This window comes from Rhinoderma darwinii, chromosome 3 (genome assembly GCF_050947455.1).
Source record: "Rhinoderma darwinii isolate aRhiDar2 chromosome 3, aRhiDar2.hap1, whole genome shotgun sequence".
Taxonomy (NCBI): Eukaryota; Metazoa; Chordata; class Amphibia; order Anura; family Rhinodermatidae; genus Rhinoderma; species Rhinoderma darwinii.
In genome coordinates, this window is record NC_134689.1 from 67,755,627 (window position 1) to 68,332,342 (window position 576,716).

Sequence of the window (576,716 nt, forward strand, 5' to 3'; positions counted from 1 at the left end):
TGGCCTCAATTTAAATCCAGGAGTGGAGAAGATAAAGATGTCTATAATTCGAGCTCTTCTGATGTATAAAGACCTTCATATTACTGCTCGCGATTGTATTTATTGTATATTTGTACTATTTTATTTATTGTACTTTTTACTTGATGGGCATTGTAGTGTCGGAGTCTTATATATCTAAATTGTATTATACAATATCATATTTCTATTCTATGTATTTAGCTTCATATACTATCTATCTTTTGCTTCTGTCTGAGGTTTATTAGTTTTCATGAGTATTACTAAATTCGCCGGCCCTGCTTAATTTAAAAACATTTTTTTTTTAGTGTCTCACATTTTTTCTTCTTTTTTGTATAGTTATGTATATATGTACACCTACTTTTTGTGTATACAGTGAAGGAAAAAAGTATTTGAGCCCCTCCTGATTTTGTAAGTTTGCCCACTGTCAAAGACATTAGAGATGAGCGAACCGGGACAACCGAACCCGGTTTCGGTCCGAACATCCGGAAAAGTTCGGTTCGCAGCGAATCCGAACTTCACCGGGTTCGGCCGAACCCGTTTTGACCGAACCCGGTCAAAAATATTATACAAATCGGCAGCCACTTATCTCTATCAATCACTGATAGAGAAAAGAGGCTGCTGATTAAAAATAAAATAAAAAGCATTTCATACGTACCCGGTCATTGTCTTGGTGACGAGTCCCTCTTCTTCCTCCAGTCCGACCTTCTTTTCTGACGCGGCAGCCTGTGATTGGCTGCAGAGGCCTCTGCAGCCTGTGATTGGCTGCAGCGGTCACATGGGCTGTATCGTCATCCAGGAATCTCGGGCCGGATGTCGAGAGGTACGCGTCACCAAGGCAACGGCCAGGAGACCGGACTGGAGAAAGCAGAAAGTTCTCGGTAAGTATGAACGTCTTTTTACAGGTTACTCTATATTGTGATCGGTAGTCACTGTAAAGGGTGCTGAAACAGTTACTGCCGATCAGTTAACTCTTTCAGCACCCCAGACAGTGACTATTTACTGACGTCGCCTAGCAACACTGCCGTAATGACGGGTGCACACATGTAGCCACCCGTCATTACAGGTAATATATTTTATAATGGGAGCACGGCTCGTAAAAACGACCGGCTGCCCGTGGCCGGCCGTGCTCATCTCCTTAAATACTCAGTGCTGCCTTAAACTCTGTGGACAGGTCAGGATCCTGTTTCTTTTAAATGCTGCTGGGGAACCCGCTCGATCCACTATATAAGGCTGCACTACAGTGCAGCATTTAAAAGAAACAGGATCCTGACCTGTCCATAGAGTTTAAGGCAGCACAGAGTATTTCAGGAGATGAGCGTGCAGATTCAGTGCTGCTGTGAACTCTGCTCTTACCATTGCGTAGCTCAGTTGTACCTCTCCTCCACACCTGTCCTCAATAACACCTTCACATGATTGGCAAGTCACCACATAATGGTAAGAGCAGAGTTCACAGCAGCACAGAGTATATCAGGAGATGAGCGTGCGGATCTTGTGCGGGGTGGTGACTTGCCAATCATGTGAAGGTGTTATTGAGAACAGGAGTGGAGGAGAGGTAACAGACTGAGCTACATAATGGTAAGAGCAGAGTTCACAGCAGCACAGAGTATTTCAGGAGATGAGCGTGCGGATCTAGTGCGGGGTGGTGACTTGCCAATCATGTGAAGGTGTTATTGAGGAGAGGAGTGGAGGAGAGGTAACAGACTGAGCTACGTAATGGTAAGAGCAGAGTTCACAGCAGCACAAAATCTGCACGCTCCTCTTCTGAAATACTCTGTGCTGCTGTGAACTCTGCTCTTACCATTATGTAGCTCAGTCTGTTACCTCTCCTCACACTCCTGTCCTCAATAACACCTTCACATGATTGGCAAGTCACCACCCCGCACAAGATCCGCACGCTCATCTCCTGAAAAACTCTGTGCTGCTGTGAACTGTGTGTGTGTAGATGTTTGTGTGTGTGTGTGTTTTTGTATATGTGTGTTTGTGTATATGTGTATATATGGGTGTGTGTTTGTGTGTTTATGTGTGTGGGTTTGTGTATATATGGGTGTGTTTGTGTATATGTGTTTGTGTATATGTTTGTGTGTTTGTGTGTATATGTGTGTGTTTGGGTATATATGGGTCTGTTTGTGTACATATGTTTGTGTATATGTGTGTGTTTGGGTATGTGTGTTTTTGTTTGTATATGTGTTTGTGTATATGTCTTAGTTCGTGTATATGTGTGTGTATATGTGTGTGTGTGTTTGTCTCTTTGTGTGTGTGTGTTTGTGTATAACTGTGTATATGTGTTTGTGTATATGTGTGTGTGTGTGTGTGTGTGTGTGTGTGTGTTTGTGTATATGTGTGTGTTCGTGTATATATGTGTGTTTGGATATGTGTGTTTTTGTTTGTATATGTGTGAGTTCGTGTATATGTGTGTGTGTTTGTCTGTTTATGTGTGTGTGTGTGTGTGTGTGTGTGTGTGTATATCTTGTTGTGTTTGTGTATATATGTGTGTGTGTTTGTGTATGGTTGTTTGTTTGTGTGTGCGTGTATATATGTGTGTAGGTGAGTAGAAGTATTGTTATTGTTCACATTGATAACTGTTTTTTTATGTTGTTGCAGATTTTGATGTACTGATTGGACTACGTCTTCGATTCGTTGGACTACTGCGTAGATCTACGTTTTTTCAAATTTTAATAAAATGGTTAACGAGGGTTTTGTTGGGGATTTCTTATTTCAATAAAAAAGAATTGTCTTTGTGGTTTTTTTTAAACTTTATTAGTGCCTAGATAATGGCAGTTGGCTGATTGACAGCGTCCATTATTAAGGCGGTACTTAGTGTTAGCCGGTGCAGAGGCTAGCACTAACCACCCATTATTACCCCGGTACCCACCACCACCAGGGGTGCCGGGAAGAGCTTGGTACGATCCAGTACCCGACCATCTGTTGTGATGGTCGGGTACTGGGGCGACCGTAGGCTGGTATTATGAGGCTGGGAAGGGCCAAAAACAGTGGACCTTCCCACCCTTGTAATGCTAGGCTGCTGCTGCTGTGTTGTATCGGGCTGGTTATAAAAATGGGGGGACCCCCACGTCGTCTTTTTGTTGTTGAATTTAACAAATTTAACAATAGATGGGTCCCCCACATTTTTAATAACCAGCCATATACAAGGCCGCAGCAGTCTGGCATTACATGGGTGGGAAGTGTGGCTGGTTATGATAAATTGGGTGGAACCCCATGTCTTTTTTTTTAAAAATTACAAATTAATAAATAAATAATTTAAAAAAAATTACGTGGGGTCCCCCCCCACTTTTATAACCAGCCAGATACAACACAGCAGCAGCCTAGCATTACAAGGGTGGGAAGGTCCACTGTTTTTGGCCATTCCCAGCCTCAAAATACCAGCCTGCGGCCGCCCCAGAGCCCGGCCATCACAACAGATAGTCGGGTACTGGATCGTTCCTGGCTCTTCCCGGCACCCCTGGTGGTGGTGGGTACCGGTGTAATAATGGTGGTTAGTGGTTAGTGTTAGCCTCTGCACCGGCTAACACTAAGCCTCGCCTTAGTAATGGATTTTGTCACTCAGACAGCGGCCATTACTAAAGTGGTAGTAATAAAATTTGAAAAGAAAAGACAAAGATATAGATAAAATATTTTATTTAAATAAAGCACCCCCAACACAACCCTCATTAACCATTTTATTGTAGAAAAAAAAACCGTCATCCAAGTAGTCCTCAAAACCGACGTAGGCGGGAAACCATAAAAGGCGGGAAAAGTTTAAACGACTATATTTACTGACAGAGGAGGACTTCAGGAAAGAAGAGAACAGGAATGAACTCTGGACAGCTGCGGCCATTGAGGGGTCAGGTGAGTTTAACAGGTAAGATGTTGATGACAGGATCCCTTTAATGTGTGATACTGACTGTTATACCATGTATAGAAGCCTGCCGCGAAGTTGACTTAGATACAGGACGCCAGCAGACAGTATCATACATGGCCATACAGACATATATACAAACAAACATACATGCAAACATAAATACATACATATATACAAACATACATACATATATACAAGCATAAACATATATACATGCAAATATACATACATGCAAACATACACACATATATACATACAAACTATCATACATACATACATGCATACACACACACATGAAAATATACATACATACAAACAAACATGCAAAGATACAAACATACATATATACAAGCATGCACAAATATACATGCAAACATAAATACATGCAAACATAATTACATACATGCACATATATATAAACATACATGCAAACATAGATGCAAAAATAAAAACATGCAAACATACATACATACATGCACATATATACATACATGCCAACATACATACATGCCAACATACATACATGCCAACATACATACATGCAAACATATATACATGCAAATATGCATACAAACATGCACATGTATACATACATGGCAACATACATGCAAACATACATGCATATATATATATATATATATATATATACACATACATACATGACAACATACATGACAACATACATACATGTCAACATACATACATGCAAACATACATGCACATATACACATACATACATGCCAACATACATACATGCAAACATATATACATGCAAATATACATACAAACATGCACATATATACATACATGCCAACATACATGCAAACATACATGCATATATATATATATATATATATATATATATATATATACATACATACATGACAACATACATACATACATACATACATACATGCCAACATACATACATGCAAACATACACATACATACATGACAACATACATACATGCCAACATACATACATGCAAACATACATACATGCAAACATACATACATACATACATGCAAATATATACATGCAAACATACATACAAACATACACATATATACATACATGCCAACATACATGCAAACATACATGCACATATATACCTACATACATACATGACAACATACATACATACATGCATGACAACATACATACATGCCAACATACATACATGCAAACAGACATACATGCAAACATACATGCACATATACACATACATACATGGCAGCATACATACATGCCAACATACATACATGCAAACATACATGCACATATACACATACATACATACATACATGGCAGCATACATACATGCCAACATACATAGATGCAAACATACATACATAAATAAACTCACCTAAGACGTTCTCATGAAGATTTGAACGGTCCCGTCACTTTTCTTCTTACTGCTCCCATTCACAATAACAGAGCGGTGGGCGCAGATGACGTTATCACGTGTGCCTCATATGATTACGTCATCTGCACCACAACGCATATAATGTAATGTAATGTACTGTAGTGTAGTGTAGTGTAGTGTAGAGTGCGCTGCAGCCTGTGATTGGCTGCAGAGGCGGTCACGTGGAATGAAGCGCCATCCCTGGAGGCCGGCCTTCTGACGTCATCCTGACGTGCGTGACCGCCACTACAGCCTGTGATTGGCTGCAGCGGCGACATCACTGGAGGCCGGACAGGAGGAAAGTAAGTATGAACGTATTATTATTATTTTTTTATTACATTAAAATTGTATTTTCCGCGCGCCGAGCATGTACTGTCAAGGTTGCTGAAAGAGTTCGTGCAGCCCATTAACTCTATCAGCACCCTGGACAGTAGCATGCTCGGCGCACGGAAATTACAGGTTCGGTCCGAACTAGTTCGGTCCGAATCGAACTTTTTCGGGAAATTCGGCGAACTTTTCATAAGTTCGCTCATCTCTAATAGACATGAACAGTCTAGAATTTTTAGGCTAGGTTAATTTTACCAGTGAGAGATAGATTATATAAAAAAAAAAAAAGAAAATCACATTGGCAAAATTATATATATTTATTTGCATTGTGCACAGAGAAATAAGTATTTGATCCCTTTGGCAAGCAAGACTTAATACCTGGTGGCAAAACCCTTGTTGGCAAGCACAGCAGTCAAATGTTTTTTGTAGTTGATGATGAGATTTGCACACATGTTAGATGGAATTTTGGCCCACTCCGCTTTGCAGATCATCTGTAAATCATTAAGATTTCGAGGCTGTCGCTTGGCAACTCGGATCTTCAGCTCCCTCCATAAGTTTTCGATGGGATTAAGGTCTGGAGACTAGCTAGGCCACTCCCTGACCTTAATGTTCTTTTTGAGCCACTCCTTTGTTGCCTTGGCTGTATGTTTCGGGTCATTGTCGTGCTGGAAGACCCAGCCACGAGCCATTTTTAATGTCCTGGTGGAGGGAAGGAGGTTGTCACTCAGGATTTGACGGTACATGGCTCCATCCATTCTCCCATTGATGCGGTGAAGTAGTCCTGTGCCCTTAGCAGAGAAACACCCCCAAAACATAATGTTTCCACCTCCATGCTTGACAGTGGGGACGGTGTTCTTTGGGTCATAGGCAGCATTTCTCTTCCTCCAAACACGGCGAGTTGAGTTAATGCCAAAGAGCTCAATTTTAGTCTCATCTGACCACAGCACCTTCTCCCAATCACTCTCAGAATCATCCAGATGTTCATTTGCAAACTTCAGATGGGCCTGTACATGTGCCTTCTTGAGCAGGGGGACCTTGCGGGCACTGCAGGATTTTAATCCATTACGGCGTAATGTGTTACCAATGGTTTTCTTGGTGACTGTGGTCCCAGCTGCCTTGAGATCATTAACAAGTTCCCCCCGTGTAGTTTTCAGCTGAGCTCTCACCTTCCTCAGGATCAGGGATACCCCACGAGGTGAGATTTTGCATGGAGCCCCAGATCGATGTCGATTGACAGTCATTTTGTATGTCTTCCATTTTCTTACTATTGCACCAACAGTTGTCTCCTTCTCACCCAGCGTCTTACTTATGGTTTTGTAGCCCACTCCAGCCTTGTGCAGGTCTATGATCTTGTCCCTGACATCCTTAGAAAGCTCTTTGGTCTTGCCCATGTTGTAGAGGTTAGAGTCAGACTGATTTATTGAGTCTGTGGACAGGAGTCTTTTATACAGGTGACCATGTAAGACAGCTGTCTTTAATGCAGGCACCAAGTTGATTTGGAGCGTGTAACTGGTCTGGAGGAGGCTGAGCTCTTAATGGTTGGTAGGGGATCAAATACTTATTACTCATGCAAATAAATATATATAATTTTGACAATGTGATTTTCTTTTTTTTTTTTTAATATATAATCTATCTCTCACTGGTAAAATTAACCTAGCCTAAAAATTCTAGACTGTTCATGACTTTGACAGTAGGCAAACTTACAAAATCAGCAAGGGATCAAATACTTATTTCCTTCACTGTATACTAATTGACAAGGGCACCATAGTGCATAGGCGACCCAATCAGAATCACAAGTAAATGTGTGTCTGATATTAAATGTTTTCCCAGTCTGAGGATGTGTAAAAAAGCTACCTCTGCACATATATGTACAGTTAACACAATTGTGACATGGAAAATTACCCACTTTCAGTGGTTTTAATAAAGACTGTGAAACATTTTTACTTTCTTTTACCTTCGTCCTAACCAGTCTATCTCGAAAATTTTGTGTTCGTCTGTATGACATCAATGGTCTATTATTTAGTTCATCAATGTGTTCATAGCTCTCTTTGATAATAGGCCAATGTTTATTCATTATCCTAGATATGTCCCCACTTAATTCGTTGTATGTGGAAATAAATGGGATACGTTTAGGTCTGTGTTGTTTAGAGGTTTTAAAGAGTTTTTCCCTCGGTATGTCCCAGATCTTGTTTCTATGTGTTGATATCAATGATTTAGGATATCCTCTCTCCAAGAAATTGGAAGTCATGATATGCAATGATTTAGTCAGATCATCATGATCATCAGTAATGCGTTTCACCCTAATTATCTGGCTGTAAGGTAATGATCTAATTATATTTTTAGGGTGGCAGCTCTCATATCTCAGTAATGTATTGCGATCAGTGTCTTTCGTGTGTAATTTAGTTTTTAGAATATTATTACTAATCATCACTGTTACATCTAAAAATTGAATGGATTCTGTAGAGTGTACCATGGTAAATTGAATGTGACTATCCAAAGAGGGATTAAAAGGAATACATTTTTATTGATAAATTGTTAAAAATAGCTCTTGAAGCCCACATAAAAATATAACAGGCTCAGACAAGTGGTCAGAAATAGAGATGGTCAATTGCAAGTTCTATTTACAGACCAAGATCTCCCCTTATTGTATACAGCACTGAGGCCACTTGCTGATAAATTAATCCTACGCGTTGCAGTATCACAGGTACACGTGATACATCATCAGGGATTAAGGTTTAAAGTTTAGAGATATTTGTGCCGGTTAGCACAGTTTCTGTGCATATTACATACACCTCCCGGCGCGTGCACGACTCTGATACAATCGCCCTACACGCGCCGGCGAAGCTCCGGTCTTTTGAAGGGCTTCAGCCCTCCTCCTCTGCTGACGTAGCTCCAGCCAGCCACCAATCCGGAGTAGACGCGTCACTCGTGACGTTTCTGGATAGCAGCAAGCCCCCTTCCTGCTAGCCAATTAGAGTAAGCTGGACGACAAAGCGTCCCTGGTAGTCCTGGAGATCCAGAAGCGGATGTTTACACATGTAGGGAAAGGAATACGCTCGGTAAATGCAACCAAAAGAGTTAGTGATCACCGCATTAGATCATTAATACATTTAGAAACTTGAGTTCTGGATAATGTAGGTATGACAGTATGGTTCAATTAGATAAATAATATAACGTACGCCACTCGTTGACACGGATGTACATGCGTGATATCTATGGTATGGTGAAAAGGGCTTCATATATATGCTAGTAAGGCAAGCACAGCTAACGCACCACAAAAAACGCACAGAAACCACACAAGAAACGCAGAAGCATGTGGAGATTTGATAATGGGTGATATGAGAAACGAATATATCATGACTATTAGGTGAAAGATGGACAGAGGAAACAAGCATAGGAGATCTGTTCATTAAGGCCTGACGGACAAATGGTCTGCATACGATGAATCCACTGTGCCTCTTTTTGTAGGATCCTTTTGTCATGGTCACCACCTCTCACTGTCGGTCTTATGTGCTCGACCCCTTGAAATTTCAGGGTCAGGGAATCTCCATGGTGGCATTCCCAGACATGACAAGACACTGGAGTATCCTCTTTTCTCCTTATGTTGCCTATATGGTCACGAATCCTTCTTCTAAATTCCCTCTTGGTTTTGCCAATGTATTGTAGTTGACAACCACAGGTAATCAGATATACAATCCCTTTGGTTTTACAGTTAATGTATGATCTGTTCTCAAAAATCCTCCCAGTCCTCATACTTTTAAAGTTCTTACTGCATAGAATGGATGCACATGCTTTGCATGAGCCACATCTATAGCTTCCCCTCAACCCACTATTTAACCAAGTGTTGGTTTTATTCTGCGCACTCATATGGCTATGCACCAGCCAGTCCTTGACATTTCGCCCTCGTCTATACGTAATAAGAGGAGATTCTCCTACCAAATTCCCTATATCAGGGTCAGCTTTCAGTATTCCCCAATATCTTTGCAGGATTTCTCTGATCTCCATATTAGCAGAGTCAAAAGTGCCTATAACCCTTACAGTTTCTTCGTCTTTTTTCTTTGGTTTAGGATTGAGCAGATCATTCCTATTGCACCCAAGCACATTTTGATACGCTTGTTTAAGAACACATCTTGGATATCCTCTACGTATAAACCTGCCTTCCAACTCCCGTGCCGAGATTTTATAGTCAGATATTGTTGAACAGTTGCGTCGCGCCCTCAGATATTGGCCCTTGGGTATCCCGCATTTGAGATTTGCTGGATGGCAAGTTTCCCATCTAAGGAGACTATTTGTGGCGGTCTTTTTTCGGTACATATTAGTTTGAATCGCTCCCGAAGATGTCTTAGAAATCATCACGTCAAGAAACGTGATCTTGTTCTCATTGATTTCTGAAGTAAAAAATAGACCTAAGTTGTTTACATTAAGAGTCGCCACAAATTCCTCAAATTCTCCCTTCGTTCCTTTCCATAATATCAAGATGTCGTCTATAAATCTAATCCATAATAGAATACATGATGTCCATTGTTCCATTATTTCATTAAAGACAAACTCTTTTTCCCACCAACCCAGGTATAAATTGGCATATGTGGGGGCACATGGGCTCCCTATCGCCACTCCCCTGAGTTGGTGGTAGATCTTCTGATCAAAAAGGAAAAATAAATCTCAGCAACAGAACAACAAACTCGCTGTGAGCCTGATACTGTGTACCTTTCCCCTTAGGAAATATTCAATGGCTAAACAGCCCTGATCATGAGGAATAGAGCTGTATAGGGCCTCAATGTCTAGTGAGGCCAACAAAACATCATGGTCACACCGGATGTCTTCAAGTTTTCTCAAAGCGTCCCTCACATAGGAGGGGAGGGACACTACAAAGGGTCTGAGAATCTGATCAATATATACACTCGCATTCTGAGACAGGCTGTCTATCCCTGATACAATTGGGTGACCTTTCAATGGTGTAGTCCCCTTGTGTATTTTGGGAAGACTATAGAAGGTTGTGACTTGAGGGAAGTCAATCAGCATAAATGTCATCTCCTTTTCGCTAATGAGATTAAGACATTTTGCTGGGCCTAGAATACTTTTTAATTGATTTTTAAAGACTATGGAGGGGTCAGACTCTAATACTCTATAGCACAGGTGGTCACCCAAGTGGGGATGGCAGGATTTCTCACAGGGGATATTAATACGGATAGAATGATTCATGATGCAAAGGAGGTATTTTCGGAGAATGAAATTCTCCTTCCCACTCAGAGTCTTTTGTTAGAAAGTCCCACTTGTCTGTTCCAACCCCCTATTATGTCACATGCTATAGAGACATTTAGAGAATTGGTTCAGAAGGATTTAAAAGCATTGAGAATGAATGAATTTCTCAAACACCCTAACATGACTTCTTCTGAAATTATGGCTCTTGATGAGCTGATCCGTAACCACGATCTTACAATCAAACCCGCGGACAAAGGGGGATGATCGTGGTTATGGATGCAGCCATATATATCAATGAATGTAATAGACAATTACTTGATACCAATGTTTATAGGTTGTTAAAAGGAAATCCTAGACATGATATTGAAAGGAAAATCGGATTATTGATCACCCAAGCAGTAGAAGAGGGTATTATAGATCAACTTTAAGTTTAACTTTGTAGAACAAATTTTAGTAATTGAACATCCAACCACTCCTTGTTTATATCTGTTACCCAAGATACATAAAAATTTGGTAAATTCACCGGGCCGCCCTATAGTGTCTGACAGAGGGTCACTGTTGAATAATATCTCTATTTTCGTTGATAGAGTTCTGAGGGACTTTGCGATCAACACTAAATCTTACGTGAGGAACACCTCAGATTTTTTACAAAAATTAAGGATGGTTACCCTATCGGAAGGATCCATTTTGGTTTCTTTTGATGTAACATCACTCTATACTTCAATTAATCATAACAAAGGGCTGGATGCTGTGAGACGTAAACTATTAGGTTCTGAATATGGCGTCACATCTTGTGAATTTGTTATGTCACTAGTAGAGCTCATTTTGATAATAATTTTTTGTTTAATGACAATTATTACATTCAACTTAAAGGGACGGCCATGGGGACCAATATGGCACCGACCTACGCCAACATTTTTATGGAAATTTCCTGAAGTGGTGGCGTTACATAAATGACATCTTCCTCATCTGAACTGACACAGAATCCTCATTAAAAGAGTTTCATCAATTTCCTAACTCTTTGGATAGTGACATTCAATTTATCAAAAATAGTTTTGCAAATACCCTCTCCTCTTATATTATATGCAGTGAGTATTTGGAACCACAATGGTGTATACCACCAGCATTATGCAAATTTATATTGGAGGAAAAGGTAGAGAGGGACAAGAATTATGGTTCCTTTAGAGGATTGTAAATAGTAAATATAAAAAACTTTATTAAGAGATTGTATTAAAAACTTATATAAATTATCCAATGTAGGTCTAAATAAATTGCAGTGTAGATGACCCTCTGTCATACACCATTGGGGCAGAATTAGCCCTAGAAATTATTAACTATCATTTATTACTGTCATGCACTGACATAATCAGACCAGCCTATTGTTGATTATCTTACTCCATAATGAGCTGTATTGTATGCTCTGATATGAGCTAGGTCTAATATGTCAGAGTCCAGTAAACGTGGGACAGTGGCCCTTATTCCCAGTGTGCTGTGTTTGCATGCACTGAATGTATCAATGCTTACTATGAATTGATAGACACTATGTAAGTGTCTTGACGTCCTCACCGCATAGATGCGAGAGACGACAGGCAGCAGCACGATAAATATCAAGCTGGGAAGATTGAGTTCACCGCTAGTTATACCACCGCTAGTGGTGCCAGTATTATGATCTGGCAGCCCAAACCGAGACGGTATATATCAATGACCACTGCTGCAGTTTGCAGCAGTGATGCAGCAGCCCGTAGTGAGGTGCACTGTGTGAAGTGCACTAATGGTTGGATGCTTGAAATAAATTGGACACCAGGTCAGTGTCATGTGCACCGCTAACCACCGCTTCAGAGACAAACAGTATTGCAACAGCCCATATGAAGTATACTTTGTAAAGTGCCCCGGGTTTCTACGTGCTAGTTTCCAGTTTAAAGACACTGTGTCAGTGTCTTTAACGTTCTCACCGCTGAGACGGGAGAGACGTAGGGCAAGAGTCCAATAAAGTGTTCGGGCTGAGCAATCTCTATGTGCCGCTGCGATGACACAGTGAGCGCTGACAGGGAGTCCACCCGGCAGCGTCCGCCGAGACTACGGGCTGAGCTATCTCTGTATGCCGCTGTGATGACTAAGCAAACGCTGCCAGTGAGTTAACCCGGCAGCGTCCGCCGAGAAACCACCGCAGCTCTCCCAGCTGGGAGCAACAGCTAGGCTCAGAATTGTTTATGGACTACTGGATTGTATTGCAGACAGTGTTTGATAGAGGCTGGACCTATTTCATTTGTATGGCTAGACACCCGATGAGCGTTTCGCCGGCATTCCGGCTTCCTCTTGGGGTGTGACCCGCCGGTTTTGACACCCTTAAATACGGTGAGTGCTGATTGACAGCTAAAAGGGCCAATAGTATTTTTTATATATGTAACAGTGTGTGAATGGCAGGTGGATTGATTCCAATTACCTGTCAGAAAGCTCAATATCATATATTCTCAAAAAGACCAATTAATATAAAAGCTTTTAGTCAATTATGAATGTTATACTAGATTTGTTTATGTTTGTTTTGTTCCATTGTATAAAGTACATGTATAATTGTATATATATTTAGATTATCAATTTCAATTGGTTTGCAAGGAAAACTGTTCATAGACTATCTATGAAAATACAATGAGATATCAAAGGAGGTTCATTAGTAAAAATCTAAGTATTGAAAACCAGGTTGTTAGCAGAAAATTGGTCTAATTCATGGACCAAAATATCTCGAGTTCATAAGGGTACATTAAATTTCTTCCATGATATGAAATATGGAGATATCTACAGAAAACAACCAAAGTTGAAACTCTCATTTAGACCATGTGGATTGACAGAATTCATCTGAAAAATCCACTGACTTTCTCTTTTCAAAACGGCTTCATCCAGATTGCCCCCTCTGATGCCCAATGTGAGTTGACAAATTGCCCAGCCTTTGAGGTTTGTCCAATCCAAATTATGATATTGTTTGTAATGCTTGGCAATTGGGGTCGGGGTAAAAGGTTTGTTCTGTGCCTGACTTTCTTGCTTATTTTTCTCATAATTTAAGATGGAGCCGATATGTTCTCTAATTCTCACTCTCAGTTCCCTTTTCGTTTTGCCCACATATCTGAGACCACAGGGGCACTCCAGGCAATAGATCACACCTACCGATGTACATTTGATGAGTTCCCTGATAGTGTAACTTTTGCCCGAGCCATCCAAAAAAGACTTGGTACATTTTAAAATTCAGCATGCCCTGCATAACTTACATGGATAAAATCCTGGTGTAAGAGTTTTTTGTTGATTGTTTGTGCGGGAGAAATTACTTGAAACAAGCAGATTAGAAATGCTTCTACCCTTACGGTAACCTGAGGGAATTTTGTCTCCTAAAATTTTTCCCAGATCAATGTCTGTTTTTAGAACATGCCAGTGTTTGTTCAAAATATCCAGCATTGTGTTCCAATCCTCATGATAGTCAGTAATGAATCTTGGTTGAAGAGGAAAAACAGTTTATTTTTTCTTTGGAGTTAGGAGATCAATTAGAACTAGACAAAGAGACAAACCCGAACTCGGAAGTCCCTTTTTTACGGGACAGAGGGACATGGGGATTCAGGGGATCCCAGAGAGGGAAAAGAAAAACTCAACACATCACAGGATGTAACTCTAAATAACATAAGTGCACCTTTGGATTCACTAAAGGTTATCAATTTGTCTAAACACTCTCTTACTGGGGTTCAAGCTAAGGTTTTAAAAAGAGGCTTAAACTTCTGTCTGACAACCAGATAGAATACATTTTCTATCATTAAGGATCTGCATCTCTTTGGACGCAAACTCACTTATAAGAAGATCTTTGCTAGAGATGAACACAATATTTCATTAGAAAATCAAACCATGGTCATCCCTACAAGAACAATGTTAGAACAGGAAATGGAGACCATCAAGGATTTGGAGGAATTGCTATCTGAAAACCTCAATCTAGATGTGACTAACAACCCAACTTTTGGAACTAGAAAACATCTCAAACCAATATCCACTGCCATGCCACCAATGGACACCTGTCCAGCAATTAAGTTCTTTTTTGACCTGGTGAGTAGAGACATACTATCACTTCCTGTCCACACAACATGTGACAACATTTCGCCGGAAGAGCAGAGAGCGCTAAGAGAACTCAAACTGTGGGGTGATGTGGTCTACAAGCAGTCTGACAAAGGTGGAAATGTTGTCGTTTGGCCCAAGGACAAATATGTACATGAGGCCAAGCGGCAACTACTTGACAAGGACTGCTATAAATCACTATGGGGTGATCCCACATCACAATTTGTACAAGAGTACAGAAACATGATTGAAGAGGGCCACAGTTTGGGAGCTATATCCCTTAATGAAAATAAAAGATCCCAGGGTAGCCACCCTATATTTACTTCCAAAGATACACAAAGATAGGGACAATCCCCCAGGAAGACCTTTTGTCTCTGGTGTAGGGAATCTAACTGAAAAATGCAGTATTTGGTTGGATAATGAACTCAGAGAAATTGTGTATCAGTTGCCTTCCTACACCAGAGACACCATGCAGGTTTTGAAAGAAATAGAAGGGATAAATTTGAACCCAGATGAGATTCTAGTGACTTGTGGTGTTGAAAGTCTTTACACAAGTATAGACCACTCCAGAGGATGTAGAGCTGTAGAATTTTTCCTTTCAAAAGATACCAATTATAGCCCTGTACGAAAAAATGTTGTCCTTCGTGCCTTGAAATTTATTCTTACACGTAATTATTTTTTGTTTGATGGTCGCTTTTATTTAGAAATATGTGGAACTTCCATGGGAGCAGCAGTTGCTCCAAACTTTGCGAACATCTATTTGGGTTGGTGGGAGGAAATGATTGTTTTTGATGACAGAATGAGTGAATTCACCAATCATGTCAGTTTATGGCGGCGTTTTATAGATGATATTTTGGTAGTTTGGAGTGATACTGCCTCCAACCGTCAAGAATTCATACGCCAACTTAATGATAACAACCTTAATCTTAAACTGACATTAGATTTTATTTATAGCTCAATATCATTCTTGGACATCAAAATATACAAAGATGAAAATGGAGAGCTCAATACGGATCTCTTTAGGAAAGAAACTGCCACCAACAGCCTATTGGATGCTGAGAGTGCACATTCTCACAGTACCATTAGGGGGATTCCCAGAGGGGAATTTCTGCGTTTAAGACACAATTGTTCAACCTTTGGAATCTTCAAACAGAGAACTGCAGAACTAAAATCAAGATTGCAGATGAGAAATTACTCGAATAGAAGTATAAAAGAAGGCTACAACATAGCTTTACGAACGAACAAAATTGATCTCCTAACTCCAAAGAAAAAAGAAACAGTTTTTCCTCTTCAACCAAGATTCATTACTGACTATCATGAGGATTGGAACACAATGCTGGACATTTTGAACAAACACTGGCATGTTGTAAAAACAGACATTGATCTGGGAAAAATTTTAGGAGACAAAATTCCCTCAGGTTACCGTAAGGGTAGAAGCATTTCCAATCTGATTGTTTCAAGTAATTTCTCCCGCACAAACAATCAACAAAAAACTCTTACACCAGGATTTTATCCATGTAAGTTATGCAGGGCATGCAGAATTTTAAAAAGTACCAAGTCTTTTTTGGATGGCTCGGGCAAAAGTTACACTATCAGGGAACACATCAAATGTACATCGGTAGGTGTGATCTATTGCCTGGAGTGCCCCTGTGGTCTCAGATATGTGGGCAAAACTATAAGGGAACTGAGAGTTAGAATTAGAGAACATATCGGCTCCATCTTAAATTATGAGAAACATAAGCAAGAAAGTCAGGCACAGAACAAACCTTTTACCCCGACCCCAATTGCCAAGCATTACAAACAATATCATAATTTGGATTGGACAAACCTCAAAGGCTGGGCAATTTGTCAACTCACATTGGGCATCAAAGGGGGCAATCTGGATGAAACCCTTTTGAAGAGAGAAAGTCAGTGGATTTTTCAGATGAATTCTGTCAATCCACATGGTCTAAATGAGAGTTTCAACTTTGGTTGTTTTCTGTAGATATCTCCATATTTCATATCATTGAAGAAATTTAATGTACCCTTATGAACTCGAGATATTTTGGTCCATGAATTAGACCAATTTTCTGCTAACAACCTGGTTCTCAATACTTAGATTTTTACTAATGAACCTCCTTTGATATCTCATTGTATTTTCATAGATAGTCTATGAACAGTTTTCCTTGCAAACCAATTGAAATTGATAATCTAAATATATATACAATTATACATGTACTTTATACAATGGAACAAAACAAACATAAACAAATCTAGTATAACATTCATCATTGACTAAAAGCTTTTATATTAATTGGTCTTTTTGAGAATATATGATATTTAGCTCTTTGACAGGTAATTGGAATCAATCCACCTGCCATTCACACACTGTTACATATATAAAAAATACTATTGGCCCTTTTAGCTGTCAATCAGCACTCACCGTATTTAAGGGCGTCAAAACCGGTGGGTCACACCCCAAAAGGAAGCCGGAATGCCGGCGAAACGCGCGTCGGGTGTCTAGCCATACCAATGAAATAGGTCCAGCCTCTATCAAACACTGTCTGCAATACAATCCAGTAGTCCATAAACAATTCTGAGCCTAGCTATTGCTCTCAGCTGGGAGAGCGGCGGTAGTTTCTCGGCGGACGCTGCCGGGTTAACTCACTGACAGCGTTTGCTTAGTCATCACAGCGGCATACAGAGATAGCTCAGCCCGTAGTCTCGGCGGACGCTGCCGGGTGGACTCCCTGTCAGCGCTCACTGTGTCATCGCAGCGGCACATAGAGATTGCTCAGCCCGAACACTTTATTGAACTCTTGCCCTACGTCTCTCCCGTCTCAGTGGTGAGAACGTTAAAGACACTGACACAGTGTCTTTAAACTGGAAACTAGCACGTAGAAACCCGGGGCACTTTACAAAGTATACTTCATATGGGCTGTTGCAATACTGTTTGTCTCTGAAGCGGTGGTTAGCGGTGGTTAGCGGTGCACATGACACTGACCTGGTGTCCAATTTATTTCAAGCATCCAACCATTACTGCACTTCACACAGTGCACCTCACTACGGGCTGCTGCATCACTGCTGCAAACTGCAGCGGTGGTTATTGTTATATACCGTCTCAGTTTGGGCTGCCAGATCATAATACTGGCACCACACACTGAGTATAACTAGCGGTGAACTCAATCTTCCCAGCTAGATATTTATCGTGCTGCTGCCTGTCGTCTCTCACATCTATGCGGTGAGGACGTCAAGACACTTACATAGTGTCTATCAATTCATAGTAAGCATTGATACATTCAGTGCATGCAAACACAGCACACTGGGAATAAGGGCCACTGTCCCACGTTTACTGGACTCTGACATATTAGACCTAGCTCATATCAGAGCATACAATACAGCTCATTATGGAGTAAGATACTCAACAATAGGCTGGTCTGATTATGTCAGTGCACAGTAATAAATGATAGTTAATCATATCTAGGGCTAATTCTGCCCCAATGGTGTATGACAGGGGGTCATCTACACTGCAATTTATTTAGACCTACATTGGATAATTTATATAAGTTTTTAATACAATCTCTTAATAAAGTTTTTTATTTTTACTATTTACAATTCTCTAAAGGAACCATGACATTCAATTTACCATGGTACACTCTACAGAATCCATTCAATGTTTAGATGTAACAGTGATGATTAGTAATAATATTCTAAAAACTAAATTACACACGAAAGACACTGATTGCAATACATTACTGAGATATGAGAACTGCCACCCTAAAATTATGATTAGATCATTACCTTACAGCCAGATAATTAGGGTGAAACGGATTACTGATGATCATGATTAGAGATGAGCGAACCGGGACAACCGAACCCGGTTTCGGTCCGAACATCGGGAAAAGTTCGGTTGGCAGCGAATCCGAACTTCACCGGGTTCGGCCGAACCCGCTTTGACCGAACCCGGTCAAAAATATTATACAAATCGGCAGCCACTTGTCTCTATCAATCACTGATAGAGAAAAGAGGCTGCTGATTAAAAATAAAATAAAAAGCATTTCATACGTACCCGGTCGTTGTCTTGGTGACGAGTCTCTCTTCTTCCTCCAGTCCGACCTTCTTTTCTGACGCGGCAGCCTGTGATTGGCTGCAGAGGCCTCTGCAGCCTGTGATTGGCTGCAGAGGCCGCGGCAGCCTGTTATTGGCTGCAGCGGTCACATGGGCTGTATCGTCATCCTGGAATGTCGGGCCGGATGTCGAGAGGGACGCGTCACCAAGGCAACGGCCAGGAGACCGGACTGGAGGAAGCAGAAAGTTCTCGGTAAGTATGAACGTCTTTTTTTTTTACAGGTTACTCTATATTCTTATCGGAATTCACTGTCCAGGGTGCTGAAACAGTTACTGCCGATCAGTTAACTCTTTACGCACCCTGGACAGTGACTATTTACTGACGTCGCCTAGCAACGCTGACGTAATGACGGGTGCACACATGTAGCCATCCGTCATTACGGGGCCTCATGCACACGACCTTAAAAACACCCGTTATTACGGGTCGTAATTACGACCCGAAATAGCGGGCCCATAGACTTCTGTTAGCCACGGGTACCTTAACATTTTCTCACGGGAAGGTGCCCGTGCCGTTAAAAAGATAGAACTTGTTCTATTTTTTTTATTTTACGGGCCGTGCTCCTATACTTTATAATGGGAGCACGGCTCGGAAAAACGACCGGCTGCCCGTGGCCGACCGTGCTCATCTCCTGAAATACTCTGTGCTGCCTAAAACTCTGTGGACAGGTCAGGATCCTGTTTCTTTTAAATGCTGCTAGGGAACCCGCTCGATCGACTATATAAGACTGCGCTACAGTGCAGCATTTAAAAGAAACAGGAACCTGTCCACAGAGTTTAAGGCAGCACAGAGTATTTCAGTGCTCTTACCATTACGTAGTTCTTAGTCTGTTACCTCTCCTCCACTCCTGTCCTCAATAACACCTTCACATGATTGGCAAGTCACCATGTAATGGTAAGAGCAGAGTTCACAGCAGCACAGAGTATTCAGGAGATGAGCGTGCGGATCTTGTGCGGGGTGGTGACTTGACAATCATGTGAAGGTGTTATTGAGGACAGGAGTGGAGGAGAGGTAACAGACTGAGCTACGTAATGGTAAGAGCAGAGTTCACAGCAGCACAGAATCTGCACGCTCCTCTCCTGAAATACTCTGTGCTGCTGTGAACTCTGCTCTTACCATTACATAGCTCTCAGTCTGTTACCTCTCCTCCACTCCTGTCCTCAATAACACCTTCACATGATTGGCAAGTCACCACGTAATGGTAAGAGCAGAGTTCACAGCAGCACAGAGTATTTCAGGAGATGAGCGTGCAGATTCAGTGCTGCTGTAAACTCTGCTCTTACCATTACGTAGCTCTCAGTCTGTTACCTCACCTCCACTCCTGTCCTCGATAACACCTTCACATGATTGGCAAGTCACCACGTAATGGTAAGAGCAGAGTTCACAGCAGCACAGAGTATTTCAGGAGATGAGCGTGCGGATCTTGTGCGGGGTGGTGACTTGCCAATTATGTGAAGGTGTTATTGAGGACAGGAGTGGAGGAGAGGTAACAGACTGAGAGCTATGTAATGGTAAGAGCAGAGTTCACAGCAGCACAGAGTATTTCAGGAGAGGAGCGTGCCGATTCTGTGCTGCTGTAAACTCTGCTCTTACCATTAAGTAGCTCTCAGTCTGTTACCTCTCCTCCACTCCTGTCCTCGATAACACCTTCACATGATTGGCAAGTCACCACGTAATGGTAAGAGCAGAGTTCATAGCAGCACAGAGTATTTCAGGAGAGGAGCGTGCCGATTCTGTGCTGCTGTAAACTCTGCTCTTTCCATTAAGTAGCTCTCAGTCTGTTACCTCTCCTCCACTCCTGTCCTCAATAACACCTTCACATGATTGGCAAGTCACCACCCCGCACAAGATCCGCACGCTCATCTCCTGAAATACTCTGTACTGCTGTGAACTCTGCTCTTACCATTACGTGGTGACTTGCCAATCATGTGAAGGTGTTATTGAGGACAGGAGTGGAGGAGAGGTAATAGACTGAGAGCTACGTAATGGTAAGAGCAGAGTTTACAGCAGCCCTGAATTTGCACGCTCATCTCCTGAAATACTCTGTGCCGCCTTAAACTCTGTGGACAGGTCAGGATCCTGTTTCTTTTAAATGCTGACTTGTAGCGCAGCCTTATATAGTGGATCGAGCGGTTTCCCCAGCAGCATTTAAAAGAAACAGGATCCTGACCTGTCCACAGAGTTTAAGGCAGCACAGAGTATTTCAGGACAGGAGCGTGTGATTGGCTGCAGAGGCCGCTGCAGCCTGTGATTGGCTGCAGAGGCCGCTGCAGCCTGTGATTGGCTGCAGAGGCGGTCACGTGGGATAATGCGTCATCCCTGGAGGCCGGCCTTCTGACGTCATCCTGACGTGCGTGACCGCCACTACAGCCTGTGATTGGCTGCAGCGGCGACATGGATGAAACGTCATCGCTGGAGGCCGGACAGTAGGAATGTAAGTATGAACGTATTTTTAATTTTTTTTTATTACATTAAAATTGTATTTTCCGTGCGCCGAGCATGTACTGTCAAGGTTGCTGAAAGAGTTAGTGCAGCCCATTAACTCTATCAGCACCCTGGACAGTACCATGCTCGGCGCACGGAAATTACAGGTTCGGTCCGAACTAGTTCGGTCCGAATCGAACTTTTTCGTGAAATTCGGCGAACTAGCCGAACCAAACTTTTCATAAGTTCATCTCTAATCATGATGATCTGACTAAATCATTGGATATCATGACTTCCAATTTCTTGGAGAGAGGATATCCTAAATCATTGATATCAACACATAGAAACAAGATCTGTGACATACCGAGGGAAAAACTCTTTAAAACCTCTAAACAAAACAGACCTAAACGTATCCCATTTATTTCCACATACAACGAATTAAGTGAGGACATATCTAGGATAATGAATAAACATTGGCCTATTATCAAAGAGAACTATGAACACATTGATGAACTAAATAATAGACCATTGATGTCATACAGACGAACACAAAATTTTCGAGATAGACTGGTTAGGACAAAGGTAAAAGAAAGTAGAAATGTTTCATAGTATTTATTCAAACCACTGAAAGTGGGTAATTTTCCATGCCACAATTGTGTTAACTGTACATATATATGCAGAGGTAGCTTTTTTTACACATCCTCAGACTGGGAAAACATTTAATATCAGACACACATTTACTTGTGATTCTGATTGGTTCGTCTATGCACTATGGTGCCCTTCTCAATTAGTATATGCATCTGAAACTACCTGTACTTTTAAAACTCGTCTAAACAATCATAGATTTTCAATTAGGAAGAAAAAATTGGATTTGACTGTTGCAAAACACTTTTCTGAGAAAGGACACACTGAGAGGGATCTAAAGTTTATGACCCTCGATCACATCCCACCACTACATAACAGTGGTGATAGACATATGGCATTACATAAGAGGGAACGGAGATGGATATTCTCATTGAATACATTGAGACCTAATGGGCTCAATGTAGAGTTCAATGTAGATAGGATTACTATGTAACGCTTTGTCCCCCTTGTTTTCCCCATGGATTCTCGTGTATAGGTCCTCATTGGTTACTTTTTGGTGACACATGTTTTAATCATATTATTTTTCTTAAATATTCTTTTGATATTAATACATTTATTTTGTATCATTCTAGATCCCAGCAGAACTTCAGGACCATTCTCTCGTCATGTACACCAATAATAACATCACCATCGCTTTAAATGTAATCGTAAATGTTATTGTTTTTGGTTTGTTTAGTTCCAACCCACATAATAAAGGTAATTTTGCTTATATATTGATTATTTCTTGCCTCCATTGGTGATAATCAGTAGGGAGATACTGGCTTTGTTACCCAGGTACACACATTTTACCAATATAAATATCAGTATTTTGAAATTGTTATCACATCGATATACGCAGGTCCGTTACACGTTTGTGATCTTTTGGACTACCTATATACATGAAAATGTAATCGGTTTAATCCTGCAGATCCTGGGAACTGGAACCCTTTGACTACGGAAGTGTGGCCAGGGACCTTGTATACCCGCGTGTGGACCTTTTGGTGCCTTTTACCGGTCAACAAACATGAATCGCTAGACATGCCTATATGTACCATTATATCAACACTAATTATCCCTTTGAGCGTATTTTAGATTATGTTATGATCTTTTTTTTTTCGGTTGGAACTACACATTATACCATCAACAATCGCGTTACAAACCTTACTCCTTTGATGAGATAGTTTTTATTGGTTGATGGTTGCCTGACAATGATGGACGCTCTGCGCGCGATATTTACGGGGCGTAGCATACGTTGTCGTCATTACGTTCCTGGAGCATTCTGTTGCATAGCGACGTCTGACTTCCGGTCTTTTAACTGGATGTCGGCAATACACGTACACATTCACTTACTCTGCATACAACGTGGTGTGGAATGATCACCGGGATACATACAACCTGATGGTGATTTTTCATCAAGAAGGTCCTGAAGCTCTGATTGGTGAGTAGAACTATTATGATTAGTTCTGACACAACTGGTGCATATATGATAATGTCATAATCATGTAATTTTATGTATTTGCTATGTTGTATTGTTATTTATTATAAATGTATATGCACCTGCACTTTATGTATCAATTTTTTTTATTGTATTTGATACCGTATAAACACATGGATATAATGTATTTTTTGCACTATGCACTTTATCTGTATTTTAATGAGATCAATTATGTAAATGATCTCTTGCTCTATATAACCTGTTACCACTTAGTGTGTCACCATGCTTGATAAAGGTCCTATTGTTGGACAGAAACGTTGCTGTTTGTTGGCTGAATAAAACCACTATTTTTTCACATTTGGAGTGCTGCAAGATCTCTACTTTTGTATATTGCTCTGTCCTTGTATCGGGACGACTTGCTTGGCACCTATACGTTTACATCTAGTGAGTGCTGCTTTCTGCTTTTTGTATATATATATATATATATATATATATATATATATATATATATATATATATATATACACTACCGTTCAAAAGTTTAGGGTCACTTAGAAATTTCCTTATTTTTGAAAGAAAAGCACAGTTTTGTTCAATGAAGATAACATTAAATTAATCAGAAATACACTCTATAAATTGTTAATGTGCTAAATGACTATTCTAGCTGCAAACGTCTGGTTTTTAATGCAATATCTACATAGGTGTATAGAGGCGCATTTCCAGCAACCATCACTCCAGTGTTCTAATGGTACATTGTGTTTGCTAACTGTGTTAGAAGGCTAATGGATGATTAGAAAACACTTGAAAACCCTTGTGCAATTATGTTAGCACCGCTGTAAACAGTTTTGCTGTTTAGAGGAGCTATAAAACTGACCTTCCTTTGAGCTAGTTGAGAATCTGGAGCATTACATTTGTGGGTTAGATTAAACTGTCAAAATGGCTAGAAAAATAGAGTTCATGTGAAACTCGACAGTCTATTCTTGTTCTTAGAAATGAACGCTATTTCATGCGAGAAATTGCCAAGAAACTGAAGATTTCCTACAACGGTGTGTACTACTCCCTTCAGAGGACAGCACAAACAGGCTCTAACCAGAGTAGAAAGAGAAGTGGGAGGCCCCGCTGCACAACTGAGCAACAAGACAAGTACATTAGAGTCTCTAGTTTGAGAAATAGATGCCTCACAGGTCCTCAACTAGCAGCTTCATTAAATAGTACACGCAAAACGCCAGTATCAACGTCTACAGTGAAGAGGTGACTCCGGGATGCTGGCCTTTAGGGTAGAGTGGCAAAGAAAAAGCCATATCTGAGGCTGGCTAATAAAAGGAAAAGATTAATATGGGCAAAAGCACACAGACATTGGACAGAGGAAGATTGGAAAAAAGTGTTATGGACAGACGAATCGAAGTTTGAGGTGCTTGGATCACACAGAAGAACATTTGTGAGATGCAGAACAATTGAAAAGATCCTGGAAGAGTGCCTGACGCCATCTGTTAAGCATGGTGGAGGTAATGTGATGGTCTGGGGTTGCTTTGGTGCTGGTAAAGTAGGAGATTTGTACAAGGTAAAAGGGATTTTGAATAAGGAAGGCTATCACTCCATTTTGCAATGCCATGCCATACCCTGTGGACAGCGCTTGATTGGAGCCAATTTCATCCTACAACAGGACAATGACCCAAAGTACACCTCCAAATTATGCAAGAACTATTTAGGGAAGAAGCAGACAGCTGGTATTCTATCTGTAATCGAGTGGCCAGCACAGTCACCAGATCTCAACCACATAGAGCTGTTGTGGGAGCAGCTTGACCGTATGGTATGCAAGAAGTGCCCTTCAAGCCAATCCAACTTGTGGGAGGGACTTCTGGAAGCATGGGGGGACATTTTTCCCGATTACCTCAGCAAATTAACAGCTAGAATGCCAAAGGTCTGCAATGCTGTAATTGCTGCAAATGGAGCATTCTTTGCCGAAAGCAAAGTTTGAAGGAGAAAATTATTATTTCAAATAAAAATCATTATTTCTAACCTTGTCAATGTCTTGACTATATTTTCTAGTCATTTGATAAATATAAGTGTGAGTTTTCATGAAAAACACAAAATTGTCTGGGTGACCCCAAACTTTTGAACGGTAGTGTATGTATATATATATATATATATATATATATATATTTATATAAAAAGGCAGCACCGTTCCTTCTGTGTGGGGTGCAAAAAATTCCCGTTCGAACACTCGACCAGTGTCCCAAATAACCAATGTGCTCCAAAATACGAGACAGCACTCCAGAATTTGTGAAAAAATAGGACCACATTAATGCGACGTTTCAGCCCTACTCCATGGGGCCTTTCTCAAGCAGTACATTTCAGTGAACAGTGCACGTTTAAATACATGGTTTGTCAAGGTACATAATTAAGCAATAAAAAATAAAATAAAACACAGAATTGTACAATTCTCTGGTTCCAGCACAAATTTACAGTAAAATGCTTGTGTCGTCCCAAAAGAGCCATGATAACCACTCATGAATGGGGATTGGAAGCAGGACTAAGTCCCATGTAAGACTCAAACTCTGTGTTCATTTTTAGGTTTTTTTCTCACTTTCAATTATATTTCGAGTGTGTTTTGTAAAGGATAATCATTACGATATTATTTGGAAAAAACAGTAAACTAACAGTCAATTTACGCGATTCTTCAGGCCATATGCATGATATTCTGATGAGGGGATCCGTGCTGGGTGAGTCTTCACAATTGATCTGTAATAGACAGAGAACAAAAATAACTCATTAAATGGAATTGAAAAATGAATATATTCTGTCTAATATATTTCAGCCCAATATAAAGAGTACAGAGCAGGGCAAATAGGCAAGGTACCTCTCATCCTATACCCCTCAATTTAAAATCAGCATTTAATCCGTAAGGACGTACTGTGTTTAACCAATAGATCCACTCTAGCTCACGTTTTTTCAGAAAAGATACTCTATCCCCACCTTGTCTAGGTCTGGGGATATGGTCTATGATTCTGAAACGCAAATCTTTTTCCGTATGATTCGCTTCCACAAAATGTTTGGATACCGGTAAATCCATCCTTTTGTTACGTATAGTAAACCTATGGTTATTTATACGTGTTTTGCAATCCAGGGTGGTCTCTCCTATATACAAAAGGTTGCAAGGACATTGTATCATATAAATAACCCATTCCGATGTGCAGGTAAGAAAGTGTTTAATTCTAAACTCCGTTCTAAAAATGAAAACCAAAAATAATACCTGCGGAAGGATTTATCTCATTAGTGATAGTACAATGTCTAATATCCAGACTATTGAAGGTAATGTATCTATGTAGGTAAATAATACTAATGAAAGACAATCCGTGGTAATGACCAAGTAACCTTGGTGCGTTGATCAAAATATAGGAACACTCGAGAGAAAGGAAATGATCAACTTCAGCACAAAAATAATCGAAATATAAAAATATAAACTTTTACACATTAAACATAACAGAGTAAAAAAGATGAGTCACATTGAAAAAAGGCGTCAGCCATTGCTAGACCATGATTGTTACATTAGTTATCATAAAAATACGTTATATGCAGATGTAGGATTTTATTGATACGTACATACCAGAGAATCTCAGACAGTTACTGCCAAAACAGTCTACAGAGTCTATCACAATAATTGATATAAGTAAATTCAGAAGTGCTAAAGTTATAATAGTTGTTATGTAGTATTTGTATTAAGTGCACTGAAAGAAAGTCAATAATTGCTGTACTTAGAGGCTGGTAAGCGGTAAGGCTGCCAGATGGAATATAGCAGATGCGTATCAAAAAGTAATTACCTACCCAAGGTCATGGTTGCACATAGGAGACGCCCACACCCGAAGCGCGTTTCGGCGAATGCCTTCGTCTGGGGGTGGCTACATCCTGGCGGGACCCCCACATATATACCCTCTCACACATGTGCTGCATATCACAGAAAACACCGGACAGGGCGGAAGGAGGATGGCGGCGTCAGATGGGGGTACAAAGATGGAAGCCGCCCCACTTCCGGTGGCCGCGTCATCAGGGAGGATGTGGGACGGCGATGACTGACAACGCCTCCCACATGCTACCCTGGCATTAGACAGCGGACGGAAGGTGCGTCGACCACTCCCCCCCCCCAATCAGCGCTCCCACCCACCGCAGAGTCCAATGTCCGTAAGTGCAGCACATTGGAGAGGAGGCAAGTGTCTGATATACGACAAATATGGAGAACTGAGCGGACATGTATCAATATTAATGAATGTATATGTGTGGAGCAGTGTGATCAATATGGGAAAGGGTTTTATTGAATAAGGGATGTAAAAACATGTGCAGGAATATATCAATACTGCACTCAAGAAGAATATTAAAAGATTTATTTAAAAAGAACGCAACAAGTGCAATTTAGGAACTGATGTCGAAGTGAATCAATAATAATGAATGTGATAAGGGAACAAATTAAAAAAAGGAAGAAAAAAAGGGAGGAAGACTAGAAAAGCGAGAAAAAATTAATTAATAAATAAATTAGGGGACCGATGTATGTGATGTGACAAGACAACAAAAAAGGAAGTGTGGTCACCTGACCACCAAGGAAGTTTCCAATAGGGAAATGGTGTAAGGCATAAAAAGACATTTTAATGAATAAAATAAAAAGCAATAAATTATGAATATATATGTAAATGTACGTAACTAGACATACATTGATGTTACTAAAGAAATATCAAATATAAGAATTGTTGGTTAGAAACAAATCTATACAAAATATATATCAATCAAGGACATAAATAAAGGTGATAACACAAATGTATAATAAATAACAATAGTAAGCAAAAGAAAAAAAAACCCAAGATCATATAAAAGGATAATAAATAGATATAAATATCAACCCATATATATATATATACACTGAAAAAATTTATAAGAATAATAAATAATAAAGAATAAGAATGAAGCACACATATAAACGGAATGTCCAATTTCTTCTTGTATTCTTTCAATTTAAGTCCGCTCGTTAACTCTTTAATATGTTGCCTATCCTAGATATGAAAAGATAAAAAAGAGGGTAGTCAACCAAATGTAAAATTACCGAATGTGAATCGGTTAAAAAACCAGGACCCACTTGGAGTCAATGGTTATAGAAACGGAGCGAAACTCAAAGATTCATTCAGACCGTATGGGTGCATTGTCCCGAGAGTCCATATCCACCGGGTCTCGCATTGTGCCAATTTTTGTTTCACAGCACCACCCCTCATGCCTGTTATAATATGGTCTATCCCTCTCACCTTCAATTTAGATGAATCGCACTAGTGGTGTAACTTAAAATGACGGGCCACTGGTTTCAAATCGTCCAAATTATCCACTCCTGTCGCTCGCCTGATATCTGCCATATGTTCCCTTACTCGGGTCTTCAGTTCCCTAGAGGTGAGTCCAACGTAAATTTTAGGACAAGGGCATGTCGCATAGTACACCACTGCTTTTGTGGTGCAAGATATTGAGTGAGTGATGTTAAATGTTTTGGTACCTAAAGCGTTTGTGAATGTAGATACCTTCTCTATATTGGGACATGCGACACAGTGTCCACAGGGATTACAACCCCATTTCGGGCCCTTGGTCCCAAAGGGATATTTCGTCCTAATAGGTTCATAATGGCTCCTCACCAAATGATCCCTCAGATTTTTTGATCGTCTAGCCGTAATACTCGGGTGTTTGGTGATAAATCTCTCCAGTGTGGGATCTGTTAATAAAATTGGCCAGTAACGTTTGAATATCTCCCTCATTTGTGCCCACCTTGAATGGTAGCCCGTTATGAACCGTACCTGTGTCTGTGTCTCTATCTTTTTCTTTGGGAAAAGTAGATCGTCTCTAGTGGTATATTTCGCCCTATGGTAGGCCTTTTTAATAGACCTCATGCTGTATCCGCGGTTGAGGAAACGTGTTTTTAAATCCTCTGCCTGTTCCTCGAACAGTTTGTCCGATGAGCAAATTCTCTTAATCCGCAAAAATTGTCCAATAGGGACTGCCTGGATGGTCTGAGGGGGATGAGAGGAAGAAGAATGTAAAAGTGCATTGACTGATGTCTCCTTGCGAAAAACATCGCTTTGAAGAAAGCCATGTGTATCAGTAAAAAGTTTGATGTCGAGAAATTCTATTTGTTTAGAATGATATTTGTAGGTGAATTTCAAATTTAGCGTATTTGCATTGAGGTATGTCATGAACATGTCTAACTCGTCATGTGTACCCTTCCAGATGACCAGGATGTCATCAATGTAACGGGCCCATAAGAGGACCCGGTCCATTGAGTCATCCCGGTCATCCGAGAAGAGGTCCCTCTCCCACAGCCCCAGGAACAGGTTAGCATACGACGGTGCGCAGGCTGCACCCATTGCCGTACCCTGGAGCTGTATGTAGAAGTTACCATTGAAAAGAAAAAAAATTATGTGTTAAAGCATACTTCAACATTTCAATGATAAATGTACATAGGGGTTTGTCTGTATCGGACATCGAAAGAAAATATTCGGCTGCCCTTACCCCATCTGAATGTTATATACTAGTGTACAAGGACTCCACATCAATTGTGATGAGAAGCATGTCCTCCTCAATGCTGACACCGCTAATCTTCTGTAGGAGATCGGCGGTGTCACGAACATACGAAGGTAAATTGACCACCAAACTTTTAAGATGGAAGTCAATGAATCTGCAAATGCCTTCAGTCATACTACCCCTACCTGAGATGATAGGTCTTCCAGGAGGGGTCTTTTCGTTTTTGTGAATTTTTGGGAGCAGATATAGTGTAGGTACAGTTGGCTCATCAACAAAAAGGGCTGTGAATAATTCTTTGGTCACTATGTTTGCCTCCACAGCTTGCGATAGCATAGAATGTAATTCTGATGTGAAAGATGATAAGGGGTTAAAGGTCAGTTTTTTATAGCATTGCCTGTCACGCAACTGCCTGTATGCTTCTGCCTCATACATATGACAGGGCCATACTACTACGTTGCCACCCTTATCCGCGGACTTGAATACGACATCTCCGACAATACTTCTAAGTTCTTGGGTCACTGACTTGACAAATGAATCCACCGCAGGACAGAGACTGAGGGAAGGAAAATTCTTTGATTTGATTCTGACACATGACGGGATTTTACCTGCAACATCGCTCTTATGCTCATCTAAAAGGTCTTCCAGTACTTCCATTGCTTGTTGTTCCTCCCCAGTGGGAAATAAATCGATGTCGATGGGTTTATGGAACCATTTTTTAAAAACTAGTGAGCGACCAAAGATGTGTAGATCTTTTACTGCGGAAAAAATGTCAAAGCAGGCACTTGGTGATAATGTAAAGCCCTTTCTATCAGCTCTAAATCAGTTATTGAAAAATAATGTGTAGATAGATTGATTACCTTTAGCCGATTGCCGTGATCATGCGTGTCGGGTCTCTTTTTGTTTGCTTCCTGCCTGTATGTGAGTTTTCTTTTGGATCGAGTGCTAGTGGTGTAAGTTGGTCTACGTAGGGCATTTTCTGTTTCACTCTGAGAGGAAATTGACGATACGGAAGGTGTCCGACTACGACCACCTGGGGTTGGGTTTCTCCTCCATCTGTATACTCTATTGTGTTGGAAATCTCCAACATCTCTGGAAAAATTTTTAGATTTGATTTCCTGTATATCTTTTTCCCATTCAGAGAATTGGACTTCAAGATTTTGTTTAAATTTGAGCATATTATCAGATGACATGAGTGGGAATAATTGAGCCTGGATATTTTCTATTTCAACATCCATTGAAAGTAATGTTTCCTGATTTAGGCCAATAAGTAGCTCCATAAATTTCTTGGAGCTATAATTGCATACTTCTTCCCATCTGGTGATAAAACTATCATCATTAATGGGAAAGGATGGAAATATCTGAATCCTCAGACCCCTCGGGACAAGGTTACGCTGAATATAATTTTCTAGGAAAGTTTTATTCCACCAGACCTTCATACGGCGGTGAAGTAAATTTTTATATTTGTTTTGAAGTTCGCTAACGTTTCCACACACATTAAAACCAGGCATTGATGACTCATCCTTGAAAACCTGATCCATCAGAGATCGCCAGGCACATTCTTCTGGCAGCCTTACCACTTACCAGCCTCTAAGTACAGCAATTATTGACTTTCTTTCAGTGCACTTAATACAAATACTACATAACAACTATTATAACTTTAGCACTTCTGAATTTACTTATATCAATTATTGTGATAGACTCTGTAGACTGTTTTGGCAGTAACTTTCTGAGATTCTCTGGTATGTACGTATCAATAAAATCCAACATCTGCATATAACGTATTTTTATGATAACTAATGTAACAATCATGGTCTAGCAATGGCTGACGCCTTTTTTCATTGTGACTCATCTTTTTTACTCTGTTATGTTTAATGTGTAATAAAGTTTATATTTTTATATTTTGATTATTGTTGTGCTGAAATTGATAAACTCCGTTCTAGTTATGGGGTGAATGAAAATTTCCCCTTTGACCATATACTTACAATTTACGCAATTGAGGCAGGGAAAGCACCCTAATTTCTGCCTCCCAAAAAACGTCTGCGTTAATTTTTTATTTGTGCCAACATCTCCTTTCACTAATCTATCCTTTAAATTCTTTGATCGCTTAAATGACAAAAGTGGAGGTGCCGAGAATTCCGGGACATATCTTAAATTGGTATTAAGTATCGGCCAATGTCTGTTGATTATTTTTGCTACATCCTTACTTCTTTCATTGTATGTAGATATAAAAGGTATTCTTTTGTTAGTATCCTTTTTGTTTTTTTCTTTAGACCTTTGTATGGAAAGGAGCTCCTCTCTATTAGACTTTGAGACTCTGTCCCTATGTTGTTGCACCAATTTCCTAGGGTAACCCCGTTTGATGAACTTCTCACCCATTTCATCCAGTCTCTTATTGCTTGTCTCTTCTCCATCAACTATTCGTCTCACCCTTAGTAATTGGCTGTAAGGTAATGCTCTTACTAAGCCCCTTGGGTGGCTGCTCTCGTATCTCAAGAGATTATTCCTATCCGTTATTTTTGTATGGATATCTGACGATAATCTCAAATCTGTTTTACTGATTGTGGTATCTAAAAATTGTATTGAAGTGTTGGATTGTACCAAAGTGAATTGTAAATCCTTGTCTATTTTGTTCATGTATTTATGAAACAAGTCCAGTTCCTCAACTGTCCCCAGCCATATGAAGATGTCATCTATGTATCTCCACCACCTCAGAACCTGTCTGAAGTGGTGGGATACATAAACCGACTCTCTCTCCAGAGTTGCCATAAAAATGTTGGCATAGGTTGGTGCCACATTGGCCCCCATTGCCGTACCCCTCAGCTGGACAAAGAATTGATCCTGAAACAAAAAGTAATTGTGTCTCAGAACGATATTCAATAGAGAGAGTAGAAACTCTACGCATGCAGGTGTATGTTCACTGTTTATCAAGGTTTTATGTATCGATGAAATCCCTCATGATCGATCGACGTGTAAAGACTCACTACATCGAACGAACATAGCAGGGCCGTAGCAGGGATATTTATGCATCTTAATTTCAATAGAAAGTCAGAGGTATCACGGATATAGGAGGGGACCTCAATGGCATACTTGCGTAATGCCTTATCCCAAAAAATTTAGATTTTACCCAGGATAGATCCTATGCTAGAAACTATGGGTCTACCTGGGGGTTTCACAAGGGACTTATGTATCTTTGGGAGTTCATATATCATAGGTGTAACTGGATGTAACACAGTCAAAAATAGTTTTAGATCTTTATCAATAATATTGTTTTGTATAGCTTCCTCTAGCGTTCTCTCTATGACTCTTCCTATGATGAACTTGGGATCAGATATCAACTCTCTTTACACCTGTCTATCCTGTAATTGTCTCATAACCTCTTCAATGTATCCCTCGGTATCCATGATCACCACTGCTCCCCCTTTATCTGCTTGTTTAATTGTTATCCTGTTATTTCCCTTTAATTCTTCTAGCGCCTCTATTTCCTCTTTAGTCATGTTGGGGTGTTTAAATCTCTGTGTATTAGATTTTACCTTCAGGCTTTCAATATCTAATTTCACCGCTGTAATAAATGTTTCAATCGCTGGTAAGTTACAAAAAGGCACAAAATCACTTTTTAGTGAAAGATCAAAATCACATAATTTCAATTCCCCCACCCTATCATTATTGCGAGCGTATACTTGCTCTGCAAACCATGCCTTCAATTTGATTGTGCGGTAAAATCTATATAGGTCTAATTCTAGTTCAAACCAATCAGTTTTTGACGTAGGGCAAAATGACAATCCCTTATTGAGTACGGTATATTGTGCTTTAGTTAATGTGACAGAAGAGATATTTACCACTAATGTTTCTGTGGATAGTCCATCTTGCGAAGAGACTGTGTCCGGGTCATCACTGATTTGGGCAACCTGGGTTGTTTGGGGTTTACGCTTTCTGAAGTGCTTCTTCCCCCCCCCCCCGTTGAATTCTCCGTTGGTAACTTTCATCCGTCCTTCGTCCATTGCTCGTCCTAAAAAATCATGTTCATCTTTCTCCAAAGTAGGATTCAGGCCTCGTTTGTCATCATTTCGTATGCGTCTATTTTGTGGATAATCATTCCCAACATAACGATGGGAATTCTTCTGTTCTATTTACCAATTATAGATATTCCCATTAGCATAGTCCTCTATAGCCCTCTGCCACTTCTGTTGTTTTGTTTCTTCTAGACCAGATCGAAACTTCTCTAGATAGATGTTGAGTTTCGTCATATATTCATCATATTCTTGTCGATAGTAAAGACTTCAATGACATATCTGCTGCACTCACTTTTTCCTCAGTGATCAATAGATCTTTCTGTAGATATTCAATATTAAGCAATAATATTTTTTGTTTTTCTAAACAATGAATAATGTATATTTGACTCACAATGTGTTGTTCCGGAATGGGACAAATAAGGTTAATCCACTACAAATGTAATCCGTTAATCTGAGCATGCGCGAGATGCGTTCCATGTACTAGTGCGTGTCATGACTCAGGATGAAATGATAGGAATAGTGATGTGCGAGATATCAGGCTCTGCGCAGGCGCATTTGCTCTCGGAAGTTACCGAGACATCAAAACAACATGGAGGAAGTGAGGGGATCCGCCGGAGGGTGAGGCCAATACTAATGATTAAAACGTTTTTAAATATTTTGTATGTTATGCACCTGCACTTTATGAATTGCCACTTATTCAATTAGATCATACTTAGATCTATTTACACATTATGGGTGATATGCCCTCATAATAACTATTATACACAACGATTGCTAAAATCACATGGAAATGTACTGGAGTTATTTTACTGTAAATTTGTGCTGGAACCAGAGAATTGTACAATACTGTGTTTATTGTATTTTTTATTGCTTAATTATGTACCTTGACAAACCATGTATTTAAACGTGCACTGTTCACTGAAATGTACTGCTTGAGAAAGGCCCCATGGAGTAGGGCTGAAACGTCGCATTAAAGTGATCCTATTTTTTCACAAATTCTGGAGTGCTGTCTCGTATTTTGGAGCACATTATATATATATATATATATATATATATATATATATATGAGGAAGGTCCCAATACAGCAGATGTGTATACATGAGAAGATGTATGTATACATGAAATACTCATGTGTATGAAAAAATCAGAAATATTAATTTATTTATATATCTTAAACAGCTATCAAATGGCATATGTCAGTGTGTAAAAAATATATGACTATGCAATAACAAGATCATAACTTGTATGAGTGCACAAGTGTGTATTGTGTGCATCATACATATATATGTATAAAAAAAGAGAGCTATGGAAAAAAAGAGAGAGAGGGGAATAGTCAAAAGACAGGGAGCAGCAGACACCGATTCATCTCTCCACCATCCTTAAAATGGACGTTCCAACCGACTCCATGGATATGTCAAGCACATCCCTGTAGACTCAAAGGATCATGGAATATTACTCTAAAATAGAAAAATTAAAAATCACAATACAAATGGCCAAAATATAAAAACTTGACACCTTAAAAACACCCAACAAGGGAGACCTGTACACCACTTATAGGAATGCTGTGAAGCCAAAACTCTCATTTAAACCAAATAGTTGGACAGTTTTTAATTTCCATATCCCACGGGCCTCTAATTGTAATAATGTCTTCATAAAGGAGCCACCTCTTAAATCCATTTCCACATGATCGATACCTTTGACGCTCAAAGATTTAGAATCACATCTATGGTGAAGAAAGAAATGGCTTAGTATGGTTTCATGGTGCTCCACCATTCCATGTTCAGTTCCCCTATCTGCCTTAATTCCATTGACATGTTTCCTAAAGCGCGCTTGCGAGGGTGATGTATGTAGGTAAGCATTCACTGCCATCTCCTTTCTATGGATGTCCGTCTGTAGATATCAATCTTTATCTTTTTTAATGAGTACATCCAAGAAGCCATATCTAAGTCAGTGGAATAGTCCTCTTCATTACCGGGTAAAAGACTTACCCAAGGACTGCAGCTGGCTTGACCAGCCTGAATATTGGGTGCCCTCAATAGCGAGCACCGCATCTGAGTGATTTTGGAGAGAGGGAGGGAGCTCCCTCTCTCTCCCACCGACACCCGGCGATACGATCGCCGAGTGTCTGTGTCTCCAATGGCAGTCGGGGGCCTAATAAAGGCCCCCCAGGTCTGCCTGGAGTGAATGCCTGCTAGATCATGCCGCAGGCATGACCTAGCAGATGCCTGTCCGTGTTAAACGGCCAGGCAGTAATACACTGCAATACAAAAGTATTGCAGTGTATTATAAATGTGATCGAAGAATCGCATATTATAGTCCTCTAATGGAACTAGTAAAAAAGTGGAAAAAAAGTTTAATAAAGTTAATTTAAAAAAAAATGTGAAAAAAAATGAAAAACACAGCTTTTCTCCTTACAAAATGCTTTACTGTTAAAAAAACAAAATAAAGTTAAAAAGTTACACATATTTGGTATCGCCGCGTCCGTAACGACCCCGACTATAAATCTATAACTTTATTTAACCCGCACGGTGAACGGCGTAAAAAAAATAATAAAACACTATGGAAAAATTGCTGTTTTCTGTGAATACTGACTTTAAAAAAATGTGATAAAAAGTGATCAAAAAGTCGCATCTACTCCAAAATGGTACCGATAAAAACTACAAGTCGTCCCACAAAAAAAAAGCCCTCATACAACCGCATCGGCGAAAAAATAAAAACGTTACGGCTCTTCGAACAGGGAGACACAAAAACAAATAATTTAGAAAAAAAGCGTTTTTACTGTGTAAAAGTAGTAAAACATACAAAAACTATACAAATTTGGTATCGTTGCAATCGCAACAACCTGCTGAATAAAGTTATTGTGTTATTTATACCACACGGTAAACGGCGTAGATTTAGGACGCAAAAAAGAGTGGCAAAATTTCAGATTTTTTTCTATTCCCCCCCAAAAAAAGTTAATAAAAGTTAATCAATAAATAATATGTACCTAAAAATGGTGCTATTAAAAAGTACAACTTGTCCCGCAAAAAACAAGACCTTATACAGCTATGTCGACGCAAAAATAAAAAGGTTATAGCTCTTGGAATGCGACGATTGAAAAACGTAAAAAATAGCTTGGTCATTAAGGTCCAAAATAGGCTGGTCATTAAGGGGTTAAGTAATCTCTGTGTTTATATGAAGTACCCATATGAGGTGCTTGCAGTCAGTGATCAATAGGTCTCTTGTATGTGTTTGTTCAGTAACATTATTATAAAGCAGTAGTTTTTAAGAGGGCTTTGGCATTTGTAGGCTTAAATATTTTAGTCAATCCAAAACAAGGTCCTACTACATTTTAGCAAGCGTATATAACATTTAATTGTCAAGTGTTTGTTAGGTTAAAATTGGTCACATATAGAGTTTAAGAGGATTGTCCCGCCTGTGTGGTAGGTGTGCCCACTAGGCCGCTCAGCCATAACAGAGTAGCAGCTGGCCAACTACAGCCAATAACAGTCTCTAGGGTATGAGTACCAGGGAGGACGTTCAGGCAGATGCTCGGAGTAGCAGACAGGTGGCACAGGTGATATCTTTGGCGGTCCTGATGATACTAGACGTGGCAGATGATACCAGAAGTGGCAGAGTATACCAGATGTGGCGGATAACACCAGACGTGGCAGATGACACCAGACGTGGCGGATGACATGAACGTGGCAGATGACAAAATGACTCCGAAACCAGATTCAACTCAGGAACAAGCACAGTTACGGGATACAGGTAATAGGATATGGGAACACTGGGAGCAGAATAACAATTAAGGGACCATTTGCAAAACTAACATGGGAATACAACAACAACGCTCAGGCAGGGAGTGGAAAGGCAGAGCCATTCATATAGTTCAGGAAGTAAAGGGATTGGCCCTTTAAGGTCGGGGACGAGCGTGCGCACCTTAGAACCAGGGGGGAGCAGTTGCGAAAGTCAGTGTCTTCAAGGAGGGAGACGCCGACTAGTTCCTAGTGTCCAGCAGTCACGCCTGCCGCAACATTACCCCCCTTACGCTCCCTCTTTTTAGGTCCTGAGCGTAGGAGGAAACTCTTGAGGAGAGTTCGGGCATTGATATTCTGTTCTGGCTCTCAGGACCTTTCCCCAGGACCAAACCGTCTCCAGTCCACCAGATAGAAAGGCTTTCCTCCTACTCTATTGTAGTCCAGGATCTCCTTCACCTCAAAGACATCAGAAGAACCGCTGGCAGCAAATGCAGAACCAGGAGCTTTACTGTAGCGGTTCCTGACCACAGGAGGGAAACATGAAACTAATTAGGGATTTTGAGAGTAGGGGGGCAGTCGAAGTTTATAGGACACTGAGTTGATCTGTTGCAACACCTCGAAGGGACAGAGGAACCTGGCAGTGAACTTGTGGAAAGGGACCTTCAGACGAATGTTCTTAGAGGAAAGCCAGACCTTGACTCCTGGTAGGAACTGAGGAGGAATCCTTCTTTTCTTATCAGAATATGTTTTCATGCGATTTACTACCTGGAGAATTGCGGACTTGGTCTGCTTCCAGATGTGAAGAAACTATCCAAATAAAGCATTGGTTGCAGGCACTTGCGACATAGTTTGTACAGGCAGGGCTGGCGTCAGCACCCTAGTGATTCTAGTATTTAGAAAACGGTGTAACTACCACTGTAGCAGCCATTGTGGCTGCTTCAGGGCCCGTGGCATGAGGGCACGTGCCCCCAGCCGTCAAGAGGCCCCCCCATTACCGGTGACCCCGCTAGCAGCAGCTATGGCTGCTACAGCGGTAGCGACGCCACATTCAATAGTATCTGCGTCCTTAGGACACAGATACTATTTAACTCTATGGCAGAGCAGGGAGGTATCTCCCCGCTCTGCCATTTACGATGCTACAGACTCCCAGGCAGAGTGCTAGTAGCTAATAGCGCTTTGCCTGGACTTCGGCTCTGAGGAAGCCCCAGACATCACTGTCCATATATGGACAGTGATGTCAGGAGGAGAGAAGGAGTCCCAGGCAGAGCGCTAGAAGTGGCTCTGCTGCGGGACTCTGTCTCTGGGGAAGGCCCTGAGACAAAGAAGCTATCTTCCGATTACTGATCTCTCTGCTGTGCGCATGCACCCTCCGAGTAAGTTGATTGGATGCGAGTCTTGTCCTTCTGATTGGGCGGTACTCACGTCCATCGTATCAGATGGATCCGTGTCACCTCCTAGGCATCTCGATTGGCTCTAGTTCGGACCACACCATCATACACGTCCTTTCCGAGGTCTTAAGAGAAGGAAACCTCTTGTACGCTATCATTAGCCCCATTGTACCCCTGAGGACACTACGTATGTAGCGAAACATGTCGGGGGGCTTCAATGCTTTTAATATTTCATTGTTAGGCTAGCAATTGTACTGAAATTGTTCAGTGAACTGTCACTGGCACAGCGTACCACTGCCGCTGTTTGCCATATTAGTGATTAGTTGCACGTATATTTACTGCTAGCCCACATTGGTTACTTTTAAACCTATATGTTGTATGTCCCAACTGAAATCCTTTTAGCTAGACAAATTAAAAGTTATATCTTAGCATATTTTCACGGATTTATTTGATAGCTGGGAAAGCTAGGTGTTTTGTGTGCTGCAGCACATTTGTCCTTTATTGAATGTCTATTGACCGCCAGCTATCAGGGTTATTTCGTACTCCTAGTGTCAATTTGTGCACTCTTTCAAGTCGTTTATGTAAGGCAATCAGATATTGTGTCACTTTATCATAATTACTCTGCAATTGTTGGGGGAAATATAAACCAATCTTTGGAGGACACCCAAAAAGAATCTCAAAAGGGGAGAGTTGATATTTTCCCCTTGGGGTGCTTCTTAGAGAAAACAGTGCCATAGGTAAGCATTTAGTCCATGGCAATGAAGTCTCATCCATGGCTTTCTGAATTTTCAATTGTAATGTTCCATTTAACCTTTCTACCTTGCCGCTGCTCTGCGGTTGGTATGGGGTATGAAATGCTTGCTCTATTCCTAGACTTTTTAAGATCTTCCCCAGTAACTCCTGAGTAAAATGTGTTCCTCTATCGCTTTCTATGGTCTCTGGAACACCATACATGCATTCAATTTCATATAGTAGCTTATTCGCTGTGCTAGCAGCATTTGCTTTTGATACTGAGAAGGCTTCAGGCCATCCTGCAAACAAATCAATACAGACTAGGACATATTTATATGGCCCCACCTGAGGTAGCTGTATGTAGTCCGCCTGCAGTCTCTGAAAGGGATAGTAGGACTTGGGTGTGTGTTTTGCTGGTGTTTTTACTACCTTTCCTGGGTTGAGCTGTGCACAGATCATGCAGCTTTGTACATATTTTGCTGCAGCATGCTTGAATCCCGGGGCGTGCCAGGTCCTAAGTACCAATTGACTCATAGCTCCTTTAGAGCAGTGTGTCAGCCCATGCGCCAGGGCACACATCATGGAAAACAAGCTTTGGGGCAGGCACACATTACCCTTTACACGCCATAGCCGCCTTCGCCTCTAACAGCACCTGCCTCCTGCCACAGTTTATGCTCAGGGTTCGGTGCTTGGGTTTGGAGAACACATAGCAATTCCTCCGTACCAGGGGCCACCTGTTGGACCGTGAGCACGGGGAGGGTAGCAGCGGCAGCTGCTTTCGCTGCTTGGTCGGCCAGTGCATTACTAGCTATTGCCATTTTGGTTGTGCTCATGTACCTGTATTATTGCTAACTTTTTGGGCAGCTGTAAGGACTCTAACAGTGCTTTCACTGCATCTGCATTTTTTTTATAGCTTTACCAGCTGAGGTTAGGAAACCTCTAGTTCTCCATATAGTCCCAAAGTCATAGGCTAGTCCAAAAGCATACATGGAGTCTGTATATATATCTACACACAACTTGTCACGTAGGGTTCGTGGACCCACTGGGCAATACCGCCTTGGTCACAGTCTAACATTCGTATATGGTACCTGTGGAAGCTCGGAAAGTAGGAAGGCAGGCTTGGCTGGGACTAGCAGCAGGTAGACGTCATGCGTGGAGTAGCAGAACAGGCGTAGAATACAGCACAGCATGAAAACAGTACAGCATGGCACTTGACCAGGATAGCACAGTATACAGGATACAGGAACAGGGAACACCGGGAATTGAAAAACACTAGGAGACCATTTTCTTAGACAAACTAGGATACGAAAAACAACGCTCAGGCAACGATCCAAAGGGCAGAGACCTTCCTATAGTCCAGGACACAGTGGACCGGAGCGGAAGTGAGTGCTGGCGTCTCCTAAGAAGGAGATGGGGACCAGCGCTCACAAATCCATGGCTGTGGGCATCGGGAGATAAGTAAACCGGACGGCCCGCAGCCATGGACGCTACAGTATCCCCCCCCTCTAATGCACACTCTTCTTGGGACCAGAGCAAGAGAGGAATTTCTTTTTTTTTTGTTGTTTTTTTTTTTTTGTTTTCAAACTGTTTTTATTGAGAATGTCACAGAATCATGTAATATTACAAATATTATGCATTTCACAATCTCGGTTTTACAATAAAGCATAGAGTACATTCATACAACTGTTTATGTCAATCAGATTTATCCATGAGGAATGTACTATGAAATCAATTTTTTAATACATAAATATAACAAGATAATTTAACCATAACTTTAACCGTTCACGTGGTATGCCATGTAGCCTCTCAAGAATCTTGTGAGACATGTAGCAATCACAATTCACAAACCCTTGGAGTAGTCATTGTCTCGCCTGAAATGACTCTCTTTAATACCTTCTCTAGAAGGATCTGGGTTTTTCCAGATAGGTCATCCATGGTGACCAGATATGTAGAAAGCCCAGCCTCATTTGTCTTTCCCAGTGTAACAGTTCCTCAAACCTACGTATTTCTTGTACCTTCCTAATCCAATCTTCTATAGTGGGTGGCCTGGTGGATTTCCACAGTATCGGAATCAACAACTTAGCAGCAGTAAGTAAGTTAGTCGCCAGATCTTGTTTTTTGGGCGTAAAGGAATCAGACGATAACCATAGAAGTACCACTTGTGGGGATATAGGAATTGTTGTTAAACAAATCGAATTAATTTCAGAGATGACCGCTCTCCAAAATCCCTGTATCAAGGTAGAGTCCCACCATATATGCAGTAAAGAACCCTTATTCAGTGAGCACCTCCAGCATGTCTCTGGTATATCTGGATTAATCATGTGCAACCATACTGGGGTTTTGTACCACCGGGAGATGAATTTGTAAGAGTTTTCTCTAATTCTAATGCACTGCGAAAACCCCTGGGAGCGCTTCAAGATAATTTGTTGTTCCTCTACCGTAAAGGTAGTACGGAGGTCCTGTTCCCACTTAGCGATTAATTCCAGCTTATCTTCTTTTTCTCCCAACAATAGCCTATCATATGATCTAGCTAAAGCACCTTTTTGGGTTGCAGGTTGCTGTAATGCTTTTTCAAGTGGGGACAGATGTAAAGAACTGACAAAACGGGCTTTGTACTTATCACATACTGTCTGAAAATCTTGCCTCTTAATAAAATCAGAAAGGAGTAGACCTGTAAGTCTAAGAAAAAGAGCTGTCCAATCCCGAGACTCCGACTCAAAAAATTGAGATACTGTTATATTATCCATGTGTTTCCAAAATGAACTTACTGGGATTCTCTTCTTATCAATCAGGTAAGGAAGAAGGTCCATAGGCAGTAGCGGAGTGTTTTCCGATAAAAGAGGGTCCCTCCCATTAACTTCCTGCCACACCCTAATAGTACCCTTCACTAGGGTGCTAGAGCAATTAGAGTTCGGTGAGAAGTACCTCAGGCCCCAGAGCGAAAGTCTGTCTGGTAACTCAAGTAATTCTCGCTCTAATTCCACATACAGAGTGGACTGTGTTGTATTCATCAGAGAGTGCCATCTATTTAAATGATTAGCTTTGTAGTAAGTGAATACGTCTGGTACCCCCAAACCCCCAAATCGCGGTTTCTGTATTAGTAACCTATATTTAAGGCGTGGCCGAGCATTATTCCATAGAAAGGAGGAGAACATCTTCCGAACCTTATCAAAAAACTTTCTCGGCAACCATATCGGTAGTGCTTGTATCAAATATAAAAGCTTAGGTACAATATAGGGTTTTAATAGATTCTTGCGTCCCATCCACGACAGAAAAGGGACTTTGAGTTCTTTTAATTGCTTTTGTATAGCCTCGAGCATAGGTATGTAGTTACACTGATATAGTTGTGTTGGGTCTTTCGCAATCTGAATGCCCAGGTATGTCAGAGTGCTGTCAGGCCATTTAAATAGGGAGTTAGTTTTAATTCAAGAGGGAAATGGGTCTATAGCTGCCACAACATGTAGGATCCTTCCCCTCTTTAGGTAGGATTGTGATGTGAGCCTCAAGGGCTTGTTTTGGAAAGTGTTCTCCCCTGAGTAAGGAATTACATAATTTGGTGAAGTGGGGTAATAATGTAGTCTTAAACTTTTTATAGTATCCCACTGTGAACCCGTCTGGACCTGGGCTTTTCCCCGAAGGGATGGACATCAGAATCTTTTCCAATTCCATTTCCGTAAACGGATCTGTCAGAATATCTAGTTCTTCCCCCTCTATTGTGGGAAGGTCAATAGTGTCTAGAAAACTAGTAATCAGGGAAGCCCTGTCAAGGTCTGTTGTTGGTGTCCCAGACATACTCCGTAAATTATATAGATTGTGATAAAAGGCCTGAAAAGCCTCTGCTATTTGAGCAGTGTCTGTAGCCACTCCCCCGTCCCCTGTTTAACCTCTGGTATAAAAGTTCTTGCTTGTTGTTTATGGATTAATGCCGTCATCATCTTGTTCCCCCTGTCCCCATGGGCATACTGCTTATATTTTGATATTTGAAGAAGATGTGCAGATTTAACATTAAGTACATCTTTTACCTTTTTTCTGAGGCTATTTAATTCCTCCAGAGAGGAAATAGCTACTGTTTTCTTGTGAACTCTTTCCAAAAGAGCAATCTGGGAGAAAAGGTCGTTTAATATTGCATTTGTCTTTTTCTTGACATGTGTGCCCAGTGAAATTAATTCCCCTCTCATCACTGACTTGTGAGCTTCCCATATAATTGTATCCGAGACAGAATCTGATGTGTTATGTTGAAAGTATTGAGATAGATGGTTTTCTACTATCTGAGTATTACTCTTATCTGCAATGAGAGTGTCATTTAATTTCCAACACCAATTCCCCTTAGGGATGCCCATCAAACTGAGAGTCACTGAAATTGGCGCATGATCTGATAGTAAAATATGTCCTATGTCCTCCGATCGGACCAATGATGTGTATTTCTGTGGCAGGAAAATATAGTCCAGTCGGTGGTACGTATTGTGGGTAGCTGAAAAATATGAGTAATCCTTATCTAGAGGGTGTAATAATCTCCAGATATCCGTTAAGTGTAGGGAATGCAGAACCTTATTCAGTTGTGCCAGCTTTTTGTATGAGCTGTGTTGTGACCCTGTGGTGTCTAATATCGGGTTGAGCGGTATATTCAAATCACCTCCTACCACCAAAATCCCCTCAGAAAAATCTCTCAGAGCGTTCAAGATACGAATGAGCCAGGAAGACTGTCCAGCGTTGAGGGCATACAAGTTAGCAAAGGTGTATACAGTGTTACCAATTTTCCCTTTTATAAACAAATATCTGCCCTCTAAATCTTCCTTTTTCCTTAGGAATGAAAACGGAATACTATTATGTATAGCTATGCTAACTCCCCGAGCAGCAGACCTATATGGGCAATGGAACCATAAGTTAAAATCTCTTGAGGGAACGTTAGGAATTTTTGACCTTTTGAAGTGCGTCTCCTGTATTAGGACTACCCGTGCCGCCTGTTTTTTCCACATTCCAATAACTTGACTATGCTTCTGTGGGACATTCAGACCCCTCACGTTGTGAGACACAATCTTAATTTCTGCCATATTTGACATGTGACCAATCCCTTCTCTGTGTATACCACATGACATAGCAAAAGGAACAGAAAAATAATATAACATTCTTTAACCATACTCCGTATTGGAGTAAACTTCTAACACGAGGTAAGAGTGAAACACTATCAGCTACAAAAACCTGTAGCTTCACCCTAGTATAAGGAGGGGTCTCCTTATAAGTACAGACTTGGGGGGTCATATTAGAACTAAGGAGATTGACCTCAAGACACCAACCCAAGCCCCACCTAAGCAGCTTTTTAAAACTGACAAGACACTTCAAGTGCTTATTTTAAGGCTTAATATCCATTAAAGTGGGGACCTGTTCACTAGTTGTGATTAGTTGTTAACTGTGCTGAAATGGTGTTGTCACCATTTAAATCTAAAATATATATATCAGGAACCCTTAACATGGAGCCATACATTAGTGCAAAGAATTATGCAAATACATAAACATAATTACATCCCAACAACTTCAGATAGGGTCTCGTCCTTGGGCAGTATGGATATTTTTCTTCCCTGGTGTTGATCGAAATCCAGTTACCCTTGTCCAGGGGTCTGCTTCCGACAGGGACGGTATCTTCGGCGGATATGCCAACGGGAGCCACGAGGGAATATCCATAGGCTGGAATCCAAGCAAGTCCCAGGCCGCATGTAGATCTTCAGGTTTCCGTATCACGATATGCTTATCCTGTTTGTGTATCGCCACTCCAAAAGGGTATAACCAACGAAACGGGATGTTGTTAGATCGTAGCTTATCCAGCAGCGGTTTTAATATGCGGCGTTTAGTGAGTGTTGAGGCAGCCATATCTTGAAAACGAAGAACAGAGTTCCCCTCATAACTGACTCCGTCTGAAGACCTTGCTTGTTTTAATAGTGCAGCGGTGTCCACATAGTTAAGCAGGCCACAGATTACATCTCTAGTGGGATCCTGAGTGCGTGGCTTGGCCCTCAGTGCCCTGTGAATACGCTCAATTTGAATGGGCCCTGTTCTCTCTCCTCCCAAAATGGATGCTAAAATCTCCCGTGCTACTGTAGGAAGCTCCTCATGTGAGATGAATTCTGGGAGGCCACGTATCCTGATATTTTTGCGGCGACTGCGATTCTCCTGGTCTTCCGCATGCAATAAAGCCATATTTATGTGGTCATGCTGGACATATAAAGTCTCCTGTACTGCTGCTCCAAACCGGGCCACCTCCGCTTGTGCGGTTTCTAGCGTGTCCACCCTATCTCCAATATGTCTCAGATCTGCTTTTATTTCAGCCAGGTCTTGTGCTATGTGTCCCAGTGCTTTAAATAGAACCCGCTTTATGAATCCCCTAGACACAGGGACATATGTGGACTCACCCCCAGCCTCCGATTGCTCTCCTGTGCTGCCGACATCAGAGTCTTCTGTTGCATCATGGCTGCATGCTGCATCCGGCGCCATCTTTGATTTTCGCGCCGGAGAGCGCTCCAACGTTTTCTTTAGAAACCTATCCAGGTCTGCTTGGTTTTTCCCCGGTTTTGGGGTGCCTGAGTGTTCCCTGTTCTTATCTTTCCCGGTCCGCACCATTCTGCTGTGTCTTGTCGTGCTATTAGCTCAGGTCAGCCGGGTTGCCGCAGGAGCTCCGTCTCAAGCCACCTTCTCTGCTCGCGGTCAAGCTCCACCCCGAGAGGAATTTCTTCAGAAGGGTAGGAGCATTGAGGTTCTCCTCTGGCTCCCAGGACCTCTCTTCAGGACCAAACCCCCTCCAATTCACCAAATAAAAAGTATTTTCTCTCACTTTCTTGGTGTCCAAGATCTCCTTAGCCTCAAAGGTGTCTGAAGGGCCGCTGGAGGCAACCACAGTGATAGGAGTCTTGGTAAAGCAGTTTAGAACCACCGGTTTCAGGAGAGAGACATGGAAGGAGTTGCGGATCTTGAGGGTAGGAGGCAGCCAAATCTTGTAGGCGACAGGGTTTATCTGCTGCAGGATCTTGAAGGGTCCGAGGAACCTGGGAGCAAATTTGTATGACGGCACCATCAAACGAATATTCTTGAAGGTTAACCAGACCTTCGTGCCAGGAAGAAACTGAGCAGATTCTCTAGTCCTTGTGTCCGCCTTCCGTTTCATGCGGTCGACTGCCAGCAGGATGGAGGATCGATTCTGCTGTCAGATCTGCAGAAAGTCCCTAAAAGCAGTGTCAGTAGCTGGTACCTCGGACGTATCAGACACCAAGAGAGGAATTTGTGGGTGTTGGCCATAAACAATAAAGCAAGGTGTATTCCTTGTGGACTCGCTGGTGTGATTATTGTAGGAGAACTCAGCCCACGGGAGCAACTGCACCCAGTCATCATGCTGCTTGGAGATGAAGTAGCGTTAGTAGTTCTCCAAGATCTGATTGATCCTCTCGACCTGACCATTAGACTGTGGATGGTGGGCCAAGGAAAAGTCCAACTTTACACCTAGGAGTCCACAGAGGGCTCTCCAGAACTTTGAGGTGAACTGAACCCCCCGATCAGACACAATATGCTGCAGCAAGCCGTGCAGGCGGAAGATGTGTTGGATGAAAAGCTTGGCCAGTTGAGGAGCAGAAGGAAGACCGGTCAGAGGAATGAAGTGGGCCATCTTCGAAAAATCGATCCACCACCACCCAGACAGCACTGCGTCCAGCAGAGAGAGGCAGGTCAGTAATAAAGTCCATAGCTATATGCTGCAAGGAAGCATCGGGCACAGGCAATGACTGGAGCAGGCCAGCAGGTCTGGAGTGAGCAACCTTGGAAGATGCACACACTGAGCAGGAAGAGACAAAGTCCATAATGTCCTTGGGCAGTGTGGGCCACCAGAGATGACGGGCAATCAGATCCCGGGTTTTAAGAGCCCCCGCGTGACCTGCCAGTCTAGAGGAGTGTCCCCAGCAGAGGATTCTCCCTCTGTCAGCCAGGCGCACAAATGACCTCCCTAGAGGAATGTCCCCAACTTGCAGGAGATTGACAGAGACAATGCAAGACGGATCAATAATGTTCTGTGGAATCTTCATGGTGTCTTCTGTCTCGAATGACATGGACAAGGCATCGGCTCTCACATTCTTGTCGGCCGGGCGATAATGGAGCTCAAACTGGAACCTGGTAAAGAACAGTGACCACCTGGCCTGACAAGGATTCAGCCATTGGGCCGTCTGAAGATAGGTGAGGTTCTTGTGGTCCGTAAAAATCAGGATGGGATGAGCTGCGCCCTCTAGTAGATGTCTCCACTCTTTCAGGGCCAATTTGATGGCCAGTAACTCCCGATCCCCAATCGAGTAGTTGCGTTCTGCGGAAGAGAAGAGCTTAGAGAAATATCCACATACCATTGACTTGTTCTTGGAACCTCCCTGGATCAGGAATGTACCAGCACCGACAGAGGATGCGTCCACCTCCAACGAGAACTGTAGGGAAACATCTGGATGATGGAGGATAGAGGCTGACGTGAAGGCGCTCTTCAGGCTATTGAATGCAAACTCTGCCTCAGGAGTCCACAACTTGGCGTTCATGCCCTTCTTAGTGAGGTTAGAGATAGGAGATGTCAGTGAGGAGAAGTTTGGAATAAACGGTCTATAAAAATTGGCGAATTACAGAAAGTGCTGTATGACCCTTAAGCCTTGAGGAGGTGGCCATTCCAGAACAGACTTTACCTTTTCAGGATCCATCTTGAGACCTCTATTCAAAACAATGTAGCCCAGGAAGGGTAGAGCATCCTTTTCAAACGCACACTTCTCCAACTTGGCGTACAGACGATTCTCCCTTAAGCGCAGCAAAACTTGACGGACATGTCTCTGATGCATCATAAAATCTGAAGAATAAATCAAGATGTCATCAAGATAGACCACAACACAAACATAGAGGAGGTCACGGAAAATGTCATTAACGAACTCCTGGTAGACCGCGGGAGCATTACACAGGCCGAAGGGCATTACTTAATATTCATAGTGTCCATCACGGGTGTTAAATGCAGTCTTTCATTCGTCACTCCGGTAAATCCGGATTAGGTTGTAAGCCCCAGGCAGGTCTAGTTTGGAAAAAATCTTGGCACCACGTATACGATCAAACAGTTCTGAGATCACTGGCAACGGATACTAATTTTTCACCGTGATCTTCTATATGAAGCCCCTCTCCAAGTTCTCTTTAACATAGGTGGACATGGACAGAGCCTCTGGCAAGGAGAGAGGACATACGCTACCACGGGAAAGGGATGCACCAGGAATCAGCTCGATAGGACAGTCATACACCTGGTGGGGGGCAGCGTCTCCACCTCCCTCTTTCTGAAGACGTCCGAAAATGCAGCATAATGACCAGGCAATCCTGCCAATGACCGAGGCAGAGGAGGCTGAGCCAAACGAATCTGCACCAGGCAACGGCTGTAACACTCGGGGCCCCACTGGAGAACCTGGCAGGCACAGCAGCATGGGGTTAATGGCCTTGGGTAGGACATAGAATGATAGAAGCTCGGAGTGGAGGGCACCTACTTGGAGCCTCAGCGGCTTGGTCACAGTTATAACTGGGTCTGGCAGAGGTAGTCCATTTACCGATGCAACTATCAACGGCCTCTCCAGAGGTGTAGTGGATAATTGAAGAAGGCCCACCAGGTCTCTACACATGAAATTAGCAGCGGATCCAGAGTCCAGATACGCAGAGAACTGATGCGTTTACTCACCGGACACTATGGTCACGGGTATGGACAATTTAGACGGAAGTCCCTTTTTGCCCAAGGTTGTCTCTCCTACCAACCATAGGCTTTGGGGCTTTTGGGGACACAGATGCACAAGATGGCTTTTGAGGCCACAATAAAGACAGACTCCTGAAGTGCATCTGCGTTGTCTCTCATGCGTAGATAGCTTACATTGGTCCTTCCTCACAGACTCTTTAGAAGGATCGGCATCTGAGGACAGCAGGGTTTGCTGCAAGGTAGAGACCGGACTAGGAAGACCTCCCTCCCGACAAACCTCTTGGAGCTGTTCTCGGATCCTTCTATCAATCCGGGCGGCCAGAAGCATGAGGTCATCCAGGGTAGACGGCTGATCTCGAGCGGCAAGTTCGTCCTTAATTTTAGCGGACAGTCCATATCAGAATTTAGCCACCAGGGCCTCAATGTTACATAATAGTTCTCCCGCCAGGGTGTGGAAGTGGATGGCGTACTCACCCACGGAGATGTCTCCTTGGCGTAGGTTCAGCATGGAAGCCGTGGCAGAAGAGACTCGTCCAGGCTCCTCAAACACAGTGCGAAATGTCCGGAGGAAGCCCTGGAAGTCATGGGTCTCTGGTCCTTGTCTCTCCCAGATAGGGTTCGCCAATGCAAGGGCCTTGCCAGTAAGAAGAGAGATGATGAAAGCGACCCTTGCGTCATCTGACAAAAATGCCCTTGAATACAGGCTGAAATGGATCTGGCACTGGTTCCAAAACCCACGACAGATACCTCCCTCATAGTGGTCAGGAAGCGGTAAATAAAAACGAGGATCAACACTGCCAGGAGGTGTAGTCTGAGGATCAGTACTGCCAGGAGGTGTAGTAGGAGGCACAGCAGCTTGTGCCTCTTGCCGACGTGCCAGAATGTTCAAGGCCTGGAGGAGTTGGTCCTGTCGAGACCGGAGGTCAAGCGTATCTGCCCCCATCTCATGTGATGTCGTCATGGTCTTGGATCGAACAGCCGGGTCCATGGCATGAGCGTACTGTCACGTAGGGTACGTTGAACCACTGGGCCGTACCGCCTCGCCGGTATGGCAGCTGGCGAACAAGGCGCAGGTCACAGTCTATAGTTCGTATAGCGTACCTGTGGCAGCTCGGACAGTAGCAAGGCAGGCTCGGCTGGGACTAGGCAGCAGGTAGACGTCACGTGTGGAGAAGCAGAACAGGCGTAGAATACAGCACAGCACGACACCAGTATAGCACGGGATACAGGATGCAGGATACAGGAACAGGGAACACTGGGAACTGGAAAACACTAGGAGACCATTTGCTTAGACAAACTAGGATACGACAAACAACGATCAGGAAAGGATCAGAAGGGCAGGAAATCATGTGAGTTAATGATGCTGATTGTTTTAATGTGCGTGTGCTGGTCCTTTAAGAATGGGCACGAGCGTGCGCGTGCACCCTACGGGACACAGCCGACCTGGAGCGGAACTGAGCGCTGGCGTCCCCAAGGAAGGAGATGGGGAGCAGCGCTCACAGATCCATGGCTGCGGGCATCGGGCGGTAAGTAAACCGGACGGCCCGCGGCCATGCACGCTACACCCCTTACCCAAATTACACTCTTCAGTGAGTGTTCTTAGTTCTGCCTCCTATGCAGAGCTACTAAAGTGTAGGGACTGTTGTGTGACTGGCTTACCGTCGTGGACTACCGCATACCAAGGGAGAAAATGTCCTTTGTCTTCACTCCAGTATCGTGCTCCATCTACAAAATACTCAGCATCAGGGTTAGTGAGTGCAACATCAAATACATTAGACATGCCTTTTGCTTCCATCTCAACTAAACTTTGACAGTCATGTACATGCATATCACTATCCCGCCTTTTGGTCTAAATTCAGCGGAAGTAGGGTAGCTGGATTTAGGACCACACGACGTTTTATGGTAATGTTTGGGGAAAGAAGAGTGAGCTCAATCTTTGTGAGTTGTGCAACAGACAAATGCTTGGTTTTTACAGTTCTCATGAGCTCATGTACGACGTGGGGTACCTGGATGGTCAGGTCGTGCTGGAGGACTATGTCAGAAAATCTGTCAACTAGCACTGCAGCTGCAGAGATTGGCCAGAGGCAAGAGGGAGGAGTACCTTGTGTAATGGGATCAAGGCTAGCGGAGTAATATCCGATGGGTCGCATACGACCACCATGGTCTTGTGTGAGCACACCTGAAGCGTCACCACCTTGTTAGTGACAATGCAGGTGGAAAAGCTTAAGGTAGCTAGGGATGCCCAGAGCTGGGGCTAAGATCAAAAACAGTTTGAGGGTGTAAATGCATCTAGAGTGTCAGGTGAGAGATGTCAGTTTGTAAGCAATCATACAGGGGCTGCATTGATATGGATGTGCAATCATACAGGGGCCACATTGATATGGATGCATTTTTAATCCATGGTCTACAATAACCCACTAATCCCAGAAGAGCTCTGAGAGAGTGATGGTTGTGTGGGACTGGGTGGTCTTGGATAGCAGTAAGCCTGGAGGGAGTGAGAGGCAATGACCAAGAATAAAAACCGAAAAAAAAAAAAACAGTGGGCTTACAGATGCCCCAGAGGAAGCTGGAACGGCGAAGCCCAGGGTCGGGCGAGTTTGTTTGACGTGCTGCTACTGATTTTATTTGAATCACTAATGCTTTTATTCTTCTATTTTCTGTAAGTATGGAATAAATCTTGCGTATTGCAAAAAAAACAGAGGGTGTTGCACTATTTCTCCTTTTCTCTATTGGAGTCATAGGATTTATCCTGCCTGGAGCTTGAACATTGGGATACACTGCAGAGCTCCGTGGCACTGCAAGGACCAGAACAACTGCACACATCTTCTCTGGATTGTAGATTGTTTATTGCTTGTGGACTGAGCAGAAACTTCTGTAAGACTACAGGTTGGACTGTGTTTCTCATGCTGTTTAGCAGAGGAAAAACGTTATATACTTTTGTTTTACTTCAAGGTGTTTGGATTTCACCTGATTTTTCCCTGATCCGGCGTGAAAGATATTCATTGTGGTCATTAGAGCCAGGATTTACCCCTATAGTATAGTGGGCTTACAAAGTTGTCATTTGTTCTTGGATACTTTTCAACCTATATGGGACAGATATAACTATAATGAGACTGTTTCCTGAGCACATATGTCAATAGAGACACAGCACAAAAGCAAATCTTCAACATATTGCAATAGACAAGTGGTGGAGTGTTTGGGGGACCACTTATTGAACAGCTCTTTCATTGTATGGGTGAAAATATCAAGGGAATTTGCTGCACCCTGGGGAAGCACCATCCAGGCACACTGTTTGCCTCTGTGTGTGAAGGCAAAATATTGGTGACAATCTGGAGACAGAGGGAAAGGGAAAAATACATCATTATCAGCTTCCCCTCTAATAAATTAGCAATGTCATTTATGCAGACCGTGCTTGTTGTTATATTTCACTTGAGGGAGAGAGGGAGAGCAGCAATTACTTCCTTCTAACATTCTCTGCCAGCAGCTGCTGCCCCTTCTGCCTTTTACAACTTCCCTTTTCTTGTAGAACTAGAAGCCTCAGCAAGCCAAAATGCTAAAAGGAAACTGCTGTATTTATAACTCTGAAACCTGACTTTACACAGCTAACTTTAATTACTTAAGCCTTATATATAAGTAACTTTAACCCCTTAAGGTCGCAGCCTTGTTTTGGCCTTAAGGCTCAGAGCCCATTTTTGAAATCTGACATATTTCACTTTCTGTGGTAATAACTTCGGAATGATTAAACCTATCCAAGCGATTCTGAGATTGTTTTCTTGTGAGACATTGGGCTTTATGTTAGTGGTAAAATTTGGTCGATATATTTAGTATTTATTAGTGACAAATTGCAAAATTTAGAGAAAATTTAGAAAAAATAGTATTTTTCTGAATTTAAATGCATCTGCTTGTAAAACAGATGTTATACCAACCAAAATAGCTACTAGTTCACATTAACCATATGTCTACTTTAGATTGTTTTTTGAACATTCTTTATTTTTCTTGGACGTTACAAGGCTTAGAACATAAACAGCAATTTCTCATATTTTTAAGAAAATTTCAAAAGCCTTTTTTTTTTAAGGTACCTGTTCAGTTCTTAAGTGGCTTTGAGGGGCCTATGTATTAGAAACCCCCATAAAACACCCCATTTTGAAAACAAGACCCCTCAAAGTATTCAAAACAGCATTTAGAACGTTTATTTAACCCTCAGGCATTTCACAGAAATTAAAGCAAAGTAGAGGTGAAATTTGCAAATTAAATTTATCTTGCTGAATTTCATTTGTATTAAAAAAAATTCTGTAACACTACTAAATATGTATTGTTCAGATTCTGCAGTTTTTAGGAATGTCCCACATGCTTCTCTAGTGCGCTCGTGGACTAAAACACAAGCCCCAGAAGCAAAGAAGCACCTAGAACATTTTGAGGCCTCTTTTTTATTAGAACATATTTTAGGCAGCATGGCAGGTTTGAAGAGGTGTTGAGGTGTCAAAACAGTAGGAATCCCCCAAAAGTGACCCCATTTAGTAAACTACACCCCTCAAGAAATCTATTTATGGTTGTTGTTACCATTTTGACCTCACAGTTTTTACACAGCACGTATTTGAATTGGGCTGTGAAATTAAAAATATTTAATTTTTTCCAATAAGATGTCATTTTTCATCAAAATTTCTTATTTTCACTGGGAACAAAATGCCCCATTTTGTTGCCCAATTTCTCCTGAGTGCAGCAATACCCCATTTGTGATGATAGACTGCTGTTTGGGCCCATGGGCGGCCTCAGAAGGGAAGGAGCGCTGTGTGTTCTTTGTAGTCCAGATTTTGCTGGATTGGTTTTCGGGTGCCATGTCTCATTTGCTGAGCCCCAGAGGTATCAAAGCAATGGAAACCAACCAGAAGTGACCCCATTTTGTAAACTACACCCCTCAAGGCATTCATCTAAAGGTGTAGTGAGTATTTTGACCCACAGGTATTGTCTAAAAGGTAATGCGCAGCAGATGGTGCAGTGTGAGATTTGCAATTTTCTATATATGTATGCCATTTCAGTGTCCAATATATTGTGCCCAGCATGCGCCACCGGAGATATACACCCTATAAATTGTAATGTGGGTTCTCCTGGGTACGGCAATACCCTACATGTGGCTGTTATCAGCTACTTGGGCACACAGCAGGGCTTAAAAGGGAAACATGAGGGGGATAAACTGTGCGGAGTGCATCAGGGTAGAAATCTAAGGGATGTATGATAAATTTTAAAACACTCTTTCATATAGAGCCCTGTTTTTTCGGGACATGTGTCACATTAATATATTGTGTCCTCCCTTATTCCCCCTCTTTGAGCAGACTTTGAACCTCTTTTGACTTTTTCCATTCTTGCCAGTTTCTGGAACTTTTCCTGAAAAGTGTTGCCCTGGTGCGATGCTTCCAGAAGTACTCGGTGGCCCCCTTCTTGGTCCATAAAGATTAGGTTCTTGATAACCACCTCTTGAAATTCCAGGAAAGTTACCATCTTGCCTGCAGATCGACGTAGCATGTACGCATTGTACTGTACAATGCCAGCTCTATAATGTGCACGGCCACGGTACTTCTTATACCACACCGCATGGTGCTGTAGCGCTTCAGGACTTGATCTGACTTGTCCACTCCTCCAATGTACCTATTGTAGTACAGGATGCAGTCTGGTTTGGGGGTCTCTGTACTGGTACCACTGGTACCACGTACAGGTACATGGGTACTGGTGTGGCCATGTATTGTTGCCAATACAAGGACATCTCTCTTGTATGTGACACACAATATGTTGCTGCTAGAATGTGCCCTGCTCTCACCCCTTCTTGTTTGCCCAAGCGGAGTCTTTAGGGAGGCCTCCCAGATTTCTTCTAGCAGTGCCGCATGCCACTGTACTTCTGGAAGCGAGGCACTTGAAGAGTGGGACGCTGGTCTAAAAATTATTCAGGTAGAGGTGGTAATCCTGGTCCAGCAGTGGGTGCACCAAATCCCACACAATTTTTGCATTTCCTCCCAGTAAGGGGAGGCATTATTGGGCTCAATACTGGTGTCCTTCCCTTCATATATCCTAAATTTGTAGGTAAACCCTGATGCACTCTCGCACAGCTTATACCTCTTCACGCCATACCTTGCCCTCTTACTCGGCAGGTACTGGCGGAATTGAAGTCTCCCTTTAAAATGTACCAAGGACTCATCAATAGAAATACATTTCTCGGGGGTGTATGCTTGGGAAAACAGGGCACTGAAATGGTCTAATAGGGGTCTCAGTTTATACAAACGGTCGAAACTGGGGTCATCTCGGGATGGGCACTTCTCATTATCAGTATAATGTAAAAAGTGAAGTATTGCCTATTTTTTTTTTTAGGTTCCAGTTCAGTTCTGAAGTTGCTTTCAGGGGCTTATATATTAGAAACCCCTATAAAACACCCCATTTTAGAAACTAGACCCTAAAAGTATTCACAACAGCATTTAGAAAGTTTATTAACCTTTTAGGTGATTTACAGGAATTTAGAGCAAAATAGAGGTGAAATTTACATATTTCTTTTTTTTTTTTTCCATTTTTTTCTGTAAAACAGAAGGTTTTACCAGAAAAACGCAATCGATACTTATTGCCTAGATTCTGCAGTTCTGAGAAATATCCCACATGTGGCCCTAGTGTGATAATAGACTGAAACACCGGCCTCCGAATCAAAAGACTACCTAGAGGATTATGAGGCCTCCTTTTTATTATGCACCATATCAGGATTGAAGAGGTCTTGTGGTGCCAAAACAGTGGAAACCCCCCAAAAGAGACCCTATTTTGGAAACTAGACACCTTGAAGAATTCATTGCAGTTTTCATGGGGTGCATGCGACTTTTTGATCAGTTTTTATTCTAATTTTTAAGTGGCGTGGTGATTAAATAACAGCAATTCTAATATTGTTTTTAATTCTATTTTTTTTTTACAGCGTTCACCGTGCACTATAAATGACATATTCACTTTATTCTGCTTGGCGATACGATTACGGTGATACCATATGTTTATAGTTTTTTATGTCTTATGGCGTTTGCACAATAAAATATGTTTTGTAAAAAATAATTTTCTTTTTGTGTTGCCTTATTCTAAGAGCCATAACTTTTTTATTTTTCCATCAAGAAAGCCGTTCGAGGAATTGTTTTTTGTGTTACGAACTGTAATTTTTAGGTACATGCGACTTTTTGATCTCTTTTTATTTTTTTGGGAGGTTAAGTGACCAAACAATTGTGATTCTGGTATGGTCAGGCCGTTACGGACACGGCGATACCAATTATGTATAGTTTATTTGTTTATTTATTTTTATTAATAAAAAAGGACTGATAAGGGAAAAAGGGAGATTTTTACTTTTAAAACTTTTATTTTCTTATTTTTACACAACTTTTTTAAACTTTTTTTTTAACTTTATTACTTTGTCCCACTAGGGGACTTGAGGGCAGGAGGCCCTGATTGCAATTCTAATACACTGCACTACATGCGTAGTAAGACCACAGAGAAAAAAGAGCTTGTAGCCAAGAAATTATGTTAAACATAAGAAATTTTTTATTAACATATATATAAATACATTCATAAAATACACAATATATAAAAAAGGACAAGACTCTAGAGAAAGTTTCCAGGGGCACACATCAAAGGTATCAATATGCAAAGATAAGTTTGGCTGTGTTCTCCATTAACTCAAAATTCAGTAACAATCATAGAAAGTTAACTCTTATGGGGCAAATTCACATCAAAAGACGGCCCTATGTCAACAGAGATATAGTACAGAGATCTAGATACCAGATCTTGTATCCAGATCAATTACCTTAACTTAATAGCTAAAAGGTGAGAAGTGTTGGATACAGCTTACCTATATTGAATAGCAGTAGTAGAACAATGTGTGCTCCGGCACAAAAAGCCCCAACGCGCGTTTCGCAGTGATATTGCTTCCTCAGGGGGAGATGTGTGTCACATCTCCCCCTGAGGAAGCAATATCACTGCGAAACGCGCGTTGGGGCTTTTTGTGCCGGAGCACACATTGTTCTACTACTGCTATTCAATATAGGTAAGCTGTATCCAACACTTCTCACCTTTTAGCTATTAAGTTAAGGTAATTGATCTGGATACAAGATCTGGTATCTAGATCTCTGTACTATATCTCTGTTGACATAGGGCCGTCTTTTGATGTGAATTTGCCCCATAAGAGTTAACTTTCTATGATTGTTATTGAATTTTGAGTTAATGGAGAACACAGCCAAACTTATCTTTGCATATTGATACCTTTGATGTGTGCCCCTGGAAACTTTCTCTAGAGTCTTGTCCTTTTTTATATATTGTGTATTTTATGAATGTATTTATATATATGTTAATAAAAAATTTCTTATGTTTAACATAATTTCTTGGCTACAAGCTCTTTTTTCTCTGTGGTCTTAATATTCAAATAAGAGTTGCCTATCTGATTATACGGGAGGTCGGTTTATGACCTTGACCTAGCCCTTAGGACTAATGCGATTTGGAGTATATATATTGATGCGTAGTGCAGTGTATTAGAGCTGTCAGCTACTCACTGACAGCAAGCATAGTGGGTCCTGACTTTGTCAGGACCCACTAGGCTACCGTCTACGGCATAGTCGGACGCCATTATTAGGCGTCCCGTTGCCATAGCAACCATCACTGCCTGCTATCATGTAGCGGGACGTCGATAGTGGTTTAACCCCTAAAAAGCCGCGATCGCTATTGAACGCGGCTTTTAAGGGTTTAATCAGCAGAGACACAGCGATCAGTCCCCGCGATAAGAGCTGCGGCAACTGCTATATGAGACAGCAGCTGTCACAGCTCCTGTCTGTGTCGGGAAGAAGCTTCCTCACATCACGTTTATCTGCCGCCCATAGAATAGTGGGGATGTCTTCCAACCAGTTATGACTGACATGTGTGCAATCTACCTGTTCCCTGGGCATGTGTGCGAGCCTAAGAAGGGTGCAAAGCAACATCTCAGGTATCGGCACTGTGAGAATGGGGATCCCGCTCGAAAAATCCAATGCAGCCCCCAATGCAGTAAGGAAATCTGTTCCCAGCAAGTTGTACAGCGTGGTGTATCTGGGGATTGCATGACTTTTAGTACTGTGGTCATTGGCTTTTCACTGAGGGGGTCTATTACTTCATAATGGATCCCGATGTTGATCTCCAAACTTTTGTGATCCGTATTGCATATTTGTACCTTCTCCCAACATTAATTTTCTTTCAACCATCCTTCACAGTTTGTGATACAGCACTTTCATTCTCTTTCTTCAAGCGTTCCGCACAAACCCACTCCCATCAATTAAACATCCTTTTGCAAGCTTTCAGTGCATTTTTTTTCCTTTTAAACTCTCTACTATATATCAGGCTGATACCCATGATCACCCCCAGAGGGCAGTCTTACTATCTACTGACCCCATTTCCTAGGGATCACAGTTCCTTCCATCAAAAAAACTGATCTTGTGAGGACCTTACTGTCCTTCACGTTCTAGTAGTTTACCGCTTATATATATATATATATATATATATATATATTCCCTTTTATATATATATATATATATATATATATATATATATATATATATATATATATATAGAAAGTGGCATAACTACCGCATTAGCAGCCGTAGCGTATGCTACGGGGCCCGCGGCTTGAGGGGGCCCGTGCCGCCAGCCGACAAGCCCCCCCCCATATGCCCGGTGATTGGCTAGCGGCGCAATGACGTGATCGCACCGCTTCCATGCTTGAAAGGCCCTGATTGACGGGGCAAGTCATTCTGTCCCACCAATCAGCGTCATTGGACGACGCTCGTTCAGCTCCTGCAGACCTGCTCAGAAGAGAGCAGATCTGCATCGCCAGCGAACAGGAACATGTGAGTATGTAAAGTTTTTTTGTTTTTTTTCTCTCATAAAACTGTTAATGGCATTATCTATAGTGGGGGCTCTATCTATAGGGGGGTCGTCTATATGTGGGCCACTATATACAGGAGGGTCTAAATGTGGGGATGTGGGGCACTAGCTACAGGGGTGGTCTGTATGTGGGGATGTGGGGCACAATCCACAGGGGGGTCTATATGTGGGGATGTGGACCACTATATACAGGGTGGTCTATATGTGGGCCACTATCCACAGGGTGGTCTATATGTGGGCACTATCTACAGGGTGGTCTATATGTGGGCACAGGGTGCACGGTGTGTGTGTGTGTGTGTGTGTGTGTGTGTGTGTATGTGTGTGTGTGTGTGTGTGTGTGTGTGAGTGTATGGTACTATTATAATCAGGGACATAGTGTATGGCGCTATTACAGTTAGAGGCGCAAGAGGTGTTGAGAATTTTAACTTTGTTTATAGGAGCAGAAATGTTTTAAAAGTGAGAAGCTGAAGACATCTGAGCGTAAAACTGCAGAAATGGGTCATGGTCGGTAGAAATCCATCATAGATGTCTGGACCGGAGGGAGAAGAAAAGAACTACAATCTGAGACGTCATCGGTGAGTCACTTAATGTAAATGTTTATTCTGCCTCTAATCAGCACTATAGTCACTGTATGATCTGCAGCGAGATGATTATGATATGATTTTTTTTTTGTGAAACAGCATATCCTCACGATTGTTCGGGCCATGCTGGGAGCTGTAGTTTTACGCCGTACAAACCTATACAGCAGGGGTTGCACTAAATTGAGCTGTATTTGTCCTGGTGTTGTATATATGTACTGATCTTGGTTCTCATGCTGTATGTAAGTACTGAGCTTGGTTCTGGTGCTGTATATACGTATGAGATTGGTTTTAGTTCTGTGTATATATGTACTGAGCTTGGTTATGGGGATGTATTTATGTACTCAGGTTGGGTCTGGTGCTGTATTTACGTACTGAGGTTTGTTCTGGTGCTGTATATATGTACTGAGCTTGGCTCTAGTGCTGTATTTATTTACTGAAGTTGGTTTTGGTGCTGTATTTATGTACTGAGGTTGGTTCTGGTGCTGCATATATGTATGGGCTTGGTTCTAGTGCTGTATTCATTGTATGATCTGCAGCGAGATGATTATGATATGATTTTTTTTTGTGAAACAGCATCTCCCAGCATATCCTCACCATTGTTCGGGCCATGCTGGGAGCTGTAGTTTTACGCCGTACAAACCTATACGGCAGGGGTTGCACTAAATTGAGCTGTATTTGTCCTGGTGCTGTATATATGTACTGATCTTGGTTCTGATGCTGTATGTAAGTACTGAGATTTGTTCTGGTGCTGTATATATGTATGAGATTGGTTTTGGTTCTGTGTATATATGTACTGAGCTTGGTTCTGGGGATGTATTTATGTACGGAGGTTGGGTCTGGTGCTGTATTTACGTACTGAGGTTGGTTCTGGTGCTGTATATATGTACTGAGCTTGATTCTAGTGCTGTATTTATGTACTGAGGTTTGTTTTGGTGCTGCATTTATGTACTGAGGTTGGTTCTGGTGCTGTATATATGTATGGGCTTGGTTCTAGTGCTGTATTTATGTACTGAGCTTGGTTCTAGTGCTGTATATATGTACTGAGCTTTGTTCTGGTGCTGTAGATATGTCAGAGCTTGGTACTAGTGCTGTATTTATGTACTGAGCTTGGTTCTGGTGCTGTCTATATGTACTTAGCTCGGTTCTAGTGCTGTATTTATGTACTGATCTTGGTTGTGGTATTGTATTTATGTACTGAGCTTGGTTGTGGTACTGTATATATGTCAGAGCTTGGTTCTAGTGCTGTATACATGTACTGAGCTTTGTTCTGGTGCTGTATATATGTACTGAGCTTGGTACTAGTGCTGTATTTATATACTGAGCTTGGTTCTGGTGCTGTCTATATGTACTTAGCTTGGTTCTATGTATTTATGTACTGATCTTGGTTGTGGTACTGTATATATGTCAGAGCTTGGTTCTGGATCTGTAGTTTATATAGGATATACTTAAAATAAAAAAAATTGCAGAGCAGATGGAATTGTTCTCAACTCATTGTATATTTAATGGGAATCTGTCAGGTAGTTTTAACCCCTTGATCCGCCACCATGCGGTAATAATGTTACTCATTAGAGGGTCATGGGGCAGTGCCGCTATCCTGAAGAGTCACATAGTCCTGCCTCCAAACCCACCTTTCCATGTTTGAGTGACATTTCCCTGGCTGATACAACTTTCTCGGATGCGCCATTGCCTTGTGGCACTATACAAAAGGGGGGCTGTGTGGCACTATACACAAAGGGGTGCTGTGTGGCACTATAAACAAGGGGGTCCTGTGTGGCACTATACACAAGGGGGAGCTGTGTGGCACTATGGCACTATACACAAGGGGGAGCTGTGTGGCACTATACACATGGGGGAACTGTATGGCACTATTTACAAAGCGGAGGGCTGTGGCTTTATCTACAGGGGGCTGTGTGGCACTATATACAGTGGGAGCTGTATAGCGGTATATACAGTGGGGGCTTTATGGCAGTATCTACAGGGGGCTGTATGGCACTATCTACAAGGGGGAGGTAGGGGCACTATCTACAAATGGGGTGTGACATTGTCTATAGGCGGGGCTATATAGCACTGTCTACAGGGGGGCTGTATGGCACATTCTACAGGGGCCACTATTTATAAGGGGGGCTGCTTGTAGCACCCGGGGTGGGGGCTCCGGTCAAGAGTTTGCTATGGGGCCCAGTCTTTCCTAGTTACGCTCATACATATATATATATATATATACACATATATATATATATATGCAATCTCCTACGCTGGGAGATTGTTTCAAGCCCTTTTACTAATGGACTTTATATCAACTGGGCCATAGGGTATCCTTTCTTTTGGTCCCGAGTTGTTTTCCACATCAATATTGCTGTTGCAAGCAGTAAGACTACAAATCCTAGCACCATTCCTTCTGTAGATTCCATTTCAACAAATCTCATACCATTCACACAGGAGTGTGATTCATAGGCATTTGAGTAAGGATGTTTCTGGGACAGTGAGGTAATTATACTATTACGACACCTTTTTACCGGGAGTCTGGAAGTTATACTACTTCAGAACCCTTGGTTCCTAGGTTGTTATTCTACAATGAGGAGAATGATCCCGAACTAGAAGGAATTTTCCAGTATCGGCCGCTATTGATGTAGTGGAGGCAGTGATCAGAGGGAACGTCGGGGAATGCCCCGATGCTATCAGGTCTTACCGTCCACCAGTCCATTCATGGGGCGTCCTCAATTCTGTGTTATTACCATCTTTTTACTATTCATACTTTCTCTAATTTGGGTTTGACACAGTACTTGACTGTAACGTACATTGAGACTATAACAGCTTTTCACAATTATTTCCTCTAACTTCTGTCCCACAGAATCTACCTGAGGGGTAGCGTGCAGATTAATAATGTAGTTCTTTATAAATATAGGTACAACTACCACGGGTTCGGGGGTTTTGGAAGATTTTTACAGTTAAGCCTTCTACTGGCCCTCTTGTAGCCATATGTACGCCTCAAACACACAGACTGCAGGAATTAGGTGTTAAGTGCAGGTCTCTTGTGCGTTTGAGTTGTAGTGCTCGCTGACACTACTGCTGAAGCCGCTTACCAAAACACAACTCTAGAATAGTGTGCTGCCCATCCAAGATGGCCACAGCCGGGTCGTGTAAGGACTATCCCAACCCCACAATTCACAACTGTGCAAATGTTATAAAAGTTTATCAACGCTCATACATTCATACCAGACCATCTCAACAAAGGACCTGATTCTTACTGGGACCTCTGTGCGGGGACACAATTACCCAGAGTCTTAGTGGATACTCTGGCAGAGTATTTGAAACAGGTATTGTAACAAAAAGAGTTAATTACACGCGGTTTTGGTTTCAATGACTCTTCCAGATGTTCTGGACTGGTGGACGCTAGGGAATGTTCCTCCGAGAAATCCCGGGTTTCGGCACCATTTAAACTGTCATGGAAGCGCCCTTCCAGGTAGACACCTTTGTCAGAAGTACCGTGGACTTCCCTTCTTTGTGGAGTGGTCTTCTAATTAGTAGTCAGCTTTGAGAACTATTTGGGCCCTCTTTACATTAAATCAGACACAACAGTCATGAGATCATGCAAGAATATTTTTGTGTATCACTGGCAAGCATAACACATATATAGGACAAAACCACAATTACTCAGCAAGATGTGGTTAAGCCATTTCCTGAAATGTACAGAATAAAAGGCGCGGTCAGCCTGAGATGTTTAACCACATACAAAAATAAGTAAAGGATGTTGCACAAGTCATGTCATGTGAGATAAGAGAAACTGACACGTAGGCATAAAACAAAGGATAATAGAGTACAGAAGAATATGAAAAAAACTGGACAGTGATGTCAGGAGGAGAGAAATAGTCCCAGGCAAAGTGCTAAAAGCGACTCTGCTCCGGGACTCCGTCTCTGGGGAAGCCACTGGCATCACTGTCCATATATGGACAGTGCTGTCAGGAGGAGGGAAGGAGTCCCAGGCAGATCGCTAGAAGTGTCTCTGCTCTGGGACTTTGTCTCTGGGGAAGCCCCTGATATAGCTATCCATAAATGGACAGTGATGTCAGGAGGAGAGAAGGAGTCCCAGGCAGAGTGCTAGAAGCGGCTCTGCTCTGGGACTCCGTCTCTGGGGAAGCCTCTGACATCACTTTCCATATATAGATAGTGATGTCAGGAGGAGGGAAGGAGTCCCAGGCAGAGCGCTAGAAGTGGCTCTGTCTGGGACTTTGTCTCTGGGGAAGCTCCTGATAAAGCTATCCATATATGTACAGTGATGTCAGGAGGAGAGAAGGAGTCACAAGTGGAGAGCTAGGAGCAGCTCTGCTCAGGGACTCAGTTTCTGAGGAAGCCCCTGACAATATATGGACAGTGATGTCAGGAGCAGAGCAGTGTTCCAGGCAGAGTGCTAGTAGCGCTCTGCCCTGGACTTTGGCTCTGGGGTTGCCCCTGACATCACTATCCATGTATGAACAGTGATGTCAAGGGCTTCCCAAGACCTGGAATACTGGGCAGAGCGCTAATAGCACTCTGCCTGGGACACTGCTCTGCTCCTGACATCACTGTCCATATTTACTAGCGCTCTGCCTGGGACTTCAGCTCTGCTCCGGACATCACTATGTATATATGTACAGTGAGGTCAGGAGCCGAGCAGGAGTCCCAGGCAGAGTGCTAGTAGTGCTCTGCCCGCGACTTTGGCTCTGGGCTTGCCCCTGACGACACTGTCCATATATGGACAGTGAGGTCAGGGTCTTCTCCTGAAGCGGAATCCCCAGCCAGTGCGTCGGTAATGCGCTGGCTGGAGATTCCACTAGAGGGAGCCCCAAAGGTGCTACCTACCAGGAGGGGGCTGTGTGGCACTACCAGGGAGGGGGGCTGTGTGGCACTACCAGGAAGTTGGGCTGTGTGGCACTACCTGGGAGGGAGGCTGTGTGGCACAACCTGGGAGGGGTGCAGTGTGGCACTGCTTGGGAGGGGGGTGTGGCAATAACTGCGAAGGTTAGCAATGTGCTGCCAGGGAGCATCAGGTACCGGCAGAGGTTGCAGCAGACCAGCAGGTTTGGAATGAGGGGACTTGTTTTGGGCAAAAATATCACAGGAGGAAACAAAGTCTGAGACATCCCTAGGTAGCGAGGACCACCAATAATGACGAGCAATAAAGTCCTGAGTCTTTCAAGCACCAGAATGCCTGGCCAGTTTGGAATTATGCCGCCCGCGAATAATTATTTTCCTGTTAGCAGGACAGACAAAAATCTTTCCAGGGGGTATGTGCTTGATCTGCAGAGGATTTTAGGCAATAATCCAAGAAGTATCAATAATATGTTGAGGTTTCTCCTCAGAGTCATCAGTATCAAATGATCGGGACAAGGCATCGGCCTTAACCCCTTAAGGACGCAGCCTAGTTTTGGCCTTAAGGCTCAGAGCCCATTTTTCAAATCTGACATATTTCACTTTATGTGGTAATAACGTCGGAATGCTTAAACCTATCCAAGCGATTCTGAGATTGTTTTCTCGTGACACATTGGGCTTCATGTTCGTGGTAAAATTTGGTCGATATATTCAGTGTTTATTGGTGAAAAATTGCAAAATTTAGAGAACATTTTGAAAAAATAGCATTTTTCAGAATTTAAATGCATCTGCTTGTAAAACAGACAATTATACCACCCAAAATAGTTACTAGTTCACACTTCCCATATGTCTACTTTAGATTGGCATCGTTTTTTGAACATTATTTTATTTTTCTTGGACGTTACAAGGCTTAGAACCTAAACAGCAATTTCTCATATTTTTAAGAAAATTTCAAAAGCCTTTTTTTTAAGGTACTTCTTCAGTTCTGAAGAGGCTTTGAGGGGCCTATGTATTAGAAACCCTGATAAAACACCCCATTTTAAAAACTAGACCCCTCAAAGTATTCAAAACAGCATTTAGACAGTTTTTTAACCCTTCAGGCATTTCACAAGAATTAAAGCAAAGTGGAGGTGAAATGTGCAAATTTCATTTTTCTTGCTGAATTTCAAGTTTTTTCATTTTTGTTCTGTAACACCGAAGGTTTTACCAGAGAAACACTACTAAATATGTATTGTCCAGATTCTGCAGTTTTTAGAAATGTCCCACATGTGGCTCTAGTGCGCTCGTGGACTAAAACACAAGCCCTAGAAGCAAAGGAGCACCTAGTGCATTTTGAGTCCTCTTTTTTATTAGAATATATTTTAGGCAGCATGCCAGGTTTGAAGAGGTGTTGAGGTGCCAAAACAGTAGGAATCCCCGAATAGTGACCCCATTTTGGAAACTACACCCTTCAAGGAATTCATTTACGGTTGTTGTTACCATTTTGACCGCACAGTTTTTTCACAGCACCTATTTGAATTGGGCTGTGAAATGAAAAAAAATGAAATTTTTTCCAATAAGATGTCATTTTTTATAAAAATTTCTTATTTTCACAGGGAACAAAATACCCCATTTTGTTGCCAAATTTCTCCTGAGTGCAGCAATACTCCATTTGTGGCGATAAACTGCAGTTTGGGCCCATGGGAGGCCTCAGAAATGAAGTAGCGCTGTGTGTTCATTGAAGTGCAGATATTGCTGGTTTGGTTTTCGGGTGCCATCTCGCATTTGCAGAGCCCCAGAGGTATCAAAGCAATGGAAACCCACCAGAAGTGACCCCATTTTGGAAACTACACCCCTCAAGGAATTCATTTATGGGTGTTGTGACCATTTTGAGCCCATAGTTTTTTCACAGAACTTATTTGAATTGGGCTTGGAATTAAAACAAAATTAATTTTTTCCAATAATATGTAGTTTTGGCTGAAAATGTCTTATTTTCACTAGAAATAAAATACCCCATTCTGTTGCGCAATTTGTCCTGAGTGCAGCAATACCCCATTTGTGGTGATAAACTGCCGTTTGGGCCCATGGGAGGGCTCAGAAGGAAAGGACCACCATTTGGCCTACTGGGGATTTTCTCGTGCGAAGTCATGTATGCAGAAGCCCCTGAGGTACCAGTACAGTTGAAACCCGCAAGAAGTGACCCCGTTTTAAAAACTACACCCTTATGGCATTCATCTAGAGGTGTAGTGAGCATTTTGACCGGAGAGATACACCCCATAAACTGTAATGTGGGTTCTCCCGGGTATGGCAATACCCTCAATGTGGCTGTTATCAGCTGCTTGGGCACACAGCAGGGCTCAGAAGGGAAAGATAAGGGGGGATAAGCTGTGCGGAGTGCATCAGTGTAAGTAGAATTGGGGTAAATTATAAAACAAGGGATGTATGATAAATTTTAAAACACTCTTTCATACAGAGCTCTGGTTTTTCGGGACACGTGTCACATTCATATATTATCTCATCCCTTATCGCCCTCTTATAGCAGACTTTGCACCTCTTTTGACTTTTTCCCTTCTTGCCAGTTTGGGGAACTTCTCCTGGAAAGTGTTGCCCTGGTACGATGCGTGTGGCCTCGCTTCCAGAAGTACTGGGTGCCCCCCGTTCCTGGTCCCTAAAGATTAGGTTCTTGATAATCACCTCTTGAAATTCCAGGAAAGTTTCCCTCTGGCCTGTACATCGACGTAGCACGTACACATTGTACAATGCCATCTGTATGATGTGCCCGGCCAGCTTCTTATACCACACCGCATGGCGCTGTAGGGCTTCAGGACTTGATCTGACAAGTCCACCCCTCCCATGTACCTATTGTAGTCCAGGATGCAGTCTGGTTTGGGGGGTCTCTGTACTGGTACCTCGTGCAGGCACATGGGTACTGGTGTGGCCATGCATCTCTCTTGTCCTTGTACTTGACACACAATATGTTGCTGCTAGAATGTGCCCTGCGCTCACCCCTTCTTGTTTGCCCTGCAGAGTCTTAGGGAGGCCTCTCAGATTTCTTCTAGCAGTGCCGCATGCCACAGGACTGGAAGCGAGGCTGTTGAAGAGTGGGACGCCGGTATAAAAATTATCCAGGTAGAGGTGGTAACCCTGGTACAGCAGTGGGTGCACCAAATCCCACACAATTTTTGCATTAACTCCCAGTAAGGGGAGGGCATTCTGGGGGCTGAGCACTGCTGTCCTTCCATTCATATAAATCTGCAGGTATACCCTGATGCACTCTCACACAGCTCATAGATCTTCACGCCATACCTTGCCTTCTTACCCGGCAGGTACTCGCGGAATTGAACCCTCCCTTTAAAATCCACCAAGGACTCATCAATAGAAATACACTTCTCGGGGGTGTATGCTTGGGAAAACCAGGCACTGAAACGGTCTAATAGGGGTCTCCGTTTATACTAAAGGTGAAAACTGGGGTCATCTCGGGGTGCGCACGTCTCATTATCAGTATAATGTAAGAAGCGAAGTATTTATTTTTTTAGGTTACAGTTCAGTTCTGAAGTTGCTTTGAGGGGCCCATATATTAGAAACCCCTATCAAACACCCCATTTTAGAAACTAGACCCCTCAAAGTATTCACAACAGCATATATAAAGTTTATTAACCCTTTAGGTGTTTCACAGAAATTTAGAGCAAAGTAGAGGTGAAATAAAAAAAAAGTTTTTGTCAGAAAATCCTCTTTATACCATTTTTTTTATAACACAAAAGGTTTTACCAGAGAAACGCAACTTAATACTTATTGCCCAGATTACAGACGGGCAAAAAACACTGACAGGCGGACATTACTACATCCTGCTAAGGCCAGGATGAAGGATAATTATGTGGTCAGGTTCATCTCAACCTTCAACAACCAATGGGAACTGATGCGGTCAATTCATAAGAAACACTGGCCTGTATTGCAGACTGAACAGGCCTTTCTGTCCTCTTTACCAAAAAACCCTCAGATGACGGCAAGGAGGTCCAAGAACCTCAAAGATATTCTTATTAAAAGCCATTATGTGCCCAAACAATTACATCCCTTTTCGACCAGAGGCCCTATTCAGGGGTGTTACCCATGTGGTGACTGTGTGGCCTGTGTGAATGTGGTTCGATCAACCACATTTACATCCACAAGTGGTGAACGTACCTTTAAAATTCTGGAGTACATATCCTGTAACACTAGTCATGTGGTTTATTATGCCACGTGTGGCTGTCCTAAAATCTATGTGGGCCTCACCACTAGACAACTTAAAATCCGAGTTAGAGAACATGTCGGGGACATAGTGGCGGCAAAGGAAATTGAGGACTTAACCACACTTAAAACCATCCCTAAACATTTTAAGCTCTGTCATGGAGGAGACCCCAAAAGTTTTAAGGTTAGGGGGATCGACCGGGTACACTGTGGTGTCAGAGGTGGAGATGAAAAGACCATGTTGGCCCAAAAAGAATGCAGATGGATTGCAGTTCTTGATACCATGACCCCTTTGGGTTTAAATGAAAGTTTGAGTTTTGCAGCCTTTCTGTGATATCTCTACCGGTTTTTACATTTTTTTAAGTTTTAAATTGATAATAAAGTGCTTTTTCGTTGTTTCTTTGATAGTGCTCAGATTCGAACTTCTACTAAAATCTGATATTTCTATCTCTGCCACCGATATGGATTCCAGGATTTGTCGTGGATAGGAAAAAAGAATGCTCGACCAAAACTTTCCCTTTTATTCTTTATTACTGCTTTTATATTTGTATGGGATCCCTTTGTCCTTTTGTGAATATATGTGAATTATTTCTTTTGGTGTATTTTATATATCGGATCATTGTTTTTTTTACTCATTATATTTTTGTATGTGATTTAATATGCACTTTAACACGTGTTTTTTTGTTTTGTGTTTTTTTCTTGCTTACCGCCCTAATCACTTTAGTTTCATTAATTATGTCACGTGACTCCTCAGACTACATTGCTCTGTATATATTATTTAATCTGAGGATTAAAACCTTTTATATTCACTGTTGTATATATATGTAGTGTATATGCATTTTATAACTATTTACAATTACTCATATTTGCACATAATTTATATTATAAATTCAATTCTTTCTGTTCACATTGACACTATGTTCACAACATACAATATACTTATACTTTATTATATTTTTTTAATATAATTGTCTATTTTCAAATATAACCACTAGATGGTGCTAGTACCTAGTGATCCAACTTGCTAGCAACTTTTAACTTTACATAGAGACTGAATGGTTATACCGGGTGAGTGTAGGTTGAGCGCCTTACATAACCAAATTTTGTTAATTGTACTCACATTTCCTGGTTCATTAGATGGGACCTATACGAAATAGGTAGGTAGGGCATGGATTTCGGCTGCCGGTCGTCCTTCATGGCTCTCTGCGCCTGCGCTGTTTCCCTGGTGACGCGTCCCGGGATTCGCGCATGCGCGGTGGGTCACTGACGTCCGGCGGCGATATCCACGTCTGTCATAGTCAGGCGCCGCTCAGATCGGCTCCTGATTGGCATAGGATAGATCAGATGACTACATCGATCTACATTTAAACTGGGCACTAACACAACATCCGCACCCCTTGAGAAAGCCACAGGCGAAACGCGCGTCGGGGCGCTCTTCTATACCGCTGGGTCACATTCAATCTCCCATACATGGGTAAGTGCATATATCGGACCTAAACTTGGCTCTATGCCATTCTTTCAAGGCACCAATTACTTTTCAGTTACTATAGGCCTTTTTGAGTTAGGCACATTGTCCTTCTTTACACAGCTTACATTTTAAAATTACTCCTATTTTGATGCACCCCATGTTGGAGCTACATTGAGTTACAGTAATTGTGCATACCATCAGTGTATTAAAAATATATATATATACTCAATGTATACATCTGTGATCCGTACAAGGATTTATTTTAGATTCTCTGTCTTTGTCATTTAATGTATTTTATGTTATCAATAAAGATGTTTAGTTTTTTCATATGTTGATATGTATGGACTCTTTTTTTCTCTTGTTTATCATATATTGTTAGAGTCCTTATCTCTAATTATTCATATGGGTGGTTGAGTGTTGTCTCCCACCTTTACACGTATTTGTCCTGTGAGACATCCTGTCTAATTAATATTGTTTCTCTGTGTGCTTCCCACAGCAGTTGGCTCCAGGCCCCCTATGGACTTCCGCACGCGAGACCAATCCTGGCTCTCGCAAATTAACGAGGTTTTTAAAGAGAATCCAAATGTGCTTTTAGATACCAACGGTAGAGATATTAGGCAGTGTATCAATAGATTAAAAGAGCTGCTAAAACAAAGAACCAGAATATGGTGGAATAGGGCCTTTTTGGATCAATATTTGACCAAAGGCCTCATACCCAGAGGACTGAGAGTCCAGGTCTTTCCCTCATTCCCTATAGAGGATGAAACCTTCAAAAATAAATGGGAGGAATTGTCCGCTACATGTTCAAAAGGTTATATGGGTCTTCTAGTTCAAGCAAATTCAAAAACTTTAATCGAACTGGAGAATGAGATTGAAGAAATTCAGAATAAAATTAAAAAAGATTTATCTAAATGAGGCACTGGAGAAACTGAATACTGACCTTGACAAAGAATTTAAAAAATGGGAGCAGGAAATTTGCTCCATAAAAACTACTAAATTTCAGAGAGATACTAATGACTTTCAACAAAATAGAGTCTACAAGTGGCGACGACAACGGTCACACTCATTCTCTCGATCAAGGTCAGGTTCGGTTTCTTCCGTAGCCTCTAACGATGAGCTTACAAGGGATAGACGCAGTGGCGACACATCCCAGAACTTTCAAGAAACAACCTTTCCAAGACGAAATAGAGAGAGACAGGCAACAAAACGAAAAACAACATCTGCATTTCAAGGAGAGAAGAAATATAAAAACAGCCTCGAGGTAATCAACCTGTCTTCGCATGTCCTCTCTGACACACAGTATTTTGTTTTGAGCAAGGGATTCACTTTTTCCCCCAGTAACCCCTTTGATTTTTTCACAGCATTAAAAGATCTGCACCTATTTTCCCACAAATTGATTTAAAAAAAATTACACAGCAAGGGTGAAACAAATCTGGGATTGAATAGCAATGTGGAGCGTGAAACATTGTTAGCCCTTGAGGACCTGTTACGGGAACAGACCTTAGACCAAGGTACGTTCCCACGATCAGTACTACCCCGTTCGACGAGGTTTCCCCCTTTGTCTATCTGCCCACAAGTGGAGATTTTTACAAAATTGGTGATAAATGACTTTAAACTCATTTCAACCAACAGACATTACGATAACTTAACAGCCTCCCAACGGACTGCCCTAAGAGAACTACAGTCATACGATGATGTCGTGTACAAGGCAGCTAACAAAGGGGGAAACATTGTAATCTGGCCCGTTACACTATATGAGAAAGAGGTATTCAGGCAGATTAGAGATAAACATACATACTCTAAATTGACGTTTAACCCAGTGGGGTCTTTCTCCTCTGAACTGAAACATATTCTGAGTTTGGCTTTTGAAAAAGGGATAATTTCTAAAAAAATCCTGGAAGGTCTGACCGTGATCTATCCAAAAATCCCGACTTTTTATCTACTGCCCAAGGTTCATAAAAATTTGACAAACCCCCCTGGAAGACCGATTGTGTCGGGAATTGGAGGATTGTGTGAACCCATCTGTAAATTTGTCGACTACTACCTAAAACCCTTGGTTGAATGTCTTCCCTCATATGTGAGGGACACGACAGACGTGCTTACTCATCTGGATGAGATCACTTTAGAACCCGACATGATCTTAGTGACGGCTGACGTTGAATCCCTCTATACCTCCATTAGACACGAGGATGGAATTGAGGCGGTCCGCCTCTTTCTGGGGATGAGCAACTGGGACAGCCAAACGTGTGACCTTATAGTGGAATTATTGGAGTACATCCTGACTCATAATTTATTCGTATTCAAGGATGTATTCTACTTACAGAAACAGGGCACTGCCATGGGGGCGGCGTGCGCGCCGTCATATGCCAACCTGTTTCTCGGGGCTTGGGAGAGGCAGGTTCTGCATGGTGGCGGCGCCCACGCCGTGGACCATGTGCAGTGTTGGCTGCGGTACATTGACGACATATTATTCATTTGGCAAGGGACAGAGATATCACTTCTCCAGTTCATGCAGGAATTGAATGTCAATGACCGCAACATAAAATTGACGTACGTGGCCGATACAAAAAAGGTCAATTTTCTGGACATATCCATCGAGGCAGATACCCAGGGGGTGCTGCGGACGGATGTGTTCAGAAAAGCGACATCTACCAACTCATTACTACATGCTACATCGGCACACATACATTCCACTGTTAAGGCTGTCCCGGTTGGTCAATTCCTCAGGATGAGGCGGATCTGCTCATCAGAGGCCAGTTTTGAAAATCAGGCCAGAGACTTAAAATCACGATTCCAGGAAAGAGGGTACAGTAACAGATGTATTAAAAACGGTTACAGACGGGCAAAAAACACTGACAGGCAGACATTACTACATCCTGCTAAGGCCAGGATGAAGGATAATTATGTGGTCAGGTTCATCTCAACCTTCAACAACCAATGGGAACTGATGCGGTCAATTCTAAAGAAACACTGGCCTGTATTGCAGACTGAACAGGCCTTTCTGTTCTCTTTACTAAAAAACCCTCAGATGACGGCAAGGAGGTCCAAGAACCTCAAAGATATTCTTATTAAAAGCCATTATGTGCCCAAACAATTACATCCCTTTTCGACCAGAGGCCCTATTCAGGGGTGTTACCCATGTGGTGACTGTGTGGCCTGTGTGAATGTGGTTCGATCAACCACATTTACATCCACAAGAAGTGGTGAACGTACCTTTAAAATTCTGGAGTACATATCCTGTAACACTAGTCATGTGGTTTATTATGCCACGTGTGGCTGTCCTAAAATCTATGTGGGCCTCACCACTAGACAACTTAAAATCCGAGTTAGAGAACATGTCAGGGACATAGTGGCGGCAAAGGAAATTGAGGACTTAACCACACTTAAAACCATCCCTAAACATTTTAAGCTCTGTCATGGAGGAGACCCCAAAAGTTTTAAGGTTAGGGGGATCGACCGGGTACACTGTGGTGTCAGAGGTGGAGATGCGAAGACCATGTTGGCCCAAAAAGAATGCAGATGGATTGCAGTTCTTGATACCATGACCCCTTTGGGTTTAAATGAAAGTTTGAGTTTTGCAGCCTTTCTGTGATATCTCTACCGGTTTTTAAATTTTTTTAAGTTTTAAATTGATAATAAAGTGCTTTTTCGTTGTTTCTTTTATAGTGCTCAGATTCGAACTTCTACTAAAATCTGATATTTCTATCTCTGCCACCGATATGGATTCCAGGATTTGTCGTGGATAGGAAAAAAGAATGCTCGACCAAAACTTTCCCTTTTATTCTTTATTACTGCTTTTATATTTGTATGGGATCCCTTTGTCCTTTTGTGAATATATGTGAATTATTTCTTTTGGTGTATTTTATATATCGGATCATTGGTTTTTTTACTCATTATATTTTTGTATGTGATTTAATATGCACTTTAACACGTGTTTTTTTGTTTTGTGTTTTTTTCTTGCTTACCGCCCTAATCACTTTAGTTTCATAAATTATGTCACGTGACTCCTCAGACTACATTGCTCTGTATATATTATTTAATCTGAGGATTAAAACCTTTTATATTCACTGTTGTATATATATGTAGAGTATATGCATTTTATAACTATTTACAATTACTCATATTTGCACATAATTTATATTATATATTCGATTCTTTCTGTGTTCACTATGTTCACAACATACAATATACTTATACTTTATTATATTTTTTTAATATAATTGTCTATTTTCAAATATAACCACTAGATGGTGCTAGTACCTAGTGATCCAACTTGCTAGCAACTTTTAACTTTACATAGAGACTGAATGGTTATACCGGGTGAGTGTAGGTTGAGCGCCTTACATAACCAAATTTTGTTAATTGTACTCACATTTCCTGGTTCATTAGATGGGACCTATAGGAAATAGGTAGGTAGGGCATGGATTTCGGCTGCCGGTCGTCCTTCATGGCTCTCTGCGCCTGCGCTGTTTCCCTGGTGACGCGTCCCGGGATTCGCGCATGCGCGGTGGGTCACTGACGTCCGGCGGCGATATCCACGTCTGTCATAGTCAGGCGCCGCTCAGATCGGCTCCTGATTGGCATAGGATAGATCAGATGACTACATCGATCTACATTTAAACTGGGCACTAACACAACATCCGCACCCCTTGAGAAAGCCACAGGCGAAACGCGCGTCGGGGCGCTCTTCTATACCGCTGGGTCACATTCAATCTCCCATACATGGGTAAGTGCATATATCGGACCTAAACTTGGCTCTATGCCATTCTTTCAAGGCACCAATTACTTTTCAGTTACTATAGGCCTTTTTGAGTTAGGCACATTGTCCTTCTTTACACAGCTTACATTTTAAAATTACTCCTATTTTGATGCACCCCATGTTGGAGCTACATTGAGTTACAGTAATTGTGCATACCATCAGTGTATTAAAAATATATATATATATACTCAATGTATACATCTGTGATCCGTACAAGGATTTATTTTAGATTCTCTGTCTTTGTCATTTAATGTATTTTATGTTATCAATAAAGATGTTTAGTTTTTTCATATGTTGATATGTATGGACTCTTTTTTTCTCTTGTTTATCATCCTTTAATACTTATTGCCCAGATTCTGCAGTTTTGAGAAATATCCCACATGTGGCCCTCGGGCGGTAATGGACTGAAGCACCGGTCTCAGAAGCAAAGGAGCACCTAGCGGATTTTGAGGCCTACTTTTTATTAGGCACCATGTCCGGTTTGAAGAGGTCTTGTGGTGCCAAAACAGTGGAAAACCCCCAAAAGTGACCCCATTTTGAAAACTAGACCCCTTGAGGAATGCATTGTAGTTTTCATGGGGTGCATGCAGCTTTTTGATCAGTTTTTATTCTATTTTTAGGTGGCGTGGTGACTAATAAACAGCAATTCTACTATTGTTTTTTAATCTATTTTTTTTACAGCGTTCACCGTGCGCTATAAATGACATATTCACTTTATTCTGCGTGGCGATACGATTACGGCGATACCAGATGTTTATAGTTTTTTTTTATGTCTTATGGCGTTTGCACAATAAAATACGTTTTGTAAACAATCATTTACTTTTTGTGTTACCTTATTCTAAGAGCCGTAACGGTTTTATTTTTCCATCAATAAAGCCATGCGAGGACTTATTTTTTGCGTAACGAACTGTAGTTTCGATCAGGACCATATTTCGGTACATGCGACTTTTTGATCTCTTTTTATTCAATTTTTTAGGCGGTGAAGTGACCAAACAATTGTGCTTCTGGTACTGTTTATTATTATTTTCTTTTACGGCGTTCACCGCGCGGGATAAATAACGAAATAATTTTGTAGTTCAGGCCGTTACGGACGTGGCGATACCAATTATGTATAGTTTATTTGTTTGTTTATATATTTTTTATTAATAATAAAGGACTGATAAGGGAAAAGGGGGGATTTTTACTTTTAATACTTTTAAAACTTTTATTTTCTTATTTTTACACATCTTTTTTTAACTTTTTTTTAACTTTATTACTTTGTCCCATTAGGGGATGTAAAGGGAAGTGTTTTATATATTTATATCTATATACATGTGAGTGTAGATATATATAGATTTGTCCCTCCAGAAAGGTGTATACCCATTCACCTACTAGATAATGGTATTCCATGAGGCCCAGGCCCCTCCCTTTCACGTGCATGAGCTTGTGAGGTCACACAGGTGTGCACGGGGATGTTTAAAAGGACAAACGTTCCTAAAGCTCACTCTCTTTTGTTCCTGCTACCTGGCTCCACTAAGGGTCTCCTCTACCCTCCTGGCCTGCTCTTGGCTCATGGCTCTTCCTCAGAGACCACATGGACTGCTAAGTATCCACGTGTAGCAGCAGCTACACGTTATGTTCTCCCCCTCCTTACTTTAACCCTTTCCTGAGTTAACCCTTTATCCTCATGCTGTCCCTGGTAACCGTTGCTATTAACCCTTAGAGTATAGGGAAAGTTATATTAGGAGGGAGTGATACAGAAATAGTGAGCGTGTATTGGATTGTAACGTAACTGTATTCATATGTATGTTTAGGTATGCGGATGGAGGCATAACATAGGATACCTTGTTTATACTGTACTACGTATAGTGTGAGTATACTCAGTATATATTAACGTGTTATGTGTATTGGGGTATACTGATACTATACTGTGATCAGTTACTGTGTTCTGTGTTTGGTTTGTGTATTTTAGATATAAGTGTGATTATTGTTAGTAATAAATATTACCCTTTATTTACTATACAATTGTATTTATTGTACGGTCCTATTCCCTTGAGTAGCCGCTAAAGCAATTAGATCGACGTTAGTATAAGGAAAAGGTAGGGGAACTAGGCATAACCCTAGTGACCCTGATTATAAAGGGGGTAGTAATAGTGGGCGACCAAGTAGGTGAAACCCAGCTATTATACCAGCCCTTGTACACACGTGGGTGAGTGTGTAGTAAGTGAGCATATATATATATATATATATATATATATATATATCATTATATTTATATATTATATATAGCCCTTTTACATTTGGCGAGCCAGGTAGGAGGCTACATGTGTATATATATGTATATATATATATATATATATGTAACCCCCTTTACATTTAGCGAGCCAAGGCCCGAACTGTTTTCAATTTATTTCTGTGTTTTGTACAATAAAATTGTGTTATAACGTGAACTAAGATAGGCGGAGAGGTGTGTACTGATAACATACTTACACAGTGAAGTGTTATGTTATGCTGTGCGCCCAGACCTTGAAGTAACACAATTTTATTTAAGGCTTAATACAGGATACAACTGAGAACAGCGAACCTATTGTTTTTTGTTTTGTTTTTCTAAGGTATTAACGTTTTTATTTTGCTTTGCGGTGTGCTGATCTACGGCGACAAATCGTCGGGCGATCGAGCAATACATTAGAGTCTTATGCAGTAACCAAGAGGACTTCTGATAGAGTAAGTATGGATTTCTCCACACTTAAAAAACTTTCTAAACATAGTTCATTCAACCCAGTACCCCCCTCTACATACAAGTCAGCAGGAATGCTGTGGTCCACTCTGCTGGACGAGGCTTATGCGCATGATAAGATGTGCATAAGCAAGAGGAGTGTTTTTAACAAAACCTCCAAAAGGCTCCACATGCTTGCTAAACTGATATGTGTTTATGAAGAGACGTGGAAGCCTGATCACTCAGAAAAGAGTGATTCCCCAAATCTTCACTGCCAGTGTTGTGTCAACAATGTGAAGCAGGTTTCTGCTTTGCAGACACAACTGGCAGAGAATGCTCAATGTAACATTGATAGAGATAAGCAAATTTGCATGCTGGAATCGCAGGTGATAGTTTTGAAAAATCGTGGTGATGATATTGATGCAGAGCTGACTGAGTCTTATGCTGTGATCAATGCGTTTAAGGATAAGGCGGCATATATGGATGCCATCATTGCCAAGTTGAATGATGAGCTTGCTGCTAGGTCACAATTGGTTGCCAGTATGCAAAACATCATAAAAGATTTTTCAAAAATGTTACCGGCCTTGTCTTTTTCAAGGCCTGATTCTGCTGTAAGTTTGCCCTCTACAGGGCAAAAAGGGGGGAGTAGAAAGAGTGATGGATCAGATGTCCCAAATCGTGATCCCATCCAGAAACCTGAAGGTAACATTGTTACAAAAGTGTTAAGCAAATGTAAGTGTACGATAGTCAGAAGTGCGTCCCTAGCCATGCAGAACTTTAAGAGATCATGCACTGGTGACTGCCCTAAGTCCAGCAGAGCATGTACTGTTAAATGTTTTGCATGTACCGGCTCAGGCCATATTGCAAAGTACTGCAAGTCTTTGGGTACTAAGCAATGTGGTCCTGTTAAATGTTTTAAATGTGGTCAGATGGGACATATTGCTAGAAACTGCCATGGTATGAGCAACCATGGAAAGCCTAGTAATGAAACAATAGAAAATGGCCACATTACATCAAATTGTGACTATAGGAAAGGACAAAATGGCTACATGATTATCTCCCCCACACATTTGCTAAACCATGTGTTCAAAGAACTGAATAACGAACCACAACTGGTTTGGAATTCAGCTGTGAATTTTAAGTAGGCCATAATTTACATGTCCATACTTAAGTGTTATCTCTTTGTCTGTAAGGTGTGTTTATGGTCTCCCTTTTCCTGTATGCTCTGTTGTTTGTTCACAGTTCTTTTGTTGTCATTGTGTTTTCTTTTGTGGCTCCTTCACAGATTATATTGTGGTGTATTCCTGGTTATCAGTAGTTATGTACTTATACTATATGGGTGTTGCCTGTATTTATAATGCATAATTAGAAAACCACTCCAGGAATACAACTGAAGAACCAGCCAATGAATAGTGATGTATTTGCTTGTTCTGTGAACTTATATTAGGTATAGAGGTACGGACAGGTAACTTAAGTTCACTTATAGTGTTATGTTATGCTGCGCACCTAGACCTTGAAATTCAAGATGATAATACATTTACATCTATAATTGCAAAATGTTTTAGTTGCTCTCTATTAGGATAACGTTGAAGTTGTTATTATACTGTGAACTCAGGTTGAGCAGTGTGAAGAGATAACATAAATTCACAGTGTAGTGTTTTATGTTATTCTGTGCACCTAGACCTGGGGGGTTCAGACAGGTAACACAACTCCATCTGAGGCCTAATGCGAGTGCCATTAAAAACAGCGAATAACAGTATGGCTGATTCCTTTGTGTTTAACTGGAGTGGTCCTTTAGGAAAGGTTGACAGGGGGAGGTTACCCTGGCATTACACCCATATCTTGATTTTAAGATAATGGGTTTGGTAAGATGGGGATATAGTTCCACAAATATGAGAATTGTGAAGATCCACAAAATGGTACATCATCTACAGCTCCCCTCAGATATCCTAACCTGTAAGGGCAGCCATCCATATCTGTCTGTAGAGATGGATGTTGGAAGGAGGAGGATGCGATCCTCTGCCAAGGTAGTTAGGACCGGGTGCTTAGACACCAGTGTTGAGATACTAAGGGGACCTGTGAGATGAAGATCAACCCAATACCCTCTTCAAGCTTAAGATACATGGGTCAAGGGTATTGGAGTTGGTACCGAGTGCAATATGTTTACCCACCATCTGTGCGACTAATTGCACCGGAAGAGGAATACTCCTCCAAGGAGCATTGTACCTTTTTGATTTATCACAGGTATCGATGTAGCAGAACAGAAGAACTCCAGTCACCCCTGAGTAGAGGCTTGATATCCGCTCAGATGCTCCTATAAGACTCCAGATAATCCTGAGTTCAGTGAGGAAGAGGATATCGTGGAGGAGCTTAAAGAGTATGAGAATTGAGCCTCCATCCCATTCCCTGAAAAGAGACTCAGAGGTGTCCTGATGGGAGAGCCTGTTTGGCTACAACCCCAAAGCAATTTTCTTCTTCAACCCGCTCATCCACCCTGTGATAGTACTGATGGGTGAAAGGACTTGCCGACCAAGTTTAATTAGGTCAGGCGTAAAAGCATGAACTTGGACTAAGGACATAACAGAAATACTGTCCTGCAACCCGTAATCGTGAAGTTTATGTATATATATATTTGTGTAATGTAATATGTATCAATGTGTCGTACAAAAACTTTCAAGGTGTACATATAGACATTCTAGGTGCAGATATGTGTCCGCAACATAGGTATACTCAGTGAGGACGTGCCCATCCCACAGCGAGTGAGTATGTACATGTAGGCGGACATATATTTACAGCCTGTAGTGACCCCATTTACATGTGTACCTTTCACGTGTTTATGGAGGAGTAGTGAGAAATGCTAGTTGAGCATGAATCTCTATATGTACATATACCTATGGTTTAGGGCGGAATATTTTTGTATGTTTGATTATTTTACATTTTGTATGTATGAGTGGGTAGTGTGTAGGAACCCTTAGGGACAGGTAAGGTACACACACACCCTGGTAGGTATTTGTTACCTCAACCTGAGAACTGGTATGGTCAATACGATGATGGATTGAATGTTAGAGGGGAAATGGAAGGCGATGCTCCACCCCACAGTAGATTCCTGGGTACTAAGACATCATCTCCTCCTCGGGGATGTTAACCTGCCATGATAGAGACATGGATATCGGCCAACAAAGATTGTTTCGTCTTCAATCAAGATACTGAAAAGATTTGGAAAGATAACGGACTGCGTACAAAGGTTGTCGGAAGGCGGGCTAAGCCATTCCAAGGCTGACCGTGTGAGGGCACAAGTAGCCTTACACGGGTTGGCATGCTCAAAGGGGATCGGCCGCTAAAAGACCTGCTGACGCCGCTAAAGTGGAAAAGATTTATAAGAAAGATCAAGATCCAAGAAAGAAGAAGATCAAGGATAGAGACTTGGAGTTTCAATCGTTCAACTTCATTCTATGAACTGTGAGGTTTCTTTTATTTTGACACTAGACTTCAGAGTCGGAGGATTGGCGGGAAAGTGTCCTTGAGGAGATAGCTGATGTCACGTATCTAGGTCCAATAGTATACTTCATTCCATCTCCGACCATTACCAGTAACAAGGTTGAGGGGGTAATACAGAACAAACACTTCCACAAATTTCATTGTCGTGTTCCCGACAACAGGGGGATTGTAAAGGGAAGTGTTTTATATATTTATATCTATATACATGTGAGTGTAGATATATATAGATTTGTCCCTCCAGAAAGGTGTATACCCATTCACCTACTAGATAATGGTATTCCATGAGGCCCAGGCCCCTCCCTTTCACGTGCATGAGCTTGTGAGGTCACACAGGTGTGCACGGGGATGTTTAAAAGGACAAACGTTCCTAAAGCTCACTCTCTTTTGTTCCTGCTACCTGGCTCCACTAAGGGTCTCCTCTACCCTCCTGGCCTGCTCTTGGCTCATGGCTCTTCCTCAGAGACCACATGGACTGCTAAGTATCCACGTGTAGCAGCAGCTACACGTTATGTTCTCCCCCTCCTTACTTTAACCCTTTCCTGAGTTAACCCTTTATCCTCATGCTGTCCCTGGTAACCGTTGCTATTAACCCTTAGAGTATAGGGAAAGTTATATTAGGAGGGAGTGATACAGAAATAGTGAGCGTGTATTGGATTGTAACGTAACTGTATTCATATGTATGTTTAGGTATGCGGGTGGAGGCATAACATAGGATACCTTGTTTATACTGTACTACGTATAGTGTGAGTATACTCAGTATATATTAACGTGTTATGTGTATTGGGGTATACTGATACTATACTGTGATCAGTTACTGTGTTCTGTGTTTGGTTTGTGTATTTTAGATATAAGTGTGATTATTGTTAGTAATAAATATTACCCTTTATTTACTATACAATTGTATTTATTGTACGTTCCTATTCCCTTGAGTAGCCGCTAAAGCAATTAGATCGACGTTAGTATAAGGAAAAGGTAGGGGAACTAGGCATAACCCTAGTGACCCTGATTATAAAGGGGGTAGTAATAGTGGGCGACCAAGTAGGTGAAACCCAGCTATTATACCATCCCTTGTACACACGTGGGTGAGTGTGTAGTAAGTGAGCATATATATATATATATATATTTATATTTATATATTATATATGAGCCCTTTTACAGGGGACTTGAGGGCAGGAGGCCCTGATCGCTATTCTAATACACTGCACTACATGTGTAGTGCAGTGTATTAGAACTGTCAGCTACTCACTGACAGCAAGCATAGTGGGTCCTGACTTCGTCAGGACCCACTAGGCTTCCGTCGATGGCAGAGCCGGACGCCATTGTTTGGTGTCCGGTTGCCATAGCCACCATCGCCAGCCGCTATCGCGTAGCAGGCTGGCTATTGTAGCTTAACCCCTAAAAAGCCATGATCACTATTGAACACGGCTTTTAAGGGGTTAATCAGCAGGGACACAGCGATCGGTCCCCGCTGTAGGAGCTGTGACAGCTGCTGTACGAGACAGCAGCTGTCACAGCTCCTGCATGTGTCGGGAGGACGGCCGAAATGGCAGTTATCCCCGCGACGTAATAATCCGTCGCTGAGTGCTAACGATACAGTTAGCGCAACGGATTATTATGTCGCTGAGCGCGAAGGGGTTAATGTTTTTGTCCTGCAGGGCGGAAATGCAGAAGAAAATTAACCTGGCGAAGAACAGCGACCATCTAGCTTGATGGGGATTTAGTCGCTGTGCAGTCTGCAAATATGTAAGGTTTTTATGGTCGGTGTAGATGATGATGGGGTGGGCAGAACCCTCAAGCAGATGTCTCCATTCTTCCAAGGCTAGTTTGACAGCGGGCAACTCTTGATCCCCAATAGAGTAGTTGTGCTCTGCAGGAGAGAAGAGTTTGGATAATCCGCAAGATATTGCCTTACCCATAGAATTCTTTTGAAACAGGAGTGCTCCAGCACCAATGTAAGAGGCATCAACTTCCACGGAGAACTGCTGAGTAACATCAGATAGGTGAAGAACAGAAGCAGATGTTAAGACGTTCTTGAGGTTGGAGAATGCCAACTCCGTCTTAGGGGTCCAGTCCTTAGCGTTCACGCCTTTTCTGGTGAGAGCTGAGATGGGAGCCGTAAGGGACGAGAAGCTTGGAATTAACTGGCGATAGAAATGAACAAATCCCAGAAATCTTTGTATAGCTCGAAGTCCCTGAGGACATGGCCACTCCAAGACGGCCTTCACCTTCTCCGAGTCTATTTGTAGACCACGACCGGAGACAATAATGCCCAGGAATGGCAAGGACCTCTTTTCAAATACACACTTCTCCAGTTTTGCATATAATTTATTCCCCCTTAGCCGCAACAAGACTTGGCATACATGCCTCTGATGCGCAGTCAGATCAGGAGAGTAGATCAAGACGTCATCCAGATATACCAAAACACAGACATAGAGGAGATCACGGAGGATGTCGTTCACAAGCTCCTAGAATGCCGCAGGAGCCATACAAAATCCAAAGGGCATGACAAGATACTGGTAGTGACTGTCCCGGGTGTTAAATGTGGTTTTCCATTCGTCACCCTTGCATATACGAATCAAGTTATAGGCCCCGCATAGACCCAGGTTCGTGAACACCTTAGCTTCATGTATCCTGTTGAAGAGCTCGGAGATAAGTGGCAAGGGGTACTTATTTTTTACCGTGACTTGGTTCAAACCACGGTAGTCGATGCACAGTTGAAGTGGCCCATCTTTTTTCTCCATGAAGAAGAACCCAGCTCCGGCTGGTGAAGTAGACTTTCTGGTGAACCCCATGTCCAGGTTCTCCTTGACATACAGTGACATGGCCTGGGTTTCAGGCAAGGAAAGCGGGTAGACTCATCCACGGGGGAGAGAAACTTCAGGAAGCAACTCTATAGGACAGTCATATGTACGATTAGGAGGAAGGACCTCTGCCTCCTTCTTGCTGAAGACATCCGTGTAGCTGGCATACTGTGGAGGTAATCCAGAGAGTAACTGAGGCAGTGGAGACAGAACAGGATGAATCTGAGGCAGGCAACGGTGCAGACATCGAGTCCCCCACTGGAGAACCTCTCCGGAATTCCAATCAAGAACTGGAGAATGTTGGCGAAGCCATCATAATTCCAATAGGATGGGGCTGATAGCTTTGGACAAGAAGTAAAAAGCAATCTGCTCAGAACGAAGGACTCCTATCTGCAGCTTCAGTGGTTTGGTGACAGACAGAATCGGTACAGGCAGAGTTTGTCCGTCTAGAGAGGCGACTGCCAAAGGGTTTCTCCAGAGGAACTGTGGTCAAATGGAGATGATCAGCTATGTCCTGGTGGATGAAATCTTCAGCCTCTCCGGAATCCAAGTATTTAGGCACACAGTGCAATCCTTCACTGGTGAGAATAGACACGGGAATAGACAATATGGGAGAGAACTTAGTGGTAGAGAGTGATTCACCTAGGTTAGTCTCTCCAATCAAACCGGTGCTGGGGTTTCCCGGCTTTTGAGGGCATTGGCGCAAAAAATTGCCCTTGTGGCCACAGTACAGACACAATCTAGTCAATCGTCTGTGTTGCCGTTTCTGGTCAGACAATCAGAGTCTATCTACCTGCCTAGGCCCCTCCGTAGGTGTAGTAGGGCAGGGTAATAACGGCCTTTAAAATTTTGGTGCCAGTCAACAACCTCTCCTCTCCCGATGGACTTCCAGAGTGTGCTCTTGGATCCGCATATTGATCTGAGTAGCCAGAAGTATTAAGGCATTCAAGGTAACAGGAAGTTCTCGAGCCACCATTTCATCCTTAATACAAGGAGCAAGACCCTGTCAAAAGGTCTCCACCAGGGCCTCATTATTCCAAGCAAGCGCCGCCGCCAGTGTACGGAAGAATATAGCATACTGCCCTACGGTTGACTCCCCCCTGTTAGAGGGTTAGTAGTGGGGCAGCTGCAGAGGATGTTTGACTCGGTTCCTCGAATACTGTATGGACAGTCCTTAGGAACAGGGATAGATTAGAGAATTCCGCGCCCTCACGTTCCAAGATGGGGTTTGCTTATGCCAGGGATTTGCCAGCGAGGAGCGAAATAATAAATGCTACCTTGGCTTAATCTGAGGGGAAGAGATGGGCATGTAATCTAAAGTGGATCGTATATTGATTGATGAAGCCTCTACAGGCTCTAGGGTCCCCATCATAGCTAGGAAGTAGATGCAGCAAAATTGTAGGTCCAGCGCAGGCAGGAGGGGTAACAGGAAGTGGAACAGCAGCAGCATCCAGAGGAGGTGCAGTAGGTTGAACCAATCGGGTGATGATTGAATTTACTGTCTGTAGAAGCTGAACCTGGAGTGCCCACAGATCACACGTGTCTGTTTGCATCACCTGAATCCCCATCTTAGGTTGACCAGCGGGATCCATGGCTTGTGCGTACTGTCACACCTGTGGGGTATATGGACCCACTTGGCCGCTTACAGAGTAGCAGCTGGCCAACTACAGTCAATAACAATCTCTAGGGTATGAATACCTGGGAAGTTGTTCAGGCAGATGCAGGTAATAGGACACGAGAACACTGGGAGCAGGATAACAACTAAGGGACCATTTGCAAGACTAACATGGGAATACAACAACAACGCTCAGGCAGGGAGTCGAAGGGCAGAGCCCTTTATAAAGTCCAGGAAGTAAAGGGATTGGCTAGGGAACATTTTTGTTGGCGCCATAGAGCCAGGAGGAAACAGCCGCGAGAGTCGACATCTTCTAAGAGGGAGACACCAACCAGTTCCTAGTGTTCCGCGGTCGCGGCTACCAGTAAGTATGGCGTGCCGGCGTTCAGCGACTACGTACACAACAAGGATACAGGGGTAGCCAAGTTTGTTTTGACTATGATAAATTGCTACAGGGTGATATCACACAACATAGGTCATTGAAAGAGTCGGAATAAGGATGGCTACATCTGTACATAGGCATTAATGGTACTCACTCCTGTTGATATAGCCAGACTAGTAGCTGCAGTGTTGTACTTACTTGTGGTGTTATTCTATCTGTGTTTTAAATATTGATCCCAGAAAGTTAGAAACCCATCCTTAAAGATAGGTGCAAGTTTCCAGGATAAGGAATATTTTGATTAAAATTTCCAGGATTAGACTTCAATAATTAGGACTCGCCATTGGCGTAGCTATAGGGGTCGCAGTGGTCGCAATTGCGACCGGGCCCCGAAGCCAGGGGGGCCCACAGCCCCCCGCACCACATCAATAAAAAATTACTATAGTAACTCGGGCCGCGGGCCCCTGTTACTATAGTAACAGACTTTACTTACATTCCTGGTTCTGGATCGCAGCAGAGGTCCTGACGTCAGGCGCTGTGCGCAGCGCATGACGTCACAGCACTATGCACCGCGCACAGCATCGAGACGACAGAACTACCGCCGCGGCTGAAGAGGAAGGTAAGTTTAGCCCTGACTGGCGGGGTCCGACTCCCGGGACCCGCCAATCTGCTGTTTTGAAGGGGCCGCAGCACTCGTACGAGAGCTGCTCCCCTTCATTCCGGTCACTTCATTCCGGTCACACTGTGAATCGTGTCGGCGATTCACAGTGTGAGCGAGTAGTGAAATGAAGGGGAAGCAGCTCTCGTACGAGTGCTGCGGCCCCTTCAAAACAGCTGATTTGCGGATCCCGGGAGACACATCAGCTATTGATGGCCTATCCTGAGGATAGGCCATCAATGTTTAGGGACTGCACAACCCCTAAGCCTACGATGTAGCAGATTGTGTGATCCTGTCTGCTGGGCCTTGTATCTAAGCCAATCACATGGTAGGCTTAGATACATGGCCCATGTGTGATCCTGTCTGATGGGCCCTGTATATAAGCCTACCACACTGTAGGTTTAGATACAGGGTCCAGCAGACAGTAATCTTATACTGTATAAGATTACTGTCTGCTGGACCCTGTATCTAAGCCTACCTTGTGGTAGGCTTAGATACGGGTCCCACAGACAGTATCACACATGGGCCCTGTATCTAAGCCTAACATGTGTTACTAATCGTTTTTCTTGTGTGTTTTCCTACAGGTTCGGTCGTTGGACTACAGCGGATTCCAGGACTACTTCGATGATGGCTTTTTTTTTATTATCAATAAAATGGTTAATGAGGGTTGTGTGTTTTTTTTTTATTTCAATAAAATATTTTTTCTATGTCTTTGTTTTTTTTTAAACTATATTACTACCGCCTTAGTAATGGCCGCCGGCTGATTGACAGTATCCATTGCTAAGGCGGGGCTTAGTGTTAGCCGGTGCAGAGGCTAACACTAACCCCCTTTATTACCCCGGTACCCACCGCCACCAGGGGTGCTGGGAAGAGCCAGGTACCATCCAGTACTTGACCATCTGCAGTGATGGTCGGCCACTGGGGTGGCCGCAGGCTGGTATTATCAGGAGGGGAAAGGCCAAAAACAGTGGCCCTTCCCACCCTGGTAATGCTAGGCTGCTGCTTTATTGTATCTGGCTGGTTATGAAAAATGGGGGGGACCCCACGTCATTTAAAAAAATAAATAATAATAATTGGAAAGAAAGATGTCGGGTTCCCCCCAATTTTCATAACCAGCCAGATACAACAGCAGCAGCAGGCCACTTTTGACTGCGGCGCGTAAAAAAAATGACCGTCGGCACAGAACATCGTAAGACCCATTCAAATGAATGGGCAGATGTCTGCCAATGCTTTTGAGCCGCATTTTCGGATGTAATTCAATGCTAAAACGCCCGAATTACGTCCGTAAATAGGGTGTGTGAACCCAGCCTTAGTGAGGCCCCGGCTACTAGTGCTGCATTGTTGGGTCACTTAGGAGACCCAGCGATGCAGCTGAAAGCTGCGGACCGTCGGCCATGAGGAGTTTGCGGGGGGGGGGGCCAATAAGAACCTTTGCATCGGGGCCCATGAGCCTTTAGCTACGCCCCTGGGACTCGCTACCCTATAGGTGGAGGTTGAGAATAAAACGGGCTCACTAAATAGCAAATTAAGTTCTAAGGGACAGGATAAGGCAAGGAGAACTGGGGCTGTGGATATAGTGAGACAACAGATGAGAGGATTGTCAGTAGAAGGCATAAGCGAGGTTTTGAAAAAATGAAAGATGCCAGATACAGGTTGTTTAGATCCTGACAGATGGGTAGAATTTGCTGTAAGTGAGAGGAATTGGATCTATAAAAAGGGATTAGAAGGGAAAGTACAAGCTTGGCTAGAAGTATCAGAGAAAGTGATAAAAAGAAAAAATGTAAGTGCCAACATTTCTAGTAGAACCAGCTATAAACATAAAAGGTCAGGAATCATAAGAAGAACACAATGCAGCTGGAGATATATCTACCACTATGATAGTCAACTCTCCCTGATTAATACCTGAACCTCCACTTCCCACAGGACAGATACAGATTATATCCCCACCTACCCCCATCTCAGGTATGAATATGGAAAAGACTATATAGGGAAGGATCCTGGTTGTATCCAGATCTTAAAACGATTATCTACAGAGCCTGGGAGTGCCCCATAGATGTAATTCAATAAATTCCCTTTTTGTTCTAAATGTAGAAATGCCAAACTACTAAGGGTTAATGAGTGTTGGGGTGCTTGCTCACATGGACCGACAGCTGCTAATCAGCCCACTGCTGTTCCGCATACTCCCTACACTCAATCCCAGAGAAAAACAAGACAAGATACCTGGGTATGTTCTTGCAATGTTTCACACCCACATGTGAATGAAATTTGTGAGAAATGTGGTGAGAGTAAATTTGGAAAACCTCACCACTCCCTTATGAGAGTAGAAACTACCTATCCACCTCCCCCAAGTGTACAGATTAATTGGCCGACCACAACTATATACACTGTTACCTCTAATAATCCATTTTATGTTGATGCCTTCCCATTAATTACCCAGACCACTAGAATTTTGCAACCAGCCGGTGCATATGGTGTGTTTCCAGTAGATAGAGAACAAACTACTACTTGGTATAAGCCATAGACCAACCTGAACATCTGGCAATGATAAGTAAATTGCCAGGTGCTCACAAGAATCCTATAGGTTTCTGTAGACATTTAACCAGAATAAAGCCAACATATAGTGCAATTTCATTGGACATGCCCAGTCTATGTGTAATAGCAGCTGGAACAGTATATCCTAATACTATCACCCAAGTGCTTATGGCCAAGTCCAGATGGCCCCAGTAGGGGACAATGCAAAGTTGGATCCAGAGATGTACCAGGTACACTGACCATTCCTCCCGTGAGGCGGCTAAAGGATTAACAGAGGCCACCTAGAAGCCTGATGAGATGGTAGACAAATACCACAGCAGAAGCACTATTTTGAAAAACCAGGAATTTGACTTGACATTAGCAAAAGACAGAAACATATTCTGAGAACAAGATTGAGAAACAAATTGCAGGCAAGCAAACTGGACTGTATTCTGATACCTTTGGAACAAACAATTTTGGTCCTAAGGAAATAAGAAGAGCAGGAAACAAGACAGAAAGAGAAAAAGGCAAATACATCTCAGCCCATCATGATTAATTTAGTCACAGATACCCAGAGCAATGTCAGGCAACAGGGAAATAGATCTAGGGGAACCCAAGTAAGGAAACCAGATCCTGATGAGGCAAAGAGAAAGGGTCTGTACTTCGATTGTGGACAACAGGGACACATTAAAATAAATTGTCCCAAACAACCTCAGCATTCCCAAACCTAAATTCAGGTAGTAAAACAAGAAGGGTATGATGATTAGGAAAAAGGCAATCCAATGTCCCCCATCCCTATATTGCCCATTAATGTAAAACCCGAACCTGGACCTAATGCCCAACTGGGATTAACAGATCTGTAAGGCAAGGTCCTACGCTGCCTAGTGGACACTGGAGCAGCCAGATCAGTCCTAAAAAGGGCAGAAGTACCCATAGAACTAATAACAGAAAAAACAATATCAGGGACAGGTCTCGAAGGGAAGTCACCCCTCTTAGGAAAATCAAACCCATGATCCATGAAGATTTTTAATATCAGAAAATTGTACAGTCAATTTGCTAGGTCCTGATATTCTCAGCGCAATTAACGCAGTGATACAATAATCAAAACAAGGTGTCAGGGTGAGTGGTCGATTACCAGCAACAATATTAACCACTCTGATAGCAGTTTGTGACCTTTCCGAATATGATGAGGAACAATTAAGCTTGGAAAACACAGGAGTGATCAGAATGGTCCCACCATATCTATGGGCAAAAGGAAAAACAGATATAGGACACATGGAAGTTACCCCATGGATTATCAAAATGAAGACATGGGCTCCAATTGTAAAAATTAGACAGTATCCCCTCAGTAAAGAGCAAACTGCTGCAATAGATCTAAAAATTGAGTAGTAACTAAAGGTGTAATGACGGGGTAGGGAGACAGACAGGTGAGCCCTAATCTACCCGCCACTCAGTCCCTGCCTACTTGCAACGGCCCGTCCTAGGCGACGGCGTACAACTGGGCGACGGTCCCTACGCTCAATAAGTGCACGACAGACAAACAGACAAGGGTACACAGAAGCTAAGGGAAATGGGGCAGTTGCCCACGGCAACACAGTGAGCAACAAGAGTAGTGAACGAGCAGAGTCACACCAGGAGTGCACGAGGTACAAATCGCAGAGCAGGAGCGTAGTCATTAAGCCAGGGTCAAAAATGAAGCAAGGTCAATAATCATAGCAGGAGCAGCAGAGCCAGGAAACAGAAAAGAATCACAGGCAAAGGAGGAGCAGGAAATGCAGGTATAAATAGACAGAGGGCGGGAGCTAGCTCCGTCTGGCCAGGCTGTGATAGGCTCTCCCACTCCTCAGCCTCCCAGCCTGACTGGTAGAAGATCGTGTCACTCTCTCAGACTTAGGAGCAGGTGCAGACTGATTACCCAAGGGCGTCGACACAGAAGCTGTATCTGGCAGATCCTTTACAAAAGGTTGGTTTAATAAGAAAATGTAGGTCCCCACCCAATACTCCCTTGTTCTCTGTGAAGAAAAATTTAGCCCCCGGGCAATCACTGGTATACAGAATGGTCCATGACCTAAGAGTAATAAACAAACACATGGTGATCGGTACACCAGTTGTACCCAACCCACACACCTTACTCAACCAGATTCCAAGGGACAGTGAGTAAAGACTGTGCACAGTTCCCGATTAACGACCTCTACCTCGGGATTGTTGGAACTACCAGGTAAAACGGAGCAGAACCGTGGATTAAACCCAAAATTACAGAAAAAGGGGGAGACACCTGACGAGTTACTGACCCGGTTATTAAGGGAAAATTCGGCGAGGGGAATGAGTGTCACCCAATCATATTGACAGTCAGAGATAAAACACCTTAAATATTGTTCTAGAGACTGATTAGTCCTCTCAGTTTGGACATTAGTTTCAGGATGGAAGGCAGAGGAGAAGGACAGATCAATCTTCAACTTTTTACAGAAGGCTCTCCAAAACAATGAAACAAATTGTAACCCTCTGTCAGAAACAATATTGACAGGGACCCCATGGAGACGCAGGATGTGTTTGACAAACAAGGTAGCTAACGTCTTAGCATTGGGTAGTTTCTTGAGGGGCACAAAGTGGCACATCTTACTGAAGCGGTCTACTACAACCCACACCACTGACTTGACTTGAGATGGAGGCAAATCGGTGATAAAATCCATGGAGATATGGGTCCAAGGTCTCTGGGGAATGGGCAAAGAACGTAGTAAGCCCTCTGGTCGGGACCTGGGAGTCTTGGACCTAGCACAAACTTCACAAGCGGCGACGTAGGCCTTAACGTCTTTAGGCAACCCAGGCCACCAATAGTTTCTGGCAATGAGGTGCTTGGTACCCAGGATGCCTGGATGACCAGATAGTCATGATTTTCCCTAAGTACCCTTAGCCGGAATTGCAGGGGAACAAACAGCTTGTTCTCAGGAAGGTTCCCGGGAGCTGAACCTTGATCAGCCGCAATTTCAGAGACTAAATCAGAATCAATAGAGGAAATGATTATACCTGGAGGCAAAACACAAGTAGGATCTTCCTCCGAAGGAGGGCTGGCCATGAAGTTACGCGACAGTGCATCAGCCTTAATATTTTTAGACCTAGCCCTATAGGTGACCAAAAAGTTGAATCTGGTAAAAAACAACGCCCATCGAGTTTGTCTCGGGTTTAGCCTCCGGGCAGATTCTAGGAAAACCAGATTCTTGTGGTCGGTAAGGACTGTTACCTGGTGCCTAGCCCTCTCCAGGAAGTGGCGCCACTCTTCAAATGCCCATTTAATGGCTAAGAGTTTGCTGTTGCCAATATCATAGTTACTCTCAGTGGGTCAAAACTTCCTGGAGAAGTAGGCACAGGGACGGAGATGGGTGAGGGACCTGGTACCCTGGGACAAGACAGCTCCCACTCCCACCTCGGACGCGTCAACCTCCACGATAAATGGCTCCATTTGGGTGGGCTGAACCAACACCGGGGCCGAGATAAAGCACTTCTTAAGGACCTCAAAAGCCTGGACAGCCTCAGGAGGCCAGTGGAGGAGATCAGCACCTTTGCGAGTGAGATCCGTAAGAGGCTTAGCGATGACCGAGAAGTTAGCAATAAATCTCCTGTAATAATTAGCGAACCCCAGGAAGCACTGTAACGCCTTCAGGGAGGCAGGTTGGACCCATTCCGCCACAGCCTGGACCTTGGCGGGGTCCATGCGGAATTCATGAGGAGTGAGGATTTGACCCAAAAATGGTATCTCCTGCACCCCAAACACACATTTTTCGGTTTTCGCAAACAGTTTGTTTTCCCGAAGGACCTGGAGCACCTTCCTGACATGCTCAATGTGGGGGGACTAGTCCTTGGAAAACACAAGTATGTCATCAAGGTACACTACAAGAAATACCCCCAGGTAGTCTCTTAAAATCTCATTTATGAAATTCTGGAAGACCGCGGGAGCATTACACAACCCAAAGGGCATGACGAGGTATTCAAAATGACCTTCGGGCGTGTTAAACGCGGTCTTCCACTCATCCCCCTCTTTGATGCGGATAAGGTTATCCCCCGTAGATAAAAATTAGAGAACCATTGGGCCCCTGAACCTGATTAAAGAGATCAGGAATCAAAGGAAGGGGATACTGGTTCCTTACAGTGACCTTATTCAAGTTTCGGTAGTCAATGCATGGCCTAAGACCACCATCCTTCTTCCCTACGAAGAAGAAGCCAGCACCTACCGGAGAAGTAGAGGGGCGAATGTAACCCTTGGCCAGGCATTTCTGGATATACTCTCTCATGGCTTCACGTTCGGGACAAGAGAGATTAAATATCCTACCCTTAAGGAGCTTAGCTCCTGGTACCAAATCGATTGCGCAATCGTATTCTCTATGAGGAGGTAACACTTCGGGGGCCTCCTTAGAGAAAACATCAGCGAAGCCCTGAACAAACTCAGGTAGCGTGTTCACCTCCTCAGGGGGAGAAATAGAATTAACAGAGAAACATGACGTCAAGCATTCATTACCCCATTTGGTAAGATTCCCAGTATTCCAGTCAAACGTGGGATTATGCAACTGCAACCAGGGAAGGCCTAAAACCAAATCGGACGATAATCCCTGCATCAACAGTACAGAGCACTGCTCCAAATGCATGGAGCCAACAAGGAGTTCAAAAACAGGGGTATGCTGTGTAAAATAACCATTAGCAAGAGGAGTGGAGTCGATACCCACTACCGGGACAGGTTTAGGCAAATCAATCAAAGGCGTAGCTAGAGACATAGCAAACTCCACAGACATGATATTAGCCGAACACCCTGAATCCACGAAGGCACTGCCGGTAGCAGACCTACCACCAAAAGAGACCTGAAAGGGAAGCAAGATTTTATTGCGTTACATATTTACGGGAAATACCTGTGCGCCCAAGTGACCTCCCCGATGATCACTTAGGCGCGGAAGTTTTCCGGCTGCTTGTTCTTATGCCTAGGACAGTTGTTCACTTGATGCTTGTCATCCCCACAGTAGAAGCAGAGACCATTCTTCCTGCGGAACTCTCTACGTTGTTGGGGGGACACGGAGACCCCGAGTTGCATAGGTACCTCCGAGTCTTCCGTGGAAGAACGAAGCAACGGGACCTCGGGAGGCATCATGGGGGAGTCAGAGGGGAAAACACAAAAACTTTCAAGTCGTCGTTCCCTGAGACGTCGGTCAAGTTGTACCGCTAAAGCCATAACCTGGTCTAGGGAGTCAGAAGAGGGATAGCTAACTAGCAGGTCTTTCAGGGCGTTCAACAGACCCAGCCTAAACTGGCACCTTAAGGCAGGGTCATTCCACCGAGAAGCTACGCACCACTTCCTAAAGTCAGAACAATACTCCTCAACAGTTCTCTTACCCTGACGTAAGGTCACCAGCTGACTCTCGGCAAAGGCAGTCTTGTCAGTCTCGTCATAAATGAGTCCGAGAGCAGAAAAGAAAAGATCAACGGAGGAAAGTTCCGGGGCGTCAGGAGCCAAGGAGAAGGCCCATTCTTGGGGCCCTTCCTGGAGCCGGGATATAATTATACCCACCCGCTGGCTCTCAGAACCTGAGGAGTGGGGCTTTAAGCGAAAATAGAGCCTACAACTCTCCCGAAAGGAGAAAAAAGTCTTCCGGTCCCCTGAGAACCGGTCAGGCAACTTGAGGTGGGGTTCAAGAGGTGAGGTGAGGGGCACTACCATGGTAGCATCAGGCTGGTTGACTCTCTGAGCCAGGACCTGGACCTGTAGGGAGAGGCCCTGCATTTGCGGAGTCAGGGTCTCAAGGGGGTCCATAGTAGTGTCAGGGACCAGGGTAGACTAGGTATATGGGCATGTGATTATGTAATGCTGGGGATAGGGAAACAGACAAGTGAGCCCTAATCTACCTGCCACTCAGTCCCTGCCTACTTGCAACGACCCGCCCTAGGCGACGGGGTACAACTGGGCGACGGACCCTACACTCAATAGGTGCACGACAGACAAACAGACAAGGGTACAAAGAAGCAAGGGAAATGGGAAGTTGCCCACGGAACACCGTGAGCAACAAGCGAGGTGAACGAGCAGAGTCAAACCAGGAGATAAGCGAGGTACAAATACGCAGAGCAGAAGAGTGGTCAGAAAAGCCAAGGTCAATCACAAGCAGAGGATAAGTAGTTTAAGAAGCTGCAGCAGGGCCAGGAAACCAACAGAGAAGAATCACAAGCAAGGAGGAACAGGAAAGGCAGGTATAAATAGACAGAGGGCGGGAGCTAGCTCCGTCTGGCCAGGCTGTGATAGGCTCTCCCACTCCTAAGCCTGCCATCCTGAGTGGTGGAAGATGGAGTCAGTCTCACAGACATAGAAGCAGGTGCAGACTGATTACCTATGGGCGTTGACACAGAAGCTGTGCCTGGCAGATCCTTTACAGGAACAGTCGCCTGAGGTCATAGGTAAATGAAAGGCAGATGAGGCGACAAAGGCAGCTGCACTGATGCCTCTCCCAACAACAATGCTATGTGAATGTGCTGATGCAGGCCAGGTGAGGGGGGTTGACATGACAATGCTCAAATTACTCCAAAAACATGCTACAATGAAGGAAAAATGAAGAAAAAAGGGGTAAAAGAAGACCAAGGGGGTCTCTGGCAGACAGAAGTTAAGCTGTGCCCATCCAGGGTTCTATACCCCATGATGACACATTTGACACCTGCACCAAACATATGCGGCCAAGGAAGCAATGATAAGTTTAGTTTCCAGGTTCTGGGTTGCCCCTGGGTACAACAACACAGCTGCTCGATATGTCTTCTCAGTGTCAGCCATAACACAGTAAAAGTCCCCTGGAAGCATATCCCAAGGTCACAGTACTCGTTCCAGTGACTTCAGATTGATTACATACAGCTACCCAAGGTTGGTCGGTATAAATATGTGCTTGTCTATGTTGATATCTTTTCAGGAAGGCCCAAAGCATGGACCGTGGCAACAGCCAAAACAAAAACCACGGCTAAGAAGCTGCCCAATTAAGTGGTATGTAGGTATGGTGTTCCAGAAACCATAGAAATTGATCGAGGCACAAATTTCACAGAAGAAATACTTAGAGAAGTATTTTTAGCATTAAATATTGAACGGGCGTTCCTCACACCCTATCACCCCCAGATTAGTGGGAGGTAGAAAGAATCAATGGTACACTGAAGTAAAAAATTCAAAAGGTAATGGCTGAGACTGGAAAACGATGGACGGAATGCCTTCTTATATCATTACAATCAGTCAGAATCACTTCAAATAGTATAAAGTATAGTCCACCCAAAACAGGACTATACTTTCCTCAGCAGCTTCAACATTTGCACTCAGATCTTACTAGATATGTAGGAGCATTGAATCAGAATCTAATCTCTTTGCATCATCATGTCTATGGTTTTCTTCCAGATCCAGACTCCCTTGCAGGGTCTCAACTTGAGCTCCCCAACCCCAGGCACTTGCATCTGTTATTATAGAAATTACTGTTTCCCTGAACCACACTACCCCCTTGTTGAGATTGCCCTGGTTTCTCCACCAGTTTTTGGATTCTCGTACCGATGAGGGGAGAGAAAATTTCTTGTCTAGGGAGTACTGTGATCTGTTCCAAACAGCTAGAATATAAGATTGGAGAAACCTTGAGTGAAAATGACTCCATGCTACAGATGGAATGCAGGAGGTCATCATCCCTAGGATGGACATGGCTTCCCTTATTGAACAATAACATTTTCTGTTGAAATTTGCAGACCCCTTGATTGCGAGATTCTTTCCCTGTGGGAGCAATGTGATCTGATTTTAGGAATCTAATTGAACCCCTAGAAAACTCTTTGTTCTGCTTTGAGACAGATCCGGATTCTCTGAGTTCAGAATCCATTGCAGATTTTGTAGAAGGTGGGTAGCTACCTGGAGATGATGCTTCATGTTGTGTCTTGAGGGAGCCGATATTAGAAGGTCGTCTAAGTAAGGAATTATGATAATGTTTTGAGCCCTTAGAAATGCGAATAATTCTACCATAACTTTTGTAAACAGCCTTGGGGCTGACAATATTCCGAATGGTAGTGCATTTTTCTGAATCAATGGAATTGTGGTCTTTATAGTCCCCATTTTGAAACATTTTTTATTTAGATTTTATAAAGCGGTTCAGAGTTTTTAGATTTATGATAGTCCTGTTTGACCTGTTTTACTTACCAACCAAAAATAACCGGAATTAATGGCCTAGACCTACTTCCATAGGAGGCACCAGCACTACTGCTGCTAGCTTAATCAGATTTGGAACTCCTTTCGCCAAATTCTTTGTAAATAGCGGGGAATGAAGATTTGTGAGGAGGAACCTGAGTGGAGGAAGGGAGGTTAATTCTATTTTATATCCTTCTGTCAGGGTTCTCAGAATCCGAGGATTCTGAGTGATGCTTTCCCATTGATGTACAAAATTGGACAACCTTTCTCCTACCCCTCATGGCGTCATTGTTGTTTATTATGTTGGGCTGAGCTAAAGAGAAAATCTCTGCCCTTGCCTTCTTTGGGATAGCTCCATCTACCACTTTTACCTTTGCCTCTATATTTCCCATTAAACGTAAAAGGACGAAAATAATTTTTAGTCTTTATTTGTCTTTCCTCTGGGAAGCTCTTCTTTTTATCAGCCGCTTTTTCCAGGATTTTATCCTAATCCGAGCCAAAGACCAGTTTCCCTTCAAAAGGGATATCACATAACTTAATTTTAGATTTAGTGTCTCCATTAGCCCAATGTCTGAGCGAGCCAAAGAGCTTGTCTGGCCGAGTTGGATAACACTGCCGAGCAAGCCAGACATCTCACCAATTCGGCTGAGGCATCAGCTAGAAAGGCGATAGCGAGCTTTAAATTAGGAATTGATGATCTGATCCCTACGTGTTTCTACCTCAACATGATCTTCCAGATGCTGTAACCAGATATACAATGATTTGGCCACACTACCATCTGCTAAATTTGATTTAAATATGCCGTGGAAGATTCCCAGGCCTTTCTAAGAACCCCATCTATCTTCCTGTGCTTTGGTACTCTTAGCTGTGAAGCATCTTCGAACGGAAGTGCTGTCTTCCTGACCACCTTCGATATTTGGACATCAAGTTTTGAGATTTCATCCCAACTCTCTGTATCCTCAAGATCAAAGGGAAATTTATCCCTAATTTCTTTAGGAATAAACAGTTTCCTATCTGGATTTTTGAAGATAACAATGTATTAAAAAATGAGTCATGCAAAGCATGAATAAAACGTCTGTCAAATGCAGAGACCATATGTAAACAATTAATTTGAGAAGAGGGCATGAACAATGCATTGGTATACACAAGAGTGTAAGACTATCCGAAAATCGGATAGAGAATTAAGTGAAGAAAAGCACCCATAACAGTATATCATAATGTATAAGAATGTAATGCTTGAATAGCAAGGGGATACAATGATACATGAAAGAGGAAGAACATACCCATATTAGCACCTCTGCATAGAGAGAACGTCAGACCAGACGCGCGTTTCGGCAAAATGCCCCCGGACTAAGGTATTTTGATTGGGGACTCCACGCTCTTACATCCAAGATTAGACCATCCTCGTGATATCAGAAGGGATGGACAGTGGAAGCAAGTTTATATTTCCCTCTGCCAACAAAGAAATCAAGATATCCTGTGTACACAAGGCTAGCATAGATTAATTGGGGACAAATGTTGTAATAATACCTCTATTTGTGTACTAGATGGGGAATTAATTACAAAGGATAAGGCACCAGTCTTATACTTAGGACATCAGAGAGTATGTCTCTTTCTCCTGACCACCACTAATGTATGTCTAGCTACAGGACAGTGTTCTATATGCGATTTCTACTGTTGCAAACCCATCCATTAATTTCAAGTATAAATATCCAGTTACTTTGCAAGCATTGAATCTGGGAATGGGAAAAAAAATAGATGATTAGTTGCTCAGATTTAACAAAGACGAGTAATTGCTGAGAAAGATTCAGAAAGAAGGAACAGATGTTACAATTCTCCTACACCATGATTAAAACAAGCCGAAAGAAGTTACTCACCTGCTGAAGAACAATGTCAAGTGTTATTGGTGGGAGATTATGTTTGGACACTTAAGTGCAACCAATGGCATATTGAATTATTTAATTCATCTAACTGTTGTACTGCTCATTGTCGCTGTAGTTCTATCCCTGCTGCATATTTACATTTGCTGTGTGACACAGCATTTGTACAAGAACATCCAATTCCTATCTATGAGAGTTAAAGCACAAACCAGTGTCAAGGTTGCCTCATGTGAGTCAGATGTTAGGGTATGTCAGGATCCAAGGGTATGTGGACCCACTAGGCCGCACGCCGTAGCGGAGTAGCAGCTGGCCAAACAACAGTCCTAGTACAATAGTACCTTTAATAGTCAAGACAGTAATGGAGGCTCGGCACAGATGAACTTGTAGACACCAGACCTGGTGTATATCACCAGGCGTGACCGGTGGCACAACACGACTCCAACAGGTTAAGGCACAGGAACAGATATAGCATGGGATACAGGATAAAGGTAGCAGGGCATGGGAACAGGATAACACTAAGGAACCATTTGCTAAGGCCTCATGCACACTTCCTTCGCAGTTTTTGACGGATCCGTGTGCCCGTTTTGTTGTCCGCGTGGTTTCCGTGTTTCCATTTCCGAGTGCCGAGCATGGTACTGTCCAGGGTGTTGAAAGAGCATGGTTGTTCAGCGCTAGTCACTGTACAGGGTGCTGAAAGAGTTAATGGGCTGCACTGATTGGCGGTAACTCTTTCAGCACCCTGGACAGTGACTAGCGCTGAAGAATGACCATGCTCGGCGCTCGCAAAATGCAATTCTAATTAAATAAAAATAAATAAAAATCAGTTCATACTTACCCAGAACTCCATGCTTTTTCCTCCTGTCCGGCCTCCTGGGATGACGTTTCATCCCATGTCACCGTTGCAGCCAATCACAGGCTGTAGTGGCGGTCACATGGGATAAAAGTTATAACAGAAGGCCGGACTGAATGACGTCAGAAGGCCGACCTCCTGAGATGATGCTTCATCCCATGTGACCGCCTCTGCAGCCAATCACAGACTTCAGCGGCCACATGGACTGCCACGTCATAGAGGAAGGTCGGACTGTAGGAAGAAGAAGGACTCTTCACCAAGACAACGACCGGGGTACGTATGAACTGCTTTTTATTTTATTTTTATCAGCAGCCTCTTCTCTATCAGTGCTGAATAGAGAGAAGTGGCTGCCGATTAGTGTAATATCTCTAATGTACTTCTGCCCGCCCGGCCGTTGCTAGGCAATGGCTCCGTCACACACGGACAGCACATGGATGCCTTCCGTGTGCCTTCAGTTATTTTAAAGGTCCCATTGACTTGCATGGGCATCACGGTCACGGAATCTCGGACCAAAGTAGGACATGCTCTACGTTTGTCGGATCGGAGCAACAGGACCGTCAAAACAACTGAAGTGTGCATGGCCCCATTGAAATTAATGGGTCAGGATGCTAGCTGTCAGAAAAACGGCTAGCACCCTGAAGAAAAAGACTGAAGTGGGCATGAAGCCAAAGACTAACATGGGTAAACACAACAATGCTCAAGCAATGAATGAAAGGGCAGAGACCTTTTTATAGTCCTACGAGAACTAGTGCAGCGATGCGGAAGTGAGTGCCGGCGTCTCTCAGGAGGGAGGTGCCGTCCGGCACTCCATGGTCGCAGCCGTCAAGAAGCATGATGGTCCGCTGCTGTGGATGTTACAGTATCCCCCCAATTATGCCCCCTCTTCTTGGGACCAGAGCGAGAGAGGAACTTCTTAATGAGGGTAGGAGCATTGAGGTTTTCTTCTGGCTCCCAGGACCTCTCCTCTGGACCTAACCCCTTCCAATCCACCAAATAAAAAGTTCTTTTTTGAAGTCCGGGATCTCTTTAACCTCGAACACGTCAGATAAACCACTGGGGGCCACTGCGGGACCACGAGTCAACTATGGTGGTTCAGTACCACATGCTTCAGGAGGGACACATGAAAGGAATTGGGGATTCTGAGGGTAGCAGGCAGCCGAAGCTTATAGGAGACAGGGTTTATTTTTTATAGTATGTCAAAGTGTCTGAGGAACCTGGGAGCAAACTTGTAGGAAGGCACCTTAAGATGAATATTCCTAGAGGACAGCCAGACTTTGGTACCGGGCAGATACTGAGGCGGCTCTCTTCTCCTAGTATCCGCCTTTCGCTTCATGCTATCGACTGCCCGCAGAATAGAGGACCGGGTTTGCTGCCAGACCAGTAAAAAGTCTCCAAATGCAGAGTCAGCTGCGGGTACCTGGGATGTAGCTCGAACAGGAAGAGGGATTCGTGGATGTTGGCCGTACACAATGTGAAATGGTTTAGAAGCAGTGGACTCACTTTTGTGGTTGTTGAATGAGAACTCGGCCCATGGAAAAACTGTAACCAGTCATCATGCCACATGGAGATGAAATGGTGAAGATAATTCTCCATGATTTGGTTAATCCTCTCGACTTGGTCATTGGACTGGGGATGGTAGGCTAAAGAAAAGTCCAACTTCCCATCTAGGAGTTTACAGGGGGCTCTCCAGAACTTTTAGGTGAATTGAACCCCCCGATCAGACACGATATGAAGAGGGAAGACATGCAAGCGAAAGCTGTGTTGGATGAAGAGGTTAGCCAGTCAAGAGGCAAAAAGTAGGCCGGTCAGCGGAACAAAATGAACCATCTTCGAGAACCGGTCCACCACCACCCAGACCGTAATGCATCCTGCAGAGGAAGGAAGGTCTGTGACAAAGTCCATTGCTACATGCTGCCAGGGAGCATTGGGAACAGGCAGAGGCTGGAGCAGACCAGCAGACTTGGAGTGAGCAACTCTCTTGGAAGCACACACTGTGCAGGACGAGACAAAGTCCACAATATCTTTGGGCAGCGTGGGCCACCAGAAATTACGGGCAATCAGATCTCGGGTTTTTACGACCACCGGCGTGCCAAGCCAGTTTGGAGCTATGCCCCCAGCGAAGGATTCTCCTGCTGTCTGCCAACCGCACAAAAGTCCTACCCGGAGGGATGTCTCTTACTTGCAGAGGATTAACAGAAATAACATAGGACGGATCAATGATACTTTGTGGAGACTGCACGGTGTCCTCTGTTTCGATCGACCTGGACAGAGCATCAGCCCTCACATTTTTGTCAGCAGGACGGTAGTGGAGAACAAATTGGAACTGGGTGAAGAACAGCGACCACCTGGCTTGACGGGGATTCAGCTGTTGGGCTGACTGGAGATGGGTAAGGTTCTTGTGGTCGGTATATATCAGGATGGGGTGAGCTGCGCCCTCTAGTAGATGTCTCCATTTTTCCAGAGCAAATTTGATGGCCAGTAACCCCCAATCCCCAATAGAGTAACTGCGCTCTGCGGGAGAAAAAAGTCTAGAATAATAGCTACATACCACTGCCTTCTCTTTGGGACCTCTCTGGAACAGATGTGCACCTGCACCAACAGAGGAGGTGTCCACCTCCAATGAAAATTGTCGAGATACGTCAGGATAATGGAGGGTTGAGGCTGACGTGAAGGAACACTTAAGGGTATTAACCCCTTCCCGCTCCTGGACGCACTATTAGGTCATGGTAACTGTATAGTTCGCGCTCCATGACCTAATAGCCATTTCGGCCGTCTTCCCGACACATACAGGAGCTGTGACATCTGCTGTCTCATACAGCAGTTGCCGCAGCTCCTATAGCGGGGACCGATCACTGTGTCCCCGCTGATTAACCCCTTAAAAGCCGCGTTCAATAGCGATCACAGCTTTTTAGGGGTTAAACCACCATCGACGGCCCGCTACATGACAGCGGGCAGCGATGGTTGCTTAGGCAACCGGACGACTAATAATGGTGTCCAGCTATGCCATCTACGGAAGCCTAGTGGGTGCTGACATGTAGTGCATGTAGTGCAGTGTATTAGAATTGCGATCAAGGCCTCCTGCCCTCAAGTCCCCTAGTGGGACAAAGTAATAAAGTAAAAAAAAAGTAAAAATGAGATGTGTAAAAATAAGAAAATAAAAGTTTTTAAGGTAATAAAAGTAAAAATCCCCCTTTTTCCCTTATCAGTCCTTTATTATTAATAAAAATAGATAAACAAATGAAATATACATAATTGGTATCGCCGCGTCTATAACGGCCTGAACTACAAAATTATTTTGTTATTTATCCCGCGTGGTGAACGCCATAAAAGAAAATAACAATAAACCATACCGGAATCACAATTGTTTAGTCACTTCACCTCCCAAAAAATTGAATAAAAAGAGATCAAAAAGTCTCACGTACCTAAAAATGGTTCTGATCGAAACTACAGTTCGTTACGCAAAAAACAAACCTGCGCACGGCTTTCTTGATGGAAAAATAAAAACGTTCTGGCTCTTAGAATAAGGCAACACAAAAAGAAAATTATTTTTTATAAAAAGTATTTTATTGTGCAAACGTCATAAGACATAAAAAAAAAACTATAAACATATGGTATCGCCGTTATCGTATCGCCCCGCAGAACAAAGTGAATATATCATTTATAGTGCATGGTGAACGCTGTAAAAAAAATAGAATAAATACAATAGTAGAATTGCTGTTTCTTAGTCACCACGCCATTTTAAAATAAAATAAAAACTAATCAAAAAGTCGCATGCACCCCATTAATACTGCAATGAATTCCTCAAGGTGTCTAGTTTCCAAACTTTTGGGGGGTTTCCACTGTTTTGGCACCACAAGACCTCTTCAAACCAGACATGGTGCTTCATAAAAAGGAGGCCTTAAAATCCACTACGTGCTCCTTTGCTTCGGAGGCCGGTGTTTCAGTCCATTATCACACTAGGGCCACATGTGGGATATTTCTCAAAACTGAAGAATCTGGGCAAAAAGCATTGAGTTGCGTTTCTCTGATAAAACCTTCTGTTTTACAGAAAAAAATGGAATAAACAGGATTTTTTGTCAAAAAAAATAAATGTAAATTTCACCTCTACTTTGCTCTAAATTCCTGTGAAACACCTAAAGGGTTAATAAACTTTCTAAATTGTGTTGTGAATACTTTGATGGGTCTAGTTTCTAAAATTGGGAGTTTGATAGGGGTTTCTAGTATATAGGCCGCTCAAAGCAACTTCAGAACTGAACTGGAACCTAAAAAATTGATAAGGAGCAGTGCCCACCCCGAGATGACCCCAGTTTTGACCGTTTGTATAAACTGAGACCCATATTAGACCATTTCAGTGCCCGGTTTTCCCACGCATACACCCCAGAGAAGTGTATTTCTATTGATGAGTCCTTGGTACATTTTAAAGGGAAGCTTCAATTCCGCCAGTACCTGCCGAGTAAGAGGGCAAGGTATGGCGTGAAGATGTATAAGCTGTGCGAGAGTGTATCAGGGTATAACTACAAATTTAGAATATATGAAGGGAGGGACAGCAGTATTCAGCCCCCAGAAGAAGGGAGGGACAGCAGTATTCAGCCCCCAGAATGCCCCCCCCCGTCACTGGGAGTTAATGCAAAAATTGTGTGGGATTTGGTGCACACACTGCTGGACCAGGGTTACCACCTCTACCTGGATAATTTTTATATCAGCGTCCCACTCTTCAAGTGCCTCGCTTCCAGAAGTACTGTGGCATGCGGCACTGCTAGAAGAAATCTGAGCGGCCTCCCTAAGACACTGCTTGGGCAAACACTCAGAAGGGGTGAGAGCAGGGCACATTCTAGCAAAACATATTGTGTGTCAAGTACAAGGATAAAAGAGATGTCCTTGTATTGACAACAAGACATGGTCACACCAGTACCCATGTACCTGTACAAGGTACCAGTACAGAGACCCCCAAACCAGACTGCATCCTGAACTACAATAGGTACATGGGAGGGGTGGACTTGTCATATCAAGTCCTGAAGCCCTAAAGCGCCATGCGGTGTGGTATAAGAAGCTGGCCATGCTCATCCTACAGATGGCAATGCGTACGTGCTACATCGATGTGCAGGCCAGAGGGGAACTTTCCTGGAATTTCAAGAGGTGGTTATCAAGAACCTAATCTTTAGGGATTAAGAAGCGGGGGCACCCAGTACTTCTGGAAGTGAGGCCACACGCATCGTACCAGGGCAACACTTTCCAGAAGAAGTTCCCCAAACTGGCAAGAAGGGAAAAAGACAAAAGAGGTGCAAAGTCTGCTATAAGAGGGGGATAAGGGAGGACACTATATATCAATGTGACACGTGTCCCGAAAAACCAGGGCTCTGTATGAAAGAGTGTTTTAAAATGTATCATACATCCCTTAGATTTTTAATCTACATTGATGCACTCCGCACAGCTAATCCTCCTCATCTTTTCCTTCTGAGCCCTGCTGTGTGCCCAGGCAGCTGATAATTGCCACATGTAGGGTATTGCCGTACCCAGGAGAAACCACATTACGGTTTATGGGGTGTATATCTCCGGTGGCGCATGCTGGGCACAATATATTGGACACTGAAATAGCATAGATAAATAGAAAATTGCAAATCTCACACTGCACCATCTGCTGCGCATTACCTTTCAGACAATACTTGTGGTGTCAAAATGCTCACTACACCTCTAGGTGAATGGCTTAAGGGGTGTAGATTTTAAAATGGGGTCACTTCTTGGGGGTTTCAACTGTAGTGGTACCTCAGGTGCTTCTGCATTCACGATTTAGCACAAGAAAAGCTCCAGTAGGCCAAATCGTGGTCCTTCCCTTCTAAGCCCTGCCGTGTGCCCAGGCAGCAGATAACAGCCATGTAGGGTATTGCTGTTCCCTGGAGAACCCACGTTACAATTTGTAGGGTGTATATCTCCGGTAGCGCATGCTGGGAACAATATATTGGAGATTGAAATGGCATACATATATAGAAAATTGCAAATCTCACACTGCACCATCTGCTGCGCATTACCTTTTAGACAATACCTGAGGGATCAAAATGCTCACTACACCTCTAGATGAATGTCTTAAGGGGTGTAGATTTTAAAATGGGGTTGCATCTTGGGGTTTCCATTGCTTTGATACCTCTGAGGCTCCACAAATGCAACATGTCACCCGAAAACCAATCCAGCAAAATCTAGACTCCAAAGAACACATAGCGCTCCTTTCCTTCTGAGCCCACCCATGGGCCCAAACGGCAGTTTATCATCACAAATGGGGTATTGCCGCACTCAGGATAAATTGGGCAACAAAATGGTGTATTTTATTTCTTGTGAAATTAAGAAATGTTGAGACAAAACTACATATTATTGGAAAAAACGGCAGGGCTTTTTTTTAAATTCACAGCCCAATTCAAATAAGTTCTGTGAAAAATCTGTGGGCTCTAAATGGTTACAACAGCCATAAATGAATTCCTTGAGGGGTGTAGTTTCCAAAATGGGGTCACTTCTGGTGGGTTTCCATTGCTTTGATACCTCTGGGGCTCTGCAAATGCGACATGGCACCCGAAAACCAATCCAGCAAAATCTGGAAAACATAGCGCTCCTTTCCATTTGAGCCCTCCCATGGGCCAAAACGGCAGTTTATCACCACAAATTGTGTATTGCCGCATTCAGGACAAATTGGGCAAAAAAATGGGGTATTTTATTTCTTGTGAAAATAAGAAATTTTGATCAAAATGACATCTTATTGGAAAAAATTAAATTTTTGAAATTTCACAGCCCAATTCAAAAACATGCTGTGAAAAACCTGTGTTGTCAAAATGGTAAGAACAACCATACATGAATTCCTTGAGGGATGTAGTCTCCAAAATGGGGTCACTTTTGGGGGATCCCTACTATTTTGGCACCTCAACACCTCTTCAAACCTGGCATACTGCCTAAAATATATTCTAATAAAAAAAGAGGCTCCAAAATGCACTACGTGCTCCTTTGCTTCTGGGGCTTATGTTTTAGTCCACGAGCACACTAGAGCCACATGTGGGACATTTCTAAAAACTGCAGAATCTGGATAAAACATATTTAGTAGTGTTTCTCTGGTAAAACCTTCTGCGTTACAGAAAGAAAATTGAATAAAATTGAAATTTAGCAGGAAAAATGAAATTTGCAAATTTCACCTCCACTTTGCTTTAATTCCTGTGAAATGCCTAAAGGGTTAAAAAAACTTTCTAAATTCTGTTTTGAATACATTGAAGTGTCTAGTTTTTAAAATGGGGTGTTTTATGGGGGATTCTAATACATAGGCTCCTCAAATCCACTTCAGAACTGAACAGGTACCTTAAAAAAAAGGCTTTTGAAATTTTCTTAAAAATATGAGAAATTGCTGTTTATGTTCTAAGCCTTGTAACGTCGAAGAAAAATAAAAGAATTTTCAAAAAACTATGCCAATCTAAAGTAGACATATGTAAAATGTGAACTAGTAACTATTTTGGGTGGTTTTACAAGCAGATGCATTTAAATTCAGAAAAATAGTATTTTTTCTAAATTTTGCAATTTTTCACAAATAAACACTGAATATATCAAAGTTGTTTTACCACTACCATAAAGCCCAATGTGTCACGAGAAAACTATCTCAGAATAGGTTTAAGCATTCCGAAGTTATTACCACAGAAAGTGAAATATGTCAGATTTCAAAAATGGGCCTTAAAGAGGCTCTGTCACCACATTATAAGTGGCCTATATTGTACATGATGTGATCGGCGCTGTAATATAGATTACAGCAGTGTTTTTTATTTAGAAAAACAATAATTTTTGACGGAGTTATGACCTATATTAGCTTTATGATTAAAAAAAACAGTTCTTCAAGTAATACAAAAAAACGGCTTTTGACATTGACATTTTTTCAAAAGTATTATTAACATCTTTTTATGCCATCTAATCACAAATAATGAAAATCTTAATCTCTATCCCAAAATGTTCCTCTATCAAGGGATAACTTGGTGAAAAGAGGATCACTATGGAAAGAGACACAGATGCACCGCAACTAAACAGCAGGTTGCATACTGCAGATCACTTACAAATAAACAAAATATCTTTATTTGTTAAAATACTTTTTGCTCACATATGTGAATGAATATAAACATCATGATACTATAGCAACACTTTAAAGCATTAAAGTATAACAGCTCAAAAACGGCTTTGAGAAAAAGGTGCATGAGAATCTATGTGAAAAACATGATGTTAGAACAGAATGTACACAATGATGAATAAATGTATAAGAACACGTGAATATGTGTGAATAACATATATTATCTGTATAAACCATGATGTTTTAAACTTTGAAGCCACGAAGGATCTGTTATCCTGTAAAGGCTCTGGATAATTTGCATGTAAATTGAAGTGTTGTGCGCCGGTGTGTTCCCGGTCTTTTTACTGCATATATATGTGCACACTACACGTGCAACTATTGTATACTGACCTGACGAAGGGACCAGTCCGGTCCAGAAAAAATTGTCTTCTCAATAAAAGATCTCCTAGATCCTATGCACTTGACTCCGTTCCTGATCCTCTTCAGCCTGGGGCCATATCCCCGTAATTACACTGCATGTTTTCGCTTCACCGTCTGACTCTCACCTTGTCCCAGGTACTAAGAATTTAGCACCAAGGGACTGCAGTGGGTGGCAGCCGGCGATCTACACTTCACCACCTCATAATAGTGTCGGAGAAGCGCCGCCATCCTCTCACCTTTTTGCTGTACTAACTCATTTAAAAAATGGGGTCACTTGTGGGGGGTTTCCACTGTTTTGTCCCTTCAGGGGCTTTGCAAATGCAACATGGCCTCGGCAAACCATTCCTGCTAAATTTGAGCTCCAAAAGCAAAATGGCGCTCTTTCCCTTCTAAGCTCTGCCGTGTGTCCAAACAGCCATTTCGGACCATATGTGAGGTATTGTTTTACTTGGGAGCAATTGCTTTACAAATGCTGCAGTGCATTTTCTCCTTTAGTCCTTGTGGAAATTAGAAGAAATTAGCTAAACCTACGTTTTCTTTTAAAGAATGTAGATTTAAATTTGTATGGCCTACTTCCAATAAGTTCTGCAATAAACCTGTGGCATTACAATTCTCACTACACCCCTAGATATTTTCCTTGAGGGGTCTAATTTCCAAAATTGGGTCACTTTTGGGGGATTTCCACTGTTTTGGCACCGCAAGAGCCCTTCAAACCTGACATGGTACCTAAAATATTTTCTAATAAAAATGAGGCCCAAAATCCACTAGGTGCTTCTTTGCTTCTGAGGCCTGTGCTTCAGTCCATAAGCACACTAGGACCACATGTGGGATATTTATAAAAAACTGCAGAATCTGGGCAATAAATATTGAGTTGCATTCCTCTGGTAAAACTTTCTGTGTTCAAAACAAATGGATTAAAATGAATTTCTGCAAAAAAAATAAAATTGAAATTTGTAAATTGCTTTAATGCTGTGAAACGGCTAAAGGGTCAAGAAACTTTCTAAACGCTGTTTTGAATACTTTGAGGGGTGACATTTTTATGTTTCAATAATTTTTATTGAAGGTTTTCATGTAAGACAAACTATACATCAAACAGAGCAAATAACAGTCGAGGGCATTTCCCGTAAGTCGAATCATAACAGACAAATATAGTCCAAATATTGGCATATATCGAAAAAGGAAAAAAATAAGAAAGTAGTTAAAGGGAGGGAGGGAAAGAGGGAAAAAAGGGGGGAAAAGACAGAAAAATGAGGGTCAAATGTCTTCTAGGCAAAATTAACCTAAGAGATTGTCCCAAGATATCTGAGCCAAGATGTAGCTATAGCAATTTTGGCTGCTAGGAAAAGCAAGGATACAAATTTTTTCAGAGGCTTTAGACAGTCCAGGGACGGTCTCATTAAGTAATGCCTGTAACGGGGACAATCTCAAGTTAATCTGAGTTATAGAATATAACATATTAAAGATTAGTCGCCAAAACCTGCGTACCTCCGGGCAACCTGACCATATATTCAGAGGGTCTCCCACACATCCACAGTGTCTGAAGCAAGAAGACAAGGTAGAAGGGAACATCTTGGCCAGTTTAGGGGGAACTAAGTACCATCGTAAAAATACTTTACAATTGGCTTAAATCCGCGAAGCATTAATATAAATTTTTGTGGTACGTTTTGCCATATCTTGCCATTCCCTAATAGTAAAGGATGTGTGTACGTGCGTTTCCCACATAGACATATATGTCAGCTTGTCCAACGGAGAAGCCAAAAATTAGTAATTATTAGACAATATATGATGGCCACTAGAATTATTCAAACATAAATTCTCAAATACTGAAGTATTCTGTAGAACCGAATTAGGTTTAAATGAGGACTTAAAATTATGAATCTGGTGAAAACTAAAAATCTCAGAATCTGGCATGTGGTGGATGGACTGGTAAAAATGACAGGGTTTTACGCCTAGTCTATCACAAAATTGTCCAAGTCGATATAGATTTTTATCCAGCCACCATTGCAACGGTTGCATTCCAGCAGTAAAAGAAGGATTAGCAAATAATCTGGCTGCAGGTGTGTGCACAGTACAAAGCCAGAATCTATGACTCACCGTATCCCACAACGCCAAGGAAGAAGAGAAGAGTGGACATAACACAGGTGGTCTATGCTTGGGCTTCAGCCATAACAACTGGTCTACAGGAACATCAGGAGTAGCTGCCTGTTCTATGGAAATCCAACGTGTTTGGGTACTTTTACTGAGACATGATAGAGATTCTGGAGGGATGTAAGGGGGGGGACGCCAAAACCAGTAAGATCTCGTCCGCATAAAGTGCACATTTATGTGTCTGACCCCTAAACCTCAACCACTTTTATATAGTTATTCATCCTCATTAGGTGGGCCAGGTTCTCAATTGCCAAGACAAAAAGAATAGAGGATAGAGGGCACCCCTGTCTCATTCCCCGGCCTATAGTTACACGGTCTAAGAAGTATCCCTTGATCATTACCTGGGCAGATGGAGCCGAATATAGGCACCTCAAAAGGGTAAGAAATATATCTCCAAACCTCCAGCACTTCAGGACAAAAAATAAGTAGTCCCAGGTCAGAGAATCGAAAGCCTGATGCAAGTCCAGTGACAGGTATAGTGCTCCTGTCTTCCATCCCAGTGTAAACGAACAAGGGATATAAGAACAATGATCCTTCTAGTCTGACGAGCCGCTTGTCTGTTTGGAACGAAACCCACCTGATGAGGGTGAATGTAACACCCATGGCCGTAGGCCGTCAGGGTTACTCACCTCCTGACGGCCGCAGCCATGGATCAGTGAGTGCTGGCACTCATCTCCTCAGTAGATGCCAGTGCTCACTTCCGCTTCACTCTGCTGTGTCCAGTGGGGTGCACGCTCATGCCCGGTCTTAAAGGGTCAGCACGCGCACCTGAATTAGTCACCCAAATTAGCCCATGAGCACCCTGGACTATAAGAAGGGCCCTGCTCCTTCCTGCATTGCCTGAGCATTGTTGTCGTTTACCTATGTTCGTTTCTGCAAATGGTCCCCTAAGAGTTTTCCAGTTCCCAGTGTTCCGTTCCTGCTACCTGTATCCTGTATCCTGTGCTATCCTGGTCCAAGTGCCAGTTTGTGTTGGAGTCGTGTTGTGCTGAGTACTACGCCTGCCTTGTTACACCACGCCTGGTGTCTGCCTGCTGCAAAGGTCCCATCAGAACCTATCTTGCTACTGTCTGAAGTTACCACAGGTACACCTATTCGAACTATTGACTTTGACTTGTATCCTGTTGGCCAGCTGCCATACCGTCAAGGCGGTAGGGCCGAGTGGGTCAAAGCACCCTACGTGAATATATTGTTCTAGAAAGGCATTGAGTCTTGTGGCCAAGATTTTAGTGAGGATCCTTATGTCAGCATTAATTAGTGATATCATCCTATAGTTTTGACAAGACAAGGGGTCTTTACCTGGCTTTGGGATCACAGAAATGTATTCCCTGAGAGCTTCAGGTCCAGGAGGCCTACCCTCCCTTAAAGCGTTAAATAGGAGGACCAAGTGAGGGGCCAAAACATCCACAAATTTTTTATAATAAAGATTAGGGAACCCATCTGGTCCTGGGGATGTAGCTGGTTTAAGGGATTTAATCGCAGCCAGAACTTCCTGAGTTGATATAGGGGTCTCCATATGATCTCTGTGGTTGATCTAAGAATGGGGAAAAGGAGATATCCTTAAATAATGTATCAGCTTTCATTTCATCTAGCGGGGGACGGGATTTATACAGGGAGGAATAGAATGAAAAGAACCTATTGAAAAATTCTTTAAGGTGCTGCGTGAGATTATGTTGGAAAAACTGTTCAAGTTCTGTTGTAATTTCTTTGAATGTTTGGGGATTTGTCAGGAGGGATTCATTCAAGTGCCATGAGCTAGACCTAGGCTTAAGCCAGAAGCAATCCAATGTAAGCAACACCAAGACATGATCTGACCCCGCAATGAGATGTATTTTGGCACGAAGTAGACTATTTAAGAGCTGAGATGGAAGGAAGATGGGCTATACATGAATAAGACGAATGGGCATGAGAATAAAAGTTATAATCTCTGGTGGAGAAATTAGCAGATCTCAGGCATCCACAAAATCATTGGAGTGTAAAAGTCTGGCTAATTGCAACCCCTGTTTAGGGGGGGGGCGGCAAAGAGAGGAGGGACCTGTGAGTGTTTTATCAAGGAGGTGATCCAATGCTACGTTAGAATTCCCACCCAAAAACACTTTACCAAGGAGATGAGGAAGTGTCTAAATATGGCATTAAAAAAACATATTTGTCCGTCGTTTGGTGCATAATTAGAGATAAACCTGACCTGAGTGTCCTGTAGTGTACCATTCACAAGCAAATGCCTGCCCTCAAGATCTGCCACCATGGTTTCATGTGCGAAGGGAAGATTTCTTTTGAAAAAGATGCCCACTCCTCTCTTCTTTTCCGCTGCAACCTCTAGGTAATACAAAGGATAATTATGCATAAATTTAGGACATGAGCTAGTGGAGAAATACAATTCTTGTAAAAACACAACATCACAATCCAAGGTTTTTTATGTTTGGAAAGCATTGCGCCATTTAGGTGTGAATTGAGGCCTTGAACATTGTGTGTGACAATGTTAAAGGAGGACGGAGGATCAGCCCTGACCTAAATAATCACAGAAAGCACAATATCGCAGACACTCGACCATCATAAGAAGGGGACAGGAAAGAAGGGAAGAGAAGCAAAAGTTTAAAAAAAAGGACAATAAATAGATGTTATTTTGGTACATATAGCAACGCCCAAACAGGTCCATAAGGGATGTTGTGAGCATCCCACCCCAAGAACAATACAATATCAGTGGGGTCTCTCAAGGAGGGCAGGTGATCACCCAACGGAAGGGCCTGATCTCACTAGCTCAACCCCTATCTATCTGAAAGACAACAGCACAAAAAATACCACAAGAATAAAGGCAAAAGCAATGTGAAAGTGAACGGTAATAGCAAGCATCAGAGGGAAACCGTTTGTGAAGAAAGGTCCAGTCGCAAGATCTTATGAGGAGTGCATCCAGATGACATCAAGGATTGGCAAGCTGAAGCATTAGAAGCTGAGGGTCGGGCCGAAGACCTGGAACTCCAGAGTGGCTGTAGACAGCAGAGGAGGAAGCAGGCGGTGGCGATTTCCTCAGCAGGGGCGTGTCATCTTTCGAAATAAGACCCAAGCGTTCCAAAATGGCCTCTCCTACTCGGAGAGAAGCAAAGCTGTGTGACCCAAGGCCCATCAATAAAGGGAAGGCCCATCGATATCTGATCTCGTGACGAATCAGGACTTGGAGGAGAGGTTTTAAGGCACAACGTCTCTGGATCGTACGAGAAGCCAAATCAGCAAAGATCTGAATGTCGCAGCTATGCAGACGTAAGTGTTCTGAGGACCTGGAAGCTTTCATGAACTTTTCCTTCACAGAATAATGAGGCTTTACCAACACATCTCTGGGCAGACCATCCGTACAGGGAGCAGTAAGTCCCCTCTGTACTCTGTCAATGTACTCCTGCTCTGTGGCTTGAATAGCAAGTGGTTTGTATATTAAGTGGAGTTCCAAAAACCGGATTGATTTACTGTGTTGTGTGTGACAAAGTGGGGGGCCATTGTATGTGATATATGTATTGATTGCTTGCTTGCTACAAAGTTTGCAAAAGTGACATAATTTGTAACCATTTTTCCTTGCAGTTTCCTGAGTAGCTGAGTAAGGGGGAGGGCTTAGCTGCTACCAGGTGGTATAAATCAGGCCTCACTACTCTGTAGAGCCTGCTCTGTGGCTTGAATAACAAGTGGTTTGTATATTAAGTGGAGTTCCAAAAACCGGAGTTCAAAAGAGGAGTTAAAGCCCAAGTAAGTGCTCTTCTACTTCTTTATCTTTTTGATTAACACCTGTTCGCTGTTTTTTTTGTAACTGGGATAATGGACAGCAAGATTGGAGGTTTTCTTCAGTGCACAGTTTGCCATATGTATGCACGACTGGAGCCGGAGTTCCAGGGTGAATATCTCTGTGGCAGATGTGAGCATATTGTTCACCTGGAAGCTCGTATTAGAGATCTGGAGGAGCAGAATGCAACACTGAGGAGGATAGACAATTTTGAACGGAGCTTACTGCTCACAGAGCATGCAGTTAGTGGGTTACAACTGGAGGGTGAAGACATGGGTGAGCAGGATCAGGTAAGTAGCTGGGTTAATGTAGTTAGGGGCAGTAGAAAGGGGTCAAAGACAAGGAAGGCCAATCCGGTTTCTGACATTCCAGGCAAAATTGCCAAGTTGGGTGATGATGCGAGGGTGTCAGTCTCAGAAATGGCAGCCCTAGTGGATACTGATCTCCCTAACAGCCGGGAGAACAGCCCAGCTAGTAGTCGGCGGGATGGTAATGCAGGTAAGCCAAGACAATTGATAGTCGTAGGGGATTCTATAATCAGGAAGACGGATAGAATTATTTGTCGCCAAGACCACCTCAACCGAATGGTTTGCTGTCTCCCTGGTGCCAGGGTTCGGCATGTGGTGGAACGGGTGGACAAATTGCTTAGAGGGGCTGGTGATGATCCAGCTGTCGTGGTCCATGTCGGTACCAACGACAGAATAAATGGTAGGTGGAGGAGCCTTAAGAATAATTTTAAAGAACTAGGCTACAAGCTGAAGGGAAGGACCTCCAAGGTTGTATTCTCAGGAATACTGCCTGTGCCATGCGCATCACAGGAAAGACAGCGGGAACTCAGGGAGTTAAATGCATGGCTTAAGTCTTGGTATAGAGGAGAGGGCTTTGGGTTCCTAGAGTACTGGGCTGACTTTTCATTGGGGTACAAACTGTATTCTGCAAATGATTTGCACCTAAATGGAAGGGGGTCCACTGCGCTGGGGGAGAGAATTCTATCTGGGATGGTGGAGTATTTAAACTAGGGCTGAGGAGGGAGGTCAATGTAGAAAAAAAGGTGTAGTCAGGTTAGAGAGGGGTCAGATTTTATTGGTGGGGGGAGAAACAGAATGTGGGGAGAGGACTAGACAACAAGATAAGGAGATACTTTCGTTACAAAACATCAGTGTAAATAAAAAGGACCGATTAATGTCAAATCACATTTCTGATAATAAAAGTGAAAAACTGACAGGCAAGTTAAAGTGTATGTTCACAAATGCCAGAAGTCTAGCAAGCAAAATGGGGGAGCTGGAGGCCTTGATACTGGAAGAAAATATAGATATAGTTGGTGTTGCTGAAACATGGCTGGACTCTTCACATGACTGGGCTGTAAATCTACAGGGTTTTACACTTTTTCGTAAAGACAGGACAAATAGGAAAGGTGGTGGTGTATGTCTGTATGTGAGAAGTGATATGAAGGCGAGTGTGAAAGAGACAATAGTGGGTGAAGACTGTGAGGAGGTTGAAACCTTGTGGGTGGAACTAGAAAGGGAGGTAAACACTGAAAAAATTACTTTTGGTGTAATCTATAGACCCCCCAATATAACTGAGGAGATGGAAGTTCAGCTATATAAACAGATGGAGCGGGCTGCACAGGCGGGTACTGTAGTGATAATGGGAGATTTTAATTTCCGGGATATTAATTGGTGTCATGGTTCGGCTTCAACTGCAAAGGGGAGACATTTCCTCAACCTGTTGCAGGAAAATTTTATGGGCCAGTTTGTGGAAGACCCGACTAGAGGTGAAGCTCTGTTGGATCTGGTCATTTCTAATAATGCAGATCTTGTTGGGAATGTCAATGTTCGTGAAAACCTCGGTAACAGTGATCACAATATAGTTACATTTTACCTATACTGTAAAAAACAAACGCAGGCTGGGAGGGCAAAAACATTTAATTTTAAGAAAGCCAATTTCCCCAGGATGAGGGCTGCAATTCAGGATATAGACTGGGAAGAACTAATGTCAAATAATGGAACAAATGATAAATGGGAGATTTTCAAATCTACTTTGAGTTATTATAGTGCAAAATTTATTCCTACAGGTAATAAGTATAAACGACTCAAATTAAACCCCACATGGCTTACACCTTCTGTGAAAGGGGCAATACATGACAAAAAAAGGGCATTTAAAAAATACAAATCTGAGGGTACAGCTGTAGCCTTTGTAAAATATAAAGAGCTTAATAAAATCTGTAAAAATTTAATAAAATTAGCAAAAATACAAAATGAAAGCCAGGTGGCCAAGGATAGTAAAACAAATCCTAAAAAATTCTTCAAGCATATAAATGCAAAAAAGCCAAGGTCTGAACATGTAGGACCCCTAGATAATGGTAATGGGGAGTTGATCACAGGGGATCAAGAGAAGGCAGAGTTACTAAATGGGTTCTTTAGCTCTGTATATACAACAGAAGAAAGAGCAGCTGATGTAGCCGCTGCCGGTGCTGTTAATATATCAGTTGATATACTGAATTGGATGAATGTAGAGATGGTCCAAGCTAAATTAAATAAAATAAATGTGCACAAGGCTCCGGGACCAGATGGGTTATACCCTAGAATTCTTAAAGAGCTTAGTTCAGTTATTTCTGTCCCCCTTTTCATAATATTCAGAGAATCTCTAGTGACTGGTATAGTGCCAAGGGACTGGCGCAGGGCAAATGAGGTGCCTATTTTCAAAAAGGGCTCTAGGTCTTCCCCGGGTAATTATAGACCAGTAAGCTTAACATCCATCGTGGGGAAAATGTTTGAGGGGCTATTGAGGGACTATATACAGGATTATGTGACAATAAATAGCATTATAAGTGACAGCCAGCACGGTTTTACTAAGGACAGAAGTTGTCAAACTAACCTAATCTGTTTTTATGAAGAGGTGAGCAGAAGTCTAGACAGAGGGGCCGCTGTGGATTTAGTGTTTTTGGACTTTGCAAAGGCATTTGACACTGTCCCCCATAGACGCCTAATGGGTAAATTAAGGACTATAGGTTTAGAAAATATAGTTTGTAATTGGATTGAGAATTGGCTCAAGGACCGTATCCAGAGAGTTGTGGTCAATGATTCCTTCTCTGAATGGTCACCGGTTATAAGTGGTGTACCCCAGGGTTCAGTGCTGGGACCACTATTATTCAACTTATTTATTAATGATATAGAGGAAGGGATTAATAGCACTATTTCTATTTTTGCAGATGACACCAAGCTATGTAATATAGTTCAGACTATGGAAGATGTTCATGAATTACAGGCAGATTTAAACAAACTAAGTGTTTGGGCGTCCACTTGGCAAATGAAGTTTAATGTAGATAAATGTAAAGTTATGCATCTGGGTACCAACAACCTGCATGCATCATATGTCCTAGGGGGCGCTACACTGGCGGATTCACTTGTTGAGAAGGATCTGGGTGTACTTGTAAATCATAAACTCAATAACAGCATGCAGTGTCAATCAGCTGCTTCAAAGGCCAGCAGGATATTGTCGTGTATTAAAAGAGGCATGGACTCGCGGGACAGGGATGTAATAATGCCACTTTACAAAGCATTAGTGAGGCCTCATCTAGAATATGCAGTTCAGTTCTGGGCTCCAGTTCATAGAAAGGATGCCCTGGAGTTGGAAAAAATACAAAGAAGAGCAACGAAGCTAATAAGGGGCATGGAGAATTTAAGTTATGAGGAAAGATTGAAAGAATTAAACCTATTTAGCCTTGAAAAAAGACGACTAAGGGGGGACATGATTAACTTATATAAATATATTAATGGCACATACAAAAAATATGGTGATATCCTGTTCCTTGTAAAACCCGCTCAAAAAACAAGGGGGCACTCCCTCCGTCTGGAGAAAAAAAGGTTCAAACTGCAGAGGCGACAAGGCTTCTTTACAGTGAGAACTGTGAATCTATGGAATAGCCTACCGCAGGAGCTGGTCACAGCAGGGACAGTAGATGGCTTTAAAAAAGGGTTAGATAATTTCCTAGAACAAAAAAATATTAGCTCCTATGTGTAGAAATTTTTCCTTCCCTTTCCCTTCCATTGGTTGAACTTGATGGACATGTGTCTTTTTTCAGCCGTACTAACTATGTAACTATGTAACTATATAATGTCAAAATATTGTTCAGATAAATCAGGAAGGAGCTGCTTGAAAAGATCATGTACCGCAGTTTCTAAATCCAGAACATTCTCCAACAGTCCTCTTATACGGAAATTTTCCAGCTTGGTTCTATTTTCCATGTCTTCCAACTTAGGGTGGGCTTCTTTGAGCTGTTGGTATATATCATCAATACAATCAGAGTGCTGATTAACAGTCGTCACCATATTATAAATTCTAGCCTCCATTGCATCGATCCTAGAACCCCGAGCTTGAAAATCAGCTTTAAGTTCAGACGTGATCTTTACACGTTTTTTCCAACTCTTGCTGTAAAAGTTGTGAAAAGCATGCAATAAGAACTTTGTGCCCTGAATATGCACCAGTATCAGTGTGAGCTTGTAACTGCATGGAGGATAATGGCAAAGGCCACTCCTGCCCATTCTGACTAATTAAAAAGCCTCGAAACCGGAGGTTCTACGGAGGAAGCATTAGAATCCACATCCCCAAACAGATATGAGGCACGGCTTGGGCTCTGAAAACAAGGGGTATATCCATTCACACTAAGTATTGGGTCCGGTGAGGTTTCTTGCAACTGAGGAGAGTGACGCCGCTTCTGCAGCCATCAATCTGGTCACGATCCCGAACTTTTTATCGTTCCCTTTCGCCATCAAAAGATCTCTGAGATGAAGCAGGAGGGATTCCAGTGGCAGGCAAATGAGGTGAGTAGCTGAAAATAGCTTATAATAGCTGGATACTACCATTGAGGTGCGGAGTTCCCCCCCCAAGCGCATACGCGTCCACCATCAGTCCCACGCGTATGCGCTTGGGGGGGGGGAGTTTTTAAAATGGGGTGACTTATTGGGGGTTTCTAATATATAAGGCCCTAAAAGCCACTTCACAACGGAACAGGCCCCTGTAAAAATAGCCTTTTGAAATTTTCTTGAAAATGTGAGAAATTGCTGCTAAAGTACTAAGCCTTGAAACGTCCTAGAAAAATAAAAGGATGATCAAAAAATGATGCCAATGTAAAGTAGACATATGGGGATGTTAATTAGCAACAATTTTGTGTGGTAAAACTGCCTGTCTTACCAGCAGATACATTTAAATTTAGAAAAATGCACATTTTTTTAATTTTTCGCAAAATGTTTGTGTTTTTCACAATTAAATACTGAATGTATCGAGTACATTTTGCCAGTATCATAAAGTCCAATGTGTCACGAGAAAACACTCTCAGAATCGCTTGAACAGGTAAAAGCATTCCAAAGTTATTACCACATAAATTTAACATGTCAGATTTGAAAAATAAGGCTCTGTCAGATAGGTCAAAAGTGGGCAAAGCGGGAAGGGGTTAAGATCAATTCATGATTATGCAGCAAAAAGATTGTTTTCCACAGGAAGAGTCCAACAGGGAGCAGAATTCGTGAAAACCAGATTCTGATGGAATATGGACGGATAAGAGGGTAAATCGGTAGCAGGGGCAGATCATCATATGGGCGGTTTGGGTGGCCGCCCGGGGCCCAAGGCCGCACATCAATATAAAAAATTAGTATTGCAGCGCGCTACCGCCACTAATTTGGAGGAGGGGGGCAGGGAGAGCAATAGCAGTGGCGGGCTGGGAGGGAATAGAGCCACTGCTGATGGGGAGGGCTGGGCTGCAGTGTCCGGCCTGCTGTCTCTTTGAGGGAGCAGCGGCGCAAATGAAACCAGCCGCCACCCCCTCCTGCACTAATTCTACTTGCGTCTATAGGACGCAGGTACAATTACATACATAAGCGTTGAATGGCCGGGTACGTTCCATGCCCAACCATTCAGGGTGTCACGGTATGTGGGTATGTGGACCGCCGTAGCAGGGAGGCAGCTGGCCAAACAACAGGGAACCCCAGAAATACAAAGTCCCACACAAGGGTACCTGGATAGTCCAGACAGTGGCCGCAGCTCTGGCAAAGATGAGGGTGGGTGCAGCAGGTAACGCCAGACGTGGTGTATGACAGCAGGTGCTGCAGATTGCGCCAGGCGTGGCAAATCTGTCAGGTCGTGGCAGAAGACACGGGAAGTGGCAGAAGACACTGGACGTGGCAGAAGACACTGGACATGGAAAACTACAGCAGGTGCAGTACACACGACTCCAACACTAGTAGGCACAGGAACAAGAACACAGCACGGGATACAGGAACACGTAAAAGGTCACGGGTAACAACTGGAACGGGAAACACTAAGAGACCATTTGCAAGACAGACTAAAGATAACTAACAATGCTCAGGCAAGGATCAGATGGGCTGGTGCCCTCTTATAGTCCAGGAAATCATGTGAGTTGATGATTTCCTACATGTGCGCGCACTGGCCCTTTAAGAGCGGACACGAGCGTATGCGCGCCCCCTACGGGACACAGCGGACCGGAGCTGAAGTGAGCGCTGGCTTCTCCTGGAAAGGCGATGGGGACCAGCACTCACAGATCCATGGCTGCGGGCGTCAGGAGGTGAGTGGACCCTAAAGGCCCGCGGCCATGGACGCTACACAGGGCCTTACAATGACGCTGATTGGCAGGGCAGAATGACTTGTCCCTACAATCAGCGGCTTTCAACAATGCTAGCAGCTTCTGCAGTTGAAAGGCGCTGATTGGCGGGGCAAGTCATTCTGAAACGCTTGCGCCGTTCAGCCCCAGCAGAAGAGAGCAGGCCTGCATTGATACAGGACAGTGTTGGAACAGGATCATTATGAGTATGTAAAGTTGTTTTTTTTACTAAAATGTGTGAGTGGCATTATCTACAGGGAGAACTATATGTGGGCACAATCTACAAGGGAGACTTTATGTGAGACACAATCTACTGGGGGGCTATATGTAGGGCACTATTTACAAAGAGTGCTATATGTAGGGCCCAATATACAGAGGACTCTATATGTAGGGTGCTATCTAAAGGGGGGCTATATGTAGGGGCACTATCTACAGGGCGCTCTATGGGGAGCACTATATACAGGAGCCTCTACAGGGGGCACTATCTACAGGGGCTCTATGGGGGTACTATATACATGGGACTCTATGGGGGCACTATCTACAGGGGGCTCTATGGGGAGCACTGTCTACAGGGTGCTCTATAGGGGGCACAATCTAGAGGGGGCTCCATGGGGGGCACTATCTACAGGGGGCACTATCTACAGGGGGCACTATCTACAGGGGGCACAATCTACAGGGGGCTCTATAGGGGCACAATCTACAGGGGGCTCTATGGGGGCATTATCTACAAGGAGCACTGTGTGTGTGTGGGGGGACGACGACACAGTCTATGGTGCTATTATAATCAGGGACACAATGTATTGTGCTATTATATTTAGGGTACAGTCAGGGTCGTAACTAGGAAAGACAGGGCCCCATAGCAAACTTTTGACTGGGCCCCCCCTCCCCGCAAACAACACCCCCACAACCCCCACCCTCCTGTTAACATTTATCAGTCCTGTGTGCAATGTAAAAATATAGCTAGGCCACCAAGTGTATATATATATATATATATAGGAGACAGCATATCTATAACACTACGACCCTATATCTATGGATAGGATTAGATACAGTGGCTCAGCAGACTTTATCACATATAATAAGATTAGATACAGGGCCCAGCTCGCTGTCATTTCGGCTCCAGCGCAGAACCCAGGAAAGGTAAGTATAAGAATTGCTATGCTTTTTTGTGTGTTACTAATTTTTTTTGTGTGTTTGTGGTTTTTTACAGGCTCGGTTGTTGGACTACTTCAATTTTGAGGACTTCAATGACAGTGTTTTCTTTATTCTCAACAAAATGGTTAATGAGGGTTGTGTGGGGGTTTTTTATTTCAATAAAATATTTTTCCTATGTCCTTGTATTTTTTTTAAAGGTATTACTACCGCCTTAGTAATGGCCGCTAGCAGATTGAAAGCGTCCATTACTAAGGCGGGACTTAATGTTAGCCGGTGAAGAGGCTAACACTAACCCCCATTATTACTCAGATACCCATCGCCACCAGGAGAGTTGGGTGCGATCCAGTACCTGACCATTTGTAGTGATGGCCGTGCACTGTGGCAGCCGCAGGCTGGTATTATTAGGCTGGGAAAGTCCAAAAACCGTGACCCTTGCCACCCTGGTAATGCTAGGCTGCTGCTGCTGTGTTGTATCTAGCTGGTTATGAAATATGGGGGGGACGCCACGTTTTTTTTTTATCCTGTGAATATTTCATAAATGTCAGATAGATGCAGGTCCCACCTCTGGGACCCGCATCTATCTCTAGAACGGGTCCCCCTAAAACCCATTCTACCTCTTTCTGCTTTCGCTGCCTCCATGCCACTTCCTGACTTCATGGTCGGGAGTTCCGAAAACTGCGTAGTTCACTGATTTACGCTCATTCCGCAAGTCCCATAGAACTGAATGGTAGTTACGGAAACTGCGTAGCTCGCATGCTACGCTGCTTCCGTAACTGCCATTCACTACTATGGGAGTTACGGAAACGCGGTTTTCGTAACTCCCGACCATGAAGTCAGGAAGTGGCTGGGAGGCAGCGAGAGCAGAAAGAGGGGGTTTAGCATGCCCTGTTCTAGAAATAGGTGCGGGTCCCAGAGGTTACATAATACATAGTTACTTAGTTACATAGTACGGATGAAAAAAGACACATGTCCATCAAGTTCAACCAAGGGATGGGAAAAGGGAAGGTAAAAATTTAGACACATAGGAGCTAATATTTTTGTATTCTAGGAAATTATCTAAGCCTTTTTTAAAGCCATCTACTGTAGCTACTGTGACCAGCTCCTGTGGTAGACTATTCCATAGATTCACAGTTCTCACAGTAAAGAAGGCTCGTCGCTTCTGCAGATTGAACCTTTTTTTCTCTAGACGGAGGGAGTGCCCCCTTGTTTTTTGAGAGGGTTTTACATGGAACAGGATTTCACCATATTTTTTGTATGTGACATTAATATATTTATATTAGTTAATCATGTCCCCCTTTAGTCATCTTTTTTCAAGGCTAAATAGGTTTAATTATTTTAATCTTTCCTCATAACTTAGATTCTCCATGCCCCTCATTAGCTTTGTTGCTCTACTTTGTATTTTTTCCAACTCCATGGCATCCTTTCTATTAACTGGAGCCCAGAACTGAACTGCATATTCAAGATGAGGCCTCACTAACGCTTTGTAAAGTGCTAATATTCTATCCTTGTCCCGCGAGTCCATGCCTCTTTTAATACACGACAATATCTTGCTGGCCTTTGAAGCAGCTGATTGACATTGCATGCTGTTATTTAGTTTATGATTTACAAGTACACCCAGATCCTTCTCAACAAGTGACTCCCCCAGTGTAGCTCCCCCTAGGACATATGATGCATACAGGTTGTTGGTACCCAGATGCATAACTTTACATTTATCTACATTAAACCTAATTTGCCAAGTGGATGCCCAAACACTTAGTTTGTTTAAATCCGCTTGCAATTCACGAACATCTTCCATAGACTGAACATTACAACATAGCTTGGTGTCATCTGCAAAAATAGAAATAGTGCTATTAATCCCATCCTCTATATCATTAATAAATTAGTTGAATAATAGTGGTCCAAGCACGGAACCCTGGGGTACACCACTTATAACCTGGGACCATTCAGAGTAGGAATCATTGACCACAACTCTCTGGATACGGTCCTTGAGCCAATTCTCAATCCAATTACAAACTGTACTTTCTAAACCTATAGTCCTTAATTTTCCCATTAGACGTCTATGAGGGACAGTGTCAAATGCCTTTGCAAAGTACAAAAACATTATATCCACATCGGCCCCTCTGTCTAGGCTTCTGCTTACCTCTTCATAAAAACAAATCTAAAGTAGACATATGGGGGATGTTAATTAGCAAGAATTTTGTGTATTATAACTGCCTGTCTTACAAGCAGATACATTTAAATTGAGAAAAATGCAAATGTTTGCAATTTTTCACTAAATTTTGGTGTTTTTCACAATTAAGTACTGAACATATTGAGCAAATTTTGCCAGTAACTTAAAGTGCAATGTGTCACGAGAAAACAATCTCAGAATCGCTTGGATAGATGAAAGCATTCCGTAGTTATTACCACATAAAGTGAAACATGTCAGATTTGAAAAATGAGGCTCTGTCAGGAAGGTCAAAAGTGGCCAAAGAGGGAAGGGGTTAATAGAAAAATATAAAACATTACAAAATAAACGGCACTTAAAAAACAAACACAACAAAACAAAACTTATGTACATTTCTGTGCATCACATTCTACCCAGCCTGGCCCTTCTTACATAAATCCCCATGCATACATAACTATAATCCCATACTCATTCATACACACACCTATACCCCCCAACCCCAAGAAAACATAACTATAACATTATATACAACATACTTATTAGAACATACTCTTAAAAACCATGTGCCAACCAATGGCCCCCTACAAAAAAAAACACATATATAAAACAAAATAAATAATAATCACAATAATAGAAACAAATAATAATAATAATAATAATAATAAACTCTAAAAATAAAAGTTACCATCCCATGGTGCACTTACTTCAGTGCACCATGTAAATGAAAAGAAAAGAAAAGAACACAAACATTTTTCTTTTGTTTTTTTTCAAAAAAAAATGCCATTATTTTTTTTTTATTTTTTTTTTCTATATTTTTATTTTTTTATTTTGTATTTTTTTTTTACATTTTATTTAACTTAACCACATTCATACCTAACCTTGTACATACTAACTTATCCATCACCACCCATCACCTCCCCCAACCAGCATCACGCCTCATGTCCTTCCATGTCCGCATAGTTCAGATGCTGGCCCCCACCACCCAACACATCACCCACCCAGCCCGATCCCATGTCTCATGTCCTCCTCACGTCCACGTAGTCCAGAATCAGGCTGGGCACACCCCCAGGCCCCCCACCCCACATATCTACTGCCCATCTTACCTAAACATTCACACAAATCAATGCATACACCTAAACACCATATAATCTTACCGACACATAACTACAACCAAATACCATACTACAGTGAAGGAAATAAGTATTTGATCCCTTGCTGATTTTGTAAGTTTGCCCACTGTCAAAGACATGAACAGTCTAGAATTTTTAGGCTAGGTTAACTTTACCAGTGAGACATAGATTATATTTAAAAAAAAAATAAATCACTGTGGCGAAACCGGGTCAGTGGGGGTCGGTTTACGCCAAGAGAATGTGGGCGATAGATTCAGGCGACACAGATTAACAGGGGACAAGCCACAGTGGCGCGTTTATTAACAGGGACAGACACACAGAGAAACAATGCACCTCTGCTTCTCCCCTCTGGGCTGAATGGGACAGGCTACCTCACTATGGGGTCTCTCCACTGTACCTTTCATCCTTTGGGGTGTCTCCAGATCCTCCATAGTTAGATGGGACTCCAGCACTTGTCCTCTATTACTGTCCCTTCCCACTGTCAGGTACCATCCCTGAGGTAGACAGCCCCTGCCTGCAGCTCACACACCTATCTCATCCTCTCCTGGGCAGCAACTAACTGAGAACTCATCCAGCACCACTATATCCCTCACTCACCCCTCCCTCAGGAAACAGGCCCCCTCCTTTTTCTTATTTACATTAGACACGTTCCCGCTTTCAGCCTGTGACTCATTCTCCTTCAGTATAAGATTAACCCTAGAGGGGGAGGACAGTGAAGCAGCACTAAATACAATACAATACAATACAAATCAACTGGTTATCAAACATAACGTAATGCAGTTTGAGGGGACATATCCACATCTAGCACCAGGCGCCATCTAAGCTATGGCACCCGGATGGCGGGAGCGCGACAGTTTGCGGCAGGCTTAACCTGTATTTGGGTACAATGCCTGTAACCGTCACCCGTTCCGCCACAGACCTCCCCCAGCTTAGATCCAGAATCAGTCCTACTGACCCTCTGTCGGGTCAGTGATGAGATCTGGGCCCGGTGCTGTCAGTCTCCGCCCATCAGTGTCCTGCTGCCGAGAGGGTCCATCAGCATTCCCGTGGTCCCGGCCCTTTTTATGAGAGATGGTAAAGTTATAGGATTGTAAGGCCAGGCTCCACCGTAGTAAACGCCCATTGTCCCCGGCGGTTCGGTTCAACCAACTGAGAGGACTGTGGTCTGTGACTATTGTGAACTCCCTCCCATAAATGTAGGGCTGGAGCTTCTTTAGAGCCCACACGACAGCCAGGCACTCCTTCTCAATGGTTGCGTATGCCCTCTCTCGGTCCAGCAACTTCCGGGAGAGGTACGCGACCGGGTGTTCGTGGCCCGCCTGGTCCACTTGGCTCAGTACCGCTCCCAGCCCGACGTCTGAGGCATCGGTTTGGACTATGAACCGCCGGTGGAAGTCAGGGGCAGCCAGGACAGGGGAGGTGGAGAGGGCAGTCTTAAGGCTCCCGAAGGCCGCCTCACAGTCAGGGGACCAGGGCATCAGTCGACTGAACCTTTTGGACATCAAGTCGGTCAAGGGCTTGGCCAGGGTACTATACTGCGGGATGAATTTTCGGTAGTACCCTGTGACTCCCAGAAAGGCCCTAACCTGCTTCTGGTTGGCCGGCCGGGGCCAATGGAGAATGGCCTCCACCTTGGCCGGCTCGGGGCGTATCTGTCCGCTGCCCACTCGGTGCCCCAAGTAGGCGACTTCTGCCATCCCCATCTGGCACTTGTCGGGGCGGATGGTGAGGCCGGCGTACCGGATGCGCTCCAGGATCTGCGCCACGTGCCCCAAGTGTTCCTCCCAAGTCTCGCTAAAGATAGCGATATCGTCCAGGTAGGCCTGGGCAAACACCTGACACCCCACGAGGATCCGGTCGACCACCCTCTGGAAGGTCGCGGGGGCGTTCTTCATCCCGAACGGCAGGCACGTAAATTCAAACAGGCCGAACGGGGTGATGAACGCCGAGCGCTCTTGGGCTTCCTTGGTCAGAGGAATCTGCCAGTAGCCCTTGCTGAGATCCAGAGTGGACATGAAGCGTGCCTCTCCCAGCCTATCGAGCAGCTCATCAATCCGGGGCATCGGATAGGCATCCGTAACGGTTACCTCGTTCAGCCGCCGGTAGTCTACACAGAACTTCGTGGTTTTGTCCTTCTTGGGGACCAACACAACGCCGGCGGCCCAAGGACTGTGAGATGGTACAATGACCCCCATCTCCAGCATTTCTTCTACTTCTTTTCTCATCGCGGTCAGCACTGAGGGAGCCACTCGGAACGCGGGCTGCCTCAGGGGTCGGGCTCCTCCAGTGTCGACCTCGTGAGCGACTAGGGAGGTACGTCCGGGGGACGCGGTGAACAGGGCCTCCTGGGCTGCTAACACCTCCCCCATCTCCCTACTCTGCAAGCGCGATAGCTGGACTTCAAGCTGCACATCTGCCAGCTCTGTCTGGCGTCGGGCCTCTGCCAGTAGGTCAGGGATGCGGTCCACGTCAGGGTTGCCCATGGGCGGGCAGCATATCGCGACCGCTCCTACCTCCCTTACCACATAGGCCTTGAGCCGGTTTATGTGGTAGTTCCGTACCCGCTTTTCTGCCTTGTCGTGGGCTACTAAGTAGTTCGTCGTCCCCTGTCGCACCACTACAGTGTATGGTCCAGCCCAATTGGCCTGCAACTTGTTGCCTCGTACTGGCGCGAGGACCAGTACCTTCTCCCCCACCCCCAGCTCTCGGGGTCGGGCGCTACGGTTGTACTCGTCCCGTTGACGGCTTCGAGCTACTTCCAATCGCTGATGGGCCAAATCCATCAGCCGTGCTAGGCGCTCCCGCATTTGGCTCACATACTCTACTACCGGGATCTCCGGGCTTGCAAACTTCCCTTCCCAACCTTCCCGGACTAAGTCCAAGGGTCCCCGGACCCGCCTCGCGAACAGCAACTCGAATGGGGAGTGCCCGGTAGACTACTGCGGCACCTCTCGATAGGCAAAGAGAAGCTGCTGCAAGGAGCGGTCCCAGTCTCTCCCCTCCGAGTGGACGTATTGGAGTAGCAACTGCTTGAGGGTACCATTGAACCTTTCACACAGTCCGTTCGTTTGGGGGTGGTAGGCGGTGGTTCTTAGAGAACTCACCCCGTGCCGATTCCAGAAGTCCTGCATGAGTTCTCCCTGGAATTGAGATCCCTGGTCTGTGAGTACCTCACGCGGGAACCCCACCCGGCTGAAGATGTCCATGAGTCCCTGGGCGACGTGCTCGGCATCTATGGAGGACAGAGCCACTGCGTCCGGGTATCTGGTAGCGAAGTCTACCAGGGTTAGGATGTAACGCTTTTTCCCTCGGCTGGGGGGATTAATGGGGCCAACCAGATCTATGGCCACCCGCTGGAAGGGCTCTCGGATGAGGGGCAGCTGCTTGAGCGGCACCTTGCGCGGGGCCCCCGCCACCCGTTGGCAGACAGGGCACGTAGCTCGGTACCGCCGCACGTCCTCAGTCAGCCCTGGCCAAAAGAAAGCCTTCGAGAGCCAGGCCCTGGTGGACCTGGTCCCAGTGTTACATGCCGCGGGTATATCGTGGGCCAGGGCTAACAGTCGTGCACGGTAGGCTTGGGGAACAAGCAGCTGTTTGGAGGCGGTCCAGGGCGACTCGGGCTTGGTCGGGGCTTCGACCCGGTACAACAGCCCGTTGTCCCACTGGAACCCTGCCTGGGCCCCTCCACTGGGTGGTCGATCGGCCAGGCTACGGGCAGAGGACAGGGAAGGATCCGTATGCTGGGCCTCCCTAAAAGCGACCCTATCCACCTCCCCCAGGTCTGTCGGGGGGTTCGTCGGCTCGGTCAGTTGTGAGGCGTCAGGGGCTTGGGTACTTACCACCGGCGGTTCGGGGGGCGGGGCTTCCGGGAGAGGAGCCTCGGTGGTTACACGGGTCGGTGGTGTAGGCCGGTAAAGGTTCTCCCGGGCTTGGCTGCGGGTCACGGCCCCAGCGAACTGACTTGTGAGACCGTTCCCAAGGTCGTTCCCCATTAAGACATCGGCGGGGAGATCCAGCATGAGCCCAACTTCGACCTCCCCTTTTCCGGGGCCCCAGTCCAGGTAGACTCTGGCGCGGGGAATGGACCGCTGCTGTCCGTCCGCCAGAGCAATCCGGGCTAATCGCTGGGGAAGAACCTTAGACTGGGGAACCAGGTCCGCTCTTACCAGGGTGAGGGATGCCCCCGAGTCACGGAGTCCTTGGACGGTGCGGCGTCCCAGCACCACGGGCTGTCGGTGGCCCTGCATGTTGGCAGGGACCTTGTTTGTCACGAGGCTCGCAAGCTCTACGTGGTAGACCACCTCCTCCACCTCTGGTGCATCTAGGAGGTGGTCACACTCATCGGGGTCGCCCGCCTCCGGGCAAAAGACGACCCAGGTTGGGGTTGGTCTGGGAAAGGGAACCCTTGATTGGGCCAGGGGGCAGTTCCGTCGGATGTGCCCCGGCTGGTGGCACCCATAACACTGGCGGGAGTCCGTAGGGCCGCGGACCCTTGGAGGGATCGGGGCGGCCGTAGGCTGCGGCTGGGGTCTCATCGAAGTTGGCCGGGGTGGTTCCGCTATTTTGGTAGGGGCTCGGAGCTCTCGGCGTTGGTCCTGGCGTGGAAGGCTTCTCCACTGGGGTCGGTGGGCCAAGAACTCGTCGGCCAGGGTGGCGGCATCTTCAGGGGTGCTGGGGTGGCGGTCCGCGACCCAGGCACGATCGGGGACCTCCATCCTGGAGAGGAGTTGCTCCAAAATGACGAGGTCCTCCAGGGCCTCCCGACTGAAGGCCTTCTTCCCCTCGGCCCACCTGGAGCAGCTTAAGCGGAGCTGGGCTGCCAGTTCCACATGGGTACACTGGCCGGCGAGCGTCAAATTACGGAACCGCTCTCTGTAAGTCTCTGGGGTGATCGCATACCTCTTCAGCAGGGCGTCCGGAGGCAACCGTAGTCCCGTCCATCCTCTGGACCTAGGCTCCAGTAGACTTCAAGGGCCCTCCCTTGCAGGCTGGGCCCCACGTAGCGAGCCCATTCGGTGGTGGGGATGTCATGCACCTATAGCTGTGTCTCCAGCATGGTTAGGTGCGCATCGATATCCGTGGACGAAGGATCCAACTTGGGGAGGTCAATGTATCGTAGTTGGGGTCTTCGGGGGCCGGCAGGGATTGGGGTTGTTGGTTCTGGGGGTGCCACTGCACGGGCCACGGCCTCAACGATGATCAGGCACTCGGCCTCGGAGCTTCGAGGCCCCAGAGCGGTCAGCAGATCCCCCATCCGCAGGGCCTGGGTGTCCGAGATGGCGCTACGGCCGGTTCCCTGGCGACTGGCTGGTTCTTCGGGGCAGTAGTCAACGTCACCCTCGGCCATCTCTCCCATCTCGGCCGGGTTCGCCAGGTCCCAGGCTTGGAGCTTCTCAATCAGCCGATCCTTGATGTCACGGGACGAGAAGGCAATACGCCGGAACCGGCACAGCTCTTGGAGTGTAATTCGGAGGTAGCTGCCATAGGGGACAGCCTCTGCTCGGCCGGGAGGATCCATAGAGTCAGGCTCCATGACTGGGGATTTAGGTGCCTGTGGTCCCCCTGTACTGCAGCACGTGTGGCAGTCCGCACTTGAAGTCTGGCCGCGAAGCGCCGGATGGTACCAGGGTACCTATCCCCTGCCGCTTCCCCTAGAACGGGCTGAATCTATCCCACCGCTGCCACCAAATGTGGCGAAACCGGGTCAGTGGGGGTCGGTTTACGCCAAGAGAATGTGGGCGATAGATTCAGGCGACACAGATTAACAGGGGACAAGCCACAGCGGCACGTTTATTAACAGGGACAGACACACACAGAAACAATGCACCGCTGCTTCTCCCCTCTGGGCTGCATGGGACAGGCTACCTCACTATGGGGTCTCTCCACTGTACCTTTCATCCTTTGGGGTGTCTCCAGATCCTCCATAGTTAGATGGGACTCCAGCACTTGTCCTCTATTACTGTCCCTAGGTCAGGTACCATCCCTGAGGTAGACAGCCCCTGCCTGCAGCTCACACACCTATCTCATCCTCTCCTGGGCAGCAACTAACTGAGAACTCATCCAGCACCACTATATCCCTCACTCACCCCTCCCTCAGGAAACAGGCCCCCTCCTTTTTCTTATTTACATTAGACACGTTCCCGCTCTCAGCCTGTGACTCATTCTCCTTCAGTATAAGATTAACCCTAGAGGGGGATGACAGTGAAGCAGCACTGAATACAATACAATACAAATCAACTGGTTATCAAACATAACGTAATGCAGTTTGAGGGGACATATCCACGTCTAGCCCGGGCGCCATCTAAGCTATGGCACCCGGATGGCGGGAGCGCGACAGTTTGCGGCAGGCTTAACCTGTATTTGGGTACAATGCCTGTAACCGTCACCCGTTCCGCCACAATCACATTGTCAAAATGATATATATTTATTTGCATTGTGCATAGAGAAATAAGTATTTGATCCCTTTGGCAAACAAGACTTAATAATTGGTGGCAAAACCCTTGTTGGCAAGCACAGCAGTCAGACATTTTTTGTAGTTGATGATGAGGTTTGCACACATGTTAGATGGAATTTTGGCCCACTCCTCTTTGCAGATCATCTGTAAATCTTTAAGATTTCGAGGCTGTCACTTGGCAACTCGGATCTTCAGCTCCCTTCATAAGTTTTCGATGGGATTAAGGTCTGGAGACTGGCTAGGCCACTCCATGAACTTAATGTGCTTCTTTTTGAGCCACTCCTTTGTTGCCTTGGCTGTATGTTTCGGGTCATTGTCGTGCTGGAAGACCCAGCCACGAGCCATTTTTAATGTCCTGGTGGAGGGAAGGAGGTTGTCACTCAGGATTTGACGGTACATGGCTCCATCCATTCTCCCATTGATGCGGTGAAGTAGTCCTGTGCCCTTAGCAGAGAAATATAGATCCTGCTAAATTATGCTAATTTATTCTTAGGGTGATGGGAAGACACTTTAATTTTCAATGATGATCTTTTATTTTTCACCTGTCACATTCTGTTCTGGGGTCGATACATAGATGACATACTGATTTTTTTTTTTTTGATTTTTTTTTTTGGGATGGTGACACTACTCTCTTTTCTGACTTCATGGATATCATTAATAATAAACACATTGGGATGAAATTTACTTACACTATACATACTAAAGAAATCAACTTCTTAGATCTAAAAATCTCCTTGGATCCTGGTGGGGCTGTCCAAACCGATATATATCAAAAAGAAACCGCTACAAACAGTTTCCTGCATTGGAAAAGTTTCCATCCACCGCCCCTTAAAAAAGGCATCCCAATTGGACAATATTTAAGAGCCAAAAGAAACTGCTCTGAATAAATTACTTTCCAATTGGAATGTGATACACTATATAAAAAATTCCTCGCACGTGGATACCCAAAGAAAACTCTACATAGAGCCTATGCTAGAGCCAGGGCAACAACTAGGGACGATCTACTTTATGGCAGAAGGGAGAACGACAAATTCAATCCTAATAACAACAAACAATCTTCCCTCACGAGATGCATAGGGAATTTCGACAATTGCTCTCATCAAATCAAAAAGATTTTACAAAGACATTGGTCTATTTTACAGACAGACCCTGACCTCTGTGACACAATCTCCAATGTCCCCAACATCACATACCGCAGAGGTGAGAACCTCCGCGAATATCTGACACACAGCCACTACTCCAGACCTTCAACTTTACAAAAAAATTGGCTTCCGCCCCCAACACTGGGATCCTTCCCGTGCGGTAGATGCTCCTTCTGTCCATCAATGCCAACAACAAAAACCTTCGTTAACCCAGTTGACGGTAAGATCTTTACCATCAAACAATTTATTAATTGTCAAAGTAGTGGCATTGTCTATGCAGCACAATGCTCCTGCCCAAAATTATATGTGGGAAAGACCATTCAACAACTTCGTAGAAGGATCTCTAAGCATCTAAGCACTATCAACACAAAAGAAGATACACCTCTCTCCAAACACATGAGATTTTACCATCAAGGTGATACTAAAACCCTAAAATTTTGGGGCATTACCAAAGTTAAGTTGGGCCACAGAGCTGGCAATCTAGACAAAAAATTGCTGCAAGAAGAAGCCAAATGGATTCATAGGCTTGGATCTTTAAGCCCTAATTGACTTAACGAAGGCTTTACCTTTGTAGCCTTCCTATAGCCCTTTGCCTAATTTTGACTTTCTCTGTCATACTACTTTTTGACAGTATTGTCATCCTGAAAGTTTTCAACTACAACCCCACCTTTACAATGACATGATATCTTTTTATGTATTTACTTATAATGTACTGTCACTAGATACGTCCATATGGATTTTCTGTCTCCTCCTTTTTCTCCAATAAACCAATATACTACATGAGAAGATATATCTGCTGGCCAACTATTCACCCCTCAAAGCCTGACAGGCTGCCCAGGTGGGACTCCTATGGGTCCATATATTATTCCATATATTATACTATTTTGGAACATCATCTGGTACTGCATTGGAATGTATGTGGAAAGGTCACCACCCTTTATAAACACTATAGCCTTTATCCTTACATCTGTTGGAGACATTTCAGCTCCATTGAGCACTGTCTGCACACACATAGATGGGAATACTTACCCTACTCGTAGTGTAGTCCTTTGCTGCCAAATCTTCAATGTACTGGTACATAGACATCTGCCCTCACAATCCTCGAAATCGGCTAAGTCCAACTATGAATAAGTTACGCTAGAACATCCTATACATCCAGATTGTTGCTACAAAAAACAGACCAAGTCCAGCCGAAACTGTGCTGTTTTTTCAAAGTGCCAAGACATGCGCACTTACTTTCATTAATGTGAAAATCGGCTAAGTATAGCCGTGTTCAAAGTGCGCATGCGCCTCTGATACATGCAGTCTGTCACTGAGAAATCGGCTAAGTATAGCCATCACTCTGGTGCGCGTGCGCGTGCGGTACTCTCTTGTGTTGTGTTTCACGGAGTTTCCAGACATGCGCACTCTCTGCCGGCAATGCCGAAAACGGCTAAGTATAGCACTACATGATGTACGCATGCGCCAGGTATACATCCAGACCACTATTATTAATAAGTCGGCTAAGTTCAGCCGAGACTATAATGCGAATGCGCGCCCGACACATCCTAATTGGCTCCATAATACCCCCTTGCAATTGGCTAATTCACATGTCTGTCATCTAACATATGGGGGTTCGGTCAGCAGATAGACTCCCTATTGGTTGTCACACAGGAGAATCCTGTGTGACACACACCGTAATCAATCTTTAAAAGGACTGACAATTTGTACGCGCGCCTAATAGCCCCGTTCTTGATCCCCTGAGGACGCTGTGTTAACTGCGAAACATGTCGGGGGGCTATATTCATCCTTTTAAGAGCCAGGTTTAATCAGCTTTCAGAGCACGCTTACTATTGTGTTTACATGCGGACTCGGCAGTCTGCAGCTGCGCGTTTGATATACACATTGAAAAATCAATTACCCTATACTCTGTCTAGCAACAGTGCAGACAGAGTCCTAAAGAGCGTGTGCTAAATTAACAGTGGCTACAAATTTTATCTGTTTGTGTTGCATGTACGTGTCCCCTTGGACATCTTTAATATTAAATAATAAAAGTTAAATTTTAACTCTTTCAGTTAGTAGTTGGGAAATTGGTTTTCAATGTGCTTCTGCCACATTGGTTTCTTTCTTAGCAGAGAAACACCCCCAAAACATAATGTTTCCACCTCCATGCTTGACAGTGGGGATGGTGTTCTTTGGGTCATAGGCAGCATTTCTCTTCCTCCAAACACAGCGAGTTGAGTTAATGCCAAAGAGCTCAATTTTAGTCTCATCTGACCACAGCACCTTCTCCCAATCACTCTCAGAATCATCCAGATGTTCATTTGCAAACTTCAGACGGGCCTGTACATGTGCCTTCTTGAGCAGGAGGACCTTGAGGGCACTGCAGGATTTTAATCCATTACTGCGTAATATGTTACCAATGGTTTTCTTGGTGACTGTGGTCCCAGCTGCCTTGAGATCATTAACAAGTTCCCCCCATGTAGTTTTCGGCTGAGCTCTCACCTTCCTCAGGATCAAGGATACCCCACGAGGTGAGATTTTGCATGCAGCCCCAGATCTATATCGATTGACAGTCATTTTGTATGTCTTCCATTTTCTTACTATTGCACCAACAGTTGTCTCCTTCTCACCCAGCGTCTTACTTATGGTTTTGTAGCCCATTCCAGCCTTGTGCAGGTCTATGATCTTGTCCCTGACATCCTTAGAAAGCTCTTTGGTCTTGCCCATGTTGTAGAGGTTAGAGTCAGACTGATTAATTGAGTCTGTGGACAGGAGACTTTTATACAGGTGACCATTTAAGACAGCTGTCTTTAATGCAGGCACCAAGTTGATTTGGAGCGTGTAACTGGTCTGGAGAAGGCTGAACTCTTAATGGTTGGTAGGGGATCAAATACTTATTTCTCTGTGCACAATGCAAATAAATATATATAATTTTGACTATGTGATTTTCTGTTTTTTTTTTTTATATAATCTATCTCTCACTGGTAAAATTAACCTAGCCTAAAAATTCTAGACTGTTCATGACTTTGACAGTGGGCACACTTACAAAATCAGCAAGGGATCAAATACTTATTTCCTCCACTGTATATACATAAACCCGAAAACCTAAGTTTGGCTACTTGTAAGACCTTTTTCCTGCTCCAAAAAGCTCAAAACAAAAACCTACTTGTGCTTACTCAGCTCATCACCAGAGGAGAGAGAGAGGAAAGCCCCCCAAGAGCACCAGCCCAGAGGCCAAAGCCACCCCCAACCACCACCCCGGTCCCTATCGCTAAACCTATCCTGCTTGCCCTATCTCTATCCCTTATTACTTTATAAACTAATCTGTCCCTCCTGCTATCTCTCATTCTGTCCCTATCGCTATTTCCCGGTGTCATGGCCAGGTGTAGACCCCTAACTCCAGTCTAATACCCAGGGTCACCCCCTCCCCTCCAGCTGAAGGTTGGTTCCACCTAGGGCACCCTAAAATTAAAACCCCTCCAAAGTCGAGAGGCCTTGGATGCACCCAGTTTCTCAACCTCCAGAGACCGGACCTTCACCAGTTCTCCCATGATATTCCTACACACCTCGTCCACCAGGAGGATTTTAAACTGAGTCGATACTAAGCACCGTGCGTTCCACGTGAAATACCTGATCACTAAACTAACTAAAAAAGAAGTTTCTGAACTTCAGATTGCCCCTTACATACAGCCTCCTATGGAAGCAGCGCCAAGCCAGATCCCAAAACTTCTGGGGAATCCTCACAGAGTTTAAAAGTTTTAATCCCACCCCGAGGTCGCTACTTGGGCAGTCCCTGAGCGCCAGGGGCTTCTGGAAGCAGGTCAACAAGACCTTTCTGTCAAGAAATTTTCTCGACATGGTCTTGATCTCCCTCGCCTCCAGACCCCAACGACGAACAACCTTCAGAACCGGGGCGGCATAAGCCGGGAGGTGCCCATGGGGTGCACGCAGGTCTTTCGCTTGGCCTCCTGTCTCCCATTCCTGGAAGAAAGGCCAAAACCATCCCCTGCAGGAGGATATCCACAGAGGAGCACTTTCTCTTTCAAAGAGTTTCGCCAAATTAATTTTAATGAAGGTGTTTACTAGAAACACCACTGCGTTAACCATACCTAACCCACCTAATTTCCTTGGTAGGTAAGTAACCTCCCTCTTGATTAGGTTAAGCCTGTTTCCCCATAACAGTTGGAAGAACAGGCTATAAACCCGAGTCCAGAGAGGTTCTGGCAACATGCACACGCTGCCAAGGTAGAGCAACATGGGCATCAGGTAAGCCTTGGCCAGGTGAACCCTTTCCCTAAGGGACAAAGACCATCCCTTCCATTGGCCAACCTTCTGGGCAGCTATTGATAGCCTACCTTCCCAGTTTTTCTTGGGGTAATCACCCAGGCCAAATTCAACGCCTAAGATTTTAGCAGACGCTTTGGGCTCTGGGAGGGTGTCCAGGAGATCAAAACTGCGATCCCCCCCGCCCAGCCAGAGACTTTCACACTTGTCCCGGTTGATCCTGGACCCAGATGCCCGTGAGTAGCGATCAACTTCTGACATCACCCACTCTGCCTCCCCTCTCGAGGAGACAAAGATAGTGACGTCATCCGCGTACACAACCACCCCCTGAGTGGCTTCCGGCCCCTCCAAGTCCATCCCCACCCCCACCAATGGCCCACGATCGAGCCGCCTAAGAAAGGGGTCGATCGCGAAAGCATACAACAAGGGGCTTAAGGGACAACCCTGGCAGACACCAGACCCAACCTCAAAGGGGGTTCCAGTCCAACCGTTCACCAGTGCACAAGACTCAGCCCCAGCGTATAGGGTCTGGAGCCAATTAACGAACTCACCCGGTAGGCCATACCTCAGAAGGACTGACCAAAGGTACTTGTGATTCACCCGGTCAAAAGCTTTGGCCTGATCCAAGGACAGCATGTACCCCTCCCATCGGCCAGAATGTCTCTGCTCCTTTGCCTCTCTGACACTGAGGACAGCACTAAAGGTGCTGCGGCCTGGAACAGAGCAATGCTGGGCCGACGAAAGGAGCCGGGGTGCAAACTTCACCAGCCGATTAAACAGTACTTTTGCGAGAACCTTTCTGTCCGTATTGAGGAGCGCTATGGGACGCCAGTTCTCAATACGGGTCGAATCATTACCCTTTGACAGAATGATCAAGGCCGACTTGCCCATTGACTTTGGCAGAGTGCCCGAGGAGAGGCACTCATTTAAAACCGCAGTCAAGAGGGGAACTAAGGTTCCCTTAAAAGCCTTATAAAACTCAGATGTTAAGCCATCTGGGCCTGGCGACTTTTTGATGGCCAACCCATCAATCGCCAGCATCACTTCCTCTTCCTTGATCGACTCGGTCAAAACACCAAGCGAGGGGTCTGCTCCTGGCTCAGGGATGGTTTCAGCCAGGAAAGCCGACATTTCGTCTCGGTTTAGATCCTGCTCACCCAAAAGCTGCGAATAAAAGGATCTGATGACCTCCAGGATCCCTGATTTGGATCTCATCAGGGAGCCCGTACTATCTACCAGTCCTGTCACCACCTTACGACTCACTGACATCTTGCAGGTCCTGTAAGGGTCGGGCGAGCAGTACCTCCCGAAATCCCGTTCAAGAACCAAAGACATGTGCCTATCATATTGGCATCTTTTGAGCAGAGCTTTCACCCCGGAGATTTCCTCACGGCTACCTCCGGTTGAGACTAGATGTTCGAGTTTCCTCCTCATGTCTTGATACAGGCGATACCTGCTCATGGACCTGAGGCACGAGATCTGGCGGAAAAACTCAGCCACCCATTCTTTGAACACCCCCCACCACTCAGACTTAGTACCACCTAGATCCAATAAAGGTACCTGGCTCTGAAGAAAATCCTCGAAGGCCTGTCTTATCTCTGCTTCTTCCAGGAGAGTAGAATTCAGCCTCCATATACCTCTTCCCATCTGGAGGGACTCTGCAACATTCAAAGAAAACATAATCATACAGTGATCGGAGAACTCCACCTCAACGACGGACACTGCCGAAGAGATGACGTCCTCCTTTAAAAAAAACCTGTCTATTCTGGACCTACGACTACCACTGTGATAGGTGAACCCCGAGTGGCCTGCGGTATACCGAATGTGGATGTCCTCCAGGCGAGCATCACTAGCTATTCTATTCAACTCGACACTATCATAGGCCAGTACCTTTCTGGAACCTCCTCTGTCTTGGGGCCTAACGACAGTGTTAAAGTCCCCTCCAAAAATGACTTGTTGGCCTGTAAAAAGGAAGGGCTTAATCCTCATGAAGAGACTTTTCCGGTCCCACTTTGTCTGGGGACCGTAGATGTTAATGAGTCTTAGTTCTTGTCCCCTCATGAGAACATCTAAGATCAAGCACCGCCCCATTTCTAACTCGATCATCCGCCGGCATGTGACCGGTGCGGTAAAAAGTACCGCCACCCCGCTATATGGCTCAGCCGCAAGAGACCAGTAGGAGGGCCCACATCGCCACTCCCTCCTAGCTTTCACGACCTCTGCCAAAAGTGACAGTCTGGTCTCCTGCAAAAACAAAATGTCAGCTTCAACCCGGCCGAGAAAATCAAAGGCTGCAAATCTAGCCATATTCGACTTAATGCTGGCAACATTAATCGATGCCAGCGTCAACGGAGTGGGTGCCGCCATCATAAATTATAGAGTTAGATGGTTTTCTTCTTCCCACCCCTTGCTTTCTCCTCTGAGGAGGACCCCTCACCCTCTTTACCTCTTTTTTTTGTTGTTGAGGAGTCCATAACCTCCACCACCCCCCTCCCATTCTCATCTCCTGGGTCCGGGCCGACCCCCTCCCCCGGGGACAGTGGCCCCCGCAGAAGAGGAGGCTCAACGACTCCTAGACTCCCTACCGTGCTCTCCCCCCCCGGCCTGGGGGTCTGGAATATCCATGAGAACACGGTATCGGTTGGGGGAGCACACCAGGGGGGTGCAGGTTTTGCCTTCCTTGGCCGGGGCAGGGCCAGATGTTTTTAGCCCTGTTTTGATGTTACCCGGTGTCCCCTGTTTTGTTTTAGGCGGTGACCTCCCTTCCTCTTCCACACTTTCATAGTGGGAGGACTGGGAGTCCTCAGCCCTCTCCTCTCTCTCTATCCTCCTTATCTCCTCGTCCAGTACGGCCCCCCCAAGAGCATCAGTATCCTGGGGTGCATCCAGGTCCGAGCCAGAGGAGTCCCCAGTTTCCTGGGTCCTCCTCAGCTCTCGTTCCCTTCTGCGTTTTTCCGCCCTTCTCTGACGAGAAGGGGGTACCCTCCTGGCGTTCGTCCTTTGCTCTTGGGCTCTATCGTCTCTGTCCACCCCCTCGCCCACGGAGACCTCCCTCCTTACATTCTCCGTAGGGTTGGAACAGACATTGACGACTGAGCGCGGACACCGACTGAAAGGGTGACCTAGGTCACCACACAGGTTACACCTAATCTGCTCACACGATGCGGCCAGATGGCCTACCCCCCCACAATGAGCGCACTTCTGCACAGTGCAGCTTGCGCTCAAGTGTGAGGGGTCGCCACACCGGTGACACAGCTTCGGCTGCCCCTGGTAGAAGACAAGGATTCGATCTCTTCCCAAGAAGGCAGATGATGGTATGTGGGACACCGTCTGCCCCAGACGCTTAAGTTTAACCATAAACGTCCAGGCTCCCGACCAGATGCCAAACTCATCGCACTTCTTCCGTGGCATCTCTGCTACCTCACCGTATCTTCCCAACCAGGTCATGATGTCCACACAGGAAAGCGACTCGTTACGGGTAAGAACGGTCACCTTCCTGAGACCATTCTGGCGAGAGATTGCTTGCGCAGCAAACCCTCGCCAGCCGGGCTCGCTTTTCACCAGCTCATAGTTCCCCCAGAAGACCTCAAATCCCCCTGGCTGAACAAAGCTGATGTCAAACTCAGCCGTACCATGAGGATGTATCAAGGCGTAGATGTCACTCGCCTTGAAGCCCATCTCCAGCAGCAGCTCCACCACCCTCTTACGAGGAGGGCACGCATCATTGCCACGCCACTGGAGACGGACCACATTCCTCCTGGCCCGGTTGTTGGGAGCGACCACTGAACTCCCCGTCTCTCTCGGAAGGCATCCAGACCATACCTATTTATCCAAAAGGATAGGTCCTTCTGCACTCCCCCTACTGTTATTGTCTGCTTCCCCTCCCTTAAGGCTTCTAGGAGGCGCTGTTGCAAACTGCCGTCCCCGGGCCCAGAAGATGAGGATGGGTGGGCCGACGGTCCCCCCACCACAACGCCCGCATACGACCTGCCGGGCGCTCTGGCAGAAGGAGCAACCGGCCCGCCACTGGTTGACACTCCCCCCACAATATTACAACCCACATTAACATCCACAACATTACCACCACCAACAATATTACCAACACTACTAACATTACCATTAATATTTACATTTCCACTTACATTCCTCTCCACAACTTTCATACCGGCCAGGCTGGTTACAGAGTTCTTCCTCTTGTCTATGGGCTTTTTATAAGTTGTTTTTGTCGTTTTTGGGGTCTCCACATCATCAGGTGCCGCTACTTCTGGGGCGCCGCCGGATATCTCAGGCGGCAATCCCTCAGCACCCTCCGCTTCACCGACCTCTATATCTGCTGCGCCACCAATACAATGTTCGGGAGGAGGGGTGCCATCACCCCCCGTGCCCGCTAAACCCCTCCCACCGCCCACATGCAGATGGAGGGGCCGCAGGCAACGCTAGAGCGGCTCCCGGAACCAAACCAACCCCCCCTCCCGTCGGGGGATGGCCAGCAGTGCCGGAGCCTCTCCTACCGCCACCACTCGCTGCCGCAACACTTTCTGGTGCGTCCGCCGGCCGAGTCACATGACCAGCGGACTTCCGGTTTTCCGGCGCCACATCCGGTTTCCGGTTCCCCCCGTCCCCCGGCCTCCGGCTTCTGAGGTTCCCCATCCGCCGGACACGGGGACACGCCCCCTAGCGCCACGTGGCCATCGACACCACCTCCTTTACAGGAGATGGCGTCTGGCACCATCTTGGCCACATTGCTCAAAACCAGCACCATATTTTTCTGCCCACATACCCGCCACGACCCCACTGCAGAGGCCGGAGCTGGGGGATTTGCGGGGTTTGCGTCCCGAACTGAGCTCTCACCCGGTCCGGAACGCAAGGAAGACAGGTAGGAATACTTATAGGTTACTCCACCTGTCTTCGCCTTTGCCTTCTTCCTCATCTTCCATAACTTTTTCTTCCTTTTTTCCTCCTCTGGCGGTAAATCTGCTCCAAAAGAAAAATTCTGCATAGACACTGGGGACTCCTGCTGCCGTATTTGTGTGAGCAACCCCGGGGGGTGCTCACTGTTAGACTCAAAGTTCTCCACAGATCGGTTACAGGAAAGTTCCACATTTGCCTCTCCATTGCTGCTTTCCCAGGGGGCGTCTGAGCCCGCCTCCGGGGCCTCCACACTTTCCTCCATCTCCACGACCTCTCCAGCCTCCACTTCCCTGGCCTCCATTCCTGTGGCCTTTGCTGCGGCCTCCGCTTTCAAATCCTCCACCATCACTGCATTTTTATCAGTCTCTCTATTTTTGTTTTTTCCTTCCCCTTTCCAGGGGGTTTTGTTACCTTGTGTGGGGGACGCCATCAGGGAAAACCTCTCATCATTTTCCAGCTTCTCCCCGAAGGCTCCCCCACCAGCCACGATCTCCGATCGCCTTTCCTCCACCGCCTTGACTTCCTCCAGGATTTCTTTTACCTGGAGACTATACCGGGACCTCTTGGAGCCTGATGTTTTTGCTGCTTGTCCCCTGGCGACCGCCAGATCTTCACGCAGCCGCCGCAGGGACTTACCGAGGTCCCGGTATTCTTCCAGCCGGGCAGCTAGGCGGGAGCTGAACGTCTCCATCGACTCCCCCGACTGCAGTAGCCCCCACTCCTCGACCGTGCTCTGGTCCCTAGGTCGGGCATCTGGCCTTGCTGGGCCTTCTGGTCCTCCACCTGGATGATCCTCCATGTCTCTCCTCCTGGCTCCTTCCAGAGCCCCAGCATCAGGGGGGGCCGCACAGATCTTTCCATGGGATGACCTTCTCACCCCTGATGCTGGCTGCACGTTCCCAGCAGGTTGGGAAGACCCCCTACCCCCCGCCTGCATGCTCCAGGGGGTAGAGGTCTGAGGCTCCATGTATGAATTGAGCCTCCTTCAGGGAAGCTTCCTTAGCCCAGGCAGGTGATAGAAACCTGGGCTGGTGAAAGAAAGGAAACTCCCTGGATTCCGGGTGTGGTCCACTCAGCACAAACACAGCACACACACAGCAGCTCTCTCACACACAACCTCCCTCCTTGCTAGTCACTGCTGGTGTGGCGTTTCTCTGGTAAAACCTTCTGTGTTACAGAAAAAAATTGAATACAATTGAAATTCAGCAAGAAAAATTACATTTGCAAATTTCACCTCTACGTGGCTTTAATTTCTGTGAAATGCCTGAAGGTTTAAATAAACTTTCTAAATGCTGTTTTGAATACTTTGAGGGTTCTTGTTTTCAAAATGGGGTGTTTTATGGGGGTTTCTAATACATAGGCCCCTCAACGCCACTTCAGAAATGAACAGGTACCTTAAAAAAAAGGCTTTTGACATTTTCTTAAAAATATGAGAAATTGCTGTTTATGTTCTAAGCCTTGTAACGTCCCAAAAAAATAAAAGAATGTTCAAAAAACGATTCCAATCTAAAGTAGACATATGGGAAATGTGAACTAGTAACTATTTTGGGTGGTATAATCATCTGTTTTACAAGCAGATGCATTTAAATTAAGAAAAATTAGATTTTTTATAAATTTTGTAATTTTTCACCAAATTTTACTACAACCATGAAGCCCAATGTGTCACGAGAAAACAATCTCAGAATCGCTTGGATAGATTTAAGCATTCCGACGTTATTACCATATAAAGTGAAACATGTCGGATTTGAAAAAGGGGCTCTGAGCCTTAAGGCCAAAATAAGGCTGCGTCCTTAAGGGGTTAATGATCTGTAGATGTTGTGTACTAGTATCCGTTGTTTGTACACGTAATTATGGGGAATGCGCTTGGTGCGTTTGGGTGACCAATCCCGATGCCTCAGACTCCTTTTTTTTACGTTTACCTCGCCTGGACCTCTTTCCTTGTCGCTGGTGTCCCTAGATAAAAAATAACTTGAGGATGCAGTATTCTGTTTAGCTTGGGAATTTGTATATTCTGTTCTCCTGTTGCCCATATGTTTCCTCTTATAGGCTTTCTTTTTTTCAAAATCCATCCTATCTCTATAGAATTTCTGTTTTTTGCCCCAAATAATTTATTTTTCGGATTTTTCTATGATGTCCTTAAGTTTCGTTTGGAACGGTTTAACCGTATTAATTTGGTCAAATCCTATCAGTTTGCTATCCAGGTTTTTAATCTGTTCTTTTGTTTGTCTAACCAATATTTGGTCATGATCAATAAGCATACGAATGAGTATATGTGAACATTGTAACAAGCCCTGCTCCCATATAATTTTAAAGGGTACCTCAACCTCTCATGCGGGAAAAATCTGTGCTCTAAGGCCACGTGGAGAGATACCAAGTTTGAGGTATTCCTTCAAACTTTTAACATTCCACCAAATTCTGGTAAATGACTTATGTAATGTAATAATTTCCTCTAATAAGTTTTTAAATTCAACATTAGATGAAGTGAGTAGGTCAATAATAAATACTGACGAGAATTGGCTGTTCCATAATGCCTCTCTAGCCTCCATATCAAAAGCCTTGTCGTGCGCCACTCAACAACACACAGTTCTGCAATGAAAAAAATATAAACACTGTTAATTACCTGCGTGCCACACGCCAAACAATGCTGGAAGAACCAGCAGAAAAACTCTAGCTAACAAAAATGCACTGGTGGGCACCGCACATATGTTGCCACATACCCTAAAAAACTGAAGTGGATAGGGACAGAGAACACACACACGGGTATGTATATGATATGATAAAACATATAAATGTATTGAAACTAAGTACTCCACAAAGACATGATAAATAATGATGACAAAGGTGAGGACCCATGTAAAAGGAATATTACATCAAACCATATGAATGAACATGTCCTAAAGCGTCCTAAAGTGTCCATAAGGATGAGTGCTAAAAGTATGAAGTGCCCCACACGTATCGCCACAACCTGGCTTCCTCAGGGGTACTGCTATAGTGAGATGCAGAGTGTTATAAAGGGTAGTATTTTAATTTTAATAGTAAAAAGATGTGTGCAAAAAGGCGCACACTAACCTCTTCCTCCTCACCACCATAAATGGCGGACAGATGAATGAATGGGCATCATGTTGTATGACGCGGGAATCCGTGCATGCCCAGTGCAGGACGAGATTGCCCCCCCCCGCCCATGCACAGTGTTCACGCGCCTGGCTGTTACATCGCGGCCCTCCGCTCATGCCCAATGCGACAGCCGGGGGCAGGACCAAACACCACAACACCCGTATCCAGTGCGCATGCACCGGGGCCGACACCAGGAGAAATACGGCGCGGCTTCCCGTGCATGCACAGTAAGACGGGTGCAGGACGATCCAAGTCCAAAGAAGGAAGAATAATACAGCCCCAGGGAAAATGAATGTGTGTGGTGGTGTATGCAATAGCCACCGTATGTACCCCACTAATAGTAAGAAATAATATTGGAGAGTGCATAAAAAATGTGTAATGTAATAAAATATAACAATGTTATTAACCCCTTCCCGCATTTTCACGTACAGTTGCGTGATGGGAGATGGTGTTTTTCCGCAATTCTACGTAACTGTACGTGAAGGAGATGGAGCTGGCTCAGGAGCTGAGCCAGCGACATAACCGCCGGGTGACAGCTGTATGTTACAGCTGGCACCCTAAGGTATTGGCCAGGACTGGAGCTAGCTTCCGATCCTACTGATTAACCCCTCACATGCTGCGTTCAATAGAGATCACAGCATGTGAGGAGTTTATAGACACCGGCACCCCATCAACGTGATCCCTGGGTTGCCGGTGGCTGCAAAGGCGATCGGAGGCCTAACACTTACCTCCCGGTCTGCCAGCAACTAAATCCTCCTATGCCCCATCGTCGGCGGGGCCCAAAAGGCTTTCAGTACCATCGGCAAGATGGCGCCGGCTCGGCTTCCGGCTCAGAAGCTGAGCCGGCATCATCAGCAGTGAGTGTCCACTGTATGTCACAGCGGACATCCCACTGTAAAGGCAGGAACTGGAGCTAGATCCGATTCCTGCCATTAACCCTTTCAATGCAGCGATCCAATGCAATCTGGCGACTGCTACTATGGCAATAGGAGGCCTAACAATGGCTTCCTATCTGCCATTACGGAAGCAGATTAGGCCCCGTCCGGAGGCGGAGCCTGATCGGCTTGCTGTCAGTGAACAACATAGGTAGTGCAATGTATTAGAACATCAAACAGTTGGACCTTTAAGTCCCCTAGTGGGACTAATGAAAAGTGTAAAAAAAAAAGTGTACAAAAAGGAAAAATAAAAGTTGTAAAAAATACAATAAAAGTTTCAATTTTAATTTTCACGGCCTACTTCCAATAATTTCTGCAAAAAACCTGTGGGGTCAAAATTCTCACTATACCCCTAGATACTTTCCTCTAGGAGTATAGTTTTCAAAATGGGGTCAGTTTTGGGGGATTTCCACTGTTTTGGCACTGCAAGAGCCTTTCAAACCTGACATGGTGCCTAAAATATTTTCTAATAAAAAGAAGACCCCAAAATCCTCTAGGTGCTCCTTTGCTTCTGAGGCTTGTGCTTCAGTCAATAAGTGCACTAGGGCCACATGTGGGGTATTTATAAAAACTGCAGAATCTGGGCAATAGATATTGATTTGCATTTCTCTGGTAAAACTTTCTGTGTTACAAAAAAAACAGCTAAAAAATGAATTTCTGCAAAAAAAATAATTTCACATTTAACATCTACTTAGCCTTAATTCCTGCGAAACGTCTAAAGGGTTAAGAAACTTTCTAAATGCTGTTTTGAATACTTTGAGGGGTGAAGTTTTTAAAATGGGGTGAGTTATTGGGGGTTTCTAATATATAAGGCCCTAAAATCTGCTTCACAACTGAACTGGCCCCTGTAAAAATAGCCTTTTGAAATTTTCTTGAAAATGTGAGAAATTGCTGCTAAAGTTCTAAGCCGTGTAACGTCCTAGAAAAATAAAAAGATGTTCAAAAAACAATGCCAATCTAGACATATGGGTGATGTTAATTAGCAACAATTTTGTGTGGTATTACTATCTGTCCTACAAGCAGATACATTTAAATTTAGAAAAATGCTCATTTTTTCGCAAAATGTTGGTGTTTTTCACAATTAAATACTTAATGTATCGAGCAAATTTTGCCAGTAACATAAAGTCCAATATGTCACGTGAAAACAATCTCAGAATCACTTGGATAGGTAAAAGCATTCCGAAGTTATTACCACATAAAGTGAAACATGTCAGGTTTGAAAAAAATTGGCTGTGTCCTGAAGGCCAAAACAGGCTTCGTCCTTAAGGGTTTAAAGAAGATGATGATTGTTATCCATTACCATCAATATTGTGTATAAATGTGGGATATGTGAAAAATCTAAGAAAAAAATTCAATAAAATGGAAATAAATATAGATATACAAATAAAAAGAAATAAGTATAAAAATAAATATAAATAAAAATACATAGAGTGTGAAAAATGAAAAAAGAAATAAAAAAATATATATATATATATATAAAAAAAGATAAAAAAGTATAAAAATAAATATAAATAAATATACATATAAATATAGTTATAGATATAAATATTAAAAAAATAATAAAAACCCTGCAGTTAATAGTGTAAAAAACATTTCGAGATCTTTTGTATCTACTCAATAAAATTAAAGTGAGGACCTTTATGGTAAGAAAATATTTCCTTATCGAATCCCTTCACAGATGACACCCGCATTCAAAAAATGTCCATCGATCCAAATATTGTTTGAATCGGTAGCCAGAGATATCCAAAATATAAAGTTATTCAAATATGAACGGGACAACATGACCAAAATAGAGAGACAGGCTCTCCTTTCCTTGAGCCAAAACGTCACTATCATCATCAAGGAGGCGGATAAAGGAGGTAATATCGTACTATAGGGTGTGGAATAATACATAGCAGAGGAAAAACAACAACTAACTAACTAGAGATGAGCGAACTTATCAAAAGTTCGGTTCGGCTAGTTCGCTGAATTTCACTAAAAAGTTCGGTTCGGACCGAACTAGTTCTGACCGAACCTGTCACTTACGTGCGCCGAGCATGCTACTGTCCAGGGTGCTGATAGAGTTAATGGGCTGCACTAACTCTTTCAGCAACCTTCACAGTACATGCTCGGCGCGCGGAAAATACCATTTAAATGTAATAAAAAAATAAAAATTATACGTTCGTACTTACTTTCCTCCTGTCCGGCCTCCAGCGATGACGTTTCATCCCTTTCGCCGCTGCAGCCAATCACAGGCTGTAGTGGCGGTCACGCACGTCAGGATGACGCTTCATCCCACGTGACCGCCTCTGCAGCCAATCACAGGCTGCAGCGGCGACATGAATGAAACGTCATCGCTGGAGGCCGGACAGGAGGAAAGTAAGTATGAACGTATTATTATTATTTTTTGGCATGTATGTATGTTGGCATGTATGTATGTATGTATGTATGTATGTTGGCATGTATGTATGTTGTCATGTATGTATGTATGTATATCTGTGCATGTATGTTGGCATGTATGTATATATGTGCATGTTTGTATGTATATTTGCATGTATATATTTGCATGTATGTATGTATGTTTGCATGTATGTATTTTTGCATGTATGTTGTCATGTATGTATGTATGTATGTTGTCATGTATGTATATATGTGCATGTGTGTATGTATATTTGTATGTATGTATGTTTGCATGTATGTTTGCATGAATGTATGTTTGCATGTATGTATGCATGTTTGTATGTATATTTGCATGTGTGTATATATATATGTATGTATGTTGTCATGTATGTATGTATGTTGTCATGTATGTATATATGTGCATGTATGTTGGCATGTATGTATATATGTGCATGTGTGTATGTATGTATATTTGCATGTATGTATGTTGTCATGTATGTATGTATATATGTGCATGTATGTTTGTATGTATGTTGGCATGTATGTATACATGTGCATGTTTGTATGTATATTTGCATGTATATATGTTTGCATGTGTGTATGTATGTTTGCATGTATGTATGTTTGCATGTATGTTTGTATGTATGTTGTCATGTATGTATGTATATATGTGCATGTATGTATGTTTGCATGTTTTTATTTTTGCATGTATGTTTGCATGTATGTTTATATATATGTGCATGTATGTAATTATGTTTGCATGTATTTATGTTTGCATGTATATTTTTGCATGCTTGTATATATGTATGTATGTATCTTTGCATGTTTGTTTGTATGTATGTATGTTTTCATGTGTGTGTGTATGCATGTATGTATGATAGTTTGCATGTATATATGTGTGTATGTTTGCATGTATGTATATTTGCATGTATATATGTGCATGCTTGTATATATGTATGTATGTTTGTATATATGTATGTATGTATATTTGTATATATGTATGTATGGCCATGTATGATACTGTCTGCTGGCGCCCTGTATCTAAGTCAACTTCACGGCAGGCTTCTATACATGGTATAACAGTCAGTATCACACATTAAACTGAATCTAAGCCTACGACATGTTTTATTTCATTATTTTATTTTTTTACAGGTTTGGTGTTTGGTTTGGACTACGTCGGTTTCGAGGACTACTTAGATGACGTTTTTTTTTTCTACAATAAAATGGTTAATGAGGGTTGTGTTGGGGGTGCTTTATTTCAATAAAATATTTTATCTATATCTTTGTCTTTTTCTTTTCAAATTTTATTATTACCACTTTAGTAATGGCCGCTGTCTGAGTGACAACATCCATTACTAATGCGAGGCTTAGTGTTAGCCGGTGCAGAGGCTAGCACTAACCACCCATTATTACCCCGGTCCCCAAAACCACCAGGGGTGCCGGGAAGAGCCAGGTACGATCCAGTACCCGACCATCTGTTGTGATGGTCGGGCCCTGGGGCGGCCGCAGGCTGGTATTATGAGGCTGGGAAGGGCCAAAAACAGTGGACCTTCCCACCCTTGTAATGCTAGGCTGCTGCTGCTGTGTTGTATCTGGCTGGTTATAAAAGTGGGGGGGACCCCACGTCATTTTTTTAAATTATTTATTTATTTACATTTTTTTTTTTAAAAAGACATGGGGTTCCACCCAATTTATCATAACCAGCCACATACAACACAGTGTTATTAGCCTGGGAATGGACAAAACCAGTGGCCCTTCCCACCCATGTAATGCCAGACTGCTGCGGCCTTGTATATGGCTGGTTATTAAAAATGTGGGGGACCCGTCTATTGCTAAATTTGTTAAATTCCAAAAAAAAAACGATGTGGGGGTCCCCCCCATTTTTATAACCAGCCCGATACAACACAGCAGCAGCAGCCTAGCATTACAAGGGTGGGAAGGGCCACTGATTTTGGCCCTTCCCAGCCTCATAATACCAGCCTACGGCCGCCCCAGTACCCGACCATCACAACAGATGGTCGGGTACTGGATCGTACCAAGCTCTTCCCGGCACCCCTGGTGGTGGCGGGTACCGGGGTAATAATGGGTGGTTAGTGCTAGCCTCTGCACCGGCTAACACTAAGTACCGCCTTAATAATGGACGCTGTCAATCAGCCAACTGCCATTATCTAGGCACTAATAAAGTTTGAAAAAAAAAACACAAAGACAATTCTTTTTTATTGAAATAAGAAATCCCCAACAAAACCCTCGTTAACCATTTTATTAAAATTTGAAAAAACGCAGATCTACGCAGTAGTCCAACGAATCGAAGATGTAGTCCAATCGGTACATCAAAATCTGCAACAACATAAAAAAACAGTTATCAATGTGAACAATACCAATACTTCTACTCACCTACACACATATATACACGCACACACAAACAAACAACCATACACAGACACACACATATATACACAAACACAACAAGATATACACACACACATAAACAGACAAACACACACATATACACGAACTCACACATATACAAACAAAAACACACATATCCAAACACACACACACACACAGTTATACACACATACACGAACACATATACACAAACACATATACACAAACACACATATACACAAACACATATACACAAACACACCCATATATACACACAAACACACACCCATATACACACATATACACATATACAAAAACACACACAAACATCTACACACAAACATATACACAAATACACCCATATATACACAAACATATACACAAAACACATATACACAAACACACCCATATATACACACACATATAAAAACAAAAACAGACAAAGTCACATACCCAAACACACATATATACACAAACACACACATACACAAACACGGTTTCTTTTAAATGCTGCTGGGGAACCCGCTCGATCCACTATATAAGGCTGCGCTACAGTGCAGCATTTAAAAGAAACAGGATCCTGACCTGTCCATAGAGTTTAAGGCAGCACAGAGTATTTCAGGAGATGAGCGTGCAGATTCAGTGCTGCTGCGAACTCTGCTCTTACCATTACGTAGCTCTCAGTCTGTTACCTCTCCTCCACTCCTGTCCTCCAGAACACCTTCACATGATTGGCAAGTCACCACGTAATGGTAAGAGCAGAGTTCACAGCAGCACAGAGTATTTCAGGAGATGAGCGTGCGGATCTTGTGCGGGGTGGTGACTTGCCAATCATGTGAATGTGTTATTGAGGACAGGAGTGGAGGAGAGGTAACAGACTGAGCTACGTAATGGTAAGAGCAGAGTTCACAGCAGCACTGAATCTGCACGCTCCTCTCCTGAAATACTCTGTGCTGCTGTGAACTCTGTTCTTACCATTACGTAGCTCAGTCTGTTACATCTCCTCCACTCCTGTCCTCAATAACACCTTCACATGATTGGCAAGTCACCACCACGCACAAGATCCGCACGCTCATCTCCTGAAATACTCTGTGCTGCTGTGAACTCTGCTCTTACTATTACGTGGTGACTTGCCAATCATGTGAAGGTGTTCTTGAGGACAGGAGTGGAGGAGAGATAACAGACTGAGAGCTACGTAATGGTAAGAGCAGAGTTCACAACAGCACTGAATCTGCACGCTCATCTCCTGAAATACTCTGTGCTGCCTTAAACTCTGTGGACAGGTCAGGATCCTGTTTCTTTTAAATGCTGCACTGTAGCGTAGCCTTATATAGTGGATCGAGCGGGTTCCCTAGCAGCATTTAAAAGAAACAGGATCCTGACCTGTCCACAGAGTTTAAGGCAGCACAGATTATTTCAGGAGATGAGCACGGGCAGCCGTTCGTTTTTCCGAGCCGTGCTCCCATCATGCACACGACTGTAAAAACACCCGTTATTGCGGGTCGTAATTACGACCCGCAATAACGGGCTCATAGACTTCTGTTACCCACGGGTACCTTTCCGTATTCTCACGGGAAGGTGCCCGTGCCGTTAAAAAAATAGAACATGTTCTATTTTTCTATTTTACGGGCCGTGCTGCTATAATTATAATGACAGCACGTTTCACAAAAGTGGCCGGCTGCCCGTGGCCGGCCGGCCGTGCTCGTAGTTACGAGTCGTAATTACGAGCACGGCCCGTAAAATAAAAAAATAGAACATGTTCTATCTTTTTAACGGCACGGGCACCTTCCCGTGAGAAAACGGGAAGGTACCCGTGGCTAACAGAAGTCTATGGGCCCGCTGTTTCGGGTCGTAATTACGACCCGTGATAACGGGTGTTTTTATGGTCGTGTGCATGAGGCCCCGTAATGACGGGTGGCTACATGTGTGCACCCGTCATTACGGCAGCGTTGCTAGGCGACGTCAGTAAGGGTATGTGCACACACACTAATTACGTCCGTAATTGACGGACGTATTTCGGCCGCAAGTACCGGACCGAACACCCTGCAGGGAGCCGGGCTCCTATCATCATATTTATGTACGATGCTAGGAGTCCCTGCCTCTCCGTGGAACTACTGTCCCGTACTGAAAACATGATTACAGTACGGGACAGTTGTCCTGCAGAGAGGCAGGGACTCCTAGCATCGTACATAACTATGATGCTAGGAGCCCGGCTCCCTGCACTGTGTTCGGTCCGGTACTTGCGGCCGAAATACGTCCGTCATTTACGGACGTAATTAGTGTGTGTGCACATACCCTAAATAGTCACTGTCCAGGGTGTTGAAAGAGTTAACTGATCGGCAGTAACTGTTTCAGTACCCTGGACAGTGACTACCGATCACAGTACCTGTAAAAAAAAAGACGTTCATACTTACCGAGAACTTTCTGCTTCCTCCAGTCCGGTCTCCTGGCCGTTGCCTTGGTGACGCGTCCCTCTCGACATCCGGCCCGACATTCCTTGATGACGATGCAGCCCATGTGAGCGCTGCAGCCAATCACAGGCTGCCGCGGCCTCTGCAGCCAATCACAGGCTGCAGAGGCCTCTGCAGCCAATCACAGGCTGCCGCGTCAGAAAAGGTCGGACTGGAGGAAGAAGAGGGACTCGTCAACAAGACAACGACCGGGTACGTATGAAATGCTTTTTATTTTATTTTTAATCAGCAGCCTCTTTTCTCTATCAGTGATTGATAGAGATAAGTGGCTGCCGATTTGTATAATGTTTTTGACCGGGTTCGGTCAAAACGGGTTCGGCCGAACCCGGTGAAGTTCGGATTCGCTGCGAACCGAACTTTACCGGAAGTTCGGACCGAAACCGGGTTCGGTTGTCCCGGTTCGCTCATCTCTATAACTAACACCTGTTTTTAATAAATACCTATAAATGTACATGTGGACATATCACACATCCAAAAAGGAAGAAAGATAGAACCAAGTACAAATTTGTACCTTGAAATAATCACATAGCTTTATTGAAATACATATAAAAACATATTGGCCGTCAACGTCGGGGCTCATGGTGTGGTGTTCACCCTAGGATTAGTATGACTTATACTGGTTGGTACATTCTGTGGGACCGGGTTTGAACCGCGGTTACTCCCTTGATATATTGTTTACACACATACCAGTGTGTTTTGCATGCTTCCTTCCTTTTATACTCGCTGTTGATTCATTGATTGTGTCATTGTACTGGCATGGCAATCTACATTACATTTGTGGTTTTTGGATTTTTCCATTTATAGCACGCCTTTCTGTACTACCTTTCATACATTGTTTCCTCTGAGTATATTTCATTTTGTCATAGCCTGGTGTTCCCCACATCTTTGCATTTTTAACAGTGTGTCTTATTTTAGGTCTTGACGGCCAATATGTTTTTATATGTATTTCAATAAAGCTATGTGATTATTTCAAGGTACAAATTTGTACTTAGTTCTATCTTTCTTCCTTTGTGGATGTGTGATATGTCCACATGTACATTTATAGGTATTTATTCTATATTTTTCTTGTTATATGTGGACGTTTATTTGAAACGTTATCGTTCGGTCTGTTACTATATAGGTAATCATCATAACACCTGTTTTTATCAGGTGTTACCGTCGGATCCCACAGATACATTCAAGAAAAAATTGGACTTACTCATTGATGCAGTTCATCGATACGCAATTGTAAATACAAACAAAAGTAAGTATCTCAAAACTGCGAATCCTATTAGTCCCACTTTCTATTTAGTGCCCAACGTCCATAAATGTATGGTAAATCCTCCAGGCAGGCCTATTGTGGCTGGGATAGGCAGTGTCTGTGAAAAAGTCTGTATCTACATAGATTTATTTTTGCAACCGTTTGTGATTCAAATAGACTCCTATATAAGAGATTCAATGCATTTGATTGAATAGCTGCAGACCCTGGATTTTCCCGAGGGGACTATACTTTTTTCTCTAGACGTGGAGTCGCTCAATAACAATATCCAACATCAATTGGGGTTGCGAGCAGTGACATATTATCTAAAACAACAACCTGCACCCAATAGACGACATGACTCTTTCCTCTATGACCTCCTAGAATTTGTCCTGGGACACAATTATTTTGTGTTTCATAGGACCTTTTATAGACAAACTTCTGGTACAGCAATGGGTGCATGTTGTGCCCCCTCCTATGCCAATCTTTTTCTGGGTTGGTGGAAGTAGATACAAGTGTACCCTTAAACAAAATATCAACAATATGTGGCTAAATGGTACAGATATAAAGATGATATACTTATTCTTTTGGACAGGTAGTGAAGAGGAATGCAAGCGATACATAGCAGAATTTAACAAAAATCCCTGGAATATACATCTCACTGTAGAAATATCACGAGAAGTGGTTAATATCCTTGATTTAAAATTATGAAGGAGAGAACCAGTGTTAAAACCACTCTTTTTCGGAAGGACACATCAACTAACAGCCTCCTACACTATCAGAGTTTCCATCGCCACATCTAAAGAATGGTATACCAGTGGGACAATTCCTTAGAATTAGAAGAAACTGCAGCAAAGAACAAGATTTTAGGGACCACGAGAAGGACCTAAGAAGTAGATTCAAGGTAAGAGGATATCCTCAAAAGACCACCTCCAAAGCGTACCAGAGAGCCCTCAATAGCAATAGAACTGAGATCCTCAAACCTAAACATCGTATTCAGGACAGTTAGATTCGAGTCACAACCACATTTAATAATCAATGTTGCCCAGATTTCACACAAAAATTGGAACATCCTATTATGTGAACCAATTTTAGTTCCGCATATTGCTGACAGACCCTTTCTTACGGCCAAAAGGGCCCGAAACATTGGAGACAGAATCACAAGGAGTAATTTTTCCAGACCTAAGACGCATTTGGGGAGGGGGTTTAAACTCAAAGGTTCATACGCCTGTGGTGACTGCAACATGTGTCAGATTGTAGACCCCACGGTTGTATTTATAGATCCCATAGACCAACAGAAATACCAAATAAAATCATATATCAATTGCCGGATTAATAATGTTATTTATGCACTTACCTGTTCCTGTCCCAAAGTTTATGTAGGATTAACAAGCCAGGAACTACGCAAAAGTGTGCAGCAACATATGTCAAATATCACCTTGACAGATCGAAATCTTAACCCCTTAAGGACGCAGCCTAGTTTTGGCCTTAAGGCTCAGAGCCCATTTTTCAAATCTGACATATTTCACTTTATGTGGTAATAACGTTGGAATGCTTAAACCTATCCAAGCGATTCTGAGATTGTTTTCTCGTGATACATTGTGCTTCATGTTCGTGGTAAAATTTGGTCTATATATTCAGTCTTTATTGGTGAAAAATTGCAAAATGTAGAGAAAATTTTGAAAAAATAGAATTTTTCAGAATTTAAATGCATCAGCTTGTAAAACAGACGGTTATACCACCCAAAATAGTTACTAGTTCACATTTACCATATGTCTACTTTAGATTGGCATCGTTTTTTGAATATTATTTTAATTTTTTTGGACGTTACAAGGCTTAGAACATAAACAGCAATTTCTCATATTTTTAAGAAAATGTCAAAAGCTTTTTTTTTAAGGTACCTGTTCAGATCTGAAATGGTTTTGAGGGGCCTATGTATTAGAAACCCCCATAAAACACCCCATATTAAAATCTAGACCCCTCAAAGTATTTAAAACAGCATTTAGAAAGTTTTTTAACCCTTCAGGCATTTCACAGGAATTAAAGCAAAGTGGAGGTGAAATTTGCAAATTTCATTTTTCTTGCTGAATTTTAATATTATTCCATTTTTTTCTGTAACACAGAGGGTTTTACCAGAGAAATACAACTAAATATGTATTGTCCAGATTCTGCAGTTTTTAGAAATGTCCCACATGTGGCTCTAGTGCGCTCGTGGACTAAAACACAAGCCCTAGAAGCAAAGAAGCACCTAGTGCATTTTGAGGCCTCTTTTGTATTAGAATATATTTTAGGCAGCATGCCAGGTTTGAAGAGGTGTTGAGGTATCAAAGCAATGGAAACCCACCAGAAGTGACCCCATTTTGGAAACTAGACCCCTCAAGGAATTCATTTATGGTTGTTGTTATCATTTTGACCACACCGTTTTTTCACAGCACCTATTTGAATTGGGCTGTGAAATAAAAAAAATGATATTTTTTCCAATAAGATATAATTTTTGATCAAAATTTCTTATTTTCACAAGGAATAAAACACCCCATTTTGTTGCCCAATTTGTCCTTAGTGCGGCAATACCCCATTTGTGGTGATAAACTGCCGTTTGGGCCCATGGGAGGAGGTAGACAAATAAAATAGTGTATCACCATCCGACGAGTCTGTGTCGGAGGCCAGAAATGCATACGCCTCTTCAGCAGTAAATATCCGTTGGGACATGCTTGTTGTGCTAAGACAAAATTTATATACAGCAAAAAAATAAATCCCTAACTGGGAGCAATAGGATAGCACAACTAGCACAAATGCGTGTTTTGTTTTTAGAGAGCAAGTGGACTTCTCTGACACTAAAGCTAACTAGGGCGAGGGTTCCTAACACTAAAGCTAACTAAATTTTATGTGGACTTCCCTAACGCTAAACCTAACTATGACGACAATTCCCTGACACTAAACCTAACTACGGTGACGGGTCCCTGACGCTAAACCTATCTAGATTATTCCGAGCTTCCCTGACGCTAAACCTAACTACGGTGATGGATCCCTAACGCTAAGCCTATCTACGGTGACCGATTCCTGACGCTAAATTCCCTGACAGTATACCTAACTACGCTTTTTGACGGTTCCCTGACACTAACTAACCCTAATACTAAACTAACCAGTTAAATTGTCAAAATTGGCTAAACTAACTATTTTTTTTTGTTTCTTTTTTTCTTTTTATATATTTTTTTGTTTTATATGTTTTATATAGAAAAAAATGAAAAAAAAATCCCCAGGGACCAAGAAATGTGGTCCTGAAGACTGAAAAGTGGTCAATGATAGGAGATCACTGACCAAAAAACGTGGGTAGAACTCAAAGAGGAAGGGAACAGGAGTGGGTAGTGGATGGGGTGGTGGGAAGCAAAAAAAAACGTTGTTTTGTAAACTTTTTTTAACTTTTTTAACTTCTTTTCTCTTCTGACTCTCTGCTCACAACCGCTCTCAACGCCTCGCTAACTCCAACAGGGCGTTCAGGGCAGTTGCAGCAGGATGTGAGGTGAGAGAGAGGAAGTGAAGAGAATGATCGCTGCTATTGGCTAGTTACTCACTGACTAGCCAATAGCGGCGATCGGCGAGGCGGGACCATAGTAAATGGTCCCGGCCCATTATGCTGTGATAGCCTGCTGTCAGAAACAGCAGCTATCACAGCTCATGAACGCGCAGAGCGCGCGCACCGCTGTGCTCAATGAGACCGATCGCTGATATTGGCTAGTTACTCACTGACTAGCCAACAGCGGCGATCGGCGAGGCGTGACCATAGTAAATGGTCCCGGCACATTATGCTGTGATAGCGTGCTGTCAGAAACAGCAGCTATCACAGCTCAGGAACGCCGGGCTCGAGCACTGCTGTGCTGAATGAGACCGATCACTGCTATTGGCTAGTTACTCACTGACTAGCCAATAGCGGCGATCGGAGAGGCGGGACCATAGTAAATGGTCCCGGCCCATTATGCCTTGATAGCCTGCTGTCAGAAACAGCAGCTATCACAGCGCATGAACGCGTCGAGCGCGCGCACCGCTGTTCTAACTGCAGGACGTACTATTAGGTCATGGAGCACGAAAGATACAGCTGCCATGACCTAATAGTACGTCCAGGAGCGGGAAGGGGTTAAACAGAACAAAATTTTGACCTCAGTCACCTCACACTTTCTACAAAGTCACAAAGGTAAGACCTCTAGTCTAAAAGTTGTTGGTTTGGAACAGATACAGTCAAATATCCGGGGTGGCAATGCTGCTCCGAAACTTTTACAACATGAATCCAGAAGGATTTATAATTTGAAATTCATGACTTCTAGAGGGTTAAATGAAGAATTACTATATACAGGATTATACAAAAAGTGAAATATTATTGCCATCCACTGTTTTCCCTTTTTTTGCGTAATTCACACCCCATATTTACTCTACACTTTACACTAGTATTAGTTTGTTCCCTATCTTTCCTTTTATTACACTCACTTACACTCATTTATTACTTAGTCGTAACATATTCTGTTTCAACACATTTTCATGAATTCACTCAATAAAACAAATATGTCTCTAAAATCCTGTTTTGTATCTCCTTGTATCCTAAATCCAGAGTTTGTACTATCATTCAACTCTATGTAGATGCCCTTTAGCTTAATTAAAAATTCTTTACCCAATTCTAGGTCCTATATATCGACATACACACAAAGAAAACCTTCGGTTTACCTCTAAACTTGCGATACAAGCAATTAGAAGAAGTAATACGACAGCATCCATATGAAAAATAATTTCTTGTCTCTCCCTTATTAGCACATTGTCGGTATGGCAGCTGGATAACAGGTCACAGGTCAATGTCTATAGTTCGTATAGGGTACCTGTGGCAGCTCAGAGAGTAGCAAGGCAGGCTCGGCTGGGACGAGGCAGCAGGTAGATGTCAGGCGTGGTGAAGCAGGTCAGGCGTGGTATACAGCACGGCACAATTTTGCTACGGAATGCAGGATAGTACGGAATGCAGGGAACAGAAACAGGAACAAACTAGGAGACCATTGTATAGACAAACTAGGGAAACAACAACAACGCTCAGGCATCGAAGCAGGGGGCTGGACGCCTCTTATAGTCTAGGGTACTTATGGCCTGATGCTTCATCAAAGTCCGGTGCACGCTCTGCCCCTTTTTAGGGCGGGCACGAGCGTGCACGCTCACCCTACGGGATCTGGCTGAGGTGAGTGAAAGCGAGCGCAAGCGTTTCCTGAGGAGGAGACTGGGGCCAGCGCTCGCCAACTCGTGTGTAATGTCAGGGTAGCGAGACAGACAGGTGAGAGCTAATCTACCCGCCACTCAGTCCCTGCCTACTTGCATGGCCCGTCCTAGGCGACGGCGTACAACTGGGCGAAGGTCCCTATGCTCAATAAGTGCACGAAAGACAAACAGACAAGGGTACACAGAAGCCAAGGGAAATGGGGCAGTTGCCCACGGTAACGCGGCGAGCAACAAGTGTAGTGAACGAGCCGAGTCAAACCAGGAGTGTACAAGGTACCAAACGCAGAGCAGGAGAGTAGTCAGTAAAGCCAGAGTCAATTTGAAGCATAGGTTAATAGTACTAGCAGGAGCAGCAGAGCCAGGAAACCAGACAGAATCACAGGCAAAGGACAAGCAGCAAATGAAGGTATACATAGATCAAGGGCGGGAGCTAGAACCGTCTGGCCAGGCTGTGATAGGTTCTCCCACTCCTGAGCCTACCAGCCTGAGTGGTAGTAGATTGAGTCACTCTAACAGACCTAGGCACAGATGCAGGCTGATTAACCACGGGCATCGACACAGAAGTTGTGTCAGGAAAATCCTTTACAGTACCCCCCCTTTTATGAGTGGCCACTGGACCCTTCCTAGGTGGACCTGGCTTGTTGGGGAACCGAAGATGGAACTTCCTGAGCAATAATCCGGGAGTGAACATCCCGGGCGGGTACCCAAGTCCTCTCCTTAGGCCCGTATCCTCTCCAATGGACAAGGTACTGGAGGGAGTCTTGGACCATCCTGCTGTCCACAATCTTGGTCACCTCGAATTCTACCCCTTCAGGAGTGAGAATAGGGGGCGGAGGTTTCCTCGAGGTAGCCAAGGACGGGGAGCATCTTTTTAGGAGGGAGGCATGAAACACATTGTGTATCTGAAAGGACGGGGGTAACTCCAGCCGGAAGAAGACAGGGTTAAGGACCTCAATGATGTTGTACGGTCCTATATACCGGGGAGCAAATTTTTTTGGACGGGACTTTAAGGCGCACATTATTTGAGGACAGCCACACCAGATCCCTGACCTCAAACAAGGGGTTAGTAGAACGTCTCTCATCTGCCTGAGTCTTTTGGATGCTCTTGGACGCCTCAATGTTCTTCTGAACCTGGGCCCAGACTGCGCACAGTTCCCAAAGAACTACATCTACCTCGGGATTGTTGGAACCACCAGGTGAAACGGAGGAGAACCGTGGATTAAACCCAAAATTACAGAAAAAGGGGGAGACCCCCGACGAGTTACTGACCCGGTTATTAAGGGAAAATTCGGTGAGGGGAATGAAGGAGACCCAATCATCTTGACAGTCAGAGATAAAACACCTTAAATATTGTTCTAGAGACGATTAGTCCTCTCAGTTTGGCCATTAGTTTCAGGATGGAAGGCCGAGGAGAATGACAGATCAATCTCCAACTTCTTACAGAAGGCTCTCCAAAACAATGAAACAAATTGTACCCCTCTGTCAGAAACAATATTGACAGGAACCCTATGGAGACGCAGGATGTGTTTGACAAACAAGGTAGCTAACGTCTTGGCATTGGGTAGTTTCTTGAGGGGTAAAAAGTGGGACATCTTGCTGAAGCGGTCTACTACAACCCACACCACCGACTTGCCTTGAGATGGAAGCAGATCGGTGATAAAATCCATGGAGATATGGGTCCAAGGTCTCTGGGGAATGGGCAAAAACATAGTAAGCCCGCTGGTCGGGACCTGGGAGTCTTGAACCCAGCACAAGTTTCATAATCGGCGACGTAGGCCTTAACGTCTTTAAGCAACCCAGGCAACCAATAGGTTCTAGAAATTAGGTGTTTGGTACCCAGAATGCCTGGATGGCCAGATAGTGCAGAGTCATGATTCTACCTGAGTACACTTAGCCGGAATTGCAGGGGAACAAACAGCTTGTTCTCAGGAAGGTTCTCGGGAGCTGAACCTTGATCAGCTGCAATTTCGGAGGCTAAGTCAGAATCAACAGAGGATATGATTATACCTGTCGGTGAAACACAAACAGGATCCTCCTCAGGAGGAGGGCTGGCCATGAAGCTACGCGACAGTGCATCAGCTTTAATATTTTTAGACCCAGCCCTATAGGTGACAACAAAGTTGAATCTAGTTAAAAACAACGCCCATCGGGGCGGAGCCTGACCGCTGAACGTGATGGCAGCATAAAACAGTGCTCCTCACAAGCCGGCTCAGATCCATAGAAAATAAGAGGCACAATTATACTAAAAATGGTAAATACGGGAAAGGACAAACTCAGGGACACATTGAGCACCCCAGGATCGCAAAAACAGCAGGCTGACCTGGATAAATTCCTGCAGAAACGAGATTCGCAAACGGCGGCTGGAGCTTCCAAGATGGCGCCGTATCCTGCATCTGAAGACTCAGATGCCGACAGCATGTGTGGAGCCGCTGCGGCGATCTCAGACACGGGAGGGATAACTAAATAGTTTCTGAAGGAGATGACGGAATTCAGGTCAGATTTCAAGCGTATGGGGCACAGATTGGAAGTGCTAGAATCGGCAATGTTGGACACAGTTAACCATGCGGACTCGGTGGGGCACAAGCTGCAAGTTCAGGAGTCGCAAATAAACAGGGCACTGACTATGATAGAAGACATGGAGAACAGAAGCCGTAGGAAAAATATTAGGCTGAAAGGCTTGGCTGAATCGTATGCAGCTGAGACATTACCTTCGATTGCGCGGCAAATATTTGCAGCCTTGCTGGGGGAAGAGAGGGTGGAAAAGGTGGTGATAGAACGGATTCATAGGGCCCTTAGACCTAGGCCTAAACCGACAGATACACCATGAGATGTTATCTGTGGTCTTCTAAGTTACGTGGATACGGCAGCCATTTTAACGGCTAACAGAGAGCAGCAAAAGGTGACGTTTGAAGGCTCTACACTACAGTTATATCAAGATATAGCGGTGTCTACACTGGCAAAGAGACGCATCATGAGGCCGTTGCTGGCGAAACTCCGGGAAATTAATTTACCTTACACCTGGCTTTTTCCTTTCGGGCTGGCTATCATCAAGAAGGGGAAGAGGATCCTGATCCATACTCCGAATGACCTGGAAGAAGCATGGGAACGATTGGGTGTCCGCCCGATCCAGATACAGAATTGGTTACCAGCTCAGATAGACATCACGCTACCAGACCTGCCGAAGATGGAACCTTGGTCTGTGTATTCCAAACACAGAACGCCACGTGGAAAGAAGCAAAGGGCAGAAGTAATGGAGGATGAAGTGCCTTGAACTGTCCGGTCTCGTTCGTGAGCTATGTTGTTTTTTCAATTATTAATGTCCTTAACTGCTAATTTTAATTCTACAGTATTATAAGGCATTTATTGTGACTGATAGATAATATGAAAGTTTGATGTTTCTAGTCATGTTGATAGGCGCCTACGTATTTTAAGATACTAGACGATACATATCATAGTTTGATGCGCGAGTAGCGAGGATATGTGGGCCCCCATATATTACGACACGGAGCTACCCAGCATAACATCTTGAAGCGGCTAAGCCATTTGATACCTACGACATGCAATTCCAGCTAGTGGAATATAGAGGAGTGTGTGGTTTAGCACTTATGTTCTGAGGTTATACTACTTGGCCAAAAGTGGCGAGTACGTTAATGGAGTAATTTATCATCTCATAAGTAGCGTGGGTAGTGACCGGCAGTTATTCACATAAGGCAGACATTCTATGTCTAGTGCCTGAACGGGAAGGTTTTCCTTCCACTGTTCTTCTCTTTAGATATTACATTTTTTCTTTCTACTTGATTTCTCTTCACTTGAGAATATACTATGGATCTGGGCCAGGCCTCGGCTCAGGATCTCCCCCCCCCCCCCCCGTATGCAGCGATGCTGCGGTGATAGAAGTAGGTGGGTAGTGGGACCTCTACTACACCTATTGGGTTGTGTTTTGTATACTATGCGGCCAAGTCGGCCATATATGAGAGGCAGTTACATAGTGCTTGAACACTTATTGTTTGTTGGTATGTCTGTTTTGTGGTATGTCCCCCTCCCCCTCTTTCCTCCTGTCCTGCTCCTGCCCTGTCGATTGTTATTATATACCCAAATCTACCCCCAGCAATACCTTAGCAAATTGAACAGCCTAATATATATCTCACAAAAATGGCGACAATAAAGCTAGCGACTTATACTACTAATGGGCTGAACTCGCCCTAGAAACAGAACCAGATAATAACGTTGTTAAAAAAGGAGCAAGTATCTGTAGCTTTCGTACAGGAAACCATTTTAAAGCTGAAAAAATACCTAAATTGCCTACTAACTATTTTTCTTCGTGGTTACATGGTTGCAGTTCGGGCTCCGCAGTACGAGGAGTCTCTATAGCGTTACATAGGGATCTACCGTTTGTACTCTTGGCTAGGCATGATGTGGAGGATGGCAGAGCTTTATTTATCAAAGGTAAATTGGGGGCACTCACATGCACCTTAGCGAATTTGTACGCTCCCAACAAATCTCAGGTCCCATGGTTACTTCACATTTTAGAGGAGTTGAGAGCTTTTGCAGAAGGCCCTATTATTATAGGGGGAGATCTAAATTTAACTTTTAACCCAGAGCTAGACTCTTCAACACAAAAATCAACCATTCCACAGATTGGTAGAAGGAAACTTTTAAACAAGTTCCAAGAACTCAACTTACATGACTCCTGGAGAATACTGCATACTACACAAAAAGATTATACATTTTACTCACACCCTCATCATTCCCATAAGAGACTGGATTACCTGCTTATACATGCACATTTTATGCCATCATTGGAGTCAGCCAGTATTGGACAGATTACGGTCTCAGATCATGCACCAACGTTTATTACGCTGAAAGTTGCAGAGCTATCTCCTAGAGAGTGGACATGGAGGCTAAATGAAACCCTCCTGGATTCACCTGATCTGTCCAAGATATTGACTGAGTCATTGCAGACCTACTTTGAAATCAATGACACTGATGATGTGTCGGGGACTATATTATGGAAAGCGCATAAGACATTCATTAGAGGCATATTAATCTCACTAGGAACAAAAGTAAAGAGAGATAGGGAGAGAGGAATATTAATGATGTTATCGCAAATTGCAGAGACTGAAAAGTTACATAAAACTACCTCAACCAAAAAGTTACAATCTGAATTGCAGATTCTTCGGAATAACTTAAAAGACTCCTTGAACAAAAAGTTGGCAGCTAATATGGTGCACTATCAACAGAAGTTATACGCGCATGGGTATAAGGGGGGAAAGTTAATGACGGCACTGATAAAGAAGAAAAAAGAGAAGGCCTTTATTCATATGATTAAAACATCAGCAGGCAATACATGTACGAACACTGAGGATATTGCAGGAGCTTTTAGTGAATATTACTCGAGTTTATACAATATCCCGGCTCCTTCCCTGACCTCAGATATCTCCAGATCTTCATAGATTGAAGATTTTTTGGGGCCACTAACACTACCTACACTCTCGGACGCGGATGCAGAGGAACTTCTGACGCCGGTGATTCTGGCAGAGGTGTCAAAAATGTTACATTAATTTCCCTCAGGGAAAAGCCAGACGGACTAACTATCAAATATTTAAAAAAATGTAAAGACATATTACTACCTCCTTTGGTCAAAGCATATAATGAGTTGCTACGGGGAAATAAATTAACGGCGCAGTCACTGGAAGCGTATATCACGATTCTACCCAAGGAGGGTAAAGACCCCCTCTTATGTTCTAGTTACAGGCCTATATCTCTCTTAAATCTAGACCTCAAAATATGGGCTAAATTACTATCCACACGAGTACGAAAGTTCCTAACTACCTTAGTGCATTCAGATCAGAAAGGTTTTGTGCCAGGTAGGGAGGGTAGACATAACTCCATTCGCCTGATGAATTACATTTAGAAAGCGCATGATTCAAAAATACCCCTGGTACTTATGGGTACGGATGCGGAGAAAGCATTTGATAGAGTGGCATGGGACTTTATGGCAGCCACACTAGCTAAATTTAAATTTCCAGAACAGTTTATCAAGGCGATATTTACGCTATATAGCAAACCACCGGCTAAGATACGGGTGAATGGGGTTTTGTCTCCCTCCTTTTCAATTGGGAATGGCACAAGACAGGGATGCCCTCTTTCACCCTCTTTATTCATTTTGACCTTAGAGACTCTCTTGCAGGCCTTGAGGCAGGATGCACGTATTGAGGGCTTAAATATAAACTCAAAAAAGCATTTGGTTCACGCATTTGCTGATGATATGCTACTTACCATCACAAATCCAGTGAGCGCTATCCCATGTATTTTGGAAATTTTTCACAGTTATGGACTGGTGTCTAATGTCAAAGTAAACTATACTAAGTCGGAAATTCTTAATGTTACATTACCTCAGAAACAGGTGAGGGGACTGGCATCGGCTTCTGAATTCCAATGGCCTTCGGAATCGGTGAAATACTTGGGTATTCAATTGCCCGCAGATCTCAATGCTTTATACAAATTCAATTACCAACCACTCCTTCGGAAGATAAAAGATCTTCTTTCTTCCTATAATATCCCATACATATCGTGGATGGGAAGACGGAACCTGCTCCAGACCTACATCCTACATCCTACCTGTGGCACTTTACATTATGAATATGGTTCCAATTTACCTACCGAGAACTTTCTTCAGGACAGTTCAACAAATGTTTTCCAAATATTTGTGGAAACAAAGAAGGCCGCGGATATCATACCTCAATCTCACTAGGAGTAAACGTCAAAAAGGAATGGGACTCCCTAGTGTAGAGGGTTACTACAAGGCTATACATCTACAGAGATGGATGGATATGGCTGCAGAATCTGAGGAGCAGGGAGGGCTATCTAGGGACTCTGTATACAGAGTAGATAATCCTTTAGCGATTCTTTGGGCGCCGAGCCAACAGGACATAGGATCTTTAATGAAAGGCACTCTAGCGGTTTGGGCTAAGGTGGGCCTGTCAGATGAGGTGGTTCCTCAACCGTCACCGATGCTACCAGTAGCGGCATTACCTAAACTTCTTACATTGGGGACCGGTTCTAGCTCAGACCTATGGAAATGTTTTGAAGGAGTACAGATTAGAGATTTTATGTCAGACAATAGAGTACCTGCAGCAGAGGAGATCCAGTCTAAGATGCAGGTTGAGGCTTCGAAGCTTAACTTTCTACAGATACATCATATACAAATGGCATGTGCTAAATTTTTAAAAGAACACAGGATAACTAGAGAGCTCACGTGGTTTGAGAAGCTTCTAGCTACTCATAAAGGGAGTAAACATAATATGTCTAAGATTTATTACCAACTTTTGGCAATTGAAGGGAAGGATTTGCCATCTTTCATAGCATCGTGGGAAACGGAGCTCGGACTGCAGCTATCGGATCAGGAGAGGAATGTAGTAATGTGCAATTCACATGGATTCTCCAGGTGTGTGAAACTACAAGAGAATCACTATAAGTTGCTCACCAGATGGTACAAGACTCCGCAAACTCTTTATCGTATGGGTTTGGCCCCAAATGCTCTCTGTTGGAGATGTAAGTCTCATGAGGGATCTTTGTCACATATCTGGTGGACTTGCTCTCAGGTTAGGTCCTATTGGACACAGATAGAGAGATACATTAACTTGGTATGTGGCACAGATGCGGTTATGTCGTTAGAGAACATAGCGTTGGGGCTCTCTTCAAATTCCATGACAATGTCCAAAAAGCATTTACATACGCATTTACTAGCCGCAGCAAAAATGTTAATACCTTTGCACTGGTTGCAATCTACTGCTCCTTCAGTAAGTAATTGGGTAGACAAAGTTAACCAAATCTGTCGCATGGAAGAACTTTCCAATAGAGTGGAGGATACTCACGAGAAGTTCTTGAAAGTGTGGTCTCCTTGGATGCAGCATAGAGATGATTTAATTAGAACAATTTTCTAATTCTTAGGATTTTTTTGTCATGGGGTATTGCCGTTTTTCCTAACCCCCCCCACCATTCTCCCCTCCCCTTTTCCTACCCGCTTCTACCTTTTCATCCAATCTTTCCTCATGTTCTCCAAAAATATATGTTGTTTTCTCTTATCAAAATTATTTGTAGTTACAGGGTTTATCTCTAAAGATATGTAAATTGTGCTGATAATTTGCGTGGCATGAAATACATTAGCGAGGTCATGGGAAGCTCATGCTAGCTTTATATTAGTAACACAACCAACCAATGTATATACCAATGATTAACTTTTTTTTGGCACATGTTAAATGAGACCTGTTGAAAGACAAAGGTTATGTGTTGACGTATTATACATGTAATTGTTTTGTAATTTTTGTACTTAAGAACTAATAAAAACAGATTTGATATAAAAAAAAAAACAACGCCCATCGAGCTTGTCTCGGGTTTAGCCTCCGGGCAGATTCTAGGAAAACCAGATTCTTGTGGTCGGTAAGGACCGTTACCTGGTGCCTAGCCCCCTCCAGGAAGTGGCGCCACTCTTCAAATGCCCATTTAATGGCTAAGAGTTTTCGGTGGCCAACGTCATAGTTAATCTCAGTGGGGGAGAACTTCCTGGAGAAGTAGGCACAGGGACAGAGATGGGTGAGACCCCTGGTACCCTGGGACAAGACAGCACCCACTACCACCTCGGAGGCATCAACCTCCACGATGAATGGCTCCATTTGGTTAGGCTAAATCAGCACAGGGGCAGAGACAAAGCACCTCTTAAGGACCTCAAAAGCCGGAACAGCCTCTGGAGGCCAGTGGAGGAGATCAGCACCTTTGCGAGTAAGATCCGTAAGAGGCTTAGCGATGACCGAGATGTTAGCAATAAATCTCCTGTAATAATTAGCAAACCCCAGGAAGCACTGTACAGCCTTCAGGGAGGCAGGTTGGACCCATTCCGCAACAGCCTGAACCTTGGCAGGGTCAATGCGGAATTCGTTAGCAGTGAGGATTTGACCCAAAAATTGTATCTCCTGCACCCCAAACAAACATTTTTCGTATTTAGCAAAGAGTTTGTTTTCTCGAAGGGCCTGGAGCACCTTCGTGACATGCTCAATGTGGGAGAACCAGTTCTTGGAAAACACAAGTATGTCATCAAGGTACACTACAAGAAATACCCCCAGGTAGTCTCTTAAAATCTCATTTATGAAATTCTGGAAGACCGCGGGAGCATTACACAACCCAAAGGGCATGACAAGGTATTCGAAATGACCTTCGGGCATGTTAAACGCAGTCTTCCACTCATCCCCCTCTCTGATGCGGATAAGGTTATAAGCCCCCCGAAGATCAAACTTAGAGAACCATTGGGCCCCCTGAACCTGATTGAAGAGATCAGGAATCAAAGGAAGGGGATATTGGTTCCTTACAGTGACCTTATTCAAGTTTCGGAAATCAATGCACGGCCTAAGACCACCATCCTTCTTCCCTACGAAGAAGCCAGCACCTACTGGAGTAGTAGAGGGGCAAATGTAACCCTTGGCCATGCTTTCCTGGATATATTCTCTCATGGCCTCACGATCGGGACAAGAGAGATTAAATATCCTACCCTTAGAGATCTTAGCTCCTGGTACCAAATCGATTGTGCAATCGTATTCTCTATGAGGAGGTAACACTTCGGAGGACTTTTTAGAAAAAACATGAGCAAAGTCCTGAATAAAGTCCGGTAGAGTGTTCACCTCCTCAGGGAGAGAAATAAAATTAACAGAAAAACAGGACGTCATGTATTCATTACCCCATTTAGTAAGATCCCCAGTACTCCAGTTAAACGTGGGATTATGCATCTGCAACCAGGGAAGGTCTAAAATCAAATCGGACGATAATCCCTGCATCACCAGTACAGAACACTGCTCCAAATGAATGGAGCCAACAATGAGTTCAAAAACAGGGGTATGCTGCGTAAAATAACCATTAGCAAGTGGAGTGGAGTCGATACCCACTACCGGGACAGGTTTAGGCAAAACAATCAATGGCATAGCTAGAGACATAGGAAATTCCACAGACATAATATTAGCAGAAGACCCTGAATCCACGAAGGCACTGCCGGTGGCAGACCTACCCTCAAAAGAGACCTGAAAGGGAAGCAAGATCTTATTAGGTTTCATATTTACGGGAAATACCTGTGTGCCCAAGCGACCTCCCCGATGGTCACTTAGGCGCAGAAGTTTTCCGGCTGGAGTATTCTTACGCCTAGGACAGTTGTTCACTTGATGCTCGTCATCCCCACAGTAGAAGCAGAGACCATTCTTCCTGCGGAGATCTCTACGTTTTTGGGGAGACCCGGAGGCCCCGAGTTGCATAGGTTCATCCGAGTTTTCCGTGAAGAATGAAGCAACGGAACCTCGGGAGCCATCATGGGGGAGTCCGAGGAGAAGGCACAAAAAACGTTCAAGTCGTCGTTCCCTGAGACGTCGGTCAAGTCGTACCGCTAAAGCCATAACCCGATCTAGGGAGTCAGCAGAGGGATAGCTAACTAGCAGGTCTCTCAGGGCGTTCGACAGACCCAATCTAAACTGGCACCTCAAGGCAGGGTCATTCCAGCGAGAAGCTACACACCACTTCCTAAAGTCAGAACAGTACTCCTCAACGGGTCTCTTACCCTGACGTAAGTTCACAAGCTGACTCTCGGCAAAGGCAGTCTTGTCAGTCTCGTCATAGATGAGCCCGAGAGCGGAAAAAAAAAGGTCAACAGAGGAAAGTTCAGGGGCGTCAGGAGCCAAGGAGAAGGCCCATTCTTGGGGGCCGTCCTGGAGTCGGGAGACAATAATACCCACTCGCTGGCTTTCAGAACCTGAGGAGTGGGGCCATAGACGGAAATAGAGTCTACAACTCTCCCGAAAGAAGAAAAAATTCTTCCGGTCCCCTGAGAACCGGTCAGGCAATTTGAGATGGGGTTCAAGAGGTGAGATGGAGGGCACTAGCTGGTTAGTATCACGCTGGTCGCACCTCTGAGCCAGGGCTTGGACCTGTAGGGAGAGACCCTGCATTTGCTGAGCCAGGGTCCCAACGTGGTCCATAGTAGTAGGAACCAGGGTAGAAAAGGTATATGGGCCTGTGATTATGTAATGACGGAGTCAGTCCCTGCCTACTTGCACGACCCGTCCTAGGCGACGGCGTAAAACTGGGCGACGGTCCCTACGCTCAATACGTGCACAACAGACAAACAGACAAGGGTACACAGAAGCTAAGGGAAATGGGGCAGTTGCCCACGGCAACACTGTGAGCAACAAGAGTAGTGAACGAGCCGAGTCAAACCAGGAGTATACGAGGTACCAAACGCAGAGCGTAGTCAGTACAGCCAGGATCAATTAGAAGCAGAGGTCAATAGTACTAGCAGGAACAGCAGAGCCAGGAAACAAGACAGAGTCAAAGGCAAAGGAGGAGCAGGAAATGAAGGTATAAATAGACAGAGGGCGGGAGCTAGCTCTGTCTGGCCAGGCTGCGATAGGTTCTCCCACTCCTCAGCCTACCAGCCTGAGTGGTAGCAGATCGAGTCACTCTATCAGACCTAGGAGCAGATGCAGACTGATTAAGCACGGGCGTCGAGACAGAAGCTGTGTCTGGCAAATCCTTACTACATTAAACATTACTACAGTTAGTTTTGCACAAAACAAGAGATCACACGGCTTTCTTGATGGGAAAATAAAAAAGTTATGGCTCTTAGAATATGGCAACACAAAAAGTAAATGATTTTTTATAAAAATTATTTTATTGTGCAAATGCCATAAGACATAAAAAAAACTCTAAACATATTGTATTGCCGTAATCGTATCGACCCGCAAAATAAAGTGAATGTCATTTATAGCGCACGGTGAATGCTGTAAAAAAAATTGAATACAAAACAATAGTAGAATTGCTGTTTTTTAGTTACCACTCCTCTTAAAAATAGAATAAAAACTGATCAGAAAGAGGCATGCACCCCATGAAAACTACAATGAATTCCTCAAGGGGTCTAGTTTCCAAAATGGGGTCACTTTTAAGGGGTTTCCCCAGTACTGGCAGCTCAGAAGCTCTGCAAATTACGACATGGCACCAGAAACCAATCCAGCAAAATCTACATGCCAAATAGCGCTCCTTCCTTTCTTAGCTCTGCCGTTTGTCCAACCAGAAGTTTATGACCACATATGGGGGTATTGCCGTAATCGGGAGAAATTGCTTTACAAATGTTGGGGTGCTATTTGTCCTTTATTCCTTGTCAAAATTAGATTTTCAATTGCATAGCCTAATTCCAGAAAATGCAGCAAAAAACCAGAGGGATCTAAATGCCCACTATACCCCTCGATAAGTTCCTTGAGTGGTGTAGTTTGCCAAATAGGGTCACTTTTGGGGGATTTCCACTGTTTTGGCACCACAAGACCTCTTCAAACCAGACATGGTGCCTAAAAAAAAGGAGGCCTCAAAATCCACTATGAGCCTCTTTTGCTTCTACATGTGGAATACATGTGCCTGAAAATTCATTTGACTGCCCATATGACTTAGTCTTGCTAACACAGCAGTTGTCCCACATTTGTGTCACTCTGATGCCGTTGTGAACAGCATTCTGATCTTATATATAATAAATTAAAGCGGAAAAAATAATCTGTACTGAAGTGAAGGGAAATATATAAAAAAACTGAGGAAAATGTATCCAGCTATGTGGCAAACTCGAGCTTATTCACAAGATTAAAAATAGCTATAGGGCTATAATGACAAGTTATTTTTCATAGTGACTGGTCATACTTTGTCTCTTTAGCCCCATCAATCTATATATAAGGGACAAATGTGCCAAGCGACGTGGTACATCATAACAGACCGCTGCCGGGCGAGGTTGGAACCGCTATGTGCATGAAACCACCATTCATCTACTAGATATATAAAGGAACAGTGTCCAAAACCATCTATAATAACAGTAAAGGATCACTAGTCCCAAAATGATGTCAGTATTTCCAGAAGCATTGTCGGGGGCAAGAAGTCCTGCAAAAGCCTGAATGTAGTAAAGCCTATAGTGTATTGATTCGGAACAGCTCGATTATTAGTGATCCTCCAAATGAAAAAAAAGATCATGCCCATATCACCATACAGAAATATTTTTATTAATAACAGTTGTGTTTCGCAGGACATAGTCATAAAAAAGTCAAATTAAACTAAATGATTAAAAATATGAAAGGGGTAAAATATTTTCTGAAAAAATAAACCCTACTGCCTCTCCCAAAATAATTCCTCCCCACTTGGAAAGCCCACAAACTAAAATATTAATGAAATTCGACTTCCTAAAAAGACCCCCCTATTTTAGCATTCCCTAAATAAAATTAACCCCTTCCCACACCTTGACGTAACTGCACGTCGATGTGTGCAGTAACTTCGTGCACCGCGACGTGCAGTTACGTCAGTGCTTTGACAGTTATCCGACACGGTTAACTGTGCGGGGTGTCTGCCCTGCATTCCCAGTTGCCGATCAGCGGCCCATTGCCACTGATTTAGTCAGTTAACCCCTTAATTGCGGCGTTCGATTGCGATCGGCGCATTTTAAGTTGTTTAGCGCAGATAGGCAGCCCCCACGTGAAATCACAGCCAGACAATGGCTTCCGGGCTGCCATATACAGAAGCCTATGAAGACCAGCCAGAGGATGGTCGTCGTCCTAGGCTTCCTGTCAGTGTGACTGTCACGTCACAATGACAGTTGGAATACATTACACTACGTAGGTAATGTAATGTGTTCCAGCAGCCATCAGAGCTGCAAGTCTAAATGTCCCCTAGTGGGACCATTAAAAAAAAAGAATAAAAATGTTTTTAAAAAGTGTAAAAATAAAAGTTATAAGTGACATAAACAAGAACTGCTTTTTTTCCTATAATAAGTGTAATGACAGGGAAACAGACAAGTGAGCCCTAATCTACCCGCCACTCGCAACGACCCGCCCTAGGCGACGGGGTACAACTGGGCGACTGTCCCTACACTCAGTAAGTGCACTACAGACAACCAGACAAGGAAACACAGAACAAAGGGAAATGGGGCAGTTTCCCACGGCAACACCGTGAGCAACAAGAGTAGTAAACGAGCCAAGTCAAACCAGGAGAGTACGAGGTGCCAAACACAGCTGTGCCTGGCAGATCCTTAACAATAAGTCTTTTATTATAGGAAAAAAATGAACACGTAAAAAAAAAGTACACATATTTGGTATCACCGCATTCGTAACGACCCCAACTATAAAACTATAATATTATATTTCCCGCATGGTGAACACCGCAAGTAAAATAAACGAAAAACAATGACAGAATCACTATTTTTTGGTCACCACCCCTCCCAAAATATACAATAAAAAGTAATCAAAAAGTCGGATGTACGCCAAAATAGTACCAATACAAACTACAACCTGTCCCTCAAGAAACAAGCCCTTACACAGCTTTTTTGACTGAAAAATAAAAAAGTTAAGGCTCTCAGAATATGGGGACACAAAAAATAATTAATTTTATAAATAAGATATTTTATTGCGCAAACACTGCAAAATGTAAAAAAAACTATATACATATGGTATCGCCGTAATCGTATCGACCCGCAGAATAAAATCTAATAGTCATTTATGGCCCAGGGTGAAGGCCGTAAAAAAATAAATAAAAATCATTGTCAGAATTGATGGTTTTTGGTCACCTTGCTTGCCAAAAAATTGAATAAAAAGTGATCAAAAAAATGGCATGTACCCCAAAATGGTACCAATGAAAACTACTGATTGTCCCCCAACAAATAAGCCCTCACACAGCTCCGGTGGTGAAAAAATTAAAAAGTTCCGGCTCCCAGAATATGGCGATGCAAAATGTGCAGTGTTCCAAAAGAGGATAAGAACGGGCACCATTTATAAGTGCGACACTGGCCACATATCTGCGGATTATTATTAATTTACCCCAATATTATACACTCTTATTATGCTCCTGATGTACTCTGCACAGCCTACATATGCCCCCATATTATAAACTGAAATAACAGCACTTGCTACTACCAAGCAAAATCTGCGCTCCAAAAGCCAAATGCCGCTCCCTCCCTTCTGAGCCCTACAGAGTGACCAAAAAGCAGTTTACGTCCACAGATATGGCATCACCATACCCGGGAGAACCCCGTTAATATTTTATGAGGTATTTGTGGCACAAACTGGGCACAACATATAGTGCACTAAAATGACACATCAGTGGAAAATGTAAATTTTCATACAGCACCATCCGCTGCGCATTAAACCCTTTGCACACCATGATTTAATAGCATGTTGTGGTGTGGGGGGTAATATATGGAGCGTCTCACATGCTGAGCCCGCGCCATACACTGCAGATGTCAGCTGTGTATTACAGCTGATAACCGGGACTAACGGACAGAAACAGCGATCGCGCTGTTACAGGAGCCTGTAAAAATCACAATATACTGCAATATATTAGTATTGCAGTGTATTCTACCAGAGATCTAACGATTGCTAGTTCAAGTCCCCTAGGGGGACTAATAAAATGTGTAAAAACAAAAGTAAATAGTTATTATTAGTGGAAAAAATTTAATAAATATTTAAAGTCCAAAAATAAACCATTTTCAAATTTTTTCTCTAAAGTAATGTAAAAAAAAAAAATACACAAAATTGATATTGATGCGCCCGTAAAAGTTGAAACTATTACAATATACCATTGTTGAACTCGTACAGTGAACGCTGTGAAAAATAAAGAATTTTAAAAACGGCAAAATCCCTGTTTTTTGGTCACCTTGTCTCTACAAAAAAATTTAATAAAAAGTGCTCAAAAACTCGTATATCCCAAAAAATAGTACCAATAAAAACTACAGCTCGTCCCGCAAAAATTAAGCACTAACACCACTCTATTGACAGAAAAATAAAAAAGTTGTGGCTCTCGGAAAGCGGGGAGCAAAAACTAAAAAGAAAGCAAAACATGGATCAGTTCGGAAAGGGTGAATTACTTTCTAATGAAAAAACATTTATGTCAACATATGGGGTATTGCCGTACTCGGGAGAAATTGCTTTACAAATGTTGGGGTGCTTTTTCCTCCTTTATCCTTTGTGAAATTGAAAAAAATGCAACTTTTTAGTGGAAATGTTTATATTAATTTTCACGGCCTAATTCTAATAAATTCTGCAAAAGACGTGTGGGGTCTAAATGCTCACTATACCCCTAGATAGATTACTTAAGTGGTGTAGTTTCCCAAATGGGGTTACTTTTGGGGGCTTCCACTGATTTGGTCCGTCGGCGGCTTTGCAAATTCGACAAGACACCCAAAAACTATTTCAGCTAAATTTGATCTCCAAAAGCCAAATAGCACACCTTCCCTTCTAAGCCCCGGTGTGGGTCCAAACAGCACTTTATGACCGCATATGACGTATTTACGTAATCGGGAGAAATTGTTTGACAAATGTTGGGGTGCTTTTTCTCCTTTATTCCTTGTAAAAATTAAAAATGTTTATGTTTTTACATAAAAAAAAGTAGATTTTTACCTTTACAGACTAATTCCAATGAATTCAGCAAAACAACTGTGCGGTCAAAATGCTAACTTTACCCCTAGAAAAATTCCTTGAGGGGTGTAGTTTCAAAAATGGGGTCACTTTTGGGGGTTTCCCACTGTTTTCATCCCTCCAGTGCATTGCAAACGCGACACGGCACTGAAAACTATTCCAACAAAATCAGAAATCCAAATGGTGCTCCTTCTCTTCTGGGTCCTGCTGTCGGTCCAAACAGCAGTTTATTACCACATATGGGGTATTGCTATAATCGGAAGAAATAGCTTTACATATGTTGGGGTGTTTTTGCTACTTTATTCCTTGTAAAATTAAAAATTTCTAAGTTTTTTCACTAAAAAAGTAGATTTTCATCTTCACATACTAATTCAAATAAATTTAGCAAAAAAACTGTGGGTTCAAAATGGTAACTGTACCCCTACATAAATTCCTTGAGGGGTGTAGTTTCCAAAATGGGGTCACTTTTGGGGGGTCTTTACTGTTTTGGTACCACAAGACCTATTCAAACCTGACATGGTGCCTAAAATATATTCTAAAAAAAGGCCCCAAAATCCATTAGGTGCTTCTTTGCTTCGGAGGCCTGTGTTTCAGTCCACTACCAAACTAGGACCACATGTGGGATATTTCTAAAAACTGCAGAATCTGGGCAATAAATATTGAGTTGCATTTCTCGGGTAAAACCTTCTGTGGTACAGAAAAAAAATGTATTACAAATGAATTTTGGCAATAAAACAAATTACATTTTTAAATTTCACCTCTACTTTGCTTTAATTCCTGTGAAACGCCTAAAGGGTTAAAACGGTTTCTGAATGCTGTTTTGAATACTGTGAGGGGTGCAGTTTTCAAAATGGGGTGATTTATGAGGACTTTCTAATATATAAGGCCCTCAAAGTCACTTCAGAACTGAACTGGTCCCTGAAAAAACAGGCTTTTGAAATTTTCTTGAAAATATGAGAAATCGCTGCTAAAGTTCTAAGCATTGTAGCGTCCTAGAAAAATAAAATAATGTTGAAAAAACGATGGGAAATATAAACTAGTAAGTATTTTGTGTGGTATTACTATCTGTTTTACAAGTAGATACATTTAAATTTAGAAAAATGCAAATTTTTGCAAATTTTCTCAAAATCGGAGTGTTTTTTACAAATAAATATTGAATTTATCTACCAAATTTTTTCCCTAACAAAGTACAATATGTCACGAGGAAACAATCTCAGAATGACTTGGATAGGTAAAAGCATTCCGGAGTTATTACCACATAAAGTGATACATGTCAGATTTGAAAAATCGGCTTCATCTTGAGGGCCAAAACAGGCTCAGTCCTGAAGGGGTTAATAATTGTAAACTGTGTGGTACGTTTCAAAACAAGGGTAGTTGCAGAGTCCTGGTTGAGATGGCACATTGGGCAGTAAAAACAACTTTCCCTCCTCCTTCCATGTTTACCACAAACCCAGCACCTTTTTTTGGATATCTTTGCGTCTCGGTGGAAGGGAATGGGTGAAGAAAGTGGCGCCCTGCAAGTCTTCAGACATCCCCAGACTCGTAGAGTTGTGCAGGGTCATTGGAGTCAAATAGGAGACGCTCAATAACCTCCTCCTGGAACCGGAAGACGGTGAGCGTTCCTTGTCTTTTCTTTTATAAAGTACAAACCCATTATAGGTAGAAATCTGAATTCGGTAGATTGCTACCTTATTGCACCAGGCCCTGGTCTTACGCTGCACCAAATAAGGTTGAAGCACCTGGTCCGACAGATCTACACCCCCATGAATTTATTGTAGTCTGTCACACAGACAGGCTTACTCTTTTCCACGGTGGCCCCCCTCTTTCTTTTAAATCAATAGATTTTTATTGAAAATGTTTACAATTTTTTCAACAGTATAAACCATCCTTGGTCCTAGAACATAGACCTGTATAGAATCAGTACATACATGTGATATGTCAAAAAGGATATACATGAACAAGAAACAACAGACAACTTTGCTATGCCATGTACATACAAATGATAATACAAGTTATGTCATGGTTCCAGATAAATCTCTTCATTTAGGTATAGTATTTCGATTTTATCCATAGCTCCCAATAACGGGCATTCTTTGTATAACCAGAGGGAGACTGTAATAGCACGGATTCATGGTGACGTTACATTTACCCTGCCTATCACTTCCGACAGGGAAGGGGAACTGGGAGACTTCCAGGACTTGCCAATTGCCATTCTAGCAGCAATGAAGACATGGTGCACTAGTACCCGATGTTCTTCAAGGATGTCCTCTAATCCAATGTCTAGGATAGCCAATTCCGGGCAGTAAGGAAGAGATATTCCTGTGTTTTCTAATAATAGGCGAAAAACCTCTTTCCACATTTCTCCAACCTTGGGACAGGTCCACCACATATGCAAAGTGGATCCCAAGGAGCCACAACCCCTCCAGCAGCAATTGGAACTGCTTTGAAATATATGGGCACATCTGGACGGTGTTAGGTACCATCTCAAGTGAATTTTACGGGTGAGTTCAATATGATTAACACATTTGGAATGACGAGCAATCCAACTAGAGGCCTTCAACCATTGTGCCATAGAAAACGTGGATCCTATCTCCCGTTCCCATCGCAGTATATGATCTGTCTTCCCCGAGGTCTGCTTTTTCAAGAGGAGATCATAACTACAAGCTAAGCCCTTACTGTGTCCTTGCCATTTAAACAGGAATTTGTGATATGAGGAGAGATTCGCAGGTTGAGCCGGGATAGCAAATGATTGTATCATATGCCGTATCTGGATATACTGGTAAAACATGGTTCTAGTTACGCCATATTCCCTTACCAACTGCTCAAAAGATTTCAAGTGTCCTCATATAAATCCGAAAGGGCTGTTACACCTAAGATTTCGCATGCCTGCAAAAATACATGTGGGACTAAAGATTGGAATGCTTGCAACGGTATATGTTCATGAGATAGGTACACCCAATGATTTGCGCATACCTTTAATTTCCAACATTTCAGTGCATCAGATGTAGTTACCAAGAACACCCTAGACCTATCTGCCCCCACATATGTCGGGGCCATCAGATTGCGTATAGAAGAGCGGGGAAACATCTCATTTTCCAACTGGGCCCAAAGGGACGGAGCTGTGGAGCTCCATAACGAACCTAACTAATCCATGATGGCAGCTACATTGTATGCGGTTACATCTGGGACTCCCAAACCCCCTTCCCTAACCTTCTGATACAATAAAGTCCTGGCTACTCTCGCTCGTTTATTATTTCAAATGAACTGGAGAAACAGGTTCTGAGATACTAGTAGGTATCAACAGTGGAATAGTCCTGCAAAAATATAAGTATTTGGGAAGCAATAACATTTTAACCAAATTGACCAATAGCAATCCATGATAACTGGAACTTGTTCAGTCTTTCACACTCTAATCTCAAATCCGCTATGAGCCCTGAGTAGTTTTCTTGCAGAACAAGAGACAGCAAAGAGTAGAGTTTTATCTCCAAGTATACCAACCCTGAGTCTGCCCATGCCATATGAAAGTTGGACAAGGTACATTTCATTTGAGGCTCTATATGTATTGGTAACATCATGGACTTAGAGACATTTAACTTATAATATGATACTTCTGAAAACTTAGAAATGATGCGGAGTAATTCTGCCAAAGATAAGAGTGGAGAAGTGCAGGTCACAATAACATCATCCGCATATAATCCTATTTTGTGTTCCTTTCCACCCACCCGTATACCCGAGATACTCTCAGAATTTCGAATCATTTCCGCGAATGGTTCCATACATAGGGTAAAAATTTATGGGGATAAAGAACACCCCTGCCTAGTCCCATTAGTGATGCTAAAAGATCTAGAAAGAATACCGGAAGACAGAACCCTAGCCGATGGCGAGGAATATAGAGAAAGTATGGCTGATTTTATAAATGAATGAAAACCAAATTTATCTAAAGTACCTTCCAGGTATTGCCAGTTAACTCTGTGAAACACCTTTTCGGCATCTAGGGAAATAAAAAGGGAGGCATTCGTAGAATCCCCGGCTATCTGTATAAGATCTAACATTCTGCACGTACCGTCGCAGGCTTGACGGCCCTTGACAAACCCTACTTGTTCTAGGGCTATTAGGGAGCGCAAGCACTCATTTAATCTATTCGCCAATAGTTTGGCATATAATTTTATATTGCAGCTTAATAAGGATATTGGGCGAAAATTGGCAGGGGAATCAGGGTATTTGACCGGCTTAGGAAGTGTAACTATAGTGGCCTGTAACATTTCAGGGGGAGGGGCTTGCTTATTCGCAATACCCATGAAAGTAACTTGCATATATGGGATCAGCGAGTCTGCAAAAGTTCGATAATATTCATTTGGCAGCCCATCTGGCCCCGGGGATTTATTATGTTTGGAGCGAAGAATGGCTAATTTAATTTCCCCAACCGTAAAAGGGGTATTTAATTGCCTAATTTGGGCCTCCGATAATGCTGGCAGTTGTATTTGTTCTAAAAGAGCGTTCACCACAGATTCAGACACTTCAGGAAGGTGTTTATCCTGTTTAAGATTGTACAGGGAACTATAATATGACGCAAATGTATCAGTAATCTCTTGAGGACCTTTGTCCCGTCTGCTGTGTTCAGCCAGGAAATTTTGGATTTAGCCAAGTATTGTTTTACTCTTTTTGCCAGAATTTTACTGGGCCTATCTCCTTGGACATAAAAAAATCCATTTGAGTTTTTTTTTAAGTTTTCTCATATAGGAAAAGCTGGCGAGTAAGCAGTTTGTCCCTAAAATGCCTTAAATCGTCTCGCAAGGTAGAAGAAGGTGTAACTTTTAATTTTGACTCCAATTTCCGTATATTACCAATAAGAAATTCAAATTCTTTATTTCTAGCCCTCTTTGCTCTAGCAGCAGCCTGAATAAACGAACCTCTTACAAATGCCTTATATGTACACCAGAGGAGTTCAGGTGATGAGGCCGATGGACCATTAATCTAAAAAAATTCCTTCAAAGCTGAGTCTATGGCGGCTTGGAGTTCTGGGGAATTTAATAAGAATGTATTCAGCCTCCAAGAAGAGTTCTGTGGTGCGATATATTGATCAGAAAGCTGAAAAGTAATTGGTGCATGATCTACCAAGTTATCAAGCCAAGGGAAGAGGTCACCAAATTTGCTAAGACTTCTCTATCCACCAGAAAAAAGTCAATCCTAGAGTACACCTTATGTGGGGAAGAAAAGAACGTGTAATCCCTTTCAGAAGCATGTTGGTATCGTCAAACGTCATGCAAGCCTTCTTCCAAAACCCAGGAACTCAAGTCATGAGATAGTCTATTACTTCCCACAGAGCGATCTATATCTTTGTTTACCACTATATTAAAGTCGCCGCATAATATTAATCCCCCTTTCTGCACAGACTTAGCCTTTGACAGTACCTTTTTAAGGAAGGGAAGTTGTCTGACATTAGGTGCATATACAGAGACCAATGTGTATGAGAGGTTATCAATTTCACATGCTAAAATAATAAATCTACCCTGTGGATCAGAAACAACAGAAATGCATTTAAAAGCAAGCGACTCCTTCACAGCAATAATTACCCCCGCCTTCTTTCCACTGTTAGAGGCATAGTATACATGAGGAAACTTTTTATGTTTAAATAGGTGACAATCTTTAGAGGACAAATGTGACTCCTGCACACATATTACATCCCCGTTGGACTTGATTGAACGCCTCTTTCCAAAGTAAAGATCTCTTGAAGGGAGAGTTCAAGCCTTGAGCATTAACAGAAAGTATTGTAAGACCCATTAAGACATATGAAAAAAGTAGTTAGTATTATGGCATAGCAATGGAGAACCAACATAAAACATCACAAAAAAAGAAACAGGAAAAAACATCCAATACGAATATGCTATATAGCACATTTATCAACCAGGAGATTCCCTCTTGCAGGGAAAAGAAAATGGAGGCAAAAGTTCAGCCCAAGAACTGTAGACAGGAATAGAACCATCCACACGAGAACTCCGAAAGCTTTGATGTACCGTTCGTACCCTGGAAGCCCCAACTTTTAGTCTGGAAGTCTCTGTTTCGGCCTACTCCTCGAATCCGACCACAACGGCGGTATCATCTCTGGCTTAGAAGGATTCCTGAGACGAGGACTTGAAGACGGGGACGTCATGACACCCCAAGAAAGCAAAAGTTCTTTTGCCGAGGTCGGTGAGAGGCAGACATGTTGAGTGCCATTCCTGGTGATTATTCATTTTACTGGGAATCCCCATTTGTACAATATGCCGTTATCCCTTAGAAGTCTCGTCATCACTGCAAACTCCTTTCGACATAGCATGGTCGCCGCTGACAAATCCGGTAATAAAGCAATATCCTTAAAGCAGTCAGTTAGGTCAGGAGAGGCCTTCATTCCTCTAAGAAATTCATCCATTATATGAAAGAAGTGGATTCGAGCAATTGTATCTCTTGGTAGGTGAGCGGCAATGTGCTTAGGTTTAGGGATTCTGTGAATCCTATCTATGGTGAGATCCAGAGCCGATTTTTGCGGTAAACCGATGCCCATGAGGTCTGTGAGGTATTTTGCTAATAGATCCGGTGTGACCGATTCAGGTATACCTCTAATGCGGACGTTATTACTTCTGGATCTGTCCTCTAGATCCAAAACTTTGGTAGACAGACGCATGACTTCTTCCAGTGTGGAGTTCGCTTCAATGAGCGAGTTATGAGATGCCACAAATTCTTCCAACTTATGTTCCACATCATCAGTCCGCGAGGCAATAGCCTGTATATCTACTCTTAAGTCCCCAATAACTTGCTGTAAATCTGACTGAATTAAGTCTCTCAATGAGTTTAAAAGACGTTTAATCATATGCTCAGAAACAGGCTGAGATTCCATGTCATCCTGCATGTCACGTTCTACAGATGCATCCCTAGAAGATGGTGCAGGGGAGGAGGGAGGGAGGGATATTCGGCAGTTCACCACCACTTGTTGAGATGAGGAAGAGGGGAAAAACTCTGTGAGCTTAGCCAGCTTTGCTTTAGTATTTCTTTTAGATGTGCCCCCCCATTGTGACAAGGGGAAAATCACTGCTTGACTCTAAGCTACAACGTTAATGAAATGTCCTCCACAAAAGACCAGTGTACTACAAGTATCTCCTCAGATAGCTATGCCCTTTTCCGCTCCTAATCTCTCCAACAGGGCTTAATCAGTGACATGGAAGCTGCTGAGCTGTGCCTCACTGTCATTGCTGTACTGTACCTCTCCCGTGCTGCTGCTCCAAGAGACACCCGGATCACTCCTCACTCACCCCCTGTCCAAACGCCGCTCACCGCAGCCACAGCCGTTCCTGAGTTTCCACACCGTCGGGAGGAAGAAGATGGCCGCCTCCGACCGCCACTAGGCAAGAGCAGAGTAACTCACAAGCGCCGGAGCCGTTCCCGATCGTACTGCACGGGTCCCCGAACAGTGCAGCTGTCCACTCCACCGGATAGGGAGCAGGTATGGAGCAGGTATCAGGCTTAGTTGAGCAGGTTTAGGCTTTCACCTCAGGAGCTCAGCGTTTATGCGACTCTTCCATGTCCGTCCAGGCCACGCCCCCCCTCTTTCTAACTGCCACCGTGGTGTCTGGATGTAGAGTGGACAACATGTAGACATCCTTCTTGTCAGTCCCATTTTACTGCAAGTAACTGCTCGCTTGCCAGTGCAAATGACACCCCCCTTTCAACATGTCTAGACACCAATTGTTTTGGGAATCCCATTCTTTTTTTACGGACTGTCCCGCAGGACCCTGCATGGAGGGATTTAAATAGGGGGACACTGCTATAAAAATTATCTGTGTACACATGGTATTCTTGGAGCAGGGATGGCAACATTAGTTCAAACACAATTTTGCGGGTTGTGGCAATTGTCTCTGGGCAGCCTGGGGGATTCATTTGGCGGTTGTTGCTTCATAAAAAAAACACAGGTGTACCCTGTTGTGCCCTCGCACACCTTATATAGTTTAACACCATATTTGGCACGTTAGGAGGGGATGAACTGCCTAGCTCATCAGGGATTCATCCACCGATAAATTTTGATCTGGGGTGTAGGATTTAAGAAAAGATTCTTGTAGGAGGGAAATTAAAGGTCTCAATTTATTAAGGCGATCATAGCCTGGGCCATTTCTTTGGGGTAATTGGGAGTCATCTGTAAAATGCATGAAGCGCATTATGGATTAATATCGGGACATAACTGCCACAACTACAGGGGTAGCGTGGACATGCCCAGTAGGAGCGGATAGTTGGTATTTTGACCAACCCCATATTTAGTTAGACCTAGAAAAAAAATTCAGCTCAGGGACACTAGTGAGGGCCCATGATGAGTAGACGAATTTGGGTTTCTGTGCAATAAATTGCCTTGCAAAGATATTTGTCTGTTGGACAATTAACTCCAGGACTTGGACACTGACAAATATGTAGAAGAAGTCCAAAGGGGTATAATTAGCAACATCCACTTTAATTCCTGGGGTTGCTGAGAATTGTGGTACCTGGGGGGAGAATTAAATTTTGGGATCCCAGAACACGGGAGGGACTGCACCACTAGGTCCTGCACCTGGGTATTCAACAGCGACTACTGATTCCACCACCAAAGGGCTATGGGGTAGAAGTACAACTTGAGTCGTCACTGTCTGAAAAAAGTTCTACCTCTGAAGAAGAGTCGGTGTCACTACCTCAACTGCCGGAGCATAGCAAGGTGTATGCTTGCTCCGCATTATAAATTCTCAGAGCCATAATTTAGGTAAAAATTTAACTAAGAAAAAAAAAAAAAAGGATACCCCCCCCCCCTATCACTAGGTAAATAAATACATTTCTAAAACCAGCACTAAAAAAAATTACGTAAAACTGGCTAACAAATGGTAATAACCTGACGCTGCCAGAAAACCTACTGATCACTTGTGCTCACACAGGGGATGAGGGAGCATTTGCAATATGCAAACAGCGCATGCGTGCACCGTTTTGATCATCAGGGACTGATAGGGAGTGCTGGCCCTTATTTTTACTATTTCTCTCTCCTATCAGAGAATATATTCTGTGAGAGGAGGGGGAGAACTAACCGCTGCTGTTTTGGCGGTGATCGCCGTTATTCACTGAATAACGGCGATCGCGTGACCGGGGACCAGACAAATCGGTCCTCGGTCTTTGCTCCGAGACCTCAGCTACCTCCGTAGCTAAGTACACAGAGTTTAAGCGCCTTCTGGGGGCGCTATCATATGCCAATGCACTGCTTGCTTCATCAGCAGTGGATGTCTGCTGTATGTTACAGCAGACACCCTACTGTAACGGCAGGAACCGGAGCTAGCTCCGATCCCTGCCATTAACCCCTTAGATGCAGCGATCGAAAGCGATCACTGCATCTTAGTGGTTTGTAGCAAATTGGCAGGGCTGCCGACCACTACTATGGCAACAGGAGGCCTAACAATGGCCCAAGAGGCGGAGCTTGATCGGCTTGCTGTCAGTGAACAACTGACAGTTCTAATACATTGCACTACATAGGTAGTGCAATGTATTAGAACAGCAATCAAACAGTTGGACCTTCAAGACCCCTAGTGGGACTAAAAAAAAAGTGAAAAAAAAAATAAAAGCTGTAAAAAATAAAAAAAGTTTCAAGTAATAAAATAAAACACAATCGCCCATTTCCGTTTATCAAGTCATTTATTATTGAAAAAATAAATAAACCATACATATTTGGTATCGCCGCGTCCGTAACGACCTAAATTATAAAAATATTGTTATTTATCCCGCGCAGTGAAAGCCGTAAAAATAAAACTAAAAAACATTTCCAGAATTTCTGTTTTTTGGTCACTTTGTCTTCCAAAAATTAAAATAAAAAGTCGCATGTATTCAAAAATTAAAAAGTTATGGTTCTCACAACATGGCGACTGTAATAATACATTCTTTTTACGAAAGTAATTTTATTGTGCAAAAAGTTGTAAAACATAAAAAAGTGCTATAAATTTGGTATCGCCGGAATCGTACTGACCCGCAGAATAAAGTTAACATTTAATTTATAACGCATGGTGAACGCTATATATATATATTTTTTTAAAACTATGCCAGAATTGCTGTTTTTTGGTCACCTTACCTCACAAAAAAACGCACAAAAAGTCGCATGTACCCCAAAATGGTACTAATAATAACTACAGCTTGTACCGCAAAAAAAACAGCCCTCATACCACTACGTCTATGAAAAAATGAAATAAGTTAAGGCTCCAATGAGTCCGAAAATAAAAATATGCTGTTGTGCGGGCCTGCGGGGAACATTAATTCTGTTTTAAGAGGGGATATATCAAGGCCCTAAAATTAGGGAACCAGGAAGGGGTGGGTCCAAACATATCTGCTGGAAGTGAGGGCGCCCGTATTATACCAGGACAACACTTCCCAGCAAAATTCCCGAAACTGCAAAGGTGCGAAGTGTGGCCCAAAAGGGGGATATAAAAACGACACTATTTATGAGCGCGATTTGCCTGTGCATAAAGGATTGCTTCACAGCATAACACACATCTATGGATTATTTTAACCCATTATTATACCACCTGATTTATGCTCAGATTACATATGCCCCCACATTATAAACGGAAATACAAGTAAAACTCCAAACGAAACTACTACCAAACAAAATCCACGCTCCTTAAGCCAAATAGCGCTCCCTCCCTTCTGAACTCTACAGTGTGCCCAAACAACTTCCACATATATGGCATCATCATACCAGGGAGAACCCTTTTTAACAATTTTTGGTGTGTGTGTCTCCAGTGGCACAACATATTTGACACTGAATTGGCATATCTAGAGAAAAATTGCTATTTTTACTTTGCATCATCCACAGCGCAATCGTTTATGGAAAAGACCTGTGGGGTGAAAATGTTCACTACACCCCTTAATAAATGCTTTCAGGGGTGTAGTTTCCAAAATGGGGTCACTTCTCTGTGTCAAAAAAGACAAAAGTATAGTAGGAATGATACCTTTATTGGCTAACCATAAAAGTTCTATATGCAAGCTTTTGTGCTCTGAAAGAACTTTTATGGTTAGCCAATAAAGGTATCATACCTACTGTACTTTTGTCTTTTTTGACAGAAGTATTTAACATTGGAAATTTTCTTGAAAATGTAAGTAATTGCTGCTGAATTTCTAAGCCTTGTAACGTCCTAAAAAAATAAAAGGACGTTCAAAAAATTATGCAAACAAAGTAGACATATGAGAAATGTTAACTAGTAACTATTTTGTGTGGTATTACTATCAGTTTTACAAACAGATACATTTATATTTAGAAAAATGCTAATTTTTGCACATTTTTTTCTACATTTTGGTGTTTCTCACAAATAATTATTGAATTTATTGACCACGTTTTTTCACCAACATAAAGCCCAATATGTCACGAGAAAACAAACTCAGAATCACTTGGCTAGGTAAAAGCATTCCAAAGTTATTACCACATAAATTGACACGTCAGATTTAAAAAATAAGGCTCTGTCAGGGAGGTCAAAAGTGGCCACAGCGGGAAGGGCTTAATTATGCATTAAAAAGTAAAACACTAGGTAAAACGGCCACTGAAAAAGACTTGAGAACATTGATGGACAGTAAATTTAACTTTAGCAACCAGTGCCAGGAAGCTGCTGTCAAGGCAAATAAAATCATGGAATGAATCAAATGAGGCATAGATGCATATGAGAAGAATATTGTTTTTCCTCTATCCAAATCACTAGTCAGACCGCACATATTGTGTACAATTTTAAGCACCTGTGTATAGGAGGGCTAAAGCTGAACTACAGCAAGTGCAAAGATAACCAACCAGTCATAGCTATCATTAGTTATCCTCACTACGTCATACTTTTCGTCTGACTAATAATTTCAGTTCATCAATTTTATTTGTTATGCTTCTAACATAGGTAAGCATTTAGAGGTTTTTAATAATTATTTTGAACTTTTTCTAATTATTCTAACTACTCCCGATCCATCCTCAGGTAAATTAATAAGTCCCAAATCCCTATATATAGTGTCTTTCCCTCTACATGTGTAGTTGCTCTCCCCTGTCACTTAGTTGAAACATTCCTCCAACCTCCTAGCCATCTTCTCCCAAAATACAGCTGTCCCTCCAGATTTATGTGCAGTTTATCCCTACCGAAGAGAAGTCAGCCCAGTTCTCCAAGGACACAAAAAGGTACCTAGTACAGGTGGTATTTAAGAAAAGACTACATTTGAGGTTCTTGCCCTAAGGTTACGGTCTAAGTCCATTAAATTATTTTTAAAGGACCTTCCACCTACCTCTAACTTTGTCATTAGTGCCAATGTGCACCATGATCACTGGGTCTTTACCTGCCCATCTCAAAAATCTGTCAACCCGATCAGCAATGTCTATCTCAAGCATCAGGGAGACAACACACTGTTCAACTATCCCGGTCTTCATAAGAGATTGCTCTATTTGTTCCCCTAACAATTCAAACCCCCCCCCCCCCGACTACCAGCACACGTCGGACCTGGCCTTAACCTCCTCGCTGGAACAGATATTCCCCTATCGGACAAAACGTCTTGCTGCTGCAGTGCTACCCCTGAACTGACATTCCCCTCACTTGCCAAATTTTTTGGGGTATGCCTGATCAGGACTAGCCTCCCTGACACACTTACCTCTAACCCACCTTCTAGCTGTTAACCAGCTGCCTCATTTTCTTGCACATCTATGCTGTCATCCTACCTCACATCTGCCTCCACGAGTGCCTGCTCAATGAGTAGCAAACTCCCTTCCATATTATCAATGGATCTTAGTGTTGAAAGTTACTTATTTAAATCTAAATCTTATTAAACACAATCCATTTTTAGTAAATAGGAAAGTTCATCCAGGAATAATTTGAAGGGCGGGGCTTGGGGAGCAAGTCAGGTTTGCAATATGACTCTTTCCCCTGCCACGAAAGGTAATAATTTGTGTGCTCCGGGGAAACATTTGTGGATCACAGGGTCTATGTATCCAAACACTGCCCACAGAACTGTATTGTGGACAAGAGTTGTGAGATAAGTAGTACTGAACGTGCGTATACGGGACCAAATTGTGCAAATGAGGGCAGGCCCATAAACAGTGACAAAGATTGGCGTCTGGTGCGTGGCATTTAAGCAACAAGAGGTGTAACAGATGCTTATTTTGTGACCTACAAGCGGGGTCAAGTAAGATGGATGAGCAATTTTAAGTCTCATTTCCAGAAAGCGGGCCAAAGTAAGAAATTTGTGGGTCTGTTACAAGGCCTCTTGTGGGTAAAATTCCACTCTGTGTAGTACATCTTCATTTTCTCTACTCCCCAATTCACCGATAGAAGCTCTAGAGCTTCTTCTCACCGATTTGGATCTCCGACCTTGGAAAATGGGAGGTCTGACACAAATGACATCATTCTTCGAAAACAACCAAATGGTACAATTTAGCTCCTTACACAATAAGTTTGGTATCCCAAACACTGAGTTTTATAAATTCCTTAGAATTAGGCATCTTTTGCAAATGGATTGCCCATTTGAGGTTACAGCTAACACTGAGATATTCCGAATATGGGCTCAAATCGGGACGCGTCTTAAAGGATTGCGTCCCATATATGACCTTTTGGGATCTAAGAATATATTTGGAAAATCTTCCCCTTTCTTGGCCTGGGAAAAGGAACTCACAAATGAATACTCTGCACAAACATGGTCTTAGGCACTTACTTTTATAGCAAAACATTTGAAATGTACTCTTCATTATGAGTCAGTAATGAAGACAATACTCCGATGGTATTACACTCCAGACAAGCTTCAGCGCATATACCCGACTGCCTCTCACCACTGTTGGAGAAATTGTGGGGGTAGGGGGACGCTATTACACATTTTATGGGCCTGCCCGTCACTCAAAAATCTATGGAAGGCTGCATTTCTGTTGTCTGATATTACAGGAATTACAGTTGATCCTTCACCATCGTTAGAACTGCTCTTTCTGAACCTTGAAGACATTCCGGGAGAATACAGAGTAATCGCAGCGCATATATTTATTGCGACCAAATTAGCAATAACCCGGTGTTGGAAAAGTCAGACAATCCCTCCATTAACAAAAATTATTGCCCATATTAACAGTACATGCTCACATGAGAAAATGATGGAACACAGGGGTCATTCTATTCCTAAATATGAGAATGATTGGGGTCCATGGTTGGGTAGCGTTTACAACTTTGCTAACTAGAAGACACACCGTAGTGGTATCCCCTAGAGTCTGAGTCATCTTCGTTGGCTAGGACATTGAATGAGAGATCTGGTCTTAATTCATGTATATTGTATTATTTCTTTGTATTGTACGACTTCTTTTGTTTTATATCTGTAGGATATTATGGGTATTTCTCACTGTTAGCATTGGAATGCAAAATGTTTGTTACTATGTATGTTGGAAAAATGTTCAATAAAAATCTATTGAGTAAAAAAAAAAAAAAAAAAAAGGAGTAGGGGACTAGCTTTTGTATCAACTAATAAACCCTCGTATGGGAGATGCAGGGGACCCGATCAAGCAAGTCCAGTGAAAAAATCTGGAATCCGATGAAACAGATATATAGTTAGAAGTATTCCTAAGTCAGAGACATAGATAAATAAGGCTGCTAGGTTATAGTGCTTTATGTTGGGGAAATTAATGCCCCCATTAGCTGTAGGTTGTTGTAAGACATGGTAAGCTATGCGAGAACTCCTCCTCCACACACAAAGGTTCTATAAAGAGAATACATTTTTTTTCCATCTTTTGGGGTAAGATATATTGGAATAGTGTGGAAGATGTAAAGAAGGCAAGGGAACTCTGTCATTTTAAGTAGATTAGTCCTTCCAAAATACGAAAGTGTAAAACGCTTCCAGGCGGAAAGAGTTTTTTTTCCAATTCTTCTATATAATGGGAGATATTAGTTTTATAGAGTTTGGCTGAATGTTTTAAAATCTGGATACCTAAGTAGTTAATAGCTTGAACGTTCCAACGGAACAAAAAAACTGATGACCAGAGTGGTCTGTAGGGTACACTTAAAGAGGCTCTGTCACCAGATTTTGCAGCCCCTATCTGCTATTGCAGCAGATAGGCGCTGCAATGTAGATTACAGTAACGTTTTTATTTTTTAAAAACGAGCATTTTTGGCCAAGTTATGACCATTTTTGTAGTTATGCAAATGAGGCTTGCAAAAGTCCAAGTGGGTGTGTTTAAAAGTAAAAGTCCAAGTGGGCGTGTATTATGTGCGTACATTGGGGCGTTTTTAATACTTTTACTAGCTGGGCGCTCTGATGAGAAGTATCATCCACTTCTCTTCAGAACGCCCAGCTTCTGGCAGTGCAGATCTGTGACGTCACTCACAGGTCCTGTATCGTGTCGGACACATCGGCACCAGAGGCTTCAGTTGATTCTGCAGCAGCCTCGGCGTTAGCAGGTAAGTCAATGTAGCTACTTACCTGCAAACGCTGATGCAGAATCAACTGTAGCCTCAGGTGCCGATGTGTCCTCGCTCGTCTGACACGATGCAGGACCTGTGAGTGACGTCACAGCAGTGATCAGGCAGAAGCTGGGCGTTCTGAAGAGAAGTGGATGATACTTCTCATCAGAGCGCCCAGCTAGTAAAAGTATTAAAAACGCCCCGATGTACGCACATAATACACGCCCACTTGGACTTTTAAACACACCCACTTGGACTTTTGCAAGCCTCATTTGCATAACTACAAAAATGGTCATAACTTGGCCAAAAATGCTCGTTTTTTAAAAATAAAAACGTTACTGTAATCTACATTGCAGCGCCTATCTGCTGCAATAGCAGATAGGGGTTGCAAAATCTGGTGACAGAGCCTCTTTAACAGTAATGTTTCCGTCTTATCTAGGTTAACAGAGTAGCCCGATTGTGGGCCTGCCCTTTCTACTTCATTAAGAAGTGGAGATAACACCTTTTTGGGGTCGGAGACTTCTAACAAGATATAGTCCGCAAAAGCTGCAACTTTCAATTTAAATCCCGCAGTGTAAGTCCCTTGAAAGTTGGAGTCATAGAAAGGTGAGGTAGATAGGGATCAATAGAAAGATTACACAAAAGGGGGAAAGGGGGCATCTGTTTAGTATCCCCAAAAATATCAATAGTAGTGCTGTGCCCATTGACCGCCACACGTGTCATTGCATTGCAACAAAGTGATTAAGTAAATTGGGTAAAAATTGGACCTAAGCTTGTGCGGTTTAACACCTGATCAAGAAATGGCACTGTATCAAACGCCTTTTTAGAATCAGGGCTCATCAGCATGGCAAGCGGTTGTGCTAAGTCCTGTGCAAAGATAGTAGCAGCAACTGCAGATCTAATATTCTTAATACTAGTCCTACCCTGTGTAAAACACGTCTGAATATCAGACAGAAGACCAGGAAGAAAGCATTATAGCCCATCAGCCAATATCCTAGCCAAAAGTGTATAATCCTGGTTAAGGAGGCTCTGCCACTTAGTAATGCCCTATCTCATAGCTAATCTAATATGCGCTGTCACACTGATAATGCTAGTGAAAATTGTATCCCAAAACGTTGTATTATTTTAAAAGTTATGAGCTTTTTTCGAAATATGTAAATGAGCCTTTATTAGACAAGTGGGTGTCAACACCAGCGATTCTCCTGTAGTGGAGCTACCACACAGCCTCTGAAGCTGCATATGAAAGGAGATTCTAATCTTTCATACGACACCAAGATCACAGTTCTAGCTGTGACACAACCGGAGATATCGCCAGTTGAATACAGAGTCTGAAATGGAAGCTGTATACTATAAGATCACGCTGTCTTGCTGGGCAGGGAAGGGGGAGAAGCTGTATGACGATTGGACAGCGTCATGCAGAAAACATTACACCCTCCAGAGTGAAAAGAGTCACCTCCTATTTGACTATTAGAGCCAAATTAGCATATTTAAAAAAAATGCTCATAACTTTGCAAATAGTAACATTTTTTTTTTTAAACAAATCAGTGTAGTTATCAGCATAGTATTAGATTAGGGCCTGTTCAGATCACCGTTCGCTTTCCATCGGGTGAACACCGCAACGAAAAGTGAAACCACAGCTTCCGTTTCAGTCACCATTGATATAAATGGTGACGGAAACATCGCTAATGGTTTCCGTTCGTCACGATTCCGTCAGGTTTCCGGTTTTCTGACGGAATCAATAGCGCAGTCGACTCCGCTATTGATTCCTTCGTTAAAACGGAAACCTGCCGGAATGGTGATGAACGGAAACCATTAGCGATGTTTCCGTCACCATTGATATCAATGGTGACTGAAACGGAAGCTGTGGTTTCACTTTCCGTTGCGGGGTTCACTCGACGGAAACCTCAGACAGAACGGAAAGCGAACGGTGATGTGAACAGACCCTTAGTTAGGAGATAGGGAATTAATAAAGTGGTGACAGAGCCTCTTTAAGTAATGAGGTAGGACGGTATGATTGGACCAGAAAGAGGTCTTTGTTTGGTTTAGGTACAAGCACTGTGCGTGATTCGGAGAAGCAGTCAAGGGGCACTGAATGTAGAAAGGTAGCATCATATGGATTAGTCAAAATGGGGATAATCTGGGGGGGGCTAAAATGTTATAATATTCCGCAGAGAATCTGTCTAGAACCAGAGTCTTTCATTAGAGGCTCGTCTCACCTCTTCCTCCTGTATTTCTGAGTTAAACAGATAGTTTGTCTGCAGAGAGTGAGGGCACATTAACCGTGTCCAGAACGGAGTTAGTATCTGGGAGGGAGGCCGGGTGGCCCTATAAAGTTCTTGGTAGTAGTCTGTGAAAATTTGCGCAATTTCAGAGGGGTCAGTGGAAACCGTGCCAATAAGGGGATTGTGTAAAGACAACATAGGTTTGAAAGGGTGTCTGTTTAGTGAGGGTTGTTAGTAGTTTACCAGTTTTATTAGCCCAACTATAGAATTTATCATCTGTATTTTTGACCGGCCAATGGGATTCGGAGTGAACAAAGGCCTCTAACAAATGTCTAGCAGTATGGTAAAAATGTCTATTGTGCAGGGTAGAATCATCTGCATAATTTCGCTGAGCTATCAATAAATCTTTGTGTAAGGCATCAAAACGTTCTTTCCGGAATTTTTGCTTATTTGACAACCAATAATATGTCCCCTCATCACAGCCTTGGACGTTGCCCACAATAAGGATATATCGTCCGCATGAGGGATGTTATCCAAATAGTCATCCCTACTTGAGAAAGGCTCACACTGAGCTGAAACATTGCATGTGGAATTACACAGGATAATTTTTTCACTCATTTGGTAATGCTGCCTCACTTTCCCTTATTCAAGTAGTTATCAGAGTGGATTGGAGTCTATTCGTGAGAAAGAGTTATGGGAGATGAAGTGGCAGGTGTATTCTCACGCTCCCTCATCCATCATTTCCCAAGGGTCACATAAGTTGAGCAAATCCATAAAGAGTGTAAGAGAGGAGGTGGGAGCCTGGTACGGAGGTGTGGGGCGAGACCTGTCCAGCGTAAGTCATTGTACTAGATTAAAATCGCCTCCAATAATTACATTATATCTGGGTAGGCCCATTGCCATTTGAAGTACTTCTGGGTAAAATTCCTGTTGGTCATGATTTGGGGCAGATATTAACCAGTAGATAAGGGATTTCCGTTATATTTATCCGTAAGATAAGGTATCTACCCTGGGGCTCACTTATTGAGTTCTCCATTGTATACTCCCCCTAAAGAGGATCGTCACCCCCCTTGAAGAGGAAGAATGTGAGGCAGAGTAGCAGTCGGATAACTAGGGGCCCACCAACTTTCTCTGTGTGCCTAACCTCCAATGAGCCTCTTGCAAAAAGAGACTATCAGGGGAGAGTCGTTTGAGGTGATTGAGAACCTTTTTTCTCTTCAAGGGTGTGTTTAAGCCATCTACACTCCAAGAAATGAACTGGATACGTGGAGGTGTGTGATAAATGACAGGATGTTGTACATTAAAAGTACTCATCCTGTGTCAGGAGGGTGGATCCTGATCGAGCAATGTAATACCCTGCCGCACCACACGGCCCCAGCAAGCCGCGCGTACAGTTCATTCACATTGGTGTGTTTAGAGGCGAGAACCAGACATCCAACCATTTGTAAAAAGAAGGAACACCTCAGGTCCCAGTCTTTAGGTCTGTGTGGTCCTGGGGGGGGCATAGTGGGGATCCACGTTCACCTGGAGGACGGTGTCTACTCCAGGACTGCGGTCCACCGGTGGTTTCTGTGGCCGACAAGGTCAGGCTGTGATTTCTGCCTCCGGGTGGGTCAACAAGATGGCGGCGACAGGAGCAGCTTACAGGCCTGTTCCGGCGTTATAGTGCCTGTGACTCCGGTTAAGTCAAAATGGGGAGCTTCCCTAGAATAGTCACCTTCTCCAAGCTCTGAGGCGTTTGTGAGGTGTCCGTGGGTGTGATTTTGGCGATAATCTGCTAATCTTAGCAGGCAGTCAGGAAGCTCACTGTAAAATCGTCCATCCACGATGCCCCGTTCCTGGAAGTCCCCAGCATTATTAATTATGGAGCACATTATTACTAATGGAACAGTCACAGATAGTGATTTGAAACAAGCTAACATATACAAGAAAATGCAGACAAACAATGAATAGATAGGATTCCAGTAGCCCACTTCAAAAGTTCCCAAATCACACACTTAAGACAAAATACACTTCAGTCCAAAATATTCTAACATGTCTCCCCACACTCGCTTTCTCAGTTTGCTTTTAAGGCCTGATTTACATGAGCGTGTGCGTTTTGCGCATGCAAAAAACGCGGCGTTTTGCGTGCGCAAAAGGCACTTAACAGCTGCGTGTGTCATCAGTGTATGATGCGCGGCTGCGTGATTTTCGCACAGTCGCCATCATTATCACACTACGTTTGGGTGTTTGTAAACAGAAAAGCATTTTTTGCTTACTTTTCTGTTTACATTCAGAGTTTGACAGCTGTTGCATGAATAACGCAGTTCGCACGGAAGTGCTTCCGTGCGGCATGCGTGGTTTTCACGCACCCATTGACTTCAATGGGTGCTTGATGTGCGAACAGCGCACAAAGGACATGTCGTGAGTTTTACGCAACACACTCGCGCTGCGCAAAATTCACGCATGGTCTGCACTGCCCCATAGACTAATATAGGTGCGTACGACACTCGTGAAAAGCAAGCGCGTATATTACGCTCGTGTAAATGATGCGTAAAGCAGTTTTTTCCCACTTGTCTGCAGGATATGCTGCAGGAAGTTTCCCTGGTTGCAAAACCCAAGATTACTATTTTTGCACAGGATAAGCAATAAATGTCTGATCGCTGGGGGCCACACAATCACTATAACGGGTCTCCCAAAAGCCCCGCAGTGAGGAGGTGCTTGAATAAAGCAGAGTACAAGAATGTGCCCTCCAGCTCAATTTAATATCTATCTGGCTGACCGGAAAACAGAGTGGTTCGGCAGCGTGCATGTTTGTCCTCCGCAACATTAATACTTCTCCCTGCTGATAGGTGATAAAATTAATCTTGGGACAACTGACCAGATCTGCACTGTGTGAACAGTATTCTCTGAGGTAGCTCATCAATATTTTGGGTATTGTAACAGATACCAATGCCTGTACGCTATATCTGATTACCTGACTTATGTACTGTATTTTGGTGTTTCCCCCATTAAAATTCAGCGTATTTATCGTGTGCATTTTTACCTTTTCAATAAAACATGTTTATAAAAACAAACAAAAAAAACCATTGCTTTACAGACAATGTGTCATCTGCGAGTTCTGGTAAATTCATGGGATAAATGCAGAATATTGTATCTCTAGAAGAATAAAATGTTGCAAGCCACCGCATAGATCAGATTTTTTTGCACTGGCTTCAAGTTTTATTTCCGTCACTTCAAAATGGGTCTGGTTTTTTTTCTTCATGCATTAATACAGCAGTAATTGAAGTGCACATTTCTTTGAACTTGGCAATTTACTTGCATGTAATAACGTTTTGATTATAGTATCCTTGTTTTTACAGGTAATGTTATTTTGGATTATGAAGTTGTGACTCGGGGTATGCTGTCCTTTCTTCATGTACATAGGGCTACATAATGAATCAATATATCGATACTACTTCGATGCTGTGCACCCTCAAACAGTTCAATACCCGAAGTCAGGTATTTCGATACTAAGCTAGCAGATGCAGCTTAGAATTGTAATACATAAATGAGCAGCAGCGCCGACCCTGAAGACATGGCGTGCACTGGAACTGCCCTAACAACTGCCTGTGTACTATTAAATATATGCCAGTATACTAAAGTTAAGAAATAAAAAAATTAAATGAATTAAAGAGGCTCTGTCACCACATTATAAGTGCCCTATCTTCTACATAATATGATCGGCGCTGTAATGTAGATTACAGCAGTGTTTTATATTTCGAAAAACAATCATTTTTGACGGAGTTATGACCTATTTGAGCTTTATGCTAATGACTTTCTTAATGACCAACCGGGCGTGTTTTACTTTTTGACCAAGTGGGTGTTGTGGAGAGAAGTGTAAGACACTGACCAATCAGCGTCATACACTGCTCTCCATTCATTTACTCTGCACGTGATCTCGCTGTAAATGACAGCTTACAGCGTAATCTCGCGAGATCACGCGTGCGGTGCTGTAAGTCTCACACAAACGTTACCGAAGTGTTAGGATTATGAAAAGACATTGCGCCCTGGCTGGTAGCGATGTCTATTCACTGTCAGGACACTTCAGTAATGTTAATGTGTGTGTAAATGACGGAACATAGTTAACAACGCAGGGTCACTACGTGCAGAGTAAATGAATAGAGAGAAGTGTATGATGCTGATTGGTCAGTGTCTTACACTTCTCTCCACAACGCCATTTGGTCAAAAAGTAAAACACGCCCAGTTGGTCATTAAGAAAGTCATTAGCATAAAGCTAAAATAGGTCATAACCGTCAAAAAATGATAGTTTTTCGAAATAAAAAAACACTGCTGTAATCTACATTACAGCGCCGATCACATTATGTAGAAGACAGGGCACTTATAATGTGGTGACAGACCCTCATTAAAAAAAAAAAAAATGTAAGGTTGATCAAAAAAAAAATCTGTAACAAAAAAACACATATGCACATTTTTACAATAAACATTAAAATTCATAACATAATATACACATTTGGTATAGTCACGCTCGTAATAACCTGCACAACAAATTTATAGCGTCATTTATAATGATCAGTATATGCTGTAAAAAAAAAATGTATATAAATTAAATGATAATGAAATTGTACCAAAAAAATTGCATCTTCACAAAGTACAACTCATCCTGCAAAATACAAAGTCTCATATAGCTATGTCGGGCACAAAAAAAAATAATCAGCTTCTGAACGCCAGGATGCAGAGAGGAAAAAAAATCAACAAAAAAAATTATTCTGTCCTCAAGTATCGTTTTGGGATCATGACAACCCTACATGTATAATTATTGTTTTTTTTAATGTACTTTGGGTATATTTATATGATGAATCAATAATCAATAAATGATTTATATTTTATTAGAAAATTTTGGCTCTTATCTTCCTTGTAGGTTAGAGGATATATTTGGTATCTTGATAATTATACAGACTCAAAAAATAAAGGTAACATTATTTAAGCTGCACCGTGCATGGCATAAAAAAAAAAGAAGATGTGCCATTGAAGAAAACATCTTATCCTGCAAAAGACAAGCCCTCATACAGCTAGGGAAAAATAGAAGTATTATTTTTTTCTGAATGCGGCGACGCAAAAACAAAAAAATTCCTATGGTCCTTAAATGGCAAAACGGGCACTTAATATTTTTTTATAGGGAGAAAGATGTTTAGTATTTTTTGGGTCAGTTTCTTTTAAGGATGAGGCCACATGTCAGAGATTTGATGCAGTGTTTTTGCGCAATGGAAAGGCTATAGAAGATAACAAGAAAACATTTTTACAGATGATGCATTTCCTGTTGTAGAATTTGTTGAAATCAAAGGTAGCTTGGAACTAGCTAGTCAGTAAGAATGTTACTTCAGCATCTAGAGTTCCCATTCTAGGAGGCTGTGTGGCCCTCCTTTTAACGACTTTGTTGTTGTTCCTCCTAAATCTTTCAAATTCAGAATAACAGAACTTACAGTTGACCAAGGCAGCTACAACAGAAAAGGTGGAATTCCATGACAGATAAAAGTCATTTAGCTCTTCAGTATGACCCATTCTACTGCTAAGTTTTACTTATGGTAATTGCATGGCTATTGGCAATGGGTGTATTGCTCACACCCACAAATTAGATAGTGTTCCCTTATTTTTTGGCTATGTTATGTATGCATGTTTTAGTGCAAGTTAATAAATTCTCAATACACAAATGAAAAGTTTAATGATAAATTTCAATTAATTAATGCAAACAAGGGCACTCAAAAATGGCAATAAAGCACATTTTTCATAAGACTGAATGGACCTAAAACATTTAAATACTCAAAAGGGAAAATGATAGGAACATTTTACTGCCATCACATTGACTTTCTGGCCATTAGCATTTCTCTAATGTTATCTTCAGCTTCTTTCACACTTCGCTCCAGATATGACTTTTTCTGCTGCAAAACAAAATGAATTATTGGTAAAATACAGATGAAAAAAAAAATACATGCAGCGTAAACACTGCAGATTTTCTGCAACGGATTTCATTACGAAAAATCTGCAGTTTATTACAGTAGCATTGTACATTGTATTACAGTGTAATTTTACGCAGCGCAAGGATGAGATTTGTTCAAATCTCATCCACTCTGGATGAGATTTGAACCAATCTCATCCACGCACTGCATAAAAAATCAGCCAAAAAACGGTTCATAAATTGAACTGTGGTGCGTATCTTTAATCCGCAGAACGTCAATTTATGCTTCAGAATCGCTACTTTTCTGTTGTGGGTTTTCCCAATTGATTTCAATGGGGAGGTAAAACCTGCACCAAATGTTACGATTTTTGCGACAGTAAAACTGCTATTCGCAAGACAAAAAAACAAAACTTTTCTGTGTAAATGTATTAAATAAAAATGTTTATACTTACAGCCCAGCCTTTGTCATAGCGACACTTTCTTCTGCTTTCCATCTAGGCCTGCGTCCTGGGATGATGTTTCATCCCATGTGACTGCTGCAGCCAATCGGTCACATTGGATGCAGCGTCATCCCAGGAGCCCAGCTTGGAAGAGAACAGAAGAAAGCGTCGCTATAACAACAAAGACCAAGGTAAGTATAAATTTACAAAAAAATAAAAAATTCAGCCACTGTTGTCCGCAGCGGAGATTCTACTCGAAAACTGCACCACACTTAGGAATTTTCTCCAGGACCGATACGCTGTATACGTTTACCCACCGATCCCTCCTGTGTGAACATGGCCTTACTGGGAGTAAAAGAGAAAGTGCAATATTAGGCACTGGAGCATATACCAATTGCAGAAAAAAGTATAAGCAAGGCAGCAGGAGGACCCACTACACCAGGCTTGAACTTATACTCCTCTGGGGGTTGTGTCTTTTGTACCTTTGAGCCCTTTGTATGTATCACTGCTATTTACTTTTGTATAGGGATATGTTCCCTTTATACATGTATGTCAGTGATAGCCCATTGATACTTCGTACGTACTTTGCATGTATAAGCAATGTTACATCCTTTTTTTGGCATCAGGAAAGCCCACCGTTAATTGTCTTGTTTGTGTGTGTGCATTAACTTTTCTATCCGTGTGCTTTTGCATACTTCTGTTTTGCCTGGGTTACTCTTTTTTTTTTTTTAATAAATATAGAGGACAACATATGCCATATATTTCTCGATATTTATGAGCTGCGTTTAGCCCCGCCCATGGGTGTTGATCGGCAGGTTTCTTGCTATGCACAGTATGGAGAGAAAGCCATCAAAAAGCGACTAGTGGGTGGGCGGCATGCCGTAGCTCATGATTACGGGCTGCATGAGAAAAAGAGATTTCTATAAAAACTACTGATTTATGCTGCCCTTGAATAAGGTAGCATAAACCTAGTGACAGATTCCATTTAAAGCGCCTCAAAGCCTGCTGGAAAAAAGCCTCATCGAGTACATAATAGAGAAGCTCCTATGTCTGGTCAAAAACAGTTATTTTATCTACTGGGCAAATTACGGGGTAAATAGAATGATGAAAGAAGGGGGGCAGGGGTGTTGGTCTGTGAGGAAGCACACAATGTGGGATATTTTTTAAAACTGGTGCAAAGGAAAAGTGGAGCAGTTGGACATAGAAACCAATTGGCATGCCGCGCTAATTTTAATTTTTTTTTACATAAAAGCAGCAACCTAACTGTAAGATATGGGCAAATGCACTCTACTTTCCTTTGAACCAATTTTGATAAAGTTCCTAAACTGTGCACAACAGCAGTTTCCTTAGCGCCGATTGGTCTAGAGACATACAGTGCCTTGCAAAAGTATTTTGTTGCATTAAATTTGAATTAAAATGGATTTTTGGGAGGTTTGTACCAGTTGATTTACACAATATGCCTACCACTTTGAAGGCGCAAAATATTTTTTTCCTTGACACAAACAATAATTAAGACAAAAAACTAAATTTAATAAGTATTCACCTCCTTAAAGTCAATACTTTGTGGAGCCACATTTTGCTGCAATCACAGACTCAAATGGGTTGGATATGCTACGTATGTATGCAGGTAATCCAACTTACAACCCAAAGCGAATTCCGCCTGAAAAAAACGCATCAAATTCTGTTGTAGGACTCTGGGCGGAAACCAGCGTTGGAAAGAAACAAAAAAAAGTGTTTACTCACCCCAGGCCATTGTCATGTTGATGCGTCTCTCTGTTGTCCATGCAGTCTGGCCTCCTAGGATGACATTGCAGCCCATGTGACCGCTGCAGCAGTCACATGGGATGCTACGTCCCTTAAGGAGGATGACCTGGACAAACAGAAGAAAGCGTCGCTATGACAAAAGTAAGTAAAGTAAGTAAAGTAAGTAAAGACTTTTTTAAAATTAATTTTACACAAAAAAAGGTCGAAACACTTGCCTATTTGTTGCAGGTTTTACATCCGCATTAAATTCAATGGTGAAAACCCGCAACAGAAAAGCAACAAATATGCAGAATAAATTGAATTGCTGCGGATTAAAATTCACTGCAGATTTTTAATGCAGCGTGGTCATGATATTTGTTCAAATCTCATTCAGGGTATGTTCACACGCTAGCTGTCATTTACGGCTGAATTGACAGACTGTTTTAAGAAGAAAACAGCTGCCTCGTTTCAGCCGTAAATGCTCCTCCTCGTAATATACGAGGCGTCTGTGACGCTCGTATATCTTGAGCTGCTCTTCATTGAGTTCAATGAAGAACAGCTCAAATTACGTTGCAAAGAAGTGCCCTGCACTTCTTTGCCGAGGCAGTCAATTTACGCGTCGTCTGCACAATACGTCGGCAAACCCATTCAAATGAATGGGCAGATGTTTGCCGACGTATTGTAGCCCTATTTTCAGGCATAATACGCCTCGTTTACGCCTGAAAATAGGTCGTGTGAACCCAGCCTCATTTTGCTGCTACTGTAAATGCTGCAGAATTTCCGAACAGAACTCCATTGCGGAAATTCCTCAGCGTTTATGCTAAGGCTGGGTTCCCACGTAGCATATATTGCTATTAGCTTAGCACATCTAAAAACACTGGGATTTATGTCCATTCGTCCAGGCAAAACTGCTTCAATTTAGATGGGTTGCATTGGTGTACAGCAGTCTTCAAGTCATGCCACAGATTCTCAAATGTAATTGAGGTCCGATCTTTGACTAGGTCATTTCAAGACATTTAAATGTTTCCCTCTTAGACCACTCCAGTGTAGCTTTAGCAGCAGGGCCAGACTGGGACTGAAATGCAGCACTAGCATTTAAAAGCAAAATGTGAAATATATGTGTCCGCTTGTAGGTTATGAGGTGTGGTGAGTGCAGAATGACTATATGCTGTACCTGGTATTACAGCTCAGTCCCAATACTGAGGGACTGAGTTGTACTTTGTAATAGTACTAATTAACACTATGTGCGATGTACTGGGAAGCTGGAAAAAAAAAAAGGAAGTTGGAAAAATCAGCAGTTCCACCATTTTCTTAGGTGTTCAATGTACGGTGAAATTGACACATTACCTTTATTCTGCGGGTCAGTATGATCACGGGGATACCAAATTTAAATAGTTTCTGTTATGTTTTAGTACTTTTAAAAAAATGTTACATTTTGAAAGAAACAACATGTTGGGCATTAAATCACTGTTCATTCAATTTTTGTGGGGGTTGAAGTGGCAAAAAAAAGGGCGATTCAGACATTTTGGCCTTTTTTCCCCGCTATGACGTTCACCGTATTAGATAAATATTTTTATAGTTCAGTCATTTTTGGTAGCGGGGATACCTAATGTGTTTATGTTTATTTATGTATTTTTATATGTGATCTAGGGAAAGGGGGGTAATTAGAATTTTTTTTTTTTTTTTACTTTTATTTAGCCCAACTAGGGGGCTTGAATCTGTGATCATTAGATCGCTTATGCCATAGACTGCAATACCACAATATTGCTGTCTATGGCAAAATCAGTGCATTTCTATTGCCACAGTCAGGTCTTAATAGAAATCTTCCTAAAGAGGGCCGGGAGCGTTCACAAGGCTCCCAGCTGCTATGGGAGCACACTGCCGTCCGGGAGCCGGTAACCGTCCGAAAGTTAAAGTGCCTCAGATGTCGGTGATCACATCTGACACCGGCATCTAAGGAGTTAAATGCTTGCCGCTCTGCTTCTGAGCGAGTGCCATATTTAAACACCCTTTCCCGACGTAAATAGGCATATTAGCGACGGGAAAGTGTTAAAGGGGTTGTCCGCTTTCAGCAAATTAATGTTATTTTTTTGTATAATAAAAAGTTTTGCAATTTTACAATTAATACTTTGTGCATTGACCTATTGACGAGTGGAGCAGGGGTTAAAGTATAGATCGGGCTCCATAGCGACCGCGGCATCTCTAATATGTTCAAAAGAGGGGGGCAGCCCCCTCTGACAATGGTTGTCATGGCAGCCCGGGAGCCCCATGGCAACCATGGGAAGGCTCCCAGGTCTGCATTCTTTCTGTATATATAAACAAAGAGAACAAGAGATCTCCAGACTAAAGAGCTCAGTATATATATATATATATATATATATATATATATATATACATACACACACATACTTACATACATACATACATACATACATACATACACACACACACATACACGGTGCCAACCAGGAAATTTTAATTTAGAGAAAACAAAAAGAAAAAGATAACAAATCCAGGTAAAAAAGAGGCACTCGGCTCAGTATATGTCACAAAATTAGTTATCAAAATTTTAATTTTATTAATATATAAAAAGAACTTAAAATTATGCAATCTTGCACAAATAACCACAATTAGACATCACAAACCCGGCCGGGTAATACATGACATGGTTAATCGAATTTAACAGGAAATCCCATTTAAGGTGGCCATATAACAAAATAGTATAGTAATAAATTACTTCAAAATAGAGCCACACAAAAAATGATCAATCAGGTATTATACCATAAACTAGAGGTAACGTGCTGACTAAAGTAATGTCAGATTTCGTATTATGCACAGACATGAACGATCATGCAGGTTAAACAGCGGTGAGTAATGATAAGCTGCTGGTTATAGTGTGTATATAGGAAACTCGTGAGACATAAAAATATATGCAGGAGGTATACTTATCAGTAAGTTATGTGTATCAGGAAGTCCATGGAGGGTCTCTTTAAGTGACGGTTATTCCGTGAGCCAGCAGGATTCTCGTATCTTTTCAAGACTTCAGCATGAGATAACAGCAGGCTAGGTCCATTCACTCCATGCCGTCCACTAGAACCTCCCAGCACAGGGAAAAAAAACAATTATGCAACAGGTGTGTCGACAATCCAGCAAGCAGAGATCACAGAGCTGGATCCCCTACTGGGATTAACAAACGAAGCAACAGCAGGGCAAACCCACGTCCTTCACAGCAGGGTAAGTAATCACAGTGTGTTTCCCAGTTGAATAGCTTGTGTAGCTTGCACCAAGATAAGGTATCCTTTTGTCCAGCTCAGAGAGCAACAGGATTTAACTCCAAATAGAAGTACAGGAATGCACACTTCCTCAGCTTTCCGTCTGCTTGTCGTGCACTATATCCGAATTCCATGCATGATATTGAGATCGCTCTTTACTTCAAAAGGAAAGTATGTGGATTTATAATCTTAAATCACTGGCCACCCCATGGCCTGAATAATTTACTTAAATTACAGATGTTCCTTTGATGCGGCGCGGGTCCCGAAACCCGGACCGCGTGATAGTTTCCAGTGCGTGGTCCGGCTTTTGGGACCCGGGTCGCAGCAAATAATTCCTCCCTTTTGATTGGGTGGCACTTGGGGATGTTATCCTGATTTGCTCCTATATCTCTATGAAGGGATATGTGCTCGCTATTATCAGACTATTGGCTCTCTGGCTTGACTGCAGCAGTTTCCGGTACGTGTCTATTTGGTGCGACACGGGTCCCAGGAGACCTCTCCCGTGCGATTGTATCCAGTGCGTGGTTGGACTCTTGGAACCCGTCTCGCACCATCTTATTCTTATTTTTGTTTCGTTTATTATTTTTCTTTTTCATTATTTTTCTTTTTTTCCTCCATCTCCCTCTTTTCCCTTCTTTCCTTATTTAATTTTCCCCCTCCCTTCTCCTTTTTTTATTTTGATGGGGACAGCCAATGGAAAAAATTCATATATATATATATATATATATATATATATATACACTTAACTGTATAGTATGGTACATTGTTGCCATCATGTACCTTAGTTTGATTTGGGAGTACTAGGGTTAATAGGCGTATTGAAAACCAACCGATAGACATCATTGGCCAACAATCCCTTGACATAGAGGATCAGTGCTGAGTCTACAACACACGCCCTGAGGAAGTCATGTCCGTGACGAAACGCGTTGGCATTCTATGTGACGTCACACGCCGGTGAATGGCTATGGTTTTACTTAGCGGTAACTGACACGCATGAATATCATGCATGGAATTCGGATATAGTGCACGACAAGCAGACGGAAAGCTGAGGTGAGGAAGTGTGCATTCCTGTACTCCTATTCGGAGTTAAATCCTGTTGCTCTCTGAGCTGGACAAAAGGATACCTTATCTTGGTGCAAGCTACACAAGCTATTCAACTGGGAAACACACTGTGATTACTTACCCTGCTGTGAAGGACGTGGGTTTGCCCTGCTGTTGCTTCGTTTGTTAACCCCAGGAGGGGATCCAGCTCTGTGATCTCTGCTTGCTGGATTGTCGACACACCTGTTGCATAATTGTTTTTTTTCCCTGTGCTGGGAGGTTCTAGTGGACGGCATGGAGTGAATGGACCTAGCCTGCTGTTATCTCATGCTGAAGTCTTGAAAAGATACGAGAATCCTGCTGGCTCACGGAATAACCGTCACTTAAAGAGACCCTCCATGGACTTCCTGATACACATAACTTACTGATAAGTATACCTCCTGCATATATTTTTATGTCTCACGAGTTTCCTATATACACACTATAACCAGCAGCTTATCATTACTCACCGCTGTTTAACCTGCATGATCGTTCATGTCTGTGCATAATACAAAATCTGACATTACTTTAGTCAGCACGTTACCTCTAGTTTATGGTAATATACCTGATTGATCATTTTTTGTGTGGCTCTATTTTGAAGTAATTTATTACTCTATACTATTTTGTTATATGGCCTCATTAAATGGGATTTCCTGTTAAATTCTATTAACCATGTCATGTATTACCCGGCCGGGTTTGTGATGTCTAATTGTGGTTATTTGTGCAAGATTGCATAATTTTAAGTTCTTTTTATATATTAATAAAATTAAAATTTTGATAACTAATTTTGTGACATATACTGAGCCGAGTGCCTCTTTTTTACCAGGATTTGTTCTCTTTTTCTTTTTGTTTTCTCTGCTTTCTTTCTGCTCCTGTTAAGTCCTGCCTCGGGCAAGGCTTAACAGAAGCCTGTTAAAAAGACAATACACTGCAATACATTAGCATCTAACGATCGTTGGTTCAAGTCCCCTAGTAAAAAGCGTTAAAAATAATTAAAGTTTTCAGTAGTGTAAAAAATAAAAAACAAAATTGGTATCGTCGCATAAAAGTCCAAAATATTACAATATAACATTATTTAACCCGCACAGTGAACGCAGTAAAAAAAAAACAAACAACAATTGACGCCAAAAATCACAGTTTTTTTGGTCAAATTAGTGTAAACATTTTTTTGATAAAAAGTAGTATGTACCAAAACTAGCATTGATAAAAACTACAGCTCGTGCCGCAAAAATAAGCCATCACTAGGCTAAAAATAATAAAGTTATGGCTTTCAGAATATGGCGGCACATTAGTAAATCATTAAAAAAATAATTGCCGTAATATTATTGACCAGCAGAATAAAGTTGTCGTTTTTTACTGAACAGTGAAAGAAGTACAGACGAAAACCCTTAAAAAATTTTCGGAATCACAGTTTTTCCAATGCCACTGCACAAAATATTTTATGGTATATGATACGAACACAATCTACAACGCCGCCTGCAAAAAAAAAAGCCTTCACACCACTACATTGGCAGAAAAATAAAAAAAAGTTACGGCTCTTGGAAGGCAGGGAGTAAAAAACAAAAAAAACTACAAAATCACTTGGACTTTAAGGAGTTAATTCTACAAGTTTTCTGTAGAAACAATCATTGTTTACTTCCAGTGGATAAAATTCTGTCCTGTCATATGATGGACACACAGGTGCATGGCTCGTTACAGTATGTGTATCAGAGCTATGTCTAACAATCCCTGCAACTGTGTGTCCATCACATGACCATGGACAGAATTTTATCCACTGCAAGTAAAAAAATCAATGTTCCTACTGTAAGACAACAATCACACAGATCTTGAAAACCATGAGAAAATAATACAGTTACTCGCAGATGTAATAACAATGGCTGGTAAACAATGAAGGAGCCACAGTGATGATTTAGCCCAATGTTTCTTCACTGTTTTCCCATGCACTGAGACTGTTCTGAGCCTTCCCTGCCACAGTATCGAAATAAATTACTTAGTATCCTGGCAACCGATGAGGCCAGTGAGAGTTCAGCCAATCAGCGACTGGCTAAACATTGCCAATCAATCAAAACGTCACCTTTGTACACAAAACAAAAGAAAGTGATTGATATGTAACAAACTGCGATACAATGTGAAACTTAACACGGAACAGTTACATGATTGCACCACCTAAACACCTTTTTGCAAGCATGTTACAATAAAATACCATTGCATATATGATTTTAATATGAATGTGTAGAAAAGAGAATATACATGTGTTTTAAATACTCCCGCTTTGAACTTTTACCCTTACCATCTAACCCGTGCGTCATTAAAGGGGTTGTCCACCTTCTGACAACTGATGACCTATCCACCGGATAGGTTATCAGTATGTCATTGGTGCGGGTCAGACACCCGGACCCCGCACCCATAAGTCGCTCCGGTGGCACCGGATGCTGTGGCACATAATGCTGTGTACGGAGCCCGGAAGCAGTTGGCTCCGTACATAGCATAGCGGCAGTGCTGCAAAACAGCAGGTCTGCTCCTATTTACGGGAATACGAGCAGAGTTGCAGCTCGGCCGCTATTCCGTGGCCGGAGCTAACCGTTTCCGGCTTGTACTTCCGATGCACGGTGTCACCGGACCAGCTGATCTGTGCGGGGCCTGGGTGTCAGACCCCCACAGATCATGTACTGATGACCTATCCGGTGGATAGTTCATCAGTTGTCAGAAGCTGGGAAACCCCTTTAACTATGCCAGAGTATTTATGTATAGTTCATTAGAGCTTTTTAGATGCCTGACGAAGACCTCAGTGCAAGGTTGAAACACGTTGCATGTTCTTGATTTTGTAATAAATCCTATCATTTTACTGGAACAGTTTGTGTATATTCTTGGAAGTATCACAGAGAATCAATACTAGCACAAGAGCGCCCCACGAAGGAGTCATTTTTCTTCAATTCTTATCTATTTGTTGCAATACCAGACACCTCGCATGCTCTGTATACTGCCGGACTCTTCTTATGTAATTAACATTCAGCGCGCGATTTAAACTTCTTTTTATATATAATGCTGTAACATAAAGACAGCGGCATGCTTAGTACCCCAAAAACTTTAGTGGCAGCTTTAAGACAATGCCAAGGACCAGTCTATTTTGACATTAATTTGAAATTCAGAAGGCGGAAAGTGGATAAGGGATCTAAGAACTTAGTCACTGCTGACTCCTAGGTTTTCGGTGATGGCTCCTACTCCCAAGTAAGATTTTTTTTTCCGGCCTGTCTTAGGCAAACAGAATCCATCTTATACTGGATCCAAAAATTATATTTTTATTAGATTTCTCTAAAAAACATATTAGTACTCTTAAAATCACATTCACAGCGAACTATGTATGAAACAGGTACTAACCTCTATCTCAGCGATCTTGTCATCGGCAATTTTTTGTTTTTTCAGCAGCTGACTATGAATTTTTTCTTTAGTCTCAAGAACAAACCTACAAAAAATGGCAGCGTATATTAAAAGGCATTCCTTTATTCGCAACTATGAATCAAATAGTTCATTACCTACAGGGCTTATATAAAGTTGTATAGAATGCTATAAAATATTACTAACTTAGGCCGGACTTACACGAGCGTGTGCGTTTTACACAGCGGACACACGCTGCGTGAATCTCACGGATAGTCTGCACGGCCCCATAGACTAACATACACTACCGTTCAAAAGTTTGGGGTCAACCAGAAAATTTTGTGTTTTCCATGAAAACTCACACTTATATTTATCAAATGAGTTGCAAAATGACTAGAAAATATAGTCAAGACATTGACAAGGTTAGAAATAATGATTTTTATTTGAAATAATAATTTTCTCCTTCAAACTTTGCTTTCGTCAAAGAATGCTCCATTTGCAGCAATTACAGCATTGCAGAACTTTGGCATTCTAGCTGTTAATTTGCTGAGGTAATCGGGAGAAATTTCACCCCATGCTTCCAGAAGGCCCTCCCACAAGTTGGATTGGCTTGATGGGCACTTCTTGCATACCATACGGTCAAGCTGCTCCCACAACAGCTCTATGGGGTTGAGATCTGGTGACTGCGCTGGCCACTCCATTACAGATAGAATACCAGCTGCCTGCTTCTTCCCTATAGTGCTTGCATAATTCACTGTAGACGGTGACACTGGCGTTTTGCGGGTACTATTTAATGAAGCTGCCAGTTGAGGACTTGTGAGGCGTCTATTTCTCAAACTAGAGACTCTAATGTACTTGTCTTGTTGCTCAGTTGTGCAGCGGGGCCTCCCACTTCTCTTTCTACTCTGGTTAGAGCTTGTTTGTGCTGTCCTCTGACGGGAGTAGTACACACCGTTGTAGGAAATCTTCCGTTTCTTGGCAATTTCTCGCATGGAATAGCCTTCATTTCTAAGAACAAGAATAGACTGTCGAGTTTCACATGAAAGCTCTCTTTTTCTAGCCATTTTGAGCGTTTAATCGAACCCACAAATGTAATGGTCCAGATTCTCAACTAGCTCAAAGGAAGGTCAGTTTTATAGCTCCTCTAAACAGCAAAACTGTTTACAGCGGTGCTAACATAATTGGACAAGGGTTTTCAAGTGTTTTCTAATAATCCATTAGCTTTCTAACACAGTTAGCAAACACAATGTACCATTAGAACACTGGAGTGATGGTTGCTGGAAATGGGCCTCTATACACCTATGTAGATATTGCATTAAAAACCAGACATTTGCAGCTAGAATAGTCATTTAGCATATTAACAATGTATAGAGTGTATTTCTGATTAATTTAATGTTATCTTCATTGAAAAAACTGTGCTTTTCTTTCAAAAATAAGGAAATTTCTAAGTGACCCCAAACTTTTGAACGGTAGTGTAGGTCCGTGTGAGGCGCATGAATATCATGTGCGTTGCATGGACGTATATCACGTTCATCTAAATAAGCCCTTACTATCAAATATTGTGTTCATTTTGCGGCTACTTTTGAAGCTTAAACACACTGCAATTGTCTGAAGGGACCATAGATGAAGAAAGTTGGCTGTACATAGCTTTACCTTTTATGTGTCTTCCCTCCCTTTGATGGGTAAAAATACCCCTCATAGCATTTTTGGGGAGTAATTTAAGATAAGGAGGCGCATGTATTTGCAATATTTCAAATGAATAATACGTAGACAAACGTGATGTTAACAACTAGCTATTACTCAGAGAAACATTGCTATAACTTTACCAAAGGCTTTTGTGAATAAATAGTGAGTTTAGGTAATTATAAACCTATTTCATGTTATACAATAAACATAAGTGTAAAACCCTACTTTTATTAACCCCTCCACGACTGCCATACGGCTATATATGTTCCAACTCCCGATGCCCCGTGCAGTTGCCACGTGTATAAACATTGACAGCCTTGAGCGGGGTTTAATGAGTGCAGAGCCACACTTTCATATCTGCCGGGGCTTTAAGAGCCCCGGACTACACCCCCCATTGTAGATAGCGCAAAACCCCCTGCAAATAGCACTACCTAAGCTCCCTCAAGGAGTGGAATCCCCGGCCAGCTCTGGCTGGGGATTCTCCTCCTAGGGGGAGCCCCCGACGTCTCTCCATCCCCGCTGTAAATATTGCCCCCCCCTGTAGATAGCAATCCCCCCTGTAGCTAGTGCCACCTAAACTCCCACTAACAGCGGAATCCCCTGTTTTAGATCGCTCTGTGCCGGGGATTCCGCTTCTAGAGAGAGCCCCTGACTACACTGTCCACCACCATCAGGGGCTCTCCCTAGGAGCAGAATCCTCGGCCGACACTCTGAAAGGGGATTCCGCTACTGGAAAAGCCCCTGGCATCATATATGGAAAGTGACGTCAGCGGCCCTTTCTAGTAGCGAAATCCCTGGTGTCAAATTGCTCTGTGCCGTGGATTCCGCTTCTAGAGATTGCCCCTGATGTCGCTGTCCATTTAGACAGTGACATCAGAGGCTCTCTCTAGGACTCTGACCGAGGATTCCGCTACTGGAGTAGCCCTTGGCGTCACTATCCATATATGGACAGTGACGTCAGCGGCTCTCTCTAGGAGCTGAATCCCCGGTGTCAGATTAGGGGACATCAGGGGAGTGGCACTAATAATTTAAATCAATATATTGGCACCCTTATCTAGTCTTACCTATCTGGTTAGCCTGGTATCTACAGGTATCTTCTCAAAAAGAAGCACATTAAGATCAAGGAGTGGCCTAGCCAGTTTCCAGACCTTAATCCGATCGAAAACTTATGGAGGGAGCTGAAGATCCGAGTTGCCAAGCGACAGCCTCGAAATCTTAATGATTTACAGATGATCTGCAAAGAGGAGTGGGCCAAAATTCCATCTAACTTGTGTGCAAACCTCATCATCAACTGTAAAAAACGTCTGACTGCTGTGCTTGCCAACAAGGGTTTTGCCACCAAGTATTAAGTCTTGTTTGCCAAAGGGATCAAATACTTATTTCTCTGTGCACAATGCAAATAAATATATATAATTTTGACTATGTGATTTTCTTTTTTATTTTTTTTATATAATCTATCTCTCACTGGTAAAATTAACCTAGCCTAAAAATTCTAGACTGTTCATGTCTTTGACAGTGGGCAAACTTACAAAATCAGCAAGGGATCAAATACTTATTTCCTTCACTGTATAGAAATTATTGGCTTGAGTAGCCCACTTTAAAGATTTAATAAAAATAAAAATATTTTTTAAGCGTTCTTGTCCAGGCGATACATTCTATTTTGAGTTACGTGAACGCAAAAATTTCAAGAGCTATATTTCTTTATCTACTTCTTTAATAAAATTTCAATACAATTGGGAATCGCAGGCTAAGGAGGTGTTTTCTGATAGTGAATTGCCGATACAGACTCAAAGCTTTAGCATTACGCCTGTAAGCTTATACGTATTCATAAAGATCGTATACGTGCTTAGTGGGAGGTACAAAAATTGGAGACATATTTGAAAAATAATATAGTGCCTAGAGGGTTGAGGATTAGTCTACAGTCTAAATAAACGTTTAAAATGTCTTTATTAATTCGTATTTAAAATAGGGCACTCATGCCAATTTATACTGTGAATAGGCGTTTGGCAAAACAGAGACACAGTTCCCTGATCAGGTGTAAGAATAAGATGATGATTGGTACACCTTAGTGTCGATACAACACCCGACAGGAGTAGTGATACACACCACTCGCCCGTTTGCCGCAACGATACAAACTAGCTCAGTCCAATATGAATGTTCCACAGGCACCGATGCTAGGTGCACCAATTGAAACATGAACAGAGAACTTAGCAAAAATAAATGTGGTCTGTTTGCCACAAGTTAGCAGGCATTAGTGTCTCATTGCGCTCCTGAGAATACACGAATTCAGCAGCATAATATGTGCTGTATGGTAGCTGCTCAAACTAATATATGCAATTTACAAATACCCCTGAGGACGTTCCCCTCTGGTTCAGAGGGTTTCAGAAACGTGTTGGGAGATTGCTCAAAATTGCTAACTTGTGGCAAACAGACCACATTTATTTTTGCTAAGTTCTCTGTTCATGTTTCAATTGGTGCACCTAGCATCGGTGCCTGTGGAACATTCATATTGGACTGAGCTACTTTGTATTGTTGCGGAAAACGGACGAGTGGTGTGTATCACTACTCCTGTCGGGTGTTGTATCGACACTAAGGTGTAGCAATCATCATCTTATTCTTACACCTGATCAGGGAACTGTGTCTCTGTTTTGCCAAACGCCTATTCACAGTATAAATTGGCATGAGTGCCCTATTTTAAATACAAATTAATAAAGACATTTTAAACGTTTATTTAGGCAGGACTTCATATATTTCAATATTAAACGTACACTAATTATCCTGTTACCATTGGAATTTATTGGTCTACAGTCTGCTGCAAGAGTTAAAACTACAGCATTGCTGGCAAAATCGGAGAAGGAATCAACTACATCCTCTGAGACTTATGAATATTCTATTGGAGGCAGAAAAGATTCGGGTTGCCAGCAATGCACAGTCACTCAGAGATAACAAAGAAATGGTTAAAAAGTTTGAGAGCCATGTTGACTTTGAGAGAAAGGAATTGGTGTTGCAGCAGGTTGTGGAAAAATTCACAGCCCATGTTAAGGAGAGAAAGCATTTTCAACATCGTTAGAGTCTTGTTAGACTTCAAAGAGGGTAGAATTTTTGAATTGAACAGAAAAAATCAAGGTTATCATGACCTAGACACTGAATTGTCCTCCGACTAGGACAGCGATAATTCTCGTGGTGTCAAAAACAGAGGGGGGAATCAGGGTAGACCTCGATACTCCAATGGAAATATCAGAGGAAGAAGTAGAGGAAAACGTGGTTCCAACTCTTCTAATAGGGGTGATTTTTCTAACTCTTCTAATAAGGGTGATTTTTTTGGCACAAGGCCCATTAGTGTCGTACTATTTGCTACGGGGACGAAAAGAAAACTAGTAAAGGGTACCCATGATGATGAACTACAAGTCCTACATTTTTCCCAAAAAAAAACAGAGGAAGAATTGTGTCTATTGAAACGTGGACTCTCCTTTGTACCTACACCATCTTTTCACCTGTTTTCATGGGTGAAGGATTTACAATTCTTTGGACGTAAGCTCAAGTGGAAAAAAAATCTTTAAACTTAATGATAGACGTAGATGTACCGAATTGGGCTTGGATGAGGAAGATATGCCATTGTCAAGAACAATGGGGGGGTCTGTTGGATGAGGGGAATTTAACCCTTCCGTCAACAAGAAACCCTCCAATAAATTACAACACACCTATTGATACATTTCTTAAGGTAGTCATTGATCAATTAACCCATTTATATTCTAAGGGCAAAGTGAAAACTATTAAACCTGAGGAAGTGGAGAGTCTGAGTCTCCTTGAAAAGGATGAATCTATTGTTATTAAGAAATCCGATAAGGATGGTAATGTGGTCGTTATGGATTGCCAGACTTATGTTGGAATGTGCCTTGCGATCCTTGATGACCGCGGTTGTTATGAAATTTTGTCCAATAACTGTAAAGGATTTGCCAGACACAGGTTCTGTGTCGACGCCCGTGGGCAATCAGTCTGCACCTGCTCCTATGTCTGTGAGACTGACTCCATCTTCCACCACTCAGGATGGCAGGCTTAGGAGTGGGAGAGCCTATCACAGCCTGGCCAGACGGAGCTAGTTCCCGCCCACTGCCTATTTCTACCTGCCTTTCCTGTTCCTCCTTTGCCTGTGATTTTTCTATGCTTGTTTCCTGGCTTGCTGCTGCTGCTTGTACTATTGATCCTCTGCTTGTTATTGACCTTGGCTTTCTTACCACTCTGCAAAAAAGAAAAAAGAAAAAAACCCTCTAGGATATATCAGCACTCACAATAATTTTATTAATTAAGTAGTTAAAAAAAGTGGGAAAAAAAGTCATATCACAGACCAATTCCCATGAGGAAATAACATTGATATTACAAATAACAGTTCATGCAAATGTGACCAGTAAATGTCATCACCCAAAAATACATGGAAACAAGGTCACATAATTTGTATAAACATATCCAATGATAACATATATGCAGTGCACAATTGAAGAGTAAATATCACCCTTTTAGAACAAGGAGGACGTAAGCACACTAAGTCTGTCTGACATATGGAGGGTTAATGAAGTAGAGGAGCCAGGTTATAACCAACAAGCAGGAGTTGAAGATAAGCATGTAATATACTCATCTGGTTACGAGATCGTCAGTCCAGAGTTCATCTGTTTATCACTCACAAAGACTTATTGTGACTACGTGGAGACGAGTATTTTCAATAGGGTTTCCTGACCCATAGCAGGGCTCCCAGTTGTTTGGGGAGTAAGTCTCCCTCCTCACTTCAACTTTGTAACAAAGTGGATCAGCTCCAGAGCTCAGGAGACAGCTGGGCAAGGTTGTAGTTACCACATGCAGGCAAGGCCGTTCTCTCAGATAGGGATCACAAGTTAATACCCTTCTTGTTATGATGTCTCATCTCTTTGTTTTATATAGTATCAAGGCTTTTTTCCTCAGGTTCAATGGTAGAGAAAGTCAGCATGCAGAGGTAGCTTGACTCTAACAAACCAGCATGGTGATATGACTCTCCTGCTCAGCGTTTTGTACCTCACTCTCTCCTGTTTTGACTCGGCTCGTTCACCACTCTTGTTGCTCACGGTGTTCCGTGGGCAGCTGCCCCGTTTCCCTAGCTTCTGTGTACCCCTGTCTGTTTTGTCTGTCTTGCACATACTGAGCGTAGGGACCGTCGCCCAGTTGTACCCCATCGCTTAGGACGGATCGTTGCAAGTAGGCAGGGACTGAGTGGCGGGCAGATTAGGGCTCACTTGTCTGTTTCCCTACCCTGTCATTACATAATCACAGGCCCATATACCTAGTCTACCCTGGTCCCTGACTCATCTATGGACCCCCTTGAGACCCTGGCTCAGCAGATGCAGGGCCTCTAACTACAGGTCCAGGCCCTGGCTCAGAGGGACTATCTGCATGATGCTTCCCTGGTAGTGCCCCCCACCTCACCTATTGAACCCCACCTCAAGTTGCCTGACCGGCTCTCAGGGGACCGGAAGCCTTTTTTCTCCTTTCGGGAGAGTTGTAGGCTCTATTTTCACTTAAAGCTCCACTCCTCAGGTTCTGAGAGCCAGCGGGTGGGTATAATAATGTCCCGACTCCAGGACGGGCCCCAAGAATGGGCCTTCTCCTTGGCTCCTGACGCCCCTGAACTTTACTCCGTTGATTCTTTTCTGCTCTTCGGCTCATTTATGACGAGACTGACAAGACTGCCTTTGCCGAGAGTCAGCTGGTGACCTTACGTCAGGGTAAGAGACCTGTAGAGGAGTATTGTTCTGACTTTAGGAAGTGGTGTGTAGCTTCTCGGTGGAATGACCCTGCCTTGAGGTGCAAGTTTATATTGGGTCTGTCGAACGCCCTGAGAGACCTGCTAGTTAGCTATCCCTCTGCTGACTCCCTAGATCGGGTTATGGCTTTAGCGGTACGACTTGACCGACGTCTCAGGGAACGACGACTTGAACGTTTTTTGTGCCTTCTCCTCGGACTCCCCCATGATGGCTCCCGAGGTTCCGTTGCTTCATTCTTCACGGAAAACTCGGATGAACCTATGCAACTCGGGGCCTCCGTGTCCCCCCCAACAACGTAGAGAGTTCCGCAGGAAGAATGGTCTCTGCTTCTACTGTGGGGATGACAAGCATCAAGTGAACAACTGTCCTGGGCGTAAGAATAGGCAGCCGGAAGAACTTCCGCGCCTAAGTGATCATCGGGGAGGTCACTTGGGCGCACAGGTATTTCCCGTAAAGATGAAACCTAATAAAATCTTGCTTCCCTTTCAGGTCTCTTTTGGCGGTAGTGCCTTCGTGGATTCAGGGTCCTCTGCTAAAATTATGTCTGTGGAATTTGATATGTCTCTAGCTATGCCATTGATTGATTTGCCTAAACCTGTCCTGGTAGTGGGTATCGATTCCACTCCTCTTTCTAATGGTTATTTTACACATCATACCCGTTTTTGAACTCCTTGTTGGCTCCATGCATTTGGAGAAGTGCTCTGTACTGGTGATGCATGGATTATCGTCCGATTTGGTTTTAGGCCTTCCCTGGTTGCAGTTGCATAGTCCCACGTTTAACTGGAATACTGGGGATCTTACCAAATGGGGTAATGAATGCATGACGTCTTGTTTTTCTGTTAATTCTATTTCTCTCCCTGAGGAGGTGAACAATCTACCTGAGTTTGTTCAGGACTTCGCTGATGTTTTCTCTAAAGAGGCCTCTGAAGAGTTACCTCCTCATAGAGAATACGATTGCGCAATCGATTTGGTACCAGGAGCTCCATCCCTGTGCCTACTTCTCCAGGAAGTTTTCGCCCACTGAGAGTAACTATGATATTGGCAACCGCAAACTCTTGGCCATTAAATGGGCATTTGAAGAGTGGCGCCACTTCCTGGAGGGGGCTAGGCACCAGGTAACGTTCCTTACCGACCACAAGAATCTGGTTTTCTTATAATCTGCCTGGAGGCTAAACCCGAGACAAGCTCGATGGGCGTTATTTTTTTACCAGATTCAACTTTTTGGTCACCTATAGGGCTGGGTCTAAAAATATTAAAGCTGATGAACTGTCGCGTAGCTTCATGGCCAGCCCTCCTTCGGAGGAGGATCCTGCTTGTGTTTTGCCTCCAGGTATAATAATTTCCTCTATTGATTCTGATTTAGTCTCCGAAATTGCGGCTGATCAAGGTTCAGCTCCCGGGAACCTTCCTGAGAACAAGTTGCTTGTTCCCCTGCAACTCCGGCTAAGGGTACTTAAGGAAAATCATGACTCTGCATTATCTGGCCATCCAGGCATCCTGGGTACCAAGCACCTCATTGCCAGAAACTACTGGTGGCCTGGGTTGCTTAAAGTTGTTAAGGCCTACGTCGCCGCTTGTGAGGTTTGTGCTAGGTCCAAGACTCCCAGGTCCCGACCAGCGGGCTATGTTCTTTGCCCATTCCCCAGAGACCTTGGACCCATATCTCCATGGATTTTATCACCGATCTGCCTCCATCTCAAGGCAAGTCAGTGGTGTGGGTTGTAGTAGACCACTTCAGTAAGATGTGCCACTTTGTGCCCCTCAAGAAACTACCCAATGCCAAGACGATCGCTACCTTGTTTATCAAACACATCCTGCGTCTCCATGGGGTTCCTGTCAATATTGTTTCTGACAGTTGGGTACAATTTGTTTCATTGTTTTGGAGAGCCTTCTGTAAAAAGTTGGAGATTGATCTCTCCTTGTCCTCGGCTTTCCATCCTGAAACTAATGGCCAAACGGAGAGGACTAATCAGTCTCTAGAACAATATTTAAGGTGTTTTATCTGACTGTCAACATGATTGGGTCTCCTTCATTCCCCTCGCCGAATTTTCCCTTAATAACCGGGTCAGTAACTTGTCAGGGGTCTCCCCCTTGTTCTGTAATTTTGGGTTTAATCCACGGTTCTCCTCCGTTTCACCTGGTAGTTCCAACAATCCCGAGGTAGATGTCGTTCATCAGGAACTGTGCACAGTCTGGGCCCAGGTTCGGAAGAACCTAGAGGCGTCCCAGAGCATACAAAACACTCAGGCAGATAGAAGACGTTCTGCTAACCCCTTGTTTGTGGTCGGGGATCTGGTGTGGCTATCTTCTAAAAATTTGCGCCTTAAAGTACCGTCTAATAAATTTGCTCCCCGGTTTATAGGGCCATACAAGGTCATTGAAGTCCTTAACCCTGTCTCCTTCCGACTGGAGTTGCCCCCGTCTTTTCGAGTGCACGACGTCTTTCATGCCTCCCTCCTTAAACGCTGCTCCCGTCCTTGGCTCCCTCGAGGAAACCTCCGGTCCCTGTTCTCACCCCTGAGGGGGTAGAATTCGAGGTGGCCAAGATTGTGGACAGCAGGATGGTCCAAGGCTCCCTCCAGTACTTGGTCCATTGAAGAGGATATGGGCCTGAGGAGAGGACTTGGGTACCCACCCGGTATGTTCACGCTGGGGTATTGCTCAGGAGGTTCCACCTTTGCTTCCCCAATAAACCAGGTCCACCTAGAAAGGGTCCGGTGGCCCCTCATAAAAGGGGGGTACTGTAAAGGATTTGCCAGACACAGGTTCTGTGTCGACGCCCGTGGGCAATCAGTCTGCACCTGCTCCTATGTCTGAGAGACTGACTCCATCTTCCACCACTCAGGATGGCAGGCTTAGGAGTGGGAGAGCCTATCAGATCCTCTGCTTGTTATTGACCTTGGCTTTCTTACCACTCTCCTGCTCAGCGTTTTGTACCTCGCTCTCTCCTGGTTTGACTCGGCTCGTTCACCACTCTTGTTGCTCACGGTGTTCCGTGGGCAGCTGTCCCGTTTCCCTAGCTTCTGTGTACCCCTGTCTGTTTTGTCTGTCTTGCACTTACTGAGCGTAGGGATCGTCGCCCATTTGTACCCCGGACGAAGGCAATCGCCGAAACGCGCGTCGGGTCAGGACGTCTCATCCTTGTTTCCATCATGTCCACTGGTATGTAGTGTTATCTTTTCTGTCCTGTGTAGCAAACATAGCTCCATTATGTTCATCATTTATGGTCATCTTCTGATCTCAAGCACATTCTGGCACTACTTGGTGCACATTACATTGGTAACTAGTTGTAATTATTATTGATGGTATATACGTATTTTGTAATTACCACAGCTATCGGCATCTGTTTTTTACCTCTCTGCGATTTGTGCTGTTGTCATCTGATGTACCTTGATTATATCCGTGCTGTTTTCCATTAGACACGGCTCTTTATATGACTACATGCATTTACTCCTATTTTGCGATTACACAATACGTGGACACAATATCCATACCTGGCATGTTTGACTGATCAGACGTCCTTTTTTACTGTGTGACTCATCCCCTATTTCCATTTTTATCTGTCTCATGTTTTTATTCCAATAAAGAATCATTTGTATTTTTCTCTACATTTGTGCTGTAGTCGATCATATTTTCTTGGGTTGGTTTTCACCCCTGAGGGGGTAGAATTCGAGGTGGCCAAGATTGTGGACAGCAGGATGGTCCTAGGCTCCCTCCAGTACTTGGTCCATTGAAGAGGATATGGGCCTGAGGAGAGGACTTGGGTACCCACCCGGTATGTTCACGCTGGGGTATTGCTCAGGAGGTTCCACCTTTGCTTCCCCAATAAACTAGGTCCACCTAGAAAGGGTCCGGTGGCCCCTCATAAAAGGGGGGGTACTGTAAAGGATTTGCCAGACACAGGTTCTGTGTCGACGCCCGTGGGCAATCAGTCTGCACCTGCTCCTATGTCTGAGAGACTGACTCCATCTTCCACCACTCAGGATGGCAGGCTTAGGAGTGGGAGAGCCTATCAGATCCTCTGCTTGTTATTGACCTTGGCTTTCTTACCACTCTCCTGCTCAGCGTTTTGTACCTCGCTCTCTCCTGGTTTGACTCGGCTCGTTCACCGCTCTTGTTGCTCACGGTGTTCCGTGGGCAGCTGTCCCGTTTCCCTAGCTTCTGTGTACCCCTGTCTGTTTTGTCTGTCTTGCACTTACTGAGCGTAGGGATCGTCGCCCATTTGTACCCCGTCGCTTAGGACGGGTCGTTGCAAGTAGGCAGGGACTGAGTGGCGGGTAGATTAGGGCTCACCTGTCTGTCTCCCTACCCTGTCATTACAATAACCCAATTAAATCCTATAAAGAGGAATTGAATAGTTTGTTATCACACGCCAGGTTAGAGGGTATCATTGACCAGAGAGAATTCAAGTTTCTACTTCCAGAGTTCCCTGTTATAACAACATTTTATAGTCTACCAAAGGTGCACAGGGGCTTAGTGAAACTGAAAGGTCGGCCTATTGTAGCAGGCATTGATAGTGTCACACAGAATGCTAGCTTATATGTTGACCAGATTCTCTGTCCATTTGTTGTGACCCCTCCGTCCTATGTGAGGGATACAATGGATGTCTGTAAACAACTATAGGGTATACAGCTTGATGAGGATGTACTCTTGGGAAGTCTGGACGTGGAAGCCCAGTACAGTAGTATACCACATCAGGGATGTGACTCAGTGAGGTACTTTTTGAAAATGAGGGGTACACAATTTACAAACCATAATGAGTTAGTCATGAGGTTGCTTCAATTCGTGTTAGGATGAAATTCCTTCACGTTCAATGGAAAGTTTATTCACCAGCTCAGAGGAGTGGCAATGGCCAATCCCTGTGCCCCAACCTTTTCCAATCTTTATCTGGGCTGGTGGGAAAAATAAATTGTTTTCCAGGAGGCGATGGAAACTTGGACTTCAAGTGTGATCCTCTGGATAGATTCATTGACAATATTTTAATATTATGGAATGGCTCACAAACGAAATGTTTAGAGAATTTGTACAGATATTGAATGTCAATGATATTGGCCTCTTTTTCGCCTCTGAAATTCATTCAGATAAAATTACATTTTTGGATCTGTCTATAACCAAAACAGTGTCAGTAAGAGTCAACACACATATCCATAGAAAACCAACAGCTACTAATACTCTATTAAGGTGGGATAGTTGGCATCCGAGACCAATCAAAAAGGGGATTCCAAAAGGGCAATATCTGCGAGTTCGCAGAAATTGCACCAATATGTCTGATTATTAGAACGCAGCCTCTTACTTCAAAACAAGGTTTGGTCGAAGGGGGATATCCAGATTGGGTTCTCAAAAATGCATATCAACATGCCGTATCAGTGGATAGGGATGAGCTTCTCAATCCAAGGATGAGAGAGACAGGTGAGACCGATCTTAGAATCATAGGGACCTATAATTCACAACAGACACAAGTGAGAGAGGTCATTCAGACACTCTGGGGTATGTTAACCTTTTCAAGACCGAGCTAATTTTGGCCTTCAGGACCAGACCCATTTTTTCAAATCTGACATGTGTTACTTTATGTGGTAATAACTCCGGAATGCTTTTGCCTATCCAAGCGATTCTGAGATTATTTTCTCGTGACATATTGTACTTTATATTAGTGAAAAATTTGGTCAATAAATTCATTGCTTATTTGTGAAAAACACCAACATTTTGAGAAAATTTGCAAAAATTATGATTTTTCTAATTTTAAATATATCTGCTTGTAAAACAGATAGTAATACCACACAAAATAGTTACTATTTCACATATTCCATAGGTCTACTTTATATCTGCATCGTTTTTTGAACATTATTAAATTTTTCTAGGACGTTACAACGTTTAGAACTTTACCAGCAATTTCTCACATTTTCAAGAAAATTTCAAAAGGCGATTTTGACAGGGACCAGTTCACTTCTAAAGCGGCTTTGAGGGCCTTATGTACTAGATAGACCCCATAAATCACCCCATATTAAAATCTGCACCCCGCAAAGTATTCAAAACAGCATTCAAAAAGTTTCTTAACCCTTTAGGCGTTTCACAGGAATTAAAGCAATGTAGAGGGGAAATTGACAAATTATTTTTTTTTGCTGCAATTCATTTGTAATACATTTATTTCTGTAACTCAGAAGCTTTTACCAGAGAAACGCAACTCAATATTTATTGCCCTGATTCTGCAGTTTTTAGAAATATCCCACATGTGGCCCTAGTGTGGGAATGGACTGAAGCATCGGCCTCAGAAGAAAAGGAGCACCTAGTGGATTTTGAGGTCTCCTTTTTTTAGAATATATTTTAGGCACCATGTCGGGTTTGAAGAGGTCTTGTAGTGCCAAAACAGTGGAAATCCCCCAAAAGTGACACGGTTTTGGAAACGGCACCCGTCAAGGAATTTATCTAGGGGTATATTTAGCATCTTGACCCCACAGGTCTTCTGCTATATTTATTGGAGTTTGCCTGTGAAAGTGAAAATCTACTTTTTTTCTGAAAAAATATAAAAAAAAAAAGATATTTGCAAGGAATAAAGAATAAAAAGGAAACCAAAACTTGTAAAGCTACTTCTCCCGATTACAGCAATACCCCATATGTGGTACTAAACTGCTGTTTGGACCCACGGCAGAGCTCAGAAGGGAAGAAGCGCCATTTGGATTTTGAAGCGCAGATTTTGCTGGACTGGTTTTCAGTGCCATGTCGCGTTTGCAACGCCCTGGAGGGAGCAAAACGGTGGAAACCCCCCAAAAGTGACCCCATTTTGTAGACTACACTCCTTAACCCCTTAACGCTCCAGGACATACTATTATGTCATGGTAAGTGCATCGTTCGCGCTCCATGACATAATAGTATGTCATGGAGTAAACACGGCGCCGTTCGCGCGGGGCGCGTGCATGAGCTGTGATAGCTGCTGTTTCCGACAGCAGACTATCACTGCTCAATGTGCCGGGACCGATCGCGGTGGTCCCCGCAGATTTAACCCCTCAGAAGCCGCGTTCAATAGCGATCGCGGCTTCTTAGGGGTTAATCCGCCATCGCCGGCCTGCTACACGATAGCGGCCGGCGATGGTGACTATGGCAACCGGACACCAAAAAATGGCGTCCGGCTATGCCATAGACGGAAGCCTAGTGGGTCCTGACAGAGTCAGGACCCACTATGCTTGCTGTCAGTGAGTAGCTGACAGTTCTAATACACTGCACTACGCATGTAGTGCAGTGTATTAGAATAGCGATCAGGGGCTCCTGCCCTCAAGTCCCCTAATGGGACAAAGTAAAAAAAAAGTTAAAAAAAGTTGTGTAAAAATAAGAAAATAAAAGTTTTAAAAGTAATAAAAGTAAAAATCCCCCCTTTTCCCTTGTCAGTCTTTATTATTAAAATAAATAAATAAATAAACAAATAAACTATACATAATTGGTATCGCCGCGTCCGTAACGGCCTGAACTACAAAATTATTTCGTTATTTATCCCGCGCGGTGAACGCCGTAAAAAAAATAAATAATAAACCGCACCACAATCACAATTGTTTTGTCACTTCACCTCCCAAAAAATGGAATAAAAAGAGATCAAAAAGTCGCATGTACCGAAAAATGGTACTGATCGAAACCACAGTTCGTTACGCAAAAAATAAGTCCTCGCACGGCTTTTTTGAAGGAAAAATAAAAACGTTCTGGCTCTTAGAATAAGGTAACACAAAAAGTGAATGATTGTTTACAAAACGTATTTTATTGTGCAAACGCCATAAGACATAAAAAAAACTATAAACATCTGGTATCGCCGTAATCGTATCGCCCCGCAGAATAAAGTGAATGTGTCATTTATAGCGCACGGTGAACGCTGTGAAAAAAAATAGAACAAAAAAACAATAGTAGAATTGCGGTTTTTTAGTCACCGCGCCACATAAAAATAGAATAAAGACTGATCAAAAAGTCGCATGCATGACATGAAAACTGCAATGGATTCCTCAAGGTCTCTAGTTTCCAAATTGGGGTCACTTTTGGGGGTTTTCCACTGTTTTGGCACCACAAGACCTCTTCAAACCGGACATGGTGCCTAATAAAAAAGAGGGCTCAAAATCCACTAGGTGTTCTTTTGCTTCGGAGGCCGGTGCTTCAGTCCATTACCGGCCCGAGGGCCACGTGTGGGATATTTCTCTAAACTGCAGGATCTGGGCAATACGTATTAAGTTGCGTTTCTCTGATAAATCCTTTTGTGTTATAAAAAAAATGGTATAAAGAGGATTTTCTGACAAAAAAAAAAAAAGTAAATGTCACCTCTACTTTGCTCTAAATTTCTGTGAAACACCTAAAGGGTTCATAAACTTTCTAAATGCTGTTGTGAATACTTTGAGGGGTCTAGTTTCTAAAATGGGGTGTTTGATAGGGGTTTCTAATATATAGGCCCCTCAAAGCAACTTCAGAACTGAACTGGAACCTAAAAAAATAAATAAATGAGGCAATACTTCGCTTCTCACATTATACTGATAATGAGTCGTGCCCACCCCGAGATGACCCCATTTTGACCGTTTGTATAAACGGAGACCCCTATTAGACCGTTTCAGTGCCCGGTTTTCCCAAGCATACACCCCCGAGAAGTGTATTTCTATTGATGAGTCCCTGGTACATTTTAAAGCGAGGGTTCAATTCCGCCAGTACCTGCCGGGTAAGAGGGCAAGGTATGGCATGAAGATGTATAAGCTGTGCGAGAGTGCATCCGGGTATACCTACAGGTTTAGGATATATGAAGGAAAGGCCACCCCCAAACCAGACTGCATCCTGGACTACAATAGGTACATGGGAGGGAAGGACTTGTCAAATCAAGTCCTGAAGCCCTACAGCGCCATGCGGTGTGGTATAAGAAGCTGGCCGGGCACATCATACAGATGGCTTTGTACAATGCGTACGTGCTACGTCGATGTACAGGCCAGAGGGTAATTTTCCTGGAATTTCAAGATCTAATCTTTAGGGACCAGGAAGGGGGGGCACCCAGTACTTCTGGAAGCGAGGCCACACGCATCGTACCAGGGCAACACTTTCCAAGAGAAGTTCCCCAAACCGGTGGAAAGGGAAAGAGTCAAAAGAGGTGCAGAGTCTGCTATAAGAGGGGGATAAGGAAAGTCACAATATACCAATGTGACACGTGTCCCGAAAAACCAGGGCTCTGTATGAAAGAGTGTTTTAAAATGTATCATACATCCCTTGATTTTTAATTTACCCTGATGCACTCCGCACAGCTTACCCCCCTCATCTTTCCCTTCTGAGCCCTGCTGTGTGCCCAGGCAGCTGATAACAGCCACATGTAGGGTATTGCCGTACCCAGGAGAACCCACATTACAATTTAAGGGGTGTATATCTCTGGTGGCGCATGCTGGGCACACTATATCGGACACTGACATGCCATATATATATATATAAAATTGCAAATCTCACTCTGCACCATCTGCTGCGCATTATCTTTTACACAGTACCTGTGGGGTCAAAATGCTCACTACACCTCTAGATGAATGTCTTAAGAGGTGTAGTTTTTAAAATGGGGTCACTTCTCGGGGGTTTCAACTCTACTGGTACCTCAGGGGCTTCTGCATACATGACTTAGCACCAGAAAAGCTCCAGTAGGCCAAATGGTGGTCCTTTCCTTCTGAGCCCTCCCATGGGCCCAAACGGCAGTTTATCACCACAAATGGGGTATTGCCGCACTAAGGACAAATTGGGCAACAAAATGGGGTATGTTGTTCCTTGTGAAAATAAGAAATTTTCATCAAAAATGACATCTTATTGGAAAAAATATAATTTTTTTCATTTCACAGCCCAATTCAAATAGGTGCTGTAAAAAAACTGTGCGGTCAAAATGATAACAAAAACCATAAATGAATTCCTTGAGGGGTGTAGTTTCCAAAATGGGGTCACTTCTGGTGGGTTTCCATTGCTTTGATACCTCTGGGGCTCTGCAAATGCGACATGGCACCCGAAAACCAATCCAGCAAAATCTGGACTCCAACAAACACATAGCGCTCCTTTCCTTCTGAGCCCTCCCATGGGCCCAAACGGCAGTTTATCACCACAAATGGGGTATTGCCGCACTAAGGACAAATTGGGCAACAAAATGGGGTATGTTGTTCCCTGTGAAAATAAGAAATTTTCATCAAAAATTACATCTTATTGGAAAAAATATCTTTTTTTTCATTTCACAGCCCAATTCAAATAGGTGCTGTGAAAAAACTGTGCGGTCAAAATGATAACAAAAACCATAAATGAATTCCTTGAGGGGTGTAGTTTCCAAAATGGGGTCACTTCTGGTGGGTTTCCATTGCTTTGATACCTCTGGGGCTCTGCAAATGCGACATGGCACCCGAAAACCAATCCAGCAAAATCTGGACTCCAACAAACACATAGCGCTCCTTTCCTTCTGAGCCCTCCCATGGGCCCAAACGGCAGTTTATCACCACAAATGGGGTATTGCCGCACTAAGGACAAATTGGGCAACAAAATGGGGTATGTTGTTCCCTGTGAAAATAAGAAATTTTCATCAAAAATTACATCTTATTGGAAAAAATATCTTTTTTTTCATTTCACAGCCCAATTCAAATAGGTGCTGTGAAAAAACTGTGCGGTCAAAATGATAACAAAAACCATAAATGAATTCCTTGAGGGGTGTAATTTCCAAAATGGGGTCACTTCTGGTGGGTTTCCATTGTTTTGATACCTCAACACCTCTTCAAACCTGGCATGCTGCCTAAAATATATTCTAATAAAAAAGAGGCCTTAAAATGCACTAGGTGCTTCTTTGCTTCTAGGGCTTGTGTTTTAGTCCACGAGCGCAGTAGGGCCACATGTGGAACATTTATAAAAACTGCAGAATTTGGACAATACATATTTAGTAGTATTTCTCTGGTAAAACCTTCTGTGTTACAGAAAAAAATTTAATAAATTTGAAATTCAGCAGAAAAAATTAAATTTGCAAATTTCATTTCCACTTTGCTTTAATTCCTGTGAAATGCCTGAAGGGTTAAAAAACTTTCTATATGCTGTTTTGAATACTTTGAGGGGTCTAGTTTTTAAAATGGGGTGTTTTATGGGGGTTTCTAATACATAGGCCCCTCAAATCCACTTCAGAACTGAACCGGTACCTTCAAAAAAAGGCTTTTGAAATTTTCTTAAGAATATGAGAAATTGCTGTTTATGTTCTAAGCCTTGCAACGTCCAAGAAAAATAAAATAATGTTCAAAAAACGATGCCAATCTTAAGTAGACATATGGGAAATGTGAGCTAGTAACTATTTTGGGTGGTATAACCGTCTGTTTTTCAAGCAGATGCATTTAAATTCTGAAAAATGCTATTTTTTGTAAATTTTCTCTAAATTTTGCAATTTTTCACAAATAAAGACTGAATATATCGACCAAATTTTACCACGAACATGAAGCCCAAAGTGTCATGAGAAAACAATCTCAGAATCGCTTGGATAGGTTTAAGCATTCCGACGTTATTACCACATAAAGTGAAATATGTCAGATTTGAAAAATGGGCTCTGAGCCTTAAGGCCCAAACTAGGCTGCGTCCTTAAGGGGTTAAGGAATTTTTCTAGGGGTATAGTTTGCTAACTGCTAGCTAATTGCTAACTGCAAATACTTTTTGACCCCACAGTTTCTTTGCTGAATTTAGTGGAATTAGGCCGTGAAAATGAAAATCTACTTTTTTCTGAAAAAACATAGAAATGTTTAATTTTTACAATGAATAAAGGAGAAAAATCACCCCAAAATTTGTAAAGCAATTTGTCCTGATTACAGCAATATGCCATATGTGGTAATAAACTGCTGTTTGGACCCACGGTAAGACTCAGAAAGGAAGGAACAATATTTGGCTTTTGGAGCTCAAATTTAGCTGGAATGGTTTTCGGGTGTCATGTCGCATTTGCAAAGCCCCTGAGGTACCAAAACAGTGGAAACCTCCCAAAAGTACCTTTAGGGTATGTTCACACGGCCAAATTTCAGACGTATACGAGGCGTATTATGCCTCGTTTTACGTCTGAAAATATGGCTACAATACGTCGGCAAACATCTGCCCATTCATTTGAATGGGTTTGCCGACGTACTGTGCAGACGACCTGTTATTTACGAGTCGTCGTTTGACAGCTGTCAAACGACGACCCGTAAATTTACTGCCTCGGCAAAGAAGTGCAGGGCACTTCTTTGCCACGTAATTTGAGCCGTTCTTCATTGAAATCAATGAAGCACGGCTCAAGGTTTACGAGCGTCTCAGACGCCTCGTAAATTACGAGGAGGAGCTTTTACGTGTGAAACGAGGCAGCTGTTAACAGTCTGTCTTTTCACACGTAACTGCCTCTCAGCGTGTGAACATACCCTTAGGGGACTGGAACGAGCGATCATTGGGTCGCTGGTACAATACACTGCAGTACTAATGTATTGCAGTATAATATCATTTTTACAGGCTCCTGTAACAGTGAGATCGCTGTTCCTGTCCATTAGTCCCGGGTGTCAGCTGTAATACACAGCGGACACCTGCAGAATATGGCGCGGGCGCAGCGCATGAGCCCGCTCCATATATAACCCCCCGCGAAGGCGTTAATGCGCAGCGGATGGTGCAAAGTGAAAATTTTAATTTTCCACTGATATGCCATTTTAATGCACAATATGTTGTGCCCAGTTTGTGCCACTGAAGACAAATACCTCATACAATGTTGAGCGGTTTCTCCCGGATATAAAATATCATATATGTGGACGTCAGCTGGTGTTTGGGCACGCTGTGGGGCTCAGAAGGGAGGGAGCGCCATTTGGCTTTTGGAGCGCAGAGTTTGCTTGGTAACTGTTCTGTTTGGGGTTTTGCTGGTATTTCAGTTTATGTTGTGGGGGTATGTGTAAATTGGGCAGAGTACATCAGGACATAATAAGAGGGTATAATAATTTGGTAAATAAACAATATTCCGCAGATATATGGCCAATGTCGCACTGATAAATGGCGCCCGATCATATCAGCTTTTCGACACTGCACAATTTCTGTCGCTATATTCTGAGAGCCAGAATTTTTTTTTTTTTTCTTCACCGGAGCCGTGCGAGGACTTTTGTTGCGGGACAATCTGTAGAACTCATTGGTACCATTTTAGGGTACATGTGATTTTTTTTTAGCACTTATTATTAGATTTTTTGGGCAAGCAAAGTGACAAAAAAAACAAATTCTGACAATGCTTTTGGTCTTTTTTTTTTTTAACACTTTTCACTGTGCGCTATAAATTACATTTTACTTTATTCTGCGGGTCGGTACGATTACGGCGATACCAGATGTATATAGTTTTTTTATGTTTTGTGGCATTTGCGCAATAAAATCTCTTTTCGATAAAATTGTTTATTTTTTGTGTCACCATATTCTGATAGCCATAACAAGTGCTTTTTTTTTTGCGGGAGGGGTTGTCGTTTTTATTGGTACTATTTTAGGGTACATGCGACTTTTTGATCACTTTTTATTCTATATTTTTGGAGGGTTGATGACCACAAAAATAGTGATTCTGACATTGTTTTTTAATTATTTTTTTTGTGCTGTTCACTGTGCGGGAAAAATAATATTATAGTTTTATAGTTTGGGTCGTTACGAACGCGGTGATACCAAATATGTGTACTTTTTTTAACATTTTCATTTTTTTCCTATAATAAAAGACTTATTTATAGGAAAAAAAACATTTTTTGTTTTTGTAACTTTTATAACTTGTTTTTACAATTTTATAAAACATTTTTATTACTTTATTTTTTACTTTTTACTTGTTTTACTTGAAGACTGCCAGCACTGATCGCTGCTATAATACATTACACTACCTAGGTAGTGTAACGTATTATAAACTGTCAGTGTGACGCTGAGTGTCACACTGACAGGAAGCTTATGAGGACCGGCCTTCGGCCGGTTCTCATAGGCTGCTGTGCATGGCAGGCCAGGGGGCCGTTGTATGGCCTCCGGTTCTGCCTTATAACCGACTGCAGCACCTGCAATCGGTCCCCGGGAAAGTTTGTTGTAGCAACAAACTTTCCAGTTTGTTGCTACAACAAGCTTTCCCTGCGATCACATGACCGGGACCTGAACCAATTAGGTCCCGGTCATGTCTCCGGCACCAGAGGCAGGGGTTAACAGCGCGATCCGGGTGTCAGCGCTACTCTGAGACACCCGGATCGCGCTTTTAACACCCACCGTGAATTCACGTCGGCGCTGCACAGAGCCCAGCAAATGCCGACGTGAATATACAGTGGGCGGTCGGGAAGCGGTTAAAAGTAGACCCAGATATAGGAAGTCTTCTGAGTGATAGGCCAGCAATTACCTACCGCAGAGGACGTAATTTTAAAGACAAACTGGTTCAGAGCCATATGAAGCCTGCCACTCGGGCAATCTGGATGCCTAAGCCCCCCCATTGGTACATATAGCTGTGGTACCTGTAAAGCGTGTAGATCAATTTTAACAAGTAAATCATATTGTAGTGCCTAAATGACAGCTTACAGCGTGATCTCGCGAGATCACGCTTGCGGTCATTAAGTCCCACACAAACGTTACCGAAGTGTCGGGATTGTGAATAGACCTCGCGTCCAGGCTGGAAGCGATGTCTGTTCACTCTCAAGACATTTCAGTAACGTTAATGTGTGAGTAAGTAATAGCACATCATGATCTAGCAAGATCACTATGTGCTGAGTAAATTAACCCCTTCGCGCCATTTCACGTACAGTTACGTGATGGGAGATGGCCTTTTCGCGCATCTCCACGTAACTGTACGTGATGGAGATGAAGCTGGCTCAGGAGCTGAGCCAGCGACATCACCGCTGGGTGACAGCTGTATGTTACAGCTGGCACCCTGAGGTATCGGCCAGGACCGGAGTTAGCCGCCGATCCGACCGATTAACCCCTCACATGCTGCGTTCAATAGAGATCGCAGCATGTGAGGAGTTTATAGCCACCGGCGCCCCAGCAACGTGATCGCTGGGTTGCCGGTGGCTGCAAAGGCGATCGGAGGGCTAATGCTTACCTCCCGATCAGCCTGTAACGGAATCCTCCTATGCCCCGTCGTCGGCGGGGCCCAGGAGGCTTCCGGTACCATCGGCAAGATGGCGCCGGCTCAGCTTCCGGCTCAGAAGCTGAGCCGGCGTCATCAGCAGTGGGTGTCCGCTGTATGTTACAGCGGACACCCCGATCTATCGGCAGGAACCGGAGCTAGCTCCGATTCCTGGCATTAACCCCTTCAATGCAGCGATTCAATGCAATCGCTGCATCAAAGTGGTTTGTATGCAATTGGCAGCCTTGCCATGCGATGGCAAGGCTGGCGACTGCTACTATGGCAACAGGATGCCTAACAATGGCTTCCTATCTGCCATTACGTTAGCCGATTAGGCCCCGCCCGGAGGCGGAGCCTGATCGGCTTGCTGTCAATGAACAACTGACAGTTCTAATACATTGCACTACATAGGTAGTGCAATGTATTAGAACATCAAACAAACAGTTGGACCTTCAAGTCCCCTAGTGGGACTAAAGAAAAGTGTAAAAAAAAGTGTAAAAAAAGTAAAAATAAAAGTTGTAAAACATACAATAAAAGTTTCAAATAATAACACAAAACACAATCGCCCTTTTTCCTTTATCAAGTCATTTTATTATTGAAAAAAATAATAAAGCCATACATATTTGGTATCGCTGCGACCGTAACGACCTGAACTATAAAAATATTATGTTATTTATTCCGCACAGTGAACGCCGTAAAAAAACAAAACTAAAAAATACTGACATAATTGCTATTTTTTGGTCACTTTGTCTTCCAAAAATTTTAATAAAAAGTGATCAAAAAGTCGCATGTACCTAAAAATGGTACCTATAAAAACTATAACTCGTCTCGCTAAAAACACGCCCTCATAGAGCACCGTCGACGAAAAATTAAAACCGTTATGGTTCTCACAACTTGGCGACAGAAAAAATCCATTCGCTTTACAAAAGTTATTTTATTGTGCAAAAAGTTGTAAAACATAAAAAGTGCTATAAATTAGGTATCACCGGAATCGGACTGACCTGCAGAATAAAAGTAACATGTAATTTATAATGCGTGGTGAACGCTGTATAAAAAAAACTAAAAAAATATGCCAGAATTGCTGTTTTTTGGTCACCTTGCCTCCCAAAAAAAAAAGGATAACAGGTGATCAAAATGTCGCATGTACCCCAAAATGGTACCAATAAAAACTACAGCCCGTCCCGCAACAAACCAGCCATCATACCACTACGTCTATGAAAAAATAAAATTAGTCAAGGCACCAATAAATCAGGAAAGAAAAATATGTAGTTGTGCCGGCTCGAGGGGAACATTTCTTCTGTTTCAAGTGGCGAATTATCAAGGCCCCTAAAATTAGGGAACCAGGAAGGGGTGGGCCCAAACATATCTGCTGGAAGTGAGGGCGCCCGTATTATACTTGGACAACACTTTCCCAGCAAAATTCCCCAAACTTCAAAGGTGCCGAGTGTGGACCAAAAGGGGAATAAGTAAAGACCATTTATTAGTGCGACACCGGCCTGTGCAGAAAGGATTGTGTCACAGCATAACACACATCTATGGATTATTTTATTGTTTTTTTTTACCCCACTATACCACCTGACTATGCCCCTTATATACTCCGCCCGCCTTACATGTGCCCCGACATTATAAACGGAAACACCAGTAAGACTCAAAACAAAACTACTACAAGCAAAATCCACGCTCCAAAAGCCAAATGGCGCTACCTCCCTTCTGAGCCCTACAGTGTGCCCAAACAGCAGTTTACTTCCACATATATGGCATCGCCATACCCGGGAGAACCCTTTTAACAATTTTTGGGGTGTGTGTCTCCAGTGGCACAAGCTGGGCGCCACATATTGGCATATCTATTGAAAAACCATTTTCACTCTGCAATATCGAGTGCACACCAATTTCTGCCAATCACCTGTGGGGTTAATATGCTCACTACAGCCCTAGGTAAATACCTTGAGGGGTGTAGTTTCCAAAATGGGGTCACTTCTGGGGGGTTTCCACTGTTTTGGTCCCACAGGGACTTTGCAAATGCGACATAGCGCCCAGAAACCAATCCAGCAAAATCTGTACTCCAAAAGCCAAATGGCGCTCCTTCCCTTCTGAGCCCTACTCTGTGCCCAAACAGCAGTTTATGACCACATATGTGGTATTGCCGTACACAGGAGAAGTTGCTTTACAAGTGTTGGGGTGCTTTTTTTCATTTATTTGTTGAGAATATGAAACATTTTCAGCTAAAACTACGTCTTATTGAAGAAAAAGGATTTTTTTTATTTTCACTGCCCAATTCTAATAAAATCTATGAAACACCTGTGGGGTCAAAATGCTCACTACACCCCTAGATGAATTCCTCAAGGGGTGTAGTTTCGTGAATCGAGTCACTTTTGGGGAGTTTCCACTGTACTGGTACCTTAGGAGCTTTGCAAAAGTGACATGGTGTCAAGAAACCAATCCAGCAAAATCTGTGCTCCAAAAGCCAAATGGCACTCCTTCTCTTCTGATCCTTGCCGTATGCCCAAACAGCCGTTTATGACCACAAATTGGGTATTGCCGTACTCCAGAGAAGTTGCTTTACAAATGTTGGGGTTATTTTATTCCTTTATTTGTTGAGAAAATGAAAAATTTTGAGCTAAAGCTACGTCTTATTGGAAAAAAATGTTTTTTTTTTATCTTCACTGCCCAATTCTAATAAAATCTATGAAACCCCTGTGGGTTCAAAATGCTCACTACACCCCTAGATGGATTCTTCAAGGGGTGTAGTTTCCTAAATGGAGTCACTTTTTTGGTGTTTTCACTGTTTTGGTCCCTTAGGGGCTTTGCAAATGTGACGTGGTCTCCGCAAACCATTCCTGCTAAATTTGATCTCCAAAAGACAAATGGCACTCTTTCCCTTCTAAGCTCCGCCGTGTGTCCAAACAGCCGTTTATGACCACATGCGGGGTATTGTTTTACTCGGGAGAAATTGCTTTACAAAAGTAGTGGTGCATTTTCTCCTTTTAGTCCTTGTGGAAATTAGAAAAAATTAGCTAAACCTACATTTTCTTTGAAAGAATGTAGATTTTCATTTTCACGGCCTACTTCCAATAATTTCTGCAATAAACCTGCGGGGTCAAAATGCTAACTATACCCCTAGATAATTTCCTCAAGGGGTGTAGTTTCCAAAATGGGGTCACTTTTGGGGGATTTCCACTGTTTTGGCGCCGCAAGAGCTTTTCAGACCCGACATGGTGCCTAAAATATTTTCTAATAAAAAGGAGGCCCCAAAATCCTCTAGGTGCTCCTTTGTTTCTGAGGCCGGCGCTTCAGTCAATAAGTGCACTAGGGCCACATGTGGGGTATTTCTAAAAACTGCAGAATCTGGGCAATAGATATTGAGTTGCATTTCTCTGGTAAAACTTTCTGTGTTACAAAAAAAATAGATGAAAAATGAATTTCTGCAAAAAAAAAAAGAAATTTGAACATTTCACATCTACTTTGCCTTAATTCCTGTGAAACATCTAAAGGGTTAATAAACTTTTTAAATGCTGTTTTGAATACTTTGAGGGGTGAAGTTTTTAAAATGGGGTGACTTATCGAGGGTTTCTAATATATAAGGCCTTAAAATCCACTTCACAACTGAACTGGGCCCTGTAAAAATAGCCTTTTGACATTTTCTTGAAAATGTGAGAAATTGCTGCTAAAGTTCTAAGCCTTGTGAGGTCATAGAAAAATAAAAGGATGTTCAAAAAACGATGCCAATCTAAAGTAGACATATGGGTGATGTTAATTAGCAACAATTTTGTGTGGTATTACTATCTGTCTTACAAGCCGATACATATAAATTTAGAAAAATGCTAATTTTTGCAATTTTTCGCTAAATTTTGATGTTTTTCACAATTAAATACTTAATGTATCGAGCAAATTTTGCCAGTAACATAAAGTCCAATGTGTCACGAGAAAACAATCTCAGAATCGCTTGGATAGGTAAAAGCATTCCGGAGTTATTACCACATAAAGTGACATGTCAGATTTGAAAAAATAGGCTGTGTCCTTAAGGCCAAAACAGGCTCAGTCCTTAAGGGGTTAATGCAGAGAAGTGTACATTGGTCAGCGTCATACACTTCTCTTTACAACGCCCACTTGGTCAAAAGCTAAAAAACGCCCAGTTTGGAATGAAGAAAGTCATTAGCATAAATCTAAAATAGGTAATAACTCCGTCAAAATTGTTTTTCTAAATAAAAAACACTGCTGTAATCTATATTACAGCGCTGATCACATTATGTAGAAGATAGGGCACTTATAATGTGGTGACAGCACCTCTTTAACTGTAACAGTAAAACTTGTAAAATAATGTATTTGCCCTGCCACAAGACATCTTTAATGCCTTAACAACGAGCGATGGATATGTCACAAACGAGTGCTAGTTCCCACATCGTGACGGATACATTCGTCGTTCGTATCTTGTGGGTACTGCCAGCGTGCCCAAAAGATGAGCAGCAGGAGAATGTCTGTTATACACAGCCTGGCGTCTGCCGAAACTGCCGGAATTGAAGAGTACTCTGATCCTGGCAATTTAACACCTTAGATGCCGCGATCAACAGCGACTGCGGGATCTAAGGTGTTTGACAGAGGGAGCGACCTCCCTCTGTCACCCCATTAGCCCACCCGTGACGCAATCGCAGTTTGGTTTCTATGGCAGCCGGGGCCCTATGTAGAGGAATGGCCCAATAGATTGCTTGTCAGTATACCAAACCATTATTGTCGGTCAGTGTAAAACTATGCATACTTAAGCATTATATCTGCAATCAGAAGATTGTGAAGTTCCCTAACCAAAAAAAAAAAAAAAAAAAAAAGGCAAAATTCATTTTTAGGCCTCATTTACACGAGCGTATTATACGCGCGTGCGACGCGCGTGCTTTTCACGCGTGTCGTACGCACCTATAATAGTCTATGGGGCTGTTTAGACGATGCGTGAATTTTGCGCTGCGTGAGTGCGTTGCGTAAAACTCACGACATGTTCTATATTCTTGCGTTTTTCACGCAACACGCACCCATTGACTTCAATGGGTGCGTGAAAACAACGCATGCCACACTGACGGTCCTGCGTTGCATGCGCGAAAATCACGCAAGAGCTGTCAAAAGGATGAATGTAAACAGAAAAGCACCACGTGCTTTTCTGGTTACAAACATCCAAACGGAGTGTCAAATTAGAGATGAGCGCACCGAACTTCACCGGGTTCGGCCGAACTCGTTTTAACCGAACCCGGCAAAAAATGTTCGGGTACGCGACGTCAGGAGACAGTCACTGCCCACGGTGCTCAAAGACTTAAACTGTTTCAGCACCATGGACAGTGACTTTCGATCACAATATACATATACGTGTAAAAAAAAACAGAAGTTCTGACTTACCGATAAGTCCCGGCTCCTTCCTCCAGTCCGACCTCCCGGGATGACAATTCAGGCCAAGTGACAGCTGCAGCCAATCACAGGCCAATCACAGGCTGCAGCGGTCTCATGGCCTGCCGCGTCATCCTGGGAGGTGGGGCCGGATGACAAGAGAGGGACGCGTCACCAAGGCAACGGCCGGGAGACCGGACTGGAGGAAGCAGGCAGTTCATGGTAAGTGTGAACGTCTTTTTTTTATTCACAGGTTGGTGTATATTGTGATCGGCATTCACTGTCGAGGGTGCTGAAAGAGTTACTGCCGATCAGTTAGCTCTTTCAGCACCTTGGACAGTGACGGGCGTCGACTACCTCATCTCTATGATGGCGGCTGCGCGAAAATCACGCAGCCGCGCATCATACACGGATGACACACGGAGCTGTCAATTGCCTTTTGCGCACGCAAAACGCAGCGTTTTTTTGCGCGCGCAAAACGCACACGCTCGTGTAAATGAGGCCTTATTTCCATTCCCTCCAAAAAATATCAAATAAAAGATAATCAATAAATTCCATGTACCCCAAAATAGTACCAATTAAAACTACGCCTTGTCCCGCAAAAATAATGCCCACATATGGCCACATAAAAGGAAAAAAATTCTCCTACTTGTGTGATACATAGGGATGATTTTTACCACTGCAATCTTGTTTTAACAGGTTCCCGACCGCTGGCCGTAAATATACGGCCAGCGGTCAGGGTCTCTAAAGTCCGGCGTATAGTATATATACGGCCGCACTTCAGAGACTGTGCACGCGCGATCGCGTGCACACAGCTCTATGCCCTGGCTGTTGCTAACAGCCATGGGCACTGGGCAGAATGTCAGGGGTCAATCTTTTGGCCCCTGAACATGTGATCGCTGTGACAACCAATCACAGCGATCACATGCATTTCTGCTTAGAAAACAGTGTGCACGCGATCGCGTGCACACAGCCCTGTGCCCTCGCTGTTACCAACAGCTCTGGGCACTGGGCAGAGTATCAGGGACCAATCTGATGGTCCCTGAACATGTGGTCGCTGTGACAACCAATCACAGCGATCACATGCATTTCTGCTTATAAAACAGTGTGCACGCGATCGCGTGCACACAGCCCTGTGCCCGCGATCGCGTGCACACAGCCCTGTGCCCTCGCTGTTACCAACAGCTCTGGGCACTGGGCAGAGTATCAGGGACCAATCTGATGGTCCCTGAACATGTGGTCGCTGTGAAAATCACAGCGACCACATTTGTTTTATTTTGAGTTTTCTGGCAGTAAATCTCCTGCCTCTTTTCTTCTCCTCAAATATTGTTTCAGTTTGAGGAGAAAAAGAGACTCGGGAGAATTGCTGCCAGAAGATTACAGTGAAAAAAAAACAAACAGTTACACTATAAAACATTCTCTGTATAGATAGATTTCTATCTATCTATACAATCTATCCATCTATCTTTTTTTCTATCTATCTACCTTTCTTTCTTTTATTCTATTAGAATAGGCAGGTAGGGAGTATATAATTATATATATATCCACATATATATAATATATATAGCAATAGCGGTTTATTTTTTTGTTAGCGGTAGTGTAGATATATATAGCAGTTAGGCCCCATGCACACGACAGCAAAAAACCTCCGTTTTTGCGGACCGCAACTGCGGTCCGCAAAAACTGAGCCATTCACTTTCATTGAACGCTGACACCTTTCAGTAGCACTACGGAAGGGTGTCAGTGCCGTGGAAATGTTCCGGGAATTATGGAACATGTCCGTTCTTTCGCATTTTGCGGGCCGTGCTCCCATACTTTGTATGGGAGCACGGCCCGAAAATGCGGCTGTCAGTCAGCGGCCGGCCGTGCCCGCGATCGCGGACAGCAATTGCGGGCACGGTCGTGTGCATGGGGCCTTAGTTTGTGTGTTTTATAAAAAAAATAAAAAAATAAAATTTGTTTAGTTAGTGTTAGTGTTAGTTACGTTATGGCGAGGAAGTTGTTTAGCGCCGAGGAGGCATACACCATGCTGTGGTCTGAGTCGGAGACCGCATCAGAGATGGCGTTCGAGATGGAACCTGTTTTAGGTAGTGACGATGACAGCGTCACTTCAGGTTCATCTTCAGGGGACGTTGTCCCTGATGCAGTCGAAACTGCAGAACATGAAAGCGCAGGGCCAAGTAGCGCTGTAGCACGGGACAGCCTGGTCCCTCCAGTCCAGGCTCTTGTATGGGCACCTGCCCCATCTTTTGGGCCTAGAATCCACGGATTTACTGCCACTCCTGGCATAACCGTGGACAATACAAATTTTGTCCAAATGGATTACTTCCATTTATTTATAACGGACGACATCCTAAATCAGATTGTCCACGAAACAAATTTATATGCCACGCAATATATAAGGCAGAAACCTTCATCCACCCATGCCAGAGATTGGACGCCCACCAATTTGCAGGAATTAAAAAAAAATTTGGGGCTCACCCTAAATATGGGTATTGTCAAAAAGCCCTCCATTAGGTCTTACTGGTCAACAAGACCCGCCCAAGCCACCCCAGTATATTCTGCAGTAATGCCCAGGTCTCGTTATGAGACAATAATGAGGTTCCTCCACTTCAATGACAACGCACAGGCCCCCCCAAGTACCGATGCAAACCGGGATCGGTTGTTCAAAATAAGACCGCTAATAAATTCCCTGAATAATTTATTTCTGCAACTCTACACCCCTGAGCAGAATGTAAGTGTGGACGAGCAGATATTTTGGAAGTGTTATAGAAACTCTGTTGAGTTTTGTAAAACCAGCTTTGAAAAAAAGCGATATGTGAAATAATCTTCTTCTATCGTCCGCCCTCCTACATCTCTATGTGATAAATAAGGCCACATATTTGGTATCCCCGTGCACGGGAGAAGTGGCAGAATGTGAACGGAGATTAATTTTGACCGTGGTCTATACCGTGTGTGAAAAATGCTGGTATAAACTGACGCATTTGCTAAAAAATTGCTAATTTTATTTTGTTCCATCTTATTCAAGAAACTTTCAGAAGAAAACTGGACTGTCTAAAAATATGATAAACCCCTTGAAGAAAACCTTGTGGGGTCTGCTTGCGTGAATGAAGTCATTTATGGGGTGATTCTAATCTTTCAGCAGCATTAGGCCCCCCAGAAAACAGTATGCGGCTCTAAAGTCAAGTGCAGAATTCCTGGACCGAAAAGGCCAAAAAGCCTCCTTTTATGCCAAGCCCTGGCACATGCCCGCACAGTGAATAAGGCACACATATTTGGTATCCCATGCACGGGAGAAGTGGAAGAACGTGAAAGGAGATGAATTTTGGCCGTGGTCTATACCGTGTGTGAAAAATGCTGGTATAAACTGACGCATTTGCTAAAAAAGTGCTGATTTTATTTTGTTCCATCTTATTCAAGAAACTTTCAGAAGAAAACTGGACTTGCTAAAAATATGATAAACCCCTTGAAGGAAACCTTGTGGGGTCTACTTGTGTGAACGAAGTCATTTATGGGGTGTTTCCAATGTTTCAGCAGCATTACACCCCCCAGAAAACAGTATGCGGCTATAAAATCAAGTGCAGAATTCCTGGACCGAAAAGGCCAAAAAGCCTCTTTTTATGCCAAGCCCTGGCACATGCCCATGAATAAAGCACACATATTTGGTATCCCCATGCACGGGAGAAGAGGAAGAATGTGAAATGCGATGAATTTTGTCCGTGGTCCATTTTGTGTGTGAAAAAGCTAGCATAAACTGACGCATTTGTTAAAAAAAAAAGCTAATTTTATTTTGTTCCATCTTATTCAAGAAACTTTCAGAAGAAAACTGGACTGTCTAAAAATATGATAAACCCCTTGAAGGAAACCTTGTGGGGTCTACTTGTGCGAATGAAGTCATTTATGGGGTGATTCTAATGTTTCAGCAGCATTACACCCCCCAGAAAACAGTATGCGGCTCTAAAATCAAATGCAAAATTCCTGGACCAAAAAGCCTCCTTTTATGCCAAGCCCTGGCACATGCCCGCACAGTAAATAAGGCACACATATTTGGTATCCCCATGCACGGGAGAAGTGGAAGAATGTGAAAGGAGATGAATTTTGACCGTGGTCTATACCGTGTGTGAAAAATGCTAGCCTAAACTGACGCATTTGCTAAAAAAGTGCTGATTTTATTTTGTTCCATCTTATTCAAGAAACTTTCAGAAGAAAACTGGACTTGCTAAAAATATGATAAAACCCTTGAAGGAAACCTTGTGGGGTCTACTTGTGTGAATGAAGTCATTTATGGGGTGATTCTAATGTTTCAGCAGCATTAGGCCCCCCAGAAAACAGTATGCGGCTCTAAAATCAAATGCAAAATTCCTGGACCGAAAAGGCCAAAAAGCCTCCTTTTATGCCAAGCCCTGGCACATGCCCGCACAGCGAATAAGGCACACATATTTGGTATCCCCATGCACGGGAGAAGTGGAAGAATGTGAAAGGAGATGAATTTTGACCGTGGTCTATACCGTGTGTGAAAAATACTAGCCTAAACTGACGTATTTGCTAAAAAAGTGCTGATTTTATTTTGTTCCATCTTATTCAAGAAACTTTCAGAAGAAAACTGGACTTGCTAAAAATATGATAAACCCCTTGAAGGAAACCTTGTGGGGTCTACTTGTGTGAATGAAGTCATTTATGGGGTGATTCTAATGTTTCAGCAGCATTACACCCCCCAGAAAACAGTATGCGGCTCTAAAATCAAATGCAAAATTCCTGGACCGAAAAGGCCAAAAAGCCTCCTTTTATGCCAAGCCCTGGCACATGCCCGCACAGTGAATAAGGCTCACATATTTGGTATCCCCATGCACGGGAGAAGTGGAAGAATGTGAAAGGAGATGAATTTTGACCGTGGTCTATACCGTGTGTGAAAAATGCTAGCCTAAACTGACGCATTTGCTAAAAAAGTGCTGATTTTATTTTGTTCCATCTTATTCAAGAAACTTTCAGAAGAAAACTGGACTGTCTAAAAATATGATAAACCCCTTGAAGGAAACCTTGTGGGGTCTACTTGTGTGAATGAAGTCATTTATGGGGTGTTTCTAATGTTTCAGCAGCATTAGGCCCCCCAGAAAACAGTATGCGGCTATAAAATCAAATGCAAAATTCCTGGACCGAAAAGGCCAAAAAGCCTCCTTTTATGCCAAGCCCTGGCACATGCCCGCACAGCGAATAAGGCACACATATTTGGTATCCCCATGCACGGGAGAAGTGGAAGAATGTGAAAGGAGATTAATTTTGTCCGTGGACTATACCGTGTGTGAAAAATACTAGCCTAAACTGACGCATTTGCTAAAAAAGTCCTGACTTTATTTTGTTCCATGTTATTCAAGAAACTTTCAGAAGAAAACTGGACTTGCTAAAAATATGATAAACCCCTTGAAGGAAACCTTGTGGGGTCTACTTGTGTGAACGAAGTCATTTATGGGGTGTTTCTAATGTTTCAGCAGCATTAGGCCCCCCAGAAAACAGTATACGGCTATAAAATCAAATGCAAAATTCCTGGACCGAAAAGGCCAAAAAGCCTCCTTTTATGCCAAGCCCTGGCACATGCCCGCACAGTGAATAAGGCTCACATATTTGGTATCCCCATGCACGGGAGAAGTGGAAGAATGTGAAAGGAGATTAATTTTGTCCGTGGTCCATACCGTGTGTGAAAAATGCTAGCATAAACCGACGCAATTGTTAAATTCTTGCATTTTTTTCCAATTTTGCCCACTTTAGAGAAAAAAATAATAATTATATATACTGACAAATGCCACTAAAACAAAGCCCTATCTGTCCTTTAAAAAGAGTGTAAAATTCAAAGATGAACTTTATTCACCTGCTGAGTTATAGTCATCTAAAGAAGCGCATAGCAAAATTGTGACATTTGCTCTGGTCATTTAGCTGTAAAACAGCCTAGTCCTTAACCGGTTAAAGACCATTATCCAAATTAGACCAATTTGTCTGTAAGACAAGATTGAAGTCTAAGTCAAATTCCTTTTTAATTTAACAAAACTGCTGCTTTGCTTGTCAAAAAAAACGCTGCATACATATACAGATGACTGTCTGGGCGCCGCAGCATTCACAAACCAGTCTCACATTCACTACCGCAGCCCGCCCAAACAGAGTAATCGGCTCAAACATGCCCAAACATGCGAAGGTCTTAACGCAATTCAATGTTGGAGTGTTAAGCATTCACTGTGTCTGAGGACACCGTGAGCGAATAAAGATGGGTGCTGTCCCTGACAGCAGGCCATCTTTGCTCATCACCTAGGGGGCTATCGCTGCTATCAATTGGTAGTAACGGTAAGCGGAGCTGGGTGCATACTGTCGCCCATAATGACCTGTGCTGCCAGCAATTGTCCTCCAGAGTTGTCTTCTTCTGTATCCTGCTGTGTGATCACTCATTGTGTGTGAGAAATCTGCGCTGTCAGTGGTGCTGCAAATTTTTTTTTTTTTACAACAGCAGAACTAGTGATCGGTCCCGAAATTTCCCTGTTCCAGACCGTTTCTCCCCCTCCCCCTTTGTACATCTTGCAGACGCTAAGCGCTGACTATCTCCGATCGACATTTGTGCTCAATTTTTGAAACAGGACATTTTTCTTTCGTAAGTTTTTCATCACCATTTCCCTATGTGCGCCTTATGGCCACTGAGTGCTGATCAGTGACCGCTCAGCATATGTGGTAATTTTTTTGACGGTTTGTTTTTTTGCCTTTTTTTCATTTTTTAATCTGCACCATCCTCTGGTCGCTGAGAACTTTTGGCGCAGGTTGTTTTTGGGGGCTTATATTTATTTCATCACCTACCTGTGTGTGCCCTACAGCCACTGAGCGCTCAGTCTATACTCAGCCTCAGTGGTAATTTGTTGACTCAGGTTTGTTGAAACATTTTTCTAAGCTCAATAATTCCTGAGGCTGCTGAGCACTTATCAATGACTGCCATCACTGATCAGCATTTGTGCTTATTTTTTGGTGCAGGTTGTTTTTTTAGGCTTTTTTTATTGCACCATTTTCCAGTGTGCGCCCTGCAGCCATTGAGTGCTGAGTCAATAATTAGCTTCAGGAGTACTTTGTTGATGCAAAACTGTAAAATAAAAAAATAAAAAAATCCAAAATATATAGCTAGTATCTGCATAGGTAGAGTGTTAGGGTAGTAGACCAAGCTCAGTATATAAATATAGCACCAGTACCAAACTAAGTACATATATACAGTACCAGAACAAAGCTCATCCCATAAATACAGCACCAGAACCAAGCTCAGTACATATATACAGTACCAGAACCATCCTCTGAGCGGGCCTCTTCAGTGAGCTCTCTCTCGTCTCTCCCCTTCTCACCTGTTCAGAGCATGGGGTTTGCTGCAGGTATGCGGTGATATTCAGCAAAACTCCGTACGCCAGGCAAGATTGTTGTGGGACTCAAAGACTGGGCCCCATAGTAAACTTTTGACTGGGCTCCCCCCAGGTGCCACACGCAGCCCCCTTATAGATAATGCCCACTGTAGATTGAACCATACAGCCCCACTGTAGATAGAGCTATACAGCCCCCCTATAGACAGTGCCATACCCCACTTGTAGATAGAGCCCCACATCCCCATTGAAGATAATGCCATAGAGCCCCCTGTAGAAATCACCATAAAGCCCCCCTGTATATAGTGCCATATAGCTCCCCCTGTATATAGTGCCACACAGCACCCCCTTCCTTGTATATAGTGCCCCACAGCCCCCTTCGTAGACAGTGCCAAACACAGACCCCTGTAGATTGAGCCACACACAGCCCCCTGTAGATCACACCACAGCCCTCGCCCTTGTAAATAGTGCTATACAGCCCCCTTGTATATAGTGCCACACAGCCCCCCTTAGTAGTACCACCCAGTGCCTTGTATATAGTGGCACGCAGCTCCCCCTTGTGTATAGTGGCACACAGCTCCCCTTTGTGTATAGTGCTACACAGCTCCCCCTTAGTAGTGCCACACAGTCCATTGTATATAGTGCCACACAGGTCCCCCTTGTGTATAGTGCCACACAGGTACCGCTTGTGTATACACCGCATTCCAAATTATTAGGCAAATGTTATTTTCCGCTGATTTTCCTATATAGTCGATGCAAATGACAGTCAGTATAATCTTCAAGCCATCAACCGTTTGATTATAATGTGAATTTTATTGAATAAATCTCCTAATGACAACAGATTTTTTTTAGAAGTAAAAAACTCAAAATGCACTGTTTAAAATTATTATTCACAACAGAGATCAAAACATTTTAACCCCTTCAGGACTGAGCCTGTTTTGGCCTTCAGGACGAAGCCGATTTTTAAAATCTGACATGTGTCACTTGATGTGGTAATAACTCCGGAATGCTTTTACCTATCCAAGCGATTCTGAGATTGTTTTCTCGTGACACATTGGACTTTATGTTACTGGCAAAATTTGCCCGATAGATTCAGTATTTAATTGTGAAAAACACCAAAATGTAGCGAAAAATTGCAAAAATTAGCATTTTTCTAAATTTAAATGTATCTGCTTGTAAAACCGATAGTAATACCACACAAAATAGTTACTAGTTACCATCCCCCACATGTCTACTTTAGTTTGGCATCGTTTTTTGAACATTATTTTATTTTTCTAGGACGTTACAAGGCTTAGAACTTTAGCAGCGATTTCTCATATTTTCAAGAAAATTTCAAAAGGCGATTTTTACAAGGACAAGTTCAGTTCTGAAGTGCCTTTGAGAGTCTTATATATTAGAAAGTCCCCATAAATCACCCCATTTTGAAAACTGCACCCCTCAAAGTATTCAAAACAGCATTCAGAAAGTGTATTAACCCTTTAGGCGTTTCACAGGAATTAAAGCAAAGTAGAGGTGAAAGTTACAAATTTCATTTTTTTTATACAAAATTCATTTGTAATAAAAAAAATTCTATACCACAGAAGGTTTTTCCCAAAAAATGTAACTTATTATTTATTGCCCAGATTCTGCAGTTTTTAGAAATACCCCACATGTGGCCCTAGTTCGGTCATGGACTGAAGCACTGGCCTCAGAAGCAAAGGAGCACCTAGTGGATTTTGGGGCCTTCTTTTTTTAGCATATATTTTAGGTACCATGTCAGGTTTGAAGAGGTCTTGTGGGGCCAAAACAATAAAGACCCCCAAAAGTGACCTCATTTTGGAAACTACACCCCTCAGGGAATTTATCTAGGGGTATAGTTAGCATTTTGAACCCACAGTTTTTTTGCTAAATTTATTTGAATTAGTTTGTGAAGATGAAAATCTACTTTTTTCTGAAAAAACGTAGACATTTTTAATTTTTTCAAGGTATAAAAGAGAAAAAACACCCCAACATATGTAAAGCAATTTCTCCTGATTATAGCAATACCCCATATGTGGTAATAAACTGCTGTTTGGACCCACAGCAGTACTCAGAAGGAAAGGAGCACCATTTGGATTTTGAAATTCTGATTTTGCTGGAATGGTTTTCAGTGCCATGTCACGTTTGAAATGCACTGGAGGGAACAAAATAGTGGAAACCCCCGGAAAGTGACCCCATTTTGGAAACTACACCCCTCAAGGAATTTTTCTAGGGGTAAAGTTAGCATTTTGACCCCACGGTTGTTTTGCTGAATTCATTGGAATTATTCTGTAAAGGTAAAAATCAACTTTTTTTCTGAAAAAAGGTAGCCATTTTTAATTTTTACAAGGAATAAAGGAGAAAAAGCACCCCAACATTTGTAAAACAATTTCTCCCGATTACGGAAATATGCCATATGTAGTAATAAACTGCTGTTTGGACCCACAGCAAGGCTTAGAAGGGAAGGAGCGCTATTTGGCTTTTGGAGCTCAAATTTAGCTGAAATGGTTTTTGGGTGCCATGTCGCATTTGCAAAGCCCCTGAGAGGCCAAAACAGGGGAAACCCCCCCAAAAGTGGAAATTACACCACTTAAAGAATCTATCTAGGGATATAGTGGGCATTTAGACCCCACAAGTCTTTTGCAGGATTTATTAGAATTAGGCCGTGAAAATGAATAATCGACATTTCTTCCACTAAAATGTTGCATTTTTTTCAATTTCACAAAGGATAAAGGAGAAAATGCACCCCAACATTTGTAAAGCAATTTCTCCCGAGTACAGCAATACCCCACGTGTGGTCATAAATGGTTTTTCATTAGAAAGTAATTAACCCTTTTTGGAGTGATCCATTTTTTTCTTTTCCTTCTTAGTTTTTTCCTCCCCGCGTTCCAAGAGCCACAACTTTTTTATTTTTCAGTCAATAGAGCGGTATGAGGGCTTATTTATTGAGGGACGAGCTGTCGTTTTTATTGGTGCAACTTTTTGGTACATACAACTTTTTGAGCACTTTTTATTACATTTTTAGGTAGAGCCAAGGTGACCAAAAAAACAGCGATTTTGCCGTTCTAAATTCTTTATTTTTTACGTGAGACGCTCCATACATCACCCCCCACACTACGACATGCTATGTCATGGTGCGCGCAGGGGTTAATGCGCAGCGCATGTAAGGGCTTGTTTTTTGCGGGACGGGATGTAGTTTGTATTGGTACCATTTTGGCGTACATGCGACTTTTTATTGTACATTTTGGGAGGGTTGGTAACCAAAAAATTGTGATTCGGGCACTGTTTTTCGTTTATTTTTTTCGCGGTGTTCACCGTGCGGGAAAAATAATATTACAGTTTTATAGTTGGGGTCGTTACGAACGCGGCGATACCAAATATGTGTACTTTTTTTAACGTGTTAATTTTTTTCCTATAATAAAAGACTTATTATAGGAAAAAAAGCATTCTTTGTTTATGTCACTTCTAACTTTGATTTTTACACTTTTCAAAACATTTTTATTATCTTTTTTTAACTTTTTTTACTTGTCCCACTAGGGGACACTTAGACTTGTAGCTCTGATCGCTGCTGGAACACATTACACTACACACGTAGTGTAATGTGTTCTAACTGTCATTGTGACGTAACTGTCACACTGACAGGAAGCAGAGGAGGAACGGCCGGAGGCTGATCCTCCGAGACTTCCGTACATGGCAACCCGGAGGTCATTGTCTGGCCTCTGGTTACCATGATAAGGATCGCCAGCCCCCGCAAATACATGTGGGGGGCTGCCGATCCGCTGTAAACCTCTTCGATGTGGTGATCGCAATGGACCACCGCATCGAAGGGGTTAATTGCAGATTTCAGCGGCGACAGGCCGCTGATCGGCAACGGGGAGAGCAGGGCTGACACCCTGCACAGTTAACCGCCGCTGCGGTGTAGCGCCGCGCGGCGGTTAACTTTTAAAGCGCGGACGTAACTGTACGCCCAGGTGCGCGAAGTTACTGCTTATCTGGACGTACAGTTACGCCAAGGTGCGGGAAGGGGTTAAAGGTTGTAAAGAGAACTAAAATAGTAATTTGTTGAATTTGCAGCATCAGGTCGTCATATTTACAGAAATCAAAAGCTCTTTCAACCAAAAAAAACCTTAATAGGCCAAGTTACATGTTAACATAGGACCCCTTCTTTGATATCACCTTCACAATTCTTGCATCCATTGAATTTGTGAGTATTTGGACAGTTTCTGCTTGAATATCTTTGCAGGATGTTAGAATAACCTCCCAGAGCTTCTGTTTTGATGTGAACTGCCTCCCACCCTCATAGAGATTTTGCTTGAGGATGCTCCAAAGGTTCTCAAAAGAGTTGAGGTCAGTGGAACATGGGGGCCACACCATGAGTTTCTCTCCTTTTATGCCCATAGCAGCCAATGACACAGAGGTATTATTTGCAACATGAGATGGTGCATTGTCATGCATGAAGATAATTTCCCTACCGAAGGCACGGTTCTTTTCTTTGTACCACGGAAGAAAGTTGTCAGTCATAAACTCTACGTACTTTGCAGAGGTCATTTTCACCATTTCTACCAGCTCTCTCCCCATGATTCCAGCCCAAAACATGACTCCACCACCTCCTTGCTGATGTCGCAGTCTTGTTCGGACATGGTGGCCATTCACCAACCATCCACTACTCCATCCATCTGGACCATCCAGGGTTGCACGGCACTCATCAGTAAACAACACGGTTTGAAAATTAGTCTTCATGTATTTCTAAGCCCGCTGCAACCATTTCTGCTTGTGAGCATTGTTTAGGGGTGGCCGAATAATAGCTTTATGCACACTTACAAACCTCTGGAGGATCCTACACCTTGAGGTTCGTGGGACTCCAGAGGCACCAGCGTCTTCAAATACCAGTTTGCTGCTTTGCAATGGCATTTTAGCAGCTGCTCTCCTAATCCTATTAATTTGTCTGGCAGAAACCTTCCTCATTATGCCTTTATCTGAACTAACGAACTAACCCATCTGTGCTTTGAACCAGCCACAAATCTTTTCACAGTACGATGATCACGCTTTTCTTTTCTTGAAATATCCAATGTTTTCATACCTTGTCCAAGGTATTGCACTATTTCACGCTTTTCGGCAGCAGAGAGATCCTTTTTCTTTCCCATATTGCATGAAACCTGTGGCCTGCTTAATAATGTGGAACGTCCTTCTTAAGTAGTTTTCCTTTGATTGGGCACACCTGGCAAATTATCACAGGTGTCTGAGATTGATTACAATGATCCAAAGAGCCCTAAGACACAATTCCATCCATGAGTTTAATTGAAAAACGAATAATTAAATGTTTATGACACTTAAATCCAATGTGCATAATAATTTGGAACACGGTGTATGCCAAGTGGGACACTACTGAGATCTACCTGTTTCCTTATTAACTGCGGTGTTTACTTAAGATCACTAAGTGTTTCTTAAGCTAATCTCATTGCACTGCATTCATTACTCAGTGTGCCTCCGCTGCTGCAGACTTCCTCCGCTGCTACAGACTTCCAACTTCACTGAAGCGTTTCTTCACCACAGCTGCTGAGGTCCTCCACAGCTGCTGAGGTCCTCCACAGCTGCTGAGGTCCTCCAGAGCTGCTGAGGTCCTCCAGAGCTGCTGAGGTCCTCCAGAGCTGCTGAGGTCCTCCAGAGCTGCTGAGGTCCTCCACCGCTTCCGAGGTCCTCCACCGCTGCCGAGGTCCTCCACCGCTGCCGAGGTCCCCCATTGCTGCTGAGTTCCTCTATGGCTGCTGATCTCCTCCATTACTGTTGAGATGCTCTACTGTTGTTGAGGTCTTCCACGGCTGCTGAGCACCACCATTGCTGCCGGTTCTTTTTCTTTCATAGTCGTTGGAGGCCATTTGCGGAGATCTTCTATTGCTATTGAGTTGCTCCATGCTTGCTGTTTTTTTGTTGCCAGGTTCCTCCATTGCTGCCGAACACCTCCGTTAGCTGTTGGGTTCCTTAGTTGCTATTAGGTTCCTTCGTTGCTGCGGCGATCCTCCATTGCTACAGAGATCCTCCATTGCCGAGTCCTCCTATTGCAGCAGTCCTTCTATTGCGGCAGGGTCCCTCTATTGCGGCAGGGTCCCTCTATTGCGGCAGAGTCCCTCTATTGCGGCAGAGTTCCTCCATTTGGTTTTATTCCTCCGTCACTGTTGCAGAGACCCTCCATGGCTTCTGAATTCCCACAACGCAGCTGAGCTCCTTTATTGCTGTGGAGCTATTCTATCGCTGCAGAGTTCCTCCTTCCCTGCTGAGTCTCTTCATTGTTGCAGAGCTCTCTCATGGCTGGTGAACTTTTCCACCGCTGCAGAGTTCCTCCATTGCTGCTAAGCTGCTCCTGAGTTGTGAGTTTTTATATAGGGAAGATAAACGCTCCGTTTATACCGGCTAAAAAAACAGCCCGAAAAGGGCAATTCTCAATGCAGAGCAAGGAATTGTCTACCAGAATCCTAGAAATGGAAAAACTCCCAGAATTTTGATGAATTCCCTGCTGTCATCTGGAATAAGACCAAATAAAACTTTGCCAGCTTTAACACCGTACAGAACAAAGCTCATAACATATACAGCACCTGAACCAAGCACAGTTCATATATACAGTACAAGAACCAAGATCAGCACATATGTACAGTACCAGAACAAAGCTCAGTACATATATACAGAACCAAGCTAAGTACATACAGTGAAGGAAATAAGTATTTGATTCCTTGCTGATTTTGTAAGTTTGCCCACTGTCAAAGACATGAACAGTCTAGAATTTTTAGGCTAGGTTAATTTTACCAGTGAGAGATAGATTATCTAAAAAAAACAACTGAAAATCACATAGTCAAAATTATATATATTTATTTGCATTGTGCACAGAGAAATAAGTATTTGATCCCTTTGGCAAACAAGACTTAATACTTGGTGGCAAAACCCTTGTTGGCAAGCACAACAGTCAGACATTTTTTGTAGTTGATGATGAGGTTTGCACACGATAGATGGAATTTTGGCCCACTCCTCTTTGCAGATCATCTGTAAATCATTACGATTTCGAGGCTGTCGCTTGGCAACTCGGATCTTCAGCTCCCTCCATAAGTTTTCAATGGGATTAAGGTCTGTAGACTGGCTATGCCACTCCATGACCTTAATGTGCTTCTTTTTGAGCCACTCCTTTGTTGCCTTGGCTGTATGTTTTGGGTCATTGTCGTGCTGGAAGGCCCAGCCACGAGCCATTTTTAATGTCCTGGTGGAGGGAAGGAGGTTGTCACTCAGAATTTGACGGTACATGGCTCCATCCATTCTCCCATTGATGCGGTGAAGTAGTCCTGTGCCCTTAGCAGAGAAACACCCCCAAAACATAATGTTTCCACCTCCATGCTTGACAGTGGGGACGGTGTTCTTTGGGTCATAGGCAGCATTTCTCTTCCTCCAAACACGGAGAGTTGAGTTAATGCCAAAGAGCTAAATTTTAGTCTCATCTGACCACAGCACCTTCTCCCAATCACTCTCAGAATCATCCAGATGTTCATTTGCATACTTCAGACGGGCCTGTACATGTGCCTTCTTGAGCAGGGGGACCTTGCGGGCACTGCAGGATTTTAATCCATTACGGTGTAATGTGTTACCAATGGTTTTCTTGGTGACTGTGGTCCCAGCTGCCTTAAGATCATTAACAAGTTCCCCCCGTGTAGTTTTCGGCTGAGCTCTCACCTTCCTCAGGATCAAGGATACCCCACGAGGTGAGATTTTGCATGGAGCCCCAGATCGATGTCGATTGACAGTCATTTTGTATGTCTTCCATTTTCTTACTATTGCACCAACAGTTGTCTCCTTCTCACCCAGCGTCTTACTTATGGTTTTGTAGCCCATTCCAGCCTTGTGCAGGTCTATGATCTTGTCCCTGACATCCTTAGAAAGCTCTTTGGTCTTGCCCATGTTGTAGAGGTTAGAGTCAGACTGATTAATTGAGTCTGTGGACAGGAGTCCATTTAAGACAGCTGTCTTTAATGCAGGCACCAAGTTGATTTGGAGCGTGTAACTGGTCTGGAGGAGGCTGAACTCTTAATGCTTGGTAGGGGATCAAATACTTATTTCTCTGTGCACAATGCAAATAAATCTATACAATTTTGACTGTGATTTTGTGGTTTTTTTTTTAGATAATCTATCTCTCACTGGTAAAATTAACCTAGCCTAAACATTCTAGACTGTTCATGACTTTGACAGTGGGCAAACTTACAAAATCAGCAAGGGATCAAATACTTATTTCCTTCACTGTATATACAGCACCAGAACAAAGCTCAGTACATATATACAGCCCCAAGCTCAGTACATATATACAGCACCAGAACCAAGCTCAGTACATATATACAGCACCATAACTGTAATGTCGGGGTAGGGAGACGGACAGGTGAGCCGTAATCAACCCGCCACTCAGTCCCTGCCTACTTGCACAGTCCGTCCTAGGCGACGGCGTACAACTGGACGACGGTCCCTATGCTCACTATGTGAACGACAAACAAAACAGATAAGGCAACACAGAAGCAAGGGAAGAGGGGCAGTTGCGCACGGAAACACCGGGAGCAACAGAGTAGTGAACGAGCCGAGTCAAACCTGGAGAGTACGCGATAAAAAAAGCAGAACAGGAGAATAGTCAGTAAAGAAGGGTCAATATGAAGCAGAGGTATTAGCAGGAACAGCAGAGCCAGGAAACACAAGAATCACAGGCAAAGGACAGACAGCAAATGAAGGTATAAATAGACCAAGGGCGGGAGCTAGAACCGTCTGGCCAGGCTGTGATAGGTTCTCCCACTCCTCAGCCTACCAGCCTAAGTGGTAGCAGAACAAGTCACTCTATCAGACCTAGGGACAGATGCAGACCGATTAACCACGGGTGTCGACACAGAAGCTGTGTGTGGCAGATCCTTTGCAGTACCCCCCCTTTTATGAGGGGCCACTGGATCCTTCCTAGCTGGACCTGGCTTATCAGGGAACCGAAGATGGAACCTCATGAGCAATAACCCAGCGTGAACATCCCGGGCGTGTACCCAAGTCCTCTCCTCAGGCCCGTATCCTCTCCAATGGACCAGGTACTGGAGGGAGCCTTGGACCATCCTGCTGTCCACAATCTTGGCCACCTCGAATTCTACCCCTTAAGGGGTGAGAACAGGGACCGGGGGTTTCCTCGAGGTAGCCAAGGACGGGGAGCAGAGTTTCAGGAGGGAGGCATGAAACACGTCATGTATTTGAAAGGACGGGGGTAACTCCAGCCAGAAGGAGACAGGGTTAAGGACCTCAATGACCTTGTACGCACCTATATACCGGGGAACAAACTTTTTGGACGGAACTTTAAGGCGCAAGTTTTTTTAAGACAGCTGCACCAGATCCCCGACCACAAACAAGGGGTTAGCAGAACGTCTTTTATCTGCCTGAGTCTTTTGTATGCTCTGGGACACCTCAAGGTTCTTCTGAACCTGGGCCCAGACTGTGCACAGTTCCCGATGAACGACATCTACCTCGGGATTGTTGGAACCACCAGGTGAAACGGAGGAGAACCGTGGATTAAACCCAAAATTACAGAAAAAGGGGGAGACCCCTGACAAGTTACTGACCCGGTTATTAAGGGAAAACTCGGCGAGGGGAATGAAGGAGACCCAATCATGCTGACAGTCAGAGATAAAACACCTTAAATATTGTTCTAGAGACTGATTAGTCCTCTCCGTTTGGCCATTAGTTTCAGGATGGAAGGCCGAGGAGAAGGACAGATCAATCTCCAACTTCTTACAGAAAGCTCTCCAAAACAATGAAACAAATTGTACCCCTCTGTCAGAAACAATATTGACAGGAACCCCATGGAGACGCAGGATGTGTTTTACAAACAAGGTAGATAACGTCTTGGCATTGGGTAGTTTCTTGAGGGGCACAAAGTGGCACATCTTACAGTAGTGGTCTACTACAACCCACACCACTGACTTGCCTTGGGTGATAAAATCCATGGAGATATGGGTCTAAGGTCTCTGAGGAATGGGAAAAGAACATAGTAAGCCCGCTGGTCGGGACCTGGGAGTCTTGGACCTAGCACAAATTTCACAAGCGGCGACATAGGCCTTAACGATTATACCTGGGGGCAAAACACAAGCAGGATCCTTCTCAAGAGGAGGGCTGGCCATGAAGCTACGCGACAGTGCATCAGCTTTAATATTTTTAGTCCCAGCCCTATAGGTGACCACAAAGTTGAATCTAGTAAAACACAACGCCCATCGAGCTTGTCTCGGGTTTAGCCTCCGGGCAGATTCTAGGAGAACCAGATTCTTGTGGTCGGTAAGGACCGTTACCTGGTGCCTAGACCCCTCCAAGAAGGGGCGCCACTCTTCAAATGCCTATTTAATGGCTAAGAGTTCGCGGTTGCCAACGTCATAGTTACTCTCAGTGGGCAAGAACTTCCTGGAGAAGTAGGCACGGGGACGGAGATGGGTGAGAGACCTAGTACCCTGGGACAAGACAGCACCCACTCCCACCTCGGAGGCGTCAACCTCCACGATGAATGGCTCCATTTGGTTAGGCTGAATCAGCACCGGGAAGGAGATAAAGCACTTCTTAAGGATCTCAAAAGTCTGGACCGCCTCCAGAGGCCAGTGGAGGATATCAGCACCCTTGCGAGTAAGAGCCGTAAGAGGCTTAGCGATGACCGAGAAGTTAGCAATAAATCTCCTGTGGTAATTAGCAAACCCCAGGAAGCACTGTAACGCCTTCAGGGAGGCAGGTTGGACCCATTCAGCCACAGCCTGAACCTTGGCAGGGTCCATGCGGAATTCATTAGGAGTGAGGATTTGACCCCAAAATTGTATTTTCTGCACCCCAAACACAAATTTTTCGGTTTTAGCAAAGAGTTTGTTTTCCCCGAAGGGCCTGGAGCACCTTCCTGACATGCTCAATGTGGGAGGACCAGTCCTTGGAAAACACAAGTATGTCATCAAGGTACACTACAAGAAATACCCCCAGGTAGTCTCTTAAAATCTCATTAATGAAATTCTGGAAGACTGTGGGAGCATTACACAACCCAAAGGGCATGACGAGGTATTCGAAATGACCTTCGGGCCTGTTAAAAGCAGTTTTCCCCTCATCCCCTTCTCTGATTCGGATAAGGTTATAAGTGCCCCGAAGATCAAACTTAGAGAACCATTGGGCCCCTTGAAACTGATTGAAGAGATCCGCAAGACCACATCTGTCAATACCTTGCTGCATGCCTCATCAGCCCACACTCCTTCCACCATCAAAGCATTTGAACAGCAATCCATCGACCTTACTAATAGATTCAAAGAAAGAGGTTACAGTAATAGGAACATCAAATTAGGCTATAGGAGAGCGAGATCTACTCCTCGTACTGACCTCCTAAAAACTAAACAACGAGGTGCTGGGGATACTAATGTACGATTTATATCAACTTTTAATGGGCAATGGGATGCGATGAGAACCATCCTGACTAGACATTGGCCCATTCTGAGGTCTGAACCGCAGCTGGCACAGGGTCTATCAGATAGACCCTTGATGACAGCCAGAAGAGCGAGAAATCTTAAAGATTTCCTTGTGAAGAGCCACTACCTACCTCAACACAATTGTGCATTTGGCTCACGAGGACCCGGAAAGGGATGTTTCCCGTGTGGAGATTGCAAAGCCTTTGCCAACATCTGCCGTGCAACTGACTTCTCCACGGTCGATGGAACAAGGGTTTTTGAAATTAGGGAGTATATCTTATGCAGCACAACACATGTGGTATACTATGCCACATGTGGTTGCCCTAAAATCTATATAGGACTTACCTCCAGAGAGTTGAGGGTCCGCACGAGAGAGCACGTGCGAGACATCATGGGGGCAAGAGAGATAGATGACCTCACACAGCTAAAGACGTTACCAAGACATTTTAAAATGTGTCACGACTGTAATCCCAAAACACTACGTATACGGGGTATTGAGAGAGTACATTGTGGCATCAGAGGGGGCAATATGAAGAGGATTTTGGCACAAAAAGAGTGCAAGTGGATCGTCCTGCTGGGAACGATGAAACCCGATGGACTCAATGAGACACTGAGCTTTGTTCCCTTTCTATAATCCCAACTGCTGAGTTTATTTTGTTATTATGTTTTTGTTTTGTGATATTATTTTAGGTATCCTTCTTTTGGTCCGTTATGTCTGGTTGTCGTGTATGGTGGGAGTGTTATCTGAGCCATCTGAACATTACGGAGAAACACAAAAAACTGCGAAAACAAAGATACTTCAAGTTGCCTAGATAGAATTATTGTCATATGATTTTATATTATAGCCTGTAGATGGCGCTAATGTATATGTATCCTTTTGTTTATGGAGTGTCCTTATCTAATAAACATAGTGGTTTGTTAGGATACCTTTGTAACTACACAGAAGGGCATCTTGTTATGCAAATTATTTCTTTTGATTATGTGGTCTACGTAATTATAATGGGGTATTTAAACCCCTTACTTAATGTAGTTATTTATTATTGATATTATGAATATGTTTTTTCTTTTTCTTTTATTATGTATTTATTTATAATTTAAAATATAAATCACTACTTATTTTGTGCTGTCTCCATATATAGAAATTCCCTTTATCTATTATTTTTTTAACTTTTTATTCTCTTTTCACATAATCATCTTGGTGTAGATATGTATACTTTGTATAGATACTACACCCTATCTGGGTTAATTTTAACCCCATAATTTCGTGGTCACATATTTGGCACTGCTATGCCATGTTTCTTATATTATATTTATGTTTACGGAACTTGTACATTTGTGCTGCTATATATTATGTTTTTTTCACTTTATTAATAGTTATTATTATTATTTTTTCACTATTGCTAGTTTTTTAGATGTCACCAGACTAATAATCCCTTATAGTTAACTATATCCTTGCATTCATAGAATTGCCCCAAATGTTGGTAAGGAATATCTCTCTTTGATTAGGATTCGCAGTTACTTACCCTCTTATCTACTCATCTCCCTGATGACGTGCGCGTGTTTGCTGTTGCGGCGGGCGGTGATGCACGGCCCCCTCAGGCTTCATGTCATGCACTGCGCATGTCCGGAACTCCAGTTACGCGTCGGGAATCCGGGCGTGCGCTCCAGCATGTGGAGCCGGAAGTGGGGCCTGCCTCGCTTCCTGTCGCGTCAGCGGACATGCGCCGACTATCATCTCGGCGCTGACGTAGATTCACATGGCCATATTTAATTACTATATAAATACCAGACAGAGTCGGTACCTTATGTACCTCCTGAGGAAGCAATTGAAAAAGCGAAAAGCGCGTTGGGGTTATCTGTGGTGGATCCAGCACGTATCTGTACAACTGTGTTCATTATAATGGGTAAGACTGCATCATTTAACCACTTACTATAAAACACTGATTTTCCCATATGTGACTCCTTTTTTTGACGGTAATTGTCCATGCATTTATAAAACTTAGAGTACTCTGTGGATTATCAGCTTATAAATCACTGTGGTTGTAATATTATATGCAAGTTTTGTGGGTAATATATGCAGTTTATACTCCATGCCTTTACATCTTTTTACCCAGTTATAATCGTGCTGAAGTTAATATCACCATAGTATCAGTACTAGAGTCTTACAATTATGTGTTTTTAAATGTATGTTATTTTGTACAATAAAGGTGTTATATTATATACTTTGACTATAAGCTCTACGTTTCTTCGGTATGGTTTAAAGAAATACCCCCAGGTAGTCTCTTAAAATCTCATTAATGAAATTCTGGAAGACTGTGGGAGCATTAGGGTATGTTCACACGTAGTCAACCAAAACGTCTGAAAATCCAGAGCTGTTTTCAAAGGAAAACAGACCCTGCTTTTCAGACGTTTTTTAACAACTCGCATTTTTACCAACTCGTTTTTGGAGCTGTTTTCATTGGAGTCTATGAGAAAACAGCTCCAAAAACGTCTGAAAGAAGTGTCCTGCACTTCTTTTGACGAGGCTGTATTTTTACGAGTCGTCGTTTGACAGCTGTCAAACGACAACGCGTAAATAACAGGTCGTCTGCACAGTACGTCGGCAAACCCATTCAAATGAATGGGCAGATGTTTGCCGACGTATTGTAGCCATATTTTCAGACGTAAAACGAGGCATAATACGCCTCGTATACGTCTGAAATTTGGCCGTGTGAACATACCCTTACACAACCCAAAGGGCATGACGAGGTATTCGAAATGACCTTCGGGCCTGTTAAACGCAGTTTTCCACTCATCCCCTTCTCTGATTCGGATAAGGTTATAAGTGCCCCGAAGATCAAACTTAGAGAACCATTGGGCCCCTTGAAACTGATTGAAGAGATCAGGAATCAAAGGAAGGGGATACTGGTTCCTTACAGTGACCTTATTCAAGTTTCGGTAATCGATGCACGGCCTAAGACCACCACCCTCCTTCCCTACGAAGAAGAAGCCAGCACCTACCGGAGAAGTAGAGGGGCGAATGTAACCCTTGGCCAGGCTTTCCTGGATAGATTCTCTTAGGGCTTCACGTTCGGGACAAGAGAGATTAAATATCCTACCCTTAGGGAGCTTAACTCCTGGTACCAAGTCGATAGCGCATTCGTATTCTCTATGAGGAGGTAACTCTTCGGAGGCCCTTTTAAAAAAAACATCAGCGAAGTCCTGAATAAAGTCCGGTAGAGTGTTCACCTCCTCAGGGAGAGAAATAAAATTAATAGAAAAACAGGACGTCATGCATTCATTACCCCATTTAGTAAGATCCCCCGTATTCCAGTTAAATGTGGGATTATGCCTCTGCAACAAGGGAAGGCCTAAAACCAAATCGAACGATAATCCCTGCATCACCAGTACAGAATACTGCTCCAAATGAATGGAGCCAACAATAAGTTCAAAAACAGGGGTATGTTGCGTAAAATAACCATTAGCAAGTGGAGTGGAGTCGATACCCACTACCGGGACAGGTTTAGGTAAATCAATCAATGGAATAGTTAGAGACATAGCAAATTCCACAGACATAATATTAGCAGAAGACCCTGAATCCACAAAGGCACTGCCGGTGGAAGACATACCCTCAAAAGAGACCTGAAAGGGAAGCAAGATCTTATTAGGTTTCATATTTAAGGGAAATACCTGTGCGCCCAAGCGAACTACCCGATGGTAACTTAGGCGCGGAAGTTTTCCGGCGGCTTATTCTTACGCCTAGGACAGTCGTTCACTTGATGCTTGTCATCCCCACAGTAGAAGCAGAGACCATTCTTCCTGTGGAGCGCTCTACGTTGTTGGGGAGACCCGGAGGCCCTGAGTTGCATTGGTTCATCCAAGTTTTCTGTGGAAGAACGAAGCAACGGAACCTCGGGAGCCATCATTGGTGAGCCAGAGGAGAAGGCACAAAAATGTTCAAGTCGTCATTCCCTGCGACGTCGGTCAAGATGTACCGCTAAAGCCATAACCTGATCTAGAGAGTCAGAAGAGGGATAGCTAACTAACAGGTCTTTCAGGGCGTTCGACAGACCCACTCTAAACTGGCACCTCAAGGCAGGGTCATTCCACCGAGAAGTTACACACCACTTCCTAAAGTCAGAACATTACTCCTCAACGGGTCTCTTACCGGACGTAAGGTCACCAGCTGACTCTCGGCAAAGGGAGTCTTGTCAGTCTCGTTATAGATGAGCCCGACAGCAGAAAAAAAAGGTCAACAGAGGAAAGTTCAGGGGCGTCAGGAGCCAAGGAGAAGGCCCATTCTTGGCGGCCGTCCTGGAGACCCGGGACATAATTATACCCACTCGCTGGCTCTCAGAACCTGAGGAGTGGGGCCTTAGACTGAAATAGACCTCAAAGTCTTCAGGTCCCCTGAGAACCGGTCAGGCAACTTGAGGTGGGGTTCAAGAGGTGAGGTGGAGGGCACTACCTGGGTAGCATCACGCTGGTTGCATCTCTGAGCCAGGGCTTGAACCTGTAGGGGGAGACCCTGCATTTGCTGAGCCAGGGCCTCAAGGGGGTCCATATTAGTGTAGGAACCAGGGTAGAAAAGGTATATGGGCCTGTGATTATGTAATGTCGGGGTAGGGAGACGGTCAGGTGAGCCCTAGTCTACCCGCCACTCAGTCCCTGCCTACTTGCACAGTCCGTCCTAGGCGACGACGTACAACTGGGCGACAGTCCCTACGCTCACTATGTGAACGACAAACAAAGCAGACAAGGGAACACAGAAGCAAGGGAAGAGGGGCAGTTGCCCACGGAAACACCGTGAGCAAGAGTAGTGAACGAGCAGAGTCAAACTTGGAAAGTACGCGGTAAAAAAAGCAGAGCAGGAGAATAGTCAGTAAAGCAGGGTCAATATGAAGCAGAGGTCAATGGTATTAGCAGGAACAGCAAAGCCAGGAAACACAAGAATCACAGGCAAAGGACAGACAGCAAATTAAGGTATAAATAGACCAAGGGCGGAATCTAGAACCGTCTGGCAAGGCTGTGATAGGTTCTCCCACTCCTCAGCTTACCAGCCTGAGTGGTAGCAGAACGAGTCACTCTATCAGACCTAGGGACAGATGCAGACTGATTAACCACGGGCGTCGACACAGAAGCTGTGTCTGGCAGATCCTTTACAATAACAAAGCTCAATACATAAATACACCAGAACCAAGCTCACCATAAATACAGCACCAGAACCGTAATGTCCGCGGACTGCGGTCTTCACTAAGCCCTCGATGGCCGCAACCGCAGACCCCTGTCTTCTGGCCAGCGTCTCCTAGGAGACGCCTGAACTTGTGGCCCTGATGCTCTGTCTGCTAGGGTGCACGCGCTCATTCCAGGCCTTAAATGTCACGTGCAAACAATTACCAAATTATCCCCAGATCACGCTGGACTATATAAAGGGCTCTGCCCTTCCACTCCTTGCCTGAGCATGGTTGTTTTATTCCATGTTAGTTTAGCAAATAGTCCCTTAGTTGTATCCTGTTTCCAGTGCCCCGCTACCTGTATCCCGTGCTGTTTGTTCCTGTGCCTCTTCTAAAGTTGGATTCGTGTTGTACCATCTGCCACACCTGCTGTCATACACCACGTCTGGTGTCATATGCCACACCTGTTGCCATGTATCACGCCTGGTATCATCTGCCACGCCTGGCGTCATCTGCGCCTAACACTCTGCTACAATCTGGACTCTTACAGGTACTCTTGTGCTAGGACTTTGCATAGACTTTATATGCAAGTCGTTGTTTGGTCAGCTGCTACTCCGCTACGGAGTCAAGCTAAATGCAACACCAGAACCAAGCTCAGTATACAGCCGCTGCCATATAAATTTGAACTGTGTAAAACCACAGCTGACCACAGTATGACTTTACAATGGTAAGTATATGCTGGGAATTGCAGTTTCCCAACCCAAAAAAAAGTGTACACCCATTGTCTGTGCAGTAAATACAGTAATAGTCAGAAGCAGAATATTTACATTCAATGACTCACAGGTGATTAGTCATTCCCTTTAATTTTCCTCTTTATTCAGTCCAGACCACCATGATGACTTCTCCTCCCTGCAGAGTTTGCTGCTCAGATGTCTTTACATACCAACATATCCACACCCTCTAGACGAACACAAAGTCCTCATTGTACCACACACTGCTCCCCTGAATAAAACAGTACCATATGCTGAGCCCCTGAATATACTGCCACACACTGTGCCGCTGAATACAATCGTATCAAACACTGTGCCCCTGAATATAGTATGCTACACACTGTGATCTGGGGTGCAGGGCGGACCCTCAGAGACATTGTAGGCCGCCTGAGCCTGTTTATGAGCTATGCCACCTAGGGTACTCTCACTTGCCTAATAGCCTCATTTTGCTGTGTGGCCAATTACAGAACAGCAAAAGCACAAGTTTTTACCACAAAATGCTTCAATTTTTTTTTGCCATTGCTTCGACAGGGGAAACAACAACTTTTTACCCTTACGTAACCATGCGCCCAAAAAACGCATTGCAAAACCATAATTTGCAGCAAAAGCGCGCACTGCTTTACTGTGCAGTAATTAGCCGTGCTGTAAAAAGTTGGTGCCATTCTGCACACGTAAAGTATCCTCATGGTAGGGACACACACAGCGTAACCACTGCTGATTTTCTGCAACAGATTTCATTGCGGAACATCCACAGTGTAGTAATATAGCAGCAGAGTAGATGAAATTTGAACATAATCTCACCCACACAGCAGAAAAATCCACCGAGAAACTGATCTGTGGTGCTCTTCTGTTGCAGGTTTGCCCATTGAATTCAATAGGGAGGTAAAACCCGCAACAAATAGACAAATGTTGTGATTTTTGCAGCAGAAAAGATTGCAAAAATTGGCAATTAGAAAAACAAAAAACTTTTTTTTTGTTGAAAAATAATAAAAAAGTTCATACTTACCCAGGCCCGTTGTCATAGCGATGTGATCCTCTGCTGCGAGTGCAGCTCGACCTCCGGGGATGACGTCTCATCCCATGTGACTGCTGTAGCAATTACGTGGGCTGCAGTGTCTTCCCAGGAGGCCGGGTTGTACTCATAAAAGAGAGACGTGTCGCCATGACAACACCCAGGTGGTTAACCCCTTCAGGACTGAGCCTGTTTTGGCCTTCAAGACGAAGACGATTTTTCAAATGTGACATGCGTCAGTTTATGTGGTAATAACTTGGGAATGCTTTTACCTATCCAAGTGATTCGGAGATTGATTTCTCGTGACATATTGTACTTTATGATAGTGAAAAACTTTGTTCAATAAATTCAATATTTATTAGTAAAAAAAAACACCAAGATTTGGAGAAAATTTGCAAAAATTAGCATTTTTCTAAATTTAAATGTATCTGCTTGTAAAACAGATAGTAATACCACACAAAATAGTTACTAGTTTACAGTTCCCATATGTCTACTTTATGTTACATCGTTTTTTGAACATTCTTTTATTTTTCTAGGATGTTACAGGACTTAGAACTTTAGCAGCGATTTCTCATATTTTCAAGAAAATTTGAAAAGTCGATTTTTACAAGGACCAGTTCAGTTCTTAACCCCTTCCCGCATTTTCACGTACATGCACGTCGGGGAATGCAGCCTGTTAGCGCATTCCCACGTGCATGTACGTGATGGAGATCGCGCGGGCTCAGAAGCTGTGGACGCGCGATCGCCGCGGGAGCCCGGCTGTAACTGACAGCTGGGCTCCCGCTGCAACTGCTGAGATTGAAGAAAGAGATCTTGAAGGAAGAGATCTCAGCCGTTTAAACCGTTAAATGCCGCAGTCAATAGCGACCGCTGCATTTAAATCTATTGACAGAGGGAGGGAGCTCCCTCTGTCACCCATCGGTGGACCGCGATTGCGATCTCAGAATGCCAAGGGAGCCGGGTGTCTAACAAAGACCCCCAGGCCTGCCCTGGCTGTATGCCTATTATGCCGTGCCAGAGGCATGGCATAATAGATTGCCTGTCAGTTTTACACTGACAGTATACCAAAGCATTATATATGCGATCAACTGATCGCATAGTGAAGTCCCCTGGTTGGACTAAAAAAAAAATGTAAATCAGTTAAATAAAGTTTGTGAAAAAAAAAAATAATTACAGTCAAAATCAAATAAAACTACTTTTTTTTGCCCAAAAAGTTGTTTTATTTAGTAAAAGTGTCAAAACAAATCACACACACACATATATGGTATCCCCGCGATCGTAACAACTTGACCAATAAAATGAACACATTAATTAAACCGCCGGATGAACGGCGTCCAAAAAAACCGCAACAAATAATGTCAAAATTCTCTCTTTTCTCCCATTCCCCCCATAAAAAATGTAATAAAAGTTAATCTATAAGTCCTATGTAAAACTACACATTGGCCCGCAAAAATCAAGCCCACATACGGCCACATCGACGGAAAAATAAACAAATTACGGCTCTTGGAATGCAGCGATGCAAAAACAAGTAATTTTTTTCTAAAAGGCTTTTTATTGTGCAAACGTAGGAAAACATATAAAACCTTTACATATTTGGTATCCCCGTAATCGTGCCGACCCATAGAATAAAGTTAACATGTTATTTACGCTGCATAGTAAACGGCGTAAATTTGTAACGTGAAAATCAATGCTGGAATACCGGCTTATTTTCAATTCTCTCCTAAAATAAAGTTAATAAAAGTTAATCAATATATTATAAGCATCTAAAAATGGTACAATTACAAAATACAACTCGTCCGGCAAAAAACAAGCCCTTATACGGCTATGTCGATGGAATAAAAAAAAAAGTTATGACTCTTGGAATGCGATCGTGAGAAATCAAAAAATAATCCTTGGTCATTAACGTGCAAAATGGACCGGTCCTTAAGGGGTTAAAGAGGCTCTGTCACCACATTATGAGTGCCCTATCTCCTATATAAGATTGGCGCTATAATGTAGGTGACAGTAGTGCTTTTTATTTAGAAAAATTATCTATTTTAAACCACTTTATGAGAGATTTTTAGCTTTATGCTAATGAGTTTCTTAACCCCTTGTTTTGGCCTTACGGCTCAGAGCCCATTTTTCAAATCTGACATATTTCACTTTATGTGGTAACAATGTCGGAATGCTTAACCCCTTCCCGCACCTTGGCGTAACTGTACGTCCAGATAAGCAGTAACTTCGCGCACCTGGGCGTACAGTTACGTCCGCGCTTTAAAAGTTAACCGCCGCGCGGCGCTACACCGCAGCGGCGGTTAACTGTGCAGGGTGTCAGCCCTGCTCTCCCCGTTGCCGATCAGCGGCCTGTCGCCGCTGAAATCGGCAATTAACCCCTTCGATGCGGTGGTCGATTGCGATCACCACATCGAAGAGGTTTACAGCGGATCGGCAGCCCCCCACATGTATTTGCGGGGGCTGGCGATCCTTATCATGGCAACCAGAGGCCAGACAATGACCTCCGGGTTGCCATGTACGGAAGCCTCGGAGGATCAGCCTCCGGCCGTTCCTCCTCTGCTTCCTGTCAGTGTGACAGTTACGTCACAATGACAGTTAGAACACATTAGAGCTGCCAGTCTAAGTGTCCCCTAGTGGGACAAGTAAAAAAAGTTAAAAAAAGATAATAAAAATGTTTTGAAAAAGTGTAAAAATCAAAGTTAGAAGTGACATAAACAAAGAATGCTTTTTTTCCTATAATAAGACTTTTATTATAGGAAAAAAATTAACACGTTAAAAAAAGTACACATATTTGGTATCGCCGCGTTCGTAACGATCCCAACTATAAAACTGTAATATTATTTTTCCCGCACGGTGAACACCGCGAAAAAAATAAACGAAAAACAGTGCCCGAATCACAATTTTTTGGTTACCAACCCTCCCAAAACATACAATAAAAAGTGATCAAAAAGTCGCATGTACGCCAAAATGGTACCAATACAAACTACATCCCGTCCCGCAAAAAACAAGCCCTTACACCGCTTTTTTGACTGAAAAATAAAAACGTTATGGCTCTAAGAATATGGTGACACAAAAATTAATTTATTTTATAAATAAGTGATTTTATTGCACAAACGCTGCAAAACATAAAAAAAATATATACATCTGGTATCGCCGTAATCGTATCGACCCGCAGAATAAAGTATAATGGTCATTTATAGCCCAGGGTGAAGGCCATAAAAAAAAACAAATAAAAAACATTGTCAGAATTTATGGTTTTTGGTCACCTTGCTTGCCAAAAAATGGAATAAAACGTGATCAAAAAAATTTCTGGTACCCCAAAATGGTACCAATGAAAACTACAGATTGTCCCGCAAAGAATAAACCCTCACACGGCTCCGGTGGAGAAAAAAATAAAACAGTTCTGGCTCTCAGAATATGGCGATGCAAAATGTGCAGAGTGTTCCAAAAGCAGATAAGAACGGGCACCATTTATAAGTGCGACACCGGCCACACATCTGCGGATTATTATTTATTTACTGCATTATTATACCCTCTTATTATACCCTGATGTACCCCGCACAGATAACATATACGCTGATGTACTCCGCACAGATTACATGTACCCTGATGTACCCCGCACAGCTTACATATGCCCCCACATTATAAACTGAAACACCAGTAAAACCCCAAACAGAACAACTACCAAGCAAACTCTGCGCCCCAAAAGCCAAATGGCATCCCTCCCTTCTGAGCCCTGCAGTGTGCCTAAACACCAATTTACGTCCACAGATATGGCATCGCCATACCCGGGAGAACCCGGTTAATATTTGGAGTTATTTGTCTTCAGTGGCACAAACTGGGCATAACATATAGTGCACTAAAATGGCATATGAGTGGAAAATTTAAATTTTCACTCCGCACCATGCGCTGCGCATTAACCCCTGCGCGCACCATGACATAGCATCTCGTAGTGTGGGGGGTGATGTATGGAGCGTCTTACGTAAAAAATAAAGAATTTAGAACGGCAAAATCGCTGTTGTTTTGGTCACCTTGGCTCTACCTAAAAATTTTATAAAAAGTGCTCAAAAAGTTGTATGTACCAAAAAGTTGCACCAATAAAAACGACCGCTCGTCCCTCAATAAATAAGCCCTCATACCGCTCTATTGACTGAAAAATAAAAAAGTTGTGGCTCTTGGAACGCGGGGAGGAAAAAACTAAGAAGGAAAAGAAAAAAATGGATCACTCCAGAAAGGGTTAATTACTTTCTAATGAAAAACCATTTATGACCACATGTGCGGTATTGCCGTACTCGGGAGAAATTGCTTTACAAATGTTGGGGTGCTTTTACCCCCTTTATCCTTTGTGAAATTGAAAAAAATTCAACATTTTAGCGGAAGAAATGTCGATATTCATTTTCACGGCCTAATTCTAATAAATCCTGCAAAAGACTTGTGGGGTCTAAATGCCCACTATATCCCTAGATAGATTCTTTAAGTGGTGTAATTTCCACTTTTGGGGGGTTTCCCCTGTTTTGGCCTCTCAGGGGCTTTGCAAATGCGACATGGCACCCAAAAACCATTTCAGCTAAATTTGAGCTCCAAAAGCCAAATAGCGCTCCTTCCCTTCTGAGCCTTGCTGTGGGTCCAAACAGCAGTTTATTACCACATATGGCATATTTCCGTAATCGGGAGAAATTGTTTTACAAATGTTGGGGTGCTTTTTCTCCTTTATTCCATGTAAAAATTAAAAATGGCTACCTTTTTTCAGAAAAAAAGTCGATTTTTACCTTTACAGAATAATTTCAATGAATTTGGCAAAACAACCGTGGGGTCAAAATGCTAACTTTACCCCTAGAAAAATTCCTTGAGGGGTGTAGTTTCCAAAATGGGGTCACTTTCCGGGGGTTTCCACTATTTTGTTCCCTCCAGTGCATTTCAAACGCGACATGGCACTGAAAACTATACCAGCAAAATCAGAATTTCAAAATCCAAATGGTGCTCCTTTCCTTCTGAGTCCTGCTGTGGGTCCAAACAGCAGTTTATTACCACATATGGGGTATTGCTATAATCAGGAGAAATTGCTTTACATATGTTGATGTGTTTTTTCTCTTTTATACCTTGAAAAAATTAAAAATGTCTACGTTTTTTCAGAAAAAAGTAGATTTTCATCTTCACAAACTAATTCAAATAAATTTAGCAAAAAAACTGTGGGTTCAAAATGCTAACTATACCCCTAGATAAATTCCCTGAGGGGTGTAGTTTCCAAAATGAGGTCACTTTTGGGGGTCTTTATTGTTTTGGCCCCACAAGACCTCTTCAAACCTGACATGGTACCTAAAATATATGCTAAAAAAAGAAGGCCCCAAAATCCACTAGGTGCTCCTTTGCTTCTGAGGCCGGTGTTTCAGTCCATGACCGAACTAGGGCCACATGTGGGGTATTTCTAAAAACTGCAGAATCTGGGCAATAAATAATAAGTTACATTTTTTGGGAAAAACCTTCTGTGGTATAGAAAAAAATGTATTACAAATGAATTTTGTATAAAAAAAATGAAATTTGTAACTTTCACCTCTACTTTGCTTTAATTCCTGTGAAACGCCTAAAGGGTTAATACACTTTCTGAATGCTGTTTTGAATACTTTGAGGGGTGCAGTTTTCAAAATGGGGTGATTTATGGGGACTTTCTAATATATAAGACTCTCAAAGCCACTTCAGAACTGAACTTGTCCTTGTAAAAATCGCCTTTTGAAATTTTCTTGAAAATATGAGAAATCGCTGCTAAAGTTCTAAGCCTTGTAACGTCCTAGAAAAATAAAATAATGTTCAAAAAACGATGCCAAACTAAAGTAGACATGTGGGGGATGGTAACTAGTAACTATTTTGTGTGGTATTACTATCGGTTTTACAAGCAGATACATTTAAATTTAGAAAAATGCTAATTTTTGCAATTTTTCGCTACATTTTGGTGTTTTTCACAATTAAATACTAAATCTATCGGGCAAATTTTGCCAGTAACATAAAGTCCAATGTGTCACGAGAAAACAATCTCAGAATCGCTTGGATAGGTAAAAGCATTCCGGAGTTATTACCACATAAAGTGACACGTCAGATTTTAAAAATCGGCTTCGTCCTGAAGGCCAAAACAGGCTCAGTCCTGAAGGGGTTAAACCTATCCAAGCGATTCTGAGATTGTTTTCTCGTGACACATTGGGCTTTATGTTAGTGGTAAAATTTGGACGATATATTCAGTGTTTATTGGTGGAAAATTGCAAAATTTAGAGAAAATTTATAAAAAATAGAATTTTTCAGAATTTAAATGCATCTTGTAAAACAGACGCTTATACCACCCAAAATAGTTACTAGTTCACATTTCCCATAGGTCTACTTTAGATTGGCATCGTTTTTTGAACATTCTTTTATTTTTCTTGGACGTTACAAGGCTTAGAACATGAACAGCAATTTGTCATATTTTTAAGAAAATTTCAAAAGCCTTTTTTTTAAGGTACCTGTTCAGTTCCGAAGCGGCTTTGAGGGGCCTATGCATTAGAAACCCTGATAAAACACCCCATTTTAATAACTAGACCCCTCAAAGTATTCAAAACATAATTTAGAACGCTTATTTAACCCTTCAGGCATTTCACAGAAATTAAAGAAAAGTAGAGGTGAAACTTGCAAATTTTTCTTGCTGAATTTCAATTTTATTAAAAAAATTTCTGTAACACACAAGATTTTACCAGAGAAACACTACTAAATATGTATTGTCCAGATTCTGCAGTTTTTAGAAATGTCCCACATGTGTCTCTAGTGCGCTCGTGGACTAAAACACAAGCCCTAGAAGCAAAGAAACACCTAGTGCATTTTGAGGCCTCTTTTTTATTAGAATATATTTTAGGCAGCATGCCAGGTTTGAAGAGGTGTTGAGGTGCCAAAACAGTAGGAATCCCCCAATTTCGGAAACTACACCCCTCAAGGAATTCATTTATGGTTGTTGTTACCATTTTGACCCCACAGTTTTTACACAGCACATATTTGAATTGGGCTATGAAATTTAAAAAATGACATTTTTTCCAATAAGATGCCATTTTTGATAAAAATTTCTTCTTTTCACAGGAAACAAAATACCCCATTTTGTTGCCCAATTTGTCCCGAGTGCAGCAATACCCCATTTGTGGCGATAAACTGCCGTTTGGGCTCATGGGTGGCCTCAGAAGGGAAGGAGCGCTGTGTGTTCTTTGGAGTGCAGATTTTGCTGGATTGGTTTTCGGGTGCCATGTTGCATTTGCAGAGCCCCAGAGGTATCAAAGCAATGGAAACCCACCAGAAATGACCCCATTTTGGAAACTACACCCCTCAAGGAATTAATTGATGGGTAATGTGACCATTTAGACCCCATAGTTTCTTCACAGAACTTATTTGAATTGGGCTGGGAATTTAAAAAATGTATATATTTTCCAATAATATGTAGTTTTAGCTCAAAATTTCTTATTTTCACAAGAAATAAAATACCCCATTTTGTTGCACAATTTGTCCTGAGTGCGGCAATGCCCAATTTGTGGTGATGAACTAACGTTTGGGCCCATGGGAGGGCTCAGAAGGAAAGGACCACCATTTGGCCTACTGGGGATTTTCTCGTGCGAAGTCATGTATGCAGAAGCCCCTGAGGTACCAGTACAGTTGAAACCCCCAAGAAGTGACCCCGTTTTAAAAACTACACTCCTTAAGGCATTCATCTAGAGGTGTAGTGAGCATTTTGACCGGAGACATACACCCTATAAACTGTAATGTGGGTTCCCACGGGTATGGCAATACCCTCAATGTGGCTGTTATCAGCTGCCTGGGCACACAGCAGGGCTCAGAAGGGAAAGATGAGGGGGATAAACTGTGCTGAGTGCATCAGGGTAAGTAATACTGGGGTAGATTAAAAATCAAAGGATGTATGATACATTTTGAAGCACTCTTTCAAACGGAGCCTTAGTTTTTCGGGACACGTGTCACATTGATATATTGTGTCCCTCCTCATACCCCTCTTATAGCAGACTTTGCACCTCTTTTGACTTTTTCCCTTCTTGCCAGTTTGGGGAACTTCTCCTGGAAAGTGTTGCCCTGGTACGATGCGTGTGGCCCCGCATCCAGAAGTACTGGGTGCCCCCCTTCTTGGTCCCTAAAAATTAGTTTCTTGATAACTACCTCTTGAAATTCCAGGAAAGTTCCCTTCTGGCCTGTACATCGACGTAGCACGTATGCATTGTACAATGCCATCGGTATGATGTGCACGGCCAGCTTCTTATACCACACCGCATGGCGCTGTAGGGCTTCAGGACTTGATCTGACAAGTCCACCCCTCCCACGTACCTATTGTAGTCCAGGATGCAGTCTGGTTTGGGGCTCTCAGTACTGGTACTTCGTACAGGTACATGGGTACTGGTGTGACATCTCTCTTGTCTTGTACTTGACACACAATATGTTGCTGCTGGATTGTGCCCTGCTCACACCCCTTCTGAGTGTTTGCCCAAGCAGAGTCTTAGGGAGGCCTCTCAAGATTTCTTCTAGCGGTGCCACATGCCGCAGGACTGGAAGCAAGGCAGTTGAAGAGTGGGACGCTGGTATAAAAATAATCCAGGTAGAGGTGGTAACCCTGGTCCAGCAGTGGGTGCACCAAATCCCACACAATTTTTGCATTAACTCCCAGTAAGGGGGGGGCATTCTGGGGGCTGAATACTGGTGTCCTTCCCTTCATATATCCTAAATTTGTAGGTATACCCTGATGCACTCTCGCACAGCTTATACATCTTCACGCCATACCTTGCCCTCTTACCCGGCAGGTACTGGCGGAATTCAAGCCTCCCTTTAAAATGTACCAAGAACTCGTCAATAGAAATACACGTCTCGGTGGTGTATGCTTGGGAAAACCGGGCACTGAAAGGGTCTAATAGGGGTCTCCGTTTATACAAACGGTCAAAACTGGGGTCATCTTGGAGTAGGCAATGCTCATTAGGAGAAGCGAAGTATTGCCTCATTTTTTTTAGGTTCCAGTGCAGTTCTGAAGTTGCTTTGAGGGGCCTATATATTAGACACCCCTATGAAACCCCTCCATTTTAGAAACTAGACCCCTCAAAGTATTCACAACAGCATTTAGAAAGTTTATGAACTCTTTAGGTGTTTCACAGTAATTTAGAGCAAAGTAGAGGTGAAATTTACATATTTGTGTCAGAAAATACTTTTTGTAGCATTTTTTTCTATAATACAAAAGGTTTTACCAGCAACGTAATATTTATTGGCCAGATTCTGCAGTTTTGAGAAATATCCCACATGTGGCCCTAGTGCGGTAATGGACTGAAGGAGCGGCCTCCGAAGCAAAGGAGCACCTAGTGGATTTTGAGCCCTCTTTTTTATTAGGCACCGTGTCCGGTTTGAAGAGGTCTTGTGTTGCCAAAACAGTGGAAACCCCCCAAAAATGACCCCATTATGGAAACTAGACCCCTTGAGGAATTCATTGTAGTTTTCATGTCATGCATGCAACTGTTTGATCAGTTTTTATTCTATTTTTAGGTGGGGTGGTGACAAAAAAACAGCAATTCTACTATTGTTTTTTTATTCTATTTTTTTTATAGCGTTCACCGTGCGCTATAAATGACACATTGACTTTATTCTGCGGGGCGATACGATTACGGCGATATCAGATGTTTATAGTTTTTTTTTTATGTCTTGTGGCGTTTGTACAATAAAATAAGTTTTGTAAAAAATCATTCACTTTTTGTGTTACCTTACTTTAAGAGCCAGAACTTTTTTATTTTTCCATCAAAAAAGCCGAGCGAGGACTTATTTTTTTGCGTAACGAACTGTAGTTTCAATCAGTACCATTTTTAGGTACATGCGACTTTTTGATCTCTTTTTATTCTATTTTTTGGGAGGTGAAGTGACCAAACAATTGTGATTTTGGTACGATTTATTATTATTTTCTTTTACGGCGTTCACCGTGCGGGATAAATAACGAAATAATTTTGTAGTTCAGGTCGTTACGGACGCGGCGATATCAATTATGTATAGTTTATTTATCTATTTTTATTAATAATAAAAGACTGATAAGGGAAAAAGTGGGATTTTTACTTTTTAAAACTTTTATTTTCTTATTTTTACACATCTTTTCTTTACTTTATTACTTTGTCCCACTAGGGGACTTGAGGGCAGGAGGCCCTGATCGCTATTCTAATACACTGCACTACATGCGTAGTGCAGTGTATTAGAACCGTTAGCTACTCACTGACAGCAAGCATAGTGGGTCCTGACTTCGTCAGGACCCACTAGGCTTCCGTCGATGGCATAGCCGGACACCATTGTTTGGTGTCCGGTTGCCATAGTTACAATGGCTGGCCGCTATCGTGTAGCAGGCTGGCGATTGTAGCTTAACCCCTAAAAAGCCGCGATCGCAATTGAACGCGGCTTTTAAGGGGTTAATCAGCGAGGAAAGAGCGATCGGTCCCCGATGTAGGAGCTGTGGCAGCTGCTGTACGAGACAGCAGCTGTCACAGCCCCTGTATGTGTCGGTTAGACGGCCGAGACGGCCGTTACTCCCGAGACGTACTATTAGGTCATGGAGCGCGAACGATACAGCTACCATGACCTAATAGTACATCCTGGAGCGGGAAGGGGTTACTGCCCAAGTGGGCGTGTTTTACTTTAGACCAAGAGGGCATTGTACAGAGGAGTGTATGACGCTGATCAATCAGCGTCATATACTTCTCTCCATTCATTTACACTGCACTAGCGATATAGTTCTATCGTTATGTGAATCTACATACACAAACATTACTGCAGTGTCCTGATAATGAATATACATCACTACCAGCCTGGACGTGATGTTTATTCAGAATCCTGACACTTCTAAATCTTTTCTGTGAGATTCCAGGAAGGCAAGCTTAATCTCGTTTGAAATGACAGGTTACATCGTAATCTCGCGAGATTACGTTTGCCTTGCTGTAAATCTCACAGAGACGCTACAGACATGTCAGGATTCTGAATAAACATCACGTCCAGGCTGGTAGTGATGTATATTCATTAAATGAACGGAGAGAAGTGTATGATGCCGATTGGTCAGCGTCATACACTCCTCTGTACAACACCCACTAAAGTAAAAACACGCCCACTAGGGCATTAAGAAACTCATTAGTATAAAGCTAAAAATCGCTCATAAAGTGGTATAAAATCGTTTTTCGAAATAAAAAGCATTACTAGGAGATAGGGCACTAATAATGTGGTGACAGAGCCCCTTTAAGTGGCTTTGAGGGCCCTATATATTAGAAAGACACCATAAATCACCCCATTTTGAAAACTGCATCCCTCAAAGTATTCAAAACAGCATTCAGAAAGTGTTTTAACCCTTTAGGCGGGATTCACACGACGTGTCAGCCGGTAAAATCGGCCATTTTGCCCGGCCGGTTTGCATTAAGTTTTGCATCCGTGCCGGGCAGTGACATCAGCGGCAACTCCTGAAGGGGAATCCCCATGTGTTCGGGGATTCCGCTTCAGGAGTTTCCCCGAATGTCACTGCCCAGATATGGACAGAGACATCAAGCGCTCTGTCCAGGAGCGGAATCCCCGAAAACACAGGGATTCCGCTCCTTCAAGGAGCTAAAGTGCGGCTAGCACATAGCAGAGCGGGGAGGTACCTCTCTGCTCTGCTATAGTGGCGTCGCTACAGTAGTAGCAGCAGCAGCTGCAGCTGCCAGCGGCGCCATCGAAGGTGTCGCTGGGCCAGGGTGCTTTTAAAACAAGCAGGGGAAAGGAGCCAGCGCAGCGCTCCCTTCCACCTGCTGTACACCCCAGCCCTGCCACACAGTGTACAGCGATACCATTCGTCAGAATGGCATCAACTCCTCCTCCTCACATGCACTCTGCGCTGTGAGGAGGAGGAGATAGAGCGCAAGCGCCGGAAAACCCGGCCATCACTCGGGACACATCCCGGTGATGGCCGTGTAATACCCGGCTCCATAGACTTCTATGGGAGCCGGGCGGCCGGGTACCCGGGCAAAGATAGAGCATGTCCTATTTTTTGACGGACGGTTTTTCCGTCCGTCAAAAAATCGGTCGTGTGAATAGCCCCATTAGGGGTCTATTATTCCTAATGCAGTCGTGTGCCGGCCGATTTTTGAACGGCCGGCACCCGGCCGTGAAACCCTGCCGTGTGAATGAGGCCTTAGGCGTTTCACAGGAATTAAAGCAATGTAGAGGTGAAATTGACAAATTTTTTTTTTTTTTTACAAAATTCATTCGTAATAAAAAAACAATTCTATAACACACAAAGTTTTACCCAAGAAATGTAACTCATTATTTATTGCCCAGATTCTGCAGTTTTTAGAAATATCTCATATGTGACCCTAGTGCGCTAATTTACTGAAATACAGGCCTCAGAAGCAAAGGAGCACCTAGTGGATTTTGGGGCAGCCTTTTTTTTAAATAATATATTTTAGGTACCATGCCAGGTTTGAGGAGGTCTTGTGGGGGCCAAAACAATAAAGACCCCAAAAGTGACCTCATTTTGGAAACTACACCCTCAGGGAATTTATCTAGTGGTATAGTTAGCATTTTGAATCCACAGTTTTTTTGCTAAATTTATTTGAATTAGTATGTGAAGTTGAAAATCTACTTTTTTTCTGAAAAACGTAGAAATTATTAATTTTTTCAAGAAAAAAAAGACAAAAAACACCCCAACATAGGTAAACAAATTTCTCCCCATTATAACACTACCCTATATGTGGTAATAAACTGCTGTTTGGACCCACAGCAGGACTCAGAAGGGAAGGAGAACCATTTGGATTTTGAAATTCTGATTTTGCTGGAATAGTTTTCAGTGCCGTGTAACGTTTGTAATGCACTGGAGGGGACAAAATAGTGAAAACCCCAAAAAAGTGACCCCATTTTGGAAACTACACTCATCAAGGAATTTTTCTAGGGGTAAAGTTAGCATTTTGAATTCATTGGAATTATTCTGTAAAGGTAAAAATCTAGTAATTTTTCTGAAAAAAGGTAGCCATTTTTAATTTTTACAAGGAATAAAGGAAAAAAAGCACCCCAACATTTGTAAAACAATTTCTCCCGATTATGGAAATATGCCATATGTGGTAATAAACTGCTGTTTGGACCCACAGTGGGGCTTAGAATGGAAGGAGTGCTATTTGGCTTTTGGAGCTCAAATTTAGTTGAAATGGTTTTTGGGTGCCATGTACATTTGCAAAGCCCCTGAGAGGCTAAAACAGTGGAAACCACCCAAAAGTGGCCCCCATTTTGGAAATTACACCACTTAAAGAATCTATCTAGGGGTATAGTGAGCATTTAGACCCCACAAGTCTTTTGCAGGATTTATTAGAATTAGGCCGTGAAAATGAATATCAACATTTCTTCCACTAAAATGTTGATTTTTTTCAATTTCACAAAGGATACTGGAGAAAAATGCCGCCCAACATTTGTGGAGCAATTTCTCCCGAGTACGGCTATACCCCACATGTGGTTATAAATGTTTTTTTTCATTAGAAAGTAATTAACCCTTTCCGGACTGAACCATTTTTTTCTTTTCCGTTTTAGCTTTTCCCTCCCCGCTTTCCAAGAGCCATAACTTTTTTTTATTTTTCTGACAATAGAGTGGTGTGAGGGCTTGTTTATTGAGGGACGAGCCGTCGTTTTTATTGGTACCATTTTTTGGTACATACAACTTTTTGAGCACTTTTTATTACGTTTTTTGGTAGAGCCAAGGTGACCAAAAACAGCGATTTTGCAGTTTTAAATTCTTTATTTTTCACGTGAGACGCTCCATATATCTCCCCCCACACTACGACATGCTATGTCGTGGTGCGCGAATGGGGTTAATGTGCAGCGGATGGTGCAGAGTGAAAATTACAATTTTCCACTGATATGACATTTTAGTGCACTACATGTTATGCCCAGTTTGTTCCACTGAAGACAAATACCTCATAAAATATTAACCGGGTATGGCGATGTCATATCAGTGGACGTAAACTGCTGTTTGGGCACGCTGTAGGGCTCAGAAGGGAGGGAGAGGCATTTGGCGTGCAGATTTAGCTTGTTAGTTCTGTTTGGCATTTTACTGGTATTTCAGTTTATAATGTGGGGGCATATGTAATCTGCACGGAGAACATCAGGGCATAATAAGAGGGTATAATAATAGGGTAAATTAATAATAATTCGCAGATGTGTGGCCGGTATCGTACTGATAAATGGCGCTCAATCTTATCCGCTTTTGGAACACTCTGCACATTTTGCATCGCCATATTCTGGGAGCCAGAACTTTATTTTTTCTCCACCGGAGCTGTGCGAGGGTTTATTCTTTGCGGGACAATCTGTCGTTTTCATTGGTACCATTTTGGGGCACCAGAAAATTTTTTGATCACTTTTTATTCCATTTTTTGGCAATCAAGGTGACCAAAAACCATCAATTCTGATCATGTTTTTTATTCTTTTTTTTTATGGCGTTCACCATGGTCTATAAATTACCATTTTACTTTATTCTGCGGGTAGATACGATAATTTTTTTAAGTTTTCAAGCGTTTGTGCAATAAAATCACTTCTTATAAAATAAATTATTTTTTGTGTCACCACCATAACTTTTTTATTTTTCAGTCAAAAAAGCTGTGTAAAGGATAGTTTTTTGTGGGACGGGTTGTAGTTTGAATTGGCACCACCAGACCATATGGACCACATAGAAATCCCAACTTCAGGGGTGTGCTCGCAGAAGATAGTTCCAGTCCAGGGGAAACAGCAGATCCAAATAAAGATGATGCTTGATAAAGACCCTGTGAGGGTTGAAACGTTGCAGGTGATGTGTTGGTGAAATAAAGACAAATTTTTCCACTGTAGTGCTGCAGTTTCCTTCCATTTATTTGGTGTGTGGGGGAGGCATGTGTATGAGGGTGTGTGTGTGTGGGGGGATGCATGTGGGGGTGCAGAGGTGTGTGGGGGGAGCGAGTAGGGGTGTTTGGGCGGGGGAGCGCCATGATCTGCCAGAATTATTAATAACTTAATATTTTTGGCGCATCTCTAGTTCCAATGCGCCACTTCATTGACATCTAGTTTCTATTGCTGCGCAGTGGAGAAGACAGAAGTCTGCTGTAGGGGAGTATAACATTATTTTATTTCTCATATTACTAACTTTTTGTGTTGCAGGTTCTGCTGGAACAATTGGACTTCGTCGTAGATTCAGTGGACTACTGCAATGATCTAAGCTTTTTTAAAAAATATAACAGTTAATGAGGGTCTTGTGAGGGAGTATATATTTCAATAAAAAATATCTTACGCCTCTTTTTTTTTTAAATACTTTATTAGCGCCTTAGTAATGGCAGTTGTCTCTTTGACAGCGTCCATTACTAAGGCGGGGCTTAGTGTTAGTGAGTAAAAACGCTAGCAGTAACCCCCCATTATTACCCCAGTACCCACCGCCTCCAGGGGTATCGGGAAGAACTGGGTACGATCCAGTGACCGACAATCTGTAGTGATGATCGGGCACTGGGGTGGTATTAGGCTGGGAAGGGCTAAAACCAGTGGCCCTTCCCACCCTGGTAATGCTAGGTTGCGGCTGCTTTATTGTATCTGTCTGGTTATGAAAATAGGGGGGACCCCACAGTCTTTTTTTTAATAAAAAATCAATAAATAATTTACTAAAACGACGTAGTAACCAGCTAGATACAATAACGCAGCCGGGTATTACCAGAGTGGGTAGGGCCAAAGTTTTTGGCCCTTCCCAGCCTAATAATACCAGCTTGCGGCCGCCCCAGTGACTGGCCATCACTAAACTAGTTTTTTATGCTGATTTTAACGTAGAAACTGCATCAGAATGAGCGCCATAAAGCCCCCCCCCTTTTATTTCAATGGAAGGCAAGGGCGTTTTATTCTCCAGCCGAGCATTTTTCGTGGTGTTTTTTGCTCGCGGTCCTTGCATTAGCTTCAATGGCCGTGGGCGAAAATTGCAGCAGGATAAAAAGCTCAAGCAGTCCAAAATCTGCCTCAAAATTCCTGAAGGAATTCCGAGGCAGATTTTTTTTCTGCCTACGAAAAACTGAACAGGGCCTGTGGGTGCATTCACACAGTGCGGTTATGCCGCATTTTTCCCACGCAGACGAAAACCACATCAAAACCGCATTCGTTTTTAACACAATTGTTTTGATGTGGTTTTCTGGCGCGTAGATAAAACGCGGCAAAAAACGCACTGTGTGAATACACCCGAAGTTAACTCTCGTTACCCAATTAAAAAAAACCAAGAAAAACAAAAATGTAGATCATCTAAGTAGTCCAACGCTCCAGCGGAACCTGCAAAACAAAAAAATAAAGTTCGTAATATGAAAAATCAAAATACTTATATACTCACCTACAGCGACTTCTGTCTTCTTCCCTCTGCCGCAATAGAAACTAGAGGTCAATAAAAAATAATTCCCTTAGGGCACGTTCACGGGGCGCTAAAAAACCCCCGATGTGTAAACGTGTCAAATACACTAGTGTTTTTTGTGAAGCGCTTTTTAAAATACAGGCAGTTTTGACGTGTTTTTGGCATGTTTTTTTATGTGTTTTGTGCACGCTTTTTGCCGCAGAGTTAGGACTCCCACTGACTATCGGAACATTTGGCGTGTTTTACGAACAACAATAATAATTGACGCGACGCTTCTTTGTGTTTTTTTCAAACACTCCGATTGTATGTCCTAACAGCTCGCTTTACAAATGATGTAAATGGGAAGCTAAAATGCGCCAAAAAATGCATCAAATACACGACGTGTGAACCTGTCAACTGAAAAGTCATTCACCCCAGTGTCTTCGCTCTGGCTTTCATCATTCTAAGGCCTGATTCACAAAAACTTATTTTACGCCCGTGTTAGGCCTGATTTACACGAGCGTATTGTACGTCCGTGTTGCGGTTGATAAAACAATGGCCGTCACACAGACCTATGTAATTCAATGGGGCTATTCTGACATGCGTTGTTTATTACGCAGTGTTTGTCCTTTGCGTGAAACTTACTGCAGGTCCTATTTTAGTGCGTTTTTGCACACCACGCAGCACATTGTGGTCAATGGGTGCGTGAAAAAACGGTCAGCACATGGACGTCATTCATGTGCGGTCTGTGTTTTTCACACACCAGTTGCTAAAGAAATGATGAGGAAAAAAAAATCCACCTCCATTTATTTTTTTGCGGATGGAAAAAACTGATGACACAAGCGCTTGAAAATCGCAGATGCGCACAATACACGGATGCCACACGGAACTGCAACGCAAGAAAAATGCTGCATTTTTTTTACACGCGCAAAGCCTGAACGCTCTTATGAATCTAGCCTTACGCATGTTAAAACAATGGCTGTCACACGGACCTATGTAATTCAATGGGGCTATTCAGACATGCGTTGTTTTTCACACAGCATGTGTCCGCTGCGTGAAACTTACTGCAGATCCTATTTGTGTGCGTTTTTGCGCACCACGCAGCACATTGTAGTTAATGGGTGCGTGATAACAACGGAAAGCACATGGACGTCATCCTTGTGCTGTCCGTGTTTTTCGCGCACCAGTTGCTAAAGAAATGAAGAAAAAAAAAACCACCTCCTTTAGGCCCCATGCACACGACCGTGCCCGCAATCACGGCCCGTGATCGCGGGCACGGCCGGCCGCTGACTGGCAGCCGCATTTTTGGGCCGTGCTCCCATACAAAGCATGGGAGCATGGCTCGTAAAATGCGAAAGAACGGACATGTTCCATAATTCCCGGAACATTTCCGCGGCACGGACACCCTTCCGCAGTGCTACGGAAAGGTGTCAGTGTTCAATGAAAGTGAATGGCTCCGTTTTTGCGGACCGCAATTACGGTCCCTAAAAACGGAGGTTTTTTACGGTCGTGTGCATGGGCTCTTAGTTTTTTTTGCAGAGGTAAAAACCACAGACGTGCACTGTGACGATCGCCATCTCAGTCACGTCATTGGGGTGAATTACACTATTGAGCTTATTAATTTACCATATAAATCCACGCCCAACTACTCTGGATGACAGGATTATGCTAAATTACTCATAGATTTCAAACACCCCAATAATTTATACCACAGTATGCTACCACCACCTATTCTTATCTAGGCAATAGGGGCTTACGTCTCTATATTCCATTAAAACCAGTTACAACTAGACAGATTGTCTAAATGGAACATAAAATACAGGTAATTTTCTTCACCTTCGGAAAAGACTACGTTCTGTAGGACTACAAGGAAGAGACTTATTAACCCCTTCACGACTGCTATATGGCTATATACACTAACTGCCGATGCCCCGTGCAGTTAGCACCTATATAGACTTTTGCAGCGTGCATCGGGGTTTAATGAATGCAGAAGCTGCTTCAGCGTGAGCAGCTTTGCACTAATCTATGTGTAGGCTCTCTTTACAAGTGTCAACACCTCTTAATTGCCCTGTTTAAACAGGGCAGCACTCAGCAGATGAATGATAAAACGCTCGATCATCTTCTAATCGTATCGTTTTAAAAAGTGACATTTTATCGTTGTCAGCAGCGCATCTCCCTGTGTAAAGGGAGACGCACTGCTGACACAATGATAATGTATAGGGAAAAAACTATTGGAGTAACCACCGCTCGTCCCCGTCCATAGCTCCGTGTGACAGGAGCAAGCGAGCGACGATCAACGATGTCTCGTTGATCGGCGTTCGCTGCACTGGCCGATAAGGCCCTTTAGTTTCATACAACAAACTCATGTTTTTTTTTAATGAAACTAAACTTACAAGTGCAGCGTTGCTCACAATGGAGAAGTCTGCACTTATCTCTCTGTCCCTGCTCTCTCCCCTCTCCCCGTGTGTCGACACCTCCCCGCTCCTTCTCCCTGCCTCGGCTTCTGCCAAGAGATAACGGAGCCAGCGTGCTCATTATCTGGGCAGATAAAGTACTGAAAGTTTTGTTTTAACTCTTTAGTGTTCTTCTGTTATATATATATATATATATATATATATATACACATACATACACATATATGTGTATACATACACATACAGATAAATAACAGATAAATATATATAAAAAAAATTACAAAATGTTTTTTTTTCACATTTTTTGTGATTTGTCTGCTCATAATAAAAATTTACATGGAACATAGAATTAATTAAACTAATCTAGAAGATGAAAGCCTCATAAGTCTTTTAAAAAACACAAGAGTAAAAACAGGATATTTAAAGCGGTTGCAAAGATATTGCTGTTTAACCCTTTAACGACCGCCAATACGCCTTTTCATGGCGGCCGTTAAGGGTACTTATGCCAGAGCGCCACCTTTTTACGGTGCTGTGTCATAAGCCCGGCACGGGTGTCCTGTGCCGGCTAAAGCGGGTGTCGGGCGGTCCAAAGACAGCCGGGTACCTACTCTAACGTACGGGATCAATTTACAAATCGATCTCACCCGTTTAACTCCTTAGATGTGGTGCTCAATAGTGAGCGCCACATCCAAATGGTTTTGTAGGGAGGGTGCTCCCTCTCTCACTCCATCGGCACCCTGCAATTGCCTGTTCATGAATATACACTAAAAGGGGCTCTGCGGGTTCATAGAAGAAGGAAATAATAACAAAGAACTTGATAATGTGATATATTAAAATTTATTTTTTAACAGCTGATCTGCAGATGTGCCAATGTCTTCTATGGCAGCCGGGGGCCTAACAAAGGCCCCCAGGCCTACCTGTAGTGGATGCCTGCTAGGCCATGCCTGAGGCATGACCTAACAGGTGCTTGTCCGTTTTACACTGACAGGCAATAATACGCTGCAATACAGGCGTATTGCAGTGTATTATAAAAGCCATCAGAAGATCGCATAGTCAAATCCCCTAGTAGGACTACAAATAAAAATATAAAAAAGTTTAATAAAGTTAATAATACATAAATAAAAACTCAAATAAAATAAAATAAAAACCTACTTTTTCCCTTATAAAATACTTTAATATGAAAAAACAAAAAAATAAATAAAACATTATACATATTTGGTATCGCTGCGTCTATAACAACCCCACCTATAAAGCTATTACGTTATTTAACCCGCAAGGTAAACGCTGTAAAAAATAAAATAAAAAACAATGCCAGAATTGATGTTTTCTCTTCATCCTGCCTTCAAAAAAATGTAATAAAAAAGTGATTGAAAAGCCAATTGTACTCCAAAATGATACCAATAAAAACTGGAAGTCGTCCCGCCAAAAAACATGCCCTCATACAGCTGCATCGGCGTAAAAATAAAACAATTATGGCTCTTAAAACATGGCGACACAAAAACAAATAATTTTGAAAGAAGTGTAAAACATACAAAATATATATAAATTTGGTATTGCCATAATTGTAATGACCCACTGAATAAAGTTATATTATTTATACCACACAGTAAATGGTGTAAATCTAAGATGCAAAAAAGTGGCAAAATTTATGGGTTCAAAAAAAGTTAATAAAAGTTTAGCAATAGATTATATGTACCCTAAAATTAAGCTATTAAAATATACAACTTGTCCCGCAAAAAAACAAGACCTTATATAGCTATGTCAACGCAAAAAAGTTATAGCTCTTGGAATGAAACGTTGGACAAATGTAAAAAATAGCTTGGTCATTAACACCTTAACCCCTTCCCGCATTTTCAGGTACAGTTACGTGATGGGAACTGGTGTTTTAACGCAATTCCACGTAACTGTACGTGAAGGAGATGGAGCTGGCTCAGGAGCTGAGCCAGCGACATCACCACCGGGTGACAGCTGTATGTTACAGCTGGCACCCTGAGGTATCGGCCAGGACAGGAGCTAGCCTCCGATTCGGCCGATTAACCCCTCACATGCTGCGTTCAATAGAGATCGCAGCATGTGAGGAGTTTTAAGCCACCGGCACCCCAGCAACGTGATCGCTGGGTTGCCGGTGGCTGCAAAGGCAATCGGAGGCCTACTACTTACCTCCCGGTCTGCCAACAATGAAAGCCTCCTATGCCCTGCTCGGCGGCGGGGCCTAAAAGACTTCAGGTACCATCGGCAAGATGGCGCCGGATTAGCTTTCGGCTCAGAAGCTGAGCCGGCATCATCAGCAGTGGGTGTCCGCTGTATGTTACAGCGGACACACCGATGTATCGGCAAGAACCGGAGCTAGCTCCGATTCCTGCCATTAACCCCTTCGATGCAGCGATCCAATGCGATCGCTGCATCTTAGCGGTTTGTAGCAAATCAACAGCCTGCCATGCGATGGCAAGGCTGGCGAAGGCTACTATGGCAAAAGGAGGCCTAACAATGGCTTCCTGTCTGCCATTACGGAAGCGGATGAGGCCCCGTCTGGAGGCGGAGCCTGATCGGCTTGCTGTCAGTGAACAACTGACAGTTCTAATACATTGCACTAAATAGGTAGTGCAATGTATTAGAATATCAATCAAACAGTTGGAGCTTCAAGTTACCCCTAGTGGGACTAAAGAAAAGTATAAGAAAAAGTACAAATTTAAGTTGTAAAACTTACAATAAAAGTTTCAAGTAATAAAACACAATCGCCCTTTTTCCCTTATCAAGTCGTTTATTATTGAAAAAAATAATAAACCATACATATTTGGTATCGCTGCGACCGTAACGACTTGAACTATAAAAATATTATGTTATTTATCCCGCACAGTGAACGCCGTAAAAAAAACAACTAAAAAATACAGCCATAATTGTTTTTTTGGTCACTTTGTCTTCCAAAAATGTCAATAAAAAGTGATCAAAAAGTCGCATGTATCCAAAAATGGTACCTATAAAAACTATAACTCGTTTCACTCCGTCGATGAAAAAATTAAAAAAGTTATGGCTCTCACAACTTGGCGACAGAAAAAATACATTCTCTTTACAAAATAAATTTTATTGTGCAAAAAGTTGTAAAACATAAAAAAGTGCCATAAATTAGGTATCGCCAGAATCGGACTGACCCGCAGAATAAAGATAACATGTAATTTACAATGCATGGTGAACGCTGTATAAAAATAACTAAATAGTATGCCAGAATTGCAGTTTTTTTTGTCGCCTGGCCTTCCAAAAAAAAAAAGAACAACAAGAGATCAAAAAGTCGCATGTACCCAAAAATTGTACCAATAAAAACAGCTCGTCCCGCAAAAAAACAGCCCTCATGTCACTAAGTATAGTTAAGGCTCCAATAAGGCAGGAAAGAAAAATATGCTGTTGTGCTGGCCCGAGTGGTACATTTCTTCTGTTTCAAGTGGCAAATTATCAAGGCGCCTAAAATTAGGGAACCTGGAAAAGGAGGGCCCAAACATATCTGCTGGAAGCGAGGGCACCCGTATTATACCAGGACAACACTTCCCAGAATTCCCCAAACTGCAAAGGTGCGAAGTGTGGACCAAAAGGGGGATAAGAAAGGACATTTATCAGCGCGACACTGGCCTGTGCAGAAAGGATTGATCACTGTGTAACACACATCTATGGATTATTTTTTTTTACCCTATTATTATACCACCTGACTATGTCCCTGATGTACTCTGCCCAGCGTACATATGCCCCCACATTATAAACGGAAACACCAGTAAAACTCCTAACAAAACTACTACCAAGCAAAATCTGCACTCCAAAAGCCAAATGGCGCTCCCTCCCTTCTGAACCCTACAGTGTGCCCAAACAGCAGTTTACTTACACATATATGGCATCGCCATACCCGGTAGAAGCCTTTTAACAATTTTTGGGGTGTGTATCTCAAGTGGCACCAGCTGGGCACCACATATTTGCCACTGAAATGGCAAATCTAGGGAAAAATGAAAATTTTTACTTTGCACCTACCGCAGCGCAATCATTCATGGAAAAGACCTGTTGGGTGAAGATGCTCACTACACCTCTTAATAAATGCCTTGAGGGGTGCAGTTTCCAAAATGGGGACACTTCTCAGGGGCTTCTTTTATTACTTTACATCAGAGCCTCTGCAATTGTGAACCAATACATTGTAAATCGCCAAATTAGGCCTAAATTTCGCATGGTACTCTTTCACTCCTGAGCTCTGTTGAATGTCCAGGAAAAAGATTAGGGCCACACGTAGTGTGTTTCTAAAACCGGGAAACACAGCATAATAATAAGAAAGTGGTCTTGACATGGTGACACAAGCTGGGCACCACATATTGGCATATCTATGGAAAAAATACCATTTTCACTCTGCAACATCGAGTGCACACTAATTTCTGCCAATCACCTGCGGGGTTAATATGTTCACTACACCCCTAGGTAAATACCTTGAGGGGTGTTGTTTCTAAAATGGTGTCACTTCTGGGGGGGGAAATCCACTGTTTTGGTCCCACAGGGACTTTGCAAATGCGACATAGCGCCCAGAAGACAATCCAGCATAATTTGTACTCCAAAAGCAAATGGTGCTACCTGCCTTCTGAGCCATACTTTGTGCCCAAACAGCAGTTTATGACCACATATGGGGTATTGCTGTACTCGGGAGAAATTGCATTACAAATATTGAGGTTCTTTTTTCCTTTATTTGTTGAGAAAATGAATAAGCTCCATGTCGGTACCAACGACAGAATAAATGGTAGGTGGAGGAGCCTTAAGATTAATTTTAAAGAACTAGGCTACAAGCTGAAGGGAAGGACCTCCAAGGTTGTATTCTCAGAAATACTGCCTGTGCCATGCGCATCACAGGAAAGACAGCGGGAGCTCAGGGAGTTAAATGCACAGCTTAAGTCTTGGTGTAGAGGAGAAGGCTTTGGGTTCCTAGAGAACTGGACTGACTTTTCATTGGGGTACAAACTGTATTCTGCAGATGATTTGCACCTAAATGGAAGCGGGTCCGCTGTGCTGGGGGAGAGAATTCTAGCTGGGGTGGCGGAGTATTTAAACTAGGGCTGAGGAGGGACGTCAATGTAGAAAATAAAGGGGTAGTTAGGTTAGAGAGGGGTCAGACTATATTGGTGGGGGGAGAAACAGACAAGAAGATCCTTTCGTTACAAAACAGCAGTGAAAGTAAAAAAGCCCAAATGTCAAATAATCAAATTTGTGATACTGAAAGTGAAACATTTAAAGGCAAGTTAAAGTGTATGTTCACAAATGCCAGAAGTCTAGCAAGCAAAATGGGGGCGCTGGAGGCCTTGATACTGGAAGTAAATATAGATATAGTTGGTGTTGCGGAAACATGGCTGGACTCTTCACATGATTGGGCTGTAAATCTACAGGGTTTTACACTGTTTCGGAAAGACAAGGTGAATAAGAAAGGTGGTGGTGTATGTCTGTATATAAGAAGCGATATGAAGGGGAGTATGAATGAGACATTAGAGGGTGAAGATTGTGAGGAGATTGAAACCTTGTGGGTGGAATTACAAAGGGAGGTAAACACTGAAAAAATTACTTTTGGTGTAATCTATAGACCCCCCAATATAACTGAAGAGATAGAAGGTGAAATATATAAACAGATGGAGCGGGCTGCACAGGCGGGTACTGTTGTGATAATGGGAGATTTTAATTACCGGGATATTAATTGGTGTCATGGATCGGCTTCAACTGCAAAGGGGAGACATTTCCTCAACCTGTTGCAGGAAAATTTTATGGGCTAGTTTGTGGAAGACCCGACTAGAGGTGAAGCTCTGTTGGATCTGGTCATTTCTAACAATGCAGAGCTTGTTGGGAATGTCAACGTTCGTGAAAACCTCTGTAACAGTGATCATAATATAGTTATATTTTACCTATACTGTAAAAAACAAACACAGGCTGGGAGGGCAAAAACACTTAATTTTAAGAGAGCCAATTTCCCCAGGATGAGGGCTGCAATTAAGAATATAGACTGGGAAGAACTAATGTTAAATAATGGGACAAATGATAAATGGGAGATTTTCAAATCTACTTTGGGTAATTATAGTGCAAAATTTATTCCTACAGGTAACAAGTATAAACGACTAAAATTAAACCCCACATGGCTTACACCTTCTGTAAAAAGGGCAATACGTGACAAAAAAAGGGCATTTAAAAAATACAAATCTGAGGGTACAGCCTTTGTAAAATATAAAGAGCTTAATAAAATCAGCAAAAATACTAAATGAAAAACAGGTGGCCAAGGATAGTAAAACAAATCCTAAAAAATTATTCAAGCATATAAATGCCAAAAAGCCAAGGTCTGAACATGTAGGACCCTTAGATAGTGGTAATGGGGAGTTGGTCACAGGGGATCAAGAGAAGGCAGAGTTACTAAATGGGTTTTTCCGCTCTGTATATACAACAGAAGAAAGAACAGCTGATAGAGCAGCTGATGTAGCCGCTGCCAGTGCTGTTAATATATCAGTTGATATACTGAATTGGATGAATGTAGATATGGTGCAAGCTAAATTAAATAAAATAAATGCACACAAGGCCCCGGGACCAGATGGGCTACACCCTAGAGTTCTTAAGGAGCTTAGTTCAGTTATTTCTGTCCCCCTCCTCATAATATTTAGAGAGTCTCTCATGACTGGTATAGTGCCAAAAGACTGCGCAGGGCAAATGTGGTGCCTATTTTCAAAAAGGGCTCTAGGTCTTCGACGGGTAATTATAGACCAGTAAGATTAACATCAATTGTGGGGAAAATGTTTGAGGGGCTATTGAGGGACTATATACAGAATGTGACAATAAATAGTATTATAAGTGACAGCCAGCACGGTTTTACAAAGGACAGAAGCGGTCAAACCAACCTGATTTGTTTTTATGAAGAGGTAAACAGAAGCCTAGACAGAGGGGCCACTGTAGATATAGTGTTTTTGGACTTTGCAAAGGCATTTGACACTGGCCCCCATAGACGTCTAATGGGTAAATTAAGGACTATAAGTTTAGAAAGTATAGTTTGTAATTGGATTGAGAATTGGCTCAAGGACCATATCCAGAAAGTTGTGGTCAATGATTACTACTCTGAATGGTCCCCGGTTATAAGTGGTGTACCCCAGGGTTCCGTGCTGGGACCACTATTATTCAATTTATTTATGAATGATATAGAGGATGGGATTAATAGCACTATTTCTATTTTTGCAGATGACACCAAGCTATGCAATATAGTTCAGACTATGGAAGATGTTTGTGAATTGCAGGCAGATTTAAACAAACTAAGTGTTTGGACGTCCACTTGGCAAATGAAGTTTAATGTAGATAAATGTAAAGTTATGCACCTGGGTACGAACAACCTGCATGCATCATATGTCCTAGGAGGAGCTACACTGGGGGAGTCACTTGTTGAAAATGATCTGGGTGTGCTTGTAAATCATAAACTAAATAACAGCATGCAGTGTCAATCAGCTGCTTCAAAGGCCAGCAAAATATTGTCGTGTATCAAAAGAGGCATGGACTCGGGGGACAGGGATGTAATATTACCACTTTACAAAGCATTAGTGAGGACTCATCTAGAATATGTAGTCCAGTTCTGGGCTCCAGTTCACAGAAAGGATGCCCTGGAGTTGGAAAAAATACAAAGAAGAGCAACGAAGCTAATAAGGGGCATGGAGAATCTAAGTTATGAGGAAAGATTAATTTAAAAGAACTAAACCTATTTAGCCTTGAGAAAAGATGACTAAGGGGGACATGATTAACGTATATAAATGGCACGTACAAAAAATATGGTGAAATCCTGTTCCATGTAAAACCCCCTCAAAAAACAAGGGGACACTCCCTCCGTCTGGAAAAAGAAAGGTTCAACCTGCAGAGGTGACAAGCATTCTTTACTGTGAGAACGGTGAATTTATGGAATAGCCTACCGCAGGAGCTGGTCACAGTAGGGACAGTAGATGGCTTCAAAAAAGGCTTAGATAATTTCCTAGAACAAAAAAATATTAGCTCCTATGTGTAGAAATTTTTTACTTCCCCTTTCCCATCCCTTGGTTGAACTTGATGGACATGTATCTTTTTTCAACCGTACAAACTATGTAACTATGTAACTAGAAGCTGCGTCTTATTGAAGAAAAAGGATTTGATTTATTTTCACTGCCCAATTCTAATAAAATCTATGAAACACCTGTGGGGTCAAAATGCTCACTACACCCCTAGATGGATTCTTCAAGGGTTGCAGTTTCCTAAATGGAGTCACTTTTTTGGCGTTTTTTCGGTTTTGGTCCCTCAGGGGCTTTGCAAAGGCGACATGGCCGCTGGAAATCATTCCTGCTAAATAAAAGCCAAATGGTGCTCTTTACCTTCTGAGCCCTGCTGTGTGTCCAAACAGCAGTTTATGACCACATGTGGGGTGTTGTTTTACTCGGGAGAAATTGCTTTACAAATGTTGTGGTGCTTTTTCTCCTTTAGTCCTTGTGGAAATTAGAAAAAATTTGCTAAACGTACATTTTCTTTGAAAGGATGTGGATTTTCATTTTCACGGCCTACTTCTGCAAAAAACCTGCGGGGTCAAAATGCTCACTGTAGCCCTAGATAAATTTCCTTAAGGTGTGTAGTTTCCAAAATGCGGTCACTTTTGGGGGATTTTCCCTGTTCTGGCACCGCAACAGCTCTTCAAACCGGACATGGTGCCTAAAATATATTCTAATAAAAAGAAGGCCCTAAAGTCCTCTTTGTGCTCCTTTGCTTCTGAGGCCGGTGCTTCAGTCTAGAAGCACACTAGGGCCACATGTGGGATATTTCTAAAAACTGCAGAACCTGGGTAATAAATATTGAATTGCATTACTCTGGTAAAATCTTCTGTGTTACAAAAAAAATAGATTAAACATGAATTTCTGCAAAAAAATATGAAATTTGTAAATTTCACCTCTACATTGCTTTAATTCCTGTGAAACATCTAAAGGGTTAAAGGGAATGTGTTGCCAGAAAAACATGTTTGTTTTTTTTTAATTAAACATTTAGTGTGTAGGTGATTAAACATTGTTCAAATTTTTTTTATTTTTTTCACGAGTCAGGAAATATTATAAATTAGATTCTAATTTATAATATTTCCCATTGCTGGTCACTAGATGGAGCTATTCCCAAAATTGCAGCATTGCAAAATTGGGTAAAAAGCCCTCGCTCTAGTGAGCTCTCAGCATCCCCCCCTCCTTTATCCTGGCTAGTGCCGGGATAAACGAGGGGTTTGAACGGTCTAACCTCCTACACTGTGTGTCGCCATTTTTTGAGCTAACACACAGTGTAGAAGGTTAACATACAGTAGTAAACGTACACAAACACGAACATACATTGAAATCTCTTACCTGCTCCTGCCGCCGCGGCTCCCTCCGGCCCGTCCGCTCCGTCTGCTGCCGCTGGTCCAAGTGCACAAGTCCGGAAGCCGCGACCGGAAGTAGTAATCTTACTGTCCGGCCGCGACTTCCGGTCCACAGGAAAATGGCGCCGGACGGCGCCAATTTCAAATTGGACTGTGTGGGAGCGGCGCATGCGCAGTTCCCACCCAGACGGCGTACACAGAAGTGGATGGGACGGGAGCCGTTCGCAGTCCCTATGGGACTGTGGCTGCCGTATTCCATGTCTGTATGTGTCGTTAATCGACACATACAGAAATGGAACAAAAAATGGCAGCCCCCATAGGGAAGAAAAAGTGTAAAAATAAGAAAAAGTAAAACACAAACACACAAATAAATATAAACGTTTTTAATAAAGCACTAACATCTTTAACATATGAAAAATAAATTTGTGATGACACTGTTCCTTTAAGAAACTTTCTAAATGCGGTTTTGAAGACATTGGGGGTGCAGTTTTTAAAATGGGGTGACTTATCGGGGGTTTCTAATATATAAGGCCCTAAAAGTCACTTCACAACTGAACTGGACCCTGTAAAAAGAGCCTTTTGAAATTTTCTTGAAAATGTGAGAAATTGCTGCTAAAGTTCTAAGTCTTGTAACGTGCTAAAAAAAAAAAAAAAAAGGATGTTCAAAAAACGATGCAAATCTTAAGTAGACATATGGGGGAAGTTAATTAGCAACAATTTTGTGTGATATTACGATTTGTCTTACAAGCAGATCCATTTCAATTTAGAAAAATGCTAATTTTTTGCAAAATTATGGTGTTTTTCACAATTAAATACTGAATGTATTGAGCAAATTTTGCCAGTACCATAAAGTCCAATGTGTCACGAGAAAATAATCTCAGAATCGCTTGGATACATAAAAGCATTCCAGAGTTATTACCACAAAGTGACCCGTCAGATTTGGAGAAATTGGCTGTGTCCTTAAAGGGAACCTGTCACCAGCATTTCACCTATTAAACCAGCAATACCTGGTGGTAGTGGGTGAAAAATCATTTCTATATAACCTATAATTGTCTTCTTCGTCGGCTCTGTAGCTTTCGTATTCAGTTTTTTAGTGTTCTCACACTGTATGCTAATGAGCAGAAAAGAGTCAAATCTTCATTCCTCAGGTCTTTCAGAGTTCACCCCATCTCCTTACTTCTGATGGACAGCTCCTCGTCTTCCCCCAACACACAAAATCCTGCGCTTGGGCATTGATGTCCTATTCTGGTGTGTGCGCACAAAGGGACACCGGATTAATACAATAAAAGGCGCGAAATGTTTGCAGAGCAAAATTTTAAGTCGGAGGAGGAGTTTAGGAGAGCGGATAACGGCAATTAACTTTTGATGGCAGGGGCCAGTGAGGGATAAGTGAAGTTCAATAGGTGAAATGCTGGTGACAGGTTCCCTTTAAGGCCAAAACAGGCTGTGTACTGAAGGGGTTAAGGACGCAGCCTAGTTTTGGCCGGAAGGCTCAGAGCCCATTTTTCAAATCTGACATATTCCACTTTATATGGTAATAACTTCGGAATGCCTATACCTAGCCAAGCGATTCTGAGAGTGTTTTCTCGTGAGACATTGGGCTGTATGTTAGAAAAAAATAAATTAGAATTTTTCTAAATATAAATGTATGTGCTTGTAAGACAGATGGTAATACCACCCAAAATAACTAGTTAACATTTCCCATATGTCTACTGTATGTTGGCATTATTTTTTGAACATTCCTTATTTTTCCAGGATGTTACAAGCCTTTACTAGAACATAAGCAGCAATTTCTTCTATGTTTAATACAATTTCAAAAGCCTTTCTTTTTTTAGGTACCAGTTCAGTTCTGAAGTGGTTTTGAGGGGCCTATATATTAGTTTTTAAAATGGGGTATTTTATGGGGGTTTCTAAGTATTCAAAACAGCATTTAGAAAGTTTATTAACCCATTAGGTGTCTCACAGGAATTTAAAGCAAAGTAGAGGTGAAATTTACAAATTTCTCTTTTTGACAGAAAATAATTTTTATTCAATTTTTTTCTGTAAAACAGAAGGTTTTACCAGAGAAAGGCAACTCAATGCTTATTGCCCAGATTCAGCAGTTTTATAAATATCCCACATGTGGCCCTAGTGTGGTAATGGACTGAAATACAGGCTCCCAAGTAAAGGAGCATCTACCGGATTTTGAGGCATACTTTTTATTAGGTACCATGTCTGGTTTGAAGACGTCTTGTAGTGCCAAAATTTTGGAAATCCCCCAAAAGTGACCCCACAGGTTTTTTTGATGCATTTTGTGGAATTAGGCTGTGCAATTCAAAATCCAATTTTTCCGATAAAAGGTACACATTTTTAATTTTGACAAGGAATAAAGTTGAAAAAGCACCTCAACATTTGAAAAGCAATATCTCCCGATTACGGCAATACCCCACATTTGGTCATAAACTGCTGGATGAACAAATGGCAGAGCTCAGAAAGGCAAGAGCGCTATTTGGCATGTAGGTTTTGCTGGATTGGTTTCTGGGCACCATTTCGCATTTGCAGAGCTTCGTAAGCACCAGTACAGGAGAAACCACCCAAAAGTGACCCCATTTTGGAAACTAGACCTCTTGAAGAATTCATTGTAGTTTTCATGGGGTGCATGTGACTTTTTGATCAGTTTTTATTCTATTTTTTAACCCCTTCAGGACTGAGCCTGTTTTGGCCTTCAGGACGAAGCCATTTTTTTAAATCTGACGTGTCATTTTATGTGGTAATAACTCCGGAATGCTTTTACCTATCCAAGTGATTCTGAGATTTTCTCGTGACATATTGTACTTTATGTTAGGGAAAAAAATGTGGTCGATAAATGTAATATTTATTTGTAAAAAAACAAATTTTCTAAATTGAAATGTATCTACTTGTAAAACAGATAGTAATACCACACAAAATACTTACTAGGTTATATTTCCCATATGTCTACTTTATGTTTGCATAGTTTTTTGAACATTCTTTTATCTTTATTAATTTATTTTTCTAGGACGTTACAAGGCTTAGTACTTTAGCAGCAATTTCTCATATTTTCAAGAAAATTTCAAAAGCCAATTTTTCCAGGGACCAGTCCAGTGCTGAAGTGGTTTTGAGGGCCTTATATATTAGAAAGTCCCCATAAATCACCCCATTTTAAAAACTGCACCCCTCAAAGTATTCAAAACAGCATTCAGAAAGTTTCTTAACCCTTTAGGCGTTTCACAGGAATCAAAGCAAAGTAGAGGTGAAATTTACAAATTTCATTTGTAATAAAAAAAATTCTGTGCCACAGAAAGTTTTATCCAAGAAATGCAACTCAATATTTATTGCCCAGATTCTGCAGTTTTTAGAAATATCCCACATGTGGCCCTAGTGCGGTAATGGACTGAAACACAGGCCTCAGAAGCAAAAGGACCTAGAGGATTATGGGGCCTCCTTTTTTTAGAATATATTTTAGGCACCATGTTAGGTTTGAATAGGTCTTGTGGTACCAAAACAGTAAAGACCCCCCAAAAGTGGCCCCATTTTGGAAACTACACCCCTCAAGGAATGTATCTATGGGTATAGTTAGCATTTTGAACCCAGTTTCTTTGCTAAATTTATTTGAATTAGTATGTGAAGATGAAAATCTACTTTTTTTCTGAAAAAACAGAAATTTTAAATTTTTACATGGAATAAAGTAGAAAAAAAACCGCAACATATGTAAAGCAATTTCTTCCGATTCCAGCAATACTCCATATGTGGTAATAAACTGCTGTTTGGACCCACAGCAGGGCTCAGAAAAGAAGGAGCACCATTTGGATTTTGGATTTCAGGTCTTCTGCTATATTTATTGGAGTTTGCCTGTGAAAGTGAAAATCTACCTTTTTTCTGAAAATATATATATAAAAAAAAAAAAAAAAAGATATTTGCAAGGAATAAAAAGCACCCCAAAACTTGTAAAGCTACTTCTCCCGATTACAGCAATACCCCATATGTGATACTAAACTGCTGTTTGGACCCACGGCAGAGCTCAGAATGGAAGGAGCGCCATTTGGATTTTGAAGCGCAGATTTTGCTGGAACAGTTTTCAGTGCCGTGTCGCGTTTACAATGCACTGGAGGGATGAAAACCATGGAAACCCCTCAAAAGTGACCTTATTTTGGAAACTACACACCTCAAGGAATTTTTTTAGGGGTTAAGTTAGCATTTTGACCAAACAGTTGTTTTGCTGAATTCATTGGAATTAGTCTGTAAAAGTAAAAATCTACTTTTTTGCTGAAAAAACGTAGACATTTTTAATTTTTACAAGGAATAAAGGAGAAAAAGCACCCCAACATTTGTAAAACAATTTCTCCCGATTATGTAAATATGCCATATGTGGTAATAAAGTGCCGTTTGTATCCACAGCGGTGCTTAGAAGGCAAGGAGCGCTATTTGGTATTTGGAGCTCAAATTTAGCTGAATTGGTTTTTGGTGTCATGTCGAACTTGCAAAGCCCCCGAGGGACCCAAACTGTGCACGCCCCCCAAAAGTAACCCCATTTCGAAAACTACACCACTTAAGGAATCTATCTAGGGGTATAGTGAACATTTAGACCCTACATGTCTTTTGCAGAATTTATTAGAATTAGGCCGTGAAAATTAATATCAACATTATTTCACTAAAATGTTGAATTTTTTCAATTTCACAAAGGATAAAGGAGAAAAAGCACCCCAATATGTGTAAAGCAATTTCTCCCGAGTATGGCTATACTCCACATGTGGTCATAAATGCTTTTTCATTAGAAAGTAATTAACCCTTTCTGGACTGATCCATGTTTTGCTTTTTCTTTTTAATTTTTCCCTCCCCGCTTTCCGAGAGCCATAACTTTTTTATTTTTCCATCAATAGAGCGGTGTGAGGGCTTATTTTTTTGCGGGACGAGCTGTAGTTTTTATTGGTACCATTTTTTTGGTACATACAACTTTTTAAGGCACTTTTTATTACATTTTTTGGTAGAGCCAAGGTGACCAAAAAACAGCGGATTTTCAGTTTTAAATTCTTTATTTTTCACGGCGTTCACCGTTCGAGTTAAATAATGGTGTATTGTAATAGTTTGGACTTTTATGGACGCAGCAAAACCAATTTTGTGTATTTTTTTTACATTACTTTAGAGAAAAAATGTGAAAGGTTGTTTTTTTGGACTTTAAATATTTATTTAATTTTTTCCACTAATAATAACTATTTACTTTTGTTTTTACAAATTTTATTAATCCCCATAGGAGACATGAACCAGCGATCGTTAGATCACTGGTAGAGTACACTGCAATACTAATGTATTGCAGAATATTGTCCTATTTACAGGCTCCTGTAACAGCGCGATCGCTGTTTCGGTCCGGCAGTCCCGGGTGTCATCTGTAATACACAGCTGACACCCGCATTGTATGGCGCGGGCTCAGCGTATGAGACGCCCTATATATCACCCCCCACACCACGACATGTTATTAAGTCATGGTGTGCGAAAGGTTTCATGCGCAGCGGATGGTGCAAAGTGAAAATTAAAATTTTCGACTGATGTGCCATTTTAGTGCACTGAATGTTGTGCCCAGTTTGCGCCACAAATAAAATATTAACAGGGTTCTCCCGGATATGGCGATGCCATATCGGTGGACGTAAACGACTGTCTGGGCACGCTGTAGGGCTCAGAAGGGAGGGAGCGGCATTTGGAGCACAGATTTAGCTTGGCAGTAGCTCTGGCGGTTTGCTGGTATTTCAGTTTATAATGTGGGGGTATATGTAAGCTGGGCAGAGTACATCAGGGGCATAATAAGAGGGTATAATAATGGGGTAAATAAATAATAATCCGCAGATATGTGGCCAGTGTCGCACTGATAAATGGCGCCCGATCTTATCCGCTTTTGGAACACTGCACATTTTGCATCGCTATATTATGGGAGCAAGAACTTTTTTTATTTTCTCACCACCGGAGCCGTGTGAGGGCTTATTCTTTGCGGGACAATCTGTAGTTTTCATTGGTACCATTTTGGGGTACATGCAATTTTTTTTTATCACTTTTTATTCCATTTTTCGTCAAGCAAGGTGACCAAAAACCATCAATTCTGACAATGTTTTTTATTTAGTTTTTACGGCTTTCACCCTGGGCTATAAATGACGATTATACTTTATTCTGCGGGTCGATACGATTACGGTGATACCATATGTATATCGTTATTTTTACATTTTGCAGCGTTTGCGCAATAAAAAGAACTTATTTATAAAATAAACTATTTGTGTCACCATATTCTGAGAGCCATAACTTATTTATTTTTCAGTCAAAAAAGCTGGGCAAGGGCTTGTTTTTTGTGGGACGGGATGTAGTTTGTATTTGTACCATTTTGGCGTACATGCGACTTTTTGATCACTTTTTATTGTATTTTTTGGGAGGGGTGGTGACAAAAAAAATAGTGATTCTGGGATTGTTTTTCGTTTATTTTATTTGCGGTGTTCACCGTGCGGGAAAAATAATATTATATAGTTTTATAGTTGGGGTCGTTACGAACGCGGTGATAGCAAATATGTGTACTTTTTTTTACGTGTTCATTTTTTTTTCTATAATAAAAGACTTATTATAGTTCTTGTTTAGGTCACTTATAACTTTAATTTTTACACTTTTTTTAAAAATATTTGTATTCTCTTTTTACTTTCTTTACTTGTCCCACTAGGGGACACTTAGACTTGCAGCTCTGATCGCTGCTGGAATACATTACACTACCTACGTAGTGTAATGCATTCCAATGGTCATTGTGACGTGACAGTCACACTGACAGGAAGCCTACGACGACCAGCCTCCGGCTGGTCCTCATAGGCTTCTGTGCATGGCAGCCCAGAAGCCATTGTCTGGCTTCCGGTTGCCATGGGTACCATCGCCAGCCCCCATGATTTCACGTGGGGGCTGCCGATCGGAGCTAAACTCCTTAGATGTGGCGATCGGAATCGACCGCCGCATCTAAAGGGTTAACTGCCGAAAACAGCGGCGATGGGCCACTGATCCGCAACAGGGAATGCAGGGCAGACACCCTGCACAGTGAACCGCTGCTGCGGTGTAGCGCCGCGCGGCGGTTAACTGTCAAAGAACAGACATAACTGCACGTCGAGGTGCACAAAGTTACTGCTCACCTCGACGTGCATTAACGTCAAGTTGCGGGAAGGGGTTAAGAGTCGTGGTAACTAAAATAACGCAATTCTACTATTGGTTTTTATTTTAAAAAATTCACAGTGTTCACTTTGCACTATAAATGACATTCACTTTATTCTGCGGGGCGATACGATTTCGGCGATACCATATGTTTATAGGTTTTTTTAATGTCTTATGGCGTTTGAACAATAAAATACTTTTTATAAAAAATCATTTACTTTTTGTATTGCCATATTCTAAGAGCCATAACTTTTTTTATTTTTCCATCAGGAAAGCCGTGTGAGGGCTTGTTTTTTGCGCAACGAACTGTGGTTTTGATGAGTCCCATTTTTAGGTACATATGTGTAAAGGATCTGACAGACACAACTTCTGTGTCGACGCCCATAGGCAATCAGTCTGCACCTGCTTCTATGTCTGTGAGACTGACTCCATCGTCCACCACCCAGGATGGCAGGCAGAGTGGGAGAGCCTATCACAGCCTGGCCAGACGGAGCTAGCTCCCGCCCTCTGTCTATTTATACCTGCCTTTCCTGTTCCTCCATTGCTTGTGATTCTTCTCTGTTGGTTTCCTGGCCCTGCTGCAGCTTCTTGAACTACTGATCCTCTGCTTGTGATTGACCTTGGCTTTTCTGACCACTCTTCTGCTCTGCATTTTTGTACCTCGCTTATCTCCTGGTTTGACTCGGCTCGTTCACCTCGCTTGTTGCTCACGGTGTTCCCGTGGGCAACTTCCCCATTTCCCTGGCTTCTTTGTACCCTTGTCTGTTTGTCGGTCGTGCACCTATTGAGTGTAGGGACCGTCGCCCAGTTGTACCCGTCGCCTAGGGCGGGTCGTTGCAAGTAGGCAGGGACTGAGTGGCGGGTAGATTAGGGCTCACTTGTCTGTTTCCCTATCCAGACATTAAAATATGACTTTTTGATCTCTTTTTATACCATTTATGGGAAAAATGTTGTGATTCTGGTATAGTTTATTATTTTTTTCTTTTATGGCGCTCACCGTGAGGGATAAATGACTAATAAACTTTTGGAGTTCAGGCCGTTACGGACGTGGCAATACTTTAATAATAAAGGACTAATAAGGGAAAAAGGGGTATTTTTACATTTAAACTTTACTTTTTTATTTATTTTTAACTTTTTTTTTTTTGTCCCACTAGGGTACTTGAACGCAGGAGGCCCTGATCGCAATTCTAACACACTGCAGTGTATTAGAGCGGTCAGCCACTATGACAGCAAGCATAGTGGGTCCTAACATTGTCAAGACCCACTAGGCTTCCGTAGATGGCATAGCTAGAGGCCATTTAGGCCTCCGGTTGCCATAGCAGCCATCACCGCCCGCTATCATGTAGCGGGCCGTCAATGGTGGTTTAACCCCTAAGAAGCAATGATCGCTATTAAATGCGGCTTCTAAGGGGGTTAATCGGCGGCGACCACCGTGATTGGTCCCTGAGCACTGAGCTATCACAACTGTCGGAAACAGCAGCTATCACAGCTCATGAACGTACCTGACGCAAAAGGCGCCGTGTTTCATGCAGGACATACTTTTATGTCATGGAGCGCGAATGATGCGCTTATCATGACATAATAGTATGCCCAGGAACGGGAAGGGGGTTATAGAAGGGCATATCAGAAATTTTACATTTGACCTAGACACAGGGGTATCAATGACCTTTGGTCATGAAAGGGTTAATATTTCAAATTTAATACACAATAGTGTAGTGCAATACAAAAATAGTTGTCAGATTAAAAGATGAAAAAAATCCAACCGACATATGGATCCCCAACGACTTGACACTGACTCTCTTTCCTGCCATTTTAACCCCTTCCCGCTCCTTGACGTACTATTACGTCATGGCAGCTGTATCGTTCGCGCTCCATGCCGTAATAGTACGTCTCGGGAGTAACGGCCGTTTCGGCCGTCCTCCCGACACATACAGGAGCTGTGACGCTGCTGTCTTGTTCAGCAGCTGTCACAGCTCCTACAGCGGGGACCGATCGCTGTGTCCCCGCTGATTAACCCCTTAAAAGCCGCGTTCTATAGAGATCGCGGCTTTTTAGGGGTTAAGCTGCCATCGCCGGCCTGCTACGCGATAGCGGCCGGCGATGGTGACTATGGCAACCGGACACCAAACAATGGCGTCCGGCTATGCCATAGACGGAAGCCTAGTGGGTCCTGACAACGTCAGGACCCTCTATGCTTGCTGTCAGTGAGTAGCTGACAGTTCTAATACACTGCACTACGCATGTAGTGCAGTGTATTAGAATAGCGATCAGGGCCTCCTGCCCTCATGTCCCCTAGTGGGACAAAGTAATAAAGTAAAAAAAAAGTTAAAAAAAGATGTGTAAAAATAAGAAAATAAAAGATTTAAAAGTAATAAAAGTAAAAATCCCCCTTTTTCCCTTATCAGTCCTTTATTATTAATAAAAATATATAAACAAACAAATAAACTATACATAATTGGTATCGCCGCATCCGTAACGGCCTGAACTACAAAATTATTTCATTATTTATCCCGCACGGTGAACGCTGTAAAATAAAATAATAATAAACCGTACCAGAATCACAATTCTTTGGTCACTTCACCTCCCAAAAAATGGAATAAATAGAGATCAAAAAGTCGCATGTACCTAAAAATGGTACTGATCGAAACTACAGTTCGTTACGCAAAAAATAAGTCCTCGCACGGCTTTATTGATTGTAAAATAAAAAAGTTCTGGCTCTTAGAATAAGGTAACACAAAAAGTAAATGATTGTTTACAAAACGTATTTTATTGTGCAAACGCCATAAGACATAAAAAAAAAACTATAAACATCTGGTATCGCCGTAATCGTATCGTCCCGCAGAATAAAGTGAATATGTCATTTATAGCGCACGGTGAACGCTGTAAAAAATAAAAGAAAAAAATAACAAAATCGTACAATTGCTGTTTTTTAGTCACCACGCCACCTAAAAATAGAATAGAAACTGATCAAAAAGCCGCATGGACCCCAAGAAAACTACAATGGATTCCTCAAGGGGTTTAGTTTACAAATTGGGGTCACTTTTGGGGGGTTCCCAATGTTTTGGCACCACAAGACCTCTTCAAATCGGACATGGCGCCTAATAAAAAAGAGGCTTCAAAATCCACTAGGTGCGCCTTTGCTTCTGAGGCCGGAGCTTCAGTCCATTACCGCACTAGGGCCACATGTGGGATATTTCTCAAAACTGCAGAATCCGGGCAATAAGTATTGAGTTGCGTTTCTCTGATAAATCCTTTTGTGTTATAAAAAAAATGGTATAAAGAGGATTTTCTGACAAAAAAAAAATTTAAATTTAACCTCTACTTTGCTCTAAATTTTTGTGAAACACCTAAAGTGTTCATAAACTTTCTAAATGCTGTTGTGAATACTTAGAGGGGTCTAGTTTCTAAAATGGGGTATTTGATAGGGGTTTCTAATATATGGGCCCCTCAAAGAAACTTCGGAACTGAACTGGAACCTAAAAAAATAAATAAATGAGGCAATACTTCGCTTCTTACATTATACTGATAATGAGCCGTGCCCACCCCGAGATGACCCCAGTTTTGACCGTTTATATAAACGGAGACCCCTATTAGACCGTTTCAGTGCCCGGTTTTCCCAAGCATACACCCCCGAGAAGTGTATTTCTATTGATGAGTCCTTGGTACATTTTAAAGGGAGGGTTCAATTCCGCCAGTACCTGCCGGGTAAGAGGGCAAGGTATGGCGTGAAGATGTATAAGCTGCGAGAGTGCATCCGGGTATACCTACAGGTTTAGGATATATGAAGGAAAGGCTGCATCCTGGACTACAATAGGTACATGGGAGGGATGGACTTGTAAGATCAAGCCCTGAAGCCCTACAGCGCCATGCGGTGTGGTATAAGAAGCTGGCCGGGCACATCATACAGATGGCATTGTACAATGCGTACATGCTACGTCGATGTGCAGGCCAGACGGGAACTTTCCTGGAATTTCAAGAGGTGATTATCAAGAACCTAATCTTTAGGGACCAAGAAGGGGGGGCACCCAGTACTTCTGGAGGCGAGCCCACACGCATCGTACCAGGGCAACACTTTCCAGGAGAAGTTCCCCAAACTGGCAAGAAGGGAAAAAGTCAAAAGAGGTGCAAAGTCTGCTATAAGAGGGCGATAATGGATGACACAATATATCAATGTGACACGTGTCCCGAATAACCAGAGCTCTGTATGAAAGTGTTTTAAAATGTATCATACATCCCTTGGTTTATAATTTACCCCAATTTTACTTACCCTGATGCACTCCACACAGCTTATCCCCCCTCGTCTTTCCCCTCTGGGCCCTGCTGTGTGTCCAGGCAGCTTATAACAGCCACATGTAGGGTATTGCCATACCCGGGAGAACCCACATTACAGTTTATGGGGTGTAGGTCTCCGGTCAAAATGCTCACTACACCTCTAGATGAATGCCTTAAGGGTGGGTCACTTCTTGCGGGTTTCAACTGTACTGGTACCTCAGGGGCTTCTGCATACATGACTTCGCACTAGAAAATCCCCAGTAGGCCAAATGGTGGTCCTTTCCTTCTGAGCCCTCCCATGGGCCCAAACGGCAGTTTATCACAACAAATGGGGTATTGCCGCACTCAGGACAAATTGGGCAACAAAATGGAGTATTTTATTTCTTGTGAAAATAAGAATTTTTGAGCTAAAATGACATATTATTGGAAAAAATATATATTTTTTTAATTCCCAGCCCAATTCAAATAAGTTCTGTGAAGAAACTATGGAGTCTAAATGGTCACATTACCCATAAATGAATTCCTTAAGGGGTGTAGGTTCGAAAATGGGGTCACTTTTGGTGGGTTTCCATTGCTTTGATACCTCTGAGGCTCTGCAAATGCGACATGGCACCCGAAAACCAATCCAACAAAATCTGGACTCCAACAAACATATAGCGCTCCTTTCCTTCTGAGCCCTCCCATGGGCCCAAACGGCAGTTTATCACCACAAATGGGGTATTGCCACACTAAGGACAAATTGGGCAACAAAATGGGGTATTTTGTTCCCTGTGAAAATAAGAAATTTTGATCACAAATGACATTTTATTGGAAAAAATGAAATTTTTTTCATTTCAGAGCCCAATTCAAATACGTGCTGTGAAAAAACTGTGCAGTCAAAATGGTAACAACAACCCTAAATGAATTCCTTGAGGGGTGTAGTTTCCAAAATGGGTTCACTATTGGGGGATACCTACTGTTTTGACACCTCAACACCTCTTCAAACCTGGCATGCTGCCTAAAATATATTCTAATAAAAAAGAGGACTCAAAATGCACTAGGTGCTTCTTTGCTTCTAGGGCTTGTGTTTTAGTCCACGAGCGCAGTAGGGCCACATGTGGGACATTTCTAAAAACTGCAGAATCTGGACAATACATATTTAGTAGTGTTTCTCTGGTAAAACCTTCTGTGTTACAGAAAAAAAAATGAATAAAATTGAAATTCAGCAAGAAAAATGAAATTTGCAAATTTCACCTCCACTTTGCTTTAATTCCTGTGAAATGCCTGAAGGGTTAAAAAACTTTCTAACTGCTGTTTTGAATACTTTGAGGGGTCTAGTTTTTAAAATGGGGTGTTTTATCAGGGTTTCTAATACATAGGCCCCACAAAGCCACTTCAGAACTCAAGAGGTACCTTAAAAAAAAAAGGCTTTTGAAATTTTCCTACAAATATGAGAAATTGCTGTTTATGTTCTAAGCCTTGTAACGTCCAAGAAAAATAAAATAATGTTCAGAAAACTATGCCAATCTAAAGTAGACATATGGGAAATGTGAACTAGTAACTATTTTGGGTGTATAACCGTCTGTTTTACAAGCAGATGCATTTAAATTCTGAAAAATGCAATTTTTTCAAAATTTTCTCTACAAACCTATCCAACCTATCCAAGCGATTCGGAGATTGTTATCTCGTGACACATTGGGCTTTATGTTAGAGGTAAAATTTGGGCGATATATTCAGTGTTTATTGGTGAAAAATTGCAAAATTTAGAGAAAATGTATAAAAAATAGAATTTTTCAGAATTTAAATGCATCTGCTTGTAAAACGGATGGTTATACCACCCAAAATAGTTACCAGTTCACATTTCCAATATGTCTACTTTAGATTTGCATCGTTTTTTGAACATGCTTTTATTTTTTTTGGACGTTACAAGGCTTAGAACATAAACAGCAATTTCTCATATTTTTAAGAAAATTTCAAAAGCCTTTTTTTTTAAAGGTACCTGTTCGGTTCCAGAGTGGCTTTGAGGGGCCTATGTATTAGAAACACCCATAAAACACCCCATTTTGAAAACGAGACCCCTTTAAAGTATTCAAAACAGCATTTAGAAAGTTTATTTAACCCTTTAGGCAAGTCACAGGAATTAAAGCAAAGTAGAGGTGAAATTTGTAAATTTCATTTTTCTTGCTGAATTTCAATTGTATTACATTTTTTTCTGTAACACAGAAGGTTTTACCAGAGAAACACTACTAAATATGTATTGTCCAGATGCTGCAGTTTTTAGAAATGTCCCACGTGTCTCTATTGTGCTCGTGGACTAAAACACAAGCCTCAGAAGCAAAGAAGGACCTAGTACATTTTGAGGCCTCTTTTATTAGAATATATTTTAGGCAGCATGCCAGGTTTGAAGAGGTGTTGCGGTGCCAAAACAGTAGGAATCCCCCAAAAGTGACCCCATTTTGAAAACTACACCCCTCAAGGAATTACTTTATGGTTGTTGTTACCATTTTGACCGCACAGTTTTTACACAGCACGTATTTGAATGGGGCTGTGAAATTAAAAAATACATTTTTTCCAATAAGATGTCATTTTTCATCAAAATTTCTTATTTTCAAAGGGAACAAAATACCCCATTTTGTTGCCCAATTTCTCCTGAGTGCAGCACTACCCCATTTGTGGCGATAAACTGCCGTTTGGGCCCATGGGAGGCCTCAGAAGGGAAGGAGCACAATGTGATCTTTGAAGTCCAGTTTTTGCTGGATTGGTTTTCGGGTGCCATGTCGCATTTGTAGAGCCCCAGAGGAATCAAAGCAATGGAAACCCACCAGAAGTGACCCCATTTTGGAAACTACACCCCTCAAGGTATTCATTTATGGGTGTTGTGACCATTTTGACAACATAGTTTTTTCACAGAACTTATTTGAATTGGGCAGTAAATTAAAACAAAATTTTTTTCCAATAATATGTAGTTTGGGCAGAAAATTTCTTATTTTCACAAGAAATAAAATACCCCATTTTGTTGCCCAATTTGTCCTGAGTGCGGCAATACCCCATTTGTGGTGATAAACTGCCGTTTGGGCCCTTAGGAGGGCTCAGAAGGAAAGGACCACCATTTGGCCTACTGGGGACTTTCTAGTGCGAAGTCATGTATGCAGAAGCCCCTGAGGTATCAGTACAGTTGAAATCCCCAATAAGTGACCCCGTTTTAAAAACTACACCCCTTAAAAGGGAACCTGTCACCAGCATTTCACTTATTGAACTTTACTTATCCCTCACTGGCCGCTGCTATCAAAATTTAATTGCCGTTGTCCCCTCTCCTAAACTCCTCCTCCGACTGCAAATAACGGTCTGCAAACATTTTGCGCCTTTTATCGTAATAATCCGGTGTTCCTTTGTGTGCACACACCAAAAGAGGACATCAATGCACAAGCGTGGGATTTAGTGTGCTGGGGGAAGGCGAGGAGCTGTCAATCAAAAGTAAGGAGGTCGGAAAAACTCGGAAAGACTTGAGGAATGAAGATATGACTCTTTTCAAACAAAGATTTGACTCTTTTCAAATGAAGATCTGACTCTTTTATGCTCATTAGCATACGGTGTGGGAACACTAAAAAACAGGTCAAATGCTGGTGACAGATTCCCTTTAAGGCATTCATCTAGGAGATGTAGTGAGCATTTTGACCGGAGACAAACACCCCATAAACTGTAATGATGGTTCTCACGGGTATGGCAATACCCTCAATGTGGCTGTTATCAGCTGCCTGGGCACGCAGCAGGGCTCAGAAGGGAAAGACGAGGGGAAATAAACTGTGCAGAGTGCATCAGGGTAAGTAAAACTGGGGTAGATTAAAAATACAGAGCCTTAGTTTTTCGGGACACGTGTCACATTGATATATTGTGTCCTTCCTTATCCCCCTCTTATAGCAGACTGTTAGAAAAGTTTTATTTTAAATTTATTCTTACTTCATGTAATAGATATTAAATGTGCCTGCAGGGTTCTCAGAAAATGCTTTAGTTAACAAAGGGTTAAATATGTTATATTCTTAAGTGTGTGAGAGGTTGGATTTCTTAATAAAGATTGCAATCTCCAGAGGAAGTCCAACTGACCTAATCTCATTCTGAAGTGTAACATTTCATGTGACAGGAAAGCCACAAACGGTTTTTCAGTTGGTCTGTACTGCAATATGCAATGATATGTGTATTTAAACCTGTGCTTATGGAATGAAGTCAGACATTCAGTCTCCTCATCGATGAGAATAATACTCTTATTGGGATGAAAACGTGAATCATTATTGCTAAGTATGGAAAATTCTTCTAACACAGACTTTGCACCTCTTTTGACTTTTGCCCTTTTTGCCAGTTTGGGGAACTTCTCCTGGAAAGTGTTGCCCTGGTAAGATGCGTGTGGCCTCGCTTCCAGAAGTACTGGGTGCCCCCTTCTTGGTCCCTAAAAATTAGTTTCTTGATAACCACCTCTTGAAATTCCAGGAAAGTTTGCCTCCGGCCTGCACATCGACGTAGCAACGTACGCCTTGTACAATGCCATCGGTATGATGTGCATGGCCAGATTCTTATACCGCTTGATCTGACAAGTCCACCCCTCCCATGTAATTATTGTAGTCCAGGATGCAGTCTGGTTTGGGGGTCTCTGTACTGGTACCTCTTACAGGTACATGGGTACTGGTGTGGCCATGTATTGTTGTCAATACAAGGACATCTCTCTTGGCTTGTACTTGACAGACAATATCTTGCTGCTAGAATGTGCCCTGCTCACACCCCTTGCCCAAGCAGTGTCTTAGGGAGGCCTCTCAGACTATTTCTAGCAGTGCCGCATGCCGCAGTACTTCTGGAAGTGAGGCAGTTGAAGAGTGGGAAGCTGGTATAAAAATTATCCAGGTAGAGGTGGTAACCCTGGTCCAGCAGTGAGTGCACCAAATCCCACACAATTTTTGCATTAACAACCATGGAGTGTGTGTGTGTGGGGGGGGGGGGAGGGGGTGAATACAGGTGCCCTATCCTTCATATATCGTAAATTTGTAGGTATACCCTGATGCACTCTCGCACAGCTTATACATCTTCACGCTATACCTTGCACTATTACCCGGCAGGTACTGGCGGAATTGCAGACTGCCCTTAAAATGTACCAAGGACTCATCAATAGAAATACACTTCTCCGGGAGGGGGGGGGGGGGGAGGTTCTTGGGAAAACCGGGCACTGAAATGGTCGAAACTGGGGTCATCTCGGGCCACTACTCATTATAATGTAGAATGCGAAGTATTGCCTAATTGTTGTTTTTTTAGGTTACAGTTCAGTTCTGAAGTTGCTTTGAGGGGCCCATATATTAGAAACCCCTATGAAACACCCCATTTTAGAAAACTAGACCCCTCAAAGTATTCACAACAGCATTTAGAAAGTTTATTAACTTTAGGTGTTTCACAAAAATTTTGAGCAAAGTAGAGGGGAAATTGACATAATTTTTTTTGGTCAGAAAATCCTTTTTATACCATTTTTTCTATAGCACAAAAGGTTTTACCCGAGAAACGCAACTCAATATTTATTGCCCAGATTCTGCAGTTCTGAGAAATATCCCATATGAGCGATAATGGACTGAAGCACCGGCCTCCGACGCAAAAGAGCACCTAGTGGATTTTGAGGCCTCCTTTTTATTAGGCACCATGTCCAGATTGAAGAGGTCTTGTGGTGCCAAAACTGTAGAAACCCCGCAAACGTGACCCCATTTTGGAAACTAGACACCTTGAGGAATTCATTGTAGTTTTCTTGGGGTGCATGCAGCTTTTTGATTAGTTTTTATTCTATTTTTAAGTGGCGTGGTGACTAAAAAACAGCAATTCTACTATTGTTTTTTTAAAGTATTTTTTTTACAGCGTTCACCCTGTGATATAAATGACATTCACTTTATTCTGCGTGGCGATACGATTACGGAAATACCATATGTTTATAGTTTTTTTTTATGTCTTATGGCGTTTACACAATAAAATACTTTTTGTAAAAAATCATTTACTTTTTGTATTACCATATTCGAAGAGCCATAACTTTTATATTTTTCCATCAAGAAAGCTGTGCGAGGACTTGTTTTTTGCGTAACGAACTGTAGTTTCGATCAGTACCATGTTTAGGTAAATGCGGCTTTTTGATCTCTTTTTATTCCATTTTTTGGGAGGTGAAGTGACCAAAGAATTGTGAATGTGGTACGGTTTATTATTATTTTCTTTTACGGCGTTCACCGCGCGGGATAAATAACAAAATAATTTTGTAGTTCAGGCCGTTACAGACGCGGCAATACCAATTATGTATAGTTTGAATGTTTAGATATTTTTATTAATAATAAAGGACTGATAACGGAAAAAGGGGGATGTTTACTTTTAAAACTTTTATTTTCTTATTTTTACAGATCTTTTTATTTTATTTTATTACTTTGTCCCACTAGGGGACTTGAGGGCACGAGGCCCTGATCGCAATTCTAATACAGTGCACGTAGTGCAGTGTATTAGAGCTGTCAGCTACTCACTGACAGCAAGCATAATGGGCCCTGACTTTGTCAGGACTCACTAGGCTTCCGTCGATGGCATAGCCGGACGCCATTGTTAGGTGTCCGGTTGCCAGAGACACCATCGCCGGCCGCTATCGTGTAGAAGGCCGGCGATGGTAGCTTAACCCCTAAAAAGCCGCGATCGCTATTGAACGCGGCTTTTAAGGGGTTAATCAGTGGGGACACAGCGATCGGTCCCCGCTGTAGGAGCTGCGGCAACTGCTGTACGAGACAGCAGCTGTCACAGCTCCTGTATGTGTGGGGAAGACGGACGAAATGACCGTTACTCCCGCAACGTACTATTCCGTCACTGAGCGCGAACGGGGCGGTCAGCATGACGGAATAGTACGTCGCTGAGTGTTGAGGGGTTAAGCTTAGGCCATTGGCACATGTTTCACCTGGTCCACATGCAGACACAAAACAGGTATTCATTTGCATAACTTTGATGCCTGGTCAGGATGTGTGGGTAATTACTTCCAACCCTGGGTGGGAATGTTATCTGATGCTAGATACAGGCCCTAGTGACAAAATTCTTAACCAGCACTTCTGACACCATGGTGAGGAAAGGACCAGTTAGACATTTGCCCGACAGTGGACATCCTTTGATGGTCAAAGATATGCATTTCTTAACCCCTTCCCGACATTTGCCATATGGGTACGCCATGGAAAGCTATGACTTCCCACAAATTGCCGTACCCATACGCCAAATGTTTGCCATCATCGCCGGATCTCAGCTGTATCCCACAGCTGACATCCGACTAACGGTGGGGACCAAAATTAGCTTTGATCTCCGCCATTAAAACCTTAAGTGCATCGCTCAAACGCGAGTGCTGCACTTGAGGTGTTTGCAGCTCATCGGAACCCCAGCAATGAAATTGCCGGGGTTCTGGTGGCTGTAATGGCAACCGGAGGCCTAATACTGGCCTCCCGGTCTGCCTGGCACGGAAACCGGTCAAGATCCGCCCGGCGGCGGAGCCTGATCGGCTTCCATAGCCGCCGGCAAGATCAGGAGCTGATCCGGCGTCATCAGCGGTGGAAGTCAGCTGTATGTTACAGCTGACATCCACCTGTAATGGCCGGAGTTAGCTCCGATCCCTGCCATTAACCCCTTCAATGAAGCAATCGAAAGCGATTGCTGCATCCTAGCGGTTACTAGCAGATCGCCAGCCCTGACAGGCAATCAGGACTGGTGACTGCTGCTATGGCAACAGGAGACACAATGGCCTCCTGCTCTGCCATTACGGAAGCCGATTAGGCCCCACCGGCTTACTGGATACATAAACTCCAGACATTGGAACCTAGGGGGTCTCAATAGAGAGTACGAGATTAGTAGTTTCCTATAAACAATATCAGGAGCTCGACGTTGGATCACCCACTAGCGAGTAGATTAGAATGTTATACCTCAACTGTAATTCTATTTTCCATCTCGATTTGTTACCTTTACAGATCCTAATTTATATTACATTATCCACGTGTAAAGTTGTTATACAGTCATTACGTAATTGACATTAACATAACCTGCATCTGTTTTTTATCCCAGACTCGATGATTCCTTCTGAGCCTGCATTTACTACAAGGGATTTTTGAGCTGACAACCAACGTACCACCTCTATTGACACGGTATCCTTTTACAATCTGTTAAAAACTGCACTACCTGACACATACACAAGATGGCGCTATTGAACAATTCAGTAATGTATTACAATCATTTCTTCACATTAAAGAGGCTCTGTCACCACATTATAAGTGTCCTATCTCCTACATAAGGAGATGGGCGCTATAATGTAGGTGACAGTAATGCTTTTTATTTAAAAAAACGATCTATTTTCACAACGTTAGGAGCGATTTTGGTTTATGCTAATGAGCTTTCATAATGCCCAAGTGGGCGTATTTTTACTTTCGACCAAGTGGGCGTTGTACAGAGTGTATGACGCTGACCAATCGGCATCATGCACTCCTCTCCATTCATTTACAATGCACTAGTGATATAGATATATCACAATGTGCAGCTACATACACAAACCCGAACATTACTACAGTGTCCTGATAATGAATACACATGACCATCCAGCCTGGAAGTCATGTGTACTCAGAATCCTGACACTTCTGAATCTTTTCTGTGAGATTCCAGCAACGGAAACGAAATCTCGCGAGATTACGGAGCTAAACGAGATTTCGTTTCCCGTGCTGGAAATCTCAAAGAAAAGATTCAGAAGTGTCAGGATTCTGAGTACACATGACGTCCAGGCTGGATGGTCATGTGTATTCATTATCAGGACACTGTAGTAATGTTAGGGTTTGTGTATGTAGCTGCACATAGAGATATATCTATATCACTAGTGCATTGTAAATGAATGGAGAGGAGTGCATGATGCCGATTGGTCAGCGTCATACACTCTGTACAACGCCCACTTGGTCGAAAGTAAAAATACGCCCACTTGGGCATTAAGAAAGCTCATTAGCATAAACCAAAATCGCTCCTAACATTGTGAAAATAGATCGTTTTTTAAATAAAAAGCATTACTGTCACCTACATTACAGCGCCCATCTCCTTATAAAGGAGACAGGGCACTTATAATGTGGTGACAGAGCCTCTTTAAGGCATTATTTGAGAGTAAGAAAACGTAAATTACTAGTTCACATACTATGTACTCACTTTATCGAGTCCACAACAGGGCACAAAGTGTTCAAACCATTAGACAGCAATCTGCTCGCATTGCTAGATTCCTGTCTGTTCTGGGCATGCGCGTGCGTTCCACGCTTCGCAAACACATCATGGTGGAACGCACGGCCATCTTGGCCGATGCGTTCCAAACCACTACACACGCCCCCCTATCAGTGCTTAAAACCAGGAAGTAACCAGGGATTACTAGCGCCCATAAGAGCGGTAAGCCGCAATATATAATTTATAGCAGCGCTACTACCTACGTAATATAGATCGAGTCCCCAGTACGGCTCAGGTAAGGATAAGATCATCAATCTTTATGGAGGTGCCCATACTCGTTTATACATCCTCTTGAAGTTGTTAGTGCTTTATTTATACTACTTATTTATGCATTGTATCTAGGTACTGCATGCTCTTTATTTAGTTCTATGATGTATATGATGTATATAATGCAATACACTCAGTGATCACCACCAATTAAATCAACATACTTATTATCATACAATACTGGATTCTTTAATAGACACATCCATTCCAGCCTTCTTCTAGTGCCACTTAACAGCAATAGTCTTCATTTAACTTTCCATTTTTCTTTATATTCATGCCTTAACGTTTTACATAGATCACCGTTGACAAGGGATACCCCGCTCATCCACAGTGTACAGAAAACATTGCATACTCAAAAGTATACCATTACCAATACCATCTCCAGTCTCCTGATACTCATACTGACATTCCCTTCCCTTTATTGTGGCGACTGTACCTAGGATATCTGTAACTGTATCTTCCTGTTTTTAATTTCATCGTCTTATTCTGTAAATATTGACCTAGTTGTATATATTATACTATATCTAGTCTATATATGACATATTATGTTATGTGGTGCACTATATGGTAATTCTCCAACACTCATGATATGCTATAAAATAAATTATATGTATATGTTTTTCTAGTGCCCGACGAAGGTCTCACGACCGAAATGTTGACGTTGCACGTATAGCCTCTGGCATTTATCCTGAGATATAAATAAATAAAAAGATAATTTTGAACACAATCAAGGTGTGCAGATTACAATTCTTGACCTACATCTGGGTTGGGACCCTATCTCGAGCACCCGAAGATACCGGTGCTATCTGAACACAACCATAGATGTACCTCCGTCAGACAAGCACGGTAAATATGTCCAATCCGACCTTCTCTTACAACAAGGAAGAGTCAGACAGTATCCCATCTTCAGTTACCACATTCAGGGATTTTCTCCAGATCCCACCGACGGAAAATCCGGAATAGAGACCACGAGAAGAACACGAAGAAACTCATTAACCAAGAGCTACACAGTGCCACATTGGCTGAGCACATCAAAGTTCAACGCATTCCCCGAGGACTGCGCGTACCAATCAAGCCAACTATCTTCAAAGAAGATCCTGATTATTGTACACAATTCGAGCACATACAAATGCTCCTTTGATCTTATGACACTAACCGTGTCGTATTTACAAAAGAATATTGCAGATCTCCAGAAGAAAATTACAGCCTCTGTACAACAACTGAAAGCCACCCTATCCACTTCAGATTTAACAGAATTCGACAACAAACTGAGATCGAATCTCCGCACGCACTGGAGCGAGGTGGAAGCCCTCAAGAGAAGCAAATTCCAAAGAGACCAAGAAGACTACCTGAGAAATAGAGTGTACAGATGGCAGGAGGGATTTATATCATCACGGCCACAACGCAGAGCACCATACCAGTCATCAGGCTCGTCGCAGTCCGGATCGGGCGGAGAAGGATCGGATTACCACTATCCTGGCTACCAAAACCAAGGCAGACACCATTTTTTAGACCAGCACAGGGGCAGACGCCCAAGAAGAGGACGAGGAGAGGTGGGACCAGAAGGCACAAGTCGATTGATGACAACAAGGTCGCAGGTATGACTCGCACCCCACAATCACTGGTAGTGAACATTTCTTCAAAATAGTTAGGTCCAGCAGAACTCCTCCTTCTCTAGAAGGGCCTTTCCTTCTGCCCATCATACAGGTATGATCTATTCCAGTTGGACATGGATCTAAACTGCTTTTACAGAACCTTGCGTCTACGGGTCTTTTTCTCCAACAAGGGGGAAACCCGAAGACCAGAGGATCCTATGACGACAAGTGTGACCTCCACGATCACGTCGAAAGAACTGGGACTGAGGAACAAAAGTTTGTTCGCTCCCCCAAATAACTCACCCCCATTGGAAACATTCATTGGACTGGTCCAGAGAGACGTGGAGGTTTTTCGCCATGACTTTGGCCTAGGCCTTTTTAAATGCCAGACCAACCTAGACAATGTTGAGAGGCAAGCTTTACTCTCTCTTACCAATGATAGGGATTTCATCATTAAACCCGCAGATAAGGGCGGAGCGATTGTAGTCATGGATAGGGCCACGTACATGGAGGAAGTAAATAGACAGCAGAGCGACATGACAGTCTATAAACCCATTGACCATGACCCAAAAAATAGAATCATGACGAGAGCCACCGACATTCTGGATAATTACATGGTCAAAGGTACCATAGATCAGGAGACAGTATCATTCCTGACTAATAGACACCCCATTACACCGGTGTTCTATATTCTTCCAAAAATCCATAAAAGAATCGACAAACCCCCAGGCCGCCCAATAGTAGCATCCACCGACTCCATCTTATCACCAATCTCCAGATTTCTCAAAAAAATTCTTACACCTCTGGTCAGAAAAACAAAATCATTTCTTCTTGACACCTCAGAATTTCTTTCACACATTAGAAGACTAGACCAACTGTCCACGGAGACCATATTGTTAACATTCAATGTCTGTAGCCTGTACACATCCATCCAACACACTAAGGGTACAAGAGCAGTACACAAAATGCTAACCAACACCGACACACATCCAGACGTCATGAAACTCTGTGATGACCTACTTAATCTCATATTGACCGACAACTTCTACCTTTTCGAGGATAAATTCTATATACAACTACAAGGCACGGCAATGGGCTCTAATGTTGCCCCCCCCCCCATACACCAATTGCTACATGGCCTTTTTTGAGGAACATTACATCTACCCCAACAACCTTTTTAGACAACATTCCCGAATGTGGAAAATATATATAGATGATATCTTCTGCCTCTGGGAAGGCACATCTGCTAGTCTCCACAACTTCACGACATACCTTAACAGCATCTGGCCAGAGTTACATTTTACCCTGAGCCATGATAGATTTAAAATAAATTTCCTTGATACAACAATCATAAAAGACGTACATGGCAAACTCAGCAGTGATCTCTACACTAAAGAGATAGATAAGAATGGCCTCCTACACTATTCCAGCTGCCATCCACTAGCAACCAGAAACTCCCTACCTAGATCACAATACACACGGGTCAACCGTATTCTAGACCACCCATCACTACGTAAAGAAAGGACTGAGAACATGACAACGAAGTTTCTAGAAGGAGGCTACCCTAAAAGAGTCTTGGAGTCAGCCCAACTACCGAGTTCCCCTCGTACCCAGGCTAAACCAAAACGCATCCCTTTTGTGCATGTCTATCACCCATGTACATATAAGATTCATCATGTCATCAGGAAGCATTGGCCCTTATTACAGGAGGCCTACCCACAAGTCACGGAATTCAAATCCCCCTTCCTACCCTGTTTAAAAAAAATAAAAAATCTAAGAGATAAGATTGTCAGGGCAGACATTGGATCATGAAGAAAAACATCCAGGCAGACGTTCCTGAATACACCTAAGAGGGGCACCTTTCCATGTAGATGCGGTCTTCAATGTTCACATATCATCAAAAGGAGATAAAATCCATCATCCATCATCTGGTCAGAGTATTCCAATTAGAGAATATTTTGATTGCAACACCAACTATGTGGTCTATATGATCAAATGTCCCTGTGGACTGGCCTACATAGGCGAAACCACCCAGCGAATTAAAGACAGAATTAGTCAGCACAAATCTAATATACGATGCGGCAAAACACTACTTCCCATCCCTGCACATTTTGCCCAACACAAACACAACATTTCTCAATTAACGTTCCAAGTCATTGAACACGTTCCAGCACTTAAAAGAGGGGGCGACAGGATCAATCAACTTAAACGCAGGGAGGCTTACTGGATACATAAACCCGCAAATTGCCGTACCCATACGCCAAATGTTTGGCACCGGCTCAGAAGCTGAGCCGGTGCCATCATCGCCGGATCTCAGCTGTATCTTACAGCTGACATCCGACTAACGGCGGGCACCGAAATTAGCTTCGATCTCCGCCATTAAAACCTTAAGTGCATCGCTAAAAATGCGAATGCTGAACTTGGTGTTTGCAGCTCATTGGAACACCAGCAATGAAATTGCCGGGGTTCCGGTGGCTGCAATGGCAACCGGAAACCGGTCAAGATCCGCCCGGCGGCGGAGCCTAATCGGCTTCCATAGCCGCAGGAAAGATGGCGCCGGCTCAGGAGCTGATCCGGCGTCATCAGCGGTGGAAGTCAGCTGTATGTTACAGCTGACATCCACCTGTAATGGCAGGAACCGGAGTTAGCTCCGATCCCTGCCATTAACCACTTCAATGAAGCAATCAAAAGCGATTGCTGCATCCTAGCGGTTACTAGCAGATCGCCAGCCCTGACAGGCAATCAGGACTGGCGACTGCTGCTATGGCAACAGGAGACACAATGGCCTCCTGCTCTGCCATTACGGAAGCCGATTAGGCCCCGCCGGGAGGCGAAGCCTAATCGGCTTGCTGTCAGTTAATAACTGACAGATTTAATACATTGAACTACGTAGGTAGCGCAATGTATTAGAAAAAAATAAATCTGACAGTTGGACCTTCAAGTCCCCTAGTGGGACTTGAGAAAAGTGTAAAAAAAAGTATAAAAAAAGTGTCAAAAAAAAGTGAAAAAAATAAATGTATGAAAACAATAAAAGTTTCAAGTAATAAAATAAAACACAATCGCCCTTTTACACTTATCAAGTCCTTTATTATTGAAAAAAAATAATAAACCATACGTATTTGGTATCGCCGCGACCGTAACGACCGGAGGTATCAAAATATTATATTATTTATTGCACGCGGTGAACAGCGTAAAAAAAACGGTAAAAAACTAATACCAAAGTTTCTGTTTTTTGGTCACTTTTCCCTATAAATATAGGAATAAAAAGTGATCAAAAAGTCGCACGTATCCAAAAATGGTACCTATAAAAACTATAGCTGGTCTCGCAAAATACAAGCCCTCATATAGATCTGTCGACATAGAAATTAAAAAGTTATGGTTCTCACAACTAGGTGACAGAAAAAATCCATTCTCTTTACAAAAGTAGTTTTATTGTGCAAGGTTGTAAAACATAAAAAAGTGCTATAAATTAGGTATTGACGGAATCGTACTGACCCGCAGAATAAAGTTAACATGTAATTTATAACGCATGGTGAACGCTGTATAAAGAAAACCTAAATAAATCTATGCCAGAATTGCGTTTTTTTTGTTTACCTGGCCTCCTAAAAAATAGGATAAAAGGTGATCATAAAGTCGCATGTACCCCAAAATGGTACCAATAATAACTACAGCTCGTCCCGCAAAAAAACTGCCCTTATACCACTACGTCTATGAAAACATAAAATTAGTTAAGGCTTCCATAAGACAGGAAATAAAAAATATGCAATTGTGCAGATCAGAGGGGAACATTTCTTCTGTTTCAAGAGGCAATTTATAAAGGACCTAAAATTAGGGAACCAGGAAAAGGAGGGCCCAAAACATACCTGCTGGAAGCGACGGTGCCCGTATTATACCAGGACAACACTTCCCAGCAAAATTCCCCAAACTGCAAAAGTACAGAGTGTGGACCAAAAGGGGCATAAGAAAGGAAGCCATTTATCAGTGCAACACTGGCCTGTGCAGAAAGGATTGCTTCACAGCGTAACACACATCTATGGATCATTTTATTGTTTTTTTACCCAATTATTATACCACCTGACTATGCCCCTGATGTACTCTGCCCAGCTTACATGTGCCCCCACATTATAAACGGAAACACCAGCAATACTCAAACAAATCTACTACCAAGCAAAATCCGCTCTCCAAAAACCAAATGGCGCTCCCTCCCATCTGAACCCTACAGCGTGCCCAAACAGCAGTTTCCTTCCACATATGTGGCATCGTCATACCCGGGAGAACCCTTTTAACAATTTTTGGGGTGTGTGTCTCCAGTGGCATAAGCTGGGCATGACATATTTGCCACTGAAATGGCATATCTAGGGAAAAATATACATTTTTAATTTGCAAATTTGCACCATATGCAGCGCATTCATTTATGGAAAAGACCTGTGGGGTGAAATGGTCACTACACCCCTTAATAAATGCCTTGAGGGGTGTAGTTTCCAAATGGGGTCACTTCCCAGGGGTTTATTTTTATTATTTCACATAAGAGCCTCTGCAATTGTGAACCAATACTTTGTAAATCGCCAAATTAGGCCTCAATTTCGCATGGTGCTCTTTCACTCCTGAGCCTGGTCGAATGTCCATGCAAACGAAGAGTGCCACATGTAGGGTGTTTCTAAAACCGGGAAACACCGCATAATAATTAGAGGGCTGTCTTGTTATGGTGGCACAAGCTGGGCACCACATATTGGTATATCTATGAAAAAAAACAAAAAACACATTTTCATTCTGCAACATCGAGTGCACACTAATTTCTACAAAACACCTGCAGGGTTAGCATGCTTACTACACGACTAGGTAAATGCATTGAGGGGTGTAGTTTCCAAAATGGGGTGACTTCTAGGGGGTTTCCACTGTTTTGGTCCCACAGACGCCCAGAAACCAATCCAGCAAAATCTGCACTCCAAATGGTGCTCCTTCCCTTCTGAGCCCAGCTGTGTGCCCAAACAGCAGTTTATGACCACATATGGGGTATTGCGGTACTCAGGAGAAATTGCTTTACAAATGTTGGGTTCTTTTTTTTCCTTTATTTGTTGAGAACATTTTGCGCTAAAGCTACGTCTTATTGAAGAAAAAGGATTGTTTTTATTTTTACTGCCCAATTCTAATAAATTCTATGAAACATCTATGGGGTCTAAAAGCTTACTACACCCCTAGATGAATTCCTCAAGGGGTGTAGTTTGTTAAATGGAATAACTTTTTGGGCAGTTTCATTGTTTTGTCCCCTCAGGGGCTTTGCAAATGTGACATGGAAATGAGAAAAAATTAGCTAAACCTACATTTTCTTTGAAAAAAAATGTAGATTTTTATTTTCCGGGCCTACTTCCAATAATTTCTGCAAAAAACCTGTGGGGTCAAAACGCTCACTATACCCCTAGATAATTTCCTCAATGGGTATAGTTTCCAAAATGGGGTCACTTGTGGGGGGTTTGCACTGTTTTGTCCCCTCAGGGGCTTTGTAAATGTGACATGCCCTCCACAAACCATTCCTGCTAAATGTGAACTACAAAAGCCAAATGGTGCTCCATCCCTTCTAAGCCCTGCCGTGTGTCCAACCAGCCGTTTATTACCACATGTGGGGTATTGTTTTACTCGGGAGAAATTGCTTTACAAATTGAGGTGCTTTTTCTTCTTCAGTCCTTGTGGAAATGAGAAAAAATAAACGCTAAATCTACATTTTCTTTGAAAAAATTTAGATATTAATTTTCACGGCCTACTTCCAATAATTTCTGTAAAAAACCTGTGTAGTCAAAATGCTCACTACACCTCTAGATCATTTCCTTTAAGTGTGTAGTTTCCAAAATGGGGTCACATTTGGGGGATTTCCACTGTTTTGGCACCGCAAGAGCCCTTCAAACCTGACATGGTGCCTAAAATATATTGTAATAAAAATAAGGCCCCAAAATCCACTAGGTGCTCCTTTGCTTCTGAGGCCGATGCTTCAGTCCAGTAGCACGCTAGGGCCACATGTGGGATATTTCCTAAAACTGCAGAACCTTGGCACTAAATATTGAGTTGCATTTCTCTGGTAAAACTTTGTGTTATAAAGAAAATTGGATTAAAAATTTATTTCTGCAAAAAAATATGAAATTTGTAAATTTCACCTCTACTTTGCTTTAATTCCTGTGAAAAGTCTAAAGGGTTAAGCAATTTTCTAAATGCTGTTTTCAATACTTTGAGGGGTGAAGTTTTTAAAATGGGGTGACTTTTTGGGGGTTTATAATATATAAGGCCCTCAAAGCCACTTCACAACTGAACTGACCCCTGTAAAAATATGCATTTAAGTTGAGAAAAATGCAAATTTTTTTCACAAAATTTTGGTGTTTTTCACAATTAAATACTGAACTTATCGAGCAAATTTTGCCAGTAACATAAAGTCCAAAGTGTCACGAGAAAACAATCTCAGAATCGCTTGGATAGGTAAAAGCATTCCGACGTTATTACCACATAAAGTGAAACATGTCAGATTTGAAAAATGAGGCTCTGTCAGAAAGGTCAAAAGTGGCTAAAGAGGGAAGGGGTTAAAGAGGCTCTGTCACCAGATTATAAGTGCCCTATCTCCTACACAATCGGATAGGACCTGTAATGTAGATAACAACAGTGGTTTTTATTTTGAAAAACTATAATTTTTGAGCAAGTTATGAACAATTTTAGAATTCTGCTAATTCGTTTCTTAATGCCCAAGTGGGCGTTCTAAAGAGGACTGTATGACGCTGACCAATCAGGATCATACACTTCCCTTTATTCATGTCCATCTGTACTCACAGCACAGCTTTGATCTCGCAAGATCACACTGTGCTGTCACTTACTCCCACAGTAACTTTACCGAAGTGTCTTGGAGGGAATAGACATCGCCTCCAGCCAGGATGCGATGTCTATTTACACTCCTGACACTTCGGTAAAGTTACTGTGGGACTCGCGAGATCACGCTGTGCTGTTATTCATGTCCATCTGTACTCACAGGACAGTGTGATCTCGTTACTCCGATCACTCTTCCCCATACATTTTTATAATTTTGACAGCACGTCTCCCTGTTTACACAGGGAGATGCTCTGCCGACAACAATATTAGTTGCAGCATTTAAAACGATACATTCAGCCGATGAATGAGCGTTTCTCGTTCATCGGCTGATCGTTGCCCTGTGAACACAGGGCGATTATCGAGAACGAGTGTTTTATGAACGCTCATTTTCCCGATAATTGGCCTGTGTAAAAGGACCTTAAGAGCTTGTCCACACGTAACGGAATTTCTGCTGAATATTTCTGCAGCATTTCCACTTAAACTAGCAGACAATCCTCTGCGGAAAAACTGCACCATTTCCCGCGTTTTTTACTGCAGAAAATAGTGCAGATTTTTTTTTTTTTTTCAAATCTATGTATGGTGAGATCCCTTCTGAAAAACGCAGTAATTCAGTCCACTTTCTGCAGAAATAATTGACATGCTGCAAAACTAAAAATACACATCAAAGGTGAATTTCTGCACTGAAATTTTCCACACCGTGTGAATGACATTTGTTCATTCACTCTCGCAATTCCGGACGGAAAATACGCAGCAATTCCATTACGGGTGGACAAGCCCTTAGCCTTTTGGTGTGTCCTATAGCTACATATATTACTTATGCCGATTAGATTTTGAACTCCAACGCCTTAGAAGTGCATTAGGAGGAGGAGTTATATGATAGCTTAGCTCAGGCCTAGCTAACATTGCGGATCAATGTACATTTTGACGTCGTCAACCATTAAAGGATTTGGACAGGGAAAAATTATTTTCTAAAAAATTCCCCCAGCATTGGTTTGCCTTACCTAAAACCCCCTACTAACCTTTTAACTCCTTAACGCCGAAGGACGGATATATCCGTCCTCAGCAGCTGCTAGTTCGCGCAGGAGGACGGATATATCCGTCCTGTGATTGCGCGGGTACTGACAGCGTACCCATGCGATCAGCGGCAGGAGCCCGGCTGTTATACACAGCCTGGCTCCTGCTGCAACTGCCGGAATCGAAGTGCGCGCCGATTCCGGCAGTTTAACCCATTAAATGCCGCTGTCAATTGTGACAGCGGCATTTAATGTGTTTGACAGAGGGAGGGAGCTCCCTCTGTCACCCGATCGGCGCCCCCGCAAACAAATCACGGGTCGCCGTCGGGTTTCCATGACAGCCGGGGGTCTAACAAAGACCCCCAGGTCTGTCTTCAGCATCTGCCTGTAAGGCGATGCCAGAGGCATGACCTAATAGGTTGCCTGTCAGTTTTACACTGACAGGCAATAATGCTTCGGTATACTAAGTATACCAAAGCATTATATATGCGATCAACAGATCGCATAGTGAAGTGTCCCGATGGGACTTAAAAAAAAAAATGACAATCAGTTAAATAAAGTTTGTGAAAAAAAATAAAAAAAATACAGTCAAAGTCAAATAAAACTACTTTTTTGGCCCAAAAATTGGTTTTATTTAGTAAAACTGTCAAAACAAAATCACACATACACATATAAGGTATCCCCGCGATCGTAACAACTTGACCAATAAAATGAACACATTAATTAAACCGCCGGATGAACGGCGTCCAAAGAAAACGCAAAAAACAACGACAAAATTCTCTCTTTTCTCCCATTCCCCCATAAAAAATAAAATAAAAGTTAATCTATAAGTCCTATGTACCCCAAAATAGTACTAATGAAAACTACACATTGGCCCGCAAAAATCAAGCCCACATATGGCCACATCGACGGAAAAATAAAAAAGTTACGGCTCTTGGAATGCGGCGATGCAAAAACAAGTAATTTTTTTCTAAAAGGCTTTTTATTGTGCAAACGTAGGAAAAACATATAAAACCTCTACATATTTGGTATCCCCGTAATCGTGCCGACACATAGAATAAAGTTAACATGTTATTTACGCTCCATAGTAAACGGCGTAAATTTATAACGTGAAAATTAATGCTGGAATAGCTGCTTATTTTCAATTCTCTCCTAAAATAAAGTTAATCAATATGTTATAAGCATCTAAAAATGGTAGACTTACAAAATACAACTCGTCCCGCAAAAAACAAGCCCTTATACGGCTATGTAGACGGAATAAAAAAAAAGTTACGACTCTTGGAATGCGACCGTGAAAAAACAAAAAATAATCCTTGGTCATTAACGTGCAAAAAGGCCCTGTCATTAAGGGGTTAACCAGTTTCTGTTTGATCTCAATCGTCAATGCTGCTCTGTTTGTTTACATCCCTTGCTTCTGTTCCTGTCTTGTTACCCACTATACCCATGATCCCTTGCTGCATCAGAGGAGCCAATTTACACTACCCCCTCTTCCTCCACAGCATCTCAGCTATTACTGCCACACCCCTCTATGTTCACTGGGTCATTCCCTGCTCTAATTAAAGTCACCCAGCTCCCTGCACAGTCACACAAACCCAGCAATAATCACACAGGTGGATGGGGTTTATACACATGGATTTTCGGGGTTATACACAGGAATGATGGCGATTATACACAGGGATGATGGCGGTTATATACAAGGATAATGGGAGTTATATTCAGGGATGATAGGGTTATATACAGGGATGATAGGCATAATACACAGGGATGATGGGGTAATACACAGGGATGATATATCTCCATCATCCCTGTATACAACCTGTATATAACCCCCATCATACCTCTGTATTACCTCAGCATCCCTGTATATAACCACCATCATCCCTGTATATAACCACCATCATCCCTGCATATAACCCCCAATATCCCTGTATATAACCCCCAACATCCTATACAGAGTTGATGGCGGTTATACACAGGATTGATGGGGGTTATACACAGGTATGATGGGGGTTATACACAGGTATGATGGGGGTTATACACAGGTATGATGGGGGTTATATTCAGGAATGATGACCCCATCATTCCTGTATATAACCCATCTTCCCTGTATATAACCCCATCATCCATGTATTTATATAACCCCAACATCCATGTATTTATGTAACTCAGCGTGGGCGACGAGAGAAGAGGAGGGGGTGTGTACGAGGCAAGACGCGGCGGCAAGGCAGTGAGGGAACTCCAAGAGAAAAGAAGAAAGAGGGGCGTGGACGACGAGATAGGAGGGCAGTCAAGTCAGGAGCTTCCCCAGAGCCGGAGTCCAGGGCAGAGCGCTAGTATAGGCTCTGCTTCAGTACTCTGTGGAATCCCCTGATATCACTGTCCATATATGGTCAGTGATGTCAGGGGCTTGCCGAGAGCCGGAGACTCGGAGCAGAGCTGCTTCTAGCACTCTGCCTGGGATTCCAGCTTTGCTCCTGACATCATTGTCCACTTACGGACAGTGACGTCAGGTGCAACCCCAGAGTTGGAGTCCCGGGCAGAGCGCTAGTAGAGCTCTGCTCTGGGGAAGCCCCTGACATCACTGTCCATATATGAACAGTGATGACAGGGGATTCCACAGAGTCCAATAGCAGAGCCTATACTAGCGCTCTGCCCCGGTCTCCAGCTCTGGGGAAGCTCCTGACATCACTGCCCTCCTATCTCGTCGTCCACACCACTCCATCTCTTTCGGAGTTCCCTCACTCCCTGGCAACTGCGTCTCTCCTCGTACACACCCTCCTCTTTTCTCATCGTCCACGCTGCTGCTAGGCAGTGAGAGAACTCCGAGAGAGAAGAAAAAGGGGGTGTGAACAACGAGATAGGAGGATGAAACATCCGCCCGGCCCACTGCCTGTAAACGTAGTTGTTGACTCTTCTCAGCCGGAAGTGCTGGTAAAGACACGGAACGTCACAGGAAACAAAAAGTTTACTCTGGATGTGGTCACGTGACCACTAATTAGAAGTAGCCATTACAAAAATAAAAATACATTATATTAGAAAGTTAATTGTACAAAGCATACAAGTATAATGAAAAGACAAAATTATTAAAATGTCAAGCAAATAACGAAACTTTAACCCCTTAACGACCGCCAATATGCCATTTCACGGCGGCCGTTAAGGGTACTTATGCCAGAGCGCCGCCCTTCACGGCGCTCTGACATAAGCCCGGCACGGGTGTCCTGTGTCGGCTAAAGCGGGTGTCGGGCTGTCTAAAGACAGCCGGACACCTGCACTAAAGGCCATGATCGGGTTCAACATCGATCTCACCCGTTTAACCCCTCGCTATTGATCGCCGCATCCAAGTGGTTTTGGAGGGAGAGTGCTCCCTCTCTCAACCCATCGGCACCCTGCAATTGCAATAGCAGGGTGCCAATGGCTTCTATGGCAGCCGGGGGCCTAACAAAGGGCCCCAGGTCTGCCTGTGGTGGATGCCTGCTAAGCCATGCCTGAGGCATGACCTAGCAGGTGCCTGTCAGTTTTACACATTTGCAAATTAACCTAAGGAGTGCTTGAGTTTACCTCTTTAATATTTACGGGGGGTGGGAACCCTACCCAAAGCACCCAGAAGAACTTGCAGAGTGCCACAGATTTTGATCAACGCTGTCCGTTTTACAAGGACAGGGAATAATACGCTGCAATACAGAAGTATTGCAATGTATTATAAAAGCAATCAGAAGATCACATAGTGAAGTCACCCGGTGGGACTAAAAACAAAGTTAACAAAAAGTTGAATAATCAATAAATAAAAATCCCAAATAAAAACAACAAAAAAAACAAAACACTTTTTCCTTTATAAAACACTAAACATTACACATATTTTGTATCACCGCGTCCGTAACGATCCCACCTATAAAACGATTATGTTATTTAACCCGCACGGTGAACGCCGTAAAAAATAAAATAAAAAACAATGCCACAATTGCAGTTTTCTGTTCATCCTGCCTTAAAAAAAATGTGATAAAAATTGAACAAAAACTCGCATGTACTCCAAAATCATCCCAGACTAGAAGTTGTGCCGCAAAAAACAAGCCCTCATGCAGCTGCATCGACATACAAATAAAACAAATAGGTCTCTTAACCCCTTGAGTACCCAGCTCATTTTGGCCTTGAGGACCAGACCCATTTTTTCAAATCTGACATGTATCACTTTATGTGGTAATAACTCCGGAATGCTTTTACCTATCCAATTGATTCTGAGATTGTACTTTAGTTTAGTGCAAAAATTTGGTCAATAAATTCATTGCTTATTTGTGAAAACACCAACATTTTGCGAAAATATGAAGAAATTATGATTTTTCCAATTTTAAATGTATCTGCTTGTAAAACAGATGGTAATACCACACAAAATAGTTACCAATTAACATCTTCCATATGTCTACTTTATGTTTGCATCGTTTTTTGAACATCCTTTTATTTTTCTATGACCTCACAAGGCTTAGAACTTTAGCAGCAATTTCTCATATTTTTAAGAAAATTTCAAAAAGCGATTTTTTTATGGACCAGTTCAGTTCTGAAGTGGTTTTGAGGGCCCTATATATTAGAAACCCCCATAAAACACCCCATTTTGAAAACTGCACCCCTCAAAGTATCGAAAACAGCATTCAGAAAGTGTTTCAACCCTTTAGGCGTTTTACAGGAATTGAAGGAAAGTAGAGCTGAAATTTTCAAATTTAATTTTTTTTTACAAAATTCATATGTAATACATTTTCTTCTGTACCACAGAAGATTTTACCTGAGAAACGCAACACAATATTTATTGCCCAGATTCTGCAGTTTTTAGAAATATCCCACACGTGGCCCTAGTGCGCTAATGGTCTGAAACACAGGCCTCAGAAGCAAAGGAGCACCTCTTGGATTTTGGGGCCTCCTTTTTTCAGAATATATTTTAGGCACCATGTCAGGTTTGAAGAGGTCTTGTGGTGCCAAAACAGTGGAAACCCCCAAAAGTGACCCCCATTTTTCAAACTACACCCCTCAGGGAATTTATCTAGGGGTATAGTTAGCATTTTGACCCCACAGTTATTTTGCTATATTTTCTGGAGTTAGTCTGTGAAAATGAAAATCTACTTTTTTTCTGGAAAAACGTAAAAATTTCTAATTTTTGCAAGAAATAAAGGAGAGAAAGCACCCCAACATTTGTAAAGCAATTTCTCGCGATTACGGAAATACCCCATATGTGGTAATAAACTGCTGTTTGGACCCGTGGCAGGGCTCAGAAGGGAAGGACCCCCATTTGGATTTTGGAGCTCTGATTTTACTGGAATGGTTTTCAGTGCCGTGTCACGTTTGCAACGCCCTGCAGGGACCTAAACAGTGGAATCCCCCCAAAAGTGACCCCATTTTGGAAACTATACCCCTCAAGGAATTTTTCTAGTGGTATAGTTATCATTTTGACCCCACAGGTTTTTTGCTGAATTTATTGGAATTAGTCTGTGAAGATGAAAAGAGACTTTTTTTTTGAAAAAACACAGAATTTTCTAATTTTTATAAGGAATAAAGGAGAAAAAGCACCCCAACATTTGTAAAGCAATTTCTCCTGATTACGGAAATACCCCATATGTGGTAATAAACTGCTGTTTGGACCCATGGCAGGGCTCAGAAGGGACGGAGCACCATTTGGATTTTGCAGCTCAGATTTTGCTGAATTGGTTTCTGGGGGCCATGTCACATTTGCAGAGTCCCTGAAGTACCAGTATAGTAGAAATTCCCCAGATGTGATCCCAATTTGGAGACTATACCCCTGAAAGAATTAAATTAGAGGTGTAGTGAGCATTTTGAGCCCTCAGGTGTTTTATAGATTTTATTAGAATTGGTCCGTGAAAATGAAAACATTTTTTTTTTCCAATAACCTGTAGCTTTAGCTCAGAATTTTTCATTTCCACAAGGAATACAGGAGAAAAGACACCCCAAAATGTGTTACACAATTTCTCCTGATTACGGAAATACCCCATATGTGGTTGTAAGCGAGTATTTGGACATACGGCAAGGGTCTAAACGGAAAAAGTGCAATTTCGTTTTTGGAGTGGAGATTTTACAAAATTTGTTTTTGACGCCATGTTGCATTGCGCTGAGGTACGAGTACAGTGAAAACTCCCGAGAAGTGACCCCATTTAGGAAACTACACCCCTCAAGGAATTCATCTAGAAGTGTAGTGAGCATTTTGACCCCCAAAGGTTTTGCAGAAATTAGTGCACAGTGGATGTTGCAGATTGAAAATTGACATTTTCCACATATATGCTATTTCAGTGCCCAATGCGTTGGGCCCAGCTTGTACCACCGGAGACATACACCCCATAAATTGTTAAGCGGTTCTCCAGAGTACGGTAATACCCCATATGTGGTCATAAACCGCTGTTTGGGCACATTGCCAGGCCCAGAATGAACCGCCATTTGGCTTTTGGAGCGCAGATTTTGCTTGGTGATAGTTTTGTTTAGTGTTTTACTGGTGTTTCAGTTTATAATGTGGGGGCATATGTAATCTGTGCGGAGTACATACATTTTTTGCGTGACACACTGTCGTTTTTATTGGTACCATGTTTGGCTACGCGCGACTTTTTGATCACTTTTTATTCAATTTTTTTGGAAACAACGTGACCAAAAAAGGAAATTCTGCCATTGTTTTTTATGGTATTTTTTTTACGGTGTTCACCGTGCGGGATAAATAATAAGATATTTTTTTAGGTCAGGCCGATACGAACGCGGCGATACCTATTATGTCTAGTTTTTGTCTTTTTTTTCATTTTTTTTCTAATTATAAAGGGCTTGGTCAGGGAAACAAGGCGATTATTGTTTTTATTACGTAAAACTTGTATTTATTTATTTATCTAAAACTTTTTTTTTACTTTTTTTTCACTTTTTATTTTACACATACTAGGGGACTGGAAGATCTGATCTTCTGATCCCCTGCACAATACACTGCACTACTTCTGTATGTACTGATGTAGTGCAGTGTATTGTAACTGTCACTTTACAACTGACAGTTGAGCCTATTATGTCCTGCCTTGGGCAGGACCTAATAGGCTCCCGTACCTGGCAACCAGGAAGCCGTTGCTAGGCTTCCTGGTTGCCATTGCAACCATCAGAACCCCGCGATTTTTCGCGGGGGGGGGGCAATGGGGTGCAGAGGGAGCCCCCTCCCTCTGTATCAATCACTTAAATGCCACTGTCACTATTGACAGCGGCATTTAAGGGGTTAAACTACAGCGATCGGAGAGGACAGTGATCGGAGAGGACAGTGATCGCTGTAGTTGCAGTGGGATGTCGGCTGTATATTACAGCCGACATCCGATGAAGATGGAGCGAGCACAGCTCCTGTGCCCGCTTCATCCTCAGGGCGTTACTATACGCCCATTTTCGGGAAGGGTTTAATAAAAATAGTGTTTGTTTTTTTTACACCGCTTTCTCTGATCTCCTCACGTATCTCACAGAAGTGAGGAGATCAGAGAAAGTGACAGGAGCTTTCTCCTGCAGAAAACGTCACAGACGGCTGTGATTGGTCAGTCTTCAGAGACTGACCAATCACAGCAATCGCCGGCATTGGGGACTGCTAATTGGTCCCCAGGCCGGTAGCAGAGACGGTTAGCTGTCAATGACAGCTGCCGCCGCTGTTCTGTTACTATGTGATTTCACATAGTGACAGTTTATTCCTGCGCCATAATAGTACGTCGAAGGTACGCAAGGGGTTAAAACATGGCGACAAAAATATATAATTTTGAAAAAAAAAAGTGTTTTTACTGTGTAAAAGTAGTAAAACATACAAAATCTATATAAATTTGGTATCGCCACAATCGTAATGACCCACTGAATAAAGATATTATGTTATTTATACCATACAGTAAACAAGGTAAATCTAAGACGAAAAAAAGAGTGGCAAAATGTAGGTTTTTTTTTCCATTACCCCTAAAAAAAGTGAATAAACGTTAATCAATAAATTATACGTACCCCGAAATGGTGCTATTAAAAAGTACAACTTGTCCCGCAAAAAACAAGTCCTTATACAGCTATGTTGACGCAAAAATAAAAAAGTTTTAGCTCATGGACTGCGAAGATGGAAAAACACAAAAAATAGCTTGGTCATTAAGGTTTAAAATCCGCTGGTCATTAACCCATTCCCGCCATTTCACGTACAGTTACGTCATGGGAGATGGTATTTTCCTGCATCAGGAGCTGAGCCAGTGACATCACCGCCGGGTGACAGCTGTATTTTACAGCTGGCACCCTGGAGTATCGGCCAGGACCGGAGCTAGCCTCCGATCCGACCGATTAATCCCTCACATGCTGCGTTCAATAGAGATCGCAGCATGTGAGGAGTTTATAGCCACCGGCACCCCAGCAACGTGATCGCTGGGTTGCCGGTGGCTGCAAAGGCGATCGGAGGGCTAATACTTACCTCCCAGTCCGCCAGTAACGGAATCATCCTATACGCCGTCGTCAGCGGGGTCCAGGAGGCTTCCGGTACCATCGGCAAGATGGCGCCGGCTCAGCTTCCGGTTCAGAAGCTGTGCCGGCGTCATCAACAGTGGGTGTCCGCTGTATGTTACAGCGGACACCCCGATCTATCGCCAAGAACCGATTCCTGGCATTAACCCCTTCGATGCAGCGATCCATTGTGAAAGCTGTATCCTACAGGTTTGTAGCAAATCGGCAGCCTTGCCATGAGATGGCAAGGCTGGTGACTGTTACTATGGCAACAGGAGCCCAAGCAATTGACTCCTGTCTGCCATTACGTAAGCTGATTAGGCCCCGCCCAGAGGCAGAGCCTGATCGGCTTGCTGTCAGTGAACAACTCACAGTTCTAATACATTGCACTACATAGGTAGTGCAATGTATTAGAACATCAAACAAACAGTTGGAGCTTCAAGTCCCCTAGTGGGACTAAAGAAAACTGTAAAAAAAGTAGAAATAAAAGTTGTAAAAAATACAATAAAAGTTTCAAATAATATCACAAAACACAATTGCCCTTTTTCACTTATCAAGTAATTTATTATTGAAAAATATAATAAAGCCATACATATTTGGTATCGCTGCGATCGTAACGACCTCAACTATAAAAATATTATGTTATTTAATCCGCACAGTGAACGCCGTAAAAAAAATAACTAAAAAATACTGACATAATCGCTATTTTTTGGTCACTTTGTCTTCCAAAAATTGAAATAAAAAGTGATCAAAAAGTCGCATGTACCTAAAAATGGTACCTATAAAAACTATAACTCGTCTCGCTAAAAACAAGCCCTCATACAGCTCCGTCGACGAAAAATTTAAAACCGTTATGGCTCTCACAACTTGGCGACAGAAAAAATCCATGCTCTTTACAAAAGTTATTTTATTGTGCAAAAAGTTGTAAAACATAAAAAAGCGCTATAAATTAGGTATTATCGGAATCGGACTGACCCGCAGAATAAAGCTAACATGTAATTTATAATGCGTGGTGAACGCTGTATAAAAAGAACTAAAAAATATGCCAGAATTGCTGTTTTTTGGTCACCTTGCCTCCCAAAAAAAAAAAGGATAACAAGTGATCAAAAAGTCGCATGTACCCCAAAATGGTACCAATAAAAACTACAGCTCGTCCCACAAAAAAAACAGCCCTCATACCACTACATCTATGAAAAAATAAAATTAGTCAAGGCACCAATAAGCCAGGAAATAAAAATATATGCAGTTGTGCCGGCCCGAGGGGAACGTTTCTTCTGTTTCAAGTAGCGAATTATCAAGGCCCCTAAAATTAGGGAACCAGGAAGGGGAGGGCCCAAACATATCTGCTGGAAATGAGGGCGCCCGTATTATACCAGGACAACACTTTCCCAGCAAAATTCCCCAAACTTCAAAAATGCCGAGTGTGGACCAAAAGGGGAATAAGTAAAGACCATTTATTAGTGCGACACCGGCCTGTGCAGAAAGGATTGTGTCGCAGCATAACACACATCTATGAATTATTTTATTGGTTTTTTTTACCCCACTATACCACCTGACTATGCCCCTTATATACTCCGCCCGCCTAACATGTACCCCCACATTATAAACGGAAACACCAGTAAGACTCAAAACAAAACTACTACAAGCAAAATCCACGCTCCAAAAGCCAAATGGCGCTACCTCCCTTCTGAACCCTACAGTGTGCCCAAACAGCAGTTTACTTCCACATATATGACATCGCCATACCCGGGAGAACCCTTTTAACAATTTTTGGGGTGTGTGTCTCCAGTGGCACAAGCTGGGCGCCACATATTAGAATATCTGTTGAAAAATCATTTTCACTCTGCAACATTGAGTGCACACCAATTTCTACCAATCATCTGTGGGGTTAATATGCTTACTACACCTTGAGGGGTGTAGTTTCCAAAATGGGGTCAATTCTGGGGTGTCTCCACTGTTTTGGTCCCACAGGGACTTTGCAAATGCGACATAGCGACCAGAAACCAATCCAGCAAAATCTGTACTCCAAAAGCCAAATTGCGATCCTTCCCTTCTGAGCCGTACTCTGTGCCCAAACAGCAGTTTATAACCACATATGTGGTATTGCCGTACACAGGAGAAGTTGCTTTACAATTGTTGGGGTGCTTTTTTTCATTTATCTGTTGAGAATATGAAACATTTTGCGCTAAAACTACGTCTTATTGAAGAAAAAGGATTCGTTTTTATTTTCACTGCCCAATTCTAATAAAATCTATGAAACACCTGTGGGGTCAAAATGCTCACTACACCCCTAGATGAATTCCTCAAGTGGTGTAGTTTCCTAAATGGAGTAACTTTTTTGGTGTTTTCACTGTTTTGGTCCCTTAGGGGCTTTGCAAATGTGACGTGGTCTCCGCAAACCATTCCTGCTAAATTTGAGCTCTAAAAACCAAATGGCGCTCTTTCCATTCTAAGTTCCGCCGTGTGTCCAAACAGCCTTTTATGACCACATGCGGGGTATTGTTTTACTCGGGAGAAATTGCTTTACAAAAGTAGTGGTGCATTTTCTCCTTTTAGTCCTTGTGGAAATTAGAAAAAATTAGCTAAACCTACATTTTCTTTGAAAGAATGTAGATTTTCATTTTCACGGCCTAGTTCCAATAATTTCTGCAAAAAACCTGCGGGGTCAAAATGCTCACTATACCCCTAGATAATTTCCTCAAGGGATATAGTTTCCAAAATGGGGTCACTTTTTGGGGATTTCCACTGTTTTGGTGCCACAAGAGCCTTTCAGACTAGACATGAAGCCTAAAATATTTTCTAATAAAAAGGAGGCCCCAAAATGCTCTAGGTGCTCCTTTGCTTCTGAGGCCGGTGCTTCAGTCAATAAGTGCACTAGGGCCACATGTGGGGTATTTCTAAAAAGTGCAGAATCTGGGCAATAGATATTGAGTTGCATTTCTCTGGTAAAACTTTGTGTTACAAAAAAAATAGATGAAAAATGAATTTAGCAAAAAAAAATGTGGTATTACTATCTGTCTTACAAGCAGATACATATAAATTTAGAAAAATGCAAATTTTTCGCTACATTTTGGTGTTTTTCACAATTAAATACTTCATGTATCAAGCAAATTTTGCCAGTAACAAAGTCCAATGTGTCACGAGAAAATCTCAGAATCGCTTGGATAGGTAAAAGCATTCCGAAGTTATTACCACATAAAGTGAAACATGTCAGATTTGAAAAAATTGGCTGTGTCCTGAAGGCCAAAACAGGCTGTGTCTTGAAGGGGTTAAGGGGCTAAAAAAAGGGGACATTTAGTAAGCATTTAGAGAAAAAGATACTCACAAATATTTACATCAAAACAATGGCTTGTTCAGCTGATAGGTACAATTAGTTACAGATTCAACCAATTTAGAACCCTGCGAAATCATATCAAAGTGTCTCCTTGACAGTGGCTGACCTGGGGGTACAGATAAAGTTGGGCAGCCTAAAGAAACATTGAGGGCTGTAGAATGTCTATTTTGAGGTGTTAAAGAGGCTCTGTCACCAGATTTTGCAACCCCTATCTGCTATTGCAGCAGATCGGCGCTGCAATGTAGATTACAGTAACGTTTTTATTTTTTAAAAACGAGCATTTTTGGCCAAGTTATGACCATTTTCGTATTTATGCAAATGAGGCTTGCAAAAGTACAACTGGGCGTGTTGAAAAGTAAAAGTACAACTGGGCGTGTATTATGTGCGTACATCGGGGCGTGTTTACTACTTTTACTAGCTGGGCATTGAGAAGAGAAGTATCATCCACTTCTCTTCAGAACGCCCAGCTTCTGGCAGTGCAGATCTGTGACGTCACTCACAGGTCCTGCATCGTGTCGGCACCAGAGGCTACAGTTGATTCTGCAGCAGCATCAGCATTTGCAGGTAAGTAGCTACATGGACTTACCTGCTAACGCCGATGCTGCTGCAGAATCATCTGTAGCCTCTGGTGCCGATGTGTCCTCGCTCGTCTGACACGATGCAGGACCTGTGAGTGACGTCACAGCGTGATCTCTCGAGAACATGGCTGTGTCTGCACTGCCAGAAGCTGGGCGTTGTGGAGAGAAGTGGATGATACTTCTCATCAGAACGCCCAGCTAGTAAAAGTAGTAAACACGCCCCGATGTACGCACATAATACACGCCCACTTGTACTTTTACTTTTCAACACGCCCACTTGTACTTTTGCAGGCCTCATTTGCATAAATACGAAAATGGTCATAACTTGGCCAAAAATGCTCGTTTTTAAAAAATAAAAACGTTACTGTAATCTACATTGCAGCGCCTATCTGCTACAATAGCAGATAGGGGTTGCAAAATCTGGTGACAGAGCCTCTTTAAGGGTTTATTCACGGGTGAATTATCAGACATATTGGTTAGCATTTTTAAATCATCCAGGAGCAGCAATAACAACAATTGTAGACAGTACATTTAACTCAGCCATGGAACCCAGAAAGTGTTCCAAACGCAAGAACTTTGCTATTGGTGAAGATATGGTTCTGTGTAACAGTGCAGATTAAGTCCAGTATATTAGAGCCCGGTATAACACAGCCTTTATAAACAAATTCACCTTTGTCATTCCAGGATGTAGTCTGCTTGGCTTGCGACATTTTACAGAGTAACAATTTAGCATTTTTCTCATATCGGTTGTTTACGGAGCTAATGATCTCACTAATCACAGGGTCGACGCTGTCCAAAGAGCTCAACAGGTGAGCTTGTAAAGCTTGCGGCATCGTTGGGTTAGATACATCAGGGGGCATTAAAAGAGTTAAGCTCGTCTTTTCCTGCTTAATTTGTTTAGCATGAAACAAGTATTTCTGCAAGACAGTTGTATACCTCTTGATCTTTTAACCCCTTCCCGCTCCTGGACGTACTATTAGGTCATGGTAGCTGTATCGTTCGCGCTCCATGACCTAATAGTACATCTCGGGAGTAACGGCCGTTTCGGCCGTCCTCCCGACACATACAGGAGCTGTGACAGCTGCTGTCTCGTACAGAAGCTGCCGCAGCTTCTACAGCGGGAACCGATCGCGGTGTCCCCGCTGATTAACCCCTTAAAAGCCGCGTTCAATAGAGATCGCGGCTTTTTAGGGGTTAAGCTACCATCGCCGGCCTGCTACACGATAGCGGCCAGCGATGGTGACTACGGCAACCGGACACCAAACAATGGCGTCCGGCTATGCCATCGACGAAAGCCTAGTGGGTCCTGACAAAGTCAGGAACCACTATGCTTGCTGTCAGTGAGTAGCTGACAGCTCTAATACACTGCACTACGCATGTAGTGTAGTGTATTAGAATAGCAATCAGGGCCTCCAGCCCTCAAGTCCCCTAGTGGGACAAAGTAATAAAGTAAAAAAAAAAGATGATGTGTAAAAATAAGAAAATAAAAGTTTTAAAAGTATTAAAAGTAAAAATACTATACATAATTGGTATTGCCGTATCCGTAACGGCCTGAACTACAAAATTTTGCGGTTATTTATCCCGCACGGTGAACGGCGTAAAAGAAAATAAATAATAAACCGTACCACAATCACAATTGTTTGGTCACTTCACCTCCCAAAAAATGGAATAAAAAGAGATCAAAAAGTCGCATGTACCTAAAAATTGTACTGATAGAAACTACAGATCGTTACGCAAAAAATAAGTCCTCACACGGCTTTATTGATGGAAAAATAAAAAAGTTCTGGCTCTTAGAATATGGTAACACAAAAAGTGAATGATTTTTTACAAAATGTATTTTATTGTGCAAACGCCATAAGACATAAAAAAACTATAAAACATATGGTATCGTCATAATCGTATCGCCACGCAGAATAAAGTGAATATGTCATTTATAGCGCACGGTGAACGCTGTAAAAAAAATAGAATAAAAAAACAATAGTAGAATTGCTGTTTTTTAGTCACCACACCACCTAAAAATAGAATAAAAACGTATCAAAAAGCTGCATGCACCCCAAGAAAACGACAATTAATTCCTCAAGGGGTCTAGTTTCCAAAATGGGGTCACTTTTGGGGGGTTTCCACTGTTTTGGCACCACAAGACCTCTTCAAACCGGACATGGTGCCTAAAAAAAGAGGCCTCAAAATCCACTAGGTGCTCTTTTGCTTCGGAGGCCGGTGCTTCAGTCCATTACCGCACTAGGGCCACATGTGGGATATTTCTCAAAACTGCAGAATCTGGGTTTTCGGACAAAAAAAATAAATGCAAATTTCACCTCTACTTTGCTCTAAATTTCTGTGAAACACCTAAACGGTTCATAAACTTTCTAAATGCTGTTGTGAATACTTTGAGGGGTCTAGTTTCTAAAAGGGGGTGTTTGATAGGGGTTTCTAATATGTGGGCCCCTCAAAGCAACTTCAGAACTGAACTGTAACCTAAAAAAATAAATAAATTAGGCAATACTTTGCTTTTTACATTATACTGATAATGAGCCGTGCCCACCCCGAGATGACCCCAGTTTTGACCTTTTGTATAAACGGAGACCCATATTAGACCGTTTCAGTGCCCGGTTTTCCCAAGCATACACCCCGATAAGTGTATTTCTATTGATGAGTCCTTGGTACATTTTAAAGGGAGGCTTCAATCCCGCCAGTACCTGCCGGGTAAGAGGGCAAGGTATGGCGTGAAGATGTATAAGCTGGGTGAGAGTGCATCAGGGTATACCTACAGATTTAGGATATATGAAGGGAAGGACAGCAGTATTCAGCCCCCAGAATGCCCCCCCTTACTGGGAGTTAATGCAAAAATTGTGTGGGATTTGGTGCACCCACTGCTGGACCAGGGTTACCACATCTACCTGTATAATTTTTATACCAGCGTCCCACTCTTCAACTGCCTCGCTTCCAGTCCTGCGGCACTGCTAGAAGAAATCTGAGAGGCCTCCCTAAGACTCTGCTTGGGCAAACACTCAGAAGGGGAGAGAGCAGGGCACATTCTAGCAGCAACATATTGTGTGTCAAGTACAAGGACAAGAGAGATTTCCTTGTATTGACAACAATACATGGCCACACCAGTACCCACGATGCAGGACCTGGGGCAGGAAGTGAGTTACGTCACAGCGTGATCTCCCGAGAACACGCTGTGTCTGTGCACTGCCAGAAGCTGGGCGTTGTGAAGACAAGTGGATGATACTTCTCTTCTAAACGCCCAGCTAGTAAAAGAAGTAAAAACGCCCAGATGTAACACACACAATACACGCCCAGTTGTACTTTAACTTTAAACACGCCCAGTTGTACTTTAGAAAGCCTCATTTACATAAATATAAAAATGGTCATAACTTGGCCAAAAATGCTCGTTTAAAAAAAAAACGTTACTCTTATCTACATTGCAGCGCCGATCTGCTGCAATAGGAGATAGGGGTTGCAAAATCTGGTGACAGAGCCTCTTTAGTCAGAAGTCAAGTCAACAGAAGTATAGCAAAAACCAGCAGGGAGCCAATAAAACCGCTCAAATTCAAATACCACTCTCGGGAAAATTAATGTTTATCAAAGTAGGAATAAGGAGGAGTTACAGTTCAGGTTTGTGTCACTGCTGGCTAGGATCCTAAATCTAAAGCCCAGGAGAGACTAATAATTTCGGAACAAATTTGGATTCGTAACAAAATAATAAGGGGCCCAAGTTCAGGTTTGTGGCTCTGCTGGCCGAGTGTTTTTCCCAGTTCAAAAGGCCCAGCAATTCTTTTTGGTTTTAGACCAAATTGGTAATATGGGAGCCAGGCTGAGGTAGTGTTCCACAGGCAGAGAGTTGTGAAAGCTTTGTAAACAAAGTAACCAGACATTGGGCCGACTGTTTGTTGAGCTCTAGCGCGGAGTCTCGAGTATTGTGGTACCAGAACCCAGTTTGTTAAAACTTGTGTGTAAAAGTAACGGGACTCCGGTAGCATCTTAGTGAAAGCCTATGTAAAATTTGTAGTCTGCTGTCGAGTGGACTTGGAGAATCCACTAAGGAATTGTTTTGTCTTGTTTGTACTTACCATTCATTGTACACGCTGAGTGGTTGAAGCTCTACGTTTGGGTAAGCAGACACTACTATGGTGTGGTGCAATTAGGCTTTACTGTGAGCTCTGTTTAGGAGTAGAACCCACAACGGTGTTGTTACTTTAGCTTGCTTTAAGGTAAGGGGACACTCGCTGCGTAGTGAGTGGTGCCAGTAGGCTTTACGCTAAGAACGGCAAATAGAGTGACAGAAAATAATCATAATACTAACCGGTGCCATATTACTAGGATCGGTGCCTGGAAGAGCATTGCACTTCGCTCTGTTGGGAGTGCTTGTGACCTTGAGTTGCACCTCCATTAGGGACATAAAGTTTGTGATTTACTTTGTGTCCCAATATTTTAACATAACATCATGTCAACCCCATTATTAGTTATGAGTCAGGAATATCCTGATGATACAAAAGAATTACAGAAGTGGTGTAAGAAGTGGAGTGAGAAAACATCAGCTCTCACGGTTTCCTGTACAATAACAGCTAGATTTTCTAAAATTATTTAAACCACTTACACACTTATATTGAAGCCACCTCTTCAGGCAAAGACCAGCAACTACAATTACAGTTGTTAAACAGTGGAAAAAATAAAGAGAACAACAAGATATTCCCTGCTCATCTTCAAAAGCGAGGAAAAACACAAAAGCCTGATGTGACTCCATTGGCTCCACCACTCCCATATGATAAAACTCCTACATATAGGGAACTTTTCATGGCAGTTTAGCAAGCATCCAGTGAAACGTGACTGCAGAGTTAAAAAAAAAAAAAAAAAAAAAGAGAAGATTGTAATGGAGCATGCACTCTCTAGTGGTCCAGGTTTTGAACATGGTGATTTGTTTTGTGGTGATGTGGTTAGAGGCTTTGGATGGTTATGTGCATGATGGATCTGTGTCGGACTCCAGATCCATGTGGTGTAGATGATGTTAAAGGCGGACAATTTGTGGAAACCAGAAATTAAGTTAGGGTATGGAGAGAAAGTTTTGCAGTTGATGCATTGAGAATGTTTGACGTTGGAGTGCAGAGCAGGAGGGAGGATGCTGAGTCCCAGACGGGAAAATTGAGGAGAGGGAGAGTGCAGGAATCACGGTGTTGGGTTTGTTTCCCCGTTGCAATAAATTGATGGAAGTTGTTAAACAAAAAGACAATGAGATAAAACAGAATCTAGAAGTATTAAACTTTTCAGAAAGAAATGAATGATAGAATGACCAACTTTAAATTGTATGTGGTAACAACTTGGGAAGCTCAACTTGAAAATAATACAAAAATAATAATAATTTGTGCGCATTTACCAGATGTTATTGAGGATTTGTCAGGATATAAGCCCTGAAGGAATTTATCGAGTGGTATAGTGAGCATATTGGTTCCACAGGTATGTTTGCTAAATTTACTGGAATTAGGATGTGAAAATGAAAATCTACGTTTTTATTCTAAGAAAATGTAGGTTTAGTTCAGATTTTCCCATTTTCACAGTAGAAAAATGAGGAAAAAGCACCTCAACATTTGTAACGTGAACTCTTCTGAGCACAGCAATAACCCATATGTGGTGATAAACTGCTGTTTGGACCCACGGCAGGGACTAGAAGGGAAGAAGCGCTATTTGGATTTTGGAGTATAAATTTTGCTGGAATAGTTTGCGGAGCAATATCACATTTGCAAAGCCCCTGCGGGAACAAATTAGTGGAAACCACCCAAAAGTGACCCCAGTTGGGAAACTACACTCCTGAAGGAATTTATCGAGGGGCATAGTGAGCATTTTGACCCCAGAGTTTTTTTTGCTGGATTTAGTGGAATTATGCTGTGAAATTGAAAATTATTATTTTTCTAATAAAACGTGGAAATTTAAGAAATAAGGAGAAAAAGCATCCCAACACTTGGAAAAGCAATTTCTCCTGATTACAGCAATACCCCACATGTAGTCATAAACTGTTGTTTGAACACACGGCAGGGCTTCAATGCTTTGTGGCGCCATGTCACATTTACAAAGCCCCTGAGGGACCAAAGCATTGGAAACCCCACAAAAGTAATCTAATTTGGGAAACTACAGTCCTGAAGGGGTTTATTGAGGGGTATAGTGACCATTTAGAATTTAGTGGAATTAGGCCATGAAAATCAATATCAACCTTTTTTCCACTAAAATGTTTTAATTTTTAATATTTACAAGAGTTAAAGGAGAAAACGCACCTCAACATTTGTAAAGCAATCTCTCCCGAGTACAGCAATAACCCACATGTGGTCAAACTTCTGTTAGGATACACGGCAGGGCTCAGAAAGGCAGGAGCACAACTTGGCATGCAGATTTTGCTGGAATGGTCTTTGGATGCCATGAGGCATTTACAAACAACCTGCAGGACTAATTCAGTGGAAAGCCACAAAGTGACCACATTTGCGAAACTACACCCCTGAAGGAATTTATCGAGGGATATAGTGACAATTTTGACCCCCACAGGCTTTTTGCTGAATTTAGTAGAATTATACTGTGAAATTGCAAATTTTATTTTTTTCTGATAAAACCCCACCATTTGAAAATAAAATTTCTCCCGAGTACGGCAATACCCCATACGTGGTAATAAACTGACCTTTGGACACACGGCAGTGCTCAGAAAGGGAGGAGTGCGATTTGACAAGCACATTTTGCAGGATTGGTTTTGAGCGCCATGTTGCATTTGCAAAACCCTGAGGTACCAAAGTACAGTGGAAGCCCCCAAGAAGTGGCCCCACTTTAGAAACTACAACCCTCAAGGCATTTATCATTTGCTTGGACATATGACAGGGCTCAGAAGTGAAGAGCACAATGAGCACTTGAGGCCTATTTTGGTAATTTTCACACCATAGGCCCAAAATTTCAGGGCTTTGAGTTCAAACAGTTAAACAAAACCCAAGTAGTGACCCCTATTTTGGAAACTACAGTGAGCATTTTGACCCCGCAGGTGTTTTTTCATTAGAAATGTATGTGCAGCGGATGGTGCAAATTGAAAGTTTCCACTGGTATGCCAATTTAGTGAACAACATGTTGTGCCCAGTTTGTGCTACTGAAGACAAATACCTAATTTGGCTTTTGGAGCGCAGATTTAGCTTGGCGTTTTGCTGGTATTTCAGGTTTTAATGTGAGCTCATATGTAATCTGTGTGGAGTACATCAGGGCATAATAAGAGGGTATAATAATGTGGTAAATACATAATACGTACATATGTGGCCGGTGTCGCACTGATAAACTGTCCCCAATCTTCTGCGCTTTTGGAACACTCTGCACATTTTGCGTCGCTGTATTCTGAGAGCCAGAACTTTTTTAATTTTTTCTCCACCGTAGCTGTGTGAGGGCTTATTTGTTGCGGGACAATCTATAGTTTTTTTTGATCACTTTTTATTATTTTTTTGGCAAGCAAGGTGACCAAAAACCATTCATTCATTCTTAAAGTTTTTTTATTATTTTTTACAGTGTTCACTGTGGGCTATATATGAAAATGTTACTTTACTCTAGGGGTTGATACGATTACAGCAATACTATGTTTATATATTTTTTTTTAATGTTTTGCAGCGTTTGCACAATAAAAATAAATTTTCTTTCCAATTATTTATTTTTTGTGTCACCATATTCTGAGAGCCATAACGGTTTTATTTTTAAGTAAAAAAAGCTGTGTGAGGGTTTGTTTATTGCATGCCGGGTTGTAGTTTTTATTGGTACTGTTTTGGAGTAAATGCTACTTTTTGATCACTTTTTATTTCATGTTTTGTGAGGGGTGGTGACCAAAAAATAGCTAATTCTGGCATTGTTCTTTATTTTTTTTTGCAGCGTTCACTGTGTGGGAAATAGAACATTACAGTTTTATAGTTTGGCTCGTTACGGATGCGGTGATACCAAATATGTGTACTTTTTTTTAACGGAAAGGCAAACGGAAACCTAAGATTCTGTTTGCATAACCATTGATATCAATGGTGACAGAAACGTTGCTAAAGGTTTCCGTTTGTTACCGTTGTGACAGGGTTCCGTTGTTTTTGGCGGAATCAATAACGCAGTCGACTGCACTATTGATTTACTCAAAACAACGGAACCCTGACACAATGGTGACAAACCAAAACATTTAGCAATGTTTCCATCACCATTGATATCAATGGTTATGCAAACAGAATCGTAGGTTTCCGTTTGCTATCAATGGTGATGCAAACGAAAGCTTATGTTTCCGTTCGGCCTTTCCATTGAGGGGTAAAACCCGACAGAAACCTCCTCCGGAAGGGCAATGGTGATGTGAACACAGCCTAATTGTGTTAATGTTTCTTTTTAGGCTGAAGGTGATTTGTAACATATCAAAACAAGGAAATTAACTTTTATGTTTTGTCCAACAGGTTATATACTCTGATGTGATCACAAAAGAAACTGTTAATTTACGATACAAAAGGAAATGGCCAATGCATTCATTAAAAATCCATGTGGTATAGTCAATCAGCTCAAATATAAAATGTTAAAAAATTGTTCGCAAAAAATTTAACAAATTAATAGCGGATTGCGATGAATAGGCTCTGTGGAGCTGTGACTGGAGCTCATTCAGTGCACTGTGGTTTATTACTGATCTGGAGATTGCCATTTTCTCCTGGTCAGTATTACTGCAGCTGTACACTCATAATAGGTGGTGTCGGCTGTCAGATAGTTCACAGGTTTGCTGGCAACAGCCGGCTGCTATGTACTTTTAGTCACTTTCCATTACACTGACTCGACTTGAGAAGTCAATTATTATTGTTACAAAGCAAGAGAGTGGAATATTTCCTTGTATCCTGTGCTGCTATTACCTGGTACGCAATACATGTGTGCAGCAGGTTACAACAGACCGCATTTGGACACCAGGAAACTAATACTATCTCCTTGTTTATTTTAAAGAAAGCGCTTTTACTGAACTTTGTCTGTATTTAGACTGACTATCCCTCGTATTCCCATTTGTTCACCTGCATCAGTCAAAAAAAGATAAAGTAAAACATTATTACCAAGTCCGTAATAAATGGGATTCGAATAGTAAAAATAGGAAAAATTATTTTTCACCAAATAGGAACACAATTGGTGAAAAACACTAAACGGGGACATTGCACAAAAACAGCTTTTCTCCTACTGCTCCTGCTGGTATCTTAAGAATAAAAATGTAAAGAAAATTCATAAATTGCTCTTTGCCCTAACATTTTCTCTCCTCCCCTTTCCTGCAATATTCTTCATTCCAATTGGTGGTACACACCAGGGCAAGGCCATCAAAATCATTATATTTGAAAAAGGAGGTTCTCGCTTATTCTAATGTTTTATATCTTGTTTCACAGATAAGTCTTACATTGTGAGTTGAAGGCAATACAGACTATATACCGGATGATGGTGCAAGAACATCAAAACCACCAAACAGTTTCCCAGCCTCATCCTGCAGCATTCAATATACCTGCAATTTTCATAATTTCTCACATCACAAATTGCAGCTCTCTATATTAGTGTCAACCTTGGATCACGGATTGTGCAGCTTTAGCCAACCCCTTTTCCAAATTGTTACCTACAGCTCCTTTTGTGAATGAACCTATTTCATGAACTGCATATCTAGAGCATAAATGTGTTGAATTGACTAATGCTATACCCTCAGCCCCGGCTTAACCCCTTAAGGACACAGCCTAGTTTTGTCCTTAAAGGGGTTGTCCACCCTCTGACAACTGATGACCTATCCACCGGTCATGTACTTATGGTTTATCAGGTGGAAAGGTCATCAGTTGTCAGAAGCTGGAAAACCCCTTTAAGACAACCCATTTTTTTTAAATGTGACATATTGCACTTTATGTGGTATTAACTTCGAAATGCTTATACCTATCCAATCGATTTTGAGATTGTTTTCTCGGGAGACATTGGCTTTATGTTAGTGGTAAAATTTGGCCGATCTATTTAGTGTTTATTTGTAAAAAATAGCAACATTTTTAGAAAATTTGGAAAAAATACATTTTAATTCAGGAAAAATGCTATCTGCTTGAAAGACAGATGGTTATACCACCCAAAATAGTTACTAGTTCACATTTCCCATATGTCTACTATATGTTGGCATAATTTCTTGAAAACTCTTATTTCTCTAGGACGTTACAAGGCTTAGAACATAAGCAGCAATTTCTCATATTTTTAGTAACATTTCAAAAGCCTCTTTTTTTAGATACCGTTCAGTTCTGAAGTTGCTTTGAGGGGCCTATATATTAGAACCCCCCATAAATCACCCCATTTTAGAAATTGGACCCTCAAAGTATTCAAAACAACATTCAGAATGTTTCTTAGCCCTTAAGGGTACGTTCACACGGTAGCCTCCGTTACGGCTGAAATTAAGGAGCTGTTTTCAGGAGAAAACAGCTCCTGAATTTCAGACGTAATGGCATGTTGCAGGCGTTTTTCGCGGCGTCCATTACGGACGTAATTGAAGCTGTTTTTCCATGGAGTCAATGGAAAACGGCTCCAATTACGTCTCAAGAAGTGAAAGGCACTTCTTGGACGCGGGCGTGTTTTTTAAAAAAAATGACCGTGGGCACAGTACATCGTAAAACCCATTCAAATGAATGGGCAGATGTGTGCCGACGCTTTGGAGCCCGAATTACGTCCGTAAATAGGGTGTGTGAACCCAGCCTTAGGTGTTTCATAGGAATTTAAAGAAAACTAGGAGGTGAAATACACAAACTTCTTTTTTTTTGTCTGAAAAAATTTTTTATTCCATTTTTTTCTGTAAAACAGAAAGCTTTACCAGAGAAACGCAACTCAATACTTATTGCCCAGATTCTGCCGTTTTTATAAATATCCCACATGTGGCCATAGTGTGCTAATGGATTGAAGTACAGGCCTCCAAAGCAAAGGACCACCTAGTAAATTTTGAGGCCTCCATTTTATTAGGCACCATGTCCGGTTTGAAGAGGTCTTGTGATGCCAAAACTGTAGAAACCTCACAAAAGTGACCCTATATTGCAAACTACATCTCTCAAGGAACTTATCGAGGGGTATAGTGTGCATTTAGATCCCACAAGTTTTTTGCTGCATTTTTTGGAATTTGGCTGTGCAATTGAAGACCACATTTTTCTAATAAAAGGTACAAATTTTTAATTTTGACAAGGAACAAAGGAGAAAAAGCACCTCAACATTTGCAAAGCAATTTCTCGAAATACACCAGTTACAAACAGCAGGGTAATACCCCAGTTGGACAAACGGCAGGGCTCAGAAAGGCAGGAGTGCTATTCGGCATGTAGATTTTGCTGGATTGGTTTCTGGGCGCCATGTCGCATTTGCAGAGCTTCTGGGGTACCAGTACAGGGGAAACCCCTTAAAAGTGACCCTATTTTGGAAACTAGACCCCTTGAAGAATTCATTGTAGTTTTCATGGGGTGCATGCGACTTTTTGATCAGTTTTTATTTAAATCTTTACGAGGCTTGGTGACTAAAAAAAAAAGCAATCCTACTATTGTTTTTTAATAAAAAAAATTTACAGCGTTCACTGTGCGCTATAAATTACATTCACTTCATTCTGCGGGCCAATACAATTACGGCGATACCATATGTTTATAGTTTTTTTTATGTCTTATGGTATTTGCACAATAAAATACTTTTTATAAAAAATGTATTTCCTTTTTGTGTTGCCATATTCTAAGAGCCATAACTTTTTTTATTTATCCATCAAGAAAGCCGTGTGAGGACTTTTTTAGCGTAACAAAATGTAGTTTTGATCAGTAATATTTTTAGGTACATGCAACTTTTTGATCTCTTTTTATTCAATTTTTTGGGAGGTGAAGGGACCAAAAAATTGCGATTCTAGTATGGTTTATTATTTTCTTTTATGGTGTTCACCGCTCGGGACAAATAACAAAATACTTTGTAGTTCAGACCATTACAGACGCTGTGATACCAATTATGTATAGTTTTTGTTTTTTTTAATAATAATAAAGGACTGATAAGGGAAAAAGGGGGATTTTTACTTTTAAACTTTTATTTTGACAACTTTTTTTTTACTTTTTTATTTTGTCCAAAGGGGACTTGAAGGCAGGAGGCCCTGATTGCAATTCTAATACACTGCACTAAATGCGTAGTGAGGTGTATTAGAGATGTCAGCTACTCGCTGACAGCAAGCATAGTGGGTCCTGACTGTCAAGACCCATTAGGCTTCCGTAGATGGCATAGCCGTTGCCATTGTTAGGCCTCCGGTTGCCATGTAGCAAGCCAACAATGGTGGGTTAACCCCTAAGAAGCCGTGATCGCTATTGAACGCCTGTTGATCGATATTGAACGTCCGACACCCCTCTGCAACGGCCAGGACCGGAGCTAGGCTCTGATCCAGCCGATTAACTCCTTCGATGCATCGATCAACGCGATCGATGCATCGAAGTGTCTTGTAGCCTGTCGGCAACCACGATGGTTGCCACAGGCGCGGGTGTCAGCTGTTTGTCACAGCTGACATCGTACCCTAACGGCCAGGACCGGAGCTAGGCTCCGATCCGGCCGATTAAACCCTTAGATCGTACCGTATGGTTGCTAATGACAACCATCGGCACCCGCGGGTGTTCCGCTAGTTGATATGGCAACCGTAGATTAACAATCGCTTCCTAGTACAGAAGCCTATTAGGCCCCGCCTGGAGGCGAAGCCGAATAGGCTTGCTCTCAGTGAATAGCTGACAGATCTAATACACTGCACTATGTAGGTAGTGCAATGTATTAGAATAGCAATCAGGGCTTCAAGCCTTCAAGTTCCCTAGTGGGACACAAAAAAAAGTTAAAACAAGTTAATAAAAATGTTGTAAAAAGGTAAAAAAAAATAAGTTTCATGATAAAAAAAACAATATAACAGCCTTTTTCCTATAATAAGTCTTTTATTATAGGAAAATCCCCAAAAACATTAAAAAAAAAGTACACATATGTGTTATCACCGCGTCCGTAACGACCCAAACTATAAAAATATCACGCTATTTTACCCGTACGGTGAACACCGTAAAAAAAAATTAAAAAAAAACTATTCCAGAATCGCTCTTTGTTAGTCACTACCCCTCGCAAAACAGAATGAAATAAGGGATCTAAAAGTTGCACGTACCCCAAAATTATACCTTTAAAAACTGCAGGCCGTCCCGCAAAAAACAAGCCCTCCCACAGCTTTTTTGACGGAAAAATAAAAAAGTTATGGCGTTAAGAATATGGTAACACAAAATAAATTTGAAACAAAAGTGATTTTATCGTGCAGACGCTGCAAAGCATAAGAAAAACTATATACATATGGTATCGCCGTAATTATACTGACCCACAGAATAAAGTAAAATTGTCATTCATAGCGCATGGCGAAGCTGTAAACAAATAAATAAAAAACATCAGAATTGCAGGTTTTTGGTCACCTTGCTTGCCAAAAAAAATGAAATACAATGTGATCCAAAAATCGCATGTACCCCAAAATGGTACCAATGAAATCTACAGATTGTCTCGCAACAAATAAGCCCTCACACAGCTCCGGTGGAGAAAAAATAAAGAAGTTTTGGCTCTCAGAATATGGCTGTAATGATGGGGGTAGGGAAATGGACAAGTGAGCCCGAATCTACCCGCCACTCTGTCCCTGCATACTTGCAACGACCGGCCCTAGGCGACGGGGTACAACTGGGCGGCGGTCCCTACCGCCAAGTGCACAAGACAAACAGACAAGGGTACACAAAGCTAAGGGAAATGGGGCAGTTGCCCACGGCAACACAGTGAGCAACAGAGTGGGGAACAAGCCGAGTCAAACCAGGAGTGTACGAGGTACCAAACGCAGAGCAGGAGAGTAGTCAGTAAGCCAGGGTCAGTATGGAGCAGGATCAAATAGTTAGAAGCTGTAGCTGGGCCAGGAAACCACACGAAAAGAATCACAAGCAAAGGAGGAACAGGAAAGGCAGGTATAAATAGACAGAGGGCGGGAGCTAGCTCAGTCTGGCCAGGCTGCGATAGGCTCTCCCACTCCTAAGCCTGCCATCCTGAGTGGTGGAAGATGGAGTCAGTCTCACAGACATAGAAGCAGGTGCAGACTGATTACCTATGGGCGTAAACACAGAAGTTGTGCCTGGCAGATCCTTTACAATGGCGATGCAAAATGTGCAGTGTGTCCAAAAGCAGATAAGATTGGGCACCATTTATCAGTGCGACACCGGCCACACATCTGTGGATAATTATTTATTTACCCAATTATCACATCCTGATGTACTCTGCACAGCTTACATATGCCCCCACATCAACTAGCGAGCAATATCCACGCTCCAAAAGCCAAATGGCGCTCCCTCCCTTCTGAGCCCTGCAGCGTGCCCGAGCAGCAGTATACGTCCACATATATGGCATCACCATACCCGGGGGAACCCGCTTAACAGTTTGAGGTATTTGTATTCAGTGCACTGTGCACTAAAATGGCACATACCTGTGGAAACTTGTAATTTTCACTTTGCACCATCCACTTCGAATAGAAAAAAACAAAAACCTGTGTGGTCAAAATGCCTTCAGGGGTGCAGTTTCCAAAATGAGGGTCACTACTTGGGGGTTTGTTTTACTATTTGACCCCAGAGCTCTGCCATTGTGGGCTAATGCTGCGAAAATCACCAAAATAGGTCTCACATGCACCTTTCACTCCTAAGCCCTGTCATACGTCCAGGCAAATGATAAATGCCTTGAGGGGTGTAGTTTACAAAATGGGGTCAGTTCTCATGGCTTTACACACTACTCTGGTACCTAAGGGAGCTCTGCAAATGCGACATGGCACCCGTACCCCAGTCCAGCAAAATCTGCGCTCTAAAAGCCACATGGTACTCCTTCCATTTTGAGCTCTGCCATGTGCCCAAACAGCAGTTTAGGGCCACACATGGTGTATTGCCGTACTCGGGAGAAATTGGGTAACAAATTAGGTGTTGTTTTTTCTCCTATTCCCCCTTGTGGGAAAAAATTGGGTGCAAAACTACGTATTTTTGGGAAAAAAAAAATGTTTCATTTTCACTGCCTAATTCTAATACAATATATGAAACACCTGTGGGATCAAAATGCTCAGTACACCCCTAGATGATTACCCTGAGGGGTAAAGTTTCCAAAATGGAGTCACTTCTCAGGGGTTTCTACTGTACGGGTACTCCAGGGGCTCTGCAAATGCGACATGGCGCCCAAAAAAACAATCAACCAAAATCTACATGCCAAGTAGCACTCCTGCCATTCTGAGCCCCGCGGTGTATCCAATGCAGCAGTTTATGACCACATATGGGGTATTGCCATACTCGGGAGAAATTGCATTACAATTGTTGGGGCGCTTTTTCTCCTTTATTCCTTGTGAAAATGAAAACAATTCAGCATTTTAGTGGAAATTCTGGCATTGTTTTTTACGCCGTTCACCGTGTGGAATAAATAACATAATATTTTTATAGTTTAGGCCGCGGCGATACCCAATATGTATGGTAAATTATTATTTTTTTCAATAATAAAGGACTTGATAAGGGAAAAAAGGGTGATTTTGTTTTATTACTTGAAACTACTATATTTTTTTACTACTTTTTTTTTCACTTTTCTTTAGTCCCACTAGGGGACTTGAAGGTCCAACTGTCAGATTTTTATTCTAATACATTGCACTACCTAATCAGCTCCCGTAATGGCAGACAGGAGGCCATTGTTAGCTTTCCTGTTGCCATGTTAGCAGTCAGTAGCCGTGTGATTGCAGGGCACAGCTGCCGATCTGCTAACCACAAAGCTTCAGTGATCGCTTCATCTAAGGGGTTAATGGCAGGGATTGGAGCTAGGTCCAGTTCCTGCAATTACAGGTGGATGTCAGCTATAACATACAGCTGACATCTACCACTGATGACGCCGGCTCATCTCCAGAGCCGGCGCCATCTTGCCGGTGGCTACGGAAGCCCTTCAGGCCCCGCCTCCGGGCAGGGGTGAAAGTTTTCCGTGCTAGGCACCTCGGGAGGCTACTATCAGGCCTCCGGTTGCCATTGCAGCCACCACCACCCTGGCGATTTCATTGCTGGGGTGTTGATGAGCTACAAACACCTTAAATGCAGCGATCGCGTTTGACCGCTGCATTTAAGGGGTTAATGGTGGGGATAGACGCTAACTTCGGACCCGCCATTACAGCAGGGTGCCAGTTGTAAGATACAGCGGCCATCCGGGGATGATGGCACAGACTCTGCTTCTGAGCCGGTGCCATGCATTTGTCGGAAGTATACGACATTTTGCGGGAAGTACTGGCTTTCCATGACGTATACGGACGACAAATGCCGGGAAGGGGGTTAAAGAACCCCCCCAAAAAAATTATTATGCCCATATCACTGTGCAGAAATAGGAATGTAACAGCTGTATGTGGCAGTACATAGTCATAATAAAAAGGAAAAACACTCAAATTATTCTTGTAATCATTGCTAAAATGCATAACTTCCACTAATTCAGCGGTGGCATAGGCCGCACGTGTTGGATTTATCTACTAATAAATGCAATGCCCACATTTATTTTTTATTTCATTAAAACTTGTGCGTGTCCATGTTCTGAATAGTCAGATGTGAGCTTCTGCACAATAAACTGTATTAATTTGTGAGTGATCAAGTCCATTATTTAATTGTCCAAGAATTGTATAAAAAATCATAAGGGGTAAAATGTGTTTTACAGTCTGAAATAAATACACTTTACTACCTCCCAATGAGAAACCCTCACTTGTAAAGCCCATAAACTAAACAAAAAATATGAATACATGAAATGGACTACCTAAAATTCATCCCCCACCTCACCCTTTTTGGCGTTTTATAAATTAAATATAAAATTAATAATTAGAAACTGTGCGATAGGTCTCAAAAAAATAGGGTAAGTTGCACAGGCCTGATTTTGAAGGGCACATGGGGAAGTAAAAGCGGGTATCCCTTCTCTTTCAATGTTTACTGCACACCTGGCATCTCTTTTGGGGGTATCTTTGGTTCTCAGAGGCAGGGACGGGGTGAAGGAAGTGGCGCTCAGTGAGCCTTTTGACATCCTCTGATTCAAAGGATTCTCCAGGTGCGGGGGAGTCAAACAGGAGACACTCTATAATTTTCTCCCGATATTGGAGGAAACTGAGAATTCCCTGAGTTTGGAAGATCATGTAACTATTATAAGGAGCCATCTGTATGAGGTTGATCGCTACCTTTTTATGCCAGGCCCCAGTTTTGCGCTTGAACAGGTATGGTCGTAGGACCTGGTCAAATATATCAACTCCCCCCATTCATGTATTGTGGTCCACTACGCAGACCAGTTTCCACTTAGCAGTGGTAGCTCCCCTCTCTCTCACTACCAATGTAACTGGTCACTTGCAAATGAGTGACGCATCCCTTTCTAAATCGCCTGGACACCAGTTGTTGAGGGAACCAGACTATTTTTACGCACCGTCCCACAGGCCCCTGTATTAGCAGCATGAAGGGACTTCTACAGGGGGACACTGGTGTAGTAGTTGTCCGTGTATACATGGTACCTTTTCGTAGGATGCAACCATGAGTTCCTAGACAATTTTCCCACTAATGCCAATATCCTCTGGGCATCCTGGGGGATTGAGGTGGTGATCCCTGCCCTCATAAATAAATAAGCCACAGGTGTAGCCCGTTGTGCTCTCGCACACCTTATAAAGTTTTGCGCCGTATCGGGCCCTTTTAAAGGGGGTAAATTGGCGGAAGGATATACGCCCATAAGAGACTAGTCTACCGATTTTTGGCCTGGGGTATATAAATGTAAAAATTAGTCACTTAGGAGGGAGAGAAGGTGTTCGGAAAGTTACATTTTAAATTTATGTATCGGAAACTAAAAGGTGTGTATTGAGATATACAAGATTCTCTGCAAAGGTTTTTGGCTGACAAAGTGTCAAATATGCTATCAAGTATGAGGGGGTGGGCAGCTGAATTCCTTTATAGAGAGAAGTGAAGCATTCACATAAGTTTCAAGGTCAAGTAAAGAGATAAATTTGTGTAAGAACTGGTTTGAACTAGGTTAATCCCATGTATAAAATCTAAGATACTCAAGGTAGCAGTAGACAAAAGCTGAAAGATGACTTGATCTGCTGTTTTTTTTGTCTCATTAACGAGAATAAAAGGCCGCAATATTTCAATTCATTCAGGCGACTCCTTGAATCGCTTTGATAAGTACATCAATTCTTCTTTCAATTGGTCCTATGAGCCGGGAATCCAACATCTCCTGACCCCTCGACCACCTAAGGACTGCATACTGTACAAGGGGTGAGTTATTCGATGAACTCACTAAATCTAAAGACCTCCGGTTGAATTGGCATCAAACAGAGGCCAGTCTGATGGGACAGAAGGGGTGGAGTGTAGGATTCTAAAAGAACGTATAGAGAAGAATAGATTATTCGCGTTTTTATCTGAATAAAGGTAATATAATTTTGTTTATATATGTTTTTTATAATTTTTCATATTTAGAAGTTATAAGGTTATGTGATAAAAACCTACATTGGATCTTAATATAACTAAGACCCAGTCTTCGTACCTAAGCACAGGTCTTAATATAAAAACCTGAGAATAATGGTTCTCGAGGTTAGAAGTCCATAGCCTGTGTGAGAAGGCTACAGGTAATAAATAACTCCATGCAGCACGTTAAAGATAAAGTACTTGGAGATTTGGAGGATCTCCTATTGATTAAGGATAATAGAGTATTAGGATTATTTGTTGTATAAAGTTCAATATTGTGGTTAAAAGCATTGAATGATTGAGAAATGAGGGGAACAGCTGTATGTCTTTGTAAGGGTCTGAATTGTGCTGTGTAAGGTATTGATGTATATAGGTTTATGCTTCTGTGAACGTATGATATGAAACATATATGAGACTCCTTGACTGTGAAGAATGAATGTATGAGGGTTAAAAAAAAACGAAAAAAAAACCTGTGTGTATAAGGGAGTCCAAGTAGGTATGGTCCTAGGTAAAATTGTTACCAGGACAAAGGAGTAGAAAAATTACTGTTAAAACACCCAGGAACATTAAGTATATGACTGATCAGCATGATACTGGTGAATGATTGTTGTGAGTGTGATAGAACAAAATAAGAAATTAAACTTCTTACTAATGTATTAACATGGAGAATGATGGTGTCCTGTAGGAGAAAATAAGTTATACTGATTCTATTGTGTGTGTTACCAGGCAGGGAGTCACAGGAATTCCAGCTGTTCAACTAACCATTGTATATAATACATTAACCTTTATCTTTACCACATTATATTATATAGATATGTGCCAGTGGTATAGTACACTTGGTCTCTCGGTGTGACGTCATATTAGCTATTTAAAATGCTGTAATCAATGATTTGATGTCCAATCTCCATAGGAAGATTTTGGTTTATATTACAGATTGTAAAATAGGTGTAATATTGTAAAATATGTACTATTGTTATACTAACTGTATGTTTTACAGACTTATCCACCAGAACATGGGTCTAAGTTGAGACACTTTATTATAAACTCTGTGTGTGAAGTGGCAGGTAACCACTCCCGTTTGCGAATCAGGACAGCACGCTTGCACGTCCATGTTGTGGCTATTATTGCGCACATGGTCAGGAGTGAGTTAGCGAGTTAACTATTGAGAAAAGTAAGATAGAAGTGTAGGCATTACTTGTTCTGTATACATAATTTCTGCATCTTTTCTACTATTCGAGTGATGCTCTAACAGCAATAATAAACCCACATGCTTCACCAATGTATTGTATGTCACCTAACATGATGATGATGAATATTATTATCTACTAATACTCTGTAGAGCCTGCTCTGTGGCTTGAAAAAACAAGTGGGTTGTAGATCAAGTGGAGTTCCAAAAACCGGAGTTGAAAAGAGGAGTTAAAGCCCCAGTAAGTGCTCTTCTACTTCTTTATCTTTTTGATTAACAACTGTTCGCTGTTTTTTTTGTAACTTGGATAATGGATAGCAAGATTGGAGGTTTTCTTCAGTGCACAGTTTGCCATATGTATGCACGACTGGAGCCAGAGTTCCAGGGTGAATATCTCTGTGGCAGATGTGAGCATGTTGGTCACCTGGAAGCTCGTATTAGAGATCTGGAGGAGCAGAATGCAACACTGAGGGCGATAGACAATCTTGAGTGAAGCATGCTGCTCACGGAGCATGCAGTTAGTGGGTTAGAACTGGAGGGTGAAGACATGGGTGAGCAAGATCAGGTAAGTAGCTGGGTTAATGTAGTTAGGGGCAGTAGAAAGGGGTCAAAGAAAAGGAAGGCCGATCCGGTTTCTGACATTCCAGGCAAAATTGCCAAGTTGGGTGATGATGCGAGGGTGTCAGTTTCAGAAATGGCAGCCCTAGTGGATACTGATCTCCCTAACAGCCGGGAGAACAGCCCAGCTAGTAGTCGGCGGGATGGTAATGCAGGTAAGCCAAGACAATTGATAGTCGTAGGGGATTCTATAATCAGGAAGACGGATAGAATAATTTGTCGCCAAGACCACCTCAACCGAATTGTTTGCTGTCTCCCTGGTGCCAGGTTTCGGCATGTGGTGGAACGGGTGTACAAATTGCTGGGAGGGGCTGGTGATGATCCAGCTGTCGTGGTCCATGTCGGTACCAACGACAGAATAAATGGTAGGTGGAGGAGCCTTAAGAATAATTTTAAAGAACTAGGCTACAAGCTGAAGGGAAGGACCTCCAAAGTAGTATTCTCAGGAATACTGCCTGTGCCATGCGCATCACAGAAAAGACAGCGGGAGCTCAGGGAGTTAAATGCATGGCTGAAGTCTTGGTGTAGAGGAGAAGGATTTGGGTTCCTAGAGCACTGGGCTGACTTTTCATTGGGGTACAAACTGTATTCTGCAGATGATTTGCACCTAAATGGAAGGGGGTCCGCTGTGCTGGGGGAGAGAATTCTAGCTGGGGTGGTGGAGTATTTAAACTAGGGCTGAGGAGGGAGGTCAATGTAGAAAAAAAAGGGGTAGCCAGGTTAGAGAGGGGTCAGACTATATTGGTGGGGGGAGAAACAGAATGTGGGGAGAGGACTAGACAACAAGATAAGGAGATCCTTTCGTTACAAAACATCAGTGTAAATAAAAAGGCCCAATTAATGTCAAATCACATTTCTGATAATAAAAGTGAAAAACTGACAGGCAAGTTAAAGTGTATGTTCACAAATGCCAGAAGTCTAGCAAGCAAAATGGGGGAGCTGGAGGCCTTGATACTGGAAGAAAATATAGATATAGTTGGTGTTGCTGAAACATGACTGGACTCTTCACATGACTGGGCTGTAAATCTACAGGGTTTTACACTTTTTCGGAAAGACAGGACAAATAGGAAAGGTGGTATGTCTGTATGTGAGAAATGATATGAAGGCGAGTCTGAAAGAGACAATAGTGGGTGAATACTGTGAGGAGGTTGAAACCTTGTGGGTGGAACTAGAAAGGGAGGTAAACACTGAAAAAATTACTTTTGGTGTAATCTATAGACCCCCCAATATAACTGAGGAGATGGAAGTTCAGCTATATAAACAGATGGAGCCATGGTGTCATGGTTCAGCTTCAACTGCAAAGGGGAGACATTTCCTCAACCTGTTGCAGGAAAATTTTATGGGCCAGTTTGTGCAAGACCCGACTAGAGGTGAAGCTCTGTTGGATCTGGTAATTTCTAATAATGCAGATCTTGTTGGGAATGTCAATGTTCGTGAAAACCTCGGTAACAGTGATCATAATATAGTTACATTTTACCTATACTGTAAAAAACAAAACGCAGGCTGGGAGGGCAAAAACATTTAATTTTAAGAAAGCCAATTTCCCCAGGATGAGGGCTGCAATTCAGGATATGGACTGGGAAGAACTAATGTCAAATAATGGAACAAATGATAAATGGGAGATTTTCAAATCTACTTTGAGTTATTATAGTGCAAAATTTATTCCTATAGGTAACAAGCATAAACGACTCAAATTAAACCCCACATGGCTTACACCTTCTGTGAAAGGGGCAATACACGACAAAAAAAGGGCATTTAAAAAATACAAATCTGAGGGTACAGCTGTAGCCTTTGTAAAATATAAAGAGCTTAATAAAATCTGTAAAAATGTAATAAAATTAGCAAAAATACAAAATGAAAGGCAGGTGGCCAAGGATAGTAAAACAAATCCTCAAAAATTCTTCAAGTATATAAATGCTAAAAAGCCAAGGTCTGAACATGTAGGACCCCTAGATAATGGTAATGGGGAGTTGATCACAGGGGATCAAGAGAAGGCAGAGTTACTAAATGGGTTCTTTAGCTCTGTATATACAACAGAAGAAAGAGCAGCTGATGTAGCCGGTGCCAGTGCTGTTAATATATCAGTTGATATACTGAATTGGATGAATGTAGATATGGTCCAAGCTAAATTAAATAAAATAAATGTGCACAAGGCCCCGGGACCAGATGGGTTACACCCTAGAATTCTTAAAGAGCTTAGTTCAGTTATTTCTGTCCCCCTTTCCATAATATTCAGAGAATCTCTAGTGACTGGTATAGTGCCAAGGGACTGGCGCAGCGCAAATGTGGTGCCTATTTTCAAAAAGGGCTCTAGGTCTTCCCCGGGTAATTATAGACCAGTAAGCTTAACATCCATCGTGGGGAAAATGTTTGAGGGGCTATTGAGGGACTATATACAGGATTATGTGACAATAAATAGCATTATAAGTGACAGCCAGCACGGTTTTACTAAGGACAGAAGTTGTCAAACTAACCTAATCTGTTTTTATGAAGAGGTGAGCACAAGCCTAGACAGAGGGGCCGCTGTGGATTTAGTGTTTTTGGACTTTGCAAAGGCATTTGACACTGTCCCTCATAGACGTCTAATGGGTAAATTAAGGACTATAGGTTTAGAAAATATAGTTTGTAATTGGATTGAGAATTGGCTCAAGGACCGTATCCAGAGAGTTGTGGTCAATGATTCCTACTCTGAATGGTCCCCGGTAATAAGTGGTGTACCCCAGGGTTCAGTGCTGGGACCACTATTATTCAACTTATTTATTAATGATATAGAAGATGGGATTAATAGCACTATTTCTATTTTTGCAGATGACACCAAGCTATGTAATATAGTTCAGTCTATGGAAGATGTTCATGAATTGCAGGCAGATTTAAACAAACTAAGTGTTTGGGCGTCCACTTGGCAGATGAAGTTTAATGTAGATAAATCTAAAGTTATGCATCTGGGTACCAACAACCTGCATGCATCATATGTCCTAGGGGGAGCTACACTGGCGGATTCACTTGTTGAGAAGGATCTGGGTGTTCTTGTAAATCATAAACTCAATAACAGCATGCAGTGTCAATCAGCTGCTTCAAAGGCCAGCAGGATATTGTCGTGTATTAAAAGAGGCATGGACTCACGGGACAGGGATGTAATATTGCCACTTTACAAAGCATTAGTGAGGCCTCATCTAGAATATGCAGTTCAGTTCTGGGCTCCAGTTCATAGAAAGGATGCCCTGGAGTTGGAAAAAAATACAAAGAAGAGCAACGAAACTAATTAGGGGCTTGGAGAATTTAAGTTATGAGGAAAGATTGAACGAATTAAACCTATTTAGCCTTGAAAAAAGACGACTAAGGGGGGACATGATTAACTTATATAAATATATTAATGGCACATACAAAAAATATGGTGAAATCCTGTTCCTTGTAAAACCCCCTCAAAAAACAAGGGGGCACTCCCTCCGTCTGGAGAAAAAAAGGTTCAAGCTGCAGAGGCGACAAGGCTTCTTTACCGTGAGAACTGTGAATCTATGGAATAGCCTACCGCAGGAGCTGGTCACAGCAGGGACAGTAGATGGCTTTAAAAAAGGGTTAGATAATTTCCTAGAACAAAAAAATATTAGCTCCTATGTGTAGAAATTTTTCCTTCCCTTTTCCCGTCCCTTGGTTGAACTTGATGGACATGTGTCTTTTTTCAGCCGTACTAACTATGTAACTATGTAACCATGATAAGCAGAATGCCAAAGCCTAGAACAGGGGAATACATCCAGTTAGTGAGTTACAGCAAGTCAAAGAAGATTTGATGACTGATGGCTACACTAAGTAGATAACTCCAATGTGATTAAGTCTAGCTGATTATAGAAAGCCTTGAACTTGTACTAAAAATTGTTGGAGTTGAAGAAACAAAGAAAGGGAATAATAATAATAAACTGTTGCCATTATATTTATCCTGTGGGCAACCTACGCATTAAAGCTAGTCTAACAAAAAATAGCTGATTTCAGAGAAAAGTAGCTACAAGAACAAGAGCTTAAAGGGAAGGTGTCACAAAAAAAACTTTTTTTTATATGTTATTGCTTTTAGTATATCATTAAAATAAATTTTATTTATTTGTGTTGTACTTTTTTCTCTCTTTTACTTCTCTATCGGGGCTGCCATTTTTTTTTTGTGTCGGTAATCGACACATACAGAGATGGAATACGGCACATACATCCCCATAGAAAATGCGAACGGGAGCCGTTCCATTCACTATAGCGTACGCAGTCTGTGTGGGAACGGCGCATGCGCCGCTTCCACACAGTCCAAAAAGGTCTTCAGCAAAGCGACATCCGGCGCCATTTTCATGTGGACGGGAAGCTGCGGATGGACAGTAAGATAACTATTTCCGGTAGCGGCTTCCGTCCATATGTTCAGAAGCAAGGACTAGGAGCGAAGGCGGCAGGAGCAGGTAACTTATGTTTGTGTATGTGATGTGTGTGTATGTTCGTGTTATACTGTCTGATTACCACTGTATCGAATCCTCCTACACTGTGCATTCGCTCAAAAAACGGCGGAACACAGTGTAGGAGGTTTGAACATTCAACCCCCTCCTTTCTACTGGCACTAGCTAGGATAAAGGAGGGGGATTGTTTGAGGACGCTAGAGCGAGTGTGTCTTCTCCAATTTTTCAGAATTAAGCAATGAGGTTGCTTTACCACATGCCAATGCTGCAATTTTGGGAATTGCTCCCTCTAGTGACCAGCATATGGAAATGTTATAAATTAGTATCTAATTTGTGAAAAAATAAAAAATAAATAGAAAAATGTGTAATCATTTATATAGTAACAGTTTAACAAACAAATATATATATATATATATATATATATATATATATATATATATATTTTATCTTCTTTAGCGACAGATTCCCTTTAAAGACTCCTGGTCGAATAATACCTCTTCATTCTTAAAATGAAGCTAAATGGTTTAAGGGAATAGCAAGATGGCTGGTGAGCATGCTTCAAAATGTGTTCCAAATTATTTTGCTTTGCATACTTGGCTATATAGGCTTTCATTTGTTAATATGGCTGATGAACTGAATTATAAGGTTGTGTAAAAAGACTTTTGTTGTTTTTTTTTTATGTACCTTATCTATAATGTTTAAATAATTAAAGTTATCTGTGTATTCAGGTTTTAGAGTTATGAATATAGCAGAAATGTAGTTTCTTTCAGCAATTTGGTATGCTGAAGTTTATAGTGCTAAAAGAAAAGGCGGGGGCAGCAGCTGAATGCAGTGTATGAGCATGTTAGAAGGAATGTAAAATGCTGCTCACTCTTGCTCGATCTCTCTTGAAATATGTAACAAGCACGGTCTGCATAAATGATAGATTGATAAGTTATCAGGTAATAAACAGATAACTCCCACTGTGTCTCCCTAGAATACCCAGTTTTTCTCCATCCTTCTGTCTCTGGATTGTTACTAATAGTTTGCCTTTACACACAGAGACAAACAGTATGCCTGGATTGTGCTTCCCCAGGGTGCAGCAAATTCCCCAGATATCGTCATCCGTGCAATTAAAGAGCTGTTGGATAAGTGGTCCCCCAAACACTCCACTACTTGTCTATACCAAGGTGTTGATGATTTGATTTTGTGTTGTATCTCTGTTGATATATGTGCTCAGGAAACAGTCTCATTATTGTTGTAATTTTCCCATATAGGTTTACTGCTATCCATGACCACCCAGTCCCACACAACCATAACTATGCCTATGGTTGTAGACAAAAGGAGGGGAAGGGCGGTATGCCAGATCCTTAATGTACGAACTAGGGATGTCACGATACCAGAGTTTAGACTTCGATACCAATACTTTGTGTAATATTGTGATTTCGATAGCAAAACGATACTTTGCCAACAGTAATAAAAAAAAAAAATTCTTCCATTTTCTGATGTGAGGCGCGAGGTGTTATTTAATTTTGAATGTGCCTCACATTAACAGTAATTAACTCCATGATGTTTCTCAGTCATGATGGGTTAACGTGTAAGGTACATGATGGGGTTAATTACTATTAATGTGAGGCACATGTAGGTTAAATTCATCACACCGCGAGCCTCACATTAATAAGTGAAAGAAAGCAGTTTGTTTTTTTACAGCGTACACATCATAAATGATGCAAAAAAATAGCTGTGAAGGTTATAACGGCCACGCCAATACCGAATGTGTGTATATTTTATGTATTGAGACTTATTTTAATGTTTATTGTAAAAATAGTGTATGTATTTTTTATTTTATTTATTATTACTTCATGTTTTTACTTTATGTTTAAATATAATATACTGGCATATATCTATATACGGATAGTACACAGGCAGTTGTTAGGACATACCTAAGTATGCCCTGACAACAGGAAATCTGGTCAGACAGCCCTGGGGTCCCTCAATCAATATGGTATGTCCCTCAATCGCGTCACCTGTGATGTGATCCAAGGGGCATCCTCCCTTCTCATTTTCCCCTGAATGCTGCAGTCAGCTTTGATCGCAACATTCAGGGGGATAGCGGCAGAGATAAGAGGTTTATCTGATCTCCGCCGTTATAGAGCGGGGCTGCTGCTGTGTAATACAGTCATTGCCCCGCTCCTGACAATAAGTGTGTGCGCGGTCAGCATGAGGTGATGCAGCCGGTGCTGCACTAATGAGCAGCAGCGCAGGCACTGAAGACAATATGGGGGTGTTTTGCAGTGTGCCCGCCATGTTCTGCCTTCAGTGCCGCCGCTCATTAGTACAGCGCCGGTAGCATCACCTCATGCTGACCGCTCGCACTTGTTGTAAGGACGCAGGAGCGAGGCAATGAATGTATTACACAGCAGCAGACCCACTCTCATACATTCATGTGTTACTATAATTAGCTGGCCGCACAGCTTAGTATCGAAATACATGAAATAACGGTATCGAACCGTCAGACACAACCCCGGTAAAATGACAAAAACACCCAGTAAGTACATGCCTTGCCCTGATTAGCCCCTCCAGCGACTGCAGGTGGACTACATACAGGTACCCAAGGTAGGTGTATATGAATATGTCCTCGTATGTACCGACTTGTTTTCAAACTGGCCTGAGGCATGGCCAGTAACCAAAGCCACTGCTAGGAAAATACTCAGTGAAGTAGTATGCCGATATGGGGTCCCTGAAGTAATTGAAATTGACAGAGAAACGCACTTTACAGGAGAAATACTAGAGCATATACTTACTAGCCTCGGCATCACACAGGCATTCATTCCATACACCATATTACCAAAGAAGGTAAACATCTAGATGAAGAAAGAAAGTCAGCAATACTCCAAGCACTGAAACCTCTGACAAAAAGACAAATGATGTCCTTTTTAGGTATGACCAACTTATGCAAAAGTTGGATAGCCAATTATGCTGCTATTACAGGACCATTAATTTCTTTGATTTATGAGGAACCCCTTGCAGCCCAGGATTCCATTAAATGGACTCCTGAAGCCGAGAAGGCATTTTTTCAGATAAAACAGGTTCTTGTAGGATCCTCAGTGCTTGGACTACCTGATTATTCAAAACCCTTTATTCAAACTGTAGATTATAAAAATGGATACATGACTTCAGTGCCAACACAGGAGTATGGAGGAAAGGATAGACCTCTAGCTTACTACTCATCAAAATTTGACCCAGTAGCTAGAGCCTTACCTCCGTGTACAAATTAGTTGTAGCCGCCCAGAAGCTATAACAGCTTCCACCACATTAGTGTTATTTCATCCATTAACTCTTAAAGCCAGACACACAGTAGCTGTAAGACACTTGTCATGCATGACATTGTTACTTGTTACATTGTACCACTTTAAATCCTTCGACCTTGAGGCCTACTGCTGAAGATGGTGAATCCCATGATTGCCCATCCTCCATAGCAGAAAGACTGGAACCAAGATCACAGATCTCAAAGATACTCCACTACAAAATAGTGATCTCATAGTTATTTACAAGCTTCTCTTTGTTTACAGCCATTGACATGTCGCAGAGGTTAACACGTGAGGAGCGGATAGAAATTGTGTTGATGTCTGGTGAACGCAGTACCCGGGCCATTGCAGCAGATTTCAATGCAAGACACCCTACGAGACCACCCATCTCCCATGCTACAGTTTGCAAACTGCTTGCCAAGTTTCGTGAAACTGGTTCAGTGTTGGATTTGCCCAAATGTGGATGCATGAAAACTGTCACTAATGAAGAAACATCAGTGGCTGTCCTAGCTTCATTCAGCAAGAGCCCACAGCGTAGCACTCTCCGCATGTCACTGGCGAGTGGCATCAGTCGAACATCCCTTCGGCGGATATTACCTACTCACAAATGGCACCCTTACAAACTCCAGCTGCTGCAGCATCTCAACGAGGATGACCCAGATCGGCGCACTGAATTTGCAGAATGGGCAAAACAAAAATTGGAATAGGACCCTCAGTTTACACAGAACATTTTGTTCAGTGATGAGGCAAACTTTTATGTGAATGGTGAAGTTAACAAACAAAACCACCGCTATTGGTCTGACACTAACCCACATTGGATAGATCCCTCCAAGACTGTTGGAACACAAAAATTGATGGTATGGTGTGGTATATGGGGTACAAAGATAGTGGGGCCATTCTTCATCAATGGAAACCTCAAGGCCACGGGATATCTGAAATTGCAACATGATGATATGTTTCCCTCTTTATGCACTGAAGCTGGCACGTTCCCTGAGTTTTTCCAGCAAGATGGTGCACCACCACATTATGCGTGTCAGGTCCGAGCATTCCTAGATGAACAGTTTCCTGGAAAGTGGATTGGTCGTCGTGGGCCAGTTGAATGGCCCCCTAGATCTCCCGATCTGAACCCCTTAGACTTTTATCTTTGGGGTCATCTGAAGGCAATTGTCTATGCTGTGAAGATACGAGATGTGCAGCAACTGAAACTACGGATACTGGAAGCCTGTGCTAGGATTTCTTCTGCGGTGTTGCTATAAGTGTGTGAAGAGTGGGAGAAGAGGGTTGCATTGACAATCCAACACAATGGGCAGCACTTTGAATACATTTTATAAGTGGTCAGTAACTTGTAAATAACTCATGAAAGAATAAAGTAACGTTAAAACCAAGCACACCAATGTTTTTCTTGTGAAATGCTCGATAAGTTTGATGTGTCACATGACCCTCTTCCCATTGAAAAAACTAAAGTTGGATACAAAATGGCCAACTTCAAAATGGCCGCCATGGTCAACACCCAGCTTGAAAAGTTTCCCCCCTCCCATATACTAATGTGCCACAAACAGGAAGTTAATATCACCAACCATTCCCATTTTATTTAGGTGTATCCATATAAATGGCCCACCCTGTATATTTTAGGCAGCACAATGCACTTCATTGCATAGTGCAAAGGACATGGCAGTGGTCACATGCAGTAAGTCAGACAGCCCGCCCCTCACCAAGGAAGTTACAGTGAGGGAATAGTAGCAATCTTGGAGCTACAGTAGGGTTAGGAAATAGATTTTTATATAACAACAACATGTAACAATCTTTGTTATAAGAGGAGTTTAGATGAAAGTACTCCATTTAATAATAGATTGGACGAGACAACCCCTTTAAGCTATGGATTTTTCAGAAAATCTGCAGCAAAAATCTGCGGCTGACACTTTGATTTTTGCCGCAGTAGGCCAGAGGATCCGCACTCGGGTGAGCCCCATTGTAATTCAATAGAGCGGATCCACAGCTTTTCAGACAATTTTCATTTTAAAACCTGCAACGTGTTCATTATTTCCCGCAGATATTTTCTTGAGTGTGTAAAAGGGGTAGAAGTATCCCATTAAGCCTATGTTCACATCTGAGTCAGGCCTCCGTTCCGACAGAGCTTTCCGTCGGAACGGAGCCCTGACTGACACAAACTGAAACCGTAGGCTTCCGTTTCCATTACCATTGATTTCAATGGTGACGGATCCGATGCCAATGGCTTCAGTTTGTCTCCGTTGTGCAAGGGTTCTGTCATTGTGACGGGAGGAATACAGACGGTATAAATAATCTGTTGCGAAGTTGATAGATGCAAATACTACATCAGTGTCAGTCAGGGCTCCGTTCCGACGGAAAGCTCAGACGGAACGTCAGAACGGAGCCCTGACGCAGGTGTGAACGAAGCTTTACATGTATTAAATGGCAGAATGTGAGCGGATTCTTTTAGGATTTAATGGTAAGTCCGTACCTAGTCCTGAACATGGCCTTAAAATTAACATTTTTTTGCACCTTTTTTTCTGCCTTGTGAGGTCCCACTGAGAAAAGTTGCTCCAGCCTAGTTATTTTATGGGGAACACAAGTATTTATTAAAGGCTACATCTAAAACTTTGACCTTTTTATTAAAAAACAAAAATAGCTTTCATTCAGTGTGTTTTGTGAACTTGTATAGTTAGTATTTATTAAAAATAATTTTGTCTTTTTAAAAATTATTTTTTCTGTATTTTGTGTACAGAACAGATGTATCTTACCCTGAAATTGGTACCTGTCAGATCCTGCATCTCTGACACGCAGGATCCACTTGTTACCCATCACATCTAAGTCCGCGGGAATGACGTGTTCAGTGTCAGCAGGTCCTGCGTGTCTCTGACACGCAAGGTCCACCTGTAATCGATCACATCTAAGTCATAAACTTAGATGTGATGTATAACAGGTGGATCCAAAATCCAAGTTCATGACTTAGATGCAATCGATTACAGGTGGATCTTGCGTGTCAGAGACACGCAGGAACTGCCGACACTGAACACGTCAGTTCCGCGGACCTAACGGGTACAGGTTTCAGCGTAAGATACAGCTGTTCTGTAAACAGAATACAAAGCAGCTGTATCTCAAAAAGTAAAAATAATTTTTGATAAAATCTAAATTATAAAGTTGAACCAAAACACACGGAGTAACTTTTGTTACAAAAAAAATAAATAAAATTACTTTCAAAGGTGTACATAGCCTTTATAACATTCATGTCAGTAAAGCCATCTGATCCTCTTTAAATACTAGATTCAGTGATTTGTCACAATCCATATTGTCAGTTGCTTCTTGCGGTCAGTATTCCCAGCAACGTAAGGAAATAACCGTTTATAATCTGTTGCTAAGTTGATACTTAGATGCAGCTACAGTATGATAACTGAAAAAAACTTTACATTGGAAAATTAAACTCTGATTGTGCTCAAAATTCTCAACAAGGCAGTACTGGTTGTTGTCTACCCCTGCACTTATCAAACTCCCATAAGAATAAATTTAGCAAACATATTTACTTACATCCTTCCCACACCTTCATACATTGGAGTTTCATCCGGCAAGTTCTTAATTTCAGTGTCTGTAAGGTGAGCATGTTTTTTCGTTCTATTTAATTGCTCTATCTGAAGATCAGCAAGTTTCACCTTTTGTTGCGTGTCAATAACTTTTGCCTGAAGTTCTGTAAAGGCCTAAAAAGTATAAGGAATTTATTTTAAAAAAAAGTAAATAAAAGTAACTCTTGACTTGGCAGAGGGCCGAAGGAGAAAAACAGCAAAGCAAAGAGAAAAAAAGGAAAATATTCATTAACCCCTTCCCTCTTTGGACACTTTTGACCTTCCTGACAGAGCCTCAATTTTCAAAATCGGACATGTTTCACTTTGTGTGGTAATAACTTCAGAATGCTTTTACTGATCTAAGCGTTTGAGATGGTTTTCTCGTGACACGTTGGACTATATGTTACTGGCAAAATTTGCTCGATGCATTCAATATTTAACCTTGAAAAACACAAAAATTTTGCGAAAAATAGAATTTTTCTGAATTTAAATGTATCTGCGGTTATACCACACAAAATTGTTGCTAATTAACACCCCCCCCCCCATGTTCACTTACCTGCCTCCCGCAGATCTTCCTATTCATGCCGGCAACTTCCTCCCCAGAGACATCGGCACATGCGCCCGCTCTGTCCCATAGTGATCACTAGGGGGCGCGCACGCTGGTTCCCGGACTTAAAAGGGCCAACACGCGCATATGTAAATAATTATTCCCTGATCACCCTGAACTATAAAAAGGGACCTGCCCTTCTGATCCTTGCTTGAGCGTTGTTAGTTAATCCTGTCAGTCTTTGCAAATGGTCCCCTTAGTGTTATCCTATAACCGTGCCCTGCTACCTGTATCCTGTATCCCATGCTGTGTTATTGTTCCTGAGCCTGTTTAGCGACTGGAGTCATGTCCGGCTACACCCATTGTCATCCGCCACGTCTGACGCAACCTACTGCACCCGTTGTCATCTGCCACGTCTGGCGCAACCTTCTGCACCTAGTATCATCCATACCAGAGCCCCTGCCACCATCTGAACTATTTCAGGTACCCTTGTGCTACGAACTTGTATAGACTCTTGCATAGACTGTAACTTGGCCACCTATCACTCCACTACGGCGGAGCGGCCTAGTGGGTCTAGATAATCCAGGATCATGACACTCCATATGTACTTTAGATTGGCATAGTTTTTTGAACATCCTTTTATTTTTCTAGGACGTTACAAGGCTTCAAACTTTAGCAGCAATTTCTCTCATTTTCAAGAAAATTTCAAAAGGCTATTTTTAAAGGGACCAGATCAGTTGTGAAGTGGCTTTGAGGGCCTTACATATTAGAAACCCCAATAAGTCACCCCATTTTAAAAACTTCACCCCTCAAAGTTTTCAAAATAGCATTTAGAAAGTTTCTTAACCCTTTAGACGTTTCACAGGAATTAAAGCAAAGAGGTGAAATTTACAAATGTAATTTATTTACGACCAGCGGTCAAGGTCCTTAAAACCCGAGCCATAGACTGTTTACAGCTCGGGTTTTAACTTGCTGCCCGAGCGATTGGGCAGCTGAATGTCGGGTCTCCAGCTGTCAGTGACTGCCGGGGACCCTGAGGAGAGGATAGAAGCAGCTTTCGCTGATTCGGTCTTCTCTGATCACTTGTACACAGTGCTCAATGCGCGCGGTGTATAGGAATAGAGGCAGCGGCCGCACCGCTGTCTCAATTGCTCCCGGTGTTCATTTGACTGGTCACATGATCGCCGGGTGCCGTTACTGACAGACTGCTGCTGGGTCTAACTAGACCCAGTACAGCCCTATTAGTGACAATCGTCACTATGAGAGCGCTGATTTCCCCTGTAACTGGGGCTGCTGTGCAGCCCTAGTCACAGTGGAAGAACATGGTGTAAAAGAAAGAAGAAAAATATATAAAGTCCCCCAAAGTTCTTTCTTGACCTTTGAGGGACAGACCATAGAAATAAAAAAATAGTAACGTAAAGTGTCAAATTTTTTTTTTATAAATACACATAAAATACCCACCTCAATAAAAACAACTTTCCCCCCCGGCAATCATTGTTGTAACGCTAGCGCTGACCCAATCACCCTAATATAGACATGTAATATATTAAAATTTATGGTAGACAATGACTCAAAATGAATCAAAAATAAAAGGTCTATTTTAGGGTAAAACTATATTACCAAAAAAATAGCTGAAACGGAAAAACGCTTATATTTTTTTACTATTATTTTCAAACTTTAAGAATAAAAATTCTAAAATAGCAAAAAGTTGTATAAAAACTATAAAAAAAAGAAACCTGCATTGTCTACGGAAAAAAACATTGCAAAAATCACGTTGTTAGTCCAACAAATAAAAAAAGTTATAGCCATTTAACTAACACAAGCTAAAAAGGGCTAAACAGTGTCTGGTCCTGAAGGCTCAAAATAGCCCAGTCCTGAACTGGTTAAGAAATTCATTTTAATCCATTTTTTTGTAACACACAAAGTTTTACCAGAGAAACTCAACTCAATATTTATTGCCCAGGTTCTGCAGATTTAGGAAATATCCCATATGTGGCCCTAGTATAGTACTGTACTAAAGAACAGGGCTCAGAGGCAAAGGAACAACTATAGGATTTCTTTTTATTAGAATATATTTTAGGCACCATGTCAGGTTTGATCGCTATGTCGGATTTGAAAGACCACTGTGGGAACAAAACAGTGGAGACGCCCCAGAAGTGACCACATTTTGGTAACTACACCCCTCAAGGTATTCACTTAGGGGTGTAGTGAGCATGTTAAACCCGCAGGTGTATTGCAGAAATTTGTGTGCACTCGATGTTGCAGAGTGAGGCCTCAATCACACAAACTTATTTTTTTCCTCCCATAAATACGGGTCATTTGTCACACGTATTCCACCAGTATTTACGGACCCGTGCCAGTAAATATTGGTCCGGTATCACCAGTATTCAACCCGTACTTACGGACACGTTTTCTCTGCACTAATCTGCAGCCCCTTCTCTCCATCAGTGCTGGAAAGAGAGAAGGGGCAGCCCTTTCGAGCAGAGTTTCCGCAGCGATTGAAAGTAAAAAAAGTTCATACGTACCGTGTTCTTGGCGACGCGTCCCTATTTTGACATCCAGTCCGACTTCCCTGGATGACGCGGCAGTCCATGTGACCGCTGCAGCCTGTGATTGGCTGCAGCGGTCACATGGGATGAAACGTCATTCCGGGAGGCTGGACTGGAGGAAGAAGCAGGTAAGTTAACTTTTAATACTATTAACTCCAGAGGTAGTCACTGTCCCTGGTTCTGAAAGAGTTACGGACGATCAGTTAACTCTTTCAGCACCCTGGACAGGGACTGTCCCCTGACGTCGCCTAGCAACGCTCCCGTAATTACGTGTGCACACACACGTAGCCACCCGTAATTACGGGAGCCTTATAGACTTCTATGGGCCTGCCAGTGCCGTTATTACAGCCTGAAATATGACGTTCCATATTTTTCAATGGCACGGGCACCTTCCCGTAAGTATACGGGAAGGTACCCGAGGCCAAAAGAAGTCTATGGGCCCATAATTACGGCTCGTAATTACGGGCGTTTTTAAGTTTGTGTGCATGAGGCCTGGGATTATTTCTATAGATCTGCCAATATTTGGTGCCCAGCTGTGCCACCATAAAAGACAGCACTCTAATTATTATGCTGTGTTTCCTAGTTTTAGAAACACCCTACATGTGGCCCTAATCTTTTGCCTGGACATTTACCATGTAAATGTGGCCCTAATCGTCTGCCTTTACCGAGTACCATGTAAAATTGTGGCCTAATTTGGTGAATTACAAAGTATTGGTTCACAATTGCAGGGCTCTGATGTGAAATAATAAAAGAAAGCCCTGAGAAGGGACCCCATTTTGGAAACTGCACCCCTCAAGACATATATTAAGCGGTGTAGTGAGCATTTTCACCCTACAGGACTTTTCCATAAATGATTGCGCTGCAGATGGCGAAAAGTAAAAATTCAAATTTTTCCCTAGATATGCTATTTCAGTGGCAAATATGTCGTGCCCAGATTGTACCACTGGGGACACATCCCAAAAATTGTTAAAAGGGTTCTCCCGGGTATGGTGATGTCATATGTGGAAGTAAACGGCTGTTTGGGCACACTGTAAGGTGCAGAGGGGCACCATTTGGCTTCCGGAGCATTGATTTGCTTGGTAGCAGTTTTGTTTGAATATTGCTGAGGTTTCCATTTATAATGTGGGGGCATATGTAAGCTGGGAAAAGTACATCAGGGGCATAGTCAGGTGGTATAATAATTGGGTTAAAAAACAAAAAACAATCCATTGATGTATGTTACGCTGTGACACAGTCCTTTATGCACAGGCCAGTGTTGCACAGATAAAAGTCCTTCCTTATCCTCCTTTTGGTCCGCACTCCACATGATTGCAGTTTGTGGAATTTTGCTGGGAATCTGTTGTCCTGGTATAATACGGGCGCCCTCGCTTCCAGCAGATATGTTTGGGCCCCCCTTCTTGGTTCCCTAATTTTAGGGCCTTGATAATTCGCCCCTTGAAACAGAAGAAATGTTTTCCTCGGGTCTGCACAACTGCATATTTTTTATTTCCTGACTTATGGAAGCCTTAACTCATTTCATTTTTTCATAGACATAGAGGTATGAGGGCTGTTTTTTTGCGGGATGAGCTGTAGTTATTATTGGTACATGTGACTTTTTAATCACTTGTTATATTTTTTGGGAGGCAAGGTGACCAAAAAGCTGCAATTCTGGCATAGTTTTTTCGTTTTTTTTTATACAGCGTTCACCATGCATAAAACGAAAAAACTATGCCAGAATAGCAGCTTTTTGGTCACCTTGCCTCCCAAAAAAATATAACAGATTCGCTGAAATCTGACTGAGCCGCAGAATAAAGCTAACATGTAATTCTGCGGCTCAGTCAGATTCCAGCGATACCCAATTTATAGCGCTTTTTTGTTTTACAACGTTTTGCACAATAAAATTACTTTTGTAAAAAGAATGTATTTTTTCTGTCGAGAAGTTGTGAGAACCATAAAGTTTTAATTTTTTCGTTGACGGAGCTCTATGAGAACTTTTTTTTTTTGCGAGACAAGATCTAGTTTATATAGGTACCATTTTTGGATACATGCAACTTTTTGATCACTTTTTATTCCAATATTTGTAGGGCAAAGTGACCAAAAAAAACAAAATTCTGGTATAGTTTTTTTACGCTGTTCACCGCATGGAATAACATAATTTTTTTATAGCTCAAGCCGTTACGGTCGCGGCGATACCAAATATGTATGGTTTATTTATTTATTTTCAATAATAAAGGACTTGATAAGGGAATAGTGTGAATGTGCTTTACTTTATTACTTGAAACTTGTATTATATGTTTTAAAATGTTTTCTTTTTACACTTTTTTCAAGTCCCACTAGGGGACTTGAGGGTCCAACTGTTTGATTTTTTTTTTTTCCCCCAATACATTTCACTACCTACAGTGAAGGAAATAAGTATTTGATCCCTTGCTGATTTTGAAAGTTTGCCCACTGTCAAAGACATGAACAGTCTAGAATTTTTAGGCAAGGTTAGTTTTACCAGTGAGAGATAGATTATATAAAAAAAACAAAAACAGAAAATCACATAGTCAAAATTATATATATTTATTTGCATTGTGCACAGAGAAATAAGTATTTGATCCCTTTGGCAAACAAGACTTAATACTTGGTGGCAAAACCCTTGTTGGCAAGCACAGCAGTCAGACATTTTTAGTAGTTGATGATGAGGTTTGCACACATGTTAGATGGAATTTTGGCCCACTTCTCTTTGCAGATCATCTGTAAATCATTAAGATTTCGAGGCTGTCGCTTGGCAACTCGGATCTTCAGCTCCCTCCATAAGTTTTCGATGAGATTAAGGTCTGTAGACTGGCTAGGCCACTCCATGACCTTAATGTGCTTCTTTTTGAGCCACTCCTTTGTTGCCTTGGCTGTATGTTACGGATCATTGTCGTGCTGGAATACCCAGCCACGAGCCATTTTTAATGTCCTGATGGAGGGAAGGAGGTTGTCACTCAGGATTTAACGGTACATGGCTCCATCCATTCTCCCATTGATGCGGTGAAGTAGTCCTGTGCCCTTAGCAGAGAAACACCCCCAAAACATAATGTTTCCACCTCCATGCTTGACAGTGGGGACGGTGTTCTTTGGGTCATAGGCAGCATTTCTCTTCCTCCAAACACGGCGAGTTGAGTTAATGCCAAAGAGCTCAATTTTAGTCTCATCTGACCACAGCAACTTCTCCCAATCACTCTCAGAATCATCCAGATGTTCATTTGCAAACTTCAGACGGGCCTGTACATGTGCCTTCTTGAGCAGGGGGACCTTGCGGGCACTGCAGGATTTTAATCCAATACGGCGTAATGCGTTACCAATGGTTTTCTTGGTGACTGTGGTCCCAGCTGCCTTGAGATCATTAACAAGTTCCCCCCGTGTAGTTTTCGGCTGAGCTCTCACCTTCCTCAAGATCAAGGATACCCCACGAGGTAAGATTTTGCATGGAGCCCCAGATCGATGTCGATTGACAGTCATTTTGTATGTCTAACATTTTCTTACTATTTCACCAACAGTTGTCTCCTTCTCACCCAGCGTCTTACTTATGGTTTTCATTCCAGCCTTGTGCAGGTCTATGTTCTTGTCCCTGACATCCTTAGAAAGCTCTTTGGTGTTGCCCATGTTGTAGAGGTTAGAGTCAGACTGATTAATTGAGTCTGTGGACAGGAGTCTTTTATACAGGTGACCATTTAAGACAGCTGTCTTTAATGCAGGCACCAAGTTGATTTGGAGCGTGTAACTGGTCTGGAGGAGGCTGAACTCTTAATGCTTGGTAGGGGATCAAATACTTATTTCTCTGTGCACAATGCAAATAAATATATATAATTTTGACTATGTGTTTTTTTTTATATAATCTATCTCTCACTGGTAAAATTAACCTAGCCTAAAAATTCTAGACAGTTCATGTCTTTGACAGTGGGCAAACTTACAAAATCAGCAAGGGATCAAATACTTATTTCCTTCACTGTATATCAAAATAGCTAAAGAATGAAAAAAAAATAAAGAAAAAAGGAGCAGAGAAAAGAAAAAACAGGAAAATAAAAAAAAGTTCTGAAAAAAACAATTTGCAGAAAAAAACGCACTGTAAAGTTTTCAGTGAAAAAAAAAAAAAAAAAAACTTACGTCAATATAAAACTGTAAAGAGTTTAGTTGACATTATAGAGGCTCTGTCACCACTATGTTATTAAGGTGGCACAGGAGAGATGTGCTGTTCTTAAAGAGGTTCTGTCACCACATTATAAGTGCCCCATCTCCCACATAATCAGATAGGCACTGTAATGTAGAGAAGTGTTTTTTAATTTTTAAAAACGATAATTTTTGAGCAAGTTCTGAAACATTTTAGATTTATGCTAATTAGTTTAATTCCCAACTGGACATTTTTTTACTTTTGACCAAGTGGGCGTTGTAAAGAGGAGTGTATGACGCTGAACAATCAGCGTCATACACTTCTCTCCATTAATGTCCATTTGTATTCACAGCACAACGTGTTCTCGCTAGATCACGCTGTGCTGTCACATACACTCACATTAACTTTACTTAAGTGTCTTAAGAGTGAATAGACATTGCCTCCAGCCAGGAAGCGATGTCTATTCAGACTCCCGACACTTCGGTAAAGTTTCTGTGGGACTTAATCACACAGCACAGCGTGATCTCTTAAGATCACGCTGTGCTGTCATTCCTACCCGAACGGTCAATGTAGAAAATAAAGGGGTAGTCAGGTTAGAGAAGGTTCAGACTATATTGGTGGGGGGAGAAACAGACGGTGGGGAGAGGACTAGACAATAGGATAGGGAGATCCTTTTGTTACAAAACAGCAATGAAAATGAAAGTGCCCAAATAATGTCAAATAATCACATTTCTGATACTGAAAGTGAAAAACTGAAAAGCAAATTAATGTGTATGTTCACAAATGCCAGACATCTAGCAAGCAAAATGGGGGAGCTGGAGGCCTTGATACTGGAAGAAAATATAGATATAGTTGGTGTTGCTTAAACATGGCTAGATTGTTCTCATGACTGGGCTGTAAATCCACAGGGTTTTACACTTTTTCGTTAAGACATTACAAATAGGTAAGGTGGTGGTGTATGTCTGTATGTGAGAAGTGATATGCAGGCTAGTGTGAAAGAGACAATAGTGTGAAGATTGTGAGTAGGTTGAAACCTTGTGGGTGGAACTAGAAAGGGAGGTAAATACTGAAAAAATTACTTTTGGTGTAATCTAAAGATTCCCCAATAAAACTGAGGAGATGGAAGGTCAGCTGTATAAAAACAGATGGAGCGGGCAGCACAGGCTGGTACTGTAATTACCAGGATATTAATTGGAGTCATGGTTCGGCTTCAACTGCAAAGGGGAGACATTTCCTCAACCTGTTGCAGGAAATTTATGGGCCAGTTTGTGGAAGACCCGACTAGAGGTGAAGCTCTGTTGGATCTGGTCATGTCTAATAATGCAGAGCTTGTTGGGAATATCAATGTTTGTGAAAACCTTGGTAATAGTGATCACAATAGAATTATATTTTACCTATACTGTAAAAAACAAAAACAGGCTGGGAGGGCAAAAACATTTAATTTTAAGAAAGCCAATTTCCCCAGGATGAGGGCTGCAATTCAGGATATAGACTGGGAAGAACTAATGTCAAATAATGGTACAAATGATAAATGGGAGATTTTCAAATCTACTTTGGGTAATTATAGTGCAAGATTTATTCCTATAGGTAACAAGTATAAACGACTAAAATTAAACCCCACATGGCTTACACCTTCTGTGAAAAAGTCAATACAGGACAAAAAAAAGGGCATTTAAAAAATACAAATCTGAAGATACATCTGTAGCCTTTTTAAACTATAAAGAGCGTAATCAAATCTGTAAAAAATTAATAAAATTAGCAAAAATACAAAAATGAAAGGCAGGTGGCCAAGGATAGTAAAACAAATCCACAAAAATTATTCAAGTATATAAATGCAAAAAAGCCAAGGTCTGAACATATAGGATCCTTAGATAGTGGTATTGGGGAGTTGGACACAGGGGATCAAGAGAAGGCAGAGTTACTAAATGGGTTCTTCAGCTCTGTATATACAACTGAAGAAAGAGCAGCTGATGTAGCCGGTGCCAGTGCTGTTAATATATCAGTTGATATACTGAATTGGATGAATGTAGATATGGTCCAAGCTAAATTAAATAAAATAAATGTGGACAAGGCCCAGGGACCAGATGGGATACACCCTAGAATTCTTTAAGAGCTCAGTTCAGTTATTTCTGTCACCCTTTTCATAATATTTAGAGATTCTCTAGTGACTGATATAGTGCCAAGGGACTGGCGCAGGGCAAATGTGGTGCCCATTTTCAAAAAGGGCTCTAGGTCTTCCCCGGGTAATTATAGACCAGTAAGCTTAACATCCATCGTGTGGAAAATGTTTGAGGGGCTATTGAGTGATTACATACTATTTTCTGTCACATAATCCTGTATTAGAAGTGACAGCCAGCATGGTTTTATTAAATACAGAAGTTGTCAAACTAACCTGATTTGGTTTTATGAAGAGGTGAGCAGAAGCCTAAACAGAGGGGCCGCTGTGGATATAGTGTTTTTGGACTTTGCAAAGGCATTTGACAATGTACCTCAGACATCTAATGGATAAATTAAGTACTATAGGTTTAGAAAGTAAAGTTTGTAATTGGATCAAGGACCGTATCCAGAGAGTTGTGGTCAATGATTCCTACTCTGAATGGTCCCCAGTTATAAGTGGTGTACCCCAGGGTTCAGTGATGGGACCACTATTATTCAAATTATTTATTAATGATATAGAGGATGGGATTAATAGCACTATCTCTATTTTTGCAGATAAGCTATGTAATATAGTTCAGTCTATGTAAGAGGTTTGTGAATTGCAAGCGGATTTAAACAAACTGAGTGTTTGGGCATCCAGTTGACAAATTAACTTTAATGTAGATAAAATGTAAAGTTATGCATCTGGGTACAAACAACCTGCATGCATCATATGTCCTAGGGGGAGCTACACTGGGGGTTTCACTTGTTGAGAAGGATCTGTTTGTACTTGTAAATCATAAACGAAATAACAGCATGCAGTGTCAATCAGCTGCTTGAAAGGCCAGCAAGATATTGTCGTGTATTAAAAGAGGAATGGACTCGCGGGACAGGGATGTAATATTACAACTTTACAAAGAATTAGTGAGGCCTCATCTAAAATATGCAGTTCAGTTCTGGGCTACAGTTCATAGAAAGGATGCCCTGGAGTTGGAAAAAATGCAAAGAAGAGCAACGAAGCTAAGGGTATGTGCACATTACCTATTTTCAGAGGTAATTCAGGCGTTTTACGCCTAAAATTACGCATGAAAAGACAGCTCCATTACAGCAAACATCTGCCCATTGCTTGCAATAGGTCTTACGATGTTCTGTTCAGACGAGGTGTAATTTTACGCATCACTATCAAAAGACGGCGTGTAAAATTAGGCCCACGTCAAAGAAGTGCAGAACACTTCTTGGGACGTGTTTGGAGCAGTTTTTCATTGACTCCAATGAGGAACAGCTCAAATTACGTCCGTAAAAGACGCCGCGAAAAACGTGAGTATTTGCAAAAACGACTGAAATTCAGGATCTGTTTTCGCCTGAAAACAGCTCTCCGTAATTTCAGACGTATTTTGCGTTGTCGTGTGAACATACCCCAATAAGGGGCATGGAGATTCTAAGTTATGAGGAAAGATTAAAAGAACGAAACCTTTTTAGCCTTGAAAAAAAGACGACTTTTTAACTTATATAAATATATTAATGGCACATACAAAAAATATGGTGAAATCCTGTTCCATGTAAAACCCCCTCAAAAAACAAAGGGGCACTTCCTCCATCTGGAGAAAAAAAAGTCTCAACCTGCAGAGGCGACAAGCCTTCTTTACTGTGAATGTATGGAATAGTCTACTGCAGGAGCTGGTCACAGCAGGGACAGTGGATGGCTTTAAAAAAGGATTAGATAATTTCCTAGAACAAAAAATATTAGCTCCTATGTGTAGAAATTTTTAACCTTCCCTTTCCCATCCCTTGTTTGAACTTGATGGACATGTGTGTTTTTTCAACCGTACTGAACGCGCACGCACGCACGCACGCACCAGAAAAGTGAAGAAAAAAAAAATGACATCAAGAAGAAATGAACACAGATGCTGATCAGTGATGTCGGCAGGGCGCACACAGGGAGATGATGGAAAACTGAAAAAAAAAAGTCCTGTGCCAAAAATTGCTGATCAGTGATGGCGGCCGCTGATCAGCTGCCGCAGGACTTACACAGGGCGAAGGAGGGGGATTGGGGGTAGGACAGAATGAGGGAAAAGGAAATTTAGGAATCACTAGTGCTGCTGCTAACTTTTTTAAGTATCGTTAAGGGGTTAAACCATCTCAACCCACTGTTCAACACAAAACTCACTCGCCGACTCTCTCCATTCTGCTACTATTAGGGTATGTTCACACGACACGTTTTACGCCTCGAATTACGCCTGAAAAGACGGTTCCAATACGTCGGCAAACATCTGCCCATTGCTTGCAATGGGTCTTACGATGTTCTGTGCAGACTAGCTGTCGTTTTTTACGCGTCGCTGTCAAAATACGGCGCATAAAATGACGGCTCGTCAAAAGAAGTGCAGGACACTTCTTGGGACGTTTTTGGAGCCAATTTCTCAGACTATTGAAAACAGCTCCAAAAAAAACGTAAAAAAAACTGCGAAAACGCCGCGAAAAATGTGAGTTGCTCAAAAAACGTCTGAAAATCAGGAGCTGTTTTCCCTTGAAAACAGCTCCGTATTTTGAGATGTTTTTGGTTAAGCGTGTGAACATACCCTCAGCTGCATGGGGCATCTCTCCTAATCCTGGTCCTCACTTTTCTACTGCTCAGCTAAACCCCTCACCCCTTACAAAGAAACACTGCTAATTTCTTTTTTTTAATCAAGTAATTTTTATTGCAAAATTTTACAATATAATACCCAAATGCAAGACAGTAAAAATAAACCCATCCCGAAAATCCACGGGAGAATTGCTGTCCCATTCATTTCTATGGGGCCATGCACACGACCGTAGTTTTTACAGTCCGTGCATGGGCCGGGAGCCCGCACCGCAGAAAGAACGGACCTGTCTTATTACGGCCGTGTTCTGCGGTCCGGGCTCATTGAAAATAATGGCTGCGGCCATGTGCATTGCCCGTGATTTGCGGGCGGCTCGCGGCTGACAGTCCGCAGCCGGCCGACCCGAAAATCATGGCCGTGCACACGGCTACGGTCGTGTGCATGAGGCCTAAGAACAAGAATAGTACACTGGTCAAATATTCCAGAATATTGATATATAAGCTTTGAGGTCAGCGTACATTACAGTTCAATCTCAAATCACGAACACAGTTATTACAGTATCTCGCATTCCAACATTATCCCAATTGCATCAGTCATTGAAGAGGCAGATCCCGGTCCGTCCACCAGTGAAGCCCACGTTTTTTCAAATGTATGTCTGGCATTCTTCAAATGTATTTCTTCAAATGAAGGAACCAATTATCTTTATATATTCTGACATAGTTGGGGGTTGTTCATCAATACAATGTTGTACTATAAGTTTTCTAGCCACATATAACAAAACGGACAGTAGCTAATTTAACAGTTTCCCACCACAGACATTTTTGGGATTTTCATTTCATTTTATCCTCCCCACTTCGAAGAGCCATAAATTTTTTATTTTTCCATCGATAAAGCCACGAGAGCTTGTTTTTTTGCGGGTCGAGTTGTAGTTTTTCACGGCACCATTTATTGTAACATATAAAGTATTGGGAAACTGGAAATACATTTTTTGTGGGGTGAAATAGGAAAAAAAAACAATCTTTTGAGGGGTTTAAATTTTATGAAACGTTAACGTTATTCTACCGGTCAATATGATTACGACAATACCAAATTTATATATTTTCTCAAATTTTACAAGGAAGAAAATAATGGTTAAAAATAAAATTTGTGTTTTGTCGCCATAGCAATAACTGAGAGCAATAACTTTATTTTCTCAGTCGATTGAGCGGTATGAGGGCCTATTTTTTTTTTTTGCAGCGCGAGCTGTTTCTATTGCTACCATTTTGGGCTAAGTGAAACTTTTTGATCACTTTTTATTTCATTTTCTGTGGGATACGAAATTACCAAAAAAACAGCGGTTTATATTTTTTTCTTCTTACGGCGTACACCGTGCACGTTAAATAATGCTACAATGTAATAGTTTGAACTTTTAAGAACGCAGTGATAGCAATTTTGTGATTTTTTTTATTCAGAGAAAAAAAATGAACTTAATTTTTGTTTACACTACTAAAAACGTGAAACTTTTTTTTTTTGCACATTTTATATTTGTCCCTCTAGGAGACTTGGTACAATTGTAATTTTTACAGGCTCCTGTTAAGCCTTGGAAACTACGAAAGGCAGTACTGGGGGCCTTCAATAGGCCCCTGGGCTGCCATGACAACCATCAGCACCCCGTGCCCCCCTCTGTCTAACGTCTTGGATGCTGCGCTCATGATGGATCGCAGCATCTTGGGTTTTGAACCGCAAGGAACAGCGTGATCACGGTTCCTGGCCGTTAGTCCCGTAATGCATAGCTGACACCCTCTGCGTACGGGGTGGGCTCAGCGGACGAGCCCGCTCTAAGCATCACCAACGCACCATGATGTGCTATTACGTTGTGGTGCGGGTTCAAATGTTCAGACGTGGAGACATCTTAAACATACCCCAGAATACAAACATAGGGAGTAAAGTCTATGAATACTTGATACACAGAAGATATCAGATCTACCATATATGTCCAGAATCTCTGTAGTCTCAAACATTGCCACATCATATGTAACAATGTACCTGGATTGATTTTTCATCTTGATGGGAGAGTCTCAAAGTTTGATATCATGCAGATACACTGGAGTCCTATACACTCTATACAATAAATATACATGAGACATGTGATGTGCCCCAATCATGGGACAGTTTAGGTGTGATGGATGGTCAATTTGCTTATATTGTCTGTAATAAAATTACATTGAGAATAAGGCTGGGTTCACACACCCTATTTACGGACGTAATTCGGCTCCAAAGCGGCAGCAAACATCTGCCCATTCATTTGAATGGGTTTTACGATGTTCTGTGCTGACGGTCATTTTTTTTACGCGCCGCTGTCAAAAGACAGCACGTAAAAAAAGACGCCCGCGTCAAAGAAGTACCTGTCACTTCTTGAGACGTAATTGGAGTAGATTTCCGTGGACTCCATGGAAAAACAGCTCCAATTACGTCCGTAATGGACGCAGCGAAAAGCGCCTGCACATGCCATTACGTCTGAAATTCCGGAGCGGTTTTCTCCTGAAAACAGCTCCGTAATTTCAACCGTAACGGAGGCTGCCGTGTGAACATACCCTTATCAAGCAGGCCGAATTATATTCCACCTGTAATTACATTTCCCCCCTTCTATTTCAGAAATATATGTAATCTTTGAATGTTTCTCCTGTAACCTTGAAATTAGTAGCCTGGCTGTACGCCCAGACATAAAGCTATCACATTTGCAATTATTTCTCTTCATCGCAACATTCCTTGTGTATGTGAATATAACTCCCTAAAACGCCCCCACGAGAAAGAACAGCTCATAAGGATGCTATTGTATACTCGTCTCCAGGTGCAATTTTGGCGTAAGCATCTAATGAAGAATAATACTTTTTCCGGAAATCAATGTATCGGAGTACGGACTCAATAGAAAGTCTATGAGCCCGTACTCCAATACATAAAATTACCGTAAGAAAACAAACAGAAACTAAGCGGCTTAGCACTCACACGAGTGCTTCAGCTGCTTTATTTTAGTGATTGGTGGGGGTCTCAGTGCTTGGACCCCCACCAATCAAAACTTCTGACATGTTACTAGGACATGTCAGTAGGTTGTTAAACGTTTAGCTACACTTAAAAACTGTGTGATGAATGATTGCAAGTGCGTACGTGATCTTGATTTGTTGTTGAAGATGTGCAAATCTTAATTTGTTGATATGAAAAGACATGAGAGAATATTTGCCGGGAATGAAACGGTTAAGACCAAAATAAGTTGTAAGCAGTGATGACCGCCCCTTTTGGAATGCAGTGACCTAGTGCATGCTTGAGAGAATTTGTAACTTACATGTGTAAGTTTTAAAGGAACAATTGCAGCTTGGACAGTGAGAACAAACTTGTGCTTCTCTGTTGTAGTGTGTCATTTGTTATTTAGCGGTGGTGTGAAATCGTTAAAGATGAAAGGTTATCCTGTTGCCCGTTTGCTCTGAGATAGTGTCGGCCGAGGTACTGACTGCCTGTAGGTGACAGAAAAGTTGGATATTTGTAAGCAATCTCCTATAGTACCACAAGGGCTTCTACGGTTAAGTCCTGGTAATGGAGAACCCAATGCAATAGGAAAAACTTTAAATGTTGTATTGAGTAACCATTGATACGCTGCTAGCACACTGCCAGCTAGTAATACTGTGTGTAAGGGTCTTTTATTTTAAAAAAAAAAAAAAAAAAAAACGCAGTTGTATGCATTGCCAGACTGGCATAAGGTAGGAATCAGTACAGACCGATTTCTAGCACACATTTGATAATCCGGCATATAGACTTTGTTGTAGCATAACAACCAAGTAAGTCTGTAGTAGTATAACACAGACCGTCTGGATTGAATACCGTTGTAAAATAACAAATCTGTTCAATAAAGGACCCCGACACATACACCTAAGTGCCATCTGTGTCGTAGTAATAAAACTTCCTACTCAAATTACAGTGAAAGGAGAATTGGTATTGGCTCGCTCACAGGGCCCCTAAAGAAATCATCACCAAAATAAATCACTGTATGAACTAAAAGCTATACCCTGGCAACGAGGGGTTTGTAGAGGTTTGAAATTAATGTGAACAACTTGAATCAATGGAGGTTCACGAATGTCGATTGTTTTGAAGAATTTGCTCTTGTAATTTGTTGATTGGTAGGATTTTGCCTGTTCTTGATCTTCAACAGTGAGGGATCAGAGAAAAGGATACCCCACCGTTAGAATGTCTGGAGGAATGACTTTAATCCCTTCCCGCGATTGGGCGTGACTGTACGTCCGAAATCAAAGTGATTTCCCGCAATAGGGCGTACAGTTACGCCCAAGCTTCAAACTGTCACCATGTCAACAGAAATGGTGACAGCGTCCTGATCACAACTGTCATAGACAGTTGCCGAGCAGGACTCGCGGCACAGGACCAATTAAAGTGGTCCTGTGTCGGCATGAGCTGTGATTGGCCAGTCAGTACGGACAGACAAATCACAGTGCAGGAGGAGTGTTTTGCCGGCATCTCCGGCTCTGACAAGCTCATTCCTGTCAGAGAGCTTGTTAGAGTCGGACGCCAGTGAAAAGAACAGTTAAAGTGAAGAACAAGCGTTAAAAAAAAACCAAAAAAAACAGCGATCTGTCCACTGTGCCCACTGACCAGTGATCACCACCTTTGGTGCCCACTGGTTGTAAGATATATAATTATATAATTGCAGTCACCCACAGTTTCCTTCTGCCCAGTGATCACCTGTCGCAGTACCTGGTCGCCATCACCCTGCTGTGTCGCTAGATTGCCCACTGCCCGAGTTCCCTGTTAGGTAGCAATGCCCCTTCTCATTTAGTTTTCCCCCTGGTAGGTAGGGTACGCTTCCTGTTTGAATACAGCAGGGTTGCTGTTCTCATTTTACAGTTGAGAGTAGCGCTGTTTATTTTTTGTTAAAAAAAAAAAAAAAAAAAAGTTACAAAAAAAGTTAGTTAGTAGCTAAAATTATTGCCAAAAGAGTCTTCACAGCCGAGGAAGCGTATCAATTGATGTGTTCTGATACGGACAGTGCAAGTGAAGTTGAAGCACAGTTCGTGCTTCCATCTTCCTCTGCATCCAGTGACTCAGTCTGCACCCCCCAGTCGGCGCAGAAGAGCCGTAGGTCCTGCTCTGCCTGATATGACATGGGTAGCTGCGGAAAATTATACCCCCCAGGTGCCTGAGTTTACAGCCCCCTCAGGCATTCAAATTGACACTATTTCAGCCCCATTGATTATTTTAACGTTTTTTTTCAGACACCCTTTTAGAATTAATTGTCCAGCAGACCAACATTTATGCGGAACAATTTATCGCCCAGAATCCCGACTCATTTTATGGGAGAGGCCAAAATTGGACCCCCACAAACGCAGTGGAATTGCGGATGTTTTGGGGCTTATTTTTAAGTTTTGGGCTCATAAAAAAGTCCAGTATTAGAGACTATTGGTCACCTGATATTTTATATAACACCCCCCTTTACCGAACAGTAATGAAAAGGATGCGATTCGAAGCCATCGTAAAATACCTTTATTACAATGACAATAGTCAGTGCACACGCCCACAGGACCGACATTTTGATAGGCTATATGAAATAAGACCATTGATTGCCCACTACTCCCAAAGTTTCTCCCAAGTTTATACCCCTCAACAAAATATTTCGGTAGACGAATCATTAGTGAGCTTCAAGGGCAGACTGCACTTCAGGCAGTATCTACCCAATAAAAGAGCCCGGTACGGCATAAAACTGTACAAACTCTGCGAAAGTGCCACCGGTTACACCTACTCTTTTAGAGTTTATGAGGGGAAAGACTCCCCTTCCTAGTAATTAGTGGAAAGATCGTATGGGATATTATTCATCCTTTGCTCGGCAAAGGATATCATCTTTATCTGGACAACTTTTACAACAGTGTCCCATTGTTAAAAGTTCTCTCGTCCATATCCACCTTGGCGTGCGGAACAATCCGCAGAAATCAGAAGGGCCTCCCCAAAAATTTGCTGGGTCAGATCCTAAAATTAGGAGAGGGCAGAGCTGTCTGCAGTGACGATCTGCTCCTCCTGAAATATAAGGATAAAAGGGACATCCTTATACGGACCAGCATACACAACAGCAGAGGCAGCCTTGTCCCTGTACGCGGATCCACCACCCAAGTCCAAAAACCATATTGTGTACAGGAGTACAACAAATATATGGGTGGCGTTGACCTGTCTGACCAGGTCATAAAACCATACAGTGCCATGCGCAAGACCAAGGTATGGTATAAAAAGCTGTCTGTGCATCTTACACAGATGGCTTTATACAACGCCTTTGTCCTCTGCAGATATGCCGGGAGAGGGGATATGTTCCTGCAATGTCAGGAAAAGATCATAAAGTCCCTGATATTTGGTGACCAGGAAGGGGAGGGCAGTTCATCCGTCTCTTCCGTCAGCAGGATAATTCCCGTCCAGCATTTCCCCACATAAATCCCCCCCCACTGAAAAAATACAGAAGCCCCAAAAAAAATGCCGTGTGTGCGCCAAGCGAGGCATTCGTAAGGACACCACATACCATTGTGAGACGTGTCCCACAAATCCCGGCCTGTGTTTGAAACAATGTTTCAAAATATACCATACCTCCTTAGATTTTTAATTAATTTATTATTCATTCACCTTTTCTGTCTCCCATACTGGCCATGACCAATTATTAATTTTTTTACTGACCAGCCCCATTTAAAATTTGATCATTTAAAATTTGTCAAAAAACACCTAAAACAAAACAAAAATTCTCATTATACCAAGGACCCGAGGGAGTGTCTGTCTCATCCAGGTTGCAAATCTGGGTGAGAGGAATAAATCCAGATGAGATTGGTTGTCTCAGCAAATCTTTTTTTTGCGGAGGCCTTTGATTTATTTTTTGGGCTGGATTTTATGGAATGGTGGGTAGGTTGGTAGTGGGACCTGCCATTCCCTCTGCCTCCATAGCAGGTTTTCCAGGTTGCCCTCCTTAGTTACTAAAATGAAAGTATTTCTTATTATACCCCTAGATGAATACCTAGAGGGTTGTCACTTCACAAATGAAAAATTCTCACTATACCCCTAGATGAATACCTTGAAAGGTGTTACATTACAATCTAAATCTTCTCACTATACTGCTAGATAAATTCATTGAGGGGTTTAGTTTCCTAAATAGGGTCACTTTTCTGGGTTTCTAATGTTTTGATACCCCAGATCCTCTGTTTTCATGACACAGGGCAGTAAATGCCATCATAGTAGGCCTCAGATGTTGCAAGGTGCTCTTTACCTTCTGACCCCTGCCATGTGCTCAAACAGCAGTTTATCTCCACAAATGGGGTATTGCCGTATTCAGGAGAAATTGTGTAACAAACTTTGGGTGCTTTTTCTCTTTTAACCCTTTGTGAAAATGATGAATTTTGGGCTAAAGCAACATTTTCTTTGAAAAAAATCTAAATTTTATTTTTCTACTGCCCAGTGTATGAAACACCTGTGGGGTCAAAAGCTCACTATACCACTTGAAAAAAGCCTTGAGGTGTGTAGTTTCCCAAATGGAGACACTTTTGGGGGGTTTCCACTGCACTGGTACCTTTACAAATGCGACATGGTGCAGAGAAATCAATCCAGAACTCCAAAAGCTAAATAACGTGCCATCCCTTCAGAGTCCTGCCGCTTGCCCAAACAGCAGTTTATGACCACATGTTTGGTATTTCCGTACTCTGGAGAAGTTGCTTTACAAATGTTGGGGTGCTTTTCCTCATTTATTTGTCGCAAAAATTTTAAATTTTGAGGTAACGCTACAGGTTATTGGAAAATAATGTAATTTTTCATTTTCGCTGCCCTATTCTAATGAAATCTATGAAACACCTGTGGGGTCAAAATGCTCACTACACCCCTAGATGAATTCCTCAAGGGGTGTAGTTTCCAAAATGGAGTATTTTTTGGGGTGTTTCCTTTGTTTCGGCCCCATAAGACCTCTTCTAACCTGACATGGTGCCTGAAATATAATCTAAGAAAAGGAAGGCCCTAAAATCCTCTAGGTGCTCCTTTGCTTCTGAGGCCGGTGTTTCAGTCCAGTAGCGCACTAGGGCCACATGTGGGATATTTCTAAAAACTGCAGAATCAGGGCAATAAATATTCAGTGGTGCTTCTCCAATAAAAACCTTCAGTATTACAGGAAAAATGGAACGTCTGCAAAAAAAAATTAAATTTGTAAATTTCCCCGCTACTTTGATTTAATTCCTGTGAAACGCATAAAGGGTTAAAAAACTTTCTGAATGCTGTTTTGAATACTTTAAGGGGTGCAGTTTTTAAAGTGGGGTGATTTGTGGGTGTTTCTAATATATAAGGCCCTCAAAGCCACTTCACAACTGAACGGTTCCCTAAAAAAAAAATGGGCTTTTGAAATGTTCTTGAAAATGTGAGAAATTGCAGCTAAACCTATAAGCCTTGTAACGTCCTAGAAAAATAAAAGCATGTTCAAAAAATGATGCCAATCTAAAGTAAACATATTGGAAAAGTTAGCTAGTAACTATTTTGTGTGGTATAACTATCTGTCTTACAGGCAGATACATTTAAATTTAGGAAATGCTAATTGTTTGCACATTTTCTCTAAATTTTGGTGATTTCCACACAAAAATATTGCATATATAGACCAAATTTTTTCACTAACACAAAGTACAGTATGTCACGAGAAAATCTCAGAATCGCTTGGATAGGTAAAAGCATTCCCGAGTTATTACCACATAAAGTAACACACGTCAGATTTAAAATATGAGGCTCTGTCATTTGGTCCAAAAGTGGCTGCGTCCTTAACCCCTTAAGGACGCAGCCTAGTTTTGGACTTAAAGGCATGGTGTTGCCCTAAAAACATGTTTTTTTTTTTAAATTTAAACATTTAGTGTGTGGGTGATTAAACATTGTTCAAATTTTTTTTATTTTTTTCGCGAGTCAGGAAATATTATAAATTTTTTCTAATTTATAATACTACCCATTTTTGGTCACTAGATGGAGCTAGTTCCCAAAATTGCAGCATTGCAACATTGGGTTAAAAGCTCTCGCTCTAGTGAGCTCTCAGCATCCCCCCCTCCTTTATCCTGGCTAGTGCCGGGATAAACGAGGGGTTTGAAAGGTTTAACCTCCTACACTGTGTGTCGCCATTTTTTGAGGTAACCCACAGTGTAGTAGGTTTACATACAGTAGTAAACACACACAAACACTAACATACATTGAAATCTCTTACCTGCTCCTGCCGCCGCGGCTCCCTCCGGCCCGTCCGCTCCCTTTGCTGCCGCTGTTCCATGTGCACAAGTCCGGAAGCCGCGACCGGAAGTAGTAATATTACTGTCCGGCCGCGACTTCCGGTCCACAGGAAAATGGCGCCGGACGGCGCCAATTTCGAATAGGACTGTGTGGGAGCGGCGCATGCGCAGTTCCCACACAGACGCCGTACACGGACGTGAATGGGACGGGAGCCGTTCACAGTCCCTATGGGACTGTGGCTGCCGTACTCCATGTCTGTGTGTGTCGTTAATCGACACACACAGAAATGGAACAAAAAATGGCAGCCCCCATAGGGAAGAAAAAGTGTAAAAATAAGAAACAGTAAAACACAAACACACAAATGAATATAAACGTTTTTATTAAAGCACTAACATCTTTAACATATAAAAAAATTATTTGTGATGACACTGTTCCTTTAAGGCTCAGAGCCAATTTTTCAAATCTGACATATTTCCCTTTATGTGGTAATAACGTCGGAATGCTTAAACCTATCCAAGCGATTCGGAGACTGTTTTCTCGTGACACATTGGGCTTCATGTTCGTGGTAAAATTTGGTTGATATATTCAGTGTTTATTGGTGAAAAATTGCAAAATTGAGAGAATTTTTTTTAAAAATAGCATTTTTTTGAATTTAAATGCATCTGCTTGTAAAACAGACGGTTATACCACCCAAAATAGTTACTAGTTCACATTTCCCATATGTCTACTTTCGATTGGCATAGTTTTTTGAACATTCTATTATTTTTCTTGGACGTTGCGAGGCTTAGAACATAAACAGCAATTTCTCATATTTTTAAGAAAATTTCAAAAGTCTTTTTTTTAAGGTACTTCAGTTCCGAAGTGGCTTTGAGGGGACTATGCGTTAGAAACACCCCATTTTAAAAACTAGACCCCTCAAAGTATTCAAAACAGCATTTAGAAAGTTTTTTAACCCTTCAGGCATTTCACAAGTATTAAAGCAAAGTGGAGGTGAAATTTGCAAATTTCATTTTTTTTTTGCAGAAATTCCATTTTAATCAATTTTTCCTGTAAAACTGAAGGTTTTACCAGAGAAATGCTACTAAATATGTATTGTCCAGATTCTGCAGTTTTTAGAAATGCCCCACGTGTCTCTAGTGTACTTGTGGACTAAAACACAAGCCCGAGAAGCAAAGAAGCACATAGTGCATTTTGAGGCCTCTTTTTTATTAGAATATATTTTAGGCAGCATGCCAGGTTTGAAGAGGTGTGGAGGTGCCAAAACAGAAGGAATCCCCACAGCACCTATTTGAATTGGGCTGTGAAATTAAAAATGTTTTATTTTTTCCAATAAGATGTAATTTGTGATCAAAATTTCTTATTTTCACAGGGAACACAATAACCCATTTTGTTGCCCAATTTGAACTTAGTGCGGCAATACCCCATTTGTGGTGATAAACTGCCGTTTCGGCCCACGGGAGGTCTCAGAATGAAAGGAGCGCTATGTGTTTGTTGGAGTCCAGATTTTGCTGGATTGGTTTTCGGGTGCCATGTCGCATTTGCAGAGCCCCAGAGGTATCAAAGCAATGGAAACCCACCATAAGTGACCCCATTTTGGAAACTACACCCCTCAAGGAATTCATGTATGGGTAATGTGACCATTTAGACACCATAGTTTATTCACAGAACTTATTTGAATTGGGCTGGGAATTAAAAAAAAAATAATATTTTTTCCAATAATATGTAGTTTTGGCTGAAAATTTCTTATTTTCACAAGAAATAAAATACCCCATTCTGTTGCGCAATTTATCCTGAGTTTAGCAATACCCCATTTGAGATGTTTGGGCCCATGGGAGGGCTCAGAACGAAAGGACCACCATTTGGCCTACTGGGGATTTTCTGGTGTGAAGTCATGTATGCAGAAGCCCCTGAGGTACCAGTACAGTTGAAAACCGCAAGAAGTGACCCCATTTTAAAAACTACACCCTTAGGCATTCAACTAGAGGTGTAGTGAGCATTTTGACAGGAGACATACACCCCATAAACTGTAATGTGGGTTCTACTGGGTATGGCAATACCCTCAATGTGGCTGTTAGCTGCCTGGGCACGCAGCAGGGCTCAGAAGGGAAAGACAAGGGGAGATACCCTGATGTACTCTGCACAGCTTAAGTAAAATTGGGGTAAATTATAAACCAAGGGATGTATGATAAATTTTAAAAGACTTTCATACAGAGCTCTGGTTTTTTGGGACACGCGTTACATTGATATATTGTGTCCTCCCTTATCCCCCTCTTATAGCAGACTTTGCACCTCTTTTTACTTTTTCCCTTCTTGCCAGATTGGGGAACTTCTCCTATAAAGTTTTGCCCTTGTACGATGTGTGTGGCCTCGCTTCCAGAAGTACTGGGAGCCCCCCTTCCTGGTACCTAAAGATTAGGTTCTTGATAACCACCTCTTGAAATTCCAGGAAAGTTCCCGTCTGGCCTGTACAGAGACGTAGCACATACACATTGTACAATGCCATCTGTATGATGTGCACGGCCAGCTTCTTATACCACACCGCATGGCGCTGTAGGGCTTCAGGCCTTGATCTGACAAGTCCACCCCTCCCATGTACCTATTGTAGCCCAGGATGCAGTCTGGTTTGGGGGTCTCTGTACTGGTACCTCATACAAGTACATGGGTACTGGTGTGACATCTCTCTTGTCTTGTACTTGACACACAATATGTTGCTGCTAGACTGTGCCCCTTCTTGTTTGCCCTGCAGAGTCTTAGGGAGGCCTCTCAGATTTCTTCTAGCAGTGCCGCATGCCACAGGACTTCTGGAAGCGAGGCAGTTGAAGAGTGGGACGCTGGTATAAAAATTATCCAGGTAGAGGTGGTAACCCTGGTCCAGCAGTGGGTGCACCAAATCCCACACAATTTTTGCATTAACTCCCAGTAAGGGGGGGGGGGGGGGGCATTATGGGTGTTTACTACTGGTGTCCTTCCCTTTATATATCATAAATTTGTAGGTATACCCTGATGCACTCTCACACAGCTTATACATCTTCATGCCATACCTTGCCTTCTTACACGGCAGGTACTTGCGGAATTGAACCCTCCCTTTAAAATCTACCAAGGACTCATCAATAGAAATACACTTCTCAGGGGTGTATGCTTGGGAAAACCGGGCACCGAAACGGTCTAATATCTGTCTCTGTTTATACAAACGGTCAAAACTGTGGTAATCTCGGGGTGGGCACTGCTCATTGTCAGTATAATGTAAGTAGTGAAGTATTGCCTCATTTATTTATTTTTTTAGGTTCTAGTTCAGTTCTGAAGTTGCTTTGAGGGACCTATATATTAGAAACCCCTATGAAACACCCCATTTTAGAAACTAGACCCCTCAAAGTATTCATAACAGCATTTAGAAAGTTTATGAACCCTTTAGGTGTTTCACAGGAATTTAGAGCAAAGTAGGAGGTGAAATGTACATATTTTTTTTTTTTCAGAAAAAACACTTTATACCATTTTTTTTATAACACAAGAGTCTTTACCAGAGAAACGCAACTGAATACTTATTGCCCAGATTCTGCAGTTTAGAGAAATATCCCACATGTGGCCCTAGTGCGGTACTGGACTGAAGCACCGGCCTCCGAAGCAAAGGAGCACCTTGTGGATTTTGAGGCCTCCTTTTTATTAGGCACCATGTCCGGTTTGAAGAGGTCTTGTGGTGCCAAAACAGTGGAAAAACCCCAAGTGACCCCATTTTGGAAACTAGACCCCTTGAGGAATTCATTGCAGTTTTCATGGGGTGCATATGTCTTTCTGATCAGTTTTTATTCTATTTTTAAGTGGCGTGGTGACTAAAAAACAGCAATTCTACTATTGTTTTTTAATCTATTTTTTTTACAGCGTTCACCGTGCGCTATAAATGACACATTCACTTTATTCTGCGGAGCGATACGATTACGGCGATACCAGATGTTTATAGTTATTTTATGTTCAAAAATAAGTTTTGTAAAAAATCATTTACTTTTTGTGTTACCATATTCTAAGAGCCATAAGACTTATTTTTTGCGTAACGAACTGCAGTTTTGATCAGCACCATTTTTAGGTACATGCAACTTTTTTTATATCTCTTATTATTCCATTTTTTGGAAGGTGAAGTGACCAAACAATTGTGATTCTGGTACGGTTTATTATTATTTTCTTTTACGGCGTTCACCGCGCGGGATAAATAACGAAATAATTTTGTAGTTCAGGCCGTTACGGACGCGGCGATACTAATTAAGTATAGTTTGTTTGTTTATATATTTTTATTCATAATAAAGGACTGATAAGGGAAAAGGGGGGATTTTTACTTTTATTATTTTTAAAACATTTTCTTATTTTTACACATCTTTATGAAACTTTTTTTTAACTTTCTTACTTTGTCCCACTAGGGGACATGAGGGCAGGAGGCCCTGATCGCTATTCTAATACACTGCACTACATGCGTAGTGCAGTGTATTAGAGCTGTCAGCTACTCACTGACAGCAAGCATAGTGGGTCCTGACTTCGTCAGGACCCACTAGGCTTCCGCCGATGACAGAGCCAGACGCCATTGTTTGGTGTCCGGTTGCCATAGTCACCATCGCCAGCCGATATCGCGTAGCAGGCTGGCGATTGTAGCTTAACCCCTAAAAAGCCGTGATCACTATTGAACACGGCTTTTCAGGGGTTAATCAGCGGGGACACAGCGATCGGTCCCCGCTGTAGGAGCTGAAACAGCAGCTGTCACAGCTCCTGTAGGAGTCGGGAGGATGGCCGAAATAGCCGTTACTCCCGCGACGTACTTTTCCGTCGCTGAGCGCGAACGTATTGGTTAGCGCGACGGAATAGTACGTCGCTGAGCGCGAAGGGGTTAAGTTTATTCCCTGACAGCTAGCAGAAAAAGGTGAAAATTTGAAGCACAAATTATATTAAGAAATTGCAGAACTTTTTAGTATGCAATGATTAAGCCATACATTAAGTCAGGGGTCTCAAGCACGCGGCCCGCGGGCCGCATGCGGCCCCTGGGGCTGTCATCTGCGGCCCGCGGGACACAGGGCCGCTAGTATCGGCTCTGCTCCGAGACTCTGGAATTCCCTGACATCGCTGTCCACATATGAACAGCGATGTCTGGGGCTTCCCCAGAGCCGGAGTCCCGAGCAGAGCGCTATTATCGGCTCTGCTCCGGGACTCTGTGGAATTTCCTGACATCGCTGCGCATATATGGACAGTGTGTCAGGGTGTTCCCCAGTGCAGAGTCCCGGGCAGAACGCGATTATCGGTTCTGCTCCGGAACTCTGGGGTAGCCTCTGACATCGCTGTCCATAAATCAACAATGATGTCAGGGGCTTCCCCAGAGCAGGAGTCCCAGTGATGTCAGGAGCACAGCTGGAGTCCCAGGAAGAGCCTACTAGCGCTCTGCCTGGGACTCCAGCTCTGGGGTTGCCCCTGACATCTCTGTCCATATATGGACAGTGATGTCAGGAGCAGAGCTGGAATCCCAGGCAGAGTGCCAGAAGGGGCTCTGCTCCGGGACTCCAGCTCTGGGCAAGCCCCTGACATCACTATGGCAGCCTCTACAGAGGGCACTGTGGCAGCCTCTACAGAGGGCATTGCGGCAGCTTCTACAGAGGGCACTGCGGCAGCCTCGACAGAGGGCACTGCGGCAGTCTCGACAGAGGGCACTGCGGCAGCATCCACAGAGGGCACTGCGGCAGCCTCCACAGAGGGCACTGCGGCAGCCTCCACAGAGGGCACTGCGGCAGCCTCCACAGAGGGCACTGCGGCAGCCTCCACAGAGGGCACTGCGGCAGCCTCCACAGAGGGCACTGCGGCAGCCACCACAGAGGGCACTGCGGCAGCCACCACAGAGGGCACTGCGGCAGCCTCCACAGAGGGCACTGCGGCAGTTGTTGAAATAAGCACATGGAGAAATATCTCAAATTTTAAACCTAGCGCTATTATTATAGTAATGTAGTGTTATAGTCGTTTAAATAACTAATTGATTAACAATAATTTTGTATTGTATCAAATTTGAAAGTAATGCGGTCCTGTCAACTTCCCATTTTTTCTATATGCGGCCCACTTACCCGGCCGAGTTTGAGACCCCTGCATTAAGTCATACACTTCTCTTCACAACGCCCAGTTGGTAAAAAGTAAAAACACGCCCAGTTGTCTATTAAGAAACGAATTTGCATAAATCTAAAATTGCTCATAACTTACTCAAAAATGATTTTCAAAATAAAAACCAATGTTATCTACATTACAGCGCCGATCAGATTACGTAGAAGATAAGGCACTTATAATCTGATGACAGAGCCTCTTTAATATCATATTGGTAAGATAGCCCAGTCCGAAGGTAGTAAGAAAGGCTAGTCTGACATAACAGTCTGTCACGTTGGGTTTGTGGACCCACTGGGCCGTACCGCCTTGACTATGGCCACAGTCTATAGTTCGTATAGTGTACCTGTGGTAGCTCGGACAGTAGCAAGGCAGGCTCGGCTGGGACTAGGCAGCAGGCAGACGTTAGGCGTGGAGTAGCAGGACAGGCTTGGTATACAGCACGACTTCAGCTCAACACAGCACTTGACCAGGATAGAACGGAATACAGGTTACAGGTAAAAGGAACAGGGAACACTTGGAACTGGAAAAAACTAGGAGACCATTTGCATAGACAAACTTTGGGTACGACAACAACGCTCAGGCATGGGAGGAAGCGGCTGGACCCTTCTTATAGTCAGACCCTTCTTACAGGGGACTCATGGGCTAATTTTAAATTAAACTCTGGTGTGCACTGGCCCTTTAAGAGCGGGCACGAGCACCCTACGGGACCCGGCCAAGGTAAGCGGAAGTGAGCGCTGGCGTCTCCTGTAGAGGAGACTGAGGCCAGCGCTCGCAGACCCATGGCTGCAGCCGTCAGGAGGTGAGTGAGCCTGACGGCCCACGGCCATGGATATGAGGCCGGTTTGCCTGGAGCTGGGGAATTAACCGGAGATTAAGCTATGCCCTCCCACCATGGGTTCAGGAGAAAGTGAGACAAAAATGCGGGACAGCCTTGGGGCATGGGTCCCGGTCATCATTATAGTAAAAAGAGCAAAGGGAGCGGAGACTGATTGTAAACAATGTTAAGAAGTGATGAGAGTTGGATCTTGTGAACGTGGTTCAAAAAGGTTTGTAACATACTGTAAAAAATATATATATATATTTATATAGATGTTTTATTGCATGTGATTAATAGAATGGTATGTGGAGAGATGAACAAGAGATGGTGGAGGACCAGGAATTAACTAGGTAAAGTGGAAAAAATGAAAGTAAGTGATTACACATGGTTAAAAGTAAGTTGATGTGAAAGAGATATGTGAATAAAAGGTATCGATTTTGATAGGAAGAGTGAAGAATACGGAGCAGCCAGGTACATTGCAGTGACTAATGTGGGTCAGAACATGGGGACTAATGTGAACGAGTGTAATGTGACATTTGTGTGATGTGTGAGACATGTGTGATGTAGCATGTGTGCAGTTTGAGGAGACCAGTGGCCACAATATAGCATTAATTTTAAATCTATATGGCATGCTCTCATTCTTAACAGCGGTACTTTTTAAACATTTTTGTGTCTTGTGTATGGGGTTAAAGAGGCTCTGTCACCAGATTTTCAAACCCCTATCTCGTATTGCAGCAGATCGGCGCTGCAATGTAGATTACAGTAACGTTGTTTTTTTTCAAAAACGAGCATTTTTGGCCAAGTTATGAGCATTTTTATATTTATGCAAATGAGCCTTTCTTAAGTACAACTGGGCGTGTTTAAAGTTAAGTCCACGTGGGTGTGTAGTGTGTGTACACATCTGGGTGTTTTTACTTGTTTTACTAGCTGGGCGTTGTGAATAGAAGTGTATGATGCTGACGAATCAGCATCATCCACTTCTCTTCGTTAACACCCAGCTTCTGGCAGTGCACAGACACACGGCGTGTTCTCGAGAGATCATGCTGTGATGTCACTTCCTGCCCCAGGTCCTGCATCATGTCGGACGAGCGAGAACACATCGGCACCAGGCGACAGAGGCTACATCGACTTACCTGCAAACGCCGATGCTGCTGCAGAATCAACTGTAGCCTCTGTCGCCTGGTGCCGATGTGTCCTCGCTCGTCCGACACGATGCAGGACCTGGGGCAGGAAGTGACGTCACAGCGTGTTCTCGAGAGATCACGCTGTGTGCCTGTGCACTGCCAGAAGCTGGGTGTTAACGAAGAGAAGTGGATGATGCTGATTCGGCAGATTCATACACTTCTATTCACAACGCCCAGCTAGTAAAACAAGTAAAAACGCCCAGATGTACACACACAATACACGCACACTTGGACTTAACTTTAAACACGCACAGTTGTACTTAAAGGAACAGTGTCACCAAATATATTTTTTTCATGTCAGTTTTAGGTTAGTGTTTTATTAAAAACGTTTTTATTTGTGTGTTTGTGTGTTACTTTTTTCTATTTTTACACTTTTTCTTCCCTATGGGGGCTGCCATTTTTTTTCCATTTCTGTATGTGTCGATTAACGACACATACAGACATGGAATACGGCAGCCACAGTCCCATAGGGACTACGAACGGGGCCCGTTCGCAGTCACTATGGTGTACGCCGTCTGTGTGAACTGCGCATGCGCCGCTCCCACACAGTCCAAGTTCAAATGCGCGCCGTCCGGCGCCATTTTCCTGTGGACCGGAAGTCGCGGCCGGACAGTGAGATTACTACTTCCGGTCGCGGCTTCCGGACTTGTGCACATGGAGCAGCGGCAGCAGACGGAGCGGACGGACCGGAGGGAGCGGCGGCGACTGGAGCAGGTAAGTGATTTCTGTGTATGTACGTGTTTTAGTGTGTGTTTACTAGTGTATGTAAAGAGACAATAGTGGGTGAAGATTGTGAGGAGATTGAAACCTTGTGGGTGGAACTAGAAAGGGAGGTAAACACTGAAACAATTACTTTTGGTGTAATCTATAGACCCCCCAATATAACTGAAGAGATGGAAGGTCAGCTATATAAACAGATGGAGCAGGCTGCACAGGCGGGTACTGTAGTGATAACGGGAGATTTTAATTTCCGGGATATTAATTGGTGTCATGGTTCAGCTTCAACTGCAAAGGGGAGAAATTTCCTCAACCTGTTACAGGAAAATTTTATGGGCCAGTTTGTGGAAGACCCGACTAGAGGCGAAGCTCTGTTGGATCTGGTCATTTCTAATAATGCAGATCTTGTTGGGAATGTCAATGTTCGTGAAAACCTCGGTAACAGTGATCATAATATAGTTACATTTTACCTATACTGTAAAAAACAAACGCAGGCTGGGAGGGCAAAAACATTTAATTTTAAGAAAGCCAAATTCCCCAGGATGAGGGCTGCAATTCAGGGTATAGACTGGGAAAAACTAATGTCATATAATGGGACAAATGATAAATGGGAGATTTTCAAATCTACTTTGAGTTATTATAGTGCAAAATTTATTCCTATAGGTAACAAGTATAAACGACAAATTAAATCCCACATGGCTTACACCTTCTGTGAAAGGGGCAATACACGACAAAAAAAGGGCATTTAAAAAATACAAATCTGAGGGTACAGCTGTAGCCTTTGTAAAATATAAAGAGCTTAATAAAATCTGTAAAAATCTAATAAAATTAGCAAAAATACATAATGAAAGGCAGGTGGCCAAGAATAGTAAAACAAATCCCCAAAAATTCTTTAAGTATATAAATGCTAAAAAGCCAAGGTCTGAACATGTAGGACCCCTAGATAATGGTAATGGGGAGTTGGTCACAGGGGGATCAAGAGAAGGCAGAGTTACTAAATGGGTTCTTCAGCTCTGTATATACAACTGAAGAAAGAGCAGCTGATGTAGCCGGTGCCAGTGCTGTTAATATATCAGTTGATATACTGAATTGGATGAATGTAGATATGGTCCAAGCTAAATTAAATAAAATAAATGTGCACAAGGCCCCGGGACCAGATGGGTTACACCCTAGAATTCTTAAAGAGCTTAGTTCAGTTATTTCTGTCCCCCTTTTCATAATATTCAGAGAATCTCTAGTGACTGGTATAGTGCCAAGGGACTGGCGCAGGGCAAATGTGGTGCCTATTTTCAAAAAGGGCTGTAGGTCTTCCCCGGGTAATTATAGACCAGTAAGCTTAACATCCATCGTGGGGAAAATGTTTGAGGGGCTATTGAGGGACTATATACAGGATTATGTGACAAAAAATAGTATTATAAAGTGACAGCCAGCACGGTTTTACTAAGGACAGAAGTTGTCAAACTAACCTAATCTGTTTTTATGAAGAGGTAAGCAGAAGCCTAGACATAGGGGCCGCTGTGGATTTAGTGTTTTTGGACTTTGCAAAGGCATTTGACACTGTCCCCCATAGACGCCTAATGGCTAAATTAAGGACTATAGGTTTAGAAAATATAGTATGTAATTGGATTGAGAATTGGCTCAAGGACCGTATCCAGAGAGTTGTGGTCAATGATTCCTACTCTGAATGGTCCCCAGTTATAAGTGGTGTACCCCAGGGTTCAGTGCTGGGACCACTATTATTCAACTTATTTATTAATGATATAGAGGATGGGATTAATAGCACTATTTCTATTTTTGCAGATGACACCAAGCTATGTAATATAGTTCAGTCTATGGAAGATGTTCATGAATTGCAGGCAGATTTAAACAAACTAAGTGTTTGGGCGTCCACTTGGCAGATGAAGTTTAATGTAGATAAATGTAAAGTTATGCATCTGGGTACCAACAACCTGCATGCATCATATGTCCTAGGGGGAGCTACACTGGCGGATTCACTTGTTGAGAAGGATCTGGGTGTACTTGTAAATCATAAACTAAATAATAGCATGCAGTGTCAATCAGCTGCTTCAAAAGCCAGCAGGATATTGTCGTGTATTAAAAGAGGAATGGACTCACGGGACAGGGATGTAATATTGCCACTTTACAAAGCATTAGTGAGGCCTCATCTAGAATATGCAGTTCAGTTCTGGGCTCCAGTTCATAGAAAGGATGCCCAGGAGTTGGAAAAAATACAAAGAAGAGAAACGAAGCTAATTAGAGGCATGGAGAATTTAAGTTATGAGGAAAGATTAAAATAATTAAACCTATTTAGTCTTGAAAAAAGACGACTAAGGGGGGACATGATTAACTTATATAAATATATTAATGGCACATACAAAAAATATGGTGAAATCATGTTCCATGTAAAACCCCCTCAAAAAACAAGGGGGCACTCCCTCCGTCTGGAGAAAAAAAGGTTCAACCTGCAGAGGCGACAAGCCTTCTTTACTGTGAGAACTGTAAATCTATGGAATAGCCTACCGCAGGAGCTGGTCACAGCAGGGACAGTAGATGGCTTTAAAAAAGGATTAGATAATTTCCTAGAACAAAAAAGTATTAGCTCCTATGTATAGATATTTTCCTTCCCTTTTCCCGTCCCTTGGTTGAACTTGGACATGTGTCTTTTTTCAGCCGTACTAACTATGTAACATGGGTTTCCAATGTAAATTTGAAATGTACATACTATATCTGATGAAGTATCTCTACAAGACAAGATACATGGTAGTCACGATGCACGAGGTAAATCATCCAGAAACCACTCCCACTTTCTTGTTCATCTCAAGCGGAGCTGAAAGTACTCGCTGAGGTTTGTAACCTGTCAAAAGGTAAGACAGCCAACATTTACACTGACACTTACGCTTTTGGCATCGCCTACGATTATGGGCCCAGTGGTAATAGGACCTTTGTTGGATCATCTGGTAAGCCAATTGAGGGCGCAAGAGATGACACACCTGGCAAGGAGAGTATGTGCAGCCAATTCTCAGCAAATTGGCTTGTCCCTGGATTCATCAATGCCACCACTAGGTTTGTAGCAGCCTGCATGATTTGTGCATGGCATGGCACAGGTAAAACAGCAAAGGTACCTATGAAAAGTGCACCCCGGCCAGATTAACCGTTCCAGCGACTGCAGAACATACAACTACCCGAGGTAGGTTTGTATGTGAATGTGCTCGCATGTGTAGACCTGTTCTCAGGGTGGCCTTAAGTCTGGCCAGTATTTTCCCCACTGCAGAAGTGTGTAATGACAGGTGAATAGTTTTTATCAAAAGTATTGAACTGGTGTTTATACAATGATTAAGATATTAGCAGCTCTCTAGATGCTATCCCAGTTAGTATGTTTGATAACTGCATACAAGAAGTGTTGTGGGAATATTAAATACTGAGGTTAAGTTTTATGTAAAGTTCTAGATCAGCATGCCTTAGCAGTGGAGTATTGGAGGCATGGGTCAGTGTTATAATTTGTTAATGATAACATGTCACTGCAATTAGATTCCCATTGCACAATATTATGTAGTATTGCTGAGGATTGAACCAGCTGTTTAATAAGACAAGTTTGTGCAAATTATATATATATATATATATATATATATATATATATATATAGCAATAGAAAGCAGCAGCACTCACTAGAAACAAGTGTGTAGGAGCCAAGCAAGTCGTCCAGGTCCAAGGACAAAGCAGTATATGAAAGCAGAAATCTTGCAGCACTCCAAACTGTGAAAAATAAGTGGTTTATTCAGCCAACAAACAGCGATGTTTCTGTCCTACAATAGGACCTTTATCAAGAATAAAGGTTCTATTGTAGGACAGAAACGTCGCGGTTTGTTGGCTGAATAAACCACTTATTTTTCACGTTTTGGAGTGCTGCAAGATTTCTACACACATATATATATATATACACACACATACAAGAAAGTCCAAATACAATGTCAGCCGCACATCCTTGTAAATCGTAGGTGGGTGCCGACCTGCCCAGGTCAGGGCTAACAGACCTGCTGTAGTAGAATGCAAAAATCAGGCAGCACTCCAAGGTATAAGCAAGGTAGAAAAAGGTGCTTTATTGGTCCATATACACACGACGTTTCAGCTCAACACAGGAGCCTTTCTCAAGTGAACAGATTCATGTCATGACCACACATTTATAGGAGAACCAATATTATAAAAAAGTAGTGCCAATAAAATGCAATAACACATATAAGGTTGACAAAAGGTACATACTGAATTCATATATGCAACATTAAATGAGTGAGGAATGTGTTAAAAAGATACTATCACAACAGGACTGTAATACATAACATAATACATTACAGAAAGTTATATAGTCTAACAATCTTTAAATTGTATATAATTAGATAGGATCGTGCACATGTGTAGAGATCACTACACTTGAGGGACTCACCGAGAATAAGGATCCGGCTCAAACGTAAACACAAAACATGTGCTGCAATCACCATTGTCGAGCTGTCAGAAGCATTAGTATTCATGCTGCGCATTTATTACATGTTTTTAATACACTTCTCTTTATTCACAGATCACGTATTTTCATATCACATCGCGGCATTGATCGACTCACCGATACTGGGACTGGCTCATTTATACTAAAAAAAAATATGCTTATTGTATTTTCTGTTGAAAATCTTGACAACTATAATTAGTATTTTCAAATGCATTGAGACGCGCCAATATTTGACATGTGGTTTGAGTTAGACATGTACAACTATGCAATATGTGCAATTTTTGCGCTATATGTGTGTATATGTATATATATATATATATATATATATATATATATATATATATATATATATATAAATAATGTGTATGTATACACTATCAGGAGTTGATTTATCTTTTCAGAATACCCGTGATTCAGGGTTCTGTATTTAATCCTCTACGTAGTAGACTGAGGTCTCTTTATATACACACATACATATTTGACATTCTAGTACATATTGTCTTCCTGTATCAAATAGGAGTGATAAAGGTTTTTCCCCTTCACTCCTAAAATTCCATTTCTCATTGTGGATTTTCTTTGCATGTCTATGATTGGCATTTGCCCTCTTCGGGTATGGCTGATTGGCGTTCCCTTCGTGACTGCGCATGCATGACATGCGCAGCACGAATACTAATGCTTCTAATGCTTCTGACAGTTCGACAATGGTGATTGCAGCACATGTTTTGTGCTTACGTTGGAGCCGGATACTTATTCTCAGTGAGTCCCTCAAGTGTAGTGATATCTACACATGTGCACGATCCTAATTATATACAATTTAAAGATTGTTAGACTATATAACTTTCTGTAATGTATTATGTTATGTTATGTATTACAGTCCTGTTGTGATAGTATCTTTTTAACACATTCCTCACTCATTTAATGTTGCATATATGAATTCACTATGTACCTTTTGGCAACCTTATATGTGTTGTTGCATTTTATTGGCACTACTTTTTTATAATATTGGTTCTCCTATAAATGTGTGGTCATGACATGAATCTGTTCACTTGAGAAAGGCTCCTGTGTTGAGCTGAAACGTTGTGTGTGTGTATATGGACCAATAAAGCACCTTTTTCTACCTTGCTTATACCTTGGAGTGCTGCCTGATTTTTGGATTATATATATATATATATATATATATATACACATATACGCAGTTTGTATATATCACTTTTAGTTACTGCCCAATGTGAATGTTTAACGTAAAGATGTCATTGTTAATGTTTTTCTTCAATTGAACTACCCGATTAAGAGAAATTAATGATTGTGATGAAACAATTGTTCTCCACAGGAAGTGTCAAACTGGGAGCGGGTGGTGTGAAAACCTGATTCTACTGGAATGTGGACGGATAAATGAAGGTAAACCGGTAGCATCCAAGGCACTCTTGATGACATTTGCATTGATGTATGTGGCCTCACATAGGTCTCCAAGACTGCAAGGATCAATTTGGTAAGATCAATTGGTATGTCCCAGGTTTTACAGCTGTTGCTGGTAAATTCTGTTACAGCTGTTTGATTTGCCTGCAGAACAGTCCTGGCAGACCGGTGCCAACCTTATTATCATACCAGCCTCTCACAAAGAGACCTTGAGATGCCTTCCCAGGTAATAAAAATAGTTTTTAGCTTCCTAAGATATTAGTAGTATGTTAAGGATGTTAATTTGAATCTTAGATTAGGTAAGAGAAAAAAACGGGGTTGAGACACTTGTCAGATAAAACGTATAGTATCTGTGAATAATTCTGTGGGTAGAAGTAGTTACAGGTAATGAGCTCAGACAGGGCCGGCGTGAGCACCCGGCGAACCCGAGCCCACTCGACCACCGGGTGCTGTCACTGCCATTGTCTCGGCATTACTGTCCATATATGGACAGTGATGTCGGGAGGAGAGAAGGAGTCCAAGGCAGAACACTATTGGCTCTGCTCCTGAACTCAGTCTCTGGGGAAGCCTCTGACATCACGGTCCATACATCTTTAGGTGGGGGCTGTGTAAATGCTCGATCATCTGCTGAGCGTATCGTTTTACAAAAGTAAAATGTTATCGTTGTCGGCAGCACATCTCCCTGTGTAAACAGGGAGATGCGCTGCCGACGTGATAATAATGTATGGGGACGTGCGATCGGAGTAACGACTGCTTGTCCCCATCCATAGCTCCGTGTGACACGAGTAAAAGAGCACCGATGTCTCGTTGATCGGCGCTCGCTCCACCGGCCGAGTGTCGGCCGGTGTAAAAAGCCCGTCATTGTTAGTGTATGTTCACATGGCAACCCCAAATAAGTCTGAAATTACGGAGCTGTTTTCAGGCGAACACAGCTCCTGAATTTCAGAAGTTTTTGCAAGTGCACGCGTTTTTCGCGGCGTCCATTACGGACGTAATTGGAGCGGTTTTTCAACGGAGTCAATGAAAAACGGCTCCAATTATGTCCCAAGAATTGACATGCACCACTTTGAGGCGGGCGTATTTTTACGCGCCGTCTTTTGAAAATACACCTCGTCTGAACAGAAAATCGTTAAACCCATTGAAATCAATGGGCAGATGTTTGCAGACGTAATGGAGCTGTCTTTTCAGGCGTAATTCGAGGCGTAAAATGCCTGAATTACATCCGTAAATAGGCCATGTGAACATACCCTTACTGTATGTACTTTTATAGGGTATGCAGATGTTGCTATCAACAGATGAGCATTTCTTTTAAACAATTGACAAAGATTGGATCCCCAGCAAGTGCAAACAAACTTTAGCAGTTCTCGGCCGCTGGCTGTGTATTTATGGCCAGGGGTCAGGGTCCTTAAAAACCTGTGCCATAGACTATTTACGGCGAATGTCGGGTCTCCGGCAGTCAGTGACTGCCAGGGGCCCTAAGGAGAAGATGCTTCTTCTTCTCTGATCTATTATACACATGGCTGCCGCTGCCTCCATTGGTCCCAGTAATCATGTGACTGGTCACATGATCGCTGGGATGGCGTTACTGGCAGACTGCTGCTGGGTCTTGCTAGACCCAGCACAGCCCTATTAGTGACAATAGTCACTATAAGAGGGCTGATTTCCCATGTAACTGGGGCTGCTGTGCATCCCCAGTTACAGTGGAAAAACATGGTGTAAAAGAAGAAAAAAAAAATAATAACGTCCCCCAAAAGGACTTTGACATTTGAGGGACAGACCATAGTAATAAAAAAATAAAAAGTAAAGCAAAGTGCAAACATTTTTTTATAATACACATAAAATACCCACCCCAAAAAAACATGTAGTGCAGTGTATTAGAATTGCGATCAGGGCCTCCTGCCCTCAAGTCCCCTAGTGGGACAGTCATAGAGTAAAAAAAAAAAGTGTAAAAATAAGAAAATAAAAGTATTAAAAGTAAAAATCCCACTTTTTAACTTATCAGTCCTTTATTATTAATAAAAATATATATAAAAAACAAACTATACATAATTGGTATCGCCGTGTTCGTAATGGCCTGAACTACAAAATTATTTTGTTACTTATCGCGCACGGTGAACACCGTAAAAGAAAATAATAAACCGTACCACAATCACAATTGTTTGGTCACTTCACCTCCCAAAAAATGGAATAAAAAGAGATCAAAAAGTTGCATGTACCTAAAAATGGTCCTGATCGAAACTACAGTTCGTTACGCAAAAAAGTCCTCACACGGCTTTATTGATGGAAAAATAAAAAAGTTCTGGCTCTTAGAATAAGGTAGTACAAAAAGTGAATGATTTTTTACAAAACGTATTTTATTGTGCAAACGCCATAAGACATAAAAAAACTATAAACATCTGGTATCGTCGTAATCGTATCGCCCCGCAGAATAAAGTGAATATGTAATTTATAGCGCACGGTGAACGCTGTAAAAAAATTTTAATAAAAAAACAATAGTAGAATTGCTGTTTTTTAGTCACCACGCCAACTAAAAATAGAATAAAAACTGATCCAAAAGCCGCATGCACCCCAAGAAAACTACAATGAATTCCTCAAGAGGTCTAGTTTCCAAAATGGGGTCACTTTTGGGGGGTTTCCACTGTTTTGGCACCACAAGACCTCTTCAAACCGGACATGGTGCCTAATAAAAAAAAGAGGCCTCAAAATCCACTAGGTGCGCCTTTGCTTCGGAGGCCGATTCTTCAGTCCATTACCGCACTAGGGATATTTCTCAAAACTGCAGAATCTGGGTAATAAGTATTAAGTTGCGTTTCTCTGATAAAACCTTTTGTGTTCTAAAAAAAATGGTATAAAGAGGATTTTCTGACAAAAAAAAATTATGTAAATTTCACCTCTACTTTGCTCTAAATTTCTGTGAAACACCTAAAGGGTTCATAAACTTTCTAAATGCTGTTGTGAATACTTTGAGGGGTCTAGTTTCTAAAATGGGGTGTATGATAGGGGTTTCTAATATATGGGCCCCTCAAAGCAACTTCAGAACTGAACTGTAACCTAAAAAATAGATAAATTAGGCAATACTTGGCTTTTTACATTATACTGATAATGAGCCATGCCCACACTGAGATGACCCCAGTTTTGACCGTTTGTATAAACGGAGACTCCTATTAGACCGTTTCAGTGTCCGGTTTTCCCAAGCACACACCCCCGTGACGTGTATTTCTATTGACGAGTCCTTGGTACATTTTAAAGGGAGGGTTCAATTCCGCGAGTACCTGCCGAGTAAGAGGGCAAGGTATGGCGTGAAGATGTATAAGCTATGTGAGAGTGCATCAGGGTATACCTACAGATTTAGGATATATGAAGGGAAGAACAGCAGTATTCAGCCCCCAGAATGCCCATCCTTACTGGGAGTTAATGCAAAAATTGTGTGGGATTTGGTGCACCCACTGCTGGACCAGGGTCACCACCTCTACCTGGATAATTTTTATACCAGCGTCCCACTCTTCAACTGCCTTGCTTCCAGTCCTGCGGCATACGGCACTGCTAGAAGAAACCCGAGAGCCAGGGACTCTGAAGGCAAACAATGGGCACGTTCAAGCAGCAACATATTGTGTGTCAAGTACAAGACAAGAGAGATGTCCTTGTATTGACAACAATACATGCCAGTACCCATGTACAAGTACGAGGTACCAGTACAGAGACACCCAAACCAGACTGTATCCTGGACTACAATAGGTACATGGGAGGGATGGACTTGTCAGATCAAGTCCTGAAGTCCTACAGCGCCATGCGGTGTGGTATAAGAAGCTGGCCGTGCACATCATACCGATGGCTTTGTACAATGCGTACATGCTACGTCGATGTGCAGGCCAGACGAGAACTTTCCTGGAATTTCAAGAGGTGATTATCAAGAAGGGGGGGGGGCGGCACCCAGTACTTCTGGAAGCGAGGTCACACGCATCGTACCAGGGCAACACTTTCCAGGAGAAGTTCCCCAAACTGGCAAGAAGGGAAAAACTCAAAAGAGGTGCAAAGTCTGCTGTAAGAGGGGGATAAGGGAGGACACAATATATCAATGTGACACGTGTCCCGAAAAACAAGAGCTTTGTATGAAAGAGTGTTTTAAAATTTATCATACATCCCTTTGTTTATAATTTACCCCAATTTTACTTACCCTGATGTACTCCGCACAGCTTATCCCCCCTCGTCTTTCCCCTCTGGGCCCTGCTGTGTGCCCAGGCAGCTGATAACAGCCACTTTGAGGGTATTGCCGTACCCAGGAGAACCCACATTACAGTTTATGGGGTGTATGTCTAAGGTCAAAATGCTCACTGCACCTCTAGATGAATGCCTTAAGGGTGTCGTTTTTAAAACGTGGTCACTTCTTGCGGGTTTCAACTGTACTGCTACCTCAGGGGCTTCTGCATACATGACTTCACACCAGAAAATCCCCAGTAGGCCAAATAGTGGTTCTTGCCTTCTGAGCCCTCCCATGGGCCCAAACAGCAGTTTATCACCACAAATGGGGTATTGCGGCACTCAGAACAAATTGCGCAACAGAATGGGGTATTTTCTTTCTTAAAACTAAATATTATTGGAAAAATTTAATTTTGTTTTAATTCCCAGCCCAATTCAAATAAGTTATGTGAAAAAACTATGGGGTCAAAATGGTCACATTACCCATAAATGAATTCCTTGAGGGGTGTAGTTTCCAAAATGGGGTCACTTCTGGTGGGTTTCCATTGCTTTGATTCCTCTGATGCTCTGCAAATGCGACATGGCACCCGAAAACCAAACCAGCAAAATCTGCACTCCAAAGAACACACAGCACTCCTTACCTTCTCAGGCCTCCCATGGGCCAAAACGGCAATTTATCGCCACAAATGGGGTATTGCTGCACTCAGGAGAAAAAAAGTGAGCAACAAAATGGGGTATTTTGTTCCCTGTGAAAATAAGAAATTTTGATAAAAAAATGACATCTTATTGGAAAAAAAATTAAATTTTTTTCATTTCACAGCCCAATTCAAATAGGTGCTGTGAAAAAAATGTGCTGTCAAAATGGTAACAACAACCATAAATAAATTCCTTGAGGGGTGTAGTTTCCAAAATGGGGTCACTATTGGGGGATTCCTACTGTTTTGGCCCCTCAACACCTTTTCAAACCTGGCATGCTGCCTAAAATATATTCTAATAAAAAAGAGGCCTCAAAATGCACTAGGTGCTTCCTTGCTTCTAGAGCTTGTGTTTTATTCCACGAGCGCAGTAGAACCACATGTGGGACATTTCTAAAAACTGCAGAATCTGGACAATACATATTTAGTAGTGTTTCTCTGGTGAAACCTTCTGTGTTACAGAAAAAAATTGAATAAAATTTAAATTCAGCAAGAAAAATGAAATTTGCAAATTTCACCTCCACTTTGCTTTAATTTCTGTGAGATGCCTGAAGGGTTAAAAAAAACTTTCTAAATGCTGTTTTGAATACTTTGAGGGGTCTAGTTTTTAAAATGGGGTGTTTCATCAGGGTTTCTAATACATAGGCCCCTCAAAGCCTATTCAGAACTGAAGAGGTACCTTAAAAAAAAGGGCTGAAATTTTTTCTAAGTCATTCATTTGTAAACTGCCTGAAGAAGGGGCCTCTGTGCTCTGAAAGCTTGCATATAGAACTTTTATGGTTAGCCAATAAAGGTATCATACCTATTATACTTTTGTCTTTTTTGACACAAAAGTATTTAACATTTCATACTTAAAAATATGAGAAATTGCTGTTTATGTTCTAAGCCTTGTAACGTCCAAGAAAAATAATAAAGAAAGAATAGATCCGGAGTACTAAAATATAACTTTTACTGATGTAGGTAAAAAAATGAACAAACATGTAAAACAACATGAGGATCCTATCTGCCAATACTGCATGCAAATATATATTTGATTTCCATCAAAATATTGTCAAGATTTCCTGTTGACAGCAATGAACAGCAATAAATCAGTCCACCTTTTGTATGGTTTCCTAGTGTGAATGGTGCTTGATTCTTGGATCACATGTGGAAAGAGTGTAAAAAAAACAACAGTGGGGCAATTGCCCTCCTACCCAGTGTCTGGTTGGTAGTCTTCCACGTGAATGTGTCCAGAGTAAAATATTAAATCCTCTCTTTGGAAGGTGAAAAACGACAGGTAATTCTCCCAACGCGTTTCCTGCTGACCAGGCAATTCCTCAGGGGAGATAGGTCGTTGAAGCAGTGATGTCCAAAGTCAGGGCTTGCTGCTTAAAATGTAGCTGTCAATCTTGATAGAGAGGAATGCTCAAATAACTTAGAGCATGTTAAATCAGAGCAGCAGTTATTTTCAATGTGCTGCTCAGCTGTCATTTCTTGCACAGGGAAAAGCTCGATTAGAGCAAGTTTGCAGTGGCAAAAGGAATCCTTTAGATCAATCTTGCAGTGGCAACGATTATATCCTTCCTGGTAGGAGGTAAACAAAGAACGCCTGTCCCTGGCGTGTGCCGTCAATGTACTGAGGGATTCCCTGCTTTTTATGCTCGATTATTTCCCCTAGCCCATCCCACCTATCACACCCCCTTGTGACGTATCGAGGGAGGTGTGTGTTGGAGGTGACAGATCTCTCCTCCCCGCGGCTGGAACGCACGCCGGGCATGAGAATCATGCCACGGCTGTGTGAGCAGTCGCGCCGAGAATGAGTGCCACTTAGAACCCCCGGCAAACTTATCCAGATTAGTATACTGCAGATATAACTGCATATCCTGTCTGCGAATAAGTGCAGACAGGATATGCATTAAGGTGACGTCCCTTATGGTGACGTAGCGGCCAATGATTGGCTGTGACGTACCCAATGTATTTCTCGTGCATCAGGTCCGTGTGCCGATACAGGCATCACGGGTCTGTGTTAGAGAAAGTAACATGGAAGATATCCATGCTTGGTGATAAGGAGCGTGGTCAGGGAGTAACTGGTGGGATGATGAATAGGGAAGTGTCAGAACGGAACAAATGCCGTGTACAAGGGACAGTGATGCCGACATAAACATGTCAGCACTCACTGAACCAGGGACACAGCATTATATCCGGACATAATCAAAAAGCTATGTTTAGTTTAGGGTCATCCATTTGTAAATAGTCATGTGACTAAAATTCTTTGGATATTAAAGAGGCAAACTGAGTTTAATATTTTTAAAGCTATTATCAGAGGTTGAAAAAATTCAAAATGTATTAAAGATACTTAGCAAAGATATTCTTAAATATTTGAATATTAAAAATAAAGTGTATTTAAATGAAAGAACCAAAGTCCAGTTGTTCATTTAAACCATTTGGTACCATAGTTCCTAGTTTGAAAATCCACTTGGATTCTCTTTGTAACAGAGTTCTATCCAGATCTCCACCCCTTATGGATGGTCGTAATTGTTCAATTACCATAAATTTAAGGCAATTTGGATCTCCTTTGTGTTTCAAGTGTACATGACGGGAAACTGGTTTATCTCTCTTATGGCGCACGTCACCTATATGTTCTAAAATTCTCTTTCTGAATTCTCTTGTTGTTTTTCCAATGTAGTCCAAGGGGCATGAGCAGGTGATTTTATATACCACGTTGTTGGAACTACAATTTGAGAAGCTTTTAATCGGGTAATAAATTCCTGTGTGTGCACTGTTGAACATTTTAGTGATTAGTATGAATGTACACGCTTTACAGTGCCCACATTTGAAGGATCCATTTATTTTACGATCCAGCCAACAGCCTTCACTTTTTGTGGTTTCTAGATGGCTGTGCATTAGTTGGTCCCCGATACTTCTACCTTTTCGATAGGTAACTTGTGCTTTAGGTGTAACTATCCCCCTGAGATCTGTGTCCATCTGGAGAATTCTCCAATGCTTGTCTAATATACTCCTGATTGTATGGTTTGCCATATCAAATGTGCCTATTAGTCGTATAGGTTGTTGTATAGTTACTTTCTTTTTAGGTATAAGTAATTCCTCCCTTTTTGATGAGTGTGCATGTTGAAAAGATTCTTTCAAAATTTTTGATGGGTAACCTCTCTCCATGAATCTAGCCTTAAGGTCCCTGGCCTTTACTTTAAAATCATGCGGGTCAGAACAATTTCTTCTAAGACGAAGATATTGGCCCTTAGGTATACCTTTTTTAAGTGGTAGAGGATGGTAACTCTCCCACCGCAGGAGACTATTAGTGGCTGTGGGTTTCCTGTAGATTGAGGTTTTTATTTTTCCCCCACCATCTATAAAAATATGCACATCCAAAAAGGGTAGGGAATTCTGACCAATTTCAAAAGTAAATCTCATTCCTATGTTGTTCTGATTTATGGATTGAACAAATTCTCTGAATATGTCATGTGGATCGGTCCATAAGACAAATATATCGTCTATGTAACGCGCCCACATTGAAATCGGAAGGTTCTGTAAACACCGTTCGTCAGTGAATATAATGGTTTCTTCCCACCAACCCAGGAACAAGTTGGCATAAGTAGGAGCACATGAGTTGCCCATTGCAGTGCCCCTGAGTTGGTGGTACATTCGTCCGTTAAATAAGAAATAATTTTTAGTTAGAACAAACTCCAATAATTTCAATGTGAGCGCGTTATGGTCCCTATGATGTATTCCTCTAGTGTCCAGGAAGTGATGTACTGCTCTAAGTCCCATTTCGTGAGGGATGGATGAGTATAGAGCTTCTACATCTATACTACATAAAACAGTACCTGGTTCAGTTGGTAAACCATCAATTTTGGAAAGCAGGTCCATAGTATCCCTTGTATAGGAGGGTAGTGTTTCCACAAATCCCCTCAAGACCCTATCCAAATAGACCCCCACATTCTGTGTCAAACCCAAAATACCAGAGACTATAGGGCGCCCCTTCAAGGGATTAGTACCCTTGTGTATCTTGGGAAGAGCATAGAATGTGGGGGTCCTAGGCTTGTCAATCATCATGAATTTGAATTCATGCTCACTGATGAGGTTGTTTTTCATTGCTTCATTTAATATTTTAAAGAGCTCTCTTTTGTATTTGGATGTGGGATCTTCTGTTAGGATCTCGTAACTAATGGGATCATTCAAAATATTTAGGCACATTTCGATATATTTTCTTTTATCCAGTATTACCACATTACCCCCTTTATCTGATGACTTAATCACTATCTTGTCATCCCTTGCTAAAGCAATTAATGCGTTGTTATCATTTCTGGTTAGATTAGTGAACTTTTTTTGTATATTGATCTTCATTAGGTCATTAATGACCAAATCCTGGAATACGTCAATAACTGACGTCTCTCCTATTGGGGGCATTTTCTGGCTTTTAAGTTTGCAATTGGTGAATGGACCTGTCCCTCTTTGTTTGTCATTGGAGGCCAATAAGTTAGCTAGGTCTCTTGCATGCGGTAATTCTTCGAGTGTAATCCCTAACTCGGAGCATTCTTTTTTGTCTTTTAAACTGAATAATTTGTGCCATTTCAATTTTCTCGTGAACAGATTGATGTCTTTCACCCAATTAAAGGTATCAAAACCTGTTGTTGGTACAAATGATAGTCCTTTAGTAAGAATAGAGGTCTCGATATCAGAAAGTTCTCTTTTGGATAAATTAATGACCGTGAGCTCTTTTTTGTTGTTTATTTGCGGTTGTTTGGTTTGTTTCGTAGTTGGTAAGGAGTTCTCGCTTCCTCTCTGTCTAAAAAAGGAGAAATTTCTGCATTTGGCCCAAGGTTTTGACTTGCTCCTGCAAAGTTGGAGATACCCGAATTTTGCGCAAAGTCCCATCGTCTATGAGGGTTTCTATCTCTCTGGGAGTATCTGCTCCTTCCAAAACGGCTGGGATTCCTTCCTCTGTTGTTTTTTGACCAATTCTGATAGTTTGATTCTTGGTCTGTATGGTCTGTATCAGATGAGGATTGATCTGTTTCGATTCTGGATTTTCCTTTTTTTACTTCAAATGTATATATTTTGTTGTCCTTGAAATCTTGCAAATCCCGAACGAACTGGTTGTGTTTTCTTTCTGTGAGATTAAATTGAAATTTTTCAAAAGTATTCTGTAACATCAATTCTTTCGCAGTGTATTCTGGTTCGGATTTGAATTTAAGGACAACTTCGATCTGTTCTTTCAAATTTTTTGTAGTAATGTCCAGAATGCGTTTTTGTTCATCCAGTAAGATCTGAATTAGTCTCAAGGAGCTGTTAGTTGCTTCAGTTTCCCATTTGTGCATTAATTCAGGAGTCTGCAATCTAATTGCAGGTGTAAGCAAGATTCTCAAACCTCTTGGAACAATATTACTTTTCAGATAATTTTCAAACGATTGTACTTCCCACCAGGAGGTAGCTTGCTCTTTATAGCATTTTAACAATTCGGAAAATGCTGATTTCAAAGATGGTGTGAATTTTTTTTGGGAGAACTCTTTCTCTGAAAAAACATCCTTGGCCTGGTGTAGCCAAGCCTCTGTGTTAATAGCGTTTGTGATGAAGTTTGCCATATCTTTAATATCCAAAGAATTTTAGTCACATGACTATTTACAAATGGATGACCCTAAACTAAACATAGCTTTTTGATTATGTCCGGATATAATGCTGTGTCCCTGGTTCAGTGAGTGCTGACATGTTTATGTCGGCATCACTGTCCCTTGTACACGGCATTTGTTCCGTTCTGACACTTCCCTATTCATCATCCCACCAGTTACTCCCTGACCACGCTCCTTATCACCAAGCATGGATATCTTCCATGTTACTTTCTCTAACACAGACCCGTGATGCCTGTATCGGCACACTGACCTGATGCACGAGAAATACATTGGGTACGTCACAGCCAATCATTGGCCGCTACGTCACCATAAGGGACGTCACCTTAATGCATATCCTGTCTGCACTTATTCGCAGACAGGATATGCAGTTATATCTGCAGTATACTAATCTGGATAAGTTTGCCGGGGGTTCTAAGTGGCACTCATTCTCGGCGCGACTGCTCACACAGCCGTGGCATGATTCTCATGCCCGGCGTGCGTTCCAGCCGCGGGGAGGAGAGATCTGTCACCTCCAACACACACCTCCCTCGATACGTCACAAGGGGGTGTGATAGGTGGGATGGGCTAGGGGAAATAATCGAGCATAAAAAGCAGGGAATCCCTCAGTACATTGACGGCACACGCCAGGGACAGGCGTTCTTTGTTTACCTCCTACCAGGAAGGATATAATCGTTGCCACTGCAAGATTGATCTAAAGGATTCCTTTTGCCACTGCAAACTTGCTCTAATCGAGCTTTTCCCTGTGCAAGAAATGACAGCTGAGCAGCACATTGAAAATAACTGCTGCTCTGATTTAACATGCTCTAAGTTATTTGAGCATTCCTCTCTATCAAGATTGACAGCTACATTTTAAGCAGCAAGCCCTGACTTTGGACATCACTGCTTCAACGACCTATCTCCCCTGAGGAATTGCCTGGTCAGCAGGAAACGCGTTGGGAGAATTACCTGTCGTTTTTCACCTTCCAAAGAGAGGATTTAATATTTTACTCTGGACACATTCACGTGGAAGACTACCAACCAGACACGGGGTAGGAGGGCAATTGCCCCACTGTTGTTTTTTTTACACTCTTTCCACATGTGATCCAAGAATCAAGCACCATTCACACTAGGAAACCATACAAAAGTTGGACTGATTTATTGCTGTTCATTGCTGTCAACAGGAAATCTTGACAATATTTTGATGGAAATCAAATATATATTTGCATGCAGTATTGGCAGATAGGATCCTCATGTTGTTTTACATGTTTGTTCATTTTTTTACCTACATCAGTAAAAGTTATATTTTAGTACTCCGGATCTATTCTTTCTTTATTTTCGATACTACGGAGAAGTGAATTCACAATAATACAGGTGGGGGATATACTACACCACGAATTATCTATTCAATTGACATAAGGATATGGCAAACTTCATCACAAACGCTATTAACACAGAGGCTTGGCTACACCAGGCCAAGGATGTTTTTTCAGAGAAAGAGTTCTCCCAAAAAAAATTCACACCATCTTTGAAATCAGCATTTTCCGAATTGTTAAAATGCTATAAAGAGCAAGCTACCTCCTGGTGGGAAGTACAATCGTTTGAAAATTATCTGAAAAGTAATATTGTTCCAAGAGGTTTGAGAATCTTGCTTACACCTGCAATTAGATTGCAGACTCCTGAATTAATGCACAAATGGGAAACTGAAGCAACTAACAGCTCCTTGAGACTAATTCAGATCTTACTGGATGAAGAAAAACGCATTCTGGACATTACTACAAAAAATTTGAAAGAACAGATCGAAGTTGTCCTTAAATTCAAATCCGAACCAGAATACACTGCGAAAGAATTGATGTTACAGAATACTTTTGAAAAATTTCAATTTAATCTCACAGAAAGAAAACACAACCAGTTCGTTCGGGATTTGCAAGATTTCAAGGACAACAAAATATATACATTTGAAGTAAAAAAAGGAAAATCCAGAATCGAAACAGATCAATCCTCATCTGATACAGACCATACAGACCAAGAATCAAACTATCAGAATTGGTCAAAAAACAACAGAGGAAGGAATCCCAGCCGTTTTGGAAGGAGCAGATACTCCCAGAGAGATAGAAACCCTCATAGACGATGGGACTTTGCGCAAAATTCGGGTATCTCCAACTTTGCAGGAGCAAGTCAAAACCTTGGACCAAATGCAGAAATTTCTCCTTTTTTAGACAGAGAGGAAGCGAGAACTCCTTACCAACTACGAAACAAACCAAACAACCGCAAATAAACAACAAAAAAGAGCTCACGGTCATTAATTTATCCAAAAGAGAACTTTCTGATATCGAGACCTCTATTCTTACTAAAGGACTATCATTTGTACCAACAACAGGTTTTGATACCTTTAATTGGGTGAAAGACATCAATCTGTTCACGAGAAAATTGAAATGGCACAAATTATTCAGTTTAAAAGACAAAAAAGAATGCTCCGAGTTAGGGATTACACTCGAAGAATTACCGCATGCAAGAGACCTAGCTAACTTATTGGCCTCCAATGACAAACAAAGAGGGACAGGTCCATTCACCAATTGCAAACTTAAAAGCCAGAAAATGCCCCCAATAGGAGAGACGTCAGTTATTGACGTATTCCAGGATTTGGTCATTAATGACCTAATGAAGATCAATATACAAAAAAAGTTCACTAATCTAACCAGAAATGATAACAACGCATTAATTGCTTTAGCAAGGGATGACAAGATAGTGATTAAGTCATCAGATAAAGGGGGTAATGTGGTAATACTGGATAAAAGAAAATATATCGAAATGTGCCTAAATATTTTGAATGATCCCATTAGTTACGAGATCCTAACAGAAGATCCCACATCCAAATACAAAAGAGAGCTCTTTAAAATATTAAATGAAGCAATGAAAAACAACCTCATCAGTGAGCATGAATTCAAATTCATGATGATCGACAAGCCTAGGACCCCCACATTCTATGCTCTTCCCAAGATACACAAGGGTACTAATCCCTTGAAGGGGCGCCCTATAGTCTCTGGTATTTTGGGTTTGACACAGAATGTGGGGGTCTATTTGGATAGGGTCTTGAGGGGATTTGTGGAAACACTACCCTCCTATACAAGGGATACTATGGACCTGCTTTCCAAAATTGATGGTTTACCAACTGAACCAGGTACTGTTTTATGTAGTATAGATGTAGAAGCTCTATACTCATCCATCCCTCACGAAATGGGACTTAGAGCAGTACATCACTTCCTGGACACTAGAGGAATACATCATAGGGACCATAACGCGCTCACATTGAAATTATTGGAGTTTGTTCTAACTAAAAATTATTTCTTATTTAACGGACGAATGTACCACCAACTCAGGGGCACTGCAATGGGCAACTCATGTGCTCCTACTTATGCCAACTTGTTCCTGGGTTGGTGGGAAGAAACCATTATATTCACTGACGAACGGTGTTTACAGAACCTTCCGATTTCAATGTGGGCGCGTTACATAGACGATATATTTGTCTTATGGACCGATCCACATGACATATTCAGAGAATTTGTTCAATCCATAAATCAGAACAACATAGGAATGAGATTTACTTTTGAAATTGGTCAGAATTCCCTACCCTTTTTGGATGTGCATATTTTTATAGATGGTGGGGGAAAAATAAAAACCTCAATCTACAGGAAACCCACAGCCACTAATAGTCTCCTGCGGTGGGAGAGTTACCATCCTCTACCACTTAAAAAAGGTATACCTAAGGGCCAATATCTTCGTCTTAGAAGAAATTGTTCTGACCCGCATGATTTTAAAGTAAAGGCCAGGGACCTTAAGGCTAGATTCATGGAGAGAGGTTACCCATCAAAAATTTTGAAAGAATCTTTTCAACATGCACACTCATCAAAAAGGGAGGAATTACTTATACCTAAAAAGAAAGTAACTATACAACAACCTATACGACTAATAGGCACATTTGATATGGCAAACCATACAATCAGGAGTATATTAGACAAGCATTGGAGAATTCTCCAGATGGACACAGATCTCAGGGGGATAGTTACACCTAAAGCACAAGTTACCTATCGAAAAGGTAGAAGTATCGGGGACCAACTAATGCACAGCCATCTAGAAACCACAAAAAGTGAAGGCTGTTGGCTGGATCGTAAAATAAATGGATCCTTCAAATGTGGGCACTGTAAAGCGTGTACATTCATACTAATCACTAAAATGTTCAACAGTGCACACACAGGAATTTATTACCCGATTAAAAGCTTCTCAAATTGTAGTTCCAACAACGTGGTATATAAAATCACCTGCTCATGCCCCTTGGACTACATTGGAAAAACAACAAGAGAATTCAGAAAGAGAATTTTAGAACATATAGGTGACGTGCGCCATAAGAGAGATAAACCAGTTTCCCGTCATGTACACTTGAAACACAAAGGAGATCCAAATTGCCTTAAATTTATGGTAATTGAACAATTACGACCATCCATAAGGGGTGGAGATCTGGATAGAACTCTGTTACAAAGAGAATCCAAGTGGATTTTCAAACTAGGAACTATGGTACCAAATGGTTTAAATGAACAACTGGACTTTGGTTGTTTCATTTAAATACACTTTATTTTTAATATTCAAATATTTAAGAATATCTTTGCTAAGTATCTTTAATACATTTTGAATTTTTTCAACCTCTGATAATAGCTTTAAAAATATTAAACTCAGTTTGCCTCTTTAATATCCAAAGAATTTTAGTCACATGACTATTTACAAATGGATGACCCTAAACTAAACATAGCTTTTTGATTATGTCCGGATATAATGCTGTGTCCCTGGTTCAGTGAGTGCTGACATGTTTATGTCGGCATCACTGTCCCTTGTACACGGCATTTGTTCCGTTCTGACACTTCCCTATTCATCATCCCACCAGTTACTCCCTGACCACGCTCCTTATCACCAAGCATGGATATCTTCCATGTTACTTTCTCTAACACAGACCCGTGATGCCTGTATCGGCACACGGACCTGATGCACGAGAAATACATTGGGTACGTCACAGCCAATCATTGGCCGCTACGTCACCATAAGGGACGTCACCTTAATGCATATCCTGTCTGCACTTATTCGCAGACAGGATATGCAGTTATATCTGCAGTATACTAATCTGGATAAGTTTGCCGGGGGTTCTAAGTGGCACTCATTCTCGGCGCGACTGCTCACACAGCCGTGGCATGATTCTCATGCCCGGCGTGCGTTCCAGCCGCGGGGAGGAGAGATCTGTCACCTCCAACACACACCTCCCTCGATACGTCACAAGGGGGTGTGATAGGTGGGATGGGCTAGGGGAAATAATCGAGCATAAAAAGCAGGGAATCCCTCAGTACATTGACGGCACACGCCAGGGACAGGCGTTCTTTGTTTACCTCCTACCAGGAAGGATATAATCGTTGCCACTGCAAGATTGATCTAAAGGATTCCTTTTGCCACTGCAAACTTGCTCTAATCGAGCTTTTCCCTGTGCAAGAAATGACAGCTGAGCAGCACATTGAAAATAACTGCTGCTCTGATTTAACATGCTCTAAGTTATTTGAGCATTCCTCTCTATCAAGATTGACAGCTACATTTTAAGCAGCAAGCCCTGACTTTGGACATCACTGCTTCAACGACCTATCTCCCCTGAGGAATTGCCTGGTCAGCAGGAAACGCGTTGGGAGAATTACCTGTCGTTTTTCACCTTCCAAAGAGAGGATTTAATATTTTACTCTGGACACATTCACGTGGAAGACTACCAACCAGACACGGGGTAGGAGGGCAATTGCCCCACTGTTGTTTTTTTTACACTCTTTCCACATGTGATCCAAGAATCAAGCACCATTCACACTAGGAAACCATACAAAAGGTGGACTGATTTATTGCTGTTCATTGCTGTCAACAGGAAATCTTGACAATATTTTGATGGAAATCAAATATATATTTGCATGCAGTATTGGCAGATAGGATCCTCATGTTGTTTTACATGTTTGTTCATTTTTTTACCTCCATCAGTAAAAGTTATATTTTAGTACTCCGGATCTATTCTTTCTTTATTTTCGATACTACGGAGAAGTGAATTCACAATAATCCAGGTGGGGGATATACTACACCACGAATTATCTATTCAAGAAAAATAATAGAATGTTCAAAAAAACGATGCCAATCTAAAGTAGAAATATGGGAAATGTGAACTAGTAACTATTTTGGGTGGTATAACCGTCTGTTTTACAAGTAGATGCATTTAAATTCAGAAAAATGCTATTTTTTCAACATTTTCTCTAAATTTTGCAATTTTTCACCAATAAACACTGAATATATCGACCAAATGTTACCACGAACATGAAGCCCAATGTGTCACGAGATAACAATCTCAGAATCGCTTGGATAAGTTTAAGCATTCCAACGTTATTATCACATAAAGTGAAATATGTCCGATTTTAAAAATGGGCTCTGAGCCTTAACCCCTTCACGACCACCCAACGTAGATTAACGGGTTGCAAAGCTGGTCGTTGTGCCTGCAGCCCGTTAATCCACGTGTGCTCCTAACAGAGCACACAGGCGCTCCCCGCAGCCCGGCATCTCCCAGTACAGGCTGCTACTAGCAGCCTTAGTACTGGGGGAAAACATCGGGTCGGATCACAGCGGTGATCCGAACCGATTAACCCCTTAATTGCGGCAGTCAATAGTGACCGCCGCATTTAAGTTCTTATAGCAACATCGGCACCCCGCTACGTGATTGCGGGGGCCGATTGTTGCGGGGGGGCGATTGCTATGGCAAATGGAAGCCTAACAAAGGCTTCCTATCTGCCATTACGTTAGCCGATTAGGCCCCGCCCGGAGGCGGAGCCTGATCGGCTTGCTGTCAGTGAACAACGGACAGTTCTAATACATTGCACTACATGGGTAGTGCAATGTATTAGAACATCAAACAAACAGTTGGACCTTCAAGTCCCATAGTGGGACTAAAGAAAAGTGTAAAAAAAAAGTGTAAAAAAAGTAAAAATAAAAGTTCTAAAAATACAATAAAAGTTTCAAATAATAACACAAAACACAATCGCCCTTTTTCCTTTATCAAGTCATTTATTATTGAAAAAAATAATAAAGCCATACATATTTGGTATTGCTGCGACCGTAACTATAAAAATATTATGTTATTTATTCCGCAAAGTGAACGCCGTAAAAAAAAAAACTAAAAAATACTGACATAATTGCTATTTTTTGGTCACTTTGTCTTCCAAAAACTGAAATAAAAAGTGATCAAAAAGTCGCATGTACCCAAAAATGATACCTATAAAAACTATAACTCGTCTCGCTAAAAATAAGCCCTCATACAGCTCCATCAACGAAAAAATTAAAACCGTTATGGCTCTCACAACATGGCGACAGAAAAAATCCATTCTCTTTCCAAAGGTTATTTTATTGTGCAAAAAGTTGTAAAACATAAAAAAGTTCTATAAATTAGGTATCACCGGAATCGGACTGACCTGCAGAATAAAGGTGTAATTTATAACGCGTGGTGAACACTGTATAAAAAGAATTAAAAAAATAATGTCAGAATTGCTGTTTTTTGGTCACCTTGCCTCCCAAAAAAAAAAAGGATAACGTGATCAAAAAGTCGCATGTACCCCAAAATGGTACCAATAATAACTACAGCTCGTCCCGCAAAAAAAAAACAGCCGTCATACCACTACGTCTATGAAAAAATAAAATTAGTGAAGGCTCCAATAAGCCAGGAAATAAAAATATGCAGTGTGTGCCGGCCCAAGGGAAACATTTCTTCTGTTTCAAGTGGCGAATTATCAAGGCCCCTAAAATAAGGGAACCAGGAAGGGGAGGGCCCAAACATATCTGCTGAAAGCGAGGGTGCCCGTATTATACCAGGACAACACTTCTCAGCAAAATTCCTCAAACTGCAAAGGTGCGGAGTGTGAACCAAAAGGGGGATAAGAAAGGACACAGTTTATTAGTGCGACAGCGGCCTGTGCAGAAAGGATTGTGTCACAGCGTAACACACATCTATGGATTATTTTATTGTTTTTGTTTACCCCATTATTATACCACCTGACTATGCCCCTTATATACTCCGCCCGGCTTACATGTACCCCCACATTATAAACGGAAACACCAGTAAGACTTAATACAAGACTACTACAAGCAAAATCCACACTCCAAAAGCCAAATGGCGCTACCTCCCTTCTGAACCCTACAGTGTGCCAAAACAGCAGTTTACTTCCACATATATGGCATCGCCATACCCGGGAGAACCCTTTTAACAATTTTTGGGGTGTGTGTCTCCAGTGGCACAAGCTGGGCGCCACATATTGGCATATCTATAAAAAAAAAAATCCCATTTTCACTCTGCAACATCGAGTGCACACCAATTTCTGCCAATCACCTGTGGTGTTAATATGCTCACTACACCCCAAAGTGAATACCTTGAGGGGTGTAGTTTCCAAAATGGGGTCACTTCTGGGGGGGATCCACTGTTTTGGTCCCACAGGGACTTTGCAAATGCGACATAGCGCCCAGAAACCAATCCAGCAAAATCTGTACTCCAAAAGCCAAATGGTGCTCCTTCCCTTCTGAGCCCTACTGTGTGCCCAAACAGCAGTTTATGACCACATATGTGGTATTGCCGTACACAGGAGAAGTTGCTTTACAAGTGTTGTGGTGCTTTTTTTCATTTATTTGTTGAGAAAATGAAACATTTTCAGCTAAAACTACGTCTTATTGAAGAAAAAGGATTTTTTATAATTTTCACTGCCCAATTCTAATAAAATCTATGAAACACCTGTGGGGTCAAAATGCTCACTACACCCCTAGATGAATTCCTCAAGGGGTGTAGTTTTGTGAATGGAATCACTTTTGTGGAGTTTCCACTGTACTGACACCTTAGGAGCTTTGCAATAGTGACATGGTGTCAAGAAACCAATCCAGCAAAATCTGTGCTCCAAAAGCCAAATGGCGCTCCTTCTCTTCAGATCCTTGCCGTGTGCCCAAACAGCAGTTTATGACCACAAATGGGGTATTGCCATACTCCAGAGAAGTTGCTTTACAAATGTTTTTTTTTTATTCCTTTATTTGTTGAGAAAATGAAAAATTTTGAGCTAAAGCTACGTCTTATTGGAAAAAAAGTATTTTTTTTATCTTCACTGCCCAATTCTAATAAAATCTATGAAACCCCTGTGGGTTCAAAATGCTCACTACACCCCTAGATGGATTCTTCAAGGGGTGTAGTTTCCTAAATGGAGTAACTTTTTTGGTGTTTTCCCTGTTTTGGTCCCTTAGGGGCTTTGCAAATGCGACGTGGTCTCCGCAAACCATTCCTGCTAAATTTGAGCTGCAAAAACCAAATGTCGCTCTTTCCCTTCTAAGCCCTGCCGTGTGTCCAAACAACCGTTTATCACCACATGTGGGGTACTGTTTTGCTCGGGAGAAATTGCTTTACAAATGTAGTGGTGCATTTTCTCCTTTTAGCCCCTGTGGAAATTAGAAAAAATTAGCTAAACCTACATTTTCTTTGAAAGAATGTAGATTTTCATTTTCACGGCCTACTTCCAATAATTTCTCCAAAAAACCTGCGGGGTCAAAATGCTCACTATACCCCTAGATAATTTCCTCAAGGGGTATAGTTTCCGAAATGGGGTCACTTTTGGGGGATTTCCACTGTTTTGGCGCCGCAAGAGCCTTTCAGACCCGACATGGTGCCTAAAATATTTTCTAATAAAAAAGGAGGCCCCAAAATCCTCTAGGTGCTCCTTTGCTTCTGAGGCTGGTGCTGCAGTCAATAAGTGCACTAGGGCCACATGTGGGGTATTTCTAAAAACTGCAGAATCTGGGAAATAGATATTGAGTTGCGTTTCTCTGGTAAATCTTTCTGTGTTACAAAAAAAAAATACTTTGAGGGGTGAAGTTTTTAAAATGGGGTGACTTATCGAGGGTTTCTAATATATAAGGCCCTAAAATCCACTTCACAACTGAACTGGCCCCTGTAAAAATAGCCTTTTGAAATTTTCTTGAAAATGTGAGAAATTGCTGCTAAAGTTCTATGCCTTGTGATGTCATAGAAAAATAAAAGGATGTTCAAAAAACAATGCCAATCTAAAGTAGACATATGGGGGATGTTAATTAGCAACAATTTTGTGTGGTATTACCATCTGTCTTACAAGCAGATACATATAAATTTAGAAAAATGCTAATTTTTGCAATTTTTCGCAAAATTTTGGTGTTTTTCACAATTAAATACTTAATGTATCGGACAAATTTTGCCAGTAACATAAAGTCCAATGTCTCACGAGAAAACAATCTCAGAATCGCTTGGATAGGTAAAAGCATTCCGAAGTTATTACCACATAAAGTGAAACATATCAGATTTGAAAAAATTGGCTGCGTCCTGAAGGCCAAAACAGGCTGTGTCCTGAAGGGGTTAAAGAGGCTCTGTCACCATATTTTGCAACCCCTATCTCCTATTGCAGCAGATCGGCGCTGCAATGTAGATTACAGTAACGTGTGTTTTTTTATGACCATTTTTATATTTATGTAAATGAGGCTTTCTAAAGTACAACTGGGCGTGTAATGTGTGTGTTACATCTGGGTGTTTTTACTTCTTTTACTAGCTCGGCGTTGTGAATAGAAGTATCATCCACTTCTCTTCACAACGCCCAGCTTCTGGCAGTGCAGACACACAGCGTGTTCTCGAGAGATCACGCGGTGACGTCACTCACTTCCTGCCCCAGGTCCTGCATCGTGTCGGACGAGCAAAGACACATTGGCACCAGAGGCTACAGTTGATTCTGCAGCAGCATCGGCGTTTGCAGGTAAGTCGGCTAGTAAAAGAAGTAAACACGCCCAGATGTACACACACAATACACGCCCAGTTGTAATTTAGCCCCTTCAGGACCCAGCCACTTTTGGACCAAATTTTTTTAATCTGACGTGTGTTACTATATGTGGTAATAACTTGAGAATGCTTTTACCTATCTAAGCGATTCTGAGATTGTTTTCTCGTGACATATTGTACTTTAAGTTAGTGAAAAAATTTGGTCGATATATTGAATATTTTTGTGTGAAAAACACCAAAATTGAGAAAATGTGCAAAAAATTAGCATTTCCTAAATTCAAATGTATCTGCTTGTAAGACAGATGGTTATACCACACAAAATAGTTACTAGCTAACATTTCCCATAGGTCTACTTTAGATTGGCATCATTTTTTGAACATCCTTTTATTTTTCTAGGACGTTACAAGGCTTATAAGTTTAGCAGCAATTTCTCAAATTTTCAAGAAAATTTCAAAAGCCTATTTTTTTTAGGGATTAGTTCAGTTCTGAAATGACTGAGAGCCTTATATATTAGGAACCCCACAAATCACCCCATTTTAAAAACTGCACCCCTTAAAGTATTCAAAACAGCATTTAGAAAGTTTCTTAACCCTTTATGCGTTTCACAGGAATTAAAACAAAGTGGAGGGAAATTTGCAAATTTCATTTTTTTTTGCAGAAATTCCATTTTAATAAATTTTTCCTGTAATACTGAAGGTTTTTACCAGAGAAACAGAACTGAATATTTATTGCCCTGATTCTGAAGTTTTTTAGAAATATACCACATGTGGCCCTAGTGTGCTACGGGCCTGAAACAAAAGCCCCAGAAGCAAAGGAGCACCTAGAGGATTTTTGGGCCTTCCTTTTCTTAAATTATATTTCAGGCACCATGTCAGGTTAGAAGAGGTCTTGTGGTGCAAAAATAAAGGAAACACCCCAAAAAAGACCCCATTTTGGAAACTACACCGCTAGAGGAATTCATCTAGGGGTGTAGTGAGCATTTTGACCCCACAGGTGTTTCATAGATTTCATTAAATTGGGCAGTGAAAATGAAAAATTACATTATTTTCCACTAAGACGTAATTTTTCATTTTTTCCAACAAATAAATGAGGAAAAGCACCCCAACATTTGGAAAGCAACTTCTCCAGAGTACAGATATACCAAACATAAGGTCATAAACTGCTGTTTGGGCAAGCGGCAGGACTCGGAAGGGAAGGCACGCCATTTAGCTTTTGGAGCGCTGGTTTTGCTGGATTGGTTTCTCTGCACCATGTCGCATTTGTAAAGCTCCTAAGGTACCAGTACAGTGGAAACCCCCCAAAAGTGACTCCATTTGGGAAACTACACCCCTAAAGGAATTCAACTAGGGGTGTAGTGAGCATTTTGACCGCCCAGGTGTTTCATAGACTTCCTTAGAATTGGGCAGTAAACATGAAAAATTTCATTTTTTTCCACTAAGACGTAGCTTTAGGTAAAAAAGTTTCATTTTCTCATCAAATAAAGGAGAAAAATCACTGTAAGCAACTTCTCCAGAGTACGGAAATACCCCATATGTGGTAATAAAGTACTGTATGAATACACATCACGGCTCAGAAGGGAAGGAGCGCCATTTGGCTTTTGGAGAGCAGATTTTGCTGGATTGGTTTTTCTGCGCCATATTGCTTTTGCAAAGCCCCTTAGGTAGCAGTACAGTGGAAACTACCCAAAAGTGACTCCATTTGGCAAACTACACCGATTGAGGAATTAATCTAGGGGCGTAGTGAGCATTTTGACCCCACAGGTGTTTCATAGATTTCATTAGAATTGGGCAGTGAAAATGAAAAATCACATTATTTTCCAATAAGATGTAGCTTTACCTCAAAATTTTTATTTTTTTCAACAAATAAATGATGAAAAGCACCATAACATTTGTAAAGCAACTTCTCCAGAGTACGGAAATACCCAACATGTGGTCATAAACTGCTGTTTGGGCAAGCAGCAGGACTCAGAAGGGAAGGCACGCCATTTAGCTTTTGGAGTACAGATTTTGCTGGTTTGACTTCTCGGCACCATGTCGCATTTGTAAAGCTCCAGTACAGTGCAAAAAAAGGGACTCGATTTGGCAAACTACACCCATTGAGGAATTCATCTAGGTGTGTAGTGAGCATTTTGACCCCACAGGTGTCTCATATATTTTATTAGAAATGGGCAGTGAAAAATTACATTATTTTCCAATAAGACGCAGCATTGGTTGAAAATCTTTCATTTTCTCATCAAATAAAGGAGAAAAAGCACCGTAACATTTGTAAAGCAACTTCTTCAGAGTACGGAAATACCCCACATGTGGTCATAAACTGCTATTTGGACACACAGCAAGGCTCTAAAGGGAAGGAGCGCCATTTAGTATTTGGAGTGGAGATTTTACAAGATTCGTTTTTTGACCCCATGTTGCATTGAGCTATAGTACCAGTACAGTGGTACCCCCGATAAATTACCCCGTTTTGGAAACTAGATCCCTCAAAGAATTGATCTAGGGGTGTAGCGAGCATTTTGACCGCACAAGTGTTTTGCAAAAATGAGTAAACAATAGATGTTGCAGATTGAAAATTGCTGTTTTACACAGATATGCCATTTCAGTGCCCAATGTGTTGTGCCCAGCTTGTACCACCGTAGACACACATCCCATAAATTGTTAAGCGGGTTCTCCAGAATACAGTAATACCCCATATGTGGTCATAAATTGCCGTTTGTGTACACGGCCAGGCTCAGTTGGACCACAATTTGGCTTTTGAAGCGCAGATTTTGCTTGGTGTTTTAGTGGTATTTTATCTTATAATGTGGGGGCATATGTAAGCTGGGCAGAGTACATCAGGGAATATGTAAGCTGGGCGGAGTACATCAGGGAATATGTAAGCTGGGCGGAGTACATCAGGGTATATGTAAGCTGGGCAGAGTACATCAGGGTATATGTAAGCTGGGCAGAGTACATCAGGTTATATGTAAGCTGGGCAGAGTACATCAGGGTATATGTAAGCTGGGCAGAGTACATCAGGGTATATGTAAGCTGGGCAGAGTACATCAGGGTATATGTAAGCTGGGCGGAGTACATCAGGATATGTGTAATCTGTGCGGAGTACATCAGGGTATATGTAATATGTGAGGAGTACATCATGATATATGTAAACTGGGCTGAGTACATCAGGGTATATGTAATCTGTGCGGAGTACATCAGGGTATATGTTTTCTGTGCGGAGTACATCAGGGTATATGTAATCTTTGCGGAGTACATCAGGGTATATGTAATATGTGCGGGTACATCAGGGTATATGTAAACTTGGCGGAGTACATCACGGTATATGTAAGCTAGGCCGAGTACATCAGGGTATATGTAAGCTGGGTGGAGTGCATCAGGTCATAATAGGATGATGTAATAATGGGGAGAATGAATAATCCATGGATTGGTGTGGTACGCTTTGAACCAATCCTTTATACACAGGCCGGGTTTATTGGGTATTATACAAAATATCTGCGCTCACTTATTGCCTAATCTTTGACTTCTTCATTAGCCCTATAAGTCGCACAAGGCCCTAAAGTTTCCTCATCTTCGCTGCATCTACAGGGTCCACCTGGGGGGTCCAGCAAATGATGATGTGAGGTGTTTAGTGAAATTCTACTGGACCTAAAAATGAGTCTGGGCCGTCATTTAGAATCATTTTGCATCATTGCGTTTTGAGAGTCATAACGTGTTATTTTTCCGGTGACGGAGCTGTGTGAGGGCGCGTTTTTTGTGGAACGAGCTGTAATTTTTATTGGTTCCATTTTGGGGGGACATGAGATTTTTTTATCACTATTTATTCCATTTTTTGGGAGATGAGGAAACCAAAAAACAGCCATTCCAGCACGTTTCTTTTTTGTTTGTTTTTTTACAGTGTTCACCGTGCAGTATAAGCAACATGTTAACTTTATTCTGCGGGGCGATAAGATTACAGCGACACCAAATTTATATCGTTTTTTTACGTTTCACTACGTTCCCACAATAAAAATACTCTTTTCTAAAAAAAACCATGTTTTAGTGTCGCCATTTTCTGACAGCCATAACTTTTTTATTTTTTAGTTGATATCGCTGCGGGACGGCTTGTTTTATGCGTGACGAACTGTAGTTTCTATTGGTACCATTTTGCGTTACTTGCAACTTTTTGATCACTTTTTATTACATTTTTTTTGAGACAAGATGACCAAAAAATAAAATACTGTCATTGTTTTTTATTAAATATGTTTACGGTGTTCACCGTGCAGTAAAAATAATGTGATATTTTTATAGATCAGGCCGTTCTGAACGCGGCGATACCTATGTATAGTTTTTTTTTCATATTTTCATTTTTTTTCTAATAATAAAGGAGTTGATCAGGGAAACAGGGCAAGTGTTGTTTTTATTATTTATTAATTTATTTATTTTTCTTTCACATTTTTCACTTTTTCTTTTACACCGACCTGGGGACTTTAAGATCTAGTCTTCTGATCCCCGGTACGATGCACTGCACTACTAGGACCTAATAGGCTACCGTAACTTGGCAACCAGGAAGCCTAGTAACGGCTTCCTGGTTGCCATAGCAACAATCGTCACCCGCGATCCATCGCGGGGGGGCCCAGGGGTTACAGAGGGAGCTCCCTCCCTCTGTAAACCACTTCAATGCGGCGGACGTAATTGACAGCCGCATTGAAGGGGTAAAATGGCTGCGATCGGCGGTAACAGCCATTGCAGCGGCATGTGAGCTGTGTATAACAGCTGACAGCCGCCGAAGATAAAGCGCGCACAGCTCCTGTGCTCGCTTTATCTGCCGGGCGTAACTGTACGCCCGAGTGCGGAAAATCACTTGGAATTTGGACGTACAGTTACGCCCAATCGCGGGAAGGGGTTAACTTTAAACACGCCCAGTTGTACTTTAGAAAGCCTCATTTACATAAATATAAAAATGGTCATAACTTGGCCAAAAATGCTTGTTTTTAAAAATAAAAAAAAAACTTTACTGTAATCTACATTGCAGCGCCGATCTGCTGTAATAGGAGATAGGGGTTGCAAAATCTGGTGACAGAGCCTCTTTAAGGACAAAACAAGGCTGCGTCCTTAAGGGGTTAACTAACGAGTGCTAAAAAATGCTAAATGGTGTCTGGTCCTGAAGGATCAAAATATCCTGGTCCTGAACCGGTTAAATCAAGAACTTTTACATGATGAACTCCATCACTGAGATGCGGCAGGTACAGCCTGAGCCAATACAACGTACGTGTCATGAACGGATAGTGTAGGGCTCGATAATTATGACCTAAATCAAAATCACGATTAATTGCATATGTAACCTCGATTACAATTACTTAGGCCACACCCCTTTTTGCATGCCACGTAATGGTATAAAACTGTATCCTCTGAGCCTGCTATATACTACTGTATATAATAAACCCTCTGACACTGCCACCACACAGTATATTGCCCCCATAGTGCTCCCCACACAGTATAATGCCCCATAGATGCCCCCACACATTATATTGCCCCTATAACTGCCTTCACACAGTAGAATGCACCCATAGCTGCCCCACAGTGTAGAATGCACCCATAGCTGCCCCACACAGCACAATGCCCCCCATAACTGCCCTCCCCACAGTATAATGCCCCCCATATAACTGCCCTCCCCACAGTATAATGCCCCCCATAACTGCCCTCCCCACAGTATAATGCCCCCCATAACTGCCCTCCCCACAGTATAATGCTCCCCATAACTGTCCTTCCCACAGTATAATGCCCCCCATAACTGTCTCTACATAGTACAATGCCCCCCATAACTCACTTCCATGCAGTATAATGCCCCTATAGTTTCCCTCAAACAGTATAATGCCCCCCACACAGTATAAAGTACCCCATATCTGCCCACACTGTATAATGCCCCCACAGCTGCCCCAAATTGTGCCTGATAAAAATAATATACATACTTACCTAACCCCGTTCCAGTGACGAGTGGAGGAGACAGGCATGATGACGTCACTGCCTCGCATCCAGCGATACATAGTGAATGTTAGATCAGGGACGTTATGGTACCCGGCTTTACCATTGTATTCAACTGTATCTATCTCCTGAAGATGCATATGCAGTTTAAATCGGGAGAAAATAATTGATAAAACCGAAATTCGCAAAAGATGACGCCGAACAATTTAGCTGAATATCGATTTTGATTAATTGACCAGCCCTAGGCACCAGTCACCCTGCTAATCTTCTCAACATTCATTGTATGTCTTCTCCTGTCTGAACTGTGCGCTCTAGAATTATTGGTCCATGTGCAACAAACGCACCATTATTATTGACTTATTCCTTTCGAACTCCCTCAACCTCCTGGCTCTTACAGAAACATGGCTACACCGGTCTAACAATGCTTCCCCTGCTGCTCTATCTTATGATGGTCTCCACTTCTCCACCCGGCCTGTTCTCAAATCTGGGGCATGCACTTTCCAGGACATTCCCCTGTACACTCACTCATTTTCCCCCCTTTGAAGACCACACCCTCAGACAGTTTTGCCCATTCTCCCTGCGAGTGGCAGTCTACCGCCCCCCCCCCGTTCACTCCGCCAATTCCTGGATTATTTTGTTGCCTGGCTTCCACAATTCCTATCCTCAAATACCCACTCTCATCATGATTGACTTTAACATCCCCATTGATACCCCGATAACCCAATCTCACCTGCTTCCCAGTTTCTATCTTTAACCTCCTCCCTAGGTCTGTCACAATTTACTAATTCTCCTACACACGAAGACGGCCATTTACTTGACCTGGTCTTCTTTAGACTCCGCTCAATGTTATACATTAAGGGTATGTTCACACTGCTTATTTACGGACATAATTCAGGCGTTTTACAGCTCGAATTACGTCCGAAAATGCGCCTCGATAGCGTTGGCAAACATCTGCCCATTGAAAGCAATGGGCTGGCGTTTGTCTGTTCACACGAGGCGTATATTTACGCGTCGCTATCAAAAGACGGCGCGTAAATAGACGCCCGCACCAAAGAAGTGTCATGTCACTTCTTCAGATGTAAATGGAGCCGTTTTCCATGTACTCCATGGAAAACCAGCTCCAGTTACGTCCGTAATGGACGCGGCGTTCAAGCGCCTGCACATGCCGTTACGGCTGAAATGACGGGGCTGTTTTCTCCTGGAAACAGCCCCGTAATTTCAGCCGTTACGGACTCTACCGTGTGAACATACCCTAACTCTCCTCTCCTGCTTTCTGACCACAACCTTCTCTCCTTTACTATCAAACATTTTCTGCCTCCTCAGGACATGCCTACCTATAAGACATACAGAAATCTACATGCCATTAACACTCAGCAACACATAGGGGACAATGTGGACTCTCGATCACTTCCCTGTCCTGTCCCAATCCGGCCGCATAACAATAACACTCTCAAAAACACTTTGGATGAAGCAGCCCACCCTACACTCCAAACCACCTGACTACCCTGGCACATGCCTCATTCCAGTTTTCTTGACCGGTGCTCGAGATGTGCCAAACATTTGTCAGCAAATATCCTCCATTACAAATTTATGCTCAAAACTTACAACTCTGCCCTTCACCATGCCAGACAGGTCTATTTAACCTCTCTCATCTCCACACTAGCTAATAAGCCAAAATGCCTCTTTAGGCTTTAGGACTAAAGAGAGCATGAAATGTATTAAAGTGCAGACACAGATCTCAGTGCTGAAGACCTGGCCACTTATTTTGAAGTTAAAATTGAGAACATCGGGAAGATATTAATTCCCAGTCCCCTAGTAACATTAACCCCTTCACGACTGCCATATGGCTATATACGTTCTAACTGCCGATGACTAAGTATAAAAGTTGACAGTCTGGAACAGGTTTAATGAGTGCAGTGCTGCTTCAGTGTGAGCAGCACTGTACTCATGTCGGCCGGGGCTTTGAGAGCCCCAGGATACACCCCCCACTGTAGATAGTGCCACCCACAACCCACTGTAGGCATCGCAAAACCCTCTGTAGATAGCGCTACCTAAGCTCCCTCCAGCATCTGAATCCCCGGCCGCCGTCTCTCCATCCCCGCTGTAGATAGTGCCACCCCCCTGCAGATAGCAACCCCCTGCTGTAGATAGCGCCACCTGAACTGACTCAGGGAGCGGAATCCCCGGTGTCAGATCGCACTGGCCAGGGATTCCACTTCTAGAGAGAGCCCCTGCCGTCACTGTCCATTTGGTCAGTGACGTTAGTGGCTTTCTCTAGGAGCGGAGTCCCCGGCCGACACTCTGGCCTGGGATTCCGCAACTGGAGAAGCCCGTGGTGTCACTATCCATATATGGACAATGACATTAGCGGCTCTCTCAAGGAGTGGAATCCCTGGTGTCAGATCGCTCTGTGTCAGGGATTCTGCTACTGGAGAAGCCCCTGGTGTCACTATCCATATATGGACTGTGACGTCAGGGGCTACTCCTGAAGCGCAATCCCCGCTCTGGCAGGGGATTACGCTTTTAGAGTCAACCCCTGACTGCACTGTCCATACATGGACAGAGAAATCAGGGGCTTCATGTAGGAGTGGAATCTTCGGCCAGAGGGATTCCGCTCCTACAGGGAGCTAAAGTGTTGCTATTTACAATAAGAGGTGCCATTTATGGGGGGGGGGGTGACGCTATCTGCAGTGGGTATATTGCTAAATACAGGGGGGATGTTGCTATCTACAGGGGGGGTGGCACTATTTACATGCGTACTGTGGCATTATAGTGGCACTATTTACAGGGGACACTGTGGCGCTATCTACATGGGCTGTGTGTGTGGCACTATGTGGGGATTATCTACAGCGAGAATTGTGGCACTATGGCATTATTTACAATGGGCACTGGCACTATCTACAGTGGTATTGCATCACTATCTACATGGGCGCTGTGGTGTTTTCAAGGGGCTGGGACAAAAAACCCTAACAAATAAAATTCATCAATTTTTTATTTATTTTTTTAAAGTCCATAAAAAAATGAATGTCAAATGGCGGTTAAAAACGGTCAGAAGGCTGGGTAATGGATTCAAAATTTGACACACATTGATACAACACAGCCATAAAAAAAAAAAAAAAAAAAAAAAAAACTTACAGTTGATTCCTTGTTGACTGGCATTTTTTTCATGGTCGTGTCTTTACTCTCCCCTCACAGCGATTCAGGGTGATGGAGAGAGAGGAGAGGACTAATTGTTACATAGCTCTATAGTGTAGATGAATAGGATTGTGAATAGGTTTGTGTCACAGCGTAATACACATCTATGGATTATTTTTTTTACCTTATTATACCACCTGATTATGCCCCTGATGTGAGCTGGGCAGAGCACATATGCCCCGCATTATAAATGAAACACCAGTAAGACTCCAAACAAAACTATTACCAAGCAAAATCCATGCTCCAAAAGCCAAATGGCGCCCCCCCCCCCCTTTCTGAGCCCTACAGTGTGCCCAAACAGCTGTTTACTTCCACATATATGGTATCGCCATACCCGGGAGAACCCTTTTAACAATTTTTGGGTGTGTGTCCCCAGTGGCACAAGATATTTGCCACTGAATTGGCATATCTAGGGAAAAATTTTAATTTGCACCTTCCGCAGCGCAATCATTTATGGAAAAGACACGTGGGGTGAAAATGCTCACTACACACCTTAATAAATGCCTTGAGGGGTGCAGTTTCCAAAATGGGGTCACTTGTCCGGGGGTTTCTTTTATTATTTCACATCTGTGCCTCTACAATTGTTAACCAATACTTTATATGTCGACAAATTAGGCCTCAATTTGACATGGTGCTCTTTCACTCCTGAGCCCTATCGATAGTTCTGGAAAAAGATTAGGGTCACATGTAGGGTGTTTCTAAAACCGGGAAACAGCATAATAATTAGAGAGCTGTCTTGTTATGGTGGCACAAGCTGGGCACCACATATTGGCATATCTATGGAAAAAAAATACCATTTTCACTCTGGCAGAAATAAGTGTGCAATCGATGTTGCAAACACCTGAGGGGTTAACATGCTCACTACACTCCTAGGTGAATACCTTGAGGGGTGTGGTTTCCAAAATGGGGTCACTTCTAGGGGGGGGGGGATCCACTGTTTTGGTCCCACAGAGACTTTGCAAATGCGACATAGCGACCAGAAAGTAAATGCAGCAAAATCTGTACTCCAAAAGCAAATGGCGCTGCTTCCCTTCTAAGCCCTGCTGTGTGCCCAAACAGCAGTTTATGACCACGTGTGGGGTATTGCCGTACTCGGGAGAAATTGCTTTACAAGTGCTGGGGGTTCTTTTTTTCCTTTATTTGTTGAGAAATTTAGAGCTAAAGCTATGTCTAATTGAAGAAAGAAGATTTTTTTTCTTTTCACTGCCCAATTCTAATAAAATCTATGAAACAACTGTGGGGTCAAAACGTTCACTACACCCCTAGATGGATTCCTCAAGGGGTGTAGTTTTCTCAATGGAGTCACTTTTTTAGCGATTTCACTATTTTGGTACCTTATGGGCCTTGCCAATGTGACCTGGACTCCGCAAACCATTCCTGCTAAATTTGAGCTCCAAAAACCAAATGGCTCTCTTTCCATTCTAAGCACCGCCGTGTGTCCAAACAGCCGTTTTTTGACCACATGTGGGGTATTGTTTTACTCGGGAGAAATTGATTTACAAATGTTGCAGTGCTTTTTTTCTCCTTTAGTACTTGTGTAAATTAGAAAAAAATAGCTAAACGTACATTTTCTTTGAAAGAATGTCGATTTTCACGGCCCACTTTCAATAAATTCTGCAAAAAACCTGCAGGGTTCAAAATGCTCACTATTTCCCTAGATAAATTTCCTCAAGGGTGTAGTTTCCCAAATGGGGTCACTTTTGGGGGAATTCCACTGTTTTGGCACCGCAAGGAGCCCTTCAAACCTGACATGGTGCCTAAAACATTTTCTAATAAAAAATGGGCCCAAAATCTACTATGTGCTCCTTTGCTTCTGAGACCAGTGCTTCAGTCCATTAGAACACTAGGGCCACATGTTGTATATTTCTAAAAACTGCAGAATCTGGGCAATAAATATGGAGTTGCATTTCTCTGGTAAAACCTTCTGTGTTACAAAAAAAAATATCGATTAAAAATGAATTTCTGCAAAAAAAAAAATGACATTTGAAAACTTCACCTCTATGGTGCTCCAATTCCTGTGAAACGTCTAAAGGGTTACGAAACTTTATAAATGCTGTTTTGAATACTTTGAGGGGTGACATTTTTAAAATGGGGTGACTTATTGTTGGTTACTAATATATAAGGCCCTAAAAGCCGCTTCACAACTGAACTGGCCCATGTAAAAATAGCCTTTTGAAATTTTCTTGAAAATGTGAGAAATTGCTGCTAAAGTTCTAAGCCTTGTAATATCCTAGAAAAATAAAAGGATATTCAAAAAATGATGCCAATCTAAAGTAGACATATGGGGGATGTTAATTAGCAACAATTTTGCGTAGTATAACGGCCTGTCTTACAAGCAGATACGTTTAAATTTAGAAAAATGCTAAATTTTTGCAATTTTTCACTAAATTTTGGTGTTTTCCACTAATAAATATTGAATTTATCGACCAAATTTTTCCACTATCATAAAGTACAATAAGTCACGAGCAAAGAATCTCAGAATCGCTTTGATAGGTAAAAGCATTCCCGAGTCATTACCACATAAAGTGACACGTCAAATTTGAAAAAATGTGTCTGGTCCTGAAGGCCAAAATGAGCTTGGTCCTCAAGGGGTTAAACACAATAATTAACAGTACAATAATACAATGTTTTCTTAGGCTGTGTTCACACAGAGTTTTTTGCAGGAGGAAAATTCCTCCTGCAAAAACTGCTCCAGTAGGTTTCTGCACAGTGGTTTGACAAAAACTCGTCAAAACACTCGTCGAGGTTTTTTTTTCCTCTTTCTGACTCATTGAAATGGGGTTTTGGAGGCGGAAACCGCCTCAAGATGGTCATGTTGCTTCTTTTTACCACGACGAGTTTGTTTTACTCGTGGTAAAAAACTTGTCTGCCTCCTATTGAAATCAATGGGAGGCATTTTCGGGCGGTTTTTGAGGAGTTTTTTGGCGCGGTTTCTGCCCTAAAAAACTCGTCAAAAAACTCCGTGTGAACAGGGCCTTAAAAAGGTTTACATAGCCCTTAACCCCTACCCGCACAACTCTAACTATACGTCGTCACGGGAACTTACTTAGCGCAACAGTGTACATCAGGAGGTCAACTATCTACGACAGCTGACACTCCACTCTTGCCAGCGAGTAGTCCTTTGCCGCTGATTTTGCAAATTAACCCTTTAATTGTGGCGATTAGTTGCGATAGCCGCATTTTAGAGGTTTCTAGTACATCGCGGACCCCACAACGAAATTGCTGGGTTTACCCATGGTTGGCATGGCAACCGGAGGCCAAAATATGGACTCGGGCTGGTCCTAATAGGCTTCCTGTCAGAGTGACAGTGTGCACTGGGAATCGGGAGGTCAGCTGTCCCCGACAGCTGACACTCCAGTGTTCCTAATCAGCAACACATCGCCGCTTATTTCAACAATTAACCCCTTAAATGCGGTGATCGATTTTGATCGCTGTATTTAGGGGGTTTGGAGTAAAAATAAGTATTTTTTTCCTATAAGGCTTTTATTATAGGAAAAAAATGAAAACTTTAAAAAATAAATAAATAAGTACACATATTTGGTATCACCGGGTTCGTAACGACCCAATCTATAAAAGGATAATGTTATTTTTCAAGCACGGTTAACACCGCAAAAAATTAAAAATAAACTACAAACTATGCCAGCATCGCTATCTTTGGGTCACCACCCTTCCCAAGATATAGAAAAAAAGTGATCAAAAAGTAGCATGGACCCCAAAATAGTACCAATAAAAACAAACAACCGTCCCGCAAAAGACAAGCCCTTGCACAGCCTTTTTGACCGAAAAATAAAAAAAGCTACGATTCAGAATATGGGGACACAAAAAAATTAATAATTTTATAAAAATTTGATTTTTGTGTGCAAACGCTGAAAAAACAAAAAAAACTATATATATTAGGGATGTCACGATACCAGAATTTGGACTTCTATACTGATTCTTCGTGTAGTATTGCGATACTTTTGCCAACAATTAAAAAAACGTTTTTCCTTTTTCTGATAGGAGGCGCGTGGTGTGACGAATTTTGAACCTCCACGTGTCTCACATAAATAGAAATTAACCCCATCATGTTCCTCACTCATAATGGACAACATTGGGTTAATGTGTAAGGTACATGATGGGGTTAATTACCATTAATGTGAGGCACACACCAATCAGCGTCATACACTTCTCTCCATTAATTTCCTCAGCGCATAGGGATCCTTTTAGATCACTATGTGCTGCCTTATACGAACACATTAACGAAGTGTTTAGACAGTGAATAGACATTCCACGGGATTTCTATTCACAAACTCTGCACTTTGTTAATGTTTCTGTGGTAGTTACAGCAGAGCAAGCGTAATCCCGCGAGGTTACACTGTAAATTACAGGTTACAACGAGATTACGCTTGCTCTTCTGTCATACACTCCTCTGCACAACGCCCACTTAGTCAATAGTAAAACACGCCCAGTTGTCCATTGAGAAACTCATTAGCATAAAGCAAATTTTTTTTTAAAATAAAAAGAACTGCTGTCCTCTACATTATAGCGTTGATCTCCTTATGTAGGAGATAGGACACTTATAATGTGGTGACAGAGCCTCTTTAATCATATTATTTTTATTTTTTTTCTCTGCGCCACCCTAGTGAATAACACCCCACAGCATAAATATATATTTATAGACATTTATATACTATATACAACAGATCTCAAGAAAGTTTACTGAAGGGGGAAACTAGGGGGGCTGTCATAGGTTCATGAAAAACAGATTACCGGTAAGTAATCCATCTTTTACCCCTTCACCTATAACAGCACCCCTAGAGATGTCAAATAGAACCGCAGTTTTAGGCTCCATGCACACGACCTTGCTCGTAATTAGGACTCGTAATTACGAGCATGGCTGGGCACGGCCGGCAAAGGGCAACCGGCCGTTTTTCCGAGCCGTGCTCCCATTATAAAGTATAGTAGCACGGCCCGTAAAATAAAAAAAAATATATTTTTCAACGGCACGGGCACCTTCCCGTAAGAAAACGGGATGGTACCAGTGGCCAACAGAAGTCTATGGGCCCGTTATTTCGGGCCGTAATTACGACCCGTAATAACGGGTGTTTTTACGGTCGTGTGCATGAGGCCTTAGGGTGGGACTACAACTTGTAGAACTTTCCTACCAAAGGCTAAGTCAGTGACTGAATGCAACTGTAATCTATAATGCTTAACCCCTTCCTGGACGTACAATTAGGTCATGGTAGCTGTATCGTTCGCGCTCCATGACCTAATAGTACGTCTCGGGAGTGACGGCCATTTCGGCCGTCCTCCCGACACATACTGAAGCAGTGACAGCTGCTGTCAGCTGCCGCAGCTCCTATAGCTGGGATCGATCGCTGTGTCCCCACTGATTAACCCCTTAAAAGCCGCGTTCAATAGAGATCGCTGCTTTTTAGGGGTTAAGCTGCCATCGCCTGCCTGCTACACGATAGCGGCCGGCGATGGTGACTATGGCAACCGGACACCAAACAATGGCGTACGGCTATGCAATCGACGGAAGCCTAGTGGGTCCTGACAAAATCGCTGACAGTTCTAATAACTACACATGTAGTGCAGTGTATTAGAATAGCGATCAGGGCCTCCTGCCCTCAAGTCCCCTAGTGGGACAAAGTAATAAAGAAAAAAAAAAAAGAAGAAGTGTAAAAATAAGAAAATAAAAGTATTAAAAGTAAAAATCCCCCTTTTTCCCCTATCAGTCCTTTATTATTAATAAAAATAGATAAAACAAAGAAAACTATACATAATTGGTATCGCCGTGTTCGTAACGGCCTGAACTACAAAATTATTTCGTTATTTAGCCCGCACGGTGAACGCCGTAAAAGAAAATAATAAACCGTACCACTATCACAATTGTTTGGTCACTTCACCTCCCAAAAAATGGAATAAAAAGAGATCAAAAAGTTGCATGTACCTAAAAATGGTAATGATGGAAACTACAGTTCGTTACGCAAAAAATAAGTCCTCGCACGGCTTTATTGATGGAAAAATAAAAAAGTTCTGGCTCTTAGAATATGGTAACACAAAAAGTGAATGATTTTTTACAAAACGTATTTTATTGTGCATACGCCATAAGACATAAAAAAACTATAAACATATGGTATCGCCGTAATTGTATCGCCCCGCAGAATAAAGTGAATATGTCATTTATAGCACACGGCGAACGCTGTAAAAAAATAGAATAAAAAAAACAATAGTAGAATTGCTGTTTTTTAGTCACCACGCCACTTAAAAATAGAATAAAAACTGATCAAAAAGCCGCATGCACCCCAAGAAAACTACAATGGATTCCTCAAGGGGTCTAGTTTCCAAAATGTGGTCACTTTAGGGGGGGGGGGTTCCACTGTTTTCGCACCATAAGACCTCTTCAAACCGGACATGGTGCCTAATAAAAAAAAGAGGCCTCAAAATCCACTAGGTGCTCCTTTGCTTCGGAGGCCGGCGCTTCAGTCCATTACCGCACTAGGGCCACATGTGGGATATTTCTCTAAACTGCAGAATCTGGGCAATAAATATGGAGTTGCGTTTCTCTCGTAAAACCTTTTGTGTTTTAGAAAAAAAATGGTATAAAGGATTTTCTGACAAAAATAAATATGTACATTTCACCTCTACTTTGCCCTAAATTCCAGTGAAACACCTAAAGAGTTCATAAACTTTCTAAATGCTATTGTAAATACTTTGAGGGGTCTAGTTTCTAAAATGGGGTGTTTGATGGGGGTGTCTAATATATAGGCCCCTCAAAGCAACTTCAGAATTGAACTGGAACCTAAAATAAAAAAATTCTCCTAATGAGCATTGCCTACTCCAAGATGACCCCAGTTTTGACCGTTTGTATAAACGGAGACCCCTATTGGGCAGTTTCAGTGCCCGGTTTTCCCAAGCATACACCACCGAGACGTGTATTTCTATTGATGAGTCGTTGGTACATTTTAAACGGAGGCTTCAATTCCGCTAGTACCTGCTGAGTAAGAGGGCAAGGTATGGCGTGAAGATGTATGAGCTGTGCGAGACTGCATCAGGGTATACCTACAAATTTAGGATATATGAAGGGAAGGACACCAGTATTCAGCCCCCAGAATGCCCCCCCTTACTGGGAGTTAAAGCAAAAATTGTGTGGGATTTGGTACACTGGATAATTTTTATACCAGCGTCCCACTCTTCAAGTGCCTCGCTTCCATAAGTCCTGTGGCACTGCTAGAAGAAATCCGAGAGGCCTCCCTAAGACTCTGCTTGGGCAAACACTCAGAAGGGGTGAGAGCAGGGCACAATCTAGCAGCAACATATTGTGTGTCAAGTAAAAGGACAAGAGAGATGTCCTTGTATTGACAACAATACATGCCCACATCAGTACCTGCCGGGTAAGAAGGCAAGGTATGGCGTGAAGATGTTTGAGCTGTGCGAGAGTGCATCAGGGTATACCTACAAAATTAGGATATATAAAAGGGAAGGACACCAGTATTCAACCCCCAGAATGCCTCCCCCCACCCCCCTTACTGTGAGTTATTGCAAAAATTGTGGGGGATTTGGTGCACCCACTGCTGGACCAGGGTTACCACCTGAACCTGGATAATTTTTATACCAGCGTCCCACTCTTCAAGTGCCTCGCTTCCAGAAGTCCTGCGGCATGCGGCACTGCTAGAAGAAATCTGTGAGGCCTCCCTAAGACTCTGCTTGAGCAAACAAGAAGGGTTGAGAGCAGGGAACATTCTAGCAGCAACATATTGTGTGTCAAGTACAAGGACAAGAGAGATGTCACACCGGTACCCATGTACCTGTACGAGGTACCAGTACAGAGACCCCCAAACCAGACTGCATCCTGGACTACAATAGGTACATGGGACGGGTGGACTTGTCAGATCAAGCCCTGAAGCCCTACAGCACCATGCGGTGTGGTATAAGAAGCTGACCGTGCACATTATACAGATGGCATTGTACAATGTGTATGTGCTACGTCGATGTTCAGGCCAGACAGGAACTTTCCTGGAATTTCAAGAGGTGGTTATCAAGAAAGGGGGGGCACCCAGTACTTCTGGAAGTGGGGCCACATGCATCGTACCAGGGCAACACTTTCCAGGAGAAGTTCCCCAAACTGGCAAGAAAGGAAAAAGTCAAAAGAGGTACAAAGTCTGCTATAAGAGGGGGATAAGGGAGGGCACAATATATCAATGTGACACGTGTCCCGAAAAACTAAGGCTCCGTATGAAAGAGTGCTTCAAAATGTATCATACATCCCTTGATTTTTAATCTACCCCAGTTTTACTTACCCTGATGCACTCCGCACATCTTATCCCCCTCATCTTTCCCTTCTGAGCCCTGCCGTGTGCCCAGGCAGCTGATAACAGCCACATTGAGGGTATTGCTATACCTGTGAGAACCCACATTACAGTTTATGGGGTGTATGTCTCTGGTAAAAATGCTCACTACACCTCTAGATCAATGCCTTAAGGGTGTAGTTTTTAAAACGGGGTCACTTCTTGGGGGTTTCAACTGTACTGGTACCTCAGGGGATTCTGCATACATGACTTTGCACCAGAAAATCTCCAGTAGGCCAAATGGTGGCCTTTTTCTTCTGAGCCCTCCCATGGGCCCAAACGTTGGTTTATCACCACAAATTGGGCATTGCCGCACTCAGGACAAATTGGGCAACAAAATGGGGTATTTTTATTTCTTGTGAAAATAAGACATTTTCAGCCAAAACTACATATTATTGGAAAAAATTTATTTTGTTTGAATTCCCAGCCCAATTCAAATAAGTTTTCTGAAAAAACTATGGGGTCAAAATGGTTACAGAACCAATAAATGAATTCCTTGAGGGGTGTAGTTTCCAAAATGGGGTCACTTCTGGTGGGTTTCCATTGCTTTGATACCTCTGGGGCTCTGCAAATGCGACATGGCACCACAAAACCAATCCAGCAAAATCTGGACTCTAATGAACAAATAGCGCTCCTTTCCTTCTGAGCCCTCCCATGGGCCCAAACGTCAGTTTATCACCACAAATGGGGTATTGCTGCACTCAGGACAAATTGGGCAACAAAATGGGGTATTTTGTTCCCTGTGAAAACAAGAAATATCTATCAAAAATTACATCTTATTGGAAAAAAAATTCTTTTTTTTAAATTTCACAGCCCAATTCAAATACGTGCTGTGTAAAAACTGTGGGGATAAAATGGTAACAACCACCATAAATGAATTCCTCGAGGGGTGTAGTTTCCAAAATGGGGTCACTTTTGTGGGATTTCTACTGCTTTGGCACCTCAACACCTCTTCAAATCTGGCATGCTGCCTAAAATATATTCTAATAAAAAAAAGAGGCCTTAAAATGTACTAGGTGCTTCTTTGCTTCTGGAGCTTGTGTTTTAGTCCACGAGCGCACTAGAGACACATGTGGGACATTTCTAAAAACTGCAGAATCAGGACAATACATATTTAGTAGTGTTTCTCTGGTAAAACCTTCTGTGTTACAGAAAAAAAATTGAATACAAATTGAAATTCAGCAAGAAAAATTAAATGTGCAAATTTCACCTCTTTTCTTTAATTTCGGTGAATTGCCTGAAGGGTTAAATAAACTTTCTAAATGCTGTTTTGAATAGTTTGAGGGGTCTAGTTTTCAAAATGGGGTGTTTTGTGGGGGTTTCTAATACATAGGCCCCTCAAAGCCACTTCGGAACTGAACAGGTACCTTAAAAAAAAAAGGCTTTTGAAATTTTCTTTAAAATATGAGAAATTGCTGTTTAAGTTCTAAGCCTTGTAACGTCCAAGAAAAATTAAAAAATGTTCAAAAAAATTATGCCAATCTAAAGTAGACATATGGGAAATGTGAACTAGTAACTATTTTGGGTGGTATAACCGTCTGTTTTACAAGCAGATTCATTTAAATTCTGAAAAATGCTTTTTATAAATTCTCTCTAAATTTTGCAATTTTTCACCAATAAACACTGAATATATCGTCCAAATTTTACCACTAACAAAGCCCAATGTGTCACGAGAAAACAATCTCAGAATCGCTTGGATAGGTTTAAGCATTCCGACGTTATTACCACATAAAGTGAAATACGTCAGATTTAAAAAATGGGCTCGGAGCCTTAAGGCCAAAACAAGGCTGCGTCCTTAAGGGGTTAATAAAGGTGTGGGGTGAACTCCATGTAGCTTCTCTGCATATCTGGTCTGGAGAGGTGTTGGCTCTTTCGGCCCAAGTAGCTACAGCTCTGGTGGAATGAGCTCCAAAGAATTCTGGGGGATTAGTGTTCTGGCCCATGTAGGCTAAGTGTATGGCCTGTTTAACCCCTTAGTGACCAACAATACGCCTTTTCACGTTCGTCAATAAGGGGCCTTAGGCGAGGCTGACGCCTTTTCACATGAGCCTAGTCTAAGTCCTGCACGGGTCTCCCGTGCAGGCTGGAGCCGGGGCTCAGCTGTCTGATGACAGCTGAGCTCCTGCTCCAACGCCCGCGATCGAAGTAAAGCCGTTTAACCCGTTAAATGCCGCTGTCAATAGCGACCGCGGCATTTAACTTGTTTACAGAGGGAGTGAGCTCCCTCTGTCACCCATCGGCGGCCCACAAATGCAATTGGGGTCTCCGATGGGTTGTCATGGCAGCCGGGGGCTTGATAAAAGCCCCCAGGTCTGCCCAGGACATATGCCTGTTAGGACGCGCCAGAGGCACGTCCTAAAAGATTGCCTGTCAGATTTACACTGACAGGCAATAATGCTCTGGTATACGAAGTATACCAAAGCATTATAGCAGCGATCTGAAGATCGCACAGTAAAGTCCCCTAGTGGGACTAATGAAATAAATAAATGTGAAATAAAGATTATTAATAAAAATTACAGTAAAAAAGTGGTTTTATTTAGTAAAAGTGTAAAAAATAAATAAAAGTACACATATATGGTATTGCCGCGACTGTAATCACTCCATTAATAAAGTTAATATGTCATTTAAACAGCAAGGTGAACACCGTAAAAAAAAAAACGCAAAAAACAATGGCGAAATAGCAATTTTTTTCCATTGCCCCCCAAAAAAGTCATAATAAGAATCATTAAGTCCCATGCACCCCAAAACAGTACCAATCAAAACTACGTCTCGTCCCGCAGGAAACCAGCCCAAAAAATCCCTACATTGATGGAAAAATAAAAAAAAGTTACGGCTCTTGGAAAGCAACGATGCAAAAACAAATTATTTTAGTTCAAAAGTGTTTTTTTTGTGCAAAAGTCGTAAAACATAAAAAACCTCAACATATGTGGTATCGCCGTAATCGTACCGACCCAAAGAATAAAGGTAACATGTTATTTACGCCGCACAGTGAACGGCGTCAATTTAAAAACGCATAGAACAATGGTGGAATTTCAGGGTTTTTTTTTTTATAATCCCCCCAAAAAAAAAGTTAATAAAAAATTATATGTACCTTAAAATGGTGCTATTAAAAAGTACAACTAATCCCACAAAAAACAAGTCCTCATACAGCTAAGTAGATGAAAAAATATAAAAGTTATAGCTCCTTGAATGCCACTATAGTAAAACTAATAAAATAGCTTAGTCATTAGGGCCTAAAATGGGCTGGTCACTAAGGGGTTAATACGCCGTGCTATTGTCTGTCTGTTAGCTGCCGAACCTCTATTTGGACCCTGGAACTGAATAAGGAGATTCTCTTTAGACCTCCAGTCCTTTGTGACCTCCAGATAGTGCACCAAGCATCTCCTTACGTCTAAACAAATAAATTCCTGTTCTCTTGGATTTTTCGGGGAGTCACAGAAGGAGGGAAGAATAATCTCCTGGTCCTGATGAAAGGGGGAAATTACCTTTGGCAAAAAAACCTGATAACGTTTTCATGATTACCATATCGTCAAATACTAAAGTGTAAGGGGGAAAAGCTGAGAGGGCCTGAATCTCAGTTACCCTTCGTGCGGTGGTAACTGCTAGAAAAAAGTCATTTTTAGAGTGATGTGAGAAAAAGACCAAATAAGGACTTATAACGGTGCTGCTATAATGAAGTTTTAAAATCAAGGTATATAAATAAATAATAAATGTTTTATTGGTAGGTAGGCTACGCGTTACGACATCGAACTGATGTCTTCATCAGGCCAAGCAAAATCACACGGATTGTTAAAGCTTATATACACAGCACATCAGATGAGGCAGAAGAAAAAACCGCCAAGTCTGTGTAGGTCAAAGATCAGTGATGACGTCAGAGTTTGAAAACGTAACAGAAATTTACATTAAAATCATGAGTACAATCAAATGTAATGAAATAAGTGTGAGATGGTGGGTTAGATAAGAAGCCGTGTAAGTAGTACAGACGGTCTAATTTAAAACTATATAAATATAAAGATACATATTTAACCCCTTTAGGACACAGCCTGTTTTGGCCTTGTGGACACAGATGATTTTTTCAAATCTGACGTATCTCTTTATGTGGTAATAACTCCGGAATGCTTTCACCTATCCAAGCGATTCTGAGATTGTTTTCTCGTGACATATTGTATTTTATGTTAGTGAAAAAATTTAGTCGATAAATTCAATATTTATTTGTGGAAACTTCAAATTTTAGCAAAAATTAGCATTTTTCTAAATTTAAAGGAACAGTGTCACGAAAAAAAACATTTTGATATCAATTTGCATTTAGTGTTTTATTATAAAATCTTTTATTTATGTGTGTGTTTGTGTTTTACTTTTTTCTAACTTTTACTTCACTATGGGGGCTGCCATGTTGTTTTTCATCTCTGTATGTGTTGATTAACGACACATACAGACACGGCATACGGCAGCTACAGTCCATAGGAGTCAATGAACGGGACCCGTTGCATTGACTTTGCTCTATGGCTCTGTACTGCGCAGACGCAGGTCAGAGTCAAACAGAGCAGAGCAGCTGTTTGCAGGGAGAGAGCAGGCGCCATATTGAAGACCAGCGGCACTGCAGGTAAGATGTGTGTCTCTGCATGTCCCACTCCCTCTCTCACAGACCGCCGCTCTGGTGAACCCCGACGGCCCCCCCCCTTAACGCCCCCCCCTTGTGTGAAGGACACACGAAGAAACTGTACTGGGAAAGCCCTGAACGATAAATCTCTAGTTGTGCTGAGACGGTTTGGGGATGTGACTAATGAACCTCTCAGTCTCAGCACAATTAGAGAGATTTATCATTCAGGGGTCTGGGAAAGCTGGGTGACCACCATTACCCCTCCTACTGGAGTGTGAGAGGTTCATTAGTCACATCCCCAAACACACTCCACTAGGAGGGGTAATGGTGGTCACCCAGCTTTCCCAGACCCCTGAACGATAAATCTCTCTAGTTGTGCTGACTGAGAGGTTCATTAGTCACATTCCCAAACAGTCTCAGCACAACTAGAGAGATTTACCGTTCAGGGGTCGGGGAAAGCTGGGTGACCACCATTACCCCTCCCACTGGAGTGTGAGAGGTTCATTAGTCACATCCCTAAACACTCCAGTATGAGGGGTAATGGTGGTCACCCAGCTTTCCCAGACGCAGCTATAACCAGGAAAGGGCCTGAAAACATCCCCGTAATTTCAGCCGTAACGGCATGTGCAGGCGCTTGAACGCCGCGTCCTTTACGGGCGTAATTGGCGCTGCTATTCATTGGAGTCAATGAATAACGGCTCCAATTACGCCCAAAGAAGTGACAGGTCACTTCTTTGACGCGGTCATCTATTTACGCGCCGTCATTTGACAGCGGCGCGTAAATATACGCCTTGTGTGAACAGACAAACGTCTGCCCATTGCTTTCAATGGGCAGATGTTTGTCAACGCTATTGAGGCGCTATTTTCGGACGTAATTCGGGGCAAAAACGCCTGAATTACGTCCGTAATTAGTGCGTGTGAACATACCCTAAATCTGTCCATAACAAGAGACAGTGCACTCAAGACAAGCCCTGCCCTAATGCCGTAGTTGTGTGGTTCTGTCTGCAGTGATGGCGGTGGGTGGCTCTGACACCCGCCTCCCCCGTCGGTTCATCTCAGGACAGAAGGGGTGTCTGGACTGGAGACACAGCCGCACCTGTCCTCAGGTTGTGTCTGGTATTGCAGTTCACCTCCATTGAAGTGAATAGGACAGAGTTGTAATACCACACACGACCTGAGGACAGGTGTGGCGCCATGTTTTCCTGGACGACCCCTTTAAGACTGTGTGTTTGTGGCAGAGCGGAGTGTGCACGGGCGCCGTTGATACTTCATAGCTGCTTATCAGCTGTTTTGAAGAATCAGCGGCGAGCACCCCCCCCCCCCCACACACACACACACACACAAATCCCCCAAACACGCAAAATCAAGTGTAATCAAGCTTTTTTATGTGTGTTTTTGCACGTAAAATGTGCAAAACAAAACATGTCAAATACACAGCGTGTGAACCGGTCAACTGAAAAGTCTTTCACTTCTCTTTCATCATTCTAAGGCTGGGTTCACACGACCTATTTTCAGGCGTAAACGAGGCGTTTTACACCTCGATTTACGCCTTAAAAGACGGCTCCAATACGTCGGCAAACATCTGCCCATTCATTTGAATGGGTTTGCCGATGTACTGTGCCGACGACCTGTAATTTTACGTGTCGCTGTCAAAGGACGGCGCGTAAAATAACAGCCTCGGCAAAGAAGTGCAGGACACTTCTTGGGACGTAATTTGAGCCGTTTTTCATTGAATTCAATGAAGAACAGCTCCAAATTACGGCCGTAATTGACGCCTCGCAAAACGCGAGTACGAGCAATTACGTCTGAAATGACGGAGCTGTTTTCTCCTGAAAACAGCTCCATCATTTCAGACGTAAATGCAGTTACCGTGTGCACATACCCTAAGGGTATGTTCACACACAATGTTTTCAGCTGATAAATTCGGAAGCAGAACGCCTACAAGCATCTGCCCATTGGTTTCAATGGGAAATACGGCGTTCTGTTCCAAAAGGGCGGTTTTTACGTGGTAGTTTTCCAAAAACAGCACGTAAAAAGACGTCCGACCAAAATGAAGTGCACATCACTTCTTGGGACATTTTTGGAGCCGTTTTTCATTGACTTTATAGAAAAACAGCTCCAAAAACGGACGTTAAAAAACGCGAGTTTGATTAAAAAATGGCTGAAAATCGGGAGCAGTTTTCCCTTTGTTTAGTAAGCGTGTGAACATACACTTAGCCTTTTGGTGTGTCTTATAACTTCTTCCAGCTGCAGAATCACACCCAATATGGCTGCCGGACACTGCTTAGCAATTTAAAGACACTTTTACCTGGCTTGTGAGAGGGGGGGGGGGTGAGGTTCCCTCCCACATTTACAGCAGCTGTGAGTCAGGTTGCTTTGCCTTATTCACCTTGCTGTAATTCTGGGAAGTGCTCCCCCTGGTGGCCGACATTGGAAAACATGTCAAATTATTATTTAATTTTTAATACTTTCCACCATACGGAAATAAAAAAAAAAAAATACAGCAAAAAAACTTACAAAATATAATAGAAATAAGTAACGAAACTTAAAAAAAAAAAAAAAGGTTTAATTTGCAACACATTCCTTTTAAATGTATTTGCTTGTAAAACAGATAGTAATACCACACAAAATAGTTACTAGTTAACATCCCCCATATGTCTACTTTATGTGGGCATCGTTTTTTTTCACGTACTTTTAATTTTCTAGGACGTTACGAGGCTTAGAACTTTAGCAGCAATTTCTCATATTTTCAATACAATTTCAAAAGGCCATTTTTTCACGGACAAGTTCAGTTCTGAAGTGGCTTTGAGGGCCTTATATATTAGAATGTCCCCATAAATCACCCCATTTTGAAAACTGCACCCCTCAAGGTATTCAAAACCACATTCAGAAAGTATTTGAAACCTTTAGGCGTTTCACAGGAATTAAGGCAATGTAGAGGTGAAATTTACAAATTTCATTTTTTTTGCCGAAATTCATTTGTAATAAAAAAAAAAATCTGTAACACAGAAGGTTTTACCTGAGAAACGCATCTTAATATTTATTGCCCAGATTCTGCAGATTTTAGAAATATCCAACATGTCGCCCTAGTGTCCTAATGGACTGAAACACAGGCCGCAGAAGCAAAGGAGCACCTAGTGGATTTTGGGGCCTCCTTTTTTTAGGAATATATTTTAGGCACCATGTCAGGTTTGAGGAGGTCTTGTGGTACCTAAACAGTCGAAACCCCCAAAAAGTGACCCCATTTTGGAAACTACACCCCTCAAGGCATTTTTTCTAGGGGTATAGTTAGCATTTTGACCCCACAGTTTTTTTGCAGAATTTAGTGGAATTAGTCTGTGAAGATGAAAATCACCTATTTTTCTGTGGAAACATAGAATTTTCTCATTTTTACAAGGAATAAAGGAGAAAAAGCCGCGCAACATTTGTAAAGCAATTTCTCCCGATTACGGCAATACCCCATATGTGGTCGTTTGGACCCACAGCAGGGCTCAGGAGGCAAGGAGCGTCTTTTGGATTTTGGAGCGCAGATCTTGCTGGATTGGTTTTCAGTGCCATGTAGGGTTTGCAATGCCCCGGAGGGACCAAAACAGTGGAAACCCCCTAAAAGTGAGACTATTTTGGAATCTACACCCCTCAAGGAATTCTTCTAGGGGTATAGTGAGCATTTTGGCCCCTCAGGATCTTTTTTAGAGCTAAGGTGACCAAAAAAACAGCGATTTTGGCGCTTTAAATTCATTATTTATTACAGCGTTCACCGTGCGCAATAAATCACGGTTTAATTTATTCTGCCGGTCAGTACGATTACGGCGATACCATATGTGTATAGTTTTTTTTAAGTTTTGCAGCGTTTGCACAATAAAATTAAGTTTCTATAAAATAATTTATTTTCTGAGACACGCTATTCTGAGCTGTAACTTTTTTATTTTTTCGTCAAAAAAGCTATGGGAGGTCTTGTTTTTTGCGGGACGGGTTGTAGTTTTTATTGGTACCATTTTGGGGTAAATGCGACTTTATCACTTTTTATTCTATATCTTGGGAGCGGTGGTGACCAAAAAATAGCGATGCTGACAGTTTTCCATTTATTTTGTTTGCGCCGTTCTCCGTGCGGAAAAATGAACATTATAGTTTCATAGTTTGGGTCGTTACGAACATGGTGATACCAAATATGTGTACTTTTTTTTTTTTTTTAACGGTTTCATTTTTTCCCTATAATAAATGACTTATTATAGGAAAACAAAACCTTTTATTTTTACACTTTTATAAAACATTTTTATTAACTTTTTTTTCACTTTTTACACTTTATTTTTTTGACCTGCAGCTCTGATCGCTGCTAGAATACATTACACTACCTAGGTAGTGTAATGTATTCCAACTGTCAGTGTGACGTCACAGTCACTCTGGCAGTTGGTCTACGAGGATCAGCAGAGGCTAATCCTCATAGGCTAACATACATGGCAGACCTGGTGGCCGTTGTCTGGCCCCCGGGTGCCATCACAAGCATCAGAAGCCCCCACGATTGCATGGGGGCTGCTGATGTGCTACAAACCCGCTACATGCGGAGATCGCAATCGAGCCCTGCATGTAACGGGTTAATTGCCGAAATCAGCGGCGATGAGCCGCTGATTGGCAACACTGGAGTGTCAGCTGTCGTGCACAGCTGATCTCCAAGTTCCCGATGCACACTGTCGCCGACAGTGTGCCATCGGGAACGACACAGTGACTTCCTGACACTCTGGCAGGAAGCCTATCAGGACCAGCCGAAGGTTGGTCCTGATGGGCTTCCGTCCATGGCAGACCCGGAAGCCATTGTTTGGCTTCCGTTTGCCATAGTAACTATCGGCAAACCCCGCGATTTCGGACCGGGGTCTGCAGATATGTTAAAAACCCCTAAAATTCGGCGATTGCACCTGATCGCCGAATTTAAGGGGTTAATTCGCCGAAACCAGCGGCAAAGGACCGCTGGCCAGCAAGAGGGGAGTGTCAGCTGTCGGCGACAGCTGACCTCCCATTTACCGGTGCACACTGTCGCCAACAGTGTGCACCGGGAAATACTCAGTAACTGTACGTCCTCGTGCGGGAAGTAACCTCGCGCGATGACGGACAGTTACGTCCTGGTGCGGGTAGGGGTTAAAAAACACACATGTAAAAATAAGTGGAACGATCTATGTATTAGATACTATGAGGGTAACATTAACCAGTGGATGTAGCAGATGTTACTCACTTTGTATCACTGTAAACTTATGGAAACAGAAAGATGTGTAGCCGGCAGCAGGAAATGTTACACTGAAGTTACAGAGTAGCGTCACTGTCGTCATGGTAACAGACAGCTGAGAGGAGAAGGAGCTACAGAGCAGCAGGGGAGAATCATTCAGCTCTTAAACTACAGTATAAGGTAAGTGAAAGCAATAAAACCTTTATTGCAAGATAAACTATTAAGATTAGAGACTGTACTGATTGCAAGGTAGATATATTTGTTTTTTTTTGATAATTAGAATGCGGTTTGAATAAATTGTAATGAAATACGTGTCTTTTTTGAAGAATGGGGTTGTAAAGAGCAAGCAACATATCTGTAAATACACAGCCCATAAATAGTGATACACAAATAGATCATAAATATAGAATATTACAGTATGGAACAATCTTTGCAGAGAATTGTTAATGCATGAAGAATAAAAAATGGAAAGAAAGGAAAAAAGCAATCTCAATCCAGGGAAGTTTCTGTTATATCATTAAGACCCGCAGGATGTAAACAGCATAATTTGAATAACCAAAAATTCTCGTTGTTTTAACCCCTTAATGACCGCCGATTAGCCTTTTCACGGTGGTCATTAATGGGCTTTATTGTACAGCGCCGCTATTCCACGGCGCTGCATTAGAATAAAGTATACAGAGCAGGGAACTGTCAAATCTCCCTGCTCTCAGCTGCCAGAGGTAGCCGAGGGCTGGGAGCGTCCCTGCTCTGCCGGGTGAGATCGATATTCATATCGATCTCACCCGTTTAACCCCTCAGATGCGGTGCACAATAGCGTGCACCGCATCTGAGTGGTTTTGGAGAGAGGGAGGGAGCTCCCTCTCATCCCACTGACACCCGGCGATAAGATCGTCGAGTGTCTGTGTCTGCGATGGCAGCCGGGGGCCTAATAAAGGCCCCCCAGGTCTGCCTGTAATGAATGCCTGCTAGGCTATGCCGGAGGCATGACCTAGCAGATGCCTGTCCGTTTTAAAACGGACAGGCAGCATTACACTGCAATACAAAAGTATAGCAGTGTATTATAAATGTGATCGGATGATCGCATATGAAAGTCCCCTAGTAGGACAAGTAAAAAAAAAAAGTTGAATAAAGTTAATAAAAAAATTTTAGAAAAAAAATTATTAAAAACCCACTTTTTCCCCTTACAAATTGCTTTATTATTAAAAAAAAACACAATAAAGCAAAAAGGTTATGCATATATGGTATCGCCGCATCCGTAACGACCCAGACTATAAGGGTATGTTCACACGGCCAAATTTCAGACGTATACGAGGCGTATTATGCCTCGTTTTACGTCTGAAAATAGGGCTGCAATACGTCGGCAAACATCTGCCCATTCATTTGAATGGGTTTGCCGACGTACTGTGCAGACGACCTGTTATTTACGCGTCGTCGTTTGACAGCTGTCAAACGACGACTCGTAAAAATACAGCCTCGTCAAAAGAAGTGCAGGACACTTCTTTCAGACGTTTTTGGAGCTGTTTTCTCATAGACTCCAATGAAAACAGCTCCAAAAACGAGTTGGTAAAAAAATGAGTTGGTAAAAATGCGAGTTGGTAAAAAACGTCTGAAAAGCAGGGTCTGTTTTCCCTTGAAAACAGCTCTGGATTTTCAGACGTTTTGGTTGACTACGTGTGAACATACCCTAAAGCTGTTACATTATTTGACCCGCACGGTGAATGCTGTAAAAAATAAAATAGAAAAACAATGGAAAAATTGCTGTTTTCTGTTAATCCGGACTTTAAAAAAATGTGATAAAAAGTTATCAAAAAGTCACATCTACTCTCAAATGGTACCAATAAAAACTACAAGTCGTCCCGCAAAAAACAAGCCCTCATACAACTGCATCGGCGGAACAATAAAATAGTTATAGCTCTTCGAATGGGACGATGGAAAAACTTAAAAAATGGCTTGGTCATTAGGGCCCAGAATGCAAGCAGGGGGAAGGGGTTAATCTAGTAAATCTATTAGCTGTATCTGGAGAAATTTGTTCGATAGGAGTAATCTTAATACAGTCAAAATTGCAATGGTGTATATTTGTGAAATGACTGGAGACACATGGTTTCAAAAATCAATTTTTGACATTGGATCTGTTTGTTTATTCTGTTGTGTAAACTCTGTGTGGTTTGCCAATGTATTGTAATTTGCATGGACATTGTAAAAGGTAGATTACATAATGACTTTTACAATTAAGGAAGGTCTGATATCGTTTTCATGATTACCCTATCCTCCAATACTAAAGTGTAAGGGGGAAAAGCTGAGAGGGCCTGAATCTCACCCTTTGTGCGGTGGTAACTGCTAGTAAAAAAGTCATTTTTAGAGTGAGAAACCTAATGGACAGGGAGTCCAAAGGATGAACCCATCAAAGCAGTAAGGACTAAATTTAAGTCCCAAGGTGGGACTGAAGACCTTATTTGGGGTCTTATCCTGGAGGCCACAATCAGAAACCTTCTAATCCAGGGGTGTTCTGCTAATCTGGAATCATAAATGAGTTTAGGGCAGAAATCTGTACCTTTAATGTACTGGGATTGAGGCTTTTGTCTAGCCCTGCCTGAAGAAAGTCTAAAATCCAGGGAATATCTGGAACTGCTAATGGATCTATATAGATTCCTGAAAAGGAGAGAAAAGCTTTCCAGACCCTTAAATATATCTAAGGGTATGTTCACACGGCGGGGGTCCGTAACGGCTGAAATTACGGGGATGTTTCAGCCTGAAAACATCCCCCTAATTTCAGCCGTACCGGCATGTGCAGGCGCTTGAACGCCGCGTCAATTACGGCCGTAATTAGCGCTGCTATTCATTGGAGTCAATGAATAGCGGCTCCAATTACGCCCCAAGAAGTGACAGGTCACTTCTTTGACGCGGGCGTCTATTTACGCGCCGTCATTTGACAGCGGCGCGTAAATATACGCCTCGTGTGAACAGACAAACGTCTGCCCATTGCTTTCAATGGGCAGATGTTTGTCAGCGCTATTGAGGCGCTATTTTCAGACGTAATGCGGGGCAAAAACGCCCGAATTACGTCCGTAAATAGGCCGTGTGAACATACCCTTAGAGGTAACCTGCTTCCTACTTGACAGTAAAGTAGAGATGACCGTCTCAGAGATACCTATTTTCCTGAGGATTACCCTTTCAGTCTCCATGCTGTAAGATGCAGCCTGGAGATGTCTGGATGAACTACTGGGCCCTGGGACAGGAGATCTAATCTGTCTGGAAAGATCCACGGCTGGTTTATGGACAACTTCCTCAACCAGGTGAACTACGGCCTCTTTGGCCAAAATGGAGCGATCAGGATCACCGAGGCTCTGTCTTCTCTGATCTTTTTTAAAACTCTCGGAAGTAGACAGAGGGGGGGGGGGAAAGGCATAACCCCGTTCCAGGCTCCAACTCTGAGAGCGAGCATCTACTGCTATTGGATCTTCACAGGGATCTAGGGAAAATAATCTGGGCACCTTCTTGTTCTCCCTGATAACCAACAGGTCTATGGAAGGATTCCCCCACCTGGCCACAATCACCTGGAAGACGTCCCAATTCAGGGACCACTCCGACTGTAGCAACAGTCTTCTGCTCAAGAAGTCTGCTACCTGGAACAGGGACATGGTAATTAATAAGCATCCTCCAGGTCTATTGATGTAATCATACAATCCCTGAAAAGAAGATTTATTGTAGAGGGGGATACTCTCCATCCGAATTTTTTTGTAAATCAGGAAGGAGTTTAGCTGCTTTAAATTTATTAGGACCCTGAATCGGCCCTCCTGTTTCTTTACCAGTAAAAGGGGGGGGGGGAATAGTAGCCCTTCCCTATCTCTGGTCTCGGTACTGATACCAGAACCCCTTTCCTGATAAGATAAATAACTTCTGACTGTAGGGCCTGCTGTTTTTCTGAATCCTTTTGCCTCTTCGTGGGGAGGAATCTGTCTGGAGGAGGGGACATGTATTCTAGTTTGTACCAAGTTCTTAGGATATCTAGAACCCATTTGTTTGAGGAGATCCCTTCCCATTCTTGATAGAAAAGGGATAAGTGACCTCCTACCCTGCTCCCTCTGGCGTCATTGCTGGTGATCTTTATTTTTGGGATCACTCTGAGGCTTAAACAAGAACCCCCTGTTCTTTTTAGGGAATTTAGAGTATCTAAAATCCTGTCCCTTAGAAATGGGTTTTCTATGAAATTTCCTGGGACGAAAGGAGTCTGCTTTGCCTTGGGTAGGAAACACCTTCCTCCTATCGGATGCTTTGTCCAGGAGATCATCCAGTGGGGGCCCAAACAAAAAATCACCTGAACAAGGGATAGAACAAAGTCTCCCTTTGAAGCTTGCATCACCCTTCCATGTTTTTAGCCATATTGCTCTGGCTGAATTGGATAAGGCTGTGGATCTGGCTGCCAGACGGACCGAGTCCACTGAGGCATCAGCCACAAAATCTGTGGCTTTAGATAAAATCGGAAGGGAAGCCAGTATCTGATCCCTAGGAATCTTGTCCCTGAGATGAAGCTCCAACTGAGCTATCCAGACCTTTAAAGAACTGGCTATACATGTAGCCGCAATACCCGGCTTAAAGGCGCCCGCAGAGGCTTCCCAGGTTCTTTGAAGGTAATAGTCTGCCTTCCTATCCATAGGATCGGGGAGAGACCCAAGATCCTCAAACGGTAAGGCATTCTTCCTGGATATCTTTGCTACTGGAGCATCCAGCCTGGGAAAACTAGGCTGGATATATTCCCGTGAACAGGAAAAGTCCTCTGTTTCCAGGGACCCAGGCCCTCGAACATAATGTCCTGAACAGACCGGGGTTCCTTGGGTCATCGATATTCATATTAGCCCGGATTGCTTTAAGGAGTTGGTCCACGTCCTCTGCTGGGAACAAGTTCTTCTATCCCCCATCCTCGTCAGAGGAAAACTCAGAGGAGCCCAGCTCCCCTTCCTCCTCACTAGAGGAATTAAAACATTTAGGACTTGCCGAGTCTTGCCAGACGAGGTGCTAGGACGAACATGATTAAATCTGAGGGATCTAAGGGAGCTCTTAAACTCTATACATAGTATATCCCTTATGCTAGAGGCAAGGCTAGGGGATTCTTCTCCAAGGATCTTATCCAAACAAGGTTGGCATAACCGTTTTTGATAAGAGGCTGCCAGCTTCCTACTACATGTGCCATACATTGTTGCGAGCCTTGTCCACTTTTTTCCTGGGACTCTCTCTGACCTAGGAAAACACGCAAGGAAGGACAGAATTAATAATATGAAAAAAAGATCTGTCCTACCATGTTTCCTAGAAGATCCCATGCCATCTAAGTACCGGACTGGAGGACCTTCCTGGGTCTGATCGCTCAGGTCGTTCCACACGTCATGCTGCTTCTCCTGGAGCTTCCATGCTGGTTGCTTTGCTGGAGAAGGAGCCGTTCTGGTTCAGGCCTAGAAATAGGCCTAGGATTGGCTGGGGAGGCTCCTAGGCCACGACGCGCTGTAGCCCCTCATCCCGACATGGGCCGCCAGACCACCACTTCCTGGGACGTCCGCGCGCCCTTCCCACCGGAAGTGACATGCGCCACGACCGAAAGTGGTCACTGCAGTGCGCCGGAAGCGGCCAAAGGCTGGATCAGGAGTCCTTGCTCTCTGCCTGTAACCAGAGCCAGGCCTGACCACTGGAGAGCGTCTCCCCCCCCCCCCCCAGAGGAGACCCCACCCATGGCAGGAATCTCCACCTCCGTAGAGGGAAGCGGTGACCAGGAGAGGAGGGAGCCCCAGACTACGAGTTGCTCCCTCAGAGACTTATACCCTCAGAACACCTCCAGGAACAAAGGTGAGTACCTGCTGGAGGGTTTGCAATCCTGGATAGAGCGTCTTGCCATCAGGACAATCCCATCCAGAGGACAGGAAACCTGACTGGGTGTGTGGAGAGGTGTGCCCTTTTTATATATCGTTAGGCTTCCTGCCCAGCGAATGGGATGTCTCTCCAGGGGTGCTGTCATAGGTGAAGGGGTAAAACTCCTTGAGGGGTGTTTCCAAAATGGGGTCACTGTTGGGGGGGGTGTTCGACTGTTTAGGCACCACAAGACCTCTTCAAACCTGACATAGTGCCTAAAATATATTCCGAAAAAAAGGAGACCTCAAAATCCACTAGGTGCTCCTTTGCTTCTGAGGCCGATGCTTCAGTCCATTCCCACACTAGGGCCACATGTGGGATATTTTTAAAAACTGTAAAATCTGGGCAATAAATATTGAGTTGTGTTTCTCTGGTAAAACCTTTTGTTTCAGAATTTTTTTTATTACAAAGGAATTTCGGCAAAAAAAAATAATGGAATTTGTAAATTTCACCTCTACTTTGCTTTAATTCCTGTGACACGCCTAAAGGGTTAAAACACTTTCTAAATGCTGTTTTGAATACTGTGAGGGGTGCAGTTTTCAAAATTGGGTGATATATGGGGACTTTCTAATATATAAGGCCCTCAAAGTCACTTCACAACTGAACTGGTCCTTGAAAAAATACACTTGAAATTTTCTTGAAAATTTGGGAAATTGCTGCTAAAGTTATAAGCCTTATTGTCACGGTCACAGGGTATGTGGACCCACTAGGCCGCTCCGCCGTAGTGGGGAGGCAGCTGACCAGGTCACAGTCTACACGAAAGTCAGTAGCAGATAGCAATGCTTGGGTACCTGAACTAGTCCAGACGGTGGCTGTGGCTTCAGCACGGATGGAGGCCGGTGCGGCACGTGGCAAACGACACCGGATGTGGCAAACGACAGCAGGTGCAGTAGACACGACTCCAACACTGCTAGGCACAGGAAACAGAACAATACGGGATACAGGAACGGGTAACAGGGCACGGGTAACAACTGGAACGGGGAAACATTAAGGGACCATTTGCAAGACAGACTGGGATAGACTAACAACACTCTGGCAAGGATCAGAAGGCCTGGGGACTTCTTATAGACCAGGAAATCATGGCAGTTTATGATAACTATTTACTACGGGGCACAGCAGAACGAAGCGGAAGTGAGCGCTGGCGTCTCCTAGGAAGGAGATGGGGACCTGCGCTCACTGATCCACGGCTGCGGGCATCGGGAGGCGAGTAACCCTGACGGCCATGGACGCTACACTTATCTTCTAGAAAAATAAAAAGGACGTGAAAACAAACGATGCAAACAAAATAGACATATGGGAAATGTTAACTAGTAACTATTATGTGTGGTATTACTATCTCTTTTACAAGTAGATCGATTTAAATTTAGAAAAATGCAAATTTTTGCAAATTTTCTCTAAAATTTTACGTTTTTCACAAATAAATATTGAATCTATCGACCAAATTTTCTCACCAACATAAAGTACAATCTGTCACGAGAAACAATCTCAGACTTGCTTAAATAGGTAAAAAGCATTCCAAAGTTATTACCACATAAAGCGACACGTCAGATTTAAAAAAAAACATGTGTCTACAAGGCCAAAACATGCTGCGTCCTAAAGGGGTTAAAATACGGCTTGTGGTATCCGGTGGGGGCTCAGAAGTCCACCCATCTCATTTAGGCCTGGGTTCAACGTAGGGATGCACGATGCATCAAAACTTCGAAACTGTTTTGATACTCTGCATTCCCAAACGGTTCAATACCGTTATTTCATGTATTTCGATACGAAGTTGTGCGGCCAGACAGCCAAGTATAGTAATACATGAATGCATGAGAGCCGGGCTGCGGCTGTGTAATACAGCCATTGCCCCGCTCCTGAGTCCTGACAAGTGCGCGCCATCAGGATGATGTTATGCGGTTAGCGCTGCACTAATGAGCGGCGGCACTGAAGACCGAACATGGCGGGCGCACTGCAAAACATCCCCATGTTGTCTTCAGTGCCTGCACCGCCGCTCATTAGTGCAGCGCCGGCCGCATCCCCTCATGCTGACCGCGCGCGCACTTAATGTCCGCTCTATAACGGCGGAGATCAGAGAAACCTCTAATCTTCGCTGTTATTCTCCTGAATGCTGTGATCAAAGCTGACTGCAGCATTCAGGAGAAAATGAGAAGGTGGATGCCCCTTGGATCGCGTCACAGAGAATTCCTGTGACGCGATCGAGGGCCATACCATATATGGCCAGACAGCCCAGGGTCCATTGAAAGACCCCAGGGCAGTCTTACCATATTTCCTAGTAGGGCACACTTAGGTATGTCCTAACAACTGCCTGTGTACTACCAGTACACAGGCCAATGTACTGGCATATATCTGATATAGTTTAAAGTTTAAAAATAAAAGTAAAAACAAAGTAATATTAAATTTTAAAAAAAAATACATACACACCTTTTTTTACGATAAATATCAAAATAAAATATTCACATATTGGGTATTAGCGTGGCCGTAATAACCTGCACAACAATTTTATTGCGTCATTTATGATGTGCACGCTGTAAAAAAAAAACATTTCACATATTAATGTGAGGCACGAGGAGTGATGAATTTAACCTCCATGTGCCTCACATTAATAGTAATTAACCCCATCATGTACCTCACACATTAACCCATTGTGACTGAGAAACATAATGGTGTTAAAGAGGCTCTGTCACCAGATTTTGCAACCCCTATCTGCTATTGCAGCAGATAGGCGCTGCAATGTAGATTACAGTAACGTTTTTATTTTTTAAAAACGAGCATTTTAGGCCAAGTTATGACCATTTTTGTATTTATGCAAATGAGGCATGCAAAAGTCCAAGTGGGCGTGTTTAAAGTAAAAGTCCAAGTGGGCGTGTATTATGTGCGTTTTTACTACTTTTACTAGCTGGGCGTTCTGACGAGAAGTATCATCCACTTCTCTTCAGAACGCCCAGCTTCTGGCAGTGCAGACACAGCCGTGTTCTCGAGAGATCACGCTGTGTCGTCACTCACAGGTCCTGCATCGTGTCGGACGAGCGAGGACACATCGGCACCAGAGGCTACAGTTGATTCTGCAGCATCATCGGCGTTTACAGGTAAGTCGATGTAGCTACTTACCTGCAAACGCTGATGCTGCTGCAGAATCAACTGTAGCTTCTGGTGCAGAGGTGGCCGACACGATGCAGGACCTGGGGCAGGAAGTGAGTGACGTCACAGCGTGATCTCTCGAGAACACGGCTGTGTCTGCACTGCCAGAAGCTGGGCGTTCTTAAGAGAAGTGGATGATACTTCTCGTCTGAACGCCCAGCTAGTAAAAGTAGTAAAAACGCCCCGATGTACGCACATAATACATGCCCACTTGGACTTTTGCAAGCCTCATTTGCATAAATACAAAAATTGTCATAACTTGGCCAAAAATACTCGTTTTTTAAAAATAAAAACGTTACTGTAATCTACATTGCAGCGCCTATCTGCTGCAATAGCAGATAGGGGTTGCAAAATCTGGTGACAGAGCCTCTTTAATTACTATTAATGTGAGGCACACGGAGGTTAAAAATTCATCATCACACCACGCGCCTCACTTCATAAAATGGAAGAACTTTTTTTTTTAATTATTACTGTTGGCAAAGTATCGTTTTGGTATCGAAATTGCAATACTAAACGAAGTATCGGTATCGAAGTCCATATTCTGGTATCGTGACATCCCTAGTTCAACGTTCATTTTTGTTGCATGTCAAAAAACTTCCACAAAAATGCCCCTAAAAACACAAGCTTTTTAAATACCTGTGTGGTTTTTACAAAGCGTTCCAGCTGGAATCAGGTTTTCAATTTAATGGTCATAGGCTTACAGCTGAAGCGCTTTGTAAAAATGTGCAAGTATTCATGCAGTTTAACGAGGCTCTGTCACCACATTATAAGTGCCCTCTCTCCTACATAAGGAGATGGGCGCTATAATGTAGGTGACAGCAGAGCTTTTTATTTAGAAAAACGATCTATTTTTACCACATTAGGAGCGATTTTAGCTTTATGCTAATAAGTTTCTTAATGCCCAAGTGGGCGTGTTTTTACTTTAGACCAAGTGGGCGTTATACAGAGAGTGTATGATGCTGACCAATCAGCGTCATGCACTTCTCCCCATTCATTTAGTCAGCGCATAGTGACACTACGTTGTTCACCATGTGCTGTCTTAGGCTGGGTTCACACAACCTCTTTTCAGACATAGTGGAGGCGTTTTACGCCTCGAATTACGCCTGAAAAGACGACTCCAATACGTTGGCAAACATCTGCCCATTACTTTCAATGGGTTTACGATGTACTGTGCCGACGACCTGTCATTTTACGTGTCGCTGTCAAAAGACGGCAGGACACTTCTTGTGACGTAATTGGAGCAGTTTTTCATTGACTCCATTGAAAAACAGTTCCAATTACGTCCGTAATGGACGCCGCGAAAAACGCGAATACGAGCAATTACGTCTGAAATTCAGGAGCTGTTTTCTCCTGAAAACAGCTCTGTAATTTCAGACATAATTGCAGTTATCGTGTGCACATACCCTTATACTGACATATTTACGTTACTGAAGTGTTTAGACAGTGAATAAACATTCCTTCCAGCCAGGATGGGATGTCTATTCACAATCCCTGCACTTCGTTAACGTTTGTTTGGTAATTACAGCAGAGCAAAGCGTAATCTCGCTGTAACCTGTCATTTACAGCGAGATCTCGCTTGCTCTGCTGTAAGTACCAAACAAATGTTAATGAAGTGCAGGGATTGTGAATAGACATCCCTTCCTGTCTGGAAGGAATGTCTATTCACTGTCTAAACACTTCAGTAACGTAAATATGTCAGTGTAAGACAGCACATAGTGACCAACGCAGTGTCACTATGCGCTGACTAAATTAACCCCTTCACGACCAGCCCACGTAGATTAACGGGCTGCCGTGCTGTGCTTTTCTCCTGCAGCCCGTTAATTCACATGGTGCCAGAACATAGTGCACAGCGCTCTCCCTGTGCTCTGAATCACTCAGCACACGCTGCTACTAGCAGCCTAAGTGATGAGAGAAGACATCAGGACCGGATTGGTGTCGGTCCTGATGACGTGATCCCCATGATAAAGCTATCCTGGTGTTCACAGCAAAGTTTGTTACAGCAACAAACTTTCTGTGCTGTTTATTACAATGTTTCTCCTCCCTGTCAGATCGTTCTGAGACAGTGGGGGAGAAGAAGCTGTGCCGAGCAGCTGCTGTGTGTCTCATATAAAGACATAATGAATGTGAAACACACAAAAAACACCTCCATATAGATAGTTTAGTGTAGGCAGCTAGTTATAGTTTAGGTAGATAGTACTCAGACTAGGACAATTAGCTAGTAATCAATTAGGGCTTATAATGTGTGTGTGTGTGTATATATATATATATATATATATATATATATATATATATATATATATATATATACACACACACACACACACACACACACACATACGTAATATATATTTTATATAGACATATATTTGAAATTTGTTAATACTAAAAATTAATAATTAGGGATGTTATATATACACACATATACTTATATAAATCTCTTCATATATTTTACACGTCTGTAAATTCTAAATACATTGATTCATTGTTAGGCTATGTTCACACAGAGTTTTTTGCAGGAGGAAAATTCCTCCTGCAAAAACTGCTCCAGACGTTTTTTTGCACAGTGGTTTGACAAAAACTCGTCAAAATACTCGTTGAGGTGTATTTTTTACCCTTCTGACTGATTGAAATGGGGTTTTGGAGGCGGAAACCGCCTCAAGATAGGTCATGTCGCTTCTTTTTACCGTGATGCATTTTTTTTGCTCACGGTAAAAAAGCTCGTCCAACTCACATTGAAATCAATGGGAGACATTTTTGGGCGGTTTTTGCGGGGCGGTTTCCTCGCCGAGAAACTTGTAAAAAAAACTCAGTGTGAACAGGGCCTTAGGGTGGTTAATAAATTTATTGATCAATGGATTAGTGGACTTTTTCTGTGTTACTTTTATATAAAACGGTTACAAAAAATAAGTAAAAAAAAAAATACGTAAAAAATGGCACGCAAGTTATATACCACTGAAGAGGCATTTGCTCTTTTGGATTCTGATAGTGAATGGGGTCACTTTTGGGGGGTTTCTGCTGTTTTGGTCCCTCCGGGGCGTTGCAAATGGGACATGGCACCGAAAACCATTATAGCAAAGTTTGAGCTCCAAAACCCAAATGGCGCTCCTTCCCTTCTGAGAGCTGTAATGTGTTCAGATATAAGTTTATGACCACATATGGGGTATTGCCGTAATCAGGATAAATTTCTTTACAAATGTTGGGAGCTTTTTCTCCTTTATTCCTTGCACAAATGAAAAAATAGCAATTAGACCTACCGGTAATTGTATTTCCAGGAATCCATCATGACAGCACTACAGGAGGTTGCCCTCTTGACCTCTGTAGGGACAGGAAGACAGAGAGGTTAAAAGGCCCCTCCCACCACCCACTTGCCAGTGTTTTTCAATTACTACACCAGGATGGATGCAACCCTATTTTATTTCTAGGGATAATAACTGACATGTTAAATGCACAAATCAAAATTCAATCAGGGAGGGATGTAATGGTGCTGTCATGATGGATTCCTGGAAATACAATTGTAAAACGTATAATGGCTTGACCAAGTGGCAGCTCTGCAGATTTGGTCCATAGAGGCTTCTCTTCTTTCTGCCCAGGATGCTGAAACTGCCCTCGTTGAATGGGCTCTGATGCCTTGTGGGGTACATAGTCCTTGGGACTTGTAGGCTTCTTGTATGGTGGTTTTTACCCATCTCGCTAGAGAGCCTTTTGAGGCTTTCTTTCCTCTATTCTTTCCCCCAAATAGGACAAATAGATTTTTATCTTGCCTCCAGGAGGAGGTTCTATCCAGATACTGAAGAATTGTTCGCCTGACATCCAGGCAATGGAATTTTTCTTCTTGTTGGTTTTTTGGATCTGGATAAAAGGAAGGTAGAATTTTTTCTTGTTCTCTGTGGAAAGCAGTAGATACCTTTGGAATAAAGGAAGAGTCCAGCTTTAGGATGATCTTATCCTCTTGTACTCTTAGATACGGTTCTATTACTGACAGAGATTGGATTTCTCCAATCCTTCTTGCTGAAGTAATAGCGACTAAGAATGCAGCTTTTAGAGTTAAAAAATGCATACTAATTTCGTTGAGCGGCTCAAAGGGGGGCTCACAAAGAGTCGTTAACACCACATTCAAATCCCAGGTAGGAACGGATTTCTTTAGGGAAGGTTTCAGTTAAGAGACCGCTTGGGTGAATCTTCTGATCCACCGATGTTCAGCCAGAGGAGTGAAATCTGTACTTTTAAAAGGTACTAGGGCTAAGTCCTTTTTTGAATCCCGATTGTAAGAAATCTAGGATTTTCGCAATGTTGGGAGAAAAGGGGTCTGATCCTGGGTTTCCATGCCAGGAAAGGAATTTCTTCCAAATCTTTTGATAGATTTTAGAGGTAACTTCTTTATGACTTGATAAGATAGTTGAAATTACCTCGTCTGACAGACCGTGGTTCCCCAAGATCTGCCTTTCAGGATCCAGGCTGACAATTTCAGAGTTTCTATTCCCTGGAAAAATAAGGGACCCTGGGAGAGAAGATTCTCCCTGACTGGGAGCATGATAGGGTCTTCCAACGCTAGGTATTGTACGATTGGAAACCAACTTCTTTTTGGCCAATAGGGAAGAATAATGATGAGCTTTGTCAAATCTTCCTGGATTTTTCTTAATACCATTGGTATTAGAGGAAACGGAGGAAAGGCATAGGTCAGATCCATGTCCCAGGGTTGGGACAATGCATCTACTCCCAATGGGTTGTCTGTGAGATTTAGGGAGAAGAATGTCTCTACTTGAGTGTTCTTCCTCGTGGCAAACAGGTCTATTTGTGGATAACCCCAATTTCGGGTTAGGGACAGAAAGACTTCCCTGTTTAGGGACCATTCTCCAGGGTCTACTTTTTCCCGACTCAGGAAATCTGCTGATCGGTTCTCTGAGCCTTTTCGGTGGACTGCCGTGACTGATAGGACGTTTTCTTCTGCCCAACTGAAAATTTGTGCAGAGAGGGTCTGAAGAAGAGTGTGTCTTGTTCCCCCTTGATGGCGAAGAAAGGACACTGCTGTCGTGTTGTCCGATAAAATTCTTATATGCTTCCCTTTTATGGTGGGTGAAGCTCTTATAAGTGTCTCCCATACGGCTCTTAGTTCTTTGAAGTTTGAGGACATCATCTTCATTTGAACAGTCCATGTGCCCTGAAAGTATTGGTCTTGGATTACTGACCCCCAGCCGTGTTTGCTGGCATCTGTGGTAATCACTACATAAGGAGAAGTTCTCCAGGGGACTCCCTTGTCTATGTTGTTTGTGCAGAGCCACCACAGGAGGGATGATTTCAGTGTCTCGGAAATTTGAATTTTTAAATTCAGGGAGTTTTGTTTTCGATCCCACCGGGACAAGATCAGATTCTGTAAGGGTCTGGAGTGAAATTGGCTCCATGGAATAGATTGGATGCAAGACGTCATCATTCCCAACATCCGCATACATTCCCTTATGGAACAGGCGTCTTTCCCCCAAAATTTTCTTACTTCTGCCAGTAGGAGTATTTGTTTCTCTCTTCGGAGGAAGGAATGCTGAAGGGAGGAGTCCAGCAGTACTCCTAAGACGACCTTCTGTTTCTGGGGAGGAAGACTCGACTTCTACAAGAATTGGGATGGATAATCAACTTTCAGGAGGGAAAGAACCTGTGACCGATGACTGACTAAGATAGCCGGAGTATCTGCTGTCAACAAGAAGTCGTCTAGATATGGGATAATTACTATACCTTGATTTCTTATGAATGCCATGATCTCTGCCATAATTTTTGTAAAAATTCTGGGGGCGGAGGAAAGGCCGAAGGGGAGGCAGACAAACTGGAAGTGGAGAATGGAAGGGCCGTCCTGAATTGCGAATCTGAGGAATCTCTGGTACGCGGGGTGGATAGGGACGTGATAATACGCATCCTTTAAATCGATCGTACACATTGATGCCTCTTCCCTTATTAGAGGAATAGTCGATCTGATAGACTCCATCTTGAATTTCCGATAATTCACCCATTTGTTTAGGACCTTCAGGTTGATTATTGTCCTGTAGGAACCGTTTGGTTTTTTGACCAAGAAGATTTTTGAATAGTGGCCTTTGCATATTTCGTTGTGGGGAACTGGAGAAATGGCTCTCAATCTGAGTAGTTTCTGGACGTCCTGGATAAGGATCTGATGAAGATCTTTTGCTTGGTACTGGGTTATTAGGAATTTCTCTGGAGGAATGGAGGAAAATTCTATTTTGTATCCTTCTTCTATTATCTTTAGAACCCAGGGGTTCTGGGTTATTCTCGACCATTTGGGATAAAAATGTAGGAGTCTTCCCCCCACGCTCTTGGCGTCATTGCTTTGAGGGCTGGAATGAATTATTTGGGTTAAGGAGATATCCTCGACCCCTTTTTCCTTTGGGGTAACTCCAGCGACCGGACTTCCCTTTCCGGCTGTAGCTCTGTGAGGTAGGATCCCTCTGTTGGCGAAATCTTCCAAACTGAGGGGGTTTTTTTGGTTTCTCTTCAGGAAACCCCTTTTTTCTATCTGTTGCACTCTCTCTCCAGCATGTTATCAAGGAGAGGACCGAACATCAGAGACCCTGTAAATGGGATAGAACACAACTTGTTTTTGGACTTCGTATCTCCTGACCACATTTTGAGCCATAATGCTCTTCTAGCAGCATTTGAGAGAGCCCCATTCCTGGCAGCAAATCTAATAGATTCCGCTGAAGAATGTACCAAGAATCCGGTTGCCATCTTTAGTAAGGGTAGAGATTCTAATAGATCTTGTCGAGATGTCTTCATCATCAAATGGGTCTCTAGCTGGTTTAGCCATATAAACATTGCTCTTGCTACTGATGTGGCCGCGATATTAGTTGAGATCAAGGCAGAGGAAGATTGCCACGCTCTTTTCAGTAGTCCGTCTGCCTTTCGGTCCATGGCGTCCCTCAACTGAGAGGAATCTTCAAATGGGATTGCGTTTTTTTTTAGCAACCCTGGCGACTGGGACATCTACTTTTGGGATCTCATCCCAAGGCTTAGTGTCCTCTGGATCAAAGAGAAGTCTGTTTTTAAAATCTCTTGAAATGGAGAGCCTTTTTTCTGAATCTTCCCACTCAGTTGTCACCATTCTTTTAAGATTTTCGTTTACCGGAAAAACCCTTGTTTTCTTTTCCGTTAGACCTCCAAACATCTCATCCTGGATGGTATGTGGTTGGTCTTCTTCGGGAATATCCATAGTTTCCCATATTGCTTGAATTAAGGTATCCGACATCTCGGAAGAGAAGAATTTTTTTTTCTCTTGAGTGGAAGAAGTTGAAGGCAAGAGTTCCTCTCTTTCTTCTAACTCATCCTCCGATAGGTAATAGCACTCCTGCTCAGAGTCCAACCCCTGAGAAGGAGGCCAATATTTTTGATCCACTTCAATCCGCGGTCTTTTTGCCCGGGAGTGTGAGGGAGTTTCTTGCGGAGGGGCGAGGGAGGCTACTGACTGACCCACTTCTTCACGAATCATAGTCCTAAGTTCGGACATGAACGTTGGTTGTTCCTCCTTTAGTATTTTTGCAATACAATCCTGACACAATTGTTTTCTATGGGACTCTGGCAATTTTTTTGCACAAGTCACACATTTTTTAACCTTCTTTATATCAGTTTGTCTCTGAGAGGAATCTTTTTCCTAGAGAAAACAGAAGGTAGGTAAAGTATGGTGTACATACATAAGGGGTCATACCCTTCCCCAAGGGTGAGACTCACGTGACCCTGGGACATATCTGTAGTTCCATCAGGACGAGGAAGTTCCATACCGCTACAGGTAACAGGCAATGCAATATGTAATCCACAAAAAATTAATCCAAGTTAGAGTTATCAGCTCTAACTACATACCTGTGCGTGTCCCTTTAATTGTGGGCGTTTTGAATTTCCCGCCTTCCAAGATGGCCGCGGACCGGAAGTAGTGCGACGTCATTTCCGGTCGGCTATTCGTCCAGCGTGTACCTGGAGTGCAGCCGCCATAGCTGGCGACTGAGGCTTGCTATGCGGTGCAGCGAGGATCCCTGCCGGTGCGTCCATGCCTATGGAGCTGACGGTCCCCGCCTGGTCCGCGGCCCGGCCGAAGCCTGCTTGGGAAACCCCAGCCCCCACACACTACCAGAACCCTGCCTAGGATTCCTCCGGTAGGTGTCTCAGGGAGGGAGCTAAGGGACCCGTCGTTTGAGGGGTGTTAGCCTGGGCTTTAGGGGGAAGAGAAGGGGGAGTGCACGGACCCCCCCCCCCCCGATCTTGTCCCCTGCCCGAGTTTCTTTCCTGCACTAATACAAGAGCGACGCTCTCTGCTCCTGACCCTTGTGGGGACAGGAAGAACACTGGCAAGTGGGTGGTGGGAGGGGCCTTTTAACCTCTCTGTCTTCCTGTCCCTACAGAGGTCAAGAGGGCAACCTCCTGTAGTGCTGTCTGTACTGGAAATGTCTATGTTTCTTGAGAAGAAATGTAGATTTTCATTTTCACAGACTAACGCCAATAAATAAAGCAAAAAACCTGTGGGGTTAAAATGCTCACTATACAACTAGATAAATTCCTTTAGGGGTGCAGTTTCCAAAATGGGGTCACTTTTTTGGGGTTTCCACTGTTTAGGCACCACAAGACCTCTTCAAACCAGACATGGAGCCTAAAATATATTGTAATAAAAAGGAGGCTTCAAAATCCACTAGGTGCTCCTTTGTTTCTGAGGCCGGTGTTTCAGTCCAGTAGCGCACTAGGGCCACATGTGGGATATTTCTGCAGAATCTGGGCAATAAGTATTGAGTTGCGTTTCTCTGGTAAAACCTTCTGTGTGAGGTCTCATGCACACGACCGTAAAAACTCCCGTTATTACGGGTCGTAATTACGACCCGTAATAACGGGCTCATAGACTTCTATTGGCGACGGGTGCCTTCCCGTTTTCTCACGGGAAGGTGCCCGTGCCGTTGAAAAAGATAGAACATGTCCTATTTCAGGCCGTAATAACGGCACGGACAGTCCATAGAAGTCTATGGAGCTCTCGTAATGACGGGTGGCTACATGTGTGCACCCGTCATTACGGCAGCGTTGCTAAGCGACGTCATTAAATAGTCACTGTAGAGGGAGCTGAAAGAGTTAACTGATCGGCAGTAACTCTTTCAGCACCCTGGACAGTGACTACCGATCAGTATAAACCTGTAAAAAATAAAAATAAAAGACTTTCATACTTACCGACAACTTCATGCTTCCTCCAGTCCGGTCTCCCGCCCGTTGCCTCGGTGACGCGTCCCTCCCGACATCCGGCCCGACGTCCTGGATGACGTTTCAGGCCATGTGACCGCTGCAGCCAATCACAGGTCAATCATAGGCTGCAGCGGTCACATGGACTGCAGCGTCATCCAGGGATGTCGGGCTGGATGTGAAGAGAGGGACGCGTCACCAAGACAACGGCCGTGTAAGTATGAATTTCTTTAACTTTTATTACAGAAAAGGCTGTCCCTTCTCTCTATCCTGCACGGATAGAGAGAAGGGGCTGCCGATTAGTGCAGTGCTATTTTGCCGCCAAAAACGTGCTCGTAAATACGGGTGGAATACGTGCGACACCGGACCCATATTTACGGGCACGGGTTCGTAAATACTGGTGCAAAACGGGTGGAATACGTGTGACACCGGACCTGTACTTACGCCAGTATTTACGGATGGGAAAAAATACGGTCGTGTGCATTAGGCCTTACAGAAATGTTTCTATTACAAATGAATTTCTGCAAAAAAAAATTACATTTGTAAATTACACCTCTACATTGCTTTAATTCCTGTGAAATGCCTAAAGGGTTAAGAAACTTTCTGAATGCTGTTTTGAATACTTTGAGGGGTGAAGTTTTTTAAATGGGGTGATTTATTGGGGGATTCTAATATATAAGGCCCTCAAAGCCACTTCAGAACTGAACTGGTCCATGAAAAAATAGGTTTTGGAAATTTCTTGAAAATGTGAGAAATTGCTGCTAAAGATCTAAGCCTTGTAACGTCCTAGAAAAATAAAAGGATGTTTAAAAAACTATGCAAACATAAAGTAGACATATGGGGAATGTTAACTAGTAACTATTGTGTGTGGTATTAATATCTGTTTTGCAAGCAGATGCAATCAAATTTAGAAAAATGCAATTTTTTGCAAATTTTCTCTAAATATTGGTGTTTTTCACAAATAAATACTGAATTTATCGACCACATTTTTTCACAGACGTAAAGTACAATATGTCACGAGAAAACAATCTCAGAATCGCTTGGATAGGTAAAAGCATTCCCAAGCTATTACCACATAAAGTGACACGTCAGATTTGAAAAAACCGCCTGCGTCCACAAGGCCAAAACAGGCTGTGTCCTGAAGGGGTTAATGGAGAGAAGTGCAACGCCCACTTGGTCTAAAGTAAAAACACGCCCACTTGGGCATTAAGAAACTAATTCGCATAAAGCTAAAACCGCTCCTAACGTGGTAAAAATAGATAGTTTTTCTAAATAAAAAGCACTGCTGTCATCTACATTATAGCGCCGATCTCCGTATGTAGGAGATAGGGCACTTATAATGTGGTGATAGAGTCTCTGACCGGGCCTGAAAAGACCTCACTGACCAGTTAAAAATTTTCTGTTTTTACCTCTCTGCCTTTCAGAGGCCATAACTTTTTATTTTTTCAATGCGAGAGAAATAGTATTTTTTCCCACGCAGTTTGGGGGTAAAAAAAAATTGAATTTTACGCAGTGAATATAGGAAAAAGTGATTCTCTGCAGTTTTTCTTTATCCCGTTCACGTTTCACGCTAAATAACTTGTTAAATTAATTCTTCAGGTTATTACGGTCATGTAGATACCTAATATGCACGGTGGCTCAGTGGTTAGCACTATTGCCTTGGGGTCCAGCGCTGGGGTCCTGGGTTCAAATCCAACCAAGGACAACATCTGCATGGAGTTTGTATGTTCTCCCTGTGTTTACGTGGGTTTCCTCCTGGTACTCCGGTTTCCTCCCACACCCCAAAAACATACCCATAGGAAATTTAGAATGTGAGCCCCAATGGGGACAGTAAAAAAAGTGGACCTCTGTACAGCGCTGCGTAATATGTTGGTGCTATATAAGTAACTGAAATAAATAAATGTGTAGGTTTTTTTTTTTTATGTAATAAAATATATTTTATGCAAAATGACTTTTTTTGTGACTTTTTTTAGTTACAGCTCCTGCTTAAAGGATGAGCGCTCACACAAGCGCTCATCAGTCTCATCTACAGCAACACAAAAAGACGTAGTTGTAGACTGGGGACCTGCACGCCTGACGTCAAGACACGGTGCACGGTCGGGAAGGAGATAATCAAACCTCATTCACTTTGCTGCTACTGTAACACACTGCAAGATTTTCTGCATGCAAAATCCATACAGAAATTCCAGTTTTTATGAGGTGTGTGGACATACCCGAAGGCCTCATGCAGACTGTTAGCCATCAGCCGTGAGCCGCCCGCAAATCGCGGGCCATACACATTATTTTCAATGAGCCCGGACCGCAGAACACGGCCGTAATAAGACATGTCCGTTCTTTCTGTGGTGCCGGTTCCCGGGCCATGCAAGGACCGTAAAAAAAACTTACGGTCGTGTGCATGGCCACATAGAAATGTATGAGGATTTTCGGGGGAATTGCGGCCGCAAAAGCACGTTCATTTGCATGAGGCCTTAAAGAGGCTCTGTCACCAGATTTTGCAACCCCTATCTCCTATTGCAGCAGATAGGCGCTGCAATGTAGATTACAGTAACGTTTTTATTTTTTAAAAACGAGCATTTTTGGCCAAGTTATGACCATTTTTGTAATTATGCAAATGAGGCTTGCAAAAGTCCAAGTGGGTGTGTTTAAAAGTAAAAGTCCAAGTGGGCGTGTATTATGTGCGTACATCGGGGCGTTTTTAATACTTTCACTAGCTGGGCGCTCTGAAGAGAAGTTTGCAGGTAAGTCGATCTTACCTGCAAACGCTGATGCTGCTGCAGAATCAACTGTAGCCTCTGGTGCCGATGTGGCCGTCACGATGCAGGACCTGTGAGTGACGTCACAGATCTGCACTGTCAGAAGCTGGGCGTTCTGAAGAGAAGAGGATGTTACTTCTCTTCAGAGCACCCAGCTAGTGAAAGTATTAAAAACGCCCCGATGTACGCACATAATACACGCCCACTTGGACTTTTACTTTTAAACACACCCACTTGGACTTTTGCAAGCCTCATTTGCATAATTACAAAAATGGTCATAACTTGGCCAAAAATAAAAACGTTACTGTAATTACATTGCAGCGCCTATCTGCTGCAATAGCAGATAGGGGTTGCAAAATCTGGTGACAGAGCCTCTTTAAGCCTTTGGAAGCTTTATATGACATGTCCAACTTAGGGTATGTTCACACGGACTGTTTTCAGCAGTTTTAAGGGACGTAAACGTCCCGAAAAATGGCTGAAAAATCGGAAGCAGAACGTCTCCACCATCTGCCCATTGATGTTAATGGAAAAAACGGTGTTCTGTTGAAAAACGGCCACGTAAAAATCCGGCCGCAAAAAAGAAGTGCATGTCACTTCTTCAGCCGTTTTTCATAGACTATAGAAAAACCCTTCCAAAAACGGCCGGGAAAAACACGAGTGGCTTAGAAAACGTCTGAAAATCAGGAGTTGTTTTCCCTTGAAAACAGCTCCGTATTTTCAGACGTTTTTTATTTTGTGTGCGCACACGAACACGAACTATCCACAGGGGGGACATGTGGTATTATCTACAGGAAGCAGTGTGTGGCAATATCTACAGGGAGCAGTGTGTGGCAATATCTACAAGTGGCACTATCTACACTTGTTTTTACGCTACCAGTAGTGGTCAGCACATATTACCTAGCCCTAGTGATAAAGTGAGACATCACCTGCCTGTAAACAACCGGATAACCAGACACACACTGGCCACTATAGTTGTCGTCAGCCAAACCAGCGCAGAAGTTTTTGCTAGTTTAGGCTTCATTCACATATCAGTCAGGGCTCTATTTGGACGTTACGTCTGATCTTTACGTCAAAATGGAGCCCTGACTGAAACGGAAACCACAGGTTTCCGTTTCCATCACCATTGATTTCAATGTTGACGGATCCGGTGCCAATGGTTTCCATTTGTCTCTGCTGTTCAAGGGTTCTGTCATTTTGATGAAATCAATAGCATATTCGACTACGCTATTGATTCAGTCAAACCGACAGAACCCTTGAACAACAGAGACAAATGGAAACGATTGGCACCGGATCCTTCAACATTGAAATCAATGGTGATGGAAACCTGTGGTTTCCGTTTGTGTCAGTCAGGGCTCCATTCTGATGGAAAGCTCCGACGGAACGTCAGAATAGATCCCTGACGGATATGTGAATGAAGCCTTACTTGTACGCAGAAATTTGTAAAAGAAAGCCATGCCCCACAAGCCATACCCGCCAGATAAGCCACGCCCACATAAGGAAGACCCACCAAAGACACCACACCCTAAGTGTCACTGGAAAAAAAAAATTGCCAACTATGAAAGTACAGCTGCACAGGGCTACAAACTATATAAACAATATAAACTAAATTAGGAGTTGTCCCATTCTTGAAAAGCTTTCAGTCAGTTCGCCTGAGATCTGCCACGTGACATTTAAAATCCTGGCCAATAATGTTCTTCTTATACAGATAAACTAACACTGCTCACGTTCACGGTGCAAAGGTCAGCGAGCCTGAATCTTGGCTTTAAATAATTACGTAATAGTACAGGTTCATCTGAGGGCACATTTTAGAGGTGTAAACTTTGTGCTGACATAGCCACATTAAGAAGGGACAGGCTCAGTCTTGAAGAGACACACGGAAAGAATACAAAACATTGCGACCCTCTGTGTATTAGAAGAGCTGAATTCTGACCTTGTTCAATATAAGTGAATATGTGAGAAACACGACGTGCGCTTCCTATAATAAGGGAACAGCTTCATTTTATACCTTTTTAAGCTCTAGGTCCACGACTGCCGCCATGTTGCTTCACTGATGAGAAAGCGCAGACGTGAACCCTAATGACGTTTCAACAATAGGAGAATTGGTGAGCTGGAGGATCTCCTCCCCCCTCTTTCCTACTTCCAGCTTTTGACGTTTCAACAATCTTCGACGTGATTGGCTCGTGAAGGGAGATACTGCTTTTCAACCCTTCTGCGCCAGTTGAGTAGTTCGTGCTACATGCAAAATGTTTATGATCGATATGACTAGAATGGAGCTGCTAGATAAATGTGTTTCTAGTAGATGATTACAAATAAATTGATGGAATAACAATAGAACACGTGTTAAACCACGTTATGCAATGTTTCTTCATTGCTGATTGGTTTTGAGAATTGCTCGCTATACTGCAATAAGGGCTTGTTTTTTTTGTTTTTTTTAAAGTTTGGAATGTTGCAGAATGTTTGATTATCTTTTCTCTAGCCACGATTAGAATATTACAATGACACTTGTCCGGGACGCATATTTTCAGAGTCCGTGGACTTCTGCTATATGCCGGCGTTTTAGGCATGCTATTGGTGCACAGTACCGGCCCCATTTACTTCTTAGGCCCTGTTCACACAAAGTTTTTTTGACGAGTTTTTTGGCGCAGAAACCGCTCCGCAAAACTCGTCAAAAAACGCCCCAAAAATGCCTCCCATTGATTTCAATGGGAGGCAGACAAGTTTTTTTACTGAGAGCAAAAAAAAACGCGTCACAGTAAAAAGAAGCGACATGATCTATCATTACCTATCCAAAATCCCCTTTCAATCAGTCAGAAATTGGGAAAAAACGCCTCGACGAGTGTTTTGACGAGTTTTTGTCAAACCACTGTGCAAAAAAAGTCTGGAGCAGTTTGTGCAGGAGGAATTTTCCTCCTGCAAAAAACTCTGTGTGCACACAGCCTAATTTAGCCTCAATGCCGCATCGAGCGGACAGTGCCGGCCCTAATGGTATATACAGGGATGATGAGGATTATATACATGGATGATGGGGGTTATATATGGGGGTGCCAGCCAGCCATCATCCGTGTATATAATCCTCATCATCCCTCTATATACCAGCCCACCATCATCACTGTATATTACCCCATCAATCACGATGCAGAAGTTGTTTTCTTATTCATCCAGTTTCTTATTATTTAGCAGTTTCTTATTCACGTATTTTTGTTTTATTATATACACATTAACCCCTTAATGACCGGGCCTGAAAAGACCTTAATGACCAAGCCAGATTTGTTAAATCTGGTATGTCTGACTTTATCAGAGAATAACTGTGCGAAAGTTTTGAATATCCAAGTAATTCTGACATTGTTTTTTCGTCACATGTTGTACTTTATTTTAGTGGTAAAAGTAGACTGATACGATTTGCGGAAATTAATGAAAAAATAGAAAAATTGAAGAAATTTTGTAAAAATTATAATTTTTCCCTATTTTTAACTGCAATATGTTACATATGTACATACATACTGTACAATTTTTTTTATTAAATATATATTTCCATCGCTTTACTCTATTTTGGCAGCACTTTTGAAAAAAAAAAATTTTTGGGGAGCAATTTAGAAGACTTACAAGTTTAGTAATGATTTTATAACTTTTGAAGTACATTTTGTTTTCCTGCACCAAGCCAGGTTTTCAGAGGCTCATAGGTGTCAGAATGGTGGAAACCCCCACAAGTGACACCATTTTGAAAACTACACCCCTTAAGGTATTTATTAAGGGGTGTTGTAAGTATTTTGACCCCACAGTTTTTTGTAAGAATTCATGCAAAGCAGGCGTAAAAACATATAATTTCACTTTTTTCATAAAATTATCACTTTGAAGACCGATTTCTTTGTAAAGCGACCACGAGAATGAAGAAATGCACCCCAAAATCTATCACCCTGTTTCTCCTGTTTTCAAAAATGCCCACATTGTGACCCTAATGCGTTGCCTGGACACACGGCAGGGCCCGAAAGGAAGGAAGCAACCGGAGGCATTCAGGTCTCATTTTTGCTTTAAAATGTTTTAGGCCCCACTGTACATTTGGAGAGGTTTTGAACTAACAGAACGATAGAAACTCACCATAAACGACCCCATTTAGAAAACTAGACACCTTAAGGTATTTATCTAGGGGTGTAGTGAGTATTTTGACCCCACAGTTTTTTGCTAAATTTAATGTATAGCAGGTAAAATAAAATAAAAAAAACACTTTTTATATAAAAGTATCACTTTGAAGACCAATTTCTTTGTAAAGCAACCATCAGAATGAAGAAACACACCTCAAAATCTTTCACCCTGTTTCTCCTGTTTTCAAAAATGCCCCCATTGTGACCCTAATGCGTTGCCTGGACACACGGCAGGGCCCGAAAGGGAGGTAGCGCCCGAAGTCTTTCAGGACACACATTTTGCTTGAAAATGTTTCAGGTCCCATTACACATTTATAGAGGCACAGAGCTGCCAAAAAGATAGAAACTCCCCATAAATGACCCCATTTTGAAAACTAGACCGCTTAAGGTATTCATCTAGGTGTGTACTAAGTATTTTGACCCCACAGTTTTCGCAGGAATTAATGCAAAGCAGGTGGAAAGAAAATTGTATTTAACTTTTTTCACAAATGTGTCATTTTAAGGTCAGATTTCTTGTACAGAGGACATGAGAATAAGGAAATGCACCAGAAAATGTATCACCCTGTTTCTCCTGTGTTCAAAAATATCCCCATTGTGGCCCTAATGTGTTTCCTGGACACACGGCAGGACCCAAAAGGAAGGGAGTACCCGGAGACTTTCAGGACACACATTTTCTTTGAAAATGGGAGGATTCTACTTTTCTAGATTGAGAAATAGAGGTCCCTAACAGTTTCTACACCCTATGACTATGTCGTGCTAAGAAAGCAGCTGTCCTGAAATCATGTCAGTCCATAGACATTATGTATATCAACCTTCTCTGATATATAGTAAGTTAGAGTGGGAAAATGTATTAAACTGTTGGCGGAAAAAGGCAATATATCAAAAAAAAAAGGAGGAAGAATGTATCCTTCTATGTGGAAAACTAGAGCATGTTCACGGGATGAAAGAAAATTTGTAGGGCTGTAATGACTTTATTATTCAAAGTGACTGGTCATACAACGTCTCTTTAGCTCCATCAATCCCTATATAAGGGACGAATGTGCCAAGTGACGCGGTACACCATAACAAGCCCCTGCCCGGCAAGGTAGGAACCGCCATGTGCACAAAACAACCAATCACCTGTAGAATATATAAAGGGGCAGTGTCCCACACCGTATGTATAGATACAGTAAAGGACCACTACTCCCCAAATTAAAGTCGCTATTTCTAGAAGTATTGTCGGGTGTAAGAGGTCCACCAAAAACCCGAACAAAACTAATAAAGCCCATAGTGTATTGATAAGGACAAAACAGGGACTTATGCATAGACCAGGGTTGGAAGGACAAGCGGAACAATAATATCGTGACTCACTCCGCTGTCCTCGTTTTCTGCAGACCCGACACCGTTTTTTGGGGTATTTTTGGTTAGATGTTGAAGGGATGGGGTGTAAAAAATGTTTTTCAACAAGTCGGCGTACATCCTCTGACTCATGGACTACTCTCTGGTCTGCAGATTGAAATAGGAGATCTTCAATCACTTTCTGCTGAAATTCAAAGAATGTCACCCTGCCCGCTGATTTTTTGTACAGGACAAATGCGTTCTGCATCGCAACTTGAATCCCTTGAAGCGACACTTTCGCTGTCGCTTTCAAGTAAGGCTGGGTTCACACGACCTATTTTCAGACGTAAATGAGGCGTATTATGCCTCGTTTTACGTCTGAAAATAGGGCTACAATACGTCGGCAAACATCTGCCCATTCATTTGAATGGGTTTGCCGACGTACTGTGCAGACAACCTGTCATTTACGCGTCGTCGTTTGACAGCTGTCAAACGACGACGCGTAAAAATACAGCCTCGTCAAAAGAAGTGCAGGACACTTCTTTGGACGTTTTTGGAGCCGTTTTCTCATAGACTCCAATGAAAACAGCTCCAAAAACGGACGTAAAAAACGCAGCGAAAACCGTGAGTTGCTCAAAAAATGTCTGAAAATCAGGGTCTGTTTTCCCTTGAAAACAGCTTCGTATTTTCAGACGTTTTTGGTCACTACGTGTGCCTAAAAGTACTAAAAGTACTAAAGGTACTAGTTGTACCTAAAAGCTCAACTTCAGATGCAGAATCCGTATCTGAGCATAGCATCTGATAGGCTTCCTCAACGCTGTATCTTCTGGCAGCCATAATGATAATACAGTCTAAACCGCAAATAATAAATGGAACTAGCGGTTAAAAAAAATTTTTTTATTAACTAAGGCCTCATGCACACGACCGTAAAAACACCCGTTATTGCGGGTCGTAATTACGACCTGCAATAACGGGCTCATAGACTTTTGTTACCCACGGGTACCTTCCCGTTTTCTCACGGGAAGGTGCCCATGCCGTTACAAAAAATAGAACATGTTCTATTTTTCTATTTTACGGGCCGTGCTGCTATACTTTATAATGACAAATATAATGACAAATTATAATGACAAAAGCGGCCGGCTGCCCGCGGCCGGCCGTGCCCGGCCGTGCTCGTAATTACGAGTCGTAATTACGAGCACGGTCGTCTGCATGAAGCCTAATCAACTAAGAACACTAAAAGAATTAAACTTTTTTTTTTTTTTTTATTGTTTTTTTTTTTTTTTTTCAAACCTAAACCTAAACCCTATGCCTAACACAAACCGTAAACCCAAGCCCAGAACAGCACCCTACGCCGTCTAAGGCCCCATGCACATGAACGTGTTTTTGCGGCCGCAATTCCCCCGAAAATCCACGGGAGAATTGCGGCCCCATTCTTTTCTATGGGGCCATGCACACGACCGTAGTTTTTGCGGTCCTTGCATGGCCCAGGCATGTCTTATTACGGCCCTGTTCTGCGGTCCGGGCTCATTGAAAACAATGGTGGCGGCCATGTGCATGTCCCGCGATTTGCGGGCGGCCTGCGGCGAACAGTCCGCAGCCGGCCGACCCGAAAATCACGGCCGTGCACACGGCTACGGTCGTGGGCATGAGGCCTAACAGCGTACATGCCGTCTAACAGCGTACCCTAAAAAGAAAGTCGTTTATAGTACGATTCTTAGTATATACAGTAAATATATTTATATTTATATATATATATATGTATATACTATATACTATAAAATACTGAAAAAAATGTTGTTTTTTTTAAAATAAACTGTGTAAGGGACAAGTGATTTTGTGTGGGGACACTGACACACTTGTATCTGTTTCTCTCCACAGCTAGAACAGTGAGGAGAAACAGATACATGTTTTTACTTTTATTTTACAGTAGTGATCACTATGATTGGATCTCATAGTGATCACAAAAGATCAGGAACCAATACTATTGGCTCCTGATCACTGCTCTAAGAACAGAGCTGCTAGCAACACCTTGTTCTTAGAGCAGGAGCTGTCATTTAGACACTCTCGGCGGCTCTGTACGCAGGAACAGCATGTGACCGCTGTGATTGGCTGTCACAGCGGTCACGTGCTGTTACGACGAAATCGGCAGGTCCTGATGGCTGCACTAAGAACCGGACCTGTTACTTACAGCCGGTTTTTAGTGCAGATGTCACCAGGGTGCCGATAAACCCCCTCTACTACATCGACGCCAAAAGGCTGAGTACATGCACCGCCTGACGTCAAAAGACGGTGGGCAGTCGTTAAGGGGTTAAAGGGAAAACTCATATTAATAATAAATTATGTTGCACTGAGCTAGCCAGAGGTGAAAACACTTTAAAACGGCCTAAAAACAGAAAGAGCTTGCACAAAAATGGGCATCATAGTGGGCAATACAAAGTATGATATATAGTAAATAAATTTGGGCCACTGATCTCACACTGCCAACATACAGAGAGGAATGCCCCACATCAAAATCAGTAGAGTTCAGCCTGGTCCGAACATGTTCTGGGCATGTAAACTGACATCAAAGTGGGTAGACGGATACATGTTCCAGATTTGAATAAGTAACTTGTTTTTAAAGGGTTAAAGAGGCTCTGTCACCACATTATAAGTTTCTCAATGGACAACTGGGCGTGTTTTACTATATGATCAAGTTGTGGAGAGAAGTGTATGACGCTGACCAATATAGCTATATCGCTATGTGCAGTCACATAAACATACTATAACGCTACTCATGTGTCATAACAATGAATATACATTACCTCCAGCCAGGACGTGATGTGTATTCATTCTCCTCACCACTTCTGTAGCGTCTGTGATTTACAGCACAGCAAGATCTCGCTGTGAATGACCGTTTACAGCGTAATCTTGCGAGACTACGCCTGCTATGCTTTAACTCACAGAAACGCTACAGAAGTGGTCAGGAGAATGAATACACATCACGTCCTGGCTGGAGATCATGTATATTCATTCTCATGACACATGAGTAGCTTTATAGTGTGTATATGTGACTGCAAATAGCGATATAGCTATATCGCTATCTGCAGTGTACATGAATGGAGAGAAGTGTATGATGCTGATTGGTCAGCGTCATACACTTCTCTCCACAATGCCCACTTGGTCATATAGTAAAACACGCCCAGTTGTCCATTGAGAAACTCATTAGCATAAAGCTAATATAGGTAAAAATTTATTGTTTTTCTAAATTAAAAACACTGCTGTAGTCTACATTACAGTGCCGATCATATTATGTATAAGATAGGCCACTTCTAATGTGGTGACAGAGCCTCTTTAAGTTAAATAAATCGTTTTCTTGTCTTATACACAAGGATTTTTCATGTTGAAGTTCTAGTTTTTTCATTTGCAGAAACAGATATGCAATTCTTGTATTTTTTTCTTTTTCCTAGAGCCCAATTCAATTAGGTGACCTCTTATTACAGCTTTATGAGCTTCCCAGTTGTTTGAGGCCGCTGATCTCACACTGCCAACATACAGAGAGGAAATGCTCCGCATAAAAATAAGTTGAGATCAGCCTAGCCCAAACAGGTTCTGGGCATGAAAGCTGGCATCAAAGTTGGGAAATTTACATTTTTTCCGGATTTGAATAAGTAACTGAGGTTTTTGAGGGGTTAAATGACTTTGGGCCACTCATTTCAGACTGCCAACATACAGAGAGGAATATCCGCATCAAAATCAGTAGAGTTCTGCCTGGCCCGAACAGCTTCTGGGCATGAAAGCTGACATAAAAGTGGGCAAATTGATAATTTTTACAGATTTGAATAAGTAACTGATGTTTTTGATGGGTTAAATTACTTTAGGTCACTCATTTCACACTGCCAACATATAGAGAGGAATACCACACTGCAAAGCCGGTAGAGTTCAGCCTGGCACTAACAGCTTCTGGGCATGAAAGCTGGCATCAAAGTGGGCAGACTGATACTTTTTCCAAGTTTGAAAAAGTAACTGGTATTTTTAAAGGGTTAAACGAGTTTCTGTAGCGTCCATGGCCGCGCGTCGTCGGGTTTACTTACCTCCCGACGGCCGCAGCCATGGATCTGTGCGCGCTGGTGTAATGTCCGTGGCTGCGGGCTGTCAGCTCCGTTCTCCCCCTGACAGCCGCAGCCACAAATCGGCAAGCGCTGGCCCCAGCCTCCTCAGGAGAAACCAGCGCTCGTGTCTACTCAGCACAGCCGGATCCCGTAGGGTGTGCGCGCACACTCGTGCCCGCTCTTAAAGGGGCAGCGCGCGCACCGGACCTCGTTCATGACCCTTGACCCGTGAGTACTCTGGACTATAAGAGGGGTCCAGCCCCCTAGTTCTTTGCCTGTGCTTTGATGAGTATTCCTAGTCTGTCTTGCATATGGCCTCCTAGTGTTTCCTGCTCCCAGTGTTCCTGTTCTTGTATCCTATACTTGTATCCTGATCTAGTGCCGTGCTGTGCTGTGCTGTATACCACGCCTGTCCTGCTTCTCCACGCCTGACGTTCACCTGCTGCCAAGTTCCTGCAAAGCCTGCCTTGCTACTGTCCGAGCTGCCACAGGTACCTATACAAACTATAGACTTTGACCTGCGTCCTGTTGGCCAGCTGCCTTACTGCCAAGACGGTACGGCCCAGTGGGTCCACGAACCCAACGTGACAGCTGGTCCCCATCTACTTCCTAGGAGACTCCAGTGCTCACTTCCGCTCCAATCCGCTGTGTCCCATAGGGTGCGCGCGCACGCTCGTGCCCGCTCTTAAAGGGCCAGCGCGCGCGCATGGAAACAATCATCATCATCAACTCACATGATTTCCTGGACTATAAGAAGGCCACAGCCCTTCTGATCCTTGCCTGAGCAATGTTGTCGTACGCAAAGTTTGTCTAAGCAAATGGTCCCCTAGTGTCTCCCGGTTCCCAGTGTACCCTGTTCCTGTATCCTGAATCCCGTGCTATCCCGGTCAAATGCCGTGCTGTGTTGTAGTCGTGCTGTGCTAGAGTCTACACCTGTCCTACTACTCCACACCTGACGTCTAGCTGCTACCTAGTTCCAGCTGAGCCTGCCTCGCTACTGTCCGAGCTGCCACTGGTACCCTATACGAACTATAGACTATTACCTGCGCCCTGTTGACCAGCTGCCATATCGCCAAGGCGGTACGGCCCAGTGGGTCCACGAATCCAACGTGACAATGTCACACTGCCAACATCCAGAAAGGAATGTCCCGCATCAAAATTAGTAGAGATCAGCCTGGCCCTAAAAAGTTCTGGGAATAAAAGCTGGCATCAAAGTGGGGTAGACAATACTTTTTTCCAGATTTGAATAAGTAACTGGTAGTTTTTAAAGGGTTAAATGACTTTGGGCCACTGATCTCACACTGCCAACATTTAGAAAGGAATACCTGCATCAAAATTAGTAGAGACCAGCCTGGCCCGAAAGGTTCTGGGCTTGAAAGCTGGCATCAAAGTGGGCAAATTGAAAATTTTTCCAGATTTGAATAAGTAACTATGTTTTTAAAGGATTAAATGACTTTGGGCCACTGATCTGACATTGCCAACATATCATATTCAGTGACGTTCAGACTGGCCTTAACATGTTGTGGGCATCAAGGCTGGAAACACATTGTGAAGATGGACACTTTTCATTGATTTGAATAAGTTTGACTGGGTCTTATCTGTCTTCTCATTTACTTTGTTTTTTTTCCCCCATAGGCACAGATTAGTTAAAATGACAGTGGTTCCAAATTTGTCTCATGAAGGACACAACCTATGCCAGATGACCCACATTTACTATACTGAAGTCTATCATGCTTTATTTGTTGTGTCCAATATTTTACTGGATTAGTGCGGCATATTGAGCTTGATTTCTACCATTTATTAAATAAATCTACAATACTCTTTAACCCCTTAAGGACGCAGCCTTGTTTTGGCCTTAAGGCTCAGAGCCCATTTTTCAAATCTGACATATTACACTTAATGTGGTAATAACGTCGGAATGCTTAAACCTATCCAAGCGATTCTGAGATTTTCTCGTGACACATTGGGCTTCATGTTCGTGGTAAAATTTGGTCGATATATTCAGTGTTTATTGGTGAAAAATTGCAAAATGTAGAAAAATTTTTGAAAAAATAGCATTTCTCTGAATTTAAACGCATCTGCTTGTAAAACAGACGGTTATACCACCCAAAATAGTTACTAATTCACATTTCCCATATGTCTACTTTAGATTGGCATCGTTTTTTGAACATTCTTTTATTTTTCTTGGACGTTACAAGGCTTAGAACATAAACATCAATTTCTCATATTTTTAAGAAAATTTCAAAAGCCTTTTTTATAAGGTACCTGTTCAGTTCTGAAGTGGCTTTGAGGGGCCTATGTATTAGAAACCCTGATAAAACACCCCATTTTAAAAACGAGACCCCTCAAAGTATTCAAAACAGCAGTTATAAAGTTTTTTAACCCTTCAGGCATTTCACAAAAATTAAAGCAAAGTGGAGGTGAAATTTGCAAATTTCATTTTTCTTGCTGAATTTAAATTTTATTCAATTTTTTTTCTGTAACACAGAAGGTTTTAGCAGAGAAACACTACTAAATATGTATTGTCCAGATTCTGCAGTTTTTAGAAATGTCCCACATGTGTCTCTAGTGGGCTCGTGGACTAAAACACAAGCCCTAGAAGCAAAGAAGCACCTAATGCATTTTGAGGCCTCTTTTAGACAGCATGCCAGGTTTGAAGAGGTGTTGAGGTGCCAAAACAGTAGGAATCCCCCCAATAGTGACCCCATTTTGGAAACTGCACCCCTCACGGAATTAAGTTATGGTTGTTGTTACGATTTTGACCGCACAGTTTTTTCATAGCACCTATTTGAATTGGGCTGTGAAATTAAAAAAATTAAATTTTTTCCAATAAGATGTCATTTGTGATCAAAATTTCTTATTTTCACAGGCAACAAAATACCCAATTTTGTTGCTCAATTTGTTCTTAGTGCGGCAATACCCCATTTGTGGTGATAAACTGCTGTTTGGGCCCATTGGAGGGCTCAGAAGGAAAGGAGCGCTATGTGTTTGTTGGAGTCCAGATTTTGCTGGATTGGTTTTCCGGTGCCATGTCGCATTTGCAGAGCCCCAGAGGTATCAAAGCAATGGAAGCCCACCATAAGTGACCCCATTTTGGAAACTACACCCCTCAAGGAATTAATTTATGGGTAATGTGACCATTTAGACACCATAGTTTCTTCACAGAACTTATTTGAATTGGGCTGGGAATTTAAAAAAAATATTTTTTTTCCAATAATATGTCGTTTTAGCTCAAAAATTGTTATGTTCACAAGAAATAAAATACCCTATTCTGTTGCGCAATTTGTCCTGATTGCAGCAATGCCCAATTTGTGGTGATAAACTGCCATTTCGGCCCATGGGAGGGCTCAGAACGAAAGGACCACCATTTGGCCTACTGGGGATTTTCTGGTGCGAAGTCATGTATGCAGAAGCCCCTGAGGTACCAGTACAGTTGAAACCCGCTACAAGTGACCCCGTTTAATAACTACACCCTTAAGGCATTCATCTAGAGGTGTAGTGAGCATTTTGACGGAGACATACACCCCATAAACTGTAATGTTGGTTCTCACGGGTATGCCAATACCCTACATGTGGCTGTTATCAGCTGCCTGGGCACGCAGCAGGGCTCAGAAGGGGAAGATGAGGGGATAAGCTGTGCGGAGTACATCAGGGTAAGTAAAATTGGGGTAAATTATAAACAAAGGGATGTATGATACATCTTAAAACACTCTTTCATACAGAGCTCTGTTTTTTCGGGACACGCGTCACATTGGTATATTGTGACCTCCCTTATCCCCCTCTTATAACAGACTTTGCACCTCTTTTGACTTTTTTCCCTTCTTGCCAGTTTGGGGAACTTCTCCTGGAAAGTGTTGCCCTGGTACGATGTGTGTGGCCTCGCTTCCAGAAGTACTGGGTGGCCCCCCTTCCTGTTCCCTAAAGATTAGGTTCTTGATAATCACCTCTTGAAATTCCAGGAAAGTTCCCGTCTGGCCTGTACATCGATGTTTAACGTACACATTGTACAAAGCCATCTGTATGATGTGCACGGCCAGCTTCTTATACCACACCGCATGGCGCTGTAGGGCTTCAGGACTTGATCTGACAAGTCCACCCCTCCCATGTACCTATTGTAGTCCAGGATGCAGTTTGGTTTGGGGGTCTATGTACTGGTACCTCGTACATGTATATGGGTACTGGTGTGACATCTCTCTTGTCCTTGTATGTGACACACAATATGTTGCTGCTAGAATGTGCCCTGCTCTCAACCCTTCTTGTTTGCCCAAGCAGAGTCTTAGGGTGGCCTCTCAGATTTCTTCTAGCCGTGCCGCATGCCGCAGGACTTCTGGAAGCGAGGCAGTTGAAGAGTGGGACGCTGGTATAAAAATTATCCAGGTAGAGGTGGTAACCCTGGTCCAGCAGTGGGTGCACCAAATCCCCCACAATTTTTGCATTAACTCACAGTAAGGGGGGCGGCATTCTGGGGGTTGAATACTGGTGTCCTTCCCTTTTATATATCCTAAATTTGTAGGTATACCCTGATGCACTCTCGCACAGCTCATACATCTCCACGCCATACCTTGCCTTCTCGCGGAATTGAACCCTCCCTTTAAAATCTACCAATGACTCATCAATAGAAATACACTTCTCGGGGTGTATGATTGGGAAAACCGGGCACTGAAACGGTCTAATAGGGGTCTCCGTTTATACAAACGGTCAAAACTGGGGTCATCTCGGGGTGGGCAGGGCTCATTATCAGTATAATGTAAGAAGCAAAGTATTGCCTAATTTATTAATTTTTTTAGGTTCCAATTCAGTTCTGAAGTTGCTTTGAGGGACCTATATATTAGAAACCCCTATGAAACACCCCATTTTAGAAACTAGACCCCTCAAAGTATTCACAACAGCATATAGAAAGTTTATGAACCCCTTAGGTGTTTCACAGGAATTTAGAGCAAAGTAGAGGTGAAATTTACATTTTTTTTTTGTGTCAGAAAATCCTCTTTATACCATTTTTTTTTATAACACAAAAGGTTTTACCAGAGAAATGCAACTCAATACTTATTGCCCAGATTCTGCAGTTTTGAGAAATATCCCACTTGTGGCCCTAGTGCGGTAATGGACTGAAGCACCGGCCTCAGAAGCAAAGGAGCTTCTAGCGGATTTTGAGCCCTCCTATTTATTAGGCACCATGTCCGGTTTGAAGAGGTCTTGTGGTGCCAAAACAGTGGAAAACCCCCAAAAGTGACCCGATTTTGGAAACTTGACCCCTTGAGGAATTCATTGCAGTTTTCATGGGGTGCATGCGACTTTTTGATCAGTTTTTATTCTATTTTTAAATGGCGTGGTGACTTAAAAAACGCAATTCTACTATTGTTTTTTTATTCTATTTTTTTTTACAGCATTCACCATGCGCTATAAATGACATATTCACTTTATTCTGCGGGGCGATACAATTACGGCGATACCAGATGTTTATAGTTTTTTTATGTCTTATGGCGTTTGCACAATAAAATACTTTTTGTAAAAAATCATTTACTTTTTGTGTTACCTTATTCTTAGAGCTATAACTTTTTTATTTTTCCATCAATAAAGCCGTGCGAGGACTTATTTTTTGCGTAACGAACTGTAGTTTCGATCAGCACCATTTTTAGGTACATGCGACTTTTTGATCTCTTTTTATTCCATTTTTTGGGAGGTGAAGTGACCAAACAATTGTGATTCTGGTACGGTTTATTATTATTTTCTTTTACGGCGTTCACCGTGCGGGATACATGCGTAGTGCAGTGTATTAGAACTGTCAGCTACTCACTGACAGCAAGCATAGTGGGTCCTGACTTCGTCAGGACCCACTAGGCTTCCGTCGATGGCATAGCCGGACACATTGTTTGGTGTCCGGTTGCCATAGTCACCATCGCCAGCCGCTATCGCGTAGCAGGTTGGCGATTGTAGCTTAACCCCTAAAAAGCCGTGATCACTATTGAACACGGCTTTTAAGGGGTAAATCGGCGGGGACACAGTGATCGGTCCCCGTTGTAGGAGCTGCGGCAGCTGCTGTACGAGACAGCAGCTGTCACAGCTCCTGCATGTGTCGGGAGGACGGCCGAAATGGCCGTTACTCCCGCGACGTAATATTCCGTTGCTGAGCGCGAACGTATTGGTTAGTGCCACGGAATATTACGTCGCTGAGCGCAAAGGGGTTAAAGAGGCTCTGTCACCACATTATAGATGCCCTATCTTCTACATAATGTGATAGGCGCTGTAATGTAGATCACAGCAGTGTTTTTTATTTAGAAAAATGATCTATTTTCACCAAGTTATGACCAATTTTAGCTTTATGCTAATGACTATCTTAATGCCCAACTGGGTGTGTTTTTACTTTTGACCAAGTGGGCGTTGTGGAGAGAAGTGTATGATTGTAAAGGATCTGCCAGGCACAGCGGGGTTAACGCCCATAGGTAATCAGTCGGCACCTGAGTCTATGCCTCTGAGACTGACTCCAGCTTCCACCACTCAGGCTGGCAGGCTTAGGAGTGGGAGAGCCTATCGCAGCCTGGCCAGACTCAGCTAGCTCCCGCCCTCTGTCTATTTATACCTGCCTTTCCTGTTCCTCCAGTGCTTGTGATTCTTCTTGTGTGGTTTCCTGGCCCAGCTACAGCTCCTGACTTTTTGATCCTGCTCCATACTGACCCTGGCTTACTGACTACTCTTCTGCTCTGCGTTTGGTACCTCGTACACTCCCGGTTTGACTCGGCTCGTTCACCTCTCTTGTTGCTCACGGTGTTGCCGTGGGCAACTGCCCCATTTCCCTTAGCTTTGTGTACCCTTGTCTGTTTGTCTCGTGCACTTACTGAGCGTAGGGACCGCCGCCCAGTTGTACCCCGTCGCCTAGGGCGGGTCGTTGCAAGTAGGCAGGGTTAGAGTGGCGGGTAGATTAGGGCTCACTTGTCCGTTTCCCTACCCCTATCATTACAATGATGCTGAATAATCAGCGTTATACACTTCTCTCCATTCATTTACTCTGCACATAGTAATCCTGCGTTGTTCACTATGTGCAGTCACATACTCACGCATTAAAGAGGCTCTGTCACCAGATTATAAGATTATAAGATTTTAGATTTAGTTTCTTAAAGATCAACTGGGCGTGTTTTTACGTTTGACCAAGTGGGTGTTGTAAAGAAGTGTATGAGGCTGACCAATCGGCCCCATACACTTCTCATTGTTCCAGCCCAGCATGATCCACAGCACAGTGTGATTATGCATTGAAAGAAGCTGGCCTGAAACAATGAGAAGTGTATGAGGCTGATTGGTCAGTGATTGGTCGGCCTCATACACTTCTTTACAACACCCACTTGGTCAAAAGTAAAAACACGCCTAGTTGGTCTTTAATAAACTAAATCTAAAATTGCTCATAACTTGCTAAAAAATGATAGTTTTTCAAAATAAAAACCACTACATTACAGCGCCGATCAGATTATGTAGGAGATAGGGCACTTATAATGTTGTGACAGAGCCTCTTTAACGTTACTGAAGTGTCCTGACAGTGAAGAGACATTGCGTCCAACCAGAACGCGATGTCTATTCACAATCCTGACGCTTCGCTAACGTTTCTGTGGCACTTACAGCACAGCAAGCGTAATCTCTCGAGATCACGCTGTACGCTGTCATTTACAGCAAGATCACGCTTGCTGTGCTGTAAGTCCCACACAAACGTTACCGAAGTGTCGGGAGTGTGAATAGACATTGCGTCCTGGTTGGACGCGATATCTGTTAATTCTCAAGCCACTTCAGTAACGTTAATGTTTGAGTATGTAACTGCACATAGTGAACAACGCAGGATCACTATGTACAGAGTAAATGAATGGAGAGAAGTGTATGACGCTGATTGGTCAGCGTCATACACTTCTCTCCACAATGCCCACTTGGTCAAAAAGTAAAACACGCCCAGTTGGGCTTTAAGAAAGTCATTAGCATAAAGCTAAAATAGGTCTTAACTTGGTGAAAATAGATAGTTTTTCTAAATAAAAAACACTGTTGTGATCTACATTAAAGCGCCGATCACATTATGTAGAAGATAGGCCATTTATAATGTGGTTTCAGAGCCTCTTTAACCCCTTCCCGCTCCTTGACGTACTATTACGTCATGGCAGCTGTATCGTTCGCGCTCCATGCCGTAATAGTACGTCTCGGGAGTAACGGCCGTTTCGGCCGTCCTCCCGACACATACAGGAGCTGTGACGCTGCTGTCTTGTTCAGCAGCTGTCACAGCTCCTACAGCGGGGACCGATCGCTGTGTCCCCGCTGATTAACCCCTTAAAAGCCGCGTTCTATAGAGATCGCGGCTTTTTAGGGGTTAAGCTGCCATCGCCGGCCTGCTACGCGATAGCGGCCGGCGATGGTGACTATGGCAACCGGACACCAAACAATGGCGTCCGGCTATGCCATAGACGGAAGCCTAGTGGGTCCTGACAACGTCAGGACCCACTATGCTTGCTGTCAGTGAGTAGCTGACAGTTCTAATACACTGCACTACGCATGTAGTGCAGTGTATTAGAATAGCGATCAGGGCCTCCTGCCCTCATGTCCCCTAGTGGGACAAAGTAATAAAGTAAAAAAAAAGTTAAAAAAAGATGTGTAAAAATAAGAAAATAAAAGTTTTAAAAGTAATAAAAGTAAAAGTCCCACTTTTTCCCTTATCAGGCCTTTATTATTAATAAAAATATATAAACAAACAAATAAACTATACATAATTGGTATCGCCGCGTCCGTAACGGCCTGAACTACAAAATTATTTTGTTATTTATCCCGCACGGTGAACGCCGTAAAAAAAAATATTAATAAACCGTACCACAATCACAATTGTTTGGTCACTTCACCTCCCAAAAAATGGAATAAAAAGAGATCAAAAAGTCGCATGTACCTAAAAATGGTACTGATCGAAACTACAGTTCGTTACGCAAAAAATAAGTCCTCGCACGGCTTTATTGATTGAAAAATAAAAACGTTCTGGCTCTTAGAATAAGGCAACACAAAAAGTGAATGATTGTTTACAAAACGTATTTTATTGTGCAAACGCCATAAGACATAAAAAAAAACTATAAACATCTGGTATCGCCGTAATCGTATCGCCCCGCAGAATAAAGTGAATATGTCATTTATAGCGCACGGTGAACGCTGTAAAAAAAAAAGTATACAAAAACAATAGTAGAATTGCTGTTTATTAGTCACCACGCCACCTAAAAATGGAATAAAAACTGATCAAAAAGCCGCATGCACCCCATGAAAACTACAATGGATTCCTCAAGGGGTCTAGTTTCCAAATTGGGGTCACTTTTGGGGGGTTTCCAATGTTTTGGCACCACAAGACCTCTTCAAACCGGACATGGTGCCTAATAAAAAAGAGGGCTCAAAATCCGCTAGGTGCTCCTTTGCTTCGGAGGCCGGTGCTTCAGTCCATTACCGCACTAGGGCCACATGTGGGATATTTCTCTAAACTGCAGAATCTGGGCAATAAGTATTGAGTTGCGTTTCTCTGATAAATCCTTTTGTGTTATAAAAAAAATGGTATAAAAAGAGTAAATTTCACCTCTACTTTGCTCTAAATTTCTGTGAAACACCTAAAGGGTTCATAAACTTTCTAAATGCTGTTGTGAATACTTTGAGGGGTCTAGTTTCTAAAATGGGGTGTTTGATAGGGGTTTCTAATATATGGGCCCCTCAAAGCAACTTCAGAAATGAACTGGAACCTAAAAAAATAAATAAATGAGGCAATACTTCGCTTCTTACATTATACTGATAATGAGCCGTGCCCACTCCGAGATGACCCCAGTTTTGACCGTTTGTATAAACGGAGACCCCTATTAGACCGTTCCAGTGTCCGGTTTTCCCAAGCATACACCCCCGAGAAGTGTTTTTCTATTGATGAGTCCCTGGTACATTTTAAAGGGGGGGTTCAATTCCGCCAGTACCTGCCGAGTAAGAGGGCAAGGTATGGCGTGAAGATGTATAAGCTGCGAGAGTGCATCAGGGTATACCTACAGGTTTAGGATATATGAAGGAAAGGCCACCCCCAAACCAGACTGCATCCTGGACTACAATAGGTACATGGGAGGGATGGACTTGTCAAATCAAGTCCTGAAGCCCTACAGCGCCATGCGGTGTGGTATAAGAAGCAGGCCGGGCACATCATACAGATAGCTTTGTACAATGCGTATGTGCTACGTCGATGTGCAGGCCAGAGGGGAACTTTCCTGGAATTTCAAGATCTAATCTTTAGGGACCAGGAAGGGGGGGCGCATCGTACCAGGGCAACACTTTCCAGGAGAAGGTCCCCAAACCGGTGGAAAGGGAAAGAGTCAAAAGAGGTGCAGAGTCTGCTATAAGAGGGGGATAAGGAAGAACACAATATACCAATGTGACACGTGTCCCGAAAAACCAGGGCTCTGTATAAAAGATTGTTTTAAAATGTATCATACATCCCTTGATTTTCAATTTACCCTGATGCACTCCGCACAGCTTACCCCCCTCATCTTTCCCTTCTGAGCCCTGCCGTATGCCCAGGCAGCTGATAACAGCCACATGTAGGGTATTGTCGTACCCAGGAGAACCCACATTACAATTTAAGGGGTGTATATCTCCGGTGGCGCATGCTGGGCACACTATATTGGACACTGAAATGGCATATACATATATAAAATTGCAAATCTCACACTGCACCATCTGCTGCGCATTATCTTTTACACAGTACCTGTGGGGTCAAAATGCTCACTACACCTCTAGATGAATGTCTTAAGGGGTGTAGTTTTTAAAATGGGGTCACTTCTCGGGGGTTTCAACTGTACTGGTACCTCAGGGGCTTCCGCACACATGACTTAGCACCAGAAAAGCTCCAGTAGGCCAAATGGTGGTCCTTTCCTTCTGAGCCCTCCCATGGGCCCAAAGGGCAGTTTATCACCACAAATGGGGTATTGCCGCACTAAGGACAAATTGGGCAACAAAATGGGGTATGTTGTTCCTTGTGAAAATAAGAAATTTTGATCAAAAATGACATCTTATTGGAAAAAATATCATTTTTTTCATTTCACAGCCCAATTCAAATAGGTGCTGTGAAAAAACTGTGCGGTCAAAATGATAACAAAAACCATAAATGAATTCCTTGAGGGGTGTAGTTTCCAAAATGGGGTCACTTCTGGTGGGTTTCCATTGCTTTGATACCTCTGGGGCTCTGCAAATGCAACATGGCACCCGAAAACCAATCCAGCAAAATCTGGACTCCAACAAACACATAGCGCTCCTTTCCGTCTGAGCCCTCCCATGGGCCCAAACGGCAGTTTATCACCACAAATGGGGTATTGCCGCACTAAGGACAAATTGGGCAACAAAATGGGGTATGTTGTTCCCTGTGAAAATAAGAAATTTTGATCAAAAATGACATCTTATTGGAAAAAATATAATTTTTTTCATTTCACAGCCCAATTCAAATAGGTGCTGTGAAAAACCTGTGCGGTCAAAATGATAACAAAAACCATAAATGAATTCCTTGAGGGGTGTAGTTTCCAAAATGGGGTCACTTCTGGTGGGTTTCCATTGCTTTGATACCTCTGGGGCTCTGCAAATGCGACATGGCACCCGAAAACCAATCCAGCAAAATCTGGACTCCAACAAACACATAGCGCTCCTTTCCTTCTGAGCCCTCCCATGGGCCCAAACGGCAGTTTATCACCACAAATGGGGTATTGCCGCACTAAGGACAAATTGGGCAACAAAATGGGGTATGTTGTTCCCTGTGAAAATAAGAAAATTTGATCAAAAATGACATTTTATTGGAAAAAATATCATTTTTTTCATTTCACAGCCCAATTCAAATAGGTGCTGTGAAAAAACTGTGCGGTCAAAATGATAACAAAAACCATAAATGAATTCCTTGAGGGGTGTAATTTCCAAAATGGGGTCACTTCTGGTGGGTTTCCATTGTTTTGATACCTCAACGCCTCTTCAAACCTGGCATGCTGCCTAAAATATATTCTAATAAAAAAGAGGCCTCAAAATGCACTAGGTGCTTCTTTGCTTCTAGGGCTTGTGTTTTAGTCCACGAGCGCAGTAGGGCCACATGTGGGACATTTCTAAAAACTGCAGAATCTGGACAATACATATTTAGTAGTGTTTCTCTGGTAAAACCTTCTCTGTTACTAAAAAAAAATTGAATAAAATTGAAATTCAGCAGAAAAAATGAAATTTGCAAATTTAATTTCCACTTTGCTTTAATTCCTGTGAAATGCCTGAAGGGTTAAAAAACTTTCTATATGCTGTTTTGAATACTTTGAGGGGTCTAGTTTTTAAAATGGGGTGTTTTATGGGGGTTTCTAACACATAGTCCCCTCAAATCCACTTCAGAACTGAACTGGCACCTTCAAAAAAAGGCTTTTGAAATTTTCTTAAGAATATGAGAAATTGCTGTTTATGTTCTAAGCCTTGTAACGTCCAAGAAAAATAAAAGAATGTTCAAAAAACGATGCCAATCAAAAGTAGACATATGGGAAATGTGAACTAGTAACTATTTTGGGTGGTATAACCGTCTGTTTTTCAAGCAGATGCATTTAAATTCTGAAAAATGCTATTTTTTGTAAATTTTCTCTAAATTTTGCAATTTTTCACAAATAAAGACTGAATATATCGACCAAATTTTACCACGAACATGAAGCCCAAAGTGTCACGAGAAAACAATCTCAGAATCGCTTGGATAGGTTTAAGCATTCCGACGTTATTACCACATAAAGTGAAATATGTCAGATTTGAAAAATGGGCTCTGAGCCTTAAGGCCCAAACTAGGCTGCGTCCTTAAGGGGTTAAAGGTTGGTACTGTAGTGATAATGGGAGATTTTAATTACCGGGATATTAATTGGTATCATGGATTGGCTTCAACTGCAAAGGGGAGACTTTTCCTCAACCTGTTGCAGGAAAATTATGGGCCAGTTTGTAGAAGACCTGACTAGAGGTGAAGCTCTGTTGGATCTGGTCATTTCTAATATTGCAGAGCTTGTTGGGAATGTCAATGTTCGTGAAAACCTCGGTAACAGTGGTCACAATATAGTTACATTTTACCTATACTGTAAAAAACAAACACCAGCTGGGAGGGCAAAAACACTTAATTTTAAGAAAGCCAATTTCCCCAGGATGAGGGCTGCAATTCAGGATATAGACTGGGAAGAACTAATGTCAAATAATGGTACAAAAGACAAATGGGAGATTTTCAAATCTACTTTGAGTAATTATAGTGCAAAATTAATCCCTATAGGTAACAAGTATAAACGACTCAAATTAAACCCCACATGGCTTACACCTTCTGTAAAAAGGTAAATACAGGACAAAAAAAGGGCATTTAAAAAATACAAATCTGAGGGTACATCTGTAGCCTTTATAAATTATAAAGAGCGTAATAAAATCTGTAAAAATTTAATAAAATTAGCAAAAATACAAAATGGATGGCAGGTGGCCAAGGATCGTAAAACAAATCCCCAAAAATTCTTCAAGTATATTAATGCAAAAAAGCCAAGGTCTGAACATGTAGGACCCTTAGATAGTGGTAATGGGGAGTTGGTCACAGGGGATCAAGAGAAGGCTGAGTTACTAAATGGATTCTTCAGCTCTGTATATACAACAGAAGAAAGAGCGGCTGATATAGTCGGAGCCAGTGCTGTTAATATATCAGTTCATATACTGAATTGGATGAATGTAGACATGGTGCAAGCTAAATTAAATAAAATAATTGTCTACAAGGCCCAGGGACCAGATGGGTTACACCCTAGAATTCTTAAAACGCTTATTTCAGTTATTTCTGTCCCCCTTTTCATAATATTTAGAGATTCTCTAGTGACTGGTATACTGCCAAGGGAGTGGCGCAGGGCAAATGTGGTGCCTATTTTCAAAAAAGGCTCTAGGTCTTCCCCGGGAAATTATAGATCATAAGCTTAACCCCCTTCGCGCTCAGCGACGTAATATTTTGTCGCGCTAACCAATACGTTCGCGCTCAGCGACAGAATATTACATAGCGGGAGTAACGGCCATTTCGGCCGGCCTCCCGACACATGCTGGAGCTGTGACAGCTGCTGTCTCGTACCGCAGCTCCTACAGCGGGGACCGATCACTGTGTCCCCGCCGATTAACCCCTTAAAAGCCGTGTTCAATAGTGATCACGGCTTTTTAGTGGTTAAGCTACAATCGCCAGCCTGCTACGCGATAGCGGCTGGCGATGGTGACTATGGCAACCGGACACCAAACAATGTCGTCCGGCTATGCCATCGAAGGAAGCCTAGTGGGTCCTGACGAAGTCAGGACCCACTATGTTTGCTGTCAGTGAGTAGCTGACAGCTCTAATACACTGCACTACGCATGTAGTGCAGTGTATTAGAATAGCGATCACGGCCTCCTGCCCTCAAGTCCCCTAGTGGGACAAAGTAATAAAGTAAAAAAAGATGTGTAAAAATAAGAAAATAAAAGTTTTAAAAGTAATAAAAGTAAAATTCCCCCCTTTTCCCTTATCAGTCCTTTATTATTAATAAAAATATATAAACAAACAAATAAACTATACATAATTGGTATCGCCGCGTCCGTAACGGCCTGAACTACAAAATTATTTAGTTATTTATCCCGCACGGTGAACGCCGTAAAAGAAAATAATAATAAACCGTACCAGAATTACAATTGTTGGGTCACTTCACCTCCCGAAAAATGGAATAAAAAGAGATCAAAAAGTCGCATGTACCTAAAAATGGTGCTGATCGAAACTACAGTTTGTTACGCAAAAAATAAGTCTACCCCACACTTCCAGAAATTTATACGGACATCCCCGATGTTTGTATACTAGATTAGCGTAAGGTATTACTGAGTTGAGCAGTGATTTCCATTGTGGAACCGTTGGGTGAAGATCTCCCATCCAACGAAGTGCAATAGCCTTCCTGGCCATGAACAGGGTCTCCCGTAGAAATATGCCTTCATAGTGTGTCCAGGAGTTTGGTGGGTACAGACCCAACAAACATAGCCCAGGCTCACAGGGGACTCGTTTACCTGTTACTGATGAGAGAAAGTCTGTGACCCCTCTCCAGAATTTAGCTATTACCGGGCAGTGCCACACCATATGGTCAAAGTCTGCCCGACCATGCTGGCATCTTTTACAACTAGCCGAGGAAGATCTGCCCATATGCAATAGCCTGGTAGGAGTTATATAACATCTATGGATAATATATAGCTGCGTCATTTTATTATTAGCCACTGGTGAAACCGCAAGATGTGAAGACATTGCATCAAGCCAATCCTCCTCAGTCAGGTTCGGAATCAGCCCCTTCCATCTGAGTTCCATCGCACATCCCGCATGTGCTAACCTTTGAGACAGCAGGAACGTGTAGACTACTGATATCAGGCCCCGCGGGCCTTGTGTTCGAAGCACCCCTATAAGGGGTAGGGAAGATATCAAAGTCTGAGCGTGTCTGAATTGGGCCCTGAGAGCGTGGTGCAGCTGTACACATCTAAATGTATCCCTCTCTGGCACCTGGAATGTATCTTGTATCTCCCTTGCTGATAACGCGTGTCCATCTTCAGTACTCAAATGTTTCATTTGTGTCACCTCTAAACCCTCCCAGAATGCATGATCCTGAAATCCCAAAAAGTGAGGTAATCCATGGTTGGACCACAACGGCAACTCCGCTACCGTATCTTTAAATTTCATCAGTGATTTTGCATGAGCCCACACCTGCTTCGCCAGTTTAATCAACGGTAACGTATGCTTAGGGCTAAAATCATGTTGTTCTAGAACGGGCCATAAGTTAGGTACTCTGAGAAAATGTGCTAAATGATGTTCGGCATTGGGCAATGGATCATCCAACATCCACAGCCTAATATATCTAAGTTGACCTGCCAAATAGTACAAAAACACATCCGGTAGGGCCGCTCCCGCCCTCCGTTTGGGCCTCTGCAGAGTGTCTATTTTGAGCTTATGTCTATTCTTTCCCCAGATAAATGGAGTAAATATAGAGTTGACCAAATTAAATAACTTTTTAGGAACCATTGTGTCCGCGTGTTCCAAGACATATAGCAATTTAGGTAGCACTACCATTTTAATTAGGTTAATTCTACCCGCCACTGATAAGGGGAGTGAATTCCAGACTGCAAATTTATCTTTCAAATATGAAAGTAGGGGGTACACATTTATATCGTATAAGTGTGAACTATCCCTAGATATCCAAACTCCCAGGTATTTAAAACTATGCACCACTTGTAGACCCTGAAAATGTGAGCCCCACCCACAATTGTTAGAATGGAGAGGCATGAGATAGGACTTACTCCAGTTAACATGCAGGCCCGAAAAACTGCTAAACACCTCCATCAATCTCATAGCCCTAGGTAATGAGGCATTCGGGTTGGCCAGGAACAGCAGCATATCCTCAGCGTAAAGTCCTATGCGGTCTTCTCGCGGTCCGATCCGAATGCCCTGAAAGGCCATATCTCTTCGAATCCCTATAGCCAGGGGCTCTATGGCAAGTGCGAACAATAGGGGGGACAATGGGCACCCCTGTCTCGTACCCCTATGAAGCAAAAAGGAGGGGGACAAAATCCCATTAACCACTACCGAGGCTTGAGGCTCTTTATATATGATCGTAATCCATTTGATAAAGGTAGTCCCGAACCCAAATTTCCTGAGCACCTCACATAGATATGTCCACTCTACAGAGTCAAATGCCTTGGCTGCATCCAAGGATGCCAGCGCCCAATCCTGCTGCTCCCACCACCCCATCTGAGTAACCACCTGAGCTCTACGAATACTATCTGAAGTGGATTTCCCTGGTATAAAACTGGTCTGATCAGAGTGTATGCCATCATTGATGACCCGCGCTAGTCTATTGGCCATTAATTTAGTCAGTATCTTATAGTCTATGTTAAGCAGTGATATGGGGCGGTAAGAACCACAATCCTCTGGGTTCTTGCCTGGTTTTAGAATAACTACTATGGTAGCTTCTTTCATAGAATCCGCCAGGTCACCCGCCAATAAGCACACCTCAAATAGAGAAAGAAGTTGGGCTGACATAACCTCAATGTATTGAATATATACTTCCAGAGGAATCCCATCCGGGCCCGAGGCCTTACCCTTAGTCATATACAATATACACTCAGAAATCTCCTCCACTGTGAAGGGGGACTCGAGTAACTCACAACCCTCCTCCGACAACTGTGGAAACTGCATGTCATCCAAATATTTCCCCAACTCTTCCATTGAGTGCCCAACCCTAGACGTATATAAGTCCCTATAGAAGTCTGCAAATTGAGCCACTATCTCCTGGGAGGTATGGACCAAAACATTCTGAGCATTTCGAATGTTCAACACTGGAGGAGACAAGGTATTCTGTCTCACGACATGAGCCAAGAGTTTGCCGGATTGGTTACCCAATTCAAAAAAGGATTGGCCAGTGAAGAAGATTCTACGGTACGCCTTCTCCTGCAGTACTAAAAGATAATCTCTCCCCACCGAGAGCCAAGCCTCCCTGTTTTGTGGGGAGGGATCACCCACAAACGCGGCCTCCAATTCTCCACACTTTCCCGCCAAATCCTTTTCCCTTTGGGCCGAGGAGCGCTTCACAAATGATATTGATGATTTCAGGCAGCCTCTCAAATACGCTTTCAGCGTATCCCATCGTAGTAACCCATTCTGCTCCTGCCTATGTGCTTCAAGAAAGACATCTAGCTGATCTGGGATCCTATCGTTTGGTTTGATTAATTGGAGCCAAAACGGGTGAATTTTAAGGGCCCCCCCTCCTACCCACCTCCGGTAGTGACATTTGCAGGAGAATCGGACTGTGATCAGAAATTGCTCTGGGAAGATGTTCAATGCTTTCCATAGAATTATATACAGAGGACGTGCCAAAAATATAATCTATACGAGACAATGCATCAAATTGTGGTGTGTGACATGTGAATTCACGAAGTCCCATATGACTAACTCTCCATAGATCTACCCAACCTATCTCCTCCATTAATGAGGCTAATTGGGAGGCCCCTCTTCTTGCGTCACCCTCTCCCCTCAACAGGAACCGATCAATAGACTGATCCATTATAAGGTTCAGGTCTCCTAGGAGGATCACTCTGGCTTCTTGATATGCGGAAGCAAAGGAAACCGCCTCCCTAAGTAGTGCCAGAGACCCTGGCGGTGGGTTATATATCCCCATTACGACATAAGGTGTGGAATTAATGTTGGCATGCACAAATATGTATCTCCCCTCAGGATCAATTCTGGTATGCATCACTTCCCACCTAAGAGTTCTATGTATTAATAGAGATACCCCTCTAGAGGCAGAAGTTCTAACAGAGTGTCTACTCCACTGAATCCAGGGCTTACATAAAAACTGTACTGTGTCTGCTGTCAGATGCGTCTCCTGAAGACAAATTATATGTGGGTTCACATTCTTAAGCACAGAGAAAATCATATTCCGTTTCCTTGGAGTCCCCATGCCCCTCACATTCCAGGACAAGAACTTAAGTGACGCCATACTTAGAAAACTCTCTATGTACTGATAACAGCCCTTCCCTCGCCCCCTCCCCCTCTCCCTAGGTAGTGCCATTCCCTGATATGCAGCTCTCAAAATGTAAGGTACTCGTTGTCTGACATAGTGTAAAACAGAGATCAAAAACATGAACCACATAAAAACCCAGTTAGCCATCAGGAGCTCAACAGGAGCTCAAGAGCTATATACTATATATGAAAGGGGTAGCTTCCACCGCTAAGGAATATACACAGTGGAATCACAAATCAGGCTGCGTACTCCAACAGATTCCCCCCTATAATGTGCTTTACTGTGCCACAGAATTAGAGGAACAACCACCCGTTGGTCAGAATCCCCCTATTAACACTTCGGTAACCTACTACAATCACATATCGTAACAAGAGTAATATATGATCTGGAACCATTCTGAACTCCGGACCCCCTTATAGGCATATTACAGGAAGATAAAGCATTATGAAAGGAAACTTTAAACATTGTCTCCCCCATGTATAACCTCTCCCCGCAAGACAGCAAATGACCGTTCAGGATACATATTCACCATGCCCGCGCTTAAGTCCCCAAGAAAATCTTCATCTTCCAGGTGACCTCATATTCCTCAGCAACCATTCATCCGCCTCCTCAGGGTTGGCGAAAAATACCGCTCGATCTCCATCGACGACTCTCAAGCGGGCCGGATAAGCCATAGAATATGGAATTTGTCGGTCTCGCAGCTTTCGTTTAATCATCACAAACGATGCGCGTTGACGTTGTAGTTCCGGAGAGAAATCGGGGAAAATCGACACCGTGACGTTATCCACTTTAATAGCCCCCTTGCGTCTGGCTGCCTGCAGGACCATATCCCGGTCCTTACAATTTAACAATCTCGCCAGGAATGGTCGAGGGTTCGCTCCAGGGGGTGGCGGCCTCGCCGGAACCCTGTGCGCTCTTTCCACTGCAAAAGCCTGCGAAAACACGGTATCTGGAAACCTATTTCTCAGCCATTTCTCTGTAAACTCGTCCGGGCGGGATCCTTCTGCTCGTTCTGGTAGGCCTATGATGTGAAGGTTGTTCCTCCTCAGCCTGTTCTCCAAATCATCCGCTTTCTGGCGCCATAAATCCACCTTGCAAGAGAGGTCCCGAAGTGTGTGGGGTATATTAGCTGTACGGTCCTCCAGGTCCGACAACCTGGTTTCAGCATGCGCGACTCGGTCCCTCAAGTTGTGCAAATCCTGCCTCAGGAGACCCACATCCACCTTAAAGAGGCTCTGTCACCAGATTTTGCAACCCCTATCTGCTATTGCAGCAGATAGGCGCTGCAATGTAGATTACAGTAACGTTTTTATTTTTAAAAAACGAGCAAGTTATGACCATTTTTGTAATTATGCAAATGAGGCTTGCAAAAGTCCAAGTGGGTGTGTTTAAAAGTAAAAGTCCAAGTGGGCGTGTATTAGGTGCGTACATCGGGGCGTTTTTAATACTTTTACTAGCTGGGCGCTGTGAAGAGAAGTAACATCCTCTTCTCTTCAGAACGCCCAGCTTGTGACAGTGCAGATCTGTGACGTCACTCACAGGTCCTGCATCGTGACGGCCACATCGGCAGGTAAGATCGACTTACCTGCAAACGCTGATGCTGCTGCAGAATCAACTGTAGCCTCTGGTGCCGATGTGGCCGTCACGATGCAGGACCTGTGAGTGACGTCACAGATCTGCACTGTCGCAAGCTGGGCGTTCTGAAGAGAAGAGGATGTTACTTCTCATCAGAGCGCCCAGCTAGTGAAAGTATTAAAAACGCCCCGATGTACGCACATAATACACACCCACTTGGACTTTTACTTTTAAACACACCCACTTGGACTTTTGCAAGCCTCATTTGCATAACTACAAAAATGGTCATAACTTGGCCAAAAATGCTCGTTTTTTTAAAATAAAAACGTTACTGTAATCTACATTGCAGCGCCTATCTGCTGCAATAGCAGATAGGGGTTGCAAAATCTGGTGACAGAGCCTCTTTAACCTCCTCTATTTTTGTTGTGACCGAGGTCTTGGTCTCTAATATCGCCACCAGCAGCGTCTCCGATACTTGCTGCAATGTCAGGCCAGGCTGTGCTGTTACCTCAGCCGCAGGGCGTAACTCCGACTGCCCTCCAGAAACTTTTGCCGGCCCCTCTGCTCCACACTGTGAGGACTCGCCGCGGGCGCCATCTTGGACCGCACCCCGGGCAAACTCCTTCAACTTCTCCGCCGCTCCTGCCGCTTTTGACGGACCCATTTTGCTCCTCGTGGGTCTCTTACCCTTCCTCCGCAAGTTATAAGAAATGGTGGCAACAGTAATTCCTCCGCAGGATAAATAATAGGGGTCTCTGGTCAGAGCCGAAGTTCCGTGCGACCGCTCGCCTTGGACCATCTTGCTGTCCACAATCTTGGCCACCTCGAATTCCACCCCCTCAGGGGTGAGAACGGGAACAGGAGGTTTCCTCGAGGGAGCCAAGGACGGGGAGCAGCGTTTAAGGAGGGAGGCATGAAACACGTCGTGTATTCGAAAAGTCGGAAGGAGACAGGATTGAGGACTTCAATGACCTTATACGGCCCAATAAACAGGGGAGCAAACTTTTTGGACGGAACCCTAAGGCACAAGTTCCTAGACGATAACGACACCATATCCCCGACCATAAACAAGGGGTTAGCAGAACGTCTTCTATCAGCCTGAGTTTTTTGGTACGCTCTGGGACGCCTCTAGGTTCTTCTGAACCTGGGCCCAGACTGTGCACAGTTCCCGATGAACGACCTCTACCTCGGGATTGTTGGAACTACCAGGTGAAACGGAGGAGAACCGTGGATTAAACCCAAAATTACAGAAAATGGGGGAGACCCCTGACGAGTTACTGACCCGGTTATTAAGGGAAGATTCGGCGAGGGGAGTGAATGAGACCCAATCATATTGACGGTCAGAGATAAAACACCTTAAATATTCTAGAGATTGATTAATCCTCTCAGTTTGGCCATTAGTTTCAGGATGGAAGGCAGAGGAGAAGGACAGATCAATCTCCAACTTTTTACAGAAGGCTCTCCAAAACAATGAAACAAATTCTACCCCTCTGTCCGAAACTATATTGACAGGGACCCCATGGAGATGCAGGATGTGTTTGACAAACAAGGTAGCTAACGTCTTGGCATTGGGTAGTTTCTTGAGGGGCACAAAGTGGCACATCTTGCTGAAGCGGTCTACTACAACCCACACCACCGACTTGCCTTGAGATGGAGGCAAATCGGTGATAAAATCCATGGAGATATGGGTCCAAGGTCTCTGGGGAATGGGCAAAGAACGTAGTAAGCCCGCTGGTCGGGACCTGGGAGTCTTGGACCTAGCACAAACCTCACAAGCGGCGACGTAGGCCTTAACGTCTTTAGGCAACCCAGGCCACCAATAGTTTCTGGCAATGAGGTGTTTGGTACCCAGGACGCCTGGATGACCAGATAGTGCGGAGTCATGATTTTCCCTAAGTACCCTTAGCCGGAATTGCAGGGGAACAAACAGCTTGTCCTCAGGAAGGTTCCCGGGAGCTGAACCTTGATCAACCGCAATTTCAGAGACTAAATCAGAATCAATAGAAGAAATGATTATACCAGGAGGCAAAATACAAGCAGGATCTTCCTCCGAAGGAGGGCTGGCCATGAAGCTGCGCGACAGTGCATTGGCCTTAATATTTTTAGACCCAGCCCTATAGGTAACCAAAAAGTTGAATCTGGTAAAAAATAGCGCACATCGAGCTTGTCTCGAGTTTAGCCTCCGGGCAGATTCTCTGAAAACCAGATTTTTGTGGTCGGTAAGGACCGTCACCTGGTGCCTAGCCCCCTCCAGGAAGTGGTGCCACTCTTCAAATGCCCATTTAATGGCTAAGAGTTCGCGGTTGCCAATATCATAGTTACTCTCAGTGGGCAAAAACTTCCTGGAGAAGTAGGGACGGAGATGGGTGAGGGACCTAGTACCCTGGGACAAGACAGCCCCCACCCCCACCTCGGATGCGTCAACTTCCACGATAAATGGCTCCATTTGGTTGGGCTGAACCAGCACCGGGGCCGAGATAAAGCACTCCTTAAGGACCTCAAAAGCCTGGACAGCCTCAGGAGGCCAGTGGAGGAGATCAGCACCTTTGCGAGTGAGGTCCGTAAGAGGCTTAGCGATGACCGAGAAGTTAGCAATAAATCTCCTGTAATAATTAGCGAACCCCAAGAAACACTGTAACGCCTTCAGGGAGGCAAGTTGGACCCATTCCGCCACAGCCTGGACCTTGGCGGGGTCCATGCGGAATTCATGAGGAGTGAGGATTTGACCCAAAAATGGTATCCTGTACCCCAAACACACATTTTTCGGTTTTCGCAAACAGTTTGTTTTCCCGAAGGACCTGGAGCACCTTCCTGACATGCTCAATGTGGGAGGACAAGTACTTGGAAAACACCAGTATGTCATCAAGGTACACTACAAGAAATACCCCCAGGTAATCTCTTAAAATCTCATTTATGAAATTCTGGAAGACCGCAGGAGCATTACACAACCCAAAGGGCATGACAAGGTATTCGAAATGACCTTCGGGCGTGTTAAACGCAGTCTTCCACTCATCCCCCTCTTTGATGCGGATAAGGTTATACGCCCCCCGTAGATCAAACTTAGAGAACCATTGGGCCTCCTGAACCTGATTAAAGAGATCAGGAATCAAAGGAAGGGGATACTGGTTCCTTACAGTGACCTTATTCAAGTTACGGTAGTCAATGCATGGCCTAAGACCACCATCCTTCTTCCCTACGAAGAAGAAGCCAGCACCTACCGGGGAAGTAGAGGGGCGAATGTAACCCTTGGCCAGGCATTCCTGGATATACTCTCTCATGGCTTCACGTTCGGGACAAGAAAGATTAAATATCCTACCCTTAGGGAGATTAGCTCCTGGTACCAATTTGATAGCGCAATCGTATTCTCTATGAGGAGGTAACAATTCGGAGGCCTCCTTAGAGAAAACATCAGCGAAGTCCTGAACAAACTCAGGTAGCGTGTTCACCTGCTCAGGGGGAGAAATAGAATTAACAGCAAAACATGACGTCAAGCATTCATTACCCCATTTGGTAAGCTCCCCAGTATTCCAGTCAAACGTGGGATTATGCAACTGCAACCAGGGAAGGCCTAAAACCAAATCGGACGATAATCCCTGCATTAACAGTACAGAGCACTGCTCCAAATGCATGGAGCCAACAAGGAGTTCAAAAACAGTGGTATGCTGTGTAAAATAACCATTAGCAAGAGGAGTGGAGTCGATACCCACTACCGGGACAGGTTTAGGCAAATCAATCAAAGGCATAGCTAGAGACATAGCAAATTCCACAGACATGATATTAGCAGAAGACCCTGAATCCATGAAGGCACTGCCGGTAGCAGACCTACCACCAAAAGAGACCTGAAAGGGAAGCAAGATTTTATTATGTTTCATATTTACGGGAAATACCTGTGCGCCCAAGTGACCTCCCCGATGATCACTTAGGCACGGAAGTTTTCCGGCTGCTTATTCTTACGCCTAGGACAGGTGTTCACTTGATGCTTGTCATCCCCACAATAGAAGCAGAGACCATTCTTCCTGCGGAACTCTCTACGTTGTTGGGGGGACACGGAGACCCCGAGTTGCATAGGTACCTCCGAGTCATCCGTGGAAGAGCGAAGCAACGGGATCTCGGGGGGCATCATGGGGGAGTCAGAGGAGAAGGCACAAAAACGTTCAAGTTGTCGTTCCCTGAGACGTCGGTCAAGTCGTACCGCTAAAGCCATAACCTGGTCTAGGGAGTCAGAAGAGGGATAGCTAACTAGCAGGTCTTTCAGGGCGTTCGACAGGCCCAACCTAAACTGGCACCTTAAGGCAGGGTCATTCCACCGAGAAGCTACGCACCACTTCCTAAAGTCAGAACAATACTCCTCAACAGGTCTCTTACCCTGACGTAAGGTCACCAGCTGACTCTCGGCAAAGGCAGTCTTGTCAGTCTCGTCATAAATGAGTCCGAGAGCAGAAAAGAAACGATCAACGGAGGAAAGTTCAGGGGCGTCAGGAGCCAAGGAGAAGGCCCACTCTTGGGGCCCTTCCTGGAGCCGGGACATAATTATACCCACCCGTTGGCTCTCAGAACCTGAGGAGTGAGGCTTTAAGCGAAAGTAGAGTCTACAACTCTCCCGAAAGGAGAGAAAAGTCCTCCGGTCCCCTGAGAACCGGTCAGGCAACTTGAGGTGGGGTTCAAGAGGTGAGGTGAGGGGCACTACCATGGTAGCGTCAGGCTGGTTGACCCTCTGAGCCAGGGCCTGGACCTGTAGGGAGAGACCCTGCATTTGCTGGGCCAGGGTCTCAAGGGGGTCCATAGTAGAGTCAGGGACCAGGGTAGACTAGGTATAGCGGCTTGTGATTATGTAATGATGTGGGTAGGGAAACGGACAAGTGAGCCCTAATCTACCCGCCACTCTGTCTCTGCCTACTTGCAACGACCCGCCCTAGGCGACGGGGTACAACTGGGCGGCGATCCCTACGCTCAGTAAGTGCACGAGACAAACAGACAAGGGTACACAAAGCAAAGGGAAAAGGGGCAGTTGCCCACGGCAACACCGTGAGCAACAAGAGTTGTGAACTAGCCGAGTCAAACCAGGAGTGTACGAGGTACCAAACGCAGAGCAGGAGAGTAGTCAGTAAGCCAGGGTCAGTATGGAGCAGGATCAAATAGTCAGAAGCTGTAGCTGGGCCAGGAAACCCCACGAGAAGAATCACAAGCAAAGGAGGAACTGGAAAGGCAGGTATAAATAGACAAAGGGCGGGAGCTAGCTCCGTCTGGCCAGGCTGCGATAGGCTCTCCCACTCCTAAGCCTGCCAGCCTGAGTGGTGGAAGCTGGAGTCAGTCTCAGAGACATAGACTCAGGTGCAGACTGATTGCCTATGGGCGTATACACAGAAGTTGTGCCTGGCAGATCCTTTACAGATTTTTTACAAAAAGTATTTTATTGTGCAAACGCCATAAGACATAAAAAAAACTATAAACATATTGTATCACCGTAATTGTATCGCCCCGCAGAATAAAGTGAATATGTCATTTATAGCGCACGGTGAACGCTGTAAAAAAAATAGAATAAAGAAAACAATAGTAGAATTGCGGGTTTTTTTGTCACCACGCAACTTAAAAATAGAATAAAAACTGATCAAAAAGTCACATGCACCCCATGAAAACTGCAATGAATTCCTCAAGGGGTCTAGTTTCCAAAATGGGGTCACCACAAGACCTCTTCAAACCGGACATGGTGCCTAATAAAAAGGAGGGCTCAAAATCCACTAGGGGCTCCTTTGCTTCGGAGGCCGGTGCTTCAGTCCATTGCCGCACTAGGGCCACAAGTGGGAGATTTCTCAAAACAGCAGAATCTGGGCAATAAGTATTGAGTTGCGTTTTTCTGATAAAACCTTTTGTGTTATAAAAAAAATGGTATGAAGAGGATTTTCTGACAAAAAAAATATGTAAATTTCACCTCTACTTTGCTCTAAATTCCTGTGAAACACCTAAGGGGTTCATAAACTTTCTATATGCTGTTGTGAATACTTTGAGGGGTCTAGTTTCTAAAATGGGGTGTTTCATAGGGGTTTCTAATATATAGGTTCCTCAATGCAACTTCAGAGCTGAACTGGAACATAAAAAAATAAATAAATTAGGCAATACTTTGCTTCTTACATTATACTGATAATGAGCTGTGCCCACCCCAAGATGACCCCAGTTTTGACCGTTTGTATAAACGGAGACCCCTATTAGACCGTTTCAGTGCCAGGTTTTCCCAATCATACACCCCGAGAAGTGTATTTCTATTGATGAGTCCTTGGTAGATTTTAAAGGGGGGGTTCAATACCGTTAGTACCTGCCGGGTAAGAAGGCAAGGTATGGCGTGAAGATGTATGAGCTGTGCGAGAGTGCATCAGGGTATACCTACATAATTAGGATATATAAAGGGAAGGACACCAGTATTCAACCCTCAGAATGCCCCCCCCCCCCCTTACTGTGAGTTAATGCGAAAATTGTGGGGGATTTGGTGCACCCACTGCTGGACCAGGGTTACCACCTCTACCTGGATAATTTTTATACCAGCGTCCCACTCTTCAACTGCCTCGCTTCCAGAAGTCCTGCGGCATGCGGTACTGCTAGAAGAAATCTGAGAGGCCTCCATAAGACTCTGCTTGGGCAATCAAGAAGGGGTGAGAGCAGGGCACATTCTAGCTGCAACATATTGTGTGTCAAGTACAAGGACAAGAGAGATGTCACACCAGTACCCATGTACCTGTATGAGGTACCAGTACAGAGACCCCCAAACCAGACTGCATCCTGGACTACAATAGGTACATGGGAGGGGTGGACTTGTCAGATCAAGTCCTGAAGCCCTACAGCGCCATGCGGTGTGGTATAAGAAACTGGGCGTGCACATCATACCGATGGCTTTGTACAATGTGTACATGCTACATCGATGTACAGGCCAGACGGGAACTTTCCTGGAATTTCAAGAAGTGGTTATCAAGAACCTAATCTTTAGGGACCAGGAAGGGGGGGGGGCACCCAGTACTTCTGGAAGCGAGGCCACACACATCGTACAAGGGAAACACTTTCCAGGAAAAGTTACCCAAACTGGCAAGAAGGGAAAAAGTCAAAAGAGGTGCAAAGTCTGCTATAAGAGGGGGATAAGGGAAGACACAATATATCAATGTGACGCGTGTCCATAAAAAACAGAGCTCTGTAGGAAGGTGTTTTAAAATGTATCATACATCCCTTGATTTATAATTTACCCCAATTTTACTTACCCTGATGTACTCCGCACAGCTTATACCCCTCATCTTTCCCTTCTGAGCCCTGCTGTGTGCCCAGGCAGCTGATAACGGCCACATGTAGGGTATTGCCATACCCGTGAGAACCAACATTACAGTTTATGGGGTGTATGTCTCCGGTCAAATTCTCACTACACCTCTAGATGAATGCCTTAAGGGTGTAGTTTTTAAAACGGGGTCACGTCTTGAGGGTTTCAACTGTACTGGTACCTCAAGGGCTTCTGCATACATGACTTCGCACCAGAAAATCCCTAGTAGGCGAAATGGTGGTCCTTTCGTTCTGAGCTCTCCCATCGGCCCAAATGGCAGTTTATCACCACAAATGGGGTATTGCTGCACTCAGGACAAATTGCGCAACAGAATGGGGTATTTTATTTCTTGTGAAAATAAGACATTTTCAGCCAAAACTACATATTATTGGAAAAAAATAATTTTGTTTTAATTCCCAGCCCAATTCAAATAAGTTCTGTGAAAAAACTATGGGGTCAAAATGGTCACAACACCCATAAATGAATTCCTTGAGGGGTGTAGTTTCCAAAATAGGGTCACTTCTGGTGGGTTTCCATTGCTTTGATACCTCTGGGGCTCTGCAAATATGACATGGCACCCGAAAACCAATCCAGCAAATTCTGGACACCAACAACCATATAGCGCTCCTTTCCTTCTGAGCCCTCCCATGCGCCCAAACGGCAGTTTATCACCACAAATGGGGTATTGCCGCACTAAGGACAAATTGGGCAACAAAATGGGGTATTTTGTTCCCTGTGAAAATAAGAAATTTTGATCACAAATGATATCTTACTGGAAAAAAATGTAATTTTTTTTAATTTCACAGCCCAATTCAAATAGGTGCTGTGAAAAAACTGTGCGGTCAAAATGGTAACAACAACCATAAATTAATTCCTTGAGGGGTGCAGTTTCCAAAATGGGGTCACTATTGGGGGATTCCTACTTTTTTGGCACCTCAACACCTCTTCAAACCTGGCATGCTGCCTAAAATATATTCTAATAAAAAAAGAGGACTCAAAATGCACTAGGTGCTTCTTTGCTTCTAGGGCTTGTGTTTTATTCCACGAGCGCACTAGAGCCACATGTGGGACATTTATAAAAACTGCAGAATCTGGACAATACATATTTAGTAGTGTTTCTCTGGTAAAACCTTCTTTGTTACAGAAAAAAAAATGAATAAAATTGAAATTCAGCAAGATAAATGAAATTTGCAAATTTCACCTCCACTTTGCTTTAATTCCTGTGAAATGCCTGAAGGTTTAAAAACTTTCTAAATGCTGTTTTGAATACTTTGAGGGGTCTAGTTTTTAAAATGGGGTGTTTTATCAGGGTTTCTAATACATAGGCCCCTCAAAGCCACTTCAGAACTGAAAAGGTACCTTAAAAAAAAGGCTTTTGAAATGTTCTTAAAAATATGAGAAATTGCTGTTTATGTTCTAAGCCTTGTAACGTCCAAGAAAAATAAAAGAATGTTCAAAAAACGATGCCAATCTAAAGTAGACATATGGGAAATGTGAACTAGTAACTATTTTGGGTGGTATAACCGTCTGTTTTACAAGCAGATGCATTTAAATTCAGAAAAATGCTATTTTTTCAAAATTTTTTCAAAATTTTGCAATTTTTCACCAATAAACACTGAATATATCGACCAAATGTTACCACGAACATGAAGCCCAATGTGTCACGAGAAAACAATCTCAGAATCGCTTGGATGGGTTTAAGCATTCCAACGTTATTGCCACATAAAGTGAAATATGTCAGATTTGAAAAATGGGCTCTGAGCCTTAAGGCCAAAACAAGCTGCGTCCTTAAGGGGTTAAAGAGGCTCTGTCACCACATAATAAGTGTCCTATCTCCTACATAAGGAGATATGCGCTATAATGTAGGTGACAACAGTGCTTTTTATTTTTTTAAAAATGATCTGTTTTCACCACTTTATTAGCGATTTTAGATTTATGCTAATGAGTTGCTTAATGCCCAAGTGGGCGTGTTTTTACTTTAGACCGAGTGGGCGTTGTACAGAGGAGTGTATGACGCTGACTTTCTTTACTGTAAGAACTGTGAATCTATGGAATAGCCTACCGCAGGATCTGGTCACAGCAGGGACAGTAGATGGCTTTAAAAAAGGCTTAGATAATGTCCTAGAACAAATAAATTTTGCTCCTATGTGTAGAAATTTCTACCTTGCCTTTTCCTATCCCTTGGTTGAACTTGATGGGCATGTGTCTTTTTTCAGCCATACTAACTATGTAACTATGTAACTAGTTTTAAGTAACCAAATGCCATATCTCATCTGATATTCTAGCATTTTGGCGTTAGGCTATACTAGCTATGGGGCGGTAGCAATATTCTCTCTCTGCACACAGAAACACCGCCCCAGGAGAAAGAATATTGTTACCGCCCCGCGGCTGCATATAACTTAGGCTTCGTTCACATCTGCGCTTGGGCTCCATTCCAACGTTCTGTCTGAGCTTTCCGTCGGAATGGAGCCCTGACAGACACAAATGGAAACCATAGGTTTCCATTTCCAACACCATTGAAAGCTCCCATGGAATGTCTGAACGGAGCCCTGACGCAAATGTGAACAAATCCTTACGGTGACGTCTGATGACATATGGCATCTGGTTATTTAGAACTGGTGACAGATCCTCTTCAATGAGTGTCCGATACACATGTGAACAGACTTTTAGTTATGAATGGTGTAAACAGTCAGTAGGAAGACTGGTAGAGGGTAGGTATGTGCCACTGAGATTCCTTATCTCAGTGGTGTAAATCTCTGGGAAATTCGTTGCTCAGCAAGGTTAGTTAGTGAGCAGGAGTTTTTTAGGCTAGATTTCAGGATCCGGGATTTAGGAATGGCTGTAGAGATTCTGGGTGGGATGGCTATTCCCATATCTCCACTCCAGGTTTCTATTTCTAGAGGTTCTGAGTCTCAGCTGGCCCTGATTAAAAGGGAAGCTGACAGTGTGAATAGAGAGAGAGTGAGGAGGAAGGAGGTTGTTATTCCTCCAGGGAGACTGCTTTGACCGAAGCACCTGACAAAGGGGATTTGCACACTCAGGTGGTGGCTGCTACAGGGTGAGAACTTTAAAGATTGTTTTTCAACAAAGTTATATTGTTTTGTTGGTTGCTTTACCCAGTGGACGCAAACTCTGTACAAAAAGGATCTATTTGGTGCAAATAAAAAGTACCCGCTGTGTCTGTTTTACCCTGTTTCCGTGTGCGTGACTGCCCAATACAGCAACCCAAGGGGGACGACCGCTCACAATGGGTAAGACTCAGGTAGCATTTGCGTTAGAGGCTCGTCAAAACTTCCACACTTTTCACAATTATTAAACAGATAATGATGTACGCAACGTTATTTTACCCTTGATGATAACTGAACAGCCAACCCCGAAGTCAATTGGTTCCAACACACACTGGTGTTAAAGTCATTGTTTTTTATGTCAAAAATCATATTGAGGAATGATAGGGAAAAATTAAGCAATTAAAGGGAACCTGTCACCAGCATTTTAGCTATAAAGCCAGCAATACCTGGTGAAAGTTGGTGAAAAATCATTGTCATCTAAGCTATAAATATGTTCTAAGTAAGTTCTGTACCTTTAGTATTCCGTTTTTCTGTGGTCCCACGCCGTATGCAAATGAGCAGAAAAGAGTCAAATCTACATCCTAAAAGAGTCAGATTTTCATTCCTCCAGCGTCTCAGAGTGGACTCCACCTCCTTCTTTTTGATTGACAGCTCCTTAGCCAGTCATGGCCAGACAGCTGGTGGCGGTGGGCAGGGTTAAGAAGCTGGGTCCCAGAGGGAAAACTAATTTACCATAAAAGGCGGGAAGAGTTTAAATGACTATATTTACCGACAGAGGAGGACTTCAGGAAAGAAGAGAACAGGAATTAACTCTGGACAGCTGCGGCCATTGAGGGGTCAGGCGAGTTTAACAGGTAAGATGTTAATGACAGGATCCCTTTAAACTTTTTACTAATGTATCGATATCGGGAATGGTATTTATGGCTAATGTATGCTAATTTATTTATTTCCTCACTCTGAACTATGGTAGAATCTTATCTGGCATAGGAGTGCTAGGAGGGCTATCTTACATGGTGTGTAATAGTAGAGAGCTCAGCAGCTGCAGTATGTGTGTCTCTTTCATCAGCCTCCTCCACCCTCCCCTTTCTATAGACTTCAGGAAAGAGCAAAGCAGCATGATAGATGGAGAAAGTAGCATATTTACTTAATAACCTATATTACAAAGTTCCTTATATTCGCCAGTACTATCCATTCTTGAAAAGTTGTTTTATAATTAGACAGCGTAAACTCAGACCAGACAGTATTTACTGATGCAGATTTATCACAGTGGCTGATGCTGGATTATAAATGTTTTCACTGTCTAGTCTAAAGAGCCTTTTACACCTGCCGATATTCTGCCGCTTCAGCGAGTGCCGATCAACGAGATATCGTTGATCGGCGCTCGTTTAATCCTGTCAAATGGAGGTATGGATGGGGACGAGCAGTCGTTATTCCGATTGCTCGTCCCCATACGTTATCATCATGTTGGCAGCGTGTCTCCCTATTTACACAGTCAGATGTGCTGCCTACAACGATATTTTACTTTTTTTAAAAACTATACGACCAGCAGATGATCGAGTGTTTGCTCGTTCATCTGCTGATCATTGCCCTGTTTACACAGGGCAATTATCGGGAAGGAGCGTTCTATGAACGCTCGTCTGCCCGATGATCGCCCAGTGTAAATGGGCATTTATACAATAAACTCCTTGAAAAATGTAAAAGCACAGTATATAAAAAAATGTAAAACAAACTTTATTGGGATAACCAGTTATTTATTCAAATATGTAAACATTTTAAATTTCCCAACAATTTGATGCCAGCTTTTATGCTCAAAACCTGTTTGGGCCAGGCTGATCCCAACTGATTTTGTTACAGGCATTACTCTCTGTAGGTTGGCAGTGTGTGATCAGTGGCCCAAAGTAATTTAACCCTTTAAAAATACCTGTAACCTATTGAAATCTGGAAAAAGTGTCCATCTACCCACTTTGATGCCAGCTTTAATGCCGAGAAGCTGTTTGGGCCAGGCTGAGCTCGAATTATTTTGATGTGGGGCATTCCACTCTGTATGTTGGCAGTATGAAATATGTGGCCCAAAGTCATTTAACCCTTCAAAAACATCAGTTACTTAAATCTGGAAAAAGTGTATGTCAACTCATTTTGTTGTCAGCTTTCATGCCCAGAACCTGTTCGGGCCAGGCTGATCTCAACTGATTTAGATGTGTGGCATTCCTCTCTGTATGTTGCCAGTGTGAAATGAGTGACCCAAAGTGATCTTTTTTTTTTTTCAAATTGTTTTTATTATTGCAATAGAAAACAACAAAGTAACAACATATTGCCGTCGCAAGCGACCCAGTGCATTTGAAAGGCATATACTGACATGCAAGTCAGACAAGTAGATACATTTAAACAGTACTCTCTCTTTGCCTATAAGCAAAACGAGTATTTATACATGACCTCAAGATGGTTTATTCACAAAGCAACCAACTAGGTGGGAGATCATCTACTCCGTGGAAAGGAAGTTCCAGTGCGGCAATCAAACAACTATCGCCATATCTCGTGCATGTCTCGTCTCAGAAGGGGAATAGTCATGCACCCCAGCCTGCGTATCAGCCACACAACCATGGGCCATATTTGACAATCAAGTAAATAAAAAGAAAACAAACATATAATAACATAAGTTAACCCTTTCCCGACCTATGACGAAAATGAACGTCATGGTCGGGTGCTAGTTCCCGCACCAGGACGTTCATTTTCATAAGTATTTCAAACTGTCACTCTGTGTAAACTTTCTTAAAAATATGAGAAATTGCTGTTTATGTTCTAAGCCTTGTAACGTCCAAGAAAAATAAAAGAATGTTCAAAAAACGATGCCAATCTAAAGTAGACATATGGGAAATGTGAACTAGTAACTATTTTGGGTGGTATAACCGTCTGTTTTACATGCAGATGCATTTAAATTCAGAAAAATGCTATTTTTTCAAAAATTTACTGACCAATCATAGTACTAGACGTAGTGGGGTAGGAGGAAAAGCCGTTGTTCAGCTCTGATCTCCTCAGACCTGTCAGTGGTGAGGAGATCAGAGCTGCGCTGCTTGATCCTCCTGTCATCATCGAAAAGTCAAAAAGCAGAGAAATTTAACCCTTACACTGCCTCCCCAATGTCAATGTGACCCCACCATTCCCCTTATCCACCCCTGTTAAAAAAAAAAAAATTTTTGTTTTATAAAAAAAAATTTGTAAAAAAATATATAATTTATCGTTTAGGTAGCGTTAGGTAGTGCCAGGTGTAGGACGTTGGTTAGCATACTTTTATTTTTGTTATAAAAATAATGAAAAAAAAAAATACATTTTTGTAATTGTTTAGTGATATAGGTAGCGTTAGTGATTTGGCCTTAATTTGCGTTAGGTGTAGGGCTAATTAGGTGCGTTTTAGGGTCTTGTATAAAAAAAATTGTTTCGTGTTATAGATAGTGTTAGGGATTGGACGTTAATTAGCGTTAGATAGGTGTAGGGTTAGTAATGTACATAGTTTATAGTTTGTCGTTACACATTACGTAGTGTGTGTTAAAATTTTATATATATATATATATATATATATATATATATATATATATATATATATATTAAGATTTTGATCTAAAATAATTGCTCCCCGGATGTTTACAGCAGAGGAGGGGTATGCGATGATGTGCTCTGATACAGACACTGCAAGCAAAAGTGAGGAGCAGTTTTTATTGTCATCATCCTCATCATCTAGTAGTGACAGTGTTGAACCCCAAGCACAGCGGAGCAGGCCTAGTGAAAGTCAGCCGAGTGTTAGTGACCCTGATTGGCAGTCTGCCGCCACATTTATTCCCCAAATTCCTGATTTCACACCTGCCACAGGAATTAACATAAACACCACAGGATTTAGCGAGGTTTTTTTTTAAATATTCTTTTCAGAAGATTTAATTAATCTAATACTAATTCAAACAAATTTATATGCCAACAATTTTATTTTAACTCACCCCGATTCATTTTATGCCAGGGAAAACAACTGGAATCCAGTTGACAAAGCAGAAATGCTTAAATATTGGGGACTACTATTGAACATGAGCCTTGTATAAAAAGCCGACTATAAGATCGTACTGGTCGACAGATGTTCTGTACGATACGCCCCTGTATCGTGCAGTCATGACGCGCAATCGTTTTGAGGCAAAAATGAGATTTATCCATTACAACGACAATGCACAATGCCCCGCAGCAAGTGACCCCAGCCATGATCGGCCATTTAAAATTAGGCCTCTTATAGAGCATTTCAATTTTAAATTTGCAGAGGCATATACCCCTGATAAAAATGTTGCTGTGGATGAATCCCTATTTTTGTTTTAAAGGGAGGCTAAAATTTTGGCAGTATATACCCACCAAGAGAGCCAAATATGGCATGAAGGTATATAAAATTTGTGAGAGCAGCACTGGTTTTACTCATCGTTTTAGGGTATACGAGGGAAAGGACATTCAGATCAACCCCCCAGAATGCCCACCCATGCTTAATGTAAGTGGCAGAATTGTTTGGGACCTAATTCACCCGCTGTTGGACAAGGGTCATCACTTGTATATAGATAATTTTTATACGAGTGTGCCCTTGTTCCTATGTCTATTGGCCAGAAAAACCTGTAGCCTGTGGCACAATTAGGGTATGTGCACACACACTAATTACGTCCGTAATTGACGGACGTATTTCGGCCGGAAGTCCCGGACCGAACACAGTGCAGGGAGCCGGGCTCCTAGCATCATACTTATGTACGACGCTAGGAGTCCCTGCCTCTCTGCAGGACAACTGTCCCGTACTGTAATCGTGTTTTCAGTAGGGGACAGTAGATCCACGGAGAGGCAGGGACTCCTAGCGTCGTACATAAGTATGATGCTAGGAGCCCGGCTCCCTGCACTGAGTTCGGTCCACTACTTGCGGCCGAAATACGTCCGTCAATTACGGACGTAATTAGTGTGTGTGCACATACCCTTAGACGGACCCAAAAAGGCCTTCCAAAGTAACTAAAAATTAAAACGTGGTGAAAAGAAAACCCTTTGTAAGGAAAACGTAATGGTGGTTAAAGGGAATGTGTCGCTAGACATTTTTTATTTTTTTAATTAAACTGTTAGTATATAAATGATTACACATTGTTCTAATTTTTTTCAAGTCAGGAAATATAAATTAGATTCTAAATTTATAACATTTCCATGTGCTGGTCACTAGAGGGAGCAATTTCCAAAATAGTAGCATTGGCATGTTTTTATTATTATCTGTCTTGTGATGCATGCTTCCCTTTTCTTTTTAACCCCTTCCCGACATCCGCCGTATATATACGGCGCTGTCGGGAGGTGCTTCCCGCAAAGCGCCGTATATGTACGGCACAGTGATGGTGCAGGCTCAGAAGCAGAGCCGGCACCATCACGGCGGGGTGACAGCTGTATTATACAGCTGGCACCCTTCTGTAACTGCAAGGACCGGAGCTATTCTCTGATCCGGCAGATTAACCCATCAGATGCTGCGCTCAATAGTTTTCATCCGACCGGCAACCCAGTGATGCAATTGCTGGGTTGCTGTGGCAATCAGACGCCAGAAAATGGCGTCAGAGTCTGCCTTGTACGGGAGCCGATGAGGACCCGCCTGCGGCGCGTCCTCATAGGCTTGCTGTCAGTGAATAACTGACAGCGCTAATACACTGCACTACGTATGTAGTGCAGTGTATTAGAGTAGCGATCGGGGCATCAGGCCTTCATGTCCCCTAGTGGGACAAGTAAAAATAGTAAAAAAAAGTTAATAAAAATGTGGTAAAACAATAAAAACACACACATTTCAAATAAAAATAAAGCTAAACTGACTTTTTTCCCATAGTAAGTCTTTTATTATGGGAAAAACCGTAAAAATTAAAAAAACTATACATAATTGGCATTGCCGCGTCCATAACGACCCAAACTACAAAACTATTATGTCATTTATCCCGCACGGTGAACGCGGTAAAAAAAAACATGAAAAACAGCGCCAGAATCTTTGTTTTTAGGTCACATCTCCTTCCAAAAAATGCTATAAAAAGTGATCAAAAAGTCACATTTACTCCAAAATAGTACTAATAAAAACGACAATCCGTCCCGCAAAAAATAATCCCTGACACCGTTTCGTGCACGCAAAAATAAAAAAGTTATGGGTCTTAGAATATGGCGACACAGAAAACACATGATTTTATAAAAAAAAGTGATTTTATTGTGCAAAAGCCGCAATAAATAAAAAAAACACTGGCGTAGCTATAGGGGTCGCAGCGGTCGCAATTGCGACCGGGCCCCGAAGCCACGACATCAATAAAAAGTTACTATAGTAACTCGGGCCGTGGGCCCCTGTTACTATAGTAACATACTTTACTTACCTTCCTGGTTCCGGATCGCAGCGGAGGTCCTGACGTCAAGCGCTGTGCGCAGCGCATGACGTCACAGCGCTATGCGCCGCGCACAGCATCGAGACGACAGAACTCCCGCCGCGGCCGAAGAGGAAGGTAAGGTTAGCCCTGACTGGCGGGGTCCGACTCCCGGGACCCGCCAATCAGCTGTTTTGAAGGGGCCGCAGCACTCGTACGAGAGCTGCTCCCCTTCATTCCGGTCACACTGTGAATCGGTGTCGGCGATACACAGTGTGCGCAAGTAGTGAAATGAAGGGGAAGCAGCTCTCGTACGAGTGCTGCGGCCCCTTCAAAACAGCTGATTTGCGGGTCCCGGGCGACACATCAGCTATTGATGGCCTATCCTGTGGATAGGCCATCAATGTTTAGGGACTGCACAACCCCTAAGCCTACGATGTAGCAGGCTTAGGGGGCCCATGAGACAGGATCACAGATTGTGTGATCCTGTCTGCTGGGCCCTGTATCTAAGCCAATCACATGTAGGCTTAGATACATGGCCCATGCGTGATCCTGTCTGCTGGGCCCTGTATCTAAGCCTACCACACTGTAGGTTTAGATACAGGGCCCCAGCACACAGTAATCTTATACTGTATAAGATTACTGTCTGCTGGACCCTGTATCTAAGCCTACCTTGTGGTAGGCTTAGATACAGGGTCCCACAGACAGTATCACACATGGGCCCTGTATCTAAGCCTTAGGGTATGTGCACAGAAACTAATTACGTCCGTAATTGACGGACGTATTTCGGCCGCAAGTACCGGACCGAACACAGTTCAGGGAGCCGGGCTCCTAGCATCATAGTTATGTACGATGCTAGGAGTCCCTGCCTCGCTGCAGGACAACTGTCCCGTACTGAAAACATGATTACAGTACGGGACAGTTGTCCTGCAGCGAGGCAGGGACTCCTAGCATCGTACATAAGTACGACGCTAGGAGCCCGGCTCCCTGCACTGTGTTCGGTCCGGTACTTGCGGCCGAAATACGTCCGTCAATTATGGACGTAATTAGTGTGTGTGCACATACCCTAACACATGTGTTACTAATCATTTTTTGTGTGTTTTCTTACAGGTTCGGTCGTTGGACTACGGCGGATTCCAGGACTACTTCGATGACAGCTTTTTTTTTTATTAATAAAATGGTTAATGAGGGTTATGTGTGTTTTTTTTTTATTTCAATAAAATATTTTTTCTATGTCTTTGTGTTTTTTTTTTAAACTATATTACTACCGCCTTACTAATGGCCGCCGGCTGATTGACAGCATCCATTGCTAAGGCGGGGCTTAGTGTTAGCCGATGCAGAGGCTAACACTAACCCCCATTATTACCCCGGTACCCACCGCCACCAGGGGTGCAGGGAAGAGCCGGGTACGATCCAGTACTTGACCATCTGTAGTGATGGTCGGCCACCCCATGGGGTGGCCGCAGGCTGGTATTATCAGGAGGGGAAAGGCCAAAAACAGTGGCCCTTCCCACCCTGGTGATGCTAGGCTGCTGCTGCTTTATTGTATCTGGCAGGTTATGAAAAATGGGGGGGACCCCACGTCATTTAAAAAAAAAAAAAAATTATTGAAAAGAACGATGTCGGGTCCCCCCCAATTTTCATAACCAGCCAGATACAACACAGCAGCAGCAGGCAGCATTACAAGGGTGGGAAGGGCCACTGTTTTTGGCCTTCCCCAGCCTAATACTACCAGCCTGCGGCCACCCCGGTGCCTGCCCGTCACTACAGATGGTCGGGTACTGGTTCGTACCCGGCTCTTCCCAGCACCCCTGTTGGTGGTGGGTACCGGGGTAATAATGGGGGTTAGTGTTAGCCTCTGCACCTGCTAACATTAAGCCCCGCCTTAGTAATGGAGGTTGTCAATCAGCCAGCGGCCATTACTAAGGCGGTGATAATAAAGTTGAAAAAGATACAAGCACATAGAAAAAATATTTTATTGAAATAAAAAAACACAACCCTCATTAACCATTTTATTGAGAATAAAAAAACGCCGTCATTGAAGTCCTCGTATCCGAAGTCCAACAACCGAACCTGTAAAAAAACACAAACACACAAAAATAATCAGTAACACATAAAGAAGCAAAATTATTATTCTTACCTATCCTGGGTCCAGCGCTGGAGCCGCAATGTCAGCGAGCTGGGCCCTGTATCTAATCCTATCATGTGTGATACAGTCTGCTGAGCTGTGTATCTAATCCAATCATGTGTGATACTGTCTGCTGGGCCCTGTGTCTAATCGTATCTTGTGTGATACTGTCTGCTGGGCCCTATATCTAATCCGATCATGTGTGATACTGTCTGCTGAGCCACTGTATCTAATCCTATCATGTGTGATACTGCCTTCTGAGCCACTGTATCTAATCCTATCATGTGTGGTACTGTCTGCTGAGCCACTGTATCTAATCCTATCATGTGTGATACTGTCTGCTGGGCCACTGTATCTAGACCTATCATGTGTGATACTGCCTTCTGAGCCACTGTATCTAATCCTATCATGTGTGATACTGTCTGCTCAGCCACTGTATCTAATCCTATCCATAGTTTATAGGGTCGTAGTGTTATAGATATGCTATGCTGTCTCATATACACACTTTTTTTTGGGCGGACACATATGTATTGGGGCTATTTCCCGGACATTTTAAGCCCTGAGGGTATGTTCACACGGCAGCGTCTGTTACAGCTGAAATTACGGTGCTGTTTTCAGGAGAAAACAGCACCGTAATTTCAGCCGTAATGGCATGTGCATTACGGAAGTAATTTAAGCTGGTTTTCCATGGAGTCCATGGAAAACGGCTCCATTTACGTCTGAAGAAGTGACAGGCACTTTTTTGACGCGGGCGTCTTTTTTACGCGCCGCCTTTTGACAGCGGCGCGTAAAAAAAAATGACAGTCGGCACAGAACATCGTAAGACCCATTCAAATGAATGGGCAGATGTTTGCCGGCGCTTTTGAGCCGCATTTTCGGACGTAAGTCAATGCTAAAACGCCCGAATTACGTCCGTAAATAGTGTGTGTGAACCCAGCCTTAGTGACGCCCCGGCGGCTGCTAGTGCTGCATTGTTGGGTCACTTAGGAGACCCAGCGATGCAGCTGAAAGCGGACCGTCGGCCATGAGAAGTTTGCAGGGGGGGGGGGAGCCGCAAAAAATAATCCCTGACACCGCTTTGTGCACGCAAAAATAATAAAGTTATGGGTCTTAGAATATGGCGACACAGAAAACAAATGATTTTGTAAAAAAAGTGATTTTATTGTGCAAAAGCTGCAATACATAAAAAAAACTCTATAAATTTGGTATCGCCGTAATCGTATCGACCCGCAGAATAAAGCTAACATGTAATTTAGGGCACACTGTGGATGCCGATAAAAAAAACTATAAAAAACTATTCCAGAATTACTTGTTTTTGGTAATTTCCTTTACCAAAAAATGAAATAAAAAGTGATCAAAAAGTTGCATGTGTTCCAAAATGGTACCAATAAAATCTACAGCCCGTCTCGCAAAAAACAAGCCCGCACACCGCTCAATCAACTGAAAAACAAAAAAGTTACGGCACTAGTAATGCGGTGGTGAAAAAACATCGCAATGCGCAGGCCGGAGGGGAACATTCCTTCAGTTTCAGGGCCCTAGTATTTAGGAACTAGGAAAGGGAATGGTCACAGCACATCTGCTGGAAGCGAGGGTGCCCGTATTATACCAGCGCAAAACTTTCCCAGTAATATTTCCCAAACTACGAAGGAGAAAAAGTCCCCAAAAGGTGCAGAGTGTTACAAAAAGGGGATAAGAAAGAAAACCGTTTATCAGTGTGACACCGGCCTGTGCATAACGGATCGCTTCACAGCGTAACACACATCTATGGATAATTGTATTATTTACCCCATTATTATACCCTCTTATTATGCCCTGATGTACTCCGCACAGATTACATATGCCCCCAGATTATAAATTGAAATACCCGCAAAACCCCAAACAGAACTATTACCAAGCAAAATCCATGCTCAAAATGGCGGTCTTTCCCTTCTTAGCCCTACAGCGTGCCCAAACAGCAATTTATGGCCACAAGTAAGGCATTACAATATCCGGGAGAACCCGTTTAACAATTTATGGGGTAAGATTCTCTAGGGGCACAACATCTTGTGCGGTGAATGGGCAGATCAGTGGAGAAATTGCAATTTTCACTTTGCACAATCCACTGCGTATTCATTTCTGAAAAACACCTGTGGAGTCTAAATTCTCACTACACCCCTTGATAAATGCCTTTAGGGGTGTAGTTTCTAAAACCGTGTCACTTTTGTTTGGTACATCAGGGGTTTTGCAAATGCAACATGGCGTCCGCAAACCATTCCAGCAAAATCTACGCTCCAAAAGATAAATACCGCTCCTTTTCTTCTGAATGCTCCCATATATGTAAACATCTGATTATAACCACATATGGGGTGTTACCGTACTCGGGAGAAATTACTTTACAAATGTTGGGGTGCTTTTTCTTCTCTATTCCTTGTAAAAATGAAATATGTGTATCTAAAACTACATCTTGTTGGAAAAAAAAAATATTTTCCATTTTCATGGCTTAATTCTAATTAATTCAGAAAAAACCTTTGGGATCAAAATTGTCACTATACCCCTAGATGATTCCTCAGGGGGTGCAGTTTCCCAAATGGAGTCACTTTTGGGGTGTTTCCACTGTACTAGTACTACAGGGGCTCAGCAAATATGACATGACACCCAGAAACCATTCCAAAATCCAAATGGTGCTCCTTCCATTCTGAGCCCTACCGTGTGTCCAAACAGATGTTTGTGACCACATGTGGGGTATTGTTTTACTCGGGAGAAGTTGCTTTACAAATGTTGCGGTGCTTTTTCTCCTTCAGTCCTTGTGGAAATGAAAAAAAACAACCTAAACCTACATTTTCTTTGAAAAAATGTAGATTTTCATTTTTACGGCCTACTTACAATAAGTTCTGTAAAACACCTGTGGGGTCAAACTGCTCACTGTACCCCTAGATAATTTCCTCATGGGGTGTAGTTTCCAAAATGGGGTCACTTGTTGGGGGTTTCCACTGTTTTGTCCCCTCAGGAGCTTTGCAAATGCGACATGGCCTCCGCAAACCATTCCTGCTAAATTTGAGTTCCAAAAGCCAAATGGCGCTCTTTCCCTTCTCAGCCTCGCCGTGTGTCCAAACAGCCGTTTATTACCACATGTGAGGTATTGTTTTACTCGGGAGAAATTGCTCTACAAATGTTGTGGTGCTTTTTCTACTTTAGTTCTTTTGGAAATGAAAACAAATTAGCTAAACCTACATTTTATTTGAAAAAATGTAGATTTTCATTTTCATGACCTAGTTCCAAACATTTTTGCAAAAAAACTGGACGGTCAAAATGCTTGCTACACCCCTAGATAAATTCTTCGAGGGGTATAGTTTCCAAAATGGGGTCAGTTGTTGGGGGTTTCCACTGTTTTGTCCCCTAGGGGGCTTTGCAAATGCGACATGGCCTCCGCAAACCATTCCTGCTAAATTTGAGCTCCAAGAGCCAAATGGCGCTCTTTCCATTCTAAGCCCTGCCGTGTGTCCAAACAACCGTTTATTACCACATATGGGGTATTGTTTTACTCAGGAGAAATTGCTCTACAAATGTTGTGGTGCTTTTTCTACTTTAGTTCTTTTGGAAATGAAAAAAAATTAGCTAAACCTACATTTTATTTAAAAAAAATGTAGATTTTCATTTTCATGGCCTAGTTCCAAAACTTTTTGCAAAAAAACTGGCCATTCAAAATGCTTGCTACACCCCTAGATGAATTCCTCGAGGGGTGTAGTTTCCCAAATGGTGTCACTTTTGGGGGGTTTCCACTGTTTTAGTTCCACTAGACCTGTTCAAAGCTGACATGGTGCCTAAAATATATTCTAATAAAAAGGAGGCCCAAAATCCACCAGGTGCTCCTTTGCTTCTGAGGCCGGTGCTTCAGTCCAGTAGCACGCTACGGCCACATGTGGTATAGTTCCTAAAACGGCAGAACCTGGGCAATAAATATTGAGTTGCATTTCTTTGGTAAAACATTCTGTGGTACAAAAAAAAATGGATTCAAAATGAAATTCTGGAAAAAAATAATGAACTTGTACATTTCACCTCTACTTTGCCTTAATTCTTGCGCAATGTCTAAAGTGTTAAGAAACTTTCTAAATGCTGTTTTCAATACTTTGAGGGGTATAGTTTTTAAAATAGGGTGACTTATTGGATGTTTCTAATATCTAAGGACCTCAAAGCCACTTCACAACTGAACTGGCCCCTGTAAAAATAGCATTTTAAAATTTTCTTGAAAATGTGAGAAATTGCTGCTAAAGTTCTAAGCCTTGTAACGTCCTAGAAAAATAAAATTATGTTCAAAAAACGATGCCAATCTAAAGTAGACATATGGGGGATGTTAGTTAGCAACATTTTTGTGTGGTATAACTGCCTGTTATAACAAGCAGATACATATAACAAGCAGATACATTTAAATTGAGAAAAATGATAATTTTTGCAATTTTTCGCTAAATTTTGGTGTTTTTCACAATTAAATACTGAATGTATCGGGCAAATTTTGCCAGTAACATAAAGTCCAATGTGTCACGAGAAAACAATCTCAGAATCGCTTGGATAGGTAAAAGCATTCCAGAGTTATTACCACATAAATTGAAACATGTCAGATTTGAAAAATGAGCCTCTGTCAGGAAGGTCAAAAGCGGCCAAAGAGTGAAGGGGTTAATGGGTGGATGCATCAGCCAGCTTCAATTCTTGATATTCCTGTGATTCACCGACCATCAATGAAATGTAATATTTACGCTGCATTTTGAGATGGATCTGACTTACCTTAATCCAGCGTCTCTGTTCTCTTCTCACACTGCCGCTCTGTCATTGGTGCGTGGTGACCGGCCTCCGCCTTCGTCACTCGCGACGCGCCGATTTACTGTATTCACGTGACCGAGTCTTCTGACTTGGTGGCGCATTTCCGGCCCCGTCCCTCGTGACTGACGACTTCGGAGGTGTGGTTGCTTCACTCTCCAGGATACATTGGCCGGTAACTATACAGTGAAGGTAGTTAATTTTAACAGAGGTCTTTCAGCTGACGCTGTGGCACACAATTGGCCCGGATCCAATTAAATAGAACTTGTCTGTTGTTTAGCACCACCCCCAGACCAAGGCATTTGCGCCGAAACGCGCGTTGGGGTGGACTCTGGCTGTGTTTCCTGCCGTATCTACCATGGGTATGAAGACAAATCAAGGGTAGGAGCAGCACTGTGATTCCTTGCCTGTTAAGGCTGGTGCTCAGCTTTCAAACAGGGAGTGACCTCTCCCTGCACAAACGTGTATCCAAAAAAGAGAGATAGAAGCAGCACTCAAAAAAACTCTGGTTTATTCATCCAGCATCCACTGCAACGTTTCACCTTCTCTATGAAGTTTTTTTCAAGAGAAGAGAAGGTGAAACGTTGCAGTGGATGCTGGATGAATAAACCAGAGTTTTTTTTGAGTGCTGCTTCTATCTCTCTTTTTTGGATACCATGGGTATGATATATCCTGTTTGATATGTTGCGTTAACCTCTGCAGATAATAGTTTTTTCCTTCAGTCTTTATTGACCACATATTTGCCTAAACCTATGTCAATGATGTACATGGCTTACTAATATTATTATATACACTTTTTGTGTTTATATAGCACTTTGCTGCATTTATATTTGGTCATCACATTACTTTCATGCCCTCTCTTGGGCTGCATTTGCACTTTTTTGAAGGCTTGCTATGGATACAAACCTGTACTCTGTATTTATTCAGTAGTTACACAGCCTCTTGTCCCGTTTTTAACTGTGGTTTATGGATTCGTCATTTTAATCTATTGTCTATTGTTCTTTATCATACATTTCAATAAAGGATTTTTCTATTTTCATTATTCCTTGTGTATTGCGAGCATTTATTTTTTCTAGGTTATATATATTCAGCTTTGATGCTTTTTGGGTATACACCCTTGAATCAGCCCATATAGATTGCAATACTTCTACTTTTCATACTTTATATGTTTGGGCCATATTGATTCATGTTGCTTTTTCGGTTAAGCAATGGTATAAGTTGGCTTCCATCTGTCAGCATTTAAAACAGTCAGAGGTCTCATATATTCCCATTATGTGACCCCTTTGAGGCTTAAGATATGCTCTATGAGTCACTTTAAGCCACATTTCCACATATCTTGCTGAGGGCAAGAATTTGTATGCAAAAGTTGTGGCCTGAAGTATGACTGAAGGGGTTAATGACGGATCATCAACCACCCATTTCGCTAAACCCAAGCTGGAAGTGCCATAATCTATGGAAGAGTGAAAAAACTTGTACAGTCTAGATATTCGCGCGGTGCGTGTTCCTGGCTCTAGTATCATTGATTTAAAAGAGGATGTCCATTAGTTGGGCAAGATACGGCTCAGCACCACCTGCGCATAACTCTGTGCCTGTAAATTGTTAAAGAAAGGGAGGGGGATGTGTGGATATTTAAGTTGTAAGTCCTGCAGAGGGAGTATCGTATGAAGCGTGGGATGCAGAAGGGCCCCCAAGGACTTAATAACATTATCATGCCAGGCAGTGAAAATATGATGTGACTTATCCCATTGGAACTTCAGGTTCCTGACCAGGGAAAGCGCCGGTGAAAACTGTGTGTCTAGGTGCAGCATATAATGGATCTTTTGCCAGGTCCACCAAGTCGTGATTATAAGCGGGTTGGCCCTAGACTCAGGGTAGCATGTCATATGGGAGGTTTAGAAGGTTATAAGCGAAATCCCCGGAGTGAAAGACTGATCCACCTAAGGAGTGGTATAATATGAGGTGCCTTGTGTCCAGTCCGATATGACTCTGGCGAGTGCCGCTAAGTTATAAATCCTAACATTGGGGAAGTTCAGACCGCCATTAAACCTGTGCTGTTGTAAAACATGAAATGGGATTCTCGGCCTCCCCCCGCCCAAATAAATCCCCTTTAGAGTTTATTTATGAGCTTTTCATCCTTCGGTTTCAGATACACAGGCAGGGTTTGGAATAAGTAAAGAAGTTTTGGGAATTCTACCATTTTCAGTGCCCTGCCCATGAATGAGAGAGAGTAGTGCTGCCAAGATTTCAATGTAGATTCCAAGGCTAAAATATATTTCGAAATATTGCATTTATAAAGAGCAGGAGGTAGTTATAGAAGAAAGGCACCACTTCAGGGGAAATCGAGATAACCATAGGGGTGTGTGAGGACCTTTCAGAATTAGGGCTTCACTATTATCCACATTTAGGGTATAGCCAGAGAGTCTCCCCAATGTTTTTAGCTCATCCAGTGCCAGGGACAAAGTGTGCCTGGGATCCTCGAGTATAAGGAGAAGATCATCCGCATACGCTGTCATTTTCAATTCGTGACTCCCTAAGTGTATACCCCTGAACGTGGATGGCGAGAAGATATGATATAGTAGGGGGTCCAATGACATGTTGAATAGGATGGGGGAGAGGGGTAGCCCTGTTTCATGCCTCTAAATAAATCAATAGTCTGAGAAAGGTGGCCATTAATAAGTAAATTAGTAGTGGCCTGCATCTGCAAGAAGTGCAGATAAGTCAGAAAGACCTGGCCAAAATTCTGGCCACGCAGTGTCTCATTTAAAAAGGGCCAAGAGACCTTGTCGAAAGCTTTTTCTGCATCGAGACTGAGCAGCATGATTGGAAGTTGGCCATCCTCCTGAGCCTGTTCCATCGCAGCAATTACCACCCGAATACTTTTAGAGGAGTATCTGCCAGATACAAACCCCATCTGAGAAGGGTGGGCAATGGCGGAGAGGAATGTTTGGATGCGATTCGCTAATATTTTGGACAGAAGTTTGTAATCCTGGTTGAGCAGGTATATAGGTCTGTAGGATTGGGGTAAGACTGAGTCCTTATTTGGTTTAGGGATTATTCTAGTTCTAGAGTCAAAAAAGGAGTCCACTACCAGGTTGTTACGATAAATGTCATTAAGTAAGCGAGTAAGATGTGGGACTATGTCCGGGGATAACATTTTGTAATACTCGATAGGAAAACCATCGGGCCCTGGGGATTTGTGGTTGTGTGAAGAGAAAATAGCTAAGCAGACCTCCTCTTCTGAGATTTCAGCCTCCAAGAGTGTATTTTGTTCCGGGGAGACACTAGGCATGGAAATGTTTTCCAAAAAGGCCTTCACTGCAGTCATATCAGTGGGAGCTGCCCTATAGAGGTCTTCATAGTATTCCATAAATACTGATTCTATTTTATCGTTTTCCGAATGTATTGTGTCAGAGTGATTATCCCTTGCCAGCAGTACACGCCCCGTATTACGTGGGGGGGGGGGGGGCGTGTGAGGTATGCCAGTAGAGATCCCACCCTGTTCCCCACAGCTGTAAAATGTGTTTTGAGAAGACTTCACTTGCCACATCGCGTGACCCTGAAGGAAGGTGTTTAGCAGGCCCTGCGCGACTAAGAATTTCTTTATGGAATCAGAGGGTGGGGTTGCCCGCTTGCACGGATTGTGTTCCATGAAGATTGGACTGCAAATCAAGGAATTGGGCCTGTGTTCGCTTTAAGTTAACATAGCTAATTAAATGCCCTCTCATCACTGCCTTATTGGCAAGCCATATCAGGGCTACTTCATCTAGTTGCTGGTTATGGTCATGTATATAGTTATTCCAATCTGTTTTTAAATAGCTCCTGAAGTCCTCCAACTCGTATTGATACGAGAAGAATCTCCAAAAGCTTGTCTGGGGCACAGAGGGCATCCCCTCCAAGGTCAGGGATATGAGGTCGTGATCTGATATTGTGATGGGTCGGATTTCATGCTGTGTCACCCTAGAGAACAGATGTGTAGAATGCATGTTGTAATCTTTCCTAGAAAAAGAGTCATGTACTACTGAGTAAAAGATGTAATCCCGTACTTGCTGATTATGGAGTCTCCAGGGGTCAAATAAGGATAGATGTTCCATAAAGAAGGCCAATTGCGAGTTGGGAGGGGAGTCAGCGTAATCTACACCTGATCTGTCCAGGGAGGGTGAGAAGATAAATTATAGTCTCCAGCCACAATCAAATTAGAACATTCTCTTTGCAACAAAAATTCTAGTAGCGTAGAGTAAAAAACGTCAGTCGGTTGGTTGGGGGCGTAGTTATTAAGAATACAGTAAGATCTGTCAGCAATAGTAAGTCGTACATACACAAAATGGCCGTCAGGGTCAGAGTATCGGTCTTGTATAGAATATGGCAGGCCCTTTCTGAAATATATAGCTACTCCACGTGCCTTGGTGGAATATGTGGAGACCACTGGTGTGTCTAACCAAGAGGCCCGGATAGGGACATAATGATCCATTTTGCAGTGTATTTTCTCCAGAAAAATAATATCTTCTCGTTGACACTTTAAATGTGCAAGCACTTTGCGTAGTTTTTCAGGGGTATTCAGACCTGTCACATTCCATGACACCATGTGTAGGGTTGAGGGTTTATGGGACTCGTGGGATGTGCTAGTTTGGGTACTCATCCTGGATCTAGACATATAACTTCTATCAGTATGATCCAGTGTAGACAGCATACGAGAACAGGGGGACCGCTTCCGGTCACCAGAGGCTTTGTGTATCCTATAAGAGAGCCTAAAAACACAGCAAAGAAACAAAACAACAGCATCACACAAATAAATGCATTACATTGAGAAAAATAGGTGCCAGGAGCACCCCACCACCCGCAGGTGGAAAAACATAAAGAACATCTATTAAACAAACCACAGGTCCTGCGACCCATTTGTTAAACAAAAAGCCAATAGGCCAGGAGATGAACAGTCTCCTCCACAATACGATAAATATATTTCAGTCCACCACCGCTGGAGGATAACTTCTCGCAGCGTCCTCCGGAGAGTCGTACAGCTGAGCCCGGCCATTCTCCACAGAGAAATGCCTGCCGTCAAAAGAAAGCCCTGTTTTCCAACTATCACTGGACAAAATAACAAAGTCTTTATTGAATATATAACCAGGAACAGACTACATAAAGATTAAAAGTTCAAGTCCATTGCTGACAAGGATCAGCGTAGTGCAATGTATGAAGACTCTATTATGGGGACATAGAGTGCTGACGACTGCAGAAAGCAGCACAACACTCAAACCCACAGTTAAATTTCTAAAGAGTCAGCAAGGACATGTATTAAAATTTAGGAAAATGCCCCACCCGACATGTTTCGCTACGGATGTAGCGTCTTCAGGGGTATCGGGGCCAATGACAGTGCGCGGCGGAATTCCCGTAGCTATATACACAGAAAATTGGCTGCACGTGTCCCCTCAATCAGTTACAGACCAATCATAAGCGGGATAGAGGACCATGCCTCCACCCCGCTGACAGACAGGTAGTGCTGCGAATCATGGGCTCTACATGAGCCGCCAATGAACGCACACCTATGCGCGCAGGCGCAGTAATGTGTATTAGAAAGACAGAAATAATTCACTGCGTTCAAAAGGAATGTGAGCAATGGCGCATGCACAGTACAGTGAGCATGAACGTCGATAGAGCCCGATGTAAACGCTGGGTGACAGTGTCAGCCACATAAAAACCAGCGACACACGAGGACAACACAGGGGGGACATATATGAATAGTGTCACAATAGAAAAACCACTGTATAGGCCAGGCTCCATAGGAACCCATGAAATGTTTACAGTGCCACCAAAAGGATGGATCTTGCAATGATGATAGGTCAGACTGCAATAGGTTTTCAATAGCTATGATAATAATGGAACCGCCGCGGTAGTCACCAGATAGTAGTCCGAACAGGTACATAACACAAATAATAAGTAAAATTTTCTAACAAGTACAATTTTAAAGAAGTGGCAGAGTAAGTTAATTAGAGTCAATGTAATTTTAGTACTGAAGTATCTTATAGGGTAATGCGCTAAATCATAAGAGCACATAAATATGAGTAGATATTACTCAAGCGTACTAATAGTAAGATACTGTCATCAGGTATGACAGTATAATATCTATAATAAGGTTCACAGAAATGCAGCAAAGGTAAATCCCTTGTTAAGGCCTCCAGGACTGAGAGATCCCAACCGATGGATCCAGCGTGCCTCCTCCTGTAGCAACTTGCGGTCCAAATTACCTGCTCTTGGGCCAAGTTTAATCTGAGTGATGCCCAAAAATTGTAATGAGCGAACGTCCCCATCATGTACAGAGCGCACATGCCTAGATAGCGGTGTGTCCTCTTTCTGATTTATAGTGCTCAGATGTTTAGAAATTCTCCTCCTTAATTCTTGTATAGTCTTGCCCACATACAACTTGGACAAGGACACTTGGCTACATAAATAACACCCTTACTCTGGCAGTTGATAAATTGTCTAACCTGGTAAGATCTATTGTCCAGTGGGTTGGTAAATTGTTTGACAGTAGGCATCAGATAGCAAAAGGAACATCGGCCACATGGATGGGAATCAATAACCGATGTTTTTAACCAGCATTTAGACATAGTGGTAGATCTAGAGTGATGGCTATGCACCAAGTAGTCACGCAGATTCCTACCTCTACGATAGGTAATACTTGGAGTAGGGGGGACAACACCCTGAAGGTCAGGGTCGGCCAAAAGAATTGGCCAGTGTCAATATAAAATTTTGCGAACCGGTCAGGTGTATACGTATAAGACACAATCACATTTTGTCCCTAGACGTGTACAAGTCTTCACAGACTTCTCTGACTCCGAGGCCTCTGGTGTCGACGAATCTGCATTCTCCCAACTCCAAACTGGGCACTAAACGCAAGATTAAAAACAATAGATTTAATTCCTCTAAACGAAGTACTGTCTAGACTAGATCTAATACAAAATGTCAGTCATATCCGACTGCCACCACTACTTTGCATTCCTCCTCATTATCAGCTTTCTCGGTATCTGCAGTGCCTGTTACTTCAATTGTACCTTTAACCTCTCGCACAACTGGTATTGGCCCCAGCCAATCCTCTATGACAACCAAATGCCCTATTGGCACCACGAACAATATAAGTGGACCCCTCAATACCTTTCCTCTTTTAGGAACTACGAACCCCCCGATGTAATCTGAGCTAACAGCATGGTATGGTCCTGAGGGGCATTTTGCTGATGCCCCTCCTATAATTACTGCATGTCATTTTCTCATCGTTTTATATATTTCTATGTTGTCTCATATATATTCTGGTGTTTCCATTGTAATATCATGTATGCCCTAATGATTCTACTACAGTCAGTCATATATTGCTTATATACATTGATCTCAAATTAAGCTCATACTCTAGACTAGTTCTATGGCTATCTACAGATGATAATTCTATTGTATATGTAATTGGTATGTTTATGTTTGATATTTTGGAAATTCTAAACTGAATTTGAATATATACGTTCGTTTGTTATCGCTCATTTAAAAAAATACTTATTTTGGAATAAAGAAAAATGTCTTTAAAATCATTCAGTTCAAGTGTTCCTGAAGTGCTTTTTATTTGGGTTTATATATATATATAGTATGGGTACTTCAACCCGAACCCGAACCTGAACAGCACGAATAAATTAGGAGTGCATCCTTACAATTTTGATATATGTAAAAATTTTCAATTTGCCCACTTTGATGCCAGCTTTCATGCACAGAACCTGTTTGGACCAGCCTGATTTTAACTGATTTTGATGCGGGCCATTTCTCTCTGTATGTTGGCAGTGTGAAATGTGTGGCCCAAAATCATTTAACCCTTCAAAAACATCAGGTACTAATTCAAATTTGGAAAAAGTGTCCATCTACCCACTTTGATGCCGGCTTTCATGTCCAGAACCTGTTCAGGCTAGGCTGAACTCTACAGATTTTTATTCTCTGTATGTTGGCAGTGTGAAATGAGTGGCCCAAAGACTTTTAACCCTATAAATCTCACTTTGTAGTGCCCACATTTATGTCCATTTTTGTTCCAGCTCGTTTTGTTTTTAGGCTGTTCTAAAGGGTTTTCACCTCTGGCAGCTCAGTGCAACATATTTTATTATTTTTAAAAGTTGTCCCTTTAATATATTCTTAAAGAAAAATAAAAAATAAGAAACTGCTAAATAAGAAACCAACTTCAGCCCTGAATAAGAAACTGGATGAATAAGTGTCATGTCCATGTGCAACGTCTATGGCCGGGGGTCGTCCACACTTACCCTCTGACAGCCCCAGCCATGGACATCTGTCTTCTCTGCGTCAGCTCCCTCCAGGGAGACGCCGGCACTCACTTCTGGGTCCTCGTACTGTTTCCCGCACGGCACGCGCGCCAGCGTGTGCACGGCCTTGAAGGGCTACTACACGTCCAGCTGTCACCAACCAATAATAAGCCCAAATGACTGCTCGACTATAAAAAGGGGCTCTGCCCTCTTGTTCCTCGTCTGAGCGTTGTTGTATACCTAAGTTTGTCTTGCAAATATTCTCACAGTGTTTCCTAGTTCCCAGTGTTACCCGTTCCTGCTGCCTGTACCTGTATCCCGTGCTATCGTATCTGCTGTGAAAGTCAAGTCATGTCTTCCGCAGCATCCAAGTTGCCACCTGCTGAGAAAGTCAAGTCGTGCTCCCGCTACTGTCTACATTGCCTCAGGTACCCGTTGTGAACTATAGCCATTGTTTTGTACCTTGTTGGCCAGCTGCTACCCCGCTATGCGGTATGGCCCAGTGGGTCCACACCCACCGCCGTGACAGTACGCTCAGGCCATGGACCTGGCTGGTCAAGTCAAGGACCTGTCAGCCTCTCAAGCCATTCAGACGGACCTGCAGGATCTGCAAGCACGACAGGATCAACTCCTTGTGGCAGTAGACTCCATGGCACAGCAGCTAGGGGCGTCAGCTACTTCCTTCACTGCTCCTATTCAAGCTCCTGCGATCGACCCTCCTGCTACACCTCCTGGCAGCCCCAGTTCGGACCCTCGGTTCTCGCTGCTATTGCCACCTCGGTTCCATGGAGACGCAAGTTTGTGCAGGGGGTTTCTGAGTCAATGCCATATCAACTTCACTCTGCACGCCAGAGCATTACTGTCAGACACAGCCAGGATCGCCTTCATTATATCTCTTCTTACTGGCAAGACCCTGGCATGAACGAATCCAATTTAGGAACGACAGGGAACCGAAACCTCCAGGGGTTCGTGCGGTTGTTCTGTTCAGTATTCGAGAAACCTGGACGAGTTTTGTCGGCAGCCACTGCTTTCTTTAACCTGCGCCAGGAGGACTCCTCCGTGGGCGAATACACCATCCAGTTCCGGACTCTGGCAGGAGAATTGTCATGGAACAATGAGGCCTTGGTTTCATCCCTCTGGCAAGGCCTATCGGGTCAATGGCTAGCCTCAGAACCATCCAGAGAAGTCAAAGACAGTGCTTCTATACTGGCTGCCAGGCACTGAAACGAATGCAACCAAGATCGAGCGTCTATGAATTATGGTTCAATAGTTAGCCTCAGAAACAGCCAGAGAAGTCAAAGACAGTGGTTCTGAACTTGCTGCCAGGCACTGAAACGAAAGCAACCAAGATCGAGCATCTATGACTTACGGGTCAATAGCTAGCCTCAGAAACATCCAGAGAAGTCAAAGACAGTGGTTCTGTACTTGCTGCCAGGCGCTGAAACGAAAGCAACCAAGATCGAGCGTCTGTGACTTACGGGTCAAAAGCTAGCCTCAGAAACATCCAGAGACGTAAAAGACAGTGGTTCTGTACTTGCTGCCAGGCGCTGAAACGAAAGCAACCAAGATCGAGCGTCTATGACTTACGGGTCAATAGCTAGCCTCAGAAACATCCAGAGAAGTCAAAGTCAGTGCTTCTATACTGGCTGCCAGGCGCTGAAACGAATCCAACCAAGATCGAGCATCTATGACTTACGGGTGAATAGTTAGCCTCAGAAACAGCCAGAGAAGTCACAGACAGTGGTTCTAAACTTGTTGCCAGGCGCTGAAACAAAAGCAACCAAGATCAAGCGTCTATGACTTACAGGTCATTAGCTAGCCTCAGAAACATCCAGAGAAGTCAAAGACAGTGCTTCTATACTGGCTGCCAGGCGCTGAAACGAATCCAACCAAGATCGTGCGTCTATGACTTACGGGTGAATAGTTAGCCTCAGAAACAGCCAGAGAAGTCACAGACAGTGGTTCTGAACTTGTTGCCAGGCGCTGAAACAAAAGCAACCAAGATCAAGCGTCTATGACTTACAGGTCATTAGCTAGCCTCAGAAACATCCAGAGAAGTCAAAGACAGTGCTTCTATACTGGCTGCCAGGCGCTGAAACGAATGCAACCAAGATCGAGCGTCTATGACTTACGGGTCAATAGTTAGTCTCAGAAACAGCCAGAGAAGTCAAAGACAGTGGTTCTGAACTTTCTGCCAGGCGCTGAAACGAAAGCAACTAAGATCGAGCGTCTATGACTTACGGGTCAATAGCTAGCCTCAGAAACATCCAGAGAATTCAAGGACAGTGCTTCTATACTGGCTGCCGGGTGCTGAAATGAATGCAACCAAGATCGAGCGTCTACGACTTACGGGTCAATAGCTAGCCTCAGAAACATCCAGAGACGTAAAAGACAGTGGTTCTGTACTTGCTACCAGGCGCTGAAACGAAAGCAACCAAGATCGAGCGTCTATGACTTATGGGTCAATAGCTAGCCTCAGAAACATCCAGAGAAGTCAAAGACAGTGCTTCTATACTGGCTGCCAGGCGCTGAAACGAATGCAACCAAGATCGAGCGTCTATGACTTATTGGCCAATAGTTAGCCTCAGAAACAGCCAGAGAAGTCACAGACAGTCGTTCTGAACTTGCTGCAGGCGCTGAAATGAAAGCAACCAAGATCGAGCGTCAATGACTTACGGGTCAATAGCTAGCCTCAGAAACATCCAGAGAAGTCAAAGTCAGTGCTTCTGAACTTGCTGCCAGGTGCAGAAACGAAAGCAACCAAGATCGAGCGTCTATGACTTACGGGTCAATAGCTAGCCTCAGAAACATCCAGAGAAGTAAAGACAGTGCTTCTATACTGGCTGCCAGGCGCTGAAACTAATGCAACCAAGATCGGGCGTCTATGGCTTACGGGTGAATAGTTAGCCTCAGAAACAGCCAGAGAAGTCAAAGACAGTGGTTTTAAACTTGCTGCAAGGCGCTGAAACTAAAGCAACCAAGATCGAGCGTCTATGACTTACGGGTCAATAGCTAGCCTCAGAAACATCCAGAGAAGTCAAAGACAGTGCTTCTATACTGGCTGCCAGGTGCTGAAACTAATGCAACCAAGATCGAGCGTCTATGACTTACGGTTCAATAGTTAGCCTCAGAAACAGCCAGAGAAGTCAAAGACAGTGGTTCTAAACTTGCTGCAAGGCGCTGAAACGAAAGAAACCAAGATCGAGCGTCTATGACTTATGGGCCAATAGTTAGCCTCAGAAACAGCCAGAGAAGTCACAGACAGTGGTTCTAAACTTGCTGCAAGGCGCTGAAACGAAAGAAACCAAGATCGAGCGTCTATGACTTATGGGTCAATAGTTAGCCTCAGAAACAGCCAGAGAAGTCAAAGACATTGGTTCTGAACTTGCTGCCAGGTGCTGAAACGAAAGCAACCAAGATCGAGCGTCTATGACTTACGGGTCAATAGCTAGCCTCAGAAACATCCAGAGAAGTCAAAGTCAGTGCTTCTATACTGGCTGCCAGGCGCTGAAACAAATGCAACCAAGATCGAGCGTCTATGACTTATGGGCCAATAGTTAGCCTCAGAAACAGCCAGAGAAGTCACAGACAGTGGTTCTGAACTTGCTGCAGGCGCTGAAATGAAAGCAACCAAGATCGAGCGTCAATGACTTACGGGTCAATAGCTAGCCTCAGAAACATGCAGAGAAGTCAAAGACAGTGCTTCTATACTGGCTGCCAGGCGCTAAAACGAATGCAACCAAGATCGAGCGTCTATGACTTACGGTTCAATAGTTAGCCTCAGAAACAGCCAGTGAAGTCAAAGACAGTGGTTCTGAACTTGCTGCCAGGCGCTGAAACGAAAGCAATCAAGATCGAGCGTCTATAACCTACGGGTCAATAGCTAGCCTCAGAAACATCCAGAGAAGTCAAAGTCAGTGCTTCTATACTGGCTGCCAGGCGCTGAAACGAATGCAACCAAGATTGAGCGTCTATGACTTACGGGTCAATAGCTAGCCTCAGAAACATCCAGAGAAGTCAAAGACAGTGCTTCTATATTGGCTGCCAGGCGCTGAAATGAATGCAACCAAGATCGAGCGTCTATGACTTACGGGTCAATAGTTAGCCTCAGAAACATCTAGAGAAGTCAAAGACAGTGCTTCTATACTGGCTGCCAGGCGCTGAAACGAATGCAACCAAGATTGAGCGTCTATGACTTACGGGTCAATAGTTAGCCTCAGAAACATCCAGAGAAGTCAAAGACAGTGGTTCTGAACTTGCTGCCAGGCGCTGAAACGAAAGCAACCAAGATCGAGCGTCTATGACTTACGGGTCAATAGCTAGCCTCAGAAACATCCAGAGAAGTCAAAGACAGTGCTTCTATACTGGCTGCCAGGCGCTGAAACGAATGCAACCAAGATCGAGCGTCTATGACTTATGGGCCAATAGTTAGCCTCAGAAACAGCCAGAGAAGTCAAAGACCGTGGTTTTAAACTTGCTGCCAAGCGCTGAAATGAAAGCAACCAAGATCGAGCGTCTATGACTTACGGGTCAATAGCTAGGCTCAGAAACATCCAGAGAAGTCAAAGACAGGGCTTCTATACTGGCTGCCAGGCGCTGAAACAAATGCAACCAAGATCGAGCGTCTATGACTTACGGGTCAATAGCTAGCCTCAGAAACATCCAGAGAAGTCAAAGACAGTGCTTCTATACTGGCTGCCAGGCGCTGAAACGAATGCAACCAAGATCGAGCGTCTATGACTTACGGTTCAATAGTTAGCCTCAGAAACAGCCAGAGAAGTCAAAGACATTGGTTCTGAACTTGCTGCCAGGTGCTGAAACGAAAGCAACCAAGATCGAGCGTCTATGACTTACGGGTCAATAGCTAGCCTCAGAAACATCCAGAGAAGTCAAAGTCAGTGCTTCTATACTGGCTGCCAGGCGCTGAAACAAATGCAACCAAGATCGAGCGTCTATGACTTATGGGCCAATAGTTAGCCTCAGAAACAGCCAGAGAAGTCACAGACAGTGGTTCTGAACTTGCTGCAGGCGCTGAAATGAAAGCAACCAAGATCGAGCGTCAATGACTTACGGGTCAATAGCTAGCCTCAGAAACATCCAGAGAAGTAAAGACAGTGCTTCTATACTGGCTGCCAGGCGCTGAAACTAATGCAACCAAGATCGGGCGTCTATGGCTTACGGGTGAATAGTTAGCCTCAGAAACAGCCAGAGAAGTCAAAGACAGTGGTTCTGAACTTGCTGCCAGGCGCTGAAACGAAAGCAACCAAGATCGAGCGTCTATGACTTACGGGTCAATAGCTAGCCTCAGAAACATCCAGAGAAGTCAAAGACAGTGCTTCTATACTGGCTGCCAGGCGCTGAAACGAATGCAACCAAGATCGAGCGTCTATGACTTATGGGCCAATAGTTAGCCTCAGAAACAGCCAGAGAAGTCAAAGACCGTGGTTTTAAACTTGCTGCCAAGCGCTGAAATAAAAGCAACCAAGATCGAGCGTCTATGACTTACGGGTCAATAGCTAGGCTCAGAAACATCCAGAGAAGTCAAAGACAGGGCTTCTATACTGGCTGCCAGGCGCTGAAACAAATTCAACCAAGATCGAGCGTCTATGACTTACGGGTCAATAGCTAGCCTCAGAAACATCCAGAGAAGTCAAAGACAGTGCTTCTATACTGGCTGCCAGGCGCTGAAACGAATGCAACCAAGATCGAGCGTCTATGAATTACGGTTCATTAGTTAGCCTCAGAAACAGCCAGTGAAGTCAAAGACAGTGGTTCTGAACTTGCTGCCAGGCGCTGAAACAAAAGCAATCAAGATCGAGCGTCTATAACCTACGGGTCAATAGCTAGCCTCAGAAACATCCAGAGATGTCAAAGTCAGTGCTTCTATACTGGCTGCCAGGCGCTGAAACGAATGCAACCAAGATTGAGCGTCTATGACTTACGGGCCAATAGTTAGCCTCAGAAACAGCCAGAGAAGTCACAGACAGTGGTTCTGAACTTGCTGCAGGCGCTGAAATGAAAGCAACCAAGATCGAGCGTCAATGACTTACGGGTCAATAGCTAGCCTCAGAAACAGGCAGAGAAGTCAAAGACAGTGCTTCTATACTGGCTGCCAGGCGCTAAAACGAATGCAACCAAGATCGAGCGTCTATGACTTACGGTTCAATAGTTAGCCTCAGAAACAGCCAGTGAAGTCAAAGACAGTGGTTCTGAACTTGCTGCCAGGCGCTGAAACGAAAGCAATCAAGATCGAGCGTCTATAACCTACGGGTCAATAGCTAGCCTCAGAAACATCCAGAGATGTCAAAGTCAGTGCTTCTATACTGGCTGCCAGGCGCTGAAACGAATGCAACCAAGATTGAGCGTCTATGACTTACGGGTCAATAGCTAGCCTCAGAAACATCCAGAGAAGTCAAAGACAGTGCTTCTATATTGTCTGCCAGGCGCTGAAACGAATGCAACCAAGATCGAGCGTCTATGACTTACGGGTCAATAGCTAGCCTCAGAAACATCCAGAGAAGTCAAAGACAGTGCTTCTATACTGGCTGCCAGGTGCTGAAACTAATGCAACCAAGATCGAGCGTCTATGACTTACGGTTCAATAGTTAGCCTCAGAAACAGCCAGAGAAGTCAAAGACAGTGGTTCTAAACTTGCTGCAAGGCGCTGAAACGAAAGAAACCAAGATCGAGCGTCTATGACTTATGGGCCAATAGTTAGCCTCAGAAACAGCCAGAGAAGTCACAGACAGTGGTTCTGAACTTGCTGCAGGCGCTGAAATGAAAGCAACCAAGATCGAGCGTCAATGACTTACGGGTCAATAGTTAGCCTCAGAAACAGCCAGAGAAGTCAAAGACATTGGTTCTGAACTTGCTGCCAGGTGCTGAAACGAAAGCAACCAAGATCGAGCGTCTATGACTTACGGGTCAATAGCTAGCCTCAGAAACATCCAGAGAAGTCAAAGTCAGTGCTTCTATACTGGCTGCCAGGCGCTGAAACAAATGCAACCAAGATCGAGCGTCTATGACTTACGGTTCAATAGTTAGCCTCAGAAACAGCCAGAGAAGTCACAGACAGTGGTTCTGAACTTGCTGCAGGCGCTGAAATGAAAGCAACCAAGATCGAGCGTCAATTACTTTCCCTATCAATAGCTAGCCTCAGAAACATGCAGAGAAGTCAAAGACAGTGCTTCTATACTGGCTGCCAGGCGCTAAAACGAATGCAACCAAGATCGAGCGTCTATGACTTACGGGTCAATAGTTAGCCTCAGAAACATCCAGAGAAGTCAAAGACAGTGCTTCTATACTGGCTGCCAGGCGCTGAAACGAATGCAACCAAGATCGAGCGTCTATGACTTACGGGTCAATAGTTAGCCTCAGAAACATCCAGAGAAGTCAAAGACAGTGGTTCTGAACTTGCTGCCAGGCGCTGAAACGAAACCAACCAAGATCGAGCGTCTATGACTTACGGGTCAATAGCTAGCCTCAGAAACATCCAGAGAAGTCAAAGACAGTGCTTCTATACTGGCTGCCAGGCGCTGAAACGAATGCAACCAAGATCGAGCGTCTATGACTTATGGGCCAATAGTTAGCCTCAGAAACAGCCAGAGAAGTCAAAGACCGTGGTTTTAAACTTGCTGCCAAGCGCTGAAATGAAAGCAACCAAGATCGAGCGTCTATGACTTACGGGTCAATAGCTAGGCTCAGAAACATCCAGAGAAGTCAAAGACAGGGCTTCTATACTGGCTGCCAGGCGCTGAAACAAATGCAACCAAGATCGAGCGTCTATGACTTACGGTTCAACAGTTAGCCTCAGAAACAGCCAGTGAAGTCAAAGACAGTGGTTCTGAACTTGCTGCCAGGCGCTGAAACGAAAGCAATCAAGATCGAGCGTCTATGACCTACGGGTCAATAGCTAGCCTCAGAAACATCCAGAGAAGTCAAAGTCAGTGCTTCTATACTGGCTGCCAGGCGCTGAAACTAATGCAACCAAGATCGAGCGTCTATGACTTACGGGTCAATAGTTAGCCTCAGAAACAGCCAGAGAAGTCACAGACAGTGGTTCTGAACTTGTTGCCAGGCGCTGAATCAAAAGCAACCAAGATCAAGCGTCTATGACTTACAGGTCATTAGCTAGCCTCAGAAACAAACAGAGAAGTCAAAGACAGTGCTTCTATACTGGCTGCCAGGCGCTGAAACGAATGCAACCAAGATCGAGCGTCTATGACTTACGGGTCAATAGTTAGTCTCAGAAACAGCCAGAGAAGTCAAAGACAGTGGTTCTGAACTTGCTGCCAGGCGCTGAAACGAAAGCAACTAAGATCGAGCGTCTATGACTTACGGGTCAATAGCTAGGCTCAGAAACATCCAGAGAAGTCAAAGACAGGGCTTCTATACTGGCTGCCAGGCGCTGAAACAAATGCAACCAAGATCGAGCGTCTATGACTTACGGGTCAATAGCTAGCCTCTGAAACATCCAGAGAAGTCAAAGACAGTGCTTCTATACTGGCTGCCAGGCGCTGAAACGAATGCAACCAAGATCGAGCGTCTATGAATTACGGTTCATTAGTTAGCCTCAGAAACAGCCAGTGAAGTCAAAGACAGTGGTTCTGAACTTGCTGCCAGGCGCTGAAACAAAAGCAATCAAGATCGAGCGTCTATAACCTACGGGTCAATAGCTAGCCTCAGAAACATCCAGAGATGTCAAAGTCAGTGCTTCTATACTGGCTGCCAGGCGCTGAAACGAATGCAACCAAGATTGAGCGTCTATGACTTACGGGCCAATAGTTAGCCTCAGAAACAGCCAGAGAAGTCACAGACAGTGGTTCTGAACTTGCTGCAGGCGCTGAAATGAAAGCAACCAAGATCGAGCGTCAATGACTTACGGGTCAATAGCTAGCCTCAGAAACAGGCAGAGAAGTCAAAGACAGTGCTTCTATACTGGCTGCCAGGCGCTAAAACGAATGCAACCAAGATCGAGCGTCTATGACTTACGGTTCAATAGTTAGCCTCAGAAACAGCCAGTGAAGTCAAAGACAGTGGTTCTGAACTTGCTGCCAGGCGCTGAAACGAAAGCAATCAAGATCGAGCGTCTATAACCTACGGGTCAATAGCTAGCCTCAGAAACATCCAGAGATGTCAAAGTCAGTGCTTCTATACTGGCTGCCAGGCGCTGAAACGAATGCAACCAAGATTGAGCGTCTATGACTTACGGGTCAATAGCTAGCCTCAGAAACATCCAGAGAAGTCAAAGACAGTGCTTCTATATTGTCTGCCAGGCGCTGAAACGAATGCAACCAAGATCGAGCGTCTATGACTTACGGGTCAATAGCTAGCCTCAGAAACATCCAGAGAAGTCAAAGACAGTGCTTCTATACTGGCTGCCAGGTGCTGAAACTAATGCAACCAAGATCGAGCGTCTATGACTTACGGTTCAATAGTTAGCCTCAGAAACAGCCAGAGAAGTCAAAGACAGTGGTTCTAAACTTGCTGCAAGGCGCTGAAACGAAAGAAACCAAGATCGAGCGTCTATGACTTATGGGCCAATAGTTAGCCTCAGAAACAGCCAGAGAAGTCACAGACAGTGGTTCTGAACTTGCTGCAGGCGCTGAAATGAAAGCAACCAAGATCGAGCGTCAATGACTTACGGGTCAATAGTTAGCCTCAGAAACAGCCAGAGAAGTCAAAGACATTGGTTCTGAACTTGCTGCCAGGTGCTGAAACGAAAGCAACCAAGATCGAGCGTCTATGACTTACGGGTCAATAGCTAGCCTCAGAAACATCCAGAGAAGTCAAAGTCAGTGCTTCTATACTGGCTGCCAGGCGCTGAAACAAATGCAACCAAGATCGAGCGTCTATGACTTACGGTTCAATAGTTAGCCTCAGAAACAGCCAGAGAAGTCACAGACAGTGGTTCTGAACTTGCTGCAGGCGCTGAAATGAAAGCAACCAAGATCGAGCGTCAATTACTTTCCCTATCAATAGCTAGCCTCAGAAACATGCAGAGAAGTCAAAGACAGTGCTTCTATACTGGCTGCCAGGCGCTAAAACGAATGCAACCAAGATCGAGCGTCTATGACTTACGGGTCAATAGTTAGCCTCAGAAACATCCAGAGAAGTCAAAGACAGTGCTTCTATACTGGCTGCCAGGCGCTGAAACGAATGCAACCAAGATCGAGCGTCTATGACTTACGGGTCAATAGTTAGCCTCAGAAACATCCAGAGAAGTCAAAGACAGTGGTTCTGAACTTGCTGCCAGGCGCTGAAACGAAACCAACCAAGATCGAGCGTCTATGACTTACGGGTCAATAGCTAGCCTCAGAAACATCCAGAGAAGTCAAAGACAGTGCTTCTATACTGGCTGCCAGGCGCTGAAACGAATGCAACCAAGATCGAGCGTCTATGACTTATGGGCCAATAGTTAGCCTCAGAAACAGCCAGAGAAGTCAAAGACCGTGGTTTTAAACTTGCTGCCAAGCGCTGAAATGAAAGCAACCAAGATCGAGCGTCTATGACTTACGGGTCAATAGCTAGGCTCAGAAACATCCAGAGAAGTCAAAGACAGGGCTTCTATACTGGCTGCCAGGCGCTGAAACAAATGCAACCAAGATCGAGCGTCTATGACTTACGGTTCAACAGTTAGCCTCAGAAACAGCCAGTGAAGTCAAAGACAGTGGTTCTGAACTTGCTGCCAGGCGCTGAAACGAAAGCAATCAAGATCGAGCGTCTATGACCTACGGGTCAATAGCTAGCCTCAGAAACATCCAGAGAAGTCAAAGTCAGTGCTTCTATACTGGCTGCCAGGCGCTGAAACTAATGCAACCAAGATCGAGCGTCTATGACTTACGGGTCAATAGTTAGCCTCAGAAACAGCCAGAGAAGTCACAGACAGTGGTTCTGAACTTGTTGCCAGGCGCTGAATCAAAAGCAACCAAGATCAAGCGTCTATGACTTACAGGTCATTAGCTAGCCTCAGAAACAAACAGAGAAGTCAAAGACAGTGCTTCTATACTGGCTGCCAGGCGCTGAAACGAATGCAACCAAGATCGAGCGTCTATGACTTACGGGTCAATAGTTAGTCTCAGAAACAGCCAGAGAAGTCAAAGACAGTGGTTCTGAACTTGCTGCCAGGCGCTGAAACGAAAGCAACTAAGATCGAGCGTCTATGACTTACGGGTCAATAGCTAGCCTCAGAAACATCCAGAGAATTCAAAGACAGTGCTTCTATACTGGCTGCCAGGTGCTGAAATGAATGCAACCAAGATCGAGCGTCTACGACTTACGGGTCAATAGCTAGCCTCAGAAACATCCAGAGACGTAAAAGACAGTGGTTCTGAACTTGCTGCAGGCGCTGAAATGAAAGCAACCAAGATCGAGCGTCAATGACTTACGGGTCAATAGCTAGCCTCAGAAACATGCAGAGAAGTCAAAGACAGTGCTTCTATACTGGCTGCCAGGCGCTAAAACGAATGCAACCAAGATCGAGCGTCTATGACTTACGGTTCAATAGTTAGCCTCAGAAACAGCCAGTGAAGTCAAAGACAGTGGTTCTGAACTTGCTGCCAGGCGCTGAAACTAAATCAATCAAGATCGAGCGTCTATAACCTACGGGTCAATAGCTAGCCTCAGAAACATCCAGAGAAGTCAAAGTCAGTGCTTCTATACTGGCTGTCAGGCGCTGAAACTAATGCAACCAAGATTGAGCGTCTATGACTTACGGGTCAATAGCTAGCCTCAGAAACATCCAGAGAAGTCAAAGACAGTGCTTCTATATTGGCTGCCAGGCGCTGAAACGAATGCAACCAAGATCGAGCGTCTATGACTTACGGGTCAATAGTTAGCCTCAGAAACATCCAGAGAAGTCAAAGACAGTGCTTCTATACTGGCTGCCAGGCGCTGAAACGAATGCAACCAAGATCGAGCGTCTATGACTTACGGGTCAATAGTTAGCCTCAGAAACATCCAGAGAAGTCAAAGACAGTGGTTCTGAACTTGCTGCCAGGCGCTGAAACGAAAGCAACCAAGATCGAGCGTCTATGACTTACGGGTCAATAGCTAGCCTCAGAAACATCCAGAGAAGTCAAAGACAGTGCTTCTATACTGGCTGCCAGGCGCTGAAACGAATGCAACCAAGATCGAGCGTCTATGACTTATGGGCCAATAGTTAGCCTCAGAAACAGCCAGAGAAGTCAAAGACCGTGGTTTTAAACTTGCTGCCAAGCGCTGAAATGAAAGCAACCAAGATCGAGCGTCTATGACTTACGGGTCAATAGCTAGGCTCAGAAACATCCAGAGAAGTCAAAGACAGGGCTTCTATACTGGCTGCCAGGCGCTGAAACAAATGCAACCAAGATCGAGCGTCTATGACTTACGGGTCAATAGCTAGCCTCAGAAACATCCAGAGAAGTCAAAGACAGTGCTTCTATACTGGCTGCCAGGCGCTGAAACGAATGCAACCAAGATCGAGCGTCTATGACTTACGGTTCAATAGTTAGCCTCAGAAACAGCCAGTGAAGTCAAAGACAGTGGTTCTGAACTTGCTGCCAGGCGCTGAAACGAAAGCAATCAAGATCGAGCGTCTATGACCTACGGGTCAATAGCTAGCCTCAGAAACATCCAGAGAAGTCAAAGTCAGTGCTTCTATACTGGCTGCCAGGCGCTGAAACTAATGCAACCAAGATCGAGCGTCTATGACTTACGGGTCAATAGTTAGCCTCAGAAACATCCAGAGAAGTCACAGACAGGGGTTCTAAACTTGTTGCCAGGCGCTGAAACAAAAGCAACCAAGATCAAGCGTCTATGACTTACAGGTCATTAGCTAGCCTCAGAAACATCCAGAGAAGTCAAAGACAGTGCTTCTATACTGGCTGCCAGGCGCTGAAACGAATCCAACCAAGATCGAGCGTCTATGACTTACGGGTGAATAGTTAGCATCAGAAACAGCCAGAGAAGTCAGAGACAGTGGTTCTGAACTTGTTGCCAGGCGCTGAAACAAAAGCAACCAAGATCAAGCGTCTATGACTTACAGGTCATTAGCTAGCCTCAGAAACATCCAGAGAAGTCAAAGACAGTGCTTCTATACTGGCTGCCAGGCGCTGAAACGAATGCAACCAAGATCGAGCGTCTATGACTTACGGGTCAATAGTTAGTCTCAGAAACAGCCAGAGAAGTCAAAGACAGTGGTTCTGAACTTGCTGCCAGGCGCTGAAACGAAAGCAACTAAGATCGAGCGTCTATGACTTACGGGTCAATAGCTAGCCTCAGAAACATCCAGAGAATTCAAAGACAGTGCTTCTATACTGGCTGCCAGGTGCTGAAATGAATGCAACCAAGATCGAGCGTCTACGACTTACGGGTCAATAGCTAGCCTCAGAAACATCCAGAGACGTAAAAGACAGTGGTTCTGTACTTGCTACCAGGTGCTGAAACGAAAGCAACCAAGATCGAGCGTCTATGACTTACGGGTCAATAGCTTGCCTCAGAAACATCCAGGGAAGTCAAAGACAGTGCTTCTATACTGGCTGCCAGGCGCTGAAACGAATGCAACCAAGATCGAGCGTCTATGACTTACGGGTCAATAGTTAGCCTCAGAAACATCCAGAGAAGTCGAAGACAGTGGTTCTGAACTTGCTGCCAGGCGCTGAAACGAAAGCAACCAAGATCGAGCGTCTATGACTTACGGGTCAATAGCTAGCCTCAGAAACATCCAGAGAAGTCAAAGACAGTGCTTCTATACTGGCTGCCAGGCGCTGAAACGAATGCAACCAAGATCGAGCGTCTATGACTTATTGGCCAATAGTTAGCCTCAGAAACAGCCAGAGAAGTCACAGACAGTGGTTCTGAACTTGCTGCAGGCGCTGAAATGAAAGCAACCAAGATCAAGCGTCAATGACTTACGGGTCAATAGTTAGCCTCAGAAACAGCCAGAGAAGTCAAAGACATTGGTTCTGAACTTGCTGCCAGGTGCTGAAACGAAATCAACCAAGATCGAGCGTCTATGACTTACGGGTCAATAGCTAGCCTCAGAAACATCCAGAGAAGTCAAAGTCAGTGCTTCTATACTGGCTGCCAGGCGCTGAAACAAATGCAACCAAGATCGAGCGTCTATGACTTATGGGCCAATAGTTAGCCTCAGAAACAGCCAGAGAAGTCACAGACAGTGGTTCTGAACTTGCTGCAGGCGCTGAAATGAAAGCAACCAAGATCGAGCGTCAATGACTTACGGGTCAATAGCTAGCCTCAGAAACATGCAGAGAAGTCAAAGACAGTGCTTCTATACTGGCTGCCAGGCGCTAAAACGAATGCAACCAAGATCGAGCGTCTATGACTTACGGTTCAATAGTTAGCCTCAGAAACAGCCAGTGAAGTCAAAGACAGTGGTTCTGAACTTGCTGCCAGGCGCTGAAACGAAATCAATCAAGATCGAGCGTCTATAACCTACGGGTCAATAGCTAGCCTCAGAAACATCCAGAGAAGTCAAAGTCAGTGCTTCTATACTGGCTGTCAGGCGCTGAAACGAATGCAACCAAGATTGAGCGTCTATGACTTACGGGTCAATAGCTAGCCTCAGAAACATCCAGAGAAGTCAAAGACAGTGCTTCTATATTGGCTGCCAGGCGCTGAAACGAATGCAACCAAGATCGAGCGTCTATGACTTACGGGTCAATAGTTAGCCTCAGAAACATCCAGAGAAGTCAAAGACAGTGCTTCTATACTGGCTGCCAGGCGCTGAAACGAATGCAACCAAGATCGAGCGTCTATGACTTACGGGTCAATAGTTAGCCTCAGAAACATCCAGAGAAGTCAAAGACAGTGGTTCTGAACTTGCTGCCAGGCGCTGAAACGAAAGCAACCAAGATCGAGCGTCTATGACTTACGGGTCAATAGCTAGCCTCAGAAACATCCAGAGAAGTCAAAGACAGTGCTTCTATACTGGCTGCCAGGCGCTGAAACGAATGCAACCAAGATCGAGCGTCTATGACTTATGGGCCAATAGTTAGCCTCAGAAACAGCCAGAGAAGTCAAAGACCGTGGTTTTAAACTTGCTGCCAAGCGCTGAAATGAAAGCAACCAAGATCGAGCGTCTATGACTTACGGGTCAATAGCTAGGCTCAGAAACATCCAGAGAAGTCAAAGACAGGGCTTCTATACTGGCTGCCAGGCGCTGAAACAAATGCAACCAAGATCGAGCGTCTATGACTTACGGGTCAATAGCTAGCCTCAGAAACATCCAGAGAAGTCAAAGACAGTGCTTCTATACTGGCTGCCAGGCGCTGAAACGAATGCAACCAAGATCGAGCGTCTATGACTTACGGTTCAATAGTTAGCCTCAGAAACAGCCAGTGAAGTCAAAGACAGTGGTTCTGAACTTGCTGCCAGGCGCTGAAACGAAAGCAATCAAGATCGAGCGTCTATGACCTACGGGTCAATAGCTAGCCTCAGAAACATCCAGAGAAGTCAAAGTCAGTGCTTCTATACTGGCTGCCAGGCGCTGAAACTAATGCAACCAAGATCGAGCGTCTATGACTTACGGGTCAATAGTTAGCCTCAGAAACATCCAGAGAAGTCACAGACAGTGGTTCTAAACTTGTTGCCAGGCGCTGAAACAAAAGCAACCAAGATCAAGCGTCTATGACTTACAGGTCATTAGCTAGCCTCAGAAACATCCAGAGAAGTCAAAGACAGTGCTTCTATACTGGCTGCCAGGCGCTGAAACGAATCCAACCAAGATCGAGCGTCTATGACTTACGGTGAATAGTTAGCATCAGAAACAGCCAGAGAAGTCACAGACAGTGGTTCTGAACTTGTTGCCAGGCGCTGAAACAAAAGCAACCAAGATCAAGCGTCTATGACTTACAGGTCATTAGCTAGCCTCAGAAACATCCAGAGAAGTCAAAGACAGTGCTTCTATACTGGCTGCCAGGCGCTGAAACGAATGCAACCAAGATCGAGCGTCTATGACTTACGGGTCAATAGTTAGTCTCAGAAACAGCCAGAGAAGTCAAAGACAGTGGTTCTGAACTTGCTGCCAGGCGCTGAAACGAAAGCAACTAAGATCGAGCGTCTATGACTTACGGGTCTATAGCTAGCCTCAGAAACATCCAGAGAATTCAAAGACAGTGCTTCTATACTGGCTGCCAGGTGCTGAAATGAATGCAACCAAGATCGAGCGTCTACGACTTACGGGTCAATAGCTAGCCTCAGAAACATCCAGAGACGTAAAAGACAGTGGTTCTGTACTTGCTACCAGGTGCTGAAACGAAAGCAACCAAGATCGAGCGTCTATGACTTACGGGTCAATAGCTAGCCTCAGAAACATCCAGGGAAGTCAAAGACAGTTCTTCTATACTGGCTGCCAGGCACTGAAACGAATGCATCCAAGATCGAGCGTCTATGACTTACGGGTCAATAGTTAGCCTCAGAAACATCCAGAGAAGTCAAAGACTGTGCTTCTATACTGGCTGCCAGGCGCTGAAACGAATGCAACCAAGATCGAGCGTCTATGACTTATTGGCCAATAGTTAGCCTCAGAAACAGCCAGAGAAGTCACAGACAGTGGTTCTGAACTTGCTGCAGGCGCTGAAATGAAAGCAACCAAGATCGAGCGTCAATGACTTACGGGTCAATAGTTAGCCTCAGAAACAGCCAGAGAAGTCAAAGACATTGGTTCTGAACTTGCTGCCAGGTGCTGAAACGAAAGCAACCAAGATCGAGCGTCTATGACTTACGGGTCAATAGCTAGCCTCAGAAACATCCAGAGAAGTCAAAGTCAGTTCTTCTATACTGGCTGCCAGGCGCTGAAACAAATGCAACCAAGATCGAGCGTCTATGACTTACGGTTCAATAGTTAGCCTCAGAAACAGCCAGAGAAGTCACAGACAGTGGTTCTGAACTTGCTGCAGGCGCTGAAATGAAAGCAACCAAGATCGAGCGTCAATTACTTTCCCTATCAATAGCTAGCCTCAGAAACATGCAGAGAAGTCAAAGACAGTGCTTCTATACTGGCTGCCAGGCGCTGAAACGAATGCAACCAAGATCGAGCGTCTATGACTTACGGGTCAATAGTTAGCCTCAGAAACATCCAGAGAAGTCAAAGACAGTGGTTCTGAACTTGCTGCCAGGCGCTGAAACGAAACCAACCAAGATCGAGCGTCTATGACTTACGGGTCAATAGCTAGCCTCAGAAACATCCAGAGAAGTCAAAGACAGTGCTTCTATACTGGCTGCCAGGCGCTGAAACGAATGCAACCAAGATCGAGCGTCTATGACTTATGGGCCAATAGTTAGCCTCAGAAACAGCCAGAGAAGTCAAAGACCGTGGTTTTAAACTTGCTGCCAAGCGCTGAAATGAAAGCAACCAAGATCGAGCGTCTATGACTTACGGGTCAATAGCTAGGCTCAGAAACATCCAGAGAAGTCAAAGACAGGGCTTCTATACTGGCTGCCAGGCGCTGAAACAAATGCAACCAAGATCGAGCGTCTATGACTTACGGTTCAACAGTTAGCCTCAGAAACAGCCAGTGAAGTCAAAGACAGTGGTTCTGAACTTGCTGCCAGGCGCTGAAACGAAAGCAATCAAGATCGAGCGTCTATGACCTACGGGTCAATAGCTAGCCTCAGAAACATCCAGAGAAGTCAAAGTCAGTGCTTCTATACTGGCTGCCAGGCGCTGAAACTAATGCAACCAAGATCGAGCGTCTATGACTTACGGGTCAATAGTTAGCCTCAGAAACAGCCAGAGAAGTCACAGACAGTGGTTCTGAACTTGTTGCCAGGCGCTGAATCAAAAGCAACCAAGATCAAGCGTCTATGACTTACAGGTCATTAGCTAGCCTCAGAAACAAACAGAGAAGTCAAAGACAGTGCTTCTATACTGGCTGCCAGGCGCTGAAACGAATGCAACCAAGATCGAGCGTCTATGACTTACGGGTCAATAGTTAGTCTCAGAAACAGCCAGAGAAGTCAAAGACAGTGGTTCTGAACTTGCTGCCAGGCGCTGAAACGAAAGCAACTAAGATCGAGCGTCTATGACTTACGGGTCAATAGCTAGCCTCAGAAACATCCAGAGAATTCAAAGACAGTGCTTCTATACTGGCTGCCAGGTGCTGAAATGAATGCAACCAAGATCGAGCGTCTACGACTTACGGGTCAATAGCTAGCCTCAGAAACATCCAGAGACGTAAAAGACAGTGGTTCTGAACTTGCTGCAGGCGCTGAAATGAAAGCAACCAAGATCGAGCGTCAATGACTTACGGGTCAATAGCTAGCCTCAGAAACATGCAGAGAAGTCAAAGACAGTGCTTCTATACTGGCTGCCAGGCGCTAAAACGAATGCAACCAAGATCGAGCGTCTATGACTTACGGTTCAATAGTTAGCCTCAGAAACAGCCAGTGAAGTCAAAGACAGTGGTTCTGAACTTGCTGCCAGGCGCTGAAACTAAATCAATCAAGATCGAGCGTCTATAACCTACGGGTCAATAGCTAGCCTCAGAAACATCCAGAGAAGTCAAAGTCAGTGCTTCTATACTGGCTGTCAGGCGCTGAAACTAATGCAACCAAGATTGAGCGTCTATGACTTACGGGTCAATAGCTAGCCTCAGAAACATCCAGAGAAGTCAAAGACAGTGCTTCTATATTGGCTGCCAGGCGCTGAAACGAATGCAACCAAGATCGAGCGTCTATGACTTACGGGTCAATAGTTAGCCTCAGAAACATCCAGAGAAGTCAAAGACAGTGCTTCTATACTGGCTGCCAGGCGCTGAAACGAATGCAACCAAGATCGAGCGTCTATGACTTACGGGTCAATAGTTAGCCTCAGAAACATCCAGAGAAGTCAAAGACAGTGGTTCTGAACTTGCTGCCAGGCGCTGAAACGAAAGCAACCAAGATCGAGCGTCTATGACTTACGGGTCAATAGCTAGCCTCAGAAACATCCAGAGAAGTCAAAGACAGTGCTTCTATACTGGCTGCCAGGCGCTGAAACGAATGCAACCAAGATCGAGCGTCTATGACTTATGGGCCAATAGTTAGCCTCAGAAACAGCCAGAGAAGTCAAAGACCGTGGTTTTAAACTTGCTGCCAAGCGCTGAAATGAAAGCAACCAAGATCGAGCGTCTATGACTTACGGGTCAATAGCTAGGCTCAGAAACATCCAGAGAAGTCAAAGACAGGGCTTCTATACTGGCTGCCAGGCGCTGAAACAAATGCAACCAAGATCGAGCGTCTATGACTTACGGGTCAATAGCTAGCCTCAGAAACATCCAGAGAAGTCAAAGACAGTGCTTCTATACTGGCTGCCAGGCGCTGAAACGAATGCAACCAAGATCGAGCGTCTATGACTTACGGTTCAATAGTTAGCCTCAGAAACAGCCAGTGAAGTCAAAGACAGTGGTTCTGAACTTGCTGCCAGGCGCTGAAACGAAAGCAATCAAGATCGAGCGTCTATGACCTACGGGTCAATAGCTAGCCTCAGAAACATCCAGAGAAGTCAAAGTCAGTGCTTCTATACTGGCTGCCAGGCGCTGAAACTAATGCAACCAAGATCGAGCGTCTATGACTTACGGGTCAATAGTTAGCCTCAGAAACATCCAGAGAAGTCACAGACAGGGGTTCTAAACTTGTTGCCAGGCGCTGAAACAAAAGCAACCAAGATCAAGCGTCTATGACTTACAGGTCATTAGCTAGCCTCAGAAACATCCAGAGAAGTCAAAGACAGTGCTTCTATACTGGCTGCCAGGCGCTGAAACGAATCCAACCAAGATCGAGCGTCTATGACTTACGGGTGAATAGTTAGCATCAGAAACAGCCAGAGAAGTCAGAGACAGTGGTTCTGAACTTGTTGCCAGGCGCTGAAACAAAAGCAACCAAGATCAAGCGTCTATGACTTACAGGTCATTAGCTAGCCTCAGAAACATCCAGAGAAGTCAAAGACAGTGCTTCTATACTGGCTGCCAGGCGCTGAAACGAATGCAACCAAGATCGAGCGTCTATGACTTACGGGTCAATAGTTAGTCTCAGAAACAGCCAGAGAAGTCAAAGACAGTGGTTCTGAACTTGCTGCCAGGCGCTGAAACGAAAGCAACTAAGATCGAGCGTCTATGACTTACGGGTCAATAGCTAGCCTCAGAAACATCCAGAGAATTCAAAGACAGTGCTTCTATACTGGCTGCCAGGTGCTGAAATGAATGCAACCAAGATCGAGCGTCTACGACTTACGGGTCAATAGCTAGCCTCAGAAACATCCAGAGACGTAAAAGACAGTGGTTCTGTACTTGCTACCAGGTGCTGAAACGAAAGCAACCAAGATCGAGCGTCTATGACTTACGGGTCAATAGCTTGCCTCAGAAACATCCAGGGAAGTCAAAGACAGTGCTTCTATACTGGCTGCCAGGCGCTGAAACGAATGCAACCAAGATCGAGCGTCTATGACTTACGGGTCAATAGTTAGCCTCAGAAACATCCAGAGAAGTCGAAGACAGTGGTTCTGAACTTGCTGCCAGGCGCTGAAACGAAAGCAACCAAGATCGAGCGTCTATGACTTACGGGTCAATAGCTAGCCTCAGAAACATCCAGAGAAGTCAAAGACAGTGCTTCTATACTGGCTGCCAGGCGCTGAAACGAATGCAACCAAGATCGAGCGTCTATGACTTATTGGCCAATAGTTAGCCTCAGAAACAGCCAGAGAAGTCACAGACAGTGGTTCTGAACTTGCTGCAGGCGCTGAAATGAAAGCAACCAAGATCAAGCGTCAATGACTTACGGGTCAATAGTTAGCCTCAGAAACAGCCAGAGAAGTCAAAGACATTGGTTCTGAACTTGCTGCCAGGTGCTGAAACGAAATCAACCAAGATCGAGCGTCTATGACTTACGGGTCAATAGCTAGCCTCAGAAACATCCAGAGAAGTCAAAGTCAGTGCTTCTATACTGGCTGCCAGGCGCTGAAACAAATGCAACCAAGATCGAGCGTCTATGACTTATGGGCCAATAGTTAGCCTCAGAAACAGCCAGAGAAGTCACAGACAGTGGTTCTGAACTTGCTGCAGGCGCTGAAATGAAAGCAACCAAGATCGAGCGTCAATGACTTACGGGTCAATAGCTAGCCTCAGAAACATGCAGAGAAGTCAAAGACAGTGCTTCTATACTGGCTGCCAGGCGCTAAAACGAATGCAACCAAGATCGAGCGTCTATGACTTACGGTTCAATAGTTAGCCTCAGAAACAGCCAGTGAAGTCAAAGACAGTGGTTCTGAACTTGCTGCCAGGCGCTGAAACGAAATCAATCAAGATCGAGCGTCTATAACCTACGGGTCAATAGCTAGCCTCAGAAACATCCAGAGAAGTCAAAGTCAGTGCTTCTATACTGGCTGTCAGGCGCTGAAACGAATGCAACCAAGATTGAGCGTCTATGACTTACGGGTCAATAGCTAGCCTCAGAAACATCCAGAGAAGTCAAAGACAGTGCTTCTATATTGGCTGCCAGGCGCTGAAACGAATGCAACCAAGATCGAGCGTCTATGACTTACGGGTCAATAGTTAGCCTCAGAAACATCCAGAGAAGTCAAAGACAGTGCTTCTATACTGGCTGCCAGGCGCTGAAACGAATGCAACCAAGATCGAGCGTCTATGACTTACGGGTCAATAGTTAGCCTCAGAAACATCCAGAGAAGTCAAAGACAGTGGTTCTGAACTTGCTGCCAGGCGCTGAAACGAAAGCAACCAAGATCGAGCGTCTATGACTTACGGGTCAATAGCTAGCCTCAGAAACATCCAGAGAAGTCAAAGACAGTGCTTCTATACTGGCTGCCAGGCGCTGAAACGAATGCAACCAAGATCGAGCGTCTATGACTTATGGGCCAATAGTTAGCCTCAGAAACAGCCAGAGAAGTCAAAGACCGTGGTTTTAAACTTGCTGCCAAGCGCTGAAATGAAAGCAACCAAGATCGAGCGTCTATGACTTACGGGTCAATAGCTAGGCTCAGAAACATCCAGAGAAGTCAAAGACAGGGCTTCTATACTGGCTGCCAGGCGCTGAAACAAATGCAACCAAGATCGAGCGTCTATGACTTACGGGTCAATAGCTAGCCTCAGAAACATCCAGAGAAGTCAAAGACAGTGCTTCTATACTGGCTGCCAGGCGCTGAAACGAATGCAACCAAGATCGAGCGTCTATGACTTACGGTTCAATAGTTAGCCTCAGAAACAGCCAGTGAAGTCAAAGACAGTGGTTCTGAACTTGCTGCCAGGCGCTGAAACGAAAGCAATCAAGATCGAGCGTCTATGACCTACGGGTCAATAGCTAGCCTCAGAAACATCCAGAGAAGTCAAAGTCAGTGCTTCTATACTGGCTGCCAGGCGCTGAAACTAATGCAACCAAGATCGAGCGTCTATGACTTACGGGTCAATAGTTAGCCTCAGAAACATCCAGAGAAGTCACAGACAGTGGTTCTAAACTTGTTGCCAGGCGCTGAAACAAAAGCAACCAAGATCAAGCGTCTATGACTTACAGGTCATTAGCTAGCCTCAGAAACATCCAGAGAAGTCAAAGACAGTGCTTCTATACTGGCTGCCAGGCGCTGAAACGAATCCAACCAAGATCGAGCGTCTATGACTTACGGTGAATAGTTAGCATCAGAAACAGCCAGAGAAGTCACAGACAGTGGTTCTGAACTTGTTGCCAGGCGCTGAAACAAAAGCAACCAAGATCAAGCGTCTATGACTTACAGGTCATTAGCTAGCCTCAGAAACATCCAGAGAAGTCAAAGACAGTGCTTCTATACTGGCTGCCAGGCGCTGAAACGAATGCAACCAAGATCGAGCGTCTATGACTTACGGGTCAATAGTTAGTCTCAGAAACAGCCAGAGAAGTCAAAGACAGTGGTTCTGAACTTGCTGCCAGGCGCTGAAACGAAAGCAACTAAGATCGAGCGTCTATGACTTACGGGTCTATAGCTAGCCTCAGAAACATCCAGAGAATTCAAAGACAGTGCTTCTATACTGGCTGCCAGGTGCTGAAATGAATGCAACCAAGATCGAGCGTCTACGACTTACGGGTCAATAGCTAGCCTCAGAAACATCCAGAGACGTAAAAGACAGTGGTTCTGTACTTGCTACCAGGTGCTGAAACGAAAGCAACCAAGATCGAGCGTCTATGACTTACGGGTCAATAGCTAGCCTCAGAAACATCCAGGGAAGTCAAAGACAGTTCTTCTATACTGGCTGCCAGGCACTGAAACGAATGCATCCAAGATCGAGCGTCTATGACTTACGGGTCAATAGTTAGCCTCAGAAACATCCAGAGAAGTCAAAGACTGTGCTTCTATACTGGCTGCCAGGCGCTGAAACGAATGCAACCAAGATCGAGCGTCTATGACTTATTGGCCAATAGTTAGCCTCAGAAACAGCCAGAGAAGTCACAGACAGTGGTTCTGAACTTGCTGCAGGCGCTGAAATGAAAGCAACCAAGATCGAGCGTCAATGACTTACGGGTCAATAGTTAGCCTCAGAAACAGCCAGAGAAGTCAAAGACATTGGTTCTGAACTTGCTGCCAGGTGCTGAAACGAAAGCAACCAAGATCGAGCGTCTATGACTTACGGGTCAATAGCTAGCCTCAGAAACATCCAGAGAAGTCAAAGTCAGTTCTTCTATACTGGCTGCCAGGCGCTGAAACAAATGCAACCAAGATCGAGCGTCTATGACTTACGGTTCAATAGTTAGCCTCAGAAACAGCCAGAGAAGTCACAGACAGTGGTTCTGAACTTGCTGCAGGCGCTGAAATGAAAGCAACCAAGATCGAGCGTCAATTACTTTCCCTATCAATAGCTAGCCTCAGAAACATGCAGAGAAGTCAAAGACAGTGCTTCTATACTGGCTGCCAGGCGCTAAAACGAATGCAACCAAGATCGAGCGTCTATGACTTACGGGTCAATAGTTAGCCTCAGAAACATCCAGAGAAGTCAAAGACAGTGCTTCTATACTGGCTGCCAGGCGCTGAAACGAATGCAACCAAGATCGAGCGTCTATGACTTACGGGTCAATAGTTAGCCTCAGAAACATCCAGAGAAGTCAAAGACAGTGGTTCTGAACTTGCTGCCAGGCGCTGAAACGAAACCAACCAAGATCGAGCGTCTATGACTTACGGGTCAATAGCTAGCCTCAGAAACATCCAGAGAAGTCAAAGACAGTGCTTCTATACTGGCTGCCAGGCGCTGAAACGAATGCAACCAAGATCGAGCGTCTATGACTTATGGGCCAATAGTTAGCCTCAGAAACAGCCAGAGAAGTCAAAGACCGTGGTTTTAAACTTGCTGCCAAGCGCTGAAATGAAAGCAACCAAGATCGAGCGTCTATGACTTACGGGTCAATAGCTAGGCTCAGAAACATCCAGAGAAGTCAAAGACAGGGCTTCTATACTGGCTGCCAGGCGCTGAAACAAATGCAACCAAGATCGAGCGTCTATGACTTACGGTTCAACAGTTAGCCTCAGAAACAGCCAGTGAAGTCAAAGACAGTGGTTCTGAACTTGCTGCCAGGCGCTGAAACGAAAGCAATCAAGATCGAGCGTCTATGACCTACGGGTCAATAGCTAGCCTCAGAAACATCCAGAGAAGTCAAAGTCAGTGCTTCTATACTGGCTGCCAGGCGCTGAAACTAATGCAACCAAGATCGAGCGTCTATGACTTACGGGTCAATAGTTAGCCTCAGAAACAGCCAGAGAAGTCACAGACAGTGGTTCTGAACTTGTTGCCAGGCGCTGAATCAAAAGCAACCAAGATCAAGCGTCTATGACTTACAGGTCATTAGCTAGCCTCAGAAACAAACAGAGAAGTCAAAGACAGTGCTTCTATACTGGCTGCCAGGCGCTGAAACGAATGCAACCAAGATCGAGCGTCTATGACTTACGGGTCAATAGTTAGTCTCAGAAACAGCCAGAGAAGTCAAAGACAGTGGTTCTGAACTTGCTGCCAGGCGCTGAAACGAAAGCAACTAAGATCGAGCGTCTATGACTTACGGGTCAATAGCTAGCCTCAGAAACATCCAGAGAATTCAAAGACAGTGCTTCTATACTGGCTGCCAGGTGCTGAAATGAATGCAACCAAGATCGAGCGTCTACGACTTACGGGTCAATAGCTAGCCTCAGAAACATCCAGAGACGTAAAAGACAGTGGTTCTGAACTTGCTGCAGGCGCTGAAATGAAAGCAACCAAGATCGAGCGTCAATGACTTACGGGTCAATAGCTAGCCTCAGAAACATGCAGAGAAGTCAAAGACAGTGCTTCTATACTGGCTGCCAGGCGCTAAAACGAATGCAACCAAGATCGAGCGTCTATGACTTACGGTTCAATAGTTAGCCTCAGAAACAGCCAGTGAAGTCAAAGACAGTGGTTCTGAACTTGCTGCCAGGCGCTGAAACGAAATCAATCAAGATCGAGCGTCTATAACCTACGGGTCAATAGCTAGCCTCAGAAACATCCAGAGAAGTCAAAGTCAGTGCTTCTATACTGGCTGTCAGGCGCTGAAACTAATGCAACCAAGATTGAGCGTCTATGACTTACGGGTCAATAGCTAGCCTCAGAAACATCCAGAGAAGTCAAAGACAGTGCTTCTATATTGGCTGCCAGGCGCTGAAACGAATGCAACCAAGATCGAGCGTCTATGACTTACGGGTCAATAGTTAGCCTCAGAAACATCCAGAGAAGTCAAAGACAGTGCTTCTATACTGGCTGCCAGGCGCTGAAACGAATGCAACCAAGATCGAGCGTCTATGACTTACGGGTCAATAGTTAGCCTCAGAAACATCCAGAGAAGTCAAAGACAGTGGTTCTGAACTTGCTGCCAGGCGCTGAAACGAAAGCAACCAAGATCGAGCGTCTATGACTTACGGGTCAATAGCTAGCCTCAGAAACATCCAGAGAAGTCAAAGACAGTGCTTCTATACTGGCTGCCAGGCGCTGAAACGAATGCAACCAAGATCGAGCGTCTATGACTTATGGGCCAATAGTTAGCCTCAGAAACAGCCAGAGAAGTCAAAGACCGTGGTTTTAAACTTGCTGCCAAGCGCTGAAATGAAAGCAACCAAGATCGAGCGTCTATGACTTACGGGTCAATAGCTAGGCTCAGAAACATCCAGAGAAGTCAAAGACAGGGCTTCTATACTGGCTGCCAGGCGCTGAAACAAATGCAACCAAGATCGAGCGTCTATGACTTACGGGTCAATAGCTAGCCTCAGAAACATCCAGAGAAGTCAAAGACAGTGCTTCTATACTGGCTGCCAGGCGCTGAAACGAATGCAACCAAGATCGAGCGTCTATGACTTACGGTTCAATAGTTAGCCTCAGAAACAGCCAGTGAAGTCAAAGACAGTGGTTCTGAACTTGCTGCCAGGCGCTGAAACGAAAGCAATCAAGATCGAGCGTCTATGACCTACGGGTCAATAGCTAGCCTCAGAAACATCCAGAGAAGTCAAAGTCAGTGCTTCTATACTGGCTGCCAGGCGCTGAAACTAATGCAACCAAGATCGAGCGTCTATGACTTACGGGTCAATAGTTAGCCTCAGAAACATCCAGAGAAGTCACAGACAGTGGTTCTAAACTTGTTGCCAGGCGCTGAAACAAAAGCAACCAAGATCAAGCGTCTATGACTTACAGGTCATTAGCTAGCCTCAGAAACATCCAGAGAAGTCAAAGACAGTGCTTCTATACTGGCTGCCAGGCGCTGAAACGAATCCAACCAAGATCGAGCGTCTATGACTTACGGGTGAATAGTTAGCATCAGAAACAGCCAGAGAAGTCAGAGACAGTGGTTCTGAACTTGTTGCCAGGCGCTGAAACAAAAGCAACCAAGATCAAGCGTCTATGACTTACAGGTCATTAGCTAGCCTCAGAAACATCCAGAGAAGTCAAAGACAGTGCTTCTATACTGGCTGCCAGGCGCTGAAACGAATGCAACCAAGATCGAGCGTCTATGACTTACGGGTCAATAGTTAGTCTCAGAAACAGCCAGAGAAGTCAAAGACAGTGGTTCTGAACTTGCTGCCAGGCGCTGAAACGAAAGCAACTAAGATCGAGCGTCTATGACTTACGGGTCAATAGCTAGCCTCAGAAACATCCAGAGAATTCAAAGACAGTGCTTCTATACTGGCTGCCAGGTGCTGAAATGAATGCAACCAAGATCGAGCGTCTACGACTTACGGGTCAATAGCTAGCCTCAGAAACATCCAGAGACGTAAAAGACAGTGGTTCTGTACTTGCTACCAGGTGCTGAAACGAAAGCAACCAAGATCGAGCGTCTATGACTTACGAGTCAATAGCTTGCCTCAGAAACATCCAGGGAAGTCAAAGACAGTGCTTCTATACTGGCTGCCAGGCGCTGAAACGAATGCAACCAAGATCGAGCGTCTATGACTTACGGGTCAATAGTTAGCCTCAGAAACATCCAGAGAAGTCGAAGACAGTGGTTCTGAACTTGCTGCCAGGCGCTGAAACGAAAGCAACCAAGATCGAGCGTCTATGACTTACGGGTCAATAGCTAGCCTCAGAAACATCCAGAGAAGTCAAAGACAGTGCTTCTATACTGGCTGCCAGGCGCTGAAACGAATGCAACCAAGATCGAGCGTCTATGACTTATTGGCCAATAGTTAGCCTCAGAAACAGCCAGAGAAGTCACAGACAGTGGTTCTGAACTTGCTGCAGGCGCTGAAATGAAAGCAACCAAGATCAAGCGTCAATGACTTACGGGTCAATAGTTAGCCTCAGAAACAGCCAGAGAAGTCAAAGACATTGGTTCTGAACTTGCTGCCAGGTGCTGAAACGAAATCAACCAAGATCGAGCGTCTATGACTTACGGGTCAATAGCTAGCCTCAGAAACATCCAGAGAAGTCAAAGTCAGTGCTTCTATACTGGCTGCCAGGCGCTGAAACAAATGCAACCAAGATCGAGCGTCTATGACTTATGGGCCAATAGTTAGCCTCAGAAACAGCCAGAGAAGTCACAGACAGTGGTTCTGAACTTGCTGCAGGCGCTGAAATGAAAGCAACCAAGATCGAGCGTCAATGACTTACGGGTCAATAGCTAGCCTCAGAAACATGCAGAGAAGTCAAAGACAGTGCTTCTATACTGGCTGCCAGGCGCTAAAACGAATGCAACCAAGATCGAGCGTCTATGACTTACGGTTCAATAGTTAGCCTCAGAAACAGCCAGTGAAGTCAAAGACAGTGGTTCTGAACTTGCTGCCAGGCGCTGAAACGAAATCAATCAAGATCGAGCGTCTATAACCTACGGGTCAATAGCTAGCCTCAGAAACATCCAGAGAAGTCAAAGTCAGTGCTTCTATACTGGCTGTCAGGCGCTGAAACGAATGCAACCAAGATTGAGCGTCTATGACTTACGGGTCAATAGCTAGCCTCAGAAACATCCAGAGAAGTCAAAGACAGTGCTTCTATATTGGCTGCCAGGCGCTGAAACGAATGCAACCAAGATCGAGCGTCTATGACTTACGGGTCAATAGTTAGCCTCAGAAACATCCAGAGAAGTCAAAGACAGTGCTTCTATACTGGCTGCCAGGCGCTGAAACGAATGCAACCAAGATCGAGCGTCTATGACTTACGGGTCAATAGTTAGCCTCAGAAACATCCAGAGAAGTCAAAGACAGTGGTTCTGAACTTGCTGCCAGGCGCTGAAACGAAAGCAACCAAGATCGAGCGTCTATGACTTACGGGTCAATAGCTAGCCTCAGAAACATCCAGAGAAGTCAAAGACAGTGCTTCTATACTGGCTGCCAGGCGCTGAAACGAATGCAACCAAGATCGAGCGTCTATGACTTATGGGCCAATAGTTAGCCTCAGAAACAGCCAGAGAAGTCAAAGACCGTGGTTTTAAACTTGCTGCCAAGCGCTGAAATGAAAGCAACCAAGATCGAGCGTCTATGACTTACGGGTCAATAGCTAGGCTCAGAAACATCCAGAGAAGTCAAAGACAGGGCTTCTATACTGGCTGCCAGGCGCTGAAACAAATGCAACCAAGATCGAGCGTCTATGACTTACGGGTCAATAGCTAGCCTCAGAAACATCCAGAGAAGTCAAAGACAGTGCTTCTATACTGGCTGCCAGGCGCTGAAACGAATGCAACCAAGATCGAGCGTCTATGACTTACGGTTCAATAGTTAGCCTCAGAAACAGCCAGTGAAGTCAAAGACAGTGGTTCTGAACTTGCTGCCAGGCGCTGAAACGAAAGCAATCAAGATCGAGCGTCTATGACCTACGGGTCAATAGCTAGCCTCAGAAACATCCAGAGAAGTCAAAGTCAGTGCTTCTATACTGGCTGCCAGGCGCTGAAACTAATGCAACCAAGATCGAGCGTCTATGACTTACGGGTCAATAGTTAGCCTCAGAAACATCCAGAGAAGTCACAGACAGTGGTTCTAAACTTGTTGCCAGGCGCTGAAACAAAAGCAACCAAGATCAAGCGTCTATGACTTACAGGTCATTAGCTAGCCTCAGAAACATCCAGAGAAGTCAAAGACAGTGCTTCTATACTGGCTGCCAGGCGCTGAAACGAATCCAACCAAGATCGAGCGTCTATGACTTACGGGTGAATAGTTAGCATCAGAAACAGCCAGAGAAGTCACAGACAGTGGTTCTGAACTTGTTGCCAGGCGCTGAAACAAAAGCAACCAAGATCAAGCGTCTATGACTTACAGGTCATTAGCTAGCCTCAGAAACATCCAGAGAAGTCAAAGACAGTGCTTCTATACTGGCTGCCAGGCGCTGAAACGAATGCAACCAAGATCGAGCGTCTATGACTTACGGGTCAATAGTTAGTCTCAGAAACAGCCAGAGAAGTCAAAGACAGTGGTTCTGAACTTGCTGCCAGGCGCTGAAACGAAAGCAACTAAGATCGAGCGTCTATGACTTACGGGTCTATAGCTAGCCTCAGAAACATCCAGAGAATTCAAAGACAGTGCTTCTATACTGGCTGCCAGGTGCTGAAATGAATGCAACCAAGATCGAGCGTCTACGACTTACGGGTCAATAGCTAGCCTCAGAAACATCCAGAGACGTAAAAGACAGTGGTTCTGTACTTGCTACCAGGTGCTGAAACGAAAGCAACCAAGATCGAGCGTCTATGACTTACGGGTCAATAGCTAGCCTCAGAAACATCCAGGGAAGTCAAAGACTGTGCTTCTATACTGGCTGCCAGGCGCTGAAACGAATGCAACCAAGATCGAGCGTCTATGACTTATTGGCCAATAGTTAGCCTCAGAAACAGCCAGAGAAGTCACAGACAGTGGTTCTGAACTTGCTGCAGGCGCTGAAATGAAAGCAACCAAGATCGAGCGTCAATGACTTACGGGTCAATAGTTAGCCTCAGAAACAGCCAGAGAAGTCAAAGACATTGGTTCTGAACTTGCTGCCAGGTGCTGAAACGAAAGCAACCAAGATCAAGCGTCTATGACTTACGGGTCAATAGCTAGCCTCAGAAACATCCAGAGAAGTCAAAGTCAGTTCTTCTATACTGGCTGCCAGGCGCTGAAACAAATGCAACCAAGATCGAGCGTCTATGACTTATGGGCCAATAGTTAGCCTCAGAAACAGCCAGAGAAGTCACAGACAGTGGTTCTGAACTTGCTGCAGGCGCTGAAATGAAAGCAACCAAGATCGAGCGTCAATGACTTACGGGTCAATAGCTAGCCTCAGAAACATCCAGAGAAGTCAAAGACAGTGCTTCTATACTGGCTGCCAGGCGCTGAAACGAATGCAACCAAGATCGAGCGTCTATGACTTATGGGCCAATAGTTAGCCTCAGAAACAGCCAGAGAAGTCAAAGACCGTGGTTTTAAACTTGCTGCCAAGCGCTGAAATGAAAGCAACCAAGATCGAGCGTCTATGTCTTACGGGTCAATAGCTAGGCTCAGAAACATCCAGAGAAGTCAAAGACAGGGCTTCTATACTGGCTGCCAGGCGCTGAAACAAATGCAACCAAGATCGAGCGTCTATGACTTACGGGTCAATAGCTAGCCTCAGAAACATCCAGAGAAGTCAAAGACAGTGCTTCTATATTGGCTGCCAGGCGCTGAAACGAATGCAACCAAGATCGAGCGTCTATGACTTACGGGTCAATAGTTAGCCTCAGAAACATCCAGAGAAGTCAAAGACAGTGGTTCTGAACTTGCTGCCAGGCGCTGAAACGAAAGCAACCAAGATCGAGCGTCTATGACTTACGGGTCAATAGCTAGCCTCAGAAACATCCAGAGAAGTCAAAGACAGTGCTTCTATACTGGCTGCCAGGCGCTGAAACGAATGCAACCAAGATCGAGCGTCTATGACTTATGGGCCAATAGTTAGCCTCAGAAACAGCCAGAGAAGTCAAAGACCGTGGTTTTAAACTTGCTGCCAAGCGCTGAAATGAAAGCAACCAAGATCGAGCGTCTATGTCTTACGGGTCAATAGCTAGGCTCAGAAACATCCAGAGAAGTCAAAGACAGGGCTTCTATACTGGCTGCCAGGCGCTGAAACAAATGCAACCAAGATCGAGCGTCTATGACTTACGGGTCAATAGCTAGCCTCAGAAACAGCCAGTGAAGTCAAAGACAGTGGTTCTGAACTTGCTGCCAGGCGCTGAAACGAAAGCAATCAAGATCGAGCGTCTATGACCTACGGGTCAATAGCTAGCCTCAGAAACATCCAGAGAAGTCAAAGTCAGTGCTTCTATACTGGCTGCCAGGCGCTGAAACTAATGCAACCAAGATCGAGCGTCTATGACTTACGGGTCAATAGTTAGCCTCAGAAACATCCAGAGAAGTCAAAGACAGTGATTCTATACTGGCTGCCAGGCGCTGAAACGAATGCAACCAAGATCGGGCGTCTAAGAATTGCGGGTCAATAGTTAGCCTCAGAAACATCCAGAGAAGTCAAAGACAGTGGTTCTGAACTTGTTGCCAGGCGCTGAAACGAAAGCAACCAAGATCGAGCGTCTATAACTTACGGGTCAATAGCTAGCCTCAGAAACATACAGAGAAGTCAAAGACAGAGGTTCTAAACTTGCTGCAAGGCGCTGAAACGAAAGAAACCAAGATCGAACGTCTATGACTTACGGGTAAATAGCTAGCCTCAGAAACATCCAGAGAAGTCAAAGACAGTGCTTCTATACTGGCTGCCAGGCGCTGAAACGAATGCAACCAAGATCGAGCGTCTATGACTTACGGGTCAATAGTTAGCCTCAGAAACAGCCAGAGAAGTCACAGTCAGTGGTTCTGAACTTGCTGCCAGGCGCTGAAAGGAAAGCAACTAAGATCGAGCGTCTATGACTTACGGGTCAATAGCTAGCCTCAGAAACATCCCGAGAAGTCAAAGACAGTGCTTCTATATTGGCTGCCAGGCGCTGAAACTAATGCAACCAAGATCGAGTGTCTATGACTTACGGGTCAATAATTAGCCTCAGAAACATCCAGAAAAGTCAAAGACAGTGCTTCTATACTGGCTGCCAGGAGCTGAAACGAATGCAACCAAGATCGTGCGTCTATGACTTACTGGTCAATAGTTAGCCTCAGAAACATCCAGAGAAGTCAAAGACATTGGTTCTGAACTTGCTGCCAGGTGCTGAAACGAAAGCAACCAAGATCGAGCGTCTATGACTTACAGGTCAATAGCTAGCCTCAGAAACATCCAGAGAAGTCAAAGTCAATGCTTCTATACTGGCTGCCAGGTGCTGAAATGAATGCAACCAAGATCGAGCGTCTATGACTTACGGGTCAATAGTTAGCCTCAGAAACAGCCAGAGAAGTCAAAGACCGTGGTTTTAAACTTGCTGCCAAGCGCTGAAATGAAAGCAACCAAGATCGAGCGTCTATGACTTACGGGTCAATAGCTAGGCTCAGAAACATCCAGAGAAGTCAAAGACAGGGCTTCTATACTGGCTGCCAGGCGCTGAAACAAATGCAACCAAGATCGAGCGTCTATGACTTACGGGTCAATAGCTAGCCTCAGAAACATCCAGAGAAGTCAAAGACAGTGCTTCTATACTGGCTGCCAGGCGCTGAAACTAATGCAACCAAGATCGAGCGTCTATGACTTACGGGTCAATAGTTAGCCTCAGAAACAGCCAGAGAAGTCAAAGACCGTGGTTTTAAACTTGCTGCCAAGCGCTGAAATGAAAGCAACCAAGATCGAGCGTCTATGACTTACGGGTCAATAGCTAGGCTGAGAAACATCCAGAGAAGTCAAAGACAGGGCTTCTATACTGGCTGCCAGGCGCTGAAACTAATGCAACCAAGATCGGGCGTCTATGACTTACGGGTCAATAGCTAGCCTCAGAAACATCCAGAGAAGTCAAAGACAGTGCTTCTATACTGGCTGCCAGGCACTGAAACGAATGCAACCAAGATCGAGCGTCTATGACTTACGGGTCAATAGTTAGCCGCAGAAACAGCCAGAGAAGTCAAAGACAGTGGTTCTAAACTGGCTGCCAGGCGCTGAAACTAATGCAACCAAGATCGAGCGTCTATGACTTCGGGGTCAATAGCTAGCCTCAGAAACATCCAGAGAAGTCAAATACAGTGCTTCTATACTGGCTGCCAGGCGCTGAAACGAATGCAACCAAGATCGAGCGTCTATGACTTACGGTTTAATAGTTAGCCTCAGAAACAGCCAGAGAAGTCAAAGACAATGGTTCTAAACTTGCTGCAAGGCGCTGAAACGAAAGCAACCAAGATCGAGCGTCTATGACTTACGGGTCAATAGCTAGCCTCAGTAACATCCAGAGAAGTCAAAGACAGTGCTTCTATACTGGCTGCCAGGCGCTGAAACTAATGCAACCAAGATCGAGCGTCTATGACTTACGGGTCAATAGTTAGCCTCAGAAACAGCCAGAGAAGTCAAAGACCGTGGTTTTAAACTTGCTGCCAAGCGCTGAAATGAAAGCAACAAAGATCGAGCGTCTATGACTTACGGGTCAATAGCTAGGCTCAGAAACATCCTGAGAAGTCAAAGACAGGGCTTCTATACTGGCTGCCAGGCGCTGAAACAAATGCAACCAAGATCGAGCGTCTATGACTTACGGGTCAATAGCTAGCCTCAGAAAACATCCAGAGAAGTCAAAGACAGTGCTTCTATACTTGCTGCCAGGCGCTGAAACGAATGCAACCAAGATCGGACGTCTATGACTTACGGGTCAATAGTTAGCCTCAGAAACATCCAGAGAAGTCAAAGACATTGGTTCTGAACTTGCTGCCAGGTGCTGAAACGAAAGCAACCAAGATCGAGCGTCTATGACTTACGGGTCAATAGCTAGCCTCAGAAACATCTAGAGAAGTCAAAGACAGTGCTTCTATACTGGCTGCCAGGCGCTGAAACTAATGCAACCAAGATCGAGCGTCTATGACTTATGGGTCAATAGTTAGCCTCAGAAACAGCCAGAGAAGTCAAAGACATTGGTTCTGAACTTGCTGCCAGGTGCTGAAACGAAAGCAACCAAGATCGAGCGTCTATGACTTACGGGTCAATAGCTAGCCTCAGAAACATCCAGAGAAGTCAAAGACAGTGCTTCTATACTGGCTGCCAGGCACTGAAACGAATTCAACCAAGATCGAGCGTCTATGACTTACGGGTTAATAGTTAGCCTCAGAAACAGCCAGAGAAGTCAAAGACAGTGGTTCTAAACTGGCTGCCAGGCGCTGAAACTAATTCAACCAAGATCGGGCGTCTATGACTTACGGGTCAATAGTTAGCCTCAGAAACATCCAGAGATGTCAAAGCCAGTGGTTCTGAACTTGCTGCCAGGTGCTGAAACGAAAGCAACCAAGATCGAGCGTCTATGACTTACGGGTCAATAGCTAGCCTCAGAAACATCCAGAGAAGTCAAAGACAGTGCTTCTATACTGGCTGCCAGGCACTGAAACTAATGCAACCAAGATCGAGCATCTATGACTTACGGTTTAATAGTTAGCCTCAGAAACAGCCAGAGAAGTCAAAGACAGTGGTTCTAAAATTGTTGCAAGGCGCTGAAACGAAAGCAACCAAGATCGAGCGTCTATGACTTACGGGTCAATAGCTAGCCTCAGAAACATCCAGAGAAGTCAAAGACAGTGCTTCTATATTGGCTGCCAGGCGCTGAAACGAATGCAACCAAGATCGAGCGTCTATGACTTACAGGTCAATAGTTAGCCTCAGAAACATCCAGAGAAGTCAAAGACAGTGGTTCTGAACTTGTTGCCAGGCGCTGAAACGAAAGCAACCAAGATCGAGCGTCTATAACTTACGGGTCAATAGCTAGCCTCAGAAACATACAGAGAAGTCAAAGACAGAGGTTCTAAACTTGCTGCAAGGCGCTGAAACGAAAGCAACCAAGATCGAACGTCTATGACTTACGGGTAAATAGCTAGCCTCAGAAACATCCAGAGAAGTCAAAGACAGTGCTTCTATACTGGCTGCCAGGCGCTGAAACGAATGCAACCAAGATCGAGCGTCTATGACTTACGGGTCAATAGTTAGCCTCAGAAACAGCCAGAGAAGTCACAGTCAGTGGTTCTGAACTTGCTGCCAGGCGCTGAAAGGAAAGCAACTAAGATCGAGCGTCTATGACTTACGGGTCAATAGCTAGCCTCAGAAACATCCCGAGAAGTCAAAGACAGTGCTTCTATATTGGCTGCCAGGCGCTGAAACGAATGCAACCAAGATCGAGTGTCTATGACTTACGGGTCAATAATTAGCCTCAGAAACATCCAGAAAAGTCAAAGACAGTGCTTCTATACTGGCTGCCAGGAGCTGAAACGAATGCAACCAAGATCGTGCGTCTATGACTTACTGGTCAATAGTTAGCCTCAGAAACAGCCAGAGAAGTCAAAGACCGTGGTTTTAAACTTGCTGCCAAGCGCTGAAATGAAAGCAACCAAGATCGAGCGTCTATGACTTACGGGTCAATAGCTAGGCTCAGAAACATCCAGAGAAGTCAAAGACAGGGCTTCTATACTGGCTGCCAGGCGCTGAAACAAATGCAACCAAGATCGAGCGTCTATGACTTACGGGTCAATAGCTAGCCTCAGAAACATCCAGAGAAGTCAAAGACAGTGCTTCTATACTGGCTGCCAGGCGCTGAAACTAATGCAACCAAGATCGAGCGTCTATGACTTACGGGTCAATAGTTAGCCTCAGAAACAGCCAGAGAAGTCAAAGACCGTGGTTTTAAACTTGCTGCCAAGCGCTGAAATGAAAGCAACCAAGATCGAGCGTCTATGACTTACGGGTCAATAGCTAGGCTGAGAAACATCCAGAGAAGTCAAAGACAGGGCTTCTATACTGGCTGCCAGGCGCTGAAACTAATGCAACCAAGATCGGGCGTCTATGACTTACGGGCCAATAGCTAGCCTCAGAAACATCCAGAGAAGTCAAAGACAGTGCTTCTATACTGGCTGCCAGGCACTGAAACGAATGCAACCAAGATCGAGCGTCTATGACTTACGGGTCAATAGTTAGCCGCAGAAACAGCCAGAGAAGTCAAAGACAGTGGTTCTAAACTGGCTGCCAGGCGCTGAAACTAATGCAACCAAGATCGAGCGTCTATGACTTCGGGGTCAATAGCTAGCCTCAGAAACATCCAGAGAAGTCAAATACAGTGCTTCTATACTGGCTGCCAGGCGCTGAAACGAATGCAACCAAGATCGAGCGTCTATGACTTACGGTTTAATAGTTAGCCTCAGAAACAGCCAGAGAAGTCAAAGACAATGGTTCTAAACTTGCTGCAAGGCGCTGAAACGAAAGCAACCAAGATCGAGCGTCTATGACTTACGGGTCAATAGCTAGCCTCAGAAACATCCAGAGAAGTCAAAGACAGTGCTTCTATACTGGCTGCCAGGCGCTGAAACTAATGCAACCAAGATCGAGCGTCTATGACTTACGGGTCAATAGTTAGCCTCAGAAACAGCCAGAGAAGTCAAAGACCGTGGTTTTAAACTTGCTGCCAAGCGCTGAAATGAAAGCAACAAAGATCGAGCGTCTATGACTTACGGGTCAATAGCTAGGCTCAGAAACATCCAGAGAAGTCAAAGACAGGGCTTCTATACTGGCTGCCAGGCGCTGAAACAAATGCAACCAAGATCGAGCGTCTATGACTTACGGGTCAATAGCTAGCCTCAGAAAACATCCAGAGAAGTCAAAGACAGTGCTTCTATACTTGCTGCCAGGCGCTGAAACGAATGCAACCAAGATCGGGCGTCTATGACTTACGGGTCAATAGTTAGCCTCAGAAACATCCAGAGAAGTCAAAGACATTGGTTCTGAACTTGCTGCCAGGTGCTGAAACGAAAGCAACCAAGATCGAGCGTCTATGACTTACGGGTCAATAGCTAGCCTCAGAAACATCTAGAGAAGTCAAAGACAGTGCTTCTATACTGGCTGCCAGGCGCTGAAACTAATGCAACCAAGATCGAGCGTCTATGACTTATGGGTCAATAGTTAGCCTCAGAAACAGCCAGAGAAGTCAAAGACATTGGTTCTGAACTTGCTGCCAGGTGCTGAAACGAAAGCAACCAAGATCGAGCGTCTATGACTTACGGGTCAATAGCTAGCCTCAGAAACATCCAGAGAAGTCAAAGACAGTGCTTCTATACTGGCTGCCAGGCACTGAAACGAATTCAACCAAGATCGAGCGTCTATGACTTACGGGTTAATAGTTAGCCTCAGAAACAGCCAGAGAAGTCAAAGACAGTGGTTCTAAACTGGCTGCCAGGCGCTGAAACTAATTAAACCAAGATCGGGCGTCTATGACTTACGGGTCAATAGTTAGCCTCAGAAACATCCAGAGATGTCAAAGCCAGTGGTTCTGAACTTGCTGCCAGGTGCTGAAACGAAGGCAACCAAGATCGAGCGTCTATGACTTACGGGTCAATAGCTAGCCTCAGAAACATCCAGAGAAGTCAAAGACAGTGCTTCTATACTGGCTGCCAGGCACTGAAACTAATGCAACCAAGATCGAGCATCTATGACTTACGGTTTAATAGTTAGCCTCAGAAACAGCCAGAGAAGTCAAAGACAGTGGTTCTAAAATTGCTGCAAGGCGCTGAAACGAAAGCAACCAAGATCGAGCGTCTATGACTTACGGGTCAATAGCTAGCCTCAGAAACATCCAGAGAAGTCAAAGACAGTGCTTCTATATTGGCTGCCAGGCGCTGAAACTAATGCAACCAAGATCGAGCGTCTATGACTTACAGGTCAATAGTTAGCCTCAGAAACATCCAGAGAAGACAAAGACAGTGCTTCTATACTGGCTGCCAGGCGCTGAAACGAATGCAACCAAGATCGGGCGTCTATGACTTACGGGTCAATAGTTAGCCTCAGAAACATCCAGAGAAGTCAAAGACATTGGTTCTGAACTTGCTGCCAGGTGCTGAAACGAAAGCAACCAAGATCGAGCGTCTATGACTTACGGGTCAATAGCTAGCCTCAGAAACATCCAGAGAAGTCAAAGACAGTGCTTCTTCTAGACTTCCGGTTCCGGCGCTGACATGTGAGGAGGGAGAAAGGAGCTCTCCAGATCTACGGGACCTGAAAATCGACTAAGATATCCATCTAACACGTGGAAAAACATTACAAAGGTCAGCACTGACCTAGCAAGCTGCACCCGACACATACGGGAGAAACCGGGGAGATCAGACACCTCCCGCGCTCATCGGCAGATTTTAGTGCAGGAAACAGGGAGCGGAGCCGGCCAGAAAACACGGGACCAAGACAAGTTCTAATCCGCACAGCACCGGATCGGCAGGGCACAGAAACCTGACTGAAGCAGGTAGCAGGTACCGGGGTCTCCCCATACTTACCGCTAACGCGGTCTGGTTAGTTTTGGCGCCAAATACCGGAGCGAGATAGAGGAGGTGAAGAGGCGCCATCTTGCCGAGGCTCACAGCCCTAAACAACGCACTGTCTGAGCCATAGACAGGTTGGGCACAGCTGGCGTTAACCCCGACGCATATAACAGGCAAGAGGTCCCGATATAGACAGCATTATAGACGGTGTTATACAGATTGCAAAAGCGGTGGGGCCGTCTTTGAAGGCAGACGCCTGTAACAGGACATTGTGAGTGAGGGAACGCCATTTTACTACAGCGCGCTCAGACCGCGTGTTTGACAACAGCACATTCGTCAGCGGCACGCATAGCCTGTCATAGTCGGTAATCGATCCAAGAAACGGGCCGAGCAACGGGTGCAAATAAAAATGCCACCGGTCACCAGAAAAGACAAGCAGGCAGCAAGTAGGCCATCCTCAGACCAGGAAGAGACAATGTCAGATGAGGAAGGTGGGGAGGAGACCTCGAGTTCAATGAAAATTGATTACAGAAAACTGGCTATGGAGGTAGCCAAGCGCATAACACCCGACATACAAGACACACTGGCCAATACCATATCAACCTCACTGAAGGCACTGCAAAGCGAGGTATCACAACAGGGTATACGTCTAGATGAAGTAGAGCAAAGAATATCCCTGTTAGAAGATGAAGCAGCAGACACGCATGGCGCACTTCAGGAGCTATTGGCCGAAAAACAAAAGATGTTATCCAAAATAGATGATCTGGAGAACAGATCGAGACGAAACAACGTGCGAATAGTGGGAATACCAGAATCAGTACCAGCCAAGCAACTAAAGCACATCTGTGAATATGATCTACCAAAGATGCTGAATATGGAGGGGCCATGTAAAGTTGAAAGAGCGCATAGAGTGGGTCCAGACAGACAGACGCTGCCGCAACATCAAGGCGCACAAAAGAGAGCGCGACAAGTCATAGTACGCTATCTTGATTATGCTGACAAGGAAGCGCTGCTACGCATGTACAAAACCAGACGGGGCCCGACGAAATTAAACGGCATCACAGTCATGTTATTTAGTGATTACTCCACTGAAGTTTCAAAGAAACGAAAGCTATTCAGCAGAATCTGCACAGCGTTCCACAAGCGGGGACTTAAGTTCCAATTGCTATACCCAGCGATTCTAAAGGTAACAACTCCAAGTGGCACCCTACAAGTTTATACAGATCACCAGGAAGCGGAGGCAGTGTACAAAGATTTGTTCAGGGAAACAGCATCTACAGCAGCAGATGGAGATTTCTCGAGAGGAAGCGCACAGCAGAACGTGACACATCCGAAGGGTCAGCCACCCAAGGAAAAGAGACTGCCACAGACTCCACGACACGGCTAGTGTACACCCAGAATCAACTGTCAGTCGACTCCTCGGCAGACGAGAGTCGTGAGTACCACCGTCGAGTGAAATTGGAACTTGTTCATGTATTAACGTGTCTAATAGCTGACGTATGTAACAAAGGAAGTTACTTGGTGATGACATTGGGGCCTAATTTAAAACAGTTTAGAACAAGAAAGATAAGCACAAATATATTGACAGCTGAGATATTGTTAAACCATGTTAAATGTGTTATGCTGATGAGATGTTATCTGTAGATAGAGGAGAGTAAGTCACATGGCAGAAAAAAGAGAAGTCCTGAGGAAATATGAGAGGGAAAATGGGGGCTCTCCGAGGGAGTCGGGGAGAGTTAATGTGTTCTCACATAGTGGGGATCAATGGTTGATTGGTAGTCGTATTAGCCCTAGTTCAAGGGGGCTGAGTTGCACAGACATTAGAGTCACAATTTATTCCTTATTAATACATAACATCCTATATATGATGCAGAAGCATAGCCAGTCTCCGCTAACGAATAACTTAATTTCTCTTTATGAGAGTAGTGACATGGAATGTTAAGGGACTACTGTCCCCACACAAAAGGTCAATGGTCCTGCGTCACCTTGGCAAACTGAAGGCTGACCTGGCTTTGCTTCAAGAAACTCACCTGGAAGAAAAAGATTTTTTTAGAATGCGTAAACTTTGGGTGGGAAATGTTTATGGTTCCCCAGCTATTCAAAAAAAAAATGGAGTGATAATTTTAATAAGCAAAAATATTGCCTTCACTTTACGCTCAAAATATGTGGACACAGAGGGACGATTGATGCACATCCTGCTAGACACACAATGGGGGGAAGTTAGTATATATAATGTATATGCGCCCAATACAAATAATCGCACTTACTTTCAGAACCTCCAGATTACACTCCTAGCTGACACATGTGCAATGAGGCTGGTAGGGGGAGACTTTAACTCAGTACAATATGCAGATGAAGATAGGAAGAGAGATGCACAGGCACCGACACTGGCTACAGATGGCATATTGCCTGAATTCTCACAAACCACACAACTAACTGATAGCTGGAGATACAGCCATCCGGATGACAGGGAATACACTTATTTCTCACCATATCACAAGTCCTGGTCGAGATTAGACTACATTTATTTAAGCCAACATATGTTACAACGAGTAGAACAGGTAGACATCACAGACATGATCATATCTGATCATGCGCCAGTACGGTTGGTGTTGGCGGATACACACCCCAGGGGGGAGTTTACTCAGTGGAGATTTCCGGCAAATTTAGCAGAAGATGAAGATTTTCAAGCACGAATAAAGGGATGGTGGTTAGAATATGCTATAGATAATGCAGAACATGCGTCTGATCAAGCCCTGTACTGGGAGACGGCTAAGGCGGTCCTGAGAGGAAGGCTCATATCGTACGTAACGTTTAAGAAAAAACAGATCCAACAAAAATACAGAGAGTGTAGTGATAACCTTAGAACAGCTTATTCTTCTTTCCTTGCTGATCCGTCGACAGATAAAAAACACAAATGGGTGGATGCGAGGAAACACTTCGAGTCATGGTTGGATAAAAGGGAGAAGTTTGGGAGATCACTCTATGAGGCCAAACTTTTTCGTTTTGGCAACAAGGCAGGAAAACTGTTGGCGGGATTGGCTAGGGGATTTCGGCCACCCACACATATAACCAAACTAAGAGATCACAAGGGCTGTGTACAAACGGAACCCAAAAAGATGAATGACATTTTTCAGGCTTTCTATCAGCAGCTGTACGAAACCACATTGGTTCCGGGCGATGTGCGGGGTGACCGATTTCTGGCAGATATCACATTACCTACCTTAGACCAGGGGCAATTAGAAGACTTGAACGCACGAATAACACTGGTAGAGTTACAGACAGCCATAAAGTCATTAGCAAATGGGAAGTCGCCGGGACCTGATGGTTACCCGGCAGAATTCTATAAAATACTACAGGAACAAATAACGCCGACGTTATTAGCATATTTTAATTCTCTATTGGAGGGTGGGAACATTCCTGATGCAGCAAATACAGCATACATCAAGGTGCTACCAAAAAATGGGAAAGATCTGTCACTACCGAGCTCATACAGACCCATATCCTTAATAAATCAGGATATCAAGATATTGTCCAAGATCATGGCAAATAGGCTTGCCCAAATAATGCCTCGTCTGGTGGGGCCGTCGCAGGTGGGTTTCATTAAAGGTAGATCGGCAGTTACAAATATTAGAAAAGTATTAGGAGTTATGGATGGGGTGGCAGCACAGCCAAAGTCATTCAACCAATCGGCACTTGTGTTGCTGGATGCTGAAAAGGCGTTTGACAATGTTGAGTGGCAGTGGCTGGACATGGTCTTGGATAAATTTAACATACAAGGGGCATTTAGAAATTACATAAAAACGTTATACAAGAACCCCACGGCGGCTGTGTGCACGCCAGGAATCAAGTCAAAGACGTTTAAGCTACATAAGGGAACGAGACAGGGGTGCCCACTATCACCACTCTTATTTGACCTAGCATTGGAACCTCTGATACAGATCCTGGAACAGGGGCGGATATTTAATGGGATTAGAGTTGGCGAGGTTGAGGTTAAGGCGGCAGTCTTTGCAGATGATATCCTGCTGTTTCTCTCTCAACCATCTAGGCATCTCCCTAGGGTTTTTGAGGTGATACATAACTATGGGCTATTCGCGGGTCTCAAAATTAACCCCCTCAAGAGCGAACTATTAGGTTTGACACAGCATAATCATACAGCAGATGAGAGGTTACAGCAATTAGGCATAAAAATTGCTAAATCACAAATAACATATTT

At 42.9% G+C, this 576,716-nt stretch overlaps 1 protein-coding gene across 3 annotated transcripts; it reads right to left on the reverse strand.

The window, feature by feature from the left end:
* Positions 1 to 200,245: 200,245 nt before the first annotated feature.
* Positions 200,246 to 474,284, reverse strand: PFDN1 (prefoldin subunit 1). Of its 3 annotated transcripts, none has more exons than XM_075859969.1 (5): positions 474,135 to 474,284; positions 366,523 to 366,689; positions 216,223 to 216,333; positions 210,412 to 210,496; positions 200,246 to 200,481 (listed from the first exon to the last, which is right to left on the reverse strand). In XM_075859969.1, exons 1-5 carry the CDS (start codon positions 474,165 to 474,167, stop codon positions 200,398 to 200,400), a joined length of 480 nt encoding a protein of 159 aa, XP_075716084.1. In that variant the 5' UTR covers positions 474,168 to 474,284; the 3' UTR covers positions 200,246 to 200,397. The 3 variants fall into 3 exon arrangements, with proteins under 3 accessions (XP_075716084.1, XP_075716086.1, XP_075716085.1); XM_075859971.1 differs by having other exon boundaries at positions 474,060 to 474,137; XM_075859970.1 differs by lacking the exon at positions 216,223 to 216,333 and having other exon boundaries at positions 474,135 to 474,274.
* Positions 474,285 to 576,716: the final 102,432 nt, after the last annotated feature.

Excerpts from the sequence above, each read along its gene's own strand:
- PFDN1 (XM_075859969.1), bottom strand. The coding sequence starts at position 474,167 with ATGGCGGCAGTCGTGGACCTAGAGCTTAAAAAG. Across the intron at positions 210,497-216,222 it reads GCAAAGGAGGAACAGGAAAG|GTTTGTTCTTGAGACTAAAG; the intron begins GCAGGTAGAAAT and ends CATTTTTTGTAG. Across the intron at positions 200,482-210,411 it reads ACAAGATCGCTGAGATAGAG|CAGAAAAAGTCATATCTGGA; the intron begins GTTAGTACCTGT and ends TTTGTTTTGCAG.